Source organism: Melanerpes formicivorus, unplaced genomic scaffold, assembly GCF_026170545.1.
Source record: "Melanerpes formicivorus ecotype bairdi unplaced genomic scaffold, bMelFor1.0.p_v2 SCAF_20, whole genome shotgun sequence".
Classification (NCBI taxonomy): Eukaryota; Metazoa; Chordata; class Aves; order Piciformes; family Picidae; genus Melanerpes; species Melanerpes formicivorus.
In genome coordinates, this window is record NW_027142372.1 from 2,436,725 (window position 1) to 3,013,440 (window position 576,716).

Consider the following 576,716-nt stretch of genomic DNA (forward strand, 5'->3'; position numbering starts at 1 on the left):
CAGTGGTACTGCAAGGTTGCAAACCACGATATGGATGCTCTGGTGAGTATCCACATTCTCTCTGAGAACAGCTGTTACATTACCAAGATGACACAGGCATCTGAGCTTCAGTCACCCCTAAGCCTTCCTTAGTCCCATAGGATTTCAGTAGGCTGGGGTTTTTAGCTGGGATAGATCCATAGTCTGTTGGGTTTGATCATCTCTACGTTTCATCAAGGTAGCCTTGGGCCACAGTCCAGTAATTGCCAGGGTTTTCCAAATGTCAGCATGAAAACAAATTCCCATCAAAACTGAGTGGCTCTGCCAAGTTCAAAAGGTGAAATAAATGAATCTTTACACATTATAAGAACAAAATCAACATTCTTCTGTGGCATAAAGTGCCTGAAAAACTAGCAAGTAAAAGCAGGTGTGATGTGCTCCCTGTCAGCTAACGACACTGATAAGCTTGCCATGCCTGGTTCTGCTTCATTTCAAACAGACTGCTGGAAAAAAGAGGGAAAAGCCAGAGCAGAAATAATTGCTGGAGCTTCGAGTTAGCTGAGAGAGCCTGCAGGCTAAGATCAACGCGACTGATTTCATCCTCTTCCTTTTATTTCTATAACCTTAAACGTTCTGCTATTATAAAAGTCATCATGTCAGCTTTCCCCCAAGCCTTAGCAGCGGCCTATTTTAAAATTGTATCAATTGGTAAAGCTCTTGGCTGGAGTATTTTCATCTTGATTTATGGTTTTTGAGCTTTAAAGATGAAGAAAGCTCCACTGACCTGATCTAAGCATGCATGTGCATTGTCCCACACATGTTTGTAATCAGATCCTGCAGAAACAACACATGCTTAGGGAAGCTTTAAAATTACAGAGAAAGCAGCAAATTGCATGTGAATGCTGTTTATCCCATATTTGTCTCAGAAAAAAAAACAAAAAACCAAACCCTAGACACCACCTAGTTTGATTCTAAATGTTTTCTTTGCTTAATATCAGGGATTTAGGACTTCCTGAGGCCATTGATAAGGTAAGGGCTTTAGAATTAAGAAACTCGTAAATCAGTGTAACAAACATGGACATATAATACTGTGGCCTTGTCCTTTCTTCTAGATCAATGTAACTGATAAAAGAACTCTAGGATGATGGTGAGGAAGGGGGCAAAGGGACTCCTGAATTCTGAATTTTTTTTTTTAGGCAGGGTCTGATCAAAAGCAACCCCATAACTTAGACTATTTCAGCAAAGCAGGAGCCATTCAGCACTAAGGCATATTGCTTCCTTTTAAACACTTGCAGCACGGACCCCAGAGAATGCATTATTAAAATGTTCAAGAGGATCATATTAGGGCTTCAGAATAAATACTAACTTCCCACAATAATCTTCACACATTTGTCCATGGGGAACGATGGAATAATGACCCTTTGAATTTGTAATACAAAGGAGAGGCTTTTCTTCTTCCCCTCTCCTTGCCAGCAGTGCGGTGGCATTGCACACTAAATAGCCTGCAGTCAGCAGAGAGGTTAAACTGCTAGAGGAGGGAGCTACAGTAAAGAAACTTGCTCTAAAAGGATGGTGACTAAAGCAAGTACACAGAGGTAAGGCTTCCTGGCTTGACCAGGAAATGCATGGTACAAATCAGACACACTTCTAACACCCCAAGGTTATGTAGAGAGGCTGAGCAGTGTGTGGTTTCACTCCACAGTGGGATGGCCAGGAATTACCTGTAGTGTGGGTCTCACCAGCCCACGTGTGCCATCACATGTGGAAAACACTGTCCCCTGCACGAAAAAGTCTTGAGAATAAAAAGTATTTGTGACATCCTCTGCCTCAATGATTTCATTTTTTGATATGAGAACTAAACCAAATCATACCTTAAATAATCCTGGATAAGACATCCATCAAAAGCATCATTTCTTATAGTGTGGGCAGAACAAAAATTCAATCTAAATCTGAGAAAATTCTCTTTGAATTAAGTCTAATTTCAATCCATATGTACTCTTCAAACAGCAGGTCAGAGAAAGCTGTCATTCTTTTGAGGCTAGCGGGTAGCTATGCTTCTGAAACAATTCTTTTCCCCTGTCTTTTCTCTCCTCTTTTGAGAAATGGCTCTGGCTCACCTTACCGAGGGAGATGCTTGATAGATTGCACCTGAAAAAATCCGATCTATCCCTTTTCCCAGGACAGAATTGTTCCCCACAATATACTTTGTATCCATTATCAAATGAATTAAAACATGCAAATAGAAGAAAGGTCTGCTAAGTTATCCTGCTGCTTTGAAAGAACCTAAAGCCCCAATTTATGGCAAGTGGGAGTCTTTAAAAAAAGCAGCAACTGCTTTAGCTGAGCTGGGGGGGAGAGAGGTGGTGTGTGCAGTCAAAGCCACAAACGCAAGCCATAGTCTGAAAAAAGGTAATTGTGCTGCAGCCGCTGACAGCTTTGACAGAAAGTGTCTTCATTGAGAAATTGCATTTTGAAGTTCTTCCCGTTCCTTCACAAATAAATGGACTAAAGCAACAGGGCTGGCTCTGACAGGAAGCGGGGATTCGGGACTTCAAATACAAACATTATGAAAAACAAGCAACATCTGCAAACAGTAAGTACTTATTTATATTTTATGGAGTGTGTGCTTGGGATTTTGACAGGTTTTTAAACAGAGCCTATATTAGGCCCATACAAAGGCGAGAATGTCCCTTTTTAAAAATACATTATGCTGCTGAAAAGCAGTCTAAATCTGCAGTCCAAGCCTCAGGTGAGCTCTGACCCCTCCTAACCTGGTCTAACAAAACACACATGTGGTGTTTGCAATAGAACAGTTTACTGCTACTTTCTCAAGGTCAGGACAAGACAGACACTTGAGGGTTAGTATTCAGCAAGCTTTTCCCTCAGCTGCCAGAGTGGCTTTGAACTTTTCCCTTTTGAACAAATAGGAAGCGAAACTGTGAGGAAACAAGTGCTTGGAATCATAGAGAGGAACATATACCAAAAAGAAAAGGGAAAAAAGAGAAGAAAAGAAGAAAAAAAAAAAAAGAACAACTCCAAACTATAAACAGACCTTTTCAAGCAAATAAAAAAAAAAACCCAAACCAACCAACCCAAAACAAAACTGAAATCCCAAACCAGCCTGACATCTAATTTAAGGTTCTAATATTATTCTGTGTATAGATCTGAAATTTTTAACACACACTCCTTTTCACATCCTACGCTCCCTCCCACCCACCCCCTTTTTTTTATATATATATAACAAATAATAACCAGTTGGCAGGTATGGTGCACTGTGCACTATAAAATATTTAGTAAGGCAATAACGACTCCCTGGGCAGTGCAAGAAAACCACGATTATATTCAGAGAGAAAGCCATGAACAAACAGAGGGTGAAAAAAAAAATACAAAGAAAGATAAAGGAAGGCCTTTCATCAGGTCTTCCTGCCCAATAACACACTCAGGCTTGATCCATATGTTTTGAGAAAAATCAAAGTGTCACGACTACCAAAAATGTCAATAGCTCCAGTAAGGAATATTGTCTAACATTTTCTATTACACTGTTGAAGAATTTGCCTCCCAGCGCAATTTGGAAGAAAAGTCTTTTATTTCTAAAACACTGAAAAAAATGAACAAGGCACGCTTCTGTGCAATGTGTAATACAATAATGCTGTGGGCTTCCAAACTATCCTGGAAACTGATACTTTGATGAAAGTGAGTCCTTCTCCACACCTCTCATATTCTCTATCCTCTGCGCACAGACAGGGCTGCAAGGCACATCCTGGTCAGTTGGATCTAATAGCGTTAATACACCGCTTGGGTGGAAACTGGAGAAGGCAAACTTTCATCAGCTTTAATATTTTTATAATCCTGCATAATGACCCCCAGGATTGGCTAACCCCCCCTCCCAAAAAAAAAGGAAGGCAGGGGGCTGTTCATTAATTGTACTTTACTCCAAAATGTGCATCTGCCTCTGTGCTGTTTGCATCCCTGTGCATAGCTTGCTTTTAAGGACATCCCATTTCTTCCCGTCATCTGTAAACAAGCAATTTATTGCTGTCTTGGCAAAATGTAAACAAAACTTAGCACCTTGCCCTGGGGAGAGCTGCAGCTAACATATGGTTTGTCAGTACCTTGCTGCACAATTTCTTTTATATTTGTCTTTTCCTGCATCCCTCAAGTTTGGGGGTGGGGGGGTGGGGGGGTGGGGCAAAGCCCAACCAAAACCACATCACTGCTGCTGTGTCTTTATCCTGTGGAATCTAAACTAGAATCGAGCCTGTTGCAGGCAAACAATATCACTGTGCAAATTAGCCTTCATGACTGAACTTTTTTTTTGCTCACAGGAAAAAATAAAGTAAAAAAAATAGCTGCCATGAGTAAAATGCACCTAACAAATTGCTACAACTGAACTCCTGCCCTGGGGTTCCTTTTCAGAGGGTTTAATACCCCCAAGGCAGGAGTGCCACCAGAGTCAGAGAGTACTCAGCACCATGAAGGATGCAGAATGGATTTTTAGGGTTTTGCGCTGGAAACTGCTCCTGTCCAAGAGGAGCTTGCTCTCAGCCAAGAAAATGGGTGGGTAGGGGGGGGTGTTGCTGCTATTGGGAGGATGCAAGGGGTGCTTTTGGTGTTTGATCGATGAGGAGAAACTTCTCCCTGGGTCTAGCCAAGCAGGGACACAGATTGCACAGAGATGTTGTGAAATGTTCACCCTTGGATGTTTTCAAGGTTTGACAAGAAAAAGCCTTGAACAACCACTTTGAATTCAGCCTACAGCTGACTCCGCTTTCAGCGGGAGGTTGAACAAGACAACTCCTGAGATCCCTTCCAACCCATATTCCCAGCCCTTGCTGAGGTACTCAAAAGAAAGCATTTTACTTCAGTAAGACAGATTTTTGGAATAAACTCCCTGGAAAAGCATTTCAGAACCTGGCCTTTGGCATACTATTTGTCATTAACATTTGTATTTGACATACTGCAGTACAGTATTTACACACTTACATGAACACGCCTACTTACATATTGCTGCATGCAGAAAATCCAACAAGGCTGTCCTGTCAATATTTGGTTTCATCTCTCATCGCAAAGTAGCTTGTTTTCCACCTGTATGTTATTAAAGGGGAGAGCTAACACAGTAAGGGACATCGATACTCCTCATGTTAATAAGAAGGTGTTCATAAGTGAAAATAAGTATTGCCTGCCAAAACAAATCATGCAGTAAGCAGAAGAAAAGCTGTAAGAATTTCTTTTATAGAGGATAAGCAATAGAAAAATAACTATTACTGAGACATGTGAAATGAACAAGTGATTTAACATGTGTAACTCCTCCTTCCTGTTTGCAAATTATCTGCAAATACAGAATGAGCTTGTGTATCTGTTTGTTATTTAGAATTACTCAGCAAATGGGACATGGCAGCAAATGGCTGCCAATGCTTTACTGGCAGGTTTTTAACCACAGCTATTACTTTGAATATATGTTCTTTATGTCATAAACCTACTCTTTCTGCTCAGCACTTCCTCACCTGACTCAAGAGCTGTTTTCCCTACCTCCCTGTTGTATCATGTTGGCTGATTCCCATGCCAGCAAGGAACACACAAGATGATCACCTACTTTTGGCACCTGTAGTTTATAATCACGAGTTCTTTCTGTAAAGGTTTTCATGCACAGGAAAGAGCTCTTAATGCTCCCAAGAAGCAAACAAAGATGAAGCAAATGCTGTCAAAGTAATTCGCAGATTTCAATTGAAATAACACTCAAACATTTTTTTTTTCCCACAAGTATTCATACACTGCTAAAAATAACCCCTCTGAACTTCCTGCTGTAACAGTGGGCTGTATTCTAAATAATACACTGTAAAAGGATCACAGGATCCATGAATGCTTCCTTCCTTTATGCATTGGATTATTTTTTTCCCCACACACATTCCAGACATTATTTATAAGACTAGCATGCATAGGAAAAATAGCCAGAAAAGACAAGATTGGATGTACCCATCCAGTCCTAGCTTCAATCCCCCTTCCAAACATACCAGGATGTAATACTGTTCCTCCTAAGTCTGAGGACACACCGAGGCATCACAGAGTTGCCAACAGCATGGTTACTTGCCATTACCCATCAAATACATCAATTTTCCTGCAAGTCCACTGGCTGTTTTCAACATGTATCACTCTGACTGGAGCACACAGAGTGACATGATAAGCTTTACAACCATTTTCACTGCTTATGCTGTTTATTGAAAAGAAGTCCAGCAAGAGATACTACAGCTAAGATCTCAAGCAAAATATTACCAGAGATATGACACTGCCTTATTCCTTCAGAAGAAAAATGGTCCCCAGATGACTAAGATTTCCCTTTAGTCAGTGTCAGTAAACAGCAACAGAAATCAAAAGTCACAGGGGTACAATTGTCATTAGTATGTAAATTTTAAAAGCTCAGTCAAAAATATCAATGCTTTCCACTTAATTTATTACTATATAAAGATGGATGATAGTAAAGCAAAACATTGATTTTCAATGCCCTTTAAAGAATGGTAATGAAGAAAATACTCAAGGACAACTACTTCAAAATACAGACTCAAAATTAATTATTGCATTTTTATTTATTTATTTTTACAACTGCTCGTTCAGTTCAATTCTATTTGATTGCTTTTTGTTAATGAAGAAAAGGAATAGACTGTTTATGTAAAGAGCCGTTTCAAAATTGATTAGATGTAAAGACAGGTTAGCATTTTTACAGTATTGACAGAAAAGCATTAACCAAGCAGCCTATAGACACGGTCACTGAAAGTTAATCGAAGTGAATAGTAATTTGGTAGGGCTTTGCGTGACAGTCATACAAGCTCACTGTTTCTATTCACAGATTTTGGCTAACTGATCTCTGAGGCACACTGAACTGTCTCTTTTGAATGCAGTGCATAATTACTTTTTGATTGTAATAATTGAATTTAAACTTCTTTTTTTTTGATAGTGTAACTATTGTCACCTGCTTGTTTCTAAAATTAACTGTATCTTTAATGCTGCATAGAGACCTGGATTTAAAAGCAGTCTTAGGCAATACTTTTTCTTTGATTATTTACCTTTCAGATTACTTGAATCTACATTGTGAGATAAGGCTAAAGCTAAGAAATTTATTAAAGGAAAGAATACTTGTGGGCATTTTAGGTCAATGGTTCTGCAACACATTCGGTATCACCTGACATACATCACATGCTTGCAGCAAACATGTTCTTAATAGTGATAAGCTGCAACAAACTGCTTTTTCGAGTGGTTCTGGCATATGAAACAACCAGTAGAAGTGAAACACGCAGGGCAAACTAGACAGGCAGCCTGATTAAAAGGACACCCAGTTTAACAACATAGGTAGCAAATAAGCACATTTCCTTCCGCCTGGGTAGTTACACTGATTGTTAAAATAAGGGCAACTTACTTTAACAACAAACCAAACAAAACCCACGTTTTTTTATTTCCTTACTTCACACAGTATGTTCAATGTTACCTCTGTTTTATTTTCAAATCCTCAGAAGAAAATGTGCAGGTACTCTCTTTTTTGTCATGTTATTAATAACATAGGCAGCAGCTTCCAACTGAGTATATCACAGCTCGGTTCCATGTTGAAGAGAGAAAAAGTTTGGAGCTTCAAGCTTCTTTCCAACTCTGAAATACCTAATGAACTAGCAACCCTGTTGACACCTTCCTGGAAAAGGTTCATTCTAGATAATTAAGCTTTTGATAAAGTTTTTGTTGCTAGTATCTATGATGTCGTGAACTTAACGCAGAAGAGATGAAGCCAGTGGTGAATTTTATTTGCATTTTCTACAAATAAATTATTTGCAAGGTTTCAGCAGTGACACCACTCAGCTGGAGAACAATGTTCTTGTAAAACTAATCTGTTTCATCTTACTCTCACATAAGAGCTACAAAACTCAAAATGATGGAGCATTTTGAGACCACTTCCTGAACGATTATGAGGGAAAGCCTTGCTTTCCACCAGCCCTTCAGCAGAAAACTCTGCCTGTGCTTCATTTGAAAGGAAGCTGACTACAAGGCCATCCAGAAGGACCAGCATGAAAGAGTTTATTTTAATTCACTTTTTTTGTAGAGGCTGTTTGTAATACAGCAGGAGGAGACCAATTAGTCCCTGTTCCCTACTAATCTCATGTTACCCAACTGATGGGGATGCACAAAGCCACCCTACAGAGAGCCTTTGCAGCAGGCCATGAGCAGCAGGAGTAACTGGGAAGCTCCTGTACTAAATCTCCAAAGAAAAATATAGAGGCCATTTTTCCATTACCACTGCAAAAGTGCTCTAAAAATATACATGGGATATTTTGCTGATGGTCAAAATTTGGCCTTTGGGCAGTACAGTATTAGTAGGGAATTTATAACAGTGTCCAGTGAGAGAGACAAACCTGGAGTCAGGACAATTTTTTAAACAAACAATTACCTGGCAGCTGTGGGAGCCAGACCTGCCACTGCACACCAAAGCAATAGCAAGAAGCATTTCTGGTCAGCTCCATTGCACAAACATTATGAAGAGCCACTGCTAAAGAGCTGTGATGCTGCTAACATGCAGCATGCCATGGTTAATGGAAGACTGACAGTGTTCACAGGGACAGCTTGTGCTCTATGCCTCTTAGTGCGCTCCAGCTGCAAGGGCATTTTAAAGAGAACAAAATGAGAAGATAGATTATATTCCCTGTCAAGCTGAGATATGGTTCAACTTGAAGTTTGAACACATGGACCTTGCTAAAAGGCTTCATGTGAAAAGACTAAAATTGCTTTCTTACTTGTCCTAAAACAAAACAACAACAAAAAAACACAACCAGGAGAAAAGATTCATAGACACCAAAAGCTCGGAGGCATGTGAACTCAGAAACGCAAACGAAAGGCTGTCTCAACCTGCAGCTGTTACACAAAATACTTTCAAAGGCTTCCCCAAGTAAATATCTTCCTTGCCTACCTCTTTATTAGCAAATGCTATGAACCCTGACCCAGCCTAGAAAAATTTAATATTTTCCCCCTAAATACTTTAAAAAACATATTCAAGGTGCCTGGTGGAGTCAGAAAGTCTGGGAAAAAGTAATTTGACATCTGAATTATTTCAAGGCCAATATGGAAAGCTATTCAAAGGCTTATTTGGAGGTAGGAAATGATAGAGACCATTTCTACCGCGGAGATGCTGGTGGAAACCTAGACATCTTTGAAAGATCTACGAGGTAGAGCAAGGGAGCTATGGGGAATGTCCCATCTCCATCTAAGATGTCTATGATTGAAAAAATTATCTTGGTGATAGGCCTATTTCCACACCTGTAAAAGCATTTAAGACTTATTAAAAATGATAAGCGTAAACAATGAACATGGTGTAAAAGCTTCCTTCTGCTAATTTGGTTGCACTGATTAAGATTTTATGTGACGCTTCTAAATCAGAATGTCAGCCCCACGCTTCATGGTGAGGCTTTGCAGCTCAGGGTCCACAGTACTTTGGTTAAACAAGTGGCCTTTGAAGACTCTGCTGCCAGCTCTGAGGGGCTGGCAATAGTAAGCATCCTTTCTTTTATTTCAGATAACTTGTGGATGATTTAATTACTCTTTAATGTCCATGTGCTGTGACTTAAAATGGCCATACTGCTGCTTTGCATTCACTTAAAACATTTCCCTCCATGAAAAAAAAACCAACAAAATTATCTAATTATCCATTATTAGAATTTGAAAATGCATTGTGGTTGTAATTATGCAAATCTAGAGCCATTTTGGAGCTCAAGTTGTGTCTGAAATGTAAACAGCAGTGAAAAAGGGAAAAATACATTAATGTTTCATTGACTTGCTGAAACATGTCCCTAGAAGGCCAATGAAGCTGGTGAAGGGCCTGGATAACAAGCCATACAAGGAGTGGTTGAGGGAATTGGGAGGGTTTTTTTCAGTCTGGAGGCTAAAGGGAGACCTCATTGCTCTCTACAGCTACCTGAAAGGAGGTTGTAGTGAGTTGGGAGTCTGGCTCTTCTCCCTAGTTTCAACTGAAAGAACAAGGGAAAATGGCCTCAAACTGTGCCAAGGGAGGGTTAGGTTGGATATTAGTTAAAAATTCTTTGCTGAAAGAGTGGTCAGGCTTTGGAACAGGCTGCCCAAGGAGGTTGTGGAGTCATCATTCCTGGAGGTGTTTCAAAGACATGGCACTTTGGAAGATTATTTAATGTCCATGCTAGGGCTAGCTTATGGTTGGACTCAATGATCTTAAAGGTAGTTTTGTCAAATTAGTATTGGTAGCTCATGGCTAACAACTACTTAACAAGGATAAGGGAAGTGCATGGATCCAGGGATTGTCCAGGATTTATTTTTGCAGATAACACAGAACAGTAACTCAGCCCTTCAATTCGTGGCTTGACTGTCTTGACACAAGTCCTGTTGCAGGCATCACTACCACCCAGCAGCAGTTTGCTGTTCCAGGCCCTGAGGAGAAATCATGGACAGTTGTGCAAGAGTTTGGGGATCGGCTCTGGAATGAGAGAGTTGGAAGCAGTTTGTTGTCATGGCTCATTGCCATATATGACAATTAAAACTCTGTTTGCATTGTGCAGAGACATGTCTGACAGAGCTATGCAGGCAGAACAGTAGAGTACCAAAAGCAACCATGCACACACACTTTTTATCTGTATAGAATAGAATTAACCAGGTTGGAAAAGACCTTTGAGATCAAGTCCAACCTACCACCCAACACCATCTAATCAATTAAACCATGGCACCAAGTGCCTCATCCAGTCTCTTCCTAAACACCTCCAGTGATGGTGACTCCACCACCTCCCCGGGCAGCCCATTCCAATGGCCAATCACTCTTTCTATGAAGAACTTCTTTTTAATATCCAGCCTAAACCTCCCCTGACGCAGCTTATATGTCCAGGTAGCATGTATGTATTTGAAATAACATTTTTCATCTATTTATATAGCTGCATTTGTGGCATTCATCACTCAATATTAATGGGAACATTAGACATTATTCAGCATAAGGCTCTGGGCAGGCAGTCCACCCCACAGGAAAGGATCATTGCCTGCATCAGATGTCCAGGTCTTAAACTCAGCTCTGTGGCTGCAAATCTTAAATTCAAAGTGAATTTCATGCAAAGTTCTTTGTTCTGGATTAGTATGCACACAAACCTGCTACTTTCTGAGTTGTTACTTATGAAAGAAAAAAAAAATTCAAATAAAAAGAATCTATTTTTTTTGGCCATGGCAGTTTCTCAGTACAATCAGCTCTTCTTACCTTCTGCAGAATCATCTATTTTGTGGCTCCCAGGCTCAGATTTCAACACACAGAAACTTTAGGTAATATCAGAAATATCACCTTGTCCCAATACAGAGGTACACTTCAAGGACAAGAGTTAGTGATGTGCTGGCCCATGATGCAGTGATGAACCCCTGTACCCAGCTGTTCCCCTGTACCACTGGTGAGGGATCCCCTGGGCTAAAATTGAGTCATGGCAATGCTGTCTGCCTCCTCCCAAGGAAAGAGAGGCTGGTATTAAAAACTGCACTGTCAGTTGTAGAAACAGATGGGCTCCCTGCTACAGTACCATTTATCAAAAGGGTGAAAGAGCTCCTGCAGGTTGTGCCCTCTGTTCTCTGGTGCAGCCATCTCACAGAAGCTGCTTTTCTTTCCCATCACTTGCCACCATTTATGCCTCAGTTCAGCACGGACAGTGCCAGGCCCTTCCCTGGAGGCCAGCTTCACTCTAACCTCCTACCAGTGGCTTTAGCTCAGTCCCACTGTTACGCTTCACAAAGATTTTATCCACCAGCACATCTTTTGCTAAAGGCTTGCTAATGCAGTGCTGATTGGAGAGATAGCTAATGCCTTGTTTCCAAGTGATTTCTCCTTTAATTGCATTTTAAGTCTCTTTTAATTGGTCCTCTAGAAGTCTTGCATACTGTAAGCAGAATAGAGTTATAGTGTGTGTCTTATTAGTTCTCTTGAAAGTATGTTCTGCAGAGGATTTTGCTCTGGCATTCTGGCCTTTCCATTCATTACTTTGAAGGAAAAGATTAGCCAGTGATTTAGATATTACTGTTTAAATGGTGGCTCTGGAATTACAAATCTTTTCATTCCAGTAGAATTTTTTAAATATCCATGTATGAAATACAATGGATGACACCATCCTAATCCTCACTAATAGCTTCTGACCTTTAACTGCTGGCATATATTTTCCTGGGTTTTTTCAGGAATGAACCCCAACATTATGCTTCATTGCAAGCTGTTTTATCTCTCTGTACACTCCTAAGTTTAAACTTTCTGCTCTGTCTTGCTATTCACAAAGCCCAGATATATTAAGGCCATATTTCCATTGGCTTTGCTTTAATATTAAACAGGCAGTACACGATACCCTCTGTATTGACTCTACTAAGTCCATTAATGACCCTTTTGTGGCTTCACTTTAATTTATGCTTTGAAGGAAAACTGCTGTATTACGAGTCAGAGGTGAGAGAGACTATTGCTTATATTAAAGATCCATATAAAAAGAATATAATCTCTGACCTACTAAGGCAAAGTTGAGGACTCGGAATAATTCCTACTGTAAGGCACATGAAAAATATTATCATGAAATGCCCAGGCTTTCATCTGACAAGGGAGACTTAAGTTTTTCATTGTTTATGTACATAAGAGGTAAAGGTCTTCAGTTTTTTGTTGCAGCCAAGCTGCAAAAGAGACAGAGTTGTCCAAAGTTAGAATATATCTGTCTTGAAATCCACATAATCATACAGATGTGAAATGCTGCATGGAGTGTATTGAAAACATCAACTGTTGAGAGATGTCTTGAGTACTTAAACCTTACAGGATGCATTAAATACAGGTTTAAAAAACTTCAAGTCTTGCAGGTTTAAGTGAAACCCTTAATAATTCAGTATAGCTTTGTGCATGTGTATCAGTCCCTGCCGTAGAGCTAAGCAGGTTGTAATGAGATAGGGGCAGATCTGTATTACAGCAAAGGATGACACGGGCTAAAGGCTTTGGCTGCAGCATAAAGTGTGAGATTTAAATTGACTAAAGTGAAATACAAGGGTGAGATTTGCCTGAAAGCAGTCATCTAAGGCATATTCCTTCAGCTTCCCCTAGGGAAGAAACAATTCACAAAGGACACTCTGGAGTCTATCAAGGAGAATGAGAGCTCTCCAGCCTACTCTGAAAGGGCAGCTGCTGGGAATGAACAGGAAAGTCCTGAGTGCCAAGGCTTAGGGCTCACAAAGCTTTACTATTACCAGCTCACAGACAAGCTACTAAAGTAAGAAGTTTGGAGGCTCCTACTAGATGCCAAAAAGGTGCCTGAGATGCTGAGCAGCAACAATAAAAAGGTAAAAGACTCATAGGTCAATGATGTATAAAGAAATGCTAAAAGAGTTTGAAGGTGGGGGATGGATTCAGAATGTGGTTCAGATCAATAAACTTCTAAGTGCGCAGGCACAGAAGATGCCCTACAAAAAGCATATGAACTGTAGAGCTACTGCATAGACATTTCTAATGTAGGCTTTGCAATAAAAGCAAAGACTTGTTAGTTGGGAAATTGCAGTGAACTGTAAGAACCATGCAAAAGGCAAAGGAACACTTAGAAAAAAAAAATCTTAAACTTCAATAGTAGTTGGGAAGAAACTAAATATTAACAGTTGCTGGTCTGGTGAAACTGAGTTGATGATAGCTGTAGAAAGTGCAATTATCACATTTTTTCCTGTGAGTCTAAACAATTTTCTGTACCCTCTTTGCCAGCTTAACTTCAGTTATTGACGACACCTTTGTATTGGAAAAAGGCAAGCAAAATCATCTGAAAATGAATCTACTGGAAGGACAATATTTTTCTATAAAGATCAAAGGCAGAGAAGTGCACACACGAGCGTGTGTATGTGTATAAATTGCATCTGGTGCACTGTTTCTTTTCATCTGGTCCACACTCAGTAATGCTATTGTATTCCACTAAAAATGTGAAACATACCTTAGCATTTTCCAACAGAGTCTGGGACGCAAATTCTCAACCAGCAATCCTTTCCCCCACCCAGCCACTCATTCTCCATGTCAAACCAAATGTTAGTTTACATTAATTGAGTCCTACCTCAGTCAGGAAACTGAAGTGATTTTTTTCTTTCTTTTTTTTTTTTTTTTCTAATAAGCTGAGCAAAGCCTGGAGTCTCCCAGTCAAACCAGAACCAAGAAGTCTGTTATAGTTGCACTGACCCTTTTCCAGCCAGCAACTTCTGTAGCCAAAATAAAGCCTGGTAAGATGCAGCTGGGCAAATGTTCATGTAGTATGCTATTCCCCACCCCATTTGTGAATGCCTTGTAAAAATCTTCAGTTAAAAACCAGATGCAGAAGAAATGTCTATGTAGCCTGGAAAGAACAAGGCTACTTGTCGTTAAAGGGGGCAATAGAAGTTTTGTTCTCTGAAATTGCTCTGCTGACTTAGTCTGGTTTAGAGGAGAAACAGAATGGGTTGAACCTGAATAGCAAACAAGTTGATTTCCTAAGTCTGAGCTCAGAGGTTAGTGCTGCTTACAGTGAACAGTGCCAACAAACTGCAGTGGACCAGTGCTTTGCCCTATAAATACTTTAAATAGAGGGTTATATATTTCTGGCACTTCACAAAGGAAGCTGTTAGCTGCACCCCTACCTGTTTATCTGTGCTCTTTAGTCATGTCCCTGTGTGACCACTGAAGAAGAACAAAGCTGCTGAACAGAGTTTATGCCTAAATCAAAGACAGAGCTTCATGTCTCCGGGTAACCATCGTTCCTATCCTCACTACTTGTCCCTTTTGTACACAGGGAGACACAGCAACTTTGCAGGATTGTCCCTTCCAAAGGACTTTACCTTTCTTATTTCTGTGTATCACGTCTCAACAGATTTCCATGGAAAAGAGAAGTAGCAGAGCCTGGGATCATGTTACTTTCATTGCAGTTTTAAGTACGTGATACTGTATCCCCAGGACTATCCCTGCAGAGCAGTTGCACTGCCTAGTGCCAGTGGGAGTCCCAGCTGCTGCATGTATCCTTAGTTTATCAGGACACATTTACCTTTGTGTGTTAGTACAGATGAGGAGCACATTTGTGAGGCGGATCTCCTGCTCACCACTACTTCCCGTGCTTGACTGTAGCCTGTGGAGCAGAAAGCCACTGTGTGAACTGGGATCCTCTCAGGTGAAACTAAATCTGGGTTCTCTAGCCACAGGCAAGCACTCAGTGTATGGGAGCAGACCTGAGCTAATTTGCAATAAGCTTCCCTGAAGCACCCACAAACCTTTGGGCCTTCAGCACCACATGTTTTGCTTTACACAGCTGCTCCAATCAGGCTGCATGACTTGGTCCACAAGGCCAAGACTACGTGAGATGGAGACAGCCAAACACAAACAACACCTGGTCGGAAGACCAGAGCTGCTCAGTGGGAGAGGTGCAAGGCAGTGTGTCCATAGAGGACTGGGATGAAGTCCTGTTATCACAGACATGTTACGTCAAGTGATGCTTGAAGATAAGTGAACACTCTGTTCATTGTGTAACCAGAAATAACAAAAATGCCATTATTTGATTTATCTTCTTGGTAGATTTGATGATTCAAGGCAGGGAACCAAGTTTCTTTCACAGATCTTCCATAACAAATATGCGATTGCAGTAGGAATTTCTGCTGAATGAAAGACCGCTGTCTTTAGCCCATTTATTTTACAAATGTCTTGTCTTCAAATGCTACAGTAATTAGCTTAACTCCTTCACACTTTAAGATGCTTTAAAGTGTGCTGCAGGAATGTCTTAGATTTTAGGGCAAAACTAATTTAAACTTCACTAGCAGTACGATCTCCTGGGATACTGCAGGCAATATTGATTTTTATCTACAAACTCTCTCCTCTTAACTGTTGCCAAGGTTTTAGATTTTATCATAATGTATTCACAAATATTTATGGAAACTATAACTCAAATCTGCATTGGTTGAAATTAAACATATTTTACACAAGGTAACATCAGAGCCAGTTTATATAAATAAGAGTTCTTAGCTGCTTCAGCAGGCTTATTTGTCACATTTAGGAAAAGACATCTTTAAATCCTGAAAAAGCTGTCTCATAAAAGACAGCTAAAGCTGTGGTTCTGGCTTCCTTGCCAACATATCTCTTCAGCTATTGCAGAAGTCACCACAATACTCAAAGCAAGGCATTTGCCTGGCCTGGGGTGTGAAGTTAATGCTAATGTGCATGGGCCGCTCCACAGGAAAGTCAACAGCTCATCTGCTGTTCAGAGTTCAGCAGAGCAGCACAGAGCTGGAATCCCACAGACTCAGGGAACCCTGTATCTCTGGATCCTGCATGTTTCTGGGGAAAGCAAATTTTCCCATGATTGATCTGACTATGGGAATACTTTGAAGACCAAAATGATGCAGGTAAAATAATACTCATTGAAACTTTTCAGAGAAAATAAGGAAACGCAATATGAGAACTCATCAACTTCTGGATGTTACAGATACGGAACTTGTTCAGTGTAATAAAAGAATCATGGGAAAAGCAGAGGCAGAGGAAAACAAAGCAAAGAAGGTACTCAACATTTCCATGGCATATAAACATAAATTCAGTATTTTTAGTGTGAATATTAACTGTTAGCCCTGCAGCCTCAAAAAATGCCTACAGCATATGCATGTCATTCATGATTTTCTGCAGTTTTAATTCAGCATGCTGCTCAAGTTGTTGGGAGAAAATTTGTCCCTTTGGGGACAAAGAGCAACACTGAACAATGGTGTAATTAACCTTGCAGTAACCAAGGCTGGGATCCAAGTTGGCTTCAGATAACCACAGATAAATGGATTTATACGTTCTTTGCTCTGGAGTTGGAGTTTGACCCAAATTACACTAAAGAGTTTTACCCCTGCAAGGACACTCACAGTGAACAAAATCTTTAATCTCATCTGCTTTTATTTTAGCTTGTCCTAATTAATTGTAACTGGCAGACTTTCTTGTTAACCTCACAACACCATCAGTCCTAGGTCACTGACCGGTTTTCTGCCCATTTTACATTTCTTGACAGGATGAATTAGCCTATACAGAGGTCTATATGGTTACAGAGCAGTTTTAAGATAATAGTGTCACTGAATAGTTGAGGTTGGAATGGACCTCTGGAGATCATCGTGTCCACCCTGCCTTTTCAGGCAGGGCCACGCAGATCTGATTGCCCATGATCATGCCCAGGTGCATGTACTAGACCTTTAAAATTTACTCAGCCAAGAGGAGGATGAATTCAATTCATCTGAGCCTGCTAGAAAGGGAATGGTTATCAGCCAGAGCAGATACACAGACTACCTGGGTTTCAAAAAGAGCACATTTGGTATGCACTTATAATGAGTATTTCCTCATCCACACATGACAGTAACTACAATGTGTCTACCTTATACAGAAGTCACATGTATGCATGGACCCAATAGAGGCCCTCAATGATCAACACAGCTCAGTGAGGTGCAGGAACAAAGCTTCAGACATCCATGGGTGCTGAAACTAGTTTTTATTATTTTTTCCTGCTGTGTTGAACAAGGATATTTACTACTGCTGTCATACTAGGTAGATGTGTCTATCACCTTTCAAGTCCTCAGCTACATTTTTAAACCATTTGCTCCCTGGCTATTTTCTTGACTTGGTTATTTTAAATTCCCTTGACTCCAACAGATATGAACAACCTTACAAGCTAAGTAATCAGCTTAGATTTTCCTTCTCCCCCCCATATATAGTGTATAACCAAGCTAACAGTTCTGCTTTGATCTATTAGGCAGATCAGATGAAAAACAGGGAAAGGAAAAAAAAACATATCAGTATTTGAAAAACTTACTCCTTTCATATGTTGTTTTCAGTTACACACACAGTGTTGCACAACCTTCCATTTTCTAGGCCTTCTTGGATTCTTTATTTCCACTTGGTATGTGATATGACTGCTGCTGGAATTATGCTGCAGCCCACCAGGATTGAGAGCCAGGTACTTCTCATAATGGGAGGTCAAACTAAATGAAAGTCGGAGCTCCACCAGTTCTCACAGCTGAATTCCAACACTGGATATGACATGGCCAAGGGGAAAATATTGGATTTATTTTTATGAGTTAGTCATAACCCTAATGCCCTTAAGAGGTGCTGTGAGAAGTGAATCCATTCATAAGGCCAACAAGGTCACTTTTAACTTGTAAAAATAAATCCAATATTTTTCACTATGTCTTATTAGGTTTGTACAATGCAGCAACCACAGTGGTTTGTTTTAAAAACGTCACTTCCCACAACTGCTTATGTTGCTTTTCAGCATGATTTTCCGCTCCCCTCTTCCTCTGCTCCCCAGCTTCTGAAGTCTGTATTGTCTCTTCCAACTGTCTTTGTTTGTGCTTTGAGATACACTGTTGAAACACATCCCATTACTGAAAGCACTCTTGAGTTTTATGTTCACTCCTTACTTTAACAGAACTTTGTTGTCACAGCTCTGTCTTTTCTGCCTTACATGTTTAATGTATCCTTGGCATTTCTCTTGATTGTTCCCACACTACCTTAGCCTTTGTTGACCTGTTTCAGTGTCTACGGTAACCAAATTGAAATCAACACAAATTCTAAGTACCATATATAATTTGTTGGTTAGCCTGGTCTGATAAATAGTCTAACAATCAGCCTACATCTGGTAATGTCTTGAGCTTTTTCTTCCCCACTCCACCTCCAGTGCCTCAGTAACTGTTGACTTGGATGTGAAAAGAAGAGCTGAGAAACAAGCTGGAATACTTGTTACAGTTCATGAAATTTGTCACTTTAGGCCAAGGGAAGTCCTGCAGCCCTCAGGACTGTCTGAATTTGAGCAGCACTTCTCCCCCACCCAGCAAGAGGCCATTACACAGTTCCTTTTTCTCCCCCTGTAGCCCATGCCATAATTCACCAATGAGCAGGAAAGTGCAGTGGGTACAGGAAGGCACTGCCTATGAGGCAGGTTGGAACAAGCCTGCCACAGTCTTAGAACTAAAGAAGGGAGATTTCAAGTGACTGTCAACACACATGGGAGTGGGAAGATTTGGGATGGCAGAGTCACACCTTCTTGTTTGCAAGAGAAAGGCAGGGCAGCACTTTGTTCCTGGTGGAGTTTGAACAGCTGAGCCTCAGAAAGGTCAGAAGAGATTACAAGGGTAAGACAGGAAGCATTTCAGAGGTGGTGAAAGGCAGAATGAGATACTCATCCCTTTAAAACACAGGGAAGAATGCTATTTCAGGGATGACACAAATACTTGCCACCAAACCAGAAGAAAGCAGAGGATCAAAAAACATGAACAGAGCAGAACAGTTTGCTCTCAATATAATTCAAATTTGTTGGCCAGCTTCTCCTTCTGGGCAGAAGCTTTAGGGGCATTCATAAAAATCTAATTAGAAAATAACATCTCTCTCATGAATTATTAGCTTTCGTCATATCTGGTTGTAATACATTAAATTAAAGTCACAACACCAGCAAAAAATTACTAAATCAATTACAAAGGGTATTTTAATGTCAATCATGTTGTACTGCTTCCTTCTAAACCACTTAAAAATAAATGCTGAGTTATGCCAAGAAACCTCTTTTGAAAAGATTTGCTTTTTTCCTTAAAGGAGTGTTACAAAGTTCCTGAAAGCAATGAAGTATGTATTTCCTCTCCATTTAAAGACTAAGTAGAGCACAAACCAAGCTGTGAATAATTATGGGAATTAAAAAACCTGTCTTTTGTTTCCCCCCCTCCCCCCATGTATCCATCGGTATGTTCCCATCCTCTTAAATGAGATGATCCTGCATTTTCACTGGTGAAGACAGAGTAGAATTTGCCTTAGACTGATCCATAAGTCAAATCTATACAATAAGAATTTGTTTATCCTTTATCTCAGTTCTGAATTATATTCATTCCCAGTAATGATTTTCACTCACTTTTCACTAATGTAAATGATTGCACAAGGTGCAAAGGAAAAGCAGATCTTCAGCTGTGTGTGGGTATGAAAAAGCTCTGCATGAGCAAAGGAGATCTACCAGTTCACACACAGCTCTCCTAAAAATGGCACGGCCACGTCTTTATAATTTCAAAGCTCCAGCTCCCTGTTTGAGAAGCAGCTCTGGATCATACAGTGCAATTTGAAAACTTGGCACTTGGCTTTCAATAATTCCCTGTTAGATTACTGTCTGTGGAAGAGCATATAACACAACTGCTACAAATGCTGGGAGCAAAATCTTCAATAACAACCTAGCGCATACGATAACTTTCCCAATTTCCTGCATCTACACCACCTATCTCTTTACTCTAGTCTGTAGCAGCTTGTTTCTTTATTGAACATCTGCCTTGGGATCCCCTGTCATAAAAAGTAATAAACACATCAATCCAAAAGAAAGAGTATTGCATGGCCCAAAACTACTTAACCAATCAAATTGGCAGCTGGTAGCATGAAACTAAAGGGATAAAACTCAAAGGTGTTTTTTATACAGAGTATTTCTAATGATATTACCCACCTGCTGCCATCGTACACACCTAGCTGCCTGAGTGCTTCTAATAAGTTAATTATAGTTTCTAGCACCAATTATATATTTCAGCCTTTGTGGAAATACTAAGCAATGGGATTAATTTGTAAATCTGCTATCTCACTGATATTTGACAGCTATTGCTTTGATTCTCCTTCCTACAAACTACAGATGGATTGTCTTGGGAAAAAAAAAGCATTCTTTAACTAAATAATAATAAAAAAGCACAATAAAAATGCCTTGTAGCTTATTATCTACAGACCCCACAACTTGTAACTGTGACTGTAATTATAGTTCTAGTTTCCCCTGCAGGTTTGCTAAACAAACAAATGAAAATGATACCCAAAAGGAAAAACAAAAACAACCTATACTCTCCAGTTATCATAATAAAAATATCCATAGATCACTTGCATAGAGAGAAGATCAGATCTAATCTTTCACTAGAGTTCCTTGTCAATGAGAAATTGCATTTATGCCAGGTGTATGCTGTTTGCCCAGTTCATATCCAGCTGTAAATTGGAGCAGTTTTGCCTTTTGGGAGAAAAAGCTCACTTTTTCAAATGTGTCTTATTGACTGTGTATAAATTACCAGCAGCTGATCCATGAAGTAGATTTGAAGGTAGAACTGCCTATAGGCAACTTACTTTATTGATTGTAGATTGATATTCAGCTGATTTTAAAGAAAGGCAAACCAAAATAAAGCTGCAATGTAATTGTCAACTCTTTGTAGAATAGCAGAAACGTTATCTCAAGTGATATTGTGATTTGACAAGCTATTTGTTCTTCAGCCAAGGACTCAGATTAGTATGTCTGGGCCACTTTTCAATATTTCCCCCTCTGTGAGTTTAGGAAGGTGGAGAGTGGAGGGAGCCTGTGGCCAGCTGGCAGCTTGCATGGCTTTTGGGTACTGGTAAGGTCTGCATTAATGTGCAGCCTGCCACAGGCATCCCTCAACAAGAAAGGGATCCCCACTTTGGGTTAAAAGTTCTGAACAGGTGTGGGGTTTTTGTTTGTTTGTTTTGAAACGTGATGTTTGCTTATAAAGCTTTATCACCATAGAAAAGCACGCATAGCTCTCCAAGCCCTGTGCCCCAGAATTCTCACTTGCTCTGGAGCTCTGTCTCCTAATTTCACATCTGGGTAGATGAACTGTTTTCTAGTACATGAACTGTTTCTAGTAGAAGTGAGTTCTCAAAACAGCCTTCCCCCTGCTGATATTAATAACACCTCCATTCTATTTTCATGAAGCCTCCAGAAACCTATCTTCTCATTCAATTAAATTTGAACTTAGTAGGTTTTATGTCTGAGCACACAGCACAGCTGCAAACACCCTACTTCTTTAGGAAACCACATTAAATAATTTATTGTTCTGAAATGACCTCTACTGAAAAAAAAAAAAAAAAAAAAACAACAGAAAATTGAGGTGCAAAGCATTCACATATTTTCTCAATTGAACCTCATACAACTTAAATCAAAATACATGTCCAAGTGCTCTGCTGGTTTGGGGCTGAAAAGCTCGATACCTCACTTGAGCATACTCAAAATGTCACGCTGGCTCTTACAAGCAAACATGAGTTAAGAATGTATGTCCATTGTAGATAATTCTTCAAAGCTTGAAAAAATGGTGGCTTTTATATAGGTAAAGCACTTTAAATAACATTACTCTTGATTTATAAGTGTAAAACAGAGAAACCTCTGATTTTCCCAGGGTTACCAGAAAAAAAGTTGTTTTGTGAGCAGCAGAACTAATGAGGCCTAATTTCCCATGCATTCAAATTCTTTGTCACCAAAATCCTGCCCCTAACCTCTCACCACAATAGCCCTGCTTTCTCCATGTTGTTTGGCATTTCCTCTAGCCAGGACACAGCCCCTGCTGTCATTGACTGACCAGCTGGCTGCAGTGATGATCATGTCCTGCCAGTTCCTTCTCAGAAGAGACCTTGCCATCCGTTTCTCTTCTTTTGCCACTTTCCAAATGTCACCAAAAATTCTGAACTTTCATCTCTAAGATTTGAAATTTTATTTCACATTTGATTACAAATGGCCATTAAAAAAAGTCATTAGGACAACACAAAGAAGAACGCACAGGGAAATTCCATTCCTAGAGGCTTCTCTCCACTGAGGAGAGTAAAAAAAGCATTGGACCAAGAAACACAGCCTGTCTTCCTAAGTCAAGCTTGGTCCCCAGGGGTATCCAAGCCTTGTTTATACAGATAGAAGAGTCACACTGAAAAATTTCCATGCCTGAATTTGATTCCTCTATTAATCAGAAAGTACATTTTTTTCCCCTACTATTTCCTTTAAAACACTGTAGTAAACTCAAAACAGTGGAGAAACACTCACACCTACCTTTCTGCCATCAGCTATGTCCTCCAGCTTCTTCCAGGCTTTCTTGAATGCCTTCCTATCACAGGTCTAGCTAAATCCACTATCACAAACTCAAAGCTTTCTTCTGGGCAGCTGGGGAAGTAAATGTAGCTTGTGCACATGTGCTTCCATTTCCTGTCAGCTCAGACTAACTACAGCTGTGGATAACAATGTCCTTCACTGCTCAGGCCCAGAGCAGGGTGGCATCTTGTACATCAATGAATTGCAATTTTGTCCTGCCAGAGGAAGCTATTCCTGTGTCTCTGATGTTGTTGATTCCTATATAAGCCCACACTTACATGATAAACACCTTCCCAGCATACACAAAGCTAATAGAGGACACAAGGAGCCCACTAAAGCAACCCCCTAGTATTTCCACTACACCCACACAAAATATTTATACTTCAGATAGCATTAAATGATATCTGTGAACTATCTGTGGAACAAACTCCTAAAGCACGCTCACAAGTACATTACATCTGTAGAGTGCATAATATGATAAACTACTCCTCCCTAGCTGGCACACCTCCATTTTTCTCTAATAGAAATATTCACATGACAGTATTTAAGATGAGAAGCTGCTATAACAGCAAAAGATTATACACTGGTGCACAATTTGTGAGATGGGCTTATATGTTCTTTCACTGCTGATCAGTTCACTTCTATTCCTGACTTTCAATTTCCACCTTAAGAAAAGTCCTTCCTGCTCCATGACACCATACTTTTTTTTTTATTTCTTCTTCAGCTCCACAACACTTAAGAGATACATTAAGTATTTCAGATCTAATTCCTACTGAAAATCAGGTGGTAGATAATTGATGGTGTTTACATACAGCTGTTTCTTTATTGGGGCAGTTAATTTTGATGTATATGGTTCCTCATTAGTGTTTGAGGGTTTCCCCTCCCAGTTACATTCTCTCTAAAACTGCTGGCAAGGGCACTTGCTTGAGGAGGTTGGAACTGCAGTGCAGCACTTCATTTCAGAGTACATTATTCAGTGATGGGCAGGCAAAATTACTTCACTTTGTGTTTATCTGCCCTCCTAATGGACATAAGGTCTGAAAACCTTTCCCTGTATGACTTTCCTATGCTTAAGTACACGAGTTCCCTGAGCTATTGAATTTGTCTGCCTTTTAGAGTTGGGCACAGCACAAAGATTTATGTTGCTCTGTGTGACCATACCAATCATCCATCACTGTTAGGTACAATAAAATCTTTCTCCTTGTTTTTGAAACCCCTTTGAATTAGATTCCATAATGAAGTTATACCACAGACGGTCAAGTGCTTGTGGACACAGAGAAGGCAAACATTCTTCAAAAAACACTTTTGTGATCTATCCAGGCTTCTATGCCTGGGAGAAAGTCAAGGGACTTAAATTGCTGAAGATTACTTTCCTCAGACATCGTTAGCTACCTGGAAGTTAGAAAAGTAAGTTACCTTAGCTCTCTCCAGGGTCCACGTGAAGAGACAGACTTCTTCAAAGGTAGTTCATCCTGATCTGAAATAAATACCAAAACCAGGCAGAATGCTTAACCCTCTGGAACTGCTTCTTGCTTTTCATTTGTTATGGAAAGCATCTTAGAATACAGACATGATTGTCAAAAGATGTTCCCATACATAAGATGAATGTACAGTACTCCCAGTGGCTTTAAAATTATGGCAACCTTGTATACAAAAGTAAACCAGATAAAAATATCTGAGGGGAATTTGTAAATATCCGACCACAATTATGCTATTTTTAAAACAGAGGTATTGTGTTCTTCTACTGAAGATGGGGAAATCATCCTGAGAGCAAAAATGACAAATAGTTTTGCCTCTCACAATGGAGACAATGCAGACCACCTCTCTTTCATCTGCAGAATTTCCCTTTAGCGTAGTTGCACCTAGATCAGAACTTAGTACAGAAAAAGAAACACAAAAGCGTATTTAAACTCTGTCAGATCCTTCTAACAAGGGATCCAATTGTACATATGCTGCACCTTTTTCACCACTGATCCCATTCTATCACCAGTCATCTTCTATTACATTTATTGTTGTCCAACCTGCCACACTAAAGCCACATGCACACGCAGTACCACCACCACTATACGCTATTACTGGGCAGCCTGCAACAATGGAGATTGTAGTTCTGCTGCTAGTATGTTTTAAACTGGTATCTGTATACTTGCCACATAGCGTTTGAGTTTTCAGTGCTCAGCCAGCTATAAACAGAAAGCCTAAATACTTGCTTCTTATATGAAAGCTAAAACAAGGCTCTTACAGAATCACTAATTCCCAGGACTTGAGACTTTTAAGTAGAATACCAACTATTGCATGCTGTCCAACTGACAGCAGGACTCTAATATGATGTGATCAGTGTTACTGCAAATCAAACCTCTGTCTTTGGATACTTTCCTTGTTTTTGGATTTAGAAAATCTGCACAGAATGGCCTTAATTGAGACTTCCTGTGTCACTAAAACCTTGGTCCCTGCCTGGGCCACTAAGATATATCACATAATAAATATGCATTTCAATTATAAAAGCAGATTTGTGTTTTCTCCCCTGCCTTTAAAGCAGTTTCACTTGTATGTAGATAAACAAAGACCACAAGGCAGTTGGACAGGTTTTAAATGGGTGGGTTCAGGAGGGCTTTTTTTCATGTGTGCAAAGGCCATAAGCAGGGCAATAGCTCCACTGGGCTGGAATGGCATAGTCTGTGCTGACATGCAACACACAAGAGGCTAAAGGGATTATTATTTATTTAGTTTAAAATAATTGGTTGGCCCCCCTCCCACTTTTTCCAGAAGATGGCCACCACGCCCTGTCAGCAGGGCAAGAGCATTAGCATTGTTCAAGGGATATACTTGCATACAGTGTCTTTATAGCATCAGATTTTTCTGGATTTACTCAGTTTTACATCCATGCTCTGAAGAAAATGACATACAGTGCCATAAAAACGTGGCTCTTGCAAGGTGGAAAACCCCTCCGTTGACTTAGCAGTGGCATACTCACAGCCTGTCTCCAGTTTAATTTGCTAGTTTGATCTGGTTTATGTTGTAAGAACATTATTCCCCACGACCCTCTATTTATTTATTTTTAAACCAAACATATTAGGTGTATTAATGTTTCATCATCTGCTCTTGCTGCCCCATTCCAGGCAGCCTCACTGCAGTAAACAGTGGGATCTTCTTCATCCCATATGTCAACAACAGCCCTCTGAGCGGCTCTTGCTACCTGTCTGATTGTGAAAGAGCTAACCCCTTAATTTTTCTATTGCACAGCACTTTACAGATAAACCCTTTTTATTACAGCGAGGCTCAAACCTTTGGCTTGCACCAAAGTTGCTCAGCAGAGCATCTGGGTTTCTCTTTATATCACATTTTAGTGAATGTTGTTTTATAAGATAAAATGATAAATGGCCTGACTTAAATGACCGGAGGGTATCTACTTTCCTGCTACTCTATTTAAAAGGTTTCTGTGAACATTTTACACACCTTATTGTGCGACTGTGGCTGTCTAATAGCAAAGGAAACAATAGCCTCTGATGTCCACAAAGGCAGGGCATACCACACAGGTGCCATGTTTTACAACACCACTATATCTTGTCATTCAGAAGTGCTCCCTGAACAAATTGCCTGTCATATTTAAAGATAAAATCTGACAGTGCCAGAGCTGACAAGTAGTCCTCAACCCTGACATACAACACGGAGCTGAATTTTGCTCGATTCACTGTAGATGGATTTGTCTTTAGAGATTCACAGCAAAGCCAACTGCTGGCAGAGCAGCAGAAATTATTTCAAAACATTGCTAAGTGTCAGACTTTATTAAATGGTTGCTTTAAAAAAGAAAAAAAAAATAGAAGGAAAAAAAGCTTCAGTGTTAGCTTTAGAAAAGAACTGTACAGAAATGATTTTACATATTTTACTGCTCTGAAAATAATGATGTACAGTGTTGCTAAATAATAGAAAATCCTGGAATACATTTTAGGAAATGTATATTCATTGCTCCTTAACCCTGGGATATATTTACACTCCAGGAGCTTGTGGTTTTTTCTCTCTTTTACCCCTTGAGGCTCTGCAAGGCATGTACAGTACACAGGAAGGAATAGCACAGCCGTTGCAATGATCACCATACACTGCTCAGGTGGTTGCTGGGGAAAGTGGAAGGTAAGCAAACACTATTGCTTCAGGACTATTTACCCCCAGCAATACCAAAGGGAACAGAGGGTTTATTTTACGGAACTACTGAATACAAGTGGCAGAGGCAATGGGACTGTGCCCCACTTGGTGCCAGCAGGCGGGTGAGAGGGCTGCAGTCACGTTCCTGAAGAGGCTGCAGTGCCACCATGCAACTTGAGCTTCTGACAGACTGGTGCTAATGTAGGTGTCTGGGCCAGGAGTATTGTGCAAGTTCCCGAGTATCCAAAATACTATGATACTATGAAAATGGAATTGATGACTGCAGAGCCTACTGTTGCACCCTGCATGGAAAATCAGCATGTGCAGAAGGCTGTGGAATGCCCAAAACTGAGAATGAAGTGGTAAGGTCTCTGCTACTGCCTACCACTCCAATTTATATTTCAGCTGTTGACCTGCCTTGGCAATCAGGATTTGAATTCAAGAATAGTTGGTGAAATTTCCAGGATGCCTTGGACTTTTGGGGGATTTATTAACTCAGAGGGGCAAGCAAATCAACCCTGCTTTTGTTCAGGTATACATGAGCTCGGTGGTGACTAATACTCTAGCTCATGGGATCTCTCTTCCCTACCACTGAGGGTTACTGCCCAGCAACACTGCTCTCCCCGTGTTGGTGAGTTGTGAGGCACGTTTGCTGCTACCTTGTGCATAGCCCTTCTACAGTGCAGGAGGAAATAACACCAATGACAGTGATGAGGTTCAGATGGAGATGGAGCCTACTGTCTCCAATATAACCACCTGTGCCCAGTCCTACCTACCCCAGCTCCTCAGCTGAGACGTGCTGGGACATGCTAAGAGCCAGCAAAGGACTGGTCAGGTGAGAATTCTAGTTACAGTTCTAACTCAATTTTGGCAGCCTGAGTGCCTCTTTTACTCTACATCTTGGCTGCCTCTCTTACCTTTAATCCCAAGAGTGGCTCGTGTGTTTTTCACCTGTTGGACAACAATATCTGCTGCCATTACCATCCTCACTTAGCACAGGAAGAAAATAACTCAGGCTTTACCAAGGTGACCTGCATGGGGACACTTCTTAGTGTCTCCAAAGGAAGAAACACTTAGGTAAGCTACATTTTCTTACTCAAAAAACTGTTTCATAGCATGGACCTTTCTATTAGTTGCTACACTAAAAAAGCTCCCTTAATACTTGATCATCCTGTTTTCTACAAAGCATGACTTTGCCTTTGGACTAGCATTAGTAAAAGATGTAATTGTCATTCTCCTGGGCTGCATCAAATCTTATTTAAGGATGGATCTCCTCTCAATTTCTCTTAGAGGCACTTTACCCAAGAGAAAACCAATCCATTATTGGAAGAAGATGTTTTGACCCCATTAGCTGGGCAGATGTGCATTTGAACTGCAGACCTCTGAGCTTCCTCAATCCAAGATAAGCTAGCTCAGTCTATGGTGTCTAGAAGGGATGCATCCTCAGAGATCCCTTTGCATTCTGCTCTGTACTACATAGGCAGATGCCAAATGCATGTTGCAACAGTCATCTGAGATCAGTGTGCCCAACAGGTGATTGAAAAGACTGAGCATAAGGGTGTGCAAAAGAATAAAAAATCCTGAGAAGTGCTAATTTGGACACAGAGCTTGCTTAAAAATCAGCACTGGAAAGAAATTCTGCATGATTTATAATTCTCATGTTGGCATGCACTAAAAATTAGTGTGCAATATGGAATTTTTAAAAAAGACTGTTCTGTTTGCAGCTTGATTCATGCATGTTTGATTCTGGCCCTCTGAGAATAGCAGAACTGCATAAGGCAAGCATTTGTAACCTTTAAAAGTGGAAATGTCATAACTTAGTCTTGCTTAGTTAATTGTGGCCCTGACTCTAGTGCTGCTGCCCAACAAGCTTTGCACTACATTGATTTTTCTTCTATCAGCTGGGAGTTCCTGTAAAAGAACAACAGACCTAATATATCAGCAAAGCAAAGAAAGTAAGGAACAGTGAGTTCTTCAAAATAAGTAGGTCAAGCCACAATTAATTTCCAGATTTGAAATTATGTTTTAAAAATGTATGTTTAATACAAGACCTTGTTCTATGTCTATCAAGTCAAAGCTTGTATGGTTTAAAGTTCCTGAAAGGCTGCTTTATCAGGTAGCCCAGAGTTAGGCCCCAGAGGTTAAGCAATAAAAGAGAAACAAAAATAATTTAACAGTTTCTGCAGCTAGTTGAACCCAGCAACAGCTCCTTAACAGCTTTTACATTCCTACAGTCTGAAATGCCATAAAGCCACAAGTTGAAAAGCTATGAATTTGTTAAGCAGGATTTCACTTCCTGTTGTTATTAGAGGTCCTTAAATTTATTAGATGATAGTAAAATTCTTGTAAATAGAAAATATGAAGGCTTATAAATGGGTGCTTTTTATTTTCACCCCAATAATTAAGATGTAACTAGGAGCAGGATAATAACAGAAGCCTAATTTATGATGTGCCCTTAGTTCCAAAATCTTAATGACACATGCACCAAGTTTCACACATGCCTGCTGAGGTGAAGTGCAATTATGCAAAGAGTATATTGTACACATTAGACATAAACTTGCCTACATGCTGTCTTTAGTAGAGAAGATGATTCAGTTACAAACTCTAAAATGGTACTCTTCACTCACTGAAAAAGCAAGTATCCAAAGTGATAAAAACTTCCTCCATCTCTTTTCACCTATTTGCAAAATCATCATGGTGGTTCTGTTTTGAGAAGATGTTTCTTTTGTACCTAGGAATAAAAAGCCCAACATTTTAGAGACTATTTAGTAAAAACAACCAGTGATGACTGCAAAATAAAGACACTAAGGATGCAGATAAAATTTGCCCCTCAGTTTAGGAAGGATGTTGACTTGGTGGAACGAGTCCAGAGAAGGGCAACGAAGTTAGTGAGGGGTTTGGAACACAAGCCCTATGAGGAGAGACTGAGGGAGCTGGGGTTGTTTAGCCTGGAGAAGAGGAGACTCAGGGGTGACCTTATTGCTCTCTACAACTACCTGAAGGGGGGTTGTAAACAGGCAGAGGTTGGTCTCTTCTCCCAGGCAGCCAGCACCAGAACAAGAGGACACAGTCTCAGGCTGCACCAGGGGAAGTTCAGGCTGGAGGTCAGGAGGAAGTTTTACACAGAGAGAGTGATTGCCCATTGGAATGGGCTGCCCGGGGAGGTGGTGGAGTCGCCGTCACTGGAGGTGTTCAGGAGGAGACTTGACAGGGTGCTTGGTTACATGGGTTAGTTGATTAGGTGGTGTTGGGTGATAGGTTGGACGTGATGATCTTGAAGGTCTCTTCCAACCTGGCCTGGTCTATTCTATTCTATTCTATTCTATTCTATTCTATTCTATTCTATTCTATTCTATTCTATTCTATTCTATTCTATTCTATTCTATTCTATTCTATTCTATTCTATTCTATTCTATTCTATTCTATTCTATTCTATTCTAAAATGCACACCGGCAACTGCAGCAATATAACTTGAGACTTTTTAGTTCAGAAACAGTTGTATCACTGAAAGGAAAGGAGAACAGCTTTTAGTTACAGCAGACTGTATAACCTTTGTGAAAATTGTTGGGTGATAACTCCATGCAACAGGGTGCTGGAGTCTTTGTGATGAAAGGGCAACTACATCTCTCTCTTCTCAAAGAGAATTTAGGTTATCATGACTGAATTTTTTCATACAAAGGATGTAACTCAGGTCAAATTCAAGAAACACTGCATCACAGTTAGCTTCTGCTTCATTTAAGACAAGCTGCTCTCAAGGGGAAAAGTGCCTTAAACTATCCAGAAGATGCCTATCCTGGAATGGAGCGATGTCTCTTTGTGCTTGAATCCCTCCAGAAAAGGCCCCCTGACAGTTACTTGTTTTTCTCAAAGGTCACTACTGCCATGTGTTCTACTCATTTTTGTGAAAAGTTAAGGAACAGGAAACTCCATCAAGTCTTTGGCTCTGAGAGAATCAGAAAAAGAAAGTAACAGGTTAAGGCATTCCAGAGCCCAAGGATGCTCTTCTTAGTCTTCCTAGCTACATGTGATACATGCTACAATGAATTCTAAGAGACGTTTCAGAGTAATACTGGTTTTGCAAAGGGCTCTCCATCCAGTTGCCTGTGCACTGATTCTGCTTAAATCGATTAAACAACTTCTAAAGCTAAGGAAAGAATGTTCCAGGCTGAGAAATCAAAGTTCTTTCTTCTTGGATGCCTTGATGACTCTAAGCTGGAGTATCTATGAATAATGTGGTCAATTCTTTTTGTCTTGGAGACTCCATTCCAACCTGGCAGGGAAAGACCTGGCCTCTGTTATTCATACTTTCATCACCTCTTGGCTGGAACCTAGCAATGCAGAATAGCTTGGACACACAGCCTTCGGCATTAAGGGATCTCCAAGTAATACAGAAGACTGCAGTGCATCTCAGCCTTGTGGCCACATCAAATTGTTCTGCTGTACTCTGCAAGGGCACTCTTCAGAGTATCAAAGGAAATTTGCAGTACTGGTCCTTGCTTTGCTATGTGACCCAAATCTGGGGTAACTTGGACTTTATGCTATCCACAGCCCCAAGATGGAGGTAACAGATGGTAACTGTTCCTTTGATACAGCAGAAACCTCCAGAAAAATCTGTAGTGAGTGGGAGATAAAACTATGAAACTAAATTCCCTAGAAAAAACAGGCACTACAAACTCACCACCTATTACTATACATGCAAGACACATCTCTGATATTGCCTTGCTTAACATGACTAGGTAAGTTTTAAGTTGCAAACTCTACTGCAACAACAGAACAAACGGTTTAGACACTCAAACAGGTTGATGCAGTGCTGATAGGCATGGAGTTCTTACTAGGCAGAATGTAAAAGTTAGTGTCAAATGTGGAAAGCATGAGGCTGCACAACTAGAAAAATATCTTCTAAGTTTAGTAGCAGAGTCATAAATTTTTGCTGAAGGAAAACATTATTACAGCAGATAGAAGTCAGTGATGTCCATTTATGGTATGAGCCTTACCAAAGTAACAGAAATTCATCTGCCTTCCTTACTAGAAGATTTGCAATATAACCAGAATATAATTCTATTTATTTAAAGAAACTCCCCATGATGTCTTTTATCTACCACTACTAAGATGTCAGCATAAGCAGATGAGTCAAACATGCCCCTGAACTTGGACTTGCAATACAGTTCAGGTGGAGAGAGATGTCCCACTGAACAGTAGAGTCAGTGCACTTTTGGGTTTGCTGGTCTGAAGAGGCTCATCTCTTGCTATTCAGTATATAGGAAGCTTATAGAAATTATTTCCTCATGTAGGCACCTGAAATTAGATGGTGTGGAAAACACACTTCTGTTCCTCCATGCACTGCAACAATGCACTATTGAAGACAAGACCTAACACCTTCTGGAGGTGATAGACAAATGGATTCTTTAAGCAGTTTATTTATAAATATCAGTAAAATGATCAAATATGTAACACAAACTTCAATATCACCATGTACCTTGAAGTATTGTGCAAATAGTCCTTAACAAAATAGGATATAGTAGTATCAAATATGCAAGGAGCAAAAGCTTTCTAATAAATTGTTTAGTAAATAACTGTACTGGAGAGTGTGGTGTCTGATATATAGTTTTAAGATTTTAGAATAGAATAGAATAGAATAGAATAGAATAGAATAGAATAGAATAGAATAGAATTAACCAGGTTGGAAAAGACTTTTGAGATCACCAAGTCCAACCTATCATCCAACACTATCTAACCAACTAAACCATGGCACCAAGTGCCTCATCCAGTCTCTTCCTAAACTCCTCCAGTGATGGTGACTCCACCACCTCCCCGGGCAGCCCATTCCAAAAGCCAATCACTCTTTCCATGAAGAATTTCTTCCTAACATCCAGCCTAAACCTCCCCTGGTGCAGCTTGAGACTGTGTCCTCTTGTTCTGGTGCTGGTTGCCTGGGAGAAGAGACCAACCTCCACCTGGCTACAACCTCCCTTCAGGTAGTTGTAGAGAGAAATGAGGTCTCCCCTGCGCCTCCTCTTCTCCAGGCTAAGCAACTCCAACTCCCTCAGCCTCTCCTCATAGGGCTTGTGCTCCAACCCCTTTCCAGCTTTGTTGCCCTTCTCTGGACACGCTCCAGCAAGTCAACATCCTTCCCAAACTGAGGGGCCCAGAACTGGACACAGTACTCAAGGTGTGGCTTAACCAGTGCTGAGTACAGGGGCAGAATGACCTCCCTGCTCCTGCTGGCCACTGTTCCTCATACAGGCCAGGATGCCACTGGCCTTCTTGGCCACCTGAGCACACTGCTGGCTCATGTTCAGCTTAGTATTGACTTGTACCCTCATGTCCCTTTCTGCCTGGCCACTCTCCAACCACTTTCTCACTCTAAAGTTATGTCAGTCTAACAAAGAACACAACTTGTTAATAACATTACTGTTAATACTGAGACAAAAGGGAAAAAAAGGACATTGGTGGGTAGAAGAGAAAGAACAGCAATGAAAGAATGCTTTGATAATATTTGAGCAATAAATAATTAGGATGGTCATCAAGATAACTAGTAAAAGTAGTGCTTTCAGTAAAGTACTATCAGATTACTAAGTAGTTACCATACAAAAGTGTTGACAGGTGCATAACCAGCATTCCAGTTTATTCCAGCAACACATTTCCCCCTTGATAGCCCCTAAATACTCACAGGGTACTTTCTTGAGAGATCCTAGCACAGCAGTTATACCACCCTGTGGGGTGTGCAGTGGACATACTTAAAGCAGAGTTTAAAAAGTGTGCATTGTATTGTATTAAGCTGTAATATATACTGCACATCTGCATATTCTCCATGGAATAATTTGATAGTTCAAATAAAATTTACTTTTCCCATTTAGAGCTCAGGGACTCAGCATATAAGTAAAAGAATCCCTGGAAAGTTTAATCAAACATTAGGAGGTTTGAAAGATAGGTTAAATATGAACAGAACAGATTCCACCTCTGCTTTTAGATATAGCTTTGGAGAAAAAAATTTCTGCAGATGCATCTTTAATCTGCAAACTGAGCTGATTAACTGAAAGTATTTGAGACATGCCAGCGACAAAGAGTTACATGTGCTCAGTTGCAGTGTTAGCAGTAAGAACCCAGCTGCACTTTTGACCTCTGCCTCAGTTTCCCTTGTTAAACCATCCTGAGATCTTAAGACAAAAACCCACTTGAAAGGGTTACTACAATTTGATGTCAAATTTTTCAGTGAAGCTTTTGAGCTTGGAAAATTTCACCTCATCCCATATACATTACACCATGATGGATACAACGAAGTAGGGAAAAATGGAGAAGTTTCCTTCTGAGAATATGCAGGAGATTTCACTGCATTTCCCCTCCCCCCTCCCCCCCCCCAAAATGTAAACATTAATCTTCCACAAGAAACCAAGCTTCTCAGGACATGCTGGACAGCAAAAAGCCCTAGTCATACATGCTTAGTTTCAAAGTTATGTTACCTCTCAGAAAGAGGAATCAATGTATACTATATTAAAAACAATCATCACAGCCCTTTAAAATGATTGGATAGTTTAGCTTTGAATGCCATGCAACCTAGTAGGGGCTTTAATGGCTTTTGACAGATTGTTCCACTGATCAAGGGATGTGTATGAAAATAACTGCCTACCAAGCCCTGATTTGATTTTAAGAAAACTGAAGGTTAATGGTAAACAGAAGTTGATCACATTTTCACTGAAATAACTCTATCTGACCTGTTCTTAGAAGCAGTGAAATAAAGGATAATGGGAATCCTATACACCTGACTTTTTACTTTAGCCTCTAATCAAGGGGACTAATCAAACCAAGATGTGTTGGCATGAAAGCAAGTATGTGACATTATGGAGGGGGAGGAGAACAACTTTTGTGACCCAATTTTGATTCATTATGGACAGAGTAAAACCAGTGGAGTATTAGAGGACGTAAACTACGGTACATCCTTTTCTATCATGTGAATTAAGAATGCTATCCCCAAAGCAACAAGAAGATAAATCATAATTTTCATGTCATGTGTGAAGGGCTTACACCCAAACATCAGCATTTTAATGAGATAGTTTTATCTGTTCTTTCTTGACTTTCATTTAACGTGTTACTCAGCCAGTTCTGCAGCCTTACTAAGTACAGTCTTCTAGCAATTGTATAAATTATCTTCTCTTGTTCAATGAATGCCCCCAGGCTAAGGTGAAGAGGACAGATGAATATAAATTAAGATGCAAACCCAGCCACTCTGAAGGCAGTGAGTCTCCGGACTGGAAAGAGGACAATGGTTCTGTTCAGGATTGCCTCTGCTGTTATAGGTGGGGTGAGGTGACAGCCAGAATTGGTCAGGTTTGGAGTCCTCAGAAACACAATGTTGGTGGTTTTGCCCAAGTGTTTCATTGTTAGGTAACAGCTCCCACTCTGTAATGCTTGATTGGTGTGGGGATGAGCTTTTCATCCTGCTTTGGGGAGTGCTGTGGTTGTCTTTTTTTTTGGATGAGGAACCTCGCTAAGAACAGCATTCTGTTTGTTTGTCTGACTCTTCCCCACAGCAGCTCACTGGTGGGATAGTTCAGAAGATGAGCTGCAGCCAATATTAACTTTGCACCAGGTGGTAACAATTAAGGGAGAGTTCTTGACCTGCACTGTACAAGTTACTGCCCAATGACTCCCATATGAGTTCAGTCAATGAAACTGTGGCCTTGAGAAGGCATATCCCTTGCATCTCATGTGTATTTCATCTCTCTTCTTCTCTCATGCCATCTTAGACATCAGCTCCTGGGCTAGTTTAATCTGTGTTACAATAGCTCACACTCCACTGGACGACAGAGGACTAATGAAGTATCACCATAAGAACTGAGAAAGGAGCACTGCCCACTCTTATCACAAGAACCACAACAGTTTAGAAACCTTTCATGATGGATTTCAGTGTTCTTTTCATTTCCTTTTATCCTATTATGTCACTGGAAGCCCTGTATCTGTCCCACAGCACTAAGTCCAGCATGATTTTAAAGTTCACCATGCATAATTACCAGTGAAATTAAAAGTATATCCAGATGATAATAGCTGATTTGGATATTTATTATGTTTCATATTACCCATTCTGGACAGTTTCCAGTCAGTGATTACTCATGACATTCTTATTTACACTTTAGATAACCAGGATCTGCTGTAAAGCTCAGAGAACAAGCATGATGCCTTTAAAGTATTCTGTATCGAGATTTTTTTTTTTAATTATTATTTACATAACCTTTTATAAAGAAAGATGTACAGCATAAAACATTTTTCATACAGAGATATGAAAAAAGGCATTATAAAAACATCTCTAATTACATTGCACAACACAGCAGTTTTCTATCAAATACTTTAAAATGGCCTTTACCTTTCATCCTCCAAATTACAGAAACAAGAAAAGTTTTTTCATTTTCTGCCAACATTTTCCTCCTATCAGTGTAAAACCAGCTCTGCATCAGATTTTTAAAAGGAAGCCCTTGCCTCCAGCATTTCATTTGTATTGGTTCCATGTTTAGTCAGTAGCTTTTATAAAATTGATGAATATTGTCTAAAGTCAAGTGCAGACAGGCAAACAGATCTGTATCTTCTGTAATCCATTTAGCCTGACGCACATGTGCAAGTGAACTATTCTACCTTAATTCTTTCATGGCTGATGAAAAGTAAATGTAAGCAAAGTCATGATCTTCACCATTTAAAAAGAATCATGGAATCTAATGTTAGAAGCTAATTTATGCTCTCACCTCTTCCCTGAAAATAACTGACCTTGGTCCTCATACCTCTAGAGCATCCAGACTTGGCAAACAGTTGCTATACACAGAACATCCATTTGAGGCTGTGTCTTTCAGCTCATCCAAAATGAAAATGGGGTATTTAATGCTGGAATATAAACAGATTGCTAAAGCATCATGGTAACATGAGCTAAATTATAGCTATTTGAATAAAGAAATCTTTGAAGTATTTGTCTATTTCTAGCCTGTAATCCAAACAGCAATAATTTACACTCATCTTTTATTATTTTATTAATAGGGATTTACCTTTAGCCATGTTCTCCTTTTGGGGTGCCCTTTGGTAATGCTATATGCTTCTAACAGTTCCATCAACCTTACTCATACCTTTGCTGTCAGTTCCTGTGGGCCTTGGACATATAAAATCTTCTACTGCTTTTGTATTTAAAATGAGCTCAACCAAGTTACACTTACTTAGATGATGTGAGACTGAAATGCAACACATCAGTCCTCTTTAACCACTTGATCATTGGTATTTTGCCAGCCAACCTTAGTTCTTATCCATTCCAAAGGTGTTTGTCTGTCATTGCCACCCGTAGCTCAAATGTGCATTGTCTAGATGCACTGAGGCTAGTACTAGCTCAGCTAATACACTAACTTAAATATTCAGCATAGACAATTCTACTATTGCTGCCAGCAGTCTCCTAAAGCAAGAAAAAAAACAACAGTATGGGTTTTTTTTTCACTACTGCTGGAAATAATTTGCCAATCATTTTTTTAATAGCTATGCCTCCACGTCAGCCACAAACTGCAACACTGATGTGCCTGCTCGACTCTTTATGGCTGTCAGATTCATTTCAATACTGTGATCCCCATGGTTTCTAGCAGCGCTTAATTAAACACAAAATAATCATAAAGTAACAGCATAAACAAACAAATAATCCCCTCAAACGCTGTGTTAACCATGTTACATCATTAGCTTGTTTGAATTCATCTTGCTCATTTCCAGAGCAATATCTGTTTCTGTGAGAACTGCCTTTTCAAAAGCAGAATTCCCACATCTTCAGCTTGCTTTTCTTTAAGTGATCTCCAAAGTAAACAGTATTTAGTGTGGCATTCATCCAAACAGATGCTATTTGCCCACTGGTAAAGCCAGCTTTGCTAGTGCAGGAAAGGAAAAGCTATGCCCATAACACAGTATTTCAAGATGTTAAAAAAAAATAAATCTGTGGTGCAAGAGACAATAGATAAATGTGTGGATCAAGGTTATAATACACTCAGATCTCCTGTAAATAATAATTTATTCTTCAGAGAGCCTGTACATTCTTACAGGGTGGCTAACCATTTTCACAGCACTCCAGGACCTCAACAAAAATGCTTGATGCAGGTCTTCACACTTTTGCTGGCATAGCTATGTCAAAGGTGTTAAGAAGTACAAACTCTACTTGATGTAATTGTCCTGGCAAAAGCTGGAAGGTGTGGGCACAGTTTTATACCACTAAAACTGATTTTTTGCTGGCACAGCTTCTTTAGCTCCTGGGAGGTCTGGCAGACGTTATGTTGTCAAAAGTACAGTTTTGGGCAGTTCAAGCCTCATGCACACACAGAGCACTTTGCCAGTACAGGATACTGGTATGCTCTGGGTGAGCCTAGCCTCAGCAGTGATGTTAAACAGAAGATTAACACAGGAGGCACATTCATTTCTCGGTGGCAATGCCAAGTTCTGGGTCTTACTGGTTTCTTTAGTAGTGGTAACACAGACCGAGTGCTGCATCACCATGACTTCCTTCTGCTTTTCATGGCTAAGGCAAAGACATACACCAGCTCAAGTTAAAATAGCAACTTAACCAAGTGAAAAATCTCTCCTTCAGGAGTGCCCTGTATCGTCCAATATAGAATTGTTCTTTCTATAGTGTGGTACTACAAAATAGATCACAAAGAGCTTCATGTCTCATAGTCTTCTGGGTTTGTTCTCACATATCTCAGTAAATCAACACAGATGCTACAATGCCCAGTATCACACAAGAAACAGAATCACAGAATGCTTGCAGTTGGAAGGGACCTTTTGAAGGTCATCTAGTCCAACCTTCCCCCTGCCACAAACAGGGATGTCTTTAACGAGATTGTGTTGCTCAGGTTGCTGATCTAATCTGTCAGAGGACCTGATACCCCAGATAGAAACCCTTACTTAAGTACATCAGCTCTTCAGATAATGCACTAGGAAACCTGGCCTCAGAATAGGAGTCACAACGTGAAGAAACAAAGTTAATGTTTGGGAATCGAATTCCGAGTACCAGGGAGTCCAGGAGATGTCGACTCACATCAGAAATCTCTCCCTATACTTTCCAGTAAGAAAGTCTTGAGATCTGTGTCAGGATGTTCCTCCAGAGTTCCTCATCTGAAAAAACCCCGCTCTGATGAGAAGCCATTGCGTAAAGAACTTTCTCTACCATCCCCTGCACTTCCGTCTGTGTTAGTGGATGAAGAAGTCACAGGCCTACTCTAGAGATATCCATCAGGCTCATTGCAAGATGGCGATGGCCTCTCATTAGGATGCTCAGGTTGTGGATTCTGTTTTGTCACAGGCATGAGCTATGCTCATGGAAGCTGAAATTAAGCTGCTGAGGGAACTTGTGGAAACATGGATGTCCATGGCCTGTAGGGTAATGAGAATTATAGTGGAGGAAAAAGGAACTGAGGCTGGTTTTCTGTACTTCAGGTCCTAAACACTACCTGTTTCTGTAAATTTGGGTCTTTTATTATGAAACAGTAACTAAGGTACTGTGTGAAGACTGCATTAATACATAACACATGATCAAGAAATCATAATGCTGAAGAGATTCATGTTAAACTAAAAGGTTTCTCTCCAAATGATGAGCATCAATAATTTGAGGCTGGAAGGTCACTTGTTATTCTATCCTCTGAACAAGATACTGTAGATTAGCAATTACTTCTTCAAGATCATATGGCAGTGGCATATTACATCCATCATCTCTCCAGAAGGGGTGGCATTCTGGTTTCTGGTCTTCTGGTAGGTTCTCTGCTGCTTCTGACTGGCATCTGAAAAAGAAAGGTAAGCAGATGAACTGTGTAAGTAAAAGTGTATCAAGAAACTGAATACTCAGCAAAGATACATTTGTGCGTTAATTTAAGGAGAAAGATGATACTAAACCAGAAGTACCACATCTGACCAAATGGATTGTTCATTTCCAGTCAAGTTGATTTCTGTTGTAGGCTTTGTATTTTCTATAGGGATTTCTCAAGAAGCCAATCACAGAGAAAACTCAGTTAGTGTACCTTTGTATGGTGAATTATTTTTTCATTATCTCAGCTGTTATTTAAAGTATGTGATTAAACCATTATCAGATTTAAATGTTTGCCAGTTTTCCAATGTATTACTAGATTATTGAGAAAGATTAAACTGAATTTACTGCATTAAGGTCAGGGGGGATAGATTAAACAATATTAAAGAAGCCGGACTAGCTTTGTAGATTCTGGAGATTTACAAGTGTATCAACCTGCTTAGCTCTGAAAAAAAAGCAATATAAAAAGAGAAAATTCTATAAAGATAAATGGAAATGGAGGTTAATAACAACTTCCAATGATGAATAGGTGGGCAAAACTTCAATAAAATTAAATTAAGAGGTTAGTGTATGTTAGTCTCCAGAGAAGATGTTTAAATTACAGTGTTTTTTATTAAATGGATTATTCATCAATACCAGTGAAGTCTAATTATAATATTCAACTGAACTGCAGCCTGCAGAGAAAAGTTCTCTAAGTGGCAACCATCACCTCTTTTAAGATTAGGCTGCGATACAACATACTGCATCAAAATAAAAAAGTTGTTACAATTCAAGGAGGACTTTTCCCCCTTTATCTTCCCCTCTCCTCAAACAATTTGCATGTTGCTGATTAATTAATGTTTGCAATGAAAGGAGACAAAAGGAAAATGTTGAGAATTACTACAATTTTGGTATATACTGCAGATCTACTGAGTTCTTCAAAGAGATAGCAAGCAAATTGTAGAAAGACACTTTTCCCTTGTACAAGACATCTAAAAAAATCATAATCTATAAAGCACATAATTGTTGCAACAACTTTACAGCTGTTTTAAACACATTTGTGTCTTTTACCTCAGTAAGATTAATTCTGAAAACACTGACACATGCAACTTCCTTATCTACATGGCTGGACTTCTGGAAGAGACTGTTTCTAAATGAAAGATGTCTTCTTCTCTTGGGAATTATTAATGGCAGCATAATCCCCATGAGAAAACATACTTCAGCTTTACACCCATGTTGGTGTGTGGTTAATTGCAGCACCAGCATCCTGGGCACTCAATCCATCGTACATTACACTACAAGGACAGTATTAACACGTAACATTCCAATATATCTTCAGCTCTCCACATCAGCCCCTGATAATAGCATCTGTTAACATGCACTAAGTACTATTATGTAACACATCACTTCATAAATAATAAGATTAGCCGACCTCAGGGCCCTGAGAAGAGTAATGTGTTTAAATGTTCTCATTATTTATTTAAAACAAGAATTAAAGGAACAGAAGCTACTTGTGACAATCCTCTTAGCATAAATATTAAACTGTTTGCATTGATAAGCTGCACTGTACAGAATAACAGAGGATTTGTTTTTCTGGCTGCTTTATAATAGTTGTTAGAGCAAAGGCAGTTTAGTGTATGAGTTCTGAGAGGTACTTAACTGATTGTGCCATCATGTTCTGAAGACAGTTCCCAAATTATATAAAGAAACAGGAGAAAATTAATATGCAGAGGAAGGTGAAACTAATTACAGCATAACTCTACAAGGCTTTTAAAATCTTGCTTGATTTTCTGTCTTGGCACAAAAGAATATGCTCAATTTGCTGGGTAGTATATGATACTCCAGCTCAAGCACTTCAGTTGAGATTACTGCAGATGACAAATCAGGAAGCTCAGCTAGTAAATATTGCAGGCATGTTATGTGGTCTGCAAAACTCAACTTACAATAACAATAATAAACATTCTCTTTCACACACATCTACCACTGACAACACAGTTTTCACTGAGAGAGAAAATGTACCAACTTCTGGCTTCCTCACCATTTCAGAGCCCTTTATTTTACATTTCATGTGTCTTTTTGTGTTGTCCTCTCACATGAATGATTGACTAGCTTTCCCCTCACATTTGGGGCCTGAGCACTTGGGTTGCTGCAAATGTCGCAGCAGTTACAGTGATACTGTGACCAGACAGCCCGTGAGCATCTGTTCTAGTTGTCACTTTCATTTCTTTCCTTTTCACTACTTTTTCTTTTTTTTTTTTATTTACCAGCAGAGCCATCTCTGGAAGGTCATCCCACAACTAAGTGTGTGCCTTAACTTCCAGGCAGTCATACGCTTGGGAAGTTTTAGCCATATCACATTCCATGGGAAGAACTGGAAGAAGTGTGTCAGGTCCTCAAACTTCCTGTCTAAGCCTGATGACAGAAACACATCAGTGTACTGCAAAAGTATAAAAAAGAGGAAAACAATGCTGTACTATCCCAAGTCCTGCAATCCCACAACTCCTTGGTCTTTCTGACAGGATTTCTATTGCTTTCTTCTCAATTCCTAACAGGAATAGCAGTGGACTTGGCATTTTTTGAGTCACCTATTGTGACCAATCTGTGTCAGATTTGCTAAATATGTGCAATCTGTGTCACATTTTGATAAATAACTCACATTTACATTGTATGTAAAGATACAGGGCTGGATTCCACACAGTCATCACTGCACAGTTCATCAAGTCATTCACTTGAAGGGCATCCACAAGCTTGGATGAAGCCATCCAAGTGTGCTTTCTGACTCAGAGCTAGGGTGCAAGAACAATTCTTTGCAGATGAGTGTATTGCTAGTGATTTTAATACATTTCTGTAGAAGAATTTGTTCCTACAAGGTCTTTCATTTGTATTAGACTGAGACCTAAAGATCCTGCAGAAGTAGGGCAATATTTTTAACTGAAGCAAACAATCAAAGGCACAGTAATTGCACAGATTTTAAATTGCTCTGTATCTGGGAAAAGATAGGTAAAGTAAGTTAGCAATAACAACTCAGGACAAACAGAAATCCTGTCTTTTCCCAGACACTGAAAACCTCATGAGGCTCCATGTGAGAAATACTGTGAAAATCAAAGGACCACGGCAGTGGGAAAGTACCAAGTTTTTTAATATTGTAAGTGAATTAAAATGTCATATATCAATTTAAAACTATTACTTGAGTTAATAAAGTCAAATCTCCAAAAGAGAGTAGATCATATCTGTGCATACTCTATGCACAAAATGTGTAAAGAGTGGAAATAACTCATGCTCTGAGTTACAGAACAGATGCCAAATCAAAAGACATCTTTCATACCTTAGTTGCAGCAGAAGAACAGAGAAATTGCCTTGATCTATTTCAGAGCAATTCAGCTTCACCACCTTGATAATACATAGTCACCAACATAGTATAGAAAGGATGATTTGTCTAAAGATGTGCCAAATGCACAAAACTTGATGTTTCCTACCTTCTAGCTATAACAATCAAGACCTGTGCCAGTTACTGCTGTGGTACACATTCTTACTACCTCTTCCCTGTAAATTTCACAGATTTCATTTATTTTCTCTCTTTTGGGGTCTATTTTTGCCAAATGAACTTTGTTCATTGGTATTTACCAAAATCTGAATAGTTATGTAAGCTGCACTAAGTCATGACAAAAACTTGTATGCCTGCGTGACAACGTAAGACACTTTCCCTTGGAGGGTGGCTGACTTCAGTATGGGCAGGTGTATATTCACCAAGAGAGACAGCTGCCTGGTTATGGTCCCCTGGGCTGCAGTGACATTTTGATGATCAGGGTGTCAGCTACATTAGAGGACACTGATCACGATGCTAAAATTAACCAAGCTAGCTAAAGTGTGTGTTAATTATGAGTATGCAAGCAGTCAATAAAAGGTTAATGCAAAAGTCAAAGGATAAATTTATTTCAGTATTGCATCACTCTACTGACTAAATGACTAACATTATGCTTTGTTTTTAATCGATATATTTTACAGTAATGTGTGAGCCATTGATTTGGAAAACAGTCTTCTTTCTAAGAGTTAAGTTTTGCAACTACTAAGTACAAGTATCAGGATACTCAAAACACTTTGTTCTGTCGTCAGGAACAGGAATGCACATAAGCCAGGAGGTGGCCTCAGGTTCTGGTGATGAATGTGATTAATGCAAATAAGAATAATTACTTAGGAACCTAAATAAGGTATTGTGATTTAGGGTCTGTGGTGGGTTGCAAGTTATTGAGTTCAATCTAAACATTAAACCAAGGAACCAATCAGGAAGTTGTCAAATTTAGAAAAGAGGATTTCTTTCCAGTTGTTCCAAGCTTGTCCCTACTGTGACAACAGCACAAGCGAAAACTTTCCATGTTTACTCTGCCTTTTAAGAACCAAAAAAAGGAATTGACATCAATATTTGACTCTGCAAACCAGATTCAGAAGTACTGGTCCCAAACAGGCAGTGAAATGAAGTGGTCAGATGGAAAGAGAGCAGTGCTTCATTCATTTAAACATCTACTCCCCAGTGCATTCCCAAGGAGTCTGTCCTATTTACATTAAGTCACTGCTGATATTCTTTCATGTGCTGTAACTAGAGTGTGCCTGGCCATAAGTAATGGCTGAGACCAGGACTGCATTTTTAGAAGGGATAAAATGAATTTGTTTCCAGATAGGAAACTTGAGAATGTCAGATTTAAGAAGGGAGGGAGCCAATATCAGTTAAATTTTAAACCAAGAAAAAAACCACAGTTGCACACAAGCTTGCAAGTACACATGAAGACAATGGCACATTAGAAGATCTTCCCTGTCTGCCTCTTTCAAAAGCTGTTAGTGACCCATGTCACTGATGCATTTGGCCCTTACTACAGAGCCAAAGTTTACAGTCACTGCCTCTAAAATCAGCCATGCTATTGGAAGTAAGAATGCTGCTAAAACATCCTGAGGTATCACTGGTAGCATAGCCTGAAAGCAAGCATTATTTTGGTGTGTACTTCTACAGAGTGTCTTTGCAATAGAGTCCATCTTCTAACACTGTCCTACAGAGTGCATTTTGCTGTTTCACAGAAAAGCAGGAGAAACTCCTGATATACTGAAGAGGTTTAAGTGACAGTGATACAAACTTGAAAATGCCATATTTCAATTATTACTCAAAATGTATAAATATAGGAAAAGCTTAAATTGTTAACATTCTTCAAATACTGAAATAACAGCAACCAAAGCCCTGGTGAAGTTCAACTGCAAAAAGATTTTAAGTGGTGCACCAAAGCATTTTGCATCTACTTGCAGAAATACATGAAAAACTCATCAACCTATTTTTAAAGAATGCTTTGCTTTGCCTTAACGGTAGAGAAGCCAGAACAAATTTTCAATACTTTTTTTGGCTATGGTATTAATTAAAGTCTGTAAAAAATATAGTTCTGTCTTTCTAAACTATTTAGCTGACAAACTATGGGAAAGGATAAAGATGTGCTGCACATTATCTCCAGCTACTGAGTGGGGATTGTAAAACAAACCCCCCAAAACCCCAGAAACATTCCAGCTCTGTGTGGAAAGAATGGAGGAAAAGAGGACACAAGAAATTCTTTTCTGTGATATATTCATCACTACTGTGGGTGAATTAGTAAACAAAATTCTACCCAACAGATACTTTTGATGACCTTCATCAATGATATTCCTCACCATGTCCACCAACTCTACCCTACAAAGGGGAATACTAGTAGATGGCACTGAAGCAGATGCAATGCCAAGGAGAAGAGTGTTGGCATGGGGTGCATGATGTGAATCTAACTTCCCCAGACAGAGTTTGTCCTCTCCTTTGTGGCCTCTGTCCAAGAGATGTAGAAACTGGCCACAAGAAAAATCAGTGCACCTCCTATTCCCACAAGAGGAAGGCTGCGTGGAGCAGCCTCCATTCCATGTTTGTTTGATTTTTTAATTAAGAAACATCACCACTCTCTATAAAGTGTAGGGAAATCCCCTAGAGAAACACTGAATAAATAACACAGCATTTGCTGAAAGATGAAGTTTAATCCAATTTAACCTGTAGGTCTACAAACTGTTCCATTTCAAGCCTGTTTCTCAGGTGCTTTGTTTCCTTTCTAAAAAATAATATGTATATAAGCAATATATCCTGACTGTATAAGAAGAACATTAGTATGTACTTATACACCCTCCCCACCTTCATATTAACACTTGCAAAAAAATTCCATCAGTCCAAAATAGACAGCATTTAGGAGGAAATTTTCAGCACCACAGACATGGATTTAGTTATATACTTTTCATGATCAGCAATGGGATGCAAGCTATTCCCTCTGTGCTGAGAATATTTGGCTTCAACTTCAAACAATGTAGAAATATATCAACCTCAATATAATTTATATTCTCTCAAAAGGAACCTAAAATGCTCTAAGCCTCTGCTGAGGCATCTGATGTTCCAGTTCCCCCCTGTTCCACTGTATGATGGGCTGTTTTATTTCACTTGCAATCCTTGCTTTCCTATGATTTTTTCAGACAAAGAAACAAAATGTCTGCTATATGCTGAGTATAAACACAGCTGACTTGTTTCCCCCAAAGTATTGATTTTATGCACTTTTAAAATAACTATTTTCATTCTGTTTGCATAATCAGCTGGGGCATTGTTCCTCTACATTTGCAGAAACACAGATGGAATTGCTGATTTGGAGCCTTTGGAGAGATTTTACAGTATTCTCTAGAATCTAAGCTTCTATTAAAATAAGGTTTCAAGCACTTCTGGTTGTGAAGATAGCCTGGACAATGTAAATTGATGCATGGTTATCTTGTTGAGTCCACAACCAGACAGACAGACGCAATAGCACCAAGGGAGCTGTGAACTTCCCCCACTTATTTTATTGGGTGTTTACTTGGGGCCAGATGCTCCCCTCTGTTGCACAGAACAGCGTTAAATGACTTAGAAAAAGAGAGGAATAGGAAATAGAAATAAAAACCAACAATGAGGAGAAAAGGAAATCTCCCCAGCCCACTTCCCAGGGGGGCTACTGATGCCCTCCCTTGCCAGTATCAGACTGCTGGAAGATCTGGGACCGAGCCATGCATATGGCACATTTTTTGAGACACTGCATTTTCCAGAAGAATGCTACCCCAAAAGCTAATGATGCTCCCAGTGTCATTTACTGTGCCACTTCACCTTTTGTACTCCTTTGATGTAGCCATCAAATAGCCAAGGAAAAATGCAAACATAGGCTGGTTTCAGATGGATGGCACTGCAGAAGGATGGCTCTTTTAATGCCCCCTCATTTAAAGTAAAGCAATCCCATTTCCTAAAGAACTTCAGGCTTTGCAGCTCTGCCTTTCTGCAAGAAAGCTAAACATTTTCCCTGTTGAGTGTGCATTTTTCCATAAGACAACTTTTCATGTTAATAAAAATCAACTGCTGTATGACAAATCCCTGCTTGTTAGATGTGGAAAGCAAAATCAAAAGAAACATGACTGAATGCAACTAACAGTAACCATGTTACTTGATCTTTGAATCAGACTGGACAGAAATGGGCTATATCTTCTCAGCATCAAAGCTATGTAATCTTTCCAGCCCCAAGTGCTTCCTGGAAACTGCTAACACAAGCCCACTTCAAAACCCCACAGCTTCCATCAGGACCAAAGCAAAGGTGACAGAGAAGAGGCAGCACCTGGGAGCAGAACAGAACCCCAGACCTTTGGTCTTTGTAGTGACTAGCTTGCAAGAACGACTCCACATACTATTTTACACAGAACGGTTCTTTTTTTGAAATAGTTTATAAGGAAACATCTTGCTAAACTGGCTCTCACTAGCTTTGGTCCTTTCAGTGAGTCTGCATGTTTCATTAGCCAAAAGGAAACTAAGACAGACTTACAGCAAGCCTCACATGGGAAAGCCAAACAACCACAACTATTTGCAGACTGAAATTAAGACCTTGCTTACCACTGTTGTCTAGTGATATAAATATGTATGTGGACATATATACATATCTCTATCTATACATAGACATGTATACACTCAGACACATATAGAGAAGGAGATGGTACCGTATTTTCTGTCAAGAGGTATGGCCTTGAACTCCTATTTGGCTTAGGGCATAAGAAAAAAAAGAGGTTTATTGTGCTTCAGAACTACGTTGTCTTGTGCACCTCAGCTGTAGCCTGCAACCAGAATGTTTATAACATATATTGGAACTAATACTATAAAAGCAATGCACTCCTATGGACTAAAACACAGTTTTCTTTAGGTCAACAGGAGGTCAAACAGAAGCAGAAGGGGAAAAATAATAGGGAAATGAGAAAACAGATACAAGAAAGGCAGAAAGGCTCAAAAAGAGGAAAAAGAACTATAGGAATGAAAAAAAATGAAAGCCTCATGTAACTAATCAGATTTCAATCACTGCAGAATTTCTTCATGGCTGCTGCTTTATTCTCTGGTATTTTCTGGATAAGTCACTATGAAAATATAACACCAAGAAAATTCCAGTGCTGGCAGAGAACTAGACTCGATGTCTCAGGAAATGTTACAGGCAAAAATAAAAATCATATGACAACAATATGCTCAATATGCTGCTTCTCTCCTTCTGTAAGTGAAGTAAACCCCTCTGATTACCAAAGACTTCAGATTTTTTCCAATTTACCTTTCGCATTTTGAATGACAGCAAACAACATATAGCAATGTTAAATATGCTCTGCTATTTTAACTTGTAAATAATTGCTACTGCCCAACACAATGCAAATAAACACATTACTTCTTTTCAGCTGCATTAAGGGAAGAAATTATGCGTGAAAGTTCAGCATCACTATACTAAAAATTTTGCAATTAAGGTAATGTTGCAATATTTTTAACACCAACTAAAATTCTAGTACAGAAAGAGTGATGACTTAAAGTTATTAGACAGGGATATACTTTCCTCTATGGAATATAATTGCATTCAATCAATTGAAAGACACAATAAACTGCATGCATCTTATCCTGCCCTGCTTTCACAGATATTATTTCTGTGAGTGCTTAAAGGAGTGTAAGATCCTGATCCATAACCTTCTCTCGGTGGACTTGAATTCTTGTAGCTCCATGAAGACTTACTCATCCCAGTGAGTATTCACCCAAAAGGCTACTACTGGGTGAAACCTAAAATGTCTATTGCAACAAATGCATATAGCTCTGCATATTCTTTTCTGTGGCCTAAAGAACCTTCCTGACTGCAGTATCAATGACTTTAAACCACAGACTAAGACTTTAGACCTTTTGGTGGTGCCAACTCCCTTGTTTTATATGCTATGATATATAGTCCTGACTTTGAGCTCACTCGCACTACTGATGCTTTTGATGCTTTGTTCTCTTTTTACTTTAGGATGGAAAAATAACAAATAATGCTGAGTTCTCTTCTTACTCTTGAATTCTTCTGATGTCTATCTTCAGAACTCTTCTAACATCCAATTTATGTCATTCTTTTTTCTTTCTTATGCTGTGAATTTGAAACGAAAGAAGGTAACATAATATCATAAGATCTACGGACGATTGAAATGGCCTTCGGAGTAAACTCCGGAGTTATTCGTAAAACTATCTTGCCTCAATAGAAAGTAAAAAATTGCTTTTCAATAGCTAATGCAACTACTCTTGAAATTCTTCTTGGATGAAGTTACTGCCATAGGGAACACTCTAATGATAATAAAGTATACAGTGCCAACGCCTTAAGTGCAGTTTGGATGGGTTATTTTGTTAGGATTTGCAAGGCACAACCCAAATTCATTCTCAAACATTTCTCTGCTTTCTCTTGACTAATTCCTTGTTAGAAAAAGGCTACAAACCCTGAAGTTTGTTAAAGAGAAAAGTGGACATCTGCTGTGCTGCTTGACCTGCAATGCTGCCCTATGTTATTCTGTCATATGATTCCTCTTAAAACATTACATCAGAATTACAAAGACCTCTCACATTAGTTAACTAAGGACATAATTGAATCTGAGCAAAATGCACGGGCACATATTTAAATTTCATTTACTTCAGTGGAACTTTCAAGTTCAGCACAGGATTAAAACATTACAACAGACACCCTCAAGGTGGTCTCTTTATCACTGCTCAATGCACAGTTATCTACGTACACACGATTAACTGGAACTTGTCTCAAGAACTAGCTATTCCTACTCCAGTTCCTATCCCTGCACTTAGTCTCTAGTGCCTATACTGCACTGTGATACTGTGAAATAGTTCTAATTCATTATGCAATGGGCAAGAATCTCCCACGTGTTACCTGAAGTAACGCAGGACTACCATACTGTACCAGCACACACTTTCCTGTTTACTGAAGTGCCAGTAAGAGCAGCTGGGGAAGTTAATGACATTCCTTAAAGACAAAAAGGCCATTTTCTTAGACTTTCTCCTACAGAGTTTGTCTTTTCCACTTAGCTTTTCTAGCATTTCAGTGCTATTGAGCACGTAGAACACTGCTGTCTTCCCAAACAGTGACAGGTCTGGGTTAGAGACTATTTGTTAACAGACACCAACTTGGTCTTCCTTTTCCAAGCCTTAATGACTTTGCTAGGCTCAGTTTACTTAATGTTGCCTTGTCTGTCTAGCCAGAGTGAAACCACACTGGTACTGCAGGTTCACTTTCAGTCCTTGAGGATGCTCCAGGCACTTCTCTTTTAATTTTTTTTTTTTCCTTCTTGACAAGATATTAGAAAAATACCAATCATTTACCTTTTGTCTCATGATTTTACCCAGGTATCAATCTTCTAGAGATATTTGTGATCTTTCCAACTGGAAGGTTTAGAATATCTTATGAAAAAAAACACCTTTGCATTATTCAAACTTTGGGGCTTCAAAAATCTTGTTTCCCAGTCTGCCGTTTGTGTTTTTTACTCAGAAACAATGAAAAGTATTACTCTCTGCAGCTCTGGATTTTAGAAATCAAATAGTCTGTTGATGTGAAAAGCCTGTTTGGTAGAAGTCAGCTATGGCTCTGCCAGGAAGCTTTTAGCAATATTCAGACATTTTATTCTCAGCTTGTTCCAGAAGATGCACAAAAAAGAACAGTATCCATCTTTGCATGCAGCCAGTCCCCTTAGAGATGTTAGTGGCTGGCATCGTGCTGTGTTATTAACTTAGAACAGACTGAAGAACACTGCAGCCAAGTGTTAGGATTCTGGAAATTTTGAGCCTTGAGTTGAGGAGAAAGTTCTTCACAGAGAGAGTTGTTAGCCATTGGAATGGGCTGCCCAGGGAGGTGGTGGAGTCACCATCCCTGGAGGTGTTCAAGAGGGGATTGGATGTGGCACTTGGTGCCATGGTTTAGTAGTCATGAGGTCTTGGGTGACAGGTTGGACTTGATGATCTTTGAGGTCTCTTCCAACCTTTTTGATTCTATGATTCTGTTAGGCTGGTACAGGATTCATTTGACAGATAACAGAAAAATACAAAGTTTGCCAATGGTATGTTCTTTCTGGGAAATAAATCTTGTTGGACAAACCCTTCAAGATGGCAAGTTCAGTTACTAGAAGAAAATGTGAAGGCATTGGATGGATTGATTTTCACTAGCTAGTGAATGGTATTTTTTGCTGAAGTAACACTGAGTGTCAAGAGAACTTACACTGCAAGTAGTGGCTGTCAAGTACTATAGTGATAAACATCAGTGGGGAATCATTACTGAATGGTGACCCTCATAAGGGAATCCTCCAGAGTGACCAGTATTAGTCACATTTCCATCAGTATTCTAAAAGTCAATGGCAGTGATCAGCTGCAGATAGCACAGAACTGATATGGTTAAAAAGCATGAGGGCAGGACTTAGTCCTGCCAGGACTAAATGTGTTACAGAACTGTATGCAATGATAGGAAGAAAGACAAACATAAAATTGATGAATCTGTGCTTAACCACTGCATGTGAAAATGATGTACATTTTAGGGACAATGCAAAATTAATTCCCACTATAGTACCTAATCCTTCTGCATTTCATTAGGTAGACAAACAATAGAGTAACATGAAGTAACCTTGTTTCCAGCTTTTTGGAAATAGCAGAGAAAACAGACTGTGCAGACAGGTGGGAAATAAGTTATAATGATTAGCTTAATTTACTTCACTTTTCAGATTTAAAACTGATATATTGAAGGCAAATATCTTGTATGAAAGCTCTCTTGTCTAGCAGAGGAAGCTGGAATTTGAAAAAGAGCCCAGAGAAATTCAAATACGCCTGTCCTTCTTACAATGAAGTCAATGACACACTGGGACAAACTGTTAAAGAAAAAGAATATTCTTGATTTCTGACATCTTCAAATCAACAAAAGATTCCTGCCTGGAAACCATGCAGTTACACAGCTAGCACAGGGATAAAAGGATAAAATTTAGCAACATATCATAGAAGTCAAAACAGCTGACATAAAAATCCTAAACACAACGATGCTCAAACTTTTACACAGCTGTTATTTAATGAGCTTACTTCAAGTTAGACTTTGTAATACATTTGGCTGTAAAATTACACATTCTAATTGGAATGGATACTCCAGGAGAATGAAAGAAGAAAGAAGACAGAACACTTCTATTGTCAAAGTCCCAAAAGTATCAGCTTAGCCTTTGAACCCAATACCACTATGGAGGAAAAAAACCCTGATGCAGGGAAGAAAAAGCCTTGTGAAGCATCCATATTCCCCATTCTCTTGCACTTGTTATAGACAGGTATAAGTCTAAGCTCTTAATATATATTGGTTTAACTGAAGAGAGAATCACCCAAAACGAATGCACACACAGAGAGTTAATTCTAATGTAGTTTAAATATATTTAAAAAAATCAAGATATGAAAGTGTAAATAAACAGCATGTTTATAATTTCTTTGTTCTGTTTCTCTTAAAGCATTCTGGATTCACCAAAACATACAAGGTTGTACTGAATCAAAGGACATCATCTGCTTGTTCAAAATGTCATTATGGAAGAATCAGGAAAAAGCAGCTATATTACAAGTCACCTTTCCAGCTCTCTCAAACAAACTATTAATGGACAAAGTCAGTCCTTTACAGTGCATTGCAGGACCAAGGTCATCTGGGAAACAGTAAGGCCTCACTGGCTACCCACAAGATCAGCTTTATTAGTCCAAATAACCTCCTGTCCTTGCCAAGGGACTGATGGAAAGTCAAGCTTTTCAGCAGACTGCTAACTTTGTGTTCAGCCTTTTCATATGCACTGTTACACAAGCTGAAGTGTCTGAGATTCATCTCAAGCACTTAGTTTCAATTACTGTATAGTGCTCACTACTGCAATTACCATGGGCATTACAATTATGTTGATAATGAAATTCCCTAAGCACAAAGACAATCTAAGCTCCAAGTTTGTCAAGACTCATGTCTGCTAGAGTGTAACGTTGGCATAGTGACTTTTAATTTTCTTGTTCCTTTTGATTGCTGTAAGTCAGGAGATAGGAATACCATCACCAGCAAGGAAGGTTTTCAGGAAATGACCTGTAACTACATGCCAGACACATACAAATAGACTAAGCTCATGTTTTCAATATGTGCAGGAATTATGAGCTCTGTGTGTTTTCCCTATACACAAGGAAATGTAATTACTGGCATGCTTAGCAAATCTATGAAATTCTGTCATTACATAAAAAATTGCCTTCAAAGTTCAGAAAGTGCTCTGTCAGTTAATGCCTCTTCATCCCTTCCTTCATAGATGACAACTTGTTTGAGAAATGTGTTTTTCATGAGTAATCTTCCTCTGAAGAATACAAAGAACTTTCTCTGTTTTTCCACACAAAAACAAAAAAAAAAAAGAGAAAAAAAAAGGGGGGGGAAAAAGTAATGACCATTGTATCTTTAAGATATTCTCCTAATTAATTTGAAGCAATACCTCACTACTTAGGAGCTACTAGAACCCTCTGCTCTCTAGAGATTTAATGCTAGAAGGTGCTGAACATTTGGTTCTCAGTGATGGAAATGGGAGCTGACGGCTCTCAACAGCTCAATGCATTAGACAGTAGGGATTGCTCACAGAAGGAATGACAGCCCTACCTGAAAAATGTTAGGCAGGGTCCTAACAGCTCAGTTACTGGCTGGTGTGCACCCAGAATTGGACAACAAAGTGATGAAGACAAAGTAAGCATCCCATTTTATGCTTACTTAAAAAGCATTGCCTGTTAAAGCCATGCTAATTTTAAATCATTTATATTGTTTGCTCTTACCCACACTCTATTCTGAAAAAATGAGCACGATACCAAATTGTCTCTTAGAGCTTCTCAAACGCACAGTTTCTGTTCATAGCATGATACAAAGAATGTTTACAACAGCTAACTAGTCATCTTAAATTCAAATATACCAGTCTAAAGCATTTCTGGGAATTTCTCACATTATAATATCTTAAGTATACGAATTTCTGTTTCATATTTGCCAGGTTGGAAATGGATGATCTTAAGGTCCCTTCCAACCCAAACCATTCTATGATCATGCTTTATACTTGCATCAAGAGAATCCTGTTGCCTCAATAAAAAAAACAAATTCCACTGGGAAGTATGGCCATTCTAGAGCTAGCATATATTTCAGATTTAGACTTCTTAGATGGAAAAAGATGTACAGTTCAAGTCTCATACCAGTTCTACACTGCCTTAATAAAATGGATTTATCTACAACTTTATATATCAGTTTTATAGTAGTAAAATTGAATTGAGTTCAATGGTTAGTCTTAATTACACCTAAATAAGGAGTTAAGCCCACAGCATTTCTTCTCAAGACTCAAGTATATTGTCTAAGGAACCAGTATAACTACAGACTTTTAGCTCTATGAATGTTTTTATACAGATACATGACACACACACACACACACTTCAAGTAGTTATGTAGTTATGCAAGTGACAGGAACTGATGCCATTTCATCTGGGCTGGTTTATTCCTCCCTCAGAAGGCAAGGACACTCGGACTGTTTAATGCAGTCAGATCAGAGTACAGCATGATCTCTACTTGTAAGAAATTTCAATTAGTTATTCTTGGCTTTCAGGTACTGTAGCCACTAAAGCAATTTAACTTTAATTCTATCTGACTTCAATTGTGTTCAAATTATAGTAAAAAGGAAGAAGACAACAAGCTGTAAATATGAAAAGAGACAGAAAATCATTGAGAATCATGCCTTTATGAATATTTTATGAAGAAAGGTTAGATCTACTGCTGGTGAATTACAAGAAATTATGTCCATCATGTGACTCTGTCAGCAAAGGTTAATACAAATAGGTTTGGATTTAGTTGAGATGACAACGAGGATTAAAAAAGATTTGTCTTGTCCTTGCTGCAATTAGTTTTTCTGCTATCATTATTGTAACAGAGTTTATCGTTAGGATTATGGTAACAGAACTACTGCTCAATGAAAGCATTTTGTTTTTCATAGTACTGTGGCAGCTTTGCAATAAATTTTTCATCTCTACTAATCTACCTCTTTATTGTGCATTTGCTGAAGTAGAGATACAATGATTAGCCTATTTCTTGCTGTAACAGGTCTTATTTTGACTGACGGGAAGTTTGGACAGCGTCTCATGGGCTGCAGCAAAGCTAACAGGCTGCCCTACCACCATTCTCCATTGTGGCAGCATGTGATGAGCAGTCAATTAGGTGGGATATCACACAAGACCCTTTAAACCATACTAGCAAGGACATCTGATCTTGTCTGCAGTACCAGCTCTTCTGTGCTCATGCTGATGGACAATGGAACATGCAGAAGTTACTGTACAGGCACAGACACCAATAAATAGGAAGAGGTCTTGAAAATCACACCCTTCCTCTCACATTGTAATTGCTTCAAAGCACAAGCTAAAGCAGACAGAAAATTTGATAATATTTTCCACAGTAAAAAAAAGACAAACATCAAACAACCATGCAAAAGGAATCAGAAGCTTGAGTGAAGTCAGGGTGTTTTTCAAGATTAATTTCACATTTTAACTTCTAACGTCAAATGTTACCTTTGCTCCTGTTTTGACAAATTGTTTTAAATATAAAATCTTACTACCACAGAATCACAGAATGTTAAGGGTTGGAAGGGAGCTCAAAAGATCATCTAGTCCAACCTGGAGTGCATATTTTCTTTGCTCACTTTTCGTTTTGAATATACAATTAAAGAATACATGTTGTAAGTGAAACAGAAATTTAATTGAGACTTCTATTACATCTGATGGAAACACCACTTTCTGTGTAATCTCTTCTGATGAAAACATGAATTAAAACTCCACAAGTACTAATTGTACTAGTATGGGTACACAAAATTGCCAGAAAGTGATAAAAGTATCCGGCCAATGACTAATTGGAATTGGCATGCGTGGCACAATTGATGGCAAGAGGCCATACTTTGGTGGTGTCCACTGAGAGTTACTTCTGCAGCTATATATACTTCTTCCACACTTAACATCACATGAAAAAAGGAAATTTAACACATCAGAAAACTTGCCAGATTATCAAAACATCTAATCAATACCATCGACAACAATTCTGTCTAAAAGCACTGGGGCAACCCTAAGTAAGATACGGAAACAGACATTCAGGACCTTCGTCAATATAATACCTTTGACCCAGTCCTTCCACTCCATACCCAAGAGGCAACACGGCTTCTTTCCTGAGCTCTTCCACCTAACCACTTTCCAGCTGCCTTGTTTAATAGAATGCACCCTGCATGGCAGCTTTGACCCTTCTAAAACCACAACAAATAAAAATCCAAACCCCCCTCCAGTGCCACAGCCTCTGAGGCATGAGAAACAGTGATTCAGGTCATATGGTCACCACCCTGCTGCAGCCATCTTAGCAGTTGCGTAGATTGGACTTGTGTAAATCTCAGCCATGTTCTCAACATGATGGTACTCAGTGGGATACAAATGGCTTCTTCATGTACTAGGCTTGCTCACAGAGATTTGAGTTACCTGTGGAGCAACTTTACCACTCTCTGACATACACCTGGTGGTCCTGAAAGACATTGTGACAAATTTCCGCTCGCCAGATTTAATGCTCTAAAAAGCACCCAGATTTTATTGCTCAAGTTGAAGTTAACTCTGAAAGACAGAAGACAGGGATGCATATGTCTTGAAATACCTTAGGTAGCATTAGGGAAATGAAGTGCAATGGAAAAAACATTAAACTCATAGTATATGCAACGTATCAAGTTTGTTCCAATGTACTGGTAATGGCCATCTGTCTCAGGGAAAAAAAAAGAAAATAAAAAGAAAAAGGAATAAAAGAAAAAAAAGGAAATAAAAGGAAAAAAAAGGTAAAAATGATCATCCTGTTCTGAAAAGAAAAGTCTCAAAGCACACATGTACTACACAGGAGACACAGGGACACAGCATATACACTTTTAAAGGAGTATAACAAGGAGAGTCACAGCTATTAGCTAAAATATGCACATAACCCCTAGAAAAATAATTGCATTGCCACTGTGCACAGAGTATGATTTTGTCATGTTATCACTGACTTGATTGTATGTTTAGCCCTGAGACCAGGCAGCCTGTGAGAATAATTCTTCTATGTACCATTGCAAGGCAATCCATAGAACTCACAGGTTATTTTAAGGACATGATCCACATTCCACAGCTGCATCACTCCCTGTATTTTGTAACTTTTACATAAAAAGGTGAATGTTGCTTTATGATTGCCGAAACTGTTGCTTTTTCAAAGACTACCAAATGAGTCCCCAGAGACACAGCCCTTTAACTTAAGAATATCTTCTTACAGTGATATCAAAGTGAAAAAAAAACCACCAATCAACCTGAGGCCTTCACCTATAAAGACAACATAATGAGATCAGAGATTCTGGCTGCAAAGAAATTAACTTATGGCTGATTAATGAAAGTAACCTTAAATAGTAGGCATATTGCCAAGAACAGGATACTATAACAAATGGGTAGGAGATAACAGACAGCTTTTAAGTGGCTGGAGCACAGTGGCCTAGAAGGGAAATTTGAGCAGGATACTGCTTGCACATTTGATCCCAGATTCTTGGAATGACCAAATAAGTCATATCTGCTATTAAGTCCTCTATAAATTCTCTCCTTCTTTAATAATATAGAGAATTTATTTAATTAACTGTTGGTGAAAAAAAGTTACAATATATGATCCATAATAAAAATTTTGCTTGTTGTTTCAGGAATTACCAGAAATAAAGAAAACCTTCTAGGCCCTAGGAATGCTAAAGGTCCTCAGCTGTACTCATAATTTGCTCCATTTTATGTCAGCAGTATCTTTTGTCCACTGTTGTAATTCATATTAAGTATCTCGGGACTCATTCAATTGCTACTGCTTCCTTCTTCTCTGTCACTGGTATAAGACCAAGCCCCAAAAGAATGAGCTTCCAAAGGACACTTAGCTGGTCCCTTTCAAATTTTTGCTACCTCTTCTAGCCTCAGATATGCTTAGTTCCATGTTCATACACTTGACTCTTAATCAACTTCCCAGATTTCCTTATCACGCTTTTTGACTATATCAATCATTCTCTGGTCCACTCAAAAAATGTGCCTTAAAATTTTATTCCACAAGATTAGTCAACTTCCTTTATCATAAGTGCTGAGGCCTCAAACAGATGTGAAAAAAAAGAGGGGTTTTGTTTCCTTTTTAATTACGTTTGCATATCTTCAGCTTGCTTTACCTTGGTAATTGAAACTAAAACTTCTCAAAAACCAAGAGGCAAACACACATTGCTGCTTTGAACATGCCCTGTTTTCTTCTTCTTAAGTTGTTAGCAGCAATTAGATAAACAATGTAGCATAATTATCATCATGAACTATTAGTAAGCTTGCCTGTGTGCTTATGTTGCCTTACATGATGAAACGAGTTTAGCAGTCTGTGTAATGAAACGTGTAGGTAATATTGACATGAGTGTATACACAGACCTGTTCATGACTTCTGTAAGGTGAAGGTAGGAACTCTAGTTGCTAAGATCAGCAAAATTATCCACCACAACAGAAACTGCTAAGAAATTTGTATGTTATTAAAAATGGATTCTCCTGAAATAAACCAAAATCTTTTCAGGTGAAGACAGTAATTTCATTTGTCTAGAGGAACAGACAATGTGTTATTCTACAAATCAACTGCCTTTATCTGTGGCTGTCAGAAGAACTCAAGAGTTTGATATTATCAGGAGGGTTATGTTCATCTCTCAGAATTGCTCATGTGTGGCTTTGTATTTGATAGTTCAAGAAGAAACCAGGCAACCATACATTGGTTTTCATGCACTTCCTCTAAACTAATGCTGGACACATGAATCTGATACAGCTTGTAATACTATGACATGCTGACAATGAGCTTTTTCTCATCGATCTTATATGAGCTTCTGTGCTTAATTTCCTGTGTAAATGTATACAGCACACTTCAGAAAGAGCATATACTTCATGCCACATCCTATGAAAGTTAGTGAACTTAACATGAAGAAAGTGATCAGGATGAGCAGTTTTATACTGTATCTCTTTTGTCTATTTTAAGGAAAAAAAAAAATAAATAAAGTAAACCCACTCAGCATTGAACCTATCAAAATTCCTACTCCAAATCTGTGGAATATTGAATCTAGATTGATGTAAAATATACATTGGGAGGCTCTTAATAAAGATCAGTGTAAGTGAGCTCATGCTGCAAATGACATAGATGCAAAAAGTAGGATTGCTATTATGTTAACCTTTCAAATATGAAACCTTGAAAGTGCTAGTTGAAACTTGGTGTGAATACAGCTGTACACCACTTTTATGCTCTTGCAAGACTAATGGTTTAATAGCATTTCACCTACATAGAACCTAATTAAGACATTAAATAACCAAATGTTTTCTGTGTGTGACCAAATGCAATGTGTCTGACATAAGCACTTACAAACAACTACTGCTGGAAACAAAAGATCAACCCAGGTTGAATGGACATTTAGAAAGTGGGTTCAGAGAATAGTGATTAATGGTTTGTACTCCACCTGGATCTCAGAAAGCAAGCAAAGGACCATAAAGGCTTATAGTGGGACCTCTTAAGGGGACTTCACAGCAGTTTCCTAATATCTATGAAGTTAGCAAGAAAATGTTGGAGACAGGCTCTTCAGAGTGCTGCACAGGAGGAGGACAGGAGGGAACACATATAAACTGAAATGGGCAAGATTGTGATCAGGTACAAGAAAAAACTTTCTTCCCTTGAAGATAGCCAAGCAGTGGAACAGGTTGCCCAAAGAAGTTGTGCAGTCTCCATCCCTGAAGGTTTTCAAGCTCCAACTGGTTAAAGCCCTGAGTAATCTGATCAGACCTTACCAATTACAATGCCTTGAGCAGGAGGGAAGCCTAGAGAACTCCTTAAGTCCCTTCCAACTTCATTTACTCTATAAACCTGTGAACTAAAGTTTCTGACCTCATTAAAGACATTTTAAATGCAGATTGTCTGTCCCTTTCCAGAGATGTAATCTTGCATCTGTTTCCATAATAATAGACAACTAAACCCCTCTATGTTGCAGCTAAAAATGTTGACTTACTTCCAACTTCCCAAAGCAGGATGGGCAAGAAAGAAAGGCGAAAACCCAAGCCTTTATTGACATAAACCAAGACATAGTGGCTTAAGGTTTCCCAAGTATTAACACTATAATTAGGAAACAAGAGTTTTTGTTCCAGCTCTGGGTTTCTCACAACATCCTGCCTTAACAGGATCTCTTGGAATTTGTGACTACTTTAAGCACAAATTGTTCTTCCAAAGAGATGTTGACTTTTGTGGTCTATTAAGCAAGCAATACAAAACTGTACAGTGACGCAAGTGCTTCAGGCTAAGCTGTACATAAATCAGCTCCTTTTCGCTAGGGATTTTGTAAAATTATAGACAAGATTAAAAGTAAACTTTGGTGTTTTAGCAATAAGTGGTCAGGAAACAAAAGCAATTCATACAAGTTTGCTCATTGTTTCATTTCCAGATGAAAAGGTATCTGCATACCTATGGAGAGTGGGGCTAATTGCAAAGGAAAAAATACAGACAGCCCAGGCTTATGGGGGTAGTGAAAATCAACATGCACTTCCAGATCTTTGGATTCTTCTCCTAGAGTATCTCCCATACACTACTGTCTGTTGAACAAAAGGGACAGAACCAACATGTATGTAGCAGCAGGGACTGGTTTAGCCTTGGTACAGCCTCCAAGAAAACCTAATGGGCAAATATACGGGCTCAGATGGAGGGCGAAAGAAACAAAGTTAGAAATTGTCACAAGACAATGCTTCATGGAAAAGAAATCCCACAGAGGTTTTTATTTATTTACGTTTAGATTGTGCTATTGTGCACTTTTTTCCCTCACTGGTGTAAAATGACCTACCAAACTGTCTGCTGGAAGACCAAATTCACCAGTAGTATAAATGAATATAAGCAAATAGCAAAACCCTGCTCATATCAGTAAAAATCTTATTTGCAGAAAAGCTTTCTGTGTCAGTTTTTGGCTAACATGATAGATACAGGGATAGATAGGGATGGCATTTAAATTGTACAGGTTATACAGGAACTCAAAGAATGGGTAGATATGTTTATTTTAGGATGCTTCATCTGGAAGTATTGCTCATGAAAATTAACATTGAGGTTGCTAATACGCTGACACTAACTGAGGGCTCAGTGTACATCCATAAAGACCAAGGTGTCATGTTTTGTGAAATAATTTTATATACTCCAGTCAGCAACTCTGTGAACTGGTAAAAACATTATGCATCAAAATTTCAACTTTAAAAATAAGGTCTTTCCACTGGGAGCTCGTGCTCAGTTTGACAATTCATGAAATATTATTTAGAAGCTTTAATTGTTCAAGTGATCTCTGCCTGCATCTCAGTAATCAAAACAGTAGCATTGTGTTTTTGACAACTGCAATAAAGTATAAGTAATGTGTGTTAAAGTTAACTCTTATAAGACTCAAAAGGAAATGAAAGAATTCCTTTTTAAAGTCTTTGACAATTAAAAGTTTTTCTACAGAACAAAAATAACTGCTTATAATGTAACTTCCATGTTCCAGCTTCTATTTCTCCCAGCTCAAAGCACTTTATAACACTGGTCCAAATAGTTCATGCTTTTTGCTTGAATGCATTTTCATTAACTATTTATGTAGGTACAGAAAGCAAGATTTGGTCCATGATAAATAATAAATCTTCAATAGATTTAGCTGGGATCTTTTCAGTGCAACACGTTTTCCCTAGAATATCCTGATTTCTTGAAACCATACAAGTTGGCAGAAAAGGTCAGTTTCAACTCATTAAATGTTTCAAAGATATTTTTGAAAGACATTTCTAAACTGTAAAACAAAAAACCCCAAAAACCCCAAAAACAATCTCAACTTAGTGTATTCAAAACAAGTAATTTCCATTTGGAAATTTCAGCTAAATATATCCAAAAGACCTGTCAGAACACATAAGTGTTTTGGGAACACAAAATACTTTCACTAGTCTGTGCTGAAATGTCTTGTGAACTGAAGGTTTCAGTAAACTTTTAAGAATTTGACTTATAGAAAATATCCCAATTGCTGACATTTTTCCTCAAACTCACACTTGCCCTCTATATCAATCATGATTACTACTATCTACATTTTTGTGCAGAGAAAAGGGTGAATTACTTCAGATTACAAAGTAACCGGATTTTAGAACAGTGAGAAACAAAACCAGTCTGTCCTCCAAAAATATGCTGAAACTATATTGTTCTTCACTTCTGTGAATATAAACTAATAAATCCTCACAAATCAAAGGTGTGATCTCATTCCTCTAAGCATCACTGAGCTCGTCTGGGTACACTTGACAGCTTAGCTAATACTATTTAGTATATGGTATATACCTTTGATCCTGAGAAGTAAACTGGGACCTCACCAAGGTGACCAACACTATGTAGCTATGCTTCACCAGCACCCAATTGCAGTTCATTTAAAGCCATCTAGAGTACGACTACCTAAAGTGAATTTACTGCACCACATCATCATTTACAAACAGTGGGTCCAATCAGTCCATCTATAGATGAAATAAGAAGGGACATATGGAGCTTTTCTCCCATCATTTCAATTACTGGTAAAGAACTGGACAAAACCCATTCTGGCTGAGTATTTGGTCTGTTCTCTAATCACACTGAGTGCTCAGAACCTAAGGAAAAGAGCAGACTGAAGCTAAGCAAAAAATCCAAGCCAGACATAGAGCAGAAAGAATATCATATAGATGCCAAGACAGTGTAGTTAGAAAAACTCTATCAAACTAAAGACCAACTCCCATCCCGTCCCACTCGTCTCAGTCTGCTGCTAAAGCCTAGAGCAATTAGACACTTTAGTCATCTTTTATGGACAAATATTTGTGTTGCTATTCTGATTCCACACCAAATATCAAATTCAGTTCTAGGTCTTCTGACACAAACCTTTCAAGCCACCTGAGAGATTCCCAGAGTCTTTCACAATGGCAACCTCAAAGTGATGTAGCCATTTGGGTTACAAAACCAGAATCAATTAATGATTTTTGGATCAGAATAGAAACAAAGGTTATTCCTGCAACATGGTAGTCCTGTCTGCTCTGTCCTGCACATTGCCAGAATTTGGTTAGCAATTTTTCTTCTCACATATGATACTACATGTCTATATAATAAATAAAGCAATTACGACAGCAAACAGGAGAACCTACAATTTGCACATAAATGTATTCTGGAAAAAACAACCCCAAAACTAGCTGTATGATACGTTCTCAGAGATGGTTTAAGATGGCTTAAAGAACGAGAACTTAGAGACCTTTTTCTTTGTGATTTAATTCTAGCATTTCTGCAGTTACAAATAACCCGAGGCATTTAGAATTGCCATGCTAAGGTCTCATAAAGGCTGAGTCAGGACTTACCACTGCCATCAAAGGCCCTGAAGAGTAATCAGAACACACTCATTTGTCCTTTGGATGTTGTTTTGGTACTAGCTCATTTAACAGGGTGCAGGGAACCCAACAAAATCAGTGTCACTGCCAAGGTAAAGTTGAGGGTTTGGCTTAAATTAACAAAGCATGCCAGCAGATACATAAACTTAGCTAAACACAAAAGTCTCAAATGAGCTAGAATTTTAAAACAGCCCAAGTGGAGGAGTTTTCATTTATTATAAAAAAAAGGGAGGAAAGAAGTAGGGATTTTATCATGGGTGGAGTTTCTGAGTCCTCCCTTCACAATGGCAACAAAGAACCCATTGGCATTCACTAGGAGACCACCCACAGCACATAGAATACATTGGAAATGTCAAGCAAGAACGGCATGTGAAAATAAAGAATATATACCCTATTTCCTACAAAACACTTCAATATTGCATGCATAATGTTTAAAAAATTTCCCCTGAAATACTGGCAGTTACTCTGGCCTAATCTGGATTGTCACTCAAATGTCAGGACAGAAGGAGAAAATGCCAGGCTAGGTTTTTAGCTTTGCTTTAAACTTACCCATAATTTTACTGTCAGTCACCATCTCTTTTTTGCTACTAATGGTAGTCCCTAAAAGTCTGAGAGCAGGCATGAGCATTTCTAAAAGCAGCACTCAGCCTACCTTGGGGTGGGCAAGTAAATGGGAACATTACATATGTGTGACCTTGTGGCAGCTCGTCCCTGCAGGTCTGAGTTGTCAGACTCTCACTTCCAACACAGAAACTCATTTCTGGAATTGTAAAATAAAGTACTACATGCCAGACTGCTATCATACTGGAATAAGGAAGGGACTCTTCTTTACAAAAAAGATGACAAAGAGCTGACAAACAAGGGCACATGCGGCTGCAGAAATGTAGCCAGACAGTCCCATTTTTGAGCAATCCAAATGCTGTAACTGAATTATTTTCCGGAGTAAAATCTTTAGAGAGATAGTGGTGGGATGCTTTTGTCAGATATAAACATGTATTAATACTAGGTAGAACAGCAAACTCCACAAGGTGAAGCTGCAAGGTATAAATACGACATGGTGTCATTAAAAAATCCTGGTTTAAAGTATTTTCCAGAACAGAAAAAAACAAAACGAAAAACTCAAACAAACAAAACACAAAAGCACGGACAAAAATACATGGGTCATCTGTGTTAATTTGCTGCTCTGACTCAAATGTTTAAATTTTAACACAGAAACGCAGTGCCCAACTTTCTAACATTCCCTGGTAAGCAGCTGCTTTATGAATAACTGGAAGAAAACCTTTATGCTTGGTCACACCACCAGCAGGAGACAACTGGCTTTTCTCATGTAATACAGGGAATTGCAGCCAGTACTTCATTAAAACACAAGACACTTTGGCAGACATGGATGCTGAACATTGCTTACTGTTCACATCTGTGGGTAAATGACAGCAGGCTGAAACTGTTGCCTTCCACTAAAGAGCAAGTACATGATCCAGTGCAGTTAATCAATAAGATAATGGAATGAATCAATAGCAAAGATTTTTAGGAGGTCTTAATTAAACAAACACTTGCAGATACAAATGATGTCTTCAATCTATTGATGGTGCCAGGGTGAGGGGTTAAACACAGACAAAACCATCAACTTTATTTTACCAGCATGTATTTCTCTAAAGTACCATATAGCTTCTTGGCTTCTGCACTGGCCCATTGCTGTATCCTTATTCATCCCTATTAATTTTTACCATCACATTAGAAAGGCCCATAATAAAGCCAAAGGAAAAAACCAAAAAAGAACAATTCAAGGTATGATAATAAATTAAAGTCACTATTATCCACTGCTATTTCTACTCTATGGAAGGTGCAACTATGTAGCCAGAAGTCCTAATGAAGTAATTTTCCAGCTCCAAGGTGTACAATTAGAATAATTAAAGAACACCTAAATTGATGGACCCGATAATGCTGGAGATCTCCCGTGGGCCTTCTGAACAAACACGGTAAGTCGATATTTTTGATTCGCCCAATGGTTCTGTGCAGGCACTGTTTTAAAGAGACATCAATCTATGATGTCAGCATTTATCTAATGAACCTTCAAAAATCAATGTCAAGATGGCCTGCTACATGTATGCACCCAATTTGTCTGTTCTCCAAGGGATGCTAGATAAAACAAAAATGTTATAAGAGCAGTGAAAACTGACTGTGACCACTCTACCTGACCTTGAAGATGTTAAGGGAAGAAGTGGAACTTGACCTGGCTGTAGGCACAAACAATAGGTTTCCAATGGCAATAGGTATTCCAGAATCTAGTTTATAATATCTAAGCAATAGGTATTCCAAAGAGAAAAGAAAACAAAGTGGCTTAATTTAAGGCCTCTAAAAGTGCCTTTTTCAGCCCTACATTGCAATGACAAACAGGTTGTTGTTTTTTAAATGACTGTAATCAGGATTCTTAAGGATAACAAGATTATCTTAGCTATTAATATAATTCTCATCCCTGTTGCCAGCAGTGCTTTTCCTGGCAGGATTCTTGTCTACACCTGACAGTCAGAGTGCTCAATCCCTTTCACAGCTATTAGCCAGGCTAGCCATTTAGCTTTGCTGGAGCTATAGATTCCTCTAGCTGTTTTCTTGTTAGTGTTTAGGCTCAACTTATCCTCACTATTCTGTCCACAAGACTCTCTGAAACTGATATTTTGACACCTTATCAGACAGAAAGTGGAGGGTGAAGCTAGCTTCCTCCTCTCTCCTGTTTGAATAATAAACTGGTCTCTCTAGTTGCTGTGAGGCAGGGCTGCCTCTGGCTTGTAACTAGAGGTGACAGGCTCTCTCTAGCAGATGGGCTGTCTTGTAATCTTTTTCTTTATTCACAGCAACTCTGTCTCTTCCTTCTGTTCAGAGTATTTACTCTTGTTGGTAGCATGTAAACAGTTAGGTATGCCTTAGACAGTTCAAAGATGTGTTATGTGGGTGAATTAGTTGTTGCGGGATGTCTGTCTGCCTTCATTCACAGGCTTCTTTCAAATGCTTCCATTGCTGGATTTCTGCCCAATTAACTAAGGATGGGAGAGCCCAGTCCTTAGCCCTTTGCAAAGAGGAAACTTCCCCCAAATTCAGGAAAAGTCCTCAGGAAGCAGAAGCTGGAATCTGTTTGAAGATGCCATGATTTCTCCACTGTAAAATGCTGCATTCCAAATACTTAGGAGATTTGCAAAAACATTTACACTCAAGATCAAAATACAAAGCATGAAATTTATGCCTATTCATAAACTTTATGTTTCTCAGTGCTACATGGAAGCTGGAGTAAAGTCAGATTGTGCCAACATATAGAAACTACACAGAAAAATTTCCTTAAGTACGCATATTCTATGGCAAGTAGGGCAGCACTGACAAACGGGACAGCTTCTGCAAAACACTGCTGTCTCACAACATGTACACTAATATTTCATAACGGCTTGTTTTCTTTGCCTGTCTGTTGCAGAAGTGCTGCTGATTTGTCTCATCCACAGCTAGCACTGTGGGGCCAAGTTTTCCATTTGACGTAATCACACGAGGACTGGATTCGATTGCTGATACTTTGGCAAATGCAGACGGATTTTGTATTTTAATATTAACAACATTTAGCTCAGGTCCTGTTGGGAAAGCTAATTCCCTGGGGAATGAAGTTGCCTTCTCCATAACAATCCTTTCTTGCCTGTTTCTGAAATATTCTATTTTATTTTATTTTTTTCTTAATGCATGTGAAATATTCAAAACTGCCCAACACTTTTGGTGCAACCCCCTGCTAACCTTCCCAGGGATTCTGCATTTAATCGTATGTAATTTACTGGCCTTCACTGATTAAAGAGAATGCAACTTAGTTTTCCAAAATAAGCATGCAAATTAATTTTAAAAACTACTGTTCAGTTCTTCAAAGAGATATCTTCCATAGATATATCTAATTCCATAACCAGCATGGTAACAGAGCATCTGTTGTGCACAATGCATCACTAGTCAAGTAAGTAATAACTCAGGAGCTGGCTCATATTTCAGTGGCGCAGGAGAAGAAATTTTGCTATACTTTGAAGTACTTTCTTGATTTTTTTGTAAGTTTACATTAGGTTTCCTAATGTTGTGTAAAATGAGGATAAATACAGTGGTCTATGGCTTTTAGCTAAAAAACATAAAGAAAAATGTTATTGATAAAAATCAAAGCTGTGTTATACATATTCTGCTGCTTAATTGTATTAGGCTTCATTTTCACACTTCAGTATTTCCTAGTGCAAGTGTTTTTATTTTACATTCATACTTTTCATTCTTTGGGGAATACCATCAAAGGCATGTGCCTCCATGGCACTTGGACAGATGCACTCACTAATAAAAGCCTCTGTGGAAAGGCTGAATGGGACCTGAACACAAACCAAGTGAAACCACCAATTCTTTAAAGAAATGCTTGCAGAAAGTATCTTGCCCTACAAATCCATCCCTAGCGACTGCTGAAATTCTCCATCCCAAAGTTGTCATTTTACAATTGCTAGGACATGCAGGCAGCAAAATAACAGGCTCTTAAATGTCTTTGTGAACCTAAGCCTGAGCAACTACATATTTGTACAAAACTAGGTCACCACTGACAGTAAAGCATCCCTGGTATTATGTTAGAACATTTCTTAACGACTTGGAATGCCTGTAAAAATAACCAACAACTTTTAGGAGTCTCCATCATCTCTCAAGAAATTACTTCTCTCAATCTTTCTTGAAAGATCTTTGCAAAGTAAATCTAGACTTAAACTATAGCATTGTAGCAGTATCAACATGTGTGATTCGTATTCTTGTTCAGAAGGCTGACTTGAAACTCACACAGCACGTGTGCTATGGTATGCAGAAGTGCTTATAAAGACAATCTAAAATCAATACCAAGAAACAATTATAGCATCTGAATACCATTTGGGTGATATAAGATGATGGTGGTGAAGCAACCAGCAGATGTATGTCAATATTTGCAACAAAGTATTCCATAGTGTTTGTACTAAGAGGGTTGAGTAAATATCAATACAGCAACTCCTACCACAAAACCAGTAAAAATGATAAAATCAATATTATAAAATAAAAGTTAGCAAATAGATGAACTCTATGATCTAGACAGTGCTGTGTTAGGAGTGTTCTTAAGAGTCCTGGATCTTGGTACAGGAACAGACAGTGACTGAATTTGTCCAGTGCTTTGATTAATCTAGACACTGAAGTATGCAACCAATGGTATGTAAAATTTACACCACAGAAATTCATACAAAACCAGGAGGAATCACAAACCCACTGTACCTGCTAGTCCTGTGCACTGCCAAGAATCCATCTAAAAGTCCACAACACACTGCCAATAGAGTCTGCTTAATGGGAAGACACTGAAGGACTTCACATTTGTCCACGAAAAAGGATAGATTAAGATAAAGGAATATTGCAAGAAATGTATATGAAAACATCAAATCACAGTAAATTCTTTAAAAAACCAGCAACTATAAGGGTCAAACTGTGAGTGACAGCTCATCTGCAAGGTGCTGTCTGCAGCTCTGACCTGCATTTAAAACAGGGCTGTTTAGCCTTTTGAGCATCTAAAGTTGGTTCTCTTGCTTGCATTTCATAGAAACTACTTTTGGAAGTAAACAAGAACCGTTAGTGAATTATTTAGCATACAAATAAACCAGCAAAGAAGCCTAAGTAGGGCAATATGAACTAACTGGATTGAAATATTCATCTGTAAATAACTTTTCAATCTGCTGCTTTCACGTACAAATACTACATGGAACATTAGACACAACTAGCTTCTAGGGATATTTAGGCTCACTGGAGAGCAATTTTTATGTCTACTGGCATCTGTGGGTAGTGATATGGACTGACTGTTAATATAACCAACATAAAATTTATGTGAACACTCACTGCAATAGCAACACACTGTCAGACAGCTGGTGGTTGATGCGTAGCACATGCGGATTTTATATGCACTGTGTAAACTAACCTTTGCAAAAAAGATTTAGCAGGTTTATTAGTTTAGGAAATCGCTATAATTAAGGATAATTCATAATGGCCGCTTACCCACTCTATAGCAATAGCTGCTTTAATTTAGACTCTGTTTCTTTGAGCCATAAATAAGTGTGCTGATATCTTCTGCACAGATGTGGCACTCAACCTGTTCAACTTGGTTGAGTTTTGCTTGTGTTTTCATCAAAAGAATTAGTAGATAAATCTATAAAATGCACTTTGCTTTAAATAAACCAGCAAGGAATGTGGTTTGGAAGTTCTGATACTCTACCAGGAGCTCCAATTTTGGGATGGAGGAGTAAAACAGAGAAATTTTCTACAAGAAAGGAATACAGTATATGGACATAGATCTGACCTGAGATAGAATACTAGATTTGCATAATTAATCATAGGAGAAAGAGATATGGCTGTGATCTGTGTGGCTTGTAATTGAGAATTTGACCTTTGCAAGCCCTTCTAGTACCATTGTGACTTTTTGCCTTTCATGCACAACCCAAGGCTTTACTGCAGAAGAATACATATGGCGTCTCATTACTTCCATTCCAATTAATAATTCTTGCAAAACAATTCCTTGCCTGCACGCTGCTTATTCAGTGCAAAGCACTCTTTCTGAATTTTTAGCCACTCCATGTTCTATCTGGTTGGAAACATTCTTGGTCTCTCTAACAAAACACCCACACAGTTTTCTTTCTGTGTCCTCCTCCTGGACTTTTAAAATCAAATCATCATGGAGTGAGGGAATCTAATTTTTGGTTTTGTTTTCTTTTCTGTTTAGATGTTGCAGTAACCTCAAAAGTAAGATGCCATGAATTCACATAGTGGCATGGCAGTCAGTGGAACACAGTAAACATTGAGTGGTTGGAATCAAGTCAGTTGAAGGTGCGGTTCTTTTTCTGGACTGTACTCAGTTTTCCCATGAGTCCAGTTTACACTCTGCCTGAATAATGTGTAGCAGCCAAAGCACCAGACCTATGAGTTTAGCATGGGACTTCAGTAAAAAGGAGAAGATATAATGTACTTTAAAAAAAAAACCAAACAAAAAACCAACACAACAAAACTAGAAATAGTCTACTGCAATTACCAAGAAAATGCCTGGTAATCAGGGTTAACAAAGAGAGATGTAACAATCACTCTACATACTCAGTTTCAGGTCATCTAAACCTGTCACTTTCAATCTCCTGATGACAAATGACCTCATCATTCTACTTAGTTCCAGTTCAATGTGAAGAGATATTCATTGGGAGATTCATATTTCACTAATAAAAAGATGCTGAATAAATAAAATACCAATTTTGTAGGGTATGAAATAGTGCTGGACCTCAGACTGCAGAAGCAGGTTCAGTCAGACTATGGTTTGCATCATCACTCGGGCTAAAAATCTAAGTCTTGAAGGCAAAACGTATTTACCAGCAAAATCTGTAGGGCTAATTGAGATCAATTCACAAACACAGCTTTTTAAGTCTTTAACAAGTTTCTGTTACACCTCTGTGCACAAAGATGAGATGCATTATTAGCAATGTCTATATTGTACAGCATGCATGTATTTTATATATGCTTAGACTATGTCAAAGCAGGGACGGGTCAACATAGCTTCAAAATTCTTTTACTAGGAAAGATATATAAAGGTAACACACAACATATAGGCAAAATGAACATTATCTAAAGAAATAGGAGCATTAGAAACAGAAATGCCACTATCAGCCTTCTAAAATATACTATGCTTCTAATATGTTGAATCATTACATTCATTTTTTCGTGAGTGTATGGAAGAGAGTATAAAAGTATAAAAACCATCTTCCAATTCCCGTTGCAAATCCATGAGGCAGTAAAGCAAAACCACTGCTTTAGTACCATTCAAAGCACCAGAATTGAAGTCATTTTGTACCTTCTGGATAAAGGCACAACAAACTTTTTTTATTTTTTTTTTTTTAAAGTGTTCCTAAGCGCTGACAGGAAATAACTATTTTCATTCTCCAACTTGGAGCCAAGATTAGAATGGAAATGGGAGAGATGAGCTGGAAGTTTTGCTGTCAACGCAAGACACCTTTTGGCAGTATCCTCTTGCTCTCTGGGTTCTGACTAATATGTTTTGAATGAGATAAAAGCTCCTCCATTAGCATTCTGTTCAACCAACAAGAGCAATTGACTATAGAAGAGAATTGCTTTGCCAATGGCATATTGCACATAAGCTGAGCGAAAACGCAAATCTCTGTGCCAGAGGAAATTTTTGGAATTTCCATTGCTCCTTTATATATTGCCTTTTTTTTTTTAATATCAAATAATACCTAAATAATTCCAAATTGCAATGTTCACTCTGATTTGTAGAACCCAGCTGAAACACTTGGGTTTTAGTCAGTAAAATATTGAACTGCATTCTTCGTGGTGACACACAGCTTGATGGGTGTTGTGGCAGGTAAGCCTGACATTCATACTGGAGCCACAGTCCCTTATGGGAGACTACATCTCCTATAATTTATTCAGCAGTCATTTAACTCCTACAGGCCATTACCTGGCTTTATCTTACAAAGTCCAAAATACATCACAGATATAGTATTTTTGCCAAGAAGCTGAACAAACACAACAAAATGGGAGTTTAATCTACACTTCTAAAAGACAGTTTCAAAATGATGATCATACAAACCTGAACTATTATACTTCAGATCAAATTCATACAAAATTAAACAGATTTTGTTGTAATAAAACAGATATATTTACCAGGGAAAGACATAGCTTTGAAAAATTGCACTTTCTGGTGAAAAAACATTTGCCCTTCACTTTGATTAGTTCAAATAATTGTACTAAAAATGGGAAGAGTTAAGACATAAGATAAAATGGGAATAGTTAAGACATTGCTTTGGTAAGTCTTGCAACGTGTAAAAATCTTACAGTATTAGCTGCATCTTTATTAAAGAAGAACTTCTTGGACTTGCATAACACATGAATCTTAACCTCAGCTTTAAAAAGGCTTTACTGTTACTGTTCAGGATTGCAACTGAAATACAAACTCTACCTGCTCAAAAATAGAAGCTGAAAAAAACATCAGAAATAGTCTTTAGAATCTAAAAATCTATGTTAATAATGACTGAGGGGAGGCATCATCTTTAACACTTGTGGGATAGCATGCATATTTAACTCAAATATATAACTATCGATAGCTGCTTTCCTCCTTAGACCTTTTTTTTTAAAGTGTAAAACTGTTCTCTAAATCCTTCACAAAGTGCTTCAGAAAGAAGCAGGAAAAAAACCCAACTTACACTAGGCTGAAATGTCAACAAATGACTCCTGACAAAAGCAAAACTTGTAAAAGCCTTGGACAAGGAGAAGCAAGCAGATCAAGAGAAAGAACCACCTCTCATAGGCTGGTAGGTAGCAACAGAAGACCTGCAAGAAATGGAAACTGTGTCTGAATGGGGACAGGCAAAAGGACAAAACAAACAGAAAAGGCTGAAGCAGTGAAGGTATGTGGGAGGGAAGATCCTGGGGGCTACAGATACTTTGACTTAAGCCTAAACAGCATTCCATGAGGAAGAACTTGAGATAGAGAAGGCCAAGGCAGAAAACAGGATTCGGAATCTCTTTATTAGGGTTTACTCTGTGCTTCAAATGAGCTACAACAATGCAGAAGGAAGCCACACCTTTGCTAAAAAGTTTGAAAGTGCCGGTAACAATGACCAGTGCACCAGTGCTCAAAAGCTCATTGTGCAGCTTGGCATTACTGGGACTGGTCCCTGAGCTAACCCAAGCTCATAGTCTTCAGGACCTTCAGAGAAGGATACCCTCAGGAAAAGAAAATGTTCATGACACAATAGCTCAAGGGGAGGTTAACTGGAGAAAAGTCAGCGCAGATTATGTGTGAGGAAGACCAAAGGTTCCACTGTGGGCCATCCTGAAAACCTGTGCCAACACTATATCAAAGAATAAAAAGATAAACTAGCAGGGTATGAAATGATTACATAAAGAGGGTTTGTATGTGGTATATGTAAGTGGGAAGGAAGTTGGAACTGGCACTTGGAGCAGAGCATCAGACCTGGCATACCCTGCTACTTTCCAGCTAGGACAAGGTATTCAAGCAAAGGGAAGAAGTCCCATTTCAGTGCACTGTAGAAGTTATTCAGAAGCTGGGGGTGTGGAAGGGAATTGAGGACACAACAATGAACTTGCAGATTGGCAGGAAAAAAAAAACCAACAAACAAACATGGTAAAAATCATCCAGACCATGAGAGATATGAGGAAATGTTAAGTGTAGCAGGTTTTTTTGTTCTCTATTCCAGGGTTCAGAATGACTTCTGAGACTGCCTGCAAAGGAAAGCTTCTTAAAAATGAAAGCCAAAATGAGAAAAAAAAAGGAAGAAAATAGAAACAATAAACTAAACAAAAAACCCCAAGCACATCATCTGCCTTTGGTTGCAACCACTTATTTCCTGAGGAACAAACTTCAAATTATCAAATATGAATAATGAAAAGAAGGTCACAAGGAGTGATTGAATTCAGAAGTGGTGTTCAAGGTTAGGTTACATTCCTTTGTCTTAAACAAACAAAAAAAGCACTAAAACTATCATTAAGTTGATAAGGAGTATTTGACAAACTGCAAGTCACTGGTTCTTTTTACAAAAATAAATTAATTTGCAGGAGGAATTAACACATTCTAGAACATGAACAGTGAAGAGTTTGCTACTGATTTCTACAACATTTCTAAAAGCACAATTTGTTTGTTCTCACAAGTTTCTTAGTTTGATTTGCAGATGGGGACCTCTGTTGGTATAAAATAATTACTAAAAAAACAAAAGATGCCTAGACACAGAGCCATTGGAAATCACATTGGCCAAGTTCTTACTTTCATTATATCAATGTTACCCTACACCAATTTCCATTAAAATTGCAGGAATCAGCCCAATAAAATGTAATTAATAAAAGAATCTGGCCAAATTGTGAAAGACATCGAGTATTCTTCTAAATGAAGAAATGCTACAAAGAAGAACTGATACACTTTGAAGTTAACCTTCTCATGCTTACGCCTGGGGGCTCTTCCACAAGCGTGCCTTCTGTGTATTTTTACTACAAGCCTGATGTAACTGTGCAGTACTCGAACTCTGGACTGACATATCTCTGCGCTGGGCAGGATTTTCAATCCTTCATGACTATCTATTTGTCACTGCAGGTGAGTGGTAGCACTCAGGCTGATCCCCAGCCACTTTCACAGTTACTTATCTGTCTTTATGGATTCTTCCTGTGTGTCAAGTTGGTGCATAACAGCATTACTGTCAGGGTGACAAAATTGTCCCCAGAGTGTCACAAATGATTCCCCAGCCTTATGGCTGCAAGCAGGTAGTAACACATCGACACTGCCTTTCTAAGCTCATCTCTCTCCAGTCCTGCCACCCGCCTGTGATTCTGTAGGCACTTGCACACATTCCTCTACGCGTATGTAATTCTCAGTTAAGAATTAAGACAGTTCCAATTTGTGTTCTTTAAAATTACCACAAAAAGTGGGAGAGGTTGTTTTCATGGTGAAATCTTTTTCTTTGAAAAGTCTATTCCTCTGCCCTGTTTTTAAATAACAGTTTTGGGGGAAGAAAACACTGCAGAATCCCTGTTTCCTAAATACAGAAACCATAATTAAAAATCCAAACCAGCTAGTTGTACATACTGAATTTGGTTGAATTCTATATGCCATTCGAGCTCTTAGTTTCTTGATGTGTTTCTATCATGTAAAACCCATTCGTTTATTTCTTCCTATATATTTTTTTCCTTTCATTTTTTACTTCATTTTATTCTGCCTGCAGTAACACCTTTTTTTTCAAAACATAATTTCCTCCAGTTCAATGCTGGGTGTGAATCTGTGATAAATATAAAACAAAAATCTTATTTACCAAAGGTTGCTGCAAATACTTTTTCCCCCCCTCTATAATGCAAAATTATTTCAAGGAGAAGGAAAAAAAATAATCCATCAACTTAAAAGAATTTATTTGTTATTTGGAGAAGGCTGAGAACCTTGATGAATATATATATATATATATACACACATATAAAAGAATGCTTCAGCAGCAAAGCTTGCTGAATAATCCAAAAAATATTTCATGGTCACATAGTACAATCCAGGATTTTTGACGATTCTTACATGAACCTTGTTTTATGTAAATGTGTTTTGCTTTAAGTCCACTGAAGCCCAAGTCTTCAAAATGCCTTCAAAGTAAGTGTTTCCAGACAATGCCAGCTGACAGGACTTCATGAGAGAGAGTCCCCTGTGCTCTTGTGCTTCCATCATCTCACTGAAACAACTCACCTCTCTTTGCCTCAGTTTCCCTGACTGAACTGAAAAATGTTAGATCTGGTTTTTATAAAGGTGCTGAACAAACTGCAGAATAGTAAAACCAGTTAGCACTAAATGTACATCAAGATAAAATAAAAGCCTTTTGTTTGGAAGGTTTAAAGGTTTGGAACCTTTAAAGAACCTTTTAAAGGGTGTGTGTGAAATGTATGGTCAAACTGCTACCTTGAGCAATGCAGCTGGGCTAAGGGTGGCTGATCCGCGTTACCATGAGCACAGCTGAGGCCAGAAGTGTCCCAGCAAACATGTGTCTGGGTGTCCGTGCACACCCTCCCCACCCCTTGGACCATTTGTCCTTCAGCTGATGAACATTCATTGTCTGAGTTTTCAGGTAGGTTCAATATGATTTCTGACACTGGAAAAACAAACCTAAAAGCAATTTAGAAATACCTGCCCACGAAGTCAAAAGGCAAAATATCTAAAGCTTCTCCTGGAATCTCTGACCTCAGAGGCTGACATGGTTTGATGGGAAATTTAATGTAATAGTCTGAGAAAGCCAAAAGGCCTATTGTCAGCAATGAAGTCTGAAAGTTAGCAGAATTAATATAACTGTACAATGGAAGTGCCCTCGAGGGACAAGGCTGCAGAACCAGGGCAGAGGGAAAAATGACTTTTGAAGTCATTTCACTATGACATTCTGTCATCACTGCTAAACGGAAATAAAAAATCATCTGAATCACCACATGCTTCAGTGTGTCCCTTCCTTATCTAATATAAAGTAATAACACTGACGTGCCATGCCCCACCTAAGCTGGGAATAGGCTCTGCAGGGACTTGGGGAGCTCCATTTTGAATTGCTAAATGCAATAAGAATAAATGCAAGTGGGAGTCTGTTTAGCAGAGAATGATGTCTGGTCTGTAGCCCATCAAAGCCCAATAAATCTCAATGCTTCAACAAGAGATGAAAATGGTTATCTCATCATTTCAGTGCCAGGGTGAAATTTTCTCTGAACCAGAGTATTTTTACAGATGATTTATGTCTCGGAAGGGTAGTTGTTTAACAAAATGGCAGATAATGATAAATAGAGAGTAAATAGAAACAGCAGCAAGGGAGTGGTTCTTAGTTGCAGCAGTGGAATAAACAATATACTTACATAAAGTATATGTCACATGTAAGTGCCATTATTCTAAATCCTATGAGTTATATGTTACTTGGAACATCACATAAAAGAGCTGGTAATATGATTTACAGGATAGGGAATTTAACATGTATGCAAGGCAAATAAGTATCAAAATTCTTCTTTCTGTTACATCTGCTCTAATCTCACTTCACTGAAATGACTCTCGATTTACAATTGTATAATAAACAATAAATGTCTCTGTGTTCACTGGGTTTAATATGTTATTATATTAAAATGAGAAGGATCAGGAGATGGGCTAATTTTGCTATCCTTACAGATATTATAAAAGCACCCACAATACTTACATTGACTGTACACTAAAATACAAATTCTTATACAGATAAGGTAGTGACTGGCACATACACTACCTGGATGTGCATTTTATAAAGTCACCTGAAATCAAAACCTTTTGTAAAAGATCTTAGCTTGGATGACATGACAAAACAAATATTCATAGAATTAATGGTGAGAAGAAACAACAGCGAAAAGGCAAACAGAGATGCCTTCCTTATTTTTTTGCATTAGAGGTACTGTAAACAACGTCAAACTGAAGATAGAGATTTGAGGGCAGGGTGCTCGGTTTTTTTGTTTGGTTGGTTGGTTTGGGTTTTTTTCCCCTTTTCCCTCCCCCCTTTCGTTCCCTTTTTATGCATTTTTCCTGTGGCTGTACACAAAGGGGGAAAAAAAAAATCTAATTACAGTTTTAAATGCCCAAAATGCCATGTCCACCAAAAGCCCGATGCTCATTAGTACTAGTAATTAACTTTACAACTGTCAACACAAACACCACACAGGCTGACAGATAGATAGTAGCTCTGAGGGTGCTAATAAATCCGGAAATAACAACTTGACACACAGATGCACAAAAGGATGCAGGTGATAAAGAAATGTTGACATCAAATCTAATTATCTTCGAAACGACCAACTACTGCACAATCCACAGTAATGCACTGTTATTGCTAGTGATGAGCCCCACTGGAATGGCTCTTAACCACTGCATACAACTGAGCTTTTACAGCCCCTTGTCATATCTAGTGAGGACAATATCAAAAAGGAAATTATGAGTGTCATGACCCCTCCAAGTCAAAAATCTAGTGATGAATATAGGCTCAGCAAGGCATAGCAGATTACCCCCTTACGAGTTTTAAAGCCAGGATGATATATGACATTTTTATCAGGCACTTTCTCAGGAATGTCACCAAGAGGGAAAATCAAGGCCCTGAAAAGAGACGACTAGGTGAATTATGCAACTGTAATTGCCGATCATAACCTGATATGAGCTGAAATTGCTCTGTTTTCATATTGAGATAGCATAAAATTGTCGGGAAATGCAATGGCTCCTTAATGTGGCCTAGATGAGTCTAATATTCTGATCATTTTTCACTCAGCTGCTAGGTAAATAGTGCTTCTTTAACACAACCACCGTGGCCCAGGGCAATCTGGGGGCCCAATTTTACACTTGAATTGAGAAAATATGTGTAAACTACAATTTTTCATATTTTCTGCATACATAAGAAGATGAAACATCTTTATCATGTGTATTGTCTGGCTGAGCTTATACAAAATATTAGTTTATCTCTCCTACTTTGGTTTATTCCATAAGCAAAACACATAGATCTAAAGGACAGGCAATATTCTATATACAAAATAGGTCCATCTTTTATGCAGCCTCATATGAAGAAGTCTGCCATTTTGTTTTTGAAAAGCTGGCAATTAGCAAGTGGAGATTTTGCAAAATACATTAAAATACTCTAAAATGCTCACACTTTTCTGCAAATCAGTATTAAATCAAAGCCAAACAGAAAAGGTCACACAAAAATTTATCCACACCACTTAAGATAATACTTTAAACAATAATCTCTATGAGAAAAGAAAAGTAAGGAGTGGCTCTTTACTATCATATTATTAAAAAAAAATATTTTATCAGAAATCTGATGTATTAAATGATTCATAAAGCATATTTGCATAAAAACCAGATTGAGTTGAAATAAATACATGAACAAAAACCCCAACACACACACACAAAAAGAAACAAAAAGCTTGCTACTACCCATTCTCAGATAATAATCAGCAATAATACCTGGGGCAGAAAGGTCATAAACCATACTTCCAAGACAGGAATAATTCATTGTACTACTATGTGTTTAAGAATTAGTTTGATAGAGTCACTATCTAGGCTGTGAGATATTGTCTATCAATCTGACCTTCTAAAAATGAACCAGCAGACTCCCACTTAGATCAAAACCTCTTTGCTTTTATGATATGCATTGTCTTATTCATCATGAATTTTAGGACCAGACTTATGGCGAGTGCACCACCATTTGCAAAATATATTAATGTAAAAGTGAAGCAATACAAACTCTTAAATAATTAGGTATTTCTTTCATTCTGAATTTCTAAACATATTTTTCTGCAGAAGGAATCATACAGAAAAGCAGTCTCTTTTTGCTCTTCTGTTTAAGGATCAGATCAGAAATAAATAAGTACAAAGGAGGAGATCAAAAGATTTAAATTTCTCTGTTTGCATTTATGTTATCTGTTCTTCGTTCCTATATATCCACCTCATCTAGGTGCTCCAATGCTACTTGCACAGCAGCACTGACTAGCAGTAATAACCAGCACTCGGAAAAGCCTCACATGTTGCTGGTTACTGCAGATAACAGCCCCTTCAGAAAGTTGGATATATCTGCACCAACTTACTTCTTACTCCTCCTTACATTTTATGCTTTTTAAAGGCTGAGGTTTTGTACTAAATAATGTAGCAAAGTCTGATACCTCGCTCTAGAGAGGCTTCAAGCACAGCAGATTTCCAGAGGCTTCGGGGGGTGGGATAGGCAGTACTGAAAATAACACTGTGCTACTTCAGTAATCACACAAGTCTTTGTAAAATATTTCACTGGATAAAACAGAACAGGATTGAAACATAGTTCCTGGCAATTAATACTGTGTGATCCTAAATGCAGAGTTGTTCAGATCTCAAAAGAATTTAAAATTGTAGACCCATCCATATTTATTACATTACCACTAACCCTATTATGAACAGTCTTTATGTAATTAACATACCAGCAGGGAATTTAAGAGGTACTTGGCATTAATTTTCAATCCCTATTCTCCATGAATTTGGTACTCAATTGTAGTGATAAATAGAAGACACATGGCTATGATTACACATTTTCTGTAATGATTATGCACCGCAGCAGAAAATACCTCATAACATAATGCAGGCTCACCAGTTCGCAAGCAAACATATTTACTGCTGTATTTTCATTCCGTTCTAGTAATTCAGAAAATCAAGTGACCGAGTTCCATTTTTATCCTCTTTCACAGGATCTGTTTACAGAAGACTTTTCCCACAGTCACTGGCACTTAGCAGAAAAACAACTTACAACCTTTATCATTCTCTTACAAAGTCAACCACGCTGAAAGTGTATTTATTTCATCTTCCTGTCTCTGTATCCCCCTTCCGGAGACTCAGTGAAGAGGCTGCAGCGACTGTTGCTAAGCAACTATGCCACAGCACTGCATCACCAATTACAGATTTTCCCCATCATTTTCAGCCTCACAAATTTGGGAGCTGGTATAATAATAGGAAGTACTGCAGACAACAAAAGTATCATCCATAAACTGATGAGTCAGTAGACAGATCCTAGGAGCCAAGAAAGGGACTACTATAACAATAACACTAAATAATTATTGATAGTATTATTTTCAGTCAGGGTGGTTTGGGTTTGTTGTTTTTTTTTCATCAGTAGAGCCTGCACAAAGAACTTTACATATTCAGTATGTGTGAATGCAAAAGTGTTTTTGATTTATGATGGTTTTCTGTGCAAGAGAATACCACAATAACTCTGCTGCTGAAAGCTAACACAAGATCTATTAGTAATCAAATTTCAGCCCAGATTTTATGGTTAGTCTAACCGAGTTAATTTCTCTAATGTTAGCAATTCATGGAAGAGGTCTCTTGTGGCAGCACAAACCTGGGATCCACAGCAGCTGTCAGAAGAGACTCTGAGGAATTCCTTATTAGCCAGAATGCAACCAGGCAGAAAACTCATTACACAGTGCTAAATATACTTAATCACATCTATTAGAGAAAAATGAACTTGATAATTACAACAAATAACTAAAGAGCAAAAAGTGTTCATGGAAAAACCCACACCAGGATGTGTAAGAAGAGGGGCTGCATACTGACTCTGTGTGGGAGAAAGCCATGCATTGCTGGAAACTCTTCTGATTGCCACTGGAAAGGATGACACCACAACATACCAATGATTTAGGTTCCCCTTGAAAGTGAAGCATTTACATTTAACAGCTTACATAAATTTAATGTAATAAGTAAATTAATTACTTAAATTTTAGAAATGAATTTGAAAAGCTCTTCTGAGAGTTGAGACAACTGTTACCTTCTCAATATGCTTTTTTGGGAAAGGAAGTCTGCTGTCTGCCACAGACATTCAATCCAATACATATAGAAGTAATTTCACAATAGCTGATGCTTTACTGCAGTACACCGTAGAAGAGCTTGAAGTCTTTCCTTTGTTGTGCCTTTATTTTCCTTCAAATGGGGCTGAGTTGGAGGGTGACATGGTCCACAATCTCGGCCATCAAGCTCTCCATACCTTAAAACTGAGGTATTGAGACTAAAGGCATCAGTTATTGACCACATCAAGTAATTACAGGCTGAAACCAAACACAAGCATTACATAGTCTTTATGGAATCATATACCATACACCAGCACTCACAACCAGACTTGAATATCATCTACTAAAACTCATTGGCTTTGCCATCCCAGAAATACCTAGTCTGCATTATTTTCCTTTGCACATTGCCCAGCCGACACACTGTGAAGTTTGAGCACTCCACTTTTGCAGCAGCTGATATCCTGATATGCAGACGCTCAGAGAATGTGACAGAGCAGTGAACTGGGCTCCTCACTCTGTGTAACAGGCCTGCTATCCAAACTTTGGTCACTTCATACTGAACTCCTATCACATCTTATGAGAGTAGCTCTTTTACAAGCAGATCGGTGGAACTAGTTTGAAGACTTTTTGAACACAAACTTTATTTTAAATTCCTACCCTAACATATATTTTAAATTCAACAATGCCTAAATAAAGAAATCAGGCCTATTGAAATCACAAAATAAAATATGAGAAGGGACACTCTGAGGCTTTCATATAGTTTTGACTTTGTTGGAAAAGGGCAGGCAAGTAATGCACGAAGCTAGCCATCTGTGGTGTTTGTTTTGTTTTGTTTTTTAAATCCAGCCATAGAGCATTTCCATCCTAATGTCTATGAAATACCATTAAGCATCAGATAGCATCTAAAAAACAAACCAACATTTTCACAGTTCTATACAAATAAAGACAGTACACAATGGCCACAGAAAGAGCTTACTGAAGGGCTGTCAAAGTCATATAAAAGTCAATGTTTTTGCAAAGCCAGGTTAGGGATCTAGATAGCTTCCTCATGAAAGGTCTATACTGCCATCTTCTCTTCAACTCATTCCTTTCCTCCAGCTGTCACGAAGAGAGACGAGAGACAAGCAACTTCAGAATTCCGTTTCCTAGGACCATAACTTAGAATGGTGGCAACCAGGAAACAGGGTTTGATTCATTGCGTGGCCTAACAGTGAAAGATCCAACCTCTACATGGTGATAAATTAAGAGCAGATGGAAAAGACTTTGAACTGATGGAAGAAAACTCCTTTTGCAGTTTCTTCGCATGTGCTTTCCTTTGTTTTATCTAAGGCATACTTTCTCTGGGTCACTTCTGGTGTCTCTGTGTCATGGCAGTATTTTAGAATAAAAAAAGGTAGCAGCCACAAAGCTCAGGCAGTAGCCACTCCTCAGAAGTTAAGCATCACATATATACCTTTTAAACAACGTTCCCTCCAATGCATTACAGTTATGGACTGATGTTATTTACAATTAAGAAATGTAAAAGCTATTCTAAAAAAGTCTAAAAATTGAGAGCATCCTCTCTTCCTACTCCTCCTCTATGCTTTCAAAACTGGGCACAGTTCAGATTAGATTACTGAATTAAGTGGCCCTTTCACCTGAACATTCACAGCAGTTTTCATATTCTTATGACTACTCTTTACTCTAGAAAGCTGGCAACACAAATGTGACATTAAGTGATATGAACAGAAAGCAAGCTATGGTAGCAATCATAAGACAGAAAAATGAAACAAGCAAGTTTTAAAGGGCATAAAAGGCCATGATCTTTCTTTTTGTGTACAGAAAATGCATCGGTATCTTGTTCAAAGAGTAGGAGAAGTTACAGCCAGCTCCTTGTAGAGTATCAGCCTTCATTTCCACAGTTAAGGGGCTGGCCAGAACAGTAGGTTCTGTAATATTTCTGAGATACACAGTATGAAGTCAGAGCACAAAAAATCCATACATATATAATTCTGCAGTCCTAGCAGTGACAAAAATGAGATATATATCCTTATATAACAACTGTGTGCAGGAAGACTAAAAATGATGAGAACATTGTCAGAATGTCAGAATTCTGCCATCCGTGTTTTGGGGATAAAAGTACATTGCAATATTTTTGTCTTACCATTCAATAAACAGTAATACCCTCTCCTCATTTGAAGCAGAAAATTATCCATTTCAATATAAAAATGTATTAGAATTTACTGAGAATTAAATTAATATGAATGGAAAGGGTGCTGTAGAATTAGAGTATTAATAGTACATCAACTGCAGGTATTTCCTTTTTAATCTAGGTAGTTCTTGCACGGATATAAAATTCCTGGTTTTAATACTCTGATAGGAGGCTTATATCTATATCTATATATCTAGATATATATTTAAGGAAAATTGTGTTCTTTTCCATAGAAGTGTAGCACTCTAAATAGGAGAAACAGAGATCTGTAGAGATGTTTGCAGAACAAGCTTATGTCAGAGAATGAAAAACAGTTCAGAAGTCATCACAGAGTGATGCTCAGCGGCAAACACAAGAACAGAAAAATCACTCCTACTGCACTCCTCACTGATGGCCCACAGATTCCACAGGCACAAATTTTTCATAAGAAAAAAAAAAAAAAAAGTTCTGTCTGATATCAGCAAACAGAAAATCTGACAAAAAATATCTAAAAGAGAGCTCTGTTAAGTATAGAAAATCTCATAGCTCCAGGTGTTCCAGTTTGTGCAGTCCTTAACTAGAGTCTATGATGGTCAGGAAGCTTTCATTATTTTTTTCCTATTTTCCAACACAGAGTTGCACCAAACACCCTTGAAAAATATGGAAGAGTTAGAAACAATACTGATGAACAGAGCAAGCAGAAGCAGCACAGTATGCTAGCAGCTGCAGTAGTACAAGACTGGCAGTAGGATGGAACACATGGTTGGCACTTATCAAACAATAGAGAGAACCACTATATACCAAGGATGGGGTATATCTCTGTGGGGTTCCACCACAAGAAATGACAAGAAGAACTGTATCTATGACTTTCTCTAACGTTCATAACTCAAAAACTCCAACCTTGATCACTTTAGCAGATGGTTTTGCTCTGCTGTAGCTGCAATTAAACAGAGTGTGCCAAAGTGAAGAGCAAATTACCCATGCTATCTATCCCAGTTAAAAAAAATCTGCAGTCCTCCAGTATCCAATGGGACAATATCCAAGATTCTCCAGTCCCAGCCCATGCTGGATTGCCATTATATTTTATGTCAGTCAGTACTTCAGAGAGTCCAAGACCCTTGGCATATGTTCTTAGTTAACAAAATGGAAAATTAAACTTTGTAGCAACCCCCTGCCACTCCCAAAATAAAAGAAAAATTCTATCTACATCAATGAGCAGGAAGTCTGATCTTCCTGTGCCAGCCAAAAAGCCTTGCACTATAAGGACATTTGGCTGAAGAAAGGAATTTAAAGTAAGCAAACTAGCCTAAATTCACACTTCTGCATTTCAGGTACTGAGGAATATTCACAAGGAATACAAATTTTAAAATCACCTCTGATATTGACAAGAGTAACTTTATGACTTTGACAGTGCATTTGTGTGTTTTAAAAATGGATTGCTTGTTTGAAAACCTCACCCTCACGGAAGAACTGCTCCTGAGTTTATTCATCACACCCAAAATACCACAATCAAAAATCCACTACATACAGTACTGCAATAAACCAGGAAAAGATACCTAAATATTGTGGCATTTTCACTAATTAAAGGCCATGTATCTCCCTATGGATTATGAAGGACAGAACAAAGAACTTTTAAACGTGAGACCTAGACTCTGGCTCCCGTCTACCAGAAAAAAGGGTTTCTGGGCTACACCAAAAAGGCAACATGAGCAGCATCTGCTGATTGGTATCCCAGCATTGCTGAATTGAAACACCTAAGTACAGTAGTTTGCAAATTAAATGTGTGAAAACCATGATGAGTAGATTTACAAAAATGGTATTTGAGAGTAGGTCTGAACATGAAGAAGACAGACAGATAAACTACCTCACTGGCAAACCTATGTTAAGTTTTTTACAGTCCAGATGGTAAGGGGTAAATGAAAAGAAGGCATTTATGTCAGAGCCTGTACAATAGAAACAAGAATACTGATATAGTTTCTTTTTATATATATAGCTGGGTAAAGAGATCAGAGAACACTGGAACGTTAGCCAAAACAAGTTATCCAGCTGCACTGCGTTTCATCACATATCAATTTTTACTGAAAGAAAACCATACAAATTTAATCAGTTCTTCATATGGTAATATTTAACATTTTTTCCCAAGTTGTTTGATATTATTGTTTTAAAAGTTCCTTTTCCCCCCCTCCTTCGAACGTGATGTGTGATAGTAGTGAACACAGGAAAAATATCTATCCCTGGCAAGACTGAAAGTCTCATTTACAGTAGACTCAGTAATAAATGCACTGGCGTCTGTGCCAATTGACTGTCTCAATGAAGAACAGGTCACTATAGGGAACAGTATGAGCAGCGTCTACATTTGAACTCCCACATCCTCATCTCATGCATGTTTGTAGCATCAGTAGAAATTAAATTACCCTAATAAACCTTTCTGCCTTCTCCCCTCCCCAAGAAACAGGGTTGTTTTTCCCCCCTGACATCTTAAACCACATGGGTTTTCCCTCTTTTTTTGTAAGGCTATCATATGGCATTTGTATAGCACTTTTAATTATTTGAAAATATATAATAGAGTGGAGACATGGATCCCACTAATATAAATGCCTATTAAAAGGCCATTTATTCTCTCAGTAACCATAAAACATAAAACACCTCTTAAAAGAATATAATTCCTTTGTTTCTAAGCCAAACACATATAATAAGACAGCTTGCTCCTTTTAAGTAAATAAAAATGATTTGTATTAAATAAAATGAAATATTGTATGCACTATATAATTTAACAATAAGACACATCAAAGTATGCATTAGTGCAAGCTAACCCATGCCTCAGAGGTGTTGCAAGCCAAATGCTTTAAACGATCCAAGAAACATGTCTTTACAGAAAAGCACAAACCACAGCGCGTCATAAACTAGTGGTCAGATGAGATAAAAAAACAAGTTCCTAACCATTTGTGGTCAGTAAAATCCCCTGGCATTTACTGTACCCTTAGAATGTTGACTTTGCCCAAACTGGAAAATTTTTTAATACACAACTTTTATGCCACCTAGCTTTATTCCCTGCGTCTTTGGAGAGACCTCCTCTGCATTGTACAGCGCTGAGCCAGCCTGCAGCTACCTCACTATGCTCAGCTTCAAGGAGTGTCTAGCATGGAGACATTGTCATATGGATCTTGACATGCTCTCTTGCTTGCAGCCCATTAAAATGGGTGAAACTAATGTGATTTCTCAGAGGTACTTGATAGTGAAATTTGATCCATAGTTTGCAACACTGTTTCAAACCCCTCAACTATAATGCAAGTATAAAAAACATGATTAGTATGCTGTATATAAACCCAAATGTCATGATTCAAAAAATGCAATCATTGAGAACACAGTAGATCACTTGACCAAACACAAAGTATGTTAAAAAAGACAGCAGAAATAATGAGCACAGAAAAGCTTATACACTGTTTTTATCAGTTTTATATGGATTTAAACCACCACATTTCATCCCCATTCCCCATTTATGAACCGCTCTGTTTTTACAGTGCAAACACAGTGTGCTCTGTCAGAATGCTTACAAAGCTGATGAGTCAGTAGTTTTGGTTAGAAAAGAGGTTTTTTTTTCTCCAAGAACATTAACAAGTCCAGCATGGCTTAGATTCCAGTTGTGCCAACTATCGAGTAGCAAGAGAAAAAAAATCCGTCCCTAGTAATAGCAGTAAATGTCTTTGATAAAATATGTGATTCAGCAAGGAAATGTACTGCAAATCCATTGATTCATATTATTTGTGAAGAATGAGTGAATCATGGCATAAAGTGAAATGTGAGCCAAAAAAATGAGTTAGAGAACAGTTTACACACACTAAGGCTGCCACATAAAAAGAAACCTCTCCAAAACATGACAGAACCACAGAACTTCCACTGCATTCTAAGTTATCAGTACTACAGAATCATCTAAGATAGTTAAGTTGTATCTTCATTGCTATTTTCATAACCAAGTATTTATTGTCCAATGCTCCTGATCCTGAAGCAATCAATTGTTATGACACCTGCCCTGCAGTTGGTACTGTGCACAGAGCAGCACAGAAACCAGGTCTGCAACGCAGGTAGCAGCTGGGAGGAGATGGGTAACTCACTCTGCTTGTCATAACAGTTGCACATTTCACTTGCCAAAGGCCCCACTAACAACAACAATAATTTATTATCATGCCTGGAAAACTTTTTTAGGTAATAAAACAAGCCTAATTGAGAAATAATGGAGTTTCCCCAAATATCTATGACTCCAAACCACTTTACTTTATTGATCTCAATACCCTTGCAAGGGAGGTAGAAACCAACACTAGCACACCATCCTTTGTGTTCTGGTTTACAGAAACAGCAGAAGATACATTAACATATTTCAAACATTTCTTAAAAAAAAATATCTATGTTAAATAACAACATTGAGGTGATTTTTTTCATACTGTACTGTCAATGAACTTATGCAATTGCTTATGCCATTTTTTCTTAACTCCAACGATCAGCATTTCTGCTTTATTGTGCAAATTAACCTGCACCTGCAGTTTCCTGTGGCTATAGACTTCACCACTAAAAGTCATATGGTGGTACAGTAATATTTAATAAACACCTTTTATTAACCTGTCTTCCATCTGCAGTATTAATATAGTTAGCAAATGTTACAACTTATTTATGTTGCTGAAAAATTGTTATTAATCTGCATTTAATGGACTCCATGTGCCCTATGAGCTTAGCAGCATTGCTGCCTGCTCCTTAGCATGGAGTTGAAGCTCTTCTGAAACAGATTCACATCCATTCAAAACCAAAAAGATATTTATGCCCTCTGAACAGACAGCAGTCAAGTGCTCCTAAATTTAGGTGCTGGTGAACTATTCACACTGATTGGCATAGTTCAATTTCCAATAAAGGATTTGCTGAAGTGACAGATACTTGTGAAAATAAACTGCTGACAGATTTGCTAAGCTATGTGAGTAATTAAGTATCTAAAGCCACAGATGTTGAACAATAGTGCCTTCCACCAAGATGTATGCCATGGTATCAAAGAATATATCCTGGCATCTGGTTTCTTTATTTAAGTACCTTTCTTAGCGTTTGGGTCTTAATTTTTTACAGTTGACAGCAATGTTATTTGAGCCAGTCAGTGGCATCTGGTTGCAGGGGGGTGTGGGGTGTTAGGGGGGGGAAAGAAAAAAGAAAAAGAGGGGAAAAAAACCCAACTCTGTGCACTTTAATTAATTGTGGAGAGATTACATGGTCTTCCAACCGTGTAGTTTGTCATCAGAGCACATTACAGATTTATATTAGATGTTTCTCTACAGTGTCAAGAATAATTAAAAAGGGATAGGAAATGATGCCAGCTAGCAATGCTTTACATCAGTGGTGAAAGTTTTATATTTATTACAGCCAAACAATTTTAAAAGAAGATGTCAATTTTGTAGCTATACTGTGCAAGGAATAAATATTAGGTGGGTGAAGCAGCCAATACATTTCAGCTGCTTGAATAATGAGAGGTTCATGTTTAATCTATCAGACCTACCCGAATCGGAGTGACATGTCAGAGTTATTAATGAAGCAGCATCCCCCTTTCTCATAAAAACATCTCAATACAATAACTAACATATGTTTTTCTTTTCTTCCTAAAAGGATCTTTGCCCAACTCTTCCTTCTGATTCATGTAAGAACAGACACGCCAACTGTACACAAATTTTTTTGCTCAATTAATTTGCAATACTTTTGGTCTTGGGCTGTGCTAATAGTACACTGTTTATGTGTACTCAAGCTCTCAATTCACTAATCATGAAGGGCCACATTTCTCTCCTCCCCTGTGCACTGACTTCTTTGTACACGTGGATGAGAGAGGCACATGGATCTAAAAGCAGCTTGCAGCCTAAGGAACAATTTCTGTCCAAATACCACAGGTCTCATTTCTGTTCTTATATAGATTCATTCACCAATTGCATCTCCCAAATCCCTTCAATACATTTGTATTTATTTCATGCAGTTTTATTCTGCTTTAAATATTCAAGAGTAAGAAAGCAGTGCAAAGAAGTTCACTTCCTTTTGCTGTGAAACAATTTTCAACCTCTGAGTTCAAGTGAAGACTTTTTTCCACTCCTCACTGTTAAAATGAATTATTAAAAGCAGGTGCAAATTGTCTCCTCTTTGTATTGTGTCATGTTTTCAGAATCACAATGAGAAAATAATTTCAGACCATTTCCTACACTTAATGGTGATCAGATCACTTGGCCCTCGCTAGGTTTTACTGAGCCCAAACCAGGAAATATGCACTCAGAAATGAAATGGCTAGTTTTCACATTCAGTTCAAATCTTTCAGCAAGTTATATTTCACAAAAGTACAAATGCAAGAAATTACATCCTACAGTATCATTCAAATATATCCACAGCTCATAAATCGAAAGTGCTGGCCTGTAGGAAGCTGCAGCATCTCTCCATTCAAAGCATGGACTGAGGCTTGGAAGATGGTAACGCTTTCACTTTGGCATTGCTAGGAGCTCACTACATGGTGTTAAGTCTCCATTTCTTTACAGTTTGCAACTACAGAAGGGGCCATTCATTTTATTTCATTTCAGGCACTGAGGCATCTGTTCATCACCAGACACAATGTTACTCCAATTAGAGATGGAGTTCTCTATATGTTATTTTAATGCGCATATATTAAAAAAAAAAGTAATAATAATTAAAGCCCAGTCTTTCAATCTTTAATTGTTCTGGCTTCATCTCAGATGTGTTACCAGGCAATGCAACATTACTGGATTAAGACAGCATAGAACTTTTCTGCTTATTGAAGCTGCTCTGGAATGCTTCATAATTGTTTCCTAGCTAGCAACAGACAGCACACCACCTGCTTTTGTTTGGTTTTGTTTTCTGCTGAGTGATTACTTCATTTACCATAGAAAATGGGGCAATGACAGCTCCATAATATTTCTTATCTATAGTAAGTCTATTTGGATATGGTAGCCATTGCACAGTTTGTTTACTAAATGATGGTTCTCTAAATGTTGTAAAGCTTCACAATGGAAACATCTGCTTACTGCTGTCTTCTCAGCTCATTTTAAAATGAAGTTTGTCCTGTAAATTTCTAAAATTCAGGGAAAATTACCTGTCTAAATGCCCTTCCTCTCTTCTTCACCTGTACAAAAGCAACTGCTGCTCTTGTACACAGAAGAGATGCCTAAAAAAAGCAACACTGGGAAGTGAGTGAGATCTCTTCCTTTGAGGCCAGAATCTTGAATCTTGGCTTGCCCTTTTTTTAATTATTTTTATTCCCTGGCATTCCCTTATCCCTAAGAGTTGAGGAAGCATTCTGGGCAAAGGCAGGCAATAGCTGTGGAGAATTCTCAAGAGACTTGTTCTGATTATTTTTCGGTTGATAAGGGATTTGATATGATTTGATTGGAAGAGATAAGAAGGGCAGAAACTGTTGGTCTTATCAAATAGGATCAGATTTATTTTAAGATTATTGGGAGAGCTGAGAGCAAAATACAGTAAATAAAATATGAACACAAAAAAAAGGAGGAGAAAATTGTTCACAGCTACATACTGCATTACATACAGCATTTTACTTGGCTGATGTCTTGCAAGTGCCAGTCAAAGCAAAAGAAGTCTCAGCTTCTCTCAGATTTCTGTGTGAGTATATGACAATTCAAAGCCTTTTCAGTCTTCAGAGAACTAATAAACATATTCCAATGTATTTGAAAGGTGAAAAGAGGCAAAGAGAAGACATCTTCCCTTGTGCCCAAACTCAAATGTCCTTTTATTTTGAAATTAAAATCAGTGCTCTAATCTCAGTTCAATTTCTTCACCATGAAAGATCACTTGTTGAAACCCCACTGCTAAGAGAGAAAGATCAGCTGTTTACAATGAGTGGCAAAGCTTTTGGTTCTGAGTCAATGTACAGCTAATATCAATGCATCAAACATTATGCCAAGTACTAGCTCTTGGAGAATTAAACCTATGCCTTATGTACCTCCTGTACTACATCTTCTAGCTCAATAAAGTCCCTATAGCTAAAATCACAGCATAATATATCAACCCATGGTTTCACCTATCACCCAGAGACTCAAGTATCATGAATATGTCTGGGAAAAGAATCTTCCCACCATGTTACTTTGTCCTCAGAACTACTTTTCCCTTCCTCTCTACCTTTCAGTGACAGGCAGACAAGCAAGAGCCATTAGTAGAGATGTGGCTGGTACAGTAGCTACTGCATACTTTGATGATCTGCTTTGATCATCTTGCATCATATTCATTAGAGAACTTTTACCCTTTCCACTCTGTAGAAGGTGGATATCTCCTTTAAAAATCCCCTTCTCTGATTTCTATCAACACTGGGAAATTCGTAGCTTGCAATGTAGCCTTAGGATGACAGTGTTCAACTGTTTGACTGTAGCCCCAGAGATGACAATATTCAAATGTACTACTTCAGTTGAACCAATATACAACTGCTTTATGGTCAAATCAATCCACTGATTAACAATATTTTATTATTGACTTGAAGTTTTGCTCATGCAGAACACAAGTATGTTATTAATATTTGTTCTGATTTATCCTACCCTAATCAACACTCAGCTACCTATTTTAACGACAGGATATTTATCAAGTAGCATTAAAAAGTCCCCAGCACACATTATCTAAGTTTTGGACATCTTTCAAAGCACATTAATTTCTTATGAGACTTATCCAGCCTTACTAAAAACATACACACAAAAGCCATTAATTTGCATGAAATCAATGAAAGGGATAAAACATGATTATGGATAGTTCTCAAATTATTTACCATACCATGCTGTATTCCTTGCCCTCTGCTTTTGTGAGTAGGATTTAGGGGGGGGGAAAAAAAAAAAGGAATCACTATTTTCCTAGTCTGGTTCTCCTATCTCACCTTGCTAACACATCCAGGGGTGCAAAGGCAACTGAACCACATTAAGCCATGAAGATTTAAAGCTATTTCTTTTTAGAGGGGATTTTGAGGCTGACAAACATTCCCAAGTCAGACACTTCTTTAAAAAGATTGTATTAGAATACCAAAATGGTTTTCCAGACATAAAGTTCCCAGGTAGTTTGTGACTCATGCTACAAAGTGATGGTGAGTATTAGCAGGACAGTCAATGGGGTAAGAAACAAATCAACTCTGCTCTCTTTTACATTTATATGTTCATTTAGCAACAGATGAACTAATTTGCAAAACTATTTACTACTTACTTTAGATGGAAAAAAAGTCTAAATGTAATCAACACTGTTGATATTTTTAGTCAAATGAAAAAAAGGAAAGTATTTTAATTATAAGAATTAAATTCATTCATGCAACTGCCAAAAATGTGATGCTTCTTAACCAAAAACTTTATGTGAGAAACTCTTTCACTGACGTGTTTCCCTGGAGCTAGTAATGTACATGGGCTGGCTACTGCAGTTGCATGCACCAAGTTTCTCAATGCTAAGATAAATCCATTGGACTTTGAGAAGAGCATTTTCCAGGTATTTAACAACAATTGGTTATTATGACAAATAATTAAAGTGAAATATGTTTTTAAGAATAATCATTTACTGTGTATTATCATAAATCTCCATGTGCTTGATAAAGGATATATTTTTTCCTAGAAAATAAGTAACAGTACCTGTATTATTTTTAAATGATAATATTAAGAGTAATCCCCCCAGCATATTCCATTACTTATTGTGGCTCAGGATTATGAAATATTTCACACACATACTAAATGAAAATCGCAAACATTGACTGGTGTTGGTACCATTCCCACCTGCTAGATTTTACTAGATGCTAAGGTGACACAGGATACCTTTAAGAACAACAATAGCACATTGATCTGACTCAGGCTCTGAAGTACAGCCAGTACTGGCAGTGTAAAACTGGTATCAGTGGCTTTAGGCCATAGCTGACCAGTTCTACACTTGGACAAGCCTAGTGCTACCACTTCAGTTACAGCCATTGTCTTGATGGCAGCAGTAACCACAGTACTACACCAGCAGCCCAACTGTGTGCCTCAGAGTGCCAACAGCACCTCTAACACCAACCCTGGAGAGCCCATCACTGACCCTGGATAATATAAACAAAAACTTGGGAGGTGCAGATCTTTTTAAAAGCCCACAGCTTTGGTTTCTGAGCAATTTATATGTGAGATGGCAGGACTTGCATCTAAGCCCGTCAGTTTTCCCTGGCTGCACTAACTACATCAGGCATCTCTGCTCTCAGATGAAAACCAGCAGCTGTTAAGTCCTACAGGTGAATTTCAGATTCATACACCTTGCTACAGTAGTTTTCGTGTGCATTCAGGGGTATAGCCTTGGGCATTTTTCTCTTTGAAAGTTAGATCAATCCAAAAACAGCAACAGAAGGAAAGAAAAAACAGTCTAACTAGGACCTGTCCAGGACTCTTAGCAGAGAGCAGTGAAGTAAAGAAACTGCCTGGGTTAATACAGAAAGGGAAAACTAGTTCCACTAACATCCCCTCTGCAAATCTTGGAAGCATTTCTTATGCGTACCATCATGAACTACACCTACACAGAGAAAGAGAAGTAGACAATAAACTTAACGTATTTTAACATATGCTACATTATTTATTTAAAGATCAAAGTCACCACCATAATTTCTCCTAACTGCCAATATAAGCTAGATATTTTTCATCAAAATAACTGCATCCATTCTACTCCTTTTTCTTCACTAACTGAAGTCCTACTCATTTACAATAGAAAATCTTCCTGTGATCAGGTAATGGTTTAAAATGGCTTAAAATTATCTTTAGGATCTAAAATCATAACCAATATACATGTGATTCTGTAAAACTACAGATTTTTTCTGGGGGAAAAAATGTAAAGTGATTTACTTTATTCATCTCATTAATAATATGGTGACATTTCCTGATTTTTTTTTTCCATGTGTATCTCCCATAAAAATCAATGGACTTTAGTGCCAGTTGGATGCAAGTCTTCTGTGTCTTATTTGTCAAAAGTATTTTACTTCTTTTAAAGGCCACTGTGTTCTGTATCACAGGTGCCAATACTCTAGTGGCATGCTAGGTGATCCAACATATGTTAAGAGTTTTCTACAGTACTTTGGGATAAAAGGTGCTACATAAATGTAAGACATATATTTTGAAAAGACAAAATTTTCCCTCCCTTACAGCACATGTACATCAAGATGTTTGCAGACTGCACAAGAAGCTGCATTTCTGTTGTTGTGAATATCTTATCATTCAATCTCCTTTTGGGAGACAGGCTAAAAAAGAAATTTTAGTGAAGAAGAGCAAGCAAAAAATAAGACACCACACATTTCGATTTCTTGCTGAAAACCTGACAGATCTTTTTCTGGAACATCCATACTGAACTCCTAGTAAATCCTCTTCCAGACATTGATAAAAAAAAAATGCATAGATAATGTTAATTATGCACTAAAATGTTTAAAGTGAGTTGATACTGTATTCTAAAATATGTGAAAGGACTTCTTCAGAATTAAACAGCTTTCTCCTTTATTCTTTCATTTCAAACAGTCTAAAGATTTTAGCATTTGATGTGCCTTTACACTCACCTTTGCAGTATACCTCTTGACCTTTCAGCGCTCAAAAGTGGGCTGAGATAACTAAACTCTAGGAAAGGCAGTAAAACATGGAGCATGTAATAAATTAAAGACTTGGAAAATTGTGGTAATAAGCCCTTTGGGGTAAGTCTCTTTTAAAGCAGTAGCACTGTTTAATGCTACTGGAACAATTCTTGGTTTATTTAAGACTTGGGTTACAGAGCTTCACCTACTGGTTACAGATATGAAATGTGTTTCTGTTAAGGTGACATGATTCTTTTTCAATGAGTTTCTGGCTTATTTCACAGTCTTTAGATCTCTGTCTAAATAAAAAGACAACAGTTGGGTGAAATGTTTAGTCTCACAAACACTGAAAGACAAGTTACTCCTTGCATCAAATGCTTCCATTCTCAAAGAATGAGGTTTGGGGAGGAGAAGTAGATTAATCAGCTGACTAAAATGAAAATTAACTTCAGCAGAGTCTTTTGGGATATCTTGTTTGTACAAAGCCATATATAAAAGTAGGCTGGTCTTTCATGGAAATTTGGTAATGCAGAGGTGGTGGTCATGTGCAGGCACAAACTGGGGAATTCTGTTCTAAGCTAAGGAAGTTGGGAATATCTGAGGCACAGAAAACCTGAGGCTACTCTTGAGGTCTGTGACATCTATATGAGGGGAAGTTAAGACCCATAGAACTAGAGAAAGCACCCAACCATTAAGCCCCAATATCAAAGCCATGAGAACATGCACTTAATGAAGGAGTTCCAGTTAGTGCCTGCAAATCTTTAGTATGAAAAATGGATAAGCAATCAGCAATTTTGCAACATATCAAAATGAGAAATGAATAACTGTTAAATAACTGTTAAAAAAAAGTCCCAGGTGACTGTCTAGTCTATTCTCCTGCAAGGGGGCAGTACTGATGTAATTATCAGCATTCATGTTCTCAAAACAACTGATGTGAAAACATGCTAGAGGTGTCAGATGACAAATGATAGCAAACATAGATCAAAATGAAGCAAGCAAATTGGCAGGAAAAATGAGTGACTGAACCGCCTGAGGGATCACACAGGTGTTATATATATGACCATGTGAACAGAAATGCATACAAGTATTCACACGGAGCATCTTTTTACCAAGAACATTTTTTACCTCCTCACCATTATAAAACTGTCAGCTGAAAAACATTTATTAGGACTCTAAAGAAAAAAGCAGAATGACTCATTGCTATTTATTAGTTTGATATGTTAACTAGAAGAAAGGAAAAAAATCCAGATGAATTAAGTATGTGGAGGCTGCCTACTCTTAATAACTCTAGCAAATCTTTGATCCATGTTAATCTCATGTTATTGTAGCAAGCACGCAGGACCATCATTCATCTCACATGAGCAAGGCACTCTTGCATGTCATGATAGATTTTATCAAGAAGAAAATGAAGTCAAAGGTGGCTGTCAAGGCAGCAGAGCTTTGAGTATATGGAGATACTCAGAATAGGATTTTTTAACTTGCAGAATTAGATGAATCAAGCAAGGAAATTTAATCAACCACTTTACATACACAGAACTCCACTGATCCTCAAAAAGCTTTCCTCATATAAATTTGCATGGGAAAAATCTTGCCCACTTCACCAGGTAGAGGGAACTTGCAAAGTAATCAACAGCAGTTCAGTGCCCAAATGAAATAATAGAATAGATTGATATTGGAAAAGATGCCCTTTCGTTATTCCTTTTAAATGTTGTGGAGAGATGGGATTTGAGCACAGCAGTAAATGCAGGGCATGAGACTGTTGAGAGGATATTAGAAGGAATCCTGTGGTGGCAAAGTCAGTGTAATTCTCATCACTCCATAGAAACAGGCCTATGGCATTTTATAGTCAGCAAGTACAGATAGTATTCACTTTGGCTTTTAGCATAGTAATGACTGGCAAAAACACAGAAATTCTTTTTAAGTGCAAGTCATAAGAAGGTGATGGGTTTGTTTTGGTTGGTTGGGTTGTTTCTTTGTTTGGTTTTATTTTGCCAGGCTTTGCTAAAACTCCCCAAGGTAAAATTAGAAAAATATACCTTCGTCTTTGCACTTCAGGATTTTATCCCCACTAGTGAGTGTTGCATTATAGGATGGCACACAGAAGTTCTCCCTGACACGCAGCAGATACTGAAGGCTTTTCACTTGCGTTGAAGCCAAGCAGTCAAGTATCTCATTGATCATTACTGAGAAGAGTCATTTCCCTCACTGTCTGCAACAGACTCCATACAGATCACAGGACCATTAGACTCTGCCTCAGTTTACCTGTTGATCCTCTTGTGTGGTTAGTGCAATTGGCATCCTCCCTCCAGAGCCATTTTCAAGAAGTATTTGCACCAAGACTTTAGAATACATATGTGCAGGTATATTAGAAGCCAGTGAGCTTTTAACCTCATTGGTAACTGCAGGAAAGCAACAAAAGCACAGCAACAAAGATCTAGCAGTAGAATTGCTTCGTTAACCTCAAATGAATACAAATATTCACATCATGGTCTTCTGAGCACATCACTAAATGAGACTCTATTTCCTGTCCCAACCTTTTGTTACCAAAAGATTGCCCTGCAAGTTGCCACTACAGTGTACCACACTTTTTCATAGCCAGAACATTAAAGGCATTTGGACACTATTTTCTGCTATCTAAGTTGTTATACTTGCACATTTTTGTTTTCCAGGCTTAGGGGTGAGCATCTACATGAAAACTACTAGTTTTTGTCTGCTTCTTTTATTTTACATGTTTAAAATGTTTAAATGATTAAGAGCGAAAGGCACACAAGTTTAGAAATTCCACGAACAGGGACTGGTTTTAGCTCTGTGCTTAGGGTTGCAACAGTCGCTGGCTGCAAGAGAACAAGCATCACCTATAACTACTGTCTGCAGAGAGTGCACTCCACAGTGGACTTCTTGTCATATTAACATGCAAACGCTATCTGAGCCCAAAAGTTACAAATACTGTAAGGTTGGCATATGTTGAGTTGATGATGAAATGAGAGATCCACACTCAGTGTGTTCACACTACTGACACATCTCCTAAAATTAATTTAAATAGGAATATTTAGCTCTTTATGGCTATATTTAGCCATTGATGCTTGAAGGTTTTTTTTCTACATGGAGACAAGACTCCACCCATGTTCAAAAAAACCAACACAACAAACCAAACATCAATTCTCTCCTTCATCTTCCCACACTAATGCATTATTGACTACAATGTACCAAACTTGCACTTGCAGTCTAACCCACTATTACTGCACCTTGTATCAGTACTTTAAACATTGCTTAACAAGAAAAATATGTCAATATACAATGAAAGCTTTCATTTATGCTTTCAAATTGAGCAAACTGCTGCAAGCTATGTTGTAAATTACCCCCAAGAATGTTTAACTGGGCAAAATAGAGAACAAATTTTAGTGACATCAGACGTGACTGGATTCATAATTAGCAACACTTAACAATATATTAAGTTTATCTCCTTTCTACTCCAGTGACCCTTTCAGTTCTGAGCAATGTTTGCATATGCTACCATAAATCATGTCTCAGATTTGTCAACAAGCTCCCAGAACTTTTGTTATTTGTGAAAATTATGAAGTGAACTCCTGGTTCTAAAATTTTTTGATAACGAGTGACAGGATAGGCAGGAGTTGCCTCATCCCAGCTTCACTCCAGTCTCTCTTGAAACTGCAAAAGAACTATGATTAGCACCTATGCAGAAGTCCATTGCTGCAATAACTGATCAAACCCAGGTGCTAATGCCAAGTTAGCACTCTGCCTAAAGCAACTGTCAAGTAATGATAGATTAGACAAATCTGATTGCTCTATCAAAACATTCATCTCAAATCTTGATTAGTAAACCTATTGAATTATGATTAATTCACAAGAGCGCTGCTGACAGATAAGGTACTTTATCTGACAATGTGTAGTAGTTGCTTTGCCTGAAGCAAAAAAGCTCTGAAGTTGCTGGTAAAATAAATAGTATCAACTACAATGAAGCAAGAAGGATAATGAGGCGACACATACCTTCTAATTTAATAAAGGCTGATCTAGAAGAACCTAGCCTCAGCCACAAACACATGGGAAATGGAGGATAAGGGCCAGGAAATCAGAGAGATAAATGGCAGGTGAGGAGGTAAAACTGCCAGATGGAAAGCTCCATAGGACGGGGTGTAAGGACTTTTAGGGCATGAATTAAGACATCTAAATATCCCTGTCTTTCAGGAAAAGTCTGATTCCTCCCCATGTAACATCACCTTGGTTTTCCTGTCTCATGTAGCAGTGACACACTATGTAACACCTGCATGAGATGTGATATCATCTATTCTGCACTTCCAGTGAATGAAACCAATAGCTAGAAACTGAAAATTATTCTTAATACATCAGAAGGTATTTGCTTCTGTGTTACTATAATGACATTTTAAAAAGTATCTTACACTATTTATAATTTGCCATAGAATTCAATAATAAATAATAATCTACCAGGGTTCTCTAGCTGTCAAAAACTACCTATAGCAATGGCATTTTTACTATTAATACAACGCTGTGTCATGGAACTATCAAGCTTCTTTCAGTGCCACCTCTGCATGCTAAGAATTTGTCCCAGATTCAGTAAATCCTAACAGACGTTTCTTTACAGGGTAGAGTGAAAATCTACCAGTTTCAACTCATCTCTGCTATCCTGGTACCTGCAAGTACACACAGGCAGCTCATTACGAAGCTCTCCATTACCTGAATTTGCAGCACAGCCAGTGAAAAATAGGTATTGTAATACTTGGCTCTGAGTTAATGAAGAACCCACCTTCTCCAAGTCACCTGTTAGCATATCCTGACCTAATAATTTTACAAAACCCCTAATGCACTATAATTATGTTTCTCCCCAGCTAGTATTAACCTTTCTATGACTCTTTTTTCTTTCTTCTCTCTCACACATATTTATTTATTTTACCTAGCCTCTGTTAATCAATGTGAACTGCAGATGGGGTCAAGGAAAGCTACTTCCTCCTTTGATAGCCTCCAATGCTTTCACTCCTGGGGATAAAAATGCTTTAAATGGAGTTATATTCTAGGAAAATCAATATATGATTACTGCAAAGATTTGTATTGATTGCCCTGTTGCATTGCAAAAAGGCTAAAGAAAAATTGCATGGCACATTCTGTTCATTTTCTACTTCACAGAACTTGCTGCAAATATTTCGAGCAAGTAAGAAGTGTTGGAACTTTATTTAATAACCAAAACTTTTCTTCGTTTAATCCTGCTACTCATATGTTTACTTTGAGAAAAAAAAATCTCCATTCTCGTCACTTTTATAATGCCTGAAATCTGGCACTGGCAACCCTGAAAAACAAATGCACTGCAGCAAACAGCTCGCTCTCAATAACTACTTCACCAGTTCTACATATTTCACAAAAGAACAAAACACCAAACCAAAATTCCTGTTTTCCCTGCTTTACCAGAATTGTTCATGCTTCTTCCTAGCACAGTCACCACACCAAGTAGTCAGGCTGGATCTTGTTTTCACAGCGGTGGAGAAGCTGGGTTTCCTGGCCTGGTTTCATTTGTGGTGATGCAACCAGAACTAGACTTGTTCTGCCCCCCAAAAGTCTTAAGAACTGGAAACATAGCTTCAACAATTATTTAACTGAAATGAATTCTCCAGCAGAAGTAGATTCTCACTCTTTTCTCCCCTGCCCCCATAAATTTAGGTTCAAGTTTGGAGAGGATCTTATTAAATACTTTACAAGAATATTAGGGTTTTTAAAGGCAGCCTTCTTTTGCAAAAATGGCCTAAATACTTTCAGCAGATTAGTTTCTGTAAACCTCTTAACTTGTATCTGCTATTTATATTTATATCACATGGCATCCTATCCAAATATCAGACCATTTGGCTTACTATTTAAAAGAATAATTCAAAATGATAAATAAAGTAACACATCATAATACTTCAAAGTCACTTTGGATAAGTTACTGCATTTCTCTGTTCATCAGTTTCCTGAGGGGCAAAATGATTTACCTCTTTCTAAATTATTCAGAGATCTACTATCAAAAGGTACTACAGAATGAGCAATATTGTTTATACTAGTGAATCCAAAACACAAATTTTAGAAGGTACTGAATTTTAGCAAAGTGTACAAGAATTTCCATGAAGGGACACAGATTCTTTGAATGTTGCCATGAAATCATAAAAAAAGATTTACCACTATAAACTTGCTGGCTTTGTTTCCAAACTACACTTGTAAATAAATTCATCTAGTTCCAGTTCCCTAATTTTTAAAAGGGGGTTGCAATCAAATCCTCCCTGATTAGAAAATACATGTCATCCAGATCTGATTATTTTCACATGTTCAAGTGAATCAAGTGCTGTCTCAGACTCACTTAATAAAGAGCTGTTACTGTGGCTCTGTTAAGAAATAAGGAAAAAAAAATGTAAGGAATGAAGTGATTTTTCAAAACATGTTGAGAAATGCAAACTCCCTTCAATTCTTAATCCTTTCTCCAATTCCATATATCACAATCTTTTATTAACACTTTTGTTGAAAGATCTTTTAAAAGCCTGCCTTTCTCTTTCCTAGAAGTATCTCATCCTGCATGTGCCTCTTATGACCTTTGTCCTTTTACTGTAATTCTTCAAATTAACCTTTCTTATATGTCTTCTGCTTTCTGTTCTTCTCCTTATCCTTCAGTTTTGAAGAAGTCCAGAGGATATTAGGCTGGATCATTTGATTACTTACATTTTTTAATTTCAGGGATACTATAAATTATTTTGATTACATTAAAAGATATTTCAGGCATGCTCCATTACAGTATCTGCTAGAATTTTCTTTTTCTCATATTGCTTATTTACATTATTAATGTAGTCCTGATTCGAGGTTTCTCCTGCAAAATCTTCTCTGTAGTAGGTGCTAAAATACAAATTAATGCTAAACATACTCATTAACTGACAAAGTGACACAATTTACATAGCAAAAGGGTAATCCGAAGCCACATCCAATTCATAAGACTAATACCCATAAATACAGATATACAAGTGTAAAAAACCCCCAACAATTCTGTTTCGGGTGGAGAGTTACTAACAGCTCAATAAATTTGGTGTCTGACCATTGAACTGTCCTGGTGGGGGATGATAAAGACTAGGAATAGAGTTTATTGCCAGATTATGATTTATGTTAATTGCTAGGTGAAGTAGCCTATTTGTAAAATTGCACTTTTGACATTTCTCAAAGAGTGCCTGGAGCAAAAGATAGGCAACACCTTTTTATGGAATGCATATATAAGTAAAGTAAATATATTTGTATATATTACATGAACTGCTCTCTCATTTAATGAGATTGTAAAATGGAAAGTTTTAATTGCTGAGCTTTTAAAAAACTTGAATCTCTGTATTTTCCCTCTTTCTCCTACAAGACAATTGTATTCCATGGCAGACTGTGACCTTGCTGCCCAGCTTCATCCACTGCTGCTCTACTGCTGGTGTTATCTAGGAAAGAGCAAAACCAAGCCACATACCCACACTGCCCCAGTGCAAAGTAACCATTAGGAGGCCACTCTGCACAACCACCTGGCACACAGCACAGAAACAGCATTGCATGCACTGGGGCATTTGGTGCAACAGGTAGGAATTCCCTTCGTCCACAGGCTGAATAAAGTACCATTTATAATCATCTTTTTTATCTTCCCTGGGTATTTGCACATGGTCCCTCCTGGAGAACACAAAGTTTGACAGATCTTTGCTCTGAACTGATATCACTGCTCCTCTTTTCATCTCCTTGTCATCCTACCCACCCAGATGTTCTCCACCCCCAGAAGCAGTGATGCTATGCATCACTGTGTCCAGGTGCCCTCGGTCCTTTTGCAGCAGTGTAAAATGTGTTACAACCTAGTCATACACTGTAGGGTTAATGTGGTTGGGAGTTTCTTGGATAGATGTTCTATTAAAAGAATAATGCAAGGAACACGCACTAATAGTCACAAAAGCTAAAGAGAACAACAGAGAAAGAATTCAATTCCTATTATAACATACAAAACACATACAGAAAGCATCACATGCTCTTCTCTATAAAATTAACTAAACTAGTTAGTATATCCATATATGCAGAGAGGCTTTCTCCTGATAAACCCAAGTAAAATATAAGATTATTTCATATATAAATCTCCTTCTACCAGTGGAAAAGTAAATCAAATAAATATGATTGGAATTTAATACTATACATGCAGAATGACTGGCTGTCAAAACACCCCTTAGATTTATAGCTGGCTTTTGCTAAAACAAATGGAAAACTATACATAACATTTCTAAACTAAGTTTCTCAAATTACCTTTTCTGTCAATTTATGTCAGATACAGTACATTGTTTTATGGGGGAAAATTCATTATCATCAACAAAGTGAAAGTTTTTTTATCTTCCATATCCCATTCTGAAAAATTCCAGCCAAGTAATGACCACCACATTTAAATGCCTGCTATTAAATTTTTGCAGTTTACCTTCACATTGTAACACTGTGATCAAATAACTTGAGACTGTAGTTTTTAACAGAAAAAAATCTTTACTGAAGCCTAGACCAAAGCCCTGGCTGAAGCACATGGACATATTATAAAAGGGATGTGCAACTCTGGATTTCCTTCAGCAGAGACAAGTAAAGAGGCAAGTTGATTAGTTCTGAAATGCTCATTCTTACCCACCCAGTGAAAAGAATGTCTTAAAGAAGAAAAATAGTCTCAGTCCAGCCTTTCAGCTACTCCCAAAACCCCTGTAAGAATCAATCATTAGCTAGTATTAAATGTCTTTGTTCCACTGAATTCAGTAGAACTACAGTAGCTCACAAGAGGTAAAAATCTACCCAGGATCTCTATGTGAACCAACTCTGCTCTTTCACAAGGATGTTTATGAAAAAGCATAATGATACAAAATAAACAACACCACTCCTTTCTGTGTTAGATGGTCCTCTGAATGAGATCTGGCCATGTAAGGTGACACAGTAAGTAAAATCTGTTTGTCCTTCTCACCCCACTTCCTCCTCAATTTTTCCCCTTTCTAAAAATAAAAGGTAGGAAATATTCAATTAGGCAAATCTAATTATGTTTTAATTTGGAGATGTTCATACTTTGACAAATAACCACGCAAGAAAGAGGTAGTACTTTCACCCTGCATTTTTAAACTGTATAGGTGGTCACCCATGAATGTGTAGTCAATCCCATAGCAGAACAGTAGGTGTTTAATCTGCAGTTAGGGAACTCTCTCATTTGGTGATCACCAAGGACCAACCACAGCACTGAGAAAATCGTAATCCCTGTTGAAGTAAATGTGAAGTGATGTAGCCCACAGCACAGAAGCCAGTGGTATGCAGAATCTCTTCCAGACATTAAGGCATCATGAGGTGGTCAATGAAAGTAGGATTATCACCTCCATTAGAAGGGGTGTTAGGCTTTCACAAATAGGTTCATTTTAATTAAACCAGATTAAAGATATCACTAGGTATAAGCAGGCAACCTAGCAAAATATTCAGGGCAGTAGTAAACAATCCAGGCTAAAAACCTAGATTTAAGAATTCCAGTAATACACATGTATAAATATAAACACATACACACTCATTTTAGTACTGACTCATAAAAGGATTAAGTTAAAACTGAACACAGACTCAAATACATGGAAATCTAGACCCCATTTGCTCGATACTTATTTAATTGTTGTTCCTGTGCAACCTATGAGAAAAATCTGGGTTTACACTGAGACACACAACTCCTTCAATGTACAAAACTGTATAGTTTATTAAGTAATCACAAACTGGGATATAATGGCATACATTTGTTTTCATTACAAATCGTAACGCAGTATTTCTCTAAGGCTTACTACATTAGCATTTCTCTCCATGTTCCAAATGCCTTTGAACTTTCTGAAAAGCTACATCTGTTAGCTCCCTTGTATACAGCCGAAACTTACCAAGTGAATTAACTTTTAATATAAATTGCTTTGTTCACTATTAAGATTGATGCTGGACACACTGTACTGTAAGTTGCAAACTGCAATTACAATTCACTGCAATTATCTCTGGTTGTTAATAGCACAAGATAGCATGTCACTTTCTACCAAGTGTATAATTTATCATTTGCCTTTTTTTTTTTTTTCCCTCCCTTCATGAACTCTTGTGGTATTCCAAATGTATAATCTTGTTGTATTTATTTCCCAGTGGTCCAACAAAATGCACAGCAAGTGCTGACTAGAACAAACTAAAAGGCAGTGCTATTGACAAGCCGTCACTTGAGCAGTAATGAACACTCTGCCTCTACTTTCACCTCACCAAACTAACAGCTTTAATTTATGATAAAGCAAATGAGAGACAACCTCCAGTTTTATTATACCCTCAGTGCTGTTTCAAATCAAGTAATTAGAAGGTCAAGAGGCAGGTCTAGAAAGCCAAATACAAATGCAAGCCCTCTGCAATGACATTTAAAAAAAATCTTGACTGTTCAAAGAGCATTTTATCCATCCCTCTTCTGCAGAGCAGCACAAGGCAGTTTTTACCACCGTAACCAATCTGAAACAGTGTGTTTCGATTCTTTGCTGAGTAATTCAGCCCATATGTTAAAAGAGATACCTAGCAGGCAACGTCCCTTCCCCAAGCCTTTAATTTCAAGGAAAGGTACAGGTGACTTTTAAAAACGTGTTTTTTTTTTTCTCCAACAGAAACTTTTGCATAAATGGATTTTAATTTTTTCCCCCCTCAAGAATACAAAGAAATTTCATGAGATATCACAAAAAACAAAACCAAACCCAAACATGAAATATTTCAAGAGAATAGATAAGGAAATACATTATGGTAGAAAGGTGAGCTTAAATCCTCTAAAAGATTACAAACTTGACAAATAAGCTGTTCCTAGAACTGCTGAGGAACTAGTTTTTCTTGAATGTTTGGACCAACTGGAATAAAAGCACATAACTTTATTTGGTCTTTGAAGTATTGTTATGTAAATAAGTAGAATGATATAATTATGATAATGGGGCATGTATAAATTTTCATTATATCATCTTGAATTTACATTTCAGTTAAAAGTATCTTGTAACACCTTAGAAACTAGTCAAAATCGTTCCTCAGCTAGACACAATGAACCCTACACAATTAGGCACTCTTATTAGCCAGCGGTATGTCTTAAACTACATGAAAGGATACCTCAGTGCATTACTACGGTTCTCTCATTGTTGATTGGGAAATTATTTCCCATGAAGAAACTGTTGTTGTTGAGCATGTGATGAGTTGCTTTAGACTAGCTTTACAACTTAAGATAAATCACTGAACTCCAGCCAGGACCGAATAAAAGGCAGCAGCTGCTTAACACAGAACAACAGTTCAGGAAAGATAAGTCAGAGTCCAAATGCAGTAGTCTGGGGAACCACATCAGAACATGGCTGTCAGCATGCATGTTTGGAGACACTGCTCTTAACTAGAGTGCTTGTGAAAATTTTCTAGCATGTATTCCACATTACCTCAGAGACAGAACTTTGTCTCACTCAAAATACTGTTTCTCACCAGTGTCCTAGGGTTCATGCAAAGACCTCTCCACTCATAATACTGCAAGAGGAGCAAAGAAAAGTGCCACTTGCAGACTTATGCCACACACTAACACAGCGCAAAGTTTTCCTGTAATGGAGTCTTACAAAATGATAGTTTTGTTCCTATTTCCTCAGCTAAACATCATGGTGAAACTCATACCCTAAGGGTTATCTGACTACACCCAGAACTACAGTTCTCAACTACCAGTTATTACTTCTATGTATCACAGACAGTAGGTGAGCTTAATACGTGCTACAAAAATTGCACACAAATGGAAATTATGGCAAAGGTCTTCTAAGTGTATGCAGAAGAAAACACTGGACTCTGCCATCACTTTTGCTATATAGTATATTTTTTTAAGCATGTCTTACATTCTTAATCATCACTTAATTAAGATTATGTTGTATGATTTTTCTCAAAGTAATTTTTACTCTATCATTGCACGTTCAGATTGCAAGTGCAATTTTCTTTAATGACATAAGTGGTGAAAATGTGTGATTATATAATTAGAACATGCAGCTATGCTGTGAAGGTCCTTGTGGAACTGAAGAAATCCCAGAAGAAACTTAACACATACGTGAGATAATTAACGTAACTCAGAGACCTCCACCTTAGTTTTTAAAGGCAATACCAAAGGAATCAGAGGTTTTCTTAAAAGAGATGTTCAAATGACAATCCTTTAAACAAACCAGAAGTAGTAATTTCCACCTTCTCTGTTCTTGTAGTTGCTAATAGTGCTTCAAATGTTTGTAGTGCTAACACAGACAGAATAGTCTGAATGAGTACAATGAAAGCAGTCATGAAGCTATGTGGACATTCTGGTGAAAAAGGACTTCCTTCTCTTTCCACACCATAATTAATAGTCCTTCTTAACTGACACAGTTATATGTTATTTGCTCTGAATTCAGTTATTTGGTCTAAATATCCATAACCTGTTTCCTCACAGTAGGATTCAGTCCAATATAAACAAGCACCATCACACCAGCACATCTACAACAGCAATGAGAAGCACTTTTAACTGTGAAGTTTCATCCCAGTTTACATGAAAAGTCTGAAGCTATTGCACTTCAGATTTAAGACTGAATCCCTCATACTTCCACTGTTTACCCTGCCAATGATCTTCAGGGTCTGTTTCCTCAAACTGGTGTTTATTGTATGAAGTTAAATTTCTGGTTCTCAAAGCTGTGTACTCCCACCCTATTATTTTCCACTACACATAGAGTGAATTTGCTTTCTTCCTGTTTCACAGGTCAACAGTAGCTGCAAAAATCACTTTGTTTGTCATCTTTTCCCCACAAGAAACTACAACTCTCAAGCTTCTACTTTTGGTGGGCCCTTAGAGTAAGTAAATTCTTTACTAAAATGCAGCTGAACTTGATGGCTGCCTTTGCTGTTCCCTTGCCTGATTTCATTTTAGGTTTGCTATCTACCTTATTCAAATAGGTCATACAACAAATGGTGAATACAAGAGGTCTATAAGCTTAAATAAATACACACACAGTACAGACATCATAAAGTTCAGAAAGAAGTAAAGAAACATCAGGTGCCTCCTGGTATATTTTTAGATTGATACTGCTGAAGTCCACATGTAGCAGGCAAAAAATAACTGAATTGTGAACTTGGACGGGTGACGGCAGTAAGTGTGTAAGAAATTGAACCAAACTGAATTAAATACACTAGGAATTCTTCTTTGTAGCATTACCTACTGAAAGGCATCCAAAGTTATAAGATTGAAACCAGATAATACTCAGAGTTAAGCATTTCCTTGGCAAACTTTTGGTGGGTTCTCAAATTTATGACCTTTTGATAAATGGAGCTTATGAGGATCATTATGATTTATTTTGTTTAAAAAAATATCACTTACTCCTTGATTCAGGTGCAGGCCCTGCAAAGCACAACAGCAGTTATCTTCAAACTACTGTTCAAGGATTAAACAGTAGAGGAAGTACTGAGGATATAAGGAAATCTGTGAATCAGTGAAAGATGTTGGTATGCAAGAGTGAAGATATACCAGCTGGTCTCCCACTTCAGCTGGTTACCAGAGGGCCAGGAAGAAATTAGTCTCAGACATCAGTTGAAAGAACACCTGGACATTAACCTGGGGCACCAATTCCCTTATGAACAAGGTAATCTTTGTTTCCTCACCAATACATCTAGAGACTAAATAATGACTATTAAAAAAAAAAAGAAAAATTGCTTTCTCCCAAGTGTCCTTAAATAACTTAGTTTCAATAAAAAGTGTCTGGGGGAAAACACAACAACAGGCCTTGATCTAACTTTGAGACACAAGTGAAATAAACTGAAGTAACCGGTGTTCTTCACAGAGACATGCAAACCTAGGGCTGCCTGGACAAACTAATCTGCATCTCACTTATTTGCAGTAAAGACAATAATAAATAGTTGATGATTTCTCCAAGCATTTGGCTTGTTGGATGTAAATGGAGCACAAGGTAATGGAGTTCACTGTTTGGACAAACAGAACTTCTACAGTGAAGATGACAGCGGCTTTCCAAAAAACCTATGTCGTTGTGGCTTATACTTGCTCTTACTCAGAGACGTTGCCTTAGGACACAGAATGAGGACACAGTTGTGTTTGCATATTTAGATCATCTCAAAAAAAAGAAGAGCATTGCACAATTTCCATAGACATTTACAAAATCTCACATATGGCTAAGTCAAAACTGTTAGTGGTGTGTGAATCATATTATATTTGGCAGCACTGATGTTTAGACTGCCAAATACCACCCAGTTCCAAATGCAGCACTAAACCTCTGTTTCAATACTACAGCAGACTCTGCCCTTCAGAAATCTTCAAAAGGAAATGCTAAAGAATTAAATGAAATAATTTTCTTTCCCCCTATACACAATAGCTCTTAACCCCCCCCAAAACTTAATATATTTTTTAGCAGAAAGATATTCTTCTTACAAAATATTGTATTGCTTTGCAAACAAAAAAATAAGAGAAAATAATATTTTATTAAAAAAAAAAAAGGTTGTATTTATCTTCTGGGGAAAAAGACAGAAAGACAGACAGAAGGAGAACAGAATTATTTTTACTCCCACACCAATATAAATAAAGAAAAATGTACTTGCCACCGAAACTGTAATCAAAGCTGAAAAAAACACTTCCTTTTCAAAGATTAAATTCAATACTTAAATTGTTTTTATTAAATTGTTGGTACATTTTAGAGGAAAATACAAATTCCATTACAAAATCTGGCATGAATCTGCTTGCCAGTCTATGTTTTTCTCCTGTACTCTTGGGGTGGAGACTGTGTATCACTTTCTTGGTACTTTCATCCTCCTGTTGGCAGCTAGCAGTATCCTGCCATAGCATTTGATGCATTCTGTTTGCTCAGCTCATCTGAATAGATTACTGCAGTAAAAGTTTATGTCACTGATGACAGGTACCCTGTTCCTAGAGAAGCAGGAAATCTAGATAATATGCATGCAGAAGGACTGGGGAAGAGGGTGAAGGGATGGAAATCCCTATCACGTGGAATAAGCTAGAAAAGCTCAGAAACATGAATTGTCAACTAGAAACTAGGTAAATGTTTTTTGCTCCTAATGTCAGATGATGGTGCTTTCTCACTGGCTACAGAGCTTCCCAAATGAAACGTTGGTTACTGAAGTTGTAGAAGACTTAGAATGGTATTATTCCAGCAGAAAATTCAAAATCCAAAATTAATTTACATAATCACATTCCCTAATAAGTGATTATTTTTCTATTGCTGATTTCTGCAGTCAAATGCACAGCACATTGTACCTTCCTACAAGAAGAGGATATTTCCTCCCAGTTGGTGCCAGTATTGAAGCTAGGCTTCAGTTATCAGTATTTGAAAGTATATATATTGCGGCTGCAACAGCTCCATTGGGGTCTCATAGATATATTTGGATAATAGTAAATTTTACTACTATCCCATACAAGTACATGGCAATTGTGGAATCACATATTTTGCATTTTCCAAAAGTAGACAACATACACTTTTTGGGAGGGGGCAATTTTCTTTTTCTTTTTCATTAGTTTTAACCATTGTCCTTCAGATGGCACGGAACAGAACAGAAATACTCTTGTCTCACAACAGATTTTCTTACTTGTAGTAATTCAACAGAAATTCTCTACTCCAGCCAGATAGTGGAGTCTTCCATTTTTGGGTCAGACTTCATTTGCATGTTATACACACTCCAAAGATGTATATTTTATCTCTCAATCAGTTCATATCGGTACATGAAACACACATCCTAGAAATTCTTTGCTACAGCTTCTGATTCACGATGTATTTTATGGAAGACATATTTTAGGTTGTCTGTTCTTTGATTTCCCACAGAAACTAATAAATAATCAACAAAAATATGATTAAAGACATTGCTTGAACTCTCAGCCAAAATGAATACTAGCTAGCTGAAAATCCTTCTGATCCAAATCTGTTTATCTTAGAAACAGAATTCTAACTTAGGTTTTAAAAAGCCTGATGAAGGGTTGAGCTAAGTTTTGACATGATATTTTCATATTAAAAATCTCTTCAAACAAGAGAGAAAAGGTTATGAAACTTGAAATTAAGGAGGGATGAAATACAACTTTACAAAGTAGAAAAAAAGTATTTATCTGAGATTGCCATTCTCTAATTTTAAAAATAATTAAAAAGTCCTTTGAAATCTTACTCAACCAATACTTGATGTGTTCTTGTGAACAGTGCTCTAAGACTTTGTTTAGGTAACTATAAAATCACGGTCAACAATAGATAATAGATTAAAAATATTCTGACTTATGTCTGACTTCCAGAATCAAAAGGTGAGGAAAAACTAAAATTAAAACTTCAAACTGAGTATTTCCTGTAATTCAATTCTCTGTAAGTCCATCTGTTTGTCTAAACCTCTATTCCAAACTTCCCAAACATATTCAACAAATTAGGAAGTGGGCTTATATTATGTTTATTTTGGGAATATTCACAGGACTTCTTCCTTGTCTAAACTTGCCTTTGCAAGTATAGGAAAAATACAGAAAATCTGGTTGCAGGATATAATATGTCCAAACATACATCACCTCCAACTTTTTTAAAGAAGAACTTATTTTCATCTAGGCAAATGCAAGATAGCATTATAGGTAAGTTATTGCTATATGTAAAGGCCAAAGATTGGAGAGGTGAATTTTGTTCTGGAATAATAGCTCCAGCTCAGAGGAACAACACCAAGCAACAACCAAGCAAACAGAAATGGAGCCACCAAAGGAAAGGAGTCTTTGTAGGAAGCTGAGAAGTACTAATCACAACTTTCAGTTGCTTTCTTACACATATATTGCTCATTGACTAGCAACTATTAAAAAAAAAGTTGGTTTACAACTCAGTACAGTAACTCCAGCACCTGACAGACATATATTTTCATCAATTCTGTATTATACTTTTCTATTTATTTGATTCTATATATTTTAGTACTTTGAGAGTAATTAAAAAGTATTTAATATTTTAGTACAAATGACAAATGTGACTTCGGTTTATGTTTGGAAAAGAACTGAAAATGTACAAAATGACAATTTTTTTGAATAGTTGTTTTTTCAAATTACAATAAAAAATAGGCCATTGGATGTATTACCAAAAAAAAAAGGTTGTTTGGTTGGTTTACATGTAAGCAAACATTTGAAACTTGCAGCTCAAGTCTTCTTATATATCAGTTTGTTCAAACCTTAGAATGGGAAAACAAGCTTTCCTGTGTTTTCAACTCAGCTTTGTGGGTCTCTCAGCTTGGAATGAATTAGTCACTGAACTGAACCATAATGGAGGAAAACCTCTTTCTGCATGCTGTTACTGCTGCCAAGAGCCAGCTTAGCAGCAGAGCAGACTTGCTTCAGGTGTTTAACTCGTTCTGTCATTTGACTTTAAAACTTCAGCTGTAAACAACTGTGCTGCTTGATTACTGTTGTAATACAAATGGCTTTCATCGATCTTAAGAAGTCTGTAAGTTAACACTGGCTGCCATGTTTATTTTTATATATTTATTTTAAGCCAGAATAACTCAAACATAAACCCATTTTGTTCATTTCCTTACACTGTGGGTTTGTTTTGTCTATTTTGTCAGGTTTTTTGAATGTACTGTAGCTTCTATATAACAGAAGTGTCCCTGCCCACGGCAGAGGGGCTGGAACTAGATGATCCTTGAAGTCCCTTCCAACCCTAACAATCTTATGATTCTATAATTAAACTTGCCTTTATATTTCTTAAGAGCAACACAGACCTTTACTTCACTCTATAAATTCCTTTCTAATAGCTTTTCCACAAGCTCTGAGGAAAACAGACAAAACCCTGCTTTCTTGCAGCTCTGTCTGCCAGTCCTGCTCAGCACTTTTAGCAGGTAGATCTTGCAGTACACGGCAAAGAAGTCTCCTTAATTCCAAAATTTAAAGGAAAACCAGAAGCAAATTTTACTTATTAAAAAGCATCTTCAGTAATTATACAAACATGAGCCTAACCAGATCAAGAAAAAAACCTCCTTCCTCAAAGCTGTGGTGATGCAGCATGGAAGTAACATGTCCATAAGCCTATAACCCCCATATGCAGTTACTTAGTGCTCCAGTAAGGCAATTTCTCTGTTCATGGTAAGGAGTGTTAGCAGTTTAGAAATCTTGGTATAAAAAGCAGATGCCCAGAAAAAGCTTAATTTGATTTAGATGAGAGATGTATCTCTAATACATGACCTAACATAGGGACTGGGTCTGTTTTAACACGAGCTGACAAAGATTGACTTGCAGTCAATGTTCTGTGGTACAAACCAGGAAGACCTCACAATGCAGAGAACATCCCATGCAGTAGATTTGGTTACACAAGACTTCAGATGGTAGTGGTCAAGTGATAAAGTCTGCACATAGTCAGTAGGATCTAGTCATCTTTCAACTCTTGTTTATTCTGATAGAAAATCGAAATATTAAACATTCACATGCAAGCATAATGCAGTGTTCCAAAGAACTCCATTTTACCAGCGTTACTGCATTCTTGGTACTCTTTTCACCTCACTTGAAGAAACTACGTTCTCAACAAAAGCTAGTTTTCAAAATCAGTGCAGGCAGCGTGCAGCAAAACACAAAAATTAACTTAATCCTCGAGCACAGAACCTCTCAGTGTGGCACATTATTAACACACTCTAAAAATATACAGAGTGGATTTTTCTTTTTTTGACAAAAAGAACATAAGCATTTCTATTTATTATGCAACTGAATTACTTTTTTCTGCCCCCCTCTTCTGTGCAAACATAGTACCTTTTTCCTTCATACTCTACAGATGATATACAAAATGATCTTACAGACTTTCAAAGAATTTTTGCAAGGGCAACAGGAGGATTTTGGTAAGCAGAGTAAATACATTTCTACAGTAAACAGTTCATGCCTTTGAAATATTTTCCTTATGGGAAAAAATTAACAGCACTGAAACACTGTCACAACATTATCTGCTGTATCAAAATAAAAAGAATCTAGCATGACTGAAAGATGATCTGACATTTGTCTTTACATGTAGGAACACAAGCTTAGTATCTCCTCCGAAGGCACATTCATAAGAGTGTCTTACCTCAGCCTCAGTGCACTAACACACTTCACTAAAAATCTTTTGATTACTCTGTTGCTCCCAGCATCCTTTACTATGTAAGTGTAGTGCAAACATATCATTTAGCATGTGGGAAAATTTGGGTTTAAATATACCTTATGCATGGAGGCTGGAGACATTTATGCTCCTGTCTGTACAAGCTGCTCTCTCCAGTAAGCTAACTAAAACTTTCTCACATTTCACAGAGATCCATCCAAACTCACTGAGGGAATTCCTGAAACGACTACAAAATTTCAGTCAGAGCTCCCAAACCATAGCATGAACCACAAAAAGACTCAGCCTTCCTTAATACATCAAACAGCTTCTAGTCTGTAATTTAAAAAGCAATTAAAAATTACAGAAAGCACAACTGTCTGTCTGTGTGATCTCAGCAACCAGTCTGTGGGCTGGTTTATCCCAAAACTGCATAAACAAAATTATAAAATATTTCTCTCTATGGAAGTCCTTTGTGCATATTTTATATAATTTATGATATTTAAGAGGAAAATATCAACAGCATTAGGTGTCTCAGGACAATTCGTGCAGAAGCAAATGTCACGTACATTGGCACACACAAGCATGAGGTAACTTCAATGAACAATGCAGAAGCAAAAGGATTTCCTAGCACAGAATACAAACACTTGAAAGAAGTTGATTAAAAATTATTTCTGTACTACTCATACTCCACAACTAAGTGGATAGGATAATTCATATTATCATTTTCCTATACACAAGTATAGGTTCTTTATAAGGCATTTATCATAAGAATTTTAGCAGTTCAGCTTTATCCCAAATACTCTGTACTGGAAATATTTAAAGAGTATGCATCCCACCCCATGAAGCAGTTGCATAGACAGAGCTGAGTGGTAATAGAGTAAGCTGAAGATAAAGTGCAAATTAACACTGTGTTAATTGGAGATCTATTGTACAGAAAGAAGGAACCAAAGGCTTGGGTCAGCATACATGAGTGATGAGTGACTATGATAAGCCCTGTAAATCAAACCAAGCTTTCCTCTTTCTAAGGAGCGTTAAAAAAAGTTCTTTTTTTTTCAGTATACACTATTCTACAGCAACAGAACTAAGAAAACAAACAAACTCAATGAACATACAAATACATTTACTGATTCCAAATACTATTATTACTTCCTGTGTTCCTCTATTTTTTTGTTTTGTTCCTCAAAAAGTCATTCTGGAATACCATAATAAATACTTACACATCACAAACAGAAAATATATAAAGAATGTAAATGCTAATGGAAACTCCAAGACTGCCTTGGCAGTTTGTGGATAGCCACCTGTGGTGGGTTGAAGTTTCCCCCAGCATTAACTAAAACTACCACATCACCTCATGAACTGTGCCATAAACAGCTATTAGCTGGTGCTGACCAGCTATCTGCATTAAGAGAAAACGACGACACCAAGTATCTAGAAGTGTAATTCTAAACCTGAACAGTACCAACACCCATTTCTACATAATTAATCCCTAGGCATATGTCTAATTTTCCATAAGATTGTTAAGTCTCTTCCTCTGAAATGTGATATATACACTCTCTATGATCCCAGACAGTATCTGTGGTTCTGCACCTGAAACAAGCAGAATTGCTATGGAATTCCTGGATAAAATCCAGTGTCTGCTGTAGTTAATAGCAGTGTTCTCACAGACATCAATATGGCCCTGATTTTCTCCACAATAGAAAACTTAAATGATGTAAAATATCAATTAAAATGGCAAATTCCAATGAATACTAAAATGCAGGGCTTAAGTCTGAAAATCATATTGCCTGTTTTGAAGATAAAAAACTGAGTTGCAGGTAGGGAGAAGAAGAAGAAAGAAACTACACAGGGGAAACACAGCTATACAAATTCTCAAAACAAAGGCCCTGAATGGATTTGTACATCTTAAATCTCATTATTATTCTCTCTCAAGTCAATACCACTCCTATGACACCAAAGTATCCATTTTGTTTAAAACAACCCACTGAATTTCCACTGCACACTGTCTTTCAAGAATGCCTGAAGTGTTTTACAATTCTAAAAGCTAAAGATGACTAATTATTGTGTTTATAAAAACTATTTAATAATTATATCAACAAAGAAGGAAAAAAACCCAAACGAACAACCAAAACCAGTTGTCATCTGTGATGACCAGTAAACACGGTAATCATACACTGCCTTAAACCACAGCCACTCCCATTTCCAAATATGAACTATGTGTCTTTGAGAATACTTTTTAGCCTGCATGAGTGTAGTTAACTGTTTGACTTGTTCTGCAAGTTGCTTTTAATTACTTTAAATGTGAAAAAAAAAACCTCAGGGATAATTAAATTATCATGCAGATCTCCCAATCATGTTGACAGTTTCACTATGAGAACCATCACATGAAAGTACATTTTCACAGCACAGAATAAACCATGAACAAAGCCTTGGACTTTGGCCACATGGACACTAGCAACGAAAGCTGGCTGAAAATGCAAGTTAAAGTAGTACAGCAAAATGACAATTATCATTCATTTCTGTGATTATTTTCAGAGTCATACAGAGAGAAGAAAAAACATCTAACATACAGTGCTTGTAACCCAGTAACAACAGTAACTTCATGCTCCTGTAGCATGATGCCAAAATACATATTTTTCTTTAAATTTTATATCACTGTGCAAATTTGGTGGGGATCACTTTGTGTAAATCAACCTAGCTTAATGCAATTATATTTAGATCTGTTAGAGACAGAACTGAGTTCTTTGTTGCCAAATATCTCAGATCATGCAGCACAATTGACAACCTCTTCACTCCTACAGAACTATTACAGCTAGCAGAAGAACATTTCCAGAAGTTTACAGAATGCTTTTTAGCTGTTCAGATTTTTATTTGTCTCCTCCAGAGATTGATTTGGGGTATCTGGATTTGCTCAGGTGGATTGTTCAGTTTCTCAGTACAGTCTTTTTACCTCAGGCTACTCTACCAGCCCTGTTAGACTTTCTGTGGTACATTTCAGAGCTGCACTAGATGCGTTCAGAGCACAAATACCATTTATGATACCGAATTCAGATACTAGATTCATACACACACACACACACCCCCCGCCTTTGAAACAGCTCGACTTAGTCATTAAATATTTTTTCCCTATCTTTCTGAGGTAGACTAAACCAAGGAAATGCATGTCTTAGCTCCTCATTCTCTGGGCTGCATCTCCAGATAAACTAATGTGTTTTCTGAAAGACACAGGTAGGAACTCTGTTGCTGATTTTAAATGACGACTCAATTCTCATGCCTATTGCAAACACACTAGTTTACAAGATGCACATTTATTCTATTCTTATTATTTCCTATTCTTATTCATTATTAATCTTGAAGAATGACCATAATTCTGAAGGGCCTATGCCAAGAGCAGTTGGCACTGAGTGTGAACTTGAGTCCCTGGGGACTGAAAGTCAAGCAGGTGGAATTCAAGGTGACTAACTGCCCACTTTGTAGTGCCAGCCAGCACATTCCAAAAATAGGGCACAGCACTGGCTAGGGAAGGGTAAGGTTACAGCAGACAGAAGATATTGCTAGCACAGTGTATGTCAGCTACTGTTTGTCTCTACCAGATGATACCTAGGGCCAGGCATTCAAAGATGGTTAAGACCACCCCTTGGATTTGGGCCAGAATGTTTAACCCCAGAATTCATGTTACTAGAGAATCTGTCGTGTAAACCAAAAGGCTGTCAAAGCAACATCTACAAATGTGCTTACAAATCAAATAAATAGTTACATGTGCAACTACATTTTACAGTGAGTGCAGAAGGATGGCTAGTGATGTTTATTTTGTATCTCCATGCAGTTGTGGAAGTAGTATTTTGTGTAGAAGAAACTTAATTTAAAACTCGCTCTTTCTCATGGCATATGAAACACAGAACAAAATGAGGCCAGCAACAATCCTCATACTACCCTTCAAAGTCTCTCCTATACCAAAATACCCTCTCTCCCTATATATATAAAAATACATATATATACACACACACAGATGTACATACACTACTGTATATACAGTTTAACTCAGCTAATGTAATTTCAGTTGCTTTGCCAAATGTTAATACAGAACATATATTTTAGTTCATTATTATCAGTTGGAATTTAGGCTTACCAACTTCCCTAGCCTACAGAAGGATAAACACTGCTTTTTGGAAGGCACACATTCTATCTATCTCAACATGGCCTGTGCTAAATGCAAGCAGTCAGCTGGTGTGCAATGTTGCTGTGGCTCTCTTCAGATGTTAATCACTTTTCAAGTTACATACAGCTTTGCTGTGGCAAAACAAGGCTGAAAGACACAATGCACTACCTTCATTCAAACATCTCACACCTACTGGCACATGCTAATCAATTTCCTATTTGAGGTAGAAAGATAGTAGAACAAAGTCTAGGAAACATGCTTCTTTGTGTAACCAAGATTGTGCTGCCTCAGGATACTGAGATGTGGATGGCATGCATGTGACACCTTTTTAGCTCACTGATTTCACAGCTGAAACTCAGAAGTTGGGTTCAGGCCTTTTGGAAAAGAGGGCATCCAAAAGGTGCATATCCCACATACACTGGCAGTAGTTCTGGTCTCAAGGAGATGAGAAAAGATACAGGTCATTTCAGCCTTTCCTTTCTCATAATGACACCGAATTTACTCTTTTTCCACATGAAGTACAAATTAAATCCAATAAGAGACATTTGTCTTGAACTCTAAATGTTTCAAACTTAAGGCTACAACCTCTCCAAGTTTAACAGCACAGATTCCATTTCCAGCCATATTAAACACTGATCTTCAAGACTTCAAGTTATTAGGAGCTTAATCTAACAATCACAAAGAAACTATTATTACACTGTTAGAGAAACAGCTGTCAACTGTGTTTATACTTTTAAAGAAATTATGCATTAATGAGATGCTATGCTTTGTGTTCAGACAATGCCCAGTAGATTATGTCTGTGTCCTACAAATCCTGCCATTATAAAGTACAAAGCACAGCTTTTACATTTTATCACTCTTATAAAACATTCAACAAGGTCTGCTTTCAAAAATAACACTTTTTTTTTTTTATTTTTTGATTGGAGTAACAGCAAAAAAGGACACCTCCTCAGCTGACATCATAGCACTACCTAAACAAAACGGATACGGAGGTTCACGTTCACATGCTAAACATTTGAAACACAGAATTTGATTATTTGAAGGGACTTAAAAGGTTTTTTGAAGAGCGCGACATAAAATAAAAGAAATAAAAATGTAAAATAACCCACTCTCCTGCTATAAATCATGGAGCTGCTTTTCCCAAATCCATTAATAAAAACAGTGATTGTATTTCATGTTACAGTTATCTACAAAAGACCATTCTTAATTGCTCTTAAGGCATCATGTTTTATTTTAGCCAGGTTCACATTTTATTATAAAGACTAATGGGGCATTGACTCCCAGCAGAACTTATTTTAAACCTTGGACCAGTCAGCTATAAAAAGGGTATAAAAATAGTTATAGAGGCAAAATAAAAATTAAAAACTATAGCTAAGCTTTCAGATTTACAAGTGCAATAAAATGTGTCATAAACTTTTGCTTTCATTCCAAAGCTTTGTTGTAAGAACATGCAGCATCTTTCTCCATTTCAGAAGGGCATGTTTAAATGTTAAATCCTTCTGTTTTCATTTGTAGTTTATAGTCTTGCTTGGGTACATGCTATTTCTAAAAAAATATTTCTATTTCATTAAATATCTGATCAGAAGGCAAGAGTGATAAGAAGGAGACCCATTACAGGATAATAATAATAACTTAATGGCATCTCTTGTTAATGAGGTAATAACAAGAAGCCTTCAGGCTTTCTGCTTCGAAGTTTATTTAACCAAACTACTTTTGTTATTATCTTATTAACCAGAACAGTCAAGTTGTCATTGCTCTAATAATAATTTGAAGACCTACTGGATTCATTAGTTAAGGAGTCAAATAATAAGTTACAGCTAAGACCTTATAAAGCCTCACAATTTCAGATGGGGGTGACCTGGTCTGTACGCAATAGTGGGTGAGTGCTGACTGTGGACAATAGGTGAACTCTGCTGCTTGCAGCAAGGTCTCTCGGAAAAGACTGAAACCCTAATCATTGAACATAGGGAAATGTTTTCTAGATCAAAAAAATTAGCATGTCCTTAAACAATTCTAGCTTATGTATGCCATTTTGCCTACTTGCTTTTGCTTGTTAGTTGTGGCTGGATACTATTCAGTTTTATTTCCAAACTCAATTGCATTGATGTGAGTTATAACTTCTTGATATTAAGAATACAATTTGAGGAAAGTGTTCTTCAACTAAACTTTATTGTCACAGTGTAAAGTAACTTGAGCAGTGAGAACTACCCCAGACTTGTGGGGCCTGGCTTTCTTTATATATATCCTAATTTTTAATCTAACATTTAGGGTTTTGATGTCCATAACTAAATCCAAAGGTGGTTTATTCTAATGGTAAAGCCATGTTGTCAAAAAACTACCATGGTTTCCTGCCAAAGAGCTGCAGAAATAACACTACTGGCTACCATAGGAGTAACAAATAAGAGACACAGGGAGGGAAGACAGAGAAGACTAAGCGCACATGAATATTTTGGAATGCTCTGATAACAAAAAGGCAAAAATCCTTGACTGAAAGTCTACTTCTGGTAAAAAGCTAACAGTTTTTACTTATCTAACTAGGAACTGTGGTCATACCCATGCAAGCTCTTATTCACAGCAGGCTAGCACTTCAGCAGTGTGCTAGAATACTCAGCTTTATGTACCATTTCAGTAATCTGCATTCTGCTGAAGGTAACAAATTTTCAGGCTGAAGGAGCTGTGAAAATCCATATCACATGAACTGAGGGTAGTTCCCCTAATTGTTCTGCTCTACTTCTGGTTGCTCTAGAATTAACCAAGGCAAATTATTCATGTGGAAACACTCTTATTTCCTAGGTGAACAGTAAGTCCTCTACACTGAAAACTGCTTCATTATGCACATATGCAAAATGATGTGTGCAAAAATGTATGTGCAATACATATCTCTATTACCCCAAGATATCAGCAGCTAACAGGTTTATTTCTAATTCCCCGTCATACTTTGCTGCCACAAACACTTTTAAATAGAAGAATCTTGAACTGGCTCAGGTTTGTTCCCAGCAGGCATACTTGTAAAGATAAAAAGAGTAAGATTCCAACACCGCCTCCCCTCTCCCCCCCCACCCTGCTCGGCTTTCTCACTACTTTGGTAGTTATTAATAAGAAGAAGGGCTAAGGAAGGAATGGAATGTTTAGCCAAGCACCACAGTCTGATCTTGTAGAAAGAGAAAACAAGAGCAGTCAAGCAATGTTCCTATTTATGGGCCTAAATTTTCATGCCAGGTTGTCTTTCAATCTCTGATTCTCAAAGTTTTCCTACTCCTAATCCTTTCTGCTAAAACATTTATTTTGTTTGTTGTTTGGTTGGGTTTGTTTTTTTTTGTACTACAGCTTCTGGCAGCGAGTGGTATGTAAATGTTCAGTAGCCCATTTGAACCCTGTTTCAGAACAAAACAATTTCAGTTTCTAAGTGTCTGAATTACTTTAACTAAATCTGAGGATTTACCTATTGAAGCTTGAGCAGCTCCCTTTCAACTCTGAATGAAGAAAGAATTATGAGACTGGAGTTATTCAATGAGAGCTATCTGTCCTGGCACTTAATCAAAGGGATTAGGATTTGGAAAGAAAAGCCTACAGGTGATCCTCCAGGAAGCATACCAAGCAGTTATCAAAAACATACAAGTTCAAAGCAGCTCAATTTTCATATGTTAAAAGTATTTGGATGAAGCCCCAGGCTTGTTTCTAGGTAAAGAATTGTGTTAAAGCTGTTTGTACTTGCATACTTAGTAGACAAGGGAATGAAATAGCATGTGGTGAAGCAGTACTAGGTCCATCTAACCCTGATGTAACACAATAAATCAATCTTGTTCTGTTAGTGAAACATGATCTGATACTGAGTCCAGGTTTCAATGTTCTTTTCTCACTCTGGCAGTCATAACACACACACACTCACCTCTTCAACAAAGAAAGCTGCTGTAACATAAAGGGAAAGATGTTACATGCTACATCAAGTGCTTTAATAATTGCTGTTAATCTTGTAGCTGTTCTCCTTCTCCACATAACATTTTGAACTCAAAATACGTTCAGTATTGGTAGTTTGTAAGACTATTTTCAAACTATTAAAATACTAATAATCAGAAGTTTGTCTTAGACAATTAGAGGTGTCAATAATTAATATTAATGTTAGTGAGTCACAGCTCAACTACAACAGTATTATTTACTACAAGCATTACATCATACTGGCACAAAATGGCAGGTAAAAACCAACAAAACAGCATGTTCCATTACACTGCCAGGAGAGGAAGGAACTCTGGAGTAGAAGGCCTGGGGCAGATGTAGATTGAAGACAGTACTTCAGAGTTAGAAGCTTCACTACCACATCTCTGAGATGGCTTTCCTTGGCAATCACAGGCAGTTACATTTTATATATAATAAATAGAGATACCATTGTCCAGGAGAAGACAGAAGTAGAAAGAATCCACCGGGTAAAGTTTGTTCCTGCCTAAGGTCACCATAAATCAAACAGCCAGTTGCCATGAAAGTTAACACTGCATCATTCTCTGCAAAGTTCACCCACACAAGCTGTGAATGGTGAGAGATGCAGAAAGCTGAGTTACTCACAGTAGCAGCAGCAGCTGAGGTTTCCTTGGCACCAATAGTCTGCAAGCCGAGACAGTTCTTAAAGTACCAAGTGCATGGCTTTGGGCCACACAAAAATTCTTTAAATTCAAGAGGTTTTATGTATATATAAAGAGAGATGCATATATACATATATTTACACATCTCTATATATACATTTCTCTACACATATGTCTACATATCTCTCTCTATAAATCATAATCTCAACTTGAGGGCAAGTACCTCACAGTCCAGTCCACAGGAAAAGAAAATGGCACTGATTTCCCAAAAGGGTAAAAAAGTATTTCCACACAGAGAGAAAGAGAAGGGGAAAATATGCTCAGCACCCCAGCTTTCAGTCTTTGCCTTATAGTATTTAGAAGAAAACCTTTGTGTTTCTTCCTTCCATGTTGTTAATGCAGTCATCCTGCATATATATCATATGTATAACCTTGCATAACAGCCAACCAGTCAACTGAATCACCTGTGTGGGAAGTGAAGATTTCTGCATCTACCATTTTCTCTGGAAAAGTAATGAAGAAAATTTTGAATAACTTTTACAGTGAATTTAACTGGATGAGCTTGATTAACAGAAAAGTGAAAGATAAGAAATGACAAGGCTTGGATCTGTGCAGTGGATGTGGAAAATATACTTTAAAAGTAGATGTTTAAAATACTCTATATGCTTGCAAAAGTATTAAGATTAGCCAATATTTACAATAACCAAGACTTGGACTGTAGATTTTTCAGGAATAATATCTCAGCCTTGGTTAAGTTAAACAAATAAAGGAAAACAAATAAATTATGGTTTTGGAGAAAATTGTTTTGAGTGGGTCATTACAGAGAGTTCAGTATAATTAAGTTACACACCCCTGAAACCCAAAACTTATACCAAACAATCTGTAGCAGAACTAGCCAGCATAGCTAAGAAACAGTACCATAATACCGACTCTCTGTAGCTTCCTATCACCTCTGCATGAAATCACTCATTTAAATACTCCTCAAAGGCAATCCTGAAGTCCTTATCTGGACCAAATTCACACTTAAGAGCAGCAAGATTAGCTCTGAAGTATTTAATAACAAGGAATTTGACTAAATTTCAATTTATATTCTGATTCTGTCTCCACATAGTCACATATGGTTATGTTCACAGTTGTAGAATCAGCACCTTAAATGTTAGGAAAAAAGGAAGAAAAACGTACCACAGTTTTCTTACATGTCCTTCACAATTATTCTCTAAAAAGGCAGAGTTATTGAACAGAAATATATACTGAAACAATATAAGTCTATGAAAATACACCCTTGCTCCAAGTAAAATACAGTTTATTTTAAACTTATGTCTACATAATTAAAACTAAACAAGTCTTACCTTATCAAAGCAGGTTTCAAGCCATTCCATTATCAAAAAGTTGTGTGACACAGTACAAAGATATTAAGGCTTCATATTTTTAGCCTATTTATAGACAAATTAGATATCCCAAAGAAATTCCAAAGTCTTAAAAAATACTAGTCAGGTTTAGGGAACTGACATGTGTTTATATATTTCACTTAGGGGTTGATTTATACCTGTGTCAGAGGGCACTACTCACAATCCTGACATTGTGCTAGAGACCTTATAAACAAAGAGTAGTAATCAGCCATGAAAAGCCTACAGTCAAAAAAAGAAAAGGACAAATAAGGCAGGTGAAGTCTGTGTCACAGTTACAGTAGCACAGAGACATCAAGTAGTTTCCCTGAGTACCTATATGAAGACTAAGTGAAAGCCGGAATTGAATCTGTACCTCTTATCTCTCTTTCCAGAACAGAGGAAAAAAAATACCTATCAAAGTCAATAATAGTTGAAGGCACTCAGCATCTTGTAAGATCAGCCCAGCAAGAAGTTCACATATTTTAAAACCAAAGCTATCAAAAGCCAAATATCACTGTCATACATAACAGTGTAAACCCACAGAGTCTTTATTTCAGTGGGGATCGGTAGAGTGGCGTTTGGCTCTGGAAAGACTTCAGTTATTGAAACTGATGAGTTTGGTAAGGATATTTAACTGCCTTCAATGGAATTCTTTTGGACTTATACCAGCATGACAGCACGTTTGCCGTTGTGCAACTAAAATTAAAGGCTATACCAGTTAGCTCACCATGCTGTCCCATAAAAATAGAAAGGGCTGTTACCATCACAGCATAAACACTGGAATACATTTTATAAACACTATTGAAAAACTGAAAATAAGAAGAGAGAAGAGGAGAAGGGAAAGGGAAAAAGAGGAGAAGGGAAAGGGAAAAAGAGGAGAAGGGAAAGGGAAAAAGAGGAGAAGGGAAAGGGAAAAAGAGGAGAAGGGAAAGGGAAAAAGAGGAGAAGGGAAAGGGAAAAAGAGGAGAAGGGAAAGGGAAAAAGAGGAGAAGGGAAAGGGAAAAAGAGGAGAAGGGAAAGGGAAAAAGAGGAGAAGGGAAAGGGAAAAAGAGGAGAAGGGAAAGGGAAAAAGAGGAGAAGGGAAAGGGAAAAAGAGGAGAAGGGAAAGGGAAAAAGAGGAGAAGGGAAAGGGAAAAGAAAAGAAAGGATGAATTGCATGATTGCTACCATTCTATTCTCGTGTCTTTCTGCCAAAAAGAAAATATGGCTTTAATATAAGTTTACATCTGTGTGGTATCATATGCCTGTAAAACAGATGTAACCTAATTACATTTTCATTTAAATTGCTAAATAGCTACTTAAGTAAAAAAGCTAAAATAACATACAAACAACAGTTACTATAATAACAAGTGTACTTAGAATTAAATGAAAGGGATCAAAGCTACAGCATACAAAATTTGAGCTGGTCTTTGAAAAAAGATACAGTGACATAACAGTGCTGTATTGATTTGCTCAGTAATTTAATGTCTCTACAATTCAGCCAGAAGACACATCTCAGTTTAGCAGAGACACATGGAGGAAAATTCAGAGAGTTTATACAAAGACTTTGGGTCTCATAAAGATTAGACATACTCTACTAGAGATTATGTAGCAAAACCCCAAATTGGAAATTAGAATACTAAAGCAATACAATCAACTTGATTACAGTTTTAGGCAGACCTCGCTGAACTGGCTGAACTCAGAAATCATGTCCTAACAGTGCTTTTATTTTTATCACAGAACTACAGTCTTCAGAAGAGATAAAATATCAAAATATAGTGACTACAGTGGGAAGACTAAAATCATCCCTCCATGGGTCTTTAAAGAAGATAAAGTAAAACTATGCTCTTCTCCAAGCATGTTTAGCAGAAAGGCTAAAATGGTAAAGCCTGGACACAAAGACACATTCAGGCATAAAGTCATATATATATAGGCAGCCTGGAAAAGAAAGTACAAACGCAGGATTCCATATTCCTACTGTCACTCTCAGGACTTTAGATAGTTGTAACATTTTGTATTAATATATTTCCATTACATGGAAACATACATTTTCATCTGCAGCAAATGCTATCTGTTAATTACCATATTAGTTCACATTTTGTATTTTATGGAGTTTCTTTTCTGCATGCTTGTCTTTGCACACCCGTTATACAGACTTTTGTAGCTGGATATAAGGTAGTGAAATTTGTATCTCCTGTCATGAAGCAGCTCTTATGTAGATTTTGTATGTACATCTATGCTTTGTTAGACTGTTCTTTGTATCCTATTACATTTCTGTTTACTTGTCAGGATGAGTATGACTGATAAAGATTCAACAAGCTGATAAGCAGAGCTTTGTAGAGACATGCAAAAGTATGGTCATATTTTCTGACAAATTGTATTTATATTAAAATAACAAAAGTTAAGGATATTTTTCAGAATAATGTTGATGCAAGCATTCAAGTTTAACTATGCCTTTAGTATTCGTAGGGTACTTATTACTGGTTGACTTGAATTAAACTTTGGGGCTTGAATGATGAGCACTTTTTTAAACAATGACAATCAGATATCTGAACTGATAGAGGTAGCAGCTCTTCAGCACCAAAGAATCTACCAAAGTGCTCAAATTCAGATTATTTTCACTTTTCCTGACATCTTAATTTTACTTAGCTACCTTGTAGATTATTAGTTCCAAAATACTTGAATTTATGATTCTACTTTCCCATAATCTGGCAGACCCTAAAATACACCCTTGAAACATTTCAGTAGGATGTTCAGGCACCAGTTTTTGCAACCCACAAAGCTTGTTGTTCATATGCATATAAATACCTTCTCTATTTGCGTAAAAAGATTATCTACATTCCATCCAGGAAGTGCTTTTTTTTCAATGAAATGGTCTTGTTGACACTGAAAGCAGAAGCACTCTAACCAGATTCCAGTTTGACTTGAGGTAACCACTCCCTGGTAAACCATACCTTTTGCCCTCTCATTATTTGTCTTGGATTTTTAATCTTAGCAATCTGAATTATAGCAAGTTCTAAGGAACAGCACAACTGAACATGTGTTTCATCTACTAGCAGTCTGAAGGCACAAGAACAAGTTCAGCAAAGAGCGCAGGCTATTTAACCTTTCCACTTACACAAAACTGCATGTAATTTGCAACGGAAACTTGGGAGTTGTTAAAGTGAGAGGAGATGCATTAAAGTGAGAGGAGATGCTTCTGAATCAACTTCAGTTCCCAACCAGGTCAAGAGAAGTTCAGATTGCTGGGCATTTAATTACAGTTACTCAGTATGTATCAAGCTCATGACACAAGTTAAATTCCCATTCATGGTTCTCAAAATCTATATTCTTCCATTTCTACTTTGTACTAATAGTCTACTCTTCTCTTGCTCTCTTCTCCAAACATTACCACCAGAGGTCTAATACTTACAACTACTTTATACATAATATACACTTTGATTCTATATAAAAATCTCACTTTGAAACAAAAAGTTGAAATCACAACTTATGCTACTGTTAAGGCATAAGTCAGTCTAGGAGAATATGTGTCAGCAAGTAGACCTGGGAGCTCCCTCTCACTACTGTACATCAGAAGGAAATAGGACTATTGGAAAGTCCTGTGCTTAGTAGTCAATCTCTAAAAGACAAAGTAACATCACCAACTGTAGGTGCAAGGATTTGAAGCATCTTTTGTGCTACCCAGAACAAACAGGAGCCTTAGCTAATGTGATTGCAGAAATCCCTGGCTTCCAAATACCTAATGTTGCACACCTTTCCTTTTGTGCATTAAGACTAAATACATACACAGTACAATTTTACATGTTTTGGTATTAGCCATGGATCAAATGGGGGGGGAAAAAAAAAGCTATGTTTGTCTTGCAGAAGCATGGCTGTCTCTTTGCTCATTTTAAAGAAATTACCTTTGTTAAAAGAAACACGAATTAACTTGTCAGGCAGATGGTATTCTGCTGGTTCCTTCTGTGTGGTCTGGAGAGAACAAACTACCTCTCTGAAAACTTCCATTTTCACATAACACACTAGATGACTATTAATAGAAATTTTGTGATATTTTGGAATTTTAAAAAGTTAATTAAAAATACGATATGGGTTGTTTTCACTGGAAAAATAAAGCAACAGCAGTTACATCATGATGAAAGGTTCAGTTTATGCAGTAATATGCATTAGAACACTGACACTTCCAAAGGAAGAATCAGCCTCTGACCCTATTTTGAAGTGCCAATATGACTTTAGTGCTTGCATTTTAAAATATTTATTTCCTTCATAGATATTTTATGTGTAGATCTCAGTCCCTCAGCAGTAAATATTCTTATTTTCACATTAGTGAAAACCCAAGACTAACATGCTGCTCTAATATGAAAGATTTTCCTTCCTGGAAATCAGATTGTGTTTCCTTGTCTTAGAATCAAGGGCATAAAATCATGTGTGCACTTGATGGACAGATGCAGAATCACCAATTCAGAAATGCAAATTCTTGACTGAAATTCTGAAGAAATACTTTATATTCCTGTCACTGCAGGGGAAATGTCCTCTGTTTTGAAGCAGTGTTTTATTGCTTTGAGATATTTTAGTTCACTTTGCACTTTAGCTCTGTTTGCTATATCATTTATAGCTCTAACTAACTTTTTTCTTTTTCTGGAAGTGGTCATATAGAAGACCATGATTATCAGAAAATCAAGAAACTGTCCCAGTGATGATTTTGTTTTTTTTTTTTCAATTACCAAGCCATTATACTTTCAAGTGGGTTTTTCTCCCTCACAAACAATAATTACACTTCTGAATGCTGCCACAACCAAAGCCAAGAGTTCTGCATAGAAATCTGTTAACCATGAATCAGTAAGCGCCAGCAGAGTGGAGCTGCCATTTGTTGGGGTTTTTTTTCTGTAATACCTTCTACACAATTAAAATCAATACTGTCTGACAGGATAAATCACTCCCAAGAAAAACACTCCGCCTCCTCGCACAAGCTGCCTTTCATAACACAAGAACAAGTCGAGTTACCCTCGAGATATGTTTACACTTTTGTTCCTTAATGGCCAGTGCACTCCAGGAGTGTGTCCTGTTGATCGTATTTTATGTCAACTAACTACTAACTTCCTCCTTCATGTTCAAGCCTTCCTTCTCTTTCCTCTCACTCATCTTTTTCCTCCTTATTGGCAAAGCCCTTCCAAAACACTGAAGTTGCTTATCATGAGAAAAAAAATCCAAACAGCATTTTAGATCTCAACTTCCTCTTTAATCTTTACTTCAATTTTTATTCTGTCTATACAGATTGACTGTGATTTTACTACCACTGTGTCACCTCAGCTTGTTCCACCTTCTGTCCACAGAAATCACTTCCACTAAATATTGTAACAATTGTCTCAAAAATGTTTAGAGCCTTTCCCATTTTCATTCTCCTTTACACCCTTACTGCTATTAATCTTGCTCTGCCCACAATCCTTGAAATCTTTTTGTGCCTGAGCATTTAAAATTCATTTGCTACTCCTTCTACATGTCTTCTAGCAGGTCCTTCTTCTCCCACAAGCCATTCTTGGTCCACTCATCTCTTCAAATAACCAGTTCCTCCATATGGAATTTATTAGCTTTTCCTTCCAACAGAATAAACCCTTGTCTGTCTATTGATTTGACCCCACTGTCAAACTTGCATCATGTCCCTGACACCTCTTTGTGAACTTCTTATCAACTTAAAAACTTAAAATGATTGATTCATCTACTACACCCCTTTGAGTCCATGTTTTCACATACTAGGTTAGGGAATTCAGAAAATTCTTTCAGGACACACAATGAATACAGTGACATTTAAAAATGTGTAACATTTAATCTTCTTTCTTTGTGAAATTTAATATTGCAATACACATTCTTCCTCTTGCTCATAAACGCAACAACTTGTTCCTCACCACTGCCTGTCTTGTTCTAACTCTAGCCTGAATTTTAACATTACACTGTGCAAACCAATATTAATATTTTGACAAAGTAAAACATCTATTTTTTTTAATTGAAATGTTAGAATTTATCCTCTATTCATATGCTATATAGACATAAAGTGGCCATATCCAAAATAAAATACTTCCAAAGAAATGGCAGACCCAGATCAAGGAATACGTAAGAACATAACCTCTCTGAATTCTCCTCTAGATGATGAGATAAAATACCAAACTCACTTTGCTTATTTTTATTTGGGCTTCTGAAACCTGTGAGGATGGAAAACTACTTCCAGGAATTGTTTCTCTGACTGCTTTGCAAGTTACATGAAACAAGCAGCTACTTATTTCTCCCATTTGCAGCATAATGGAGAAGATGACCGATTCCCAAACTTGTAAAACAAATTAAGAACTCAGTGGCACACTTCAATTTCACTTTGTTGTTGTTGTTTTAATGCATAAATCTGCTGAAACAAACCTCTGTCTAAAAGGCTAAAAGAAATGTTATTTTATTAAGTGGTGCATGGAAAATAGCCTAGTAATTTCAAGCACAGAATATGGAGACAGTAGCAAAGATAAAATGAAAAGAATTAAAGTATAGAGAGATCCTTCTGGGACCCTTAAAGTTTTACGAGAATAGCTTTAGTGAAAGATCTCTGAACATGGAAATGTAAATTAATTGAAGAAATTGAATCTTTACCTGCATAAATTTGTTACATTTAACAATTAAAATCTATTTAAATGTTAATGATCTAAAATTTAAACAGTCCCCCCTGTTAATAGCAATGAAACCCTCCGCAGTTTAATCAATATTAATGAAAGAAAAATGTTAAAGTAACAAAACTTAGTGTATTAGTAGTTATTGGGGAACAGGATTTTGAAATTTTAATTAACTTTTCCATAATCAGACAGATTATAGCATCAGATAGATGTATATTGTAAAAATGTCTAAATCTGCAGGGGATGAGTTTAAGAAGAAAGAGACTAACAATTCTGAACATGCTCTGGTAGGTCACTCATTGTTAGGGATTGTTACCTTGCATACACTAACCAACAACTTGGTATTAGAAGTTGAACAAGCAGCTCTTAAGAAACTGAAGAACTCCATCAGGAATAATCCACTTGTCACTAGCTAATACTTGCCTCCTGTGTACATAACATCAGGAGCAAACTCACTGCACCCAAAACTGCTAGGTGGCAATTTTCTCTGGAAAAGAAGCATCTAACAGGTGTGCTATGCTGTGTCAAATAGACTAGACTAGACTAAAATCGGTTGGAAGAGAACTTTGAAATCCTGTCCAACCCACCATCCAACCATCTAATCAACTAAACCATGGCACCAAGCACCCCATCAAATCTCCTCCTAAACACCTCCAGTGATGGCGACTACTATAGCCATGTCCCATATTTGAACTCATGTTTTTATGCAAGTGTTAGATGCCAAAGCATGAAGAACTAAACAGTTTGGGTTCCCTTCCTTAAAGAAGATACACTAAAAGCAAGATCTACATTAAAAAAAAAACAAAACCAACAAACAAAAACAAACAGGAAAAGAACTCTGAAGAATTATTAAATAAAGAAACACTGTTCAGCCTAGAAAAGTGATCACAAAAAACCAGATGAAACAGAATTTGGTGAAATTGTGACCGGACAAAAAAAAACCCACCCCCCCTCCCCCCAACCAAAAAAGAAACCCAAACAAACCCAAACCCTACAGAGTTATTTTCACAATTTGTTAATGAAAGAAAGAAGAAAGGTAAAGCAGATAGGATTATTGACTTGGTAGGACTTTTGGTGCAGTTTTAGTTGTTGTTTTGTTGGGGTTTTTGGGGAGGGAGGTGTATGGTTACAATCTGTAATATGTAGTGCAACTGCACAGAACAGAACACTAAGGCTATTTAAAGTTTACATAAATCAAAATGGTTTCATAAATTCACTGAAATGTGTTTATGCAAGACTATTAAATGAAAAAATATCACTTTTGCATCAGAAATTGTTAGCCACAAATTACTGGGGCTAGCTCAATATCCAGAGAGAGAATCACTGTATATTTCCTTTATTCTCTCTTGGTTTTAATTTTTTTTTAACTCCTCTTTTGCTATTTGCTGTTGTCCAGGATTGTATGACACTGAGCTGGAAATGTCTTTGGTCTGACCTGGTGTGGTGCTGTAAGGACAGCAGCAAAATAGATTATTACAACATCTTGGCACTCTTTTGTCCACTCTTCTTATTGATAGACACATTCCTATTTACATTGTTTTATTAAAACCACAAATGGAGGTAGGATTAAAACACCAATCAAGGACCCCACTTACAAATTATTCATCTTGACTTGCATAAATATGATATTCAGAGCATCAGTACTTGGTATTCAAACCATGCATGCACTATGATACTCATAGAACAGAGGGACCACTGGGAAAAACTAGGGACACTAATGAGCTACAGCTGAGGTGTAAAGATGCAGAATTGTTCCTGGGCATACATGTGCTGGGAAGGAAGTTCATACAATGAAATAGGCTGCTTTCCTGAAGGGGAAGGTGGAGAATCTAACTGCAATTTTTATGGAAGAAACAATCCCCCAAAAAGCTGACTCAAATAAACCTCTCATTCACCTGTTGCGTTCCCTCCTCTCTACAAGACAATAATTTATCTACAACTCTGCCATATCCAGCCGTGCTGAAGCCTTCCTTAAATCATACATACACATGCTTAGATTACTAAACTATCCAATTTACTTGCCAATGCTTATCAAAACTCTGTAATGAAAAAATTAAAAGGGGACACAGACTAGCAACTAGAACTTAAAAGTTCTACAAACTGTTTACAAGAAAAGCACTTTTATCCAGAATAAAGGACAAATGCTGTCCTTTTAATTATCAACATTTATCTCTGGGACAAGAACATCAGCTATATAATATAGAAGATTCTTTTAATATAGAGGACAGATGGCAACTTCACTCCTGGGACTTCCTTAGACTGCCCCAGAAAAAAAAACCCAAAACAACCAACCACCCAAAACAGAACAAAAAGATCAACCTTCCCCCCCCCCCCCCCCCCCTCCCCCCGTGCCTGATTTTAAAAGGCTTTGAGAATTCCCAAAGGAATGCTGGTCTGGATACAGGAAAGCTGAACTGCCTTGTTTGAAAAACAGCAAATGATAAAACATTTCAGGAATGTACAGAAACTCCTCAGGATGACAATGTACAAAATAAACTTAAAGAACGTTTCCTTGTTACCTAATCACACAAACTTAGAATTCCTCCACACACTTCCAAATTTCATTTGATTCTTTATATATAAATCTGTTCAAATAAACCTTTTTGGAAACAGAAATATGCTAGCAGAATTTTTGCTGATGTAATATTTGAACAAGTGTGGCAGATAGGAGTCCTTATAAAAGGCGTTATTTGCTTATTTTGCAACATAAAAACATTACAATAAACTAATAAAACCAAAGCAGACTTGGTTATCATTTGAAAAGAAAACCCAAGCCATTTCTACTTGGCTAAAATCATACATGCATCCTAGATGCATGTGGCATTTCATAGGCATGTCTCATACTTCACTTACAGGGTGTTAATATCATAAGCTGTGAATCAACACTTTCTCCTTGAGTGTTAATACTATTACTGTCCTGCTGAGTAAACAGCCAGAACCAAAACAGTGTTCTAAACTCTCTCGCAACAGTTAGCCTTCCTACCCTTGGTTTTCAATACTTAATGTTCTAAATAATATTTTTAAATATTTCAACATTAAATTTCTGAAAAAGAAAAAAAATCTGAAGAGGAGGTTAAAATTGGATTAAGAAAATGGGAAGAGATCCTTCTTGTAACAGCACTGAACATTCTGCAGTGGCAGCATAACATGACTATCGCTGAGGGTTTACACTTCTGTACAAAAAGACTGGAATCTAGTTGACTAAATCATGCTCAACTCCATTTCTGGTGCTTTGGGCCACAAATGATAATTTCCACCTCTTCCAAAATTCTTTACATTGGCTTGAGAAGTACAGACCAATAAGATTCCTATTTTTCCTCCGTTAAGCCTTCAAACGTAAAGAATGAAACAATGCAAATATTTTTCCTCCTTCAATTTAGAACAAAGTTTCAAAACAGCAGTATTTTATACTGCACGAAGTGCCCTTTAAATAATTAAACCATTCAGCTCCATCTGTAAGTTAAAAAATATATAGAACAAGCACAGCCATCACTACATCACTTGCCCCTCTCTGAATTAATCCAATTATTCAAATGTCAGTTATAACTGTCAGAGAGCAGTTCCTTGGGCTGGACCAAACTGTTAAAAATTAAAACTGTTTTACCTCGTTTAGTCTCTCTGCCTTTTTAATGTAAAATCCACGGTCTTGACAAAAAGTTGTGGGATTTGACACCCAATGCAACACAACCCTATTTCTGTCATACATGCATAATTCACTTTGGAAATTTGCACTTGCTTTAAAATATTACTAAAATATACATGTAACATATGCTAATGTAGCCGCATTGGCTTGTAAGCTCCAGCCACTAGGTTATATGTAAACTTTGCCAAGTGCATACACTGTACATAAAGGGATTATAAATGAAAGAAAAGATCACTGTCCCTAGCTCTCAGTTTCCAGCCTTGGCCAAACTGACAGCCCCAAATCCCAGCAACATCTAACATGCCCTTCCTGTGGAGAAGACAGCCTGTTCTCAGAGTCTTAATTACATCCCAGCTGACTGCCCAGCGTTGCCAAAATCAGGCAACAAACGATGCACCTTCACTTGCAATATGGTCTGCTAAACAGACTCCCAGTCACACAGAAAGAAACTTCCACAACAAGGAGAAATAAAGGGACAAGCTAGAGAGTGAGGGAGAGGGCAAGCAGCAATCAAGACAGGGAAAAAGCCTCTTCCCAGACTCCTGAGGGACCAGCGAGCAGCAGCATGTAACAAACAAGGCTATCCCTTGCTCAAAACAAACTCACAGCCCAAGGTGCCTCACGCCAAGGACTGCTGTTCTCCAAGATGGGCCACTGTAACTAAGGCTCGCTAGATTAATGATTGTTAAGGAAGGCTAACCAACCCCTCACTGCTCAGGCCATTATAATTACAGAAGAACAGCATGCCGCATTCTGCAATCGCAAATGGTATCATATGTTTTCCTGGCTGGCTTGCAGGAGGAGCTTTATTTACACAGATGAAATACAAGAGCTGCAGATTTAAAGCAACAGAATTTAAAAACTTAACACAATCATGATGCATCTGTGGATCCCCACAGAACAAAGTGACAGTGAGATTTGTTTTAGACTGCAGATCTGTGAAGATCCAAGGCTCCACGAGGTGAAAAAACTCACCTGGTGGCTGCACAGAACATATTTACAACACAGAAAAAGTTCTGTTCCCTTAGTAAAATCAATGCAACTTTACAGAGATTCCAATAAAGCACTTCCTTTGACTAAGACTACATGGCTTTTTAGAATCTGTGAAATGAAATGTCACTCTTACTGCTCAGAAAATGTAAATATTATTATCTATTAATTCAAAGAATATTAATATATAAATTATGTCAATTAACTTCCCTCAGACTTTCTAATTCATCAGTTAAGCTAGGTGACACTGTATTTTTAAGTTCACATCCTTCTCAAATAAACATTTGATGAACTGATGACTATGAAGCACAATATAATATTTACATAAAAATCTATTTTCCCCATCAGTTTAATACTCCTTCATTCTCATTACCATGGTTAAACTTGTGCATGACAGATCATCTACTTCCACAAGAGTCAAAGAAATTTTGCCACTGACTTCACTGCGAACAGAGCTAAGCCTGTAGAAACTGTCTGGTAACATTTAAAACATGAAGAACATGCCAAACCCAAGAAATCTCTAATGCCTGTGAATGAGGGTACAAATATCTTCTGAAAATAGTTCCAGATTAGTCAACCTGATTGACATAAGGTTACAGGATAGAATCCAAACATAACAACTTCACAGATCTTAGTTAGGTGTTTTTTTTCCCTCTCCAGGACATTATTAAAAGATTAATTATAACAATCAATTGTTAGAGTAAATGGAATTTAAACCAGATTGTTACATTATTACTAAAGAAAATTCCTTAAAATAAATTTTATTCAATACCTCAAAGGCAGAAAAATTTATCTGAACTCAAAGACTTCACTTGATAGAAGATAATCTGTTTTAATGCAGAAAAGTGTTATTCTTACATTTTAATGTTCAGCCTTGAAACCTATTAAATAGGATGAAAACTACCTACTAAGATACAGGTTAGCATCTGATGCTTTGTAGAACCATAAACATCATAGACTGGTTATCAAAGGTTTCCTGCAGATGTTACAAATATTTATTAATACCTGCATGTACTTACTCCTACATACTGGCATTCCCTTTACCACATGCAAAAAACTGGGGCAGCAACATGACCAAAGCCAAAACTTGAAGAAGAGTTACTCTGCAGTTCAGATGACATCAAGCTACTAGCACAGTCTAGGGAGAAATAATGTTATTTCTGACACTTGCATTAAGTGGTGCTCTCTTTTGCCAATGATTTTTAATATAGCTTACAAAATAGCGAGGCGGTGAGTTTGCTTGCTTGTTTTGTGTTTTAAATATAGGCCCCTAGAAACTGAGAGAAAACCCTACCCTGTGCATATTTGTGTACTTGTGAAATAGATCTTTAACGGCCTTACAATACTGAACTTCATACAAGAGTTGCTATAAATAAATTGAAAAGCAACAGGCAAAAAACCAAACCATTCCCCCCTGCCCCCAAAATCCTAAAGACAACTAAACAAAAACAACGCCAAACAGCAAAAGAGCAAATACACACTATGTAAACCATCCTTCCAAAACTGTAAGCAAGTGAAGAATGATTTTGCTAGTCCATAATTGTAATCTGTCCATAGAGCATGGGAAAAGTTTGCTTTAGAGTGAGGTGCTATTGAATACCTGGAAATGTGTATTAATGCCCGCACCAGCACTGGCACTGCACACTTTGGCCAGTCCGGCTCAGGGTAGGGAATGCATTGTGGAAACAGTGCTCTAAGTGGGATGCAATGGCTGGATTACTGCTAAATTTAATCCTAGTTGCACAGGGAATGCGTATTCATGAAAAGATGTGAGGAATTAAGAAACTACTATGACAAGGTGAAAGATTTTGAGACCTTCCTGGAGATGCAGGTCACATCTTCCTCATATTGTGCAGATAAGCACAGAGCTTTTTGCTTAGTCACTCCGAAATTCAGCATTAACCTCTCTTGCAAAAAGACAACAGGAAAAAAAAAAAAAAAAAAAGAGAGCCATATTTAAGCTTTTTCTGGCAGGAACAGAATAAAAATTGGTCATGACCCATCAATTTCAAGAAATCTAATCCTATGTGACCAAAATCCTATTTCAAAAAGAAAACAGACACTATTTTTGTTGGCTGCTGTTAGCTGTAAAAGGACAAATCCTAAAACCAGAAGGCAGGTAACACTGAGCAGTCAGCAGAAGCTCTCTGGAACTCTATTTGTATGTGGTAGGAATAGCATTTGTGAACATAAAAACAATGAACAATTTTATAAATCAAAATAAGTGGCACTGGGTACACTCTCAGTCATAGAGAAAAGATAGGTATCAGGTAATTCATGGCAATCCATTAACTTCAGTGTTAAAAATTAATCACAGTACTGTTTCATCCAGCAGCTGCAAGAACCTATTAAAAGCAAGCTTGAAAATATTCTTTTATATAAGGAAGTTTATACTGCAGCTTTCAGGTATGACTTAGAAACAACGTAATATTTCTACTACAGATCTACACAGAAAGGAAACCCAGTGTGAATTTTTCTAAAACCTCTTTTCACAGATACTAAATAATCTTTAACCAGCTATGATGAACCAGTTATGTCATCATCCAAGTGTCCTGAGTTAAAAAAATATTGCATCCATTGATTCAGCTCAACAAACTGCAGTGTCAGGCTCTAGTGACAGTGTTACTTGCCTTTAGCAAAAGTTGTTAATGAAAGTGTCTCTAGGGTGGAAGAAAGAGAGTTTGGGCAGTTTAAGAAATCATTTTCTGTCTGCAAGAACAGTTATGCTGAAATACAGCTCCCAAGAAGAGCAGACTTTTTTGGCTTGCTGTTCACTTTTAGATAGTAAACACTAGCATCACATAGAAACTTCACAATACTGGAAGTCTGGGCCTAAAAGTATGCAACAGAAGGTGGTACAGAGTCTTGAACTAACATCACATTTAGCATATACAGCTTCTTGAACCCAAGGCAGCAACAGCGCATGCTACCTTGCTCCGTGAAGGAAATAACCCTGTAGAACTCACTCTGCCAAGTTGTTCAGAAGCAGGAAAGAAAAGTGAAATGGCTACTGTTTATATGTTCTTCTGTAGACAAAAAAGTATTGGTCACTAATGGGCTTTTTCCTGTCTAGCAGAAAAAAATATAGTAAGGACTAGAGACCGCAAGATTGATGAAGCCTAACATTCAAACAGAGACCAGAACTTTCGTGAGGTTGATTACCAATTAAATTCCAGAGAAATGGTAGATTCTTCATTTCTCATTGTCCTTAGACCAGTGGGCACCATTCTGAAAGATGCATTTAAACCAAGAGACAAATCACTGGACTCAATACAGGGACAGCCAAGTAAAATGTAATGCCTTATGATATACGGGAGGTCAAACTGGATGATCTAACACTACCTTCTGACCTTAAACTCTCTGAATCACAGTGAAACAGCACAGAACATAAACAGGAGATGGAAAATAAAGTACAAATATAAAAAAAGTAAAAGAAAAAAGCTGGTTCTTTCAAACAGAATAATACTCTGTAATTTGAGCCCACTTAATTTCACCAATGGCACGTGATTCTTTTGATGTGCTATTTGAAGAGGTATTAAATTTTCCTTCAAAGAATTTGTTTAAATTAAGAGATAAAAATACAAAAGTAACATTTACCTTTATTATTAAAAAGGGTATAGATTAAAGATGCCATTCCTTTTAGATGAAGCAAATACATCATCTTCCTATAACATTCTACCAGCACAATCCTGGACTCAAGATCTGAACATCCACTGAAATGTGCTTTTGAAGAATGCACAAGATGAATGTCATATTCACTCAGCATCCATAAATCAGCTTGAATAATTTAATACCTCTTGAATTTTTCCTCCAATTTATTATATGAAATAATAACATGAGAAGTAATTACAATAAAGAAAAAGTTCAGGTGCAACAGCATTAGTTCAACATCTAGGATCAAGTGTCAGTGGAGATTAACAAATTTCATTCATTTTATCTGTAGTACTGGAGACATGCAGCTCCTAGCTTTAATAGTCAGGAATGTCTTTAGTTAAATGACTTTGTAAAGGCAGTCAAGTGAGGGCAGACAGCGACAGTTTAATTAGAGAGCTTGCTATAACTCTATCTGGGAGCTGTAGGCACTGGACTAGAACAAGTGTAAAATGGCACTCAGTGCTGACTAGCAACCCCTGCTCCCCCCCAGCCAACAAAACCCCTCCAACACACACAAAAAAACCCCACCAGAAGATACTTTTCATGGCAGGTTCTCTCATTTATTCTGGCGTCAGGTTGGCTACAGGTGAACAGGAGCAACATAAGCGCTGCAGCAGAAGAAAGGTGAGGTTAAGAGAGCAATCATTTATCTTGTATTGATTTCTGGACACTACGTCCTAGATACATTCAAAGATAGAATGACAGCTTTCTGTTTTGTGTGGGTAAGAGAAGAAAATGACTAGCACCAGTACGCATTGTTTTCCTATCATATTTCCTTTTAGAAACATGGCACACTTAGATTTTTATTCAGACAAGGAAATCCAAACAAGTTTATCACAGAAAAGGAGGGTTAGAGGATGGCTAATCAGCCATTTGTCTTTGCTGCTGGGTAGTTGGGAGTCAAAGGGTCAAAACTGAGCACAATTGGACCATTTGGTTTTATCTCAGGTAACCCTACATCTCTGGTAATTGAACCCATTTCACTCGGTCAGAGTTCCTGTCACTCATATTCAATGTCTGTCATTACTGAGAAATGCTTCATGACATATTACACTGACAGAACCACCACTGCAAGACTAGAAAGAATCCCCAGGCACCAGAAGTAGAAGACAATGGAAGCTTCTTTCAGAGCAGTGATGTTTAACATTTTATGTGCTGACATTGTGACTGTAACCACAATATAACGAAAGTCTAGCAAATGGAAGATCAAAAAAAATCAAACCTAACCAAAAATATCCATAGTTTATCTGCTTCAGGGACTGGCAGGCAACATTAGAAATAAAGCAAACTGGCAGCTCTAAGGTTCCTTGCACATGTGAATTAACACACACACACAATATAGGACCCCAATGTTATTTTTGATAGGCTTTATAAATATCACACTTCCTTTAACTAAAGGTATCCCAATCCTTTTCTTCCTTCTACATCTTTACTTACAAGTTTCAAACAGTAACAGGGAGCATAATTTGCATACTCTCTGATATGCTGAAGACAAGAGAAAACTCTCTGGCTTTTTTAAACCTCTGAAACTATTTGTATATACAAATTCCAAATGCAAAAATGCCAAAGTTATCCCTCCCGCTTTGCAGTCTTATTATGCTTAAAAGTGATCCTCTAATTGGTTTTTTTTCCATAGAGACATTACTATGCTTTGGTAGATCCTCTCTGCTTTGTTTGACAGGCACATCATCACACTAGATTTCAACAGATACAGTCTAGCTTCCCTGGACCATACAATTTTATTGTCAGAATGTGTCTTAGGCCAGGGGCTGAAAATTCTACAAGTGTATTAATTGCACCATAACACTTCATTAGCGCATTCATCAGAAGAAACAGTCTATGGAAAGCAGAGAGACTTGAGCAGGGAGATCAGGGAAAAAAGTAAGCAACAAAAGACACTGAAAATTTCACTGTGATCTTAATGGATTTAACTCAATTTTTCCTTCTTTTTGAAAGAATGTGGAAGCAAGCTATCTACCAAGACATGTAATGGCATCTCCTCAAGTAACTGATGTGAAAACTGATTTTGCCACATTTAAAACTTCATTTCTAAGAACCATCTCTAAAATTCCTAAACTCCCAAGCCCCTTTCTTAGGTACCCAATTCAAACATTAAGACTGTATCAGCTACAATCTATTATTTGTAGCAGTTTCTTGTAGTGCTTTAGCAATGTCCACACTAGCTATGCAGAGAGAAAGGTATTTTTTTTTTCATACTCAGTGCCCTGAATGAAAACCAAACAGGATTAAGATGCTCTCCCAAATTTGGTGGAAGTCCAGAATTTTACCTGAGTTTGTTATACTAAAAACTCAAAGCTTCAAAGCTGAGGCAAATACCAAAGGAACATCAATAGTCTGAAGAGTTAGCTTCCATTCTGGCATCATAATGAACTTTAGATAGAATAATGGAAAAATATCCTTAAAATAGATATCTCACATTTTATCAAATCAATTTTCATTAATTTATAAGATTAAACCATACTTTCTCACAGCTCTCATGCAATATGAAAGTGATTAATTTTAAATAAGGAGTTGCTAGAAATTCCAAGATCAATAAGGAACTCTAGCATTATTCACTATCAGCAAACATAAAGCCATCTTAAACTATTAAATTGCTCCATGAAGATCTGAGAATATATTGCCTGAAGTTCATAAAAGTTCTAATATTAAAGTACATTATTTCTAAAGCAACCATTATTTTCACTTTGAGAATAATCTGTATTTCATTGTGAAGCACATTCACTTAAAAAAAAAAAATCTGAAATAGATTTAGAAACTACAATTTGCAGCAGTAAAAGCAGTAAAGATGTTCAAGAAGAAATATATGACAAAGAACAGCACAATAATTCAGCTATTAATAAACCTGGCACAATAACCACTATCTTGTCATAAAGTAAGATAATACATCTCCAATCCCTCCACACTGGGTTTTTATACAGTATTTATATGCTAAAAGCCTTAGAAGCAGATGCTTCACTTCAAAGCTCCAAAACTCCACTCATATGTACTGGCTCCATTCAAATAGCTATTTTTGCCCATTGCCCTACACTGAACACTTCCATACGTAAAACAGTGAGCAGATTTTGGAGTACTATAGCCAAAGAATCAAAATGAATAATATTCAGGTCTATAGCCTAGCAGGGAAAAAATGTGTTGCAACAATTTTTCTAATGCTAGAATACCATTTCACCAAATGTTCCTGTCAAGTCTCGGTTTAATTACTTTGGCACCCATGCCACTTATAATCACCTGTCATTAGCAACAATGCTTGCATCTGTTTACACGTCTGTCAGAAATGCCAGCCCAGATGAAAGCTAAGAATAAGACAACTTTTGCTAGCACTTGACCCCAGATGTGGAAAGGTCATCTTAAGGTTATCTATGCCCAGAGTGAAACATGTAGAGTAACTATAAAGTTCTTTTAATTCTTTGGTTGACAATCCATTTGACTACGTCTGTAAAGAATTAGCGTGTTCTCAGCTAACAAGACAATACAAGACAATAGCTGTATTCTTTCAATTGTATTCTTTTTGCATTTGGAGAGATATTTGTGAAAGCATTTCCAAATTTACTTATCCAGAACACAGTTATTTGATCTAGTCCATTAAGTCATAAACTCAGAATACTTTGAGTTGGAAAGAAGGTCACCTGGTCCAAACCCCTGCAATGAACAGGAACATCTTCAACTGGGTCAGGTTGCTCCATCCAACACACCCTTGAATGTTTCCATGGATGGGGCTTCTACCATCTCTGTGGGCAACATGTGCCAATGCTTCACCACCTTCATCATAAATTTTTTTCTTCTCTTATATCTAGTCTAAATTTGCTCTCTTGGAGTTTAAAACCATCAATCCTTGTCCTGTCAAAACATGTCTTCCTAAAAGTTGGTCCCTATTTTTTTTAGGGGCCTCTTTAAATACTGAAAGGCTGCAATAAGGTCTCCCTGGAGCCTTCTCTTCTCCAGGCTGAACAACCTCAACTTTCTTGGTGTGTCCTCATAGCAGAGGTGTTCTGGACCCTAGCTTTTTATTGATAAGCTGCTTTCCTCAGAAGTAACTTTAAAGAGAGAGCAAAGAGTACTGTTTTATGGGTGATACTGCCTTTAAGTATGGGAGAACAGCAAGCATGCTGATATAACCACTTAAATTAGCTGAGTCATTAGGCAGCAACATTGTGAATACTTGAGGTTCTGGGGGACTAAAAATTCAAGTGTCATCTTCATCCTGACTCTAGAAATACGTATTTTAGACTGATGCTTCAATAACTGGTATTAATGACTTAAAAAAGCTATTTCAGGGGATATTTGGTTTACAACTTCCTCCACACAAGGTAGTATTCTACAGAAGCAAGTACTTCTGTCCTCTATGCCATTTATATGGATAAAGGACTGCTGTGGATTTTTAAAGCACTGAAAATTAGTAGTATTTTGATTTTGAACTACACTCAGCAACTGGGAATTAAGATTCATAGCAAGCATTTTCTTTATGAGAAACAGAAGAGAGAAAAACAGATAACCTGCACAAAGAAATAAGTGCTACAGTCTTTGACAGAGAAAAGTATGCAATGTGTATTTTTGTGACATGCATTTAAACTAGATGTTACCAATTGATATTTCATGTATTTTGATTCAAAACTGCTTACACATGAGAAGGGTCCCATCCTCATATACACACTGTGGTGGGGGATACATTCCCTACACAGTTTGTCACAGCATCTTCCTGTAGCTTACACACATTATTTCAAGGCTCTTTCACAGATTCCAACTGTAAAAAAAAAATCACTACTAAAACACTTTTGTCTTACTGCTTTCTCAGGGTGGATTCTGCAGACATAAGGCTTCTCTTTCTAAATGCCATTTCATCTAGGAATTCCAAGTTGCTATGTAAGGTAGACTAAAAAGTCTAAAGTATACTACAAATTCTGGAGGTACACAACAATTATACTATTGCTTTGTAAGTTATTCATAATGCAGGAGGACAAGGCAAGACAAGACAAATTCTGAAAGATATTCTAGTACTAGAAGGACTCATTATATATCAATTCATTATACATATCAGGAAATCAAGTATGCATGCACATGCATGTAGGGTGGTAGGGTAGTAACATACAAAAATGAGGGGATGAGCTTATTTCGACAGTTTTTATAACTCTATGAGTAAGGCTTCTGGAGCAAAATAAACTTATTTTCCATTTTATGCACACAACTGGAACACTCACTATAAGCTATTCCAGCTATTTGGCAAATATTTCTAGAACAAGCAAACAACTTCATTATGAAAGCAATTTTATGGCTCAGTCTTGCAAAAGCTATCTGCCGCAGCACTTGCTCTTTTAAAACCACAGCAAGTTAGCTGTGCGTTCGGAAGCGTTTTGAAGGATCAAAACTCTTAATCCATGTCAGCACTCTAGGGGCAATGCCCCGCACAGAACAGATGCACACCTGCCCTGTCCTTCATACAAGCACATGGTTTTCCATTTCAGCTCCTGCTTGAAGGCCTGGAGATAGTTTTTTTCTATGCACTATTTCTAGTAAGTTAAAGGACCTTTCATCAAGCTCTTCAGCTAGTGAATTAATAGAGTTTGCTGCACAAGTATTTTCACATCTTTACAATGTTGAAAATAAAAGCTTGCAGATGTTACAGAAACATGCAGCTTTGGTGAGTGCCACAATTTAAATGCACTTTCTGTCCTTGTAAGACACATGAAACAATGCCAAGAACTCTTTGGCTTTACATTCTGGTGAAATCTAAACTGGTTTGAATGACTATAAATGGTTACTGTTTGTCTTGGCTCCTACCTATATCAGATTCAGACTGAAGAATCTTAGTGAAGAAATTATAAGGGATAAAAAGGATATTTCTAAATTACAAGACTGCAATTCCAGTGGCTCAGTATATCAGTTTTCTGTTTCATCTCAGTCTCTGTAGAGAAAATTGTGGGACTTGACAATAAAGGATTGAAAACATTTACTTTTGTGAGCCAAAAGCTTCTTGCCTTGATTATATTGGAGATTAACCCCTACCCCCAAAAAGCAGATGTAGATCAGTTACATTTTGTTAATGAATCAAAGGGGCATAGGTTACCAACAGAATGGTTACCAGCAGAATTTTAATGTGCACTCAATTAAAAAAAGTACATAATTGCAGTTAAATTAATCTAATGTTGAATTCAAATCCTAGAGTTATGTGTGTGTTTCAAGCAACTTTTAGGCTTGTACCCTAAAAAACTAAGGCAAAGCAAGCACAGTCATTGTGTCTTCTGCATGATGGGGAAACATAACACTTGGGACTGACAGTCTATCACCACTTAAAACCAGGACCCTTTGTTTACCTTTTTATCTGACATTAATGACTTCTGGGTCAGATAGCCAGGCCATGTTAGTGACATGTTAGCCATCAGCACTACTCACATCCAGTGCAGAAGGAGAATGCAGCATTTGGGAGAGTAAGACAGAGCAGTAATGCCATCTTTTGTTTCACTTTGAGTCAATCAGCAGAATTGGATTAACGAGTCGAAAGACATAATCTGTTCTGCACAGGATGCACACCAGAATGGAAACTCCTTCCTCAAGGTTTCTACCAAAACCTTAACTGGTAACTGAATAAGCAACATCACAATCACAACTTCAACTGAAGCATAATGCTCAAGGTAATATTAACATGAAGCTTCCTACAGTCAATACACAGTTTGCCTAATAGTGAACATCATCAAATTTGTGCATTTGACAACCACAAAACAGTTAGAAGTGTCTCTGAGACTAGGGCAGCCAGCGCTGAGGATACACACTTCACAGCAATCCATGCAAGTTAAGGCACCCATCAAGGAAAATACGATTGCTGCCCCTACCCATCAATAAGTGATTTCCTAGAAATCACAGAAAACATACTAACAGACTACTTGGCATGACATAAGCTGAGAATCACAGCAGATGATGCACATCAGACAAGTCAGATAAGGATCATTTTCCTGCCTAAACCGGACTATAAATTCTAGAGAATACAGACCATACATTATTCTTCCAAGTACTTCCACAGTCAGTACATGATTAAGAGCTTAAAATATGTCATTACTCATTTATCATATATTACATTTTACATTGCACTTTTCTCGTAATGCTGATAAAGATGACTAGAAAAGAGATGCATTAATAAAATAGAAACCTTAAAATCCAAAACTGGAAAATTATTAGGACCAAGGATACATGGACAGCAGAGCAAGGGGAAAGCAGAAAATGGAAAATTTCAGAGAAAGTCCCAAACAAATGGCCTTTTGTTGAAAGCACTTAAATCTATGGGGAAAATGCTAAGAATATTTTTAAATTTAACTGAATACTAAGAAATTATTACTACTATTGTGACTGATTAGACAGAGAGGCTTACTGACTACTAATCAAGAATGACCATACAAGTCATACCACTGCTAAAATATCTCATTCTGAATGTGGTTTGGTTTCACATACATAAACCTAGCATTTCCCTTTCACTCAGTTATTCAACAGCAATTAAATACAGGATGACATGTAAGAATCACACAACACGATTTACAGTGATGTGCAACCAGCTCAAGTTTATGGCTACATCCTCCTATTTCATCTATCCAACCTTATGGAATAAAAAAATCCCTACCCTGTACTATTTGGATAAGCTCATCAAGTTCACATCCTTCACTGTTCTATAATTGAAATAATAATTAGAAATAACTGTCCCCCAAAAGTAAGCTTATGGATATAGAAGTCAGTTGTGAACCATCTGGTTGTATAGCTGTCCATCTTCCAGCATCAGTGGTGATAGTGGGTATACACTCTAAAATGGAGTTTTAAATATTTTTATCAATATAGCATTCAAGTAATGACCCCCAGAAGCTGCAGCTTTCTAAGATATTTTTGTGTTAGAAAAGACTGATGACTCATGAAAGGCAAGTTAGCATATCTGCAACAAACATATTACCGCAGTACAACCCAGGACATAAAGCTTGCCATTTGCACCATTAGGTTTGCCACAACAAATGAGACATCATATGTGATGTATAGCTCAGGAAAGAAACCACAGCTGTTTGCTTCTGTAGAGGAGTACGTAGGTGCTCTGCACCTGAGTCTGCAAATATTTATTAAACCCTTAACAGTGAGGTTGTGATGTTCAGAACAGCTACTGCTGAAAACCATTATCTATGGATAATTAACTATGTCAGGACAGAGGTCCTAACATGAGGTCCTCATAATTCCCCACTGAGGGAAAGACAGTATAACATTATAGTAATATATTAGTAACATTTAACAACAGGATCATACTATTTCTGTTTTAGTATTGAAGGCTGAATACCATAGCAGTGTTTAAACTAATATTAGTTTATAATGGAGCAGTTTAAGCCAGGCATAACATGCTCAGGTTTAGTTACTACTAAGCAATGTGATACACTAGCAAACAAGAACAACATCTACTTAGGAAATTATTTTATTTATAAATAAAGCATATGTGTCCTTGATGGTTTAACTATTATTAATACTAGTAATAATATTAATTTCACCCCCCCACCCTCTATCATTTGCCAGCACAAGTCTAAATATATTGGGAGGACAAAAGGCATGTAAAAAAATTTTTCTTATTTTTCCACTTGACCAAAATAACTCACTTGAACTTTGGAAGCCCTTGTAGGTTTTTGGTTTTTTTTCTTCCCAAGCATTTTTAGAAACAGCTAGTAAAAAAGAATTTTTCATCACACAATAAAAAGGCTTTTTTGACACATGAAGACAAAAGCTTCAGGCCGTTTATTAAGACTACTTCCTACTGTGTTGGGCTTTGTTTTATCTCATAATTAAAATCACACCTGAGCTGGGCCATCTGTGAGAGTGTATTAAGTTTCTTACAAAACATGAAAATCCTTTCATTTTTTCCATACAAATGCCAATAAATCTTGTAGGGTTTTTTTGTGTGTGTGTGACACAGAAAAATAGTATGCTTAAATACAGGTCAGGCTTTCAGAAGTAAAAAAACCAACACAACATACCAAAAAAGAGCAGGGAAAGAAAATTATTTTTCTGCATCCATCATCAATTGCGCCACATAATAATTGACATGTTCTAAAAAGTTGTACACTTGAACATAGTATTTGCTTTCTGTTGATATTTGACAGTATCTTGTTTTCTTACAGCTTCTTTTGCAGGATAAAAACAAAAATTAGTAAAAACTGAAAGCTTAGTATTTTCCAGAACAGCCATTAAGAAAATGTCAGTCAGTACTGAACAAGATCAAGAGCAACATTAGCATGCTAATGCACATGCTTACGAGTTCTGCTGAGGAAAAGAGACATGTATTTCATAAATGAAGATACTTTAGAAAGTTCAAGGGTTTTTGTTGTGAAACACTCTGAAAAGGGACCAAGAGGATCTCCTTTTACCAAAGGTGATCGTGGAAAGAAAGTAAAATCCCTAAAGAAAGTCCAAATGGCAGTGAAGAACAGTGGGGTTTTTATCTCAGAGTAATAACAGAGCAAAGTATGGGAATATCATGAAATCAAGAAATTCTTTCACAGTGGAACATTCTATAGTAGAGTACAGTAAGAGAAGGTAAGCAGTACTGATAACTTATTTTCATGGGGAAACTGAACAAGCAAATGATCAGCTGCATGCAGCACTTCATTGATTTCATAAGACTAAATGTTTAGAGATGTCTTCTCATGTTGCTGGAACTTATAATTAACTATTACAGGCTGAAAACTTATTACAACAATATTAACATTTATGATGCCTTTCTTTTACACATTTTGAAGCCCTACACTTCAACACTGATATGCACAATCTGTCACTGATTTAAATTCCCTTTATACATACACATATTTTAGCCATTTAAAAAATATAGTCTTGGATATTCATTTGGCTGATCGTGCACTTAATTGGCAAACAAATGTCATTTGAGTTTGTGTTCTTTTAAATTATTTTTTAGAATAAAAATACCCTCTACATTCTGTGTGTCATAAATAAGACTGAAGACATAAAAGTCCTTTCTCCTATCTTTTTTTTTTTTGCTGTCTAACATTGAGGTTAATATGAAAACTCTATAAAAGAACAAACTGAGTCATGTTAAGCAAGAAACAGCAACCTCTTTTGAAATGTATCTGCCTGTGACAATTGAGTCTCAAGCTGTCCTCTCTCCCATTATTTTACAACTACTTTAATCCATTTGCCTAAATAACAAGTTAACTAAACTATGTACTTCCATCACTTTTCTAAATGCATTTTTTTCCTGTTGAAGTTGGCCAAAATTCAAGAAACAAAGTCACTTTATTCTGAAAAAAAAAGTTGGGTTTTTTTATCCAACACACTAAAGATTTCTTATATTTAAAAGAAAATTACTTTGGTAATGACTACTTTATGGGCAAAATTATAAACCATAAAGACTTTTCCAATCAGATGTATCTTTCTGTAGTACTGGCATAATACAAGTCTGAGATTCCATCTCAAGAAAATGTGAAGGATATTTACCAGTATATTTTATTATTACCCCAGTACTCTTCTGATTTACAATAACTCTCAAACTCTGTGATTTTAGCAATGGTGTAAAATCAATCTAAGACATGATGACAATGATAACCCATGTACTTTCACATAATTTTAACCAAAATAAATGTTACAATTTTGGATAGTCAGTAATTATCTTTCAATTTAGAAACCAGTATGGGGTATTACAGACTTCTTTCCTGTCCCTAAGCTTCAATTCACAAAATTAATCAAAAATTTTGTCAGACCTATACTACATCAAGTACAGATACTTCCCAATTACAATGCAAAAATGAAGGAATTGCTTTGGCAATACTGATAGGTAATCTTTGTAGAGCAATTGACATCCTATAGTGTTGGACATAATCACATAGACGACCAGGTGAAGCAACCCTGCATTGAATGGTATACACTAGCAACAGTTCAAATTTTCCCCCTATCTCTTCTCTAAGAGACAAGGGAAGGATGAAGCCAAAAAGGAGCTCTGCTTCTAAGAAGCAGTGTCTCTGTGTCTCCTCTTGAGGCAATCCTGGTTTTACACCTCACTTTACCCAAGGCTGTGCCTAATGCACAGATTCACTCCAAATAGTCTAAACAAACATAAATACAGGATTCTGGTCTGTTGAAACTTAGGCGTTTCTTCTCTGAATACACTGAAATATGTACCAATGACTCAAAGAATGGACTTCTAAAGGCTATCAGAAGGCATGTTTACTGCAAATGCCAAGGAAGAAACAATAAAGAACATAGATTAGAAGTGTTCTAATTTGCAGCCTTTTCTCCCACACTTTTCAAGTATACAAGAGCATTATTTTGAAAGTGTTTTCTCTCTTTTACAATGTATTATCAAAAACTACCTAAAACTGAATGAAGATTATAAAAACAAATAAAGTATATATTTAAATGTATTATCCTTGCCAGTTTTCATTATTGTGTTTGTTCATTTTCTCCTCAATTGAATTCACAACCTTTACTCACTCACAATGGGTCTGTACATTCACATCTGCACAGCAGTTGCCTATGGAAATGCGTAAAGTATCAGCTTTCAGTGTTCCTTCTCATATGCCCTCCCAGCTGTAAATGAGGTTAGGAAACAAAACTGTAAACACAGAAGTCCTTTCAAAAGGTAAAATAAGGGAAGAAAAAAAAGCCTCTCAGGAAATTTGATTTCACTTGGGTTTCATTCTTAAAGGAGCACACAACGCTTGACAGCATTTAAAACTATTGACATACAAAATATTGAAAGAAGAGAGTGCAGAATAAGAAATTACATTTTTATGGCAGTCTTGTATTATTACTATAAAGAGCAGAGTAAGGCATTACAGTAATAATACAAGAGTGTTGCAGAAATGTAAATAGTGCTGAATGTTGAGCTCATTGTCCTGAGTAGTAGGCTGCTTTATTATCCACCCCACTTTAAAACCAGAACAAAACCAAACAAATAAACAAAACAAATAGAAAACGAACTTTCACAATTCCTTCAGCAAAAATAAGAGGACACACACACACAGATGACATAAATAATTCCACTACAAACCCATGCTAATTTATTTAATGTGAAACTCCAACACAAATTACTTAGCAGTGAAATTGCACCTCCTCGTATTGTGTAGGCGAAACAAAAGCGAACAGATGTGCTCCTCCAAACCAAGCTATTGCTACAATTAAACCAACAGTCATTTTACAAACCAGCCAGCTATTTCATGTGTGTCTACGGTGCTAATCATCTTTTCTTCACTACCCAGCCCAACAGAACAGCGAGTTATTTATAGAGTTATCTATCTTGCACTTTGCAGATGATGCCTAACATTATGACAACAGTGAAAAGGTCTCCGTACCTGCCTACCTAAAACAAGTTTCTGTAAAGTAATGAATAGAGACAGCTTGGGGACTATCCACCTGCACCGCCTGCCTTTTACTGCCTGCAAAGTGAAACCACAAGGGATTGGCAGAAGGTACTAGTCTGACAGGGCCAGGACAGCCTTTCTCCTCAGTGACAGCCTGGGCCTAGCCTCTTAAACCTGACCCACCATAATTCCTTCACAATGCAGCAGCGAGGCAGCTGACAGTAGCAGCTGCACCTCCTAAGCGAGATGGATGGAATTTTCATAACTAGTTCCCCAAGTTACATTTTACCTTCAAGATAATTTATGAGCTGCTGTGGAGCCTTGAAGAGACAATATGCTTGCCATAAAATTAACTGTAACAGTCTTGTAGGTTATAATTAACACTGGGAGGGTAGCACCAACTGGATGAAACACATGGCGTAATTGATGGTGAAACTGGAAATTAAGGAAGCTAACAATATCATTACTGTGCACATCACTTCCATGAAACCTATGCTTTCCAGGGGTTAATTACAATCCCCTTCTAATGTACACATTCTGATGGGGAGTGGATGAGTGTCACAGCTAGGAGGCGGCAGGTTTGCTGGCAAGGCCACCTTGCACCTGGACTGATGTATATATTGTTGGTTTTTTTTTGCCTGGAAGAGATATACATGTCAAAGCAGCAGCACCAGCACCTGAACATCTGGCAGCAGGCACACTGTAGCTTAGAGATAGATGATTGCTCAAGCCTCACAGAATATTTCATTTTCTCTGTAGCCAGCATACTTAATGGCGAAGAAGGAAAAAATCCTCTGTGAGATTTCACTTAATGGCACACATTATTAATTTAAATGGCTTGAGCAAAGAAAAACATTATAACTTTATATTGCCATAACTTAGCAGCAAATTAAGGTTGGTTTTTTTTTTTTTAATCAGTGTATTATCATCTTGGTTTATTACATTAGTCTTTAGAAACATGCAGAGCAATCCTTTTAGCATCTTGCCTGTCAAGGGAATACTGAACTGAAGATGCAATGCTGGTAAGCTAGTTAATCAGAAATAATGTTATAAACTGCTGCCATCTTTGGGAAGGAGAACATGTAATTCATCTGTCCATATCTAAGGCTACTCTCTAGCCAAGGCTTAAGGAGTCATTAGTGTAATGCATTTATTTTGAATCTGTCTCAAATTATTTTAATGAAAGTTTTTTGGTTTTTTTTTTTTGGTCCCTGGACAAGATACATGAAAATGTACAGATAAATGATGCAACAGTGTCACCTACAGGCAAGGAAAACAGTCAAAAACCTCCAACATTGCAACCTCCCACCTCTCAAACCCTTTTCCTCCCATCCTTTCTCCTCTTTCAGCCTTTCTCTCAATCCCTAACATACACTTCTAGATGTTGGGATTATCCACATCTCCAAATATAAAAAGAATGGCAATACCTAAAAGGCTGTCCTTCTCCAAAAGAGTACTCTTTAATCATAGTAGTACCACTTCGACTTCAATGCTCAATACCCCTGTTTTAGCTTCTCACACAAACTATGCATTACAAGAGCCACTTTCTCACTTAATGTTTGATACATCTCAAGATACTACTTTGTTTCAGTTATTTATCTCAGTTTCTAATATACCACTAATATATCACATGTCACTTTAACAACCTTTTCACCCATGCACCCCTGCTCCAATATCAACCTAGAAAGTCTCTAGGACACAGCAATATGGAAATATGAGTATTGTGAATAACCATTAAGATAGAACATTGTACATCTTTACAAGTGGAGTCAGTTGGTTAAGCTACTCAAATAAGTTAGAGTAGGATTCTCTTCTGCTACTTTAAGCATTGTTCCCATTTGGGGCTGCTGTCATTTACCAAAATATGACAAAGAACAAGACAACAATGCATGCTGTGCAACAATTTCCCAAGTTACCTGTTTTTACAGAACATCTTAAGCATAAGAAATGCCAACTGCCTTTTTTTAGGTTTTAAAAGCATCAACATAGTTTATAATTTAATAATTCCATAGCAATGATACATTAAGAATTGAAAATTCAGACAAAATAAATGCAACAATATAACCAAATTAAACTGTTTAAATACCCCAAAGATCTCATTAGTACTGAAAATAAGCAAGTAAATCTAATTATGTTCTCTAGCCGATGTTAGTTTCTCTCATTAGTTGATACATCCCAAACCCAGACTGCACTTCTCTCTTGCCCAATGATGTTGACACTGTCCAGTAATTTACCATGGATGTCTCACCAGTATGTGATTATCTGTGTACATTACTATAATTTTTAGTTCAAGGGAAGTGTGGAGCAATGCAACTGACTGACATCTTCTCTTTGCCCAGTCTGCCATGATATTCATTAGCTTATCTCTACCTCACAAGCATGGTCTCGAATGCTTAGTGCATTGACAGCACCTTGCCTAGTTTCTACATACATTTAATTTTTGGCTGCTTGAAAAATAACAGCAAGGGTACCAATTAGTGTCAGCTCTAGCAGTTGCTTTATGTGATATTCACACCTACCTACTAAGGCTGGAGAACCAATGCATTTTACATAGGCCATCACAGACACCCAATGGGAATAATCATTGGCACTATCTACTTGAACCATATTTGAACCATTGACCTGAAAACAAAAGGCTTTGTATTTTATACCAATCCCTGGAGCCATAAAGTTATATATATGTAGAAAAACTTGAATAGCATAAAGCTGATGGCACTTAAGGGTTAAGTCATCAACTTCTGTAAGCATCTGCTCACTCATGCCTCATGCTATGACATAAGCACCCATTTTTGATAGGTAAACCCTTTCTGTTGCCTGTTTTTTATGTATTGATAAGGCATGCAGATTATGTAACTCAGATCCTCCAAATCAAGACTTACTCAATGCAGCTTTCTGACAGATAAAGCTGTGACAATAATGGTGCTAACAATAAAAACCCTGTTTCAATAAAGCTTCTTACAGAAGAGAGAATTCTAACTTTAGACTCCATTTATTTTAAATGTCTACTTTTAGACAAAGTTTTTGTTCATACTCAGTTTGTGTGTAGTTCTAGGGGTATGTTACATACCATGACATTAGCACATTTTGCTGAAGGCAAAGCATGGATTGATATTGCAGTAGAAAGAAACCGCAGTGGATAAAACAAAATAAATCTATGAAAATTTTTCATCCTCTGGACCAGTCACACTTTATCCCTAGTTTATAACACCAGGTCTTTAGCTAATATAGGCAGATACAGAGGGCTGTACAACACACTGAATTCTTGTGGCTCTTCTCTTTTTCCCCTGCCTCTGGCAATCACCATTCTCTCTTACAGGAATGATGACAGCTGATGCTAATGCTGTGTTGTGGTTCAACTGTCTGATGATGTGGCTAACACTTTGTCTTCACAGATTATAAAATTGTCACCTCTGGATCTATTCAATCTCCAGTATCCTGCAGCCTGGAAATACAATAATCTCCAATTCCAGCTTTTAGATCTCCTAGTAGTTCTGAGCTAATAATTGTCAAAACACTGGAAAAAAACACCACTAACTACCTTTCTTGTATTGCAGTCAGGAAAGCTTAAATAAATATGGAATTGTCACCCATGCTGACTTTAACAGCCTTTACAGATGAAAGAGAGTAAAACAAAATAATAAAATAAATATCATCAAATGCACTCTTGATAGAGTGGGAAAAAATAATTTTTTATTTGGGAAACTAATTGAATTATAAATAAATAGATTTGTGTCAGTTGTCAGTTTTGGAAATCCATCTAAAATAACAAGAAAAGCATGAAATCAAAAAAGGGAAATGTCAAAGAATATCGATTCAGTAGTTATTCAGGTATGGAATGATGTATCTCTTTATGATTTTCAGAAGTGGAGCATTAAAACTAAACTAAAATGATAAAGTAAACCCTCAGAGCAAACAATCCCTATGGAGTGCCTTAATGAAAGAGTCTGACACACACAAAAGCCTCACAGAGCTGAAGTTCTGAGACTTTTACTAGACACCCCTACAATGCCATTTGGTTTACGTCCCCCCACCAAATAACTCTTTTTTTCCTTTGCACCATATTTGCTGTGTATTTAGTGACATCACAAGGTAAGAAGCAGCATTTTCTCTGAGTACCCACAGATTGTAAATATAAAGTTTTTTCAAGGGTAAAGGGTCAAGAGAGTTTCAAAGGAATTAATAGTCGTGGTTAAACAGCAGCATTTAATCAAGCGGTATTTCCATTGTTCCACAGAGCACTTGTACCGATTGATCCCAAGCCTGGCTGCTTCAAAGACTCAATACAAGAAACACAGGTGAAAGACAGAGGCAGAAAACAGGAAGGGTCACAAGATGCAAAAGAAGTCTGGTAATAAGCAACTGAGAAAAGTCAAAGGTCAATCAAGGCTGCTGATGTCTAAGTATAACTACAGCAGGAGACTTGACAACTTCATTGAAGCCACAGTGTTTTCTCCATCCATCCGGAAGCTGTGGGGTTGGTTTTCAGTCTGACTTAAAGCATCTTCCTGATTAATATACAGTATCCAGCACTGCCATCAAAGTCAAAATGTATACTTTTTGAAAAAAATTGATTTTGCACACTGGGTGCTGAACAGTTTAGTTTTCTTTTTTCGCAGAGTGTACACACAGACAACATCCAAATATCAATGAATCCATAATTATTTTTTTCCTCCCCATGATCTGTAAAACAATGAATCAAAATGTTTTGTCTATACTTGTTGCTAACTCACTGAGTACACATTCAAGTATCCAGAGAGAACAACTGTTACAAAAGCCCTACTGGAGTTCAGGCGGCTGTGTGTACCGAGATCCTTACTCATTTCAGAAACACAGACACTGGAATCCTCAACATAGAAAAAATTCCTGCCATTCGAATGTTACACAACACAGCTACAAAAGTGTCAAACAACCCAAATACTTCCCCGCTATTTTCTGACAGTCTTCGGCTCCTCTGCAATGTGTATGTTAAACCTTTGGAGCTAGTGAAGCTTCCATTGCAGCAGTTTCAGAATAGCTCACAGTATTTCATATAATTATAATCCTGGTAGGCCTGTGAGAGTGAAAAATGCCAGTACTATCAACTTGTCTTACAACCTGCCTTACCACTTTTCATTTAAAAACTAACATGTAGTGAGTGCATGAAAAAAACCACAAGCCTGTGACAGAAGAACTGCTTCATTTTCCCCAAAGCCCATGCTAACTTCTTAACCCATGGACTTTTCTTCTGTGTCATTATATTAGCACCACTTCTGCCTCCAGGAGCTAAAAAGTGAAAAACTGTCTCAATTACCTTCTAAAATATGGCCTAAAATTCCAAAGTATAAATAGGCATAAGACAAAAAAAAAAAAAAATTGTCACTTTTTCTTCAAAATAGAGAACATAAAAACAATAAACAGAGTAATATATATTAAAAGATCTTCCGGTTTATATCCTATTTAACATCTTTGGATTCCACTTCAGTATTCTTCATTGTTCTTATTACAGAACTGAATAGTGTTATCACAAATTAGGAGTCGGTTGTCATGCTTTGCACATAACAATCCAGATTGCACTGCTGAGAGGTAAGACTATCTCAGTAGTATGATAAGAATTCACTGGAGCTATAAAAAAAATACATACCTTTACATTGTTATGTCAAAACTGTGAGCGCTAAGAAGGGGTTTGACAAAGACAAAATAGCACTGAGGAATTATAGGTCAAGCCTGACCTGAAACCTGAAACTTACACAGTTTGCCACAAGCAAGAAGTTCTTTCTTGAAGTGTCTTGCAAAGATGGAAGAATATAACAATTCTAAAAACAGACAGTGATCTGATTTACAAAATGTTATGGGTTGTAGAATGACCTCAAAAAATACATTTTTCTCATTGTGTTATTTCAATAAGGCAATAGCATCATCAACAGGATAAAAATATTAAGGTCTTTTTTTGAGTATGAATCAGGTGCAGATACTGAACTGTACTTTCTCATTCTTTGTCTCACTTTTCAAATGATAATTTCTTCCACAGCCACCATTAAATCTTGATCTATTCCAGCTCTCTGTATGGGTCATTGATTCTAGATGTACCATGGTTATTTTTAAATGTTTCCCTTTCGTAGAGAAAAAGAGGGCTGTCTAGAGCCAGATGGGTAACTTCACACTTCATTTATCAAACCCAATGCATCAGACTCCACCCTCTCTTTCCCACTATTGCAGTTAAATTTCCATATAATTTGGTAACACTTTTCATTATCATACAGTGACCCTAAAATCTATACAGGTTTGCATGGTTAGTCCAAAATTCACAGCTGTTCCCTTTACCCTCTGTTTGTTACAGTAGAATCTAAGGTCCTTCTTACTTTATAGGCTGAACAGTGACCTTCTATAAGCAGAGGTCAAGAAAGGGTCAGTTCAAAGGGCTAGAGCAGCTCTTTAACAGCTATAACAACCTGTCCATCAGGCACTATCATGCAGTATAAACAAATCTGGGGCTTTAGAAACTCTGGACCATTTCTGTTAACACTTAGAGGACATTCAATGAGTCCTACCTGAAGTATTTTGGATCACTATCACTCAACAGAGCACAACAAGAATCTGTGGAAGACCTGCTTAGATACTTAAGATACTTATGATATCTTCAGAGTCAAAAAAATATGAAGCAGTGAGACATAACACTAAGTACACTACCATGTGCTTTGGACTATGGAGCTGAAATAAAAAGGGATTTCAGTTCATTAATATACAGAAATACTGGTACAGCTTAAAGCAGGTAATGCAAGGACACGCTTTAACCAAGTACTTCTGTATCAAAATAATTTGTATGCCTTTCTCTAAGAAGAGCTAAATTGATAAACATTGACTCAGTTTGCATTAATTGATCCCAGCACATTTTTGTTTGGTTGGTTTTGTTTTTCTTGTTTGTTTGTAGTTTTGTTTTGGTTGGGGATTATTTTGGGGCAGGGTGTTATTTGTTGTTTTGTTTGTTGATTTGCTGGGGTATTCTAAGGTGGGGTTTTTTTTAAGTGTCAGTGACAAAAATAAAACCCATGAAAGAACAGAGTGCCTACATAACTCTACAAAGTACAGAGTAAAGTTTTTGCCAGCTGCCCTCCCTTCATTGACCTAAATTTCTTGAAGCTGTACTGTTCATAATGTGCTCTCTAATGCACAATGTAAGGTAATTAGAGTCATCTGTACTTAACTTCCAGAGGAAAAAAAAAATTCTATTATCTAATCTAGCTGATCCCCTGATAGCCTGTTGAAAGTAAAATACTGTAACCTATTGCCTGCCCTTTGACAAGTGCTAATTATTTCCTGTCCAAGCACATTTTTCTCATGTAATTCCAAAGTACACAATAGACTGATCTCTAAAACATGGGCAGCCCTGCTAGTACCACGACGGACGTTTTATAACTTTCACCACCGTATGCTTGATGGCTACCACAGTCACTGCTTCATTCCAGACATCTATCTGAACCTTTGATGAAGTAAAGTGAGGTGTACGGTAACAGCCTGTTTATGTAGATCATATGGATGAGACTCTCAGGTCACTGGAATGGGAAACATCAAATGGAAAGAAAAAGGATTATGGATATTTAATACTCAAAGGACACTTTCTTTCAGAACTTCCAGGGCACAATGCTCTTGAAATTCTCTTTCAGGTGTTCAGTTTTAGGAAGGCCTGCACTTTGTCTGCTTGTGCCTCTCCCTGCCCCCACACAAAAACTTCAGCTTTTCAGTGTCAGCACTGCCCCAGCCTCTGGTTATGCTACCAGCCACAGGCAGAGGCCAGGGACACTGTAGCCCCCATTATTTTTAAATGAGTCCCAATTGCCATGATTCCTGAAGACCTGTATGTTAGGAAATTGTTGTTTAAACTAACACCAAAAAGATACCCAACTCATTAAAACTGTTTAGCCTTTTCTTATCTCTAGGAAGCTTTCTATTCTGGTTCACAACAAAGATGCATGTGTTCCACAGAAAAGCCGTCAATGAGTGTTCCTCTATTTCCCATATAGCCAAACTGCATTATTTAGGAAGCATGGTGATGGAAAGCACAAGATTCCCTTAAAAAGAGAAAAATTCTCCTCAAAAAGGAGAAACAACATCTACATGACAATATGAACAATGCTGTAGATGCACCTCACAAGGTCTGCTCCACTCAGATCTTAACCAATGATTAGTACACAAGTAAAAACTCCATTCTCATAAGAATACAAACTTATAAAACACAGCCTCTCATTTGTAATAACTGATACTATGTAACAATGTTTCATTTTTACCTAAAGGTTCTAAAATTGTCAAGTCCATTCACTGTAATTGTTTGGAAGAGCAATGCCACTCAAGTGTCAGGTCTAGTATCTACAATTAACTTGTTTAAAGCCACTTTCCAAAATTATGTATTAACATAACACAAGGGAACATTAATGCAGGTAAAAGAAAACTAAAAAACATGCCATTTGAGCACTAATTTTGATTAAAAAAAGCTCATTTTAAGAGTACTTTTGACTACAAAAATGTTTATAATTGTAAGCACAAGACACCTCCTGGTTTTAAAGAAAAGTTGTACATTTGGTAGAAAAAATTCACAGACCATTAGATATTTTATGCAAATAACATAAAAAGGAAAAATAGTATTAAATTAGTATAAAACTACAGCTGTTAGAAATAGATGTGAAAAAAGGTGATATATGCTGGAAATTCTCTTTATTGAATTAACATGCATCACCTGGTTAATCACCATGGCAATGAGCTCAACTTAAGAACCTGAGTAAAATAGGAGTCGCATGATAGGAATTCTGGAGATATGTCCATTCATGCCAATCTCACCCAACACTATTCAGTTAACACCAGCAGGATATCATAAGAAAATGTGAGGATCACGAAGGAAGCAGTCAAGAAAGTAATCTGTTATCATGGCATGACAGCAGGGAGCAACGCTCACATTGTTAGCAATATAAGGAAAACCTGAGGGCACTTAAGCTGATGCCAATCCTCAAATACATCAGACATATCCTACTTATTGAGCTGTTTTCAACAAACTGCACTAGATAAGCACAGTAAGGGAGTATTCTACCTCACAAAGCAACTCTGATATCAGAAGGAACAACACCGACTATGCCATTTAAGGAAAAATACTATTTTAATAGTAAAAATTCTGAATTAATTATGTCAACTTCTCCCAGCTCAGAGGACTTGTAAGAGTGTATTTTTTAAATTTGTTTGATATATTTGTTTCTAATTTTATTATCTTACTGTTTTTCATACATTTCTCACCTTGCTGCCCATTCCTTGCGCAGCTTTTGTCGCTCGGTAAGAACTAGCAAGATGCTGCTGATGGTTTCCTTTCTTCCTTTCTCAGTCTGTTCCTTTTTTCCAACTTCAGAGAGGACCAGGCTTGTCTTAAAGGGAGAGAAAAGAAAACACATAAAAATTATAATCTAGGAATAGGAAACAATGTGTAAAATTAATAAAAAGCCCATAAGCAAATAAGGACAGTAAATCAATAGCTTTTTTTTTATTACAGTGCCACTGCTAATAAATCAATAGAGTAAATGACGGTTAGAAATGGCCACCATATATTTGGTATTTAATCAATATACATGGCACATAAGGTAAACCTTAAAATCTCATTGCCTTAAGTAACACAACAAGACATTGTGCATTCTAGCTCTCATTTTCATGAGACAATTTTTTCTTTTCTAAACATATTAAGTTAGTGGATTCCTCCTTCCTCTTTGACAATTGGCTAAAGGTAATAAAGAAAACATCTGTTTTTATTGTATGTTTGTATTGTACCTTCTGAAAGGACTTTCTGATGTTATCCTTGTGTCCTCTTTAATATGAAATATTTCAAGTAAGCAAGTAGTAAACCCTCTACCTTTCTTCATTTATGCAATAAATGAAAATTAGCTAATATACATATATGTGTGGAATAGGATGGCATTCAGACTCTGTGGACCAAAAGCTGCTGACTTTCCAAATGTTGTGTTCCCGGTTAGTGTCAATATAACAAAAATGCAAATCTTCTTGTCCTTCATCCATCCAGCAAGCTAACTCCAACTCCCTCAACCCATCTTTGCCTTCAACTGACAACTCACCTAACATTTTCTCTTCTCTTTTTCCTTATGCTATGCCATGTCTGCCAACTTGGAAAAGAAACAGCATATGCTGATGCTTGTGAGAGAAGGAGTATCTTCCCTTGCTCGGACAGGTTGTTTTTTTCCCCACAAAGAACACTAATATGCAAATTACGCAATCCTTAAGCAAGGTAAAGCAACAGTAACATTGCTGCTGCTGGTGGTTCCAAGAGACAAGCATAGCAGGGTTCAAAGAGACAGCAAACAATTTTATTACAACAACATCAAATGGCAAAAAGCATCTTCCTCCTCACCTCCCAGCTCTATCGGCTGGCTTACCAAAAGACATTACCTCCTCATATGGGACTTACACATCAAAAAGGAGATTTTCTTGTAAAAAACCAAACCGTTCAAAACTGCCTATACAGATCACATTCTTGACCCTGCTTTGACATTACAAAGCAAACAAAAAGCCAGAGACCATTTTCAGATAAGGATTCCCTGACATGGGTTTCCCTTGTGCTGACCTACAACATCTTTTCCACAAGGTCTAATATCTGTCAACATCAGCAATCCGGATCTTGCAGCCTCACTTCCAGCAGCTACAGTTTAAAGCAGGATTTAATACAGGAATTCAGCACATCAGAACGCACTCACATGACACTAAGAGATGTACACTCTTTAATGGATGTTAATTAAGACTCCTTCTCATTCAGAATAAACATACCTATTAAGGCTTTATATTTTATATTTACCATGTGCCAGACCCAAAACAGGACTATAACTAAAGCTTTTCTCTGTATTACAGGATGATCACACTGTAGCCATACAGCTAGATCACAGTACACCAAGATTTCCTTTTAAGAATCTTTAGATGGTCTTTTTAGTCAGAATGAGATAGGGAAATCCACTGGGGACAATGCAGAACTCTACACCATCTCCAAGACTTCAGGAAAGCCCTGAGTTTAATGATGCTCTGCTTCACAAAGCTGAAAGCATAGTTATTTGCAATGCAACAAGCATCAAGATCCCTTAAAGAAGTGATTACCAAAATCATACTGCAGGAAGAACTGATGATTCCTAAAGAATTGACATCAAATTTGATGAAAAGATGATATGATTAGAGCATTATCGGTCAGAGAAGACGAGTGACCACTCCTCCAACTATTCACTACCACATCACGTTTTTGCTTGAATTCGGATGTCCTGGCTAAATGGAAACTGGTGTATTGAGCTCCACTGTCTGAAGCCCTCTCCATCTACAGGAACATCAACATTCTGGAAATTGAACATAATTTAATTTTTACTGAGACAACAATTACACTGCTGCAGCCTTCTGTTAGCACCTTTTATTTATGTGGTGATGTTCACAGTTGAAGTCACAATAGTAGTTTCACACTGACATCAGGAGCGCTTCTTTACTAAGCCCTGTGAGTATGGTTGCAGCTACCTTCAGTGCAAAATAGACCTGTTAAGCAATATGCAACCATACATAGCAATTTAACTGATTACCTTGTTTTCTAAGAGTGATGAGGGCAGTAAGATTACCTGGAATGCGAGTGCAGGCCTTGATATGTAGCTTTTATAGAGGCATTTCTTACTCACTTTCTATTCTTATCTCAATAAAAATCCCAAATTGTAACAAACAAAGCAGCAATCTGGGTAAAATAATATTATAAAATACAACCCTTAAAAAAAAATTTCTTTTCCATGTAACTTGTTTTGGGATTTATTTTTAACAAGAGGATTCAATATATACCTCGACTGATAAAGGTCAAGGGTTCAAGAAACTCGGTCAAAGATGTTATCAGCTGGGAAAGCCATTTCCTCACATCAACACTGATAAAAATCCATCAGAAACCCAGCCAATACTGCCCCTGCTCTAAAAGGGCAGGAATGACCTTCTTTTGAACATCACCATAGTTGCACATCCCATCAAAGAAAATCTGATCTTGTGCCTCAATTCTTTTAATGTCCTTTAATGACAGCTAATTGTCTACAGAGGCCCCCTTTGCCCAACGCTGAGTGAAGCCTTCATGTTTCTGAACTGGATTCAACACCAACTCAGTGTTTTTCAGCACACTTGGGACCGAAGGATGGTAGAATAAACAAACAATGTAACCAGCCCTACAGCCTGTCTTATCTCATCCTTGTGCTCACAGAGATTCTTGAGGGTGGTAATGTTTACAATTTGTTGAAACTTTCTTTCTTCTGCTTCCTGAGTTGGCTAAAACATATCCTGGACAACCTAAGTGATGAGATTACGTAAATTGCTTATCACTTGAGGGAAGCAACTTCTTGTCTCATCAGCCAGCATGTCTCTTTAATAACTAATACTGTTAATATTGACAGCAAATCCTCCCCAATTCTCCATACAGATCTATTAAAGTATTTAGGGAATTTCCTTGTAAATCCCAAATGACATGGCCTTAAAAACAAACACACAATCCACCTCTCAAAAAAGCCCAAAGCTAACTACGCTTATCTATGTATCTATATATCTCAGTTGCCAATCCAGCCTTCTAGGCTAAAGATAGCATTTAGGAAATCATACCCTTTCCCTTCCTTTTGGTACAGTGGCAAAAGTAAATCTAGTGCTCCACTGACATCCCAGGCAACAGAGCATCTTCACTTATTATGTAAGAAAGAAAGGTACCAAGATAAGATTTGGGGAAACCAAAATTGTATTCCTCTCATTCCCACTGACAGAATATATCAGTGACTTGGGACTGCATTTAAACTGTTACAAGCAACTGTTACTATTCACACAGGATATATGCTCAAAATTAGGTATCTTTAATGGGTCTTAACAAAGCTAGTGTAGGTATTGTAATGGGATTACAGTATCTTTTTTTTTTCTTAGATACACAACAGAAGAAACCATGTTTCAACATAAATAGGCCCCTCACCTGCTTATATCCTACGTGAATACAACTTGTTTACAAAGTTTAAAAAAAACCCCAAACCCACCTCTAAACACTCCCAACTTCACACTGGTACAGTTTTACTTTTGAAAGCTAGATTTTCCTTCCTTCAATGCAGACCTCTCAAGGAGTCAGACTTATGGTTAGAAACACCATATAGCTGGAGACATGAAACCTAACATTCTGTCAAACAAATTAGCCTTCAGTCTGCACTAAAGTGGCATTTGGGACAGTTTGTCTGTTGGTTCCACTTTATTGGGTCAACACATCAGATTTTTCACTCTGAGTTAAGACTCAATTTACTCATCAGTTTAAATAGGATAATTGTCTGAATCTTTACTAACCACTCCTACTTTAATACAGCAATAATCAATAGCTATTATAGAAAGGAGAAACAAAGTGTAAAATCTGCAAGCAAGGTTAAAATTTTAAATGCCATTCTGTATATTCCTGGTTATTTTCATGACTTCATTTTCCTTTTAATGCAAAAGAGTACGCTGATGAAATTCTGCAAAATTGGAACACCGTGTCTCTTGGAGGAAAAGGAAAAAAAACCAACAAACCACACACCAAAAAAAACCCCACAAAGAAACACAAAACCTGAAATGTATTAAACTGTGTTAATTTAACATGTCATAACTTACGTGATAAAAAAAAAGCCAGTAATTTCTTACAAACCACTGTTCATTTCTTTTTTACTTTGAAACTTTTTACTTAAAATACGAGCAAATGCACCCATTTCCATTGATGGGATGGAAGCAGCCAGTATGGTTTAAGTTATCACCCACTAATTTGGGCACGTTAAACACAATTCTCTGCCTTTTGTTTATTAATCCACTATGCCAGATATCACAGTTTCACTCAGCAACCCTCATGTTTTGGATGATATTGAAAAATGGCTTGTGTTCGTCAAAGAAAGTTTGAAAAAAAAAAAGGTAAAGAGGAAAAAAAGTGTTGTTTATAGAAGCCAGCTGCTCTGGCTTTGGCGCCAGCAGCTCCTCATCCTGCTATTTTACGCTTGCAACCCCCACTGCCCCCACTGGCACAGGTACAACTAAATGTTGACTTCAATACTTCAGAGAGCACTCAACTGATTCTGTACATGATTAATTGCCAAAGACATGGCTGACCATATGGAACAGAGAAAGCATCAAGTAATTCATACTTCTGTATATGATCATTTGGCCCCTGTTGTTTTAATGTACAGGAAAGAGCTAGTATAGCACAGACCTGGTGTCTTGCCCTTGACAGCCCATTAAGAAATCTCAAAGCACCTAGTTGAAGTTATGCTGTTGGCTTTTCAATAGCAGCCTAATAAAACAGAAGCAAAGCTTTCCAACTAGTCTTAAATCTTTCACATACAGTACATTAACCACCGCTGCTAAAACAACTGGTTTCTTATGATAGGAAATGGGATTTGATTTCTAGCCTCTGCATACTTACTGAAAGCCTTTTTCTGACCTTTGGAGGGTTTGTAAAATCATTGTTCGTTTTCCCTGCCATTTTCCCAGTTCCTTGCCATGGTGATCTTAACAGATTTGTTTAAGGTTCAGTACATTCTACTCTTACTAGCTATTATATGCAAACTGTACAATGAAGGTAGGCTCATGGGAGCTGAAAGGGAAGAAATTATTATTAGCTGTTTTCTTCCTGAAAGTGAGAGAAGTCACAGCAATATCTAAAACATAATTTACTTTTAAAGAGAACATAAAACAAAAATTTCCTGAAAAGAAGCAATATACTAACGTGTGCTTTCTTTTATCAGACTGGAGACAAATCATCAAATTTCATTTGAGAAGGAAGGACAATTGATTTTAAAGCCATAGTATTCTCAAGGATGTCTGACCCAGAGCTCAGTGAAAAGAAAAAGGTGCAGACTTGGAATATATGTCAGTATCATTAACTGCTTTATATTAGTTTTATCTATCCTTTTATCTACCCTTCAGTCATATGCAGTCAAAGAAAAACGTTACAATAATGTTTCCCTGTCAAGGCTCTTATGGTGACAGTGCTAAAAAGTTAATTCCTATCCTCACAGATCTTCTGGCAGTTTTGACATCTGTTGGCAAGGACCTATTTGCTGGCACCTTCCATTGGAAAATATTTACATGGTGTTTTCTTGTCTGTGGATTTTCTAGTTGTCTAAATGATCCTTATGGTCTGACAGGCCTTATGTAGGAAATCCTAATCATTGGACATTCATCACTGGTAACTTCCCAGGCTACTGAATTCAGCTTACAATGTTAATACTCCAATAGAATACATGTATAATCTACAAGCCAGCAAAAACTCCACACCGCTCTGGTTACTGATAGAGCAGTTCTAACCTTAAACACTTTGCCTGAATTGAATGTTTATGTCTCTATTTAAAGGAAAATATAAATTAATAGAGAATTTTATGAAAGATAGGTAGTTTTTTATTTTTGTAGGTCAAAGCAATGGAGGCTCAAGCTGGTGGTGTGAAACCATTGTCACAAAGATTATATATGCTCCCCTACCATTACATTCAATGGTGCAAATCTAAACTAAGCAAGCACATAACCCAATTACAGAGTAGAATGCTTTAAGGTAGACATATGCTTAAGTTCTATATACTAATCTAAGGGCATCAAAATGTGGGGAGCTCTGCCTCTCTCTGAGGTATTCACTGCTGACAACAAAGGATGAATACCTGACTTGATAGATGAGTAGTTCGACCTAGAAAAACCTACAGGGAGTAGATCACTTAGACATTTCCAAAGAAACTTCAGCTCTTGTCTACACCAGAAAGTTGTACTATTTAACTATACCTGTGGAGCTAAAGCAATACATTTTCTACCTATATGAGTTTAAAGGTCATAAATTAAAGCAGACAGAGCTTATTTGGAAATTATCTTTATGCCTATAGAAGCATATTTATACTAGAGTCCTGAACCATATATTTAGTAAAATTGAATTTGGGCAGAAGTAATGACCAGGTTATTTTTTGTTACTCTAGCATGCCAAAATGGAATGCATTTCTAGTGGAGGAAAAAGAAAATAGCTTTTTTTTTTTTTTTAACTGAGTGATTTAAGGCACTTATCATAGGTTTCTGGTGAAAGATTTTCAACACTTAGTTACAAAGGAAAAGGAAAAGTATAAAGATCAATGCTATTGAAATATTTTTGCTGCACTAATTGGTTTGGCAGCATTCTAAAGGTGAAGTATAATCCATGTCATGAAGAAAGAGCAACCAAACCACTCAAGATAGTTGGAATAAGAGTGACTTAGCTTCTTCATATGTATGGGTGAGTGAAAGGTTACCCTTTAGCCACATTCTCCCAGAGCACGGCCCCTCCACCTCTGAACCATCAAGAGCACAAAGACTGAAGCAGGCCTACCATGCATAGTGGATTATATGAAGTGTAAAACATTGAGGGGAAAAAGCTTTTGAAAGAAATCAGGAAAAAGAAATAAGGCTTGCAAGAAGATCCAGCTGACAGGCTAGTCCCTAACAAGTGAATATGTTTGAGAACATTGTGAATGCAAGAAAAGAACATGCCTTTTGTTTCCAAACCTACAGTGTGCCTTTACCCCAACTGTTGCCTGCATGGCTGAACATATGTTTTCTGAACAAGAACTGAAGCAGAAAGTGTTCTTTGTTATAATTCACTCCTTTGTATACACCTCCCTTTTCCCATTTTAGTCACATGCAAACAGTAGTTACACTGAACACTTAAGTTCTGAGGGACTGTGCAGTATATGCTTCAGTGATTATTTACTATTGTTGAAATCAGTTGAGCTGAGATGCAGCACAAGATTCACGTCAGTAACATGCAGCTCTGGACAGCTTAGACTTTGCAATATTGAATCACCTCAAATACAACCTTCACACATTCCCTTAACCAGCAGACAATATTCATCATTAACTAATGTGCAATTCTAGTAAGAGCTGAAGAGTAATAAACCAAATGGTTTTATGTGTTCAAAAGAACTCAAAAGAGTACCTTATGATTTTCTTAGCATATCAGAATAAACATCATCAGCTACTACAAATAATTTGGGTAGGGAGGGAAGAAAGTTAAAAGTGATGAGCTTCAAAGCCAGAAGTAGGTAATACCATCTCAGGAACACTGAAATGAACCATGGTTTGAATTAGATATTAATATAATTCAAATAATTCTATATTTAAGCAAGTCCTTGCTTTGACTCATCTAATTTATACTGAAGTCCTAATGTGCCAAGCTACATACAACCTTCTCTTAAAAAATTTACAGATGCAAACTTATACCAAAACCACCAGACCAAACATCTTTCCTTGTAGCACTCACAACATAAACCTGAATCACTAAATATTATCAGTCACACACAAAAATATTTTTAAGCATCCCCAAACTATGAAGAATGGAAAACAGCAAGTCCTAGATTCTGAACTAACATTTGCATTTTTACTTCAGACTATCTTTCAGTTATTTATTTCTTTCAACAGCACATCTGAGCATCTATTTAGTATGGAAATGCCAAAAACACCAACATTTTCTTTTCATCACTGAAGCTACTATCTGTTGCCATCAAGCCACCCACTGCCTAAAAATACACTTTCCAGCACTGTGTCTAGTAAAAATATATTTGCACAAAAATGGGGAGCATATTACCAATGTAATTACTTCCATTGAAACAATTTAAAACACAAGAAGTCAAGATACAGAATGGGTTAAATGGTGCAGAATGAAGAAGCTGCAAGCCAGAGTCAAACGAAATAGCAAGCCACATGTCCAAAAGTGCCTGTGGGCATGCTTTGTCTAAGACACATGCCACGGCAGAATAGCAATTTAGTACATATGCAAGATAACCACATACAGCTGAATCATATCTTCGAAGGACATAAGGGTTTCAATGCCTTTATCATACTCACAGCACTAAATGCACCAGGTCTGTGGTTATCCCTGTGAGAATGTGACTCTTACCATCTTGTTTCAGAAATGAAGTTTGCTGACACTTGGCTCAAGTAACAACTTCATTACCCCTCAGTGACACTATCACACATAGTTATGAAGATTTAAAATTCATAATCATGTAAGTGCAGTAGTAATACTGGTTGTCACAGCAAAAGGGACAGAAAAAGAATTCTGATCACACTACTGGGAGGAGCACAGGAAATACAGCAAAACCAGAACCTGAAATACTACTCTCTTTAATGTATGGGGAAATACAACACCATCCAGCAGCAAGCAGGACACCACCACCCATTGCTAGAGGATGATTATGACAACAGCATTTGGAAACACAGTCTTGCAAGCTATGATCCTTGTTCCTCTACTGAAAACTAGGAAATCCAATTTCAGGGCTTCATCCTATTCCAGTTTTGTTATGGTATGTAACAATATATTTATGTAAAAACATGTGTTAGACACTTCATAGACAGGCCATGCAAACTGTGGTGACTGTAGTGAGGGTGTGCAGCATAGAACGAACAAAAAGATGCAATATACTAGCAAGTTAAAAAAAAATAGGGGAGTGACAAGGGAGAACATAAGGAGAAGTCTGCTGAATTAATTCTTATCAGTCACCCCAAATATGTTCATTCACTCACTATTTCAGATGCAGTATTTAAGGGTAAATACATTCTTCCTGAGTGAACACACAACTACTTAGTTTTAATTCTCTTGCATTCAGAGTATGTTTTTGAACACAGCATTGCATATGCCATCCTGACTTCTTGAAGCATAAAGACACACAATCCTGTAATATATGTATGTCACCCATATATGGACACTAATTTCCCATTACAAGTGATAAAGTACAATATAGCTTAGTAGTGTGTGTGCATATATACATATATATACAGGTAGCATAATTGTTACAAGAAAAAAGTCCAGGTGCATTTAACAATGCTAAATAAAGCAATGCTTCATTATTATTAACATGTCTGTTCAAATTTAGTAATCTGTAGGCTCAAATATATTTTTTTTCCCAGAATAAATTTAAAAAATAATAAATAAATCACCCAACAAAAATGACCTTAAATTAAACTAAACCCAAAGTAAACTCTCCCTACTTTTAATGGTCTTAAATTAAAGAAAATTAAACCCAATGTAAACTTGGCCTGCTCCTACATGTGTATGCCCACATATGCTCTATACAGATACACACAGACCAGGGTACACCACAGACAGCACACCTGCAGCCCCCATTTTGCCACATCCTGCTCAATTGCAGTACGACATTGTGGAGTTGGAGCAGGAATTCATGGTACACACAGACAGACTTTTGCCTCTTCCAGCCACATTGGTTCTCATCCTCTTGAGATACTCTGTTGCCTAAATCTACCATGCCAGGAACTCAAAAACATTTCTTGCTCTTAACTGCTCTTCTAAATGCAATAACACCTGTAAAAAACACACTTTATAAACTTGTTAATGCAAACTAAAGCTAGTTATTGATTATTCTACTTTGACAGAGTTGTGTTCCAGTAAAGAATCATGCTATATGCTGCACTTGCTCAACTCTAAATTTGAATTCTCCCTATGCTCTCCTTTCATGAAAGATCTGATGGCTATATGGATTATACCACCACCACCACCATCTTAACAGTCCCTACTATCAAAGTACAGTTTTTCTTGTACTAATATTCCTTAATATCCCTATGGGCTGTTTTACTTGATTTTGAGTTTGAGGAAGGATTTTTGCTCTGTTTCACATATTTAGCAAAGGTTCAATACAATTCGCACTAATCAGTTTATCTCATCAGGAGAAAGAAAATACAAGGTTCATTTTTCATCCTTAAAAGGAAGATTATCAATTCATTAACCCAACAATTGAAAGTGCAGGCAAGAAAAGATCAAGGAAGTAGCTCAGGGGGGAAATACATCAGTTAAGAAAACTTAAAATAGAGTTCCTGTCACCTACCAGTGTTTTAAAAATATAATTAAGATAGCCTAACAAACCAACTTCTGGAATTTTTTTAAAGGTTTTTTTTTTAAGTTTTATTTAGATTCTAATCAAGTTCTAAATGTTGTAAATTTGAATGTTCACAGAAAATTAATATGACAAGTATTTATAGGTGAATATTTGAGAATAAATGTAAGGCTTAAATGGTAAAATATCTGAAAACTTCACTCATATAGAGAATTTTTATTAACAACAAAGCAGGGAAAATAAACATTGATCATGTAGCTCGTGTTTAACAAAGAAAAACAGCATTATCAACAGATGATTCTGAATATGCACACTGATTACTCTCTGAAACAAACATCATGTACTGAAGAGTCTGGAAATTCATCAGTTATGACACTTGTAACGTGCTCACAGACTACAATGATACAACTTGGAAAAGAGAAACCATTGTGACTGTGACACCCTGCCACAATACACTCCATTACACCGCACTGTCGCATTCACAGCTCACGCCTTACCATTCACTAATGTTTCCTTCTATAGGCATGTGAAATAAGATACGGGTTCTCAAGTTCAGCTGCAGAGTCCAGCTTAAGAGAGGGGTCAAAGGTGGGTGACTAATCACCTTTGCACTCTTGGAGAAGGATCAGTTAATCCACTAGTAAAAGTTAAAGCAATGTCAAGGATGTATTAACATAAACTGGTCAAGCATCCTTAACAGACATGCAGTGAATACATGACACTAACCTAAAAAAGTTTTCAGATCTCCTGGGTTGCTGAAGAACTGAAAAATAGCAGTTTCTAGAGGAGGCTTTGACCTGTGTTCTCTCCTACAAAAACTGCTCTTCAAGATACATCATGACAAGCTATACTAGAGCTCTAAATCTCCACCTAATGCTGCTACCTACTTTACATTTTGCTCTAACACAACACTGTTGGGAAAACCACACTTCACAACACTTGAGAGCCCACACATAACAGATAGTCTATGTGAATAATAATAATTCACGCTCCTAATGTGTTATATATAAATATTTTTATCTTAAAGAGGAAAACATGTCATGTGATTAGAAAAAACCCCAAACTCTCTTCTCAGTATTTGTATTCTGGAGTTTATGTTCTTTTTTCTTTTTAATTTTTCATTTAAGATGTTATTATGCAATCTTTCTAGATCTACCACATCAATTTTCAGGGATAACTTTACATTCATTTAGTAAATAATAAAAAAGGGGAGGAAGGAAAAAAAAAAAAGGCATTTTAAACAAGATTTAGTTATTTTTTCACATTGATCAACAACTCTGTTGTCAAGAAAACAACAGGGAAAACATGCTGGCAGATTTATATTTGTTACACTAATTTACAGTCTTAAATGACATATATTTATTTTTTCTAGTCCATAAAAATGTTTCTTAAATCACCAGACAGAACTACTTAAATATCAAAACTATGACTATGCTCTTAAAATTTTTAATAATCTCCTTTCAAGGTTTAAACTTCTATGATACTCAAATGAGGTATTCATGTATTGGAGAGGTCACTAGATGTAGTAAGCTGCTCTACATAGAATATCTATGACAAAGAATGCAGAAGATTTTGCTGAACTGTAAGAAAACAAACTCACCCAAACCAAAATATCTAAAGCCTAAAACTATGGCAGTTATTATGAAGAAAAAGAATATTTTAATAATCATTTGTAAAAACATGTTGTCCTGACATTTCAGCCCTAAAATACAGCAACCAAATACTATGAACTTAAGTTCACGCTCAAGATTTTTCACCTCAGGGGAGTCCCTATTTTTGTCTCAAGCGCAAGTTGGTGAACAAAACCCATTTTTTCCACTTTGAAAAACACAGTTTGAAAACCCAACAAAGTATTATTGCTACCAGGCTACTACTTGCTACATTCAGAAGTGCTCTGCTTTGATAAGCATGTGCTACTATTTCATCTTCTAGAGACAAGAATTTCCCTTCACCTTGGTCATTCAGTGATTATATACTTAGTATGTGCACAGAAACCTGTTGCGTATAAACTTTGTGTACCCAATTCATCACACTGGATGGATCACAGCCACATGTATACACTCTTTTCATGTACTGGTATAAAACCTCTGTCTCAAAACCAGACATGAATCAAATTGTATTCAAGACTCGAAATTATAACCAAATACTTAAAAAAGCAAACAAACTGGAACAGAGATATCCCAAACAAAGGGCTTGGTATTTTGACACAGAGCAGCATCTACTTAAGAGTATGACTTCAACATTTTTGGCCTACAAAACCAATAGCAGATGCCAGGTACAGATTACAATCAACACTGGGTTTGAAATAATCTAAAATCTTGGGACTCAGGTCCAATTCTAGCTAACGAAAGTCAATGTAGCTTGTAAGATTTCAAGTGTTTTCACCTCTGTAGGTAACACAAGACTCATTTAAAACTCATTTTAAAAGGCTATACTGTGCTGACTTTCAAACTGATTAAAAGCACTGAGCATAGTGATTTGACATTTTTAGAAAGTCTTAATTTTAAGCCCCTACATCAACACACAAACAGCAGGTGGTAAATTGATACGTAAGGGGTTTTGGATGGAGAAGAGCAGTTCCAGCTTTCTTCACTACTTTTAGGAAATCAGGAAAGAGGAAAATTTTCTTCATTTTGTTTTATTTGAGGTGAATCCATTAGCTCAGTTTAAAAAATAAAAAGAATGAAAGAAAAAAAAAAGTATCCCCCAGTCAAAAGAACAAAATGACACACAAAAAAAATCCATTGCCAAACTGGCTGTCGGTTGGATGCACAAGAGTAATGCTAAACAACTGGGGTATGGAGACAAAATATGCTTTCTTTAGGACGCTTTTACAATAAGTTATTTAAGCCTTCTGAACAGCCTTGCCTGGCACCCACCCCTCACACATTAATGAAAACAAAGGGGGCCCATTTACATTGTAACCGTGAAGTGGGGTTAAGCATGTGACCTTAAAGTATGGTGCGCTTGTGCTCAGTGGAAAGCTTCTTGACAATATAAACAAGAATTACTGCTGTTAGAGAAAGGGAAGACAATTAAAAACAATCTAGGATGCATGTTGTACAGCTGTTCGAGTTTCAGCTACATCTGACCTCTGAAGATGCTACGTGTTCTACTTGAGAAACTCAAGCCATTTCAGTTTTATTAAAATAATCCTTCAAACAACCCCCACATTTGTATGACAAACATGAGGTTTGATATGAGTAACACAACAAAAATTGTGTATAGCTGGCAAAACTTACCATCACTGCAGTTAAAAAGTTGTGGTATGCACATCTCTTTCCAGTATTTCAGTTTACTAACAGCTAAGCAAAAAGGAAACCTTTATGAAGAATGTAAAGAAAACCTGTTGAGAATTCCTCCTTCTTGAAACAAAAGAATTTTCAATCGGTCAAATCCAATCATCAGATTTGTTTGACAGAACTTTGTGCCTAGGCACAAAAACCTGGGTGATTTCAGCAAAATTCTGCAGGCACAGTGTCTCATTATAGACCAAATTCCAGGACCAAGCAGCCACAACATTTTTTTAAGCTTAATTTTGGATACCATTGAGTCCAAATGCAATAAAGCCAGACTGCAATTATGGTTAGCATTTTCTTCAGACGTGCCTACAAATTGTCTAATAACTATGAAAATAAAATTTTAAAGAGAAAATGACATAGAGAGCCTTCTTTCCATCAGCCACTACAACTAATTGTCCTAATGTTGTCCTTACAAAATAGGGTTAGAGAAGAAAAACTACTGAGAAAATAACAAAGATCTTGGCTAACTTTCTCAAAACCGCAATTTTCCTGCCTGTTTGATCTTTGTACAGTCAGCATAAGCCACTGAAACCCTTCCACAAATGAAAGGCATTCATGGGAAGCCATCAGAAAGCATTGCTCTTCCTCTGGGACCCAGGACAATAAAAGAAAAGTTTGTGTCTGCCACGTGGGCCTACGATTGAGCTTAAATGAACAAACCATTGCAATATCCTTCGGCTTTGTGAAAGCGATACTTCCTACTTTTTTGGAAGAAAGGAAGTCATATATAAACAGAACAAAGGGAAGAGGCAACACAAGTAGAGCCTCTCATAATAAATATTACAGTGAAAGTTTTGCTCATCAAACCAAGATTAAAAACATATTTTAATCTCCTATGTTTTATGCCTTTGAAGTATGTCAAAGAGGAAAACTTAAATATTTTGTAAGATTTACAACATTTCTAGTGGGAATGGCTTTGTATTTCATTTTTTCCCCATTTCTGAAATTGAGAATATATTGGGTTGATTCTATCCCTTAATGCTGTGTCATACTTTAGAAAAGAGAAGTTAGGATGTCCTTTGGACATTTTTTCCACACAAATATGCTAGTGTTCCACTGAGCAAAGCACTGCAAAATCATTATAGCGGTGTAATGGTAATCTAAAATGCTAGCTTTCCTAGACCAAGGAAAGCTCAAATATTTGCTCTAAACTCCACAGCATAAAGAACCACTAAATTGCATTTTTTGTGTTGCTAGAATTAGGAGAAGGTTACACAGCTTCAGTAGGAAGAGCAGTAATTTATTATCTGTAATTTCATCACTACATGCCCACAACAGCCTGATATATCACACAAAGCATTAATTTCCAGAATTACAACACACAAAGTATAAAACTTATGCATCAGGGGCCCCCTTTATAGCATCTTCTGTTAAATTCAGCATGATTTTCCTGCCCTCCCATACAACCTTTCTAAGCAGCTTTTCTTGCTCTCTCTTGATACAGCATCCATTGCTATGACACAAGGACCTGCTCTTAAAATCACATTATATTGCTGTAACACGGTGAAATAGCTGCTCATTTCTACAACCTTAGGAGAGGGCATATACACTGATAGTTGCCTCAGATGGTGTAAGGCAAAACAGCTGAAAGTGTCAAGGTCAGTAACAAAGACAGACCTAAGGTAAGGTTTTGCATGTGGTACAGCACTCTTGCTTTAGTCTTAATAACAAAACATTAATGTTGGGGATCCATCATCAGAAGAGGACATTTTCAAGTATAATTTCACAAACTCAATTCAGAAGAACAAAGGCAAAAGATACTGGAATTAACATTTTAAACAATCATTACTGTGAAGATAACTGTATTGAATATTGCTAGACTTAGTTTAACAAATTTTAAGGAAACCTGTTAATTTCAGAGAAATATAAAAGTAATACAAAACAGTTATGAGTGAAAAAACTCTGGCCAGTAACCAGGTGTGTAGTTTAGGAGGTGGGAAGGAGGAAGCAGCTGAGAATGCAACAAAAGTCTTTCACAGCTGTAGCCACCCCATAGAGCTGATAAAGGCTCTCCTCCTATATGTATCACTTCAAAGGCACACTGACTATAAGCCAAATCCTTTCAATGTCTAGTATTAAAGTACTCTCAGTCCATCCATTTGATTCTAAAGATATATAGCAGAGAGATGTGGAATGCTGTCCAGAGCATAGAAAAAAGAGGACAGGAAAAAAAAGAGGGACAGAGTAATAACACAGTCATAGCAGTATGCCTTTCTTAAGGAAAATAAGTGAAATGCTGTAGGAGAAAAAAGGGTTATAGCACTCAGAAAATACTTATGAACAGCCTAGAAAAACTATTCTAGAACTATTAGCGAAGCAACAACAGTATTATAATCAGAAGTGCCAGAGCTGGAATGACAAAGAAACTTCAAGGCATCTAACAGGGGAGACAGGTGTCTTGACACTAAAGAAGGTTCACACACAACTTCTTAATTCATTTGCCCAAAGCAAACAGCAAGCAAATGAAAGTGTGAGAAATAGTAGGATTCTTGTCTCCTACTCTCCATTTCCCTTCACGTTGCCATATGGTATCCATATCTGTGAGGATAAGCGGTACTTTGTACCCTGGTGTTTCAGTTTTCATGACACTTTACAAGTCTCATTGCTCATTTCACCGCTTTCCACTAGCTACTCCTTAATGACACCCAGCCATTGCTTCCTTAGCTTTCTCATAAAAACAACATACTCAGGAAATAATGAATGTATATTTGTCTCTTTCAAGTAACTGCAGCTCCATTTTAACTATTTACTTCACAATAAACTTTTTAAAGACAGCTTTGGTTTTTAAAGAAAAAGAAGTTTATCTGGAGGATCACAAAATACTGATTTAAAAAAAAACCAACCCACAAATAATATCCCATGCCCTCATTTCTGAGCTACAACCTACACAAATTCCCCCATCTTTGCATCTCAAAAAATGCAAAACTACACAACCAAAAAACTGAGCCCTCCACTCTGACTGGTAGAGTTCACCAAAAAGGCAATCAAACTACTTCCAGCAGTGAATTGCTACAAAGCATACTGTGCTAGATGGAGTTACTTAAGAAGCTGCTGTGGAAACAAGAAAGAATTGACCCAGAGAGGACGAGTGTAAGCTTATTAAGAACAGCATCCTCAAGCACTTCAAGCCTTAACAGCAAGAACTACCTGAAAAGGCAGAGTCGTTTAGTCTCCTCTGATAACAGATAGTGGATTCAAACCAACTGTCAAGACAGAGGTTTGCTGAAGATACAAGTAGAGCCCAAGTTGATGCTAGAAGAGAAAAAATAATCCTCCTGAACTACAGAAGCCAGGAATGTACCTTCAGAAAGAAATAAAATTGTGATGAACACAACTCAAAGATTTTCCTTTTGGCAGAGGAGTCTCTGCTTATTCTTCGTGCAGAACTGCTACATAGTCTGTAGGAGAAAATTCTGCATTGTTCCACATTAAAGTAGCTGCTGAAGCAGGCATCCAAGCTCACGTTTAAAACCCAGAATTCTCTGAAGAACACCCAACATTTTAAAGATATTTTAAAGATAGATAAGGTAATGCTTAATATTGCTGAAGCCTCTGAAAACAGAGCAACAGAACAAAATCCTGGGAAATTGGAAATTCCTTTTCCTCTCCCTAAACCCTATTCAGAGAATTTTAGAGCCTATTCCACTCACAGGCTAACTCTAGAAACTACCTGAAAGGGTGAATTTTCCCTGTGTTTAAAGAAGCATTTACAATGTGACTTAAAGTACAGCCTAAGAATGATATTATAAATTTTTCACCTTTAAGTTATAAACTGGAGTATGAAGAACGTGTAAAGAAACTCAAGATGAACTTGAGAACACAACAAAATTAATATAGCAAAAGGGAAAGATTCATCACTCTTCATAAGAATTCATTCACCCAGGGAATTTTTTCATCTGTCCTCTCCTTTACTTAGCTAGACAGAAAATAGATTTTGCTGACTATGTTTAATTTCCACATATGTCACTATGACCTAAAACATTTCTACTGGAGCAATCATCCTCAGGAAACTAGGAAGTGGAGTACCAATTCAAGCACTGTATAGGCTACCTGCTATCTCCTGACCCTAGTGGTGTCTTAGAAGCTGTACTGTGCAATTAAGCAGTAATATTTCTTTTTATTTTTATTAGAATATATTTGAAAAAAAATGCAGCTAGCTTTTGAAATAGCAAAAGTTCACAGTATCACCAAGGTTGGAAGAGACGTCAAAGATCATCACGTCCAACCTGTCAGCACAGACCTCATGACTAGACCATGGCACCAAATGCCATGTCCAATCCCCTCTCGAACACCTCCAGGGATGGCAACTCCACCACTTCCCTGGGCACCACATTCCAATGATGAACGACTCTCTCAGTGAAGAACTTTCTCCTCACCTCGAGTCTAAACTTCCCCTGGTGCAGCTTGAGACTGTGTCCTCTTGTTCTGGTGCTGGCTGCTAGAGAGACGAGACCAACCCCTTCGTATAGTTCATACATGCTTATTGTCTAGGTTAGTACAAATGGAAGACAAATGGAGATGCAACCATAAAATGAAAACAGGATACAAATACTTAACATTGCTGATGTACATCTCTAAGCTGGTTTCATGTAGAATACTATGAATCTCTACTAACAAATTTAATTGTGTAAACTCTGCTTATGTAAAGTGTCACCGAAAAGAGCATCACAAGTAACAGACTCACAGCCTTAGTGAGAGAGTCATTTGCTTAAGTCCATTACAGAAAATTTTCAAGTGCTTGTTTGAAGAAGATTACAGCACTTCTGCAAATATTTATGGTACAACTCAAGAAAACGAATAGTTATTGTGACAGATGTGAAAAAGAGTTAGGCAGATTTCAGTAGACTTTGAAGCAGGACTAGCAAAATTGCAATATAATATATATATTTGTATGCAAGATAGCCTTCAATATATAACCTGTCAAATACACTGTTCTAGTTATACAAACCAAATCAGCAAACAACTTGCTCCAACTTTCCTGAAAATAATCTGATACTAAGCAGGAACATATTATTCACAATCAAAGTGTTGATATTTAAAGTTAAACATTAATGTTATGCTATTTCAGTCTTTTCTAGCTATCCCTTAATTCCTTTCCTACATTTCCCCTGTGCTGCACCCCCCCCCCTGCACACACACACACACACCTTGGAGCAGTAAAAATGGATTTACACAAAACCAGTAACATTTTATTACAAAAATATATTCTGGTTTTAATAAGGCAGCTCATCACTTAAAATGTCACCCATAAACACTACTGCAAACGTTTTGTCTGCAGACTTTCAGGCTGAATATTCTGCTACAGTAAGGCCACAATACAACAACTTCGAGAAAACTGATTCAGAAATATGTCAGCAAACAAAAAAATGGTATTGATGTATACAGTGAAATAATACATTCACAGAAAAGTCACATCTTTAAGTAGCTCCATTTGTTATTAGCAGTTTAAGTATTTCATTTTCCCAGAGCAACAGCCTATAAAATGATGCAGCCATAGATGAAAATTCAGGTTTTTGCACTAATACCTTGCAGCTCTTTTGATCCATAAAAAGAGTATACCTACCTAGTTTCTCTTTCCTCTTCTATCACTTACTGCGGTATTTCTAACTTCAAGGAGTAACATGAAGGAAAGGAAAAATAATTTTGAAAGATGAGAGATCAACTTTCACATTAACTTCATTAGGCTGACTACAAATAAAGTTTATAAAGTACAGATGTTTTCTAATTTATTACTACTCTTTTGTGTTACGCTGTCTCTTGCATGTTCAAAATTCTTTGTATTTCCATTATCATTATTTCCATTTATCTCTGTTTTTAACCCTTCTTTCACTTCATTATACTATCTTTCCTCTTACAATTATTTCCATTCCTTGTTCCTCCCTGTTTCCCGAAACTTATTTCCTCCCAATTTCTTTCTGTGTTCCATTCACAAAACCATTTTAACCTTTAATTCTGCTTCCTACTGAACTCTCCTTCAAGTTCTTACGCTTTCCATATATTTTGTGTATAGCAGACTACTCACAATCTCTCTGCAGAACATTAAGTGTAAATGGAACTATTGAAATGTAAGTGAAACCCTAAAGGAACAAAAACACAGAAGGAAGGAAGCCAGTGCAGTGTTCAGTATTTGTACAAGTGAAATAAAGCTAACCACAGGCCAGCAACTGAATGGAAGCAGCAGTTAATCTCAAACAGAAAAGTAATGGAGGAAGCCACAGTGCTGTATGCAGAGTTCTCCCTGGAGCACGTGCAGGAAAAAAGTCCCTCTAAAACTTTAGCATGTCTGCTTTTATCCCACAACACAGGACTAATTGTCCTTGGTGTCTGAGCTAGATTCCTTGCATGCTGGAGCAGAACAAATACTACTTTTTCACCTATCTGTCACAGTAAACATGAAAGATTATGACAAAAGCAAACCATCACTAATCTTAGCACCTCACATAGCTCTCAGCAAAACACCAGAGAGAAAATTAGAGAGAAAGCTAGCACAGAGCAAACAGTAAAACAAGATCATCAAGTGAGTAGCTGGACAGACACATCTTGCCTCTGTGCTTCCACTTAATAGGTATCCTATCTGCTGTACAGCAACATCAAAACATCCACAGATTTACTATGTAGATTAAAAGTAACTTATTAAAACATGTTTACAGTCACTGACAGATGGAACAACTTCATCCAGCAGTTCAGGAATGAAGCCCATAGCAGGTAAATGAGATAAAACAGAGCCTTAACCAGTGAACTCCTGTTAGAGCTCTGCAAAATACACATTGTTAATACCTGATTGGCTTATTCTGATGACAAGTATTCTTAAAAAAACAAGTCCAGATCAGTTATGTCTCTACTAAAAAATGTAAAGGGAGGTCTATCCTACCCCTTCACAGTCTCCAAGAGTAGCTTCAGTTCAGCTGAGAACATCCTAAAGCTTCAAACACGAACCTCACCCAATGAGCTGCTCTCATTTTTTGCTTCTTAACAATTAAAATTTCTTTCCTTACTCTGTGGCCACCTTTGTTGTTTCTATTCAATACACAAGTGTGGAGGCCTACTGCGTATCAATGTTTCTCCCATAACTGGCTTCTAGCAGTTTCAGGTACTATCAGAGAGGTTTTAGAGTGGAAAAATGACAGTGAGAAAACTCTTGGGGGTCCTTCTGCCATTCACACTTTCACAGATACAGGGCAGGTGAAACACCCATAGTGTGAAGAAACCTACAGGTGGAACATCTGCCTCATCACTTACAGTCAAGGAAAGCATCATAGAATTGTTAGGGTTGGAAGGGACCTCAAGGATCATCTAGTTCCAACCCCCTTGTCATGGTCATCTCCATAGAAAAGAGCAAAGCCACTGTGACAGCATCCTTCCACAAACATCCATAATTGCTGTACACTACTGAAGAGTCTTTGCAGTTGAACACAGCAGCTCGGAAAATGTGAACGTGACTGAATTCTCCCGGAGATGTAGGAGTGGTTAAACAATTCCAGGATTGTGTGAAAAAAAAACATCTCAAAGCCTTCATTGCTATCCTCTCAACAACTCCAGGCCAGCAAGGAACATAGCTCATCAAAACACCAAAGAGACCATGGCATTTAGAGAAAAGCTTCAACTATTAGGGTAAGGGTAACTTCTGTGCTGACACAATCTGTGTAAGGATTGAAGGCTTTTAATACAGCTCCACAATTCTGAAAACACAATAATTGGGGAAAAGCTGCTGGACAGGAATCCCTACTGTATCTTCAAATCACCTGAAGTGACAGCCATATATACTTATACATTTTAAAGCGTGTGTGTTTATGTATACATATAGGTGGTTTTATACATATGTGTATATACACACACACAGAGAGACACTCTTTTCTTTAATAAATCCCTCCAAAACAGCTTAGAATGAGTGAGACACAGGTAGGTATCTAGTCATTTAGAGACTAAATAGGAAATGCCTTCTTCCCTGTGGTTTTGGCTATGCTTCTTTCAGCTATGGAAGATATCTGGAGAACCTATTCATTGCAAAGGGAATCCATATCCTAGTGGCTACAGCTTCAACAGACTTGGGTCCTTAAGGAAGAAGATTACTCCTTTCCTCCGCAGACCTCAAATTATCTCAAAGTAATTTTCAGATAAAACAGGTAACAAAAGTTTTAGTAGGAAAAAAACAACAAAACACAAAAACCCAAAACACAAACAAAGGAAGAAACACTGCAAAAAACTCCAACACCCTAACCACCAAGTAAAAGAATGTACCTTTGACCTCGGGTAATTCAAATAGAGTGTTAATCACCAAAGGATTAACACCCTCTGCATTATAAATAACATAAGCAGTCATCAGGAAATTATAACACCCCATATAATCAAGAAACACTGAAGTCTACAACTCTCCCATAGAATTATGCCCAAGCAGTGGGAGGTACTGAGATGAGAAACTAAACATATTGTATCAGTTCAGGAAGCTCTACAACTTCAAATACGACAGAGAACATCTCAGTACTTAGACAGTTAAAATTCTTTCCCTTTGTGTATACAAATGTGTGTGGGGGTGCACCCACATGTTTATACATACAAACAAACATATCTTACACATTTTAAACATAATACACTTTTTTCTCTAAATTGTTAAAAAACTGTGTAGATAATCTTGATTTTTTTTTTCCTGGGTAATTTTATGTTTCATTAAAATCAACAACTTTAAAACAAAGTTTAAGTAACTTAATTTCTTGCTTAAACAAGGACTATTTCTGCCTTATGTGGTTCTGTAGCACAACCCAGTAGCATATCAAACAAGGTATTATTACAGCACAAAAGTGTCAGTGAAGGAATTTCTATCAAAACACAAACTTTTCTAAAGGGATGAAAATAAAATAAAGAAACCACCATCCACAATATTCTGCTTTGAAAGAACCACAAATCTTCTGCCATCTTCCCCATAACCACTTACCCCACTGCAAAGCTGCTTCTATTCTGTCTCAAACCACTTTTTCACCTGAGAGCTTTTGTCATCCTTTCCTACTCTTTCTCAGTCTCCACAATTTTTCCTGCTAAGCTGCTTGTTTTCTATTCCCCACTGTACCCAAAGGTCCATTCCACATATACATTCAGTTTCAAGTCTTCCAACCACTGCAGTGGTCCAAAACTCCCTTTGCAGGAGTTCTCATTCACATTGCCTTTGGTCCTGTTACTCTGACAGCTGGATGGCTCCTAACCCCTCTATCCCATGTTTTCACTGGCTCCAGGTGCCTGCTGCCATTCTTTCCTTGTCTAACTGCATCTGCAGTCTGCTATCCTGTTTGCTTTTTCACCCATACCTTACTCTTCCAAAAACCTGCATGGCTAAGTAAGTAAACAAACATTAATACAGTGGATGAATCAAATGACATGTGAAGTAGGACTCAGCACTATGGCTTCCTACATGACAGGTGCATACTGCTTCCAGCTGTGCCTATGCCTTGCTAATCAATCTTCTCCTCTAACCTCCCAGACAGGAGGGTTCCACTAGGACCAGGATCCCAATGCTTCCCCAAGACAAAAATCACACCTTTAACATGAGGTAGCTCATGAAGAACATAAAGAGCAACTCATGTCAAGGAACAATAACTCAGCTCAAATTATGTTAAATTGTAGTTATTTTCTGATGAGAGACAGAGATCAGGGGAGGCAAAGTCCACAGCCTCACAGTTACACCACACTCATTTCTTCCACGGAATGATAAAAGGTAGCATCACAGAATCTGGTGGTATGTCTCCAAGCAGGCAAGGTGAGGCTGGGATTAACATGGACAACTCTTCCCATCTATAGGAATATTAAAATTAGACGGGGAGAAATGAAAAAAAAAAAAGGAACATAGTCTCAGTCTAAGAGGCCTTTGCAATTTAAAGTGGGTTAAAATGTCTCCTTTAAATCTTCAGTAAAAAGACCCACTCCTTTAATTCACTTCTTCTCATGCCAGAATAACTAGCAAGTTTCACCTTTTCCAGGCCCACTCTAAAAATCTGCAAGATTTCTCCAACTTGTGTCATTCCACAACTATGAAATACAGTTGCTAAACTAAATACACTTTAAGGCTGTGTACCATGAGAAAAAGCACAGCTTAATTAAGTTAACTAAGCTGATTAAGCCATGCTCTTTCACCTATTACAGGAAGTATTTAGCCCTGGAGCCATCCTAAAGGCACCTCACACAGCATATGACATGTTTTCCTGAGATACTGTATATATTTAGTCACTGAGGAAAGGGGAAAAGCAAACACCCCATATGTCAGCATGCCAACAAAGGAACAGAAGAAGTATCAGCTGATAAAGCAGCTGTTTATATCTCATTCTTGTCTGGAAAGTAAGTATTGTATTACAGGGGAATAGATGAAGTTAAGGGAACATTACCCCAGCACCTCAGATCTGTTATAAAAATGGTTGCAGCAGAAATGTCCTCTCCAAAACTCTTGGTTGCTGGTATTACTACCAGGATCTTTGAACACTTACAAACAACTCAGATAAACAGATTTACAATTTAATAGATTGCAGTAGCTTTATTTTAAAACAATTGAGGTTAACCTTTTTCCTCTGTTGTACCTAAAATAGTTTATATCATTAAAAGAACTCTTAAAACACTTCAATACTTCCAAAGCATCTAAAAGCAATTTCTAAAATAAAGACATAGCTAAATAGCATCATTCTTATCTCGGCTTTTGCCAGTACAAGGCTGCTGCTCTGTGTCTCATAAAGATTTCTGGCAGAGTAAGAAAACCTGGTCAGTATCAGAGTCTTTCCTGGGACCTGCCTGAAGTGTCGACAAGCAGCTAAGCTGAATATTAATACACTCTCCATCATCAAAAGCTGTTGCATACCGAAAGGATGAGAAATATTTTAATCAGTTTTCAGCTTGCCTAGTGGAAGTCAGTTTATTCCTCCGGGATTAGATATCTATGTGCTCAATTTTTTGTCTTTGCATTCTCTCTACATATATATTACTTTTGAAAATAGAAGCAAAGAGCCTAAATCTGCCGTTTTGTTGGGAAAAGCCAGCTAATACTGTGATTCAATTACAGTATTTTGCATTTAACAAAAAAAATGTTGAAGATGAAAAGAAAATAAATTTTTAGAAGACTTGAGAAAACAGTCCTGTATTCTGTATTTTAGCAGTAGGATTTCTTAGGTAAACCAATGGAACTTTTTTATTTTGTTCAATATTTTTGCAAGTTTTGTGAGTTTAAGACCGATTCATCTGTCGTTTTACCCATCTTTCACCCTCCCCACAAGATTCCTAAGTTTTCATATTGTAAATTCACAATTCCTTTAGCACAATAACCACCTGTGGAATTGACCCATGAATGTTTTATGTATGTCCTACGTGAAAGCCAACAAAAGATCAGTAATGGAATAATGTCCTGAAAAGCTCTGACTGTAAAAACTGTAATTACATGGTAACCTCTCCTTTCTCTATTGTCATTCCTCTGAGAAACAAAGTCAGTCACTGTAAGTTTCCATTAATGAAGATATTACCTGTGGGGGAAGATTTTCAAAAAGTGAGAAATGATAACAAGCCTAATTATGTATATTTTTAATCCTTTTGAAAGCATCATAACATTTCAGACTAAGATATAGGCAGGATTTGTATTGGCCTTTGCAAGGAGCATCTACATAAATGCAATACAGAATTAATTTCATGTTACTTCATCCCTGCTTTCTTGGGGATCAACGTATTCCCACTGTACATTTCATGCCATGGTACTCCTTCCTATTCTCTGTAAGAGAGGACAGAAATACAGAGCTTAGCTGCTGAAAGATTTTTAGATATTCTATGGGCTCAAGGAATTCTGGGAAGTCCAACCTCTGTGTACTTTGGTACTATACATCATCACTCTTATTTGGTTTGTACAGGCTAATCTTAATTTCCATCCAAATCTTCCATCAGCAACATAACCAATCACTAGTTTAGAGCAAAGGAGTGAATTATGTGCAAATGATTTCAGCACAAAAACTCCTATGTCATTAAATGGAAGCATGACATTGGACAGAATATGAAAAGGATGACAACGAGTAAATTTACTCTGCTGTGTGTTTGGATAACAAGAAAAGTCTTATAATTCACTTATCCAAGCTGTGTCCCACCACAGCATTGACAAAACAATTGACCTTCCATCTGGCTAGTGAAGCTTTAATCCATTAGCACGTAGCACGCAGCATGAAGATTGAGCTAAAATATAATTATTAGCAGTGTCTATATGCATATATATATACACACACAAAAATAAAATAATCACTTCAGTTTATTACACAATTATATTGATCCCTAGGCAGCTAGACAACATGAACTGATGCACTACTCCCAGCTATTAACAGTGCACTCTGCAGAATTGTGCATGCTAAGCATGAAGTCGGATTCATCTTGAGCACAGCTCCTCTGATGCCATTCCTATTCACAAGCACCAATCTGGCCTGTTCTCACCATTCCCTTAATCATTCTGTTACATTACAGAAACTCAAAATGAATCCTATGAAAGGAGAAGCCATTAGTCTGATTGTGATAAACAATCACATTATTTTACAGGAACAATTTACAGGATTTGCTATGCTTAAACTTTATAGTCGAGCCTCTGCTGTGGGAATTATATAGAATTCAGATTCACTCGCAGCCCAAGGAGAATTGCCAAAAACTGATGTTAACTAGAGACATTTGAGAAAAGCCAGTAATTATCTTCTTACTGCAGTATAGTAAACATATTATGTCTACAGCTTTAGGATTATTATGCAGAAACATGTGTAGTAAGGAATGAAAAGTGCAAAAAAGAGTCAGCTCCTGAGAGCTACAACTGGGAACTGCCAGGATACAATGGGGGTCAGCCAAAACACAGTAAGCTCTTTCTGTCTTACTTAAATGGGCAGAACTTGCCTATCTGAAAAGAATTAATTAATTTTTTTTTTTTTTTTTTTTTTTTTAAAAACCCAAACAAAACTTAGATGTGGCCTAAATTCTATAATTTCCAATCATGGCAGGGGGGAGGCAGAAATTTGTTGGGTTACTTCAACTGCCAAATGTTCTCTCACTAGCACATAACCAGTAAGTAACCCTTTTTCAGTCATAGGAAAAATCATAGCCTCATTTTATTGGTGAGGAATTTAAGATCAGAAAGAGTCTGCAATCTAAAACCAAAGTAAGACCTCAACATTTTGATTTCCACACTGAATTTGAAAACCACACTTAAGTCACTTGCACAAGTTAAAAAAAGGGTCAGTGAAAGAATTAGCACATAATCCATCATACCATAATGCTTTCCATGGCAAGTCCTGAAGGCAAGTTTTATTTCTTTAGATATAAAATGAGAGCTGTAATTTTGATCAAGGATGAAGTAACTGTTAAAAAACACATTGCAAAAACACTGTTCACCCGTGACCTTGTTAGGACTGATGATGCAACAGGAAAGAAAAAAGTAGCAATGCCGTCATGGCAGATTTTTGGAAGATGTCTCCTCTCTTGCTTGCAAAAGCCATTTGGAAAGTAAACCAGCTGTATTCTATTTTACAGTGGTTACATAGCCACTAAAATACAATGGTAATAAAATCATGTTTAGCAACACTAGTTGCACTCTAGAAAAAAAAAAGTACAATCACAGCAATGTAGATAGTGGCCTTTTAGTCATACTGCCGTTTGTTTTCACTTGCATTCAGAATCACAACTTTCTCTAGTTTATAGCAAACATAGTAAAAATTGCTCCTGCCAAACCACTGTAATTCACAGTTTGAACACCAAACCAATTTTTTTCCGTATGTGTAGCGTGTCCATAAACATGCAGATACAAATGTACAAATTCATAAACTCTAATGACGGCTTTATGATTGCATGAGAACTAAAAAACACTTCAACTACAGTTAATCAAGTTTTGTGTTAACATATAGATACAAAAAGTTAAAAAATACAGAGTAATTTTCTTTTCAATAAATGTTATTCACAGCATTCAAATATGGTCTTTTACTCAGTTCTCTTCTAGGAAATGTTCTTACCATGAAAGGTTGGACTAGATGATCCCTGAAGTCTCTTCCAACATGGTATTCTATGAACCTATGAAATAGGTTTCTACGAAAGGCTTTGCAAAGAATAACTAGGCTAGTAAAACAATACCACAATACTACTACTACACTATTTCCAGAACAAATAATAAGCCTTGATAAATATCCTGCTGATAAGAAGATCTTTTGTTATTCTAGTACATGTCCACCTAAGATTCTGGAGGAATAAAGATGGAAACATTACACCTTTTTATACAATCCACAGTAGCCTCACCATACCGAATCTGCTTTCACTGAAATCAATCACAGAGTTTCCATTACCAAAAGAGGACAAGACAAGGCTCTAAAATAACCTTCCAGGACAGACGCTGGATGCACAGGGATGCAGCTGGAACTGCAATCTAAACTTTTTCCTCTCTGCCACACCCTGTGTGAATGGCAATGTTACCAAACATAGCCCGATACTTTCTAAACTCTTAGCATCTTCCTGCTGCCAAGAACTGCAAGCATTTGCCCCCAGTGCTCACTTCCTATAAACATCACACGTAAATTTATGATCCAGAAGTTACACAAGAAGACTGACACAGATAGAAACCTCCAACACAGCTGCGTATGCAGTTGTGTGTAGAAGCATGTACGTACACACTACAGACCATCTCCATTAGCCTATCCACTCCAAGAGCACCTTTACCTGTGCTGGAACCTGCAGTGCTCACCTGGGAGAAAGAGATCCCTGTACACAATTCAAATACAAGACTGGAGTCTAACTTAAATGCAAAATCTTCAGTTTCTGCTGATTGCGTATTATATATATTTATATTTTTAATACCAAACAACCCATTTCACATGCAAGTACATGTATACACTACACACAATCACATACATCCAATGGTATAAAAATACAGTAAAAGCAGCCCTATTACAGTAAGGGTTAAGCACAAGACAGCAGAATTCTAGTCATCCAGAAGCTCACCAAGATACTGTGGTGGGCAGAACAGCACCTTATAACATCAACCTTATAACTGGTGCAAATCCACCTAGAAGGGAAAGCAGAACGGGACAGCATGCCTACCTCCCTGGAACCATCTGGTGCAGCAAACACCATCAGCCACACCACATGCACAGCTGCACAAGCCACCCATGGTCCTCCCATTTGTGCTGTCAGAAATACATCTCACCTTCCCGTAGGACAGAAACTGTCCTTAACTTTTCCTGGCTTATGCCAGTTTACACTAAACCTGAATGTTTTCAGTGTCATTCTCACAGTATGCTGTATGCATTGGAAGACTGCCCTTTTAACAATTCCAGTTTATAACTGAAATGCTAGAGTAGTTCATATCAACACAGCTTAGATCTCAACCAGCTCACATAAGGGTTAAAAATAGAAAGTGCTATCCACTGGTTTGCTCTGATGTTCCTGTAGATATTGTCACTGGATGTATCCTCAGTAGAATTCTATTCAACACCTCTGTCTTTAAGTACAAAGCTGTAGGCTGTAGCAGCTTTAGGAAACATAAGTATCCTTTTTTCTGCTGCACAGTATCTGTGTGTGAAATTCTCTAAAGGGGTTTAAGTATTTACCCTGAACACTATCAGACAGTTTCTAAAATTTTCCTTATCCTGTTGCAAAAACACTTCAAAGAGAATCATAAACACAGTCCTTTGTGCTTTCAGCACACACTTTGTTTTGGAAGCTTAAGTCTGAATTCCCTCAGAATTGCAAATATGTTTTTTTCCCTGAAAGATGTGCAATACAACTTCTTTTTTTTTGGGTGGGGTTAAAAAAAAAAAAAGATTGGTAGTGATTCTGCTATACATAGTACTGAATGTCTTCTCCCTTTTCTGACAGCTAGAATGATTAGGGTCAAGGAAATTAGTGCCAAAAAATATATATAAAAAGAAGGAGAAAAATAAAAAGCAAGTCCTCAGGATCAGGTGGTTGTTGTTGTTTAAGATAAAAGGTACATTACCAGAAACATCTGACTCCTTGTGTACAGAAAATATGCCCAAAATACATTTATTTAAAGGATCTGGCCTACACAGATCAGAAGAACCCCCAAAAGACAAGAAATAGGACTAAGATTTGGGTCTTTGAGCTGCCATGTTGTGCCTGCTTTTCACAGCTCATTAGATAAATAGGATCACCCATCACTGGATGGCCCTCCAATAAAGGAGCCTGATGCTGCAGTATCTGAGCTCAACAGGAAAGATAAAGAAGGAAATAAAATACCACCTCAGAATTTCTTGAGTTTTGGCTGACAAGGTCAAACGAATTCAAACGTCAGTTGTTTGTGTTTTCTGAGAAAAAGCCAAACAATCAGCCAGCCTGCTTGTGATCACAGCAGCTAGTTTAAAAATATAATTGGTTAGCAGTTTAAAGTGCCAAAGTCTACAAAAGCTCAGAGGGTTTCTTTTAAAAGCATATTTTGTCGAAGCTTTTCGTGGTTCTTCTGGAACTGCAATATTCTGGTTTAAATACATATTTAAACTCTTGTTTTAATTTGGGGGATAAAAAAAAAAAAAACAAGAAAAAAAATTTAAAAAAAGAAATATATTATGGCCTTGGGCTGAGATTTTGTAGCTCAAGTTTCAGCCTAGACTCAATTCTAACTGTCAGGCTGTAAGCCCCTGAAATAGTGGCTTATAGCTGGAACTATGACATACTTCATATGTCGCAATAGTAGTGAATAACGAAATAGACCTCAAAAAGGAAAGAAAAATAATTTTACAAGAAAACAACCTTGCTCTCAGATTTCAATTCAGCTGTATGAACTGATAGACGCACACCATAGAGAGCAACAGTAATAACAACATGACTATTAAAGGTTAAAACACATTTTAGAAATCAAAATGAAGGCTGTGCAGGAAGATCAGTTTCTGTGAAATGCCACTTTGCTCATTGTAACTAGTCAGAGGGTGCCCACTTCTGCCTTTACTCTACATTTATAAATTAAAAGGTGCACTGCATTTCATTATCATTAGCTGTGTTTTAGGGTGCCAAGCAGTAAAAAAAAATGGTGTAACGATTACTTGTGTTTCAGTTATACCATTAAAAAACATCAGTCCTTTACCATCTATGTCTCATTCCTTTAAGTAGGCCCTTTATTGTAGGCAAAGGGTTCTGCTGTTATAACTCCAAACCAGTCATACTCTTCTTGATATTTTAGTTCCCTTTTTTTTCATCTTGCCAAATTCCTGCATAAGTAGGTGGGATTAAATGGAGCCTAGCCTACCTAACATAATTATATATGTTGTGATTTTATACTACAATGAAACTGATACATTTTAATAATCCCAGTCTTGGCTCTTACCCACTAAAGTCAATAAAGGTTATTAAGGCCAACTGCCATATAAATACATTGCTACATTGCTAAATGGACTGTCAAAGCAGGAAATACAATTCACACCACATAGCACTAGCAGGATCTTAATTTATTTTATTTTTGAAAAGAAGTCTAGATATGCTACAACAGTCTTTAAAGCTTCAATATTTAAGTATAATCATACATTGTTTACTTTTTATTCCACAAACAAAACCCATTTCACTGCTTTACATTTTACATATTAAAATGTGAATCGGCCTAAAATAAAATAAGCCAAAGAAGACCGTAGGATTTCACCAGTTCTTACTGATTCGGCAGAGTGTTAAAGGACTTTCACAGCTAAAATAAATGTCAGATTGCAAGGTTTGCATGATATCAGACCCTGAGAGACAAATTGTCTCTCCACTGAATCTCAGAACAGCTACAGCAAGACTTCCTCACATCACATGAGATTTCAGCTTTTCAGACTTCTCTTTACCCAGAAAGCAAAGCTTGTACAGTCTTCTTTCAAATGGTAACTCTCCCTTTGAATTCAGCAAGCATTTATCCTGATGTTGCAGGTGATAACGTGTTAATCTTGAATGACTTTTAAAAAAAACAACCCTCAAACATTTGAATAGCCTTCATATTTTGAAGGGGGGGACAGCGGGGAAAGGAAGAGAAGAAGATTGGTTAAACTGCTTTGGATTTAATGGTTCATAAATTCATGAGGTAATATTGTGGGAAATGTGATGTTTTATCAGAATGTCATTCAAATGAAAGGTTTAACATTTACATCACAAGAGAGAGCTCTAAGTAAAACTATCCTCTGGGAAAAAAAATGCCAGGAATAAATATTATGATAAAATTGTGTGCTTGCTATAACGTACAAAAATATTAAACAGAGTCCAAAGCTTTGAAGACTCTGGGTTAAACTTCCTGCAGTATCATAGTCTGCTGTGACACTGAAGTAACTGCAATTAGCAGAATCAGAAATTATTTTGGAAACTTTCTTTTCTTCTTTGTGGTGAAAGCTTTAGTAAACAGGAAAGAAGGGGTGGGGGGCTGGGGAAGGCACACAGGGACCCCAAAACTGACTTTTACATCACTCTAGACACAAATAAAAAAAAAATTCAAGAGTTGTTCAGCTCACACACTAAGAAAAATATACTGCTTAAATATTTTCTTTTGAGAAACAATTCCCTTTAAGCAACAATACACTTCTGAGACAAAATCAACAATTCTAAGACATTTTTACTTTCAGCCTTCTGACACTGTTTTTATTTTTTTTTAAAGTCATCCAGCTAAAATTATAAATTTGTAGCAAGTAAAAATGAAATTGCCTGTAGATGACTGGGTGCCTTCAGAAATACCTTTTTGATTTAACTTAGTGCTGTGGAAGCTAAGCATGCACCAAAACACTGCACTTTTTATGTTAAATTGCTGTTGAATTTGTTAACCCGCAATTGATTTCCTGTGTTATGGAATCTTAGAGATTACAGCTAACTTGAAGCAACAGGGATAATTCTTGATGTTAATGCTACATTTCTATGTATTTTTATGAAGTCGGTGCCTGTCGTTGCATTAAACTGCGGCTCAACAGTGCCCCCTACTGTCATTTTGTGAAACACTAAAGGACGAAATGTATATTCAATCCAAAACCACCCACCCTACCTCCAAGTCCCAAATACAGTAAGCATCAAATTTACTTAGACACCAGCAACAAAACAGACATTCTCAATTAACATTCTCTTCTGTCTCCTTCAATAGCTGAAATTAATCATGATTAATAAGTTATAAGTCATAAAACATTAAAGCAATTTAAAAATTTTAAATTAGAAGCAGCTTCTGTCTTGGCCCAACTTCCAGTTTGCTGATAAATATCATCCCGAGGCCTGTTGAAAGCAGATACACTGACGCCACCGTGTTTCTAATTAGAGCCACATGGTGAAGTCACACCAACTGCAGAAAACCAAACCCTTGAGGATTCCTGAGTTTGCTGTTTTTCCATGTTCTCAGTACACAATGGATATAAAACAACAATCAAATGTTCTCGTCTCTACCTCATCTAAGGCTGTGTTACAAGAGACTAAGTTGTCGTTTCAAAGAAAAGCAAACTAAAAGATTTCTTTAAAATTACAACAGTATTCAAGAATGTGAACACATAAGAACACAATAATGATTAAAAAACCCAAACAAACAACATATAAGCAAGTGATAAATAATTTATTTCCTTTTGTAGGAAAGTTTAATGTTCACAAATTCCTTGTGGCAACTCATTTCACAAATGAAAGCCCCACTTTTCCATACATCTTATGCAAGTCTGACAGCAAGCTGACAGTATGTCTGAGAAGGCAGCAAGTCACACAGCTTACCTCCAAATTCAGGAGCATATTCTTGTTGCACAATACCGCCAGAGATTCAAAAACATCTCCCCTAAAAATCATATTCCACATCCTCACTCACATTACAAACTTGTCCAAGCTGACTACGAATTGAGACTTATGCTGTGATCAGTAAAAAATGACTGAAAAGAACCTTCTAATGCAGACAATGATATGAGTAAGACATGTTTGTCAACATAGTTCCTTCTGTGTACAAATGTAGAAGTAGGCACAGTGGTGATTGTATCAAAGTCTCCCAAAGGAGTCTCTACATGGACAGCAACAGCAAGAGGGCTGACAGTGCTTGTCACCGAGTCCCTCTTCAAGGAAAACACTGATGTACTGTCAAGTATACAGCAACAAAGATCACAACAATTACTCAAGAAACTAATCTCATCTTGTTGGTTCTAGTTATGGTACAAGCATGCAGGTGGACTACAGACACATAGTTGTATCTCCAGATCATGAAATTTCACTCTCAGGTGTCCTCGGATACATTTGCCATTGCCGTGGTTGGCAGAGTTGTCTATCCTGGTGTTGTATGAATAAACCAACAATGCAGAGTGTCATGAATTAATTGGCGTGATGTAATATATGACTATCAGCTTATGAGGCTGTCAAACTTTAAAAACAAGAAAAGCCAGGAAATAACTAAAATCTTGGGGGTTTGGATCTTATTTTGCTCACATATCTTCTGACTACTAGGGAGAAATACAAGACAGGACAGTGGCAGGCTGACATTGATTCTACTTTTCATATGTTTTGAATAAAGTTTAAACCCTGTTACTACAGTACAATTAAAAACATAATTGTCAGTGCTCTCAGCATTAAGTTCTAGAGGTTTTAGACTTTAAAAGTAGTTCTTACCATAATCTCCATTTTTCTCCAAAATTCTTCCAATTTAGCCATAGGCTTAAGCCACCAATCAGTGCACTTCAAATACCGCTTGCCTTGAAACCAAAACTGCCTAAGCCACTCAAATTCAACCTGCAAGATAAAAACAAATGATAATGCAAACATCTATGTTTGTTATTTGGGTCAGACATGGTGTAATGCATGAACACAGCTATACCTGAATAATGAAACAGAAACGGAGAAGGTTATCCAAATACTTACTTGTAAATGCATCCAGTTGTTTATTGTATTTCTATTCCACATGAGTTTGTGATCCAACCTAATCCCTTCAAACCTAGAGGTATGACATCCAACTCTTTACATGTGGTACATGTACAGAAAACATGCGAAGCTTGGGGTTACTCACAATTCAGCCAAACATGTATCAGCTCCAGCTTATATTGATTAACACTGTGGGTTTCAAACTATTTCAGCCATATAAAAGACTGGAAAACCTTGCAGTGGTAAGATTGCTAGGGTGCAGCCTAGTCAGTTGCTATGGAATGAAAGTAGAATAGAATAGAATAGGTTGGAAAAGACTTTCGAGATCATCAAGTCCAACCCATCATGCAGCACCATCTGATCAATTAAACCATGGCACCAAGTGCCTCATCCAGTCTCCTCTTAAACACTTCCTGGGACAATGACTCCACCACCTCCCTGGGCAGCACATTCCAATGGCCAATCTCTCTTTCTATGAATAATTTCTTCCTAACATCTAGCCTAAACCTCCCCTGGCGCAGCTTGAGACTGTGTCCTCTTGTTCTGGTGCTGCTTGCCTGGGAGAAGAGACCAACCCCCACCTGGCTACAACCTCCCTTCAGGGAGTTGGAGAGAGCAATAAGGTCTCCTCTGGGCCTCCTCTTCTCCAGGCTAAGCAGCCCCAGCTCCCTCAGCCTCTCCTTTATAGGGCTTGTGCTCCAAACCCCTCATCAGCTTTATATTATCATTATAATAAAGGATAGCTTCTCATTCTTCACCCAGCCCTCTGGTTCACACAGAGACTCACAGTCTCACTTGGATCAGCTGGAGCCCAGCAAAAGCCTGAGGCAGTAGAAGAAGGGAGATCCTGGCTGCTCACATTTCATGTTTCCCATGTGCTGGACACACCACCATACCAGCCTCCCTGACACAGATCAAGTCCACAACCCACAGGAAGAAAGAACAGGGGTTTGGGGCATCTGAAGCAACAGAGTTTTCTAGGACAAAGCTTATGTGGAAACCGTGTTTTAAAAAGAAAACAAATCCCCCACTGAAGTAGCAAGAAGCCCATCAGGAGCAAGCTAATATTTGTATTTAACATATCAAAACCAGCAAATGAAAACATGGGAGTTTAAAAAAAGATAATCTCATATGGATGGCCCATCAGCTGTAAGATAAGAGAAGAATTAGGTGACTAAACCAGAATATAAATATGTAACTCATCAAATATTATTTAAGCAAAATAATGCTGTTTATCCTAATATTCACTGAGCCTTTTTTTCCCTTTAATGGTAACTCATAGCTCTGGTCTTTAGGATTCTGTATTCATCTTTGTTGCGGTAGTTATGTTTCACACTGAGTTCAAAGCTGCTTTAATCATTATTTGTACCACAAAGAAGTTTTTGTTTATCCCTGCTCAGCTCCAATGATGCAAAACAAAGACAACCTGCCAAGGTGAAAGAATAAAGAGAACTGCCCAAAGCTGTCACCTAAGCTTTCTTTCCTGCAAGGGTGAACAGAATGGCTACAGAAATCTGAATGCACTCCACATAACATTAACTGTTTGGTCAATATATGTTCAAGATTACAATAGAACATACTTAAATTTGAAGGATATAAAAAGCATATTAAAGCAATTGATTGGTAAAATATAACAACATCATTAGTTGGCAGATTTAGATGTTAAAATATTAAAAACAAAAACCAAAATCCTGACTGGTAGTTTAGAGACTTTTTAGCACAGAAGTCTGATATCATCCTTCCTAAGAAAAGCTGATGGGCACTTTGCTTCCTGCACAGTATTAATGAAGTATAAAGTTATGGTTTCCTAAAAACCAGTATGCACAGTTCGGGGAAGGCAGAGCATACTGACAGTTTGACCAGAGTTTTAAGCACTCCGTGTTCTCTCCACACTTCTTTTTGTTTCTGCTAGCACCTACCACAGCAAGGCTAGAACATAGGATGTCTGGCAAACATATTTCATGAAGATAATCACAGGAGACTAATAATCAATGAAAAATAAAATAATTAGAAATTTTAAATCAGTGTTACAATATGGCTTAGCAACACAAGAGTATTACAGTCAATCTGATTTTTTACTAGTCATATTGATTTGTTACATTAATCTATGTAATTTCAGCCAAATTCAAGTCCATCATCTTGGCCAAGTTTTAAATATATCTCAACACAACTTGACACAGAACAGCTGCCTTTTAAGTGGAAGAGGTAAAGTTTAGCAACAGGTTAGTTAATTTTCTGCAGGATTAGCTGGCTTCAGAGGTCAGTGTACCAAATAGTAACATGCATCTAGGGCTCTCAAACTCTTGCCCACAGTCTATCTCACAAAGCCTCCATTTAACTCTAAACTGTGTTAATAAAATAGGAGTTGGGGAGTAAAAATGTTGTTTCACCCATCAACTTAGCCACCAAGCTGCTTGACAAATGACTATTCTGAATAGATAACTGCTTTTTTTTTTTTTTGGGGGGGATCTTGATGAGGAAATCAATGGTGATATTCCGTCATCACTCTATTCTTGGTTTAGATATACGCAAGCATCGATACTTAGTTATGCCAAAAATATCCAGATGCCAGTTATGCTAAGTTTGCTTGGTATTTTTAAACTGATACATAAACAATTGTCTCCTTCCATGAACAGGAGGAGCTATACTGGGAAAAAACACACAACAGTAAACACCAGAGAGACAAAAAGCTCAGTTCTAGCCTTAGCAGAACTGAAGTTACAGAACATTCATCTTCTGTGACAAAACTCTCAAGTTAATATCTCCAGCAAAGGATTTTGTTGAAGAGATTTGATTTGGAGACTCCCATGTTAAAGAGAGAACTTCAGTTATCATTAGAAAGCTTTTTACATGACTGGACAAGACAAAGCAAAACACATTAACATATAAAAATACATAAGCTGAGTGTCTGAGGAGCAATTTTCATATCCTAATTAATTTTCATTTGTGACTCATAACGGTGCAAGCATGCTCAGAATCAGGCCTCATATGTCTAACCTCAACATACTCAACATATTTTCAACTTGTTCTTTAAATAATGATTAAAGGCCAATTTTAGGTTATAGTCAATACTGGGTAGTAAAAGGCCAAGAGTAGCATTTGACATTTTGTGAGACAGTGCTCCTCAGTCGATTATTTAAAAATAACGGTTATTAGAAGCCACACATGTAGGTGATCCATATTTTCTCTCTGCTGTACTAGCCAGCCACCAACCACGCTGTCAGCTTCCTGTGATGTGTTAAACATATTAACCTTCCTTTGGCTACAGACACCGCCACCCTTTCTCAGCAATGACCTTAACGTCTAACGCTATATACCTTCAATTCAGCTACCCCAGGCTTTTCTACATTCCTGAGCATTCACCACACTGAAATTTATCTACTGCTGCCATAAAAATAGATTTGCTGTAGGCAAAATTGACTGTCCCTCACAAGCAACAGAGTAACCAGTTCAGTCTTGAGTTTTATTCATGGCAAACAGGATCTGATAATCAAGGCTGAGCAAAAACCCGATGAGGACAATTCATTAACTTTTCAAACCTGAGTTCTTCTTTTGAAGCCTGCTACATTTCCAAAACAATCCCCAGATGCTAAAACAACTGACACTAGCCATAGGAAACATATGATTATTAGTTTGGTGTTGGTAAATAAAGAAGCCTTAAAGCCACCTCATACAACAAGAACTGTTATCAGATTGCACGTTACTCAGAGGAAGGGAAACAAACTTTCTTTCAAATGCAAAGAACAGACTGGCATGGATCTTTTCTGCAGATTTATTTTTATATGTATAAACAGTTACATCATCTGTCCAGCAATGTTTTATTGCTTTTAAAAGCATATACTTCCCAATGGGTTTTCCCAGGTTCCTTGTTGCTGTTTGGGATACCCAGCAGCTGTACGTATTGTGGAAGGCCAAGTGTGATTCAGTAAGAGCAAGAAGTTCACATTCAGTGAACTCTGCGAGATGGTTTACTTCAGGATGTATTATTACTGGCCAAAATGCAATCTGATTGCTTAAAGGGCAACTTCAGTCTCTAACTGTGTGTGCCTTGTTAGGCTCTGTACTTCACAGCCATCTAGGCAATCACTTCTGTTCACCCTGTTACACTCTGTTCACCAGATACCTTGCCACTGAAATATTTGTTCAGACTTCTAGCCCATAAGTTACCCAGACAAGCAGCACGTGAGCACTCTAATTAAGGTTATCTTTACTTACAGCTACAAAGTACATACTGGGAGTGTACTCACACATCTAACAAACAGCACATACCTTGCAATTAATCAGATATTCCTTTGAAGGCTGTTTTAGGGAGAGAGATCATGGTAACAAAGCTAAGCCTAAAGAAGTATTAAACTTCTACCCATCTGCCTGCTCGTAATGCTAAAAACCTTCTCAGGTTTTATTTTACTTTTTTGACAGAAATACCTCTGTCAAGACATTCAAAACAGGGCTCTGACAAATAAACTGGGAAATCTAACATCAGTAAAGACATCCCCTAGATACTTACCCATACTTTTACATTTTCTCTGCCCAACACAAAACCAGAAAAAGCTTCAGATCTTCAGTTCAAACCCACTTTATTAGCACAGCAAGTCAATCTTCCTGCCCAGGAATACAGAAGTGAAGGCACAGAACCATACCTCATTCTTTCAGAATTGCTCTTAAGCTTTTTTGCTCTAGCAGATATGGACAATTCATCCAGACCTGATTTCACAAAGCAGTTAATTTGAGCACAGACTGTGAATCTGTGCTAAACTTCTATATTTTAGCCCTAGTCAAACGTAGCCTGATGGTTCTCTGGGAACCATCTGGGACTGTGATGGTTCTGTTCTGTTTAATGTCCTCTGATGACTACATCGGAGATGCCCCAGCAAGAGGGATTAAAAAAAAAAAACCCAACCCATAGCCTTTCAGGAAGGTAAAGAATCTTGAATAAATGCATTTAAGCGTCTGAGTTAAATTCACTGAAGAACTTCAGTTATGATAACATTTGAAAATAAAATACATATTTAGCAACACTTCTAGATATCAGAGTACTGCCTAATTTCAAGATCATGATCTTTCATGCAGGTAAATAGGAAAAATGTCACAAAAAGATTCAGAACTAGCATGGATATCATTGTATCAGACAGAAATGCACAGACAAAACTGGGTGGGCAGTTAGTTAATTCTATGTATCACAGCATCACAGTATCACCAAGGTTGGAAGAGACCTCAAAGATCATCGAGTCCAACCTATCACCACAGACCTCATGACTAAACCATGGCACCAAGTGCCACATCCAATCCCCTCTTGAACACCTCCAGGGACGGCGACTCCACCACCTCCCTGGGCAGCACATTCCAATGACGAACGACTCGCTCGGTGAAGAACTTTCATGTGACTTTGTCTTATTTAAAATTACAAGCAAGCTAAGGGGGGAAAAAAACACTGACCAAATCCTGATTAAATGGAACAATTGCAAGCTCATTTTATCAGTAAACAGTTCCATTCTTTAAAGAAAGAAAATACTTTCTTCACCTGCCTGTGAAAATATAAAGCTAAAACGTGTATTAGTACCTGCAAATACAAAGAATTACCCTACAGGGAGTAAAAGAAGGTAGGAAGCTTTTATATGCAAAAAAAGTTGCATTAGCCTCACAGATATGTTTTCAGTTCAGCGATGCTTGAAAAAGAAATGAGCATTTACCAGAGTGATAAGCCACTAGTAATTTTGCCTTCCTAAGTAGCAAACAAATGAAATTTGAGTAGCACTTCAAAATACAGAAATTATCCCTCAAGTGAAGAAGTGACCTTAGAATAAAAAACATAAAAATGAAAAGTAGTGAGTATTCTCTTCTCAAATTAAACATAGATCCAACGTGTCTACTAAGTCTAAGTGTGCAATATATACAGGTTAAGCAATGATGGCTGTTACAATATATCCCATCTGGGTAACAGGAAACATCCCTGTATGTCACATAGCAAAATTATTCAGGTGACTGCAAACACCAGGGGCTAGTCTCTCACCTGATGTACACGGCACATGCCTTTGATGTTAAAGGAGCCGTGCAAATTTACACCAGCTGCGCATGTGGCCCTCGCTGGGCGAAGCACATATGCGTGTAGTTTTATGGACTGAGCCTGATTGATGTTTTGCAAAACCCTGCATGCATCAGACTTCTTCAAATTGCTCTAGGAGCTGTTTGGCTAAAAGTAAAGGGTGCAAATCTTTGGCCATCACTACACTCAATTTTGCCACCTGTAAGCAGAAGATAGATAAAAATGTGGTTTAGGAAGTTTTAGTAAGAATGCAGAATATTAAATTCTTCAGCAGACAGCAATTTAAACAGTTTACACAAATTCTGTTTTGAGTGAAAGTTACCTGTGTACTGTATAGCTTCTAACAGTGATCATATTTATCTTAGTAGAAATACAGCACAGCATCTACTAAATGTGTGAATACAGGATTGCTTAAAAAAAAAAAACCAACCACACTGAAATTTAAGCAAAAAAATGACTCAGAAAGTTGCTGTTTTGAAGAAAGATTATCATCAAAGCTATAGTTAGGAACAGCTGAAAGCTTTTTCAGGTAGGACAGACTTCCAGACCCACTAAACAATCTGTCATTTTCAACTCCTAATACATAGCCTTGACTACGTTTTCTCTAATTCTTTTTTTTTAAAGAATTGCCAAATTTATGATTTTCAGCAACACTACCCTTGTAAGATGATCTGCTCCATTGTGTCCAATTCCTGACACTATCCACTAACACAGAATAAGCCAAGTTACATTTTTTGTGATACTATCTACTTCCATGCCAGAGGAAAAATTGCCTGCTTACAGAGTTTCCTAAAATACTGTCTGATATTTTCAGTTCATTTGTTGAGTCAGTGTGTTTAAGAGTACACTACCAGTTTCAGAGGAATCCTGTGAAAGTGCATTGCTGCAATTGCGTATTTTGTAGCACAGAATGATCTGCTTAAGTACGTTCCTCACAATTATTATTATTATTGTTGGACACAACAACCCCATGCAGTGCTACAGGCTGGGGTCAGAGTGGCTGAAGAGCAGCCAGGCAGAAAGGGACCTGGGGCTACTGGGCGATAGTAGGCTGAACACAAGCCAGCAGTGTGCCCAGGTGGCCAAGAAGGCCAATGGCATCCTGGTCTGTATCAGGAACAGTATGGCCAGCAGGAGCAGGGAGGTCATTTGCCCCCTGTACTCAGCACTGGTTAGGCCACACCTTGAGTACTGTGTCCAGTTCAGGGGCCCTCAGTTTAGGAAAGATGTTGACTTGCTGGAATGTGTCCAGAGAAGGGCAACAAAGCTGGGGAGGGGGTTGGAGCACAAGCCCTATGAGGAGAGGCTGAGGGAGATGGGGTTGCTTAGAGCCTGGAGAAGAGGAGGCTCACGGGAGACCTTATTGCTCTCTACAACTACCTGAAGGGAGGTTGTAGACAAGTGGAGGCTGGTCTCTTCTCCCAGGCAAGCAGCACCAGAACAAGAGAACACAGTCTCAAGCTGCACCAGGGGAGGTTTAGGCTGGATGGTCAGAAGAAATTCATCCTAGAGAAAGTGATTGCCCATTGGAATGTGCTGCCCAGGGAGCTGGTGGAATTGCGATTACTGGAGGTGTTTAGGAGGATACTTGATGGGGTGCTTGGTGCCATGGTTCAGTTGATTAGTGTTGGATGATGGGTTGGACACGATGATCACAAAGGTCTCTTCCAACCTAGTTTATTCTATTCTATTTCCACTATATTTTCTTCAGAATACTTTAAAGCAGATACTTAAAACCATGCCACACCTGGCATTCTGTAAAAACACCGTCAAACACCTGACCAGCAACTGAAAAATTCTACCTGCTCTTCCCTTCTGATTTTTTTTCCTGTTAAAGAAGTGCTAGAGTAGTCCAGTTTGTCCACCACACCATCAGATTTCATGTAATGATACTAAAACTACTCTTAGACTCTACCAGCAGAGGGATCTAAAGAAGGAAAATTGAAAACTATACAGGAATTAAGTTAATCTGAATTACTGTACCCACGTTAAAAGGTAATAAAAACACATTTCAAATTTATACAGGACAATGCTTGTAAGCACAAGAAAACACTTAATTGCCATTAACTCCACAAGCAGACCGCATCTCTCAGAACCTGGCCAAACTATTTTCAGTGCAGATCATCTCACCTCATTATGTATTTCCTCTACTTGCTTTACAACTGCAGGTTCCAGTGATTTCAAAGATAAAGCTGTTGAATCAGAACCAGTTTGTAAATTCTGGAGTGCCAATTCACATCGTCCAAATATGTATTCCAATGTTCCTCTTGAACACTATAAAGATACAATGAAAAAAGGAATAATATATATACAGCCACTCCAGAACTTATACATTCCTCAAATACACCAAACTATTTGCTTTTGAAACAACCAAACTGAAGGAGCAGAAGGAATGCATTTCTGTAACTTTATTTCACTATCTTTTGAACCTGTGTTGTGGCTTCTGGATTGTTTATATAGTTATTGATATGAATTATGCAAAAGACTAATCCATCAAACAATCTACCCAACTACTACAGCATTGACTGTGTTAGCAAAAGCCTTTTTATCTCAGAATTACTTTAATACAAGGGACTACCACTTTTCTGTTTTGTTTTTTTTTTCAATCCTCAGATGCACAGAAGGATCCAATTTAAAGCATATTCATGACTGCTTATAGCTGTTCTGACCTCCTAAAGGCCATTTTTGTCAGTGGACACAGCTGACAGATGTGTTTTGAGTATTTCTATCTCGTGAATATTGACCTTCAATTGGGTGTGTACAAAGCAAAAAGGTTTAAAAACACGTCAGGTAAAAATGCAGTTGCTTCTGTATTTCATCAGTAATTCATGAGAATGTATATTTTTAATGCATATCTTGTATACCTAACTGGAAGTTCAGGTGAACTAACAATACAGAAGCAAGTGTACCCCAGTTCAAAAATAAACAAACAGCAGTTGTTCAAGAAAACAGTTTGAGCTACAACCATGAGCCACAGTTCTAGATAACACAATGTGATGCTACATACACAGTGCTAGAACGTTAAGTTTTATGAATGACCAAACAGGGAACTATTTTTGATACTTACATCTGCTACTCTGTGAGTTGAGCTGAATCGAGGTGAATAACCAGCCAGAACACAGTGCTGATGCGTTGCATTGAGATCATCTAGGGACAGATTAGAAAAACTGAAGTACATGGGAAAATTACACTTATTAAAACTTATTCTGGCTGAATACGAATTGAGGACACTACATTCAGTATGAAAAAAGGAAAAAAAACCAAAACTAGAGAAGCTAGTCAGACAGTACTATCTTCAAAGACCTCTAAAATTTAGCAGAGCATGATAACTATGACGAAAAACTTGGAAATACCCACTATAAAACAACCAAAAGAACACAAGAAAAAGCAATTTCCTACAAAATATATGAGGGTTAAATTGCATAAAGCCACGTTTTGCAAGGGCCACTGGACCATTATCTTGGGTCATTGTGATATTGAAATATTACAATCCTTTTCAAGAAGAATTACAACAGAAAACAAGCCTAAACACTTCCACCACCCCAATTCAGGACCCATTCTCCGTGGTGCATTTCACGTAGCAAATAAAGCACTAAAAGTATTACATTTAGATTTGCACCTTTATTCAAATCCTCAGCAAATCTTTCATTGTAGGCGCTCCCCCTTGAAATTGCTTCCAACTGTCTCTAATCCTTTATTACTCTTAGAAAGAAGCCTGTAATTTTAATTTAAGAGTTTATAGTTCATCTGAAACTGTAATTGTACAAAAATAGTTGAAGCTTCATGGATTGCATGCCTGAAAGGATATTTGAAAAATACATTCTAGGTCTTAAAAGATTACAGCTAAGATTTTCCTTTTTCTTCTAAAACTATATTAATTGAAAAGAAAAAGCACTCAGTTAAATTGGACATTGTCCATTTGGCAACAAAAGCTTTCATTCAGATACAGAACACTATATCCAGATTAATATCTTGGTTTTAGAGCCAAAGCAGAACTGTTACCTTCCTTGGACATCCTTGGACACCCATGTCTAAACTATCACACTGCTCTTGTGGCTTTAGGTAAAATAGAATACATACAGCGTTAATGTCAGTTTTATATGATTGGTGAGGTTTGGAACACAAAATCATGGCCTCTCCAGTATTATACATCACATAAAATACATATATTCCTACTTTTATATGCATGTATCAGTCCTACTTTGGAAAACTGCATGCAGTCAAGCTATCTGTCAGACAGGTCTGAATTTGTGGTGAGCCAACGTGGAGTCTCTTTTGCCACAGAACAGTGGGCCCTTATCTTGCCACCAACTGCAAACTACCATGGCAGGGACATCTGATTTCTGTATCTATTGCAAAAATAAATCCCCACAAAACTTATGCCTACTGTGTAATCCATATGAAAAAGTGACTTTTTATTTTAAAGCAAAATTAACACCAACTTAGCAATGCATTTAGTATGGTTTCAGGAAGCCCTTGTCCTTAAAAGTCTTGCCTTCTATATGAATGCTTATGGGATGCATGTACCAATTAGCTAACTACTAGGTAAGAAAAGTTTTGAGAGCTGGACTACAAATTTCTGCTTACATGAACACTCCTCTCCCAAAGCTTTCCCATGTCTATGAAAAAAAGGCATCACTTGCACAGACTATTTTTCTGAATTTTTATCAGGCTTTTAGCTTGTTTATGATTTTTAAAAGGCTACATACTATCCACACTTAAAATATTAATTCTGGAAAACAATCAAGTAGAACTAGTAAGGTCTAAGACATGCTAGAGCACTACCCTGACCAAAGACTTCTATCCTGAATCAAAGCCTCATCACACATATCAAAGCTATTCACATTGACCTGTATTCACAGGATACAGGCACCAGCCTCTGTACAAATGTGGAGGATACCTTGCACTTCAGGCACTGTAATGCACAATCAGCTTTCCCAAGCTGCTGACAATATTGAAAAGGGCTTGTTTGCATTCAAGGGAATGCAACTTGGTAGCAGACACTTGGTGTTTCAATGCCAGAAAAACCAGCGATTTTTCTGTCTGAGGTAGAGCATCTAAGGAACAAGACTATTTCCTGAATATGTGTACATGGCAAAACTCTTATTTCTTTTACATGGATTGTTTTATTCTTTCATTTCTATTACTTTCTGCTTGCCATTTCCCAATGAATTATCTGCATGGCTGAGGCAAGATTTATTAAATGAAATTAATCACATATAGGATTGTGTACAGGTGGCTGAAGCCACCCTGGAAAATAAAGTTATCAACTTAACCTTTTTAAATAATTTAGAGGTCAGATTTTGACTTTCCAGATAAAGCACTAAGAAGTCACAAGAATGTGCACCTGAACGCTCTACTACTATCAGATGCAGACGATTATTCTCTATGTGGACACCCCTATCAGACAGGGACATTCACAGCCAGCAGATAAATTTCAGAATTTGGATGCAACACATTCTATTTTAAATTTTAGGAGCATGTCTTTTTTACCTCTCTGATCCAATTCTCAGTCCCTGCACCCTGCTCTGTCCACACTTCACTGTATGCTTTCTTCTACACAGCTGGAATACCTGGACACCACCAGCAGAAACAATGAACCCTGTGATTGCATAGACTTTGTCAAATGAACAGACTACTGGATCATGTGTATGTATACACTTTAACTGTACTACTTAACTAATTATCAGCGAGGTGAGAAGAGGTACTGGTTTGAGAAAAAGAATGAGTGTAGACCCATGTCACTGCAGACTATTATGATATAACAAATACAAGCGAGAAAGTATATTAATTCTTAGTCAATCCTTTAAGTAGGAAGTAAAGGTCCCAAATATCATTTCTAGTTAAATACCTCCCAGGAATACACAAATCACAGTGGAAAATGCTCTCAGAATTAGCCACAGAGGTTTACATAATCTTTTCTATCTTTCTTCAAGTGTTCTTCATAAACATTTCAGACATTTGTCTTTTTATCAGCTTCATAAAATGACAAAAGGTACAGTGGGGTTTAAAGCACTGGCAAAAGCTTTGATATTGTAAACATCACAAATAACTATAAACAAAAGAAAAGTAACAGAACAAGTCTCTTTCACTTAACTACCACAAAGAAATAATTTTCTTTTTCAACACATTACAGTGCAATTTTCAACAGCACAAAAATGCTTTCCCTCCCTTTTCCAGTTCTACTTGTATCCAACTGCACTTTTTAACTGTAGGTATGTCAGCAAAAACACCAGGAAGGTATGTCTCCTTCTCCAAGAAATTATGGCTCAGTAGAATTACACTTTTATAACAGAGAGCTAGAGGGATGACCTGTCCCTAATTAAGAAACATTTTTAGTTTTTAAACAAGAAAAGCGTGCACAAAGTAAACAATGAATTAGAAAGCCAAATGAAACAAAGCATTTAGAAATTAGGAAGCCTGGGATTTGCCAAACTTCATGATCAAAGTTGAGTAGCAACAAATAATGTATCTGGAGTTTGAAGTCTTAATAATCAAGGAATGTAACATTTGGATTAAATGTGGACTAAAAGAAAAAAAAAGGGGGGGGTTAAAAAACTCCCAACACATTCAAGATGCTAGAGAGCAAAGAGGGTTCAAGTTAATATGTGGAAATAGAAGCAGATTAAGTATCTAGAAATAGTTTAATGAGCCACTATATACATGTGGAAGTGTTTCCATTAAATACTTATCTTTAACCACAAGCCAACCTCTGGAATGTGTGCATCCTACTTCTGGTTGGTTATGAAGGAATTTTTTGATGCTTCTTGAACTATAATTTGCTGGGGGTGGGGAGTGGTTTAAGATTCCAAGTTCATCTTCATGCTGGTTTAAAAACCTAACCTTCAAGCAAGACCTTGATCTATGGGAAACAGCTGCAGAAAAGTAAATCTCCCTTTGAAAAAGTCCAGAATGTATTTTTGTTAAGTATGTTTTGAAGTCACGGTAGGAAAATTAGTGAAAATTGTAAATCTGCTTGCAAATCTGGTCATGTCTAAGTCAAAGATTAGGGGAAAGATTCCAATTTAATAGTAAGACCATGACAACCCTAGTTAAGCATGCTCTAGGACAGAGCAGATGGGGCCCTTTGCTCACCTCCACGCGTTTTGGATTTATTGCATGCACCCAACACGTTTCATATTAGACACCCCTTGACTGTGTACTTGAGACAGCAGGGTTCAGTATGCACTTCCTCTGCAGACCAATATATTATTCTAAATTGAGCTAAAGTGTTTCCGTTTCATGAGTGATATAAAGTTCAGATTTGAGTTTTCAGGCAGCAGAACCAAATCTGTTTTCTTCATACAAGGAAAACTAAACCCTGAAAAAATAAAAACTAATCTGTCTTACTGAAAGTGATTTTGCTTGGTTTTGCTCAAATACAATACATTTATATTATTTTAACAGCTTATGTGAAGAATGGATTTGATCACGTCATGTTTAGTACCAACTATTTATGGCTTGGATTTTCATCTGAAAAGGACTGCTGAGAATGCAGGTGTAAATTTAAGACTGCATTTTACTGAAATTCTACCCAGAATAACAAAAAAACATTTTACAGAGCCAACAAAGAAAGGAGCATAAACTTTACTAAATACTTTCTAGAAATGCAAAATGCATCCCTAGTCTTTTTGGTACTTTGATAGACCCATTGACCAGGATTTACAAGTTACTGTAATTGAACGTTACTACTAGAAATGTCAAGTTACCACATTTTCTTACCTAGGAAATAGTTGGGGTATTACAGGGACAGGAATTTGATAGGATCTGACCTTATAAGCAACACACTGAATTTGACATTTCAGTATTTTACAGCATTCCTATAAAACAGTAAGCACTATAACATTTCAACAACTGGAAGAACAGACCTGCAGAGTTGCTAGGTTTTTCACTGGAGCTGGATGAGTCAATGTTCCACAATTCATCAATCCCTGACAATCCACTGCCACTACTAGCTGCAGTACTCCTATCTTACTGTTTTCTAAATGCCTTGCATGCTGCTGCCACTGCTTTTAAAATAATGCCAACAAAACTCTGCTTACTGAAATGAGACTGAAACATAAGATGTATATACACACAAGATAAATTAATCTAAAATTGCTTTTTTTCCAAGTTACTTTTTAGAGTTTTCACGTCTCATCTTTTAGATAGCACCATCAAGATTCCTCCTCTTAAGAGTCAGTTCAAAAAAAGTCCCATCAGCAAGTAAACCAACACTAAAACTGTGTATGCACACTGATACTGTCTTCTACCTCAAGAGAAATTACAAAAGCAGTTCTGCTATACATAGTACCCTAATAAAAAGGCCAGTTTGAGAAGGCATGTCTCAGATTATATAATAACTTTTGTAAAGTAATTGAGGAAAAAGAAATACAAAGGCTATGGAAATGCAGAAGATTCTCAAACACCTGGCCTACAGAGTTCATATCAGTAGCTCTCCACGAAGTAGTAATAAGAAAGTGACTTACATACCTTCAAAGGAATGTTCAATATATCCATCTAAACACGATCATGACATTATGTGTTAAGCAAGCTAACCCTCTGATCTGCCCTTCATATAGCATCCCTCATAATGCTTCAGTTACAAACACAAACAGGGAACACCGTGGAAACTCTCACTTTTCAAAGATTATGTCTATCATTATGTTACAGGTAAACATGGTCTTGTCAGAATCATTGTTTGTGTTTTGAGTTGTGTGATTTATAACTACATCTGTTTAAAAAAAAAAATCATAACCAAGGGAAGGACAAGTCAAAAGAGAAAGCAACAGAATGTGTGCCAACAAACCTAGCTGCTTCATCTCTTTCGATAGAAAAACCTTCATGCGTGAGCTCAGCTGCTGAAACAAATGAACTCCATTTCGTTTTCTCTTAATCCTTTACACTTCAGACACTGAGACTCACTCTTGGAGGATGACAGGTCTGCTCACTATGATTTTAGTGTAATGCCAGTACTAGAAAATAATGTTTGAATATATATAAGTGTAGCAGGAGATGTGTTATATCTAAAACTAGTGAACAGTAAGACACCCACTGATTGGCATAATGGTTGAAACTTCAAGAGCCATGGTACCAAAAACTTTGTGACAGTCACTGCTTACACAACACAGAGCCACTCTACAGGACAAACTCAAGAACAGCAATGTTTTCTTTGGTTGAGAGTAACTGACACAGATGATCACACAGAAAAAGAGCATCTACAAATATAAGGATGGGACAGATACAGCTCAACTTCTCACAAGACCCAGGAAAATTCAACTTAAGGACTGAAGCCTGATTAGACTAGCAATTCTGACCGCACAACAGACAGAAAAGGCTCCAAAAGTGTATTTCCTTTCTTAGCTCTGAAGTGAAAGAAACATTGGGGTGGGGGGGTGGGGTGTGGAAAAAGTTCCCCAAAACAACCTGGAAGTAGGTAGAGCAGGAGAAAGTTATTCTACACTCTAGCCAGATCTAACTAAAAGGAAGGCATGGCAATTTATACAGGTGTAATTTACTCCATTTCCATTAGAAAGTTTATCTTCTCAACCCTTAAAAATTACCAAGCATCAAGTAGAAGTCTCCTTGGTGAAGTGGTACTGCTAATCCAGGTGTCTCTATGTTCCACGCTACCTTCAAGCCTACATGCCAAACAGCTGGGTCTCTCCCCTTCACATTTTGTTTGTTGCTTTCATCTGTGATTGAACCTTGGGGGGGCAGAATCAGAAAGAAAACAGACAAAGTGAGAACCATTAAAATACCAAATGTGGTCTAACAATACAGACAACTGATGCAAAATAAGGTGAAATAACTGGTGCAAAATATGATTTAGACCAATAGTTGAGTGAGTCTTGGAATCATATCTGCCATTCTTTCCTCAAAATTATTAGTCAAACATGCTAGATAACATGTGCAAGAGCAAATGAAGCTTCAATACATTTGTCACAACATTTTTCTCATCATTAGGCAACATGAATGTGTTGAGCTTGGGGAAAAAAAAATAATCCACTGCATAGAAATAGTATTTAGAGCTTAATCCCTCTAAACTATTTTCATAAGCTTACTTCACTGCAGTATAAATTGAAAGATACAGTCAGCATTTATAACCAGGTATTTGGGAGCTGTGGTGTAACAGTTTTATGGCTGAGGTAACAGCATTTTGACAGAGGGAGGATGAAGTTTTAATAAGCAGCTGGCACAAAACAGCAGCAAAAGGTTAGAAATCATCAACTATGTAGCATGCCTAATTATTGCTTATAAGTTAGTCACCGTCCATTTCAAACACGTCTTCATGGAGCAATTTCTAAAACACATGCCTTTAATTCTAGAATAAAAATACTAACATACAGACTTTAAACTTATTATAATACGCACAAAAAAAGAGAGCAACCTTGAATTCACACTTTCAAAGTATTTAAGTCATTCATCTCACATAGCTGCTGTAATGTTTGTTTAGTTGAGAAGACTCTTTCTTAATTTTCTATGCTAATTTAATATTGTCTAAATTCCAGAAACAGAGACAAAAATCTTTCAAAAAGCCAATCAGAAGTTTTTAGTTAAAGCTCCTACTGTAAATTCAGTGTCCCCATATTCCCTCCCCTTTACTGCTGGTAGTTCTTGTCCAGCTGCAGCTTTGGCTCAGGAGCAGCTCTAGGCCTTTCTATCACGGAGCACACAAATGAGAAAACAAGAGCTAGCAACTACTCAGAAAAAAAAATCAATACTAAAGTCTTCAAGGGGCTTTCATATTTTCTGCCCTGTTCAGATAAATCGTAACTTAATTTAAGAAAAATGTTTTCTGAAAACTGCAAATAGGATGGCTTTCAAGGCATTTTTAATGCAATACATCATGGATATTATAAAAAGAGGTAACCTTTCTGGGTTAACTCTCTCTGTTATGCTGCTTTACCATTCACTTTGGCAGCAGCACTGTTCACAATATGGCACCAATAAAATATAGAACTACAATCAGAGACAGCAATTTCAATCAAAGTTTCCTGGGGTCTCCTCATAAATCCAGCACCTTTGGAATGTGCTCGTTAAAATGACTTATTTTTTGCAGTTTGATAAATTTTTTATTGCTTAAGTACAGAGTTCAAATGTAGCTCACAGTCCCCTTTTCTCTATATTCTCAATTATTGCACCTTATAATTATCAGCAGCAATTGAAACTGATTGTTCCTAGGATGTTAGCTTGGTAACAAATGGAAGCAAGCTACTACAAGCGTTAAAATGCAAACCCTTCTGAAAGTGAGAGCATTAAAAAAAGGACACCTTCTCATTTGTAGTACATCTCCAGGTAGCACTGACATGCTTTTACTTAAAAAGACATTGCTGTTAAATTCTCTCTGTTACACCACAAGCCTGACTGATACTGTGTATTGATCAATAACTACAGCTCCCAATTAAGCAAAAACATTAGGATGCATCTAAATCAGACATATTTGAGAGCAAATCATGCAGATCTTGCACACACACATCTTAAGAAGATTAATTTATTTTGGAATAGACCACAAAGAAATGGTCAAATGAAGTAGTATTTAATGGAAATGTAGTAAAACTGTCTGCAAATCCGAATTCTGTTCATTGCAGATCCATAGAACATGGCCTACAAGAAACCTTTCAGCTTCCATCCCAAATGAAATGGTGCAAACAGGTAGCAAAGCTTACCACAGCGTATCAGTTAACAAAGCTGTAATTAAGGTAGAACCATAAGAGAATGTAGCTTCCATAAATCAGCCACAACACTATGCTTCTAACTAGCCAGTTCAGATTTCAGGGGTGTTGCAGCTCTAAAACCTGATCTTACCAGAGTTTGGGTTCAGACCAACATGAAATTTAGGTTCAGTTTGGTTACTGTTCCACAGCACAGGAAGCAACAGTAGCCTTGACAGGTTTCTCTGCTCTTTCCACCAGTCTCTCAAACAAAAAAATTGAGTTATTCCACACTCAAACCTAAGTGTTCCCTATCCAAGTCAAATTTTAATGCTAAAGTACATCCTAAGTACAATCTTGACTCAAACATGATTTCTTAGATAATGGAATCAATGCCAACATATTGCTAAGAACAGGGCTCTAAACATTTACTTGGTCATTAAAGCTAACTGACTATTATTGTATAAACACACAAAACCCCAAGTCTGACAGATTTTTCCACATTTTAAATGAACATGGGCACATCTTCAGTGATTAATGCTATAGATACACACACACAATGTTTGTGTATTTAATAGCAATTTATACATGTCATATGCAAGACATGAAACAAGTAGAGCATGCTTTGCTTTCAGCAGTTGGTGGGGAAAAAAATATCTACCCACAATTTCTTCTACTGCATTACTGAAATGCCATAGCACAAGAAGTTAATTAGAGAGTACTAATATTTTAACTTTGCTTACAAATTACATTCACAGGAACAAAACTTCGAAGATTTGCCAACATCATTCTTACCAATTCGTATTTGATTTGAAATACCGTGTGCAGATATATCAAGGAAAAAAGCACTATAGCAAAAATAAAGAATATTCTGTCATTCATTCCTGAGATTTATTTTTTTTTTTAAATAGTCAGTGATGGTATGGCTAGAAAACATGGATTCAAATCTATCCTTAAGAGTAACTAGATTAAAATATTGTGATTCTCTCAGAATACAATTATAATTGTCCAGAACATACAAGTTACAGACGTGACCATTTCACTCACTCATTCATTTCTTAAGAAATAACACATCATTTCCTAAATATCATTTCTATTCTTACATCAGGCAATATTTCCATGGTATTATTGACATTAGAAATCATTTGATACAATTGTATTTATCCTACACAAACATGTAGTCCATGACTATTATACATGAAGCGGTACATAAAGAGGATTATTAGTCAAATACAAATTTACATTTACTTCAATATTGAAAAAATTCTGTAGTTTCAGGTTTTTTTATTTTATTTTAGAGAGGAAAACACACATCTGCAGTAAATCTTAATCACTTTTATTTATAAGCACTGTAAAGTGAAATAGCTGTCATTAGGTTAGCGCTAGGATATTGCTTTTTGTACCAGCGTGAAAAAATACAAACAGCATTTTGCAACAGAAACTAGCATAAAAGCTCCTTCGAGATCAGCTCTTGGTTGGTTAAACCTAGACAGCAAGTAGGGATTCCAGCAAGAGAAAGAAGATACGGTAAAGAATCTAGAGAAAGCTACATATCTAACCTGAAACACAGTTTGTGGGAAATCCAGGTAAGAGACAGACAGACACTTTCAGTGACTATATTGTTTTCCATGTCCTTTAAGTTGGCGACTGAAACAAGTTTCCACTTCAAAGAACATCTTTCGAACCAACTACTGCTCTGCTAAGCAATAAAACTTCCTACAAAACTTAAAAAGACCTTGGGGGGAAACTGTTCATTAGGAAATTCTCAAGGATAAAATCCAGTTTTTAAAAAAAGCTCATGTTGAACTATTTGAATTGAAATTCACTTTTATAAAAGAAGAGGGGACAGGAAATGGGCTATTACATGACTATACTAAAATCCTGAACAAGTTTTCACCTTAATGCTCTCATGCAGTAGGAGAATATTTGCAAGCTAATGTGCATGTACAAACCATAAATTGGTCAAAATTTGATATTTCTGTTCCATGATATATTATGAAAAGTAAATTAATGCTGAATAGTGTTAGTGACAGAATAACTGAACACACATTCTGGAGCATATTCACTCCTGCATATGCACCATGACTACCACCCATGCACTGCCATGCAGTATGCACATAAATTTTCACACATTTTTGTGAACATCTGTTCTTATCACTTACTAATCTACTTTTAACTTAGTGTAATGCTGTGATTTTTAATATAAATAAAAGCAAATACTATTCAGATGAACATTAAGTAAAATGTCTATCTTATTTTGTTGTTAGACATGTATCTCATTTGTAGGGGTTTTGAAATAATTTGACACTGGAAACAAGAAAATAAACAGCGATGCTAATTAGAATATCAGCTTCTCCCAATATCTTTATGTCAGCTCTCAAATTTCTAGCATATTACAAATTGCTTCTACTTCAATTAATACTGATCAAAGTTTCAAACATTAAACTTTCATTATGGCATCAAACATTGAACAAGCAAACAAGAAAAAGTTGTTTCAATTACAGTAGTATCTGTTTTAATACTGTTTAATCAAATATGTACCAAACAATTATATAAACATGCAAATTAAATTTAAAAAAAACAACAAACAAACACAGAACTTTGGTTGTGCATCCCTAGAGTCCAACAAACAGCTGCCGTAAGTAAGGTTGACTCCTAGGGCTTCTGAAAACCCATGTGTGGCAGAATAGACCTGTACCAGCCATGGAGCTCTGGAAGACCATGCTTAGAGGCTGACAACGGTGTTTAGAGTACCACAGAATCGGTGAGAAGTTGAGGAACTACAAGCTGACCAAACAATGTGAAAGTCGAAGCAGAAAAGACCAACAAGATGACTTCAACAAAAATACTTAATTCATGTTTCCATTTCTTACAGAATTGGTATTTCTCCCAGAAAATTACTAATCCAACTAAATGACATCATCTAAGGAAAAACTATTCCACCAAAAATTTCTGACCACCTCTACTCTTTTTATTACGTACTCCATAATAATTTTGTGATAGTCTATACACCACAGTGAGAATTCAATGCTAAGTCAATAATACATGAATTAATGGAGTAAGTATTAATAAAAGACACTAGTACATAAAGCAAGTATATCTACGGAAAACAGGAAGAAGAGTCAAGATACAAAAATTTAGCAATGTCCTAAAAGATGTGGGGCTTCTTGATGCTTGATGGTTATGGAGAGCTTGGTATGAGGTGTAGAAATATCAATAGTCTGTGAACTGCAGAAACCACCAGCACCTGAAAGCTACAAATAGGTAATTGGAAGAGGCAAAAGAATCTATTTATTGCTCTGAAGTCAAGTAGTAATTACTCTTCTTGAATGGTTAAAAACTTTAAAACACACAAGTATTTTCACTTAAATTGCAATGCCATATTCACAAAGCATGAGCAGGTTACTAATTTATTAGTAAGTAGGCCAAATATAAATACAGGTACCCTGAAAACAAGCAGATGACTGAACTGTTGTCACATAAAAGTAAACTATAGGACATTTCCTTATGATGCCCAGGAGCCATGTGAGGTACCTCAAACTCCTTTTTAAGGTCATGAAACCAACTTGAGCCATGTTAAACAGTGATCAAGCCGAGTTCAATCTTGTTCAGATTTAGATTTGTCTTTGTAAATATAAAATTAAGTATATGCATATTTATAAAAAATAAAAAAGTGGCCAACCTATTAATTACACATAGATACAAAAATCTTAGTCTAAATATATCAGCTATTTCCTCACCATTCAAATTTTAATAGAATTGGAAGTAGTTTTTAAACAGCATAATTTGTACCTAAATTGCTGAACTGAAAATAAAACCAAATGACTAGTTCAGAACAAACATAGTAGCTTTCCTGAACTTACAGGAACACAGTTTTTCCCCTCCACAAGCAACCTTTATGCTAAAGTCAACAGGTTTAAAGCATATTAAAATAAATGCTGTGATTCTGTGATAAATCCTCATAGGCATTCATATGTTTCTTTAACTCAGAATATTATTGAACAAGTATTTATCTACAGTGTTACTAAACATGAAAGCTTTAATGGACATAAACTATCTTTGGCAAATAGGACAGGAAAAAGCTCATGAACAAAATTACACTTCTACTGATCAGGGAATCTCTTCAGTTTGCTCAGCCAGTTGATGTTTTACATAAAAGAAAATATAAGTGTGATTGTTTCAGATGAACATCGAGTAACAAAGTGCCCCACAGTTGAAAACTAATAATAAGACTAACAAAACAATGCACATGAAAGTGTAATCTAGTATTTTTACATCGTGGTCTTAGCCAAAAGCTACAGAGGCCAACGTGAATTCTTCCCATGTTTTGGAAGACCAAAAATGCGTTGAATTATGAAACATAAGAGAGCATCTGAAAATTCAAGTCAAATCTAAATTCTAATCTTACATTTAGAAAATTGGAAGCCATTAAAAGAGTCCAAGGTTTTGTTCATAAATTGTCAGAAAAAAAGAAATCCACATCCTCATGTCTGTTCTTCAGTAAGGATAAAAATGTGGAAGGTACTTTAAAACGTTCAATGACTCTTCATCTATGCTTTTCCCCCCTAACACTGCTTTTCAATTGTTTTTCAATAACATAAGAGCCTGCAAAGCCTGTCAGATAAAAGGTGTTTTACAGGAAAACTCCCACTCCTCCCAACTACATAAATGTTGGCAAGACCTTCACAAAACATGCACTGTAGCGTGCCTAGACAAAACGTGTTTACTACCAAGCAAATACAGTAATACTTTTATCCAAAACCAGCCTAAAATGATCTTTCCAATGGAAGAAGTGCAGTAAAAATCAGCATAAAGCAGAAATGAGTCTGTATATGGTACACAATAAAGATGGGGATGTCAGGTACAATTATACATTTTACAGGATAGAATATATGCACATGCTTTAACCTGAAACAGAAATTTTCAGGAAGTTAATCATGCCAGCTTTTAAATCTACTTAGAGAACAAGTGATATGCCAGCAGCAGTAAACGCAAGTATATGTTGCACAGATCTGAGTGGAAAAAAAGTACAACTTATTCAGAAGCACGTGACAGCTCCAGACTAACATGCAGGTGCACACAAGGAAACATGAAAGAGCTTTAGGGATTCAAGACATTTATATCACCAGTCAAGTTGTACCTCCCACCACTCACCTTCACAGCTATAATTGTACACAGCAACAGTTGACCTTTCAACTAGATTCTCGTCATGGTGCCAGCTCACTGCCATGTTCCCCATTCCAAAATAGGGTTCTTGTTTCAAGTACAGCATTTGTTGTGGATCCATATAATTTAATAAAGTCACATTATAAGATGTTCTGTTCTTTAGACTTACGTAGTCATCTTCTGGTACACCACAACTGCTTTGATCTTTTGAAATAGACTCTTTCTCCGTAAGAGAAGTAGCAAAATTTTGCTCCCTATCTATTACAGTAGTATCTTTCATTTCTTCAGTCTCAAACAAATTCTGTCCTTGCAATGCATTGACAGCTTCAACATGCAAGTAGTCATTAAGTTTAATTAATGCCTTACAAGCATCACGTATTTGAGGACTGCTGTATTTTATGTCATAACCTTCAGTAGGCCAGGGAACTGTAAATAATCTTGTGTTCAAGTACTTGTAAGTGCATCCTGGGTTTCCAATTAATATACGAGACACTGGGGTAACAAAGTCTTTTCCTTTGATCCTTACAAGATCTTGAAAGAAACAATTGTGTTTTCGCAAGGCCAGAAAGCCTTCTTGTACCATTTGATGGAGCTCCTCAGGTACTGCATCAGATTTTCTGAAAATCAGCTTGGAATATTTGGTCTTCCACTAAAGGAGAAAAAACAAAGAAAAAAAGAAAACAACAAATACAGCAAAGTAATTATTCTTTTCACAGGAGCTGAAGTATTTCATATATTCAAGAAAAGACAGGACTGATTTGACAAGTTATCAGGCATGAGTCCAGAAAATGGTGAAGAAACAGATGCCAGTATTTGTTGCTTTATTCTCATATTCCAATGTATTGTACAAACTGTGGATACATACCAGCTGCCTGTGTAACCAGAGAGCATCATTAGGGCAAATTTCTAAATAAATCTGAGGATTCTGGTATAAATCAATCGAACACACAAGCTCCTCTGATGAATCCACAGATAATGCTACCTTTAAGCAAATAAACAACAGAATACTGAACAAAGGAACTCCTCTTTTTGCCATGGTTGGAAAGGCCATTCTGCCTTATCCCGATGCACAAAACTCTTAACTGAAACAGTTTTATACAAGAAAATTTTTTAGGGCAAAAATAACGAAATTAAAATGTAAATGATCAAAAGAGACCAATGTTCTGCTGTGCTGCACTTTTACCTTTAAAATAGTCTTTGCCATGTTGGTCTGCTCTGTTTCACATTCTCCAATGCCTGCCAGCTGGCTGTTCGTTTTTGCTTTTTGGTTTGTTTTTGTGCTTTAGTACTATCTACCACTTTACTACTATCTACTTCCAAGTCAGATTTTAACCTGCCTTTCAGGAAATTAATTTTAAAATCCAGAAAAGGTGTCTTCAAAAGCTACAACCAGGCAGTACATCAGGAGACATTTTTTACTGCACAAAACCAGACTTTTGCATCATAGCACCTTGCCATCTTACAACACCAAAGAGGTGGCTTTATAGGATCATTTGTTTCTACTAAAAGCAGAATATGAAAGGAAATGTATTTTAAAAATAATGATTACACATAATAAATCTTCATTTATCTATAAGCCTTGCCACCATTTCTTGTGAATTTTTAGAGTGAAGTTGACTCTCTCTCTTTGCAGTTTCCTAAACCACCTTCCAAGAGAGAGGGAAAACCCTAACAGTATCAGTAGATAATTTCTGACAACAGTATTTACATGTTTAACTTTAAATAACAAAGCTTGAAAATAGTCCCAGGTATCTGTTTGAAGGTCCTTCCACAATCTTCAGCACAGAATACTAGCTCCCAGCTTTCATTAAAGGAACTGAAAGTGAGCTTGATAAATGTAATTTGCCTGAGCTTGCCAGAAGTCTAAAACTACTCTTTTAGAGGTTCTCAACTGTCCTCTTTGCTTCAGTCAGTGCTTTCTATCTGCAGCCTTTGAAGAGCACTTGTGGAAAAAAACCTTATAAATAATAAGTACTGAAATCAATAACTGCAAATTTTAAGGATTTACTACAATTTTTAAGAATTTTCAAGGATAGCCTACAGTCAAATGTGTGGGTTTAGGCTGATGAGACTCATAACTCTTCTCTAACAATTGTAACAATGACAGAACATTTACGTCGTGATATATAAAGTTCCCTCATTTCATTTTGCAAATTACATGTATAACAATAAGTGCACTAACAGTTCCATAGCAATATTCCAGTATTTCTTTAAATAATCCTGTATATTGGATGCATTCAAGTCATACTGAACTTCTGACACGAACTGCACAGATGAAATTCCAAACAATTATTACAAACAGGAGAGCAATAACAATACGACGTAAAGCAACTAACTGCCTGCAAACATGCACTACAAAGGAAGCACACAGATTTTACAAAGGTAACAACATTGCATTCCCCTCCTGAACTGCAGAGGTAATGTCTTCCACATTTTGTTGCCAGCCAGGTCAGAGGCATGTTACTTTTGGTTTGTGTTTTAAGATTACATGCTTAAGACCTACTCTAACATTGAGTTTTAGACAGTACACTTAGGATTCTACCTTAAAAAAAAAAGAACAACCGATGCTGGTATCTCAGAAGAAATCAGGAAGTGGAAACACATTTTTGACATATCACATGAAACCAGTTTGGTCTTCTTTAAATCTCCAACCAGTCACTGTGCTATGTAGTACATAAGGAAAGCATTAAGGGATCAGAAGAGAGGTGAATGCTGGGTTCATACTGGACACCTTGTTGTTTGGGGGGGATGGGGAAGGGGAGTAATCATGTACTCTGTGTTGTAACTCTGACAGCAAGTACTAAAGGTCAATTCACTAGTCACTCAGAAAGAAGCAACTATGTTAACTGGCAACTACAGGACAAAAAAACCACATATGATGCCCAATTCTTCATATGAATTTTACACATTATCTTAAATATACACATGCTAGTGGTGGTATGGAATACAGAATCGCCCTATGGGATAACCTAGGTGATAGAAACCAGCAATAAGGACCCTTAATAAGCAAACTGCTACTTAGTACTTCAGATATTTGTGAATTGCCTTGTTGAACAGATTTTTTCTTGTTCATACTTGGCTTTAAATGTTACATACTTTCAAACTAGGATTGGGGGCTCATTTCTAAAACACATTGATAGAGGATGCCAGTGAAGTTTTCATTGCAATGCAATTTTTCAGTTTTGTTCAGTCTGTACATTTCCATACTTGACAGAATAGTGTAGTTATTAAACGTGCATCTTACCTAACCTGTCTAACATGCTCAAAGGATCCTGCTTTGTAAGGAGTATATCCTTACAGGAGTAAGGCAAATCTGTCCAGGAAAGAAAGACTAAACTGTATGTGGTATTTTACTTTTTTATTTTGTGGTCTAAAAGCTCTCACTCTTCTTTTTCTCTCCATCTGCAGTACATTTAAGCATCATGGAGCCTGTAATATCTAGAGCTGCAAGTAAAGTAACGTTTCATAACCACAGTAAGAATTTAGAAGGTGTCAGTGATGCTTATGATTATCACCTGCACTTAAAAATACCTACCATGCACACAAACCCTACACAGAAAGCATAATGCAAAAATAATGTATTAAACCCTTTGGAGGTCTGATTTCACTGCTTATCTTGTTTCCATTATCATCTACATTTATGGGTTACTGATATTAAGCAAGTGAGATGCCACTTGGGCTACCTTGGATCCATCTTCTCTTTTCACATCAGATCCAAAAGACTGAGGATTTAGGAAGATAGGAAAAAGATGTTGGGCATAACAGCTCTTAGCAACCGGTATAAAATAAGTGAATAAATAGTAGGCATATTCACTGGACTAGGAGGGAAAAAACAGTAAACTGACAATCTCAGAAGGAGAACTATTTGACCATAAGTTTTAGACTGAAAAGAATGTGCTTGTAGTTTACTTCTTTTCTTAAGAAAATAAAAACATTCTTCTAGCTCTTCTAGACTCTTCCTTGCCCTTACCCACAGGAGTGCCTTTACGGTTCACATCAAGCTGCGTGTTCTTATACTGTTAACCTTACAGCTGTTAAAGATCCCAATCAATAACTTACTTTCATTGTGGTCAGCACTGTATTAATTGAGAAAACCATGCTTTCCCTATGCATCCTACAACCAAAATGAACCAGAAAGACCAGAGACAAGTATACAGATTGCTCAGTATCACGTTTGTAATCCCAACACAAAACTGGAGTTTGAGTCACAGTCCAGTATCTGAGCCATAAATGCATCTTTGCTTTTCTGTAGTGTGGTGTGTGCTAAACTTCTCTGGCCTTTGAATCCTGAAAAAAAAAAACAACCAAATGTTCATCCTTTCAAGGAAAGAGGCAGACCTATTCTCATGCTACCAATATATCTTTGAGCCATATATCAATACAAGAAAGGTGACATGCCTGTAATGTAAGCATGCTTGCTGTAGCTGTTCAAACTACAAGGTTCTTCCTTACGCTTTTCATCTTACCGTGTGCTGATTTGATCTGATTGAACCTACAATTCCTGCCATATGTTTTGTAGCTGACCTACAAAGATCCATGATAGGTTCAGAACATCCTATTAATTTCATTATACTCTTCTGTACACTTATTTGATTGCATATTCATGTGGCTATTTGGCCTAGTTCTATTTGGTTTCACTTGGGGTACGCATTCCAGTTTACACAGTTCATTTTGTAAGCAAAGTCATAAAGTCTGTTTGAAAGTACAATTAAACCAAATCATTGCAAATGTCCGTGTTAATATTTCTGCTATTTTGCCAAGCCCAAGACAAAGAATAGGTCTCTTCACAACTCAGGAAAAAGTCCAAACCAAAACAAAACTACCCAAAACCTTCGGAGAATGGTAACATGTACCTTTGAACAAAGCATAGTTACTTGTGTTACCTGGTACCCAGGTACTGTTACTTGGAGCAAAATCCTAAAAATAAATGATATTCACTAAGTATTTGTTCTTGAATAGCCCAGTTCCAGAGATCCTGTTTCATACCACCTGCAAGTACATTATCAGCCATCAGGATGCCTATTTCATATTAAATTTCACAGTGCCTCCTTGAAGGAAAATTTATTTGTTGTTTAAAATAAGTACAGCTAAAAGAAACACACTTACCAACTGCTGGAAATCTGCATCAGCTGGTGTCTTATATGGAAGCCTGTTCTCTCCAAGTTCTTCAAGAAGCTTTTGTTTCTGTTTTGGAGGGGTTAAAATGAAACAGAAAATTAGACTGAAAATCAAGGTATCAGGAGCCAAGTATAAAACTAGTTGTGTTAAAGGCACAAACATGTAAATTATTTCTATGATCTAGCAATGTAATTTCTCTGGTTCTCTTGTCTTTGGGGACATGAAATCAGTGGCAAAATCCAGCATAATATAAATTCAGATTAAGCTGGCAGGAAAGGACATGTTAAGTTGTGTTTTCTGAAATAGTAGCAGTTCTCCATTTCAAAAAGCTTGCCACATTTGTAATACATGAAATCATTGTAAATATTAAATTTGCTCTATCCATAAGTTAAGCCACATTAAACTACAGAAAAAAAATAATATTTCAACACAGACACCTCTTTGGGGGGGGGAGAGAAAAAGAAAAAAAAGAGGTAGGAAGAAGAGAGATTCTGACAATTTCTTTGTCAAGTACCAGCCTCTTGGCAAAAAGCACACAACATTAAAATGCACTCTTGTGTATAGGTAGTACTAGTTCACATTTGATTGTCAGATCTGGCTAAGTGCCGCTCTTCAGCTTGATGTACAGACTAATACACACAGCTGGGTGGTATAACACGCTTCTCATCTCTTATGCAAGAAGCTGTCACACAGATGTCAAAAACATCAAGCTACTCACAAATACCTCCAAAAAGTGAAAAAAGAGCAAGTGAAGATCTGGCTATACCAGCTGGCTGATGTGTTAAGTCTGAGCACTGTTACATAAGCATTACTTCTAGGCTCTTCCAACACACGAACCCCAAAGAAATTTACAAAACACTAAAATAAATGTCTTTAATTAAAAGTATCATGTATCTTAAAAAGCAGTTTTCTAAATCTGACTGTTACAGTTTAAAAATTGACACTGTAACAGTTTATTGTGGTATTATGTATTATTCTAATTATTCTATTATTATGTTTCTTACACTTGAAAAAACAGTCTGATTTTTATATATACACATTAGCCAAGCCACTATGTGAAAGAATCTTGTGTGTATCAGCCCTACAATGTCATCATGCACTGTACTCAAGAAACCTCGTTAAGTGTTGTACTTGGGCCTTCAGAAAGAAGAAAAATTTCTACAAATACCTTATTTTGTAGGCTGCTGTGTTAGTAAGTTTATATCTGACTCTGAGAACTGGAATGAATACTGCTAATAATGCCTAATTTTAGGGTGTACAGTGAACTTCCAGCAGATATTAGCAATCTGTTCATTTATTAATATTAAACTGGTTTCTTAATGAGATGGTTGATCATAAAATTCAGCAGGGGGAATAGTAATACATAGAATTTATTACTATGCATATTATTTTTTACTTGTTTTTTTGGTCTATGTTCCTTTACAGAAATAGAAGTAATACACTGTATGTTATAGAGGGAAAGCAGTAATAGAAACACAGCTAATACACATCAAAGTCACAGCCAAAACAGTTATGTTACACATACATGGTTTGTTATTTTCAAATTAAGTGATAGAAGGGAAAGATGGACTTAATGACATTTTCTGGCCAAGAAGCATGACAGTGTAAAAAATTTTTGCAGATGACATATTTCACTACAGGGGGTCAACACCATTCTGAAAATGTTCCACTTCTCTCAATTGTAAGACAAAAAAATCAGTACCTGTGCTATAAATGCTTGTGAAGGCCTTAGTGTTTCAAACAGAATCCCCACTTAGCTTCAGCATCAAGTAAACCAGAAATCAAGATTCATTTTCCAACTTTCAGATAATTGTCTTGGTCAAAATAATGTACTATAAAAACTATTTTTAGGGAAATTGCATTGAAATCTTACTGAAACTAGTCACGACAAAGTTCAGATTGCCATGTCACAACAATTTCTAACATGTGAAAACAGTAAGAAGCAAAAGCCTGGTTTTTCCCCTCCAGTACTTATCATAAAATGCACTGAGAAGTTAAAATATTGTCCTGTATTCAAACATGTAGACTGTCAAAAACATGACTTACTCATTACTCTGGAAAATTCTCATCTCCTTATTCCTTAAAAAAGTATGGATTTTTTTTTTAAATGAAAGGACAGTGTTTCAAAATTTCTAATAGCAATGCTCCCATTATCAGACTCAGCAAGCAACTGGGAATACACCTTGCCATGAAAGGAAGACCTGAATCACAAGTTCATAGGCAAATTTTTCTTTTTTCAAGAATTCCTGCTATTAGTTTTTTCCCCACCTAAAAATATACATTAGGGCCTGTGTTTCTCCCTCATCCTTTTATTATTATTATTAATTAACTATAATAAAACATCGATTTCTTTCAAGTCATGCATGAAGAAAACAGCTAGTGCTCTGAAGTGAGAGCTTAATGGCTTTATAAAGCAGGAAGACTTAATACTTTAGACAGTAAAATATTTGTGACACTGAATTAAACCCCCATCCAGAAAAAAGCCACCGCTTCAGAGGAACTTCCACGACCTTTCTTCCTAACATTCTTTCACATGGTTAAAAAAAAAAAAAAAAAGACAGATGTCAAATTTGGGACAGTTTCTTGCGGAAGGAATGCAATTTTTGAAGTTGACATTTGTTTAAACTACAAGGCTTTGCAAGTGTTAGCTATTAAAACTTCACAGCAACCAAGATCATTCAAGTGGCTCACTAAAAGTAGTGATTTCAGAAATGAACCTAGAGTAATTTAAAAAGAAAAAAAATACATCTTAAATGCACTATTACAGCTTTTATTTCTCCATTATCACATATATTAGATTTCAGATTTTTTTTTTTCTTAAAATGATTTCTGTAAACTCTACTTATTAAGGGACTCACCAATTTTACTGCACTATTTACTCGCATGAAAAAGTTCTATTTCCAGGTTACCCTTCATTACACTCAAGTCTTACCAAAAGCCTTGTCTATGCCACATTCTCTTTACAATCCAGCCTGTCAAGAATACTGGCAGACATATGACCATACTGTACCACCCTTTGCAACCAATACCTGGCCTCTCAAAACCATATGCCAAAACTATGTTTGCATTAAGGGCAAAAACTCACATCATTGTCACCATTATTAGTGTAACATAGCAATTCATTTACATTATCTACAACTCTCTAACAATACTTAATGGCCCATAAATCCATTTCCTAAATATACTACAATACATTATGCTGGTTATATAGTATATAACCATTATGCATCTTGCTTTCCCACTGAATAAACAAGCCTAGTGACAGAAGTAGTAGGATGCAGTTCAAGTGATCTGATCATGAAAATTATAAATTAACAACCTCCTGCAATGCAAAGACCTCAAGTCTAACACCAGTATTTGTAGCTGAGCAGCCTGCTAAAGGACTGCTTGATACTCATTCCTACACAGGTACTGTTTGACTTCGCTTAAACATTTCAGCCTCCTACCCTTTGTCATAAATCAACAGGCCCAGATTTTGGTTCCCAGAATCACACATGCAGAGCAGTCATGCATAGGCACAACATACTAGACTGAGGTAACTGAACTCAGAGTTAATTTATGCATTGAGGCAATTCAGCAAGGTGTGTAAAATGGCTTTACTACCAGTATCCCCTCTCTCCCCACCTTGACGTGTTAAGGGCCCCTTAACTGTTGTTTTAACCTACAGAAACATTGTTCCTTTAGCTAGTGGCTGTTAATGGAACAGAACTAGCAATTTTCTTACTCAGCTGAGTGAAAATTTGTCACACATGGATTAGCACTTAAAGTGATCATTTAAAAAAATGAAATAAATGCTTCAAATGGACACTTTTTTTTTCCTGACAACATGCCCCTAAACCTCCTTAGTATACCCATCAATACCATTTCCACCATCACTGCAAGCATCTTGACACCATCATCCATTTCTTGTGCCTTCTATCATTTACACATCCTCTTCCAGTAGGTATTGGTAAATGGATCATCTATTAGGTGAGATGCAAGATCACTCAAACTGTTTCAAAACAATAATCAAATTTCTATCATATCTCCAGTCCTTCAGCATTCTTCCTATACATATGGACATTAGAGAATACATGGACCCAGGAAAGTGTTTAGAACAGTGGATTCTTTTAGATCAACATGTTTGTGCACCACAAGGGATAAATAAGGACATTGGGCCATTTCTGCATGCGATGCTTTGCATAGCTTCACCAAGAAATAGCCAATAGTAGCTGAAAAATTAGATTTCTCAATCAAGTAGTTCTTAACCAGATCACGTCCAAATAAATCAGCAGACAAGAACTTTCATGACTGTCACCAATAACTGATTCTGCACGAGGTAGCAAAAATAGCCCCATACACTCTGCCTCACGAAACCAAGTAGGTTTGACCAACCTTTAACAAAGAAAAGATTCAATAAAGATTAAAGCATAAAACAAAATTGTAGATTACAACCAGGGTTAATGTTGAAACAACGATACAACTGGCATTGCTGTCTGTAGACCTCTCATGTTCTAATGATACCAAGAAATTATTGATGTTGTTTAACTTCTACTGATGTTTATTACCAAAATGTGAGTGCTAGCTCTATGTAGCTTCAAGAGCTCCATAAGATGCTTATGAAAAAGGAAGTAAGATGCTGCTTCTCCTTGAACAACCCAAGGAAACAGAAATATTAAGAACCACAACATTTTGGGAAACATTCCACATCTGCAATGTGGAACTGTACAGCCTTCACTGGAGTGTAACATCAAATTAGTGCAGCACAGTAGGAGCAAACATGCTGACCAGCATCCAGAAAATGAACCAAGGACCTCCAGAATGAAAAACAAAGGGCTGACACAGCTCAAGACCTGTGTGACACGTTTAACTTCTGTAGACACAGACAAAGAACTTTCAAACACACTTTCTGTTAGGTCACACTAACAGAATTTCTCAGAACAACCAGTATGTTAAAAGATGCAATTAATTTTCTGGCAGCTTTTATTAACTTGCATAAAGTCACAAGGCTGACAGGATTTCTGGTCTCCCTATATTTTGATACGTAATGGTAGAAGTATCCAACGTGTGATAAGGATACTTTAAAGAAGGGGAGGGAGGAGGCTTTTAAACATCACCCAGAAGAAACAGCAGTGAAAGGCAAAGTGAAAAGCAAACGAATACTTGGGGAAAAAGAAGAAAAAATGAAAGAGAACAACAAACCCAAGAAGATATTTCCTTAAATACTTACATTTAGTATGAAGTGTGGCTTCCAAAATCCCCATGATAACACTGCTGAAGACAGTGTTAATGTAGAAAGAGCAGGTGCAAAGTGCAAATGCTTGTGCCAGGCAATCGGCTACAAGGAAGATCAATAAAGAGCTAGAGCATTAAATTTCACATACTGTAACTGTCATGCCCATTACATAGTATTTGAACATCTTCGTAGGCCATTACAATATTGTTGACTCTTGATATTTACAGAGCTAAACTATTTTCCAGAGAGTTTATTAGCACATTAAGCACTACAGAAGTATAAAAGCACTTAAAAATTTGGTGAAGACCTTTACAGCCTTCCAGGACCTGATTATTTAACTGTATTCTCCACTCCAGAATGAAAAGACAGGAAGATGGTTAAAAGCATTAAAGATAAAAGGAAATGTATTCCAGGAACACTTTTCTTTTGTGTTAGTTGCATTTCACCACATACCTGCTTGGAAATACATCAGCCCTGTGTTTACAAGAGAACTGTTGAGAACTATGCTACAACTAACAAAATCACTGCAGAGAGAACACACAGAAGGAAGGAGTATGCTTACTGTCTTGTGTTTCAGCTGCAGAAGCAACACCATGCTTTTTGTCTCTGCTGTTCAATCTTTGTGATTCGTCCTTTTCAAGGACATGATAAACAGACTTTCCTTTAAACATTTCTCACATTAGAAGAGGCTTTGAGCAGAACCTTTATTCAATTCCCTCTCCTCTCCCCCAAACAATTTAAAGGCTGCCATCATCCATTTTTTATCATGGATCATTCAAATGGTCAAAGTACTTCCAAACCAGCACAACCACTGAAATGTTATTTTGGAAGCTACACAGGAGTACAATGTTAATGGAGTTGTAGCATTTTTCACAAATTATTTTCGAAGACATAAAAATTACAGCATTTATGAGAGAAACCTGTGTAGTGAATGAACAGACATGGCATTTGTAACAATTTCCTAATTGTGCACAAAATACACCATTGTTCAAACAAGGACTCAAAGCCTATAGACTGGAGTTGTTGCCTCACCTTGAGACAACTGTTACTGAAACTGCTGAATTAATGGCATACAAATTCAAGAAGGACATTGCTAGATGAGAGTTTTTTTAAAGGGATGGGTGTTTTAAGAAACAGTAGGAAAAAAGAGAAAAGGCCTTATAGCAAACAATGCAGGTTTAGTTAATCATGTTTAGTTTGTAGCCTTTGCTTACTGGAATAAGTCACACGGGGAACAGAAAATTAACATTTAAGTTGACAAGATTGAGAGTCTGAAAGGTTAGGCAAGCTCAGATCAGAAACAGGGAGCACAATTTAAAAGAAAGATAATAAGATAATTATTAGAGCTGCTCATAATAGAGCTGTTCACCGCTGTGAGAGATGAATTCTCCCTCACAGGAGTTTTGTTTTTTATATGATGTTTGGATACCTTTGTAAATGATACACTTCAGTGGTTCACAAAGTTGTTTAGACCACCAGACTACAATGGATCCTCCATAATTCCTTAAGCAGCTCTGCATATACAGTCTAACCAAATCAACTGCAGGCAGTAGAGCCACACTGAAAATTCGATGCATTTAAGTCCTTGCTTTGTTTCATCCCTTTGCCACTCAGCAGTGGTCTGTCTACTTCTGTAGCTATATTTTACTGAAGTCCTAAGAGCGGTGTTAGAAATTCTCTTCTGCCTCACAACTGCAACTTAGGTAAGAGTTTGCTGGATCTGTATTTCACAGTACTTGGAACATTTTCAGTACTATCATAAGGTTAAAGAACTACAGCTACTGGAAGGACTGCTCATTTTCTTATACTCATATTTTATTCTTAATGTGACTTTAAGAACAAGAATCTGCACAGGGTATATCACGAGGTAAAATACAAGTGGGCATTGATTTGCTCTGAAAGAAGCAGATCTGCTACGTCATTTCCTTTGTACTGAACTGAGGCAAATCTCATAATGCAAATCAGTATTTTGCTTAGGAATACATTTGTTGAGCAAACTAAAGAACTGCTACTTTTTTAAATAAAGTTGTTTTAATAAAACAATCCTCACTCTTGTAAAGGCTAATACTTCATCTCCAGTTCTCATTTTTATTACCTGCATATAGAACATATTTTCTTGCTAATTTTTTACCTCACTTGCAATGGTCAGGTAGAATAGAATAGACCAGACCAGGTTGGAAGAGACCTTCAAGATCATCGTGTCCAACCTATCAACCAATCCAACCCACCTAATCAACTAAACCATGGCACCAAGCACCCTATCAAGTTTCCTCCTGAACACCTCCAATGATGGTGACTCCACCACCTCCCCAGGCAGCCCATTCCACTCTCTCTGTATAGAACTTCTTCCTAACATCCAGCCTAAACCTCCCCTGGGAGGAGCACTACCCAACTAAAATGGACATGCACAAAAATTATTGTATTTGTTTAGGGAAACTTCTGTTTGCCCTTTCCCCCATACACATATTCCTAACCACTCTAAGAGTCTAGATGGTGACAGAGTCTACCCCTGTGACAGCAGTGAGAGTTGTACAGTGAAGTGGTACAGCAATGACAAGTCTGGGGGTTTTTTTTGAAGAGCATCTCTTATCTTCTCTACACTGTTCTCAAATACAGCCTAGATATTTGAAGGTGAAAACAAGAGATACTGGCAGAAGACCACTGCAGATTCCAACACAATTCTCCTTTCTCCTATTCACTCCTTCCTGCTGAAACAGAAATACACAGTAGTAGAAGCCTAGGATTCTGTTGCCAAATTTAATAAATATACAATTCCTACAAAGACTACTACTCATTCTAGAACAGCTTGGATTTGTTGTCTACACAAAGGAAGAAGAGAGGCACACATACTGATCCATAATAGATGCTAAGGCTGTAGCAGGCTGATAGAAAAACAGGCATGCTTAATTGTGTGGTAACAATCAATATTGAATCCATGAAATGACTCAATGACCCAGAACAGCACCAAGTAAGTATTTGCCTGTAATTTTAAGTAAATATTTGTGTGTGTTATGTAAGAATATAGCCCACAGGTACAAGGGAAGGAACAGAGATGGTGAGGAGAAGCAAAAAACCCTTTATGAAACACAAAATAAATGAAAATATGGAAGTACAACTTGATAAAGAGGATTATTCTGAGCTATCATAAAATTAAAAGGACACAGGAAAGTCTCTGTCCAAACAAAAACCACTGCAAACACCTTAAATTCTAAACTTTCTTGCCTCCTTGGAGAGTAAGTCAAAGAGAAGAATAAATAAATTCTTTCAGAATGCCTACAAGGGTTGGAGTCAACCATTTTATAACTTGATACAGTGTTTTTATATGTACTCTCAACCTGAAATTCAAAATTCTAGGCCACTCTTTGACACATAGTATGCATGTCTGTGTTAAAGCCATCAGAGTGACAGCAGCTCAAATGCATTAACAAGGGAGGCTGAGGGCAAGGAACTGACATTAAGAGAAAGCTGCCAGAGCCACCTTTGTTCTTACTTGCTGGCATAACATGCTGTATTACTTCCCCTTCTACAATGGAGTTGCTTCAGTGGTAATGAGAATTCAAGAAGGGCTAGGTGAAAAAGCAAGAACACTGCAGAATTAAAAACTAAATCTCTGGAAGGGAGGATTTTAAAATGAAATAATGTCAGACTACTGCAAGAGCTTATGACCAACATTTAACACTATGTACACTTCAATTCCCATCTAAACCAGAAGTGACAAAGGTTTCATGGTTTCAATGCAGAGCAGTGCTTCCATATGACAAGTGTCTCAAATCACAATTATTTGAATTAATTCATTATACAGGCGTTTCAGTAGATTTTATTACTTTGGACTTCAACTACAGAAGACTAGTTTCACCTAAAAATTTTGGGAATCCCTATTAGCTGTCTTTGCCACTGCATTTGGACAGAACCATGACAGGGATCCCTACCACAGCATTTATTCATTTATTCCTGGTTTTGTCACAGTAATTTTCAACATACATATTTTCAGCTAATAAAATGCTAAAAAGGCAGGAGATGCTTAACTCAGGCTTTCCACCTGTATTTCCATACTAAGCAGAGTAACTCAACAACATGACAGGAGAAAGATAACCTTTAACATACATAACAAGAATCGTTCCTCTATAACAAAGTACAGAGATCTCTAGAAAACTTCATAAAGCATTACAACCGGCTTCTAAAGCACAAAACTGTTACAAGATAGTGTACTCTAATTTCTATAGCTCCTTATTCAGTTTCCTTGGCTCTTTAAGTTGACAAGTTAACTGCTCTGTGCTTACAAGTTTTCAATAGCCTATTAAAAAAAAAAGACCCAAGTTTGTTTGCATTACACACCACAGGGATTAGAAAGGAGTTAATATATATCTATTCAGAACTATTGTGCAGAAAATAGCTGTGTTGTACAGGGCTTAGGATGTGACCTGCTTAACTTGATTCATAGAATGCACAATCCATCACGTACAAAAACACAGAGGAAAAAGTGAGGTGTTAGTAAGTACTGCTGTTAGTGAGAAATTCTGCTAATTATTACACCAAATAAGCATAGTCAACAGGCCAGAACTGCGAGAGGGCATGTTTCAGGGCATTAAATGGCTGCCGTGGATGGAGATGAATATATTACACTATGCCCTTTAACAATAAAACAATTTCCCTGACACTTAGAAACCCAGGCAGCTCTAGTAGCCAGATGAAGAGCGCGACTGTACTTGGCATACAACGATGCTTCAGTGCCACCTAGCGACGGGCGCTTCAACTTCATTGTCTCTTCAGATTTACGGTACACGAATAGTTCAAAAGCTAGCTCAGCTCAAGTGTGGAGTCCACACAGCACCCAAGAGAAGCCTCACTCTTTGCCAAGAAAAGACAAAGCGAGGTCATGATGAGGCAAACTCCTCCCCTTTTTTATAACTCAAACATATGCTTCCTTAAATAGCTGATAAAAGTCTTATACACATTTTTATTACAGCCTGCTCTGAAGTGTCAATAAAAATAAGAGAAAAGCCTTGCAGGAGAGGACAAAACCCAGTATATTTTAAGGCCTAAACTACACAGAAGAATAAGACAGCTTTGGATGCTTTATGCAACTGACTTTAGGAAAATATTTTACTTCATTTTTAATGTTTTTCCCCCTGTTTGACTGGACTTTAACTGCTATTCTTATTTTTATCTGGAGTGCTATCACATCTTAAGAAAGAGGTTTAGAGAATATAAACTTTGTACATTCATTCTTTGTTTGCTTTCTGACACTTAAAAACTTCTGCCACCTTATTTATCATCACTTGAATGGAGATTACAGCCATTTCACATCTCAATTATCCTGTTGTGCTCCTGCTGGTTAGCACTGCTGTTCAATGTTTAGTTTGATGAAAACTAACTAAACTTTGCAGTTTAGTCCAAGAAAAGCTGTGAAGAGGCTGAAATGTATTTTATGGTGAATATAAATGAACATGTGTGCTGAAAGACAGCATAACTATCTACCAATACAAAAAAAAACATTTACATGCTTAGATGAAGTTAAACACACATCTTGCAATAAAAGACACTAAGATAATGCTAGACATTAGTCTCTGCATTTTTATTTCACAAGATTTTTACATGGAAAGGCAGGTAGAAGTCCTCATGTTCACTAGCCATGTAGCACATGGACACCACTTATTTTTTGATGTTTTACATATAGATTAATGAGTGAAAAAATCTGCATCTGAACCCCACATCTATCATCATGAAATGGACAGCAACATATTAATACTTTATAGTACTAATTTCAGTAGAAAACCACCCTCAACAAAGCTGCTTTCTATTACTGGCATAAAACTGCCACTTCAAGTGCCTCATGACCCTAAATTTCATGTCCTTAGCTTCATTAAGCTAAATGAAACTAATACATTTTTGGATACATTTTTAACTGCGTTCTATAGAACAAGGGATCAAAATCTGAACAAAATAATCTAAAATCCCCACAAGGCAAACTTACTACTACAGAAGGACACTAAATGTTTTGCTTGAAATATAACTTCTACCACAAAACTTAAAAGGCAGATGCTTAGAAATTGCTTTAAAAATAATTTCTCCAAATTCCAAAGCACCAAGAAGCAAGAGAGGGGAAAATGAAGAGAAGGAATAACAGCTTTTAAAACACTGCTCATGAAAACTATATAGGCTGCAACAGAACTACTCTTGGAGACAATCCGTCTGTTCTGATTTTTATACCACAGACTCTGACATCAAAATACAAGCTTTTAGCAAAGTTTTGCATGTGTTCAGATCCTGTTTATTACAGGGTCTGGACCATGAAAATTATAATATAAGCAAAGAACCTTTATTTATCTGCATTTAAAAAAAAATTTAGATGTTTAAAAACCAAAAATAAAACCAAAGCAAAAGCAACCAACCAACCCAACACTGAAACAGTGTGCAGTGAAAGAAGATGCTCAAATGAAAATTCCCACATTGATGGTTAGAATGCGACAGCATAACCTTGTGGGCTGGCCCTTCTGTTGTGTTAGGCAAATGGTTATGATATAAGATGCCTAGATACTGCAGGACTGAAAGACTCCACTCAGCGAGTGGGCGGCACAAACCGCTACTGCTGCAAATGTACTTCAGATGGTTTCATCTATACCCTGCCTGAGGATCTAAAGATGCTGTCGCAAGAATCAATATTGTCCCTACTTTAAACAGCAAATAAAAAAAGGAAGAAGATCTTGTTCCTTGCATGTGGTATAGAATTTTAGTCATGGCTTCTCAAATTACACTTCCAGCTTGAAAGAAAGCTTGTGCTTCCTGGAGAACTTTCACTGTTATCACATCTTGGAAAGCTCAAACAAGGAGACCGGAAGAAAGATAGGCTGACACAAAGCAACTTTAAGGATCTGCAGAGTCCACAAGATAAAGAAGGCTGTACCAACAGAAAAAACTCCTTCATTACCACAGTGACAAAAAAGGCTAAAGTTTAACAATCACTGAATTATTGTTGTCCAAGCTTTTTGGAGTCTGTCATATTTTACTGCTTTTACAAGAGTATTTCATTTTATCTACTAGCAGTTGTGTTATGAAGAAAGCAGACTTAGACTGGAGGTAACTCCTGATCTACATGCTAGATGTGTTCATCCAAAAAGATCCCCAACTGCTAGTTGCCTTGAGAAATACACATAGATGATCTACTCTGAAACAGGTATCTTTTTTTAAGGATCCTGAGCTGTGCAGCCTTCCAAAAGCCAGGGCTATGCTACTTTGCTAGATTTCAGATGCAATGTTAAAGTCAAATGCTGTATTACTTTCAATACTTGATGTCCAAGAAAAAAACAAGGAATATGGGGCAAGTTTTAGGCAGAGGGATGAGACAACTTGGGCCTGTCTTCAGCTCAGGCCCCATGCAACATCTCTGCTCACATCAACATTCTAGCTCTGTAGTCCACACCAATTTTACAGCCAGAGAGGAATGCTTCTTAGAACAGCTATCTGTTGCAAAACTTTTTACCCCAGTGTCAAACTTTGGAGAGACAACATCACATTAAATTCTGTCACATTCCTTTTATAAAGCCTATCATTTGCATTTTTGCAGGAAAGTAACTTTTTTCCCCTTTGCAACGTACCAGTCCTTTCATCTACAGGATTTAGAGTCTTTTCTTAAAAGCTGGAAAAATGTATTTGCCCTTAATACCTCAAGAGCAGAATATATCTGGAGAAGAAAAGGACCCAGGGGAACCTAGTACCTGAAGGAGGTCTACAAGATGGACAGAGACTGTTTTTTACAGGGCCTGTAGTGACAGGATGGGGGGCAATAGTTTCAAACTAGAGAAGAGTAGATTTTGATTGGATGTTAGGAACAAGGTCTTTACCATTAGGGCGGTGGAACACTGCAATGGGTTTACCCAAGGAGGTGGTTGAAGCCCCATCCTTGGAGATATTCAAGATGAGGCTCAACAGGGCTCTGGGCAACCTGATCTAGTTGAGGGTGCCCCTGCTTACTGCAGAGAGGGTTGGACTAGATGACTTCAGATGTTCCTTCCAACCCAAACCATTCTATGATTCTACAACATGCTTGACTGACCAATGCTCAACTGGTCATATGCCACATTCACAATCACTCAATCTCAAGAATACTGATCACTTAAAACCACTGAATGGCTACCCATGCTCCAAGAAATCAATTGCTAAGCATCTTTCCAACAAAAGGAGTAAGCAGAGGAAGAATTCTATGCAAATACATTTCCCATTACTAATTCCAAGATCACCTTTGACATAAATATTAAAACAAAAAAACAACCTCGTTTATGACTTAAAACAATGAGTCCTAAAATGGTGGTATATGTTCTTTCACTACTACAAGTAAAAGAATATATGAAAGAGTGGCATGAAACCATCCCTGGAGGTATTCAAGAGGGGATTGGACGTGGCGCTTGGTGCCATGGTCTAGTCATGAGGTCACTGGTGACAGGTTGGACTCGAAGATCCTTGAAGTCTCTTCCAACCTTAGCAATACTGTGAGAAAGTAATCTATTTTATTTAATTTTCAATATTAATTAAAAAATATAACATGACAGATCATTAAATGCAAACAGATTTGTCATAATACAAGCTTCACAGACTATTCTTTAAAATTCAATTTACTGTCACTTTTCTTGTTTCTTTCCTATAACTGAAAGCTATTTGAAATGCATTAAAAAGGGTAAGAACCTCTAACAAAATTCTTCTACTCTTCAGTATAAAAATGAAGTTGTTATCCTATGCTTCAAACGTGACCTATGTTAAAAAGTGCAGCACAAGCAATACCAACTTCTACAATCATAATTTGCAGGTTTCTGCAAAAAAAAAAAACAACCAACAACCCAGGACATAAACAACCATCACACACTTCAATGACTCTGGACATCCATACAATGTATTTACTCCCATGAAACTGCAAGGCAGTGGACAGGACAGGTGAGAGAAGGATATTCCGTCTTGCTTTCATGAATTCTTCCAAGCACAACCACATCATAACTTCTCTATGGACTATTCTGAAGGCTACTATCTTTGAAAATCTTATGTAAAGTTAAGGTGATTCTGAGCTTCCAGTAACATACAAGTTAAAATGTACTTTCAGTTAATATGAAACATTTGATTTTTATCCATATAATTCTTATTCTTGAAGTTGGTAATGATTATTGCATGGTCATCACAGTATCACCAAGGTTGGAAGAGACCTCAAAGATCATCGAGTCCAACCTGTCACCACAGACCTCATCACAGTATCGCTAAGGTTGAAGAGACCTCGAGGATCATCGAGTCCAACGTGTCACCACAGACCTCATGACTAGACCATGGCACCAAGTGCCATGTCCAATCCCCTCTTGAACCCCTCCAGGGATGGTGACTCCACCACCTCCCTGGGCAGCACATTCCAATGACAAACGACTGTCGGTGAAGAACTTTCTCCTCACCTCAAGCCTAAACTTCCCCTGGCGCAGCTTGAGACTGTGTCCTCTTGTTCTGGTGCTGGGTGCCTGGGAGAAGAGACCAACCCCTTCCTAGCTACAACCACCCTTCAGGTAGTTGTAGAGAGCAATGAGGTCTCCCTTGAGCCTCCTCCTCTCCAGGCTAAACAATCCCAGCTCCCTCAGCCTCTCCTCATAGGGCTTGTGCTCAAGGCCTCTCACCAGCCTCGTTGCCCTTCTCTGGACACATTCAAGTGTCTCAATGTCCTTAAACTGAGGGGCCCAGAACGGGACACAGGACTCAAGGTGTGGCCTAACCAACGCAGAGTACAGGGCACAATGACTTCCCTGCTCCTGCTGGCCACACTGTTCCTGATGTAGGCCAAGATGCCATTGGCCTTCTTGGCCACCTAGGCACACTGCTGGCTCATGTTTAGGCAGCTGTCAATCAGCACCCCCAGGTCCCTCTGTTTGGGAGCTCTCCAGCCACTCTGACCCCAGCCTGTAGCTCTGCATGGGGTTGCTGTGGCCAAAGTGCAGCACCCAGCACTTGGATTTGTTGAATGCCATCCTGTTGGACTCTGCCTGTCGGTCCAGTCGGTCGAGGTCCCTCTGCAGAGCCCTTCTACCATCTAACAGATCAATATCTGCTCCCAACTTGATGTCATCTGCAAATTTGCTGATGACTGACTCAATCCCCTCACCCAGATCATCAATGAAGATATTAAAGAGGATGGGGCCCAGCACTGATCCCTGGGCAATGCCACTGGTGACTGGCCTCCAGCTGGATGTGTTACCATTCACCACCACTCTCTGGGCTTGGCCCTCCAGCCAGTTCCTAATCCACCACAGTGTTGCTGTTCAAGCCATGAGCTGACAGCTTACCCAGCAGTTTGCTGTGGGGGATGGCGTCAAAGGCCTTGCTGAAGACCAGGTAGACTACATCCACAGGCCTCCCCACATCCACCATGTGGGTCACCTGATCATAGAAGGAGATCAGGTTGGAGAGGCAGAATCTGCCCTTCCTAAATCCATGTTGACTGGATATGTATTGGGTATGCATTGACAGCAGCACCAGATTATACTGATGAAGTCTTGAAAAGTGTCTTGTATGGGAGTAAGAGTCACAGAATTTAAAACACCATATAAAATAGGTAGACGGCAATACAGTAGTGAATCCCAAACAGCTGTGCCTTACAGAAAACTGCTGCTAGTTATCAACAGAAAGCTGTCCTACAGAAAGGTATACTGTATTACGCTGGTGTTATCCACCTCACTGCAGAGAGTCTCTTTTCTGCTGTCAAGATGCTTTTGCTATATGTAAATATTTAATGTTATTACCATCATTCACTCAGTGTTCATATTGTCTGTTCAAGCATCTATTACTGTCTGCTAGATACACTTGAGGATAACGTTTATTCATGTCTAGTGCTCAGTCATATACAGGCCTCCCTTCTCAAAGATTCTGTGAGGTTCAATAATTTATTAAACATCGTGCACAAAGGTCTGTATCACTTCCAACAATGCCTAAATGTGGAGTATGCAAAAACTAGGATTTCACTTGGGCTAGCATGTGCACTGAATGCATAGAACGGGCCACAGCAGGTTTATATGCATAATAGACTGTGATTTTAAGTCAGTGAGCAATTTAGATCACAGAAACAAAATTTATGTTACTAGAACTCCCAGGTAGAAATAATGATTTTAACAGGAGTACACTGAATACATTTTAGTAAACACAATTCTCTGAAGACAAATCAAACATCAGCAGTCAGTTTTACCTCTAGCTGTCACAGCATGCATCACAACGTTTTTGTACCTAAATTCTTCCTACTGTAATAGATGCACCCTGTAATAGAAGATTTTATAATCAATATTATCACTTGCTACACCTCCCAAGAAAATACCTTGGAAATCAGATTTCCAAAACACTGAAGTCCTGTTAAAACAGGCAAGACAAATTCGTCAGAGTCCTCAAAAGACTTGTTTCTTCAAATCTCCCAGTTCATATGCAACAGAGAAATCTGGGTATGAAATACATACAACACAGCATAACATTTAATAATCTGTACCATTAATTTCACCTGCACATAAAACATCAAACAAGGACAATGCAGCAGTGTCTGCATTTTTAAAGTGCTTAAGGCTGGTTAGTTTATTCAGTCTTAAGCAGAAGCACCTAAGCAGGGAAATCTTACAGGTCTCACTCAAAAGAACAAAAGAGAAGGCTCTAAAAAGAAGACACAGGAATACAATACTGTCGTAACTTTTAAGGACAGTGTTGTTGAAATAGAAGATATATAATGGTCTCTCTAATTAGCTGATACAAGTTTTTGTTTTAAATCTCAGTTTTAGTTTACACAAAAGGCACTTTTTTTATTTAGGAAACAGTAAGCATCACAAACAGATTATCCTAGAAAGTTCAAGAAAGCACAATTATTCCTTGGATCCCAACGGACCACCACCCTTTAGGAACATATGACAAGATCCAGCTATTCATCAATGCGGCTAGAAGGAAATGAAAATGTTGAATTCAAAAGATCTGTCTTTCAGTTAACATCCTTAATGTAAATTAGGGTTAAATGTGAATAAAATTAATATTTAATCACTTGAAAAACTTTCATTCCTTTCTTCTCTTTAAACACTAAACCTTAATTATAAAATAATGTAAAACAAGTGTAAATTTAAAAGAGTCATTTTGAAGATTTGCACTGATAGTTCAAGACCTATTGACACTGAAGAAAAGAAGGGGAATCTCAACATTATGTTGCTTTAAAGTAACATGTGATCCTATTCCTTGCTGACAGACAGCAGGAGCCCAAAGACGTGGAGAAGTGCTGTGGTAGGGAAGAAGGGAGACAGTAGCAAGGAATGGCATCACAGGAGGCCAGCAGCAGAAAGCTGACATAGGTCAAAAACTCCATCAAGTACCACTGCAGGAGTGTAGAGCGCTGGGGAGAAGAAACGCAACGTTCAAACTGCTACAAAGTCTCAAAACATGGCTTTGCATAGCGCCACAGAATAAGAAGCTCACGTCATGCAGGGGCAGTATTTCATTATTATGCAGCACGATAAACAGAAAATAGTGCAACATCAGGAAAAAAAAATATCTGACATCAGGACAATATTGCTCTAAAGTCTTGCAGCTGTTATGCAAACTAAACTACTGCACTGTCAAACTTCCAGTATTCCATCCCACACAAAGCAAACCCTATGTGCCTTGTGGTTTTGCATAGTGTATACTGTTACACAGTCTACATTTAACATGAGTTACCAAGCTGTCATATGGGAAAGCTAACCATTTACCAAAACGTTTTAGGAGAGAGAAAATTTCGACCTCCACGTAGGGCTCATTCCACCTTTCTTCTCTATACAAAATTTGAACTAAACCCAAGTTAGCAGTTGTTTGCACAAATGCTAATGACATTCAAAATCTCTAAAGTGTTTCCCATTTCTTTCTGGAACATAACTGAAGCAATTTGTCACTTGCAAAAATGACACATACGAGTGAAAGACAAGAGCAAGCTTTCATGGCAAGACACCGTCACACAGGGTATGCATTTGAATACTGAAAACCTAAATCCACTACCTTGTTTCATAACAGCTTTTGACTGCTCTGAGCTGAAATCTTTACCTTCCTGTCTTACACCCTAAAACTTCCTCTGCACTTGCTAAACTTCTTTTGACTAGAATTCTCTTGAAGTTATAATCTACTTTTAAAAAAGATTGGCTTCTATGAAGAGACATCATGCTTTGTAAAAAAGTAGTTGCACAACTAACATACAGAATTACAACACACTGAAATACAATATTAACATCATTCAACAAATACCTCCAGTGCCATTGTCTAGCACGAAAGCATACCACTCAAAAGTTCAGTTTTACTGAAGCAAACACAACAGTCATAGACACCATTGCTCATTCTCACAAACTGTACTTGAACATTTCCTTCCAAAGGGAAAAAATCAAAAGCACTTGATTATTACAGTTAATAATTCCAAATACAGGCAAACTCAGTTGCATTGCACAAGTGCGTTTCTCCTTGATACAAGTAGAGGGGGTGTAGTGGGTTGAGAGAGAAGGCCTAGCTCTCCCTCCCCCACTCAGCCAGAGTGTCCCAGCACTGTCCCTTTCTTAAAGGCATAGCCTCAAACGGTCACAATGGGTCATTTAGTTTCTACCCTTTTCAAGGCAAAAGATATATATGTATATACAGACACAGAGAGAGTTGGTTTTAGCAAATGGCAATCCAATACAAAAGAGAAAACTGATTATCTGTTAAGCTGGTGGTTTGGGTTGGGGTTTTTATCAGTATGAAGAACCCACTGTTCTACCAAAGATTTGTTGGACTTGATGATCACAATGCCTGTATTTTGTTAAATCCTTTTCCCTAAATATTTAACTTCTGCTAACTGAACTTATGTTCAGTTGGCAGAACTTACTAATGCCTAGTAAAGAAAGCATCCCATTTCCTGTCAAATAATAGGTTTTCTTGCTCCTTTTTGCAGTCACCTTATTTGTATAGACTTTGTTGACTGTACTCTACCATACAACATTTTAAAATCTGAATCCCAATCAGGGTTACCCTCATTAAAAATATGACCTTTCACCTTCTATGAAGCACTGCTAGCATAAATTACATTTTCTTGTAGCCCCAAGATGATAGAGATGAGAGCAGGATAAACAAGGTATAATACAAAAGCCAGTTGGGTCAACCATTCATTACAGCCCTTTCAAAAGCTATTAATCTTGCTTGTAGTCAGTAGGCTCAAAATAATTATTTCTTCTAACCTATGTTGTACTCAAAAGTAGCAATAAGGACAGGTCATGCAAGATGCAAATAATTCTTGGTCCTCATAAAACCACTTCAAATGGTATTAGGTGAACATCATGGCATGTTACTTCAAATCTCACTGACAGAAGGGATCTCAGCAATATGAACTTTACATTATACTACATCACAGCAGCTGTATTTGACCATAATATGTCACAAAGTGTGCATAAGAATTAATGAAGGTAAATTTAAACTAACTATTAAATAGCTCTTCAGCTTTTCAAAATGCAAATACAAAATGCCATTCACCAAGTTCAGCTTAATTAGTCTTTCAAATCATGGTCCACATCTAAAACAATAGTAGAAGAAGAGAACCTTACTTATCTTTATTCTAGTTAGTGTGTCTTGGTTGCCTTGCATTGCTACACATCAGATATACTTTTAACGATCATGAAAATCAAGATGATGAAAGAACACAGGTTTAATGCCCAGCTATACAACAAACAGTTCAAGAATCTACCCAAGGACAAAGGCAGACATGCCAAAATCAAAAGGCAGGTAACTGCAAAACAAATAGTAACTAACATTCAACAGAAAACAAAAGTAATTCTGGAAGGGATTAATATAACTACAGGCATTTTAGGAATCTAGCAGTGTGGAAGGACCCAGACAAAGGTCCAGTGCTCTGTAAATCTCTTCATTCCCTCTTCCAAATAAAAGTAGGCATTCCTATATTTCAAAGAACCAAGCACAAACCTAGGTACAAGCCAGTCCTTATGAAATACAATGACAGATTTTAGTAGCAGGCAACAATGATTTTGTCTACCTGCATCCTTCTTTTGGTGCTTCATGGCCAATTACAGTATAAGTTGCTCAACAGGATGCATACATAAGAAAATTCCTGTCACAGAGGAGATGCAAATTAAATTACTTTAAGTTAAACCTTCCATCTTGTCTAGAGGTCCTTCAAAAATGCAACTGTAAACAAGCACTACATTGCAATCAGGTGTCAAAGGCTTATTTGATCTCTTACAAAATATGTCACAAATCACTGGCAGAAAGTGGGTCGAGAGGGAGAACAAAGGAAGAAACTGTCAATGGACTAGGTAGCTCATGTGAGCGTGCCTATTAGTGCACTGGATCTTTCTGCTCCTGTCTAATGCTGTCCATATAAAACCTTCTTAGTTTGACAGTGTTCTGTTATCCTGCATTTGATGTAATTTTTCTGTAGTAAGCACACACACACACAAAAAAAAAGTGAAAAGAACTGATAGAGTAACCAGAGATAACATTAAAGATATGAAAATTATTCTGCTAAAATATCCTTGCTGTGCTTTTCTTCATTTGCTATGTGTTACGTAACACCTCAAAAACTACACTTTTGAGAAAATAATCATATAAGTGCTGGAAATAGATTTAGTTTACTTTACAACAGAAGTACAGATGGCCCCAAAGAACAGGTTGCTCTCTCAAGTAAGAGAATGACAATGTTGGACAAGCACATGCATGTGGTGCACATATTCTATCTTTCATTAGAACATCAGGTACTTTTTCGCACTGAAAGAAATACACTATATATTTTCTGGTTGTCCTAAAATATTAGTAGATCACTGCTTATTATGCATCCCTGTACTACAATGTAGCTCAGAACAGACAGAGTTTAAATGACAAGCTATTGGTAATATTAAGAAACTAAAAATATACCTCCTATGTCAGGAAAAGTGTGTGGGTACTTTATTTAGCAGAAGAATCCACCAGGTGTATGTAAGTATAGTTTCCTTTACACACTCAGTTAAACCATTTACCACATAGTTTAAAATGTAATTTAAAAACTCCATTAAAAATTCAAGACTGCATGTGCCAAACATCTCAAAGAGTTCTTTTGACATCTGAGGAGTTAAACAATAGATGAAATGTGTTGCTTCAGCAACAAAGACTAACTGGTCTGCACAGCACAGCTTGTATGTTATAAAGTCTATGTTGAGGAGGGTGGAAGAAGTAATCCAAAATACACTATGGTACAGTAGTCATGACAGTTGGAGGAAAGGTAATAGCTGTAGATAGGCCTTTTATAAGATCACCCAGAATCACTAGGCAAAGTCAGACTAGCTTTAGGGCACACAAGCCCTCCTTCAGCCTTGTCTAACTTTTATAGCCTTACAAGTTTGTTTAATACATACTACCTCTATGTATCAAACTTGTCTTAACACATCAAAGAAATTATCAGAATTGATATTCTTACATTACATACTTAAATACTGCTGTCAGAAACTTGAACTTCATTTTCTGACTCAGTGTAACTTCTACATTACATATCCAATCAATGTTAAGTGCCAATCCTGAAAAGGTAACTGAAAAAAACCTGAATTGTGCTTATCTATTATGGTTCCTCTAAGCATTAAATTAATATTCCAATACATTTTCATGAAACTAAAACATATCCTTACTACCTGTGATACAATGACAATTCAAAACTACTATCTTAGAGTCATCTTGGAGAAGCCCTGCTTAGACAAAACAGGCTACAGAGTTTCTCCTTCATAAAATCAGGATTAACCAAAACTAGAAACAAACTTCTATCTTGATCTAAGTTGAAAGAGCAGATAGCAAGTAAAGCTAGGAAACTGACTATCTAAAAGTCATTTCCACTTAGCTAAAATTTGTTTAATGCCAACCTTCTAATGCAAGATTCATTAGAAGCAAAAGTAACTTGTGCTTCAATAACACACAATTATTTTTTACTCTTAGAAAACAAAACAAAAGCTGAATCAAAGGCTGAAAGCAAATATACAAATCCTGTATGTAAACAGGAGTCCCAAAGCTGCTCATTTTCCATTCTTCTTCTAGTAGCAACAGCAACTAGACAATCCAAACATAAAACAGAAAATTACCATCTGGTATTTCCCTATAGGAATCTTCCATTGCTGCTTTAGAGGTGCAGCTCAGTATCTCTCTCTCATCTTAAAATATACAATCCCAAACCCATGAATTAGCAGTAGGAAAAAAAACCCCAAACTATTAGAGTTAATACAACTGCAAAACCAGGATCAGCACCACGGTGCAAGCTCCTCAAATCCATAAACATATGAAGTGAAAAATGAACAAAATTAAGAACCTGTCAAATTTCCTAAGCTGAGAAGGGAAAGCACACTGGACAAGGCCCTACATTGCTTCCTAAGCAGGCTGCTATTTTTTCTATTTAAGTAGAGCTGCATTTACCAAACTGGCAAAATTAGATGGGCTATGTTTGACATAAGATCTGCATCTCCTGCACTTTCTTGCTATTGGGCAAAGAAACCAAACTGCTCAAGTTATCCCACCTGGTTCCCCTTATCAGCAGAAAATTCACCTTTAAAAATTAACACTTGACACTCTTTTCCCTTTAAAAAAGGGAAATTTTCCTCTACATTCAAAAAAATCTCCAAAAATCCCCCAAACCAAACCAAACCCATAGTAATTTTAAGTGTAAATTATGTTATTAATATATTAGAGTGGTGCAAACACTTTGCTTAGAACTGACTTCTTTTAATTCCAGATGGCTTTAATACTGCATTTACCAACAAAAATATACTAGCCCTATTTATCTTCTTCCAATAGCATTTAAATAGTGCAACACATTATTCATCTTTCCACATTATAAACTGTTGTGTACATTAAGTGGATAATACTATTAACACTAATGTTTCTGTAGGCTATTGATAAAATAAATGGTGGGCAAAGTAATTCCATCTATTACACATGGAGCTTAATAACAGCTGTAAATGAGAAAATTGCAATAGACATATTGAGTAATAATCAGAACTAAACCGACAACTGTAACAATATATCCATAGTGTAAATGTCCTGAGTATAGAAACGCAGACTAATCTGTAATTTTTTATCACTAATAAACATTGGTAGCCAGCCAGAATTCAGATTACACTTGATCCAGTTATTGTCTAAAACACAGTTGCACAATCTACTGATTTATCAATTTAATGAGATGGATGTATTAAATACTTTCGTCATAATGATACAGAAGTATGTGTGGCATGACACCAAATCATTGTATCTGCATAAAAACTACCCTTAGCAAAATGTACTATACTTATCCACGTATGTAACTACAAATGTGACATAACAGAGTTTTCCCAGCATGTCATAAAGCTATACTGACTTGTCACTAGAAGTCCTCCAAAGCTTTTTCTTAACATTTACAGGCGCTATGTGATCCCAGTTTAAAGCCTGCAAGAGCAACTGCTCATGTCAGAAGAGACAGATGGTTTTCTAGTTTGAGAGCTTTGTGGTCTTCATTTTAAAACTTTTAATTACCTACAAAAAACTACACAAAAAGCCTACCACAAAGCAGTACATGGCACACTACAAACACAAGTGAGTAATGCTGCAAGGTTAGCCAAGAAACGTCTGGCTCATTTCTAAGAATGATCAGAACAAAAGCTCCAATATTTGGGGTATGAGGCACTAAGTCACTTGATAGAAAACAGTTTCAGTCAAAACACCAGGCACGATTTTCTGTAAACAATGCTGATTTACAAACAGGAAAAGACTCAGTGTCAGACATCAGGGATTATTAGATAAAGGTTCCTTAGGAAATACACCAGCTATCGTGCATTTTCTACCTCTTTACCAAGAGTCACACAAACTTGCAGGCTAGAGATTAAAGAGGTTGAGGTGTGGTCCAGCTTCATGGTACTGACCAGATGGGGAAGATGCTGCGACTGGCACAGAGCCCAAGGAGAAAGAGATCTATGGGGAGGTAAACATATCTGACAGCAAGACATGAGCTCTCTCCCAGACATCATCCATGGGGATTCTTCATTCCCCTTTGCTTATATTGTCACTGCATATGCACAGGATGACTGAATATATTATGCATGGGAATTAATCATGCCACTGGCACTGTCAAGAAGTTGCTGAGCTTTTATTATGCATGCAAAATTCTGCCATTTTGCACACACATGAAATTTCAAATTCTCAAACACAGAATTCCAAAACTAAATTAGAATGGAAAGATTAGGCTGAGGGTCACAGGAGTAGAGAAGACTTAACATATAAAGTAGATTTTCTGAAAATAAGTGAAGAGGTCCTAAACATTCCCTCCTCTGACAGAGTAGTTTCAGTCTTCTTCAGCCAGGTACTTTTCTAAGGTACTCAATGGCCACAGCCCAACAGGTACTTACACGTGGGCAGGCTGCATGTTCTCCCCAGCTACGGGTTTGGAAACTCAATTTATTTAACTATGTTAACATTCCTTGCTTTAAAAACCTTCATTTTTTTTCCTCAATGACAATTAATTATTCTCACTAGCTACTCCTAAAACAAGAATTAGCAGTGAAAAAATGAAGTGTCAATTTTGTTAAAGGCTTAAAGACTTATTCCAGCCTGCTTCTCTTGTGTCTTCCAAATGTGTGCCTGCTCTTACCCAGAGTAATACAATTTTTTTCTCATGAATACCACTTTGAGATCTGCCCCTGGGCTAGATAATCATGAGTGGCAGGGTGTGGGGGAGAGTATGGGCCAGTGTCTAGGCTGGTTGTCACCTACAGTGTTTTGGAATTTCACCCTGAGCTAGTGCAAAATCCTGACGAAGTGGTGAAAAGTTTGGAAAGAGTGTGTTGCCGGCCTGGAAGCTCCTGACAGACAGACATCACTACAATGTGTTAGGGCCTGGCTCCTGCCTATCATGCCATTCATCCCTGTTCAGAGTGCTCAGCAGCAAGAGAAGGTCTCTGGGCCTACAGACAGACCAGCAGTCATGGCAGCTGCACCAGAGAAACAGCTTGTGCCACTATCCATAGCGGGGCAGCTGAAAGAGCAGCATGCAAGGAAAGCAACTTGGCTTACAAAGGATGAGGATGAATCAAGGCCATCACAGGAACAGCAGGAAGAGCCAGGGCTGACCACTCAGTTTTGCTCTCTAGGGTGAAGAATGTCATAAGCTGCATTGAATCCAATGATATTCAATACCATGCTACCATCACACCAGCTTCAAAATGAACGTGCTGGCTGGAGCAAAGTATCATGGGTATTAAAGTTCAGATAGGAGCATGAGAGGCTTTCCTGTTCCACTTGCTGCTTCCAGTTTCCAGTTTTGGTGTGTTGGTCTTTTCCACTGAGTGGACTGCAGCTTGGGGGCAGGTCACTGGCTTCTGCTGCTGCTTCTGCATTTTGCTGTGCTGTTCTGCAACAAGACTCAAGTAATTGTGCATTGAGTCATTTCCAGTAAAACTCTATTCTTAACCCACACAGGGGTTTTTTTGTGTTACCTTCCCTCATGTCTATGTGGGTAAAGAGGTGGGGCTTGTGAGAGTGAGCTGTGTTAACCCAGGACAACAGCAGGCCCCGATTATATTCATGGAGTCATAGAATCAGTAAGGTTGGAAAAGATCTCAGTGATCATCAAGTCCAACCTATCACCCAACACCTCATGACTAACTAAACCATGGCTTCAAGTGCCACATCCAATCCCTTTTTGAACACCTCCAGGGACGGTGACTCCACCACCTCCCTGGGCAGCACATTCCGATCGCCAATAACTCTCTCTGTGAAGAACTTTCTCCTCACCTCCAGCCTAAACATCCCCTGGTGCAGCTTGAGAATGTGTCCTCTTGTTCTGGTGCTGGCTGCCTGGGAGAAGAGATCAACCCCCACCTGTCTACAACCTCCCTTCAAGTAGTTGCAGAGAGCAATAAGGTCTCCCCTGAGCCTCCTCTTCTCCAGGCTCTAAGCAACCCCATCTCCCTCAGCCTCTTCTCATAGGGCTTATGCTCGAGACCTCTCCTAAGCCTTGTTGCCCTTCTCTGGACACATTCAAGTGTCTCAATATCCTTCTTAAATTGAGGGCCCCAGAACTGGACACAGTATTCAAATAAATCCTAGGATATTACAGTGCAGTCCACTAGGTGACTGGCTTTTTAATTCATGTTTTACTGATTCTCCACCACTCAATTTTATGTCACTTCTCTGCCTATTTAAACTTTAAAAAATAAAAATAAAAATGTATGCCTTAATATTTTAATATATTCCAGCAAGTCCCTGTTTCCAAGTTTTCACTGTGCTCCTTCACCACTCTCTGTTTGCCTGCACTCCTGACTTCATTCTCCAATTTATTTTTCTTATTAACTAGATTATCTTCAGTTCTTGACTTAAATTCCTTGGAATAAAAGTATTTCAAATAAAAAATAACTCTTTGAATGACAAACTCATGTAAAATGAGGGTCAGTCAAGCCTGAGACAATGTAATATTGTCTACTTCTTTATATACATTTAAAAATTGAAAGATCTGTAAAGCAGTAAACTTTTGCTTTACATCCAGCTATTACCTTTCTAGGATATCATTAGAGACATTTTACAACACTTGATAAATGCAAATCTTGGGACTTAACTGCTCTTTCACTTTCTAATTCATATATCTATAATCATATACAAAAATAAGGATTAAACTGGTATCTCCAAATATATTGATATAGTTTAAATGGTTTAAAATAAACTGAATTCACTTAATCAGCTCATTCCACTCAAAATTCTTTCAAGTGGAAGTCAACTTTACAATACTTGATGCAGTGGCACAGCAGCAACTTTAAGGAAACTGGGTTTTTGAAGCAAAATAGCCCCAGAATAAGAACCATTTCAGCAAGTTGAAAATAATTGTCTGCATGAAATCGTTTTCAGGATGTTTTTACAGATATTTCCTCTTTCCTATGTGTAAAAAAACCCAAGAAACCAAAAAATTCCCCCCCCCCAAAATCAATTTCTAGACCAATGAGGGTTAAAAAAAGAAAGGCTATCAATTGTTTAGGTTTCAGAAGAACATAACACCAGAATTTTCAGGATCTTACAAGGCACGCATACTTCACTGATCTGACTTAAATGGGTTCATAGATTAATAGATGTATTTTGGTTGGAAGGGACCTTAAAGATCATCTAGTTCCAACCCCTCTGCCAGGGGCAGAACACCTTCCACTAGACCAGGCTACTCAATGCCTCATTCTTGAACACACCTCCTGGGAAGGGGCATTCATTTGCAAACAGCAGACACTACACCAGCGTTCATGATTTTTAAGCTTTCTTTAAAAGGCATCCATGCATTTTAAAGACACTTTCTCTCCTTCTCTCAAAGCTTTACTTCACTCATCTGAGAAATATAAATTTTTTTTTAAAATAAGTAACTATCAGTTTGGCATCAGAAGTCAATTTCCTGTCCCCCAGAGTCTCCTTCCTATCAAGTCATTTATTAATTTTTGAACACTAGCCAGTGAATTAGCTCATTGATGGAGCCAAATTAAAAGTTCACTTTTTATTTTTCAGCTTTCAAAACTTACACTGTATAAAAGAAGCTTTTCACACTTTCATTATTTTGACAAACTACTGATTCTTTTCCCAGACTTTAACTGACTAGGAGTAAACAACAAAAGTGACCGATTCAGGCACAAGGCCCATAAAGCTCCCAGTAAAGTACCGGTAGAAGATACTGCACTTACCTTCTTAGGAGATGCTGTAAACAAATCTAATTTACAGGTTTGTTTTATATCTCAGAAAGAAATCGTTGAGCTTTCAAATCAAAGAAACTTATTATGCAAGGAATTCACAGAAGAAGCTGCTTCTGCAATTCATCACCATCCTGTAAAGTGGGAATAAATGCTAAAACACACTCCATTCTTCGATACTGATAGAGCGTAACAGAAATATTTCCTTCATGCTTAAGTCGAGTTTCTGATCAGCATGAAGAGCACCTTCATTTAATTTACAGAATGACATAGAAATATTACTAATAGCTTGAAGTACATTTAACAGTCAGAGATGTTCCAGCTCTACAGTTTAAATCAACCCTCAGCTATTTATGTATTTCCGCACTCAGTTACAGTAAATGACTAACCACAGCAACTGCTAAATGAATTGTTACAAAACTATAAATGCTTTGGAATGCTGCATAGAAAGGATCTTGAATAGGACACTGATAATTTCCAGCACATAAGAAATACTGCCACATGTATTACCTAAGTGCATAAACTAAGTCACACAGTACACAGGTATATCGGAATTCCAAGACATCAGTCAAAAAACATCAGCTTTCTGCGTACCAAAAGGTTGTAGACAAGTAAAAATCAGGGTTAAATGCAAAACTTGAGCCTTGAGTGTCTGAAGTAGTCAGGACAATTCTCTTGATACCCAGTATGTGTCCTGTTATACCAAGGGCTTATGCAATACAGCATTGCTGCATTTCTTCACAATATGGTTTAGAAGCATAACACAGTTCCCTCTTTCTGCTTCTAAGTTATATTTTTATCAGCAGCTTAAAAAGTCAAATACTTCCACGGTAAACAGAAACATCCTGGCCTTTTTTATTTTCCTACACAGACACTAAAGAAGGTGACAATATAATCAGCCCCAGGCAACTCTATCACCATCCACAGTAGACAGGTCATTTTCCTTTTTATCAAAGAGGAGACTAGGTCATCACATTTTAGTACATGTTGACACCACTGCTAGTAAAAGAAGATAAGAATTCACTGCCCTTAAGGTGCCTTAACCTCTATTTTACCTAATACAGATATTTCAAAGCTATTGCATTCAAGCCAGAAGAGAGACAGATTAGTACCCTGAAAGAATGCACTACAAGGGTCTCAACCTTTGTGACAAGCTGCTATTTGTACGGCAGAGAGTATAGGTGACAACAAAGCACCTCCCCTAAGGTATCTATTCCTCTTATTTTGGTTAATGGGATTTATTGTTCTCCTATACCACCACAGAGAATCATGGATGTTTAATCTCTAGTACACATACACAGTTTTTGAACACTTCTGGGAGATGAACTAGAAAACACATTTACACATCCTACCATTCTGAAAAGAGCTTCACAAGTTTCTCAGCTTGATTAAAACATTTTGCTTTCAGTTGGGATAGTCTTAATTCAGAACATGAAAGAAAATACTGACACCTAACTGCTGTTGTCTTTACTCATTGTGTTCTCACTTTCAAGTATTTGACTCTAATGTCTAAAATGAGCAGGAACACACAGCAATGAGAAATCCACCATTTCCTAATTGTTAATGCATAAACATCTGCACATGACAACTTCTTATTGCATTTATGCTAAAAACTGGTTTCTCCACATGCTTTTAAAACTAGTGATAAGTTAAAAAGATCTGGAGAGCAAGAGTAAGAACATCAACACAAACTGCTTTGCTGCTACAGAGACTGCACAGCACTCAAAGGACTTTTTCTACTTGGAAAAATACAAAGCCATAAACACACTTGCAACCAATTGCACAACAATGCTCAGTTTCTTCTGCATTTAAGTGAAACACATTATTTTTAAGAGGGTAAAAAGCAACCCCTTTTTAGAGGAAAAGCTATTTCATACTTTAAATAACAGATTTGTGCTTGAAGATTCTAAACTTTTTTCCCCCCCAAGGAGCACAACCACAAATGCTATTAAGAACTCCCCCTAGAAATTAAATCTTGATTTCCACAGGAAGAGAAGAGTGATGTCCATCTGAAATGGAAAATAACATTTCTTTATTTTGAAAATAGTCTGGTCAATTGTATTTGTTTCAGAATCCTTTTAAATTTTGTTTTTTAACTGTGGAAGCCAGGAAAGGAGTTCTGAGCTCAGAGTCTATTTCAACAAACACTTCTTATTTAAGCGATCGTTATTTATTTGTATACCTCCTTCAACAAAACAGGGTAGGTATATGTTACTGGAGAAGACTGAGACATAAATCAAAACTTAGTAACAGTGTCTTTGTGACCAGAATAGCATTTACAAGAAGATGATTTTAACATTTAAAACATTAACATTAAAAGACATTATTTGCCAAATAATTTTGTACATTTATGGCATGCAAATATACACATACGTATGCAAATACACAACCTGAACACAATCATATCATCCTCCATTTAAGACTAGGCACAGATTAATGCATTGGCAATGGCTGAAGTCAAAGAGTTAGACCCTTATTAAGTAGGCACAGCATTTAAGGTTAAGAGCAAGAAGACCAAAGACCAAGAGATCTCCGTGACAAAAATCCTTTTTTCCCGATAAGCGCATCTGAACTGAGAGGTCTCTTGAAAGCGACACTGTGAGCAGAGCAACAAATAATAAATCATAGTTTGGAAAATGTACAAAGGGAAAAAACATTATGAAAATACATGAAATAGATGAAAGCTCTTTTTGTTTCTAGGCAATCTAACCGGTTGCTATGATTTTATTGTTTTTACTAAATTAGCATGAAGACCTTTTTAAACTAAAAGAAAAACTATAGCCAGTTGCCAACACAATGCTGTTTTGATGCTTTGGATAGAAGTCATTATGAACAATCGATAGTGAATCTCCTTCTTTATTTTAAGCTGATATTTACATGTTGTGATGCCCTTTTGACATACCATTTCAATTGTAAAGGAACAATTATAGGAAGAAAACAGACATGTTCGAAAGTCAATAAAATAAACTGCAGTTAAAGATGACTTTTGTCCAATAGTGAATATTACGCTAGAGAAGGATAGGATTCTTCCAAACAACAAAATCCAAAGTATTTGCTAGTACATGATAGTTTGCATAAGTGACTCACCTACACATGAAGCTTATGTTCCCAATTAACCCGGGGGTACAATTCTCATTCATTAAATTAAGCATGAGGTTAATCCCCAAGAGGCTTCAGCAATTGTTATGAGAAGACAACATTAAATAGTTTCAATGTCAAGCATTTATTACTTAGTGAATTTCAGCCTTACTGACTCTTCTTGTAGAATTTTGATGCTCTTTCACGCACTGTATTCTGTACTTCAGAAAAAATGACTTCACATTGCCTTAGGTTTCTCACTTTTTTTAATGATAAATTCTACCCTCAACTCTTTCCAGAATGAAAAAAAAAATACCTGAAATAAACAACAGTTCAGTCATTTTAAGTTCACACAACTGCTTTACAAATCACACAGCCTGACCTCCTTCTATAATATTATATTACAGCAAGATCCAAAATAACATTCCAGTTTGACAGCTAACCTCAGGCACCACTGGTCTAGTGTCTCGCTGCTTATACTGCTGGCTGAAAAGCTGATAGGATACGCAAGACAAGCTGAGAGTTTAACTGGCAGAGCTGTTCAAATCTAAATTGTGCTATTTGAAACTTAGACCACAGGAGACAACAGTTCAGTTTTTACCATGGCAGCAGATTCAACCTCTTGGCCCTGTGAAAGTCATATGAATACATTTAGCACACACAAAAAATATCTCCCTATATTATGATCAAAGACTTATTCAACACACACTTTTTATGCACATTTGATCATTCTGTTGACAGTCTAGGAAGTTAAGTAATATGGACTGCTGCACATAGGTTTCAAACCTTGATGGAACCCAATGGCAGGCTACTTTTGACAGTCAAATAATGACAAGCACGTTGCAGGCCAATGCCCGTCATTCATGAACATCTTGGCCTGCTCCAACCGTTGCGCAGCAACTAAGTGGACGGTCAAAGGTTAAGTTAGAAGACGACAGCAATGAAGGGCAACTGTCATGCACCACTGAATACTGTGAGGCAGCAAGGAGTGGTTGTCTTCTGAAGAACATGCAAAATGTTCTCATTCTGTCCAGGCAGACACACATTTGAAGGTCCTAAATGAGACCACTGCCAATTCATGAAGAGCCAAACTGACAGCATGCCATTCAAACTGTCTCTCTCAAATTTGACTTTATATATATATATATATTTCAAATCACAAATGCATGCAAAGTGTAACGTTAAACAACTCCCAGCAGTTGTTTGAGCAAGTCAGATCTGGCAGGGTAGGAAGTATGAGGGGAAAAACATTCAAACTTTCCCCCCCTCCTCTCTTACTATTTAGGAAAGTTCAATTATTTCACAATAAATTATTGTATTGAAATGGCATGCATTCATTTCTAAAATCACATCTCTTTTACCCCTTCTTCTAAATACAGGGGTTTCTTCCAGAATGAAAAAGCAGAGACTAACACCTTATAATTAGGGCTAATAAAATCAACTGGAATCTAAATTCTGTATATTAATATTGCAATAGGAGCATACATTTTAAAGCATGCAAAAAAAAAAGATTACTTTGCATCAGTCTAAATAGCCTAAGCATTTCTGTTATGAATGGTACAATAACAGTACTTTCTATTTGTTTTAAAAGCACTTCTGTGTGGAGTTATGGCTCAAACAGCATGATTAAGAATGAAATTGCATTATTTTGCATAAAACATATACATCTTACTTTTAACCCATTGCCAGCAAAGATGTGTATTTTTTGCTTACGCACTTAAATTATGCGCCCGTACTCACATTTGCCTCCATTAACATATAAAAGACTTCAGGAAAAATAGAAACCCTTTTTTTTTATTAGATAAGCAGCGATGCCGCTCATCTTTCATATGAATAAATGCTTGACACAAAGTTTCATCAGGCTGACAAAGGATCACATGGGTTAGTTTTTCATGCTCTTTTCATGAACAGTCCACCTCTGCTGCACTTACAGGGCCAAATATTATCCTTTAACAAAACAGATCAACATGCACAAGTGCTTGTTTCTTTTTGCTGGGTCACTGGTATCATCCCACTTGTGACATTACTGCTTTGTACCAATTTCTGTCATGATACCAACACATTAAAGGCCCTATTCACAACCAGCACTCAACAAACTAAAGAGAAAATAAATTGTCATTATTCATGAGGAATGAGTTTGGATATAAAACCATGTCTGTCACATACACAGAAACATACACAACACAAACTCTTTAATGCAGGGACTATATTAATATGTTCTACTGCATGAGTCATACTATTAACACTTTTGAAGTCATAATGACCAATATACTGTTCTGATCACAATGAATGGCTTTCAAGAAGGTCCTACCTATACCATAAATTAGATGTTTGGGGAAAGCACATGATCTATGTTTGACTGCTGTAGCTTACGCTTAGATGCAAGTTACTTTATCACTCAATGACCCCTCCCCAGGCAGGAAGTGGGAATCAGGAAAGGGAGGAGAGACTCATGGGTTGAAATGAAAATAGATGAAATAAAGCAACAAAACTAAACTTAACACAATTGACAGGGTAAAGTATCAAACTATACTCAGTCCTATGAATGTACAGTGGTCACTATGAATAGGAAAATAGTCCTCAGCAGCAGAACAGTGAACAAGACCCCTCCAGAGATGGGAAGAAGCAGGTGGATAAGGAAAAGGAGGAGCCCCAGTCCTTAGCAAACTTCTCACTTTCTAACAAGCATGCCATTTATCATCTGGGATACACCTGTAGCCAACTCAGGACAGCTGCCCTGACTGACTCCACACAGCTAATTAGCCTAGAATTCTCTCACAAGCAAAACCAGGACAGTTTGACAAATGCTCAAATGAAATCTTATTATAACTTTCTATCTACACACTGATGCTAAATAAGTTTTCCAACCCAGAAAGACAGTTATTTCACTGTTGTTTATATCCACTGTTTAGGAAGAAGAGCCCAAATAACTTTCTCTTACCCAATTTCTTTGGATAAAGCAATTTGTTCTGTTCATTCTGTAGTGTATACACCACAGGGCACCGTTCAGTATTTACCATCTGCAGTTGTTTGCCATCGGGATTTAGTTGCCAGACAATAGAAGTATTTCCTTTGAGCACAAGGCCATCATTACCTGCTGCAATGACATCAGTTACATCAGAAGTAGATGTAGAAGAAAGCTACAAGATAAAGTCAAACACAAATTGGTTTCCAGATCTGCAAGCTGTTGCTCAATTTGCACAAACCTACTTGCTCACACAATCTTCAGTCAGTCCTTTCCCATACAGATGGATGTTTCAAGAGGGCTACTGCTTTCAGAGAGTCAGATTTTTAAAAGCTCCTTACCCAGCTCAAACACAATTCAGTATCAGCAAGACTGGGATTCTTAAGTCTTTTAAATGCTTCTGAAAAGTCCTATCTATTTCCATTAAGAGATTAAAGAAGAGAAAGAAAAAATAAAAATTCTATTAAATGTACATTTGAGGACAAATTTTACCAATTATACTGTTAGAAGTGTATTTAAGGTGTATGATTCCAGAGAGCCGTAATAACACCGTTTTCCAGTCCCAAAGTTACTGAAACTACCTGTTTACTTTTTGGAGATGAAAATCTTCTCTGATCTTTACCTCCATTTCGGTTTCCCTTAAAAGCAGGCACAGTTCAACATTCATGATCTTTCACTGGCAAGATCCAGCCATGAAATTTTTGTACATACAGAAGACACAGCATGACATCAGAAGTGGGAGGTTTTGCTTTAAGTGAAATCTTTTGCCATCATAGACTGAAGTCTCACCAGTGAATCACAGGCAGAAGTTTCAGTATCTGTACAGAAATACATGAATTGGACCCTAAATTTACTAATAGGGGATGGTTGATTTCAAAATAATTTTAAGCCTTAGAACAGAATCAGTGCCATATTTTAATCAAGTATCTTTTCAAGTATTCACTGCATGAAGCACCAGTTGCCTGAGGGTTATGAAATAATACTAAAAACTTAATAATCACTCATTGATTTAGTTTTGAGCATAGTATATCATTTGAATCCAATGGGAACATAAAGAGCTATTTGTGAGGTCAACCACAGTACAGACAGAGGCTGACGCGATATCGATGGTGAGGTGGAAAGAAATTGCCAAATACAGCAGATCAATACCTCGTTTCACTGTTACAGCCTTCTGGAGACATAAAATATATATCTTTACAGCTACGAAAATAATAATAATGAAAGTGGGAGATAAATGCTTCCCTCAAGGTAAACTATTTGATTATCTGAGGGCAAAGGTGACAATAGCAGTTACACTAAAGTAACTTTACAGTCTTAAATAAAAATGGTGAGATGAGCAGCAGATAAAAGAGCAAAATGAAACTGACCAAGTTCTAGGAGATAAAGATGTAATTCTTCTAGAAAGTGGTGTAGCACATGCACCAAGGCAAAAACCTGGCAACCTAAACAAGGCAGAGCAGAGTTTGTTCCCACAGTAAGACTCCAGTAACTAAACCCTAAGTATTTTGAAATTTCAACACTACCATTTTCTATCCAGAATACTTCTGCTGGAGGGCAGAGAGGCTTTGCAGAGGGATCTCAACAGACTGGACAGATGGGCCGAATCCAACGGCATGAGATTCAACACATCCAAGTTCCGGGTTCTGCACGCTGGCCACAACAACCCCATGCAGCGATACAGGCTGGGGTCAGAGTGGCTGGAGAGCAGCCAGGCAGAGAGGGACCTGGGGGTGCTGGTTGATGGTAGGATGAACATGAGCCTGCAGTGTGCCCAGGCAGCCAGGAGGGCCAATGACATCCTGGCCTGCATCAGGAACAATGTGGCCAGCAGGAGCAGGGAGGTCATTCTGCCTCTGTACACTGCACAGGTTAGGCCACACCTCCAGTACTGTGTCCAGTTCTGGGCCTCTCAGTTTAGGAAGGATGTTGACTTGCTGGAGAGTGTCCAGAGAAGGGCAACAAAGATAGTGAGGGGCCTGGAATACAAGCTCTATGGGGAGAGACTGAGGGAGCTGGGGTTGCTTAGCCTGGAGAAGAGGAGGCTCAGGGGAGACCTTATTTCTGTCTACAACTACCTGAAGGGAGGTTGTAGACAGGCAGAGGTTGGTCTCTTCTCCCAGGCAGCCAGCACCAGAACAAGAGGACACAGTCTCAAGCTGCACCAGGGGAGGTTTAGGCTGGAGGTTAGGAAGAAGTTCTACACAGAGAGAGTGATTGCCCATTGGAATGGGCTGCCTGAGGAGGTGGTGGAGTCACCATCTCTGGAGGTGTTCAGGATGAGACTTGATAGGGTGCTTGGTTGCATGGTTCAGTTGATTAGGTGGTGTTGGATGATAGGTTGGACACGATGATCTTGAAGGTCTCCTCCAACCTGGTTTATTCTACTCTGTGCTTCAAAGATACATTTAATACATCCCATATTTCAAATGCCAGCAAACATTCATAGCCATGTTTTTGACCTCACTAGTGAACCTGCAGTCACTATAGTGGTTTTTAGTCTCAGCTGAAGAGGATCACCTGATATTTTGGATGGTCATTAAGGCTAATAATTTAAGAAATTGATTAATTATCAAAAGCCTGAGAGCAAATCCTGCTTTAGGGCAATGGCTGTGTAAGTTTGGTCACCAGTTCCACTGGTAACAGAAACAAGCGTTGGCCTGCCTAGTTTTCACTAACCTTGGTCTAATGAAACAGCATGCCTAGTACCACACCTCCATTGGGAACATTCCACTATGTGGGAAAAACAAGCCAATTTTTTTATCTGAAACTTTTAAGCTCAGAATTAGAAGACAGCAGGGTCTGGGTGACCTACACCTGAGACTACCTAGCTTTCTGAAACTCTAATCACCTCAAACGGATGTTCATTCCAACACAAAAAGTTCACTCCGCATCAAGTTCTACTTTTTACAGAAAAGGGGAAAGTTTTCCATAATGTATTTTATCTCATTTTCTTTGCCTCTGTGCTACTGTTTGAGAACATACTCATGCTTAATTAGACAAGAGAAAGCTTCAAAAGTTCCTCTTATATTTGGTAGCATAGATTTCAGCTGAAGAAAGCTAACTCCACATCATCACATAAAACGCTCTGACACACACACACATCTATTTAATCTGCTGTCTTGAAAACCACAAAGAGGCTGCTCCAGTGGGAAAGTGGAATTAAGCATGTAACATACACTCTATTCATACTTTTTATTAGAAGGGGGAAAAAAAGAAAAAAAGAGTAATTCAGTGTTTTGAAGCAGACAAGGAATCAAAATCACTGCAAAAGTATTGGCAATCAAATTCCTTTTAGGAAATGTGAAGTGTCTCCAAATCATATGAACTGAACCAGTTCAATTATGACACACAAAAAAAAAACCAAAACAACCACCAAAAGCAGAGGAGTTTGGTTTTGCCAGAGCAAAAATCAAATTGACAGTACAACAAAAATATCCTCATTCTTTCAAATAAGCCACCAATTCTGCACCATTTTCCACTTCCAGGACACTGCTTGCGCCCGCACCATAAGCTGGCAAGATACTAATGGCTGTCATACAGTGGGAACGCATATTAATAAGTCTAATGAAAGGTCAGAGTTAATGGAATCACTTAATGCAGCCATGTCTGACAAGGTACTGCGTACCCATAACAGCTATTATACTTGTGGCATGCAACCAAGCCAAGGTTTCAGTTGGCTAGAGGCTACACAAGTAACAGACGTGAGCTTACAATCTTAACATACAGGACTATGAAAAATATAGAAAAGGGAGGAGGAAAAAAAAAGGGCAAATGAAGAGAAGCCTTCCTGAGAGTGTGTATTCAGATATGGAATATGCACAGCTCCCATATCATTGTCTCACATAGTGGATCACTAGGATCAAAGCAAACCAAAGACCTTTAGGCCCCTGGCATTGGATGACTTCTACATTACTCTCATACACAATAGCCTGACAGGCCACAATCAACCACATGTGAATTAGTGTTTTCAGTATCCATGCTCATCACATCCTAGCTCCAAGATGTTAGGAGATTCTAATATGTGAGCATAGATCTCTTCTTATTTACAGCAAAACCAAGAGATTGAATGTAAAACAACATGTTTAATAAATCTGCAGAGCCTAAAGTGCCAATATAATTTAAAGCAGCAAGACAGACATGCACTTCTTAATTAAGTGGGTGATGTTCTAGTTAAAACAAAAAGACATCCTTGGGCCATAGCTAAGATTAAGTACATGCTCTTGCAAAGAAAGCTCCTGCTATTATCAATATTAAGGCTTTAAATCACAAAAAATAAGCCATCTAATAGTCTGTATTCAATAGTAAGTAGAAAGTCAGGACACAGACTGATTTGGATTAACACATTTTCAGTTATAACATGTAATTTTACAGAGGATTAGTATCTTGATGGTCTGATCAATACTAGGCACTGCTGCTATTACAGATGAAGAGAAAATTACCCCTCCAGTAATAAAGTGTGTATGTCTTGGTTCTCCTTCATTTGCTGAGTCCATTACTGTAATGGTTCCAGCATTAGCAGCTGAGGCAATTTAAGTAGCAGGAATGTGATGAATTTAAAAGCAAGGAACATTTGCTACTCACTATTTCTTGTATTTTGTTCTGCATATGCAAGGCTTCTACCTGACCATTTCCAATATACAAATCGTGTTATGTGACTACCAACACTATTTCTTAATTATTGTCCCATTAATAATGGGAAGGGCCAATATTGTGATTACCACAAAAATTGCTGCTGGCATATTGGCTGCTGATTCTGCTGAAACCTGCACACCATTTACCTAAACAGAAATATGACATGACAAGAAGCTTATTTAACTGTTCCATAAACTTTCATTTTCCCAAATACAACTTCTAAAAGAATCTGTTTAAGCTGCCAATTAGAAAATGTTGCATGTTTTTCTATTAAGAGGAAGAACAACGACAGTAAACGTATTAGCATAATATTTGAACAAACTATGATAAGACAATGTTAAAGTTTCTATTTTATTGTATGATATGAGTGATATTTTTCAGCATTATCCCTAAAATCATTCCCCTGTACTTAGGTGCTATGAGAATACTTGCCTATTTTCCCCTATGAGAATGTTGAAGCACTCTCTTTTATCTCATAAACATACTTATTTTCAAGCAAAAATAAGGATGATGCAGGAAATATTTTAATGGAAATCTCAGCCACACTGTATATTCCCTTTTCTTCAAAGCACGTAATTCTTTCTGTTATTTAAAGCTTTATATTTCCTTGCCACTTTGTCTAATAAGTCTCACAAATATGAAATTGTACCATAAGTATCTCTGTAAAAGCCCTTATGAATATTCAGATACGGGCACATGGATGCATTTATTATTTGTATAGCAATAACTTCATTGGATTGGGGTCCCAGCTGTGCTGGGAGCTGTACCAACAGAACAGTAGTGTCTATGGGATACATTCTCTGTAGTCAGTTCTGGTTTCGCAGTAATGAGAATTAGCATAAACAGCTATATAAGGTGATTGTGAACTGATCTTCGCAGTCTGTTCCAAAGACCCACCAGTGTAATCCTTTCAAAGTAAAAGAAAATAACACTCCAGACTAGCCAACAACGTTATCTTTCACACAATAAGGGCACAGGGTCTTAATATGCAAGGAGTGGCAAGAGAAGCATATAGAGGTAGTTACCAGAACTTGGTATCTGTCACATTGAAACTTCCTTTAAAAAAAACCACAAAAACAAAACAACAAACCAACTTTGTCTTAAGAACAGTCTTACATGAAAAATTAACTTTTTAAAATAACCTGTAAATATTAATCAACATAAGAAACATTCCAGAAGCAAAAGAGCTTCCTTCCCAAGTATAAAAGGAGAAAATACTCTAAGCAGACTAACAAATAAGAGGTTTGTATCTTATTTTACTATGTGGTACCTTTCTTTGACCAGCAGAAAAAGCTGGTTAAAGAAAAGTATCAAGCTGACCAAAACTCTGACCAACAGTGTAAAGAAAACAGAATCAAAGTAACCATAAACTGTATTCATTAAAACTCAATTCTAAGTTAAACAAAACACATCCCAAACAGACCAGTACATTAAAATGCCTTTCCTGCCAATGAGAAACACCTACTCTAACAGCTCTAGTTCTATGCACAAAAGTAGTATTTGCTATCAGGAAGACCAGAGAAGCTGGATGGCATGCAACACCTCTAAAGATGTCTTTAGAAACTTCACAACAATTATGCTTTGCTGTCTGCTTAAGACTCAAAATAATATTCCATCGGAGACTACCATCTGGAACATGGTGTTTAAGACACCTGAGTAATTAGCTTCTGGCTTCTGTTTCTCAAGTTATTTTAAGACCTTCTTCCCAGGAATGAATTTGCATCCTTTACTAGGGTTTAGAACACCCAATACTAGCATAAACAATTTCATTTCTGCTATGCACTCAATCTGACTCAATCCAACTGAGTGATCCGCAAACTGGAAATCGCTGTCTGACAGCACTGCACTCTACAGAATCTCTACCACATACTTGGAACAGAAATATTCCTTCTTTAAGAGCATAAATCAAAACTTGCCATGCACATAAAACTAGAGAGAACAGTTTATCACACATGAAAAATGTACTGCATAATTACAAAGTAAAAGCCAATCCCAGGCTTCTGATAAACAGCATTTAACCATACACAATTACAGCAAGACAAAAACTTGTATTCAGGATTTAATTCTCCAGAAGAGACACAGTGCCAGAAGATACATAATCCAAACCAGCTCCTTTAACCAACCACTTCCCTCTCATTAGTAAGCCTCATAAATCTTACTTTCCAGAAGAGGTTGGGTTAACCTCACTAATATTTGGTTTGCTACGACATATTTTGATCAGGACCTAAATGGAAGCGTTGGCAGAACTACTACAATAAATACACAGTTCCTTTGCTTCCAGCACTTCTCACGTGAATAACAGTTAAACTTACAGACTGAAGGGTGAATTGGCATAGAGTCAGGAGCCCAAAGATTACATTTGTTATCCAGTTGTATAGTACAATACCAGTATGAGGATGCTCCTGGCAGAAGGAGGCATATACATCTCAAACACTGGAATAGGCTCCCCAGGGAAGTGTCTATAAGGTATTCAAAAGACACAGAGATGTGGTGCTCAGGAACATGGTTTAGCACCAGACTTGACAGAGCTAGATAGTGGTTGGACTCACTGAACTTGAAGTCTTTTCCAACCAAAACAATTCTATAATGGTTGTATAACCATCCTCTTCCCATAGTCACCTTCCTCCGATGCATCCTTTATTCTAAGATATCCTTCTTTTGTTTCACTTTCAGTACATCCAAAGCTAATCTCAAGCACTACTCAGTTTACAGCATCCTCCTAAGTTACCCTATGAACATCCACATCTTCAAATTCTCTATGAGGGTATCATAGTTTCAGTCAGGGTTGGAAGGGACCACAACGATCATCTAGTTCCAACTCCCCTGCCATGGGCAGGGACACCTCACACTAGATCAGGCTGGCCAGAGCCTCATCCAGCCTGCTCTTAAACAACTCCAGGGGCGGGGCCTCAACCACCTCCCTGGACAACCCATTCCAGGGCTTCACGGCTCTCATGGTGAAGAACTTCCTCCTCACGTCCAGCCTGAATCTCCTCACCTCCAGCTTCATTCCCTTCCCCCTAGTCCTATCACTACCTGATATCCTGAGAAGTCCCTCCCCGGACTTCTTGTAGGCCCCCTTCAGATACTAGAAGGCCACAATTAGGTCACCTCAGAGCCTTCTCTTCCCCAGACTCCTTCAGTCTGTCCTCATAGGAGAGGATCCCTTCTTAGTTTTCATTTTCCACTGTATATAACACTTACATATATGCCTATAACATCTAAATGTACCTATAGCAGTACTCTTTCACTCCAGCTTTTTTTAATACACATTGCTCCATTGATACCCCTTCAAGTGCCTTGCTGTTGCTACACAAGGTAGTTCCCTCTTACTACTTCACACATGAATGATTATCTCATCAATTACAATAGTCTCCTAATGGAAATGGCTACCAAAAATATTTGAGATACATCATGAAGCAAAAAGCCCTGGGTAGATGGCATAAATGTACAGGTTTAAAAAAAAAAAAGGGTTGGGTTTCCTTCTACAACATAGCTTCATTGGATTGGACAGCACAGCTTACACATGCCTGCATTTTTACATATACAGGAAGAGCAAAACACAAATTAAATTGCAATTACTGACCTTCAGCTATGAGGGATCACAGAAACACTAATTACATAATGACCAGGTTGTCCTTAAAGAGTTAAGTATACTATTATTATTGTGAACAGGCTTTAAAGATACTTTCCTAATGAACTATATAGTTGCAAATTTAGATCAGACCTTTCCCCTGTCCCATAGGGTAATAACTTTTAATGTTAAATAGTAAATTAAAAGCAATACCAAACCCAGAGTCTTCTGTATGCAAAGACAGGTGAAAAAGATTACCATCTGAGAAAGCTTTTTTTTTTTCCTAAAGTTATAACCTGTATAACTTTCCTTTCATTAACACTACTGGAATGAGCACTGTGCTTTCAAACAAGTTACCTTTCTCCTTCTCTGTACTACTATTTTGTAAACAAAACCAGCAAAAGTACAACAGCAGTCAGGAGTTGTAGTCAAACATTGTAAAACGTAGTAGAAACATGCCCTTGAAAGGCACCTGAAACAACAACGTTCAGCAACGCCGAGAACTTAAACAAACAGGGCAATTACACCTTCAATGCAAGCATGTAACAGCATCGCATCTAAACACATTATCGGGGAAAGAGTATCAAGTTAGGAGGGTATAAGAGATGTAAAAAACGCTGATTTGGGTTAGGCGTGGTGTAGAGCAAGAGTACTTCCACATTTGAAAATGTAAGCACAGTAACATAATGCATCATCTCACTCGGTTTTTGACAAAGATCAAACATATTTACTTGTATATCTTTTTGTCAAGTAAAACAGCAGAACGGCCCTTTACACTTAAGTATCTTGCTCAGAATATAAAAATCTTTATTACTAGATACTATTAAAGCTGTATTCGCTTTCCCTCATTAAGGGGAGACGGAAACCGAAGCTTTCCAAGTTAATTAGAGCAGCACTGCTACAGCAGCCTGGCCCCAAGCCGACACACTGCCTTCAGCCACGCCAGCCCTCGGGCGCTGACCACCACCACCACCACTCCCCGCAGGCTCCCTCCCCCAGGTGCCGGGGACCACCGCACACCCAGGGCACGCGAAGCGACTGCACAGCCCGGGGGAGGGGCTTACAGGCCTGGGCCATACCTTGCAGGTCTCCCGCCTCGGGCACAGCTGCCTCGGCCCTTCAAAGCCGCTGCCGAGGCTAAAGGGAGTCTGCAACTGTCGCCCATGAGCGCACAAGCGGCCCCTCAAGTAGGACAGAAAGGCAGCGGCCGGCAGCCCCAGGCTTGGGTACCCGCAGCGCGGAGCTCGGTGCTTGGGCGTCCCTTTCACAATAAACTTCACGGCGGCCTCGCAGCCCGAGTTCCCGCTCCAGAATTAAAGCGGCAGGCGCCCGCGCGGGCTCGTTCTGCTCTGTGCAGCCCCAAAAGCCGCGCAAGAAAGCAGGCTCGTCACAGGCACGCTCCTCAGGGCTGAAGGGGAGCAGGAAGCAAAGCGAAGGTACCTTCAGTTCTTTCTCCTGCTCCCCTGCTCGTCTCTTCATGGTGCCGCCTCACTCAGCCGCCCGCCTGCAGCGGTGCGCACCAAGAGCCGTCCACCCCCGCTGCTCCAAACAGCTCCCGCCAGCAGCAGGCGGATGCCGGTTCTAGGGCGACTACAGCTCCCGATACGCACCGCGGCACCGCGAAAGAAGGGAGCAGAGAAACCCATCTTCAGTCCCGCACGTAACGGGGAGGCGGCGCCGAGGCCTGCCTCGAACTACAGCTCCCGATGGGCAGCGGGGTCCTAGGCCCCGGAAGTGGAAGGGTTTGTGTAGCAACGAATGCAGTTGCTAGTGGATTGCTGAGAGGAGCCATAGGGCTGGCAGGGAGCTGTGAGTACAGGCGAAAGCTTTCCCTCCTCTGGGGCGTGGCGGGGGGAGGACAGCGGCCCTAGAGCTCCTCAGGGGGCTGTGGTGCCGAAGCAGGGGTATCCTAAGCCCGGGAAAATGGAACCGGAGTCGCCTACGAGTGGGGCTCTCGAGGTTGATGCTCTGCTGCGCTGTGGGGAGCCCGGCGCTCCTGAAAGCGCATTTTTCAGACCTGTGAGGGGCTGCCTTGCTCGCAGCTTAGAGCACTTGGAGAAGGCGGGGTACGATGCCTCTCCCGTTATTTTGAAAGCAGCCCTGAAATCCTCCTCCGTTGTGGTCTCTTATATATGTAGGAAGGCTGCTGGGCACAGTCGGGAGCTGTATCCCTGTGCCTGAGGGCGGGAGGAAACAGGGAGTGTAGGCGTGCCTTCAGGAGGCAAACGCGGCCAGCACTCCTTCTCTGCCACCTCCAGTCGTGTCAGTTATTGTCAGAACTGATGGAGCTGAGGAAAAATTTGGAAATCAGTTTGAGAATATGTTGAAGGCAAGACACGGCTGGTTTCATTTTTCTGTGTTGCAGTGGGATTCACAGGTCTGATGTGTTTGTTCCCTCAGACTACTGTAGGATGTTGTGGTCTTGCTTCCTAATATCCTCCATACATTATTTTTTTTTGTCCTGCCTAAACTCAGGACACTACAACAGGTGATGCTTGAAAGATGGGATGTGTGTGCCTACCAAGTAATAAATGAGATTATTTTAGATGACAAACCCAGTAGAGCGCAAGCAGTTATCTTTAAGGAGGCAACAGAGGAAGAATGTAGGCTGGAAATAGTTTATGATAGGCTAAGATAAGATAAGTTTGCCTCTCCTCCTCCTTTGTTCCCCCTCCCTCCCCTCTTTTTTTTTTTTTCCTTACCTCCACCAAAGAAGTGGGGTAAGTTTTTTGTAAGAAAAGCACTATCTTGGCCATGGCCAAGATTCATGGAATTCTAAATTCATGTTGAACAATTAAGTGTTGTGATTTTTCAGATTTCACTAGAAACTGCCCCTTTTTGCCACACTGGCTAAGAGCTTTTGGGAATTTAATTAATCCCTTCTCAGATTTGTTACATTTGAATGATGTTGGGAGAAGAGTATACTTCTGTGCTTATTTGTTTGTCTGAGGGACAAGCATATGCAGTTTTGTCTTTTTTGTTAATGAATTAATTTCTTTCATGCTGAAAATAGGAGGTAGGTACCCATAGCAAAATTTCTTCAGCAGACGGCAAATAGTGAAAGACGGTGGTGATAAAATACTTGTTTAGCTCTTGGCCTCTCTGAAATTTGCCAAAAAAACCCTCATTTTTGATTTGTGAAGATAAGTACACTCTAGAAGACATACCATAGCATCTTCTCCTTGCTGCCATCATAACCAAATTCAGATTGATAATACAGTGATAAAGGTTTCTTTTCAATTATATCTCAGTTGCTGTAGTGATATTGATGCAGTGATGTAGTGATACTGATACAATAATGGCCCTAATAATGAACCTAGACCTGAGTGAGGTTAATGACTACACATGGCACTAATTTAACAAAGTACAAAACAGTCTTGAGAGATTTGTTTGAGCTGGGAATGCTGAGGAGGTGGATTCCAGTTGATATGTATCTGTAATTAGACTTGTGCCATTGGTTACAACAGCTGCATATCACGGGCTTCAACATCACAAAGCATTATTCTCTGTTTCTGTGCCTAATATCAAAACTGCAATCTACAGGTGTAGATCAGTTCAGGCATTTCAACAGTCATGACAAGGAAATATTTGTTCTACACAAAATAAAACTGTGTTCAGGTTGTTATAAACAGTGAAAGCTGGAAATAATAGTGTAACCTAAATTTTATAGTGATGAAAGAACAAAAGATTGAAAGCAAGATTGATTTTTTTGTAACTTAAACCTCCATTAATCTTTCTTAGGCCATAAGGAGACTTGCTTATGGCCTATGCTTATGATAGAAGACTTTACTGGTAGAAGAAAGGTATCTCTTCAGCAGCAGTTTTGATTAGGATAGAATTATTAGATTTATCATGGAATGTCTGTGGATTACACGGTGTCATTTCTGTCCTGTGAATGCAGGTCTTTAGTAACATTATTGCTAATTTCTCAGTGTTTTCCTATATGTTTTTTGATTCATTAAGGATTTATATCACCTTAAAAGTGCAGCAATGGGGGGGGGGGGGGCAGGGCAGGGGGGAAGACTGTCCAAAGGGCTTATGTCTGGTTTTTTTCATGCTCTTTCAGCTTTAGGTGACCCTACTGGCCAACATCTGATTTTCTGCACTGGAAGAGAAAAAAGAAACCATAGTTGTTAACAAATATCTTCATATAGTACACTCAAACACATATAGTGCTTTCTCACATTACATTAACACTTTCCTGGCATCACTTTATCATGTAGCTAAGCTTTCTGTTGCCTCAAGAAAGAAATGTGTTCCCATTTATGAGAATTATTCATAGGAGAGTCTCTATTTTAGAAAGTAATTTCTCTTAGGACAATGATTGAAAGAAGGCTAAGAGAATAGTAGACACTACTGAAATGATTTCATAACCTCCAGCACCTCTAAAAGAGTCCCATTCAAAGTGTAGAAGATGGCATTACTCATCTACCAGTTGATGCCTTGAGCTTTGACCTGTCCTAAAATGATTAAACAAAAAACTATAAAAAGAAACAAGAAAACCCCCATAGGTCTCCCTCCTGTGTGTGCTTAGAAATATGGCCTTAGCCCAAAGATCACTGAAGAACCAAACCAGAAGTTTAAAAAGTGCGTTCTACATACATTAAATAAAACTGGAGCTCTATTGCATAACAAAGAAGCTTTCTGTGCACAGATTATCCTCTGAGCAACAGAATTGAGCTAGATGCTTTTATATTAATGCACAAGTCTGTCATTTCAGTGAATCAGTCATTGCTTTTTCACAGATTCGCAGAATACCAGGTTGGAAAGGACCTCAAGGATCATCTAGTCCAACCTTTCAGGGTAAGAATAAATGAGATGGCCCAGCACCCTGTCAAGCTGGGCCTTGAAACTGTCAAAGGTAGGAGAATCCACCCCCTCCCTTGTGTTTGAATGGTGACAAAAATTTTCTCTGGCATCCAGTCTGAATCTCCCTGGTTGCAACTTGTATTCATTACCTTTTGTCTTTACCATGTGACTCTTTTCCTTCATTTTATGATACATTGTAGTTCACTGAAGTTTCACAGTTTAAGCTACAGGTGGAGAAGAATTTCATTTGAGTTTGTTATCTGTAGGTAAGCCATGTCTATTCCATGTGATGAAACTTCGGAGGACCTGCCTGTGCGAGATGTAGGTCTAACTCTAGCTGAAACTGTTGGAATACAAGGTTTGTGTCAGCTGCTATTTATTACAGTTATAGACTTTGATTAGTGGCTCCTTTAGTTTATTTCTAAAAATGTTTCTGACATTCCCATTTACAAAATTAAGTTCAAATACCATTCAAAATCTGGGTTCAATTCTGGAAGATACTGTGACCCATTTTGCACCTACATTGCTTGTTGTAGGAGGGAAGTTGCTGTGGAATGCTAAAAATGTGAGTTCTTCCTTTCAGAAGAGGACTTTTTGCTTAATTGAGGACAAGGCCAGACCCATTTATAACAAAGTGGAAACCAGAAGTAATATACAGTTCTGATCTGTCATTCAGTTGCTATTAGAATGGAGCTACTGGCCTTAGACTTGTGTCTGAGTAAATTTACAGAATCATGAGTTAATATTTTCAAACTGCAAGAGACCAAGTTAACTGTGAAACAGATTAGCAAGCTTCTCTGTGGTAATGCTCATCTTATTTTTTTAAGTAGTATGTTGGAAAGTACCTTGTTACTTGCTAAACATTTCCCTTCGTGTTGTCTAGTAGATCAGTTTCCTGTGTCATTTAATTACTTTTTAATTTGTAAGATGGAAGTGATTAATATGGTTGGACTCAATGCTCTTAGAGGTCTCTTCCAACTGAAACAATTCTATGATTCTAATACTTCAGTAAATCTGAAGAAAATAATCAACAGACTGATACAAGTGCAAAATATTAAATTACTTGAGAACTTTCTTTCCCCCCATATTTCAAAGTGATCTAGGCTTTGGATCACACGTTGAATGTATTGAAGGTAATTTAAAGTTGTGTTGCTTTGGGTAGAATCATCAACGACACAGAATGCAAAAGCTCGACAAGCCGTGTCACGAATCAGTCGAGAGGAACTGGAAGACAAGTATCTTCGTTTACGTGATGAGAACATCTTACTCAAACAGCATGCAAATAAGCAAGAGGACAAAATTAAAAGGTATAACATTGAATTTATTTATATTAGCTCACAAAATAATTTTTCCCTGTAAAACATTATTGACAAATTAAAAATGCGGATTTCTTTTGCAGCAGTTGTAAGAATCATTCATTGGAATTCATTTTTTGCTGTTGGTTTCTGGTTGTCTTTGTGCTATGTGGAATATTTTTTGCCTCTTCATGTAGAAAGTACACTGCGATCTACCACTGCAGAATTGGTACCCCCACAGCTATGTTGTCTAAGTACAAACAGATATTCCAGGAACTGAAAAGGCTATTGCAGTCTAATTATTAATCAGGAATTTCATCTTAGAATCAAAATGGCCTATGGAGAAAGATTCTATTCCTATCTATACAATTATGTTCAGCTCTTATTTATTCCGGGTAGTAGATAACTGCATTGAAGAATCATAGACTGCATGGAATTAGAAGGGACCTTTAAAGTCATCTAGTCCAACACTCCTGCAGTAAGCAGGGACATCCTCAACTAGATCAGGCAGCTCACAGTCCATCCAGCCTGACTTTGAATATTTCCATCACCTCCCTGGGCAACCTATTGCAGTGTTCCACCACCCTCATAGTGAAGAATTTCCTCATGTCCTATCTAAATCTACCTTCCTCTAGTTTAAAACCATTGCCCCTTCTATTGCTATATGGCTATATAAACAGTCTCCTCCCCAGCTTTTCTATAGGCCCCTCTCCAGGTACTGGAAGCCTTCTATAAGGTCTCCACAGAGCCTTCTCTTCTCCAGGCTGAACGTCCCCAACTGTTTTCTGTCTTTATAGAAGAGGTGCTCCAGCTCTCTGATCATTTTTGTGTCCCTACCCTGGACCTGCTCTATCAAATCCATGCTCTTCTGTTTAGGTCCCAGAAGTCTCAAATAGCATGGGAAGCACAATACTTAGTGTACCCAAACATAGGCAAGCAGCTTTAGGCTTGTGTTTAAACTTAGTGCTGAGCTGCCAAACCAATCTGAACTCGAACTGGTATTACAGTAGTTCAAGAGAGCTAATTAATCCAAAAGCACTGTGACTCTCTTTTCACATTGCACTGTATTTAAGGTGACAAAATCTTGCTGCATCTAAACTAGCTTCTGATCAGCTAACCAGTTCATGAAACGGCACCTGAAGATTCTGCCTCTGTAGATGGGACTATTTCATCATCTTCTAAAGTCCAAAGCATTCTTCCTTTTGACTCAATATTCAGTGAGCCAGGATCAAACTGACCATCGTGATGTAACTCCCATCTTTTCTGTCAGGCTACTGTCAAATACAAAATGGTGGAACATATGAATTGTTTGCTTATTCTAAATGGCAAGACCTGTGGCTTCCCAAATACATTCATTATCATGGTATCATAGTATCAGTCAGGGTTGGAAGGGACCACAACGATCATCTAGTTCCAGCTCCCCTGCCATGGGCAGGGACACCCCACACTAGATCAGGCTGGCCAGAGCCTCATCCAGCCTGGGCTTAAACACCTCCAGGGGCAGGGCCTCAACCACCTCCCTGGACAACCCATTCCAGGGCTTCACCACTCTCATGGGGAAGAACTTCCTCCTCACATCCAGCCTGAATCTCCCCACCTCCAGCTTCATTCCATTCCCCCTAGTCCTATCACTACCTGAGATCCTGAGAAGTCCCTCCCCAGCCTTCTTGTAGGCTCCCTTCAGATACTGGAAGGTCACAATTAGATCACCTCAGAGCTTTCTCTTCTGCAGACTGAACAGCCCCAACTCCTTCAGTCTGTCCCCATAGGAGTGGTGCTCCAGCCCTCTGTTCATCCTTGTGGCCCTTCTCTGGACACCTTCCAGCATGTCCATATCCCCCTTGTAATAGGGGCTCCAGAACTGGAAGCAGTATTCCAGGTGGGGTCTCACCAGAGCTGAGTGGTGGGGGAGAATCACCTCCCTTGACCTGCTGGCCACACTTCTCTTGCTGCAGCCCAGGATCTGATTGGCTTTCCAGGCTGCAAGTGCACATTGAGAGCTTCTTGTCCACAAGCACCCCCAAGTCTCTCTCCTCTGGGCTGCTTTCCAGCCAGTCACTGCCCAGCCTGTATTTGTGCCTGGGATTGCCTCGACCCAGAGGCACTTGGGCAAAACTACACAGAATGTCCAAATTGCAATTAATATTTTAAAGCACTGAAAATATAAAATACAGTGTTTGTCTACATTGTCAGAGAAAAATCTTAACTCCTCGAGCTAAATTTCTTTCCTAGCATCCCTCATGCCAAAATCCTTGTAACTAAAGATTTGGAATGAATTTGCAGTAGAGGTACTTTGGGGAAAAAACCAAAACAAAAAACCACAACAAACAAATAAGCAAAAAGCCTGCTTACAGGCCAGTAACATTCTGTGACATCCTAAAGTTATTATGGGTTCTTTTTGTTTCACTTTTGTTCTTTTAAGTAGAAGCTTCTGTCCACAAGTACGCAGAAATAAAACAAGCCCCTTTAAACAAATGAAGTGTGTCCTTATTTTCAGTTTTCTTTCTAGGCCTGCAAAAATAGATTTCCTGTAAACTAGATACAGGTCTTGAAGATGTGCGACCAATTTTGTAAAGTCTTAAACTTGTCTCCCTCATCAAAGCCACCTTTTCTTTCTTTACATGCCAAGTTTTTTCCATTCACTTCTGGGTATGTTTTCTGTTGTTGTATATTACATCACCCCCATGTGCCCTTTCTGCCTTTTGTTCTAGCTTACCAGTGTTTATCAAAACTAAAGGAAATCAAAGGTACAACCCTTGAGATGCCAAAAGCAAAATTTGTATCCTTTTAAAGATAGATGAAAACCATACCCTCTGTATCTAATTATTCTCTTCAGCTAACTGTTCTTTCTCTGAAGCACATTGGTAATATTTACCTAGTATAAAATTGAGTATGGTGATGAGAACTATTAAGGCTCTTTTTCCAGAGTACCTTTTAAATATGTCCACCTATATATTTTAATCACTTTAGAACTGAAATATATATTTAAATCCCAAAATATTAGAGATGATCTATCATTGGAATGTTGTACTATTAGCATTCTTTCAATAGTTGAATGTTTTGTGGAATTGTAGCTTTTACAGTTTGCCCCATCACGTCCCAAATCTGTAACTTTACTTAACAGCATGCAGAGGTTCCTATATAAGGTCATGCATTAAAAATTACATTTAAGCAGCATATGGAGTAAATATGTGTCCTTCCTTTACTAACCTTAAATGATAAGCCTTAGGAAACTGTTATTTGTCAGTGCTATAAAGCAGATTGCTGCACAGTGGTTTCAATTATCTTCAAAGAGTTCTTCACAGGCAGTAATAGTTACATCAAAACCTGAAATTTATTATTCAGGTTCTATGCTGAAGTCTTCACAGTGATTATGTTCCTTTCAACAGAATGCTTTTTATGCTGACTTTTCACATTCTTTTTCATCTCTTTTTATTATTTTCTGTAGAATGGCCACCAAGTTAACACGTCTTGTTAATGACAAGAAGAAGGCTGAGCAGGTTGGTGGCGGCCCCAAGCGGCTGGGCCAGGCTGTGGAGCTGGAAGAAATGACCGAACGTTTGCCGGAGAGAGTGCGGGTGCTCGAGAAACAAAACAGCCTCCGCAGCAAGCTCATTTTAACTAAACAACAGCTCCAGGTTGTGGGCCACAGGCGTTATCCCTACAGCTATGTTCAACCTCGTATCAATACTGGCCTTAGAAAAGTGAATGAGGCCACTGGCATTCCAGGGCATGGGAAGAAAGGTATCAGTCACATTTATTAAACACTACTTTATATAGATACCACTAATTATTGCTTCCCTGTAGCAAAGTGTATACTCCTTTCTGTTCATCAATGGGCAACAGTACCTATAGGTGGAAAGAGTGTTATTCCTTGTTTTTTTTTGTATTTATTTATAGCAGTCATGATAACTTGTTTGCCTTTGAGATCTTTATTTTGAGAATCCACAGTGCTGGGGTAAAACAAAAGTACTGATCTGAAAATAAAGTAGTTATTAAGCAAGTTCTCTAATAGTTAAAATCATGGGACTTTCTTAGTATAACTCCTCTATGTGTTAAAGGCTTATGAAAGAAGTATATGAAGAAGTTTAGTGTTACCATGTTATAACAGAGTTTTACATCTGTAGTTTGTTTGCACATGTTTTTCCTTTTCTACTTTCAAGATTTGTTCTAGTCTCTTGGTACATGTGTGCACGACACTGCAGACTTGAAAAAAATCTATTACATGTGTGGACTTTCAAAAGCAAATACCAGAATGCAGCCATCTTTAATGATGCTTTTTACTGTCAAGGCTTGCTGCTTTAGGCAGTCTCACTCGCAGTCTTTTATTTATGGTAGCTCCATTTGGAAATCACACTTTAAAACCTCTCTCTTCTCATAGGAACATTTGTAGAAGTAATTGTACTCAGTTAACTTACACAATGTACAGGTAGTGTGGGTTTTTTTTGTTCTTTAAAAGATATCTGCAATTCAGTGAGTCAGCAGAACTATGTCCTTAGCTACTACAAGGTAAGATCAGGCTGATGGTCAGTTACGTTGTGTTTTTATTCCATCTCACCCTCCCACCAGTCTTTATTTGGCTATGTTCATTATTCATGTATGTGCAGACAGAAACGATGCTCATGTTTTCAGATAGACAATTAAAAGGCAATTGGCTTTACCAGTTTGCTTCTTTAATGTGAACATAGTTCAAGTTTTGACATTTTAAAATACACTTACATTTTCGTATTCTATATAATGAACTAGGCAATTTTATTTCCCAAATATCTTTGTTTGTTAATTTCTTTCAATGATGTAAAACTAGGGTAAGAAATACAGTACATTTATTGAACCCCAGTGCTAGCTGGGAGAAAAAGGCAGCTTAGTTCAAGGATTAAAGATCAAATGTTGATACGGCGTGGTGTGATGACTTCTCTTGGCATAAGCATGGATCCAGATCAAAGATGTCCTGTGCAGAGCCAGTGTTGGGGTTATGCTGACTGAGGCAGTGGGTCTTAAAATGAGGAGAATATGAAGAAGAGGGGGGAAAAAAGGAAAAGTTGTCTGCAGAGCATCCAGTTCAGACAGTAACATTCCAAAATTTTATCCTCATTGATTAATGATGATAAACCTGGTGTCTGGTATGTGCCTCTTATGTTTAAACACTGCTGGACTCAGCTTAGTCTGTGAAACCATGAAGCTGAATCTCAAAATGTTTTTAGTACAGATCAGAAACTATTCAGAGCAATTATCCAAAATTAAATGCCTGGAAAAATTCAGGAGAGCTTAGCTGTCTCCAGTGTATGAAGAGGCAAAAAGAATCAACACATAATAAATACACCTTACTGTATCAGTCTTGTGTGTGCCTGGCAAATACTATTTGGGCTTGAATATTTACTAAATGTTCACTGATTTCTCTCTTTTTTTTTTTTTAATAACCCCTCTAGACACATACATGCACAAATGTATATAGCACAATTACCAATATCTTTAAAAATACTTAAAATTATATGAATAGATCTTCCTGCTGAAGAAAGAGAAGCAGGAGAAAGAGATTTGGAGAAACCAATGGTTTTTTTCTCTTTCTTAAGTAATTCCTCACTTTTCTTCTTCACCAGAGACTTACTATGCTTCTGAAGAACATAAGGAAATTATTTGCACTGCTGATAAAAATGGTTCTGTAGTTGCTTGTCTAGGTGAATGACATGATTTTGTATAGAAAGTGCTTTTAGAGAAAAAGTGGTTACAAGTCCGTCTCTGTTCTCTGCCTTTAAAAGTAAAATCTTCTTTAAAAAAACATTCCAAGACATCTTTTTAAGATTCATTTTTAACACTCTATGCTGTATCACCCATTGTTCATATTTTACAGCAGCCATGATGTAGGTATTCTGATTATCTCTGTGATTTTCATGCAAAAATGGCTAGAATTTGTGTTTCTACTCTGTAAATATTATTTTGTTAAATGCTTTTTCATTAAGCATGACAAAAATGTATATCTTATTTCTTTTCAGGAATGAGAGTTCAGGATTTAGAAGTGAGATCACCTAACCCTGTGGTCCCAATTGATGGACAGAGTCCGCTTGAGGATCCGAGGGCGGAAATAAGCAATTTGTATGGGTTTTGTATTTCTTAAATTTGGTATTGTGTTAGTTGAAACTTCAGATATTCTTGACAGGAAAAAAAGTACATTTTTCAAAAGTTTTCACATTAGAAGATAAAGTTAAGTTGTTGGATCTTGCAACAGTAAGACTGGTAGCAATGCAGAGGTGTTTTATGATAAGGAGAACATAGAATCAGGGATTTAGAATGCAAAATGTATTTGGCTGGAAGTTGAAATTGATCTTCAATGGTGAGCCTCTCCATTGGTTAGGATTCAGTGCTGTCTGGCTTACTACTGGACAAGACTGATAAAATAAGAGGACAGCTTAGCTGCAAATTTATTGCCAACACAACTCCTAAAATGTTTGGGATAACTCAGGCAAGTGGGGACTGTATTGAGTGTTACACTGAGGCTTTTAAGCATCACAGAATTGAGGAGTGGTAGAGGTTGGAAATGACGTCTGAAATCGAGTCCAAACTCCTCCTACTAAAGCAGGATCATCTACACCAAATCATACAGGAACATGTCCAGACAAGCCTCGAAGGTCTCCAGAGACTCCACCACCTCTGTGGGCAGCCTGTTCCAGTGCTTGCTACCCTAAAAGGAAAGAAGTTATTTCACATGTTAAGATGGAACTTCCTATGTTCGAGTTTAGGCCCATTACTTCTTGTCCTGTCACTGGGGACCACTGAGAAGAGTCTGCCCCATTTTCCTAACACCCATCTCTTAGGTATTTGTAAGAATTATTAAGATTCCCCCCTCAGTCTCCTCTTCTCCAAGTGAAACAGATCTAGCTCTCTGTCTTTCCTCATATGAAAGATGTTCCTGTCTCCTAATCATCTTAGTGGCCCTGTGCTGGACTTTTTCCAGTAGTTTTACGCACTCAGTTACAAAAACAAGCACATGGCCAAAACGCTTAAGGTACTTGTAAAAGAGGTACGAAGTATCAAAAGCATCAAAAACTTTAGAGTGGAAAAAAAATGTGGATGAATTGTTGCTTAGTCTTACTACAAAAAATGTAATTGGAAAAATTACCTGAGATTAGCTCATCAAGGAAATCAAAATCAGAAAGTTGTGGCCTACTGAAAGTGTTCAGACTTTGATATCTGTAGTTTTCTGCCCTTCTTTTTCCAATTGCTGGATAAATTCCACTGTTAAGATACATCATCTGATTTAATTTTATTTTTTTTGGGGTGTGTAAAGTTCCCCAACTCAGAGTAAAAGCCTTAAAATCACTTTCCCTGCTCCATCCATTGAAGATCTCATATTCTGTTGATAGCTGGTAGTGGTGTTTTCCTGTTCAGAAAATAATTAGTGCCCATGGATTAGAAGGAGGATACATTTACTATAGAGTATAATAAACCATGAGCTAGATTCTGTTAAACATTATTCAGTCCACATAAACATTTATTTAGATATTTTTCTTTTAATCTTTTTTTTAAAATTATTGTTAAATGCTTAACTGTTTTGGGAATGTAAGATGCTTGTCCTTGCAGGGAGACTGTGATTGAGTCCCAGAGGGAACTCATTGAGGAACTAGAACATACCAGAGACGTACTTGTGAGTCAGCTAAGCAGGAAGGAAAAGGAAATTGAAGAATCTGTCCTACGGCTGAAAGAGCAGGACACAACAAGCCAAAGGTATTGTGAAAAATTGAAATCTCCATGGTGGAAGCATTAGAAGAGCAATGTTGTAATGTTTCTCTGTTGCTGTAAAAATTACTTGTTCTGACAAGAAATATGTACTTCATTCATTTTGTCCCTCTGGTGATAATAATCCTTACAGGTTGTTATGGTAATATATTAGGATATTTTTTTCAGAAATAAGTAATTTCATAATTACCATTTTGGAGAATATATTTCCAGCTGATTCAGACTCAACTGAAGTTTGACTCATTAAATTTTTGACCATTTATTGTTTCTTCAATATAACTGTTAAATTCTTGGATTTAGTTTCATAGTGGGTAATTCAGTGTTCATAACAGTGGAAAAATAGCAGCCTTGTAAGAGCAGATTAGCAAATTTTTGAAGGAATAGCTGCGTGGTAGTCTAGGTCAGAGACACATGCTTGCAGAATGTCTTTCACAATAAAGCCTCAATTTGTTTAATCTCCCTTTCAGTTCACTTTTGCACAAATGTATGCAAAATTACACAACATCACATGCATTTTTTCTTTTGACTGTTTCCATTTCAACCTGTTACTTTTAATTGTGTTAAGGATCTTGTGGCATCATCCTGCTTTCCTTACTCATTTGATTTCAGTGAAGGTCTTCTTGGATGCAAAATATGTGGCCAGTTCTTTAACTACCTTTCAATGGAGGGACCCCCTTATTATGTGTGAGCATTTTTTTTGTGCATCAGTGGTGCTACATAAATAATACATCATAATGTTGGCTATTAAATTATTCACAAACTCCTAAGTCTCCCCTATTCAGAATTTCCTTTATATAGTTTAAATAGGTTAAAGAAGTTATTATAAATAATTTCTCAGTCTGTGCATACAGTAAATTCAGAAAAAAATTAAAAGTTTTTTTATTATTTGAAAATAACCTGCTACAAATCTCCAAAAAAAAACTTCTGTGCTTCATTTTTCTATAGGTAAACATTGTTCTTTATGTCTAGCAGGCAGAAACTGAACAAAATATCTAAATTCAGTGCCAGCCACCATGTTTCCATGAAACTTTTAAGGTGTTTTAAAGTTAAGATACACTTCAAATTCAGCTAAAAAAGATCCTTAAATAAACTCTGGCTATAAAATTAGGGCAGATCCTTATTGATTTCTGTTTATCAAATCACTTGTATACAATCTATGTTACCTAACCTGAGTTACTATCTCTGAATTCACATCTAAAGCTCTCAAAACATTTCCTTAATAGCCTCTGTCTTGTTTGAAACACAGTAAAAGATCCATTAAGTAATCCAGAGTTACTGTGTCTGTCTGTAGACACTAAAAAAGGAACTTATAAATACTACCTAGAATAGTATATGTTGTATAATTTTCCCACTAGAATACTTTATGGAAGGCTCTTAATCCCTGTGTTTTTCAATGTTTTGTTTTGCTTTGTTAGTTTTTTTTTTTTTAAGTCCTGAATGAACCAGTGCTGGAACTTAGAGGGATATTATTCTCTCCATGTTTAATTGTAGCCATAGATGTCTATACATAATTATATTCAGAATTTCATTAGCTTGATTTCTTGAAAATCTAGTAACTGCTACATAGACCAGTCTGTAATACTTATCTTATTACTCAAACAGATTTCTGGGTTCTGTGTAATTCTTAATCTTCTTTGCATCAGCAGAGAAGAAAGTGCAATACTACAATATTGGAGGAAAAAATGGAAGTTTGGGTGACTGATAAAGTCATCTTATTTTGTCTTTATAGCTTATGTCTTTGAATTTCTATGCAATTAGCAGCTTTTTCTTGTGTTTTGTAAGAATACGCTTGGCTGTCATCTAGTTACATCACTACCCAAAGACAGTTAATCATCTGCAGTTCTTTAGGAACTGTATGATGTCAAAAGGACATAATAAATGTGCTTCCACTGCTCTTCATGTTGTAGTACTATTTGATCTCAGTCTGATGATAATAAAATTAGGTTACTTTCAGCCTTTAGGAAAACGTTGTTTATTCTGCTACATTTATCCTGCCCATTTTTGCAGTTGTGATTGAGAAGTATTAGCCTAGAAACCTTTTATTTAGCCTGACAAAGGCTAAGTTATACTGAGAAGCAAGGTGGTGATACATTTTTTTTATTTGGTTGCTTTCCTTGTACAGAATGTGTGTGGGGAAACTTTGTGAGTTGCTAGTCCAGTTGATACAATAGTCAAGACTCTTTAAGAGTAGTCTCAGTATTGTATCCTTGTTATACTCATGTGGAAGCAAAGACAAGATGCAAAGGATGTGGTTTAATTAGACCTCAGTTTTATTAGCTTAGCCATCTGGGATTTACTGGCATAAATTTGTACAGTGCAGGTCAAGATCCTTTCTTTAATCATTTCCTTCTGGTAGAGGTTGCTATCAGTCCCCCATTCCCACACAGCTGGTCCCCAGTCTGTTAATTCGAACGATAAGAGGTCTGGAAAAGGGATTGTCTCTTTGGTGTATGGACATTAACCCCAAACATAATTCTTAACTTTCTAAAGAGTCACTTTCTCCTAACTTCATTTCTAATTTCAGACTTTTTAATCCCTCTTTAAGATGAGGTTTAGCGTGGAAGGATACAGAGTTCATGTTCCTCATTTCTGCACTTGTGGTAGAAGGTGTGCTAGAGCCCAGCCAGCGTGCCTGGTAATTTGGGTTACTGCCTCAAAAGGGATATTAGATCCTTTCCTTCTAACTTCCACCTCAGGTCTAACTTCATGTTTGTGGTTCTGTAGCAGAATATTTGGCCTTTTGGTGACAGAGAAAATATTGGATTAATTATCTTTGTAGAGCTATGTTCTTATATATTATTTTTTTATCCTTTGAGCAAAATATTATCTAAGGGAAGAGCATCATTGACTTCTATACCAAATCTCTCTATAAGCCCTATTTTTAAGTTATATCAGAATACTTGAGCAGGTACATCAACTAGTTCTCTAGGTAATAAGTTTCTATTCTGTTCTAGTTTTGTGACTTCATTTGCAGAAAAATGAATTTTCCCAACAGAATCTTGCTCAACTGACTTTGCTTTGCCTACAAAATCTGAAATTGTGTCCTTCAATAGCAAGCTCCTTGTCATATACCTTTAGACACTGGACATTTCTTAGACAGGTTTTATTTAAATAAATATTGTACTGTAGAGAAATTATTTTATTGCTCTAGTCTGTAATAAGAGCTGAGATTGTGATCAGTGTAATGCACTAATATGAAATTAATTGCTTTCTGTAGCTAGAAACTTAATGAGATAAATAGTCTTATAATTGTAAGAATTTAAATGATCCCAAAAATAATAAAAATTAATTCTTCACTTCTGAATTTGAATAATTTACTTCATAATAGCAGTATCTCAAACCTGTTTAAATCAAATTCTGTTTCATTCACTGTTGAAAAAATAGTTAATGTTGATTGTCAGGAGCCATGGGGTTTACATCTGTACATCATAAATTTCACTATCATCTGTTCCTTTTTCTACTTAAAAAGAAAAAAAGCCCCCTGCTTTAAAAAAAAAAACGGGGGGGGAGGGGAGAAATAGAAAAAGCCTTTGAAGGCATCAGGTCCTTTTGTTTGATGTGTGGAACAAGATTAATAAAAACGTGCCACTACATTAGCTTTTAAATAGCTAGCATGAGACAGTGCTGCTGTCTATACTCACCACAACTTTAATTTATGTAGATAACATGTTTTAGACATATGACAGTTCTAGCATTGGGTTAAGGCTGTTCGGGAAGATCTCAAGTTTGTGAGTGTGTTTATCTTCTGTGTAAGGGCAATTAAATGGGCAATGCCAAAACACAATAGGATTTGATATTTTACAGAATAAAAGGAAAGTATTTCATGTACTCAGCTGGTTTACAGATGTGTAAGCTTTGTAGTCCATTTTCTTGCTCCAGCATGACATTGTGTCAATTCATCCAATATGTCCAAAATAGATAAATGCTGGAAGAGAAATTACCTTTTCAAATGCTAAAGATTTTTTCCAGTTTTATTATATTTTACTTTAGCTCAAATCTGAGCTGGTTTCCCTTTCCATACATGAAGAACCTGTGAAAATTATGGGGTTTAATTTCGCCCTTTGAAGTAAGGAAAACATCTAAATGAATGTTTATTTACATTTTGAATTATTTTAAACATCTTTTCTATTAAACAGTACATTCTCAAATTAATCTTAGAACTGTAGCAATGCAGAACATCTACATGGATTTTAAATGATTGTCACGTAGCCAGTAAACACCTGCAGCTTATTTGAACACCAGCCATAACGTGTTAAGGTATAAATTGCTACACCACTGGCACCAAATACTTCAGAGTGTGGAAAGCAAGTGAATAGTGATTGTTTCTCCTTCTTGGCATTTATATAATTTGCTACAATAAACAGAGATGTATATGAATTGAGTGAAGCTGCTGTCATAATGCAGTAGAATGAATTCTGTTATAGATTATAGAAGAAGAAATTAATTTGGGTATTACACACTAAATCTTCTCCCAAATGTTTTGTAGAAAACTGATTTGCAAAGGTTTGCAACTTTTCAGAACTAAAAAAAAAAACTAAAATAGAATTTTCATTTTGTGAATGGATTTCTTTTTAATATAATTTTGAAGGCTAAACATTCGAGACAATGTGGAAATGATCAAGGTCCGAAAACAGCTGGCCGAGAAAAGCAATGCTCTTTCAGCAATGGAAGGAAAATTTCTCCAACTTCAGGAGGTAATTGCAATTTGGTCAGTTATATCCCTTTACCCTTGTCACATAAGCACTTGTAAATGGAAAATAAATATACATAAGTCTTGAGTCTGAGTCACTGCTGAGTACGTGAAAATGAACTACACAATACATTGCACCCAAGCTACTCCAAGTGGTTTAATTTATTTTCTCTTTTTGCAGATGTGTCTAGCAGGCCTTAAAGATTTTATCTGTAAAGCTATCCTAGGCAGCTTATGGAGTGAACTGAGCTGTCTGGCCATTGAAAGAGATTCCTGATCATTTAAAAGAAAGGACTTTGACTTAAATGTTCTGATTTCCCAAAGGAGGGGTATCAGACCCCTCTCACTTACTGATCTTTGATAAAGCTTGAGAAGTTTGGCTCTTTAGAGTTCTCATGTTAGGACTTAATGTGTTTATAATTCAGTGGAAATTATTTTAGAAGGCTACTCTAAGTAATAGATTTTCTTTATAAGAAGAGCAGGTTTATGAAAATACTACCAGTACATGCAATGGCATGGTAGATTCCTTGTAGGTTTTACTTGTACAGTATTTTTCTGCTTCTTCCCACATGTATTTGAAGAACTTCATGTGCATGCAGACAGAAGTACTAATGGTAATGACTTAGAAATTAGAGAGTTCCTGTGAATAGGAATCTTATGTTCAGTAGAGCTTCAGAGGTGGAAGCAATAGATATTCTTGTAAACTCGTACTACTTTTTGTTCAGTTAGCATGCTAAATAACACTTGTTCCATTCCAATTTTGTTCCATTCCTTTGTTCCTGTGGTTTTCTGCTTCTGCATTTTGTTCTGCATTGCTTCTCTCTCCTACTTTTGTGTATTGCCTCTACCTCCTCTTCCAAACAGCTCTTCCTTTAGTAGCTCAAATCTAATTTTTTTACAGAGTTAGCTATATAGAATGTAAATTCCAGGGGAGATAGGTTTCATATGGCTTTCTGTGATCTTAAAGAGAAAGCGATAAGTAAACTGTTCCATTTGAGATCATATGCGACTTTTTGGTAATTTACAGCAAACATCAAGTGCTCATGCCTCTTTCTTGGCAGTAGCTGAACAGAAACACATGCTTAGGCTTCAAACTGGTATTTGAAGATGTTGTTTCTAATATTGACAGTGAAAGCTGCACTTTTGAAAAGGATGAGTGTCTTCTGTCTTCTCTCCCTTTTTTCACAACATAACAGATACAACAGTTATCCCAGTCCAAATCATTTGAATGTTTGGAACATGTCAACTAAATGGGGATCGCTGAAAAATCTAGAATTTCTTGTTTGGATGGCATGTAAAGTACTTATCGACACTGCAGGTTTTAGTGATTTTTCTTTTTAATGTTTATCTTGATGATTTTTCATGCCTATTGATTTTGTTATAATTTGTGTTCAGCTTCTACCAGTTGAAACTCATATAATGAGTCCATATTTATCTTTGAACTTGAGTCAGCTCAATTATGAAACCACAGAATGATAAGAGACTATACTCCTGCTCCATCTCATGATACTGAAGTTGAGCTTGCTATTAAACATTTACAAAACAGTTTTGTTGGCAAACAATTTTAATGCAGCCAGTTGAATGAAGGAATTGTATAATCTACTCAGAAGAGCAAAGGACCCTGAAACTCTTTGGGTTTTATATTTGTTCCCATTGGTGTATTTATTTACTTTAATTACAAACTGAGCATTCAGGTTTTCATAATTTGCAATATGAAATATGCTAACCTGTACAACTACAATTTAAAATACTACAGAGTTAATTCTCTTGGACAATATCTACAACAATTTCACAACTGTAGCTAAGAGTAGTTTATGTGATACGTCTAGGAGATAAATGTCTATTTTCTTTAAATGAGCTATTTCTAATTGAGAACAATATCAAGGCATGTTTCCCAGAGAAATAAAATTCCAGACTACAAATATTAAACTCTGGTCATCTTTCCAAGTGCTGTCATGACCCGAGTCTTGGGATACCCTGGGGAGAGCAGGATAGAAAACAGTTTCGGCATTGTGGAAAAGAAGTGCTGACAGAACACTGAGCTATAAAATAACATTCAGGTAAAGAATGCCTTTTTGGGGGCTGAAAAAAAAACAAAAAAAAAGGAGGAAAAAAGAGTGAAGTTGCAGTCCCCTTCATGAGAATTAATCCAAAATTGTCAGGAGCATAGCAGACACTGAAGTATCACAATGACATTGAAGCAAGGAGATTTTTCAGGAGGCAATTTTAAGTGCTCTTAATGAGATGGCTCAGTAGGAAAAGTATGATAGCCAAATTCGTTTTCAACTGTTTTGGAAATTAAAAGGATGAGAGTGAAACGGTCAGTGAACAGCAGCTTTGTTGCCAAGGTAGAGGTCTGGGGTTTTTTTCCTTTGTGTGTCATGGATTGAAGTGACAAGAGTTATTGAAATGGAAAAGAACTTAAGGAAAAATTGAAGCTGAAAGATGGGGAAGTAAAAATGTGTTCATTTGGAACACATATTTGTTTTCAGGGTTGGGGACTGTAAGGATTCTAATTTTGAGGAGAAATGAAAGAAGTTTGTTGAGAAATGAAAAGTGTGTAAAAGAGCGTAAAAGGTGTCATTCTTGGAAGTTCCTGAAATACATTTCACAGATATAGAACAGAACAGGAGTACTGAAGAAAAGACTATTAAAAACTGATGGGTAATATACTTTATTATTTTGCTGACTTTGTGCTAATTCTTGTTGTTAAGAAAGGAGATATGAAAGGATCAAGCTGATAATTAGGTTTTCCTTAGGTTTTTGTTGTTTGTTCCTAGGATATTCACACTGCGTGTTAACCTAAGCAATTTGTAAAGGATTCACATTCAGTTTCTCCATGTAACTGTTTTGCAGGAGGGTTATATGGAAAAAGTGAAGGTAACTTTTTTTGTGTCAACAATAATTAAACATTATCTATACTTACATGTGTGTTTGACATAATTTGCCATATAATCATTTTATTAAACAGGAGATTAGGTTTTGGGCTGTTCCATTTCATATTGACAGCGAAATTCTTAAAGAATGAGGCCTTATTAAAGCATTGCGGAATGTAGGCAGCATAATAGTAACTAATGTTCTGGAAAAGGAAGTTCTATCAGTATCCTCCATTTAATATTAAAATTGGTTAAATGTGCCTTCATATAATCCATTGAAGTAAATTAAAATGTAATAGAAATCATGAATTCCTTGCTAAATTACTGCTAGCAGGGAAATAGAACTGAAAGCATTAGGATTGTGAAACAATTACGTATCTACAATTAAGGGTTAAGAGAGCTGTGGCAAGCTCTGTGATTAACATAACTGTGGTCAACATTCATTTTTGCTTGCTACTGCAGAGTTTTTGGTCAGCATGTCTAACCACGGTAACCACAGCAAAATCTTTTAATTGCTTAACAGATGTATTTCTTGGTGGTTTTCATCATGACTGAACTGAGGGTTTAACGTTCATGAAAGCAACAAGAATGCCACCTTCTCCTGGCCATGTGTAATGAAAGTTGCTTTCAGTTAACTTAGTTCAACAGTGTCTCCTGTTGACCACATTGAGAATATGTATTCAGTGTTGCCATGAGAGACCACTGATTGAATATAGAGGGTGTCATAACATTCTAATAAGCATGATTTGTTTGTTTGTTTTTCTCCCCCGCATTTTCCATTCATCCGTTTCATAGAACCACAAGAACCTGAAGACCAGCCATGATGCTTTAATAGCAAAAGGTGATGAACTCAATCAGCAGCTTAAAGAAGAGCGGTTAAAATGTCTCCATCTTCAGAAAGAACTGCAGTTAATAACTATTTCAAACCAAAGGACAGAGGAGGTGAGACTATGCTCAACAAAGCTAGAATATGTAAGGATAAAGGTACCAATGGGATAACTTTTAGTTGCAGAGATGTGAATAGATTTTTCAAACATATATAGAAGACTAACCTGGTAATATATGTTCTTTTATCCCATTAAAAAGAAAAACCTGTGGCTACTAGAATCATGAACCATACCTGTTTCCCATGCCACATGATCACTGCACCAATTGGGACAATCTTTGAAGTTAAAGCATAGAATTTCTTGTCAGTATGATGCTAAACAAGTGGTTTCTTACCCAGAAAAAAAAATTATCATACTTGATTTTTCTAGTATTATTTTGACCTTATTTAATTTTAGTGCAGTGCAGTATTACATCTTACTCAGTGGTTCAAACCAATCACTTCTATTTCTTTATGTAATGTCTCTCAGAGACAGCTGTCGCCACTTGCAGTCACCCAGATATGGGGCTAAAAAGCAAACATTTTATTCCTTGTTCTTTTCAGCATATGAAGAGTAAGAGTATACAAACTGACTTTTTTGTTTTTCTTACATTTTGTAGCAATTTATCATTAGTTTTATCATTTGGTTTACATGTTTTGAATGTATTTTACATGAACCAAGGTTACCTTGTAGATATTTTCTCCAAACCTTTAAGCTATTGTAATACACGCAGAGAGTATCTTCTGGGTTAAAGTACCCAGTATTTTTAAAGCTGTATCTTGCTTTAGTGACTATTTTGAAAGCAAAGATTTACTGTTTCTGCAAGGTCAGTTACAAAAAATATTTCCTCTATGGGAGCCATTTACCTAATAATAATACTCACCACAATGGAAATAAACATTTTTGATGTGATAGACCTTGTCGTTTTCAAAGGCAGAATGTGATGCCATTGTTCAACTATGACATGTTGGTCTCAGCTTCACATAAACAACATTCAAATGACTGTCTGGGCCAGATGTAAATCCATGCAGTGAATAAAGTGTTATTTTGAAGTTTCTAAGAGACCTTTGTATAAAAAGAGCAAACCAAAGCCTAACAGTGCCTACAAATTATTAACTAATTGTTTTTCTGTTGTCATTGAAATTTCCTCTTGTGCTATGCATTGCTTGAAATTTCCTTCTTCATGTTAGCTGCAGGAAAGAATGAGTGATCTAGAAAGAGAGAAGCAACTCTTGAAGCAAGACTATGACAAGCTGTGTAACAGGTAGTTATGGTTTCTTTATATAAAAATCTTGAATTTTACCCTGTTTGGTAACTCTTCATATACTGTGTGTATGAATGTGCATATGTGTAGTTTGTGTTTGTGCACACATGTAAATATATTCTTGCTACAGTCCATCATACCAGTGAGCATTAATGCAAACTTTTATGGTGTTCTGTCTGGTTTTCATCTGTTCTGTTGATACACAGCAGCTTCCATACTCTTGAAATAGTAGAATACTTTTTTTTTTTTAAAATCTAATTTTAAAAATAAGTACAAGTCACTTTTTTCTTTTGAACATCAACACAAAAAGTTCTTACTTGAATTTCTAATTTGGTTTATTTTGGGTAGGGTTATACTTGAAAGAAGAATATATCTAGGTAGACAAATGTCCCTTTGGGTTTATTTTATTCTATATAGGGAAAACGCATATTTGAATTTACTGTAGAAGTTCTTCCAGCCCTTCTCAGTGGACCTATATAAACTCTGGCATTTGACAGCTTCTCCAATGTTTATTTTTGAAGGATGATTTCTTTGGTAATAGCTACCATTTCACTCGTACTGGTTGTGCTTGAAGTTTTTGTATATGCTCCAGTGAGTTTTTTTACAGTGGTTCCTATATGTAGTAAGTAGTATAAATTGTTTCAGCAGTACTTACAATGAAAATACATTGCCAGATACATTTCAGAAATTATCTGATAGAATTATTGGAATTATAGTCAGCTGCCACAGGCATATTAAAGGAAAAAAATGATCTTCAGATGAACTTTTCCTATTTTGTGAAATCATGTAGTCTTTTACACTGAAGAGGTTTGGAACATAAGACAGATGTGCTCGAGCTAATAATTGCCTCAGAAAGAAGGTCACATGCTTGAAATATTTTCCCATATCAAAATTATTTCTCCTTGTATAGTTTGCTTGGTTTTTCAGCGTGATATCTGTCAAAAAATACCAATGACTAAACACAGTGTTTATAGTATTCTTAAAATACTTATTTTATTATTTCACTGTAGAAGGCAAAAAAGATTATAGTAGCAAAAACCTGTGAGTACAAATAGTTAAAACTTTTTTTTTTTACACATGAAGCACTATTTAGAGTTCTGTCTAGGTGCAGTTGTCAGCTGTTTCTTGCTTTGAGTAACTGGGTAAAGATGGTTCTCTCACAACATGTTCAACTATGATATGACTTTTCTTTTACCTGAAATGATCTGTTTTTCATATACTCCCATTTAAACTTTAGTTCACGTTTCATCATTCCATGTTACTATACAAGTAACAAGAAATCAGAAAAATAAATGGATCATTGAATTTTAACTACTGTTTCATGGCTATCTTTTTCTGTTGCTCTCTTGCACAATGCGATTTTACTGCAGCTTACCTGTTGCTAGCAGTGGCTAGGCCAGTGCCCACAGGTGCCAGGTAATCAACAAATACTACTTTCATTTTTGGATGGATGAAAAGAGAAAGAAATAACATAGGCAAAGAATGGGTTTCTTTTGAAATTCATTTGATGTTGATGGGAATTTTGCCAAAGCCAAGACTGCAGAACTGGATCTGAAAAAAATTGCAAAGAACAAGTATGAATTTGTCAGTTGACTGTTATTATTTAGTCAGCATCCAAGAAAACAATTCATTTGGATAAAACATTTGGAGGAATTGTTTTCATATGACCTTGTAATACAAACCTAGCAATGCTTAAACTCCCTCCAAAGGAAACAGTGCCAGATGTGGATGACCATTTATAGCTACCCAGATGGCTCCAACTCCAGTGAAATACAGTAATTGTGAAAGAAATTCCACATGAATTCAAGTAAAAGTAATGTTAAAATTCAAAGGAAGAAAGTCACAGTAGACTCAATTCAAACTGACTTCAGCATTATATAGCCTTGGTTAAAACCTGTCTACTAAATTGCTCTTCATTTAAATATCTAAATTCCAAATTACTATCATAGTAATCAATGGTTTTTCTGCCAGTCTTTGAAAAACTGAAACAATGTCTAGCTGCATCTTTATATAAAGTAATTCACAGGGGTTTGGAAGTGGCCTCTGGCGATGATCTAGTCCAACCCTGCCACCAGAAATTGTAAATGTACCTAAAGGTAATGAATGAATGCACCTGTAACTGGGCATCACAGTCATTAAAACTTGAAAACCGTTTTGGAAGTGTGAAGTCAAAGGATGTGTGATATCTTTTCTTGCTAAGATTTATTTTTTTCCTTATGGGAGCCAAGCAAACTTTGAAGAGGGGTAAGTCTAAACAGTTGTAGAACACACTCTGTCCCTTCTGTACCTTTGCAGCAGTGAAGAAATGCTTCAGTTCATTATATTCTATGCATATTATTGTCTAAGTTATAGCAGAGTGATGTATATATTGCCATAGGACTGAAAGCATTGCTTATGTTCATGCATGCTGTACAGGACACTGCCACAATATAAGATGGTAAATCCCTAGAGAACTGTATAAAAAGGTGAGACAGAGTGTGAAAAAAAGAAAATACAGAGAGATAGATCTGTTTTTATGCAAATCACAAATCAAGAATATAAATAGACTTTAGAGTCTGCAGCTTATGCTGTAATTTATTTATTTTTTCTTAAAGACCATTCTTCAAGCATATTAGATACAAATGCACTTATACTCAGAACCACTTTATGTAGTCATAGCCATCAAAACAGGCAGTTCTTTTCAGCCAGTTTGTACGGTCTGTGAAGCTCTGTGGGCTGTCCCTTCTACAATATTTCTTTCATCTCCTCAATGTTTTTCTGGTTGAAACTTTTGTTACATAGACCTCTGTAAGAGATTGATTAATATATAGGTATCAGATGACTTTTTAAATATATATATACACACACACTTACAGATGTAAAAAATAGCCCTTTTTTAAATTAGTGTGCTTCACCAAAGTGAAATGATGAGGAAATGACTCTTGGGTTTTAAAAAAACTCTGCAATTTCTGATTTTTTACAGAATACAGACATGAACAAAGTGGTTTCTGATAGGGTAACGTTTTTTCCAGTCACTAAGAATGCAAGTATTGAGTAATATAATATGACAACCATAGTATTCCCTGTCTATATTATGGAAACACATTGCACTGCCTTGTCATCTTACTGGGAATTCTAAATTACGGAATGAACTTCACTTTAGTTCAGTCTGAGTTACACATTTTGTTGTGGGTTCAGCAGTTCTAATTCTATGTCCATGCAATCCTTATTGCACATAGATCAGTAGTTTACAAGTAAGCAATGTGTTACAGGCAAAATAGTTACTCTACTTTCTTTGCCCACCTCTGGTTTATATTGCTTAAATTAGGAAAAAGATTACTTTGTATGTGCTTCTTAATCAGTATCAGAATTGTTGTTTTACAGCCTGAGAAAACTTCTCACTTTGTGGTCACCATTTTTTTGAACAGGCAACTGACTTCAGGCTGTGTGTTTCACAGATTTAAAAGAAATCAGGTGGATGATTTCAGTTCTCTACATTAAGAGGGTTTGTATGTGGAAAGAATGGTTTTGTCAGTTGTCAGTTGCTGAGGTTTGAAGTTGTGGATTACTCTGGGATATGCATCTGAATTCCTTTTCTAGTCCCACAAATGCTGCGTGCTGCCAACTTTTCTGACTTTGGAGCTCTAAATTAAGGCCAGTTCCTTTGCTCATCCCACAAACTCTTTCATGTTTTTTAACCGCAGCCTGAGAAAGGCGCCTTGGTTTCAACAGCAGCAGACCAGCATATGTTTACTTAATTCCTGAGACATGATGACAGTGGTCTGTGTGCCACTAAAAGCTTTTTTTCTTTATTATTTTGCGTTGAAGCTGATTTCTAAAAGTTTTTCACATGCCACATGTTTTATTGCAGTGCCTTCAGTATGACCCATGAACAGCAGTGGAAATTAAAGGAACAGCAGCTGAAACGGCAGATTGCTAAATTAGAGACTGCTATTGAATCTGATTTAGCAGACAAAAATGAAATCCTTGATAAGTTCAAATTAGAAAGAGGTAAAGTTGTGAAAGAACTATCATTTTTCCATGATGTAAGGTTCTTCTGTGTTGGAGTTCAAGTGGATTGCCCAGAAAAGTGTAGCTTCTATTTTTCTACAATTTCAGAGCTGTTTAAGTGTGTTTGAACAGTATGCTTAAATTATGACTAGCTATTAAGGATAAGAATTGATCCAATAGAAATTGTGCTCAATGAGCATCATATAACTCCATCTGCTTTCACTCTTCATCTCTTGGGTTAATACTTACTCTCTATTCTGCAAAATAGGTGTCAGTTGTCTTGGAAGCAAGTACTTTTTATTTACTAGAAAAGACAGTGATGGTTTTTTGCTTCTACCTGATTGGTATTGCTTGGTCTGTGTCTGTAAGAACTCATTCTGTAAACTTAAGTAGGATATTTAGGTGATATATATTGGCACAATATGTGTTTTGATTGCAACTCTTAAGAGTATTACTGCACAGTCCCTGAAGTGTCTCATAAGGCCCATATCAATACAGAAGGCTATCTGCAACTCTGTAGTCATCTTCCTCTTGCAGCTCTGTAGCCTTTTTGCTAAGATCCTGTGGCAGTGTTCTCCAAAGCCTCCAGGGCAGTGTTTCTTTGTGTTGGTACTATCATGGCCCTGCTACTGAAAACCCTGATATTTATATTCATGTGGGATGTGGTTACCAGTGGTGTAAGAATTGTCTCCTTTCTCCCCCCTCTTCTTCCCCTGTAGTTGAAGCTTTTGGGTTGAATTATGTGAAACAAGTTAAGCAGCAGCCAGCACCAACCCTGATCCAAGTACACTCCAATCAGTGATGAATAGTCTTATAATAGAGATTTTGAGTGACTCCTGGTGAAAAACAGTGTGGTTACATGGGAAAACTGAATGGCAGGACCCATCTCATCACTTCTGTGCCCACAGAAAATACTATTCCCTTCCCTCTTGCTTCTTTCCTTGTATGTCTTGCATTTTTATTTTTGGTTGGGATTATAGAGACTCAGCCTGCTGAGAATCTGGAGAGGCAAAATGAACAGTGCTAAGGTAGTCTGACCTGACAGATGGGTCCATTTTGGCTCAACAAGCTTTTAAAATCACCTCAATTTGAACAAAAGCTAGTTTGCTTTCTGTGTAGCATTTACAGGTTTTAATTGACTTTAAGCAGCAAGTATGAATGAATATCAAAAATGTAGGCAAAAACTCCACTGGGGTTCATGTTAAAAAGGAGTGGACTCAGCTTGTTGCTCGCATCAAAAAAAATCATGGCATTGAGATAGAAGTCCTTGGAGGGACATCTTGCCTCTTTATCCCTGGAGAAAGTGCTAGTTAGATCTCAGTTTATGTTGCAGGGAAAAGAAATAACATCAGCATGAGAGGCCCTCTGTGAGAGTCCTGCCAACAGATAGAGGTCTTTTGGGTATATTATCTGTGAGAGTCTAGAAGACTTAACTGCTGATTAAGTATTTCACCATCTTTCTTGAAGGCCTGCCTTCTCTGCCTTTTCACAAGGCTTGTTTTAATTGTTCTCTTATTTGCTTTCTAATTTTCAGCCCTTAGTGTTTCTAATTATAGTTTCTTCTCAGTTGCACAAATGCATTAAATTTTCCTCATAACTGCAGCGAATTAAAACCTTACTGGTGATTGATTATGTGTTTGAATTGAAAGTGACTTGTGGAGTCCCAACACATGTATGAGTCAGGCTACTGTGTATAGGAGCAGTGACACTACAGATGATTCATTTTTAGTGGAGATGTCACTTAATATAAAAACTCTGCAAAATTAAAACTAACCTGATGTCAATTTTTGAAACATTGCAAAGCCCTTGAGACTAGCATCTCAGCCACCTGTTTCCTGCTGAGTTAAAGCCTCTAAACTGAAAAGCTGTTCTGTAAAAATAGCCAAGTTGTGCATCATGCCCTGAGGGTCAACAGGAAAGATTCTGGCATTAAAAAGGCACTCTGGGCTCTTTTGTTGAAAGCAGTAGAATATATTCTCAATTAAGCATGTAATGTTTTACCAATCATCTCCCATGAGTGCAGATGGGAATTACAAAGGCTAATATTGCATGTCAGCCTGACAGTTAACATTTATATCATTCTGATCTAAAATATGAATTCATAGTATTTAAGTATGTGGTATGAGAATATAACTTCAGGATTTTCAGTGAACACAGGGCAAAAATGGAAGGAATGAATCCATTGTTAGCAGGGGAATAAAAAGATTGGCCAAGGGAGGAGAGTGCAAAAGTATTTTTTTTCCTTGGAAGCCACAATGATTTTGAGGGGGGAAAAAAAGCAATTTTTTAAAACTTTTCCATATGAAGGAAGTTTTGTTGTTATAACTAAATGTTTCAACTAATCCTTAAATTTTTTTCTCAGAATGTAGGGAGGTAATCATTGTGGATGTAGCTGTGCATTAGTGGGGATTTGTGTAAAATCTGTCTAACTTTCTGCTGATAGGTTTCATGGTGTTTAGTCATTACAATTGACAAAGACTTTTATGTTAGCTTTATTCCCCTCTTCCGTCCCTCCTTCTGAATAGAAAGTTGTACTTAGTTGAGCATATCTTTCTGTTTATAAATACAGATGTAGACTTTTCATGCTGTAGATTAATGGAAATTAGAATGTTTGGGGTTTTTTTATCCATACACCTATACCAGATCAAAGAGGAGTAGTTTTCTATCCCTTTAACTTTACCAAAGGTTTCCCTATAGAAAGTAAATTAGTTTCTCCATTTTTAAAATGGAGGTTAACATGAAAAAGCAAGTTTATAATTTTTATAATTATGTTGAAGTTAGTATAATGTTTTGGTTTTTTTCTATGTTAAGACCAAAAGGAAAAGCTGATGCAAGAGAATAAAGACCTGCAGTTATGCTACCAGAAGCATAAGCAACAACTAGATGAACTGAAAAATCGTGTGAAGTTTCTGACCAAGGTGAACTCTATTTCTGTTTAGAATATGAGCCAAAACCTCCCTTCTATGAATTATGCATAGTGCAAATACTTCTTGAAAGTAAAAGAATACAGAGATATCAGTGTTTATTTATTCATGATATCAAGCAAAGATGTCATGTCTAGTGAGAATGCATCTTGTTATTCTGAATCTATTTCTTCGATATTCATTCACATCTGATAACTCGTTCTCATTAAGTATTTCTGTTTCAGGAAACAGATATTGATGTGGCAGAACTCAATGAAGCCCACTTGCTTATAAAGGTAATTTAGAAAGAATGAGTATAGGGGGGAGGGTTGGAGCTAGGTGATCTTTAAGATCCCTTCTAACCCAAACTATCCTATGTATTTTGTAGTTCTGTTCTTTTCTTTCTCTTATTTTTTTTTTTCTCCTGTTTAAACATTTGGTTGACCATTACATGTTTTCTACACAATGCCTGGAATTATTAAGGACTGAATTATTTGGGCATCTTTTAGTAGTTAATGCTTTAAGGTCATATGTGTGCTTTGGTCATGTGTGTGCTTCAGTTACAGTGAAGTGGAAGAGACGATTAAAAAAAGTGCCAGGATGAAACCTAGATTTATGCAGATAATTCATTATAGTCTCAGAAGTTTATTAAACCTGATTCACAAGCATTTTCAAAAAGGGCTTACTTTTTCTCAGCTAAATAACTTAACACACTGTCTTGTTTTTCCTGTAGTGCTTATTTTAAAAACCCAGACATTTTTGCTTATTTGTTCTGTAACTTAGGGGAGTGTTCTCTCAACATGGGAGTTCTAAGATGCCATAAGCAATGGTTAGCAAATACTTTTTGTGTATTAAAACAAAAATACCCAGAAAATACCCTGGTTTTTTTCCCCCTTGCACATATGTTGGAATTTTGTTGTGTGCAGCAAAATTGAAAATGAAGTGAGGGTGGGGAAAATAAAACAGTGAAAATAAAAAAAAGTTGCATTACATTTGAAATGTTCCAGTGATGTGGGTTTTCTGTTCTTCAGGAATTGTTTGCACTAAATTGTTTACGCTAATTTCTGCTAATAATAATTGTATAATGATAATGGGAAAAAAAAAAGCACAAAACCCCTCAAAACAACCTAGATGAAAATTAAATACCCAGTATTAATAACAGAAGCAGTGTAGACCTAAGAAGAATAATTCAGGTTTTGTATCTTCACCAAAGCAGGAATATTAATTATATAAAAGGCAAATATATTATGGGGGATTTATTTTCCTTGGACAGACAGGAGTGATTGCTTGAATATCTTGTACATTTTAATTGGTTTCTGATAATCTTGAGATTACATTACTGAGAAAGATCCTGTCACGTACTGGGCTATGTCATTGCTATTTTTTGTGATAACGCATGCTCAGTATTTACAAAGTTAGGTTTAATGTTTTATTGTTATTCCAAAATTACATCCCATTGTAACATCTGCATATTTTGCAAAAGTTTGTTCTGGTGATTTGTCAACTTTGCTCCAGGTTCGAAAGCAACAACAGAATGAAGACCTTATGTTTTTGGAGAAAGTAGAAGATGACGTCCCTAAAGATTTAGAACGCTCCATGCAGGAGCTACAGTTAACACATGCAGAAACAGTGCAGGAGCTTGAAAAGACCAGGAATATGTTGATTGTGCAGCACAAAATTAACAAAGATTACCAGGTACTAAACTCTACTCACAGTGCACAATTATCTAATAGTAATGTTTTAATATTTGTAGAGCAGAAACTTGCAATTTCATCGGCGTAGCCAGTCTGTTTGTAGCTAATCTAAGACACAACACACTGTTGTTGAAAGTATTGCTTAAAAAGTGTGAGGTCCCAATAACTATAACTTCAGTCTTTTAACTCACCCCAATCAGAGCCATCAAACCATGCCGTTTTGGGATTATCTCTGACCTCTTACCAGGTCCTCACAGGCAAACCAGTAAGTGTACTTACCAAATAAGCTTCCTTTTCCAGAAGAGTCTGCTTTTACTCTCTCACAGTAGATTATTGCAGGTCATATTTTGAATTTTGATCCAATTAACCTGAGTTTAAAATAACAAAATCATTAATGAAAACTGTTAGGAACATTGTCCTGAAAGAATAGTTAGTCTGCTTTTCTTAACAATGTTTCTAGATTTTGCTGAAATTTAAACTGATTGCTGTGTTGTGGATTTAAATTTGCTGATGTGTTTTTATATTCTAAATGTTCTTTCCTCAAACCTAAATGTACTTGTAGTTGGAAACATGTGCAGCATCGTTGCTAGCTGGTGTCCATTTTTCATGCAAATTTTTTTTCAGACTGAAGTGGAAGCAGTGACACGAAAGATGGAAAGTCTACAGAAAGACTATGACTTAAAAATGGAGCAGTCTGCCCATCTTCTTGATATTAGAGCTGCGCGTATCAGAAAACTAGAAGGTACCTGTAAAGTATTTTCTTCTCTAAATTTGCTCTTCAGATGAAACACTTTTCCATTCATAACAATAGTAGAAAGCTCAGCTCATTCATGGAAAATTCAATTATCCATGTGCTCTTTCATTGTCTAAAACTATAACAGCAAACAGTATTTGCAATGAAATTTGTGCTGCAGCTGTTGCTGAATAAGAAAAAAATTACCAAAGTTTGGGGTTTTTTTATTTATTTTTAAAAACAAATTGTACATTTATGGTCAGCCTTCTATTTTGCTGTTCTGTTATTACATAATCACTTTTCTGTCTTACTAAAAATCTCCTAGTCAAAGTATAAAATGCCTATGAAATATTTCTACATGACTAATTTGAAATGGCTTTTTAATGGTTTCAGTCTGTAAAGGGTGCTTAGAAGCCTTAACTAGGATACATTACAAACCCAAATGTCATAACAGTTTCCATGTTTTGTCTCCCAAGTTGCATCCCCTGTGCTGAAGGACTGCACAATAATTTATGTCCTAAATCTGTATATTGATTTGTTTACCATTACTGCCTGTGAGGCTGGGCAACCTGTAAAGGTCTTGGCTAATAGCTCTCTCCACAAAACATATTACAGAGGTTAAAAGTCAGATTTATATTTTATTTCCTTAGTGAATTTAGTTCAGTCCTCAAAACTACATACCTTAAGTCACTGCCACATTTGCACAGTGATACTTACTCTGATCTTTACTTAAGACTTCTGAATTTTTGTTGTTAACTCACTTGTAATCTGTTATTGTTAGGGGCCCATGTCTATTTTTATTAGAGCAGCTGCATTATGGAGGCACTTTTGGTGGTTGTTTGTGTGCTAAGTATGCAGTATGTGTGAATTAAAATGTGTGATTTCTTGTTTGGTAACATTGTTAATATAATTCAATTATGGGTGTGTTGGTTTTTTTTCTTCCCCCTACTCAGTCATTATTTATGTTGCTTTTTAAACAAGACAATCATAATGCAGTTTTATTTTATTTGTTGCAGCCCAGCTAAGAGATATTGTCTATGGCACAGTACCACATAAATCCAAACCAGAAATACTGCCAGGTGATCCAGTGGATGAATTTAATGAAACTGTGCAATTAGAAAGAGGAGAGAACCTTTTTGAAATCCACATCAGCAAAGTAATCTTCTCTGCTGGAGCTATAAACACTTTTGGTGACCATGAACCTGCAACTTTTTGTACTTATGGATTCTATGACTTTGAACTTCAGACAACCCCAGTAGTTTATGGGCACACCCCATCATACAATTTTACTTCTCAGTATTTTGTGCTTGCTGATGACAACTTTTTGCACTATATACAGCAAAACAGTGTCACGCTTGAAGTTCATCACGCATATGGCATCGATTATGAAACAGTTGCTACATGTCAACTGAAGTTCCATGAAATTTTGGAAAACAGTGGGAAGATCTACAGCACAGCAAATTTAGTTGGTAATTAACATATCAAAGCATATTTTGTTTGATGCAGCATTGTAAGTGAGAATTAAGTAGTGTGTATTTGGCTAACAATAAATTTATGTATTGCTAAAGTTCACAACAATGTGGTATTTTGTGCTGGATGTGCAGCATGTTCTTGTGATTCTCCCAACAGGTTCAATTTTGCCCATGATGACTGAGGACAAAGATGATGTTAATAATAGTGATCCTGAAGTATATGACATTAGAAGTATCTAACATTCTGGAAATGGCATTTAAAATTCTTGCCTGAAAATAGCAAGTGATTCTTTGTCTTCTATAAAGGTTATTTGCAAAGTGTTGCTACTATGCATGTGAAGAATTTTAATAAAAACCCCAGTATCATCTTAACAGAATTATACAAAAGCATGGACAGTAGTAGTAGAGCAGTAGAGTTGATTGCATTGTAGTTGTAAGGCATCAGAAAGCTGCAAATGATGGTGACTGTAGTTAATAATATTAAAGTAATACAATCTATGGGAGAGCTGGTTTAGGTTTTGTGGGGATTTTTCTTTTCAATTTCATTTTAAAATAATTTTAGGATGTCTTGGTGAAGCCTTTTTTAAGAAGTAATTAATATTCTGTGCTGATTCCATCTGGTTATAGAAGTATTTTGTCAGATCAGTATATTCAGAGGCCTCTAACTGCCCACTTTTGTCAAAGATCTGGTTTGATAAAGTGGTAATTTTGCCTGTAGTTTAAACCATGTACCCCTTATGTGGGACATTGCTGACATACAAAACTTATTTGCCTTAAAGATGTTCAAATAATGAACTTGACTCTGTAGCTTGGACAGTAAATACTGCAGATTTCAATATGCAAAAATGGTCACCTTTCAGTTTCAGATCATAGATGTAGGGCCAGAGGAGTTGTTGCTTCTGTTTCTAGTATGAACCACACATTGCAAGCCACAAACACTGTCACACTGCATAGTCACAAGAAAACTTATCTCTGATTTGTGATGTTTCCTAGCTTTTGACTTAAGTACTTGAATGCTGAAAAGAAAATTGATACAATTCTCAATGTATTTGTTCCTTAGGAATCAAAGGAAACGTTCAAAATTACGGCACTGTAGAATACTGGATCAGATTAAGAGTTCCTATGGATCAAGCTATTAGACTCTACAAAGAGAGGTCAAAGGCTCTGGGGTATATAACATCCAGTTTTAGGGAACAGGAACAGCGATCCCAGGTGTGTTTGGTTTTGTACTCCATAGTTTTGTTCATCATTAGAATATTGGAAATCATTCTGTTTAGTTAACCTATAAGCACCAGATTTTCTTAATACATTCTTGTAGTACAATATTCACAAATGTTAAACCAGTTGGGTTTGAGATAAGTGTAATAGGTATCACAGTATCATCAAGGTTGGAAGAGACCTCAAAGATCATGAAGTCCAACCTGTCGCCACAGGCCTCATGAAGCAATTGTTCAGAAAAGTCTTTAAGTTCTTAGTATTTGAGTATTATGACACTATTTCATGTTTTGTTGTTGTTTTTTTTCCTAGATGGATAATGAGAATTTTCATAATATAAAGCACTGTATTTAAATAAGAGTCACAGACAGGAAAAGAGGGCACTTTTAGACATCTTCATAAACTCCTTGAGAAATAAAAACATTCAGGTTTAAATGCCTAACTTTAAACCACTTCAGAGTTGTTAACGGGCCAGGGTGTTTTTTAATGTATTGCTCTTTAAATTATTGTATGTCAGGAGTAACTTTAGTCTTTTATATTATTCCATAATGAAAATTTATATTGTACTAGAATCTCAGTGGATTCCATGAGGTAATCTGAGAAGTATGTTTAGAGTTTAAGGTCAGTAAAGGTCTTTTCAATAATTTGGTATTTGATAACATTGTAACTTTTGCTTTAAATCTAATTTTTAAAAGAATCAAAGGTATTTTCAGCTAACTCACAAAACCTGGCTGGTTTTAGATGCCAAAATCTGTTCCTTCATTTTCTCCATTTTTTAATTATCTTTTTTCTAACTGTGTTGTCAATCCAAACACAGTTGAAAGGTAAGGCACGTGGAACAGAGCACTTTGTTGTAGTTATTGTAAAGCTGCAAATTCAAACATGGAGACTGAAATATGCTGATTATATGGGAGAAAATACAATAGGAAAATGGCAGAAATGAAGAACAGCTTTTACAGAACTGTTGTTTAAAACACAGCAGTTTTCAGAAATGTTTCGTGGCAGAAATCATGGCTATAGCAGATGGCTACATTATGTTAAGGGTTCTGTCAATCTGCAGCTGGAAAAGTAGCTTCAGTTGTGTGTTCCAAAATTTAAGCTTTGAGTAGTTAGACATGCATATAAAATTTTCTGTCCTGTGTAGTGGCAGAAATCATGGAAACATGAACTGCACATGAACTGCTACAAATTACTTTTTTCCAGTTGTGAAGGTAGCTAGAAATTGTACTCCTAAGGTTGCATATTAAGGACTTAAACTATCATCTTTGGTTTTCTCATTAGCTGTTTTACCCGGTACTATTTATTCAAAATATTTAACCTTTTGTCACACAAAATCAAATTGCTATATTTCTCCATATACCAGAAGACAGAACTCTGGCTTCCACAAGCAACATTAATTGTGTACAAAGAATGACAATAGCTGTGTCATATTTAAGTATTTCAAAGAGGTCAGTAGGGATGAGGGTTTCCCATTTAAGATGGTCTTGTTATTGATTTTCTTATTCTTTAATTTTTATTAAAATTAATTTCCCAGTGTGCCAGTTGCATGTTTCACAGTATGTACAAGCTATGCTGATAGGTCAGCGCTGGGTTGAGGATTGGGCTGCATGATCTTTGAGGTCTCATCCAACCAGATGTATTCTGTGATTCTGTAATTTTAAAAGACTGTGATACTGAGTTTTTTTAATTTACTTCAAACATTTATTAGTCCTCTTCACATGCTGGTTTCTAATTTTTCTTAACTGTTTATGTAAGGAAAGGTTTTGGAGCAATTAAAAAAACCAGAAATCTGCAGTGCAATTTTAGTTGTTGAAAAGTACATGTATAAAAGGGACTAGAGTTATAAAATGTCTTGATGCAGGATTGCTGTCAAGGTCAGAATCTTTAAAGTGGCACTAGATATGAATCATTCTTAGAACTGATCTTTTACTGCTTTGTAGATAATCAAATGACAAGTAGATCATAAAACTTCAGAAGAATAAAGCAAACAATTGTAGGCCTTGAAAGCATTAACCTCTTATTTCCTTATACTAATAACCCAAGAAAGATGTCATTGAACAATATTTTGACATATAAAATTAAACAGTAGTTGGAGTGTCCTTGAAATAATCAGTTATTTGTTCTATTTATATAGTTCTTAGAGTTCACCAACATAAGAATTCTAATGTTTTTAATTTAACTTCTTTTTTCATTTCAAGCAGCAGATACTCAGAACTGCCCAAGTCAGCACTTCAACAGATGGCAATTTCAATGAGCTCCACATTACAATAAAATGTTGTAACAATCTACAAACCCGAAAAAAACATCTTCAGCCAAATCCTTATGTTGTCTACAAGTTCTTTGATTTTGCAGACCATGATACTCCCATCATTTCTAGCAGCAACAACCCACAAATAGATGACCACATGTATTTCCAAGTGCCCATGAATGCAGATTTAGAACGATACCTAAAATCCGAATCCTTAACCTTTTATGTATTTGATGATGGTGAAATGGAAGAAGGTGCTTATGTAGGGAAGGCCAGTGTGCCTCTTATTTCTTTAGCACATGACAGATCTATCTCAGGTAAGAATTAGACCTCTTTAAACATAATAAAATCTTTAGTTCCTGTTTCATATCTCTTTAAAGTTCTTATGAACCAAATGAAAGAAAATGTTGGCAGAGGGATCTGGACAGGCTGGATTCATGGACCAAGGTCATTTCTCTGAGCTTTAATAAGGCCAGGTCCCAGGTCCTGTGCAACAGCCCTATGCAACACTTACAGGCTTTTGGGGAGAGTGACTGTAAAGCTGCCCAGCAGGAAAGACCCAGAGGCCCTGGTCAACTGACTGACTGACTAGAACACTCCTGGCTGACTAGAAGCCAGGAGTGTGCTCAGGCTTCTGTTAGAAATAGTGTGGCCACCAGGACTAGGAAAGTGGTTGTCTCCCTCTAATCATCGCTAGTGTGGCCACATCCTCTCTGAGCTTCCTTTTCTGAAGGCTGAACAAATAATTTTTTCAGCCTCTTTTATGTCCAGTGCTTCAATGTCCTGAACCTAAAGAATATTAGTGTCTCACTTGTGCTGTAGAGGCCAAAATTGGACAAGGTATTCCAGATGCCATCTCATTGGTGTTGAAGAGAGAAGATATGAAACTTCCCTGGACCTGTTTGACTGCATTCTTTTAGTACAGGCCAGGGTGCATCTGACATTCTTTACTGCAAAGGCAGAGCTTGGCTGGCCTATTTTTTTAATTTATTTTATCAAGCAGGACCAACTCTCTTTTTCTGAAAGGCTGCTTGTGGCCTGTCAGCCCCCAGCTAGTACTGCTACTTGGGGCTATTCCTGGGCTTTGCATTTGCTTTTGTTGAACCTCATGAGGTTTCCATCAGATCATTTTTCTACCTTGAACAGCAGCCCTGCCTTCAGGGCTCCCCAGAAGTTAATCTCAGTAATTTATTATGATTATAATATAAAAGCTACTTAATTATTATTTCATTAAGACATTGAGGAAAGTTTTAAAATCTGATTCTATAATTATTCCATATAAATGGACAATATAATATTTGCAAGTGAATTTAGGATGGTTCTTCAATAAAGGTTTAGCAACTTGCAGATTTTGAAACCCCTTAAATTCTCTTTGACAAGAATTAGTATTAGTAAAACACAGAAGTGTTTTAGTTAGATCTTTTGAATGATGTCAGTAAAAATTAATATCTTGTATTGGAATATCTGATAAACCTTGAAAGAATGCAGTGATTCAGTACCTACGAAATCCTGTGTTTCAGGATGCCCATAGTGTTATACTGCATTCATTTTGATGTCTAAAACAAAATGTGTTGACATAGCTTCCAAAATGAGTACTATTAAGTTACTTAATCCCTGGATCCCATTCAGGTTTGCATTGCATTTTCTTGTATGTATGTAGAATAAGATAATTTAGGTAAGATTTGCATTTTGCTTTCAGGTACTTTTGAACTGACAGATTGTGAAAGACGTGCTGCTGGCACCATCACAGTTGAATTAAAATGGAATTTTGCCTACCTACCACCAAGTGGGTTGACAATGGCTACAGATTTAGCAAAGTTAATTCAAAATGAGAAATCAATGGCAACTAAATTACTGGCAGAGGAGAAAACCCAGACTCCATCCCTACTGCCTTCTTTTACGTCATCACTGACAGTGAGTAATTTAACAGATTCACAGAAGTTAAGAGATATAGAAGACCTATTACAGCACGTCATTTAGTTCTTCTCTCAGGACCAGGTTTTGTGTTTACTGCAAAACAATGCATAGTACAAATACTTCATACAATCATCATCTTTGACTTCCAAAGAAAGCGAAATCTTTCTTTCAGCCAAAACTTTTAAACTCTTTTATAATGGTAGATAGCTGCTTAGCAAAAGGGTGGAGAGGAAAAGGAAGATAAAGAACGAATGCTAAATGCCTTCTCTATACATTTAGTGCTTATTAATTCTCTCCAATGTAGATGTCCTACATGAAATGTAGTTACTTGCTTGTGCAACTTCAGGACTACATTTGCAATTTAAGACAGTCATGAAATGCCTGAAATATTTCTGGATCATTTTGTTAATTTTACAAGTATTGTCAGTCTCTTTCCTGTGTTAAAATTCTCCAAAGGAAGTAGCATGAGGAAAGGTGCCAAAAATAAGATAAGCCTACAGAACACGAAAAGAAATCAAGCATTCCTTAAAGAATAATAATAAATCATTCTGTCACACACATGATTCCACTGGCTTCAGTTCTATGCCTGTTCCTTGCCTGGTGCTCAAATTACATCACATACATGTTCTGTGAGTCTTGCACCCATTTGTGGATGAATTCTGAATGGTATCTTGAACCTTATTTGAGCAACATCTACATAATTTTTCCTGGTTAGAATTTAATTTAGTCCAGTTAGATTTGGCTTTGAGAAAAATGAGGGTCCCTCAAAATTTACTGTAAAATAAGATGGTTAGAATATGTCAGTGACTGGTCTTCAGCTATATTGTTTATTGTTTTATTACAGAAACCAACACCCAAACCAAGGCAGCGTGCAGCTCAAGCAGACAAGAAAGTATCTTTTCAGGATCTTACTACAATACAGGTGGCAGTAAGTTTTGTTTTGCTCATGCATGTTGAAGCAAGAAAGACTGCTTACATCTCAGTATATACAACTTCTAGAACTAATAATCTAAAAGACTCTGTTTTAGCCTCACAAGGCTAATGTCCCAGGCAATGACCAGTAGCATAGTATTGCATATAGGTGGGGGATGCAATACTGGAATATTTGTGTGGCTCTCTCAGAATTGCTTGCTGTCCTCCACAGTTTAGAATCCTCAACTCCCATAGATATAAGGCATATTCCAAGAGGAACAATCAACAATCTCTGCACTGTTTCTCATCTCTCTGAGGTATTAATTAAAGTATCTTTGTACAGTGTATCACTTGCACAAACAGAAATGGCTCTACAGAAACCAGCCTGATCCAAACAGATCCTGTGTGTTGACCTAATGAGATACATGCTTTGACAAAATTCAGTCACCTCTTAAAGTTTATCAGCTGAGATCACAAACACTGTGAGGACAATTAACTCTTCTGAACTTGGGTTGCATTATCATGTGTATGTCCTACCAGACTCTAGGAATCTCTTCATGAAGTAACTTCAGCATATATGCTCTATGATGTAAACTTTCATTTGACCTTAAATAATCTACCTTCAGAAAACTAATAATAGGCTTTATTTACTCTTTTAATTAAAGCCAGTAAGTTAAGGTAAGGTATTTTAACAGCTAATTCTAATAGGTTATGAGTATTGTTAGTTAATAATAGGTTACATTGATTAAAAAATAGCTGTGATGGGTTTTTTTAATTAGTAAATGCCTTGATTGGATTTTATTTTTGAAATGTTAACATCAGCTTTCACTTCACAGGTTCTTCTGCTTCTCTTTCATTTACCATGCCTAGAACTTTGTTTTGAGCCATCCAGTCTAGACTGGAAATAAGAATGAAGTCAATCTCTTGTTTTGTTTTAAAAAAGGAGCAAATACTGGTTAAATGAAACATTTGGGGGCTTAGACAGGGAAAACCGTAATGTTAGCCATGTAGTTTTACACACAACATATCTTCAGCTGTCCAAATAGTAACATCTCAAAGTGTGACATTTTTTTACAAACCAAGATTTTGCAAGGGAGACAGCTAGCTACTTTGTCTCCAGAAGAAGTTTTCGATACTGGATGAGCAGCTGCCCTAGTTGTTTTAAAAAACAAGCCTCATTGTGTGATTAGAGACAAAGTACTATTAGAACTAAATAGTTAAATAGCTGGGTCTTCTCTGATGTCTCAATCTCATGGTGATATGGCAAGAGTGTCTGTGCTAGAGAATTAGAAGTTCAACACAGGAAAACTGTACAGTCTGGTTCATTTTCCTGTTCAGCTTCTCACTAGCAGACAGATGTGTGAGAGATGGTGTTAGTGTGACACGTGCCAAAGCAAATAGTTGATTTGGAAAAGGAAACTCATTAAAATTTGGGATGAATGATTTGACTTGTCCAAACCACTTTTAAGAATTGTTCAGCTTCATAGGTAGAAGCCATAGTAGAGGACAGAAGCAGTAAGGCTAATACAAAAAAAGAAAAAGAGGATATAATTTCCAGCCCAACTGCTTTTCTCCATCAGTAAATTTATAACTACTTTTGTGTTAGTTTTCTATTACATATTAAAAACTTCCCTTTATTTTACCCGTAATTTAGGACTCTGTTGTTGAAAATAATATGGAGCTTGCAGAGAAGATGAAGACCTCAGAAATTCCAGGTGTTTCAGAGGTATGAGATTATTCGAGTTTTGCATTTTTATATAATGTATTACATTTGAATTCCATGTGTATGCTGTTTCTTCTTTCAAGCATTGAAAAATCAAATTACAGTAAAGGAAGATCTCAAAAACGTCTCAGAAATAAAAAAAAGAAAAGTAAATCTTTGTGGTGACAATTGGTTTTGTGGCCACTGGTTTCCAGTGGTGAATGCAACATTTAATCACTGGCTCTTATTTATATTCCTTTGATTTTTCAACTTAAGCAAAGCCCTTAATGAGCTCTAGAGAAGTCTCCTTTCCACCATATCAGGTGGTATTTGTCTGAAAAATTTAACCAAAAATGCAACTCTGTCACTGAAGGAGTTATAAAGACGGGTCAAACATTGTCTAAAAGACAGTGGTTATAATACATTATCTGTGCCAATGCAAAGCATAAGAGACATAAAATGAGTTTTATTTGACTTTGAAACTGCAAGGAAAACCCTTATTTGTAAAATAAGGCTCTTCAGTGTTTGTTACTATTGCTTTGTGTGGCTCCAAATGTGGCAGAATAGACATAACTCTTGATGTCCAGTTTTGGAAAACTTGGATGTTCTATGGACACCTGAAGGTTGTCTCATGGATTCTGAGGGTGGGAGGTGAGGCATCAATGTCCCTGTGGAAGAGAAGAATTCTCCAAGAGAATTGTTTTATAAATGTATAGATCTCCAGCAATTTCCATGGAAGATGCCATCTCTGTAATGTTGCATGCATCAATGAGGTATTGTTCTATGTAATTGAATTCAAAGAGAAAGAAAGTATTAATACTCCTGCAGAGTAACTTTTGCACTATTTTACCTTAGAAAACATGTTTGCATTTTTCAGTAACGCCACTTCTTTTTCCGTGGTTTTAGTTTGCTTTTCAAACAGAAAATATTGTACAATTCACATTATAAAATTGCCAACTGAGTAAGGTGGCAGTGGATTGTTTGGTTATTTTTTTTTAAACTGAATCTTGTAGAACTGAGAAAGCTGAAATATAAATGAATCTGGAAATCTAACAGGCTGTATATATGTTGACAGGTACCAAATGATTATATAGTTATGTTTTCACAAATATACATTGTTAGAGAATTGTCTTTTTACTGTATCAATTATTTCTTACTGCAGTTGACAACTTCTCATTGTTTTTTGCACTGCACAAGCAATATAATTGTTTAAAGGTTATGTATAATGAATGTGAGCCATAATTCTTCAAGTTTTGAACTTTAGTAACTTTTGCTATTCAAGGATTGTGATAAAGACAGTAAGTTTCTCTGGTTTTATATAGCATGTGGTACATGAGGTTAAACAAGAAAGTCTGGCAGATGATAAAGTGGAAGAGATGGCTGAAGAAATTCAACAGGAAAAGGAAGAGCTCTCACATCTGTCAGATGGGCAGTTGGCTGACCATAGCTCAATTACCTCTGGAGATGAGATAGAAATAGCTGAAGAATTGGAACCAGAAGGTAAAATGCATTTTTGTGAATAAGTAACTGTATTTTCTTAATAAATCTGTGTCTCTTTCCATTTACTTAAGCATTTCTTACTAGCAGTGGGAGCTGCCTCATTATGAGAAGCTTCATGACAGAAATCATATTCTGGTGTACTTTAGAGCTGAAGCTACCTGGTGAATATGGTGGTGTTATTTTCTTCCCAAACGGAAACTGTATTGTAATTGAATGCAAAAATCTGGTATCTGACCTAGATTCATAAAATATTAAAGAAAACCTGGCTTCTATGTCTTTATGTTTTTATATTCTCCCTTAGAATTGTGCTGTTCTAAAGACTATTTTAATGAATATGCTCCTTTTGTCTGCAGATAAGAGCTGATGCTGATATCGGAAATCCTTTCAGACAGTGAGAGGGGTAGTATGTCTTACTGCATCTGTGACATGAAGTTGTTGGAGATAGATTTATTTAAAGATTATAGAAGCCAGGTCATCCTGTTCCACCTCTGAGCTTTAACTGTTTATCATGGAAATAAACCAGGTCCATGATACCAGTTTAAAGTAAAAGCTCATGCAGAATTTTATGTTCAGTTGTTTGTAGCTTCCACATAAGAATTCATTAGAAAAATTGAAAAGTGGGATGTTGAATCCCTGTTGTGTTTGTAAGTAATTTGCTCCCAAGAAAAAAAGACCTGAATGCTTTAGAAAATAATCCACCTGCATACAGGAGTAGTTTTGATATGTTTTTTTTTTCCTTTTTTTAAACAAAATACGTTCTTCTTTACATGTGCATAGTGTGAAACATAGTCAGAGGAAATCCACAAATTCAGGCCAAATTCATGTATAAAGCTAACTATTGTTCCTACTTCACTTCATCACAAGGATTGTATCATTCCACTCATCAACTTTCATCTGGGAAACATTACTTTTATTTTAGCATATCAGAATAAAATACAGTTTAGATGACTTCAAAGGTCATTGATTTGCCAGTGTTAATCTTCTGCAAGGAAGAGAAGATTTACTTGGCACTTAGACTTTATTTATTAGAAAAGCATATATATTGCTATCAGGTTTCTCAGCAAGTCTCAGATGGACTACAAATATAGGGGAGGGTTAACTAAATTACTTCTTATTTTTAATTAATTTTTTTTTTCAGATCAAGATGATAAACAAGAAAGTGATGCAATTGAATCAGTAATAACTGACAGTGATGACTGTATTGTTTCAAGTCCAGTATCCAAGAATATTATAAAGGTGAGTCAGAGTATTTATGGCAATTATTTGGTAAGTTTAAAAATGTATTTTAAGCTTTATGTCCTCTAAGAGTAGCTTTGCTATATCTAAGGCATTTTCCTGTTTCCAGTTCAAGTAGACACATTTTAAGAGAAAATGAAAAGCTTAACCTCATCAAATTATGTGTGTGATTTATAGATGTGTTTTAAATGGGGAAATTTGTTTTTATCCTTTCCATTATTGTCATACACACTTAGAAGTAGACATTTTCAATTACTTTCAGTCTGAATTAAAATCTTCGTTCTGCATAAAATCTCCTAACAAACGTTTACTACTATAATGTGAATGTCAAAAGAACTTAGTGTCATTGTTCAGTCCTACCTGTTGCCTTTATGGAGGAATATGTCCTTTTCAGTTTCTTTTAGAGCCTTCTGAGGAAGGAGGATAATTTGACCTCTCAAGGCCGGTAGTAAATCTACAGTGGTTAGCTACCCACTCTGTATCATCCCAGTATGTTGAATTGATTGAATGCTGATGAAATGGCAACTGCATAAACCTGAAGTTCTTAATAACATGCAAACCTTCAAATATATTTTCTAGTTAATACACACAGAGTCCTTTCTGTTCCTGAACATCAGTTTTCAAAAAAGTTTGTACGTGTACAGTGTCCTGTGACATCAGAGAACTTCTGTTACTGTTAAAATATCAATTAATGAGCATCACAGTATCACTAAGGTTGGAAGAGACCTCAGAGATCATCAATTCCAACCTGTCACCCCAGACCTCATGACTAGACCATGGCACCAAGTGCCACGTCCAATCCCCTCTTGAACACCTCCAGGGACGGTGACTCCACCACCTCCCTGGGCAACCCATTCCAGTGATGAGTGACTCTCTCAGTGAAGAATTTTCTCCTCACCTCGAGTCTAAACCTCCCCTGGTACAGCTTGAGACTGTCCCCCCTTGTGCTGGTGCTGGTTGCCTGGGAGAAGAGACCAACCTCTTCCTGGCTACAAGCACCTTTCAGGTAGTTGTAGAGAGCAATGAGGTCACCCCTGAGCCTCCTCTTCTCTAGGCTAAACAATCCCAGCTCCCTCAGCCTCTCCTCACAGGGCTTGTGCTCAAGGCTTAACACCAGCATAAAGTCATATATACAAAGTAACACAGTATAATAAATATTTACAAAATTTACTTTGAAGAGAATTTAAATATCATAGTTCTCTTTTTTTAAATAAAAAAGGATATTTCATACTTATAAGATGGACAGAACAATCTTAAAAGCTACATAACTAGCACTTTAAATTTATTATAATACTTCTAACAGTTAATACTAGTCTGTCATAGCCTTCTTTTAAAGGACCAGGGGTGTACTTTTATATCCTATCATTCTTAACTTTTTTTTAATGTGATAACCTAAAGGTAGTTTGATGCTTTTAAAAATTTTTTTTCAATCCATTTTCAAGGCTGTGTGCCATCTTACCAAGTAAGGAGCAGCAAGAAGCAATGCTTCACATGAGTAATATTACAGTATCGCAGTATAACTTAGGTTGGAAAGGACCTCGAGGATCATTGAGTCCAACCCATCAACACAGACCCCATGACTAGACCAGGGCACCAAGTACCACGTCCAATCTCCTCTTGAACGCCTTTTTTTAAGTTGTAAAAGAGATTTAGTAATGCTATCACTTATATATAGTGCAGAAAGATACAGGAGGTAATTCTGAAGGCAAAAATGCATTGTTTATATGCAAAATGTTAAAAACCGATTTTGCTAGTCATTTTGAGAACTGAATTTACTGCAACTCATCACCATTAAGTTAAACTCTAATATAGTTGATCTATACGTTTCTAGTCATCCTGTATTTAGCAAAATTATTTAAGAACACTTCTAAGAGGATTTTTGAGTGTAGCTTCCCTCCAGCTTCATTACTTTCTACCTCTTCCCATTGATCTGTTCCTGTGGTAACAAAGTGCATATTCAGAAAGGGTAGGTAAGACAACTAAGGCTATAAATTCTTCAGGCAGCATGTTTGATACAAATTGGATTTTAAAAGTAGGCATTGGTTTATTTGAAATCTTGAGTTAATTCTAGAATATAGCATGTCAAAATTGTGGTTGAATTTAGGTGGGTTTTTTTTGTTTTTTTAAAGATTAAAAATCACTGTCTTTTATCTCTTGAGATAAATATCCTGCTGATAATCAAACACTGTAAATAAGACTTGTGATTTTTAGAGATCGTTGTGCTAATTACCCTATAAATCTGAGTTGTATGCCAAACTGTTTAAGCCATTTAAGATCATACTGTTTCTTTTTTGCATGTTGCAAATTAGACAGTTCATGGTTATTTCTTAGATATGTTGATCATAAAGGGTATCTAACAGATTTTCCAGTACTTAGCTGTACCACTTGCTTCTTTCTCTTTTATTCTTGTCTATGATGTATAATTAATCATAGATTACTTCATTTTGTTTCATTTCATTTACAACATTTATGAGCTTCACTTTGTCGGTATGAAATGCTTGTCCCCTTCTTTCCTTTCCAAAGTGGCGTAATTAGTGTTAGCATCTTTTTTAACAGGCTACATAAAGTTTAGTGGCTGGATTAAATCAAGTCATTAACATAATGTGCTATACAATTTGCCCCTATCTCTTTTCGTTTCCAGTACATCAAAGTGCCACAGAGTGCCAGTGTAATTGGGCCTTGCTAGCTTGTCAGGTTCAGTCAGGCTGATGGCTGCTGCTTTTGCTAAAAAGCTTCCAGGCATGATAATTAATAGAGAAAAGAAGTCTGAGAAATGTAAAAGTTCGGACAGTTCTCTATGAATATTTCATATATTTGAATAATCAGAAGTTAACATTATCAATTTGATGTATAATACATTGATTAAAAGCCTTGTTTCATATCCTCAAAATAGACATCAAAACTGGAAATTTGCATTTTTCTTTGGCATAGACTTTATGGTTTTTTAAAATTGTATTTTTTTATGATTTTTTTAAAATATCTTTTTTCTTCCATCTTCTTTTCTTTCACCCTCATGTCTACAAGCTTTATCCTTACAGGAGATAATACGGCATTCAATTATTACAATAAAATGGACTGCTCTCAGCTTCCAAGTGGTCTTAAAATGTGCCCATAAGGCAATTACTGGCAAAAACAACTTATTGGGTAGTGGTCTCATATTTTTCTATAAGTGTGTTTTTATATATGGCTCTTGTTCATTGCAGGTACTGCGAGTGCTTTATCTAGTCATGGGGTCTGTGTTGATAGGTTGGACTCGATGATCCTCGAGGTCCTTTCCAACCTAAGTGATACTGTGATACTGTGATCTTGTGCTAATAGCAGTTTATTGAAACCTGTCGTTATCTGTTTCTGTAAATTAAGATCTCAGGGTCTTACTAATTTTGACTTGAAAATCTCTCTTAAACACCATTAAAAAGCAATATGAGTTCCTTGTGGTTCTGCTGGTCAGTGAAACATGCTTGTGGAAAGGTGGGAAGGTTTAAAGCATAAAGGTCATGTATAGCAAGCAATAAATATTTTTCCTTATGCTTTGTTTTGTACAATTACAAGGGTAATGCATTTCCTCCTATGAGATACCTGTATTCATTGAAAAAAAAAAATTATTTGGACATTGTATTGCAATTTTAAATTCTGACTGTCTTGATTCCTTGATGACACATTTATTTACTGCAGGATTTGAGTACCTTTTGTGTACTTCCAGGGAGATTAGAGTGCTCAATGCTTTTCTTAAACTGACTTGTGTGAATAGCTAATCTGAATGTAGAGAACTAAAATTTTAGGATTTTAATATTACTGTGTTGAGTTGGCTTGATTCTACTGTGCCAGAAATACTAACCTTAGTCTTGTCTAGATCTAACTCTAGTTGCTTTGTGCTTTTCTTCTATGAGAAATTGTGGAAATAAAAGTGTTATGCCAGCATATTTAATAAAACAAGAAATGAAATTAATGGAACAGAACTATCTTATCAGAGTAAGATAGGAGGAACTTGGTGAAGCCTTGTAGTCAGTATTTTCAAAGACAACTGATGGGTCTAAGATTAAAAAGTGGTATTTGCTATTCTCCATCTGCTAGGTGGTGTTTGCTGTTGTGGTTGTTACAAGACAGAAACTAAAGTAACAGACGGACAGTTTCATGAATTCAGGAAGGACCTAAGTTGTCTTTTTCCACTGATGAAGTTTGAGATCACAGTAGTTTGAACAGGCAGCACATTGAAATGATGGATTTACAACTTCTGGCACTACTTTGTAGTAATAATTAGGAGCATGTACTAGAAATCTGTCGTCTTGATGGAAGAAGTTGAAAGAAGAGGGAGAAATAATAAAAAATAGTAATAATTAAAACAAACAAACAAGTAAAATCCCCAAACTCCCCTCTCGAAAAAACCCAAAACAACTAAACCAAACAAAAAAGACAAACCAACCAAACACCAGCTTTTAAAATTTTTCAAACCAAGAGAATCTTAATTCATAAGGTAACCCATTACTTTTTTTAGGTAACAAAATGTATTAGTTAGACTATTTAAGTAAGTAGAATGTTAGATTTAAGGCTGAGTGCAAATGCTTACAATAAAAGCATCAACAGGAACCATTTTTAACCTACTTGCTAATATTTTTTGTGGTTATGAATATGAATGCTCCTCAGTTGGTACTTGAGAGATTGCATTTATCAGAGCTCATTGGCATGGGAGTAAGCTATGGTTACTTTACAAGTAGAAAGGGAGATTATTTTTCTAACTGGAGGTCTAAAAAGCAAAGAATGGGATTTGCAACTAAATTTGACTTTTGATTAGGTTGTCATATATATCACAAAGCGTAATTTTTTTCACACTGTAAGCAATATGAGAGAGAATCAAATTCTATTCATTTTTGCATGTCTAACTTGTCCCCACGTAATACCATAATGGCAGGGGAAGTATGACAGTCTTAAAGCTTTAAATTAAGAAAACAGCTGTATTTAAAAACTGCAATTACTAAATGAAAACGCTGTGCTGATACTTCTGCTTTCTTCCCATACTAAGGTTAGGGTTTTTTCCTAAATGGAATAACTTGCAAACACTGAGTTTCAAAAATGAATCTTTTTGTTTTGTTTTGTTTTGTTTTGTTTTTAATCAAACCAGAAGCCTGTGATCTACAAATTGAAAAATACATGCATAGATAATAGGATTTCTGCTTTTGTATTTATATTTGTCTTTGTATAGTTTTTTATGTAACACTGATATTTATTTCATCTTATTTCTGTAACTTAAATGTTGACATGTATTGTCATACCAAAAATGGACAGAGTGAGACTTCTTTTTATTGAGAAATTTTCTTTTGGTCAGGCTTGTTTATGTAGGGATCATGCTTCATTCTGATATGAAAGGTAATTGTAAGGTTACCAAGCATTGGATTTACTTAATTGTGTGATTAGTTGGTACTGATGTAGCTAACTGGCTTTGAAATTGGGTAAAGTTGGTGTTTGGCTTTTTTATCTTAACTAGTGTTATATTGATGGTGAGTGCTTAAACACTAAAGAGAAGTCTCTGAGATAGTCTTGCAGTATAGAGGAGGGGGTATTCAGGATTGTAACAGACTTGTTTATGTAGCTTATGTATCCTTCCCCACTTCTTGGAAACAAAACTCAGTTAAGAAAGTTTGGACCTCACCAGTCAAACAGCACCTCATATATGTACTTCTTTGTATTTATTCATCCCTAAAAACAGTTTCCCTTTAAAAGCTGGCAGCTGAGGCAGTGCCTGCTGCTGGCAAGTTGCAAAACGAAATCTTTTTTTAAAAAGTTCAGCTTTCAGAAAAACATTGAACAATTTATCTACCTCTTCAGAAAGGGAGACAAGCCATTTGAAGGGAAGAAAGTGAGGAAAAAATATGCTATGAGTACAAATGTGACTTTAGGTTCAAATGTATAGAAGCACAGGATGCACTAGGTTGGAAGGGACCTCTAGAAGGCATCCAATCCAAGACCCTGCAGTAAGCAGGGACATCCCCAATTAGATCAGGTTGCCCACAGCCCCAGGCAAGCCTGACCTTGAATGCTTCCACGGATGGGGCTTCTGCCACCTTCCTGGGCAAGATGTCTTGCTGTTCCACAACCCTCATAGTAAAGAACTTCTTCCTCATGTCTGAGGTTATAGTTGTCATGGTAAAAAACCCTCTCATCCCTCAAAAACGTAGTGTTTTCTGATATGCTTGTTGTGCTATGCTGAATCAGAAATTGTCTTTCCTGAAAACATTGATGGGTTGGTTACAAATTTGCGTACAGGAAGCAATATCTAATCATTGAATTGTCTTAAGCTGTAGCAAGTAATTCATGCTCTTGAAGACACTGATGATAAGTCCATGTTCTGAAAATGATGTTTTGGACTCTGCACTAGATAAAATGGCAGCAACCAGAGATGTACTCATCATCACAAACAGCTGGTTTTGTTGCTTGAGATCTTAGTTATGGACTGAGCAGAAGGGATTGCATCAGACCTTATAATGGTGATAAACTTGTGCCATTGCATGGCACTTGCTAGAGAAAGAAGATGATTTCTCATTCAATAAATATATTTGTCAGTCATAATATTGACCATGATTGAAGTATTGATAGGACATGGATGATTACTAGTGATTATTGAATAACAGCTTATAGTTTATCTGATGTACTCAGTTCTTAATAGAAGGCAATAACTAAGTGGACTGTAGAAAAAAATACCTAAAATAATATAGAATATAGAACTAACCAGGTTGGAAAAGACTTTTGAGATCATCAAGTCCAACCTATCATCCAACACTATCTAATCAACTATACCATGGCACCAAGCACCCCATCAAGTCTCTTCCTAAACACCTCCAGTGATGGTGACTCCACCACCTCCCTGGGCAGCCCAGTCCAATGACCAATCACTCTTTCTATGAAGAACTTCTCCCTAACATCCAGCCTAAACCTCCCCTGGTGCAGCTTGAGACTGTGTCCTCTATGCATTAAAGGATATATATTTTTGAGCTTTGGTAACAATAGGATTCAAGTTGATGTTATGGTTAAGAAGTTTCTTTTTACTTCAAGTTTTTCAAGGGTAATGCATTAGTTCAAACTATAGATACAAAAAATAGGAACATTGTTTACATTGTTCCTATAAGGAAGTCATGCTGCTGTTCTGTGCAGAAATCACAAACTCTTTTTTTTGTGAAATACTTAGTTCTGTGGGATACTGTTGTGGACAATTCACAACAGCTGGAATTTTGCTATTCATATCAAATTCTTAGTGTTTTTTTGTGACCAAAAATGAAATAAAACCATGAAATATACAGCTTCTTGAAGATGGTAGTTGAGACTTTATAGAATTTTTCAAAAGCTTTTTTAATCTCAAACATGAGAAAGATGAGACTTCCAATTTTGATGTAATGTCCAATACATGTAGTATTTAACCTAATCCTAACACTTGCTGAAGGAGTTCAGTGGTTCTTCCAAATCTCTGCATAGTGTTAATTACAGAATCAATATTAAATTGTAAAGGAAGAATATTGATATAGAGTATGTTGCCCATGTTTTGTTTTCCTCACTTTAAAGCACTGATCTAGTTTCTCAGAGACAGTCTTTGAAAGCATTTAGTATTCTTATATGTCCAGTCTCTCTGTTAAAGGAAATTTCATATTCCATTTGGGTGTAAATACCAAATTTAAAGACTGTCAAAGCAGAATGATTTGTGGGAAGTAACTGGTCATGACAAACTATTGATTTTTCACTTGAATAGTACCTAACAAATGAGACTAAGGCTTTAAAAAAAAAAGCTTAGGAAAAGATTTAAATAACATACTTCACTCTGCATCATAGAAATACAAATGGTTGTTTAAAAATTAATTCCTATCATATATTGGATGCTACATACATTCTCAGCATGGCTACATAATATGAGTGATTTTGTATTAGTAGTGAAATATGACATGCTTGCTATGCTGTTCTTAAGCAGTTCTATATTTTTATTTGTAAATACCCTTTTTTTCATCAGCTTGTGTTTTGCTTTGTGTATGCTGTATTCAGGTTTGGTATGAATAAAAACAGGCCTTACAATATTCTTGACTGTTAAGCCCTAAAGTAATTTTTTTTCTTCCTCGCAAATTTCTAATTATGTTACGGTTATTTGCTTCATTAGAAGTTAGAAAGCAGAATACCTGGATTTACCCTGCTCTCCTTGAGAAACTGTAATATTCTATGCCTACAGTATGCAATTACAAGTGTTAAATATGTCAAACAAATTTTAAGATATGTAAAAGGAATACTTTATAATGCAGGTTATTGTATTTGGACTTGATTCATAAACTACTGTCTGTGTACAAACTAGGCTGACAGAGCTGCTAAATACTTTGGGGCGAACAAAACCACTCAGCATATCACTTTAAATACAGATGCTAATACATCTGTTCCATGCAAGAAGAAAAGAGTTGTTTCTGAAGTAAAATTAGACAATAGAGCCAATTTCATTTTTTATGCATGTGAATGTAGAGTGCTTGAGGTTATTAGTTGAAACTGAGTAACCTTTCCAGGCTTTCATCTCTTTCTTTTCGAATTTGAATATGAAAAGCATATTCAAGTCAAAGACCATCACTTTAATGACATTTGGCAGTCATTTGATTTATTAGATTTTAGAAAAAAAAATTCCTTTAAATATTTCATCATTCTATGCTAATCCCAGTAATATTGCCAGCTGAAGCCGTGTACCTGTATTAGTGGAGACAGAATGGTGTGGAATTTTTTCTGTCATCCTAGTAAAATTTCCATGAATCTACTGAATAATAAAACAACCTTATTGAAATATTCAGATTTGGGTTTTTAGTTTAAGTGTCTTAGGATACATAATAAAAGGAAATGCCTTTTGAAAGGAGGGGGTAAAATTACTTCATCAAATATTGAAAGGGCGTGACAACAGTGGAAATTGTTCTATATGATGGATATTTTTACAATAGGATACACCTACTTTTCAGTTTGATTAATTATATAATTTGCTTGGAAAAATATAAGTGATCCCCCGTAACAAATTAGAATACTGACTTGCAGTTCTAACACTGAATCTAGAAAGCTAATCTTTTGAGTATGAATATTTTAAGCTTACAATCAAAAATTGTCAAAATATTTCCATACGGGGAAATACTTATAAAAATGTTATGAACTTGAAAAGAAAGAAAGAGGGGGGGGAAAAGTTTGACATTTCTGAACTTCAACATGTTTTATTTGCTCTTTGAAGAATCTCATCTTTGAATCCTTACCTATGTACTCCAGTTTTGAAACCATGGTGGCTTTTCTTTCTTTGAATTACAGTTACCTAGAGGAATACTTGTGACTCATTCTGTTGCATCTGACATTCCCACTTAAAGCTTCTTAAAATGTGTCTGTACACAAACAATGCAGTCTTTCCAAAACTGTATGAAACAGTGGCTTCTAAGCAACAGAAAAATGCCATTTTAGTTAATAAGAAAAGGCTCTGGTGACAAAGAATTGAGATATTACATTTATTGTAGTATTTTTTTAATTTCAACTACTAGGTATATATTTGATTTAGCTAGAAAGGTTCAGTCTATTAGGTTGAGTTCCACATAAATACCATGTTACTTTACGTGCCAAACTACTTCCTGACTTGATAGACTTGTATTGTGTAGTGTAGTTTGCAGTGGGTGCTGAGCAGCTATCTAGTTAATAATAATGGCAACTAACATTCATGGTTCAGATGTCATTTGTACATGCAGATAACTATAACCTAATCTTTTCAGGGGAATATTGCTATTGCAAAAATATTTTCAGCACTAAATGTAAATTGGTATCTGTTGCAACAATATTCTTAACTGCAAACCCCGGGGCATTACAACCTCATTATGTTTATATCAAAATAATCAGTCAGTGTTATTAGTCAATAGCCAGTGATTTGCATGTGTCTCTGTTTGCTTGCTTCGTGGTAACACTTCAAGAAACACAAAATAATTTGTATTTCGTTTGTACTTTGGTTTTAAATAGGCAACTGAAAAAATCCGGATTGAAATTATATCGCTTTGTCTTACTGAGTCACGAATCACATCAGATGAAACTATACAGCAGCTGTTTGTAGAATGCAGATTGTACAATTTCCTTGCAGAGGAGACCCCACTGTCACTTCCCAAACCAACAAGTGGTCAGAGGATTCACTTTAACTATAGCAGTGGTAAGTATGTTGCATTCCTGAGCAGATTTTGTTTGTCTCTTAAATCTGCCTTAGGAAAATGCCTGCCAATATAGCCTCTTTCTTTCATATGATTGCATTTATCTGTGTGCTAATTGTATTTGTGTATTTCCCAGTTATTTGGGGAAATATTAGAGGTATTTATAAGACACGGGGCAAGGATGTAATTATTGACTATTCAATGAGTTATTGAAGTAGGCTTGTGTATGAAACATTAACATTACAATCTATTTAAATGTGCTGCTAGCATATACATTTTAAAATTAGGCAATGCATAAATAAAATTCATGTGTTCCTTTTAAAAGAACATGATAACAGCAAAAGAAAAACATTCCATGTAACCATGTGCAACTAAAATACTGTTTAAAAGAGAAAATATGTAATTGAGCTTGATTGTCACTTGGGAATACTCAGTCTTCCTTTCATAAGAACTTTTTGAAACAGGAAATCATTCAGCCATGTTTAATACTATTTCATTATGATTTACTTCATAATACTTAATCCTGCATGTTCCATATGCTATCACCTCACAAATGAGCATTTTCAATACTTCATGTCAGTACACAGTGTAATTTACACTAATAGCATACACAAAACTCTTGTAGTAATTGGCAATTCTCTTGTTAATTGTTTCATAGTATTTCAATTATTAACTTTTTTTTTTCTGTGAAAGTTTATTTCATTCAAGATTCAGTCTGAGTGCTTCATGTTGTTTTGAACTCTGTCTTGCATTTTTATCGGGGGGTGTCCTGGAGCAGGTGAATCAGTTTTTGTTTGTGACATGCCATTAATACGCACATTCCAAGTAAGCATTCTTTTAAAAACAATTTTGTACAAGTGGCTTTGCAAAAGTGATGTCACAGTCAAATCTTTAAAGCTGCTACCATCTAGAAACCCAATGTTAGAGGTAGGCTTGCCAAAGAATTTATATCCTCCTAACGCAAACTGTGAGATTACCCCATAGCTGAAGAGTGAAATCCCTCATAGGATTCACATAAATCAAACCTTTTATGTTCTACAAACTTGAACATAGAAGGTTTCACCTCAACATGAAGAGAAACTTCTTTACAGTGAAGGTGATGCAGCACCAGAAGAGCCTGCCGAAGGAGGTTCTGGAGTCTCCTCTGGAGACTTTCAAAACCTACCTGGATGCATTCCTGTGTGGTCTACCCTAGGTGATCCTGCTTTTGGCAGAGTGGTTGGACTCAATGATCTCTGGAGGTCCCTTCCAATCTCTAACATTCTGTGATTCTGTGATGGCTATAGTGGGTCTGCCCATTTGAGAAAGGACACAGCACAATGGGTTAACTTATGTGACTCTGAGAAAGACAGAAATCTTTGTAAGGCTTTAGGGGGAAAAAAGAAAATAAAGAAAACAGAAAAACTAGTAATACTGCAAACTTTCGTGCCCTGAGATAACTTCCATTCAAACAACTGGGATTACTGGCATCATATACCAAGTGAGACATCGCATAAGTGAAAACTCTTTTTATGAGCTGAACAATATTCAGCTTGCTAGCTACAGTAAACACTTTTCCAAATGTTCTACATAGGCCGGCTTAATTGAAACACATTTTTTGAAACCTCATTGAAATAATAACATAAACCAATAAAAGCTCTCTAACAGTTTTTTCTTCCTCCTTCTTGAATTCTCATTTCTTTGAATATAAAAACATTCAGAAGATTATATAAAATTTTGATTCTTGCTATGATCTAAGCATAGTATTAGTTTTTAAATATTAACTCTGCAAAGTTCTACTAGAGTTATGATGAATACAGAATGAAAATTTTGAAACAAATTCATTTCCAACTGTGGTATTTGAAAATAGTACAATGCTTTGTAAAGACCAATTCATAAGGCTTTCCAGGCTGGTACTGTTGTATAATGTTATTTTTTCTGCTAGTCAAAACCTGGTTTAGTAAATTTGGGGGTTTTTATTTGCTGCATAAGTATCAATCTATAACTGTTTAAATGTTAAAATATCCTAATGAGTCAATATCAAAAGGTGTCTTTGGTTTTAATTGCTCCAGGACTATTCTATAGCATCACACCAATATTTGCAGAGTTTTGCTTAGATAATTGGTCATCTGATTTCTGCTCAAGATTAGCTTCACGTACAGGAGTGTGGAAAACCTAATGAGTCTGCTTTTTGATAATGTCAGTAGGAAAGCCACCAAGATAATAGTAATGAAATCTGCCTGTGTGTTTACTATAGCTTTACTGCATCTCTTATTCATGTCTAATTAGATTTGACGATGTTGAATATTTGAGGTTAATTGAATATTTTCTTTAATAAAAATGAGATTTGCATGGGTAGAAAGAAATTTACTTTGAGCTTAGAAGGAGACTAGTAGTCTTCTAGATTTTTGCATAGTGAAAATCAGGGTGGGTCTATAAGTAATCTAAAAAAAATCAGTAATTCTTACAAATAAAACATTTTATATGATTTTAAAATTGAACAACTTGACTCTTAAAAACATCTTACATGATACAGAAGGTTCCATGAGATTTGTTACACTGTAAAAAAATTCAACTTTTCCCATATGTTGTACACATTCTTTGCTGTCAGTGCTTGACATGTAAGATTCCAGAAACTTCACAGAATCATGATGAAATAGAACTTCACTGATCTGGACATGGTTTTCCCATCTCACAAGAGGTCAGAGCATGCAATTTGACATTAATTGTTTATCTTGGTTATGACTGACTAGGAACGGTTAGGAGATCATTTTCTGTCTTCCAAGAAAATGAATGGGAACTTTATACATTTTCAGCTTATACCACGTAACTCATGATTTCCTATGACATTGTTGTATCTTCCAATGGCTACACTGGCTGAGGAAAGGAGCTGCTGTCTTTGTTAGTGGTGGAAAGAGTTCTAAGAATATCCAAGAATGCATCCAAACTCTATGGTCCCATATATTCAAAGAGAAGTGAAGCTTTCCAAATTGTGCTCACACCATGTCTTTGTGCTGTAATGTGGTAAAGAGGAAGGATTCTGATTTTTTTGGTAGGATATGTTTTGATTTTAATGTTTGTGTTACAGATCATAATAGGCAGCAAATTGGTATTTTAACTTTTTCATGCAGTTTAAAACTGTGTGCCAGAAAGTCTTTTCAGTTGTGTCACAGTATGATCTTCTAAGTAAACATAATGGCAGTTTAAGCAGCAGAAAAACAAAGGGAAACATGTTCCTCCAAGCCAACAAAGCCCGGTCTCCCTCACATACAAATGCATCTATTGATGTTTGACTCTTAATTTCAGTAAACACTTTTCATCTCAAGGCCACCATTACTTAAATTACAAAGCTATGTTTAGTTAATAAATATTGTAGCAAAAAGCATTCCTATTATATTAAGTATGAAAACTTAACTAAAAATGCTGACATGGCAAGAAAGTTACTGGAAAGTAAGATTGATAGAAGGTCTGAAAGGTGTCCTTGTCATTGTATACAACAGCTGTAGAAAGCAGGCAGCAGCAACAGAAGGGAGCTTTACAAAATTTTCCAAAGATTTTACGTGATGTTTAATTGTTGCAAAGCTTTCTCTTGAGTGAACAGGTGCTTATGTGAACAGCTTGAAGTTCAAGTGTAAGCAGACCAGAAGAAGAGGAGGTGAGGGAAAGATGTGTTTATTTTTGGTTAGAAGTAAACTTTTGAAGTTCCATATTCTGAATGCTGGATTCCTCAGTAAAACTCAAACAGAAATGTTATGGCTTTGCATCAGAAAACATTATTGTGCTTCTTTGTGTTTATTTCTTTTCTCCATTAAAGTTCAACACTGTGACACTTTTAAAAATAATTTTTGAAATTAATTGTGTGGAAACCTGAGATGTTCCATGCCTTGGAACAATGCTATAATTCTAGGTTCAGGCAGTACTAAAGGGTGATGTGAAAGGATGGTATTCATCAGGATTTAAAAATTTATTTTCACTGTGGGTAATCATTTTCCTCAGATTTGGATGGAGTTCTTGTGCCATTTCCATTTTAAATTGTTTTAAATACAGAATTGGTAAACTTAGGAAATTCCATTTGAGATGCTTATGGGAAAGGGAAGAATCTGTTCATGTGGCAGCTTCTTTGAAGTTCTTTGGCTGTCCATCTGTCTCCCTGCTGCCTCCTCATCACTTCCTGTGGTGGCCCCAGGAGCCCTTGGCCATGAGAGTAGCACATGTGGAAAGTCGTCCACATGCCCAAAAGAACAGCAGATTGCAGCATGAGCTCCTTTTAACTTGAGAAAGTGAGACTATGGTGATTGGAAAGTAAGGAGTCCAAGACAGAGCACCAATGCTTTTCTTTCTGTTAGTGGAGAAAAAGGTGTTAAATTGCACATTCCTAACTGAATGGTTCAGGTACCAATTGTACTGGCTGTTTTCTGGAAGTAACTGATTTCTAATAGCAATTCTTCTGGACAGTTAATATCTGAGGAGTAGCTTTGGAGAAACATGGCAAACCAGTAGCACTGGAAGATGTGTTGCCTAAAAGGACTTTCATATAGCTATGTACGTCAATAAATCCCTCTGCAAAGAATTAATGTGAGCCTTCTTATCTCTATTTTCTACTCCTATTCATATTCCAATACGCTCTAAACCTTGGCAGAATTCCTCATTTCTGTTTATGCATAAGTTTATTTTGGATAGTAGAAGACGGTATGAAATACGTTAAAGATTTGTCAGCATATAGGTAAAGGAAACCTTCATGTGAAGTGGAGAGTGAAAAACAGCTTTTCTGAGTACAGTGGCAGCATTACTAGAAGACAAAAATTAAAACCAAGTCCTAGTGTTCCTATTTTTAATTAAAACAATAAAAGGCTTAAGAGCATTTGCACACACTTGCCAGGCTGTGGATTTTGTCCAGTCCATTGGTCTAGATGTTTCTCTTATTGAAATATTGTGGCAGGAAAGGAGGATTAAATTACTGAGGCTGTCAAAAAGGACAAGCACTCTGCCATACATTATCATTATCACTGGCTTCCTCAGTGGAAGAAAATGCAGTAAATCACTTCAAATACAAAGCAATAAAGACCACTGGCTTTTAAAATCATGACTGCTATTGCCATTAACAGAAGATGACAGCTATGTGGCATGCTTAGATGCTGCTTGTATCTTTTTTGACAGTGTGCACATAAACCTGCCAGTGACACACCGTTAGATCACATGACCTTTCAAATGTGATTCCAACCTTGCTGCTTTTCCAAAGGAAAGACAAGGGAAAGAAATGTTTATTTTTCTTTTGTTCTTCATGCTCTTTCTTCTAACAGATGAAAAACAATTGATAACTAATGATCTTAATTCCAATTTGCTTTGCAGTGATACATGTGGATATGGCAAATAATCGTGCAAGAAGAGAGTATCTCAAGTCTATGCTTCTAAAGCCAAATCTGCATACTGACAGGTACTCTGTACAAGTTCCTTGTAAATAATGCTTATGGTTTGCCTTGTTGTTTGACATTATTGAGGAGGTATCTCTGAGAATTTAATACATAGCTAACTAACTAGAGAAAATTTTGTTTCATCTAGGAATGCTACCTACATTCTGATGTGATTGATCTCCATTTCTTCCCTGAGTGGCATGTGGCATGGCATATTTTCACCTCTATTAAGGTTGTTTTGGTTTCATTTGTTTGGTTTGTTTTTTTTATAATCCTGTTTGCAAAAAAAAAATGTATTCTATCAATAATAAATTGGAAAAGCACATATCCACCTGTTGGTAGGCTAATAGATCTGTTACTTTCAGAGTACTATAAGGAGTGTAAGAGCTTCAGAAAGTGGTTCTTGGCCCAACAATTTCCAAGAACATAGGTGGAAAGATAGGCAGGTAGATGGAAACATATAACAGGTTGCTATTATATGAGTGCATATGAGAAAGAGTATAAATTATTATTGTCTAAGCTCATAATAATTAATTTGTTGTTACTTTTTTTTTACTGAGGTGGCATGTGCATTACTTTGAGAGAATGGATGACTTCCTGTGGTTCTCTTTTCTCTAGAAGGTCAATACTCATTTTAAATAGAACAATTACTAATTTAGAGATTCCTTTATTATTCCTTCAGATTATATTTGAAGTGTAGGAGTTATTTTTAAATCTTTTAAATAAGTAATTATTTACAAATCACAGATGTGCTCTGCAGTGAGAGAGTGATCTTTCTTCATTCCATTTCTTTCCTAAAGCTGAGTTTCATGTGTTGGCCAGAAAACAGGTTTTAATGGAATGGAGCAAGGAGCACCATAAAACGATTTCTTATTGGACTGGAAATATACCAAAACATTTGCTAAGCAAGCAGAAGACTTATTTTACCATATAGATGAGGAAAATGAGCAACCTGTTCTACTAAGAATTAAACAATACTGAGGATAAAATATTCTTTTTCTTCCTGAGGGATAATTCAGCAAAGGGAAACAGCTAGTCTGTGGGCTGTAATTTCACCTATAAATACTTAGATATCTAGACTAAATATTTAACAAACTTAAGGCAAAAATAAGGTAAAATAACAGCAACAAGCTTTTTCCTTCCACAGAAATATGTCTTCTACATGAACCACATCATAGTGCTGTCCTTTAGGTTACTCAATAGGTTGTTTTCTGCATTTACAGGTATGTCTAGTTTGGTCTAGTGAAATTTCAGTTCTGTGTTGACTAGATAGCAGGGCAGAAAGTTCATCAGCAGTCCAGGTCCCTACTTTATCCTAGCAAGAGAACCACCAGGGAAAAAAAAAGGTATGGAAAGATTCTGCCTATACCCCAAATGTTTTCAACTCTATGCATTTTAAACCTGTCCTAGTTATATCTTCAACACGTGTTTTCTATCACAAGCCTTACAAACTAATATCAGAACTTTTTCAGCTGAAACAGGAACTGAACTAAACTAATGCTTTAAAGCTCAGGAAACCAAATTATCAAGGATATAAATATCATTGAAAATTGGCTACACATGGTTTAGCCTGACACTTTATTGGTGGTTGTACTGTGCCAGATTATAGGAGTATATATAGTTTATTATGTTTAAGTGGTGCATTTTCTTTCTCCCTGTCAGAGTAAATGCTGTTACAAATAATACTCATAAGCATTGAGCCCATATTAGAACATGAATAAATAGATACATTTTTGTCTTATAAAAGGAGAGGCACTTTAATGAATATCCCTTGAAAAAAGGATATTCTCAGGTGTTAAAAGAGATATTAATGGAATACATAAAATTACTGTTAAACCAAAGATGCAAACTTAGCCTAATCCTATACCTGAAACAGGAGCCAACTTGGCCTTGAAAATATTGTATTTCACAGCTTTATACTCTTTTAGTTTATACTTAGAAATACATGAATGTAGGTTCTCATGGAATTTATATGGGAAAATATGTTGATCTCATAGAATCATTTTGGTTGGAAAAGAACTTTAAAATCAAGTCCAACTATTAACCTAACACTGCCAAGTCCACCTCTAAACCATGTTCCCTGGTGCCACATCTACACATCTTTTAAATACCTCCAGGGATAGCAACTGAACCCTTTCTCTGGGCAACCTGTTCCAGGGCTTGACAACACATTCAGGGGAAAAATTTTTCCTAACATCCAATATAAAATCTTTGGGGTGTGGGGTTTAGTGTTCCTTAAAAAATAAGATTCCAAAACAAAATTTTCTCTTCTTTGAATTTCATTTCTTGATACAGAATCATTGTATGTGGCTATTAGAAATGTTGATATTTGGTGCTATATTTGAACAAATGACTTTAGTGGCAGAATATTTGGAATATTCAGTATTTGAGAAAAAACACTTCTAAATAGAATGATGTACAATGGAAAATATATAAGCATGAGACAGGACGAGGACTGTTTGAAATCTTATTTACGTTAGTAATTGTTGTATGCCACAAAGATGCTCTTTCTCCCTTGACAAGCATCTTTGTCTTTTTGATTTCAGACAATGTCTCTGTCTCTATCATTAGCATGGAAATTCTGACAGAACACCTGCTTTTTTCATATAGCTGTATTGTAAAATGGATAGTTGCTCTTTTTCGTTTCTTTTTCTGTATAATGGGGACTCAAATTACAGTCTTTAGTTATGTTAGGAAGCTATACTTACTATTATTTGTAAAACTAAATAAAAAAGATTATTTGGTTTTATCATCTGAACCCCATAGTTAGGACACCTTCAAGACTTTAAATGAATTAATAAGAGGAGGGATTTCTGGCAGTCCACTTAATTTACTGTAACTGTGTCATGGTTTTCTTTGTTTATATTTCCCTGTTGCCTTTCAGCATTTTAAGACGGTAGAAATTTGGGCCATATTGAGAAACTACCTGATTCTTCATGCCAGGTTTTGCTTGCAATGCTTGCAGACCTGGTAGTAGACTATATGCTCTTCTGACATGTGTCAAAAGAGACATATGTGAAGAACGGAGGAATCCGTTCTTCTAACAGTCACCCTGCTGTGATAACAGGAGTGAACAGGTTTATGCAAGAGGTTTCCAGGCTGTTCCTGACAGATGCATCATTTCTTGGTAGGATATGATTACTGTTCCAAGGAACTGGCTATATGAAGTCATTGTTCTCCAAAGTCACAAAATCTATGTGTCCATGTTACAGGTGTGTAAAACGTGTCAATTGTTAGCTTCACATTAGTATACTCTGCCAACACACAAGGTTTTCTGATGGATGCTTACAAATGATTCATCTCTGTAATGTAGAATTAGAGCATCAGAGCTTTTGTCCAGGCACTCTGAATTCCCTGCTGGTGATAAAACCTTTAAGTGTTATCATAACAACAACAATAAATATTTGTCCAGGCTGTTCTGCTTCACTGTAAAATGTGTTTTAAGCTTAAGGCAATTACTGGGGTTTTTTCTGGTTTTGGTTTGTTGTTTTTTTCCATCCCACTTCTTTTGGCCTTTATTAGCAGATGAGTTTTGTTTAGTTCTTTAGTCTTTCTTCCAGTAGATAGCAAATATCTTCCCACTCAGTATTTCTAACAAGGATTTCAAAATTTCTTCTTATTTTGTTAGTAGGCACAGAATTCCTGCAAGGAAAAGATATACACTGTTTCTGGTGTTACAGAAAAGCTGTGCAGAAGTGAGCTAGGTGGAAAGTGTAGGATCCTACAGAAGAGCATGGGAGAGGAGTGCTATACTTAGCTTTATTGATGTAATAAATCCTAGTATGAATTTAATGTTCCAACTTCCATCAGTTTCTTACATAAGTAAGGCAGTGTAAGGTAAGATGGGACACTAGCAGCTTGTTTGTGCATTCTGTGCTGAAGCAGACTGCATTATATTCCAAGGCACTGGAAACTGTCTGTATTTTTATCCAATTCAACCTGAAATTAAAACTCTTGGAATTGTTGGTATTTAAGGAAAACAAGTTAATGCATGCTGAATGTCACATTTAAGTATTTTCGAGGCTGAAAGCATTTGTAGTATTTTTTAAAATGAAAAATTCAAAGTGATTGTGGTACCATTCTTGCAGTCTGTTAGTTGGGAAATTCCCATGGGATCCCAGGTTCAAATCTCCTTCCTGATTAGCAGCAAAGATTTAATCCAATATTATGATCTTTTTGGCATATTGGAACTCTTAAGATGTTAGAGGTGCAGTTCTTTTGATGTGTTTGGTTGAAGCTTGTTCTGTTCATGTAAAATACTTGCATATGATCTGAGCCAGAAAGTGGACCAATATGGACAACTCCATAATTCCATTGATACTTTGTCCCAGATGTTACTGTGCCTGCTTTTAGTTTAGTGAAAATTTTAGTAGTAGTTGGTACCTTTACATGATCAAAATAAATCCAGCACTAATCTTCTCCTCGTCTATCACTGTCTTAAATGCTAAGCTGGTTTCTCCAGTTGATTTCATAGAACGTTGACACTGAATCATAACAAATGACCATCAGTTTTTATTTAATATTTATGTTGCACATACAAGTGTTTGTTTCTGTTTGATTTGAGTGTTGGCAGTTTTGCTGCTGCTTAGCTCCATGCCAAAATCTTAAATTAGATCCATTATGCTCAATCCAGCCACCTGCTGTTGGAAATAGCTATGATATTTTTCCTTTTCTCGCTTCCAGAAGTCTTTTTTTAAGTCCCATATTTTCAGTGGGTGTCTGGTTTTGGTGACAAACAAATAGTTATGTAGATATTTTCTCTAATAAATATTTGTTAATAGGAGCCAAGCACAAAATAAACTGCTATAAAAGCATATTACAGTTGTTATGTTTAAAAGTCTTTAGGAAGATTTGATTATATTTTCTCTATGATATCCTTTCTTGTAGACTTGGATTTTGCACAACTTGGTTGTTACTCATTTGGAACTATGCTTATTGTAACATTTTTAGGCTGTAAAGCTCACAAGCAGTCACAGTTTAAACAACAGTGCCAAGACATACCAAGAAAGTAGTTAACTCTGAATTCCTGTCATTTTGTCATTCTTGGTGTTTTTGGCCCCAGCACAAGCCACTAACTCAAGTCAGCTCCAGCACAATACTGGAATTATGTGTTTAAAAGAAAAGCCATACTTGGATGCAATGAATGTAATTGAAGTTCACAGAATAAATGCAAATATTTTGTATAGTTATTTGGTTTAGATGTTTGGGATGGACAAACAAGCTTCATTTAGACAGCATGGTGCATACTCAAAGGCCTTTTTATCCAGGCTGTACCTATGGGTTGGTTTTATGTGTAAACCAGGAACAGAATAACAAAGACAAAATGAGATGTGTTGGTCAGAGTGAACAATTGCAGCACAAATTGCTGTGTAAGCTCCAACTTTAAATAAATACACAAGACAACATAAGAAAGATACTACTTTGAGAGAACTGCCTTTAGATCCTTGATATTTTTGTGGAATGTGTACTTGGCTAGAATATGCTCTCCAGGTATCTAAATGAGGTGTGGAAATTCTCAGTAACTTTCAGCTAAATATTGAATATTTTTCACCTGATGTTAGGAAATACTTCCTTAACTGAATATGGTTAGTATTTCTGATATCAGGAAAAGGTTTCATATAGTTCATCTTTCTCAATTATTTATTTCATATCTCCCAAACCACTCAGTGTAAAGTCAAGAAAAACCACAGCTTAAAATTTACTTAGGCTAGATCTAAATTATCAAGTGATGCAGACTAGAGAATCTCTAGCACAAAGCACTTGTTGCTAGTGGTCTGATATTTACAATACATTGAATTTTGGGATGATTTTTAGAATTCAGAAGTTGATCCCACTCACTGAATGTCTATTGCAGTGGGATGTGTTGGGGGTAGGTGCTCCTGCAGCACAGCTTCAGCTTAGTTTGGTTCAGTCCAACAGGAATCCAATTAACATGTTCCAAAGCACCATAACTGGGGACAACTGAGAAGTTTCCCTTCATAAGCGTGCTCCTCATCAAAGCTGAAATAATGATACAGGTTCATCTTAAGCAGCTTTAAGTACTGAATTGAAGTAGTTGAACTTTATAACAAGTTTATAGTACTAAGAAGTTTTAACCAACAAAACATAATTAATTACCTTTAATTTAAAACCTTCCATTATTGCTTATGATTTGGTTTTAGCTCTTCACATTAAATGATTTGCATTTGTGGTTTCCACAGTAAAAAGTTATAAAATAAAAACAAATTTAAAAAACCAAACAAACCTACAAAAATAACCTGCCAAAACACCCTATGTTTTTATATTTTTATGTAAATGAGTTTTGCTGTAAAAGCCTCAAAGTACATAGATACAATCTTGATTTTTACCTATAGGGGTAAATATAAAGAAATTAAGGGACTAGAACGGCTGATTCAGCAGCTGAGCTAAGTAGACTTGCAAGACTGAAATGTGAACAAGTCTTTTGATCTTTAGATTCTTCTGCTTGTCACTGCCATATGAACAGGAATTGTGCCACCAGGTGGTGGGGGAGAAAATGAAACAGTTTTCTAAGCCAGTAGATCTGTGGTTGCAGCCTCTCTGTCCTTCTAGTACTTCTAAGTAATAAGAAAGAAGGAAGGAAGAGTTGAAAGAAAGGGTCTCTAATTATCCTTGTCATGGGAAATGTTGATAACAGTTGTGGTTTGTATTTCACTTGTGAAATAGTGTTGCATTTACCTCCTTATTTTTTTTTAGTTCATTTTCAACCTATTTTGAAGGTAAAATTATTCTTTTTTATGCTTAGCCTACAATTTACAGTGGTCAGTGATCCCCCAGAAGATGAACAGGATCTTGAATGTGAAGATATTGGGTTTGCTTATGTCAGTTTGAGAGAGATACTCCAGAAGCAAAGAGACATCATTGAGCAAGATATTGAAGGTAAATTTTAGAGATTACTTGCTTGTAACATAAAAATTATTTGTTGAACCTCTATTTTTCTTCTCAGGCCTCACTGTGCAAGTAATTGACAATTTTTTCAATAAGAAATTCTTAAATACTAACTAATGGCTTTCATATTTGCAAAAACTATGCACTATTGTTATTCCTTAAAATCTGTTTCAAAAGACACAACAAAACCAAGCAGCATCTCCACCTCACAGTAGTTAGTTTATGAAACCTAAGAACTATTAGAACATGCTCACTCAGTCTATCTATTTTTTATTATATACTTCATACTACTGAGGTTATAAAGATATATTTTGTTAACAAAAATGATGTCACTAACTTTGTATTGCTGATGTCTGTATCTTTGGGGATTATAACAGAACCTCAAATGAGTTCCTCAAGTTTGTGTCTGGACTACTGGTGGCTTTACTTAGGTCTCATTATTGAGTAAGCATCTTTCTGTAACAGACTGTGATCGAACTGTGACTCATTAAAGCAAGGTAAAGTGAGTAGGAGGTGTGGAATCTCCTGTTGCCTGCGTCTTAACCAGAGCATTTTTGTAGTGCTGAAAGAAGCCTCCATGGTCATTTCATATATAGTGAGGAAAATACTCTCCCTGCTTAGGCTTTCCTGTTCCTCAGGGTAGCAGGGACATGGTCATCAATGGTACATTTTTCTCCTTACTTGTTCCTCTCCATCGTCCTTCTGCATTGTGGTAAAGCTCAGTGAAAAAGCTGAGGATCTGTTATGAAACAGTTCCACTTCTGTAGCAGTAAGTGAACCAGCTTGATGACTAAACACAGTGCACCCATGATTGCAAGGAACTCTTTTTAGTTCTGGTTAGCCCTAGTAGAATGCCAGCATATTGTGACTTTGCTGCTCCTTCTGCTGTGCCTAGTTACCATAACTTGAGTGGTGGGGAGCTGAGTAGGGAGGGAAAGAAATAAGTTTTTCTTATCCATTCCCATTAGGATGCATGGTTTACATCCATGCTGTAGCTGTACTACATCCATGATGTAGTATGCATCAAAGTTCTAGGAACACAATAAAGAATATTCTAAGAAGAATGAAATTTCCAAACCCTAGAAAAATAATATACAAATTTGATGCACTTCTTATTGTGCTGAGCCACTTAATCTTTTCTCCAAGTATTTGTACAAAAGCACATCTCCAAAAAGATGTTTCATAATCTCTCAATGGAAAATTGTTTTTGTTGTGGATTTTATGGCCATACTTCCCATTTGATGAGATTGATTAGTGATGTAATTTTGTGTCCTTGAAAGTGATGGAAGGTTTATCCCAAGTTTTTTCCTTTTCAAAACCTTTTCTAAACTCTCCCAGCAGCGAAGCAGTTGTAGCATGCAGTATCTTTGCATGTCCCAGAGTACTTATCCCAGTTTAAATACATGACCCTGCCATTTGTCTGCTGTATAAGTTGCTTTGAAAAGACATGCTGTCAAGATTATTTGTTTTTATTCCAATTCTTTATAGAGTCATATTAGGCAGCTTTTTATGCAGGACTGGGAAAGAGCCTCATTTTTGACTGTTAGCAGCATGTTTTTAAACACAGCAGCAGAAATTGTGGCCCTCTAGGCTTACTTAGATATTGTAAGAGAGTGCAATTTTAAATCATGTTAGCTAATGTCTGTAAAATAGAAACTTCAAATACCACTTTAAAACCCACATACACAAAGATGAAGGTAGTTAAATCTTTTAGTCTAGGGGAAGTACCATCTTTGTCTACACTTCTTTATTTTACAACACGCAGAAGCCTGGAATTAAAATAATTTTGCACTGTACCAACAAGATTTAAAAACCCCAACCATTTACTATTTAAATACTAGTAGCTGTCCAGGCTCGTTTAGAGTGCTTATATACAGTGTAGAAAATGCATTAGTCAGTGTATTGTTTACTTAAAACTCGGTTGGAGACATATATGCATGCTTAAAAAGAGTTTGGCAAATGTATATTTACTTGTTGTGGATAGTAATTAATGTACATAGGCAATTATGCAGATACTATTTCAAAGTTGATTTCAATGCTAATACTTTTATTGATGTGCATTCTAGTTCTTAGGGTGCTCAGTTCTCCGTGGTCTCAGTGTCAGAACAGGGAGATTTATTTATTTATTTATTTATTCTCCTTTTAAAAGCATATGCTAGGTGCCTTTTAATCTGTCCAGAACAAAAGCAGAACCCTAAATGAAATTGCTAATGCTCTTTTCTGATGTTTCCTTTCTAGTTTTCGATTCACAAGATGATAGTGCAGTAATTGGAAAGCTCAAAGTAACAGTGGAAGCCCTCCATGCGCTGCATTCAGTCTATGAGGAATGCAAAGATGACTAGGAGGCATGAAAGGGAAGTTTGCCTACAGAAGTTCCTTCTCCCAGTATAAATAAATGCTTGATAGTGCTTCAAAGATGAGATCTTTGTAATTCTTACAGTATATTGAATGTATAATTTATTTGAAAAGGATGCTTGATTTGTAGTTGTAAAGTTTTGTATACTTTTTAGTCTGTTTGTTTTTATATTTCCCCCCTAAGGCTAAGAATCTCTCCACAATGGACAGTGTCTTGTAAATAATTAATACCTACATGATTGAATGATGTGCTTTATTTGCATTTTCAAGATCTTTTCCTACATAAACCAGTAATAAAAATGCAAGTCAAATTTTTAATTTTTAATAAAAAACCCATAAGCCTTAGAAAACTGATTAAAAATACTTTTATGTTATCCCTAATCACCCCACTAAATGGAATGCCTGTGATTAGCCTCATTAAGAATTTTATACTGTGAAGATTTTATTAAAAGCAATATATGAAAATTACTTGGATTAATGTGTTAATCTGCCTCTTTAAAATGCTAATATCCATTTTATGCACATTAAATCTCAGTATGTGTTTTCTTTGATGCATGCGGTTCCTATCAATTAAATATAAAAAATGAGGCTAGTTGCAGGACTTATTAAATTACTGCAACCTTTTTTTAAATAACTTTTACCCTTCTGCTAACATTATAATCAGCTGTTTATGATTATCATGATTTGAAGTAGGAGGAAGGCAGGCACAATTATTTTACTGTACAGTGAAAGACTTACTTTCAGCCAACATCTGTCGAAGTACAAAAAGAAGTCATACAGTATCAGATTTTGCTTCACCTAGTTTGAGCTGTAGGGACAGGCAACTTTGTTTTCATTTGATGTTTGTGCCTTTTAGGACTTACAACAATTCATTGTATATGTTTGATGTATCTGAATAACCAGTGTCTAGCTTGGAAAGTTAATTTCCAGCTTTTAACCAATCTCAGTGAAGGATTTAATTGATATTTTTAATGGAGCTGTGAATCAATGCTGCAAAAGGATTGTCTCCTGAGAACAAGGATATAATACATTTAGTTTTTTAATTTTCTTTTTTATTTGTCGTTTTCTTCAAAGGATTTTATAGGCTGTGGATTTCCACTGTTTGCAAACAGGCTATGTTTCTTCATAAGCATATGTAAAGTATTCAGAGAGATAAGTAATTTATTAAAATATACCTAATTTGCCGTGATATATTAAATCTCTGCTTCAGTGATCACAGACCATTTCATTTAGAGAATTAGGCATTCCCTCTTTGTGTGATTAAAGCTCTGGAAAATGAGTTCTTTGCTCCTATTTGTGAACATTCAAAGCCTGCTAATGGCAAGAAGATGGAATAGATTATGAGACAATTCATTACAGTTCAACAGAAAAAAACCCACAGCTATAGTGCAGAAATTCAAGTATGAATATCTGCATATAGTTTGAACCATCTGTGCTCTAATGGCTTCAATAATGGCTCTTGGTCTTCAGTAGGCTTTGAAATGACATCCATACAATATTAATTTGTTGATGTACATTATGAGGCCAATGGAACGAATATATTCTGACCACAGAAATCTCAGAATTCCAACAGGAACCGATAGTGGACTCCATTTTAGGATCTACCATCTTCAGTAGTACTTTTTATCCAGGCTTTGCTAATCCTCATGGCATTTAATTCCTCTGGAACTTTTAGGAGACCACAGACAGCTGCATTCCTAAACCCCTCCATTCTTCAGTTAATGGCCATATGTTTGTTGTCATTGGGCTGGCGCTTAGTTCATCGTTTTGGCCACCATTTCTAGCTTTTTTTGGCTCTGTGGATCTATATTGTCAATAAGACTGTTATTATACATTACAATAATTTGAAACAGCTAGATGGAACACTGAGATTAACCGAGTGGCTTTTGAGAAATTTAGTTGCGGTATTCTGTCAGGAGGTTCTTATTATTCTTCTAATACTTTGCAAACCAAACTAAATATCCTGCACATAAACAAAGAAGCAAATTGTATTGAGTTTTCATGTGTGCCTGTTTACTGACTTGCAGGAGAGCTATGTTAACTGGTGCTTGTTTTCTTCTGAAATAAACCATGTGGTAAAATTAGAAAATCAGTGATGTTCATCTCACTTAAACATTTACAGTAACACCCTTAGCACTTAATCTTCGCCATCTGAAGCTGAAAACCTAGAAACCAAGCGTTCATATATTCATTAAACACAGACTTCTTCGGTAAGTTACTGCAGAATGTCCCAGTTGACATTTGGTTACATTGTGTTAACTGTTCTCAGTGACAACAGTATTAACATGGATAGTTTGCCTCAGGTTCCTAAACTTCATTAAAAGGCTCACGATTGCTCAGGTTTGGATTGAAAAAGCAACACCACCACCAAAAATAAAATCTATTCATCTTTACTATTAAAACAGAGTGAGGATTTTTCCAACAGATGAGTTGTATTATCTTATGCAGCATAAACATATGAGCATGCTAGAAAGTTTTGTTCTTCCATTAAGTAGTACGTATTTCTAACATGATCTTAAGTCTAAGTGCTGCCCTGTGCAGGGAAAGTGGAAAATGTAATCTGCTGATACTTTGTCCCAGTTTTGACACTGAATAGCTTGAGGAAAATGTACATCTACGCAGTCTCAAGCCCAAGGCAAAAAAGTATCCTTTTTTTGTGTGCAATATGCTAGTAAGCACAGTCCTTTGTTTGCATTAAAAAAGAGCTTTATTAACACTAGCTATTACCATCCTTTAAAATGTTACTTAAAGTTATTTTTTGTGGAATAGATAAATAGTTCTCAGTGCTGTAACATGGATGCAACAGTGGTCCTGCATAGGATGAATTGGGCAGGGTCAAATGATCAGTTTGGTTATTTTATAAGTTTTCCTATAAATTATTGCAATTTATAGCTCTGCTGTGATTTCTTCAGTGCTATAACAGTTGCTATTCTCCAGTTGTCCCAGGTAATATTTATCAAGATGGAAGCTTAAGTTTGCCTAAAAAATAAAAAAAAATAATTAATGATGTTGTTTTTATTCTGTTACAGCTTTAACCTAGGGATAAAAGTTATAGGAACAAATACATTATGAGCCAAGGTAACATCTGTGTGCACTCATACTCTGCTGTCACAGCTTATCTCATTATATGCTTGTAAAAGGAGATATGACAAAAACATTATAACTTGCCCCACAGAACTTCTATAACTTTATATCAGTATTCAAGTTAATATTACTATTGGTTTAAAATACTTGGTATTATTTCAAGGCATAGTCAGGCATTAACATAACTCAAGAAGTCACCAAAGATATCAAGACTTAAATATTAGCTGCGAAGTTTCATTTTCTTTGTTTGTATTAGTATCCTGGGAAATAAACAGAGATATAGGCTTAAAATTTTGCAACAAACTTTATTGCTTGTTTCAGAACCAGAGAAGTATTTTATGATGCAGACAGAAAGACAGATCTTTTTGCAGGTCATCATAATGCTTTTAATACATTAGTTTTTTAACATACTTCACAAGAGAGTAAGGATTATTTATTTTTTTATAAGGCTTCCTTAGCATTACTCTTTAGATAGAAATGTTAGTAGTTGAATTAGATCCCAGTCTTGTAACTTGTACTGAACTGAACGCATTATATTGCCTGTATGAAATTAACTGCAAAATATAAGTTCAAATGGATAGTTTTGTATGCATGTGATAAAAAAGTTTCTTTTGGCAATGTATGCTACAGGTGTACTGCTCTGTGCTTTTTAATAGTTGGTTTTTTGCTATTACTGCCATTTTCTTTTAAAATGGGATGAGGTAACTTTTGAAGAACTTGATTTCATCAGAATACTTTCTCTATGGGAGAATTTAACCTATGGTGTTTCTTATTATAGTATAATCTTAGCAGTCACAGACCATGAAGTCACTTGTAACAGAGACTTAATTCTTAATTTGTACTTAATTCATAAACACTGAACTCCTAAGTCATGCATCCCTGGGATTTGGAGGTATTGAAAAGCTTTTCTTATTTCTAAGGTTCTTGCTGAATCATACATAAAGCTTTAAATACTTCACAGCATCAAGTTTCACTCCAGACAAAAGCTGCTTGTAACTGACCAGATACCTACTGGCTGAGCATATTTTGTCTAAGAAAATAAATGATTAGAGACTTTCAAATAGCTTCTTAATAGTAGTTGTAGTAGTAGTTGTACCACAATACTATATAGTACTACTCAGGTTAGAAAGGCCCTCAAGTAGTCTCTACTCCAACCTACTATGGTGTTAGATGAAGTTGCTCAGGGCCCAATCTGATCTTGAAAACTTCCAAGAACAGAGACTGCATAACTTCTCTGAGCAACCTGTTTGAATGCTTGGCTGTCCTCACAGTGGTAAAAGGAGATACACTTCTAAACATTACTGCAATCCAAATTGAAGTCAGTCTAGATCTAAATATATGAAAATCGCTTTTCCACTTAATATATCATCTGACCAATTAATTTGATATATATAATGATATTGGTGGCATAAGCATGACCTTGCTTGTCAGTTGTTTCAGCCATTTAAAATTTTGCAGAGAAATACAAATAAGTAGGCATTTTTGTGTTGCTTTTCATGCCTAGTGCCTTGCAGCATGCCATCAAATTTCCATTCAGTTTTGTGGAGCAATTGACAAAAAAATAGGTTGCTTTGTTGCTAACTGTGGTTTGCTCAGATAATTTTTCTGTAGATTTCAGTAGTGACAAATTTACTGTGGTTTATTCCTGGTTTTGTTATATTAGGCTTAGTTTATTTTAAGAGCAGGAAAAACATATAAATCAAGCAAGACCAGGCTCACATTGAAATTACACTCATCCTGACTTTCATTCATGAATACTTAACACATTCTAGATTTACAAAGAAACTGTGCTCCCTGAACTGTGAGAAACAGTGATATAAACCTGCAACCTCTGTCCACACCCATTCTCTGCATCAAAATACGTATTACTTCAGTAGTCCAAAATCAAGACAGGTCTTGCACACAATATAGCAATGATTTGTTTAACATTTTTGTGGATTTGGAAAATAATCTATCTTCTGTTTAGAAAAACTGTCATTCCTAGTGAATGCAAAATTACTTCCTTATGTATTAAGGCTGCAAGAACTGAACTTCCCTTGAAAAGAAACACTGGAAAAATGTGGCCCTTCTACTGGGGAAAAAAAAATAAATACGAAAAAAATCAACAAAGTGACGTTTCTTCTGCTTGAAGAGCTCTTATGCAACCACTGATTATTCTGATTACCTACTTAAAAGTATAGATAGCTACCATAGCTGTTACAGCCTTTGACTTTAATAATAATGAAAAACTAAAAGTGTTTTACCATAAATATGGCAATTTTGCCAGAGAAATGAAAGGAGGAAAAGACAATTATGATCAGACTCTAAACACACAGGGCACAAATATTAAACAAAAACCATCAAACTTAAGAACATAGAGAAAATCTTTCTGCATTTTGAAAACATTTTTTAAGCTTCTTTCCTCTGCAATAAGCAGTTATTTTAGTATGCCAAAACCAGATCCATTTGGAAAGTTTCCAATAGGTTGGTAATGTCAGTGGTATAATTTACATCTTAGATGAAATACACAAAAATGGAACTATTTATAAAGCAGTATCAGTTGAGTCACAGCAGGCAGTAAATATAACCTGAGCAAGAATGTATGTGCATTTTTTGTAGCCTAAGTAAAACTAGTCAGTGTAACATCATTTCAGAATGAAATTTGCAGTTATCTATTCAGAGTCTTTAGCAACAGAGCTTTTCACAGAAGTTTGTGATAGTGTTGAGAGATTACATTTCCACACACAACATCAAACAAATAGGATAGGGGCCTGTAACATAGCCCCTCTACTGCTAAGAATGGATCCTACAAGAGTATAACATGTTGTGAAAGGCACTGATTACTGTAGCTTTGTTACATGTCTCTTTGCTATCTTCTCTCTTTGACTTGGCTTCTTTAGGGGGAGCACAGAAGTTGACTGTTATGAAGTGTGTAGGGCGTGAGACATGCTGCTCCTCCTTTTTCTTCATTCTCTGGGGGACAGCGTCTCTGTAGGTAAGCAGAAGGAAGACTTTTCTACTAAAAGTAAATTTTGTGTTTAAAATCAACATATAAAAAGACTTTGTGAAATTTTTACAAGCACTGCTTAGATACCAGAAATCAAAATATGTTTTGTGTTTCATTTGCACTTTAGTAAATAGGAAATCCACATCCTGTCATGTCCAAAACCTTCATTTTTGCACTTGGTTAATTAAAATTTTTAGTGAGTTTTTGGCAAGTTGCAATGGTGACAGGAAAAAATAGCATACAGAAAGATGCAGAGCAAAGAGCTGAATCTTGTGGGGCTTTTTTTTTCCCACTCTAAACAGGCATCAGATATCTTCTCTGAAACCAGAGCACTGCCTCAAAAATCACAGGATCACAGAAGGCTTGAAGCTGGAGAGGGCCTCTGGAGGTTGCTTTGTCCAGCTCCTCCATTTCCCCAAAAGTATCCCTCTCGCTTCACAGAAAGAATCCTTTAAAAGGTGCCAAATAAGAGAATTTGGGATATGGGTGAAACAGAGACATTTATTCAATTGAGATCAGGTAGCCATTTTCTTGGAAGACTGCCTCATATCTTTGTGGTTATCATGTGAGGGGATGAGGCTTTACTGTTTGTGAGAGAAGAAACATATCTGCTTGTGACTGTTCTGTTGTGTTTAAGCGAATTCTACCCTTGGAAGAAAGCAGAATGTACTAGCAGTCTTTCATAATCTTTTGTTCAGGTTGTTGAGGAAGAGCCCTCCTGGAGCAAAGGCAGGCCAGGCACTGTCACACTGCTGCCCTGCCCTGGCCTTGCTAGCTGAGGAGTGGGGACAGCCGGCTGCAGCCTGGCTGCTGTGGTAGCAGGTGGTGAAGAAGGAAGTGCAGGTAGGGCCTGTAAGATTAAAGAGTTTTGTCTACCTAGAGTGAGTTAAGTGGCTGCAAAGGATGTGGTAATTTTGGAACACTTGAGGAATCTGGGCTCCATCTTGGGGTGGTTGTATGTCCGTGAGGAAACAGAGGGAAAAAGTGCATCTGAAGTAGGGAGAGTTATGTGGGAGGTATCCTGTGAGAAAGGAAAGGAGAAAAATAGAGTAAGTATATGAACAGGAAACTGGAGAGAGAAGTAAACTTTGTAAAGAAGTCAATGTCCTCTACAAAATGATCTTTCATATTGAGCTTTTCCTCAGCACAGATAACCAGCGTTAGTTTAGATGCAGAGGAGAGGGAAGGCCGCAGACTATTACCATGGAGAGGATTCTGGAAGGACAGGAGGCAGGGGATGGTGTGAGGCTGGCTTTATTCATTTGCCTCGTATTGAGCCTGTTTTCCTGAAGCTTTTACATTAAGAGAAAGGAGGTTTTCATAAATCTCTATGGCTTTTTTGCTTTTGAGGCATGCTTACCCGATTTTTACCAGAAACTAGTCTGTTGCATAGAGGTTATTTTGTAACAAGAAAAGAGAAAGGAAACAACTGCATTTCACAGTTCATTTGACTGTCTTTCCAAGATCACCCTCCTCTATCTAAAGAGCTGTATCCTTTCCTGTCCATTCAGAAATCAAATTTTGGATACAAAGGAGGAGGCAAATGCTGAGTCCTGGCATGCAACTGAAGAAAGGGCATTTGGAGACAAAATCATCAGAGGGAGAAAAATAGAGTAGAAATCAATTGTTTCACCTGAAGTTCAGCCCTGTCAAAACACAGTAATAAAATAGTGTCATGCTTCTCAGACATAGGTTAAAAGACCAAAAAAAAGAAAAATCCCTCTAACAACCAAAGAACAAAAAAACCACACCCAGTAATTGGTGAAACAACACAAATTATGGGATCGTGAGGTAATGTTGAGTAATCTCTTGTGGTAAAATGTCTACTCTGCTTTCTGTACTGTGATTTTATGATTAATTTTGCTGGTAAAGTGTGGCGGGTTGAAGTTTCCCCCCAGTGTCAACTTTGCCAGACCAACTCAGTTTGAAGCAAATTAAGCTGTGTTTACAAGCAAAAACTACACTCTACAATGGAATGCAATGAATATGTACAAAATACACATCATTTACAATATTACACAGATATTTACAATTAATAAACAGTACAAGGATTCCCCCCTGGCCAAGGACCAGGGGAAACTATTCTCCCTCCCTGCCTTCCCCCTGGTCCCCTGTACAAAAGGCACAAGAGAAAGGATCAGGGAAGTTAGACTTGGCCAAGGCCAGCCAATAAGCAGGTTATCTCTCCTGAGCAAAGCAAAACCAGCCAGAGATCAGAAGATAAGAGAAAAAGGGAAGAATTGTTATGGTACAGCTCATCTTACTCCAGACATTTATCCAGTGAATTTGTTTAGAATAATCTTTTGTTTTCCTCTTTACACCCAATAATGATTTATTTATATTTTTCTACTTCTCTGCTTGAAATCTGTGACTAAATTTTAAAGGCATAGCCTAAAACCACCACAAAAAGTCGTGCTGTTGATACCAGTTGCACACATGCGTTTTGAGTATTAACATGGAAATATAAGTTAATTTCAGGAACTGCTGGAGGGTGAATGTTTTTTACATCCTGTAATCCTTGTTTATGTTATGCTCTCTCTAATAAGTAAAATACAGTTTAAGTTCACTAGCTGAAATAGGAGACATATTTTAAGGTGGAGTTATGTTTAGAGAAATAATTGTTAGCTACATCACTGAGAAAAATATGTCATGCATTTTCTTAAGGTCTAAAGCTAGATGAGACATAGTACCTTAGTCTGATCCCCTAACAGAGGCTGTTACATTTAGTTACCTACCTGAGTTATTCAAGGATCCCAGGACACTTCAGAAGAAAGCTCTTCAGTCACTTTCTCACTTTGTTAATTGCAGTTTGCCATCCAAAGTATTTTGGTCTCAAGTTTTTTTATTATTTGGTTAATAGTATTTGACATCCTTCATTTTAAATCATGGTTATGCCCAAATTTGCTCAAAACTCACCCTACACCTAACCACTTCATTCTGTGAACTCTATAGCAAGACTAGCCCTGGTTTTGTGTGTTAAATCATTTGACTAGATTTGGTGTGAAATTACTGTCAGTGCTACTCCTTTACTTTCACCAACCTCATAATTTTTAAAATTAAATATAAATTTGAAAGGTAAATCAGTTAGTGGCATATTAAATCATAACTGCATAATATATTTAAGAACTCTTGGCAAAATTGCCGCTTTATATCTGACCTTTTTTTCATTTGATGGCATGTTTGGTTTTAGCATTTGCTGTCAATGAAATTCATGGCAACACTTTAATTTTTAAGTGATACAAAATTTGACAATATATAAATTTGTTGTTAAATACAGATTTGTTATTAAACCTAGTCTAATGATGCATGTTAATATCATTAATGAATATTCTGGTATTTGTATCAACTCTAATATTAGTCTCTGCTCTGGTTTGTAGGGTATTAAATTACTGATTTATATACTGCTTATTCAAGAAAAAATTATACATCAAAATGGAAGTGTGGAAAAATAATCTTTTTGTGATTACTTTCTCACAAATCCTGTGATAGCAAACTAGAGGAATAGAATCATCTTTCTCTTGAATTTCTCAGCAGTTTTGAGATTGTAGTTTATTTTTTCTTGCAGCCTTTTTCTGGTCTATAAACCAGCAACTACCTGCAGAACAGATTGAGAGTTTAAAAATGAAACTTTCCATTTTACACAGTTGATATAGACAACACAATAAACTTAGGTAAGTAATGAAAAGTACCCCCTGCATGTCATTATAGTATGTATCAGAATGGATGACATACAATTTGTGGGTGAAAGTTGCCCTCTACTGTCTGATGTGACATTTGCATAGAGAGGAGTCAGAATTTGAGATTAGTCTACTCTTCTTTAAAGAATACATTTTAATTCTAAATTGTAGAATTTCATGTGGACATATCACAGACTCACCAAAGTTGGAAGAGACCTCAAAGATCATTAAGTCCAACCTGTCACCACAGACCTCATGACTAAACCATGGCACCAAGTGCCACGTCCAATCCCCTCTTGAGCACCTCCAGGGATGGTGACTCAGGTGTTACAGGAAGAAAATTATCTCAAAGTGTGCACCACTAAAAGACAAAAGGTAGCACCAAAGAGATTAAATACTATAATTAAGTGATCTGTTTAGTTTTGTTTAGGCCTATACATGAGTGTGAAGCAGACCTAGGATTACATATATATCTATAAGTGGACAAAATGAATTGAAATTATCATTTTTCATACTTGTTTTATTGCAGTGGAAGTTCCATGGGTTTCTACACTGTGTGATCCTACAATGTACTGTATACATTGTTAAATAAAAGGTGAAAAGCCATCTTAGGAGAGGAGAACAGATTACAGGCACACAGAAATACACATGGAATTAACAAAAAGGTTCTTAAGATGTTGATTGGTGTTTCATGGCATATATATGATTTGGAGTTTACAAAAAATAATTTTGATGGAACCTGTGTCCATGCTGATGTTACAAACCTTTAGTTTAAAATAGTAATTTTCAATGTCCACTTAGTTGCTCCTACCCCTTTCTGACCTTATTTCAATTCTACAGAAGTCTGAGTATCCTTTTATGATACACCAACCACACATGGTTAGTCTGAGTAAATTGTTTTTGTTCAAGTTGTTGTGAACATCAAGAGACAAATATACAAGCTTTTAAGTTTTTGAAACATAGCTTTTCAGAAATTTCAGTAAATTAGTGTTTCCTTTATCCCTTAAATAGCAGAAGTTAGTACAGTTTGGCTACCCATTGGTTCTTACTGAGAATTTGTCAGCAACACGAGTTAGCAGTTCAAAATCATTATATGCATAAATTTAAAGGCTGAGGAGAAATTAATCGCAAATGCCAAACCTCTGGGAAGCCTGTAAAGCATTGTCCTAGTCACAATGCCAGTATATGTTCTTATTTACACTGCACAAATGGTGCTTGAAAACAGCTACAGTGGTAACAAAACAATTGCCAGTGTTTATGCTTTCAAATTATGTCTGTCAGAACAGTTTGCATGTGAGGGTCTTAAACGATTCCGTAACAAATGCCAAACCTCACATTGTGGCAGATGACAACTGATATCACATGGATATTGCTAAGATTTATTGATGTTGTTGTCAGCAAGTTTTAGATACCATTTTTATGAAATAATAGGGTTTTTTTCAAATCCTGTCCACCATTTGCAGTTTCCAAAAAGGAATCCTTAAAGTGTTTTACTAACTGTGTGGCACAGAAAACATTTTGAAAAGAGAAAAAGTAAGGAAAAAAAAGGCTTGGAGGCATTTGGTGGGAGTCAGGAATATGTCAATGGCAAAGTGGCAACGAAGCTGTACAAGGACTGAGACTGCAGGGATAAGTGTATCTTTATGAAGGCAGCACACACCTTTTTATTCTTGGCCCTAGCATCTGCTGCTCCTGTGTCTGTAGAGGTCATCTTTCTCTTTTTGAGGATTCATTGGCATAGCTGGGAAGAACCCAAACAGGAGTGGCCACTTCTCCTTGGATGTTACTTTAAGTGTTAAGCTTTATATTACTGTGGGGGACAACAGGACAAGCTTTAAGGAACAGAAATCTATAGAGCCTTACTACCACTTGTGACTCAGAAATGCCCTGAGCTGAAAATAGGTAGAGTGTGAGAGACTATTAAGAGGCTGTGTTATATATTGTTTCCTTGTTGTTATTAATTAGACACTCTACTTTTCTAATTTGTTGCTCAAAAAGGTTTTTCAACAGTATACTGCCATCAGTATAATCCTGCTTGGGGCCACAGTACAGCAGATGCTTTTCAACTGGAGAAAGGAAGGGGGGGGGGGGAAAAAAGCCATAAGGAACTGACATTATGAAAGCTGAAGCACAATACATGTCCTGTGTTCTAATTGCTCAGGTTCTTTTTCTTTAATTCCTTGCATGCCAGAGGTTGTAAACTGTACACAGTTCTAAGTTTGGGGTCACAGTGGAACATAACCATTCTGTAATCCAGTAATCAAGTTATTACTCTGTGATTTGCTGACGTACCACTATCTCTGTTCTTGCTGCCACTATCATCATTTCAAGAATGTTGGGGTTACTACATACTCTTTGAAGTCATAAGTATAAATGAAAATGCATACTTGAACAAGCAACCACTGTGTTGCACAAGTTTGAACTTCTGCTCATCTGAACTATGATGTGGTCCCAAAATGTTCAGTTTAACAAGGTTTCACTTTAACCCAAACATTACCTGTAAGTTTGTGTGCATTAAATTAAAACATAATCATATTGGAAAGCATTCACAAACAGGGTCAGGTCAAGAGACAGGTCTGATTCAGTATTTCTGAAAGGATGTAGAATGACCAACCTATAAAGCAGGCACCTGGCAATATTTTCCAAAGGTTCAGGGTTTTGCTATTTGACATTTACTGTTGTAGTTCAGATTTTATCATATGTATGAATGTGGAGTCACTCCTTAATTTCACTTTTATATTTTCACCTTTATATCATATGTTACTCAGTTCTTTGCTCTTCTTGTGGATCAAGCATGTTTTATGGGACAGCATGTTTTATCTTTTCTATATCATGTTCCTGATGATCAAAGTGACCAGAAGTGAAACCTTACCATTGTAGTCTACCTGGACTTCAGCAAGGCCTTTGACACAGTTCCCCACAGCAAACTCCTGGCCAAGCTGTCAGCCCAGCCCATGGATTGGATGGGAGCACACTGCAATGGGTTAGGAACTGGCTGGAGGGCCAAGCCCAGAGAGTGGTGGTGAATGGTGCCACATCCAGCTGGCGGCCAGTCACTAGTGGTGTGCTCCAAGGATCAGTGCTGGGCCCCGTGCTCTTTAACATCTTTATTGATGATCTGGATGAGGGCATTGAGTCCATCATCAGTAAATTTGCGGATGACACCAAGCTGGGGGCAGGAGTTGATCTACTGGACGGCAGAGAGGCTTTGCAGAGGGACTTCAACAGGCTGGACAGATGGGCAGAATTCAGTGGCATGAGATTTAGCACATCCAAGTGCCGGGTTCTGCACATTGGCCACAACAACCCCATGCAGTGCTACAGGCTGGTATCAGAGTGGCTGGAGAGCGGCCAGGCAGAGAGGGACCTAGGGGTTCTGGTTGATGGTAGGCTGAACATGAGTCTGCAGTGTGCCCAGGCAGCCAGGAGGGCCAATGGCATCCTGGCCTGCATCAGGAACAGTATGGCCAGCAGGAGCAGGGAGGTCATTCTCCCCCTGAACACTGCACTGGTTAGGCCACACCTTGAGTACTGTGTCCAGTTCTGGGCCCTTCAGTTTAGGAAGGAGGTTGACTTGCTGGAACATGTCCAGAGAAGGGCAACAAAGATGGTGAGGGGCTTGGAACACAAGCCCTATGAGGAGAGACTGAGGGAGCTGCGGTTGCTTAGCCTGGAAAAGAGGAGACTCAGGGGTGACCTTATCACTCTCTACAGCTACCTGAAGGGAGGTTGTAGACAGGCAGAGGTTGGTCTCTTCTCCCAGGCAACCAGCACCAGAAAAAGAGGACAGAGTCTCAGGCTGCACCAGGGGAGGTTTAGGCTGGAGGTTAGGAGGAAGTTCTACACAGAGAGAGTGATTGCCCATTGGAATGGGCTGCCCGAGGAGGTGGTGGAGTCGCCATCACTGGAGGTGTTCAGGAGGAGACTTGATAGGGTGCTTGGTTGCATGGTTTAGTTGATTAGGTGGTGTTGGATGAGAAGTTGGACACAATGAACTTGAAGGTCTCTTCCAACCTGGTCTATTCTATTCTATTCTATTCTATTCTATTCTATTCTATTCTATTCTATTCTATTCTATTCTATTCTATTCTATTCTATTCATTAGCTGTGTGTATTTAAGATGGTATATTGTATAAATTTAAAATCATGTACGAATGTGCAGTATAAATGCAAACAGAATAATTACTTTTTGTAATTTCATCTATATAGTCACCATATAGATTATTAATCTTAGCATATTCCTTGGCTGGTGTGGCACAGAAGCTGGCTTAATTCTTCTGTTCATTGGCCTTGAATCAGCATAAAGCAACTAAAAGAGATACTACACTGGCCAATGTGAAGTATCCCTAGGAAAAGGCTGGGATTTGGTTTGTTTTCAAATGTATAGCAAGGCAAAAATCCATCTGTCAAATTAATGGCAAGGTCCTGTTTAAAGAAACAAATTCCTACTTGTGTCAATACATTGACTGTAGTTTCCTGTTAAACCTTGTTGCAGTTTATTTCCTTCTTCATTAGATGCAACTTATTTGACTAAAAAGTAGTTGCAATAACATGAAGTTTTCTGGAAAGTCATGAATACCTTATGTGAGTGGAAATGCATTCAGTTGCCTGTTGTTCCACAGCCATTAATCTGATGAATAAAGATTTTGCACATGGGTTCACTCAGAGAGTTAACATCTGATTTTATTGGAAATATTTGAAAGAAAAAGTACAGCATAGCCTGAAGCCTGTTAGAAAGAATTTTAGAGATTTATTTAATGCAGTTTCTTGCCTTGGTTCTATTGCCTGCTCTAAAAAAGTATGTTGTTTTGAAATGTAAAATGGAATAAGGGAGACAATTCCAATGGTTCTACTGGACAGATGGAAAAAAAAACAAAACAAAACTAACCCCAAAACAAAACAAACAAAAAATATCCACAACCATACAAACAAACCCACTTACCTCAAACACATACAAAACCTGTCAGTTTTCATTACTCTTCTGTTGTCCTACTATTTCATTATCATCTACATTAAATCAGAGGATTACCCATCTCTACGCTGGTGCTTCGGAGATAAAATATAGGAGCAGGAACTACCTTCATTTATCAACATGAAATAACATCAGCATTTGTACTGGGATAGTATTTATGTCAATAATTCATTTTTAGAACAAAGAATGAAAAGAATTAGTAGTTATTGTTTCTCTCTGTGGAGACAAATACTTGATGCAGGTGCTACTACTCAGCTGAACATCTTAAGATACAGGGCAATACTGTATCTCTTCTTGATCTTAATGTGAGTTCTAGTTTCCTTGTGAATTCAGGAAATCTTCAAACATAAGATGTATCCCTGTTTGCTGCTTCCATTACTACTTCTGAATTTGTTATTTAGTGTTGGAGAGACTGTGAAATAGATGGGACATCTGAATTAACAAGCTGAATGTGTTGAATGACCTGTTCTCAGTGATACCGAACAAACTTAGCCCCTGTTTCCTTATTACAGTATATTGGATGTGATGATTGGAACACTTGATAGGTAAATTGTCTTAAGCTTGTTTTGATACAGAGTCTTCTGTATAAAGTCATCTCTTCTGTGTCTTATGTCTTTGGTCTAAAATCTAATGCTTGCTTATTTCTGAGCAAATTCAATTCCTTAATACAGCTGGACATATAAAGTTTGATGTTTGCTGTTGTTTTTTAGAGTCAAATCTGCTGACTTCTACAGACTTTCTAATTACAAGTACCTGTGAACTATACTCAAATAGCAGTTGAATGTCCTTAGATTTTAAGTATAAAATGTTCATATTCTGATCTGTGCTCTCTGGCATATGTGGGGTTGCCCATGGAGACCAGCTGGCTCATGGGCCTGCAAGATAAGCCAGGACTGTTTAGATAGTTTGTGACCAAATACAAAGAACCAGAGGCAAGAAAATGAAAGCTTATTTCTATACTCATAGCTGTTCCTATAGATAGCAAACATTGACTATGCACAAAAGCCTGAGATCCTTCAGACACCACTTGGAATGTTTGGCTGTGACTTGTCTCCTAAGAAGCTTCCATAGGAAGGCTTCTTTTTTCTTTACTTTCTATATTGGAACAAAGCTTGTTTCAGAGCAAGCTTTGCCTTCCTTTAGCTTGGTTATTAACTTCAGAAGATTATAAAAAGATACAGATGCAGGCTGTGCAAAAAGGGGGCTTTATTGTCTTGCCAAAGGGTGAAGAATAAAGCCACAGGTTGAATAAGAATGAAGAGTAAAATAATGCTGTGAAATGGAATGTTGGTAGGGAAAGGTCTTTAACTCTGAGCTGCAGTCACATGTTACAATACAATCTTTTGTAGGATGATGTCTTCAAAAGCAAGTTACTCCAAAGGGGTCATCATTTAATTGACATAAAATTACTCTCATTATATTTCTTTACCTGGTGTCTGAGAGATTTAACAGTAAGTACATATACTCAGGGAAGGTGTTTTAAATGGAATATTCACACCTATCAGCTGCTGGTGAAAACTTCCATCTGTCCTCCCTTGGCTGACAAGAAAATACACTGTTTGCAGATCACATCCTGTTGTTGTATTATGAAATTGAATGTACTTAAACTTGGCTTTCCAGACTAAGTCAATTGTTCTTGAATGGATAAAATCCTGTATTTAAAGACCATTTCAAGTAAGAAAATTCTTTAATGTCTTAATATATATTGTCCAGAACTATAGAGGCGTGTATGCCCTGGAGTTAATAGATGGATGTGTGTGGCAGATGCAAGGCCTGCATATGGATCTTCCAATCCACATCAAGGCTTGTATTAGCTCAGCATGACACAGCAATTGAGAATAGCTGTTTGTAAAGCTCTGGTCAGCATTAGCAAAGAAAAGGGAAAAAAAAAAAGGTAGGGTTTGCATTCCACAGTGGTGTTGTAACTCAGCCTCTGTAAACCTTCCTTCATGTGGGTGCACATTATTCTTCAGGCACATCCTTGGTTTAGACTTAACTGTGACTCACATAGATAATGTGCTAATCTGACAGCTAATCTTGCTAAAATATGGATTAACTACTATGTACACATGACAGAAAATATCTAGCAAGAGGCATGATTTTCCTTTTCAAATACTCTATCCCAGTAGGCTCCTTCTCTTGTTCAAGGGGACCATCTGCTCATCAAAAATGTTTTAGACTTGTTTCTACTTATTGAATATGGCTCCTTGTTGCCATTCAACCTCAGAAAACTTTTTTTTTTTTCTCCTTGATAATTCTTCTTCACTTTTTCATATCATCAGAGTTAACTATGTTGCCCATCAAGCTATTGAGGATGCAAAGACATCTGTGAACCATGCCCTGCAGTTAAATACTTCCCAAATCAGGATTAGTCATCACTGTTTTGTCTTGTTGGGGTATTTGTTCAAGGAAAATAAAAAAAAGCCTGAGTCCTTAAACAGAGAACGGATTTCTAAGTGACTGAAATGACACCTTTGAATTATTAACTTTGTCTCTAATAAAATGTGAAAATAATTAAATCTTGCTTTCAGAAGACACTAACTTGTGTGGTATATTGTTCCTAATAGGCTCTGAAATAACTTGACAAGAGGCTTACAAGACGCATTGTAAAATAAGGATGGGGTAAGGGTCATTCCACCCACAAAGCTAACCTTGTTGGCCTGACTGAAATTCACAAAAATGTAGTTTAGGACAGAAAGTTGAAAACAATACTGAAGTAGAGTACTCCTGTCTTATTCTTGGAAGCAGCAGTATGCATAACTGCAAATGTCACACAAATGATTAAATGGAATTAAAAGCGTTTAATTGATAACTAACGATGAATCTTTATAACTAAGATTCAAAACTGCCATCTTCTTCTAGGCTTACTAAAAATTAAGAAAAATGTTCCCAAATGTTACTATATAGAGAAATTATAGAAATCAAAACCTATTTATACAACATATTGGAGATAGTCATTGTAAAAATGTTAATTTGATTGTGCTGCAGTTGTTTCAATTGAAATAGTTTCTCAAGTGAAAGTAAATCGCAATTTAAATTTTCCATTATCTTTTCCCAGTAAATGCTGCAGTGTATTAGTTTGGATTTTGACTATCAGAAGCTTTCTTGCACAAGGCTGCACACATCCATGTGTTTGGAAATTTGCTTATGTATTCACTGCCAAGCAGGGTTTTTCTTCTTCAATAGTGATCAGATATTAGTTTGACTGCGTGTGGAAATGTGCAGTAAATCAGTGGTGAAGTTTTCCATATGTCTTGCATAAAATCCAAAACTGGTTATCTAATGTAAACCAGAACAGAAAACAAATTCTACTGTCACATATTTAAAAAGGCCTTAGCAGAGTTATGAAATAAATAAATAGTGTTGATATTAACCAAATGATTTGTTAAACCTGTTTTAGTTAAAGGCATCTTTTATTTGGCTGATGAATTTCTTGAAATACAAGCTTATCTTGCTACCCTTTATCATGTAGCATACTTGCTCCATGGTTTAGAAGCTGCAGAAATACAATTCAGTCTCTGGGCCAGCAGGTACCCAAAGATGCTGCATTTAAATCCATTTTCTTTACTTCTTGTATGTGATTCAGGTAATGAAGTAGAAGCTCAGGTAAGTGTTTCCAAACATTAGATTTTAGAATTCTAAGGGGAGTTTGTTCTCTGAACTATGTTGTGCTTGTTTAAATATATTGATTGCCACTGTAGGACAGAACTGACCTATTTTCTTCATTATCTCTCTGTTAATTTCTTTATTTATCTTTTTATAAAGAGAGGTAAATAGATCTCTCGATGCTATAAAGTGTCTATATCAATTAGACAGTGTTGTATAAGTGATTACAGATTAAAATAATAGCTCACATAAGAATTTATTTGGCATCTTTTGGACAGGTTGGGTTTTAAGCGCCACTTTAATTAGGTAGAATGTGAAAAATTGTGCTGAACTAGAACACACAGGCGTCTATGGTATTTCATACAATGTAACGTAGAGCACACTGCAGCATCTGGAGAGACTAAATTTCATTCATCTGTACAGATTGCTTTTCCTTGAGCTAAAAAAGTCATGTGTAAAAATTACAGAATATTTCTGTCTTATGACTGAATAGAGCAATTAAAGTAGCTGAAGAGGCTTGTTATTAGTCATTTAGATAAAATTTCTGAGATGAGAAGATGTTAACTCACTAATGTGTGTTGGATTTCTTATTTTTTTTAAACAGCTCCCTATAGACAATTTTGTATTTCACAAATGGCTACAAAATAATTGACTCCAAAATGAGATAAATTAACAAAATAAAGCTGCAAATCAATATAGTTTATTCTTAACCTTAGGCAGATTTAAAGTCCAAGCCCAACTGAAAAGAACAATTTATAATAAATAGGACACATCATATTTCTCCTCAAAAGATCTATTTTCCATGCAATAAATCTAGATACTCCCAAGTGATTTTATTATTAACATAACATGTTAATTGAATCAGCAAATAATTTTCAATCTGAAAATCATTTTCATGGCAATTAATGATTATTAAATAGACAATTTGTATGAAATTCACAGGGTGTATAACTGACCCAACTAAACAGTACTTTAGATTCTAAATTATATTCAACTTCTGTCTCTTTGTTCCCTGTAAATGTATTGAACCGGGAAGCAGTGTCTGCTTCAACCTGAGACACCTACCATTAAGTAATGTAACATGAACTGATGATTGTTCAACTGTATTGTATCACTTTTGTGAGCACAGACTAAAAAATAGCCATTTTTGACAATTAGTGCCTGTAAAACTGTGAGTTTCACAGATGTTTACCAGAAGTTAAGCTAAGTCTCAAAATCAATTCATGTATCTGTTCATTTCACAGAAAGGGATTGATAAACTGTGAGTCATCTGGTTTTGAGTGCTCCTCAAGAAACTGTGTCCTGTGAATATAGAAAACAATACATGGATGTGTAACTCTCTTAAACCACAGGCGTCCCATCTGACATTGCAGTACAGGATCTGTGCTTCTCCTCTTCTGCACAATGTGCTGTTCCTTCCATTCTATCTCTCTGGCTCTTTTGAAAGTCACCTTTGACCATGTGAACTTTTTGATAGGTAGCTATTAGAACCAGAAAGATCTGCCAACCATGATATCGAATTAGGGTTTACATTACCTTTTAAACATAATAATAATAACTACTAGTAGTAGCGTTCTAAAAGTGTTTCTGGTTGTTCTAGGTCTCCATGTTCAGACTTGATTTCATATACCAATTCAGTGCCAATAATCCCTGCATGTATATTTTAACTTCCAAAAATACCAATTGTTTTTCAGAGTTTGAAACAGACAAAGTATCTTTAGAAGTGTGAAAGAATGGAGTGTTTTTGTATTTCTGTGTTTTTCTTTTGTTTGGTTGGGGGTTTTTGGAGGTTTGTGTTTGTTTTGTTGCAAGGAACCAAGAAACACTTTGAATTTTGAACGTGAGTTATAGGAAGGAAAGGATTAATTATACTTATGAACCCTGTATTGTTAGCCACAGTGATAACTGTAGACATATTTTATTCCTATAAATAGTTCCTCTTTCATCTAACATCTTTCAGTCAGATGGTGCTAAGATCCCTTCTTCCACACTAAGGTTCCTACAATCCGTAGTCAGCAGCATGTTTTAAATGGAATATAGTAAAATCCACAAAATGTGCTGTTGCCTTTTAGTACAGTAGCATAAAATTATGAAAGGAATAAGGGGATGAATAAGAATAGCCAGGTTGGATTTAATTTTCTAAATGAATTCAGATGGACTGGCAGCCCTAGAGGCGCCCTTAAGCAAAGAAATTGTTAGAGGAGGTTAGATTAGGTGATAATTGCAGGACAGCGTAGAAGTTGAGCAACTGTTTTTCTTTCTTTATGGTTTTCGAGGAGAGCTGAATCAGTCTGGCATATTGAGAAACCAGGAAAACAGTAGGCTTCTCACATTGCTTGTCCTGAAAATTAAAACCTCCATAATGTAAAAAAAAAAAAGCCTCTAAATAGATTCTATAATATTCCAAATTTGTATTGCCGAGAGGGCATTTACTTGTGTTAGGGCGCCATCTACAGTCCTGAGGGCGAATAGCTTATCATTAACGGCACTTTGTGCTTCTGGGATTTCACTGATTCACCATGTTCATGGTATCAGTTCTGTCATTTTATGTGGGTCAGCATACTTCAAGCTGATTTGCAGCCACAGGTAAAGTATCTGATCTCTGTTTCCCGTGAACCAGCAAATAGGGTTATATTGTCTATATATGCCAGTATTCTGGTAGGGTTGGCTTAAATACAGAGCTGGTTTACTATCAAAAGGCTAGCAGACACAGAGAATCTTATCATATTCTTTTACTCACACATTTCTCAAGTTCCACTTTTAAAATTGTTAATTTTTTTTTCTCTTCACTATTTCAGTTTGGCAGGCTCTTTAAGAACATTGTTCCTCAGATGACAAATGCCATTCCAGTACTTTCAGTCTAAATATTAGTAGGTAGTGAATTTGGGGAAATAGTTAAATAATAAAAATGGCAATGAAAAGGAGGGTTAAACATGGACTAATAAAAAACATTGACATAGTTTACTGAAAGTCTCACACTTAAGCAAATAGGCACTGACCACATAACAGGAGATAAATGCATGGACTATTGGGCACTTGCTTGGGCATGACCAGGCACCTTAAAAAGTTGTAAGAATCCTGAGAGTGGTGTTAAAGATTGTGACAACTGTCTAATAACTAAGCTTGAACATCAAACATTCTATTTAGAAAAGAAAGACTAATTCAAATACTGGATAAACAGATAATTATTTATGTAGGGTTATAAATAGTTATTTTAATGCAGAGCAGACATACACAAATCCAGTTATCAATTTTCTTGTAAAATAAAGATCCTACAAAGTGAATGCTTTCTGTGTGTCCCATTTGCAGCACTCCTCCATGAAATTGCAACAGTCTCAGCAATAGCTGTCCACTGAGTGAAATTTTAAGTTGCTTATTTTCAGTAGCGCAAGAGCAGTGAGCTGTACTACCTTCCTATTTACTGGAGAGTTGTGTACAGTAAGGGAATGCAAGTGTGGTTACCGTGGAGCTGATGAAGGTACCCTCTGGTAACCCATATGTCACAAGTGTTATTTGTTAATGTTCTTGTAGATCTGAAACTGGATCTGTGTCTGTTTCCTGAAACTTTGTGAGAAATAAGAAAAGGAAAGAAACAAGAACTGTTAAATGAGAACAAGCAGCTCTAGCAGGAAACTATTGTAGAGAGAAAACAGTTGGATTTGGGGATAAAATATATTTTTCTAGTTTCATTCTAGTGCACCCCAGTTAAATGAGAAACAGCCAACTTATTAAAGAAACTGGTTAAAAAATTGGAATAGTGCTTCCAATCAGCAAGACTGAGCTATGGCAAGTTTGCAAATGTGTGAGACGAAGTTTTCCTGTGGTTATCTCTCCGTTTGCCAGCAGGGGGAAGGGAAATTACAGTTCTTAGGGAGGCATAAAAAGTACTCACGGCTCAAAAAAAAAACCCAAAAGGTAGTTACTTGGTGAACTACAGGAAGTTCAGTAAAATAATTGTGAAAAGCTTGTTGAGTTTTTGTTCTATTTTGTTTAGGTCACAAATAGATAATAGCCATGCTGGCTTCATAGATCGCATTGTAAAAAAGATACCAGCAAATGGAAGAAAATGTAGAAGACAAGGAAGAGCCTGCATACAGAGAAGCACAAGGCCTGTGGTGATTTCAAGTGATGGCTTTTTGTCTTCTGTTGTTGTGTCACCATGTTTTACATGCTCACAGGATATAGTTACAATCTCTTTTTTACAGCATAAATTGTAGTTCAATGTGTGCAAAATTTTGCTGAGCAGGAACTAGGAAGCAATACATTTATAAACACAGCATGAATTTAAAATAGGAATATTTTTAAAAACAAATAAGTGGGGATACATTTTCACAAGGAAAGATGGGGCTGTCCAAAACTTGCCAACTATTTGGATGCTCACATAGGCTTAGAGTTTTTAGGCCTCCTATTACAAAAACTTCATTTGTGTGGGCCAGAACAGCAAAACCACTACAGAAGTTGAGTAAAGAAAGGAAACCATTCCAGTGATCAGCAGTGTTTGATTTAGCATTTCGAGAGTCAAAGAGGCTCTTGTGATTGCTCCTGTTTTATTCTCCCTGTGTTTCAAAACCTCTTTCATATTGTGCACAGCTGCTAACACTTACAGTTTGGGGATAGTGTTGACACAGGAACAGAGAGGTTTGAGATATTGCTAGCTTATCACCAGGGTGGGAGGTCAGGTGGAGGATGTGTGGGGGTAGGAGCTTTCCAAAGACAAATTATTGCAAAAGTAACTCATGACTATGGTTAAAGACTGTTTTCTTAGTTGGAAATTTATGATCAGGATAGGACATTCAAGGATTCTGTAGGTTCAGGTATTCTAAGGGAAATTTGCCAAGCAGTTACATATCTATTACACTGCGCCCCAGACTTGCACACAATCATGGCTGTACTACTGTTGCATTCATATGGCATTTTGATTGCTAGTTGCAAATAATTCCATAAAGAATTAATGAACTGGGGGGGGAAGGGCAGGGGGGCAGGGAAAGCAAGCCTTTCCTATTCTAGACCTCTGGAAGCTGCTGCAAATTAAAGCAGAATCTTGACATTTGGGCTGATAAACTTATTGAGAAAGTATCTTTTTCAGCTGTAACAATAAAAGCTTATTGTTCACAATGTGAAATATGAAGTATTCTACAGGAGATGAAAAACAGTTGATGATGGCACAGATGGAGCATTGGTGCACATGGATAAACGTAGCTGATGTGTCAGATCACAGAACAGATGGAAAATTGAACAGAATCCAAGTGTGGGCTGCTTGGGCCTCTCCAGCAATGCATACCTGTAGCATCAGACTGGTACTTAATTTTTTGACAAAAATGGGACAACATAATTATTTTTAAACTGCTGGACTGCAGGAACTTTGTCATTTTGCCTATTGTGTTTGGACCTGAGTGAAGGTCTTGCAGTCTAGCAATTCCAGACATCACAAAAATGCCTACAAGAAACTAATGAGAAGCTGGTTGCACTTAGGCTCAGGTTAAAAACTGAAATTGTTTTAGTAATTTTGTCGAGCTCTCTAGTCTATAAAGAAAGATAAGTTGTTTGAAAAATTACTCAGATGAGAAATTTAACCAAACCTTGGTGGAGCAGCTTTTGGGTGGAATCATTTCTTGCCAGAGAGAAGTCCACTACCTTAACCATTACTTTTGTAAATACCCTCAAGGGATTTAATAAACTGAGAACAATACTATTCTCATGGATGAAGCTCTTATAAAGGGAGGTGGGGGGTTGGAATTGGATCATGTAGAAAATGTGTAGATATAAATCTTGGTTATTTCTGCAAAAATTAAAACATTTGAGTAGGTAAGGACAGCTAGCAGTGATTTTTATAATGTCTCCAAACATGATTTTACTATCCTCAGGGAAAGAAAAGCAGGACTTGTTTGAGTGAGCCAATAAAATAGTGATACATACATGAGAAATAATGACTGAGATGCATTGGGTACCAAAACTTTATTTGGAGTTGTTCTTAGGGAATAGATGATGTGCTAACAAGGATTTCAGTAAAATTGCCACAGTATGATTGTATGATGTGCTGACTAGCAAAGACTTTGAAGCAAGAAGCAAAGAAACAATTTCCATCTGTTCAAAAATGTGCATTCTTTATAAATACACAGGATTAAAGAAAAAAACCCCACCTGATTTCAGCATCTGTTTCTTTTCAAATGGAAACAAATACAGGTTAGTAAGCTTTTGACTATTGGGATGGTTTGGGCAGGGATTTGTTGCATGTTTGTTTTTTCAAAACTGAGGTAGAAAAAATGGGTTAATTATATGTCCAACAGTAACAACTTGGTGTTGTGTCCATAGAGAAAGAATTTGGATTCCTATCCAAAACATGTATTTTCCTGTAAAAGTCAGAAGGGGTGAAAAAACCCTCAGAACTTTGATGCTAAAGAAATTTTGTACAAAATGTCAGTATGCTTCAACTAGCAGTGAGTTGCCTGTAACCTCCAGGCCATTCTTACACTGTGTGACAATCACAGCACTATCTGAAGAGAATGTTTAAGGCCTGGACACACAAGGTGTTTGACTAGACATTCTCTCCTCTCTGCAAAGCATCCAGAGAAAGGCTGCTGTACAAATGGATTCCAAAAAGTCTTACGAGCAAGGTCAGTCCTCAACTTTGCCTTTTCTTTCATCTGCTTTCATGACCCATGGCCTTAAAGTGCTAACATGTCAAGCTCAATGAAAGTTCTTTGCAGTTAAGTGTTTACTAGGTAAGTTATGTTTGCCCTTATTGGCTTTTCTCCTCTGCAAGGAAATAAAACACCAAGAAATTGATAGAGATGAGCAGAACATATATAGCTTTAAAACAATACAGGGGAGATAGAAAAATGATGCACAGACTTCAATCGGAATTAAAGCAGTTGCATGTTTGGGCTTGAATTTACATTGAAACCATAGTGGAAGCAAAATTATAGCATGCAGATGTGCTTGCCACTCCTTTCCAGTCAAATGTATTAAAGACAGAAGTTTAATTGTATATATCTGTTCTGGTTAAATACATACACAGAAACAAAGGGGGCAAAGCAGAGGTTTATTATGACTGAAACAATGAGCTCTTTGTAGGTAAAATGTGAACATTTTCAACTTTAATTATCAGCAAACAGAAGAAAGTTTTGCTTTTATTAGTATGTTCTGGTTTGTTTCATGGTTGGTTTTTGGTTGGCTTCAATGTATTAGCCAGCATAACTTGCCTAAATGATAGCTGTACATGGTAGTGTAGAAAGCAGCCTATACTTGAACTGTGTAAACATCAAAGATGACATTTGTTTACATTGCTATGAAGTGATGAGGCTGACAGGAAGTAGATCACACTTATGAAAGCCAGGAAACTTTATAGTGGTCTGATGTGTGATGATGTAGATGAATTTCACAAATGGGCTTAGGGAATCCCTACTGCTTAGAGTTTATGAAACTCTTCCATACATATCCATGTTCCCAAGCATAATCTGTGACAGACAAAAAGGCTGAACTATGAACAACAAAGTCTCCTACCTCCTCTCCTATACAGAGAGGTCCTTTACAGATGCCAATTAATGCCACTCAGGGTATTGTGTCTGACATTTAGTACAGGTATTTGCATAGGGAGCCTAGTTCACCTGAAACCTGTAGGAGTCACTCTCCATGGCCTTTTTAGCTTAAGTACTACAGTGCCCCATTGAGATGATTAAGTAACTCACCTTTTGTATGTTCATACTCAGGTTTACAGGCCAGTGATTTTCTTGTGCAGCAGGTGTAATTTTCCATGTTGCAGTCCATCTAAGTAGATATTTTTTCTGCTAAATAGTTGGTTTTGTCAGTTATCTTTTACCTTGGAATAACTTGATTTTCAAAAGTACAAACATTTTGCGAAGTTGTAAAGTTTTACAAGAGGACTTCTGGTATAAAATTTGTTAATGTGGTTATAAGTTTTAAAAAATTATGTTGTGTGTTAGCAAGCACTTGTATTGCCATTTAGTAGAAAGAGCTATCATTGATCAAAACAGTTTACTGAGGTCTGACTCAGGCTGGATGTGAGGAGGAAGTTCTTCACCGTGAGAGTGGTGAAGCCCTAGAATGGGTTGTCCAGGGAGGTGGTTGGGGTGCCATCCCTGGAGGTGTTTAAGACCAGGCTGGACGAGGCTCTGGCCAGCCTGATCTAGTGTGGGGTGTCCCTGCCCATGGCAGGGGGGTTGGAACTAGATGATCCTTGTGGTCCCTTCCAACCCTGACTGATACTATAATACTATGACATTATCTACCTGACAATGTGACATCTTCATTTTGAGAATCGTAGTACATTTAATTATGTCCCATTATCAACCCAGTGAAGTTGTAACTGCCATTTTACCTGAAAAAGCCTAGGTAGAAAATACAATGTGGCTTGCCTGAAGCCACACAACATCTCTTTCAGAAAGCCATAGTGGGTTTGGATTTATTCTTCCTATGTTTTTAAATATAAAATATATTTATTCTTCCAAATAAGGTAAGACACACAGGGAGAAATTACTGTGGTCGTATACCCCACAAAAAAAAATAGATGATGCAGTAGTGTACATTAGCATATATGTTTGCACATGCAAGTTAAGATCAGTCATAAAAATTTCATCTTAAATGAAAATTTTAATAAGCATGTGCATTTGAACAACTATACAGCTTTATTATCTGAACTCTGGCTTTCTCTAAAGATGCATAAATATGCATCTACTTGAAGAATTTCTAATACTGCTATATTAGAATTCTTATTATCAATGAAAAAAAAAGGTGGAATAACAAATTATTTTTCCTTATGCAAAAATCTTTAGAACTGTGTGGTCTAAAAATGAGACATTTCCAAATAAAATTGAGCTATGAAGAAGGAATTGAGGGGAAAGTCCTTAAGGTGACTTTTAAATGAAAATGAAATGTCTTTTAGTAAGTTTCAGAGGTACAATATTACAGACTAGTAGAATTGTATCTCATTAATTTCAAACATAGATTTTATGTGAGGCTATTTGATTATAATTTGATTATCTGACCCTGTAATTAAAGTTTATTGCCAATTTCAAAGCTTACGTGTAAAATGAACTGGTTTTCTTTGAAGCAATATACAATCCATTGGACTCATTGACTTCTAGTTTTGCATTTAAATCGAAAAGTCTGTTATAACATGACAAACAGGTTCAGTTTTTGATCATTAATCCTGCTAAGCAATATTCATAAATTCAATTTTGCATCAGTTGGAATACTTTTCTTTTATTAGTTTCTGTGTTATTAAATGAGATTGTTTCTGACTAATATATTTCTGGACTCAAACTGTAGCTCCAAGCTGTTATTCAAATCAAATAACATGCCCCTTACTTGTGCCTAGCACTAATAAATGCCAACTTGTGATACATTTGCTGGAGACTGTCACGAATATTAAAGGAGGCAATAATGCCACTAATGTCTCGTAAGTAAGCTTATTTTTCTAAAGGGCTGAAATCAGTCAGCCTACAGAGGGGGGCAAAGAGGGAAGAACCTTTAAGACTTAAAGCCTAAAGCATTATTTTACTCAGCTAAACATTATTATTGAGGAGGTAAATGACCAAGAAATTACCACTGGAGAGAATGAAAAATATAATGTGTAACTTCTAGGGCCACCCCAAGCAACAGAAATGCATCCACTGGCTAAGCATATGCTGGGTTTAGTAGAATTGCGTGTTCATTGCTTCCAAGACATGTTTTTCTCCCTCTGAGTGTTTGAATTAAAGGATGAAGAAAAAAAAATCCCTTTTACTGTTATTGTCAACCACCTACTTCAGTTCTTTTGAGATATGACTGGTTAGGGGGTTTTGGATAGAACACAAGTTTAACATGTTGACATGAAATTATCTAAATAGGATTAGCTTGTCTAAATTGTCATCCTACAATCTGGGGCAACTGGAGGAGTGTGTTGCGTGGGGTAGGCAATATGACTGGGACTGAGAGATATAGCATGGGCCCTACCTTTGTTACAGCTGGATCACAAGAGCAACACTTTCTCTTATCCTCAGAATTTTCCCCCTTTTCTGTTGGAGGTAGAATACTGATAATGATTGTCCATTCTATAACTTTACATACTTTATCATGCCAATTTGAGCCACATATTCATCCCTTTGGTTCACTAGTTTTCCCCCAAATGTTTAAAATTTAAAAAGAGGTGATCTTGTTTCATATATTCTGTGGTGTAAGTTCCTAGCTTTCCCACTTTCTAAAAAGTTGTTTCCCAAATCTCATACTTCTGTTGAAGTTCATTAGTGTCAGTATCACAAAATGTACCAAAACAAATGATAACAACTATTTTTGTGGAATTATGATTATTTACATGAAAGGTGCTTTTAATTGCAATGTGTGAACCAGTTGAGATGGAATCTGCTGGTTTATGATTGCCTTTAGATTTTATAAACTTTTCTGTGATATGCAAGATGTTTTCCAGTTTGATTAAATTTACAAATAGTCTGTGACCCCTGTGTTACTGTTTCAGAAAGGTGCTCTTTCTTTCGGTCATCACTAAGAATTTTGTAGCCTGGCTGGAATGCCTGTACTGCTCACACATTTTGTTATGGCCTCCAGCCATACCACCTTACCTCAGGCGGTGATCTTGTCAGAGTTCATAAGCTATCAGGTCACATGAAATCAGTTATGAATGGGATACCCATAAGGAGGCATCACTTTACCATCTGAGCTAGCAGGGAATCCCACACCTATCACTTTGCTTGTAGATTTTCAGTTTTTCATATAAACCAGAAACCAATCATGACTTCTTATCCTTAGAGATATTATTAGAATATGTAGAGCTGTGGCAGAGCTGCAGTCAACAGAACAGATGAACAACACTTGCCTAAAGTGTACTTTAGCTGAGAAGTGTGGCAAGAGCCATATCCAACATAGTCAATTGTATTAACAATGGTGACAAAAGCCAATAATAGTGCATTGATTGTTAGGCATTCTCAATAAGCATTGTAAGAACTCTGGAACAGTGAAAGCTTTTGCCTAATTAAAAGATGAAGAATCTGGGGCCAGATGTGTTGGCAAGCTGTGGAATTTTTGCTGCACATTTACTGAGATGTGCAGTGACATGTGCTTTTTATATCTACAGCCATCAATTAGTTTATACAAGCATGTAACCAATAACATGTTTTGGTTTAGCCTTCAGTAGGTCATGTCCTCCAGGTTTCCTAGAACAGTAGCAGTTGCTTAGCATATGCTTACTCTTTGGTATGTGCTTAAATACTTCACTGAATAAAAACAAGAAAATTAAAACCAGTATTAGTGTTTTCATGAGGTAAGTCTCTAATTATTGCTACTTTTCAAGCAAATCAGTTACATTTTAATGGAGGACCTGAAGAGATCTCCTGTTTGACATTTAATAAGAAATTAATTAGGCTTGGCATGATTGTTTAAACACAGTGTAGTTGCAATTCTGCTTTGAAGTATCCTTAGAAAGAATCATTCATGATAGTGGTTATCATAACATCTGGTTATCTCCTCAAAGGCACCCTGAAAATAATTAAGAAGTAATATGTTTAGAAAATAAATGTCAAATGTTTTTCTTTTTCATATATTAGCTCTGGAAATATCTGTTTTCCAATACTGGACTACTAACAAGCTTTTGTTCCTCATAAATATTTTGTGGGTAAGATAGAGAAGATTTTAATCATACAAAAATTAAAGGGCCATTAAATGCTGCTTGTGAAACACTTCTTTTTGTGAACTTGAATCTCTTGGATTAGGTCTAAAATCTGTTATCTGTTCATTTGGGTTTTTTTTTGTTGTTGTTTCTTTTCTTTCCTTCAAGGAGAGCCAGCCATATTACACATTAGGATCAATTCTGACTTCACAAAAGCAAGGAACAAGAACTGTATCTCCAAAGGACTACCTAATATTTGCATGGCCTGAAAGACAGAATTACAAAGTGAGTCAGCCTTTTCATCTTCTCAGTCATTATTGCATTACTTGCAATTTAAACTAAGATGGGCACACCTTCCATTTCATTAACATTGTTAAAGGACCCTAAAGCTCAAGGGGGAAAGTGCAAAGTTCTAGCTATACCCTGGATGTGGAAGGTAATGCCTAACCACTCAACACAGTTGGCTCTTCTAAGAAGAGGAATTACTTTTTCTCATGTCTATTTTAAGTTTGAGAGATGTGTCAGTAATTTTAATACAAAAGATTTGGGGGTTTGTTGTGTTGGGGTTTTTTTTGCAGCACTTGGCAAAGTTTTGGAACTGTTCACTACTGCAGCTTGATATATCTTCAGATTGTGATGACAACAGGAGAACATATTAGTATGATGTTTAAATAAATGTCCATGTTTCTTTCATTTCCTTTTGGGCATACCATTAACATCATCTTAGTAAAATGAAGAGAGATTAACAGTTTTCTCAAATCCACTCTCTCTAGTCTCAGAAAACATCCCTCTGTCAGTTAACTTTGAATATGTGATTAATACTTTTGTTTCTAATGGTTATAACTTCTAAATTGTCTCTTCAAAGAAATGTTGTGGTTTAGATCATAACATGCACTATTTTTGAAGTGTCAGTAATTATGTGATTATAACTGACAACAGAAGGCTCACAAACACTTCTACGTAACTCATAAACCTGTTTTGAATAGTTAATACTTAGTTTAAATATAAAATTGTTTACTTAAGATCTAAATATTGAAATCTAAAAATTAACTTGATTGTAAAGTTTCAGACCTTCTCCTAGAGGAAATTGGCTTTTGGAGTTCAGTGGACTGACTTACATATTTGTTTAACTGCTTTGTGGTAAAAAATGCTGCACATCAGTAATTAGATTTTTAAGATGACTGAAATCACAGAATGCATCCAATTGGAAGAGACCTCAAAGATCATCCAGCCTAACCCTTGACCCAGCACTGACAAGTCAACACTAAACCATGTCCCTAAGTGCCAGGTCCACACACTGCTTGAACTCCTCCAGGGATGGTGACTCTACCACTGCCCTGGGCAGACCATTCCAATGTTTGAGAAGCCTTTCAATGAAGAAATGTTTCCTAATATGCAGCTTAAATCTCTCCTGGCACAGCTTGAAACCATTTCTTCTAGCTCTGTTGCTTGACCAAGGAGAAGAGGTTGCTTCCCCTCCTCACTGCCTCCCTTCAGGTAGTTGTAGAGAGCAATGAGGTCTCCCCTCAGACTCTTCTTCTCCAGTCTGAACAACCCCAGCTCCCTCAGATGCTCTTTGTAGGCCATGTCCTCCAGGCCCTTCAAAAACCTTGTGTCCTTTCTCTGGACACACTCCAGCACCTCAATGCCTTTCTTGTAATGAGTGGCTCAGAAATGAACACAATACCTGAGGTGTGACCTTACCAGTGCTGAATACAGGGGGATGATCACCTCCCTGCTCCTGCTGGCCGTGTTTCTCATACAAGCCAGGATGCCACTGGCTTTCTTGGCCACCTGGGCACACTACTGACTCATATTCAGCTGACTGTAAAAAAATCTGGTAACCAGAGTATTTGCTTTTATATTGAATTACCCATGTGCTTGAACTTGGACACACTTTAAAGATTGTTAGGCACTATGAAATTGTCTAGGTTGTACTGTTTCTTCAACTTGTTTACAAAAAAAAAAAAAAATTAAGAAAAATCCCAATCTCACAAAATGCTATGCTAAGGCATAAGAAATTCTTATGCTGACAGTTTTTCTCCTGCTGTGTAGATGGTGTGGTTTGTTGCGTTTTACTCTAAATGAAAAAAATTGCAACTGGATGAAATTTCATTCTGATTTTCCTGGAAATAAGATGTTACTAATTAATTCCAAACAACCAGACTAGGTTAGTACAATAACTTTTCTTAGTGAATGCTCTAGTTTCCTATTGTGGAAATAATACTATCTCATATTTTAAAATTATAAGTTACAATATTGAAGTAAAATTTTTATTATAGCAAATGGATTATACAATAAATTATAAGAAATCGTGTCCAGTTCTGGGCCCCTCAATTTAAGAAGGACATTGAGATACTTGAATGTGTCCAGAGAAGGGCAACAAGGCTGGGGAGAGGCCTCAAGCACAAGCCCTATGAGGAGAGGCTGAGGGAGCTGGGATTGTTTAGCCTGGAGAAGAGGAGGCTCAGGGGAGACCTTATTGCTGTCCACAACTACCTGAAAGGTGGTTGTGGTCTCTTCTCCCAGGCAACCAGCACCAGAATGAGAAGGCACAGTCTCAAGCTGCACCAGGGGAAGTTTAGGCTCGAGGTGAGGACAAAGTTCTTCACTGAGAGAGCAGTTAACCATTGGAATGGGCTGCCCAGGAACCATTGGAATGGGCTGCCCAGGGAGGTGGTGGAGTTGCTGTCCCTGGATGTGTTCAAGAGAGGATTGGACGTGGTACTTGGTGCCATGGTCTAGTTGGCATGAGGTCTTGGGTGAAAGGTTGGACTTGATGACCTTCGAGGTATTTTCCAACCTTGTTGATTCTATGATTTTATGATCATCAGGCAAACAGAGTTTTTACTAAATATTTTATTTTCTTGTAATTTGGTTTACTTAGTTCACACCCCTTGGACTGCCCATTAGAGTTTGGAGAGCTTACATCATAGAAAATGTAACTGTGATATCTTTCATGTAAGGAACTCATAGAGGGATTATGTATATTTTATCAAGCCTCAGTTATTCTGAGCATGTCAGTTCTTGAATTCATCTGCTGAAGTTTACTTGCACAGTTAAAGTTGAGCACCAAAGCTGTAGGAATCAACTCAGAGTATGCAGAACACTGCAAAGCTGGTCTCTTTCAAATATGTCCAAATAGATATTCAAATCAGTATTGCAACATAAATAAGAAATGCTTTCCACATTTTACAGTGTACTTCCTATGACAAGAATATGTCCTTTCAGAGATAATTTGTTTTCAAAGATGTAAAATCTTCAACACGCTGGCAAAAGAATGCTAACTGAATTGCTGCATAATGCTGTTGCTTGTTCACATTCAAATGTAGAGTAATTAAAAAAACAGGAGGAGGAGGATTGGAGGAAAGAGATCTATTTATCACATGGTTTATCCACTAAAACAATTTCTACTTGTAAGGCCAAATTAATTTATGATGTTAGTGCTGTTACAGCACAGGCGATTTTTATCCCCACTGCCTTTTTTCCATGGATGTCGCTGTCAAAGCTTCCCAGTCACCTTGGTTAATTCATTCCACGTGCCAAAAGTAATTACCTTAAGTTCCACGCTGACTGCAACAATGTGAAACTTTGGAATCTGTGCAGGTATGATGTCACAAGGGAGTCATTAATGTAAGAGTGGTTTACATGGCGGCCTGAAGGCCCATGACAATTAATCACATTCCCACATGAAAGATATCAATTCAGTCGTTCTGATGGCAGGCCTATCAGAAATGTAATTGTCCACTGAAAGTACAAATGTGCAAATGGACATCCCTGCACAAGGCAGCAATCTTTCAAAGTAACATTTTACATTATTCAGATCATTCTGCTTGTTTTCCTCCTCCTCATGCCCCCAGCCTGAGTCTGTTATTGATATAAAGGTTGAAGCTCAGGCAGCTTAACTGTTATGTGGAATGACCTTTACTTTTAATATTAATATATTATTGTAAAGTCTATGAGACTCATAAATGCAATTTTAGAATTCATATGAAATGCCATGTGCTGAACCTATTGCAACTTTTCCTCTAGTCCTGTGGCAGGTTGCAAACTATGCGAATTAATATGCATCATATTCTTTCCCCTTTATTTACTTAGAGAGGTTTGCTGAGCAACTTTATCAAGAGTAACATTATCAAGAGCTTTCCTGCAAGCTTCTTTATCATATTCACATCCGTGTCTGCTCGACACTTGTCACTGTCAATCAAATCGCAATAATACGCAGATGATTTGCTCATTTGGTTTAATAAAATCTCTCTGCTTATTTGCACTGCAGTCATTATGCCACATAATTGCTCTGCCGCTGAGGTGAAAGGCAGCCAGTTGCCTGGGGGATAAGAAGAGACTATTGCTATATGAAGGATTTGTTTCTTTGCCTCTGTCTCTCCCTAGTCACTCATATCCCTAAAATTAATATTGTATTTGAATCCAGTCCTGCTATTCTTATGCAGGCTAACATTGTTATTACTTATTATTTGGATGTGAAGTCATTTATTTTTAGTTTTGATGTCCAAGCTGTCAAGCCAAATTTCATTGTGTACTGCCACACACAATTTTTAACTGCCATTTAAACTCGATTCAAAATCCAAATTATGAAGAGAACATGTTCAAAGGAATGGGCTGACAGGAAGTATAGCTACAATTTTTATTTCCCAGGAAATCAAAGTATAGATCTTGTTATTGTTCTGTGGTGGAGATATATGCAGTTTTCATACTTCATAATCTTCTTTGTATTGGCTGGACACTGTGATTCAGAAATAGAAAAAAGGGGCTATTTATGCATATGAGCAGCCCTTAGGGTGCAAAACAAAGGCATTCACTCCCAGAAATGACATAGCACAGAACTGGCTCAACTTACTGTTGTAAATTCTTGAATGATTTGTACTCCATTTTCCGGTATATTCTATTATGACAGATGGTGGAGGTGAAAATGAGGAATCTATCCATGCAACACAACCCTTAGCTCATTCACTGCACAGTTAATATAGCAGTCACTGCCATGTTGTAATAATCATGATCCCATATTTTGGGGATGATTCCATCTTAGTGGCATACACATCAGGAGCCTAAAATGTTTGTATTTTTAAATGTATTCCAAATAGCAAGTACTTAATAGTTTGTCCTAAAGGATATATAAACCCAGACTGAAATAGTCTGCGAGAGAATGCTTCTGTGCTCAGCTTCCCACTTTTTATTCAAAATCCTGCACTGAGCTTAACTGAGGCTCTGTTGGTAGGTTAGAGAAGTATTTTCAGGCAGCTGAACTTGAGGACATCTTTTCTATTTGTAGAAATCTTATTTAATAGCATTTTTATAGAGTGATTAGCTGTAATATTAACAGGAGACTAGTTTCTTCAGCTGCCTGAATTCAGAAAGTCCATATTTAAATAGAAGAGCCCACAAACTCACAGAAGTCCAAAAAAGGGCTAATAAGTCACTTCCAGCCTTTGTAGTTGCCAATTATATTTCATCCAGTCAATGTGATATTGAACCCAGTAGCTAGATAATACAAATTGATACTGTGAGATTTTCAAACTGAGGAAAAAAAAATAGAGATATTTCTTCAAATTAAAATTCAAGAGATAGCCCCTTTCAGTAGTTCAAGTGGTTAATCACTCTCATTATTGAAATATTTACTGAATGGCTTGTTTGGAATTGGTTCTTGTTACGGCTTTCCACACTAGATTAAAAGGATCTGTATTTTCCAGCATTTTCTCTCCATTTTCTCTCATCTTGTAATTGAGTTCTTTCTCAGTAGCTTTTAGCAAAATTAGCATATCCCTTAGCAGGGCATTTCTCCAGCTTTGTATAGGTACACAGCTACTTGTCTGTTTTTACCACAGGTGAGTAATGACATCAGGTATCTGAGCAGTTTGGTATAACATTAATCTTTATTCTAGGAGCAGAGAAACATAGCAGCTGTAATGGCAAGTAATGTTGAGCTTTTTTAGTTCTGTACTTTTTTAAATATAAGAAAGAATTACATTTATTTATTTTTTCTTCACTGTGTCACTTAATATTTAGTTTGCATTTCTGTTTGAATAAGCATGCCTATGAAGCAGTTGTGATCATCCTTTGACTGCCTATCTTGATCATTATTTACCTCTGTAAAATGGATCAAGTCTGTTGGTAACTTTTATTTCTTAAAGAAAAAGGTATTGGTTTGTTATCAACTCAGCTCTGGGATCTCTACTAAGACAGATTATGAGGCAAAACATTCTGAATCTGATAGTCTGCAGTGGAGTTCAGCTGGGCCATATGCTGCAGTGTAGTAGAGAGATTCCTGAACATGGAATGTTGGATGTAGGTATCAGGAGCACACTCTGATATATTCGATAGTGTTACTTGCCTAGGCTGCTTCTACTCCACAAATGATCTTGGATACTGCTTTTCTACATTACGGATAGCAGCGCAGATTTATTCTAACTCAGGACTCTCATCATTCCTGGATAATAAAATGTTATGGGTAAAAACATATTACTTTCCTTCAGTTAGTTAAACACACATAGATGGAGATCTAGTGAGCAGGAAACGGAGATGAGAGATTTTTCTCTTAGCTTTGAGACTATTCAAGATATTTTCACCAGTCCACATGGTTGGTACAGTTTACACAGCATTTCTCCCTGTAGAGTACAGCTCCTTATCTGATCCTCTTCCATAGTTTACCTTTGCTTTCAGATGGTGATCTGACTCAGCTCTTCGTTGCAGACCATCTGTTGCTACAACTATACTGTAGCCAATATAGACATATCATGAAACTGAAAGTCTTATGGAAGTTGCTCAGCTGGATGTGGTCCTGAGCAGAGTGCTCCAAATGACCCTGCTCTGAGCAGAGGGGCTGGACCAGAAAATCTCCAGAGGACCCTTCCCAGCTCACCCTTTCTGTAATTCAAGGATACAGAAATGCCAAGTCATTTGTAAAAGTTCTTCATATAAAGGATATAAAGATATTATTTATGTCCTTATTTGGTAAGCAATAATTTTATAGTGAGATGAAAATATTAATCTGCATTATAAGTTGTAAAGGCCTTTATTTTGCCTGATTGCTTGGGTTTTGTTGTTTGCTGTGGGTTTGTTGATTTGGTTTCCTTTGTTTCTAGGTTTGTTTTCATTTTGTTTTGTGGTGTGGTGGGGTTTTATATGTTTTTAAAGGAGTTTTGTTTTTAAAAAGTATGGATCTACTTAGCTAATTTTAACCATGATCTCAAATTCAAAGTATTTTCTGCTAATTAAATGATAGGTAGGTTTTAAACTAGATTTCTAAAGAGGCCAGCCACAGAACAGCTCAATACCAAGCCCTAAAGATTGTTTTGAAACAAAATCTTTACTTCAGATTAATCACAAAAACACTCAGAGAGGAAGGAAGGAGAGTTTGTTTCCTGTCCTTATGGTGGTTGTTGATCCTTTCTAATTTCTAGTGTTAAAAATATGTTAATTCTAAATGTGCTTATTTTGTCATGGAGGCTGATTTGGCTTTATGAAATGTAATGACTGTTTGGAAGAAATGCCAGCTATTGTATCCTTAATGGTTTTCTCACATGGAAGTACAGCTGTTATGTTACTACTGTTTTAATGTTGGCTCACTTTCTCCTCTGTATGCAATCCATTTACATGTTCCTCTTTAAGAGTGTGCTTATGCAATTTGCAACGGGAAGAAGCAACAGCCTTAAAGACAAATTGTGGTCCATATAATTTTTTGTAGAGATAGCTTCAGATATTTTATTTATTTTTTTTTTAGAAGTAGATAGAATATTTGTGTATTACAGAAAATGTAAATATTTAAGAATTTTTCTAAAAATACAGGGCTTAGCTTGGTGTGTGGCTGCCATAATTGCTTAAATAAGGTGCTGGTGTATTCGGATTAGCACTCTGTGCATTTGTATACAGTGACTTGTGAGTACACACACACACACACTGACGTTGTCGTTAATAAAAGATGACATAGAATCTCTCCCTCCAGCCCAAATACCCAAAGCCTGTATTCAAAACTTTGGTGGGCAGGATTTTCAGAGGTACTGAAAAGAAAAATTAATTTATAATTACACAGTCTGTACTGAAATAATGAAAGCAATTCAATTGTGACAGTAGCTCTGCAATGTACTCTGCTGTAAATTGGCCCCGATATATAAAATAACACAGAAAATACTGCATTGGGGAACATTCTAGCCAGGATTTTCATAAAGAGAGAGAAATCTAATATTGTGCCCTGATATTAATTAACGTTAGATTTACTATCTGAAAGAAGGTGTTTAAAATTCTGCAAAATGAGACATGATTATCTTTGTGTAGTCTCTCTCGCATAATCTTCATTTTCCAAAGGTATTAAGGGATTTTATATTTGCAAAGTGGAAATTATTAAGGATAATTAAGATGAAAGTTTTATTTGATAGAGGAATTCTCATGATATTTGGAAATACTCAGTTTAAATCTAATCTCAGTTCACACTCTTGCTTTATAAATGAAATGCCATGTAATAAGGGGAAACCACAAATAGCCAAGGCATGTTTTGAAACTGCAGAGACACTACTTGTGTCCCTTAAAAAAGAAGAAAAATTAAACTTACCAACATCTTGCAGGTTTGGCAGCTATCAAATGGATTGAAGTTAGGACTGAGTGAAATGAGAATTATAGTACCTTGAGAAAACAGAAAGAACTAAATGTGAGGTACAAACTTACAATAACCTACAAAGAAAAGGTTCCAGGTGACATAGAAAAGCTACCAAAATTCAGCTAAAAATTAAAACACTTGAAACAGATGTGGGCAAGGATGTTCTGTTGAAAACTTTTTTTCCCATGTAAATTCTTATAGATAGATGAAGTATCTCAGAGGAAATTCTGTTTAAGTTAACAGGAGTCTTGTCAATACTTCTAATTGCTATGTAATGTCCCTAAAATGTTAATTTCAGACTATTCAATAGGTTGTGAATAGTCAGAATTGGGAGGCAGACTGAAGTTTCTATATCTTGGTAAATATGCAGTAGAAGCTAACAATAACCTTATTTGACTTTAAATTGCTTCTTACTGAGCAGATGTTTGATTTTCCATCTACCTGTATTCCTTTTTCTGAGGCACTTCAGCCATAACTGAAGTTAGCTAGATCCAACTGCATTTCCAAGGTAGTCAGTCATCTGAGTCAGTGTTTTTTCCTGTCCTGCCCATTGCAGTGAAACCAAAATGTAAGTATTTCTCCACATCCATTAGTTCTGCGTGTGTTGGCCAAAAATGTGAGAACTCTGAGACATAACCAGCTTCTACATGCCTATTTCCATTGGAAGAGTGACTGCACCACACTTACTTCTACCCCAAACGCCAGGATGCACAGACTGTGGAAAGATGCTGTGCTCTTAGTCTTTTGTATCTCTTTGTGTTCAGTCTAACTTTACAAAATGCTAAATACAGTAACTGTTTTCTTTACATACTGTCTATATTATTTTGGTTTAGTTTAAGGCAGACATATAGATATAGATAGATAGACATATAGATATATTGGGGGATGAGATGGGTGTTTCTGAGGTTTATTCAATCCTTCATGTATGCAAATGTAGCTTCTCTGTCCTGAGTTAGGAACTCTGCATAGTAGCCTTGCTGGAATTTCTGTATGGAGGGACAGAGGGAAGAGAAACAAATTCATTAACTTTTCACTTGCTGGCATACTGAGGCCACCAACCTCACATGTTACACTGCATGGCAGGGCAGCTAGTACTTGAGATTGGATCACCAAGGGGTTGCATGAGCTGTAAAGACAGGATGTTTTGTCATCAGTTGGAAGCATGCGATATAAGGTGCTGCTAAGTGGCATGCCATTTAGATAACGTTTTTCTTTCAGCATGGGGGTTTAAGCAGATGACATGTTCATATCCTGCTTTTTCTTTCTGTTTTTTTTCAGCAAGGAGCCCTGTACTGTTTCATAGGGTTGAGATGTGTTTGGGATTTTTAGCTGAAATGAGATAGAGCGTTTCAACTTCTAAGGTCTCACATTTGAGCTGTGAGGTTTAACTGGTCTGATGTGATACTCTTCCTGACATTGAGAGGACATTCTGCGTTATTTCTCCAAGTATCAGATCTTGATTATCCTTACTGGGTGTTCTGGACTAAAGAGCCCTCAATCATCTTATTTGGAACCATATTAGGTGAGCTAGGCAGACACAATCTTTGGTAGCTTTTCATAGCTGTTTCCCACTGAATGTGATAGATTCCTTTGCATACTCACCCTCTCTGCAGTCTTTACTCTTCATATTCTGTTCTTTGATCAGTCACACAGTAAGTTTTTAAATTATGCAGCTTTTTAAAATTACCAACCACTTACATTCCTGCTTAATATGTCACTTTACCAGGAAAGTAATAAGAAGATGAAAGGAGAAAAGTGACTTTTGTGTAGAAATCTGGCTCAAGGTGTGAGTGGAGAAAAAAATTAGTCCTGCTTTATTATGTCTTATTATCTCCAAAATTATGTAGGTATTTTTCAGTCAGCAAATTAATTTTCTGATGGGAAATCACAGTTATGAATTGGATTTGGTCTGACTTTCACTCATCATATCATACCAGTACAGTAAAAACTGGAATTCATATAGTGGAAACTGCTGATCAAAGGTTGTTTACATGGACTATGTTCACTGATTTGCCAGAGTTGTCTCATACAGATGCACTTTAATGACTATTCTCTGCAAAACTGATTTTTTCAAACAGATTCTTTAATCTGATTACTCTGTAATCTTAGTTATTCTTGAAAGTGTGAGACTACACACATATTTGTTTGAAAGTATGTTTTACATTATGATGATTAAAAGTATTCCATGAAAATAAGGTATTGCAAAAAAAAATCTTACTTATAAGGAAATACTAATTACAGCTGTAAGTCTAATTAACACCTTACAAAAAAAAGGTCAAAGAATGTCTGAAAAAAAAATCTAAAGTGAGAAATTTTAATTAATCAGTGAACATAGGTAAGTAAGAAGCCAAAACATGCTCTTATCCTGAAAATGTCTCTGTGTAAATACATTGTATGGAGGTAGGATTTTTTACATTAATTTTACATGTTACCATTTACAAGGCAGAGAATTCATGTGATTTTGATACTCATGGAATATATTTTCAGAACATGTGTCAAACAAAGTACCTTTCAATGACTCATCTTTCATAGGATATTTTACCCTACATTCCCAGAAAAAGAAAAAATGCAGCTGGGTTTTGAGACTTCTTTAATGAGATTCAGTCTGACATTATAAGCCTCTAGTTGGATTCAAGTATGAGGGGCTTGGAACACAAGCCCTGTGAGGAGACTGAGGGAGCTGGGGTTGCTTAGCCTGGAAAAGAGGAGACTCAGGGGTGACGTTATTGCTCTCTACAACTACCTAAAGGGAGGTTGTAGACAGGCAGAGGTTGGTCTCTTCTCCCAGGCAACCAGCATCAGAACAAGAGGACACAGTCTCAGGCTGCGCCAGGGGAGGTTTAGGCTGGAGGTTAGGAGGAAGTTCTACACAGAGACAGTGATTGCCCATTGGAATGGTCTGTCCGAGGAGGTGGTGGAGTCGCCATCACTGGAGATGTTCAGGAGGAGACTTGATGGGGTGCTTGGTTGCATGGTTTAGTTGATTAGGTGGTGTTGGATGATAGGTTGAACATGATGACCTTGAAGGTCTCTTCCAAGCCAGTCCATTCTATTCTATTCTATTCTATTCTATTCTATTCTATTCTATTCTATTCTATTCTATTCTATTCTATTCTATTCTATTCTATTCTATTCACTTTTATTTTGTTTTATTTATTTTGTTTTATTTTGTTTTGTTTATAAAATAGTCTCGTGCCTGGGTCCTGTGCCAGGGGAGGTTTAGACTGGATGTTAGAAGGAAATTCTTCATAGAGGGAGTGATTGCCCATTGGAATGGGCTGCCTGGGGAGGTGGTAGAGTCGCCATCACTGGAGGTGTTTAGGAGGAGACTTGATGGGGTGCTTGGTGCCATGGTTTAGTTGATTAGATGGTGTTGGATGATGGGTTGGATGCGATGATCTTGAAGTTCTCTTCCAACCTGGTCTGGTCTGGTCTGGTCTGGTCTATTCTATTCTATTCTATTCTATTCTATTCTATTCTATTCTATTCTATTCTATTCTATTCTATTTCTCCTCAAAATGGGGAATGACTTCCAAAATTTTACTGGGCAGAATCAAAATGTATCTTAGAGTTGTAAGTCTTATTATTCAAATAAGAGCTACTAGGTAAGTGAGTACAAAAGGAATAAAAACAAAAGTACTGTAAGTCAGTTTTATAAGTTTCATTATTCTGAATTCTGCACAGTTGGATTCACAATAACTAAGGCTTCTAGCTCATAAATTAAGGCATCTGACACAGATTCAGATTTAAATGTTTAATGTATTTTTTTTCTCTCATGTGAGGTATTTTGAAAAAAAACAAACACCCAAAAACATAGTCTGAAGGTTATGACATGGTCTTTAATTAGCCATTGATGGCTTCTGCTATCCAGGAGCCTTTAATACAACCCGTCTCTCATGTTGTTAAGTACATTGACAACCAAGCATATATATATATATATATATATATATATATATGTATGTATATGAAGTGAGTCTAGGTAGATAGGAGGCTTGATGTGGGGAATAAATAAATTCAGTATATCTGCCCCTCTGTTACAATAGTCAGTTTGCTGCTGACTGAGCAGAGACTAACAGTAGATCCTGTGATTCTACCCCAAGAGCTAAATAACAAATTTTGATGATGCAGTTATTGCTGTTTCATCTTGTTTCATCTTATCTCAAGGAAAATAGATATGCAGTCAAGAGCATTATCTTTGTGCATCTATAGCTACATCCATTCCAGCAATTTCATTGTAGTAAAAACACTAGGAAAAAAAGTACAGGATCTTTAACTAACAGTACTAAAAGAAAAAGTTCCCAGCTTATGCTTGATTTTAAGAAACTAGAGAAACACTACACTGTTAAATGTAAGCTTAAGAAAGGTGCCAAAGGGGGAAGAGCCTTTAAGAGGGGGGTTTTGCATTTGATTTGCTATTTGTCTTAAATCTTGTTCCTAAAAAATGAAACTTCTAATTAATCTTTATTAATTTTGATAGTTTCCTTCTTATACTTTGTTAACAGGCTTGTCTTGTGCTAAGGTAAATCTTTGTGAAAATGAAAAAAATGTTAATAAGTTTCAAATCCAAATGGACCGGTGTGCTAAAGCAGCTCAAGAAACCCATACCCCAAAACATATTATGGGAATCACATATCTGGGACTGCATTTTCTGTCAAGTAATAAAGGCCTGTATGCAGCCTAGCATTTTGGGTAATAAGTTTTGAGGTGGCCTTCCCAAGTCAAATACCTTTTTGGCATATAGCTGGCATTATCTAGCAAGAAGGGCCAGAACCATCAGAGCCATTCAACAGCTCAAGCCTTACCAGAAATATCCACTCCAAACTCAGATATTCTTTGGACTATTGTCCTGCAGAATGATGAGAGAACCGTGACACGATTTACTCCTCCTCATGGACAAATTCTCTTGCTGTGCACTGTGAAATAATCTACTTCCATTCACTGCTTCACAGATGTATTTAAAACACCCACTTAAGAATATTCCTGTGTGTTTATCAATTTCTCTGTTGTGGTTTACTGAAAGGATATGCCTTGTTATGAGGCATTACAGAAATAGAGACCAGGATGGAGGCCTTTCAAATAATCCCTGCATTTAAAAGTACACCATTTTCACAAAGGTAAAAAAAACAACTAAACAAAACCCCCCCACCAAAATATTCTAAACTGACTATTTGACTGGTTTTTCTTTTTACTTAGATTGTTCTCAGTTGATAACATGATAACATCACAAAGGAATTGCACTTGAAATATAGGACTTAAGGATTTTAACCGTTTTCCATTCTGCTTTTTATCTTTGAAGAGAGAAAATACCATCTTCCACCTTTGCATTTATAGAAGTCATGTTAATATTGGTAGTTATCAACGAAGGTAATGCTTTGTATAGTTACATAGGTTATTTTTCATATCCCTTGATTAGTGTCCCTGTAGAATTACTGGCGACTTCAGTGGGAGATGAGCACACGTATTTGTTTGCAGCTAGAGCACGAAGTCTGACATTTCTGTTTGTCGCACAGTATGTGTCGTGTTTCATTCGAGGTGTTCTGTCATTCACCGCGGTGGATCACCCATAGCACAGCTGCAGACCACCACCTAGCGGTGCCCGCTTTCCTTCAGGCCAGTCAAAAAAACACTCACTTTCCCCATACCTCTTTAGTTCAGGTCACTTCCCAACACTGCCCCCACAGCAAGCTCTAGCACACGTGAAGTCAGTCAGAATAATCCAGAGTCTTTGCATGCAGAGTAGCTGAACGTAATTAAACGGTGAGGCTATCAGGTGCTTCCTTCTTCCACAAAGACGCAGGTAGGAGCTTGGCAACCTCACGGTTTTTATTGTAAATATATATATATGGGTTTAGGGAATGAAAATACCTGTTGGGAACTATCTTGGTCAATGATTTTTTTTCTATGCTAGCCTAAATCCATTGTTTTAAAAGAAATTCCTTACTGTGTTTATTTTTCTGGGGGAAAGTATCTAAAGGCAGTAAAGAGGTATCTAAAGGTTATATAAGCATGTATTAATCTTGTAATATTTTTTACAGGTACCAAGCCAAGGGGAAAGAAACCTTGCATGAGGTAAGCAATATACAAAAAGCATACTGGGCCAGATTATTCTCTTATATCACTTAAAATACAAAGCTTTTAAGTAGAATTAATTGAGATCTAGTGTGATTAAGAAGGGAATCGAGTGTACCAGGTGATTTTTTGGGGGTTATTTTCTTTCAGCTTGCAGGTCAAGTTTCCACATTCCTCTTCAAAGTCATTTAGCTATTCTGGTGTTACTGATTTACCAGTGGGTAAACTATGTATTCTTTTAACCTTCCTGATGTGTAAAGCTCATCATATGTAGACAGGCTTTGGGCTTCAGAAACATATGAGGTACTAATTGTTACACGGCAGTTGTATAACCAGTACTACTAAGTGTGGTTTATGCATCCAGCGTTAAGATTTACTGTCACATTTTATTGAAAGCCATCTTTTCAGATTTCCTCACTTAATTATATACAGAGTGCTGTAATATTCCAGGAAAACATTTACCATCATTTGAGCACCACTATTGTAAATGATGACCTCACATCCAGATTGCAAACAGGTACTTTCCGGATTCACACAAATGATGGTGTTGTGGACCTGAACATTAATCACTGGTGCTTCTAGTAAAAAATGATGGAAAAATGTTTTCCTTATCAGTGGTTTGGTTAAAAAAATTAAAAAAAGACAATGCATCAGACAAAAACTACTTTATTTCTTGTTAAAGTATTATTTCTGTAGTTGGCTAAGCAGGAAACATAGGGGTTTGGAGGGCTATTGGTGTTGTGTTCAATGGCTTAATATGGTATTTCTCTCTGCCTTTGGTATCAAAACAATAATTACATACAGATTATGATTGTGATATAGTTGTGCAGCACTCTGAACAACACTAAAACATTGCTCAAGTCACAGAATGTTGCAGTATGAGATCCATGACATCTGCATAACATGTAAATGAGCATGTAATGACCATCTTTCATTCATTAGCAAAATCAGGACCTAAAACAAGCCAAGAGACTCTGTGGAATGGTTATACCTGAAAAGCCCTAGTGATGGGCTAGGACGCCCCAGTGATGAAGGCAACCATGTGAAAAAAGGCTTCTAGAAACATAACCTTCAGAGGAGAGATGGTGGGGAAAGACTTAGAATCAGGAAAGAGATTTGGAAAAAAAAAAGGGGGTAGTATGTGACTGCTATTTCATATAGCAGTGGAAGGCACTAGGGTATGAACCTGAATGGAAGCTGTAGAGCACTTCAGAGGTGCAGGCAAAGAGCCTGTATTTGGAACACTGACTAAGAAACTGAAATAGAGTTTTAGAAACTGAGATGGTGGTTTGGCCAGAGTAATAACATTATCAACTGACTGAAGATTTTAAAGTGGCATTTTGAGGACAGGAAGATAGGATAAAGTTACAATAATGCAGACAAAGTGAGAACCTTAGCGTGGTATTTTTGCTTGCAGCTTAGGAACAAAAGAAATAAATCCACCCCCTATTCATTGACACTTAATTTTCTCTGTAATTTTTATACTTGAAAGACCATAGATTTTGTTGTCATCTTCCATACCATGACAAATTAGTTCAGTTTTGGTATAGCATTCTTGGTAATTGTTTCTACTGGGCTCAGGAGAAGTTTAATGACAAACAGAAACTCCTGAGTTTTGTTCTTCTTTTGCTCCTTCAGCACCGTTTTAGAGCTAAATTTCGTATGTATACACATGTATGTGTATGTATTTATACCTGCTTAGCTGCAGCATGGAAAACGGTATATATTATTAGGTTAAATAAGGCAGAAGCCTGCTACGAAAAAAACTGGCTGAAGTCCATGACTGCTGAAAACACCACTAGTAAGAGGCTGGAGTTCTTGGTTACGGAATTGTTTGAGGGCCTAAGCCAATTCTTGAGAGCACACACACACTTGACAGCTTCTCACGACTCTGTCCCTCTCGCAGAGTTCCTCTCTAGCCCTGCCACGGCCCGTGCACAGCTCTCGTAGGGAAAGGATTAGACTCAGAAAGCCTGACACTCGGAGAGCTTTGTATGTCTTCCTCTTCCCCCGTGCCGGGTTGTTCCTGTGTAACACACGCTGTGCTCGCTGAGCTTCCGTTCATGGCACAGAACGGTACCTCGGCCTCACCGTTCCCCAAGGTGCATCTCCTGATAGCTGTGATACATAGTACCCATCTAGCTTTCTCGCCTTCCTGCCTTTTCGCTGGTCTCTTTCAGGTCAGCTGACGGTAGTCCGGCACTCTAACCTCTCCGACTGAGCCACACAGCCGCGGCCCAGGGGCCCCCGCCGGTAGGTTCTGCAAGGACAGAGGGACAGTGACGGGGCCAGCGCTGTGCTGGTGACGGCCGAGCCCCCGGCCCTCGTCAGGACTCGATGGTGGTTCTGTAAGGGTTCTGGTGCAGCTCCGCACCTCTGCCTCCTCCCGGGCTAGCTGCACCGGACCTACCCATGGCCCAGCCGCACCCTGACAGCTAATGGCCGCCCCTCTCGCGGTGCTGGCCAATGGTATGGCTCCCGCTCCTCTCGCCGGCCAATGAGAGGTGTGCCCTTCTCTAAGCTCCAGCCCCAGCGCTTTCTTCCTTCTAAGAGAATGGCAGGTGCGTCACCACTGTCCCATTGGCCCGCACCCCCAAGACGGACAGGCGCTCGGGCCAGTTCTCGTCCCCAGGGTAGAACCCTTAGCGTCCGCCTGCCCCGTGTCGTGACAGGCGAAGGGTTGGCCTTGTTGCATCAGGGAGAGGGCGGTGGCTGTGATTGGCTGCCTTTGTCCCCGCCGCCCCGCTCCGCGGAGCTTTCCCGGAAGAACCGGACGGCAATTGGCCAAGTGGAAGGCCGGGTCCGGATGTGCGATGTTGAGGGGCGGGCTTTAAATGGGGCAGTGGCGGGGGTAGCGGGGTAGCAGCGGCGGCGGCTGGTGGGCCTGGGCCGCGCGTACAGCGGAGCGGCGGGAGCCTTAGTGCGGGTGAGCGAGTGCCTGAGCGCGGCGGCGGTTTGACAGCTCCCGGGCTTGGCGCCAGCCAGCGGTGGTCGCGAGGAGACGGTCCCCGCCGTGCGGGAGGCGTGGCGGTGGGTCGCCTGCCCGCACCCCGCGGGAGCGTCACCTGTCGCCGGTAGGGGCTGGGCCAGCGCGGGCGGCGCCGGTTCTTTCGTCCTGTGAGGAGCTGGCCTCACCGCGCAGGGCGTGTACCGGCCCGGACAGTCGTGTCCCTCACGGGAGGACCGGCCCGGCACCGCCCGCTGTATGAGGCAGCCAGCGGCCCCTTTCCTCCAGGGATCTTGCGGCGAGGTAGAGTACCGGGGCTGGGGCGGCCGATCGGAGATTTTTGGCTGCCAGCGGGGCTGGGGCCGGAGGGCCTCCGTCTGCGCCCTTCCAAACGGCGTCCGTCAGCCATGCCAAGCGTAGCTGGGGCCTCGGCGTGAAATGCCGTCAGGGACTGACAGGGAGGACTTTGCTCCTCTGTGGGCTTAAGATTTCACAGAACTTTCGTTTGTTTTCATTCCTGTGATCCACCAGTTTTCCATGTGACAATATCCACTGGAAACCCAGCTGTCTTGTGTCTTTTAAACTGTTGGCTGTTGTATAAGATCTGGTTTTGTTGTTATGGATTACGATTTCTTTTGCGAACTGTGTTAGAGGATTGAAGTCATAGCAGCAGGTGTTGGTATGAAAGATGCAATCCACCTGTAGAGGAAGAGTTGGCAAACAGGCTTGACTGGTCAGTGTCTGTTCACTGCCAGCATTGCTTCACCCACTCCCTTGTTGTCCAGGTTAAGTCCTTAGGTCCAAAGAGCATCAGGAGTAGGTGTGCCGAGGAGAAGTAAGTTCTGGAGTAAACTGTCAGTTACAGCTGCTGGACGAACATGCAGTGTTGTGACCAACATGTGCTGTTCTGTAGTCCTCTGCTTGATCAACTCTGTTTATTCTGAGGTGTAGTAATGATTCCTTTGTCTTTTAATGTAGGCAATGAAATACATCAAAACATAAACCCACACGTTTTTATGCATCATATGTTTACCTACCTATCCTTTTTTCCCCTTTTCTTAAGGAATTGGGTCCAGAAAACATTTGGAGAGCTGCTCTGTTCCAGGCAGATGAAGTTCTTGTCAGATTGGTTTAGTATTGTATTTAATGACTGCTGATGACAGGGGACAGATATGACACATGATATGACTATAGGTTTAAATAATAAGAGTAATCTTTAGTGAGAAAACATAGTGTAGAGAAGCAGAAGGTATAGAAGAAGACTACTTGAAATATTGGGTTTAATTGCTGATTCCTTTGTGTTTTGAAGTATTTTAGAGTGATGATGAACTACTGCAGAAGTTTACACTTGCCCTGATTGCTCTGGCATACTGTGTTCCTCAGTGGAAGATAAGGTCATGCATGCTTGGCAGCAGGTGCTTCCTTCATCTGAGTGGGATAGGACCTTAGTAATGCAGTACTGTGTAGAAGTTAGAAGGCCTTTCCAAGAAGAAGGATTTTAAATCCACAAGTTTGTGTTACATTTTTCAATTGCTGCTGTACTAGAAGAAAAACACTGGAGTAAAAAGATGCTTCTGAATAGCCCGTGGGAGGAGGGATGCTTAGGAGGGTTGTTGTTACCTTCTGTTCTTGAAGCAGTAGAAATTAGTAGAATATACTACTGAGCAGCACGCTGTTAAGGCTCTTCTTAGATGAGGTACTGTGAATAATGACAATGTGAAAGGAGTTAGTGTGATGATTTTGAATGAGTTTATTCCCTTTCCATGAAGTGAGGAGAGTGTCTGGGGTTCTTCTGCAAAGCTGGTGTTCACAGCTCTCTGTAAGATGACCTGATGATAGGTACCTGTAATAGACACTATAGCCCTGTGCAAGACTGAAAGACTAAACTACCTAGAAAATCCATTTCGTGATGTGGAACTTGGTCTCCTTTATCTGTTGGTGACCTTCACCATAGTGAGAAGTAGGATAATCAGGCAAACTTAAATATTGTTGGAGAGTTTTAAAAAGTAATAATAATAACAACGTATTTTTGTGATTAATGTGGGATGGTAACTTGTGGAGCACTGGAGAGCATAAGCAGTTGCAGATAAGTTACTTGTGCTAATGTGATTCTCTGCTTCCAAGTAGCACAGGTGGGAACAGTATGACTAGGAATAAACTCTAAAACACCTTCAAAAGGCTTTTAAAAATTATCCTTCTCTGGCAAGCTGGTACTCAGGTTGTTAGTTCTCCACCATAAATAGTATTTTTATAGGTGAATGAGACTGAAGACATTTTAACAGTAAGTTTGGAACAGCACCATGTATGTCTTACTGACAAGCAATTGGATAAAAGAACTGTGCAGGAGAATCTCTGAAGTTATTCTGTACTTTAACTGTAGCTAAAATGTTTGGAGTTTTTTTGAGAGCTATAGAGGGCACTTAATATCCTGTAAATAGGTGTCTCTGTAATGAAAAGGTTTTCAACAGAGTTGGAAGTGTCCCAAGATGTACAGCTGCTTTCTGAAAGGTGGAGTCAGTGCTGGAACTCCATCTGGCACCAGTTATTAATCTTTCCCCATCAGTTCTCTTTTTCACATTAGGCTAGATTTTATGTGCATACATAATTCTGTGTTCTGCTCAGCTCCTGTATCTTATACCTCTGCTTCTGGAATAATACATTTATACTACCTAGTCTTAAAAAAAAAAATAATCCCTCAGCCCAAAACAAACAAAGGGGAAAAGAATTCCACTCAAACCCCATAATCATTTCAGAGTCCAGCTAATTGTCTTCCAACCTGTACCTCAGCTTCCAGCACTTTCCATCTCATCAAGTGCTTAGGTGTTCTCTTTGTGTGGCAGTCTTTCCACCATCTGGTTGTGCTGAAGTTTTCCGAGGAAATGGCTCGTACCTTCTTAGCTTACTGTTTTGTTGTTTTAGTCTAAATGGGCTTCATGGAAGAGACAAGGCCCATGGCATAGCCCTCTGGCATGACTCTGCATTCCAGACAGGAGATGAGGAAAAGTGAAAACATCCTCTCTCTGCTATCCTAGGGCATGCCCCAGTGCAGTAGCTGTGCTTTGACTTTCTGTTTTCAGTGACTCAGGATGATGAGAGGCTCTGACTGCTGAAGAGGAAAAGTATCTAGAGGAATATGTACTGGAATGATTGAGATGATTTTATGGGATGGGGGAATTAATGAATTGTCAGCATTTTTCTGCATGCTGGTTGCATTTTTTTCAATGCCTGCCTTGTCTAGAAGGATGCTTATGATTTGATATCAATGTGTCTTTAAAAATTGACCACAGTAGAACCTTATGCTGTTCTCTCTCTCTCATCCTATGAACTGGTTGATACCATAAAAATTCCTACTAAAGAAACTGACTAAAGTGAACTGCCTCAAAACATTCGTTAATGTTACCAGAAATGGGAGAGGCAAGAGGAAGGGAAGCTTAGGAGACCTGGAGGGGTGGGGAAGAGTGGAGGAAATAGGCTCTGCCAGGCAAGAGGTGCTGTAGATGACAGTTATTGCACAAGCAATAGCAAGACTTGAAAAAGGAACAAAACCTAAGTACACATACACTAGATGACACACTGAAACTCCAAATACTGCTGAAGTCCTTGTTACTGAACTGGTGATCTAAAAAGTGCTCATAATGAAGCCATTAAATAAGCTACAGAAAAAAAATTGTGTGTTCTGTGGCTTTGTCTGTTTCTGGTGGTGTTCCAGTGAAGATGAAAACAAAATTACATGTATGTGATGCAAAATGCAAAGGGAGGATCATCTCTTTCAACAGGAATGACAGAGGTGTTTTCAGACTGGAGCGCTTCAGAAACGTGCCAAGTCAGCAGCCTTGGTTGAAGGACTGCACTTAACTGTGCTGCAGGAGGGAGCTGTTGCAGGACTGGAATGGTGAACTTCATAGCATTTGCATGTGCGGAGGAGCTTTCTTGACTATACTGGCCAATAGATGATCTGATTTTTCCAGTTGGCAAGACAAAATGCAGAACTCGATCTAGAGTCTCTTTCTAGCAGAAAGAAGACGGATTCACAGGCAGAAATTCTTTCATAGACAGCTGTATTGTTGTATTGGAGTCCAATATCTAATAGAGCTTTGGCAGTTTTAACAGTTTTCAGTCTTATTGTCTACAGATTTTTGTTCTTGTGAAGTTTCAGAAATATAAAGCTGGCTGCAGAGTTGGATCTGAATCTTGTTTATATGTTGAGTTATATTAATGTGTAGAATGCATGCTAACTGTGCTTCTTTTTAGGGTATAAAGCAGAAAGGCCTGAAGACACGCTGAAAACCCTGAGAAGTTTCAGTCCCTTGTTTGGAATACACGTTATGAACCCTTTCTGGAGCATGTCTACAAGTTCTGTGCGCAAGGTATGTAACAAATGCGTGCTTCAAGATGCTAGCACGTTTTGAGGGGTGGGAACAATTCTGGAGAAGACTGTCAGGTGATCTACAAGTACAACTGGATTCCATGTTTTATCCCAAGGACTGTGATCATCTCTTTTAATAGAAGTGTAAACTTTGAGCTGCGTTAACTGGAACATGCCTATGAATGGAGTCTAATACGGAGTTTGCCAATCCTCTTCTCTGAAGCATCTTTAAGTAGGAAGGATGAAATAAACTTGTTCAAATGATTGGAACATTTGTTTCTTAGGACATTTGTTTACTATCTTAGCTAGGTGATGCATGTGCAGTGAATGTAGACAAAGCTGTCTCCATAATGCTGTTGCTACTTCCAATGATAAAGGCATGATAGTTGTAGGGTTATTCACTTCTCAGGTGTTCTGTGCTTGCATAACTTTGATGAGGCTTGTGACTTAGGTGTTGTTACTAGTCCAAGTCTCAAGTGCATAAAAACAACTCTTAGATCATGTCTTAGTGATCAGTTAAGTAGAAAAACTTGTTTGCTGGTGGTTGGTTTTATGGTTTTTGTTTTGTTTTTAGTAGATGATGACATAAGCATAAAAAGGTTGCTACAGCAAAACTATTTAAACTTTGTATCACTGTCAAATGGTGATTCTCTTAAAGTGTAATAGGCTATATGATCAGTTCTGAGTGGGATGTTGGTGTCTGAAGCACAGGCAGGAAGTGAAAATACATTATTTTTTCTGTAAAACTTCATTCTATATTAGCTTTACTATGCTACTTTTAAAGACTCTTTGAAGTCTACAGTGCAAGGATGCTTGTCAGTGGAAATGATTTATCTTGACGCAGTGTGTGCTAGAAATAGACTAACTTCTAAGCTGATATTATATACTGTCTGGTTCCAGTTTCCAAATAAATGTAAGCCTCCTTAAGCATTTGTCCTAATCTGCAGATTTCCTGGCCAGTGTTGCTTACTTCCTTACTTGTAGGCTATGTCTGATGGAGTTAAAGTCTGTTTAGAAGCAAAACTCAAAGGCACGATGCCACTACCTCCCTAGTCCCATACAATAGAACACTGAAACCAAAGGTAACGTTTAATTTGCCAAACTCGAAATTAGCAAGGTGGAGTTCAAACCTGCGTGTTAAAATATATGTATCTGTGTGACCGTTTGTAAACTCCTGTTGCTCTACTAATTTAACAGAGACCTGATGCTGAAGAGAAAACTCTGAGTGGGGAGCTGCGAACCAGTCCTCTGCGAGCTTCTTCAAAGAAACAGTTGCCTTCTATTCCAAAGAACGCTGTGCCAATAACCAAACCTGCTTCACCTGCCGCCTCATCCCAGTCGACCAATGGAACACATGCTTCTTATGGGCCTTTCTACTTGGAGTATTCCCTCCTTGCAGAATTGTGAGTTTTCCCTCTTCTGGGTCTGTTCTAGGTCACTGGGCTTATGAAATTTAGTGGGGAAAAAAACATGCAGGGATCTAGTTCTTGCCTGTTGTCTCTGCCATAATCCTTGAAGAAGACAGTAAAACCTAAGTTTCACGAAATTGTGGAGCACCAGTCTCAGTCTCTTGGGGTAGAAGAGGAGAAGAAAATGAGGTGAGATTTTTGAGGGATGTGCTTCTGAATTACTGTATTTGTCAGTTTTGAATTAAACACATTTTGGGTTTAGGCATCCTGACCAGTTATCTTAATAGCTTTTTTTTGGTCAAAAATACCCCATTTTTGAAACAAGTATTAAAATAGATGAAAGCAGATGTCTAGTGGGATGATGGTTATGAATGTATGGTAATGTCTGATGGAGCTGACTTCATCAGGGGGATGTTGGAGCTTCCTTTAGTTGTTATATGGAACTCTTGAATTCTGCCTGATGTGGCTTATTAAATGAATATTGGGAAGGCTATGTTCTTTCTTGTCTTCTAGTGATATTTAACACAAAACTAAAAAGGGAAGAGTTGGTGCAATTTAAGTAGCTTTCTTTGGACCAGTTGCATGCAATTCACTCAAGTGACTCCTGTGGGAGCATACGAGTCTCTTATTTGTCTGTAAAATTTATCTACTTGCATAAAGTTACATCAAGTGCTTTATGCTACAGGGTTGAAGGGACTTCCTCTGTAATAGACATACTGGATTCTCAAGTATGTAGTGCCCTTTGGAGTGACATCCCTTGAGTCCTTATGCAACACTCAGTCTCAGTTTTGGTGTTTAACTGTTAATGTTTTGAAGGGTTCTCAGTTTCAGTTTATTTTTTTTCCCATGGAACTGACCCTGACTTCTGAATTCAAAAGAGATCTTTTTCTTCTGCAGCGTGCAAAAATGTATTGCCACGATAATGTAAGATCTTCTAATGTAACAGATTAATTCTTGGGAAATAATAATGAATTTCATGGAAATAGCAAGCATAGAACTTCAAGTATTTTGCTTTAAGATAATTGTTTATTTGTGCAAGCATGTGGAGTTCAATTTAATGGACCTAGCTAGAAAACGTGTGAAGGGAATAATTTGAAGTATCGTTTATGGTGTTCAGTAGACTCTGCACACCATGCAAGTACAGCTGGTGTAACTTACTAACTTTGCTTCTTGGTTGTGAAAACACGTTTTGGCCTGTTAGTGCTGTCGATGGCATCTCTTAAAAGCCAGAGGGAGCCGTAGAAATTCCTTTCAGAATGTACTGGTCATTGATGACTGAAGATCATGACTGGATTATCATCACAAGAAATGAAATGGCAAATAAGTGCAAGTTTGGGAAAATTATTTGCTGCTTCTGGTTAATGAGATGTCTGGAATCACTTGATCCAGGTCTCTAGAGATTCAGTAAAAATGTGGAAATTTTACTGCTGACGTGCATTAAATGCATCTAGTGGGGAAAGAATTTTTCTGCTTCTCTACTTATACTTTTATCAGGAGAAATTGTTTCCTATTAGTAACTTTTTCAGTAGAGGGGGAGGAAAAGCAAGAGTGAAAGAGTATGGTTTCACTGTTTTTTCTTCCACCACCTTCTGTGAGGAGTCTGCTCTTGGGCAGCATAAGCTTGTGGAAGAAGTCCCCTGTTAAGCTGTTGGTTGTATGTTACATTCTGGGTTTAGTGTTGTCATCTTGCTGTAGGTCCAGTGTAGTTGTGGAGATGTTCTCAATACTGATTCTGATTGCAGCACCATGGTTGTAAAGCAGAAGTTGCCTGGTGTCTACGTGCAGCCATCTTACCGATCAGCATTAAGTAAGTTTAAATTTAACATTTCTAATATATATTTTTTTCCCCCCACTTTTATATTCTTTCACTCAAGCAAACTTTCTCGTTTGCAGTGTGGTTTGGTGTAATATTCATCAGACATGGGCTTTACCAGGATGGTGTGTTTAAATTTACTGTCTATATTCCTGACAATTACCCAGATGGAGACTGCCCGGTAAGTGCTTGTGTGCACCTTGGATTTTTCTTGTGTTCTGGTGTTTTAAGTGTGACTTTTTGTTAAAGCTGATATACCAGTTGTCTTCTCATTTCCTTGAACTAGTTTTGTTCATTTGTGATCTCTTGTTCATAGTTCCTTAATATCTGTGGAGGAATAGTATTACTGTCATTACGGAGGTTGGTGTAGAGTGAGCTTGCTGAGGTTAGATCCATTAGAGTATTAATCAACCAGTACTTTACCTCAGGTCTTGACCTGCTACTTCCTTGGCAAGTTAATGCTGAAGCATGTAAAGAAATAGGCAATTTTTGAGTAGTGATGTAATGGAACTTCAATTCATGCATGTGTTGTGCTTGCTGTAGTACTGCAGGATTTCTTCCCTGTCTCTTTTCTAAATGACATTAAAACAAAGAAATAAAAGGACTTGAGGAGAATGTTGGTGAAACAAAGGGAGAAAGAGATAGTATAGTGTTACCTTCCCTGTCTGCTTTCTCCTCTTCTCCATAGGAAGAAATATCCACGTTATTACACCAATTAAAAAATAAAACTCTTGTAGCAGTCTGACTCTGCAGAGCAGCAGGCTTTCTTGGCCAGATTTAAGAGGAGGACTGGAGGACAGGTGTATGTAGCTGCGGTAGCTGAGAACAAGTTGCTGTGTCAGGAAGCTGCCTGCTTGGTGTCAAGTTTTGTGTGAAGCTGTCATCCTTAACATTACAGAACTAGCAGGAAACAGTTTCAAAGGTTAGACTTCAATATCTCTCATACGGCTATCCCTCTTTTGCTAGCATAGGGCTTAAAAACCTTCCTGTTGAAACTAAGGTTACTTTTGGAGGCATTCCCACACAGCAAAGGAAACTAGCTGTACAGAACTGAAGATGCTGTGGTGTCACTGCACAATTAATGTGTACAATAAAACCAGCATTAATTTGAGCTCAAGTATGTAAAAAGCTTTTGGTCACAAATAGCTAAACCAGAAAAACTCCTTTAATCTGATCTTCTCTGATATTATTACCTGTGCTGGCACTAGTGCCAGTGCAGTTAGCTGGATTAGCTTCCTGGTTTGGTGATAAGCATGTGATATAGGACAAGACCCTGCATGTAACATGGGTGTGTCAGGCTACAATTTCACAGTTGATTGCTTTCTTTCAGAACAGTAACAATTAATTAGTATTTGGAAGCAACATCTGACTGACCTTCACCCAGCTGTTTTAGCATTATGATTGAAGCTGTCATAATGAATTTCTGTTCTTCTAATGCAGCGCTTGGTTTTTGATGTCCCTGTCTTCCACCCACTAGTAGATCCTTTATCTGGTGAACTGGATGTGAAAAGAGCATTTGCAAAATGGAGGTTAGTTGTAACATATGGGTGTATAAATTGAAAGAAGCTTGTTCCTTTTTTCATTGTGTTTTGTTCTTTTTAGGCGAAATCATAATCACATATGGCAAGTGTTAATGTATGCTCGCAGAGTCTTCTACAAGATTGATACAACTAGTCCTCTGAACCCTGAGGCTGCAGTTCTGTAAGTATCTTCTGTGTGTACACACATGGTCTCTTCAGAGATCTTTGCACAGACTTGCAGAAGCAGGGTTTCTAAAATTGTTTATCAGTTCATGGTCTCTGTCTCCAGAATTGGTTGTGCCAGGAACTAAAGCAGAGGCTTTGCCAAGTCTGTGCTTCTAGAACAAGCATGCGCTTCCTTGGAATTACTTCATTTAACTTATTTCTCCCTTGCAGGTATGAAAAAGATATTCAGCTATTCAAAAGTAAAGTTGTGGACAGTGTCAAACTATGCAGCAGTCATTTATTTGATCAGCCCAAAATAGAGGATCCCTATGCAATAATGTAAGTACCATGACCAAATTCGCCATGTTTTAATGCTTCATAAACAAGCTTCGGTGTTGTGTTGTTTTTCCTCTTACAATTACAGCAATATACAATTACACTTTCAATATTCCTACCCTTGTTTCCTTCTGTTTACCATTAAGTCAATCTTAAATATAATCAGACAGTTGTTTCCTGTTTGTTTTCACTATGCAACTGAAATCTCAACACCTATCACTGCAAAACAAACCTTAAATCACCCCAGCTCCCTCAAGGAGAGACACCCATGGAGTAAATATTGCTTTTGGACTTTCTTGACCTCAGCTTGCATAACTATAGCTTTGGTCATAATTTTAAAGTATTTTAAGCTTAACTGCATAGAGGATGGTGCAGTCAGCCCTGTGATATGAACAGTGTTTCATGTAGCACTGGCTGAATTGTAAGTTCTCATTGCAAACGAAAATGCAAACCCTAAGGATTTCTTGTTGGAAAGAACCAAAAGTGAATTTAGTTCTTCACACTGAAAACTCGGACTTGTTACTTGAGATTCAACAAACTAAACTGAGAAAAATTGCTGGTTTCTGCTGTCTATGCTGTAGTTTGCAAAAGTGCAAAGTAAGAGAGAACTCTATTTTCTCCCTAGTTTTTCTCCATGGAATCCAGCTATACATGATGAAGCTAGAGAGAAGATGTTGACTCAAAAGGTATGCACAAAGTCCAGATCCTCACTGCAGTAAGGGTTTATTGTCTGATAAGGGATGAAAGGTTCTGTGATGCATGTGTACTCGACAGACCTTTCTTTAGCCCTCCTTTGGACCAGTAGGCATGCTGAAACTGATTGTATCTCCTAAGTAAGCTGTTGTTTCACTGTTCTAACTTCACTATGTTAAGCAATTCATTGTTTAGCCAGCTAGAAAGGTTTTTCAGTACAATTGTTGGCACGCTTGGCAGATTATTTTCTGTTTGTTTAGGGAGGGAAAGAACTTGGCTGACTGCCTGTTAGCTTGTTCTCCACTTGTCATGGTTGTTACCAGTTCTGACGGTCCTCAACATTTTGTTCTCTTCTGCTGAGAGATCCCTCATTACTGAATCAAAGCTTCAGGGCTTTCTTCTCATTCAGAACTTTTTGAAGTGAGACAAGCAGAATACCTTGTTCTCATCTGTAGTGCCACTGATTTCTAATTAGATGACATCAACTAATTGAAGGGTGCTAAGAGTTCTATCACAAAGTACTCCTAATGACATAGCAAGAATGTGTTGGTTCATACAGCTTCCACCTGAGAAATACCCTTGGTTTGGGGGAGTGGGTGGGTGGTGGGTTTTGTTTGTTTTGGGGGGGTTATTTTTAATTACTGCTTTGCACTTGATGAGCTGGCACACAGCAATTTTGAGTCTGCACTGTGTGCCTTGACAATTCACTTGCAGTGTTTAGGGATTCTGAAGTGGTGGCTGGTATCTTTGCTGGGCTGGCAAGGGAATACACTCTATAGTTGCTGATTTTTGGCTCCTTGCACTAATGCTATGGTGTGGTTTCCTGCTTTTCTTGTAGTTAAAAAAAAAAAGTACTTTTTGCCAGTCCAAAACTCAATCTTGATTGCTGCCAGCTTTAGCTTCATGTTCTTGAATGTCATCTGACATAAGTTCTTTTTACATTGATCTTAACACAGTGTGCTGCCTGTAAAGTCAGTGTAGCAATGTTCCTAACTGCCAGAGTCACAGCAGGGCTTGAGGTGAGAATGCACAGGAAAATATTTTGGTCAGGTTCTGAATCCTTATATTGTTACAAAAACTTGACTGTTTTTGACTCTTATTATTTTTTTTTCCCCCTCCTCCTTCCTTTTATATCTCATTATTCTCTTATCCTTTGTGTCAAACTCCCGAAGGGAAAGAACACGTTGAAGTACTTGGAAGGGATGAGATGTTGCCTCTGATACTGATGGCAAACAATGATTTTTTTTCTTCAGAGATGCATGTTGTTACAATGAAAGCAAACATCTTCAGTAACTGTTGTATGTGTGTTACTTCAGTTGCCAGACTAGTTTGTGGATAGCAGGAATGGCCCAACTTCTGTGCCTTTTTACAAAATGTCAGTGTAGCTGAGAACATTCTCTTGCCTCTCTTGAAAAGGAACTTCCCTATTCCTGTATCTTGTCTTTACTTTGTTCTGCACCCCTGGATCCTTGTTGATTATTCATGTTATTCCTGTGCCTTGGAAAACAGCTAGGCCATCCCAACACTGTAGCCCAGGAAAGGCTATGAGGGAAGGAGTGCAGGTCCAGTTTTCTTGCTGATGTAATTTGCTTAGCCAGGCAAAAGACTTCCCATACCATGACAAAGTCTGCTCACTGTAGTATCACCTTCTAGAGCTTGATGTGTCATTCCAGGTTGGTAGCTGGCGTACAGATGAGCCCATAGCAGTGTGGAGGCAGGGCTACTTCCAGGTATACAAAAAACCTGCTAGCTAGTCTCTTTCTCTACCTGTCCAATTTAGCTACTTATTAAACTACAAATCTATAGATGTTTGAAATTGCATCTTGCTCCCTCAGCTGGATGCTTTTTTTTGGGTTATTTTTTCTTCTGACAGTCTCAGGTGTGTTGCATCCTGTTTGGTAGAAATAGTTACTGGTCAAGCCATGGTAAATGTTTATGGAAATACCATCATTGGACAGCATTGAGAGCCTCCAGGGCATTATAGCAAAGGTATCAGTTGCTACTTTGCTGTGTTAATTTGCGTTCGGAAGCCCTTAGAAGGTGGAGTACTTTTGCCCAGCATTACAAGATGGTGAGCAGCAGTTGTAATGTTAGGTTAATGAAAGAAATGTTTGGATTTGGATTGACAGATCTTGCTGTAGAACCAAGAAGTGTGGTCTGTAGCAGTGGTGCTGGGCCATGGCCTACAAGCAGAAGGCACTGCTCAAAGAGTATCTTTTAATCTTTGTGGTTGATAGGGTGTAGGGCAGCAGTATGTGAACCAAGTCATTAAAACCCTGCTGTTAGGTCAGGGTAGTTCTGCAGATGCCACATGCACTCCCAGAAATGAAACCTGTAGCCTTTTTTACTGTTCTCTGAGGGGGAAAATGTTGCTTTTGTGCTCATTTTTGCCAAATGTAAAATGGATGGGGAGGAACTTCAGGGGTTTGAGGTGTCTCATAATTCTAACTTGAACTTTCTTCTTCTACCTAGAAGAAACCAGAAGATCAGCACTGCAAAAGCGCACAGGTCTCTGGGCTGTCGTGGGTAAAGCCTGGCTCTGTTCAGCCTTTCAGCAAAGAAGAGAAGACGATGCCTACCTAGCTCTCTTGGACAGTGGTGCACAAAACACTTTCTGTGGGTGAAGGGAATGTAATAGAGGGAGAAACAGCAAAGCAGCAGCTTCCTTCTTGACTACGGATTAGTGAAATCTGAATGGTAGCAGTGACTCCAGTAAACCTGTTCAGTGGATTACTGACTCGTAATGTTTTACATATGCATTAGGTTTTAAAGGCTTGCCTGGAGTTGGAAGTCTATCTTGAACACTGCAGTACTTCTACCTGAAGACTGTCTAGGGTGGGTAACTCCTCAGGGCTCTGAAATGCCTGGAGGTTTTGGGTTGGTTTTAGGGCTTTTTTTTTTTCCCCCTCCAGGAATAGCAGTTTTTTAAACAAACCTTAAATTACTGGCAGAAATATTAGCATTGAAAATACGATGCCAGAGGTAAGCTGTGTTCATGTAAACTAATATAGCAGAGTAAAACACTATATTTAATGGTTTTAAATACTTTTGGTTTCTATTGTAAATATATTAGGATTTGAAATTGTAAATAGACGGTTCATTGACTCCATTTAGCACTTTTCAGAGGTAAATCTGGGGATGGTGTATGATGTATTATTGATCTGTAAATGGATATTGTCACTAAAGCACACATTAGTCTGACAGAGTGAAAGCAGAATGTCAGACTTGGTAGACTTTTATTACATAAACACTAAAATGGAGGCTGTTAATGGTGGTCTTTTGAGCTAATGAAATCTTAGAGGATTTTAGATTCCCTAGATGTCTAGGGGATTAGTTAGGATAGCTTGGCTAATGTGTGTCAATAGTGACATGTTAAAATAAAAAGAAACCCTGGTCTAGCTTCTGTTCTTCTGTCTGTCTCTGTTGTAGACCCTTAGCAAAGACTGCAGCCAGGGTGGAAGCACCTGGCTATATGTGTGCTTGCTTGCATGTGTGTTCAGGGCCCTAATGGGGCGACAGGAGATAGTGCACTGGAGAGACTGGATAAACAGAGGTCTGTTCCACGTAGAGGAAACCTTTCTCAATGGGTGAGCTTGGGACAGGCTGCTGTTTTTCGCAGGAGTCTTCCTAATGTCCTAGCCAAGCATAATGCCTTATTCCTGCCTAACAGGATTTTCCTATGGAAACCTGTAATGTTCACCCTTTGCAGCTGGGTTGCCTTTTCTTTGGCTCCTCAAATCTGTACTGGAGCCATTAATGCAAACCCTACTGGCAAGTAACAAGTAATAGTGATTTGAGGTGTGTATATGTATGTATGTATGTAAACATGATGTAGTATTATTTGAGGTTTGTGGAGTACTTTTGTCTTCTGTGATTATCTGACAAGCTAAATCCATCTTTTCCTGTTTCCCTCCTAGAGCAACTTCCTAACCCTTAAGGAAATAGACAAAGACTTTGTGTATGCCATCCTACACCAAATGATGAATTTAATGTACTGTTGAGGATGACTTGAGTAGTTTTTATGCAGTGCTTAATGTATCAATTAAGTACTTACTCTGTTTGAGGTAATGTTGGAATCTTACTGCATGGTGTTACTTTTAAACCTTTTATAGCTTCTGCCTTTGAGATGCAGCAGTTTCCTGGACCTGCCTGGAGTGTCTAGTGCTGCTGGAATTCTTTAGATGAGAATGCAGAGGGTAGGTGAAGAGCAAGGATCCTCTTTAAGGAAGAGAAGGAAACAATTTAAAGGTGCAGTTCTTGGCTCTACTCTATCCTCTTTAAGCTCCACTCATAAAATGTCTGTTACAGGACCTAAGTTCTTGACTAAAAGCTAAAAAAGTCCTTTCTGTATATTCTACTTTATATGTCCATTTATACTCAGTGTAATGAGAGGTCATTTAGGCTGTCTTCTGAAATAAATGTGTGGCTCAAGTAAGAGAAATTCTAGTCCTAAGTTACCAAGTGGGTCCTTCTGAACAAGGTATTTGCCACTGAATTGTTGCCTTGAGCTCTTGCTAACTTGGTGTATGCAAGATAAGGGTCTTTGTAAACTGAAGGCTCTGGCAGGCTCTGGTCCTGTGAATTAGCACAGAAGATGTAAGCACATCTAATGGCTTTAAATGCACTGCAGGTTTTTTTTACTGCAAGCAGTATTGAAGGTGTTGGTTGGGTGCAGATCTTTCAAAGGGATGCTCTTGCCAAGGCTGAGTCAATCACTGGGTGAGAAGTCTGTGACTTGATAGGATTTTTGTAGAGCAGGTAACTCAGAGTAAACTTTCTACTATCTTCAAAACAGATGTGTCTCCTCTAGCTTAGAGGTTGAGAAGATATGTTGAGACAGTGGTATTAAAAAATGGATGGAGAAATTTAGAGCAAATGTGTAGTCTGTAGTGGCTCACTGAAGGTTGCTGCTGATTTGTTTTCAGTCAATTGCAAAGCCATTCCTAGAGTAATTCTGAATATTTCTGCTTGCATCTTTTGCCATGTTACCCTCAGACAATCTCGTGCTTTGTATCAATCCCTAGAGTAACACCTACAGACCTGGTATAGGATATTGTGGTCTTGGAGTCTTGAAACACTGGCTGCTGTCAGAAGCACTGCATCTGTTTCTACAGCAACACAGGAAACCAGTACTAGCAAGGGAACACCAAACTAGATATTGCTTTCTCGATGTTAATGATGGCTTGTTGGAGCAAAACCTTCAACTCCAAGCCTCAAAATAAACCTAAGCAAAAAATGGATTTGAGATTCTGTGATTGTTTCTCCCTTCTCCCATTCCTACTCCCATGGAAGGAAGGAATGGGAGAAGCCTTAGGACTGGGAAGAACTTTGCTCTTTTAACTGTGTTTTGGAACAAGCATGTTACCTAAACCAAGTCCTGTGCAAAATTCAGAACTGATGTGGTTTTCCTCCTGTGTGAGCAAAGGAACAAATAACTGGGTGTGTGGCACTTCTCTGCTACAGAGCTCCTCACTCAGCCATCTTCAGGAAACTACTGCCAGTGTAAAATAGGGGTTTGAAACTTAACTTTCTTAGTCTTTCAAAGCAAAGAATGTCATTCTTGCTCTTTATTGCAAACCACAGAGGCTATCTGGCCCACCTCTGTTGGTGAGAGGGCAATCCTGTGGGCAGGGAAGGCTGTGAGTCTCTCCACACTCAGGTGTGGAGTGTTGCCTGAGGTAGCATGGTAGGTGTGTGCTGGCAGTACCTGTGGCATCTCCTGGGCCGGGCCATGTGCAGCTGTGTGGACCCCATGCAGCTCTGCAGACAGCTCCAGGCTTTGCCTCCTAGCATGGATGCAGTTGCGTCTGTGAGATCTTTGACAAAGCGATTGAAGACTGTGTCCAGCCATTGTGGAAAAAAGTCAGTGATCTTGCTGCTGCTGTGCTCCTTTAAGAGGGAGGGGGTTTGCTGCTGATTTGTTTTCAGGCAATTGCAAAGCCATTGGTGGAATAATTCTGACAACATGCATTTGATTTGTTTCACTCCATTGTCCACGTGGTTAACAGCCAGTGGCACGCCATTCTAACAGAGATGGTTTTGGTCAAGCATGACCCTGCTATTCATATTGAGCAGACTGCTGTCATGAGCCCCTTCTGCTAGGGAAGCGTCTAGAAGGGGGCAAGGCATGGCTGAAGTGGGCTGTAGGATGGGCTGGGCTTGTAAAATCTTGAGAGAAGTGGTCAGCTTCCTCTAGCCCAGTAGAAGGGAAAATGATGTGGTTGTCACTTAACCTCAGTCATCTCTCCTCTGTGTGGCACCGCATGTTATCTGGCAGGTTATGAGAAAGGGCAAGTGACTGTAAGTTGTCAAATGGCCATTTTGAGTTAACAACAGGAAACAGAAATGGGAAACCGATCTGAAAGCTGAGCTTGTGTTGTGTGGGAAATGGTGCTATAGGTTCTGGGGGGTTTGTTTTGTTGATGGTTTTGGGGGGGGGGGGGGTGTTGGGTTGGTTGTTTATGGTTTGGGGGTGTGTGTTGGTTTGGATTTCAGTTGTTTTGTTGGGTTGAGTTGTTCTTGGTTTTATTTTTTGTTTGGGTGATGGTGGTTGTTTTTTCCAAGGGTATGGGAAAAGTTTTTGTGTGTTCAGATGCTGGCCTGGGGTGAAACTACAGTGTGTTGTGAACAATTGTGCTGCTATTTCTCTTACGCTTTTCTTGGGAAGGTTGAAATTTAAACACTTCAGGTTTAGACACATTTGGTTAAAGGACTCTTGGTGTGAAACAGAAAAGGGGCCTAGTGTTGGGCTGAGCACCATGAGCAGAGGGATGGAACTAGGATCTTTAACTAGAGAGTGACAGTTCCTCTGCTTATTCAGAGTAAGTGGGTAATCACTGACATGCAGATTTCCCAAGACATTTAGGTGAAGAACTTGTGTGGAAGTTTAATCCCTTCTAATCTTGGGATGCTCTTTCATCTTGGCTGCAGCAGGGTGGGCACGGGACTCAATTCCTATGGCTCTCCAAAGCATAAAAGTTCCCAGATCCCCACACTTGCCTGATGGCTTGAGGTAAGTATGGGGCAGATCCTGACCTAGCCAGGTCAGAGAGGGGGCTGGTTCTGTTTTGTCTGGTGGTTGTTGGCATTTAAGAAACACCAGTTGGTCAAAATAAGGACAAGGAGAATGACAGGATGTGGACTAGTAAAAGCAATGGTTATTTGAGTGCATTTCCTTTATGCTGGAGCTGTCGTGGACCTCTCCAAGTCTGGTGAGCAGGTTGGATTGTTCTAAGCTAAATCTATGCTAATAGTTTGCTGAAATGTAATTTATTTTCTCTGTTTGAAGAAGGTGGGATGTTTTTTATTTCAGAATGAGTTATCTTTTTATTAAGTTGAGGAGGAGAGAGAACACTAACTACATCTTTCTGTAATTGGATTTATGTAGTAAGAGGCTGCTCCAGGAGCATGGTAGGTGAATGAGCACTAAACTGATACTGTCGATATCAATTAATGCATCCACAGGCCAGCATGTATGAAAATAATTCTGTCAGTGGATTAAAATGTGAGATCTTGTATGAAAAGCTCCTGCAAGACCCACAGAGCAGCTTGCTGCTGTTCCAGGGCCTGACGTGAGGAAGGAGCAGTGGGGAGAGACCCCACCCCTAGCCACTGCCAACCTGGGCACTACCCCTCTTCTGTGCCCAGCTCTTCATAGCAACAGGTGGAAACTCATTCACAGCAGACAGGAGGACTAAACCTGGGGGAAGAGAGACTCTTTTGTTTTTTTTTTTGTCCTGGTGTGTGACTAATGTTAACCAATTATTTGCAGTGTTTGATGGTCTTGCAGTCTGGGGCATGTCAGGTGCCTTATGGGCCCTAGCTGTACATAGTCATTTTGATACTTTCCTTTTGCAGGAACAGCTCAAGGCCAGTGTTTGAGAGCTGCAGGCTATTTTTGGCTTTGCCCATGGGATGCCTTTTTGCCCCCCAGAGAAACATGAAATGGTGAGTTTATAAATTCTTCATTGAAAAATACAGTTGCAGTATTCTCATACAAAGAAACATAACGGGGTGCACAGGAACAGGAACCGACATTTTTATAAGTATTTTTACAGCACAGGTACAGTTTCTCAACTTCTGCCTTTTTATTATGCAGGTAAGAATGAAAGATGGTTTTATTGTACTTCAGTTTTTACAGTGCAATTAGGTCTTAAGTTTTCCCATTATTCAGAGGAGCAGGAATGACTGAAAATGTGGAGCTTTTAACTTTTGCTTCCTTTATTTATAAAAACTGGAATCTGAGTGTGCTACACTTGACATAAACAGCACCCCTGTCCCCAGCTGTGCTATGAAACGGAGCGAACTGGTGCTCTGTACAGGTGGTTTGTGTTCAGTGCTTACCTAATACATACTTCTGAGCTATTTTCAAGGAAAACAACTGTGCACCACCACTATGCACCACTTCCTTATCCTGTTAGTAGGGAAGAGATTTCTCCCAGACAGCTTGATTTAGTCCATTGTAACACCCCTGCCAAGCCTTGTTCTTTATAAATAAACCATAAAGCATGGTACATTTGGAGAGATGGACACTGCTGTCCTTCCAATGGCTAAGTGAGGTGGCCCCTTCCTGACTCTCAAGACAAGTCATCTAAAAAAAATCACAAGCCTATAAAATTCCTTGGAAAAAAAGCAAACATCCCAAGCTTCCTGCATCCGTACTGCGTATACATCAAGAGAGAATGAATTCTTAATGCCATTTGCTGAAGAGGGGAGCTATGGGATGTCAATTTGAAAATAAATACAAAAGTCAAATTGCTTTAATACAGAGTAATAGCTCAAAGTCAGCCTTTGAAAAAAATATTCACATTTAGAAAGTGCCATTGCAAATATACAGCAAAACTAATCTGCCTTAAAACTGACGCGTCACAGCCCTATCAAAAGTGCCACCCTGGAACGTGAGTTCACGTGGAAACATTGCACAGCTAAAACCAATGGATAAACAAAACCCTCTATCTTTGTACAAGGTGCCCAAACACTTAAGCAAAACAAGGTGGCTGAACCCATGACACTGGGCACACAAAACATCCTGAATACGGAAGAAATCTGTTCAGACCGCTTCCTTGAGATTATTCCCATCTGGAATCTTCCTTGCAAGTCATTATTGTTGCAGAGGTCACTATTGTAAGAAGCAGGACAGGGTGGAATACAGTTCCCCTAGCACAGCACTGCCCTCTGACACATGTACAGCTTCCTAAGCCAGAGATGAAAGTGGTGACACACTGCTGCAAACAGTGTGAGGATGCTGGTTAGAGCAAAGGGAGTTAAATACCTGCTGCAAGGTATAAATCTGGTAGCAGTGCCTTCTCCAAGCACAGGAAAGCTCCTCATCTGCTTTCCAAAGCCAAAGTCTGGAGGTGGAGCACTTGCCTTCTGATGAGCTTAACCATGGGGTCAGGGTGGGTCACAGGATTTGAAGGGTATCCTTAAGGTCCCAGGGCTGTGGAGGATGCTCTTCAGGCCCCTTCCTGGCAGGTACAGAGGGCCAGAGGTGGGAGGAGGAGAGCCTGGCTGAAGACACTTGCGAAAGTGTGGTGGCAGTGGGATGAGCGAAGCAGCTGGGCCCTGTGGAGCAGCAGCATGGGAATACCTGTGCTGAACCTTGGGCCTCAGTGAGAGCCTCTGTCATTTGCTACATCTTGTAGTCGTCTTAACAGAGCTGTGTGATTCTCCTGGCAGATTCGCTTAGCTGGTGCTTCAGTACCATCTTCCAAGAGAATGCCTCGCTTCTTTGTTGGAGTTTCTCCAGTTCTAACCATGCTGTTAATTTCCTTGAGCCTCTGGAGAGGAGGAGAGGACAAAGTGAGAATTATTTCTCATTGTGACTTTTGCTAATTGCACTATAGCGGGATTATGTACGCTTGGTTTCTGGACAAGGTGTGTCCTGGGACAGACAAACCTTTCAGTCACTGTAATGGTCTTTCCATTACTGGAGTATGCCAGAGCCTTACTCAAAGTCAAGCCAGCTTGTGTCAATGCATGTATTGCTGAAAGGCCTTCCAGTCAGTTACAACTGTGATCTCACACCACAAGTGCAACAGTTCCTATCCAGAACGAAGATGGCTCTCAGGGAGGATTCCAGCTTCACTGCTGGTGACCAGAGGACAGAATTCAGCCTATGGCATTCTCACCTGGTAAGTCTTTTCATGCTGAGAGCCGTTCGGAGGATTGATTTATATTTTTTTACACACATGAGGTAGATAAGAGCATGTGCTGTACTTAATGTTCTCTTTGCACAGTCTCTGTAGCAAGCAATCTGCTCCCTGAAAGCAAAACACACCCCTGCCATGCCTCCCGTGGCCTTTGTGTGTGTCAGCACAAAGAGTGACTTCTCAAAAGTACACAAGGAGCTTGGACAAGTCATTGCTTTGCAGCAGCTTAGATACCTGCACTGACAGCTTGAAGCGTTCTGTGAGAAAGTACATGCTAGACAATATAAACAGAGAGGCTGTTGCACAACGTTTTGGTAGTGCAATTAGAGAGGGCAGAAGCAAGGATTACAAATGCAACTCTCAAGTCTCACCTTAGATGGGCTGCTGCTGAAGTAATAGAAGATCTTCTCTCGTGGAGAGAGAGCAGACTCATTTTTGTGTGGTGAGATGTAGATGGGGTGATTCTGGGACAGCTGCACTCTTCGGGGGGAACTGATCCTTACAAAGGGGTAGGGTGAGAGTGGAGGAGAGTCAGCCTGCTTGAGAGAAAAGGGAAATCACCCATGAGCTGGTGCCTGATCTCAGATGTTACTGCAGTAAAGCTTCTGGGAGCTGTCAACTTAAACAGTTCACCACACATATCTGAACAGACACAAAGTTTTGTCATCCTAGTAGGCCAGATTAGTAGTTTTTTTTATTTTTCCAACCCTGTCTGGGAGACTGGCAGATGATATTGCTCAGTGCTGTGTATTTCATAAAGGAGGAAACAGCAAATGGGCATCAAAAGTACTTTGTATTCTAGCAGCAGAGGATGTCCTCAAGGAGCAGTGTCGTTAAGAATGTAGTCCTTAGTATTTGCTTACAGTTGAGGTTGGCTATGAGCACTTAATGCATGTACAGTAAAAAAACCTACTCACTAGTGAGAAGCAGCACAGAAGGTAACTTACTGCATTTGAAGTGTACTTCAGGGCAAACTCCTTTATCTGCTCGATGTAGATGTTGTTGTAGAACTGTATGAGGTCCCCTCGCTCTTCCTCCTCTGTGTCACTGTTGGGGCCGGTGAGTCGGGTTGGGGTGGGGGGTGCGCTGTTGGGGTGGGGCACAGGCAGCGTGCTGCTGGAGCGCATCACTGGGCTGGAGTCTCGGCTGCCTGCAAGATGAGAGCAGGCTCTGCCTTAGCCACAGCTGTTCAGTGCACTTCAGTGCCTTAGGTCCCAGACACTTGCTGCCTACAGAAATGCCTTTCAGATACATTAATGGCTGTTACCACTGCCCTAGTATCAATATTGGCCAGGAGAGTTTTGTTTCCTTAGCACCCTCCCTTACCAAAAGTAGCACATTGTCAGCCACAGCACACTGCTGAGGCCCTGTGCAGAAACACTTCTGCTTCTTGACCTCTGCTTGCATAAACTGCAAGTGGCTGTTCTGTGTGAGCTAAGTTCCATCACAGTGTCAGCAGAGCTGTGGCTCCCTTTTCAGGCGTTTGTGCTATACTTTAACAGCAGCACCTTCCTGGTGCCAGCTGGCAGCGTTTCACACCAGGAACGATAGGCTTTTTTAGCCAGTAGTAGAAACATTTAGCTTGGCAACACTTCCTGATGCTTTAATCAGGGAAGTTGCAAAATTCATATTTCTTTTTCCTGCCCTCCCTGCCACCTCTCCATGACAGAAGACATTTGTACCTACAGCTGAGTCCAATTATTAAATACCTTGAAAACTGGTGGCAGGAATATACAGAATCTGCTGTTTGACTTCCTTTGTAGAAGTTAATTCAAGGAAAACTTGTCAGTTCAAATACCAAGGAAAGACTCTGCAGAGATGTCGGCTATGCTGAAAGAGATGCTGTGGGTGGCTGGCTTGTTTCTGTCTCTAAAGACAGCCAGCTACTGCAGCTCTATCACTGTGTTAAGAGAGTAACTGTGAAGATGGGCTAGCACAGATTTCTTCTCATCATACAAACTCCAAGAGCTCAGGTCACTCATCATGGTCACCTGGTAAGTGCATGTGGTGACAGACTCAAAACTGTCAAAGCGGATGTAACATTAAGACCGAGTTAGAGCAGCACTTACATGTTACTGCTATATCCTTGGTGTCCAATTTTACTGGAAAAGGAACTGTTTAGGGCAGGGCAGCCCAAAATCTAACTCTATGCAGTGTTTTTTAGAAGTGGAATCAAAACCAAAGGTGGAATTTGAAATCACTTACTCCTTTCTTTGTTAACCTCTTTACTTCTGTCTGTAGGTGAGCTCTGCTGGCTGCTGCTGTCAGTGCTACCAGAGCGGCAGCGGAGTCTCTTGCCCTTGATCAGGACGCTCCTGTACACCTACAGGGAGAGAGGGGCCCAAAAAGGGAATGATGGTGAGATGTGCAGTGACAGAGGCAGGAAAGTCTTGTTAGAAACTTCACCAGGGTTTATCAAATGGCTTCTGGCAGGGGAAAAAACAGCCTCCTAAGAGAAGCATTGCCCAGAAGGCACTGCTGCCTTAGGTTTTAAGTAAAAGTATTTTCTATTTAAGGTGTAGTTTGGCATAAAAAGCTTTCAGAAGTGCAGGATTTTGGCTTATGACTGATGGCTTTTGAGAACAGCTCATAGTCTGCATTTATTTACTACTAGATGCTGCTTTCCAAGTGACCTATTCCTAAAATAGAACTAAGGCATTTAATTAATAAAGCAGATAGCACATTGTGTAATGCTGACTGTACTCACATGGCTCTTGGCTTGTGGTTGTGTCCGGTAGCAGCGCATGATGTTCTGAAATGACTGATCCTCCTTAGTGACCTAAGAGGAGATGAACAGAAAAGACTCAGAGTTTCTCTGGAATTTTGTTTGCTAGTCACTGTGGTGTTTGGTTGGCTTTAGGTTTTTGCAATCTTCAGAATATTAAGTTTTAAAAGCAGTTTTGTAGTTTTGCTTTGTTGAACACGTACCTTGGCCATTACATAGATGGCACACATCAGCAGCTGATCCAGGTGTCTGTCCATCATGATTTCAGGGCAGTGCACTAAGGAGTACTCAAAACATGTCCAGATCTTCTTCCGCAGCTCATCAGCTATGTCCAGCTTAACACAGAGATCTCTCAGACGGACACTAGCTAAATGATACACCTGTTGGAATGGAGACTGTGCTCAGAGCCACAGCAGCACTGCTTTTCTTACTCAGTGAAAGAGCAGGTCAGACTTGCACACCTGTAGAACTTGTGCGAATGATAAGCCCAAAGAACAACCAAATTGGCCCTTTTTGCTTACAAAGCATATTCTCAGTACTGGAACTGACACTATGAAAACATTTGTTTGAAGCTTACATTCTGAGTTGTCCTGAGCACGCTGCATAGCCTACAGCCACCACTGTATTCAATAAACCAGAGTGCCTCAAAGGTGAATTTCTTTCTTTTGAAGAGCCTTAAAGAAATTAGAATTTCTGTAGTACTAGCCAGCCAACTGCATCATCTGCTTCACAACTGGTGATGTGATAGCCATGGTGATAAGTCTACTCCTTTGCTAGTGAGAAGTTGCCCACATGTAAGGAAAGACACCTTCAGGTAGGTTTATATAACTTGGAAATGGCACAGCCTCTTATCATACTGTAACAATCACTTAAGTCTTATTGAGGTCGAGCCATACAAAGGACAGATCAGACTGAAAAGTACCTTTCTGAAGAAGAGTGCAAGTGAGCCCATCTTCCGAGGCCTGGTGGACGTGGCAGTGGTCAACTGCTGCGTTTGTCTCTGCTCTCCAGGAGAGATCTGCTGAACAGTTAACTGGCCTGGCAGCTGCAGAGTTGCCCCTGTCATCTGAGTGTTCAGGGTACTGCCAAGAGTCTGGGCACTGAGAGGCTGAATGGGACCAGAGACAGCTTGGGGCTGGGTACCTACATTAACTTGGACTGGGAAGAAAGTTATTCCTCCATTTTCATTGGCAATACCTACAAGTTAAGAAATTCAAGTAAGAACCTCTGAGATAAGAGCAAGTGAAGGAGGGTTGGAAAGAGTGGTTGTGGTTGGCTGGGGGTTAGTTTTGGTTTTGTTAAGACTTCAGTAATTGTTTTACTAGTTCCTTATGACTGCATACAGGCATATTATATGAAATCATTTCATCAAAATACTTTTCCTCAGCAGGAGACAAGAAGATACTGAAATGGAACTAAGTTTTCCATGCTAATGCAACTTCAATCCTGAGCCATTTGAGGAAGGCTGTCTCACTGAAACAACAAAGTTTTAAAAGGATGCTGGCAGCCAGAGCCCACTGTGCTGTCTGTGTTTTAACTTCTGCTCATCTGCTCCAGTAATTTTTCCTAATTAGCAACCTTTAAATGTGCTTTTTCCTCCACTAGCACACTGTTCCTCCCTCTCTACTAACAGTCTGATGGGATTTTCCAGCATCCTTTCGCTCACCTTGTACAGGTATGGTGACAGTTTGCCCATTGTTGGCTGTTACAGTGGCAGTTGCAACTGTAACCAGCGTCTGACCGGGCACCGGCGTTACTGACATGGCTTCGGGATTCATGTTCTGAACCGGCACCGTACTGACCACAGGCTGCTGGGAAACTCGCCCGGGTGTTCCGCTGTCAGAGGGAGTGTCGTTATCAGCAAACAGCCTTCTCCTGGTAGGATTGGCTGTAGGAGAACTGTATCTGTCATACAGGGTAGTTGGAGAGGATGAGAGGCCTGCAGATTAGAAAAGAACACACTTGTGGTATAATCCCTGATTATGCCAATAGCTGACAGAAATCTGAGAACCTAAACATTTCATGCAAAGCTCTTCAGGAAACATTTTTAAAGATGGCTTATGTCTACGTTAGTGGTCTACAGCTTGCTGTTAGAGATGACTTCACCTCAAATAATGCTGTGTTATTTTTGTAAGCTGATGCACTATTGTTTATTGCTCCAAAGAAGTAGTTTGAGACCTCACTTAACTAAAATAGAGGCTCCTCACCTGGAATAACAAAGCAAACTCTTCCAGTGATACTGATCAAAACCCAAGCAGAGTGTGTGTATAACCGTTACTATAGGGATAGTCTGTACATAGGTATGTACATATCTATGGTGTTCATACACAAAACCTCCTGAAAACACCCTCTCAAACCAGTGTTCTGTTCACACTGAAGTGATGAATGCATTTGTTTCAGACATCAAAGCTGTGACAGAAATACCATTTACCAATGTTTGCAATTAGCAGTGTACCTACAGTAGAGCAGCTTCCTTGCTGTACACCACTTAGACTGAACAATTCAAGGCACCGTCTCAGATATCCAAGTATGTTGTGCTTAAAGTCTCACCTTTTCCTAGTCCTCCAGTTTCAGCACGAACCTCATTTATCCGTCTTGGTGTCAATGGTGAACCTACAACACTATTCCCAGCTGATCTCTCAAAGTACTGAGGTGGCATTACCTAAAAAGTTGATACTTTCATGAGTGGCTGGAGCCCAAATTGCCTAAGAACCACATTTTTAAAAGCTTTTGCACTATGAATGTTGAACAGCAAAACCCTAGGGAAAAAAATAAACTGAGGAACACTGAAAAGCTTACTGTCAGCTTAACTGCAACCCTGCAATGCCTGCACTGCTCTAGAAGATACAGGACTATTACATCTTTCTGTGACTACAACTCAAAGTCTGCACTTAAGTTTATTCTTGTCTAGTAATCTTTTGAAGGGTGACTAGTCCAAACCTTCCCTGCTTGTCTGTGTTGTTCACTGTTCCATGGTGTTCTGCAAGTACTGGGTAAGAAGCCTCTCAGCTCCATGTTGGAGGTCTCTTGTAGAGACGTGCAGAGCAGAGCACACCACACTGACTGGTCTCTCCACACTGATGACCTTGTAGGATGAAACTGAAATTTGGACATGTAAAGCCTCTCCTCCAGGGTCTGACATCCACTCTCTACCATCCTGTCTGATTAAGAACATTATGTAAAACATAAAATGCAGCGCCCACCTCTTCACAAGTAGGAACTTTGTTTTCATTTTCTCTGATTCTGTCCCACAGTATGGATTCCTGCTTCCATGCCATGCTTTCCAAGATCTGTTCTTCAATATGATTAAGGTGTTTTACTACTTCCCGACAAAGGCCATTCTCTGCTCTGATGAAAACCTCTATAACCTGTGAGGCAGATAACGATCAACATCACATACTTGCTGCTTCTTACACAAAGATCTAATTGCTTATTTTCATGGAGAAACAGAAATAGTAGGGCTGCATTAGTGTGACTGAATCGTATCTTGTCTTGCAGCTTTAGCAGAAGACAGGCATTTATCCCTTTCTAAACAAATATGGCAAGCAGTGTTGGGAGAACAGTTGATGTAGTAGGTAAGATGTGGGTGCTGGGGTACTGCTCTGTTCAGCAGCTAACAGGGTGGTGATTTTTAAATGCCCAGAATGACAGACACCTGGGTAATACTTTTCCAATAGAGAAAGGGGTGAAGCTCAGAATCAAGGGTTCAGGTAAGGTAAGGAGATTACTTAAAAGAACACTCATGACTTGCTAAGTACTTCTAGCTATGAAACACTTTACCTTATAAAAGTGATAAACTGGAATGTCAAATATTTCAGTGATGAAGGGGAAGTTTCCAGGTGGCTTGTAGGTGAAGGTAATTATCTCAAGGCAACAGGCCAGCAGAGATCTGTGAAACACATCTTGCTCCAGTATTGCCTGAAAGAAAATGGCAAGTTTTAATGCCTAATTTACAGCGTAATTATGGAACAATACAATGCTTTCTATTCTGCCTCAATGGCAAGATTATCAAGCTTAGAGAAAATTATTTTGTAAGAGAGAACAGATTTTTTGCTCATTAAACAAATTATTTCCTGTACACTGTCTTCTATTCAGGGGTACTTGTGAGCAGCTTGTCAGATTTACCCTTAAAGAGTTGTCTATTCTGCTTTACAAATGGTTTTCTTTGCTGTAGGCCCAACTTCAAAAATAGGGTACAATTTGATTAGTTTTCCTTACAGATAAGTCAGCATCTCCCAGTGTCTTCTTTTCATGCTCAATGATTGACTCCAAGACCTTGTAGTATAGCACCTCAGCACGCCGGAAGTGCTTACTGACAGCATCTGCAGGGATTTTAAACAGAAACAGTTGTGTGAATTGTGGTCAAAGAAGGATATTCTTTGTCTTAAGCTATAGCAATACAAGTCAGGGGCTTGTGTGGATTCCTGTGTAGCTGTGGCTAACATCTTTAAAATAAGACTACAAACCAGTTAGGTGTCCCTCTCCTATGCTGCACTGACCTGTGAGTGCACAGTAATTCAGTACTGAACCCCTATTTTTATGAAAACACCATGTGTAAGAGCAATCCTTAACACTCTATCCTATTTCAAGTTTAGAAAAGACACAGAAAAGTATTCCTGTATAGATCCATCTTGTACAGTGCAACAGAAAACTGACACAACTATGCTGACAAAAATAGATTAAGGCCCTAGTAAGAAACAAGAGCATCTTCCTTATTTTTAATCCATCTTTGCAGACTGACAACAATGCAAATAATGTTTGGTGTTTATACTGACAGGATTTTAATAGCTGTACTAATCCATCCTTGTGTATCAAGCAGCATTGCTGTAGGGTCTTTGAAGACCCCAGACACTCAGGTTTTTCATTACTGTCACAGAAATCCATGCCATCCCTATTAGCACAGTATCACAGTATAACTAAGGTTGGAAGAGACCTCGAGGATCATCGAGTCCAACCTATAAACACAGATCCCATGACTAGACCATGGCACCAAGTGCCACATCCAATCTCCTCTTGAACGCCTCCAGGGATGGTGACTCCACCACCTCCCTGGGCAGCCCGTTCCAATGACGAACGACTCTCTCAGTGAAGAACTTTCTCCTCACCTTGAGTCTAAACCTCCTCTGGTGCAGCTTGAGACTGTGTCCTCTTGTTCTGGTGCTGGTTGCCTGGGAGAAGAGACCAACCCCTTCCTGGCTACAACCACCTTTCAGGTAGTTGTAGAGGGCAATGAGGTCTCCCCTGAGCCTTCTCTTCTCCATGCTAAACAATCCCAGCTCCCTCAGCCTCTCCTCATAGGGCTTGTGCTCAAGGCCTCTCACCAGCCTTGTTGCCCTTCTCTGGACACGTTCAAGTGTTTCGATGTCCTTCTTAAACTGAGGGCCCAGAACTGGACACAGTACTCAAGGTGTGGCCTAACCAATGCAGAGTACAGGGGCACAATGACTTCCCTGCTCCTGCTGGCCACACTATTCCTAATGCAGGCTAGGATGCCATTGGCCCTCTTGGCCACCTGGGCACACTGCTGGCTCATATTCAGGCAGCGGTCAATCAGCACCCCCAGGTCCCTCTCTGTTTGGGAGCTCTCCAGCCACTCTGACCCCAGCCTATAGCTATCATTCTTCTACTTAAGAGAAAAAATGGTACCCGTAAGCATGCTTTTAGTTTCACTCCTGTAGAAATGAAAGTATTGTCAAATTCCAGTGATTTAAGCTAAGGATGATTATAAAATTGTATGCAGGACTGAAATTTACCTTAAATACCTTAAGAATACAGGAAAAGACAAAAGCAATAGGAAAGAGACTTGTGCTAAAGCATAACCTGTAAGCAAAACTGAGTTAATTCCAAGAGCTCGGTGTGCTGACAGGCACTTTCATTGGTATCTGTGTAAGCAAAATGTTTCCCACCTTTGGAAAAGTTACTGAACTCTCCTTCAGCCTGCATGCTCTGGCAGTACACTTCAGACATGTCTTTTATCCTGTTGGCAATAGATTGAGAAGGATCTCTGGAACAGGCCCTAAAAACAGGAACCAAACATTTTCAATGCACTCTTCCAGTTGAGGCAAAATAAATAAAACTCTACAACTACTTCTATAATGTGATGAGAGCACAAAACTATAACTCTGCTGTACAGTAACACTATATCCCCATCGACATCTGCCTATCTTTATGTGCACTGCAGAATGGCTGCGCCACACTGGTCTTGTATACACTGCAATAAAGATGCACAACTTCTCATGATCAAGGAGAAATGTTTAAACACTGTTTTCTGTATGATAAAATGGTTTTAAAGTATTTTGTACCTGAATCAACAGTCTATTGCTATAGAGGACATGTTTTATTTTGTCTCTCCTGCAGTATGGAGTGATTTGCTAGACAGTGAGATTTGTTCACTGTGGGAAGAAGCATCTTGAACATTTTGTATTACCAGTTTGCTGGTACTCAGAACTGTTGGGTTTTAAATGCTGTTATGTTCTTACAGCCATTGCTTCTTAAGGACCAATGTGTCTACATAAACAGAACAAAAAGTCTTCTGAAATTGAAATGTCCATCTGGATCCTAATCTACTGCAGAGCCTTTCAAGACTGACCTGTATTTTAAATTACACTGTTTAGCATTAATGTTTGTTATTAAAACTAATTAAAAATAAAATTATTTGGTTCATTGAAAATAAAACTTACCTGAGTATTTGCTCCAGGTTTTCACTGGGGGCATTCTTCAGTCCTGCCAGCATTGTATGAAGGCGGCTCAGACTGTATGTTGCAGTGGAAACTGGTGTCACATAAGGGTTGCTTTCTTTAATGTACTTGCGGCCAGTAAGTGGGGTTGTAATCCTAAGTGATTTGGACTATAAGGACAAAAAGTAAGCATAAAACTGTACACAGATCAAACCTAGGTCATAATCTAGAAGTGTCAAGCTATAGAATTTTCTCCTGTGCCATGACATACGCCTGGGAAAAATGGCTAGGAGTACAACAACCTGAACCAGTTCCCTGTCCCAGCTGACAGCCAGCAATCAAAGATTGGAGGTCTGTATCAAACGTGTGATCAGAGAGGATGTGACCTTACACTGAAACACAGATCCTGGAATTGTGAAACAAACATCTAGGCCAATCTAACAGAGGAAAAAAAAAAAGAAAACACGCAGCAGTGCTCTCCTATCCCTTGAGTACCGAAGGTGGGTGTAGCTCTGAGAAATGTACTGAGCCAGGGATTCCTGTGAGCAGCTTTAACACTTAACTTGAAAAGTCCTCCTCAATCTAACAATCAGCATTTCAATTAATTTGTATCAGCCATCCCATCAAAATAATTGAACATGAAGCACATTAAATACAAAACCAGTGCATGGATACCTTACATTTTGCAGTCTTTTCACCATGAGGGCTGGCTCTCAATACTGCTTCCCTGTTCCCCATACACTCCCCAGTGTGATGTAGTTCTGTCTCTGCACCCCATGACCATTTATCTTGGTCTCCATATGAGCAGGAGAGGTGGTCCCTCTAGCTCTGCCTTGGACTTCCCAGAGCACGTGAGAGAACAAAAATATTGCAGCTGCCAGCCCACAGTATTTCCTTTCTCCAGGAGTTAGGCACCCAGAACTGTGTCAGCAAAACTTAAAGGCTGATTATTTCTTTAAATAGTTAATTCCTTGCTTCTGACCTGTTTGCACCAATTCTGCAGATAAGGTTATCTTTATCTTTCATCACTCTAGCAACAGACCACATAACTCTTTGAGTGATCTAGAGTCCTGTACCCTTTTGCCCTCTGTAATCTAATTGTGCTAATACAGCTTATATCCTGCTTTATTTGGCTTTCTTGTATCTTTCCTCCTTTAATGCATCTTTCCTATCTCCAGGAACATTCACTACTCTGTGCAGTCACAGGTATACCTGTCTTGTGTTCAGAGCCACTGCCTGTTTTTCAAAAGCTACTCTGATGTCCCATGAAGACCCTGATCATTTTATAAGTCTTCATCTCACTGTTCTGTAACATGTAGTGATCTTCTCAAAGAGCAGATTCTGTGCTGTTTATATACAAAGACATATGTATCCTCCTGTTAGGCAAGCAAGGTGAAGTCCATTCTCTAGTGATTTCACAACAACTGTAAACAGATGTATTAAGAACTAAAGCACATCTGTTAAACACAACAAAAATGCAGAGAGCAAAGCACTGAGCAGCTTTGTGTAAGTTCAAAAACCTCTGCATATCGAAGATGTGAGGGAAGAGGAAGTTGGAGACAGGTCCAGAGGAGCCCAGCAGTTAGTTGCAGGACAACTCAGCACCTGCCAAAGAACCACAAAGAACTGCCTGTTCTGTTGTGCCTGAAAATCTTCACCTGATTTGCCTAATCTTTAGCTAATTACCTAAGTATTTTCTCTACTGGATTTAAACAAAGAAAACCCAAATGCTTGGAGAAAATTCTGCCCAAGAAAACCCAGAAATAAACAACATATCTAATCCATGACAAAACTTGACTCTGCCCTGCTGTGCACGCTCCCAGATCACCTTCAACAATGAAGATGGCAAATTGTAGTAGCGCTTCCTCTTCAGAAGACATAGACTAACCCAACTTCTCCATACATACTCACTCTGTCAAAGTGCTGCTGCAAATTATCCTTCACTTGTACCCTTTCAGCTGTTTCCATTCCTGAAGTTGTATTTAAGCACCTTGTCAGAGTGCCAATTTCTTCATCTGCATCGTCCCCAAGAAATATGCGCTCATCAAGATTTCCTACTGACAAAACATACTCCTCGTAGGCCTTGTTGATGGCTTTGCTATAGCAGAAAGACAAGGAGAGAGGCACACCTCCTTTACACAGTGCTTTGTTCCCCCACCTACTTCATGAACACTGTTCTGGCATGCTAGAACACTACTTCAGTACTTCCTTTAACCCTGACTTAAGCACTGGAGCTCCTTTATAGTATCTTAAACATAACAGGGGCAAGGACACTCTCTCCCCCTTATACCCGATGGCTTTTGCCATTTACTGCAGCTACAGGAGGAATGTAACAAAACACTGAGAACTCCTGTTTGGCTGGAAACTTTGCAGACTTCTGCAGCATCACATCATCATAAACTGTGTACACCATTTTCATACCATTTAGAAGAAAGTCAGTCCTACTCATAAGCACCTTGAGGTTTATAAAGAAAAAAATGCTATCAAACCCAATTTTTCCCTCCCACTTCCCCCTTACTCAGTGTGCTCCCACATCTCTTTCTTATGAATACTGTGTTGTATACAAAAATATCCCCCAGACTGAGGAAACAGAAATATAAGACTGAAGGCAAACATGAAGTAGCATCACCCTGAACAATGATTCTTCTCTCAAATATGCCCCAGGCCATAAAGAAAAGGAATGGAAACAAAATGTGATGTATAAACACTAATAAATGCACAGGCCAGCTAGCTGGTACTGCTATTAACACAGACAGTAACACAAGTGCAGTTGTATTGCAGATCTCATACAAACCAAACCACAACTACAGTGACTCACAAGCTATCTCCAAAGTTCCCAGGATCTAGAAAACCAGTCAAGTTCTCATCTTTTCCTTTTAGAAGCTGTAAGAGAGTTAAGAACAAAGGATGGACATTTCAGTTCTCAAAAAAGGCTGTGAAGATTATGAGTCAGGAGAATTTTTTCTACGTAACTAAGGCATTTACCAACCTTTTTGTCAAAAAGTTTTCGAATATATGGCTTCCAAAAATGTTCCTTGATGCCTTTTGCTTCTAAAACTAATCCATAATGCAACAAACACAGTTTTTCAATGGTGCAGGGAGGATCAGAAGACACTTTGTAATCCTTGCTATGAAAGTCTTCAGGTAGACCTACAATTAAGAGTACTCTGTTATTTAGTTTTCCAAATCCATATCCTGTTTTATTAAAACTACATACTGTGCTATGTAGTTGATTTGAGGTAGTGTGAAATTAAAACAGGAAGCTAATAATTTTCCTTGAAAGAATTATTACTTATATAATACCCACTCAGTTTGATAATATATCAAAAGTCAGCTTTGAGTCAGGAGATTTAGAAAAATTAGATACTGAGTGATAAAAATTAAAAACATCAGTTCTAGTAGAAAAATCAGTTGAACACTGGTGAACTATAACATTTCACAGAATCACCAAGGTTGGAAGAGACCTCAAAGATCATCAAGTCCAACCCATCACCACAGACTTCATGACTAAACCATGGCACCAAGTGCCACATCCAATCCCCTGTTGAACACCTCCAGGGATGGTGACTCCACCATCTCCCTGGGCAGCCCATTCCAATGGCTAAGGACTCTCTCAGTGAAGAACTTTCTTTTCACCTCGAGCCTAAACTTGCCCTGGTGCAGCTTTCCTCTTGTTCTGGTGCTGGTTGCCTGGGAGAAGAGACCAACTCCCTCCTGGCTACAACCACCCTTCAAGGTAGTTCTAGACAGCAGGAAGGTCTCCCCTGAGCCTCCTCTTCTCCAGGCTAAACAATCCCAGCTTCCTCAGCCTCTCCTCGTAGGGCTTGTGCTTGAGGCCTCTCACCAGCCTCATTGCCCTTGTCTGGACACCTTCAAATTAACTTAAGATAAGGATCTCAGTTCACATCTGATCCACTACAAAGTAAATGTGAATACAGTACAGCACTGAAAATGAAGCCTGGAAAGAATGACATCAGAAATTCAGTGGAAACTTCTCACCATTCATTTGCATTTGTGGTTACCAAGTCCCCTACATTTCCACTCTCTTCATAAGGAGAAAAGCAGCAATCCAGAAATGAGAGAGAAACAATCAATTTGAGCACTGGCTATTGCCAAACTGCTGCCTCACAGGAACTCCCCAGCTGGCCATGTCCAATACAGGCTGCATCACCATGCACTCTTTTAATCACATTAAAATGTCATTCACTGATTTTTTTTTACTTTGGGTTTTCCTCCAATGGTTATTTCCATAGTCAATCAAATTCTTCACTCACTACATTATTGCCCAAATTCAGTCTGTTATGAGATACTACATTAACAGAATATTAATTATGTAGTCAGATACAGAGAATACTAATTCCCACATATTTTGAATCAATATTATTCAACTTATTCCCTACCACACAGATTCACACTAACTTCAGCCGCCTTCAAAGCTCTTGCAGACTTTGGACACAGAGCTTTTTTCAACATACCTTTAAAATTAGGATTCAGAAGTTCTTTGCGGTTAGGACATTGGAGAGCATTTCCATACACAAGATCCAAAGCACATAACAAAAGATGGTAAGAATTGACCAAGTCATCACTGATCATAGGAAAATTACCTTCAAGATTAGAAAGACACAAGGCATTAATTAAAATTAGCACAGATTTAAAATTCTTTTAACCATGAAATCATTGATATTTGTATTACTATCAAGAGTGGAGGTTTGGAAACACAGGCTTTGCTGACAAGATCGTAAGTTTATCTGGACAGAATGCAGGTTTTAAACCAGACACAGTACAAGACACCAACTGGTGTACTAAAACAGTTTCAGGAAGAGCAGCAGTTGTGTAGGACCTCAAATACACAGTGCTGCTTTGAAAACAAACCTATCAAAATGCTGGTAAGTGTGGCATCACAGACACCCTCATTCACAGCAGCCTGGTTAACCAGTGCATAAATGACCTGAAGCAGCACAAACTGTATAACACAAACTGCCCCCAGGAAGAAAAAAATTGTTCTCTGGCAACAGAAGCACCACTGCCTGGCTGTGTTATGTCTCTCAGCAGATTCCTATCCCATCTGCAGACTGTGGTTCTAAAAGCATGTAAGGGGGAATGAAAAGGTTCCAACTGGTAGTGCCCTTCTCCCTAGGTCTACATTGATCAAGTGTTGCAAAGAACTTTACCTTCTACTAGGCTAGAGCCAAGCATTCAGAAAAAACAGCACTGCTGCCCCTTCCTTCCATTCCCGCTGTTCAACTCAGAGTCAGGAGATCATTTTTCTTTACCAGTCCATTTTCTTTACAAAAATTTTGATGTGGACATGTTCATTATAAACAGTAATGAATTTAACTTCAATTCTCTTGTGCTTTGCAAGAGTTAAAATGTGTTACCTGGTTTCAGATGTAGCTCAAGTATTTTCTATTTATCATCTTCCTCCAAGGAGGAATGCTTGTGACCTCTTTGCTCTTTTGTCACCTTTCACAAAGACAATATTGAGATTCCTCACTCTCTACTGAACTCATTTAGGTTTATGACACGTGCTTAGAGAAATGGTCATAGTCAAAAAGAGTCTTGTAAAATAAATGATACCATTAATTAATACTGTAAATCACAATGCCATGAATTTACATGCACAGCATGATCTTCTATCACTTTTTCAGTGTTCATTATGACTCATCCACTCCTTTTTTTTTAGGTAAGCTCCAAAGCACTTAGCTGAGCCCACTATGAAAACCAAACTTAAATCTTTGAAGAAATCTCTCCTACAGTAATAAACTCACTTTTCAGTTTCTGTGTTTGCTAAAAGAAAGATCTTTTCAAGGCGGAATTTAAATGGAGCTATTTAAAATAAAGAAGCCTACATGATACTTGAATTACCGCATGCATCACTTATTCCCAAATCATAAACTTTCACAACAAAGCAGTAGAGGTCCTAAATACCACAGCAACATTAACCAACAAAAGTCTTAAAAGAAGTAATGGTCATAACATGGCAATCCTTCCTGTCATCACAATCAAAAACAGAAGTAATTTTAAAGTGTCAGGAGTTTCATACAAAGTGTCAGTGACATTTCAAACAATAGGTTGTTACTCCCTGTCACAATGTCGTACCAAATAATTAAAGCAGGCCATCTCAGTGCAGCAGATATTATTTTTGACATTTCCATTTTAAAGAGAAAAAAGTCAAGACAGGTTAAGATAAATCCTTACAAGCAGTAAGCAGTATGTCAGTGCTGCTGAACAAAGTCGCAGACTGTACCAGAGGCAGGACCAAGACCTTTCTGCATTTGTGAAACCAAAGGCAATGATCTTCAGGCTTGCAGAAATATCAGAGACAAGCCTGAACTTGCCACTGATGTGTGGTTGCCATGATAAGGATTACTGTGAACCCTCAAAACACAGCAAACAGAACTTAACATGAACACTTAGTGCTTTAATTGGCCAACGTTTCATTTTTGTGCTGCCACACTTCGGTTAAAGTTCACCAGTAGTTATCTGCTAATGTGGCAGTTTGTAATTACTGTTCCTTTTGCTTTTTCTTGTAGAATTGGCTGTGTTACCAACATGATATTCTCTACAAAGTTAATTTCTGTCTGAAGGTTATTGCTAATTAGCAATATTGATGCAACAGTTACTCAAACATGGTAAGCAGTAACTCGGCCATAAGAAAACTCTAAATCCCTTTGCCCCTTTTCTCAACTGTCTGATCTATCATAGAAGAAAAAACACCTGATTTTTCAGACTGACCTACTTACTCTCTCAGCTGCCTAACTGTGCTTAAGAAGTAAAGTCCTGACTGAGTGGAAATAAAGTACAGTACCAACTCTTCTCTGAACTCAGTAGAAGATGAGGAGGCATTTCATACTACTTGAGAGAGCTATGTGGGACTGAACAAAAAGGATGGAAATCGTAGTGTATTTCAGGGCTGTAAGCAATGTACTTGTTGAGGAAAGACTTCTCTTCCCCCAGTAAAGTGGAATTTGCAGGTTATTATTTTTTAATAACCTGCATCTAGATAACATACACTGATTAGCACATTACTCCTGCAATACCACACAGTCTTCTGTATCTTTGTACAAAGATCTGACAGGGAAGGTACAGTCACACTGTCAGGAACACTTCCAAATTGGAGCTACTGGCATCCTGCGCAGCGTGGTACAGTGTGAAAAGAAAAGCTGATCTCTATTGAACAGAACTGGTGCCAGACAATTCAATGTTGTGACAGCCTTCTCTGTCCTACCCTCAAAAGCAGGCAATTAAGGAAATCACAGCACACTGTAGCAATCTTCACTCTGGTTCACTTCTAAATTGCAAAAAACCCCATCTTTCCCTGACACCCCAAAACCCAAACATAATTCCTTTTACCCCTTTCCTTATAGAAGTTAAACTATTACTTATCTTCTACTCTAAGTTTTCTTACGAAGAAATACAAAAAAAACCTGAAACTCTGGAAATTATCAATGGATCTGAATCTACAAAGACATTCTTTTGGTGAGGAATATAAATTTTGTCTTTATTTTCCTCAAAACACTGTCTGTCTTAAACAGAGCTCCCAGTGAACACTCATCCAAGCAGTACTTGAATAAAGCCCTCTCTATGCAGAAACTCTTAAGACGCAAGTTCGGTGAGGGAAGACTTCAGACCAAATGTGATGACTGAACAGTTTAAGCCTATGAACGTTGCCTCCTGTAGCTTTTTCTCCCACCAGTCAGTATGAAGAAAAGAGCTGAAATCTTCTATTATTAGCTGTAAGGCTACTCTTACAATAAAGGTTACCTGTACACTGCAGTATGCTGTCTGTTCATTGCATTATTTCTGCAGAAGCATTAACAGAGGAGCCCTTTAAGTGTTCCACAGCAGTGCGAGCCTTTGAGACAGTCAGACATTTATATATACAGTGCTATGTCCAAGAGAGAAGGGGAAATGAAAGGCATCCGCAGGCCTGTTCAGCAACACGTATGATTATCTGACACAGCTGGTGTATGTTCATATTTTAGACAGCAACGTGGCAAAAAGGCAATTAAAAGAATATGAATGCTAATTGTGAAAAATATTTACAGCTACAATTCTATTCTTTAGACATAAACATATTTCTTAATTACAACGACATCTAAATATTAATTCACTAGAATTCTAAGCTCTTTTTTTTTCTTCTTAGAATTACATCATAAATCTTCACAACACTAGAAACTTTGTAAAAATATTCCCCATTAAAGCTAACAAACTACTTGGACATACAGCTCACCATCCACATGAGGTAAAACATACAGCTGGAGAAGTTAAAGCAGAGTATGTTCCTTCAGGCTGTTCTGAGAGGACCCTTTCCCTAAAGGCATTTCTGAACTCGGAAACACCCACAACTCCTCAGTGTTTAAAGGGCTGATAAAGGATAATGACTCACAAAACCAGGTTTGCCACTTTCAAATCTCTTACCTTTTGCATGAACGAACAGCACCCAACAAAACTGGAAAACATCACCCACAGTACATGGCTGTCGCCTTTTGGGGAAAAATATGAGAAGAGACCCAGTAAGTTCAATGAATTAAGACTGGTAGAATATCAGGTAAAACATCATACAACATTCAATCATTACAAAACAAAATCTTCAACTCTTCCCACAAAGCCAGATTTAAGGTAACAAAGAAAACTGCACATTGGTGCAGTGCAGGCCAAGTCAAACCCCTCACAGTCTGCAGGTACCGATTCAAATGTCATCAGAGCAGAACAGCACAGCAGACTCCACCAGAAACATGCCAAGACTTGAGCAGAAAGTCACTGTAACTTTGATATAAACATAGCTGGCTTAAATGTTTGAAGGCAGAATTTTGATGTTAGGTCCAAAGAACAGGTAGCTACTTGAATTTAAAATTTACAGATAACGTTATTTCTGCTTTTTCATACAACAAATTGTACACACAGCCAACTGAAATAGAAAGCCAGAGCTGAAATTGCTTCCCCGTGAGCATCCGGAGCCATGGAAGCACATACACATCTTTTTGGAGGACTATTACATGGTGTGATGTCATCAATACACTCAGTACAGCAAAGCCTTTCAGAAATGTGTGTTCACGGGAGTGTAATCTATGTACACATGTAAAGCATTTTGTAGAGGGTTTTATATAGTACACAGAACCCTGAAATATGGTAAATACTTACCAGAACCAAATTCCTTTGCTGGCCTTTGTTTAAAATGCTTTCAAATGAAATATAACTCACTTGTGAGGCTCCTTCTTAAATCAAATGTTTTGCAATTATTGAGGATGTGTTATTTCTTAATAGTGCCACATGTAGCATACTGGGCCATTTTTCTAAATCTCCTTCATACTTTCACATTTCCAGATAGCAAGATTGGTTTGTCTTTGGCTTGTAATGCCTTCCCCACTCACCCCCCTCAAAAACCCCCAAAAACCCCAGACACTATGCTCAAGTATTTAATGTGTGGATTTAAACAAAACTAAACCAAAACCACTCGTCTAGTGACAAATTTTGTATCACCACATCATCATTCCTTGTATCCATATCACTGCAAGTGCTATTTCATGTACCACAACTCATGCCCAGAGCAGAATAATATTACAGCAGCAAAGACATGGCACAGAGACATGTTTTGGCCAACCCAATCACATTCCTTCCATTTTTTATTTCTTTTTAAGAGTGTAGTTGTCTAATTTAGATTTTAAAACATGTGTGAGCCTCAAAGCCAAGCACCATTTGCACTGTGTAAATAATCTTCATCAGGCTGCCTGTATCTAGAGAGCTTGCTCTGCAAGCTTGCATTCAGTACTATTTATTGCTTTCAGTAGTAGTTAAGTTGGAAATTCTTTTATGCAGGCCAAATTAATTCATGGTGAGGTCATACTCTTTTCTGTTTTTCCAGCAGCTTGTTCATCTTTATTCTTTTATTTTCTTATTTAGCTACTCCATCAGAGAAGACTTCACGTTTTTGAAGTTGAAAGGTTTTAAACATCAGAATTAATAAATATTTCACACAGAAACCATGAAGTGTCATCTTTGAACAGAATCTTTATAAAGTTACTTCACATTTTGCCAGCCAAATTAACAAACTAGCAGGATTTATTCTTCTGATCAGACACCTGTATACGCAGGATACTTAAACATTATCTGGAAACATCCATTTCAGTATGTAACTCTACTCCATTTACAGTCTAATTCTCATTTACTCACCTTTTGCATTCTCCAACAAAATCATTTAGGCATAGTTCTGTTTTTTATTACAGATTCAAAAACATTTGGTTAAAAATGCCACTAAATGATCCTCACAGGAAGATCAAGATGTTAAAAAAAAAAAAAAAATCAATGCCAAAGCACCCAACTAAGAAACAACCTGAAAACATTTAAAAAGTAAAAAAAGAAGAGACAAAAAATCCCCCAAAACCAAGCAACACCAAAACAAGCAAAGCCAAACCAAAACACCCCAAAATCCAGCAGAAAAAACAACTCCATAACAGCAACAAAACAATGGTACTTGAATGTAACGAAGATGAAAAAAATGACTGGGATTAAATCAGTCTACTAACTACTAGAAGAAACCACAGGCTATGCACCAACAGATGAAATCTTGTTAAGATCAGAATAACCAGGAAAAAAGGCTAGCACTTCATTTTCACAGCATGCCGAGTATTAACAGTGAAAAGGAAACAAAGCTTCTACTATAAAGCAGAGGATCCAGAAGATCCAAGCCTATGAAGAAAATGTTGGAAATGACTTGGCAACGAAAGAGGCCAAGTAGTTCTATGAGCTACTGCAGCAAAACAGATTGCTCAACAATCAAGTTTTTCCAGCCTCTCCCGTCTTAAATACATTAACATTTCTCTTGTCTATAGCCACATTTTAATCAGTCCTCCTTTCGCCAGCACCTATATGACAGAAACATAGCAGTTTTGAGACTTCCTTCTCTCAGATATGACAAACTGAACAAGAGAATTGAAAAGTACTGTGCATCAGGAGAAACAGACCAGTTCTAATACTATAAAGATCTGCTATGAAAACATTAAAATACAACTAAACCAAGTAGCTTCATTATACATCACAACAGTAACACTCTAAAGTTAGTTGGGAAATAACAGAAAGCTTACCTCTGTTTTCTTCCTCTCTGTTGACGAGGTTGATCTTCTTGAGGGTATCTGAACATGTCCTGAAAAATGGGCTCATACTTCTTAAAAATTACTGCAGAAACAGTGAAGTTTCTCTCTAATCTCTCAGTTCGTTCCCTGAATTGGGAGGGTAGATTTGCCATGTCTTCCCACTTCTTCATCTTGTTAAAAAACTCGATCAAGCTGAAAATACCAAACGGATTAGATCTGAAAAGGTATTTTTGCAGAAAGATGCTACACTTTCCAACAAAAGTGCAATAACTACTCCCCAGACTACAGCTAAAATGGCTGTATTGCAAACATGACAATGTCCTCAGAGCCACTCCTTCACCCATAAACCAGGATGACCTCACACAGCTCACAAATATTTTTATATCCTCAGTTGATGACCACATTAACTATATATTCACAGTTCTGGCTTTCCGTCACAAAGACACAATCAGTCAGATTACTGCAAAATCAGAGTCTCCTTATTTTTCTGATTAAATTACTAACTTAAATAAAATGAACTGAGTTCTACAATGCTGAGAAGTTTCTAAGAGGTATGCAAAATCCCCTACATTTTAGTAAATTTCACTTCATAAACTTGGGTTTCATTTATTTTTCACTCCATCTACACCTACATATTAGCCTTTGATAGCCTGAATCACAGAAACAATTTACCCACACTTCAATTCCCTGAATTTCTGATTTGGACAGGAACACTTATATTGTTTCAACTTGTATTGTTTCAACTAATAGTAATACCCAGCCGTAAAGGAGATGAGAAGAAGTAGCGCATAAGGACGTTTTACTTCTTTTTCTTGCCAATCTGTTACATGGTTACAAAACAATCAGACTGTTAACAAATAAAGTCAATGGTTTAATTTCATTGTTTATGGACATTCAATGCAACTTTGTTCATCAGGTTGTGACACCACTTTAGTTTCATAAAGGAAGAACACATGAAAAGTGAAATCATCTTAAAAAAACAACCACCACCAACACAAAAAGAAAAGGCAGCAAATTGTGTGAACATTTTCACACCAAATCAAAAAAAGGTTTCTCGTGTGAGAAGTTAACACTGCACATACTCTTCAAGGATATATTTATTCCTTAGGGACTGATTTCTTTCTCATTTTAAAGAAGTCGATCTGTGATTAACCAGTGGTTTTATAACATAGTAATGACCAAACAAAACGTTCTGATTTCTCTGGCGACAAGCTGTAACATCAAGACTCCAGCTTTAAAAGCAGGAAACAAGAAAGATGTTCAGCCTCTCTTCTCAAATTCCGAATTTCATAAACTGATCAGCTGCCCTGAGATTTCCTAAACGTTGAAAACTCCGGAAACCCACAAGTTACCTTTGTTCTGAACAGCGCAAAATCCTGGTTAAAGATACATAATTTCCCTCTGCTGTCCCTCTGCTCACAGTCGGAACCGCTTTTCTGCAGGCCACATACAAGGCACACGCTAGCCAATGCAGATCATTTCCCTGTGAATCAAAACATGAGGCATCGAAAAGACTTCACTGAAAAGAAAAAGTCACTTTTCAGCCATGCACCTAGCACCAGTAAAAAGGACGGATCTGTCCCCCAGAGCAGTGAGGCTCAACTAGTGACAGAATTAATTCAGTTTTGAAGTTCTGTTGAACTGCTTTGCCTTTTTAAGTACAACAAAACCAGCTGATAAACAAGTACTTACCATAACAATAAAATCGTGTCAAAACTAAAAAGACTTAGTTACTAGTTACCTTCATAAAATTCACACTTCACCCATAGTTTGTTTTTAGCTCTTGTCCTATGAAAATACTTTGCGCTCTTTAGGTGTTAAAAACATTAAATAGAAGCTGTAACCCTGGACAGACAGAGTTTCAATCTTTGTCTATATTACACGACAGAGCAATTACTCGATCTGGCACCTAAAAATTCATCCCAGCGAAAACCTTTTAAACCTTACTTTCCCTCATCATGGTTTTCTTGGGCTACGTAGCATCACAGGGCCAGAGGAACTCGCCTTCGAGCAAAACTCAAGAGCCTCGCTGCGATCCCCAGCCCCTTGCAGGCGGTTATAAGCAGCATGTGTGACAGAGATGTTTCCAGAGCACACCGAGCCCCACTCCGGCACACACACACGGCTCTGGCGCCGCAGGACCGACCACCTGCCGCGACTGCGTAGTTGCCCTTGGCCCTGCACAGTGAGTTCCTGGATCACGGGCAAAGAAGCTCGTAAAGAATCCTGGGGAGCCTTGGGCAGGCATACTTTAATCACAAGTGCCATCTTTACTTTTAAAAAGGCACCCAGTTAAAGGCGTCTCCTGAGAAAGCGAGTGTGTCACCTTGCGTTACCGAGATAACTGCACAACGCGTGACACCTAAAAACTGGAAGTTGACAGACACAGCGACACGATCGCTTTTATTTTTAACACCCTTCTACTGCTGTGGCTCAGGATCACGGCTCTCCCCAGCTACGGAGCAGGCGAGCGGCGCACCGCTCCTCACGACCGGGGCGGAGACGTCCGTCAGCAGCCCCGCGCTGGCGGGGTGGGGGCGGGCGAAAGGTGTCCTCACGCGGCTGCAAGCTAACGCCCAGCGGCGTGAGGGACAGGCCGTCGCGCCTCAAGGGCCGTCCCCTTTCCTGCCCCCACTTAACCCTCTCCCTCCCGTCGGACTGTCCCGCTCTGGGCTGGTAGCCTCAATACAGGCGGTTGCCTCAGCGCGGCCGCTCCCTAGTAAACCCTGTCTTAAGGCGGCCCTCCCGCGCCGTCGCCCCTCACCTCTAGGGTGTAGTTGAGCTTCATGCTCTGGTAGCTAAGCCAGGCCTCAGAGCGGGCGCGCTCGTCCATATTAAGACTGCTGCAGAGCTCCTCGTAGCGCTGGCGGGTGTCCCCCTCCTCGGCTGTTGGGGAGGGGGCGGCAGCCGCCGCTGCCCCCCCGACCCCCGACTCAGTGTCTTCCTCCTCCTCGCCCGGCATCCCGTACCCCAGCGCTAGGGGGCAGCGCCGCCCGACCTCTCACTGCGCTTGCGCCACCGCCCCACAGGGTCGCGACGCGCGTTCGAATCCAAACACCCAGGCGCCGGGCCCCGCCCGCCTCCCGCTACGGCCTCTCATTGGGCAATGGGCGAACACCCGCCCCATCCGCGTCCTCGCTGCGCTCATGCGCACTACACCCCTCGAGAAGCCACAGGCTTCCCCCTCCCACCCTGCACTGCGGCAGCACCCCCTACCCTGCTCCCAGAATGCAGCGGGAGGGGGCGCCGCGCGCTCGACCTCGTCGGCACGTAGACGTAACGCGCAGGGGCAGGCGCCTTTGGCCGTTGCCTCTCCGACGGTTTGACGTGGCGGAGAAGGGCAGGACAGAGGAGGGTGTTCCCAGGGCAGCAGGGGCTTCGCTCCTCTGCCTAGGAGCCGTGTGAGGAAGAAGCAGACAGAGTGGTTGCTTAGGAGTAGGTGTGTGATCTTATAAGCAACATCACTGATAGCGTCCATCAACCGGAAAGTCGCTGAATTCGAGTTCTGGCAGAGGCTGAAGTCCAGCGCACTCACAGAAGCAACTATAAACAACACCAGTGACTGAAGACGTGCAGGTGGTTCCACAGAAAAATAAGTTCAATACAAACCCACAAAGTACTTTGTGTTTGAATTACTTTACTTCCATCAACACTTAGTAAGTGGCTGTTCCAGTAGCGGCTGTTGAATAGGGGATATGATTTTTCTACAGGAGAAATCGTGGAAAGACAGTGACAGCTCTTAGTATAAAGGCCCTACAGAGCAGAAGAGGAGACTCCCAAAAATAGGCCTTAAGGTTAGTCCTGGATCAGGAATACATGAAAGATCAGTAAAACAGACTATACAAAGAGATTTAGTGACAGTGCCTGTTTGCTTTTGTGCTACGAGCATTTCAAAGCCAACAAGGAAAGCTTCAAAGGGTAAAAACGTGTCAGAAACCCAAAAGACTTGGCTAACCTGTAATGTTTTCCAGGACAGGAGCATGAATTTGTTTTCCCAGCACCGAGGGCATCTGATGACAGCAGAAAGCCTGAACTGCTTCTGGAAGATGGGGGTGACAGTAAGGTCCACAGCCCCTCAGCCTCCCAGGACAACTTGGGAGTCTTGCACATTTCACTGTAACATTAAAAACCTCATGGTTAGGCTCTATCCAATATATGCCTGTCTTGGGTGGGGTTTTTTTGTTTGGTTGTTTTAAAGGAGCTGAGAACTTTGCAGTGACGCAGCAGCTGTATGGGATACTCTGCCACCCAGAAGCCTGTATATAACACAGCAGGGCTTTTCAGTTTAGCTAGTGACAGTATTTGTTAAAAGTAGAACACAGCAATACCTGATTACAGTATTTTACTTTCTATTAGAATCTACTCCTTCAAAATTCTTTGGATAAAAAAGAGCAGGAACAGCCTTCCCCTCCCCAGTATTAAAAGATTCAGAGATTCACAGAATGGTTTGGGTTGGAAAAGACCTTACGGAATTTTGCACTCCTGGGACTTGTTCCCAGGTGAAGACAAAAAAAACCACAAAGGAAAAAGCAAAGTCCTCATTTTGCTGAAAAACTTCATGGTAGAATCTTCTGAATGGCCCTTTCCTTCCTTGTGTGAGAGCCTGAAAGGTGGCAGCATTAAAAAAAGACCCCAAACATAAATCATAGCCTTTATTTGTCTAACCTGGAAATATCCCTGGCTCCTTTTAAGTAGGGAACTGCTGTCATTTGATTAATGCTAAGTAGTTTGGGTTTTTTAAAAATAATCTGAATGTTAGCTAGCCAGAGTATAAAGTAATCCAAACTGAAGTTAAAATCTAAGTCACGAAAGTCAAGGTGTTTTGGGAGATACTTACCTGTATCACTTCTCTATTTCAAGACTTCAGTCTTCTTATATAATGTTAGTATTTTCTAACAGCTGTCACATGTACTTAATTCCTAAAAGCTAAAAATTTTCCCCTAACATAGTAGTTTTCCTCCTGGAAATGTTAACTGAAACTTGCCTTGGTTGTCAGGGAACATTTAACCAGCAGAAGTCCCTGTAGTATCTTTAATATAAAAAAATTCCTTTAAAAAATCATTAGTTAAAAACAAAGTGATCAAGATTTCCTTACTGTCTAGTTATGGAAAGCTATTATCTTTATTTTCTTTTCCTCTAAATGCACCAAGGAAAAGAACTTGCCTATCTGTAGAACATTAGGGCCATTTAGATAAGCCAGGGGAGTTATTTTGTAAACTCCCGTAGCCACACTAGTGTAATTAAGTCTCCTCTGCAGGCACCAGCAGAATACAGATGTAGAATCTGCAGTGCTGGTCAGCTACTGATACAGTGTGCTTATGTTGAAGATAATTACAGGTTTACTGAGATCAGAAATTCTTTATACAACTGTTAGTAACTCTCACATCACAATTCCATATAATGCTATGCTGCAGATGCCTTTGTATTAAGCAGGGAGGCCAGGCATGCTCATCTCGCTACAGTTTAAGAAGTAAACATCTATTTTAATGGTGCATCAGTACTGCCTTGGAGAAATGGACAGATAAATGAAACATTACTAAATAACATGGCAGAAATAATTGTCTCTGAGCAAAACTGGAAAAAATAGGGTAAGTAAATTGCCACAGGCCATTTGTTATCGTCTTGTATAATAATCATATCCAGATACTGTTTAAAAAAAAGCTTAAAGGAGTGCAAGAAATTAAACACCAATACTGTGTCTAGATCATCTGTTCCTCGGAAACAGTTTTACTGAAAATAACGATGTAGTTATATTTTAAATTCACAGACTACAAGCACTGGATGGTGAAATTACAAGACATGATTTTTCCCCTTTTCCAAAATCTCTAACAGTTTTCTACCAGACCTGCTAAGAACAAATTTTAAGAATATTAGCGATTCTGTAGGACTTCCAAGGACAAAAACCAGAGAGGGAAGAACATCAAAAGAGAATACGTATGTGCATTTCTATCACTTGTGTACTGATTTAAGAAAGAGCCTCAGAAAGGACGATCATCATCTGCAGCCAACATTCAGACTGGCAGAAATAAGGACACCATATTCTAAAGGTCTTGAGAATAATTTCCAGTTTAGAGCTTAAGACTGAAACCTAATTTTTGCTGCTGAATGATACACATTTAATCCTGGCACAGATGGCATTGTTTTCACATATTGAGGCCGACATCATGGGTAGTCAAAGAATATGTTTAATAAAAAATAATTAAACTTCCATTTGCTCTATAGAACATCATAGAAAGTAATTCAATAAATTACAAATGACTTTTTAAGACGCTTGTTCAACTACAGAAAGCAAATTCAGACTACACAGAACACAACTGGCAAATATTGCAAATGTCCAAAAAAAAACTGGACTAAGACTTGCATCATGAAGCCTGAAACAAGGGATAGAAATACAAGGCAATAACAGCTAAGGTTCTTTTAGTAACTACCAACACACACTTTATCATCACCTTGGATATCCTTTTAACTTCAGTATTAGTGTAATTCTACTGAGGTTTCCTTATAACCCTTAACTTTATACAACCTTATTTGCATATAGTTTATAGCTGATAGTGGGACATTTTTTCCCCTTCTGGTTCAAACTGATTAAAAATAAACTCAATATATTATGTTCAAGTCTACACCAGCCTTCATTACTTGAAACTGTAATTGCCTTATTACATAGAAAGAATCACTAGAATGGTAACCAAACTCACTTGACCATAATTAGGAAAATACTTTATTTCATAAATCTGATATAAATTAGGTTTTAGCCACAAGATTTAGGATTTGTTTTGTGGGGTAAGGGTGGGAAGTGATGGTATCATTGACATACTCCATCAGCAAACTAAGTTGTTAACTGTTTGTAAACTTTGGCTATTTCATAGATGCATCCTAGTTAAATAAAAGTGCTATATTACAAAGGGCAAAATATTAAATACGAATTTTTTTAATTCTTTTTCATGATGAAGAATTGCTACCCCCTTCTCTTGGCAGTTTTCAATTTTCACTATTGCTAAGACACTGCATGAAGGGCCAAAAATCAGAATACTACTTGGGAAAATACGTAACCAGCACAATCCAAATGGTACTTGTGTAATTACATGTAATACTGCTTCTAATCATGGGGCTAGTTATTTTGCACATAGAAACTTAGATTTCATTGGTAAAGTTCTTGATAAAAAAACAACACAGTTGTTTTACTGTACAAGCAAGCAACAGAACTATATCAAAATATACAGTTTGTTTCTTTATTTTTAAATTTATCCCTTTGTAAAGCTTTTTCAATGACTTCTACTAGTACCTGTATCTATTTTCTCTTAACACTCGCCTATTCTTGGACCGCAAACGATGTAACCAAGGTCAGCTGAAGTCTCAGACAGTTCACAACTTCTGTAAATGTCAATCTGGGCCTTGACTGTGTCAGAGTAATAGCAGCTTAAGAAGAAGGAGGAATCATATCACACATCAAATATTAGATTTTATATAGTAAGGGGTTCTAAGGATTTGGACTTAAACAGATGCTTTATGCCCTGTTACTGTGGTTTCTAGAATAATTTGTCTTCCTTACTATTCAAAGTGCTTTTTCTTTAGTGGGTAACTCAGCATAATGTATGAAGTGATATCCCAATAATGATTTGGAGTAATATTTAATATTTAGTCAGATTTAAATCTGCAGAGAAGTTTAAACTCAAAAGGAGTTCAAAACTATCTAGACTTTATTTACCATTATTAACTGGTAACTCCAGGAGGTTTTATGACATAAAACACAAATAGAAATCTACACGAACAAAGCAAACAAACAAATTTTACATGAAGTATGCAGTGTTGAAAGGTCTTTTCAGTGGCACTTTCTAACAGTTTGCCTCTTCTGAGTCTTGGGGAAACTACTCCTCATTTTGGGACTTTCAATTCTGTGGAGGGAGCCCAAAACTTTGCAAGATGTAAACTAAATAGGTCTACATGGTGCCAAGTAGCATGTGATACGACAGTTTTTGCTTTGATTTCCCCTTACTGCTGTCAAAGGGAACAGCTGTAAAAAGAGGAAAAAAACCCAAAACCAACAAAACCAACAGTCATATCTCAAATAACTCAGATTTTAACATGATATACAGGATGTCTTTAGAAAACAAAACAAAACCTGAAAACAAGTAATAGAAACCAATGTAAACTTCCTAAACTAACTCAGCTGAGGTAACAGGTAGCCAGTTTAATTGGCTGATTGGGAAAAATTTATCTTTTTAAACACACTTGTACCTGAATTGGAAACAGCAGTGCATCACAACACTAGAGCATTTTCATGTAATTAAAGCAATGGATGGTGATGTAGATTCTACAGCTTTCATGACATTCATTAGCTGCCCAAATTATTGCTGAGTTTTGATCTGTAAATTATAAGTGTCAAGGAGGCTGTAAAACTATATTCAAATTAAATCAATAATATGCATAAAGTATTCTGTGTTCACTGCAAATATATTAAATATACAGCTCTTACTTGAGCATTATTTTCATAAAATTAACCCCCCCAACAAAATTATAATGCCTTTTGTTGCAATTTTACACCATTGTGTATTTGATAGTACATACAAGTTCAGAAACTTATGAACTTCAAGAAATATTACATGCAAAATGTCTCTGAAAGCAGTTTGCACTTCTAAACAAATACTGAAATGTTCGGTCAGTAAATCATTGATGCACTCAACACTAGGTTATTTACAACAAAATAATTAAAGAATAAATTCAAAATCAGTTTATAATTTAAGTGCAGAGTCTGGGGTCAGTCTTCATCACTAGAATCTGAATCCTCAGATGAAGATGATGTACTATCAGATCCAGATGAAGCATCTGCTTTCTCTGAACCCTCATCTGTGCTGTTTTCATTGTGAGAGCTTGGCTCTGTTCCCCCTTTGTCTTCCTGATCTCTAACCCTAGAAATTTCCTCCTTTTCTTCTGTGGGCTTAGCTGAGCCTGTGTCATTGCTTTCACTGTTCTGTACATCAAAAATATTAGACTGAGACAAAGCTGGGATATGAAGATTAAGGCCTGGAGTGAGAAGCATCCCTGGGTAAAGTATGTTGGACAAAAGTAATGGGTTAAGAGAGAGAGGATTGGCAGCTGCAGCAGCAGAGGATGTTGAAGGAGAACTTGAAACAGAGTTTTCACCACCAGTATCTGTATTTTGGTCTTCTGTCCTTTCTTTCTTTGTATCTGCCTCCTTGGAATCGCTTCCCTTTTTTTCCTCTGAAACAGATTCTGTAGACTTTGTCAGAAGTCCTCCCATGCCCAGCAAGTTTGGTAATCCAGCCATCCCTGACAGCAGCATGGGGAACATGGCAGCCATGTTCTTAGCTTCTCCTCCAGTAGTTAGGCCAGCTGGCATTCCCATTAACCCTGCTGTTACTTGCAGCGACTGCAGGTTTTGCAGGTTTTGTTGCAAGGCCTGAAGACTCGGCAGATCCACTCCTGGCAGCAGGCCGTTAGCTAGCAGAGGGTTAACTGACACGCTGGCAGCTGTGGCTGCTGCTGCAGCTGCTGTTGCCTTGGCAATCTCACTTTTGGGGCGCCTTCCTCTCCGGCTTACTTCTTCCCGCACAACAGGTCCAGTGAGAATACGGTCAAACATACCCTCTGGAAGAAATCCCTGTGAGAGACACATAGGGGACTTGTAGTTGAGAGCTTAGAGATGGAAAAGTAAAAGCAAACAAAAGACCCCAGTGCACAGTAACAGCGTCAAAGATTATTCTGGTGTGTTAGCATAGCAGCTTGATCTCTAGACTGCTCACTGGAATTTGTGGTGACCCTGCTATCACAACTCAATGTCTGAAAGCCTGTTTCCACAGTGAGGGCTACACAGGTCTCTTCTCAGACCATCTGCTACTTCATCCTTACAGGTCTGTTTGCAGATCAAGCCAAATATAGTTAATATCAGGAGCAATCTTAATATAAGATCTGAGCCAGCACTGCTTTGCAGTATTACCACATTCCAATCATTTCACAATTTAGTTTAAAAGTTAGTTGCTCAATTTGAAGTTAAATGTCTGCATGCAGACCAACAATCTCCAAGCCCTTTTGTGATCGCTAGTGTCTGTTTAATGCCCTCCTACTCCCCCTCAGCCATAAACAGAACAGTCAAGACTCAAGTGTAATTTAAATGAAATTCATAGCACCTTTTTAGGGCTTGCACAATTGTTACTTCAACTCTGTAAGCCCTCCTCTACCTAATGATGAATAAAGAACTGCAATAGCCATTAATATTCTCTTTGAGATACACTATCTTGAAAATTCCCCTTACAGAATGTTAAATTGTAAGATAAACTAATACCTCCATATTTAAATAGTCTTCTCTTCCCAGGCAAGCATCTCTAATTTAAACTAGCCTAATACAATTAGAGGAGTTCAAAACTAATGCTTTATTTTTCTGTCCTGTGGATAACTATTGAATTCTGAAAGTAATTTTGCTATTATTTATACCTTTATTGACTGCAGTCTAATCCTGTTTTGGCATGTCTTTTTCACCTCCCATTTGCCTTATTTGTTTTTAGGATACATTTCACACCACAATTACTCTGCAAATACTCACAGACTGTTTTACGACTTCTCCCCATTCAGGAGCCACTCCATACTCTGGATTTTCTTTCAAGAACCTGCACAAATCCTTCAGAGGGGGAGCAAATGCACCCCCAACCTGAAAAGCAGAAAGCAGAAGTGAGGAAATGCTTCTCATTCAGTAAGAAGGTGGCAACATTCGTATCTGACACTGTTTTTTTTAAGAGACTTGTAACCACACAGGTTCCTCTACAGAGCTGCTGTCTCAACGCATTGAAGAAATTAAAGACACTCCAATTCTGCCTCACGCTCCTCTACAGATGCACAAAGCTTCCAACCTTAATACAGCAGCACAGAAAAGAATTCCTGCTTTCCTTGCAACTGCTCTCTAACTAACAGAAAAGCCAGCAGTATCACAAGAGAAAATGCTCCCTGTATTGTCACAATACCCTGAAGGGCTCCCACGGGACTGCTGCTCTGGTACTACGCTGACATTCAAAGGCACCGTCCCACACAACTGTCCAAATCTCTTCAGTAAACAACAGTAATGTTCTGCAGGCTTTCCCTGAATATTGCCTTTTAGCTTTCCCCAAAGGCTATTTAAATGCATTATACCTTCCCCTAGTTTGATCACCTGTCCAAAAAATGTAACTCAGCACCTAGTCTCCCATCTTCCACTACAGGGATTTTATACAACAATTTCTCTTCTACTTTTGTTCTCCTGTCATGCAACTGTTTAACCTGGCAGTGTGATTCACAGCACACATATACTGGTGAACCACAAAGGTCAACTGTCAGAGATAACTGATAAAAGGAAAAAGCAAAACAATCCAGTACACAGGATTTAAGCCATTCTAATGGACAAGTTTCTATGCAGGCACTGCCAATAGTTTCCATGTCAAGTAGTAATGAGAAGATGTACACAAAATCTAGAACTTGGGAGATTACATGCTGTTCTGATCAAAGCAGCAGCATTTCAGTGGCCATACCTCTGTATTAGGCAATGGTATAAACACTGCAATACACCAAGTGTTCAATTCTATCCAGACTTCATCACAGGGTAAGTTTCTAGCCATAGCTTACACATTTTCACAGTTGAAAAACACTTACTAGAAGATTGTTATTGACTTCCTTGTTCTGTACCAAAACCTTACGCCAAAACCCTTTCCTTTGCTCACAGTATTTTAACAAATGTAGTTAGTAAACAGAGCTCCTCATTTTGGGGAACTTTTCATTTGGGGAACATCAGAATGAGAAGAGTATTATGAATACCTTTCTTGCATTTCTTCTATTTATGAGCTGGACACGCTCTTCACCAGTCAAGCTGTTAACATCCAGTTTGTTAGGGTTTCGACAACGATGTCTTTTTTGTTTGGGTCTCCCATCATGCAGCTGCATCCTCTGTTATAAAGGAATTTAAAAGCCAATTATCTTTCTGATATAACTAGTGTACGGATTCTAAGGCATCTGTGCATTCTCTTGAATCAGGCATTCCTCTGATGGCATTCCTTTGATTTCAGAAATACTTCAATAACAAAACTGATTTACTAATCACAATCATGTCATCAGCCTAGCAAACAGCTCTCTCTGATACCTCTGCCCATTGTTTTAATCATATTTCAGTTCTCAAAATGCTTTAACTGTCAGGAATGTTGCTACTGTTCTGCATTATAACAGCTTTAAGCAGAAGTAAGGTTGTTTCATCTTCTTGCACTTCACTAAAATGTTCAATTAAAGTCAAACATTTTCAGCTCCACCCTCCACATCATGGTAACATATATAAAATATAAAAATATCTTGGATATTTTTTTAATCTTAGGTGAAATTAGACCAAAATCGAGTGCCTTTGTTAAGTATTGCTTTTCTTAGCAATTACATTTGTGAGGGAAAAGGACCTTATCTATAAAGAAATGGACATTTTCCTTTTCCTAAACAAAATAGGGAAAGGAGTAATTCCATGTAACACAGCACACAAATCTAAACACATTTTATGAGAAATATTTTACTATCTAAAGCAAAGTTGAAAGGAATACTCACAGGAATACAAGCTCCTGAATCTTCAACATATCCAGGATGTTCTTTAAGCCACCTTTCTAAATCTTTTCTTTTAGGGGCATCATCACCTGCAAGCCTTGTTCCATCTTTTAGGTTAATAACAGGAACTGGACTCTCTGCATCTAGCACACCTTGGGACTGCGTGTAAGTGAGGGCTGGGTTTATCCCTGCAGCAGCTTGACAGGAGTTAATACCTAGATTAACCTGAAGAAATCCAAAACATTTGACTAAGCTCTCCATAGGAAAAACAAAAAGCCATCAAAATAATTTCACATATCATACAGTGAAGGCCACAGTCCTGCAGATCATTATGTACACACTCAAGGGCTCAATGAGATTACTCATGCCACAGGTAACTGCCCTTAAGTCACTGTACAATCAGGTCCTGTAACAGATATCACAGGAAAGGATGTAGCATTGCTAGGGCAAATATCAAATTTTTAATGCTACATTGTTTACTACAGTTCATCAAAACTGGAATTGAACTTGTTATAAATATTAAACTAGTTATAAATATGATGTACATGTAATATTTAGCAAAACTCTACCAGTTCTTCTAAACTGTCAACAAACAAGTTCAGAAAAAAAAATGCCAAATCTAACACTTGAGTAATGGAAGATTTTTACATTGACAGCTGTTTATGCTCAGTTAAAGGATTACCAATAATTTGGACCTTATTTTTGCATACAAAATCACGTTTACTTACATGATTAGGCTGTTTATTTCTGTTTATAAAGAGGACATCAACTCCCTCCACATTCTTCCTTCTTCCTCTTCTCTTTTTGACTACAGGCTGACTGTCAACTATGACTCCATTGGCACTGGTTGTTAAGTGACTGGAAGTACCTAATAATAATTCAATAAAATTAGTGTCAGATGCTTGAGCCGTTTTTAACTAAAACCATGTCTCAATAATAATAGAAAAAGGAAATAAAGCTACTTGATATAGTGCATGTAATTTCTACATGTAACAAAAATTGCCTATTGTTTCACAAATGTTTAACACACTACTAAAATCAGGCAGAGAGAACACACTACACTACCAGAATCTTCTATTACTGCTCCCTCTCCCTGCCAAATATATCTGTACAGGGCATGGCACACACAGAGGCAGATGGCACTACATAACTGTTTCCATCTAGACCTTTGTGGTATCTTGCCAAAGAACAGGTAAGTACAAAATGCAAGTGAAGGACAGTATTATTTTAAAAGGAAACATTCTCATCCACATGTGTATGCCATGTCAATGAACTCCAGTGAATCGGAAGCTGGCCTAAATCTGCTACCCAATTCTGGTAATTTCTATATTCTAATTCAAATTTTAACTTTCTTTGGGGTAATTTTTATTTGTCAGTGTACACCTACTCTTATTTTTTGTGAAAATAAGCCATAAGCTTTTGGCTACAAACCAAAAGTTGGTTCTTTCTATGAAGAGTGCAAACTGACACAGGCATAAATCTGATCATCTTTACTCACAAACCAGCCTCAGTAAATTCTGAATTAAATTGATGACTGTCAGTGTAGAGTGATGCACTTAAAATAATTTACATTTTCTTGTGAGGGTGTTTATGATGTAAAATAGCATCTTCCTAATAAATGAACATTACAGTAGCTGATATTCTGAGAGTATACATGTGGTCCAACCTCATGCCTTAACTTAGGTGTCCAGTTTCCCTAAGATACTGGAAAGCGTTTCTCCAGACTGCAGTTTAGAACATATAACATCACAAACATGTCTCTCCACTGCTCATAGATGGGATCAACAGAAGAACCCATAAGAAGATGGCATTCAATTTTAGATACCTGATTTGGGAAGTGATTTGGGGAAGTTAACAAGGCTGGTTTCTGAGGCGTTCTGGAGTTCACGTAGCCGAGCCAGGTATTGCTGCTGTCCCAATACACCTTCCTCGCTTTCAAATGGCCTTTTCTGAGACAGCCCCTGCTTCTGAAAAGTCAATTTCAAACCACCTTCCTGTTAAATAAATGCCAGGGTTAGAAGAGTCTCTTCTGCAGCAGAAATGACTACTTCATAATCAGGGTTCTTACATACAGTTACTCCAGAAGAGTTGAGGAAAAATGAAAACATTGTATTAGACCTTAAAAGAAGTCTTGCTTCTCCTCCACATAAACAACAACTCTGAATAGAAATTTCATGGAACTGCTTCTATGAATTTTAAATTATTTGCTCTCTTTGGTGAAAAGTCCAGACACAACACAGCTGTCTACCTCCCTGAACCAGTCCTAAAGAAATACCAAACCCAATTACAAGTGGAAAACGACACACAGTTTTACATATACAAACAGGTCTCAAACTAGAGATAAGAAAAATGTTTAAAAAGAAAATGTTTGTAAGAAAAAGGCTTCTGCATTGAAACCGGGAAATCTACCGATAATCCTCTAGAAGAGCATGAAACCATGAAGCACTTGCTGGAGAGGACATGCTCAAATCTGTTTTAAAAAAGCCTAACAACAGAAGTACCTTTTAAGTACCATTTTTGTGTTTGTGTGTTTGTTGGTTTTTTTACCCAAGTTTCTTAGAAATAGGACAAAACATGCTGTCTGAGGAAGCACCAGAATGATGTTTCAATTCAGCAAAGGAAATAATTCCTTCCAGTGACTAACGCAAATTAAAACCCAAATCAACCAAACAAAACCCCTCAGCCCCCTAAAAAAAAACCCAAAAATCAACAAACAAACAAAACCAACCAAACCCAATCCCCAAACACTTAATGCCCAGAAGCAGCAGACCCAAATACCCACAAACAAGTGTGTGAAGGAAGTGAGAGTGAGAGCAGGCAGCCACTTGCAGGTAAAGCATGCCGCACACCGCAATCGCAATCAGGTCCTAGGGCAATAAAAATAAACATACGTCATTGATTTTCACTGTAAACTCCTTTTCTCGTACATGCTTCTTCACCTTTGACATCTGTGGTGACTGGTCGTATTCTTCTTTAACGCCTGCAAGGGGGGGTGTTGGTGCACTGGGCTCACTGTAATCTGCAGCTGCACCTGGGCTATCCAGAAGCTTGGTTGTGTAGAAAGATGCCACTGTGTTGCTGTCATAGCTCCTTCTTGCTGAAGGCCATTTACCTTTCAACACCGTTTGACAAATACTGTCAAGTCGATTAATCATAACTCGATCCTAAAAACAAGAGAAAACATTTCTGTCAGAGTAATGCTTACCAGCACTGGATTATCGTCTAATTCCAGAAAGAAGAGAAGTGATTGCATTTTTAAATCACTGAATTTGGTCTTAAAAGATTTTTCAAGTGCCTGTATTTGTACCAATATCCTTGTAAAAGTTTGAGAAAGCCACCTCTGGACTTAATTTTGCTACTTGTAGAACAAATATGCAGTCTCCCTTATCCATAGTGAGTTTAAGGCTTGCAAATGCCTGAAACCCATCTCACTGATTTTTAGAAGAAATATATGATAACTACTAAGGTAGTACTCAGGTCTGGCTTGGATTTCTTGGCAGGGTAGGAAGCTGTGAGTAGCACCATAACATACCTGGCAATCAGCATTTAGAAAACTAAATCTACAGACTTATCTTCTCCTCAGATTTCAGCTTCTGTAAACATGTTATTCCTCATTTACATTCCTTAGACACCAAACACAGATCTGACTTAACACAACTACATAATACATGTATCTTGAGTCTCAATAAACTCAGCTAAGAACATGCAGACTCCAGAAACAACCAGGTTTCTGAAAATCTCAGCGCTCAATTATTTGCCAAATATATGAACACTAGAATTACCTGCTTTGTAAGTCAACATTGCTTGCCAAGCTCAAGATCATCCCCTACAACTGAAGTCTGATTTTGCACATTCTATCATTTTTCACCATTTGTCAAGCACCTATGACATGAAAGTTATGCTCCTTTTCTCAAAATGAACATAAAAAAAAAAAGTAGCAGTTGTTACATTGCAGTGCATGTTCCAGGAGCAAGCATAACAACAAGAAGCAAAAGCTCCTGAAGTTCAGGTCCTACATCTATTTTCCCTGTTTCATCACCCTTTTGGTCTCCTTTTCTTCCTTACAAGATTGTGATCTGGCTCTGAATCTTTACGCTGATTTGCAACTCACACCTGTTCCACAAAAAAGAGATTTTTAAACTGGCTGGTTTGGGTTTTTGTTTTGTTTTGTTTCTAAATTAAAATGCCAGTGTCTCCAGTGTCTTTTTTTTTTGTATACCATATGCCTAGCAACAGAGTAAGCATATTAAAACATTGCTCCACTTAATTTATTTACGTTCTTTTGGACTACTCTACACAATTCCTCTCAGACTTAAAATCCTCCAAATACCTGATAAATTATCTCCTCTTCAAAATATGCTTCCTTTCAAGTTGTTTCCAATGTGAACATTCTGTTTCCTACAGACACAGCTCTGTAATTTATCAAGAACAGAAGTCTGTTTTTCCCTAGGATGTCCTCACAATTCAGTGCTATGGTTTTAACATATTTAATTGAGTACAAATGTCACAGCCCACCTTTCCCTACAACTCTTGTTTTCAAAACAGTAGAATAAACTTACCTTCGGCCAGTAGGATGCAGCCAACATGTATCCACCTTGTAGGAGATAACTGGAATTTGGTGTCCCATTGTTCATCTGGAAACTGTCTTGCGTCTCATCTTGTGTAGTACTCAGAGAAGCTACGCTCTCTTCATCGTATGCTTTTATATGCGGCGTTCCTTCTGCTAAATAAAATGACCAATGTCATTTGCTATTGTAAAGAAATTAAACACTCATTTTAAGAGGTTCAGGTGAACAAAACATGCAGAATAATGCTCAGAGAAAGTCCAAACACAAAGCCAAACTGAAGACTTCATCTGTTAGGGTTTTCAGGGTGACTGCTGATCCTTTTCTACACATATAAATTCTAGGTGCACTCTCATCAATATCTCAAGAGCTTAACATGTCAAACATAGCTATTTGAAAAGAGCTGTGCTTCAGAGTAATCTGACAGACAGTCCTCACTTCTTGTAACATATTTTCTTTGTAAGGCAACATTCACCAAAATACAGGATGAAATTGAAATGAAAAGTGCCTAATACCAGAACATGGCAAAGCTACTGTGACGCTACTCAAAAACCCCTCATTTCATTTACTGGACACAATGTTGCATGTTCCATGTATTGAGCACATGTTCCATGTATTGAGCACATGTTCATCATGTGCATCACTTAATTTAAAAAAATTCAATCACAAAAAATTTCTTCCCAGAATTTTTTCTACTGTGTCCTCCAACTTCGTTATATGTTCCTTTTTATTATCTTACTTTTGCCTCCATCCAAAGTAAGCTCTACTATGACATGGGTGCTGCCTGAAAAGGTAAATACCACAGCAGCTAGAGTAAGTGTATTGAGGGACAATTCTGCAGAACTTGCATTTGTATTGAGTCACCTTATGAAACTCAGCTTTCTCTGAAAAAAACTTTCAAATGTGAGAAATATGCCAAAGGTCCGTGACCATTGTACAATACACACAAAAAAGACTGGGCTAAAAACAGAAATGCAGATGAGGTTAAGAGAATTTTCCAGCCTTCACCAATCTCAAACACAAACTTACAGCAAAATAGCCACAAAAAGAAAGGCTGACTGATTTACAAGATCTGCTATCTGAGGATGGCACAAGTACTTGCTTAAACAGACTGAGCTGGCAGAAAGCAAGCCTAATATTTGGACTTGTAGCACATGTTATGGTATCCTCCATCTAAATCTAAATATTTACATCATATAAGCATGCCTTTCTCTCACTGTTTATATGTTTACGGACAACTGTTTCCTCAGAGAAGGTCCTTTCATTGCTACAGGCAACAGCAACTTCATAATTTTGTTAAAGCAGCATTTCACTTGGCCAGGAATCGTTCTTTTTCCCAGTAAATGATTCCTATGGCTTGTATTTGTCCTTTCACAGAATCACAGAATGTTAGGGTTTGGAAGGGACCTCCAGAGATCAAGTCCAATTCAAATCCCAAAGCAAGATCATCTAGGGCAGGCTGCACTTCAACTCACCCAGGTGGGTTTTGAGTCTCCAGACTCCGCAGCCTCTCTGGGCAGCCTGTTGCAGTGCTCTATCACCCTCACCATAAAGAAAAAGAAGCCTATTTATTCATGCTGTAATCCACTTGCTTAAATTCACCCTCTTCATTATTCTGTTACCATTTGTTCTCAGATAGAAGGTGAAAAGATCGCCATACTGAGTTTTAATGGAGCACCTGAGTAGAGGACATTTCATAGTATCAAAATAAGGAATACATTCGATAATGAATGTTTGGTTTAGTAAAAATTTTGTATCACTGATCAGAGGTTTTTGCTTCTACTTTGAAGCTTTCGTATGTGTTTCTGTTCTTTGGTCCTGCGTTCTATAACCATCTCAGCCTTCTCTAAGCAGGTACATCTTTTAGGTGTTTGAAAACTGGCAGAGCAAATACACTGCTTGGCCACCTCCAGCTTCCAAGAAAAAGCAGCTTACAATACTCTTCCAGTTTATACTGGACAGAAGGAAGCTTGCAGACTTCATGAAAGCACAATGAGGAAGCTACAAAGACAGGTGAGCAAGACTGGAAAATACAAACAGGGGAAACCAAAAGAATCTTCTGTATTTAGGAAGAAAAAGAACCAGTAGCAGGACATACACACACAATGTATGCTCCCACAAAATATCAGCCATTCAACACACCTTCTAGGCATGCACCACATACACAGTAAGCTTGCTTTGGGAATCAGTCAACAAATCCCAAGTACCTCATCCAAGGCACTGATATGAAGCAAAGAAAATGCTGTATCCCTGAAATTCTTCTGACTCAAACATATGTGCTTGATTCTTCAAGCTGACTTTTGTGAGGGGCAATACCCTTTTCAGGCATTTTTCCATTATGAATAAACTTATTTAAGAGTTATACTGCAGAAATAAGACTACACACATACCACGTTTCTGTGCCTCCTCTTCGTCACTATCACTCTCTTCAGACGATGATGATGATGACGACGAGGAGGAGGAGGATGACGAGGATGAGGATGAAGATGCTGAAGAACACGATGAAGACGATGAAGAGCTAGAGCCTGATCGAGAGCGTGAACAAGACGAGGAAGATGAAGAGGATGAAGATGATGACCTGGAAGAACAGGATGATCTATCTGAGTCAGAGTCTGAGTCAGAGCTAGAGTCAGATCTTCTTTTACTGACTCTCTGTTTTTTTGAAGCTGGGTTTGGAGTTAGAGGCTCTGTCCTTGCTGCCACCATGCGCCTGTCTGTTTCAGTCTTCCCACTAGGTTTGTGATCTGTATTTTGCATTGGTGGGCCATTTTTTGGGCTCAGAGGTTCAGATTTCATTATTGTTGGTGCCTCCTCTGTAGACATAGACTCCTCTTCTGAAGACTGAGGGTCCTCTTTCAGATGTTCATTTTTAGCTTTTGTGTCCTCAAAAGCATTCACTTTAGCATCTGATAATCTTGATTGAGGTGTAAGAGGAGAAGCACATAATGCCATCTGGTACTGATGCAAGAGTGGAGTAGAAGTCCTTGAGAGTGCCACTTTGTTTTGATTATAATTCCTCTGGGCAGACATAAATGAGAGTTCAGGATCACGAAGAATATGATAATCTGTCCTGCTAACTCCATGTTTAGCAGCTCCAATAAGTAAATCCCTGTCATGAGTCCCACACTCCCACCAGACAGGCAAGTCTGGGTTTGGCTGGCATAGCTTTAGTCGCTCGAACAGCTGTGAGTGTCTGAGAGCCTGTTCTCGTACTTTCCTCAGGAGCTCAATGCGATACAGAGTCCGAGAAGCACGCTCCTCTGTTATAGGCTGGATAAAAATGTTTGGGTCTACGAGTTCTGTATTAAAACAAAACAAAGATGAGAGTCTGCAAAAAAACCCTTCCACTACAAATCAATAATAGAAGCAGATGGCTTTCATCAGTTAATGTATATCTCTCTGCATTATACGCTTTCCATTTTACATTTGGCACATTTCTTTGCCTTCCTCTCCCTCACTTCTAGTTTGGAACACATGAAAAAAAAATATTCAAGATACGCACTGGCAACAGAAATTAAAGATAAAAGTAAAAAATACATGCACCCACCTTCTTTTGAGGGGAGCCGACAGACTCTCCGGCACATTGACATAAATGCATACAAGTATTTCTCTAAGCTCTCATCTGTCTTCTTATGCAGCCTTGCCATTGCTCTGAATTTGGTCCAATCAAACCGTCCCCTTTCAGGATCAAACACCACTCCAAATGTGGACACAACTCTGTAGAAGTCAGCTTCTTCCCTTCTTGTCCATCTTGAGAAAAAAAGGAAGTTGTCATTCTCTTCACTATTTCACACAGCAAACTACTATTATTTTTTCAGTAGTTTTTATGTAAGGATGTATTAATAATGTATTTGCATGGTGAACATACCTTTGCTGTCTTTCAATCTTAGCAGCCATCTTTGGATTTAGAGCAGCTTCTTCATACGGAGGCTGCATCATGTTGGTTTGTATTGGGAATGCTGGCTGGATCTGCTGGGCCTGCCTATTCTTACTTGTTCGCTGATAAGCTGTTATGAGGCGACGAAGGCGTGTTGTTAAGGCAGATTGAGTGGGCCAGTAGATTTTGTCTCCTTCCATCATTTGTCCATCTACATGAAAACAAAGTCACAGGTGAAATAAAGACATGAATCACTGCTGGTGCCCGTGGTTTGACACTAGGCAATGTCAATATATTTTAGCTAAGAATAAAGAAAACAAAAAATAGATCAAATTGGCTCAGATTTGAATTTTTATGTATTTACCTCCATCTGCTATTACTAGATCACCTGGGGATGAAGCATCATCCTACAGAAAAGCATAAGAGAAGCAAAATTTAAAATGCAGTCTTCTCCAGAGATTTAGGATAAACTTGCACCTTGCAGACAACATATGAAATCGACAAAGTATGAGTAATGACTATTTTGGACAAATGGCTAACAAAGCAGACAACATAATTCCCTCCCGTTGCCCCCTGCCACACAACTGCAGAAATACACAGAACAGGTTCTATCAGTTTAGAGAAACACAGGAAAATGTAATCCCATGTTCAACAAAAAGGTGCAAATATTACATTCTAAGCATGTTTAAAGGAGCTGTAAGTGCCGACTATACCTCTATGTCATCTTTAAACATTGCTGGTGCTGGTTTATATTCTGGATCTTCAACATCCCTGTTAAAATTTCAACATGAAAGAATTCATCTTAGTAATATTTTAATAAAGCAAAACTCACTTAAATTTAGTTAGGTATACTGTATTTAACTTCATATTTCAAATAAGGAAAACATTTCATGGCAGCTTTGCCTGGAATCCTGCCACCCCCAATTCAGAGATGTTCTTTATGACCTCAGCTGCTTTATCTTGCTGATGAAGCAATGCATAAAAGCAGTTCTTCAGCAGTTACTAGTCATACTCAAATTGATCTAGTGGGGTCACTGGTTAGCTACAGAAGACTAATATACCAAGCTGACTTGACTGGAAATCAAGTCAAATGGGTCTATAGTACTCTGTCTCTGAAGGCTTTTATACTTCAGTGTCTAAGCAGTATTTCCAATATGGCAAAGCAAAGTACAGGCCCTGTTCAGACCAGTTGCTGCACTTCCCCTTAACTGTGAAATCCCAGCCTTCAATGGTTCTCTTACATTAACTAACTCTTTAAGAGTTCCTAACTCTTTGCTGCTCTGCAGGAGTAAAATCAAAGTAGTCTTCATCACAAGAATAACATCAAACTAATACAAAACCAGCTAGCGAAGAACAAAGTTTAACATATAAATTCAGTCTCATTTGCTTTGAGGCCCTGAAACATTCATGCCCACTTTTAGAGTGCTCATACCCATCCATATAATCATTTGCTCTCTGTTCAGCAGCAACTGCTTTGTCATCTGGCTTGCCAACCCTTTCCAAGAAGCAGAGTGCTGGGTCTGCTCTGATAGTGTTGTATTTTTCATAACCTGCAAAGAAAAAACATAATTTGTGTATAAATTCAACATTCAGAGTAATAATAATAATAAAAAAATTGAGTGTACAGTATTTGAGGGGCAGAAATAGAATAAACCAGGTTGGAAAAGACCTTCAAGATCATCAAGTCCAACCCACCACCCAACACCATCTAATCAACTGAACCATGGCACCAAGCGCTCCATCCAGTCTCTTCTTAAACACCTCCAGTCATGGTGACTCCACCACCTCCCTGGCCAGCCATTCCAATGGGCAATCACTCTTTCTGTGAAGAACTTCTTCCTAACATCCAGCCTAAACTGCCTCTGGCACAGCTTGAGACTGTGTCCTCTTGTTCTGGTGCTGGTTGCCTGGGAGGAGACCAACCCCCACCTGGCTACAACCTCCCTTCAGGTAGCTGTAGACAGCAATAAGGTCTTCTCTGAGCCTCCTCTTCTCCACGCTAAGAAGCCCCAGGTCCCTCACCCTCTCCTCATAGGCTTCTGATCCAAACCCCTCACCAGCTTTGCTGCCCTTCTCTGGACATGTTCCAGCAACTCAAATACAGAAATAGTTGTCCTATTACTCACCATGTTTAAAAACTCCAATTAGAAGGGATTTATCTGCATCCACATCCCACCACTCAGCAGGAACTTCAGAGTGATCTGGCTCAGGGACCCAAACATCAATTTCACTAAGGAGAATCACCAACAGCACACCATCAATAATATTCTCTTTTCACATTTGTGAGATTTTTAAACTCTCTTCAAACACACAGAACATTCCATATCCAAACTAATTCAAAGATTACTTAGAAAGGTGTAAAGAATCTTATGACTGAAATGTTGAACTTTTTTTATACACTTCATTATTTAATAGCAAGTAACAGTTAAAGTGGATGGTTACACTGCTAAGTATCCTGTATTTGACAGAGACCAGTGACAGGGAAACAATAAGATAGGAGATCTGGCACACCATATTTTTCCTCTCTCAAGTAAACTCTGCCAACTCCTAGCAGTTTGTGCTTGCAAAACTTAGTAAACCAAAGGTCATCAGCTTTTGTGTTTAACAGCACAAGAGGGACCTTTCTTCCACAAAAGTTTAAACCAGCTTTCTCAATCATTTAAAACTCCAGATTCACTGCAAGCTCTTGTAGTAGTAACTTCCAAAATTTTCACACTGTAATACTTCCATTAAAATCAAAATGAATGGAATAAGCAGCATATAACCACAATAGTGCATAAAAAACCAAGGAAACCCCCTGTAATTAGAATGCAAAGTATTGAATTCTATCTTTCACTCATGTTTTCAATCTATTTTACTTAAATACTAGACTCAAAAACATGAATCAGGACTTCTTCATACCAAGTCAATAGAAAGTGTTTAATAAGCAGAGTAAATAAAAACATTCTTCTCCAAGCCTAAAGGTAAAAATATTCAGTTTTAACATTTCTTTTTTAGGTCTGTGAAGTTTCCTCAATTTTCATTAGATAGATTACATTTAAAATAAACAAACAAAAAAAGCTCTCTGTAGTTCACCTGGCATCAATTCCATTAAACACCTTTTGGAATTCATTCCCAATGACTTCTTGTTTTAAGTAATACAGCATTCTTACTCGAAGCAAGACCCTAAAGGAAGAGAAGAAACACAAACGTTAGCACTCTAAGACCTTTCAGTAGCTGTGGGTGGGTTTGTTTTGCCTTCTGTAATATCACAAAGCTTTCAAGTAATTTTCCTAAAATCTACCTCCTTCAGTTTTAAGAACAGGAAACCTCCAATTCAGGTCACCTAACACTTCTTACTACCATCACTTTTACAAATAATTGCAAAAATTCTTTTAAATCCTAGACAAGATCAGGGCCAGCAGAACACTTCTCACTTGCTTCCTATTACTGTTTCCCTTTCCCTACCTAGGAGAGAATCGAGTTGGCTGACAACAAGCGCCCTTCTCAACACATTTTCATTCCTTCTCACTTAGAATTTGGTACATGACCCCAAAAGCTTTCTCCATGCTTTATCTCAATTCTCAACAACAGGTGGAGAAAGTTTTTAAACCAACTATGACAAGTTTTGCTACAGAAAAATTATTCATCCCAAACAATGTCATTTAGGGCTATGAATGAGCTTTCACCAAACTAGTACTGCCAGATAGTCAGCTAAGATTTAGGGGTAACAACCTCAGTGCTGTCAATTTCTTTGCTGAGCACACCCAACAACTCTTTAGTCCTTTGGCTGCTATAAGGCTCCCTAAAAATGTTAGCAAGCTCTCTCTGTCTCTCTTCCTTTAGACACATACAGTTTCTTTAAAAAAATCAGAGAATTACTTTAAATGTAAAGCACTTGATTTGCCTCCTCATACATCGCAACCTGTTTATTCCAATCAAGCTAATACCCCTAAAACTCGTTCATTTGGAGTGCCACCATTGTTTTACTTTAAAGTCTTGTAGGACAACAAGGAATTAGAAGAACGAACCTTTACAAAAACACTGAAAGACTCACACTTGGGATACTGCTTACTTGTTGCAATGGTGTTTTATGTGCTTTTTGTATCCTTCATCTTGCAGCAGATGTTCTGGATTGTATTTTCGAAGCCATTCTGCTTTGTGTATATCAAAGGTGCTAGCCTGGGTCTTCACTTTTTTCCCTTTTCTTCCTCTAGGCACAGGGGCTGATAAGCCTATATAAATGAAAACATAACACAGTAACAGTGACATGTTGGTATAGGTCCCCATGATAGTTATAGCTCCTATATCCTATACCAGTATTGTAACCTGCAGTGCAGAAGCAATACTAGCATCACAGCCTCTGGATGCGAGTCTTTTCTTAGAGCATCTCTAGAGTACATTTCACCAGTGCAAGACACAGTAGGAGAGGGAGAAAGAAAGGAGAATACACTGTCACTTGTTATGAAACGGAGTAGGCTCCTACAAACTGATACGAAAACTTCCACAGAGAATGAATACCAATTTATTTGGGTAGCCTGCAAATATAACAGCAGAAATTACATTTCTCCCAAATTTTATTTCTACCAGTAGGACACATTCAGAGAATTTTTTTCCTGTTTTTATTCCAGTATCCCAAGCACACGTAGGAAACTACTCAACTGCAGAAAGAGTTAAGTCCTTACCAAGATGATTCTGTAGCTCTCGTGTTTGCCCGTCTTCTGTTGGGGTAATGAGATCCCATATAAAACTTTTGATTTTCTCATCTCCTCTGTAGTGAACAAGACAATAGGCTAACAGAGCTCGGCAAATGATCTCCACATCTTGTTCATTCAGCTGTCTCTTGAAGCGACCATGGGACAAAATCTCTCTCCATCGACCCCACCTAGTCCAAAGTGAAACAAATGTCACCACTCACAAGTAGCCTGCAGATCTGTTACAAAAAGAAATTTCTCTATAAAACATTTGGTTTTCTATTTTTTTTCCCCATCAGCTTAAGTTACTGAGTGGAAATTTGAAAGTAACACTTGCAATGTAACTCCATCTGTTTAAAACACAGTTTTAAACAAAACCTGCCTGTTTACAAAAAAACCCAACATGGTTAATTGTTCTGGGCTTCTAAGACATGAAACTGAGGGGAACTCACACTGATAAATAAACATGGTCGTTTATCTTACATGATGGGTGAGAGAAGATCTGAGATTTTACTTCCTAGCCAACATAACTGATTTAAGTACACTTTAACTAGTTAGATGTTTCAGTTCCTCTTTGTACCTCATGGAAGTGCAAGATCTTTTGGAATTGTGAACACCAGCCTCACCTATCAAACCTTTATTTCAGATAGGTATTTTTACAGAGTTCTGAGCCTGCCTCCAGCTCTAATGACTTCTAGAGAGTAGTGTAGTGCTCATGTTACATGTCACAATATCCTTAGAAGAAAGGTTTTCACCTCTCAGGTGTTTCTTCCATTACTGTCAAGACTTATACAGGGCACATGATAAATTCACATGAATTCAGATTCTAAATAAATTCTATATATATACACAGCAGGTTATGACCCATATAACTAAGGTTTATTCCATAAAAGTTATTTAATACATGGATAAACAGTATTTTGAGGTATTTCCCAGAATAAAGAAGAATGTGTACAATACCCATAGACCAGCAAGTTTTTTTCCACCCGAAAGCACTCTGTCCTTCCATATCCGTTGGAACGGTCACAGGGTCTGCGGAGTTTTGGTTTCTCATCGCCCTCACTCTCCACTTCAGACAACTCAGCCAGCTCATCTTTTGTAGCACTAAAGGGCCGTGTTTGTTTCCTAATTCTTGGAGTATCAATAACCAGGCTGTTCTGCAAAATTTCAAACAAAACTTATCAGAGAAACAGTTGATGTTTTTCTTGAGTACATGGTTTCAGGCTAGAAATAACTTTTTATCTCAGGCCATTAACAGGAGTTTTGTAAAGACATCACAGTAAACACCCATGAAGCAAATAAAACATTTTGTGATACTTAAGGCAACAAAACCCAGGTTTTGTATTGTGATGCCAGTACATTAGTTATAAATAACACTGACTATCTCAACTGAGCAGAACATGCAGACTACACTGAGTAAAGAAAGGCACTGAGCCTTCCAGTATTACAAAATTACATGCTTTAAACTAGCTCCAGGCCTTAAGAGAAAAATCCAAGACCCCCAAATGGGGAAAATATGGAAACTAGCTAAAGGTATCAACTGCCTTATTACCCATACAAAAATTAACCAGCATGAAAAAAAGAGATGTGTTGAAACATTAACCAAAAAAGCACCAGAAATCCTACAGCTGCTATTTCAGAATTCAACAGCAAAAATATGCATTACAAAAGAGAAGTACTTACTCTACCACTGATAGCATCTATATCTATTTCTGCTTTTTTGGCCCATTTTTGCCAGAAGTTGGGATCATCTAGTGAAATATCAGTCCTGTTTCCAGATGCAACAAAACTAGCCTGTAATAAATAAAACGAAACCTTACCAACATCATACATTAAAAGTCTGCAGAGTTTGAATGCCTCAGTGCTGTGAAGATCTCATTTCATCAAATACCTCCCAAGCAGCTGTTAAGACTTCAGAAGTCTCTTACAGTGAAAAAAGCAACTCAACAGTTCTCCTCCCCCTTAATTTTTTTTTTACATCAGACCCATAATGTATCAGAAAAAAAATCTAATGAACTTTTATGCACCATCAGGAAAGAAGAACATTAAGCAGCAAGATTCTTCTGCTCCTAAGTCTGAATCTAAATTACTTGAATAGAAGAATATAGAATCTTCTGAAGAGGCTTATCAGCATTTGGGGATTTCATCTCAAGCAAAAGTACTCGCTTGAGGGAAATTTCAAAGGAGTGTTTAAACTACCAAAAATCAAAGCTTGAGAGCATGGAATAATCTTAATTTCAGAAGGCGTTTAAAGAACACTGATACATTGCTTTGGGGAAAAGAGGAGATACATATGAAGATGTCTAACTGTTCTGATAAAAAGATGGTGATGATGTTGATTTTCTTCAGAAGTCCATTTCTTATTTAAGCTACAATCAGCAAGACCTTAAACAGATGTATAAATAGAACTTATAAATGTATTTTTATTGTATTTAAAATATTTATATTAGTGGAAGGTGGTTTTTTTTATTTGCATTTTTTCAGTTGTCAGAACTGCATTTGTGAAGTACCCACATTCCAAGCTCAGTTATACTGCTTGATAATAATGATTAATTTATTGATGTAGTTTTTTAAATTGAATTTGTATTTGTTCAGATGCCTATGTGCACATGCTTTGGAAATAAAGGAGTCCAAATTTACCTTTAGTTCTGTTCATCCAGTTTTGCAGTGTAGGTTTTTAAATGCTATGGTGTTACTTTTTTTTTTTCTCTCTTGCCCAATGTGTCAGTCTGATTTTGCTCTAGACTGTTACTCCCAAGACCTCACATTCTCAGCCCACCACCTACTATTTTAGAAGCTTTATTTTGATTTTCAAGTTCTTACCAAAAAAAGGTTTAAACTGTATGCCATGTGCAGGCTTTTTAAAATAAGCCTGATAATTTTTCATCTTATTAATTATCATCCTTATATAAATTTCCCCTTACACAATGTATCTGAATAAAAACGCATCTATAAACAAAACTGGTTTAATATATTCTTAATATTCTACAGTCTATTTCACCTCACATAAGTCCTAGCCTTTTCAAAAGCAGCACACACTTATTACTCATTTTTGCTCAAGCTTGTTCTCCCATCTGGCATTTACACAATCTGTGCAGATCTGATTTAGCTATGGGCACATATTAATATAAACACATAGATATAAGAATCCAAAAGTTTTACCTAACATACACACACATTAAACAATCAAAAAAACACCAAAACACCAACCAGACAAACTGACAGCACAACAAAACCCAAACAAATCACAAGGTTTATAGTATTCAACATTTACAACTCTACTCTCAGAGAATTTGCAGCTTGGTACCTTGGCAAATGTGGAGCCCCTTCCTTCTGATTCGATTGTGATAGTTTTAGTACGGCGCTGCAAAATCTGGTCAATGTCTTCCTCACAGAATTTAGAGCCTTCATCTTCTTCATCCATAATGGCACCATATGCACCCCTCCGAAGTAGGTCTTCTATTTCTTTTTTGGAGAGTTGCTGGATCTAGGCAAATAAAATAGCTTTCAGCTAAGGAAACACCCAATCATCTTCATTTCTCTTTCCCTTTCCAATGTTTGTGCAACCTATAACTTACAAACATAGAATCTAAACTACTAAATCTAAGAAAAAAATCTTGTTGACAGTTGAAAGCATCTTTTACTTGGCCACAGTGTACATTTTTACAAGTACCTATCTTATATGTTTGGCTATGCTCAACACTGTGACAAACACAAGTTTAAGAAAAACCTGCTTGCTAATATGAGCTGTAAATCTTACCTTAACACATTATATTAGTATGAGAAGCTACAATGAAACAAAAGGAATCTTTTCTCCTTGTTTTCACTTTGACATTGTGTACTTTGGATCTTAAGAAGCAAGAAATAATGAGAGATTTATCAAAGTAACTGACTACACCTAAAATCCTATCAACTTCTTTGTTATACTGCATTAGAAATAATCTCAGAGATGCCAACAACAGAACAATGTAGCTTCTGTAATTTAAAATAGTTCCCACGATTAAAGAAAGTTATTTCAAGGAATTTGTCTACATACACCACCAACACTGTTTTCTCTTCCACTCATACTCTGCAAGACAGCCTTATCCAGTCCCAGTTTCAGACTTGCTCTGTCAAACATCTCTCTTTCATAGGAGTTACGTGTTATCAGTCTGTAGACCTTCACTGCTTTGTTCTGACCAATCCTGTGGCAACGGGCTTGAGCCTTTTAAGGAAGGGAGAATGACAGTAAGAAATGAGACTTATCTGGGAGTAAGATCCAACTCTTAAGAAATAGTTTCTGCTGTAGCACAACATTAAAAAAGACAAGATGAGCTCAAAAGAAGGTCAATTCACATTTCAGTAATGAAAGCTATCACACACTTTCCACACTGTAAACAGCTTTTCTAAAAACAGTGCAGTAAGTAAAAGGTTGGTGAATAACCTCTGCTGCATGCTTCTTCTCTTGGAATAACACTAGATAAAAAACATGCTAATTGGTAAGTTGTCCAAACTTCAGACAAGTGGTGACTTGTGACTTAAGAACACATTTAATATGAGCCTCCTCTTCCTGTATTTGATTAATTCACTGTTTCTTCATACATATTATGCCTTTTCTATATATTATGTTTTAGCTAAATAGCTCTATTTCCATAAACTGTATCAGTCACTATAAGCACAATCTAACCCCTGGTTTTATGGTGCCATCAAAATCTCAATGGTTTCATCAACTCATGGACTTAGTTTACCTGCGTTGTGCTTTTATATTTCAAACTGATTACTCTTTAAAGTTAGAACCCTGTCAAACCCAGATGACCTCTCCTAACAGAAAGTATTCTTTAGAAAAAACAATTAACATATGCCTTAAAAGAACTTGGGACATCTTAAAAGTTATGTATGTTCATAACAGAGAGTAACCACATTTAAATCAACCAACTCTTGACTTCTTACACCTCACTATTATGCTGAAAGGGATTTACCTGCAGATCATTTTGAGGATTCCAGTCAGAATCAAAAATTATACATGTATCTGCTGCAGTCAAATTAATGCCCAAACCACCAGCTCTGGTGCACAGAAGGAAGACAAAGCGATCAGAATCTGGTTTGCTGAACCGGTCAATTGCAGCTTGTCTAAGATTCCCTCGTACTCGCCCATCGATTCGTTCGTATAAGTACCTGCAAATTGCCACAGACATACACATTGTTCATAATTGAAAGGAGAATAAGGACAGATCTGCTTGCAGATTAATTCTTTGCAGTGAATACACGTGACAAACTAACTTTTAGTAGTAGTAGGTAACATAACCACCAACCGGTGACAGAACTCGCCTATCTGTAGTACTAACGTGCATCAGCATGTCCAAACACCAAATGTTCAGACAAGCTCTTCTGAACTCGGTCCATTGAAACAGGTATAAGGAGACACACATCACTATGGTGCTTAGTTGCATTAAAACACATCATAACCTGAAGCCCCGTGCAGACACTCAGAAGTTTTTTTACATGCTATTATGCTTGGATCCCTGCATAGGGTCCCAAAACCAGGACTGTGTATTTTTGTATTAGATACCAAATTGTCTGAACATGTCAGGGGTAATCAAGCAGCAGAAAGCATTACTTTGTGAGTTATTATTAGACAATTCTGTGAAGGTTAAGAGAAATATAACAAAAATGACATGACAGGATATCTAACAGTTTTTATCAAGGACTGATGAATCCAGGGCCTCCTAAACTAAACCCACCAAGTTTTAAAGCTTGACATAAAACTGGCATTTCTGTTACCTTTGAAAATCACAAAGACTCCCATGAAACTTCTGAAATTGAGTGAAATGCTTAAAAGGTGAGCAAGTAGTTCTGTATGTTTCAAATGGAGTAAGATGCTGAATGTGTACCTACTGGTTAAAACGCCACACAGCCATTTTTCTTCTAATCAGCTATAAAACGGCACAGCAAATAATCCACAGGCACTTTGGCAGGCAGCCACGTCCTACAGCCATGAACTCTACCAAGTCTAAGGATTCGTGCGCTCTAACATTTCTAATCAAGCAGTAGCATATAGCAAGTTTCAGCTTCTGTGAGCTTCAGAAGATTGTACCTGTAGATACGATGCACTAGTCTAGATGTTACATCATTACAGAAAAACTAATGTTTTCCATACTGAATTATAAGTACAGCTATGATGTTAAAATTACTTTAAAATAACACATGAACTGTTGAGTTAAAAACCCAAATGCCTATCTTCGCTATGCTGTAACCATTAATCCTGTACTAATGTTCAAAGACATGCCCACTGAGAACAATACACTACAGGAGACAGCTTATGTGGTATCTTACCTTTTGTGTATAAGATAATCCTCCAAAATATCAAGGCAACGCACCATTTGAGAAAAGATAAGGACCTTGTGGCCTCCTGCTTTCATTTTCGGAAGAAGTTTATCAATAAGGACCAATTTACCAGCAGACTGGATCATTGCTTGCAGATGGAAGTCAGGAGCAGTTGGGTTATATGTTTCTTTGAACTCTCCCAGGATTTTCTCTTCAGCACCTGTCAGACAACGTATTTAAGTATCTACACAAATATATCTGTATACATACATGATGAAGTAACCAAAAATCCATGACTGTACTGGAAGTATCACCCATTAGGCACCACTGGAGACAGAATAAAGTTCTGGATGGATCTTAAGTCTAGGAAGGACATTTGTTTTTATGATCTTTGGAAGCAAGTCTTCAGTTTTTAAGCAGAACACAACAGAAAAACCACCTCAGAGGTCAATCTTCCCCCAAACAGCAAAATCAAAACAAGTTATACTTTCCGGTGGTGTAAAAAATAAAATCTCAAGTCCCTTTGTCTCTGATATTTTAAGTGGGACATGAGTCTTAAAACTGGTATTTTACAGAACTATACTGAAATCCTACTTTGACTAAAATCACAGCAAAAACTGGGAGCTTCAAGTGTATTTTCCTGCAAGCAGGAAAAACATCGAAGTCAGTTATACAACAGAGAAACACAATGAAGACTGACACAGACCAGATCACTTGCAGGAAGTACTAGCTGGAAAAATCAGCTCTAGAAGTCCTTCTTCATGCTTCTTTCAAAGAGGTGTAACATTTCCATGAGATAATTACTTCTACATGTTGTGTGAAATTCAACAATAGGAGTTCACTTCTCAGGACTCAAAAAAGGCAACTGCCTCACAACTTTGCCATGTATCTACCAACAAAACGTTTCCAGCTAATTGAATTCTTTGAGAGTCTGATGAAAACACGAAATAACTACAACAAAATCTCTCACATATTTTAAATAAAAGTAAAAAACAATGAAAACCACCAAAGAAACCCTGAAGTCAAAGCCTCAAAGAATCTGTCTTTATAACGTATTTACCTTTGATGAGGTAAGGGTGGTTACAGCACTTTCTCAGTTCCATCATAGTGTTAACCAGATTGGGTACATTTGCTTGCCCTGCTCCTTTGGATAAAAAAGCAAAGTTTTTCTCCAAAATAGCTCGATAATATTTTTTCTGAATATTAGTTAGTTCTACTTCAATTATAGTTTCCTCCTTAGGAGCCAGCTTTTTTTCCACATCTTCCTTTAATCTCCTGAGCATCATGGGTTTCAGGATAGCTTGTAGTTTCTGAACCTAAACGAAACACAATAGTTACATGGAACATGAAAAAGTAATAATGTAATTACAGATTTTTGTCCTCCATATCACTCTTTTCTGCCATCAATTTCTATAAAATATTTTCCAGATACAACCTTATTTTTAGCCCTGAATTACTGCAATGGTTTAAATCCAAACAGAAAGGGTCAAACTGAACCTGCAGGTTAACCTGCCTATTTTCCCAACACAGAAATGAAGGGAAAAGTAACACACACAAACTCTAGACTGAAACAAAAAAAAGTTTTTCTGAGCAAAATCAGAAAAATATGCATAACTCCCTTATCCCATTCGCAGAAAAAGCACAGTGCAAAGCAGCAGCAAGCAGAAGCAAGCCAGAAAGCCAACAGCCCACGCCACAAAACTACTCCCCCATCCCTCCTTGTCCCATCGCCATCCACCAGAAAAAGACAATAGCCAAGAACCCAGAACACAGAAGCAGCAACTGGAATAGAAAGCCTTCCATGTTACAATCTGAACTTCAAGCCCCACAATACTTTGCTCCAGCCAGTACTTTCATTTTTAAAGGCAGCATGACTACAGCATGGTATGCACAACAGCAGCAGATTCAACTCAATGCATGACAATCACTAAAGATTTTTTTTACCAAAACAAGAACATATTTTAGCACTTCTCTGCAAAGACTGCTTACAAAGGCAGAAAACAATTCTTGTTTTTCTCACTATTTATTGGCCAAAATTATAAAAAAGTACCCCAGACCCATGAATGTCAAACTAACAACATAAATTAACATATGATGTCATACTTAACTAATTTCTGCTTCCCACAGAGTTTAGAGAAATTGCACAACAAAAGAACTCATTGGTGGTATGTGGGGAGTGAAGCGGAGAGGGAGAAGCAATGAAGGTTACTACCCAAAACAAAAGTTTTCCCTTCAGGCAAGTCACTCCTACGCACTGAAGATCAGAGTGAACTTATTGAATATACAATACCTGTTCCTCTGTTTTAAGGTCTCCAAATTCTTGCATGAATGTAGATTCAGCAGGGAAACGTAATGGTTCCAGAAAATGAAGCAGACTAAATAATTCTTCTACTGTGTTCTGCAGCGGGGTACCCGTTAACAACACTTTATGCTCCTATAAAATGAAACAAAACTCATATGGCCTTATGTGCATACATTTGCAGTAGCTTTTTTATTAAGTCTGAGCACCATAATCTTGACTGTCACTAAGTACACAGGTAACTCCAATAAACAGATATAAAAGAAAAACAGTATTTTCTACTTCCATTAAATTGTCTTCCTACATCCTTGTAAGGAAGAAATGATTGAACACTTCAACATTTGCTGTAACACTCACACATGTACAGTCCCCTCTCTTTCTATAGTGCGGAAAATACACTGTAAGCATGTATCAGACACCAAGTAACATCACTTCTGTAAACATGTAGCAGCAAGTGTATCAAAACAATAGTGATACAAAACCCCACTGAAATCTAGCCATTGTGCAGCTTGCAACAATGCGCTGAAAGGCTGAAGATACATAGCAGCACTGTACAAAGATTCTAGTTTACACTATATTGTTTACTTTTAGGTTAAATTACTTGTTTGAAACTAATTTTTAAAACATGACTTTCTGCATTAAGAATGGTTATCTTAAAAAATTAATAAATTAAATAATCATAATCAAGCTATAGAAAAGCATAATCAGAAACAGATTCTCCTTCCAGTTAGAACTTGTCACACTTCATTTAATTAAAACATACTAGCATCAGCTATCAAAAATACATACTTAAGAGTATCAGGAATAGGTACTTTTTGAGCAAGACTGCTGAAGAGGTCTTTCATGGCAGGTAGAACAAATTATTGATTTACTATCATACTGTACTTAACTAGAATCAAGTCCCCAAAGTGAAATAGTTACTCACAAGGTTCATTAATTTCAGGCCTTCCAAGAGTTTGCAATTTTTGTTCTTCAGTCTGTGAGCTTCATCAATAATAACACATCGCCATTCGATTGCATTTAACTCTGGACACCCACCAAGAATCATTTCAAAAGTTGTGATAATGGCTTGGAATCTGTAGGTACCTCGAATGATGCGTCCCTAGAGATCCATCAACAGACAACATTTCTTACATTATCTCAAATCTACTCAAGTTAAAGATTTTGCTGCTGGAATTCTATCAAGAGCACGACATGAGATATTACAGTATAAATGGTTTTGGCATTCTATGCACATTTATTACATCTCTCTGATTCTGTAATTAATACTAATGAGTAATTACCCACAGCCACAAATCCAATATTGTCTAACCAACAGTAAAGATTTAACCACTTGGAAATGACAGATATAACCATCTAACAAAACTGCTTCAAAAGGTGCATGTACATTAATACAACATTTTTAACCCTGGGAAAATCTGAAAGAGTAGCTGACAGGAAAAACCCTACAGTCACTCAGGCAAAATGTATGATGGCAAAACATTTAGCACTCTTACAGTAAGTTATAAGTATATCACCTTAGAACTAAATGAACATCTTTTATCCAGCTTAGTCTCCTCCACTGGTCTGACAGAGAATACTTTAAAAGCAATGTACAACAACTCACTAGAGAAACTACTTGAAGGTTTCAACCTTTTGTAGAACTACTGTAATAGTTTAAAAAATTTAAGCAGAACATGTGTGAAAGGAAAAAAAATAGATTTCAAGGCTCTTTCCTGTTTATTAAATGGGAAGCACTGCAGACAGAAAAACAAACTATATGCAAGGCTAGGAAAATGAAGTTAACAGCTGCATAAAGGTAACAGAGCTTAATTGGCTGTGCTTTTGCTCTCAGTGCTCTTCAAATTCAAGACTTAACTGCAGTCATCTATGTGTACTTGAATCTTCATACAAGTATCCATGTCACTACTCTATTCAATTGCAAAATTCTTCAGCACACTGCAACAACATCTATCTTGCTGCAAACCACTTTCACTCAGTCTGTATATGCTTAGGATTCAATATGTAAAATTCTTATAACACACCATGGGATGTAAAATGACTTTCACTAAGACATATGTACAGATAATGGAAAGTATACTTTTCATTACTAGCATCTGAAACAGTTTTTGGGTTGGTTATTGCATACAAGAGATATTAACAATACCTGGGAGTCCCTGAAGTACATTTCATACTGCTGAATCATCTGCCTGCTGATCATGCTTCCATGATACACTACAACATTAAGGTCAGTCCATGTGCGAAATTCTCTTTCCCAGTTCGTTATAGTGGAAAGTGGAGCTATGATCAGAAAAGGCCCTCTTATACCAGCCAGGAGGATTTCATAGAGGAATGTAATTGATTGAATGGTTTTGCCAAGACCCATTTCATCGGCTAAGATGCAATTTCGTCTGAAAGTAAAACGTATTCATTAGCATCAAAGAAAGTACAGACACTAAAGCTGGTACTTGAATGGACAATTTATAAAAGGAAAGCTCAGATAAACCGGTTGAAAACAATAGTCAAAAACAAGATCCTCAAAAGACGCTTGCAAATGTTCTCCATGTATGTTGAAGGAACGAACTCAGTACACAAAAACAGCTTTCAATCATGTTTAGCATGACCAAAACCTAAGAACTGAATGTTCCATGAGGTTCACCCAGGAAAATATGCCAAAACCATATTCTTTTGGGACTACATCTGCCCTATTTAAAGGAATTCTAATTAATCAGATTTCCTACATACATACTCAACTTGATGAAACTGATAGAAATTAATGATAGATGAGAAGTATCCCAGCTATGCTCCCATAAAAGGAGTGCATCACTGACAAATACTCATGACCAGAAATCACACTCAGATACAGAGAAAATGCATCACTTGGACAAAGACCTTAAAAGCGGTTATATTCCCATTAGTACATCATAGGTTAGTTTTTGTTTACTAATGCTATGCACACATATATTCTTTCTACAAATAATTGTGAAAGCTATGAGCACTTCCCAATTGTTCTAAAAATTCTAGGAGCTTATACTTTACTGGAAGTTGGTTTTTGATTGATTTCCTCATAGGTACTGAAAATTCATTTTCAGTTAAGTTTTATTCCTTTAAAACTTGGAGGATTTTTTAATACTTGTTTATAAAAACATATTTATACTCTCAAGGAAGAGAAATTTGGGTTTTTTCCCAGTTACACTATTTCAGCTATAAGCAGAGAAGTGTAGTTAAAATTGTGTTCACCCCCAGTAACAGTGATTCATTCCATGTGGTTTAAAATTTACATGAAAAAACATTCCATGCATATACCTATTGTACCAGTTGAACAGAAGCCAGTTAAGTCCTTCCAGTTGATATTCCCTGAGCTGATTGCCATTTTTATATTCCCTGGACTGTTCAATCTTCTTCCAGGAGTTTGGAGGTGGTCGGTCCTTTAAGGGAAAGATTAATACATGTATAAGTTGGTAGATGCTTCATTTTCCCAAAACATTTCAATCCACTGTTTCCTTATTTGCTTACTAAGTATTAGTCCACAGAAACCTGAGATTTGTGTTTATTACTCTGCATAAATTAAGGTTCTTTAAATTAAAACTGTATTATAATAATATCAAGCAACTTATTTCTAAAACTAAGCACATGTGTATCTTGGCACTGGTAATGCAAAACACTAAATTCCTTTATACAAGAAACTTAGTAGTTTCCCTCTGGAAGGTCTATGAACAGCTGTCCCAAAACCAGAGCCATCTGACTAGTTGAGACCATCAAAATCCCCCAAGTCTGAGTAATTCTAGATATCAATAGAATCCCTTCTGAAGCCATCTGAACCATCTACACCAAGTTACTGCAATCTTGGCCCTTTTCTTTCAGTACTGCTTCCTGGTCACTGCTGATGGCTGTCTCAGTTACCCAGCTCATGAAGCCAACATCAAGGCTGCAAATAAAAAAACCCAACCCAACCCAACAGACATGTGAGCGGTTTAGTTTCATGAATTGCTTCCACCAAGCGATCAGGTGAAACACAGGATCAGCACAGGCAGGATCATGCTACAAAGGACGTGACCAACCACACCATAACAGTATCAAGGTGTATCATCTTCATGTCCCTAGCAAGCTAAAAGAAAGCCAAGGGCTGCCTATACAAATATACACACACACCCTAGCTCCCAAGCCTGGAGCCTCAAAAGGATGACCACTATCTTAGTGGGCAACTCAGTAGAGAAATCATGAAGTTTTTCACTGATGAGAAGTACGATTCCAGCAGAAAACAGTCTCTTTGGAAAGCTTCTGCATCCCAATGTGAACAAACTCACACATTCAAGCAAAATATTTTTAGTAAGAGATTTTCTGATCAGCTGCACTTCCTCCCCCCTCTTTCTCAGTATTTATAAAAGCTTGCATTCACTCTAGACTCATGTGGCCTTATCTGGCAGCTCTGAATTTTAGATTTGAATTTTCTATCTCTCAGTTGTCAACGTCAGCATCACCTGACACCAGGTCTCTGAGCAGCAGTAGCTGTCCCTCCCCAGCAGCTGTGGCTTCCTCCCCTCACCCACACACAACCATCTGTCCACTCCCCCACACCCGGGGCCACCATGCTCCTGCACGCAGGGCTGCCGTCAGCAAATACCTTCCTGTACTTGCTGGGGCCTGAAACAGAAAAATACTTGTTGCTAATGCTAAGACGACTGTCAGTTGTACAGTTGTGCTTTAATAAACTTTTTTTGTCACAGCCAAATAAGGTAACAGAGAGGTACATAAGCCTTTCTTCCCCTAGGTCAAAAATGTAGGTATTAAAAAAAACAGTTAAGGAAAATGACAGAAAAATTAAATCTAATATGAAGACATGAATCATGACTATTGTCATTATCTACAGCTAGAAAAATCATTAAAATAAAATCCAAAGCCTACAAACCAGAACATTGTGCATATTCAGTTATGCAAAATAAGCAGTTAGAATAAGTGTTGTACTACATCACGCAGGCCACATCTTACTCTGACAGTGACATACAGGACTTCAAATAGAACTATTTTGTTTTCTCCTTCTCTGAGATAGAAGATTGGTACTTACTACACATTGTTCTTCCTTTTAGCTAGCCCTTTATGATGAGAAGAAAAATAAAAGCAGGAAGTAATTATAGCTTCTCTTTGATGGATCTCATTTGCCAGTTTCCTTCAGGGTTGAAGCAAGACTTAACTCTGTTCTCCATAGAAGGATATTCATGCTTTCATTATCTTTTCTCCTCTTAATGGTGTTTAGATCCTGTGCTGGCCAGTATCAATGTGTGGTTCAGAAAGGCCAGAAAGTTACAGTACTTTCTGTTTTTCCCTGAACATTTTATTTTTCAACAGAGTAACAAAATAGATATTTATCCAATACCTGCCTGAAAATATTATTATCTCTGTGCCTTGTTATGCAGGAATCCTTTACACAGAATGTCAATCCTCATGTATTCATATGAAAGTTTCAAGTTAGGAAAACCAAATCCATTTTACCAAGATAGACAAGTAAATTAGATATAATTTTACCAATCTCCTTGAGTCAGGCCTGGAAGCTTGCAATTGTTCAAATTCTTCTATTTTTGCTTGATCTACATCTTCTTTCAGCTCCCACGTACTGTCTTCATATGGCAACGAACACCATTTTACTAAATAGTAAATAACAGGCTGCAGAAGAAAATTCTGAATGTTATCAGCTTTTAATTTAGTATACAGACTGTTAATACGCCTCACTATTTGCCTAGCTAGCTTACATGAAAGATGGAAACAAATACACATTTCTGTTACTTTGTAAAATGTTCTGTTTAGAGTCTTGTTATGTACCTACTTATCCTTGGCTTCTTATACTCTGCCACTTGTTGTAGACCCCTGGAGCACATCCCAATCCCATTTACACACAAGTAAATCTTGATGTTAGGAAACACGGATCGCTACATTTGTGATGCTTGTGGAAATGTTGGGGCTCTGGGGGAGGAATTAACTAACAGAGGTGCTACACAGAATACTTCCTCCGCTCTCCAAATCAGGCTACCCAAGTCTAAACCAAAGGGCTTGACAAAGTTCCTAAAGCAGGTCTTTTCAGCAAAATAGAAAAAGCTTTACAGATCTGCTGGGTGACATGCATAAAAGTTTAGAACAAGTCTCACAGATGGAACCGAAGCAGACTGTTTTGATTTAGTAAATAATTATTTAACAAACATACTAAAAAAAAAATAAAATCCTGTTTCAAGAAGTGGGGGTAAAATTCTTAACACCACAATACTTTCTAAAAGTAAAATAATAATCAATTTGCTGCATTCAGTCAAAAGAAATGTTAACTCTCAGCCTTGCTTTAGTGAGATTAATGCAGAAATCACTACATAGAACTCTGCACACTTTGCTATGCCCAGAATAAGTATCATGGCTATTCCAATAGCCTTAATCTACAACTTCGCCTGTCCTTGCTCTCTGCTTACTTCAGGCCTTTTCTGAACTTTGGCAACTTACTTGCTTTATTTGCTTTTCTGTTTCCCTTTTTTAATTTTCCAATCTCATGGTTGAGTTTTGTAACAGCTTGCCAGAAGAGGTACTTGAAGTGATAAAGTTTTGATAAATACAGTCTGAAAGATCCACTGACTGATGGCTATCAAAACACTTCTCAATCACTGGCTGCTTAAAGTCTAAGGACAGAGCTGGAGAGGAGGAGCGAACCACCATTGCAATGCCTATGTGCAGTGACACTTTGTCACTACAAGAGAGACAGAACAGTATATGGGATCCCCCTTTTGTCAGAACTCACAAGGCAATCGAACTTCACTATGTCAGTAACTACCTTAGCTTGGTCTGCTGTGACCTATTAACGCTGTTAAAAATAAACCATTGAAATCTGATTTCTATTTCAAAATACACCGGTAGCACGGGAAATGACAAGACTGTAGTGTGTCACAAAAAATGTTATTGAAGCTTAAGGATCATTAAAGTTTTACTCTGACATATGTTAAAATGACAATCTTCAAACACTATTTGGAAATGCATCTTCTTAACTTTGAGATGTATTTACCTCACCAGTGTCCTTATCTTCACAAAGAGATACTTCTAATACCCGGTCTACTTCCACATAGTCAGGATTAAAAGGTTCTTCTTCCATCTGCAATGCAAGATTAATAAAATCAGTAGAGAAGCAAAGAACTCCTGTATATGCTAATACTTGGTCTCATCATACACAAAATGAATTCAGTAGTTGGAAACTACTGAAGCTTTTGCATACAACTTAAAATTCCAACCCCCTCCTCCTCCTTTTTTTGGCAACTGCCAGTGAAGAGAAATCTGACATTAGAATAGAAAATGGGAGTCATTTAGGGATGAAGTGCTGTCTTGGGAAAAGTCCTATAGTAGAGAAACTAGCCATACTAACATAATTTTTCCCTTCTTTTCACTTTTAGGTAGTTACTCAATCCCAATTTTAAACCATGTAAGTCAAGTTAGTTCACTGACCCCAGAAGACTTTCTCTTAAAATGACTTTAAACTAACAACCCCCTGAAATCAAAAACCCAACCACAACGGCTGATCTTCTACTGTTTTCACAGCTGTTGTATTGAAAAGCAACCTATCAATTACAATTTTACAAGGAAAAAGAAAAGCAGCTTATTGGTGTATTTCATACTCACATCTGCAAAAAAGTGAGCTCTTTGTGCTTGCCTTAGTTTGAACCGTTTTATTTTCTGCTGGATTCTTTTGTCCTTTAAAAGCTGTTGTTCTGTGGCCCACTCACAGTGGAGATAGGAGCTAAAATTATACAGTTGAAATTAACATATTAGTGAAAGCAAAAGCTTACTATCTTTTTTAAATACACAGTTAATATATTTTATAAACCAAAATTTCACTTAAAGAGCATCAGAAAGTATCCAGAAATATAAACTATTTAATGCATAGAATCTATCTTTCATGTACTTGATGTGAGCACCTCTTCACAGGTACTGCTGAACTGCAGAGCAGAGCCCATTAAAAGATCAATGAGGAGAATCAGAGTCCAAGGCAAAAAAGTAGTGAAATCACATCATCAGATTGGGTTGGGAGGGAAGCATGAAGTAACAGACTCAAAGGAAGAAGGATGCTTGAGAACCTAGGCCATCTCACTGCACCCCATCTGAGCCTTTCTGCAGTTACATGGGTTTGACAGAAGTACGTATTATTTCTCCCTCACACTCCCTTGTTAATATATTTTCATCACTTTTTAAGCTTTCTAAAGATATGTTACAGACAAAGAAGAGCTATTGCTGGCTGCTACTCGTTCTCACATTGAGAGATGGACTTCACCCTTTCAGAAAACAAGAGTTAAACAGTCTCCAGAAAGATGTGAATCTGGAGTCTCCAAAAAAAATAAAAAAGCAAAAAAACCCATTTGAACATCCTTAGAATCTAACAAAATTTCTCATGTATGTGAAACTAAAAATATGCTTACGTTTTCAGCATCAAGAACTGAGTAGTGACAGGAATACAGGAAATTTAAAATAGAAAAACACAGAAAAAAATTCAATTTGATTCCCTTTTTTATTTCCTGCTTCTGATGCTTCTATTACTAAAAGTCTTTTTCTTTTTAAACAGTTAAGACCAGCTCCTACAACAACCTCTCCTAAGAGTATGGCACTGTAAATCTAATCTAGGTTCGCAAGATAGCTCTGATGTAAATTAATGGAATTAAAAATAGCTTCAGCCATGTAGGCCTTGCTGACAAAATCTGGTTATGAGTAATCAAACAATATAAAAATACAGCACAAAACATGGTACTTAGTTTCAGTCAACACCTCCAATGCAATAATTTTTTAATACTTACTAGTTCTTGTATTTTACAAAGAACTCTTCTGTTTCTACTGTCATCCCAGCAGATATCTAGGAAAGGAAAATTCAGGGGAAATGTAAAATGACAGATACAAACCTCTTTTCCAAATAAGCAACTTCATCCCATGATAATCATAGTATCAGTCAGGGTTGGAAGGGACCACAAGGATCATCTAGTTCCAACTACCCTGCCATGAGCAGGGACCTCCCTGCACTAGATCAGGCTGGCCAGACCCTCAACCAGCTTGGTCTTAAACACTTCCAGGGATGGGGCCCCAACCACCTCCCTGGACAACCCATTCCAGAGCTTCACCACTCTCACGGTGAAGAAATTCCTCCTCACATCCAGCCTGAATCTCCCCACCTCCAGCTTCATTCCATTTCCCCTAGTCCTATCACTACCTGAATCACTTACTTCTTTTTTTATTACCCTGGAGGATAAGATTTTGTCCACAATTGCTGCATCTTCTTCGCTTGGATTTTCCTATAAAAGCAGGAAAACAATGTAGTAAATGTCACTTCTTCAAATTGATCAGGCATAAGACTTTCAAACACAAGCATCTTGTTAAAAGATGACACATTTGATCTCTACCTGTAGCATTCTTTTTAACAGTCTGGGATTGACAGTTAAAATCCAAGTCTGTATTTAAAGAGAAATACAGGCTGAAATACAGTAAGTCTGGCACTTCCAAAGAGCATCAGGAGCAATGCTCACCTGCCAAACACACTAATAGTGCAAACAATGGTGATGTGGATACTTTCCAGACACAGACTCACTTGGAATGCCCTACTGAGATGAATTGATGCAATGGATACCCAGAGTTTCATTATACACATATGAAGAAGTAAGAACTCTCGTTGACTGGTTTAAAAAAAAAGGTAATAAAACATAACCAGTATGTTATATAAACTCAATAGATTAACTCTCAACTTAGATAACACACATGCTGTGCAATCAGGCAGATGAGGTTGTGGCCGGGAATTCCATCAGGGCTTATGTGTGACATAGACATGGGATGACTTAGCTCTGCCAAGACTGAAGCGGTGGCTCCAGAGATAAGGAGCCAAACTTCGAAGTCTGATGCCAATAAAAAGTCACCTTTCCTCTTGCCTAATTTGTTCCAAATTTCACTATTTTCTTCCCTTACACCCTGTCACTCCTTCAAACATCTCCATGAACATTTATTTCCATTTATTTCCTGCCACACTTAGGATGGCTCAACAGTAAGCTTGAGGTCCAGAGCTGGGGAAAAGAGGGACGAGTACCCTTTGTAACAATCTTGGTAAGCACAGATCCCCACAGCCTCCGTTCTACACTTCTGAGAGTCGTGATAATACCAGCATACAGCTTTCTTGTACACCTACACAGCATAACACATTCTTTGCGATACATCTATCCATTACTCGTATCCTTACCTTCAGTTAAGTCAATGAATAGTTACAAGAGAAAAAAAACTTAAATAAAAAATAATCACCAAGCAGTAATAAGCCATTCCTTCCAGTTTTCAAGATCCCAGCAATATTACAATAACTAAATAATTAGTAATGATTATGTATTACTTTCAAGTTATGAGCTTTATTCACTGAACTACTTGAGACAAATGGGAAGTTCCCACTATAGAATAGTGCCGCTTTTACTTACCACAAATAACTGTAAAGGCTGTTCAGCAGGTAAAGGAGCAGAATTCTTCTTGATTTTCACAGAAACTTTAGCTTCTTCTTCTGATTGTTTTCCTTCTCCTTCTTCGGCATATTTTCTCCTTTTAACTTGACGATTTGATCTTCTTTTCTGTGTGCAAGAGAATTAAAACAGAGGTTTTGTGAAACACTTTTCTCTGACATGAATTCCCGGTTTTGTGACACACTAAGCAATACTTCAGCTATATCTAAAACTGAGGGCCAGCATTTGACAGAATACCACTGCTTGTTGCAACACACTGTAATAATCAGAAGAATAAGTTATGAACAGCACAAAACTCAAAATCCTGTAGGTCATACTGGCCCCTGCAGAGTGTATATCAAGTAACAGTAAGACTGCAGCACAGAAACTGCATGGGCAGGATGAGGTGATAACATACAAAGAAACTTCAGATTTAGACACATTAATGTGATATATCATGTCACATAATGGTTAAAAATAGTTTGCTAACAGAAGTAGAGCTGGGGTTTGTCTTGTTTGGGCTTTTCCCCCTTTTTTTAAAGAACCCACCTAGGAGGAACAGTACAAAATGATGTATGAATTAGGAAAAGAAGGATTAGGAACCAGGTTCAAGTTTTACTCATTAAGTATTTGTTCAATCTTTCAAAGCCTAATGAGGCATTAACTGGCATTTTCAGTTAACGGATCTATGTTCTCCAATGTAACCTGAGCTGTCTGAAAACAAACTGTATTTCCCTGAGAAGCATGGCAAAAACAAATGCTCTCATACCCAAAATAAAGTAACACCACACATTTTCCCAAGAAATAAGTCAAGGTATTTAAGCAAGACACTCACTGTGAGACTAAGAATACAAAATTATTTTGGGGAAAAAAATGTACCTCGAACTGTCCCCCACAGCTTCGAAATAGACAGCTGTTTGTAAAAGAATAAGCAAATCATGAAAATGGTCTATAACAGAGAATGAATTAATGCAGCAGAGCAACTTCTGTCTTCAGTGTTAAATTTCTTCCAAACTCCTTGGAAAATAAACAGGAACAACTGCAGCATTCTGCAGTGTTGGTTTTTTTTTCTATCCCATGTCACACTATTTATCTCTACCTTTTGTTCCCTCCATGTCAGGATCATGTGACTTGATGATACTCCCCATCCACAGCAGAACTGAATACGATCCTTATGGTGCTAAAAATAAAGTATCCAAAACCCTCCCCAAAAAGAAATGATCTTCAGTCTTCTTTACCATGCTTTTTGTTTTACAAATTTATACCTATCTGATCAAAGAATACTATTGATATGCTACAGCACTTCGGAACCACCAAAGCTGCTTTCACCTCCTTCAATATACTAAATGAAATCCCTACACCAAGATAATTGCCCTGATAAATAATTTTATGTTCCCTTCAAAGTAACTTTTACCTAAGACAAGCTATCACTTCAGTTAAATGAAGTAATTCTGGGAAATGGCTTCTGATCCTTTTTTTCTCCCCAGAATTAAGATCTGTGAAATACTAAACGTCAATGCAAAATCTCCCAATTGTTTTTTGACATTGTCACTAAATAATGCAATTAACTTTTATTCAACAACACCTTGTTTTGAGTAACGTTTTCATCTCTGTGGATGAAATTGCCACAGGATAAAAACCTCTGCAGTTCCAGCATACAACCTTTCTTTTAATGCAGTTTGCCCTGAAGCAAAAACTTTACAATTTCGTTAGTAGCATACAAATAAATAGGATATTATCTCTTACAAATAGTTCATACTTCCTTGTGCATAAGTTCTGTAAGAAATTAGTTATGCTACTGTAATTCCAAGGAAAGACATGCAAAAAAACTGAAGAAAGCAAGCTACAAGGGAGATACTGCTCAAAGGAATGCTCAATCACTTGATCTGGCACTTCTTTCACAAGTATTCCACAAGCAGCTAGCACCTATCAGCACATTGTTGACTGCTGCCTTGAGATCCAACAACTCCCAAGAAATCGATTCTATCCATTTCCACAGAAGCAAAGCTGAGAACAAACAGTAGATTTCAAAAGAAGCCTTTTAAATGTTCTTGAAGAGCAAGTTTCACTGATAAATGTCCCTTCTATCAGGCAATCTCTGCTTTTTCCCCCACAAAGTCAGCCAAAGTAAGGAAGAATTCTAACTGCCAGCTCAATAGATTAGTATTTATATTCTCAACTCTATGAACTTCTGCACTGAAATTAAGCAAATATAATTAGGATACTGATGTCCCATTACAGAAAATGGGGAATGTTTGACTTCATGGTTTTAAAATGGAAAATGTAGCTGACAATGTTTAAGGTTTTAGGTATGACAGACAGCAGTGAGAAAGCAACAGTCACTGTGTCAAAAGGATTAACCTTTTTTTGTGGGTGGGGTGGGGTGTAGAATTACAAATTTAAAAGGGAAAAATTCTGACTTGCTTACCTGTGAGTCTTCATCTTTCAGTGGCCGCTGTGGAGTTTGCTTAGCATCAGACAATTCATCTGAAGATTCATTTTTTCTTTTCTGCTTCTTACCCAGTGTGATGATTAGCTTTCTGTTAGATAAAAGCAGCAATATCTGAGTATCATGTACTAGTCTACTTAACTTCAAGATTACAGTAACACCACATCCACTAGCAATTCCTCAAAAAGCAACATATTCACAATAATGAAAACTACTTCTCCAAACAGAAAGCTGCAACTTCACAGTAGACAGTCTTTACTAGTACTGAGAACCCTACAGGCAAGCAGTTACTGCACTATCACATACTTCTCTGTATCATACTTAACCTATAAAGGTGTGAGAGAGATGCTAAATCTAACATTTATAATGACTATACAAACTAGACAAAGCATAAATACCACTTGTAGATGATGACAGTAAGTACTTTTTTATGAACAGTTTATCACTGCAAATACATCATCTCTTATTTTTACTCCAAAAATTAGCTATGGACAAAATCTAAGGCCATTAAGAGGCATCTGACATGCAAAACTTGTATGTTTAATTAAGTCATTTAACGGTAAAAGCAAGGGAATAGCATGAATCTTTTTGCCCTTTAAAAATATAGGAGAACCTGTATTCAAAACCCCAAGATTCTATTAAGAATCTGATAGCCTCTCAGAATGTTGACAGCCAACACTGTACTATATAAATCTGTTAAATTCTAATGAGAAAGTACCAATTATTTCTTTGTTCAGATTTAAAGGTTATGCTGTAAAATCAAGATCCCAATTAATCTGATTTGATTTTACCTAAAGGGTGTCAAAACACTTATTTTTCCATATTTGAAATATGCCAAATACTAACCTTTAAATATATTTTCAGTAGCATAATTGCAAAATTATGACACACTACCCAATAGAAATCAGATAAAAAGTTGTCCTAAACAACGTATTTTATATAGTGCCTAATTATAAGATCAGTGTATCAGAAAATGAGGTAACTGTTCCAGCATAAAGGTCTCTCCTGCTGATGTACAGAACAAATGAAACAAGAATTCAGTCTTAGTACTGACAATACAAATTATTTTACATCAAAGTAGCATGGAATAAATCTGCCATCTGAAAAGCTGCTGATGAGGGGAGGCAGTGGTAGAAGCACATGATGCACAGTTGTTTCAATCTGCTATTCTCCAAGTAGGAGAACAATTACATATTTACTATGTCCACGTGCAATGAGTGGCTTGAGCATCAAAGCTTACAAAAGATTATACAGGTACATTTTACAAAGCAATGAGCATTTCCATTGTTTTTCAATACTTAATCACTAGACATGTCCAGCAGAAAGGTTATAAAACCCCAAACCAACCCAAACATTTTCCATGGTCATACTTTTTACTTCTAGAATTAAGCGAATGGCACAAGTGAATGCATGTTGAAATTAAGCTGCAGTAAGCACGATCACAAATCCTGCTTGTTCACAGCTGTTTGTTCAGAATTAAATGCTGGTCCTCAAGTCCTTGTTTTACATTTGGTGTTCCCAGTTTCATTATTACTTAGAAAACATTTCTTAATTACAGGAAATAATGTCAACAGTGAACTCTGGTTTTCCAACTATCTTGCAGAGTAGCTAGAGTTTTCCTCCCCATTTTTCAATCTCTGATTAGGAATTTATTTTTTTTAAGACTGTAAGATTCTCAGGTATTTGTCCAATGTGACTGTTACAGCTACATGCTTTCCTTGCACATTTTTCCCCCTCATTCTATGTAGTTCCCCCTTGTGCTCACCTCTTGCTCTGCCACTACCATCTTACACATAATATTCCATTTCTCTGTCAGCTTCTGGGTCTTATCCTGATCTTGCATTCCCTACTCCAGTACTTCTCTGAAGAAGATCTTTGAAATTTTGACACTTTTTCTACATGTTGCAGATCAGAATGTTTCCTCTTCTGCAGGGATGTTGTGCCAATGAGAGGAATAAATGCAGTTTCACTTCTTTCTGATCCAGTGCCCAAAATCACAATGCTCCTCACTATCGAAAACTGCTGAATGACAGTGTGGTGCTAAAGTCATGCATTTCTATTAGTTAAAACGCAATCTGCTCACATTTTGGCCAAAAAATTATTTAAAAATCTGCTATGTGAAAACAATGACTTTCACATGCTTGTAAACTTTATCAATTCTGCGAAAAATTTCCACGGAGAGGGCAAGTTCTCTTGCCAGTTTATAAATTTCTGCATAGAAGTATAATGATCTTTGGCTAAAATTCCTTTTCACACCTCGAAACAAACTGTTCTGAAAAGAAACTCTTCTGTTTCTATGAGAAGGAATAAGCACGCTGTAGAAAGAATACAAAATACCTCTAGACTCCATTGGAATTTCATCTTCTCTTGCCTTTTAGAGTTTTAAGTGTATCATATTACATACAGCAATACTGCAATTCATGTAGGTTTCCTCAACATATATTCCCTTCCATAATTTCAAGCTGAAGTGAAGATATCAATAAACTTAAGCTCATGGAAAAGTTTAAAGAGAAGCCATTTCACAAACTATTATTACTTCTGATCCTCAGTACAAGACTTCTAACGTGATGTAGATGCACAAATGGCTTTATGCAAGGCCACTTGGAACCACTATTTGAGGAGCAAGGCAACTTCTTTCTTATAAATTAAGAACCAACAAGATTCTGCTCCATTCCCCTTCTGGCTGATAGTAGAGAACATGACAGAAGAGTTATCAGCACTTAGAACAGCTTCAAAATGATAAAGAACGGTTTTCAATGCTTTCCAAACAGTGAACATGAGGAAGTCATATTTTGAATTAGTACCTTTTGGATTGTGCAGAGATTTTTTTAAAGCACTCCTATAGTGTTATTCAAACCAGCAGCCATTTCAAACTCATACAATATTAGAGTAATAATGTAAGGGAACAAACAAGTCTTTAGTTATTTATTTGGTAAAATCATGCTTGGATTAATTTCACCACAGAAATTTATGATTATATCACTTAGACCAAATTTATGCACCAAAACTAGAATCTAGGAGTAGAGAAAACTTCACCAAGAATTTACAACTCAGCTCATGCAAAGAGATCCCAGAAAAATGATGACATTTTGAATGCCTGCCATTTCTGAAATCGTGACAGAAGTTTATGGTCTAACCCAACAAAAAGATTCACTGAGCATTTTTTCCCTTTGAGTGCAGATCTCCTAGCCAACATCTGCTTGACTTACACAAAATACAACTCATAATGGAAATACACTTTGAGCCCTATACATTAAACTTAACACCCAAACAGCATAACAGGTGAATCACTTCCTTTCTACACCCTTTCTCCATGTCTCCTTTTGCTATCTGAGTTTATGAAGGTTTCAAACCATCTTAACAACATTATACCCGTAAGTTATCACAAAGATTTTCTGTCGGGGTCTTGGGTCCTAAAAATGCTCTGTCTTGTAAGCAGTGAGACCTACTTCCTGACAATAAAGATATTTACTAATTTGAGCAGTGAACAAGAACACACAGACCTTGCAGTATTCATTACTACATAATTCAAGGGTTAATTAAAAAAAAATAAATCAAATCACTATTGCTCTTTCAGCACTTGAAACAACACCGTCATTTCTGATAACAGAAGACAGTTTTGAACTTAAGGACTTACCACCCTGCATTAAACTTTTGCAAATTGAATTATTAGGATTTGGGGCATTCACTTATTTAAACTAAGCAAAGAAAAAAAAATTTTCCTGCAAGTAGTCTACTTGATATTGTCCTTTACATCACCAATGCAGAGCTGCTGCTTTTTATCAGGGCCATGATATTTAATTTTATGTTTGAGTAGGTGGGAATACAGTGAGAGCTATAAAACGTAAATGCCAATCCACTTTTTTGAACAACAGAATGTTCACAAATTCGTAATTCTTCTATCATTCACATCAAGTGGCACACAGACTTTTAAGTTTAAAAATGCATCACCTTAAATGGAAGAAGTCGAATTATAACCAGTTAGGGAAAAAAAACTTATAAATGGAAACAACTTCTATGCGAAATTATTAAGGGTTTAAGAAGATTTCTAAGTATCAATGTGCCTTGGTAAATAGCCAGAATATGAAAACTGGTTCTGCAGTCCTCAGAAAAATGGTGAAATAAGTTATATATAAGCAGTTAACTTGGTCAGTAAAAAATGCATGAAGTAAACTGGGTACTTAATTTGGAAACACTAAATATATTACACATGCATTCTTCTAATGATTTCTGTCATACACTGACAATGCTCTTGGTAATAGAGAAATTTAGTCATCCTGACAAATGCTTGTGGCACTGAAACTTAACTGAACCCAGTTCTAAACCATTTGAATGAAATTAACAGGCACTTCTTTGACTTCAACATGTCTTAATCCTCACCTTTGTAAAGAAATAACATGCTGCCTAGAAAATAACTGCTAGTAATTTATAACTAGCAATGATAAATCATGCAATCGGTTTTTTTTCTGCACGTGTAGATTCCTGAGGAACACTAAGGAAAATGTTAACAGTTAATATGAGGTCCTCATACATACCAATTATTTCTAATAACTAGTACATACCAATTATTTTTAATCAGCAGGGGGAAAAGAAAAAAAACTGCTTCAAAATCACCATCCTCCTCCTATCCTTTCAACACTCTAAACCAAAACACAGCAGTTAAAACTAATCTTGATCCCAGATGAGGGCTACTGAATTTCAGTAAAAGCTATATTGTATTACATTTGAAAGCACACCTATTGTTTTCTCTTTTTACTGATAGCTACTAGGCCTCTTCAGCAACCAGTGTTCCAGCTCTACCACATGAGCAATGCAGAGGATAAAATTTTCACAGATGGACAACTGTAACTCCACATATGTTTCTTAAGAGCAATATAGGATGTGCTAAACAGGATATGGTAGAGATGCCAGTGAAGTTTGTAATCACAATCTAGATAAGACTTTGCTGTTTGAATGCCAGACAAAAGAAGGTTCAATTGTGTTCCAACTGGACAAGCTACGTTTGGTGCTAGCAGAGATGTGAAAGATCAGATTAAAACCATTCTCCAAACCCTTCTCCAAAACCAAACAAACCCCAATATATTTCTTAGTAGCTTTTACACTTTCCTGCTTAATTTGGAAGCTAATGAAGAGCAGAGACACCTGAAATATGCGACATCAGATCTTCTCAAACACACAAGTCTATGCTACCCCAAGCACCAGCCTGACTCCAAGAATCCAAACTGAATCAGTGTATTTCAGTTACTGCCAGTTACACGTTTGTCATAGGAAAAACCAACTGCGCCAGGGGAAGTTTAGGCTCGAGGTGAGGAGAAAGTTCTTCCCTGAGAGAGGCGTTAGTCATTGGAATGGGCTGACCAGGGAGGTGGTGGAGTCACCATCCCTGGAGGTGTTCAAGAGAAGATTGGATGTGGCACTTGGTGCCATGGTCTAGTCATGAGGTCTGTGGTGACAGGTTGGACTCAATGATCCTCGAGGCCTCTTCCAACCTTAGTGATACTGTGAATCACAGCAGAACTTCTTCTAAAAAGTGAAGACAGAATTTTAACTGTTTTCAGGTTTTCTTCTTTGGAGTGGATTAAAAAGTGTGGCCAGTGAGTTGAGGAAGGCTCTCCCCAGCTCTACTCTGCCCTATTGAGGCCATACCTGGAGTACTGTGTCCAGTTCTGAGCTCCCCAGTTCAACAGGGACAGCCACAAGGACTACTGGGGGACAGGTACATCTCTCTGATGGAGAGGTTGAGAGACCTAGGACTCTTTAGCACTCAAAAGGAGAGGACAGAGAGGATCTTATCAATATGTATAAATGCCTAAATAGGGGAGGTCATGAGGATGGGGCTGGGCTCTTCTCTCTGGTGGCCACTGACAGGACAAAAAGTAATAGGAACAAACTACTACACACAAGGTTTCACTTGAACTTAAGGAGAAAGTTTTTTTGTTCTTTGAGGGTGATGGAGCACTGCCACAGGGTGCCCAGAGAGGTTGTTGAGTCTCCTTCTATGGAGACTTTGAAAGCCTACCTGAATGTGTTCCTGAGCAATCTGATCTAGGCAAATCTGCATTCACAGAGAGGATGGAGGATGATCTCCAGGGGTTCCTTCTAACTCCTACATTTCTAATTTTTTTTTCCTGCTTAAATGCAAGCAATGTCATTTATATAACTGTTTCCTTTTTTAAAGTTTCTCTCTTTGAGGATAAAAGTAATTTTTCCCATTATAGACACATCTTAAAAATCCTTATCTCCAAGAGAAAATCAAAAGTTTTCATAGAATTGAGGTCCTCCCTTCCCCTTCTAACCCAAAATAGCACTCGTCTTAAATTTATTACTTTAACCTGGCAAAATTTTCTTCCAAAACTCAGCTAGAGTTTGTCAAAATGTGTGGATTGCTACAAAGTAATTTCCAAGATGTGATCAGATTAAGAATTATTTTTTTAAGAAAAGAGTTGTTTAGGCTCCTGATGCCCTTATTAATTATCAGATTTGATTTAATTCCCTAAATTAATTATATTTTATTAATCAGGCACTTTTTTTAACTGCCTTCAACAAGACAAGTATATCCAGTCTATACCAAATAGTCTTCTTATGTAAGATCAACAGTTACATCTGCATACAAAAGAGTTTGGTAGGACTACTGCTTAGAAAAACAATCATCATGGCCTTCTTGAAATCGCTGCTCTTCAAACCACCACGACAAATTCCTTGCTAAACAGCTCACATTTTAACGTATACATGAACGATATAAAATAGTGCTAACAGTGTATCAACACATGAAGTTGCTTCAATACAAAAATTAAGTATGTGGATGCCTCGAAGCAGTTGATTTACTGCTCTCAATCAAAACAGATTCTGCAGAACGTTGATATATGGCTCTACGACATTATTCACTCTTATTCAACAGGATCTGATTGCTAAATCTTCAGGAATGTGCCTCACATAGTTAAAGCAATACCTGGCAGCATAATTGCTAACAGAGTGCTACTGAGGCATTAGTTGATTAAACTGCTAAATAATGGGGAGGCAAATCTTCATAGTTCAATGCAAAAATTATGAAGAGTTGACCATACCTAATTAAACGGGAGCCTTTCTAGCAGGCTCAGTGTACTTTGGATCAAATACAAGTAAATATGGTTAAAAACAGTCTGAGAAATGTTTATTTCACAACCGATGCTGTCTCATGCAATTTTGAAACCCATCCTAACTGCCGTGCACAGCTAAGCATTTCATGAAGACAGGAAACTTACTGCAAAAGTATACACAGAAGGCAGTGGCTTATTTCACTTTTTTAATTAAGACCAGGAAAAATATGATGGAAAGGCTGTAATACATTGTCAGGATGTATTTGGCAGGTTTTGTTAATCACTCAAAAGAACAAACACAAATTCCAGGAAGGACAATTCACATACAGCCTCAAGAAGCTGACACTGTCTTCTGAGTATACCAATCAAAAAGGAAAAATGAAAGTTCCTGTTATAGAACATGAGTAAATTTAGAAATTCACATAACATGGAAAAAAAAACAACTTTGGCAGTACACATCCAAAATCCCATATCAAAGAAAAAAGAAAAGCAAGATCTATACAGCGTGCTGAGGAGCTTTATGAGCAGCATTCATATGCCAACCCATTACCAGAGGAGAGAGAAATTAAGACCACAAAGGCTCATGGTAAGAAAATTGAGTTTGGAGCAGTAACCGTTTTACTGAAGGATAACTTCTCAAGGAAGTTGTTCACTTCAAACAGGCAAGAAAAGCCCTGATGTGCAGAGAAAAAAAAAAAAACCAACCACCAAGAAAGAAAAAAAGATGTAGAGAAATGGGCTGATGAAAAGAACATTCAGTTCTGCTCCATACACTTGAGAACACACATATGTATATGAGACATTTAAATTTGGAGAGATATGCCAGCTAATATTTCTGCTACTGTAAAGAGAGCACGGATTTATGAAACAAAAATCAGACTGTAGCTAGGATTTCCATTTCAAGTCCTGACTGACATACTTAACATGGGAAATTAAACTCTTTCCTTCACAAACAGAGGAGAACTAGGTTAAGTCCAGAGTCAGAAGACACAACCTATTGCATCCCTGTCCTGAGAGCATTCTAACATTTTAAGTCTTTTGAAAGCTTCTTATATAAAAGTATCCACCCAGCTTGACCCAGCTGAGTCTACAACATTTTTAAGAGGGCAGATTAAACTGATAGCACGAGACTACAAAGTGCTTAGGAAACAAATTTTCAAATATGCACTTTAATTTGATATGAAAGATAGCTCTAAGAATATTCACTTGCTAACAAGTTCATTAACCTTCTCGTTTCTGCATATGCAGTTTATCATGAATACTGTATTGAAGATACATGCCAAAATTGATAAAGACAGCATTTATAGTATCAGATAAATTTCATTTGAAGTTGGAACTGATTACAAGACTAGATTAAAGATATTTTGGTCTTGTCTATGCTTCAAAGTAAGTATAGAATATTGTAGGGTATGAATTTAAAATAATTCTCTTCAAAAGCACAGTCCTAAAATGATTTTATCTCAACAGAAAACAGAGCACTCTTGGTCCTGATTGAGTGAGTCCACATATGGACTTAATCAGGAGGAATTTTGTGTAGGCAGTGGAAGAGAACATTTCATTATCAGTAAGCACTTTTCATTTTAATCAAGGATTTACAGTCTGAAGAGAAGTAAAAAGACATTTTAATCTACTTACCCAATTTTTGTTTTCTCTTTAATTTTGGATGAGGAACCAGTTTTCGGTTTTTTGCTCTCCTTGTCCTTTGGTTTGGTTTTAACTTTTCTACCCTTCTTTTCCTCTTTTCCTTCAGCTGAAACACTGGGGAAGTTTTCAGGACTCATTACTCGGGGAATGTTTCTCTCTCCTCTCTCTTTCGCTTTTGCAATCGCTTCAGATATTATGCGATTTGCCTTCTCTTGTTTACTTTCCAAGTCTGCTTTTTTCTTCTGCTTCTTTTCAGACATTGCTCTCACCTGGGTATTCTGCAGCTTAGTATATGATCCTGAACCATCAGACTTCTTAGAAGGAGGCTGTAAGAAAGGGATAACATGTAAGTATCACCTCATTTTAAAAATAAGCATTTTTTGAAAGAGAAAGTACAAATGTTTTTGATCTGAATATACATTTAAGAAAGATTAAACTGGCAGGATCTCACACAGACAAAAAAGAAGGAATCCTGTTTATACCACAGAATGGCGTGGGTTTCAGAACTACACCAATTGTGGGTTTTAAACAACCAATCCACGTACTGGAAATCAGTTAAAAAAAATATCTTTCTAAAAACCTCTCAGCCTCCTTTCCGCCTCTGTAGTTAAAGACACCAATCCTTAAAACCCTTCCATCATTCCCATACATTTGACAAACACCTCCAACATCTCGAGTAAACGTTACTCTCAGAAAATGCAAAAAAGCAAGTACTTCCCATAGGTAACAACATCAGTATTTTGCCTTTGCCAAGATATCAGGACCACAGTTACCTGAAAGCAGATTAAAGCTCTAGAAGCCTAACTCGGTGCTAAACAGACCAGATGCTCCAACAAAAAAAAATCAAGATTATAAAACAGACAAAATGACAAAACCAAACATAAAACTACACAGCTTTGTCTTCGTAAGACGACTAGAAAGCAGTATTTCCTTTATTTAGATCAACATAAGACCAATGGCTAAGTTAGAAAAATCTAACTTGTCTTCATTTTTCAGGTTTTCAATCAACATTTCATCGACGCAGAATTGTTTACACTGCAAATGAAATATTCAGATTATCAGCCTCTCTTTAAACAGGCTAGAAGACATGTTTTTGCTTTCCTCCCCTCCCCCCTTTCCTCTTTGAGGAATGGAAAGAATTTCCTATTCAAACACACGAAAAACCCAGCAGATAACAGTTCTGTTGCGTTCTCACCCGTAAATGCGCCTCTGCCTACAGCATGAAGAGGAGCCACCAGGAATTTCCAAACACATTTTCTGGCCAAATCCAGTGCACTTCACTGGATACATTTTCTATACGTGCCTCATCAAGGGCTTCGCAGCAGGGCTGCAGCACGGGGAAGGAGGCAGGGTTCAGGATCCCTCTCTAAAATGCCACCTTAAGGCCTACAGGCTATAACAAATAACCAAGACCCGAGAAAACAGCAACAAGCTCAAGATGGCGATGCAGCACGGCTCCCGCAGCAGCAGCCAGTAATAAGGAAGGTTATTCAATCCCATTAGCCTTTTAGCCCAAAGAACCCCTCCTCCTCCCACTCATTCAGGCTTTCACTTACCCTTCCTCTTGGCCTCTTCACTGAAGACATTTTTGGCGTCAGACAAAGGCTTGCCCTCTGCTTTTTCAGCACCCCAGGCAGTGCTCAAGAGAAAAGCATTGAAAGAAGATTGCTAAATGGCCTATTTAGCGAGCTGCAGCCAAGATACGCACAACCCTCCACAAACACACGTTGTGATTTATCAACATATTCCTCCCTTGGCAAGCACACATCCAGAGATCCTCCAGCGCAGGTAGGGCCAGAGCCGCCTGCCTGCCCTCCAGAGCGGGGCTGCAGCCACGGCGGGAAGCGGATAGCCGGATTCCAACAAAGCACAGAAAGAAATGAATGCACAAAGCATCAAAATGCATCAGCATGAATATTAGAGATGTCGTTAAAAATACTGACTCCTTCTGCGGAAGTAGGCCAGCAGATGGTGCTACCCGTTATTATTCCATTAGACTCCGCAGTTTAACCCCCAACGGGCTGCTCTTCCCGACATGTGCTGCCGGCTTTAACTCTTCCTTTGCCACCTCCCGCACTACTGCCGCCAATGTTTCTCGCATGGGTGGAAAATCGTGGGAAGTGGGCGTTCTTCTGTCGTAGCATTCACTTCACTGCAACTCTGCAGTTCCAGTTCTCCCACGGAAACGGGGCTGGCGGATGGCAGATGGGGGTTTGTGACTAAAATCCAAGTCTGTGGCCTCAAACATACTTTGCTCTTCAAAAGACTTTTTAAAATTTTAGAGGCTTGTTTGTTTGCTACATTGAATCCATTACTATAAGCTACTAACAGTGACTGCATAAGCATTTGATTCCAGATTCCCCTACTTCCTGAAAGAAAATGAAGAAATCCTTGGTTTCCTCCCTCTACCCCCGCCCAGACCTACAGGATGTTTTGCTGTGAAGACCTCCTCAGGATACAGCTTTATGCTAAACTGCTCCTCATTCCAAGCGTGATTTAAAGTACTATTTTAAAAGACCAAGCAGGTTTTAGAATACATATTGTGAAATCAGATGAAATAAAACCACAAAGAAGCAGCGACAGGATTTTTCAAAGGTTATCAGAAAACCAAGAAGTATTTGACACCATAACTCCATCCCAGCAGTACCCTTTATTCTCAGAAGTCCATTAAAGAAGAACGAAGACACATCAGGAATTGATTTCTATGTTTTCTATATATGTATTTATACTTCTGTTATCTGACACAGGTATTTCTCCATGCAAAATTTGAAAGATTGCAAAGATTTTGAAATTAAGATGAGGTCTTAACACTTTATCAGAATGTCACTTCTAATTAAGATTTAAAAGTGAAGTTCATTATCCACTGAAAATGCTGGTGGTACCAATATACATTAAATGGACTTTAATTCAAAGATATTTCTATATGTATGCAGCTTAATCACAAGGATAATTATTACATTTTAATTTTACTTCAGAGAACTCTAGCCCAAGTGTTTCTACATTATAGTTACAGTATCTGTAACAAATTGCGGTGATTTATCTTTTAGTTATTACTTTGTAACTTGGTAAAAATGCTAAACACTGTGGTACTCTGCATTTTGAGATCAGCTAAAAACAAACAAAAAAAAATACTCCTAATGTACTGTTGGTACAATTTCAGCTCTAAGCCAAATATTACTAAAGCCATTACAGCTGAAGAATTTTTAAAAGGAACCACTATGTTCTTGAAAATTACTGGGCCAGAAACAAACAAAAAAAATACCTAATAATTAAGTAAGCATGAAAGAAATGGTGGTACTCTCATAATTATTTTCCAATAGTTTTCCTAAATATTTTATTGCTTTAAAAAGAAGTTTTTAAATGGCTTATTTCCTCCGACCTCCAAGCTGCCTCCCAGGTTATTCCCCAACAACGACCACTTTCTTGCTGTAAAACAGTGAGTATGCCGGCTAAGACTAATCTATGTTTTCTCAGGCTGACACTTAGCTGCTTGCTCCACAATATTGTTTTTGTCTCTTGCACTGCACAAGCAGTAAACTATTTGTTAGAGAACCAAGAATGTACTTTTAAAATTTTGCTGTGACATTTCTAACCATATGGAAATGACATTCATGAAGATGCAGGAAGGCAACAGCCAGCCATTCTAAGCTAAATAAAGATGTAATGAAACCTTCATCAAAGGAAGTCACCATTGTCACAAAAACCAAAACTGGAAAGCAACACGAGTGTTTTGAGATTAGAACCCCCACAAACACAGTTGAACCATAGAGCACAATATCTGCATGTACTTAGCAATCAAAGCAACAGGAATAATTTAATTCAGCAGAGGTCTACTATTCTGATAACAATATCATACTTCCAAGAAATGTGTGGCTGTAAAGTAATTAAACAGATATAAGTCAACATGCACACCGAAAACAATTTCAAAAGCTACATAGCATCTACAACAAAAAAAGACAAAACCTTTTGCCAAGCCACAACCACCACCCCTCCCCCTTACTGTGCAGGAGGTAGAGATCAAACATCCTGAAGAAGCATATCCTTTTGCCAGCAGCTTACAAACCTATTCCATCTAACAGCATTAAGAAGTTCTTAACTGCCAAGTGTACAGGAGAAGGTGGAAATGAAAATCATGAGGCAGCCATGTACTCAAAAACTGGAGATTTAATTTGGAAAAAATGTTTTTACTTTTCATGGTTGCAAAGATAATGATCTAAATTTAACTGAACGTACACCAACGTAACATTGTCTTAAGCTGTACTGAGAGAGCTCCAGGGCATCTGCTGCTGCTAAAAGCCTTGCCAAGCAGCAGCAGAGTGCAAGAAACAAGCCAGTTCTCACCACTCCCTGTGATCCTGTGGGCAGCAGGGGAACTGGCAGGAGTCATGTCAAATTTACACTGCTGCTGCTGCCGCTTGTGAAAAGCCATTAACAGCAGCAGGTAGAGGCTGTACTGCTGCTCACATGGATGAGCTAGCCCTAAAAATACTCAGGGTGGAACGGATAAGACAACAGCTGTAGACTTCACCACATATGCCCTGATTCACAGCAGCCACAGGAGCACCTTCTCAGCAATATTCAAAAGAATGTGGCTTCCCCCCCCATCAGAAGGCACACTGCCTATGTCTAAATAATACCTTAATTAAACTAATGTAAAAGCAAGCAATTTACCAGAAAATATCAAGAGAAAATCATGACAGTAGTCTTCCCAACAGCTAGCAACTCTCCTGAGTTACATCCATTCTGGATATACGCTAAGAAGTGGTAACATCTTTCCCTGGCGTTTTAATGAGTCACACATTCGCAATTCAATTATATAAAGCAGTTTTAAAGAAAATAATGGTTTTCATTTGTGGATCTACTCATCCAAACACTAGCTACCACAAAGAAATAAATTAGGGTCATAACTAGTCTAACAATAGAAAGCTATACATTCACAATGCCTGGAATGCTCTTATGATGTCTACTGGCAGCACTATACACCTGCAGAAAGGTGCATATACCAGAAGTCTCCAGAGCATTTGAAGTTCTTGCTAGTCTACCAGGTCCCTAGGAAAATCAAGACAACCTTGACATGAACTACCCTGAAAGATGACCTTGACATCAGCTACCCTGATAGCAGCTAAAATTAGCCACCTGGAAACCTGATCTTCATGCATTACTGCATCACCTTTGACCATGTTTAGTAATAAATAAGGAATCCGCTTTTGTGTGTCAAGCCACCAAAGCAGTATCAATAGCACAACTGCAACACAAATGAGCTGCATAACTGATGATAACTGATAGTCCAGGGGGTTTGTCCAAAATACCATCTCATTTCTTCAAATTAAAATCACAGAATTTGTGAACTGCTGCTGGTTTAAAAACAACAACAAAAAAACCCAAACCACAACAAACCAGAAAAACAACAATAAAAAAAAATACATGAACTCAACTGACTTCTGAAATTCCATTCTAGTATACTGAACATTTTTCCTCCAGTATAGTCTGCATAAACAACACTAGTGATTTTTAATTCTAGTCTTATAGTTTTAAAAAGTGTCTCTCTCAAGAACAAAACACCTCCAACACCCAAACAGAACCCACCAAACCAGAAGCTCACACCCTTGACAGAGTCAACCTGCAGATTCCTTGTAACATAAGCATGTGGCACCTCAGACTAACACAGAAAAGTCTACTTTGCTGAATGCCAATCCCAGCAAAAGAAGTGGATTTCTTCAGCTGATGGAAGGATAGCTTAAACATACAACAGGGTTTCTTTCATCCAGAAATGAGCCCCCCACTTCAGAGTTCCTTCTGAACTGCTTTTTATTTTCATGTTCAACAGTTGCCCCAAGCCATCTGCTGGGATTGTTCTACAAAGCCAATAGCACTGGCAGATGAAGATCCATGGGGTTCTCTCATTTTTGTTTTCTTTGGCGCATATGTGGAGCTATTATGAGAACCAATGAAGCATTCAAAATGGTGGTTTTTTTCAATATGCTGATAATACTCTTCTTTTTGTTGCTTATCATCTCTCATGAATGTCTCAGTGTTTTAGTGACATGATCTCAAGACATACACATATGAAATCTAACTCAAACTGAAATATATGTGTTACAGATGCATAAAAGGAAAAAGTATGGGGTGAAAAAAATAACCTTCCATATTTTTCATCTCTACTGTTGATAAATGAGTGAGCAATGTTGCTGGGCAATAGTTTGTGTAACAGATACTTCAGAATGTAAGTTTGGTTACTGTGGTCTGTACCTCTCAAAAATCATGTAACACCAAGATTATGAACAAATTTTAAGTTTATGTGAAAATCAAAACATCTTAAACTAGTCTTATTTCTAAGACAAAAAAACCACCTACTCTGCATGTCACAAACTCTGTGTTGAGTATTGTTTCTCACCTAAATGCTACAGAACCCAGGAATATCACTAACCATGTTTCACCACTGCTATAGCCAAGATTTCATAGTTGTGATTAGTAGCAGCTTCTTAACCTCTAAGTCTCTGGTTAAGGCCCTTTTTTTGAGAAAAATTAAGTCACTGCCCAATGTAACCAGGTGTTGCTAACCTGGTCATGCTGCAAAGGCAGCATTAGATCTTACTGAGCCAGCGCACAGCACACAAACTTCCATTTGAAAAATCTTGTTTGAAAATAATTTTTGGGGCTCAGTGCCAAATATGGATTGTTTTTCTGAATATTTAGTAACAAAACATGTGCAACTTCCACTGTATTCTTAAAGGAGATACTGGGTAACAAAGCCTGTTATATTGCCAAGGAATCAGAGAAACTGGGTACTTGACCCTCCTTGCTCTGTCAAGCTACTGCATTGGGGTTGTGTCCATTTTCAGTGGCCCAGTGTTCCGTGCCCATCACGTAACCACTTCTCTGGTTCTAGTCTGCAACTGTGAACACAACTATCTAGAAATTGGAATAACAGACCAATATGACCTACTGCTTCAGGAACATTCCTCAGGTGCTTTTTTGACACACAGAACTAGTAACTCCAAGTACCTGCACTGATCTAAGTCTCATGCAGCGTGTATGCTTTGTTCCATCCATGGAGCAGGGTCCCCACTAGAAGTCCTACTAAACTTAGTGTGAGAAAATTTGGGCCTCCAATAAATGGAAAAAAAAAATCCCCAACAAATGTAGTGATCATATTCTAGTCAACCAGCATTGTGGATATGCAATAGATTTGAATCACTAGGCTCAGACCAACTTCAGACATGCCGTACCTCTACAGATCTTTCTGAAGCCTGTAAGACTTATCCTAACCTATGGGTCAAAATATCTTAGCAAAAAGTTGCAACACTGTTTCATTCTTGCACTCTTGACCAATCTTACCTGGACATGTTCAGAACTGACTTCTTTAAACCCAGAGTTGACTCAACTCAATACTCTATAAAAGGAAGGCTAGGTTTCACTTCGCTGTTTGAAACAAGTCCTGTGTGAGCATCTGGAAATAAACCTGTGACACACTTCACCAAATACTTATGGGCAAGAAAAATCACATAGACCCTCCTGATCTAAAGAGACTGGTTATTAGAGTTCAAAATCCCCAATTGAAAGACCAACAAACATATTGATCTGCTGAAATCTCACATCAAAGACATTCTCAGAAGGTACAGGTAAAAGCTCCTTTTGGAACACACCCATTTTTACAACAGGAAAGCTTTTATTTAACAGGTAAAGCCAGACAGCTTCTAGAACTGTGGGGAGAAGCAGCAAAAGAGAACAGCTTTCCCCAGCATTTTTTAATGACTTCTTATACTTCAGAAAAACCTAACTGAAGGCACCCTAACATCCAGGCTGCCATGACTGCAAAAACGTTCATTTAAGTAATCACACCAGTGACTGGTGCTTCAAAAACCTGCTAAGTAATGTTGGAAAAACTCAGAATAAGCTGTTACGTTTTTTCTGTGGTAGGAAACTTAAAATTAATTTAACCTTGTGAAGGAATGTAATTTCTGAGTTATATTTTAAATCCAGAGTAGGGGGACTCACTGAACAGATATTAGTGGCTGGAGAGCGACCAGGCAGAAAGGGACCTGGGGGTACTGGTTGATGGTAGGCTGAACATGAGCCTGCAGTGTGCCCAGGAGGGCCAATGGCATCCTGGCCTGCATCAACAGTGTGGCCAGCAGGAGCAGGGAGGTCATTCTGCCCCTGTACACTGCACTGGTTAGGCCACACCTCGAGTACTGTGTCCAGTTCTGGGCCCCTCAGTTTAGGAAGGACGTTGACTTGCTGGAGTGTGTCCAGAGAAGGGCAACAAAGTTGGTGAGGGGCTTGGAACACAAGCTCTATAAGGAGAGGCTGAGGGAGCTGCGGCTGCTTAGCCTAGAGAAGAGACTCAGGGGTGACCTTTTTGCTCTCTACAACTACCTGAAGGGAGGTTGTAGACAGGCAGAGGTTGGTCTCTTCTCCCAGGCAGCCAGCACCAGAACAAGAGGACACAGTCTCAGGCTGCACCAGGGGAGGTTCAGGCTGGAGGTCAGGAGGAAGTTTTACAGAGAGAGAGTGATTGCCCATTGGAATGGGCTGCCCGGGGAGGTGGTGGAGTCGCCATCAATGGAGGTGTTCAGGAGGAGACTTGACAGGGTGCTTGGTTACATGGGTTAGTTGATCAGGTGGTGTTGGATGATAAGTTGGACGCGATGATCTTGAAGGTCTCTTTCCAATCTGGTTTATTCTATTCTATTCTAAAGGTAAATATAAAGTGCAGTAAGGAATGCTAAATGTAATTTTTTCTGTGCTTGAAGATCTGAACTTTTATTTTGATGAAACTACTGAAATGTCTTTTTTTTTTAATGTCTCTGTGATTTCAAAAAAGGATGGAAACTTCTATTAAACTTGTGTTCTCTCTCCAAAAAAGAAAAAATAATACAGTATGAAGATACCTTATTTCCTAACTTTAAGATTGGTAAAGGGAAATCAAAATCACATCACAAAATGGAAGCAAACAACAGAAAATCCCTACATGACTTCTGGCTGGTATAAGTTTGGGTTTTGTTTTCCCTCTTCTCAAGGCAAGCCACCTTTACAGATATTTTCCAGCAGTTATTTTTTGAGGTTTTGGAAAGAGAAGAGAAACAATACACTAATACTTATTACAAAACTGCAAGAACAAGCACAACCAAAAAAAAAAGCATACACATATTACAAAAATAATTATAGCAGAGTGATTCAGTATTCCATCTTTCCAGTTTGCAAACATCAGATATGTTGAAAATACAGCACATAGCAACAAAATGTACCAAGTATAAGCTTACTGTGAGCAAGATTTTCTAGTCTTCCTGCTACTGCTTGCTGAATTTTTAAAAATCAGCAATATGAATAAAGAGGGCAGACAAATGCCAATACCAGCACTGTGAACCACATCACTGCTGCTCAGCTGTCTACAGAGCTCTGAATGGTAAAGCAGCAAAAGAAACTACACAGATACCAGTGTACCCTTCCCAAACGCTCCTCAATCTAAACTGTCCCTAATGGCAACTAAAACCCATGCTAGTACAGTACTATTTAAATGTAAAATATCAGTGGAAATTAGGAGCTCACTCACTCCTCCCTCAATTGGATGCTTCATCACTGCACTCAAGGCATCTTTATGCAATTATACATGTTTGTTCACTACAACTTCAAACCTCACTGTCTGCCCCAAAGAAACACTTTATGAACACCTTCACCTGACTGGCCTTTTTCCCAAGTTGCCTGATCTAAAGCAAAGCAGTAATATACATTAAATGCACCCCTTTGCCTCCCCTAAAGTGACAGAACTGTTGTCCCTCTTAGAGCAAGGAACACTCCTGTCCCTAATTGCAATGCCAATTTTTGATAAACATTCTTTAACTAAAGACTTAGAAAGATGTAGCTTTGAAATATTCAGCTAGGTTGTTTTTCAGTTCTCAGGTTACAGTTATAGATGCACACTCAACTGCAAGTGACAGCTGTTCAATTTTAATGCAACTTGCTTTAGAAAAAAAAAGCCAAGGCTGTACAACGATGCCATACAAGTTGGTGCATTTATGCTGCCAAGCTCCTAGTGATCTCTAGCCCGCTGATCAAATTTAGTCAAATTAGATGAAGAGAAATCTCAGACATCCCTACCACTTACATGAAGCAAACAGACAGGTAGAGATGTCTGAGTGAAATGAAACATGAGCTCAATCCTTCTTGGACTTCTGAGAATCCACATAAGACATCTCAATTACAGTAACCACAAGCTGCAAAATCTGACACTTAGACACCACATAATCTGCTCATTCTTTTTCTCCATACTTCCATGTAGATTTTCATCTCACAAAAGAAAACCCGAATGGAAGTTCTGCTAAAACAGTGCTAAATGGGTCTTCCAGTTACTTCCCTCCTCTTCCCCGTCCTCTGAGGGCATTCAAATTCATCAAAAACCAGACTGGGGAAATGCCATGTGGAGCCGTATTTCTTCAGAAGAGATTTTGACTAAGTAGCTAAAATATTATTGTTTTAAATTTATGCTCAGTAGTATATAATATTCTTATAACTTCTTTTTTTTTCTTTCCTACCTGTGTAACTGAGCCTCTTAAATGTGCACCTACTGACAGGACTCCTGAACAAAATTGTTATATTACACAGATTAAGAAATAACTAAATAAATACTTTTTTTTTTGAAAGGCAAATACTGTGGAGTGTACTTGTTCATTTTTGACAGTATTTAAAATGTTGGTCCCCTACTAGAAATATTTTTTCTACACCTAATATTCTCTAGTGTTAAATTGTAATTGAAAAGGAACTTTTCAATGTATGAATTAAAATGTATTCATTTTGAAGTTCTGAGGAAATTGTATTCCCAGAAATGCAGGGTTTATCACTCTACCCTTTTCATAAAAAATAAAAGTTACTCAAGCCCTATTTTCCAAATACAATAAACATAAACCTAAGAAGAAGATTGCTGCAATCATTTAAATTTCTAATGATCAAATTCTGAAACTACTGTTTACTTTCTGTATTTTTTTAATCTATTCTAAAGGTCTCATCCTGCAAGAAAAATGCAGAAATTAATCTTACACTATGTTGGTTGAAGGAAAACTTCCAAAACATTATCTTTTTTTATGACACACAGGAAGTTTGTCTCTTAGGGGGAATATTCTTTCAGAAATTGCCTGTCTGGAAAGGAAAAAGATCTATAATCATACAGCCGCTTACTTTAAGGCCTTATGAGTCACGACTAAGCATTAGCACTTTTCCAAAACTGCAAACATCATCAAACAGCAAAGAAGCAGCCAAATAAAATCCAAGGTTGTCTTTGCATAGAAATACAGAACATTGAAATTCTGTAATCAGAGTTCCTAAGAATTATAAATTCAAATCTGTAACAAAGGTGAAAAAACACCTGAAATGAAATATATTCCATCCACAAAATAAGGCAAAAGAATTGTTACACACAATACATTGAACATTTCATTGCAACTTTTATTGCTGTTTTCTTAGAATGTCAGGGCTTTTGGTGTTTGGGGTTTTTTACTGTAACAGCACAAATAAACCTCAGAGTAACCCACTGAAACTCTGTTGCTAGCTTCAACTTAGTAAACAATACCTGAAGAGAGCCTAGAGGAAAGTTGGAGAGGAACTCGTCGTAAGGGTGTCTAGCAACAGGACTGTGGAGAATGGTTCTAAGATGACAGAGAGTAGGATCTTGGGAAGAAGTTCTTCAGTACAAGGGTGGTGAGATACTGGAATAGGTTGCCCAGAGTGGTTGTGGGTGCCCCCTCCCTGTAGGCATTTAAGGCTTGATTGGATGACACCTTGGACAACCAAGTCTAGTTGAGAGGTGTCCCTGCCCAAGACAGAGGGCTTAGAGCAGATGATCTCTGAGGTACTGTCCAATCTAAGTCATTCTATGATTCTATGATTTTTTCAAGGGAAACTATCAAGCAGATGTAGACTAGGAGCTCAGTAATTTAATTGTAATGCATACCACTTTAAAAAGCAACATACCCAAGCTGCATATATCACAGAACGCCAACACTGCACCAAAGCCTCCAAGTGCTATTGTCACTCGGAGAGCAAACTAGAAACATCTATGTCAGTGACCTGATACCAAAACAAATGGCAATGCATGTGGTGAAACAAGCACTGCAAACTCAGGACACAATTGTGTTCGACCATTAAAGCTATATGCAGTCAAAACCATATAATATCTATTATTTGCATATATAAAATTACCCATCATTAAAAACTCAAATGAGAAACGGAATAGAAAGTGTTGCAAAACAAACTACCTGAATAAAAAAAGTTTTTAAGCTACATTACTAGGAAGACTCTCATAGCCAGGAAAACCTAAATACTGTCAGAAAGAAGTGAATGTGCAGCTCTTTCACCTGCCACTGTAAACTCAGGTTAGAGCCTACTGGGAAATAGCAAGACACAGGACAAGCTTTTCAACAGATAGAAAATTCTAATATAGATTAGAATACAGATAGAAGATTCTAATTAAAGGTTTTATTTCAGAAGCTGCATATATAGCAGCTGAAATTTTGACTTTAGGGGAAAAAAGACCATTTGAGTAACCTATACATACACAAACTAGGTGTGAAATTGAACGTGCTGAGCTTTTATCCAACCTCTTCACTGGATAGTCAATTTAAATAACATAAGTACAAGTCAGACTTACTGTCTTCAGTAAATTTCCATACTACTTTTAAAGCATCCAGGTTTTAGCTACGCTTTTCAAGTAGTCTTAAATCAAGTAATTTTATTTACTTTTAGACAGAAATTATGATCTACACAGAACACAAAGTGCTTAAAAATGTTCATTTTAAAACAACAAAGAACTGGCAGCAAAAGCGTGCAGGCCAGAAAAAAAAAAATTATAAAAACACTCCAAATTAAACCAATTATTCCCAAGTTGCTACCTGCCCATCCATGTTCTAAATGGCCACTGCTTTTGTGTACCATTGGGAGATTAATTTTCTCATGTTTTTCATTACCAGAGAGGAAGATCAAGATACAAAAATCCACTCAAACTACCTCCAGAAAGAGCAACACACAAGGAAATTACTATTCATCTAATCCAAACATCCAAGATTGGCTGCTTCTGCATATCCTAAGCACACTAAGAAACCAGCAAGACATACATCTCTTAGCAAGAAAACGCAATGGGACTCCAATGCTAGCTGGTTCTTGTCAAGCCTTAATTTCAGCTGTTGTTCTTTCTGGAGTTCTCATGGGAGTGGCCTTGTATGAAAACATTTTTATAATTAGAACTAACCCCCTTTTCACCTTATTAAGTTTACTACTGCCACTATTTACTTACACACTCCCCCTCAAATTATCTGCATTTGTTTTTGTTCTCAGAAACAGAAAACATTAGTTTTGAAGGGCTGAAAACTGTAAAACAGCACATGGTCTATTTGTCACACTCTTCTGCTACTTAAAAGTCAATGTACTAAAGCAATTGAAGTACAAGGCAAGTAGGGAGCAACTATGCAGAACCAGCATGAACTTGCCCACCTTTTGTCTCTACACTTCACTTTTGCAATTACCTACAGAAAGGAAAGTTGGGCTAGGTCAGAGAAGCAACCACAGATTAAACAAAGCACAGAGATTATCTTCCACAACATGTTTTAACAGCATAATTTAGCAAATTCTACTCACATTTTGTAGTACATTGAGTGCAATGGTAAAATAAAATTCACTCCGAAGTTAAGTGAACCAATTTATTCACAGTAGGAAGGCTCCTGGAAGAACATGCTCCAACAGATCATTGCCCTTGGTTAATATTCGGTGCCTCCTTTTAAATGTTGTTTAATTTCTAAGAAAACTATGCATTTTCACTGCTTATTCATGAGAGAACAATGAAATCTTGTGAAAGATGACACATGAAAAAAGAGATATTGATTTTGTATTACTCAGGAAATACTCATCATAAACTACCTTTAAATCAAAATAATCACATATTCAGAAAGTCTAGCGTGTATAATCTCCATTCACAATAAATTTGTTCTCTAGAAGTTTAAAAGTTTACTCAATCTTTGAACATGCCTTTTCTGTAGTACTCCTCAGTATCTAACAGAGTAACCAAAACAGTTTCAATGTCTCTCATTTCACTGAGACAAAAACCCCCAGCAGTTAACATCTATTAAAATATACTAAAAGAAACTGAGAACAGCTATTTATTTTTCACTTCAACAGCTAGGAAGTTACTGTTCTAATTAAAACTAGTACTGACTGCACAGCACATTTCCATTTATATCAAAGGGGGACATACTTCTACCACTTCAATTCAAACTAACTTTCTTTTTGTTTTGGCTTCAATGAACTACTTTAACAGCTTTCCATGCCAGAATCTCCAATACTTCAGTGTATATGCAAGTCTATTGCAACCACTCCTGTTGAATCCAGTTTACTCAAATATTCCTAAACAAAAATCTCCTTGAAGTGAGAATGAAAACTAGACACCTGCAAAAAAGAATTTACCAATAAGAAGCACTGGTTTGAAAATAGAAGATACTGCTACTTCAGTCAAAGAAGAAAACCCTAAAGCAAAAAATCCAAACTTTTTGTTCCAGAAGTCTCCTAAAAGCTTTCTAGAGAAAGAACATGGTATACAGGAGTTTCACTGGAATAACTACTCAAAAAAAACAAAAAAAACCAAAAAAAAACCACCCAGCAGGGATCAGGAAATTTTGTTAGGGATCAAACAGAAGAACTTGCACGACAGGTCTCTAGAAACATAAGCATTGTGACAATTTTTTATATTGACTGAGTCTGGCTATTATCAGAAAAGGCAGGACTAGACCCAGTGTAAAGCTTAAGACAAGAGAAATACTTAGGATCTTTAAAGGATTTGAAGTCTGCCAAAATGGCTATCAACATAAAGGAGAAGGGCAGGCAAGCCAGAGACCACAATGTGCTGCCACAGGCCTCCTCAAGCACATCCAGGAAAAGAGCAGAAACACCTTCATACCTCTATCCAACAAGCAAGGCTGAAAATCTGAAATCAGTCAAAGCCTGTCCACATTCACAATAAACTATATTAAGCCAAAAAGCACATGGGCCTGTCAGCATAAAACATGCCTCTTATGTAGCACCTACAGTTCATCAGACAAAATTGGTGGTGTTTTGACCTCTACATGATTGAGCATCAAAGACTCCTCCACAGTACAACATAAATAGGAGCTACAACACAGACATCAAAACAGATTCACCCAAAGTATTCTTTTTTCTAAACTGCTCCTACTAACCTCAAAGACAGTAAGACACGTGCCTGATTTTGTCACTTATAGGTTCCTTATATTAATCTACCTGCCTTGTATTCTGTAACAGCTGTCTGCTGCTTTTAAGACTGGCAAAACCCAAAGATCCTGCTATGATGAAGTTTGCACATCAAGCTGAGCCGTATCCAGCTAGACCTCATGAGCAGCTGTGACAGATTTTAGCACAGTAGAAAAACAATTCAAGTGCACTACATCTCCTAATTCTTTCTTATTCTTCCTAAGTATAAAAACAAGTACTTTAAGCCAACAGCACATTGCAAGTCAAAACCACAAAAAGCTGTGTTTTTCTAGTAAGATTCCTTAAAACGCTATCAAAGAGTCTTCCTTCTTTATGTGTGGCACTCTGAAAAATACAGCACAATAAAACAATTGTTTTTTAAATTACTTGTAAGGTGTTTTTAAAACCTGTCAGAACTCGTTCAGTCTTTCAAACAATAAGTAAAGAAACAAAATGCTCAGAACCAAAATATTTGTAATGTCTTCTTTAATGCTAAGGCAAACTTCCCTTTTCTTTCCAACATATAAACTAAAACTAAATTGTTAAGTCATGAATATCTTTTAAAAGAGGCTTTCCATCAATCTATGAAACTAGTTCTGGTTTGCAATTCAATATGCTATTGAATAGTATTATGACCACATACAGGATATACTATATTAACACTGAAATTACTTTCAAATGCAGACTAACTCCTGACCAGGCAGTATGGAAAATATTTCCTAAGATATATCAATTAAAATGCTAGCCTTCACAGTCAGACTTCAAGGCAGCAAAAAACCCAAGTACAAATATGAGCCAAATAACCCTCAAAAAAGAAAAAAACTGCCACACATTTTGAAAGGGGGGAAAAATAAAATAATTAACCAATCTCTGCTATGAATTACACACCTTCAAAAATATAAGACTTGTCAACTACTTCTCCCCTAAAGCCACATTCCTAGATTCATTTATCTAACTTACTCAAATCAACAGAAGAATTCTCAGCTCATCATTCTAGAAATCCACTCACTTTTAGCCTCAGGTGTTCCCAAATTCTATCCACTTAACAACTGAAGACAGACACTATCTCACAACCAGAAACTTGTGCAAATCTTTTAACCCAACAATGAACAAAAGAAAACAATGCCTCTCCAGATGTAGGAGACAAAGTTGGACAAAATGCTAGAAATTATTTTGATCTCTCCATATATTTAATTTTAACATAACAGCTAAAAGGAATTGTAAAACCTGAGCACACATAGCAGACATTTGGACTAAAGCCACATCAACTCCAAATGTACTTCAGATTTCTTTAATACTATTGGTTAACATCTTTCCAAGTTTTGCTTCTCCTTCAGTCGTAGCACTTTGCAAATATTTTATAAAGTGTTGATTTTCTACAAAATATCTGAAGATGAAGCACTGTTTTGGAAATTTTAGAGGCAATGACATGTTTAAAGCCACTTGAAAATTCAGAGTTTAGATAACAGCATTAGACAAAGATCAGTGGTTACTGATGTCAATGTCCCACAAAGAACCCACTTGTGCTCTCTCTGCATTTGAAGCTGTGGTTCCATCTACAATTGTTTTGCCTCTAATGCAGAAAATTGTGCTTCCCACTCCTTTCCTTTCCCCACCGCTAAAGTACACAACTCTGTGCAGCTAAGAAGGAGAGCTAAGTCACAAAGTTGTATTCCTGAACGTCACCCTCCACAGCAACAAAAAGTAAAAAAGTTTCCCAGTTCAGTCCGTAGCACAAACAGTTGCATTAATACATTTCAAAGTGAAAGAAAAGGAGCTTTTTTCCCTCCTTAATTTAATTATAGTTTAGGCTTAAACTGAACTACAGCTTTAACAGTCACTGTCTGTATGGGTCATCATCTTCCTACTGTCTTCCAGACACTAAGCTTGCACAACTTCATCAGCACTTTCACATTATTGAATTGCTTTATAGTTCTTCAGTGTTGACATCTGCTTGCAAATAGTTTAGATTATTCAATTAGAATCTGCAATATGATTAAAAATAGCATCTATTTATTTTTGTGGACTTGATATCTGTAGAATTAGTCCTGTAAATTGACCCAGCCACAATCTTCCTTCCTCTGCTTGCCATCTGTTGACTACTTTTTACAAAAATGCCTCTCTTTTGGCACATTTTAAAGACAATTACTGCAATAATTTAATGAGTGTGTAATTATCTCAGGAAAAATTACACTCTTAAATTATCACAATCATTACAACAGCAAGTACTTCATTTTAAGAGGAAACATACATAAAAAAACCTGGACACTATAATATTTGACAGTGACAAAGACTGAGAGAGACTTAAGAAAAGCATTAGTGATAGCAAAACCAATTAAAAAAAAAAAAAAAGGATAATGATTAACAAATTTAACTCTAACCAACAGAGACTGCAATTATTAGCAAACTCCTAAGGCCTTCAAAACAGTAAAGCAGATACTCTGGCATGTTTTCTGCTCCTGAAAGTCCAGCAGCTTTTTGTCATTGGCTTACTGTACAACTCTATCTTGAAAACGGCTATGAAACTAATGAGAAATGGAGAAATTAAAAACTGTAGTTCTCATCCATAAATGTGTTACAAGCTAATCCCACGAACATGTACTTCCTTTCCCCAATCTATGCAATTTTTCTTTATGAAAAGAAATGCTTAAAATGCTTATCTAAAACTAAAACACATACAACAGGAAATGCTCCATACACATTCGACTATAAATAAATTTAACAAAATATAGCTATCTTCAATGATTAATGCATTATCAGCAAAAAGCCACAGATTAGTAATGAAAACATATTATACAGTTGTAGTAGTTTAAAAGACGTGGCTCATTCCAGGAACTGCACTTCCCAGACTCAGGTCTATGTTGCCCTACTCATAATTAACTCTCTACATATGACACAGCTTTACCACTTTGCTCCCACCAATTTGTGCAGACCTTTCTGAAAACAGTAGAAAGCAAGCAAAAACACTGTGAAATCCAGTGCAAAGGTGATAACAGTGCAGGAATTACTTTCATTACTTGTGTATACATCATAAACCTATTAGATGCTGGACATGACAACTGAATTCTGCTGCCTCACTGTGGCAGAGAGCATACCAAGCTCCTACATGGAAGGTGAAAATTGTTCAAGAACAGACACCTAAATCCAGAGCGTACAACTCCTAGATGTGTTTACAAGGAAAGTTGACAAAGATTTACGTTTAGTAATAGGATGATGTCACCCACAAAATGAATCATAAAGGTGCAATGACAATACAAATACAGTGGATATGCTTAATGGGAGCTATACCAGAACTATTAAGCATTTTAGAATAAATAACAAGGGGCTTGGTTTGAAGGTTGTTTTTTTGAGGGGTGTGTTTTTTTACATTTCAAGATTACAACACATGAATTTTAATGCCCTGTTCCCAGACAGAAAGGCTTACTGGAACAGATGTCTAGATTTCAGTTCTCAAATGATGCAAAGTAGGATAAATTTCAAGATGTTGTATTTCATTATCCTCAGTGCTACTGGACACTGCCATCCACTACTTCACAAGCTATACACAGATGTGTAAAACAGCATCATAACTCCACAATCTTGTAACAAAGCTCAGGAGCTGTAACTTACAAACTTTCTATAAAAAAGAGCCAGTGTCTTCTACCAGGATTTTATATAGTGTGATCAATTTGTTACTTAAAATATTTCTTACAGGCTCACTTAAAATTAAACTATATGGAATGTAAGAAATACACTTTGACAAATATCACATCCTTGACTTTTACATATCTTCCATAACTGCATCCATCAAGTAATTGGCTTGTGGCAGCTTACATAACTAGCCAAGAAAACAAACACATCACTGCTTACTATATGTTTCTCTCATAAAACTTTTACAACGTAAGATTTCATATATGAGTAGAACAGCAACAACTGCCAGTGTTAGGTTTACAAGTGGAATGACACAAGGGACTCTTGTTTACAATCAAGTTGAAGCCGATATAAAAAGGAGGTATATGCTAACACAGAGGTGAAGAAAGACCTTCAGGGCACGCATCTCAGCAGCCCATAAGCCTGCATTTCGACCACGTGAAACTTAAGTTCATCTCTGTCAATGCACTTACATACAAGGTTATGTCATTCTGATAGATCATAGAATCTATAAGGTTGGAAAAGACCTTAAAGATCACCGAGTCCAACCTGTCACCACAGACCTCAAGACTACTAAACCATGGCACCAAGTGCCACTTCCAATCCCCTCTTGAACACCTCCAGGGATGGTGACTCTACCACCTCCCTGGGCAGCTCATTCCAATGGCTAAAAACTCTCTCTGTGAAGACCTTTCTCCTCACCTTGAGCCTAAACTTCCCCTGGCACAGTTGGAGACTGTGTCCTCTTGTTCTGGTGCTGGTTGTCTGGGAGAAGAGACCAACCCCCTCCAAGCTACAACCTCCCTTATGGTAGCTGTAGACAGCAGTAAGGTCTCCCCTGAGCCTCCTCTTCTCCAGGCTACAGATACACATGTCCCAGGGTACAACACCAACCAACCACTTGCTCACAATGCTCAGGTTTCCTTTTCTAAATTTTCTACGAGGGCAAGACAAATTTTCTCCATAAATACACAGTGTCATCTGCTGCTACAAAACAAGTGGTCAGAAAGCTTCTGCTTGCAAGCATAAAAGCACTTGCATGTTCCAAGTCAGATTTTGCCAAAAACTCAGATGTGAGATACTGGAATTCATGAATATATTGAATTACCAAGTTATGTCCCAAACTTTTAGTAACAGAAGGAAAAAAAAACAGATTCAGCTTACTAAAGTACTAGGACTACCACCTTGTCCTATAGCACTTAAAAGATGATGAATGGAATTTTATTTTCCAGTTTAATCTCAATTATTCTGCTTTTGTGTATGTAGCCAGAAGAAATTAAAGAACTTATTACAGAATAACATACAGTGACATGGCTCTTAACTTGTCTTAGGGCAGTTTAGACTTCAGATTGTCTTTCCAACTTCCTTTTTCTTCTAAACATGCAGAACTGAATGTTGAAGCCTGTATTTTTGTCACCTTTTTTTCACCTTTATGAAAAGCAAATAGATTGCTTATCTTCAGCAAATTCAGAACTGTTTTAAGTGGAGTTACAAAGATCAGAAGTGTTCTATTGCTCAAAGCTGAGACTACATGAATTCTCTCCACTTTCTGTTCACTAACTCTGATGAAAAATGCATGATGTAAAATTAAGAGGCACAATTTATTTACCATTATAATCTAATTACAGCAGGCATATGAAGTGTAATGGCAGCATAAGACACCCTAGATTGTTTTTAATTCTGCAGCATTATTACACTGAAGAGATTGTACTAATTTTTAAATTATTTTCTATCAAAAGAATAGCTGTACAAGTAAAAATGTGATGACTATGCTTGCCTTTGAATAAGGAAACAAGAATTTAATGTTCTTTCTTAATTTTAAATAAACTCAGTCTAACTACAGTTAGAGGTCTTTGGTTGACTAATGTTGAGTCCATTCCAATAGCTACAATTTGTTATTTCATAAACCAAAACCCTTTCCTTTCTGGAAAAAGTCTCAATCATTACCAAACTAAAACTAGTGTAAATACATACACTAACAACTGTTTTTTTTGAAGTGTGCAAAAGCCATTACAAACCATGATCCTCTAAACCCATAAACATTTTCTCTTAACCATTATGTATGACAGTTATCAAAATTCCTTCCTACCTAACTCCCAGCCTAAAGACAATCCGTTTCAGTATAATCAATATTCCCTCCCCATCCCTCAACCCACCTTCTTCCTCTCTGGTTAAACCACACATTTGTAAAAGGCTCAAGCAGAACGTACTTACCTTACCTTGAACTTTAAATTCTACAGAGTGGCCAAAGTACAGAAGTGAGAGTTAGAACCAAGATCCTTCTTAGAACTGTAACTGGACAAAAGAGAGATCTGCAACAGTTCTCAGACTCAGTAACTGCCACACCTTTCTGCTACTATTCATATTACATATACCTCTGATTTAAGAAGGCTTCTACATAGTTCTTCTCTGTCATTCCCACATCTATACATTCCCACAATAGTCTGAGAGTACCACTTCACAACCAGTTTCTAAAAGAAACATTAAACATGTTCAATTAGATGAATTCAAGTTCAGAATTCAATTTATACAATTTATTGCATACCCTGAAATAATAAACAACAAAATAAGGACTTTTACAGCTGTTTTCTGTTTCTCTCATTTCAAAGTCCCAGGGGGAAAAAAAACAGTAAACAAAAAGCATAAAACATTAGAAAAAGTTAAAGTTGCTGTTCCCACACCACAATAAAAACCAAAACCAAACCCCCAAAACCTTAAGCACTCTCCAGATTTCTCAGAACTTCCCCTCTATTCCTAATTACAACACAAAGCTCTAATCTCTATTCCTAATTACAACACAAAGCTCTAATAGTGACGTTGCCAAGATCAAAGTCCTAAAAGGCTGATGTATGCAACAGAGAAGTCACAGCACCAGAAATTTCTCTTAGACCTACTTTTTGCCGCCTGGCCTGCATCTCACATGCTCTTCACAAACGATACTAATCCCTGGATTTCTTGCCACCCCCCTTTTCCCGAAATCCACTTCCTCTTCACCCTTCACCCCAAGCATACCCCTGGGAGACCAACAGCCGTCAACACTACTGTTCACAACTTCTGCTGCTCCACTTCCAGGCAAGGGAACATGGCACTGGCTCCCTCTGCAGTATTGTACACACTGTCAGAAACAGCAACATGTTTCACTAGTAGCTACCGTGTGCCTTCAGGTTACAGAGGCAGCTGGCACTAGTAGCTACTTCAGCTGTGCCCAATTCTTCCCCCTCGCCAACCTAAAAAAATACAGAATATTCACCAAAACCAGCATTCACTGCATTATTTAGTTAATCAAGCCTGTCTCCAATGGGCCGCTGTATACATGTTTTATTTACACTATACCACAATCTGACAGAAGAAGTTTCACTAGTAGGAACTGACAGTAACATGCTCCATGAACATAAGCAGAAATTGTAATGGTGAAGCAATCTACTGAACCAGGACCAAAGATTAAATGTCTGAATCACTTCTCTCTACATTAATGACAAAATAAAAGGGGGAAAAAGAAGTGTTATGTTGCTTCCTTTATAGGCCTGCATCCTGCAAACTAAGTAGAATTAAGAGCAAGCAATCAAGTTCCTTTCCTGGCCAGTAATTTACAGTAAGACACCACTCTCTGTTCTGAGGTAGAAAATATTGCTAGCAAGGATACAGTTATTAGTATCTTTTTTAACCTGTCTGCATGTTTATGTTTGACGCCAGAGTTGCCTATTTTGAAATTCACAGACTGAAAATTGCAACATCTATATTCCCTCTCCTTTATCAAACACAAGCTAAATTCCTACTAGTATCTAAAACAGGAGTTTAAAATAAAAGTGCCTACTTTTGCTGTTCACATGTACATGGATTCCAAGCACGATTTTGGAAACCCTAGGAAACCAGCAATGGCAGCTGAACAAGTCAGTCCATTTGTCATAGAGAAGCTACAGCTCCTTCTGTCTAACCATCCAACTGCAGAGGCTTCAGTCATTCCTGGCAAATCAAATTCATGCTGGAAGCTATGAAGATGAGGCAAACTGTGATAACATGAAGTTATTAACTTACAGGTAATGCAGTCACTGATACCACCCCTTAATAAGGAAAGTCACTGAACCAGCCTTCCAAAACTGCAGTAATAGCTTTAAAGATTGGTAAATTTTAAAAGGTGTGAGAACAATAATTTGTGGCTTTGGTTAATAAGGCTCTTCCATTTTCAAGATCTATTCATTTTTGACTTAGCAATTTTTTGAGCTAGAAAATCTGCAAGGCTCTCAGGTACGCTGAAGTTTCTAGTAGATGTAATAAAACCATGATTTTGCTGGTTGCAATGTGAAAAAACAACTTTACTTGCCCTATTTTGTTTGCTTTTGAAAAGCTTGGCTACTCTTTTTAAGAGACCAAAGCAATCCAGAAGGACTAGTCTATATTTCCATGTATTGACACTTATGTAATTCCTATTAAAAAAAGATGATGATAGATATTAAGATAAAGGTTACATAAAGAAGTGGAATTAGTACTCAAAACTATTTGAAGATTTACTACATCAGGTATGTTATGAGAAAACACATATAAGACACAGGCTGAAGGACTGAAGAATTGTCTTTCTGAACTCTTCAGTGCTCATGCAACTTCAATTGATCTCAAATAAACTGAAAAAATGCTGCCTGGAAAGTTCACTTCTCTTATACAAAAGTAGAAAAGTACAATATAATTTTTGTGATACCTTGTCCTTCATGAGAGGGCTTTAATCCTTGCAGCAGATATGCATGTGACACTAAAATAACTGTAGTGTTTTGATGGTGCCCAAAGTAACAAAATCAGGAACAGGCCTTCACATATTCTCTATTATTACTAATTGCATCAAAAGCAACAACAGAGTTTGTTTTTTTAGCCAATGAGCATGAACACAAAGACACCAAGCAAAGGACTCAAGTAACAATAAAACCAGCAGAATTCTTGCAGCCACACAAGCCTTAGTAAAGCACTAACAAATGTTGCTACAAGTACTTTAAAAGACAATTAAGCCATTATATTTGCACCAAAATCATAAACCAACAAATTTTCTCTGCTGTACTTAGGAAATATAAGCAGCAGAAGGACAGGCATCTTTTTCTCTGAATAAATATTTCATACAAATCTTGTTTTCTGCAATAGTAACAAAAACAGTAAAAGGCAAAGTCTGTATCAACATATTTAGGATTTTTCCCTCAACTAGCTGTGATGTAGACTTCTTCAGGGTCAAATAACAATACCTCAGAGACTTAAGTTACCGTGTTTCAGCACAAGGACCAAACATCATCATTCATTTCAGCACATCAACCAAAATAAAACAGTTCAAAGCTCCACCCCTCAAATCTCTACATACCTGTCCCTGTGAGGTTGCACGACTTCTATCTTGCATACGCTGATTAGAAACTGACGAATGCCAGGGATGGATCTGACTTTGAGACTGTGCCCGAACAAGATCAGATGACTGTGTTACTTGCTGTGGGGTTATATGATGTTCTAGATCGTGCTCTAAAACATGGCTTGTGCTATCCTGAACAAATGCAGAATCATCAAACTGTGGCAGGAGGTCTTCCTGAAGAAGGTCATCTGGGTCAAGTCCTGTAAACGGTTCATTGTGACTCTCAACTTGATGAAGTAAGTTCTCATCTAAAGACGTAAAACCGTTGCTTTCAATAGGGTCAGTGAAATGGCTTATCTGAGAAGTGGAACCAGTAGAAGCTGGAAAATTAATATTCACAGGAGAGAGTTTTGAACTACTAAAGTTGCCCTGAGGATGTGCAGAATGCAACATTTGAAAACTATTTGAATTCAAAGGTGTATTAGGATTCAACATGTGCTCAGCTGTTTCTTGCTTGGTCCCTGTTTGAGATGTAAAGGCATCACTTCCAGTGAAGTCAGAGATAGAGTGTGTCTGCTGGCTAGTAGAAAGAGCTGTTGTAGACTGAAGAAGGCTGGTAGGAGAAATGTGGTTATTAGAGTAAGGATAAGGAGATGAAAATTGTTGGCTATTATTGACAGAACATGGAGTAATAGTTGGAGACTGTCCATCAAAATTTCCTTCTTGATTCCCACAAAAATGTATTGAAGCACTTGCAGTTTGAGAAAACTGTTGAACAGACAGAGGCTGCTGTGAAGTTGATGGATTAGAAACTGAAGGTGGGTGGTTAACACTGACTCTGAGAGAAGTAGATACATTAACTTCCATGAAGTCTTTTGGCTGACTCAGAGCATCTTGCCCTGTGTTGCTTCTGCTTTGTTGTGACCGTAGCGAGGCACACTGATGCTGCGGTTCATTAGCCTGAAATAAGGCAAAGTCATGGTGTGCTACAAAGCTTTTGTTTTGCTGCATAGACTGAGAATGTCCTTGGTGAAAGGGGGACCCATTTTGATTTGTAACAGTTGTGGCAGTTTGATGACCCCACATAGGACTACCATCAGCCACATCTGGAAACATTCCATTAGACTGGTTTTGCGGATGAACTGGTGAGCAATTGAATTGAGAGTGTGGGGACAAGACGTTGTCAGCTGAGCTATTAAAAGACTGATTTACTGAGTGAAGTTTCAGTGTATCATACTGATTCAGCTGATCAAACTCACTCATCTTTTGCTGATTTTGAGCATCTTGCACATGGTTCAGTGAGTCTATGTGCAAAGGTTCAAATTCTGCACCCAAATTCAATTCATCAACAAGTGAAACAGGTCCAGATTGAACAAAGGCATCATCTGACAAACCTTCTAAGGTCTCACTAAAAAGATTGGCATCATCAAAAAAATCCATCATAGGATCAGTCATCTTGCTAAGTCTGTACTGCTTTTTCTCTCAACTCCAAATGGAGTCAATTTTGGCTCTCTGCAGTGAACAGAAAAAAACGACATCCAGCAGTCACCATCTTATCCAAGGCATGCCAACATCCATTACTGCTTCTAATGAAACATTCGTCTTAAAGTGTTAAAGCATCCTATGGGAAAGGAAAAAAAAAATATATCACTTTCATGACTCTCCTCATCACTCCTTCCCCTCCCCAACACTTTTGCAGATTTTTGGTATTTTGTTCAAACTAAGTCATTTTTGCTTGTCATCAATGCCTTGTGCAACATTTATTGGGTTTGTGCCTTATGTAATTCAAGTACTATTTGATTTTTTCAGTGTACCCTATTATCTATGCACAACTTTAGAATCTCCTTTGCCATTTGCACTGAAGCTACTAAATTGTTATAGAATTGTGGATTTTAGTAGTGCAGAATTAAAATTTGTTTATAGAAAGAAATCATGTAACATAGAAAATGCACACAAACGTTCTGTATGTTGAAAGAAGGCTTGAGAGGTTATAAACTACATTTAACAACAAAGCTACCTTAACTACAGTAGGAAAAGCTGGAGTACTGTCTCTTCTATTTCAGTTGCATTAACAAAGACTGAAAAACTGTATTTTTTTTTCAATTAAAGACATAATAGAACTCTTACTTATAGTAAAGACAAGTGGATGAACACAGTCAAAGATAAGCACAGGAAAAGAACTACCTTTGGCTCAACATAGTTTACACACTTACCTAGTTTGGAAACAAACTGGTTATGGTTTTGCTTTTAATTTATTTTTAGCATCACTGAATGATCACCAATGACTTAGCTTTTAAGCTAGAGGAGCTGAAAAGGCTGGTTTCACTTTAGACTAAGAACTTGCACATTTGTAATACACTCAAACAGAATGAGAAATGAATGAAATTGCATGTCTGTGGTAAATTATCTCTTCAGATAACTAGTAAACCTCCAGAATAGAGGAGCAATCACTCTAAATGAGCATTTTCATGGAATAATAATTCCTTTATCCCATCTATGCATATATCTTATTGCTATAAAGAAAAAAGGGAGAGAACAGCCCCAGTTTTAATTCCTGACCCTCCTACTATAGGTCACCTTGATGCTCTCTTTCTCCATTAAAATTGCAATTCTTCATTAATGAATTCTCTTATGAATTAGCATAAGATTCTTCCACAACTGGACACCCTGAAAATCTGCAATGTTCTGACACACACGATTCATGGTGGACCTATACGGTACAAAGCAGTCTTGAGACAGGCTGATGAAAACCTGTCCTACTTATACTCCTATTCCACTCAAAGTGCTGTGACTATAGTCAGAATAAAACCTAACCTAACTTCATTAACATATTTGAAAACTCTGGTCAGATGGACAAATAAATCCTCTGTCACACTGAAAGGGACCAATTAGTGACACCTATCAAGCATGGATTGGTATGAGTGTAAATTACTATGAGTACAGAGGTACAAGCAAGCTCTAAATATGACAGAAGTTTAGGAAGATGACATCTTAGCATAGCAAATTAGCGTTGGATTCCAGATGATGCATCTTTGTGCCCCTTTACATTGAGTATCTGTGACAAAGTTACATTTCTTTTAAAAACTAAGTTCAGTATTTTTTAGGAGTAAATTCTCTACCATTATTGTATACTTATTAATATTAATCTTTACTCAAAGAGAGCAAGTTCATTTCACGACATCAATGCTTTATGAACTGCTTCAATCAATCTTAATAAATGAGCATCATAATAGAAGTACAACCTCATAAGGCAACTGAAGCACTGCAATCGTACTTTTTATCAAGTTAGTGCCCCCTATCAGCTAGAATTACTTCAAGGTTATTTACTAACTATAGGACATGCAGTAAACTTTGAATTTTCCACAGCAGATACTGCTTTCTTCTTTAAACATAATAGAACCCAGAGGCATCCAACAATGTTTCTCAACAGTATTTACTTTCTCCTGTTATATTTTAAACTCTAAAGCTTGTACCAAACAAGCAGATTTTATGTAGAGAGAACTAAGCCACAGAGACTAATTCTATTACTACTGTAGGGCAAACTACTATCTGACAGCTATGTAACAAAATCATACACTGGACTCACTATTTTAGAAACAACACTGACAAAAGAAAAAAAACACACAACAAAACCAAACCAAACTCCTGCCCAACATGAAGCTTTCTAAAATTTATTACCAGGTAATATCAACACTGTCTACCAAGTTAAACTGAAACATATTCCAAGGTTTGCAATCCTTAGATATGCTAAAGCATCTAAAATATGAACAGTATTTTGTTTCAGACTTGCATCTGTGTCATTTCATGTCTCAAACAAACATAGAAGTAACATAGAAGCATTAAGTTATTCTGCAGACATACTTAGAACAGAAAATTCTCCCAGCTCTTGCTTTGTTTTATTGTTTTCTTTGGGAGTTTTTTGTTTGTTTTGGTGTCAGTTTGTTATGGGAATTTTTGTTTTGGTTTGGGTTTTTTTGTTTGGTTTGTTTTTCCCCTCATTTGTTTGCTTTTGCTTTGTGGGGGGTCTTGTGGGTTTTTGTTTGGTTGTTGGTTTTGGTTTTTTTCCCTTTGGTCCCTATTCATTGAACAGAGCATCTACACACTTTTTAATCTACTAATTCTTAAAAATATGGATTTAAAATGAAAGATTTAAACCCAAGTACCAGAACAGGAGAAATGGTATTAAAATAGATCTTACAAGTCCAAGTGAATGAAAGAAAATACTGATTTCTGCATAACACATTTTTCATTTAAAAACCAAACAATGTTGTATTCCATACGGTCTAAAGCGATCTTTTTAAATACAAACAGAATATAAGTCAATGCACTATTGTTGTCCCTCTTCATCTGCAAGAGAACCTCTCACATGCTATACTGTAATTTAAACCTTAGGAAGAGGAGGCTAAGGGGTGACCTCATTGCTCTCTACAACTACCTGAAAAGTCATTGTAGCCAGGAAGGGGTTGGTCTCTCTAGCAACCAGCACCAGAACAAGGGGACAGTCTCAAGCTGTGCCAGGGGAAATTTAGGCTTGAGGTAAGGAGAAAGTTCTTCATGGAGAGAGTCATTTGTCATTAGAATGGGGTGCCCAGGGAGTTGGTGGAGTCACCATCCCTGGAGATGTTCAAGAGGGGACTGGACGTGGCACTTGGTGTCATGGTTTAGTCATGAGGTCTGTGGTGACAGGTTGGACTTGATCTTTGAGGTCTCTTCCAACCTTGGTGATACTGCGATATATTTCAAATTTCACTTACTACAGTTGAAGGTCCAAAAATGCATAAATGTAGCTGTAACTAGGGAAGACTTCTACATTATATGCTTGAAACACGAGGGGGTTTAGTTCAGGGGTTTTTGTTTGTTTCATTTTAGGAAACCAGTGCAACCAGGCACAACAAACTTGCTTCCCAACAAATGATTCGCCAAATAGACTGAAAAAAATTACTGTATTTGCTAAGTTCTAGGTAGCACATGACCATGTGACAGGTTTGGACTTTTTAAGACTTGCCTATCTAGTAGCAGAAGGAAGACTGTGTTAAAAGAGGTAGACAACACAGTGTGTTAAAACAACACATACTCAAAAAATTTGATTATTTCTATGTTACATTCCCGCCCCCAGTATTGAAAATAAAAGACAATTATACTGTCATTATTTGTCAGATTTAATTATAAATGAAAGCTTTAGCTTAGCTCAAAAAGCTGCAGTAAATTAAATACAGAAGTCACTTTCCACTGATGTATCAATATAAATGATATTCCATTATAGATTTAAAGATCAATGTACATGCTAAATTTAAAATGCATAGAGAAGCTGCACAATTTCCTCAAAATCCAAGAAACACAGAACATTAAAGAAGAACATTTAGACATTTAATAGAGATGAACTTCTTTATTCTCTAACAGAAAGAAAAGTCTTTTACAAGAGTGCCATGACAGGGGAGATGGAACAAGATGATCTCTAAGGTCTCTTCTAACCCAAACCATTCTATGATTCTATGGTATCTGTATCTAAATATGGATTGAAAAGATGCATTTTCTTTTATTGGTATCACTAGAATTAGAGGGGGGAAAATTGTTTGGTAGTTTGTATTTCATTGAAGAAATGCACATCCAATTATACATATAAACATGCACTCATTTTAAAATTGCTTTTCATTGGTATGTATTTAAAATTATTTTGAGCAATGAGCCATCATCCCTTTAGTAAAATCATACCCTCAATATCACAGTTTCATTGAGAATTCTATTCTGATATGGAGTTCACAGATGTCATGCTAAATACTCAAAAGATAGCTCAAGTGCCTTGCACTTTGATTTGAAGATTAGGAAGATAAAGGCATAAAAACTCATGGTCTTAAACTAAATTCTGTGGACTATGTTCCAGTCCATAGCTACAGCTCCAACTCTGAGTAAGACCATAAACCCAATACAAACTGGCTTGTGTGTGCGCATGTCATTCAGAGTAGTCCATTTTCATACCTATGCTGGCTCCACTTGCATCAACCAACTCATGTAACTGTTTTCCTCCACCTCTACCTCCCAGACAAACTCCCTTTTACCATCTCTTCTCCTTTCTCAGAGATAGCCTCAGAGAAACATAAATTGAAGATTGATGGGGGAGGGGGGGGGGAAAAATATTCACTAACTCTTAATGGTTATGGTCATTCATAAAAGTTAAGTCCACCATGACAAATGACATTTCACTTGGAAAGAAAAATCCATCTTCCAATGCAACTCCAGACAAATGTCTGCCATTCTAATAGCTGTTTACTGTCAATAGGACAGCATCGTTACTGAGATCAGTTTTGCTGGACAGAGCAAAACCACACCAAAGAGAACGTATAGCACAGAACTCTGAATAAAACAGCAGAATATCACAAAGTCCCACAGCATATGTTTGGGCTACTTTACTATACCTCAAGAGGTTAATTTTAACATTGATTTTTAATTTGAGATAAATTTATCAAATCCCAAACCAGTATTTCAGCAAACAGTGATTAATACATGGAGAGAACATATTATAACAAGTTTTGTATGAAGTTATCTTAGCTGTTTTATTTAGAGCTCTACAATTAAAAATACTAGTAGCATTTAGGAAAATGCACACTTTCTAGTAATATTTTTGTGGCTGTTTTGGTTCTGCTGTTTTGAAGTGTAGTTACATAATACCACAACATTTCTTCAGCAGAAATATGGTTTCTATCACCGGAAAAAAGTGGATTTTTTAATTGCACACAATTCAGATCCTTTCCTTTAGTTACTTCCTAGGACTGAGCACCTTTCTTCCCAAAACTCCAAACTCAAAATATGTATGGTGTGGTGACAATTAGAGGATGTAGAACTTTGGGAAATACCAGAAAAGCAATCTCAAAGCACAGACCACTTTCTGAATTACTTATGTATATACCACCATGCTGCTTATTTGTAATATTAAGAGTTTGAGTAATTTAGAGCATTTAAACTTAGGTACATAAATGCCAAAGTTTAATCATTAGCTTAAGGCAAAATTAAGAGCTAGCACAGGCACCTGAAGAGTCTTGTACTCTAAAACTATCTTGATTAACTTATAAAGACATAAAAGTTGCTGAAATCTTCTAAATTAAAACCTGGTTACAAGATATTACAGGAAATTTCCCAAGGTAAGACAAGAAAGTATCCTTACCCATGAATACAGAACACATCTCTTGAAAGAAGAATTAAGAAGCTCGGAGATGTACTTTAAATCCAGATGGATACCTCATCATTAGACCTGAAAATGAAGCAAGGTGAACAACTGAAGTACTGCATTTGAATGTATACTCCTGAAGTTAAACTAAAAACTTTAATAGATACCATAAAACAAGAACATCAAAATTTTTACACAAGAGTAGCCATGATTTTACAAATGTCTGAAATAGCCATGCACAGCGCTCCCCTTGTAGGACTGCTGAAAAACAATCCTACTCTATAAATCTCTATGGTTGAAAAGTAGAATTCTGTGCCACAATATTAACAGCTTCAGGGCAACTTTAAGATACAAAAAAGTTAAAAAAAAAGTTTGTAGGTTTGGTTTTAAACCTGTCAATGCAAAAAGCCCTGCACACATTACCTTTCAGCAACAGTATGCTATGGCATCATAATGACAGATGAACTTGCAAATAAGAATTGACACTGCCTTTCTAGGAGAGCATACTTGCATGACAGTTTTATCCTACTCCATTCCTTGACATCAACTGCAAGAGGTTCTCTTTGAAAGAGGCTTAAAGATCTTACACAGTCTAAGGGAAATTATGCATGGGGTGAAAACAGAGGGTTTTGTGTGTAAAAGCCTCAAAGAAAACAGGAACATCCTCTAACTTTATGATTAAAACACAGACAAAAAGTTAGTATATGAACTTACACTCTGCACCAGTGTGCTTTTCCATAAACAATGCTACCCTTTCAAACCCACAATGATTTCATGACTTTCTCCAAGGCACGGGACATACTCGAACTCCAATAAAAACAGATTTGCCTCTCCCTAAATAGATCCTTGGTTACAAACACTTAAAACACCTTGGCAAGACTATTCAAACACCTCAATCTTTAATCTCTATTAGAAGATAGCATATATCGCTGCATTAAGAAACAGATTTTAACAGAAAGGTTATTTCCTCTCCATACATCTTTCAGACAACGTTGCAGCATATGTCAGAGATATAAACTGTTGATCACTGCTCTCAAAAAATTGCAATGTTCCTGCAAAAAATTTTATTCTGTACTAATTGGGTACATAAATTATTACACTTATTCCCCCATTATTATTCAGTAACCTCAAGACTCACTCCAGGGTTGCTGAACTGTCTCTGCTCTGCATTGACAAGGACATTTAAGTAGCATACAGGTATTTTTTTTCTAGAACTTTTAAACAATAAAAATGAACACAAAATATTTAGGTGAAGCTTGCTAAAGTACTTCCATCTTTGTTTGCCGTCTATGAGAAGTGATGTGAATTTTGTATCAGAAGAGCCAGAAAACTTCTAGGTGTTCTCTACTTTTTTCTACACTGAAACTCCTACGATGCAAAAGTCCTCCTCAAATCCAGAAATTAGAATCCAGTTGGAAATTATTTAACTGAAATGCAGCATTTCATTATATTAGTTCCTAAACCTCTGTTTATTTACATGTTCTTTCTTGACTAAACAGTTACAGCATAAAAGTTTTACAATATTTTAAGAGGTATTAGAAAATTCAGTTTTAGTTGAAAAAACCCAACATTAAAAACAAAAATCTGAAAACTTGCAATCAAGTAAATGAAGAAAGCTAATACATCTGCAAGTACCATATAATACAAACACTGTCCCTCAGCTGGATTTTTTTATGAATCCTCAAAATTGAAAATGAAAAGATGTTTCTTACTCTTTAAAAGTGTCCACTTGCTTGAACAGCTTCCAATATGGAGACAACTGTGGAGTACTTAAAAGTCTGAAAAATCCTATGTTGAGGAAGAAAACAAAACAGATAGAATGAAATATACATTCACCAGATCTACAACACATTATTCTAAATGTAAACATAAGAAATATTGCTGAAAGCAGAAGAATCACTAATAATGATACTAAGTGCAAAGAAGAAAGCCACACAAAAGGAACTTAATGCTCTCATAAGAAGCAAAATGGGATATAACTCCATAGATTCTCAAGTAAGCTATACTGCACGTGAATTTTTAATTACATACCTGGAAATATGTATGTACATATATATATGTGTTAAGTGTGATATGTTTGAAAACCATTCTGTAAAGTCGCCCTTGGAAGTGTGTTAATGCTGGCTTTTAAATCTTGAATTGGAAAACTAAGATATACAGGAAAGCTTGTACTTTGTTAAACAGAACCAGAACTGAAGTTGTAACAAGCATGCCCAGCTAGGTATTAAGCTATCCTAAACCCCTTTTTTAAATTATCTTTCAAACTAATACATTTTCTTCATACAACACTGAAAAATACACATTTCCCTAAGTGCACATGGATCTCTTTATATTCTTGATGGAATCCTAAAGCACTACTATTATTAATTAAAAATTTCTGAATAATAGTAACCTCTCTCATTTTGGACACTAAACCACGTAATTTTATTTCCTGTTACACCAGTGTGTATAAACTACTAATTTCAATTAGTTTAGAATAAGCACTTTACCCCAGTTTCTTTTTTTCAAAAAAACATCATGTCAACCTAATAAAATAGTTGTGTCCTTTTATGTCTTCAGTCTTTGCAAAGACCTTTAAAACATTCAACCTTCCTCACCTCCCTGCCAAAGGTTACTGCCCTCAAAACAAAATGAAACATCTATTTGAATCACCTGTTTCAGCATACAGTCTCACAATTTAGTTTTAGCCTTTCCTCTTGTTAAACAAACCCACTAGACTTTGCATTACAATGGATGAGGTATATACATACATTCTATTTTGTTAGTTAGATTTTGTGGGCATTAACTGAAATACAGGGACAATTATAATATGGTGAAAGACACTGTGTTAATTTGCTACAAAGCAAGAAAGATACCAAATGTCTGGAGAATCTTCTGGAAAAGAACAAAGTTTACCCCGAGTTAGTTTTAGTAAAAATAAGAAGTTGTGGAGTTTGGCCACAGGACTACTGAAGGAAGCTACACTAGTAACTAGTTCTCCTCAAATACTGTTGTCATTTTGTTTCTCCAGAGTGTATTTGTGAAGACTGTCATAAATTTCAGAACTTCAGTAAGTTCCTGCTTATTTTTGTAATACAGACAAGAAAATTTGCCATGTTCTTCAGGTTTGCATGCTGCTAAAACTCACTTTTTTGAAAGACTAGCACACAAATCATAACATTATCTGTACAAAACAGGCAAGTCTCTTTTTACCCCCTTCAGCTGTCAAGAGTTAACATACACAGTGTAACATACTTCAATTTACATTTTACTTCTGGTCACTAGAAACACAGTTACACAAGCTTCATTTTAAGTTTAAAAAGATCTTTTTGGTGCTGGTCAGATTTCTGACCTAAGTTTCCTAGAGTTTTCTATAGTTTTGTCAGAAATTTCAGCATTGCGCCTTAAATTAGACCGCCAAAATTTGTTACTGAATTCTAGTATCATTCCTGAGGACCTGCATTGCCATTTTAAGATGTAGAAAAACATCTGCATTGAAAAAAAACCAACACAACCCAACAAAAAACCCACAACAAAACAAGAAAAAACCAAACCACACCAGAAAAAAGCCTTCTCATTTTCACATGTGACTTAAACCAAGATTTCATTACAAACCATCAGAGGCAGAAGACTTGACAGCATCTGATAATATACTAATTTCCAATAATGCTCATGCTCTAGCCTGACAAGCATCTTTGTGAACTACTGCAAATTTATAATCTGGAAGCGCCGACTAGAACAATGTAAAGGATCATGTCTAACAGATACCTATGAATCATGATCTATGAGTACAGGCTAACAGCTGTGAAGACTTGACACTGACAGATTGAAGTCTTCCTTGTGAAAAAAGGAGCACAACTTCAAGTCTTGACACAACCAGATTAGGATATCATGACAGTACTCTACTGAAATGAACAGGTTCAGACTTCCCACTCCATCCTACATTAGCTGGCACAAGGAGTTTCATCTATAACAAGAGGTCTGTATCTTCCAGTGATAAACTACATAGAATTTTTATGTTATTTTTACAAACCTGTTTCTAAGGAGATTAGATATGTAAGTTTTGATTCCAAAAAGTTCCTCCCAGGCACATGTTAAGCATGTGAAGTTTGTGATTTGTTTAATATGCTCTCCTTAAATTTGAAAATCAATTAATAGTGGTTACAACTCAAGAAGTACAACAGAGATTCCTGACAATTTCTACTATACCATCAATACTCTGCCAGAAGAGTCTGACAAAGCAGACTTTCAAAAACCTTCCCTAGTTAAACAGGACAATACCTATCTGTTCCTCAAGGGTTTCCATGAATCAAATCTCAAACTTACCAAAAAATCTGGCTTTGAAGCTGAATTTTAGTTTTGCAAAAAGTACTTCCAAAAATATAGAAGCCAGCAATGTCGTATCACACAAAATCAGGCCAACTGTCTCACCTAGCACTGTTGTTTATGTTGGTATAAGCCACTAACCACAATGGCTTTACTACAGGGTAGCTGAATGCATAATATACCCTCCTTGATTCTCAGATTTCTTCTAACATATGGAATGTCAATAGGTAGATCTTCATGCCATTATACAGATGGAGTATTTCTGAAGCTTCGAAGTTTCTTCATTAGGGTGTTAAGTATCAAATACAATGAAGTCATTTACTCTTAAAAATTCAGTTGAAGAATAAATTTTGGAGGAATTCCTGAATGATCCAGATACAAGAACAAGCCAACTTTTTAATACTGGTCCTGCAGCACAACAAAAGGATCACCCAAGAATGCACTGCAGAAGGAAATAATTTGATAAGCACAATTACTACATTTTCTAACATGACTCAGATAAGGAATAAACTTAAAATTACTATTTGTCCTTAAAAAAAAATAATATTTTCTCATCTTCCTGTAAATTTTTGATGTTAAGATTAAAATAAAAACACATATCTTAAAGACATATGTATGTACATTGGTGACCTAAAGGAATGATAATTTGGTGTCTCTGTTAATCTGCATCAATGAAGTTGAAGAGCTCAACTCATTTGCTAAAAGAGAGATGGCAAATCATAACACTATACTCCTGATGAATTCTGAGTTGTTTTAAAAAAAACCAACTTCCTCCCTTGTAACTGAAATGTTAACTCAGTTCCAAGGTGCTGCCAAAAGCAGCCTTGTTAAGGGTCTTTCCAGAGGTAGCTCTGTATCCATCTTCATAATTTTTTATATATATATGTGTGCTTTGAAAGTACTAAGATGCTAATGTTTCTGAAGTCAAGCTGCAGCTTTACTACCAACATTATTCTAAAAAATTTAACTTAGAGTTGGTCTTCGGCAAGTTTTCAACACTGCAGTTACTCCAAACCACGGTCATTTGAAAACATATTATACTTCCTTCATGTCCTTCTTTAGGAAAAAAAATACTGCTTTGAAATGATCTCTCCTCTCTGCACTATTGTAAATACTAAAGTTGCATGTTCAGCCTGTCCAACTTTTGGCCAGATAATTCTCACATTTAAGAATTGGACAGACAGACAAAATAAAAGACACTTCAGCCAGTGCAAGAGCTGTAAGCTTTCCAGTGGTTGCATCAGCAAAATAATTCTTTCTTAGCATCAGAGTTTTGTTTTGTTGAAGGGAAGAGAGGGTACTACACTCATATCCTAAATTTCCAATAATGCTATCAATTCTTGAATATTTGACTACACAGACAGTTTCTCCATTATCCATTCATGTGTACAGAGAGACTCAGCAGTCCTAAAGCAATTCCTAAATACAGGAAGAGCACTAAAAGAATAGAATGGGAGTACACTACATGAGCCGGAGTAAGTGTGAGACTTCCAAGTGGTCATTAAGCTGATAGCTCCATAGTTTGATAGAACTGAGGCACCATTAAAAGCACAAATATAGAAGAGTCAGTGGAAGAATACAGAGTACCCACTAGTTTAATTAGAAATGAAACTGAGTGTTGAGGCCTATCGAATTCCAGTTAAACATAGAAAAGTGGATGATCTATGATCAGAAGTGTCAGATACTACTGACAATTTAGTTCATATACAATACTGCAATTCAGTGGTGAATAGGATGATGCCATTCAACTCCACCACATCCAACTTATCCTCATCCTAAACTTCATGTCAAAGAAAGACAATGGTGCAGTATTTGAACACTTGTTTCTACAAGATAGAAAAAATGCACTGTAAGGAATTGGGACCCAGAAAATATATAATTGCCCATCCTACCTGAACTATTCCAGTGTTTGATAGATACATATGCTATAATGATGAGGAAACTTCTATTGTAAAATTCTAACATACACACAAAAATATAAATCTTAGAACTATCCCCATAAATAAGTAAAAAAGTGCATCTATTTACTTTATAAGATGCACAATCAACACAATTTTAGAGCAGCATGTCAGTCTTTTTGTTTAAATCTGTCTGCATCACTAACCTCTCTCTCTCTCTAATAGGAAACATGGAACAATGCCTGTTTTAGGGTCTCTATAGTCTCTAGTAGTGGTTCATGTCATATATCTTTCAGATAACATCACTTAAAACACTTTTAAAAAACCACACTGTGCTTTCATCAACATTCTCCATGATTCTTGGACTAATCTTCAGGAGCATTTAGCACCAGCAACTCGCATCAAATGAGCAGGTGCTGAGATGCATCAAAATTCATGAAATTTTTTAATTCCTATTATTTTCACAGTAAAAATTACTTATTTACTCAGTGTGAAGTTACTAGATCTTCACCATGAAGGGCAGTATAAATTTTTATAAATAAAACTACTTGGTTAAATACAGGCAAGTAAATTAGCACAAATTAAGCCAGTGCAGCAGCACTTTTCATGTAAATGCAAAGCAAATGGATGCAACTTACCCCCCAACAGAGGAAAGAAATAAGTATGAATCTACTTCACATTAATGTTGGACAGTTCACAATGAGCAGTAACCATAGCATTGTTGATTGTCTGAAGTTCACATCCTACCTTACTTCCCACTAACTTTTCTGTGGCGATTTTTATGCAGGGCCTGACACACAAATGAATTGATTGACTTTCAAGAACATGAATATTGCTTTTCGCTCTTTGGGTTACAAAACCTGGGCATTAAGTCCATGGTGCTTTGGAAACATCATCCACCAGATTCAGAACAATGAAAAGGTTATTTTTAACCAGAGGTGTGAGAGGTTGGGAGCGTGTAGAAACTCTCAGTAAGTAAAAATTGAACTTTTTACTCTTTCAACAGTTAAAGTGTACAACAGACATAGGTAATTTAAAAATATTTACCCTATGAAAGAAGCTAGGACAAACTTATCTATGCACAAATAAATTAAAACTCAGAGATGGGCTAAAAATCCACATACTTCTCCAAGTTAACTGAATGTTAACATTCTGCCTAGAATGCTAATCATATTTACATATGCATATAAATTATTACATTTAAAACAGGGTGAAATAATTACTTTACTTCATACCTGCCGAATGGGATCTTGATGGTATCTAATGACATAGGTTTAAGAACAGATGCAGAAAGCTCTTAAGACTGATGGGCCTAGTTTTCCTGAGAGAAGATTACTTTGTACAGTTACTTCTTAAGAAGTCTCAAAGAATGACACGAGGAAAACTAGAAACCTTATTCCTTTACATAGATGTTCACTTTGTTCCCCAAGAGCACACTTTATAACACTACAAGGTTCAGATCTCTTCTACATAAGGGAGGGAGACTGAGCTGTATTTTCTCACACTGATAAACAGCTTTCAAGAACTGATGAAAGTTTTCAGTTGCCAAAGACTCAAGGCACCTACAAAGATAGTGAGAAGTGCAAACTATTATTTATAAAGTGAGTGTATGCATCAACCTCGATGCCAATGCTATACAGCCAAATGAGAACTCTAGACTCTCTTCACCTGTTTTTTATCCTTGCTCTCAAAACTTTGCTTATGAAGAGGGAATGAAAAGGTTTTAACATTTCATTGCCTTAAGCATCAGTAGGAAATAGCATAATTTCTCCAATTTACTATAATAAGGATGCATCCCACCTGCCCAATCAGTGCCATTTAGATTCAGTACTGAGCTAACCTCCAAGTGCTCTCCTTGTCATTCCTAAAACGTGCAGTTTGTGGCCTCTACCTGGAAAATGCAAGTCCATAAATTTCAATCGTGCACTTTCACGGCCCAGTCCCTTTTTAAGCCTCCTCCCATGCAGCGGAAACCTGCAGCCATGTGCCAATGGTTCTTCTCACCCTAGAAATGTTCCAGCCCAGGAGCACAGCACAGTGCATGCCCATTTCCATCTTTTCCAGACACACCTCATCCAATGTCAACCTTCCCCTTCCATATTCTTTTCTCCAGCTCCCACGTTTTCTGCTGTCATGGATTCAAGCCAGTGGGCTGCCAAACTCAGCTCCTCTTTTACCTCCTACTTCTTTGCTTGCCCTAGGAAATTATTTTAATTCCTCCCTCTGCCCACTTCAATTATCTTGCGTGGTAAGAAACCAGGTCTAACATTGCCACTTTTCTGCCAGTAAGGGTGCCACATCCCTTTCTTGCCATGCAGCCCACTTCCTAAACGACATAAGGTGGCTGGGGATCTTCTTACCCTACCTTCCTCCCCCAACTCATCCCTCCCACTCACACATTCTGGCTGGGGAGAACGGAGGAGATCCAGTCTTTTCCTCCGACTTCCCTGTGTCGGAGACCAGCCCTCTTCCCTTCACCCGGCACCTTGCCACCTGAAATAGGCCAGGGGCAGGACACCCAGCGTCTCCTCCACCCCACTACCTAGGAAAGGCCCAATTCCTCCCCTCCAAACTTTGCCCCCACTCGACCCTCCGCCAGTGGGCCCCACGCCGCCTCCTCAGCGTTGCAGGGCAGGGAGCACGGGGTCGGCGGGGTCCGCATCCTTGGGCGCCCTCATCCGACCCGTCGTCTCCATCCCGCCCCGCTCCACCCTGGGCGCCCCAGGAAAAGCTCGCCTCGCTGCCGCCCCCCTTCCTCCTCCCACCTCCGCCGGAGCGGTGCAACGGACCGGCCAGGCACCCCGAGTCAGCCGGCTCCGCCGCCGGTGTCGGCGAGGGGCGGAAGCGGGTCAAGGCGCGGCAGCGGGGAGAGCCCGGGCTGCGAGCAGGCCGCAGCGCGCCGGCCCCCGGCAGGAGGAGGGGCGGGGAGGGGGCTGACGGGGCGCCGGGGCCAGCCGGTGTCTTCGGCACCTGGAGCGCGGCCTGTTCCGGAGGTGACGGGGAGCAAGCCCGTCCCTTCGCACGTACTCACCGCCGGGTTCGCCATTACGCGGTGGCGGCAGCGCCTGGAGCCGCCGCCGCTGCCCGGCAGGAGGCACACGCGCAGGGAGGAGAAGGAGATGCCCCGCGCCTGACAGCTCCCCGCCGGGGCGGCCTCGGGTAGACACGGCGGCTCAGAGGCGGCGGCGGCAGGAGCAGCGGCGGCGGCTTCCCTTCCCCTCCCCTCCACCCCGGGGATTCCCCCCCCGCCTCCCCGCCCCTCCGGGCGCCCAGGGAGTCGCTGGCCGAGGGCGGCACTTACCGGGTGGCGGGGTGGCTGGCGCAGGCCGAGAGAGGCGGGCGTCGGCGGAGCGGGCGAGGGCGGTGCGGCGTGCTGGCTCTCCTCCTCCCGCCGCCCACTGCGCAGGCAGGGCGGGAGGGGCGGCCGCGCTGTGGGCGAAGTTTCACCCGCTCGGCGCCGCGACCCCACCGGCCCCAGCGAACCCGCGGGGACAGGCTGGGGGGTGTATTTGCATATTTGTCACCCCCGCGCTGATTGGCCGCCCGCGCGGGGGCCGCCGCGGCGCGCTGACACGGCGACTGGTGAAGGGAGGGGGGGAAGGAGCGAGCGGGGCGTGAGTGGCGGCGGGGCCGGAGGGAGGGGGCCCGCCAGCGGGGGTTGGAAGAGGAGGGCGGAGTGAGGCCGCGGGCAAGGGAAGGGGTGTGCGCGGGGAGGAGTATACGCGGGAGGCGGGGAGGGGAAACGGGAGCGTGCGAATTTCCTTCTCGAGACACCTTCACCTCACGCCGCAGACCCCGCGGGAGGGGGCAGCCCTGAGTGGGGAGGGGGGGGCTGGGGTGAGCCGCTACTGAGCTGATAAAATGGTGTGTGAGCCGATCCAATATGGCCCCCTTCGCTGACAGAAGCCAATCCTGGGCGCGTTTACTCTGGAGGCTCCGGCAGAAGCCAAGCCCTGCTGTTGGCGGCGCCCCCGCCGAGTGGAGACCGCCGTGGCGCTGGCTGGAGCTATGCCCACCCGGAGTGCCAGCCTCTGGGCGGCGAGGGGAGCGGGGATTTTCCCTGGGAAAGGAAACTTGGAGCTCCGGCACGTTTCCGCAAGGCGCTTACGCAGTGGCTGTCGGCGGCTTCCGCATAACGAGCGCGGCAGGCGGCCCAGCAGCGCCTCGGGGCAGAGCCCAGCCTGCCTCGCCGCCGGGCCCGCCGTTCCTGCCGCGGCGTTACCTCCTTGAAGGAGGGTGCCAGCCTGGGTCAGCGTGCAAAGGTGCCTGCACTTAATTAAAATATTAGGAGTTCGTTTAACATCTCCCCTCGAGATACAGCTTATTAAGTAAGACTGTCTCTAGGGAGCGCATGTGTGACCAGGATTTTAGTTCCTCTGACCTTCTGAAATCATCACCAGATTTTGCATTGAAGTCCAAGTTCCAGCAGTGAGAGTGAAGTTAATTCCTGCCTTTCAAAGGTAAATAAAGTGGACAGCAGAGAGGGCAAGCATAACCTCAGGTATTCCTTATCCATTCCTTTTTAAAAATCGATCACTTAGGCTAACGGGGCACATGCGTTCCTACCAATTTATCTATAAGCCTGCCCTGCTACAAAGTACTCAAGTCCCCCATAAGGCACTTCCTTCACCTAGTGTTTTTTCAAACCTACACAGAAAAGTGACTTAAATGTCAAGTACAGGTTTCACGATAAAAACCTAAAAGGAGCAGTTCACAATACACTTTATATTTTTTGAAGTAACTTTTAAAGTCTTAGGCTACAAAGTTGTTAAAAGGCTTATTTCCATGTAGCAGGCCAGAGAATAAAGCTGGAGAAGCAAGTTTCTGATATGGTTGAAAGGAGAATCTGGAGGGGCTTGCTTACAGTTTTATCTATAGTGACATATAAATACAAAAAGTTATTTAGCTGAGCAATTACATAACTTCCAGAGCTGACCTAAGGACTAAATTAAGAATTCCAAACCCACAATTCCCAATTAGACTCATATACACTTAGATACTGTGCTTGGGCAGACTATAGGAACTAGGGCTATGCTTCTAGTTCCAACCTGTTGCTTCTATATTTAGAATATAATTTGAGTTCATCATTATACTGAATATCATACTCATTGAATATCTTACATACTTAATTCTATGTTGTGATACATTAATTGATTTCAGAGTTTCTAGGTAGCTCAACTGAGCTTCTATAGATGCAAGCATAAGGTAGATTCTTATCCAGAATCAGTGTAGAAGACAAGCCTTTGAGCAAGCTTCTTGAATGTTTTATCTTTACAGCATTTCTGTCTTTCTCCTTACCTCTCAATTTTTTCATGGGTAAAACTTTTAACTTTGCTGTCAAGGTATTCAGAAGGACTGCTGCCCACAGTCACGCTAAAGTTTCTGCACCAACTTTTTTTCTTTTAGCCAACCCTGAAGACTTTCTAAACCCCCTTTAAACTTTAACTTCAAAAAGATGAACATACCTTATTTTCTTTTCAGCCCAGTGGTTTCTAAAAGAAAGTACATATGTTCTTACTCCTCAAAACCTCTATAGAAAAAGCAATAAATATAGCTGGGGGAGGAAGGCAGCCTTCTCTTTCTTATCACAATTAGCCAACCAATGGTAGCACTTCCTTAATAAAGCAATCAACACTATTGTAACAGCATGAAGGGCTCTCAGCTGTAGATGGTGTGAATGGCAATGTCATAAGTTGAGACCACCATCTTAGAATAACAAATCACATGAATGACTGAAAATAGGATTATGTGACTAGTTATTCTCTTTTGCAAAAGGACATTGAGTCTCATGAACACCTGGTGTCTGGATGGATCCTCTTAGAAAAAAATAATAAAGCAGGTTGCTTGAATCTACAGAATTAAATGTTCATGTCTTTGAGGGGAGAGGCACTTAATTGTCTTAAGCATGTTAATATCTCCTGGTGTTTACTTTTGCACAGTATTACATTTTCTTTCTGCCACTTTATATTACAGTCTTGCAATGCTAATGTTTCTTCAAACAATGATAATTTTAGCAGATTTTATACATTTTATGAGATCTTTGTTTCCTCAGCGCAGCTACTTTGTGATGTAACCATATTGCCTTGTTCTATCCTTGCATACAGGTAGCTCTTCTAAAATGTTGTATTTGGTAAGATTGGAAGAATACTTTGTCCCTTCCCTGCTTTATTTTCCCTTTTGTTTTTTTTCTCAGATGTCCAATGTACAACAGAATTATAACACATGTGAGTTTTATGTATAACAATTTATTCTGCCTTAGGATTTATCATGTGTGTGCCTTGTAACACACTGTAGTCTACAGAGAGAGAAGTCCTGTGTACCCAAAGCATTGGCACTCATCATTTATCCTCCTGTGATTGTGGGATAAAATTTTTCAAGAGAAAAAAACAACAGAGGAAATCAGATGCTGCACTTGCCTGGTTTCCTGTACTTTGATTATCCATGGAAGTTGCTGCAGGGGAATTGAGGTCAGGGCTGCGATGAAGTTCACATGCAACTGAATCAGCTGCTGAGACTCCACTGTTGCCACAGTGACTGCTTTGATCCTGCTCAGTAGCCACTCTGTGTGACTTGGGAAAGCAGAGAGCAGCTGTCGGCACAGATTGCTGCTATTAGAGCAACTATTCATATGGCTTTGTAGATATGCTCTAAAAGCCTTGTAGGAATCCATGATGCAGGTGAAGGCTTGTGCCATGCAAACCAAGCCCTTGCTGAAGTGTTATGGCTGTTCGGTGCCTTGCCTCTGAACCTGCAGCATAAAGAGGGAACAATCCACTTTCTCTTGGTGACTTTTGGAGTCATTAACAAGTCTGCAAGGTAAGAGTGTACTCACAGCATTCTGCTTTTGAATATGGTCAAAGTCATAGATTTCCATACAGTTCAAATTGGGGAGCTCTGTCAGTGTGTAGCTCTGTTTGGTCTGGAATACACTTGACTTCCTGCAAGGAGCAGTGATGCTGTGCACCTGCAGATGTGAAACACTGCAGATGCAAAGTACACAGAAGCAGACAGTTTCTTTCATGGCCTTGAAGAGGCATATGTAAACCAGGGTATGATTATAAACCTTGCTACATTAGGACAAAATTTAATTCTTTTGACTCCATGTATGGGAACAATTGCATCCAAGGGTATGGATCAGAAAGGGAAGCTGGAATTCTGAATATAAACATTTTGTATTGTGTATAAATAGCTGCAAGTAAAACCATGCTAATTAAATCTACACATAATCTACTTCATAAGATGGAAATATCCTGATAGCTGGACCGTTGTACTCTCAGGAGGATATGTTCTAAAAGTTTACCTGGCAGCTGGATACTGATATAAATTGAGTAAACCTACAGTTCAGGAGTATCAAAATGCTGATTTCTAAAACTGTTTTAATTGCTGTTTCCTCTACATCTATAGTTTGATTGTCCACTTGCTGCAATGACAGCCACAAGTACACTGATAATTGATAAAACCATAATGATAGCACTAAAATGAAGCCTGTCATGAAACAGGCAGAATAGAAGAAAGTTTTCAATCTGGGCATACTGGAAAAGTGTTTATTTATTAAATCACATGTTCATTAAGAAATTTTCAAAGCCTATTTATCGGCCATTGCTGGCAGTAAACCACTTCCAGCAATTGCTGATTTTTGGCAAAGGTTTGCTGCTTTGTCTTTTGAGAGAACAGAAATTCATACCTTGACCTTCGGGCGTCCCTTCCAACACAGACCATTCTATGATGCTAGGGAGAGGAGACCAGCCCAACATGGTGTTCAAGGTGTGGCTTTCAAATGCTGATTACAGGGGCATGATCACTTCCCTACTCCTGCTGGCCACACTGTTGTTGATCCAGGCCAGGATGCTGTTGGCCTTCTTGGCCATTTTAGCACACAGCTGTTTTGTGTTCAGCTGGCTGCCAACCAACACACCCAGGTGTTTCTCTACTGGGCAGCTTTCCAGCCACTCTGCCCCATGCCTGTGGCATTGCACGGTGGTGTTGTGACCCAAGTGCAGGACCCTGCACTAGCTTGTTGAACCTCATACAGCTGAACTCAGACCATCAGTCCAGCCTGTCCTGAACTTTGCAGAGCCTTTACTCCTGCCCAGTTTAGTTTCATCTGCAAACTGTCTCCAACAAAGCCCTGGGGAACACCACTAGGCTGGCAACTGGCTTTCATTCCAGTCTCCACTATTCTTTGGGCCCAGCTATCCAGCCAGTTCTTAAAAAGAAAGAAAGAAAAGGAAGGAAAGGGAAGGGGAAAGGGAAAGGGAAAAGGAAAGGGAAGGGGAAGGGGAAAGGGAAAGGAGAGGAGAGGAGGGGAGGGGTTTGGAGAGGAGAGGTTCAGAGAGGAGAGACTTTATATGGACCACACTGCCACAAAACAGACATATGGTTGTTACATTATGCCTTTCTCTTAATTCCCTTTTACTCTTTAATACTAAGCCAGTGAAATAAACCCTGGAAACTGACTTATTTCCTACAGTGCAGCATGCATATATTGCATCATGAGAGCCCTCTGTCCTCACAGACAGGTGTCTGAGGTGCCCTCTGTGGTGGTTTTAGGCTATGCTTTTAAAATTTAGTTACAGATTTCGAGCAGAAAAGTAGAAAAATATAAATAAATCACTATTGTATGTAAAAAGGAAAACAAGAGCTTACTCTAAACAAATTCATTGGGTAAATATCTAGAACAAGAGGAACTGTACCATAACAATTCTTCCTTTTTCTCTTCTCTTCTGATCTCGGCTGTTTTGCTTCACTCAGGAGAGATAATCTACATGCTTTAGCTGGCTTTGGCTAAGTGTAATTCTTTTCTCTTGTCCCTTTCGTACAGGGGGGTAAGGGGAAGGTAGGGAGGGAGAAGCTGGTAGCTTCCCCTGGTCCTTGGCCGGGGGGGGGTGTGTCCTTGTGCTGTTTATTAATGGTAAATATCTCTATAATATTGTAAATACTGTATAATTTTTATGTATTCATTGCATTCCATTGTAGATTTTGCTTGTAAATACAGTTTAATTTGCTTCTACTGAGTTGGTTTGGCAAAGTTAATGTTGGGGGGAACTTCAACCCACCACACCCTCTTACAGGACGGTGAAACAGCTCGACTGAGCAGTGCGAATGGCTGCTCAGAAGCAGCCACACGAGACTGAGCTTTGTGTCAGTGTAGAAAGGTTCTGCTGCCCTCTTGTGGCCTTTGTAGAGGTGTTTTAGCGCTGAACAGGACCTTAACTTTAAAGCTAATTTTTAGTTGTCGATGAAGTTAAAGATGTCCTTATTCTGTTAGGAAAGAGCTGACTTTACAGGGTGTGAACTATTTTTCTGTGATAAATTACCGGGTTTGTGGGTGTCACTTATCTCAAAGTTTGCAAAGCTTTTCGCAGCATCTTCTGCAGTATTGATGTATCCAAATCAGGACTTTATGCTCCAATTGGGTAGTGATCAGTGGAAAACTGAATGATTAGGTGTGGAAAGTGTTTAGTACCCCACACAAATGTTTTTAATGGACCCCAGGGATCCATACTAAGACTAGTTCTGTTTAACAACTTTATCAATTTCTCAGAGTTTGCAGTATCCCAGAGGAGTTTGCAGGTGACACAGGAGTGAGGGAGGACCAGTTGATGTGTCCAGTGACAAGACTGCCATTCAGAGATCTTGACATGCTGGTAGACTGACAGGAACTTGTTTTATTCTGAAGCTTGTTTCCTGATACCAGATCAGTAGAATGTCTTAAAAAATCTCTGCTCATAGACAAATGTTACAAAAGAGTGGGGTTTTTTTTGTATCAGTCATGCATTCTGTTTTTAACGTGAACCATCTTCAATTTTCTTTTAACATGATCTATATAGAAGGGAGATCTGCAGTTCAAGACCTGTGAAAATAAATATGGTATTATGTAAATTTCATCATTACCATGGAGTAACTGCTAATACTACTGAATTTTGTAAACTGTCTATTTGAACACTTAAAATATGTGCACCACAATAATCATCTTTGATATTGGCTCTAGACTGGAAATCTTGTTGGTCTGTGTTTTATAACTCCAGACTGGTTGTGTGTGACTACTGTGCCTGCTATACAATTCTTAGTAGGATGCTGATTGTAAAACTTCTAAACCAAAGAATCTTTACTTTTATGTGCCCTAAATTATCTTCTCCTGTGGACTGATTTGAAGTAAACTCTGCAGGATTCAGCATTCATTTGGCTAAAGTGACTGAGACAATCCCTAGTAAATCCAGAGCCTTCAAAGAGCCATGCAAGCAGGCTGCAGCCTTTCTGCCCATCTGTAGTACTGAAACTATCCAAGAGGCAGCTGAAGGCGAACAGACCTGTGGCTGTTCGCCAGTGGCTTTAGGAAGCTGCAGGAGAGGGGGGTTGTTTCCTTGGGTTTCTGTAGCCATTTGGACCTGTGTGCCTAAATTCAGTTGAAATAGTGCTTTGGATCTGGGCCTAAACAAATGAAGTTCTGTTGGACCTTGACTCCCTTAGCTGAAATCAAATATTTAACATCTGCTGACAAGTGATAATGTGGTAAGATGAACTTTTAAAGACTGGTGAATGTTCTGTCCTGCATTTCTTGTGCTAAGCTGCATTTCTGCAAAATCCAGTTACCAGTTGGGAAGTGCAAGAATATGGTGAAATTAAAGGCCTTTTAAAACTTTACATATGGAAACCTTACTGAAATGTACATCTTAGCCTATTGGTGATTGTCTTTGATCAATGGTTGACTATTACTGCATACAAGAAAGGCAAAGGCAATGAGAAATTGGAGTCTTTTAGCAAAATATTTTTGGCAGGTAATAGACTCTCACTTTTCAGAAAGTTGATTCTAATATGTACTTCCTAGGCAACAGAATCAATTTATGGTATTGGTTCAGGTCTTTCTGTTTAATTTGCTTCATTTTCACTGTGTGCATAAAACATTAGTAAATGTTCAGGCATTTTTAACTCATCTTGTATTTTGTAATGCTGCAGAATACAAACATTGACCTTGGCATACCTGAATTAAACTGCTGGTGTTCAGCTCACTTCTAACTAGTTCTCTAAACCCGAAGTCTTACGTATTTGTTCTATCCAATTAGATGTGCTTTACCTGTACAGCACTTTAGCATCACCCTTTGTCTGTTCTCCATAGACATCTAGGAATTAGGATTGCATTTTTTTGCTCTGCTGGATTTGACTGTTAACAGTTTTATTGCTTTTACTCTTCTTACTACAAACTGGTTTATTTATTTATTTTTTTTTTTAAATTTTCTTTTTCCTAACTTCCACCATAACTTCTACTTATGCAATGCTAAGCTGTAGAGGCTTCTTCAATGAGTGTGTGCACATGGTATTTGGGGTTTTTCTTGGTAGCACTTCAAAGAAGATTGTGAACCGTGATAATGGCTCCCAAGATGTTGGTTTTTGGTTTCACCTATTTGGAAGTTAGGAATAAAGAAATTAATTTATTTCCATTTTAGTAAGTTCTGTGAAATTTAAAGTATTTAAGTATTTTTATATGAACCTCTTCATCAGTTTCAGAACAGTTGGATGGAGATGTATGGATATATATACTCTCTACAACTACCTAAAGGGAGGTTGTAGACAGGTGGATGTTGGTCTCTTCTCCCAAGCAGCAAGTGCCAGAACAAGAGGACACAGTCTCAGGCTGTGCCAGGGGAGGTTTAGGTTGGATGTTAGGAAGAAGTTCTACACAGAGAGAGTGATTGCCCATTGGGATGGGCTGCCTGGGGAGGTGGTGGAGTCACCATCACTGGAGGTGTTCAGGAGGAGACTTGATGGGGTGCTTGGTGCCATGGGTTAGTTGTTTAGGTGGGTTGGATTGGTTGATGGGTTGGACACGATGATCTTGAAGGCCTCTTCCAACCTGGTTTATTCTATGTATTCTATATATACACACAAAGTAATCTTTTAACAAATGCCATGTTTTCACTTAAAAGGCACTTTGTAGCACAAATGCTACCCTCCCCTCACAATATTAATACTGAAACCATCTCTGCAAAAAAGAGATTTGACTGTTCACAAGAGCTCTAGTAATGAAAAAGCAAATAATAATGTCACTCTCTAGCACAATTTTCAACCTAAGCTCCTAGCAGTGAACATTGCCAGCTTCCTTTTTTTTTTTTTTTTTTTTTTTTTCCTTTCCAACCCCCCCCAAATTAAATTATTGGAAGTACTGCAGAGATTTGAGTTCAGAGCTTTGAAATGTCCTTTTGTCAGCTTCAGGGTCAATGTATTGTAGCTGGTGATGACTGAGCAAGGCAAACTACAGCAGTCTGTGATCTCATTCAAAAAAATAAACCCACAAAAAAAACAGGAAAGGAAAGACTGCCTGACAGTAATGAACTAATTTATTTACTTATCAAAGCCTTAAGTGTCATTAGACAGCTCAGTAGGCAAGTCATCATAAGAGGAGTGTTCACTTAGTAAAGATTAATTATAGCCTCCAGCGCATCAAGTTTATTACGTCCAATAAGTATGACAAACAGCTGGAGGAACATGTTTGTCTTTACACTTGGTAGCATTCTCTTGCCTCAAGGTCTGACTCCTGAAAGAATAATTAGTTGTTATGGGCAAATTGTTCCTAATTCTGCAAACTGTTTTTTTGGTGTTTATTTCATTATATATTTTAAGTAAAACAAAATGAAGGTATTTGGTCTTACACAGAAGTTGTCAATAGTTCTTAAACTGCTCTGCCAGCAGGGGCTGGGAAGGGACACAGCAAGGACAGATGACCCAAATGAGCCAAAGGGGTGTTCCATATGATGTCATGCCAAGTATATAAATGGGAAGGAGTTGTTCAGGGGCACCGTGTCTTGGAGCTGGGCATCAGTCAGTGGGTGGTGAGCAGTTGTGTAGTGCATCTCTTGTTTTGTATTGTTGTTGTTGTTGTTATTATTATTATTATTGCCCTTTCTATCCTGTTGAACTGTCTTTATCTCAACCCATGAATTTTTATCTTTTTAAACCTGATTCCCTTCCCCCCATTCCTCTGGTGAGGAGTGGAGGAGTGGCTGTGTGGTACCCAAATGCCAACTGGGGTTAAAATCCAGCAATAACTGATGACCCTCCTGTTCTGGAACACACTGTTTATCACAGTCATGACCTGTCACAGTGATGGAAGGCTTGGCAGGGACAGCATGCTATTTTTCTATGTATCGACCTGACACATGTCACTAAAGCACTGTTTTCTCCTCTAACTTCTCATGGTCTCAAATAGTTGAACTTCATGTGTGGTTTGACATCCAGATCACGGACCTATTTCAGTATCAGTAATGTGCCTTATCTTGAAATGAGGGCAAGGGTACTAAGTATATTCTTCTGTGCGTGCTTAAACATGCCCAAACTTGACTTTGCTGGTTTGATTTTTTGAAGTGTAGCTAAACCATAGACTCAGTGAGTTCATGGTCTCAGCAAAATTAGATTCATAGATTCATAGAATACCAGGTTGGAAGGGACCTCAAGGATCATCTAGTCCAACATTTCAGGGTAAGAATATCGTTTAAATGAGATTATCCAGCACCCTGTCAAGCTGGGCCTTGAAATTGTCTAATGTAGGGGAAACCACCACTTCCCTTGGGAGTTTATTCCATGTAACTCTTTGTAAAAAGGGAGTCTCCCACCTCATGATAGCTGCCCTTTATTTACTTGTACATGGTTATGAGGTCTCCCCTAAGCCTTCTCAAGGCTGAACAAACCCAGTTCTCTCAGCCTTCCTTTACAGGACAGGTCTTCCACTCCTCTGATCATTCTTGTGGCCCTTCTCTGGGCCCCTTCCAGCCTGTCTGCATCCTTCATGCATAGCAGGCACCAAAACTGTACACAGTACTCACGGTGTGGCCTGACCAGCGCTGAGTGGAGTGGAAGAATGACATCTTTATCCCTGCTTGTGATACCCATACTAATGCAACTCACCATCCTGTTGGCTTGCTTTGCCACTGTAGTGCACTGTTCACTCATGTTGAGCCTTTTGTCGACCAAGACCCCCAGGTCCCTCTTCACAGTGCTGCTTTCAAGCCAGGTGCTTCCCAATCTGATCTGCATTCCTGGTTTATGTGTTCCCAGGTGCAAGACCCTACATTTGGCCTCATTAAACTTCATACAGTTCCTTTTTGCCCACTTGACCAGCTCTTCCTGGAGGGTGGCTCTCCCTTCTGGCATGTCACTTATTTTTGTGTTGTCAGCAACCTTCATCAGGGTGCTCTTAATTCCAGTATCTAAATAATTAGTGAAGATACTAAACAGTGTTGGGCCCAATAATGATCCCTATTAGGATTTCAACTACGGTAGAAGTATTAGTTAAGTGAATGAATATGGGGTTCAGGATCTCAGCCCTTGATATGGAGAGCTCATGTATGACATTAGTATTTGAATATTAGATATTGGCTTAAAACAGCAAAATCCAAAAGAGCTGATGAAAATACGGAGAGTTTATATAGCTGATATGTTAGGAGAAGTGACTGATGTAGAATAGCTGAAGTTCTAAGTCAGGAAGAACTATTTAAATAACTTTTTAAATTTGAAGATATGGAACAACAAAGCTTTCAAAACACTACATAAAGCCTTGTGGTTCACAGTTTTGCAGTTCATGTAACATTCTGGTAGGTATCCAATTTAATGGCCTCGAGTTGTCATAGAACAGTATTGTTATCTTTTTTGTTACTACTTCAGTTTTTCGTGGGGTGATGGGCATCTGGCTGTTCAGCAATGCTGCTTCCAAATGATAAATATTATGTTTGATATAGCTGCCTATATTATTAATGACTAAAGCTCAATTTCTGTAATCACTTGAAGTAATGGAACAACTGGAGCCAAAATAAGCTTAGCTAGATAAGGTACTATGAAATATTGCAACCATATTTTAACAGCTCTGAATAGACTTAACATGTTGAAATGATCAGTTGTTTGTCCTAATACTTTAGTGAATTATTACACTAGGTTGCAGATTAACTCTATAGATGTACCAGATGCTGCTCTGCAGTACTTTAACACTGCTTTTGTGGACAATAATTATTGATATATCTAAGGTAGCTGAAACAAAACTTACGTATGAGTTAAAACTAGGAAGCCACTCAAGAGAATTGTGTGGCTTTATTGGAATGTAGAGTGGACACCCCTGGGTTATGTATCTGTGCTCTAAAATCCTGCTAGGAGCTACTGGGGGCTTAAAATAGTTGGGTTTGTATGTTGGTGCTTCCTATCCTGACTTGGTAAACTTTGTAACTGTTTTATGGGCCACAGAGAAAGATGTATTTTCCCCTCATTATCAGTTCATGTTTTAGTATGACATTTCTACTCTGAGCTCTGCCTTTTCTTTTTCCTTCTTCATTGTTCATTCTGTCCCAAATGTTACCACATCTTGTCCCTATGCAGGTTCAATTGCAAGTGGAACAGCAACTTTTACATGGAAATCATGGGTTTTGTTCTACGTTATCATCTCATCAATCTAAGATGTTTGCTTTCACCTTCCTTGTTAAAGGAAGGCATACTATTTAAAACAAAGTGGAAGTGATCTTAACTTAAAAGTCTTGTTATCATCTCTAACAGATACCACTATTCACTTCTAAAATGTTTGTTCTTACATCCCTTTCTATGCACTGATTCTTTTAATCTTTTATTTGATGCATTATTATAGGCTTTGTGTATTTAAAGCAGTACTTGAGCATCGAGTTTTTGAACTGCATAATAGATGACTGATGCTCTGCTGTAATATAGACTTCATAATTAGGGCATAGATTCTCTAGGTTTCAGAATTTTAGAAAAAATCAGTTTGCACAGTAAGTCATCTAGCACATGTGAGGGGAAACTGGAGAAACAGACTCCTTTGCAAAATAGTTTTGTATTTTTTGGGGGGTTGTGGTAGTAGAATATTTTAAGTGAATACTTCTGTAATTGGGTGGAAGGGGTGGAGAAGAAGAAAAAGTAAAGTAGCTTGATGTGTCCTGTTGTAATAACAAGAAGAGTGTTCTTTTGTGTGATCTTTTGTGATTCCCCCCCTCCCCCTGGGGTTTGACGAGCCTTGTTAGGTGGTAACGTTTCTAATGGTGAACACAGCATGCGCTTAGCAATGATTGCCTTCTTTTCTTGTGACACGCCATGTAACTTTAAAGCTCAATGCTGTCTCTGTTATTCATCGATGCAGAATACTTCTAGTACTAGTAAGTCTGGAAGGAAGCTGTATGTGATCTGGGTAATCAAGAAGTGGAATGGAAATGGAAATTATCTCCTGCTTGCAGTTCGGGCTAGGTAGCAAGATTTCCAACAAAGCAGGAGACCAAGTATAATAGTTAATAATGTAATGTGGGAAATTACTAGTGTGTATTTTTGTTGTGTAAGAGGTTGCCTTGTCTTCTGACAAAACAGGCAAAAGCTTAGAGTCTCAGGGCCCTGAACTCTATCATGTCATATTGCAGGCTTGATGTTTCTCTCTTCTCATATCTGGCAGATGGCAAAAATTTGGTGTTTAACAATGTAGTGTGATACATTTCTTAGTGATGTTAAAAAAGTGTGCAAACAAAGCCTACCATGGTGTAGTTCACTTAGAATTCCTAAAAGCTCAGTTCTCAAACTTAGTTCAGTGAAATTGTCAAGTAGTGTAACATATTTACTAGTTTGACAGGCCTTTTTTCTTTTTTTTTTTTTTTTCCTTTCTTTTTTTTTGTTCCAGCCAGCCAAACACAGCTTGTGTTTCTAAGGAGAGAACAGATTGTAGTGGTTTCTTCTTTTCAGTGTACAGAAACACAGACATATCTGACAGCAACAGAACAGTGTGTTAGGGCTGAGACACAAAGGCAGGCGTACATGAATGAGTTTTCTGTTGAGCTATTTACCATTTTACTCTTTTAGATTAATAAATAGCAAGTAGGCATTACTTTGAGAGAATATTGCTGAATTAATCCTGAACATCATAGAACTGCAGAATGATAAACCAGCACCAGAACAAGAGGACACAGTCTCAAACTGCACCAGGGGAAGTTTAGGCTGGAGGTGAGGAGAAAGTTCTTCACTGAGTGAGCTGATGGCCATTGGAATGGGTTGCCCAGGGAGGTGGTGGAGTCACCATCCATGGAGGTGTTCAAAAAGGGATTGGACATGGCACTTGGTGCCATGGTTTAGTAATCATGAGGTGTTGGGTGACAGGTTGGACTTGATGATCTTTGAAGTCTTTTCCAACCTTATTGATTCTATGATAAAATAGTTTTGGTTGGAAAAGACTTTTTAAAGATCTTCAACTGCTGTCTCGGTCTACTGTGTCAGGTGCTAAACCATGTCCTTAGGTAATATCTACTAATTAAAAATAATTAGGAGATAGTCTCTTCTCATATTGTTACTTGGAGTTTAAATGAGACTGACTTGACATGAGTTCCATAGAAAAATCTATTACAGTTACTCATCTGTGGTAGGCAGATGACTTCTCAAAGAATCATAATTAATATAAGTACAAAATGTTACCAGTCCACTTCAGCTATACCAATTTTTAAAAGCTGTGATAAATAGAGGGATTGATAGTATGTACTTCTTATGCCACTGCAATTTTAAACAGTTTTTTTGTGTTTTCACTGGTGATGCACAATGTGGTGGGGAAGGACGTGCCTTAGAAGGTAATATAGTACCCACAAAATGAAGGGTGTAATCGAGTACTCACTAAGTAAATATCTTGATTGGGTACCTGCACTTTGCAGGTACACCATTCATGCTTCTCACACAGAAATGCTTAACCAGATGGATGCAGCTAAATGTATGACAGAAGACAATTCTGAATGTGTCAGTGGGTCTCATCATCAGTGTGCACTAAAGCAGTGTACAGCTATATTTCATGTTATGGAAACTTTTTCCAGGCATATTAAGGAAACAGGGTGCTCAATCTGCTTGCTGTGGGAAGGTGCAGCTGTTTCTGACACAGAAATTGTCCATACAGGGATTCAAACTGTTTGTATACTGCTGGCTTTCTTTTAAGAAGTTGAGTATTCCTGCCCAAAGCCAGTTGTAGGCTTATATCTCATTGTGTACTGTAGCTGCAGTATAAAATAAAGTCTTGATGTATTCCTGCACAGTCAGTTTAACTGCTCTGAAATATTTAAATCCAGATTTTACTTTCCAGCAGACTTGTGTTCTTAGGAGGCATATATGCAAATACTTCTGATTCATTATCTGTAGCAATGCCCAAGAACTCTTTCTGTTGAGCTATTTGTTTAGGTGGTATAGAGGATTGCCTTGTGTGCTAGACAATTCAGTTTTGAACAGGTACTGTTTATCTTTCCAGTTACTGTAACTGCCAAAGTAACTCCATGTTTGAGCTTGGTACAATACTAAATATTAGACTGAGGACCCTGTGTTATGTGAGCAAAGTTTTCACTTTTTCAATAAAGCCTTTTGGGATTATTTCTGTTGCACTCAAATAAATGTTTACTTATTAAATGAAGAAATCTTTAGAAGCCTTTAAGTTTGTTTCTGTTTCTTTTTCATTAGATTTGTAAAAGCTAAGAATCAATTAGAAGCAATTTCACTAAGAAGTTGGGATGAAAGCAAATGTTATTCTCCAGAGAAAGCATGATCAGGATCACATAGGCCACTGCCAGGCCTGTAAGAAGTGGAGTCTAGCTAAAGGTATTGTGCATTGCAGAAGAGATGTGCTAGATCAGTGGGGATATTCACATTCACGTGTTATGACATTTTAGGCTGGTCTGTCTTGCTTCTTGTAACTTTTCTCACTCAACCCTAGGTAAATTTGTACCCAAAAATCTGGTTTAGTTCTGAGCACATTCTTTATTAAGTCCTGTAAATACTGTAATTATGAGATGAAGCTCTCATGGCTACTATAGGCTGTAAGATAGTGTACAACCAACATAGGACTCAGGTACCATCTAGTGGGGGATTTGAGACAGTGTTCTGAAATTGCAGACCAGTAAACACTCCAGAATCATTAGTGCTTTTACAGGTATTACACTTTGGGGAACTGCTGAGATTTTTTTTGCCTTACTTGTAAGGACTGAGGCCAGACACGCTGCCTCTTAAGGGTTACCTGTGTTAAAAGGAAGAAGTATATGCTAAAGTGGATGAGGCATATAAAGGGTGAAATGCAGAAGCAAAGAATTGTTTCTGGGTTTTCCTTACAAAACCAGAAGCTACTCATGTCCCTTTAGAGTCTGAATGCCTCCAAATTCCTCTATTTTTTCTTAATCCAACATTCCTGTTTTAAGTTAGTCTAGCATGTACTAATTCCAAAGTTTGGGAGCTTGGATACTGTTGCTTTCGGCATCTAGACTGCACAAACAATTAAATTGCAAAATTATAGCAGTTAAGACTTAAATTTCCACAACATTTGCTATATAAACCTGTGGCCTTCCAGTATCTGAAAGGGGCCTTGTGAGAGTCTAATAAGTTTCTCTCTCTCTATGTGAGTCAACAAAGATAAAGTGATAGCAGAGCCACTGGAAAGAAGGTGGAAAGAATCCTGTCCACCAATCCTGGATGCAAATCAGCTTGTGATTGCATCGTGATAACACGGGGCTACAACAATGGACCCAAGGACCCAGCCATCACACCTTTAGGGCAAGATAATCTCCACCTGTTTCCTGAGCCTTGTCTGGATGGAGACCGGGTAGATGGAGATTCCCCCCCCCCCTCCAGCCAGGATCTTGCCCAAACACACAGCAATACACAGAACCTAAGGATTATTTCCTGCCACTGGAATTCCTGAGGGACAATATTTGAATACATACCTAAGGACTAAAAACTGTATAAAAGACTGGAGCAACTACTGGTTTGTAGAGAGAAACAGAGGAGAAAAATGGGGAGAAAAAGGGAGATGAAAGAAAATACAGGAGACGGGCCAGGCCGCTGAGAAGAGAAAGCCGGGACAATGCTGCTCCGGAGAAAAGAAGCTGCCCGGAGAACCAAGCCTCAGTACCCTTTCTCTACAGACCCAGGCTGCCCAGAGGAGCCTCAGCACCGTTCCTGTATCAACTCAACATCTCCCCAGAGGACCACAGCTGTTCTCCAGAAAAAAGCCTCACCACCGTTTCTCTACAAACCCAACATCTCCTGCAGCACCTTTCCTCCACAGACTTTAACTGTCTTGGGGGGGATGAGGGGTGTGGTAATATAATTCCTTTCCTCTTCTCTCTCTCTTCTATCTCTCGTCTCTCTCTCCCTCTCTCTTTTCTCCCTCTCCCCTTCTTATGTCCACTTTATCTAATAAATATTCTAGCTGTTGATACTTGGGCCTCGTTTGTGCCTCTAATTTCACAACACGGGAATATTTAAAAGAACTGTGTCTCCGGACCGAGACATCTAATGTCTCTGGACCTTAACAGGCCTACAGGAAGGCTGGGGAAGGACTTCTCAGGATCTCAGGTAGTGATAGGACTAGGGGGAATGGAATGAAGCTGGAGGTGGGGAGATTCAGGCTAGATGTTAGGAGGAGGTTCTTCACCATGAGAGTGGTGAGACCCTGGAATGGGTTGTCCAGGGACGTGGTCGAGGCCCCGTCCCTGGGGGTGTTTAAGAGTAGGCTGGATGAGGCTCTGGCCAGCCTGATCTGGTGTAGGGTGTCCCTGCCCATGGCAGGGGGGTTGGAACTAGATGATCCTTGTGGTCCCTTCCAACCCTGAATGAAACTATGAAACTATGTTCCTCATGTTATTTTAAAGCTGAAGTATGTTTTTCCTGCTTTGTTTACTTACCAGTGCTCATAGAGTTAAGTTGTTGACTAATACTAGTCGAGTAGCAATGATGTAAACAAAAATGACTCTTGTTTAACAGCAGTTGCTAAAAGCAAGATAAACAATGTGAGCCTCAAAGCAGAAAGTGATGTTGCAGAGACAGTAATCCAAGAACCATGTGGTGTCATGTCATCCATCCTTCCTAATATTTTTTCATGGGGTGGCAAAAAATTGAGGTCTGTTTGTACATGAGAGCGTGACTGGCTTGCAGTTTGTAGTGGAGAGATGATAGTGTGAGCTAGTCAATGGATTTGTTATATACCACTTATTAGAAAACTTTGCTGGGTTAGAATGCAAGTCAGTTTGCTGATTTAGGAGAGGTGCTGTTTCACATGTTTGAGTGTGTGCATTCAGTTTTGTTTTTAACTGGAAACTTCAGGCTACTCCAGTCTTAAGGGATTTTGGTGGTTTGGTGTTTTTTTTTTAAATATATTTTTTAAAATGTGTGTGCTTGTTTTGTATTTCTTAAGTCTAAGATTTAAGCTGATATTTTAAGAGGGTCCTGGCATATGGACTTCTCTCACTTCTGAGAGACTTGACCAAGGTGTCTCACTACGACTGGGGCTTCTTGTGGCTGGTAGCAACAGAGGCTTTTCATCAGTAAGCTTAGAGAAAATGAAATGTTGGTGCATGGTGCTAAAACAAGCTCTGTAAAAACACCTGCTTAGTGGTGGGTTCAGTAATCACTCTGTGTGACCGTTTGAGGCTGTCCCCTTAAGAAAGGGAATATGGTGGTCGGATGTTTGTAAACGAAAAGACGGATCTAAACTAATTTCATTGGTAGATTGGGAGGAAGCACCTTCTGAACTGGGAGTGCAGCAGAGTATCCTGGGCATTCCTGCACCTTTCTGGTCAGTCTGTCTTCCCCTCCTCCGGTGGCTTGCAGCTCGCAGCTCCTGGGCTCTCGGCCAAGCCTGACCTTGAAACTGATAAACTGCAAGGCCTGTATTAACTGCTTTCCAATTAACACATAACTGCTTTTAATTTTTTTCTCTTTTATCTCTTTCTAACCCTTTCTGGGGAAAGGGGGAGAGAAGGGGGAGCAGAGGTGGGGAACCCCCTCAGCAGAGGGGGGAACTCTCATTTCTGTGCTACTTTGTTGTATATTTCTGTATATATTGCCAATACTGTAAATTCTGTATATATTCCCCTGCATATCCTATATTGCTTTGTAAATATACCGCACCCACTGCTTTGCTAATTCAGCTGTGAGGTTTTTTTCTTCACTTTCCGGGAGGAGGAGAAGGCACGGCCTTTCCCTTCCAACCCTATGACACTCTGTTACTATTATTTCACAGCTGTGTTTAAAGGGAATCCTAATTTCTCAACGGGAAAGACATGCCAGTAGCTCAGTTTGTTACAGAAGTTGTCATGTTCAATGTGAGATGATAATTTCATGAGTTAAATGAGGAAACTGGATTATATAAATGAATTCAGCAAACTATTTATCCCTCAAACATAGGCCAAAGAGTTGTATTAAGAATATCATTGGAACTTGAAAGTTGGGGACTCAAAGTCATTAAAGCAACAGGAACAAAACTCTGCAGATGTTAGTTTACTTAAAACACGTGGTAGGTATATATTAATGTGGTGGTTTGGCCCTGTCTGGGGGGCAGATGCCCCCAAAGGTGCTTTATCACTCCCCTTAGATGGACAGGGGAGAGGAAAAATATAACGAAAGCACAAGAGTCATGACAGAAATAATAAAATGCAAAGCCAAAGCAAAGGCCACACACAGAAGCAAGAGCAAACAAAGATGTTATTCTCTACTTCCCATCAGCAGACAATGTTGGGTCACTCTCCTGGAAGCAGGGCTTCAGTACATGTAGTGGTTGCTCCTGAGGACAGACACCATAAACAAATGACCTCACACTTCCTTTTTTTACTTTACCTATATATCTGAGCTGACATCCCATGGCATGGCATAGCCCTTTGGTCAGTTTGGGTCATCTGGCCTGGCTGTGCCCCATCCATAGATCTTGCCCAGCCCTCAGCATACTCCTGGGGCAGGGGAATGTTGGAAAAGCAGAGCCTTGGTGCTCAGCTCAGCAGTAGGAAAAACACTGCTGTCTTACCAGCACCCAACTATGGCACTGCAAAGTGAATGACACTCTGGGGAGACTTAACTCCATCTCAGCCAAACTCAGTACAAGTAGCATAGAATATGGTATCAAAGGTGTTCACAGGATTTTATGGTCTTGTTACTTTGACAGCATAGATTTCCCCCTGTTTCTTAATACTGAGTTTGGGGATGTTTAAACTTAAAACAAGGCAGACTTTCTAGGGCAAGGCAATTGTGACTTACTCTGTTAGGAAAAAGACACTAATGAATAAGTTTTCTAGTCTGAAAACTTGCCTTCTGCTGACTGCACTAAACCATAGCTCTTTATTAGCCAGTGCTTGATTGGCAGGATCAGTGGCTTGTCACAGAACTCAAACATATTTGCTCTTAACAATACAACAGGGAGGACTATTTAGCTTGATGCTCCCTTCCTTGTTCTTCATTCCTGCAATCCCATAGATGTCAACAAAAAAACCCCTAGGAAAATCTTTTCATTAACTGTTTAGGATTAAAATGGGCTGCAATACCAGTAAGATCACAACAGTTGTGTAATCTGACTGCAAACCCAGAGAAGAGTCTGAGGAAGAAGAAAAAAAAGGAAGACCTTGGCACAGAAAGAACTGCTGATGCCATCCAGAACTTAGCTATAAAGGACAGTGCATGTGACAGAACAAGCTGAAATTGGATATTGATGTGCCCCAAATACAGACTGTAACTATGAAGTAAGCAACTTGTTTATTGGCATTTCGTGCTTGAAAGAATTGATCTTTGTGTCACTGAAAGTGGAGTTAAAAGCAAGCTTCATATTGGATCTTAAAGAAATCTGTGTTCACAGATGCAGGTATGAGATTGCAGTCTCGGCTGATAAATTCCCTGTATGAAAATTCAAGGAAAACTAGGTATGTGCGTGAGAAACCTTGCCATCAACATTGCCTCATGGAAACTTGTGCTGAACCTCAAGTAATTTCACAGAAATCAGTTAAGCCCTTAATCTTGGGCATTAACTGATTTTAAGACCCGAAACATAGGTGTATGTTTCTGTTGTAATTGTCTGACTCTGAAACAGTTTATTTTGTAAGGATTTTTAATAAATAGCAATTATTTGTTGAATAATCTTGAAGTTTTATGTAAGAAACACAAATCTAACTTATTCAAAAACTCAAGTACACTTTAAATTTTGGCTGTTTTACACTGTAAAAGTTGATCTATTGACCCATCTTTGTATTTACTGTACCTCCAATGCATCTGATCATAATGAACTTCATTGTAGCAATTAAAAAATCCTGACAGTTAATCCATCTTGATTTCTCTTCTTGCACAGACTTGTGACAATTTCTCTACAGTTCTGTGCTTAAAGATGTAACTGAAGTAAATTACTGCTCTAACAAGGGCTTGTATCATTTGTATTTTAGATTGATGGGAGTCTGGCTCAAATTCACCTGTTAGGTATTTTGTTCTTTCCAGTACTAATTTTTGCACTAGACACATACCAAGACACACACTGCTTTGTGTAGATTTCTTTGGAGTGGCCTACTGACTGTTTTTTTCCACTGAAGTCTGATAGTTCTTAAAGCTTGTTCATTAAGTGCTTGTGAATAATCTCATGTATATTTGGGTTGAGAAAGTGGAATCTGAGTTGTATGTCCATTAAAAATGTTGTGTACTTCTTTAATAAAGGTGTAATACTCTAAAAGAGCTTGTGCCTCTAGATAACTGATGTGTTTACACAGCTGAACGATTGCTCTGTAATAGCACTGACCTTCTGGGGTTTTTTGATAGCTGTGTATAATGACTCAAGAACAAGAAAATATATTCAGGAACCTTGCTTTTATAAACTTTTTAGAAGTTATTCAGGCAGCTTATTAATAACCTGAATGTGGTGTCTCATATATATGCCAGAATGAAGTAAAACTATCTTAATTGCTTTGAATTAAGGTAGAGTGCCTACAAAAGAATTTATTTAAAAGAAAAAAGTCTTCTGGAAAGAAACTTTTAGCTGCCTCTGCATCCTGAACAATCTCCCCCTTCAAATCTAGTTTAAAGCTCTGTGAATGAGCCCTGCTAATTTTTGTCCTCAGACTCTTTTCCCCCAGCCAGATAGGCGTTTTATTACTGCTAGGCTTGGTGTTTTACAAAAAAAATCACAGTGTAACTAAGGTTGGAAAGGACCTCAAGGATCATCGAGTCCAACCTATCAACACAGACCCCATGACTAGACCATGGCACCAGTGCCAGGATGAACATCACGACAAGGGTAGAATGATGAGAATGGATGAGGATGGAGGGAACATGACTCCACCTGCCCCCTCTTGTCAACGAATGAGCCATCAGATAGGCTGAACCTTGCCTTGAATGAACTTTAAAATCCATACTCCCCCTGACCACCACCCCTCTCCAGCTGAACACAAGTGTTGCACACTCAGAGCACTTGCTGATCATGCACCTTAAGATGTTAATTCTCACCAAAACCAGCCACAATAAAAGAACCCAAAGCCCTGCCTGTAGCACCAGCCTTGGAGCCAGGTATTTATGGACTGGATACCTTCTATTCCATCCAGTGTCATCATCTGTAACTGGAAGGAGGGAAGAGAAAATAACTTGAACCTCAGACTCTTTCACTGGTATGTATACCTTCTTCCTTTTTCCTGTGAACTGGGTCCTAGATTTCTAGTGGTAGGTTAAGACCTGCAATATCCATATTTATGTAAATAAAACACCCCTTTTATCTGCTTCTTTCTCTGGAGAGTCAATTCAGGACTTCTTAGTGTATTCACAGTTCCAGTCCTGTATGGGGGAGGAAGTTGCAGCTCTAAGATAAACTGTACTACTTGCAGTTTTTGCTACCAGTTTAGTCCCTGTGCTTTACAGCTGGCAGTTCTGACATGAATTTTGAAAATTACACTTGATCTTCAATACTTAGCTTAAGGCATTGACTGAGTAGTCATTTAGTGCTTTTTGATATAGATTTGAAGTCCTAAAACTTAATAGTAATTTATAATATATTTATAATATATTTTTATAGCCAACTAGTTTTCTTGAAACTTGCTTTTGTATCCTAGAAGTAGGTGAGAGCTTAAGATTTTAAGCTAGTACTACTGAATGTTCTGTAGTTTCTTGTAGAGATTCCATATAATCCTGTTCCTTCTGTTTTCACTAAGGTATGAGCTATGAGCTCATATATATGAGCTATATGATCCTATGAGCTCCTTTTTTGGGCTTCCTTTTAGCTCAAAAGCTTGTGCCACCTTCAGCAGTCTCTTCCTTTACCAACACACCTAAAAAAAAGGTTGTTTAGTACTTTGTCCTAGTGTATTCTCCATGACATCTTTCTGTATGGCACTGTTGCATGTGCAGGAGTTACTACATAACTCCTGAATAAGTTAAATATTATGCTATTGAGTTCTGGTAGTGCCTACTTTATTTTAAACACATACACTCAACTTCCCCCCAACCCACTCTCTCCCCCAGAAAAAAAAGTCATCAACTCTTGAAATAGTCAAGAATTTTTACCTCATCTAGAGCATCCAGTCATCCTTAATGGCATGTCCTAGGGGTCTGGAAAGAATTATGCTGATGGCTGAGCTACTGGAGGGTACTGTTTTTTCAACACTGTCAAATGCAGGCAGACTCATGTTTGCCTGTGACACTTTCCCTGCTCAGGACCCCCCTGCTTTTGCTAGCCACTAACATTTCTCAAGAGCTATCTTGGATGCTTGAGACAGTGTGTACATATAAAATGACACATAAACCCCAAAACTTTTTAATACAAGAAGTGCTCCAGAGTGAAAACCAAATGCAGCTTTTCAGGTAAGTTGCCAACAAAATTTTATGTATGTGCTATGTGTCTTATTGTCTTATTATGGAGTGTCAGAGAAGCAGATCGGCCTGAACTGGATTTTGTGGTGAGATCTGAGTGCTAGGCATTTCTGGCATTAATAATCCTTCCCAATTAAAAATTATTTTTATAATTAACTGAAATGACAAGAAGGTTGGGTTAAATGAAGTGAGACCCCATCTGTATATTCCTCGCCTTCTCTCTCAGCTGCAAAACACGTAGTACAAAAATACTTGGTGAGGCTTGTTGAAGTTCGGAAGTACTAAATCACTGAAGAAACTCTGCGTTTAAGGCGCCATCCCCCGATTATTCCACTAGAGGGCAATGTTGTAAAAGGAATGGCAGGGATGGCAGCTGTATAAGGACTGTGGCTATAACTCCTTTAGCAGGCAAGAATGCAAGCTCTCTTAAAGTTACCCATCAGAAAGGCTATACGTTTAGCGCTATCAGGGCTTTGATCGAAATTTTTGCTGCTGTTATGAATTGAACGCTTAAAATCTTTTATTTAATGCTTATATTCTAGAGTATTTTTGTTGTGTAACCAGTGCCTACAGGCCACCTTTAGGCATTTGTAGCGCTAAGTTATGGAGGTTACGTCTAGGTTTTATTTCTGTGCCTCCACTTCATCGAGCTCATAGGCAAAGCTTTAAAACTTTTAGCTGTTGTGTCAAATATTACACCAAAAGGCTACAAGTTACTTCTAAAATTAAACTTAACCAGTAGTGAAAGATAAATACCTCCTCTAAAGTATGGTTACTTTGAAAATGACAGGGCTTTTTTGTTGTTGTTGTATTAAGTTGCTGGAAAACACACTTTTTCTTTTCTTTACAACAGGAGTGTTATGGTAGCACTCTAGGGAGTGTTCAGAAAGGAGGAGATGAAAGATTTTTGTTATAGTGAATGTCTGGAACTGCTGTGTACTCTTCAAATGTGAGATGGAAATATTCTTGAAATCCAGTTAAAAATTATCATGACTTTGGGTTTGCTTTCTTTAGATGATGATTCTTATCAAATTGGAACAAATAAGTTTAGTTTTTACCATTAAAACCAATAGAATTAAATCTAGTTTAAATGTATCTCACTCTGTTACAGTGCAATAAGAAAATTTATTACTTTCCATGTACAATGATAAAGTGTGGCTAGATGATACCATTAGGAAGATAAATTCTCCAGATTAAATACATCAAGGAAAATTTGTTTTATTAGTCAGTTTATACATGTAGCAAGTCTCTGAAAGCAGACTTTCTGACTGAAAGTGAATTCCTTTGATCCATTTAACTTCTATCAAGTCAAACCTACTGCTTTCTGATGAAATCATTATAGAATCATAGAATTGTTAGGGTTGGAAGGGGCCTCAAGGAACATCTAGTTCCAACCCCCCCTGCTGTGGGCAGGGACTCCTCACACTAGATCAGGTTGCCCAGAGCCACATTCAGCCTGGCCTTAAAAACCTCAAGGGATGGGGCTTTTACTGCCTCCCTGGGCAACCTGCTCCAGTGCCTCACCACCCTCATGGGGAAGAACTTCTTCCTAACATCCGATCTGAGTCTACCCATTTCTATTTTTTTTTCCATTCCCCCCAGTCCTATCACTCCCTGACACCCTAAAAAGTCCCTCACCAGCTTTCTTGTAGGCCTCCTTCAGACACTGGAAGGCCACAATTAGGTCTCCTCCGAGCCTTTTCTTCTCCAGACTGAATAGTCCCAACTCCTTCAGTCTGCCCTCATAGGAGAGGTGTCCCAGCACTCTGATCATCCTCATGGCCCTTCTCTGGACACGCTCCATTGCATCCAGATCCTTCCTGTAACAGGGACTCCAGAACTGGATGCAGTACTTCAGGTGGGTTATCACCAGAGCAGAGGTGGGGGGGAGAGAATCACCTCCCTCGACCTGCTGGCTATGCTTCTCTTGATGCAGCCCAGGATCTGATTGGCTTTGTGTGCTGCAAGTGCACACTGGTGGCTCATGTTGAGCTTCTCATCCACCAGCACCCCCAGGTCCTTTTCTTCAGGGCTGCTCTCAAGCCAGTTGCTGCCCAGCCTATATCGGTGCTTGGGATTGCCCCAGTGCAGGACCTTGCACTTGGTCTTGTTGAACCTCATGAGGCTGTCAAGGGTCCACTTCTCCAGCCTGTCAAGGTCCCTCTGGATGGCCTCCCTTCCCTCCAGTGTGTCTGCTGCACCACACAGCTTGGAGTTGTCAGCAGACTTGCTGAGGGTGCACGCAATGCCACTGTCCATGTGTTCTGAACAGGTTCATTATCCTGAACAGGTCCTTCAAGAGAAGCCTGCATGAGATGTTGAGTACTGTCTCAGCTACAGATTTGCTCTTCACTAAGACTGCTTTAGGATTCTAACTTCTGATTCCTAGCATTGTTTGTGTTGCTGTATCTACCTAGTCCTGGTTCCTAATCCCTTCTGCAGTCAGTTTCCGAGCCTTGGTCCATCTTTAAATAATTTTCCAGAGCCTTTGTTGTCTCTCCCTCCTCAGTATATCTCCTGATATACTGTGTGTATATCAGAACAGTGTATTCTCTTAGCTTGTATGTTTATTCACTTCGGCTTATCCTGGGATGGTTGCTGTCTGCAGTGCTTGCATGAGATTTCATCTGGATAGGCTTAAACACTCTGGTAAAGTAAATGTTACAACTGATCATTGTCTGCTTGTTTAATTTTCATGTTTTAACTCAAGCTGGTCATGTGTTATGAACCATGTGTTCAGATAAGAGCTGTTCCTTCTGGGATGACCATCACTTGCAGATTCATAGTTTACACCTAGGACTCATGTCTTCTTTATACCTATATTTATATGTATTTTACTCCATATCCCATATTTTCCTCCTTGTGGTATCTTGGTAGTGTAGCAAACAATCTACACCCAATTTTCCTGGTCTGTTCAGAGTCTGGTGTTTGAAGACACGTTCAAAATACAGCGTTCTTTTTGTCGTTCCTTAATTATTGTCGCTTGAAAGACAGTTCTGAAGTGAAATCTAATTACTCTCTTAGTTCAAACATCTGCTAGAAGATTTCAACAGATAATGGTGCTTTGAGTTGCTGCAAGCTAAGTTTTGTTGCTGATGGCTGGAAGAAGTCCTTAATATATTAGCCTTGGAGCTATGTTGACTAACAGTTATAGCAAGCAGTTTGTACAGATGGAGAAGTCAAATATAAATACTTGTATCATAGTATAGTTTCATAGTATCATTCAGGGTTGGAAGGGACCACAAGGATCATCTAGTTCCAACCCCCCTGCCATGGGCAGGGACACCCCATACTAGATCAGGCTGGACAGAGCCTCATCCAGCCTGCTCTTAAACACCTCCAGGGACGGGGCCTCGACCACCTCCCTGGACAACCCATTCCAGGGTTTCACCACTCTCATGGGGAAGAACCTCCTCCTCATATCCAGCCTGAATCTCCCCACCTCCAGCTTCATTCCATTCCATTCCCCCTAGTCCTATCACTACCTGAGATCCTGAGAAGTCCTTCCCCAGCCTTCCTGTAGGCCCCCTTCAGATACTGGAAGGCCACAATTAGGTCACCTCAGAGCCTTCTCTTCTGCAGACTGAACAGCCCCAACTCCTTCAGTCTGTCCTCATAGGAGAGGTGCTCCAGCCCTCTGATCATCCTTGTGGCCCTTCTCTGGACACGTTCCAGCACCTCCACATCCCTCTTGTAATAGGGGCTCCAGAACTGGACACAGTACTCCAGGTGGGGTCTCACCAGGGCTGAGTAGAGGGGGAGGATCACCTCCCTCGACCTGCTGGCCACACTTCTCCTGATGCAGCCCAGGATCTGATTGGCTTTGCGGGCTGCAAGTGCACACTGAGAGCTCATGTTGAGCTTTTTGTCCATCAGCACCCCCAAGTCTCTCTCCTCAGGGCTGCTTTCCAGCCAGTCACTGCCCAGCCTGTATTTGTGCCTGGGATTGCCTCGACCCAGATGCAGGACCCTGCACTTGCTCTTATTGAACTTCATGAGGTTGGCTTGTGCCTACCTCTCCAGCCTATCAAGGTCCCTCTGGATGGCCTCCCTTCCCTCCAGTGTGTCTGCTGCACCACACAGCTTGGTGTCATCAGCAAACTTGCTGAGGGTGCCCTCAATGCCACTGTCCATCTCACCCACAAAGATGTTGAATAAGACAGGTCCCAGGACTGATCCCTGAGGGACTCCGCTTGTCACTGGCCTCCACTGGGACATGGAGCCATTGACAGCCACTCTTTGGGTGCGGCCATCAAGCCAGTTCCTTATCCATCTAGTGGTCCACCCATCAAACCCATGTGTCACCAGTTTGGAGACCAGGATGTGGTTAAAAATTATTCTGATACTTCTGTCTTTAAAAGGATTCATTCTGCTGAGTAGATATTTTGAACTTTAACAGAAATTAGAAATACTTTGGAGGGATTTTAATTTTGCAAAGCCATATTACAGCTAATCAACAATTGGAGCCAAAATAATGCTGAAAAATTAATTTTATATAGATGGAAACTATTTTTTTTTTAAATTCAAATTAATTAGTAGGTTGTTTTGTTTTTTTTTTTTTAGAAGGAGATCAATAAAAAGCACTTTATTAAAAATCTGAAGTAACTTTTAAATTTTAAATGCAGTAAGGAAAAATAGTCCTTCATTTTCATTGAAATTGATTGGTACACCTGCAGAGAAGCAGCTTTATCTTCTCATTATCGCTCAATTAATATTCAGGTCTAAATGTGAATACTATTGCAGTTAACTGTAAATGAATGACTTCATTGAAGTCTTAATAGATGAAGAAAAGTGGGCTTCTGCTGTGCTAAATGAGGTCAGGTGGGAAAAGAAATAAAAATGAGTAATTCTGTTAGGGATTTAAAAATATTTTTGGTGTTTCCAGAGCTTTAAATGGAGACTTTTTAAATTTTTTTTTAAGAAAACTTCCATTTTGATCATATTAAAGTTTCCTTAAAAGGGGTGCTACTGCTTGTATTGGTAAGCCTCCATATATAGGCTTTCTAGTATTTCAAAGTGTAGAAAGACTTTTCTTAAGGTCTGAAGAATAGATTTGCATACAAAAATGACAGCGCTATCTATATGCTTATCAGACTCCAATACTTGAAATTCATCTCGGACCTTTCTTTCTCCTTCAAAACATGCCTTGTCAGCAGTTTTCTAGAATAGTTGGGAGGAACTCCTGAAAGGGAACAAAAAATGGGAGCTGTAACAGCAGGCTTGAGACAGTCATCAGCAAATTTGCAGGTGACACCAAGTTGGGAGCAGATGTTGGTCAGTTAGAGGGCAGAAGAGCTCTGCAGAGGGACCTCGACCGACTGGACGGATGGGTGGAGTCCAACGGGATGGCATTCAACAAGTCCAAGTGCTGGGTGCTGCACTTTGGCCATGGCAACCACCCTATGCAGAGCTGCAGGCTGGGGTCAGAGTGGCTGGAGAGCTCCCAGAGAGGGACCTGGGGGTGCTGATTGACAGCTTCCTAAACATGATCCAGCAGTGTGCCCAGGTGGCCAAGAAGGCCAAGGCATCCTGGCCTCCATTAGGAATAGTGTGGCCAGCAGGAGCAGGGAAGTCATTGTGCCCCTGTACTCTGCATTGGTTAGGCCACACCTTGAGTACTGTGTCCAGTTCTGGGCCCCTCAATTTAGGAAGGACATCGAGACACTTAAACGTGTCCAGAGAAGGGCAACAAGGCTGGTGAGAGGCCTTGAGCACAAGCCCTATGAGGAGAGGCTGAGGGAGCTGGGATTGTTTATCCTGGAGAAGAGGAGGCTCAGGGGTGACCTCATTGCCCTCTACAACTACCTGAAGGGGGGTTGTAGCTGGCTACAAGGGGTCAGTCTCTTCCCTGTAGCAACCAGCACCAGAACAAGAGGACACAGTCACAAGCTGCACCAGGGGAAGTTTATGCTTGAGGTGAGGAGAAAGTTCTTCACTGAGAGAGTCATTAGCCATTGCAATGGACTGCCCAGGGAGATGGTGGAGTCACCACCCCTGGAGGTGTTCAAGAGGGGATTGGACATGGCACTTGGTGCCCTGGTTTAGTAGTCATGAGGTGTTGGGTGACAGGTTGTACTTGATGATCTTTGAGGTCTTTTCCAACTTTGGTGATTCTGTGTGATTCTGTGATTCTGTAGTTGTTCTATGATACTAAATCATGTATATGTGCAAGACAAAGTATTACCCCATAAGAGTTCTGGGGTTGGAACGTCAGTAACTAGCTGTATATTCCAGCTACCACACAGCCTTTTAAAGTTCTAGTGTTCCATTTGTTTAAATTGCAGAAAAAAAATTAAAATTGGCAATAAGCATTTGATTTAAAACAGCTGCTCTGGAGGTTCAGAAAGCACACTTATCCTCATCATTCAGTACTGCATAGATGATGACATTGTTGTTTGGCTAATTTCACTCAATAAAAGCTTGTGTAACCAAAAAGGAACTTATTAAAGCGTTAAGTACTAAGGTACTTCACGCACTGGCAGACTCTTCCATTCAATGTCAAGGGGGAGAAAATACTGATCTACTTGGTACCACATCTGATGGCAGAGAGGAGTCCAATTACTGGAACTGTTGTAAGATTTTAATTTTGGGTTTTTTTTTTTAATCTTAGGAATTTGCTTTGTCTGTATAACTTCAAGGGGTGAGTGGGTACCTGGTTTTAAGTTGTGTTTTGGTATTCAGGGTTTGTTTTAATAATCATAACAACAATGATTAAATGAAATGCCTTCCAACCCAAATTCAGGATGAATGGTAGCATTTCTAAGATTTTATAATAATCAAAGGAGAAGCACCGGAGTGAACAGATGGCTCACATGATAATTGTAAGTTAACTTGTAATGTTTTTTAAACAAAAGGCTGTTCTGAAGCACTAAATATGTTCTCTTAATTTAGAAACTGTACAACCACTTAAACTTTTTCAATTTCAAAACCCTCTCACTTCCCCTCTAATTCAAAGCTTGTATGGTCTACCTAGACTATTCTCCATGTTCCTCCTCAGAAAGCCAGAAGAACTCACAACCCCAGCAGGATTATTTCAGATATAAGCATTTCTGTGGTCACTTGTAATGTACAGTCAGAAGGAATCTAATCTGAAGCCAGGGCCTACAAGAAGGCTGGAACTGACTGTTTACAAGTGCCTGTAGTGGTAGGATGAGGGGCAATGGTTTGAAATTAGAGAAGAGTAGATTTAAGTTGGACATTAGGAGGAAGTTCTTTACCATGAGGGCAGTGGAACACTGGAACAGGTTGCTCAGGGAGGTGGTTGAGGCCTCGTTCTTGGAGATATTCAAGGTCAGGCTTGACAGGACTCTGGGCAGCCTGTTCTAATGGAGGATGTCCCTGTTCACTGCAGGGAGGTTGGAAGGGACCTCCAAAGATTGTCTGGTTCAACCTCCCTGCATTCTATGATTCTATGATTATCAACCTCCTACACATATGTTCCACTGGCTCATGAGCTGTAAGACTGCACAGATACTGTTATTATGAAGCTGTCACCCAACTTCATACACTCTACCCAGAGAACAAAACATTCTGTTTGCTCAAAACCCATATTTTTTTATGGGTATATGTTGAGAAGAAATTCATCCAGTGTTTCAGGTTAAAAAAATTTACAAGAAAATACTTTTGTGACCCTATAAGCAGTGTACTGTTCTTAAGTGGAATATGTATGATGCTCTTGGGCTAGTACAGTTTATAAGTGTGGTTGTCAGTATGGTGGCCTCTTTCTCTAGAGCACTCTTATACTTGAGAAATACATACCCTTCTGCTCAAACATCACTTACTGTCCATTACTTGAGCAGGTACAATGTATTCTGGCATTGGTAATATGAAAAATGTTAAAAGTGAAGAGAAGGCAAATTGCTCTTTGATACGTGAAGCTTCACAAACATACAGTTGCAGATGTGGATCAGGTGGAACTGAAATGTATGGAAAAGGAATAAATAGAAAGCTAATTCAATGTCTGCTTTAATCGTTAGCAAGCTTTTCCCCATGATCCCTAATTACCTCATTTATCTAATCTAGTGAGGCATAAGACGCTAACTGCTACAAAAGGTCCCAACAATCATTAGTATCCTACCCCATGGATAGGTTAGGTAGAGTAGGAGTATAAACTTATTACAGGCCTTCCTAGAGAGAGCCTCTGCAGGCGTCTGCTTAAGGAGACTATTACTACTGATGCCTTCCCTAGCTTCTTTATTTTTAAATTGCTATAGCTAAATCCAGTTATTGATCTAAAATTCCTCACACTCTATAGCTCTATTGAACCTTCATCAGAGTCAACTAAATCCTCTGCAAAAGATTTGTCTCTCTTTTAATTTGAAGCTGAAGCTTCATTATCTTTGTTCTGCATTTGATCTGGTTTTTGATACCTGCTTTTGCATGACACAAAAAAAAAAACCCCTTCCTGACCCATGCAAAGTATGTTTATGCCTGTCTTCTCCTTTCCTTTTCCTGCCACATGGCTTAATGTTGCATGGCTGGATCAAGTGACACCACCTCAGTCTTCTAATAGCTGAATACTGACAATTGCAATTAAATAGTCCAAATTACTCCACAGTTGGGAAAGTAAGCGGAGTAAGATATTCTGTATGAGGGGATTTTTCTTTTACACATGAATGTCCTCCTGGGTTACCACAGCCCACTCTCACAAGCTCCCTTCTCCCCCAGCACAGACAGGAGAAAAAGTAACACAAAAAACCCCTCTAGGGTGAGATAAAGAGTGTCACTGGAAATAACTCAAGGCACAATTTCCTTCACATTTCATGTGAAGTGTAGTGGAAAGATATGAAGGATACATGGTATATATTTTCATAGTTCTACTGAATGTTTTGTTACAGCGATATTGCAATTTGTGTTACTACAGAATGTAAGCAAATGCAACTAACCCAGTGTTCTTTTAGCATGTGTGCATATATTTGTGTGTGCATTTGTACTGAAATACAAACTGAATACAATATTTATCTCCTGCTTGAAAAGAACAGCTGGTAAATCTTGGCAACTGCTGAAGAATAAACTGACAAAATAGGTAGTAACTTTCATCCTCCGACTATATGGCAATATTGGTATCTACAGCAACAAAGCAACTGATCAGCTGTCTGTATTTTCATGTGACACTAGGATATGACAGGGTTTGTTGTTATATTGATTTTGTTGTTCTTTGTTAGATTAGCAACATATTTAAACATAAGGAGTGTGATACTGCTCCTTTTTACCCAGTAAAATCTATTAGAACTCATTTTGTTTTTTCAAGGAATAGGCACTTGTTATTGAATGATGTAGAGGGACAGATGATAATACAGCACCAGTTATATAAAAGCAGTTGCTGGGACAAATATAACACTGTTGTTTCAAATTATTATATCTTTTTCCTCCTGCTTTTTAAGAAGAAATTTAGGCTGAAACAAATATGGATACAGCTGATGTGAAAATGATCACCTGGTCATAAGAAAGGATGGGCTGTCAAATATCTAAGGGAGAAGCAAAGTATTTAGAGAGTACAGATGTTTCCCAAGCACTAGCACAACAGTAATAGAAAAGCATGCAGAATATTTTTTCTTTTCTTACTTCTTGAGGATTAGCCTGCCAGATAGGAAGAGATATTTGGCAGTCTCATTCAACTCTGAGAGACATCTACCCATCCAAGTGCAGGTGTGGGTGATGAGCTTGTGATGAGCTAACCACCTGTGTTTTGTTTGGCTAACAGCTTGAGGATAGCCACTGACGATTTTTCCACTGCTTTATGGGTAAGGTAGCCTCACAGAGGAACTTAGAGCTGGGATGAGTAGAGTGAATGTGTTAGTTGTTGTAACAGAGCAGGTAAGTAAAACAGTATTCTCGGCAGATATATTCTGCTCTGATAGTGAGGTTGGTTGTGGGGCTTTTTGTGTGGTGATTTTTTGTGTGTGGTTTGTGCCTGTTTGTTTGTTTGTTTGTTTGTATTGGGGTTTTCCCTGAGAAAGAAGTCCTCCTTTTGTCCCTAGATTAGATAGTGCAAAATTGTTGTTTAATGTGGGCTATGTAAATTAATTCTCCTTGAACTGTTCCTATGTTAACCTCTGAAAAAGGTACATGGGTTAAATAACTATTTGGAGTTGAATCTAGTGAGTGGAGGGAAGTCTTCTGCCTAAGATAAGTCTTTTTTAGGAAAATTATTTCTGACAATCATGTTAATTTGGCAAATGTGACTCTAGAAGTTGTCATGTTTCCTGAATGAAGTGTTTTCAAGCTTTTAAAAATTGTATTTAATTTTTTTTGGGGGAGGTGAGATGTAGGGTAAAATAGTTTGAGTCCAGTTATAGTGTCTTTCCTGTGGATACAACATCCATTGATAAACAGTCATAGGTGGGTGGTTGGTTGTGTGGTGTGATTTGGTTTGTTGTTTTGTTCACTTCCTTCTCTTAACATTTCAACTGTACTGCTTGGTATTTATCTCTCTTGATTTCAGTGAAAGTTGAAAGTGCTCAGAACCATACCTTATCAGGCTGGTGTAGATTAAAATTGTCACTGAGAGTTTTCTGCTGTAGTTGCATGACTCTGTACGTGGTTTGGTTTTGTCTAAATTGAGGTTTTAGAAGAGAAAAATATTCCTTTGCTGGTATGCTACACTTCACAGGTGACTCAAGAAAATCATAGGTAGCTTGCTTTAGTAGACAAGATGAAGCATGTGTGGAGCAGGCAGGCTGTCTGCAGCAGTGACATTTATGAGACACATACATGTGGGACATGTCTTCTATATTTTGTGTTCTCCTAAGTTGATTACTTTAGTGAATTTGACCTGTTAATAGATCTAATTGGTATTCCACAGCAGGCTTCAGATTACATCTCCAAGTTTCACAGTATCACCAAGGATGGAAGGGCGACAAGACTGGTGAGAGGCCTTGAGCACAAGCCCTATGAGGAGAGGCTGAGGGAGCTGGCATTGTTTAGCCTGGAAAAGAGGAGGCTCAGGGATGACCTCATTGCTCTCTACAACTACCTGAAAGGTGGTTGTGGCCAGGAAGGGGTCGGTCTCTTCTCTCTAGCAACCAGCACCAGAACAAGGGGACACAGTCTCAAGCTGTGCCAGGGGAAGCTTAAGATGGAGGTGAGGAGAAAGTTGTTCACAGAGAGAGCCATTTGTCATTGGAATGGGCTGTCCAGGGCAGTGGTGGAGTCACCATCCCTGGAGGTGTTCAAGAGGGGATTGGACGTGGCACTTGGTGCCATGGTCTAGTCATGAGGTCTGTGGTGACAGGTTGTACTCGATGATCTTTGAGGTTTCTTCCATCCTTGGTGATACGGTGATATTGGACTCTGCCCATCTGTCCAGTTGGTTTAGGTCCCTCTGCAGAGCCTTTCTACTCTCTAACTGACTAACATCTGCTCCCAACTTGGTGTCATCTGTAAATTTGCTGATGACTGTCTCAATCCCCTCATCCAGATCATCAATGAAGATATTAAAGAGGATGGGGCCCAGCACTGATCCCTGGGGGATGCCACTGGTGACTGGCCTCCCGCTGGATGTGGCACCTTTCACCACCACTCTCTGGGTCTGCCCCTCCAGCCAGTTCCTAACCCAGCACAGAGTGTAATGGTCCAATCCACGAGCTGACAGCTTAGCCAGCAGTTTGCTGTGGGGGACAGTGTCAAAGGCCTTGCTGAAGTCCAGGCAGCCCACATCCACAGGTCTCCCTGCATCCACCAAATGGGTCACCTGATCATAGAAGGAGATCAGGTTGGAGAGGCAGGACCTGCCCTTCCTAAATCCATGTTGGCTGGACCTGAGCCCTTGGCCATCCTTCAGGTGCACAGTTATTGCCGCCAGGATAATCTGCTCCATCATTTTCCCTGGCACTGAGGTCAGGCTGACTGGTCTGTAGTTTCTGGGTTCCACCATCTGACCCTTCTTGTGGATGGGGATCACATTGGCCAGTTTCCAGTCATCTGGGACCTCACCGTTGAGCCAGGACTGGAGGAAAATGATGGAGAGCAGCTTGGCCAGCTCATCTGCCAGCTCTCTCAGCACCCTGGGATGGATCCCATCCTGTCCCATGGACTTGTGGGTGTCCAAGTGGCTCAGCAGGTCCCGAACTAATTCCTCGTGGATTTCTAAGTAACCTTTAGGTGACAAAAGGATTCTTCTTCTGTCTTAATTTTTATAATTTCAGAAAATAATTCTATTCTCTCTCTGATAAAGCAGACAATGGTGGGGGTAGAAATGGAATTTTTCTGTGCTAGGTATAGATTTACATAATACTTCTAGAAGCTCTTAATTTCAATGGCTACTTTTTTTCCCCAGGAGCAAGACATCTCACTTTTTTTTACTAGAGTGCTGCCTTTGTGTCTTCTTGGTAAGTCTTCTTTTAATATCAAGCAAAATAATAGGATAGGAGTGAGGCTGGGGAGAACATGGTACTTTTAAGAGAATTGCATGGCAGATTAATAACAGTGGCAACATAATATGAATGTTTACAGATTTATCATCATTTATCTATGTTTACTGCCTGAAAGCAAGATACTAACATAATGTGACTGAAGTACACTTAAAACTACAAGCCAGCTCTAGCTTGATGGCATAACAATAAACTCCATCTAAGCATGTGAAAACAGTGCTATTTTAGGAGACTTGCGGTTGTTATTGTACAGACATAGTGCATTTGTATTCATGCTGAGGAAGAAAGCATTATTTCAATGTTGTATGATTTTATGTAAGCCTAAGTTGTGTGAGTCTCACTTCAGATCTTTACTTTCGCTTTTGGATATTAAATTAATCTTAAGAGTTGAGTTAATTGGGAAGAAAAATGACATCGAACCCAGAAGGAAGCCTAATGAAATCCATTAAATAACTTAATGATTATATAACTTAATGATCATATAATTACATGAATGATAAATTCAGGAATTGATCATTCCAACATAAATTTCTCCTATCTTTGTATACTTCAAACACACTTACAGTTGAAAAGAGGGCTCATTTTCTTTTACTTGGCGTTTTGCCTTTTATTGTTGTTGTAAAAAGAATTGTATGGTTTGGAGTGAACTTAAACTGCCATTTTCAGATATTCAGTGGGGAGAATTCTGTAGTTTAATGAACAATAGCGACCTAACCAAACCTGAAAATGGAACAAGCCAAAATACTATGGAAAAAAAGGCCTTCAAGTGCTTATATTTGGAATAATTCAGGCCAGACTTTTGGCTGGCCTCCATCTGTTCTTTTAAGTATATAGATTTTTTCTTATATATGTAATATCATGCACATTGTGTGATTTATACTTGGGTTCCCATTCTGTATCTTTGTTGTTAGTACCATTTTTCTATTCCCCTACTCAGCTGAGATGGGAAGAGTACTTTTAAAGTTTCTGTAATGCTTTAGAACTAGATGTAAAGTCTGATTAGGTTCCAGTGTAATCATGACGTAAGAAAAGAAATATTAAAATAGCTATAACCCATATTCTTTTGTATTCTGCACCTGTGGGCCCTGAGCACCCCCACCAATTGCATAGGTTTAGTTGCATGTGCTTGAGGCCAGCCCTGATATGCTGTAGCCTTCTGGTTCCAGGTCAGGCTGCTGTGCTAGAAGGAGTTGTGTGAAGCCTTTTGGGTCTCTGCTTCCTTGAGCTTGGAAGCAGCACTGAAGTTCAGGCTTTATCTCCTCTTCTTTGCACTGGCTGCATTGCAGCTGCACCTGTATGCATTCTACAGATCCAGAGAGGAGTGGAGAGAATGTCTGAATCAACTAGCAAGCTCAGTCAGGGAAGATATTAGGAGAAACTAGACTAGTTTAAATGATGGGCATTAGCAGAGGTTTCTGACCCTGTCCAAAGAGCACTGAAGCATCAACCTAATGTAAAGTGGAGTCAAATTGGTGTTCTTTCACAATCTTTTCATACACTTGTTCTGGAGCATCCAACACTGAAGTATGTAATGTGCATTAATTCTTGGACAAGTAGCAAGGTTTAGAGCAATGCTTTAAAATGGGTGAAAGACCGTTCAGGGGCATATGTGAGGGAAGCACTGCTGCGTTTCACCTGTGAAGGTGCATTCCAACACATTCCAACAGCCATCAACTCTCTCTGGGAAGAACTGTCTCCTCACCTCCAGCCTAAACTTCCCCTGGTGCAGCTTGAGACTGTGTCCTCTTGTTCTGGTGCTGGTTGCCTGGGAGAAGAGACCAGCCCCCTCCTGGCTAAAACCTCCCTTCAGGTAGTTGTAGAGAGCAATAAAGTCTCCCCTGAGCCTCCTCTTCTCCGGGCTAAACAATCCCAGCTCCCTTAGCCTCTCCTTGTAGGGCTTGTGCTCGAGGCCTCTCATGCCTTGGGTAACCAGTTCCTTTGAAACTAGACTGATTTTTATCAAATTATGCATTTGACTGTTCCCTTCAAATGTTCTTTCAAATCAGTATAAATTATTGTATATCACTTATGTGCCTTGGTGCTTATCTTCTGTGACAACAGGATACAGATAAATATATATCCATAACAGTTGTAGACAATGGTTAGTATCAGTGCTACTTTCCTTAGCGCTGCTTGCAGGAAGAACAAAATAGCATCATTTTGTATGACTTGAAAGGATCTTTTGTTGCAATACTTGGAGAAAACTGTGCACAAAGATGATTTGAGGAGGAGGATTAGGAGGGGAATGCTATTTTGCAGTGATTTAAAGTTGTCTGGCCAACTTTATCAGTGCAGAAAAGAGGAAAATGTTATTTAATGAACATGATACTGTGTTCAGTTTGTATATGGAACATCTTGAATGGGTGCAAGATAATCTCATAATAGCAGCAGCCATTAGATTTTTACATTTTTAGACTTTTACTAACTTTCAAATTCAAGAGGCACAGCTTTCAGTTTCTTGCATGTTACATCAGCACGTATCTATAGGGTAATAGCTGCTCCACCTCCCGTTCAAACTGATACATGTAATATTTATGTAGTATTCTGAAACAGCTTGTTTTAACAGAATAATCTGAAACTGGATTGTTCCTTGCAAATGATTGCATTATGACTCAGCCTATACGAAGAATTAAAGGCCAAGTACTGGCTGTTCATGAATGAGGAGATATAAATTGGTATGGAAACTTAGAGAAAGGATCAGACCAAGAATATTGTTGTTTCTCTTTTATCTTTGAATCGAGAGAGTCCTCATATTAGAGGTACTCCGACTGAAGTAGAAAAGGCTTGGAATCCTGCATTGGGAAGATTTTTTCCTAACATTTCTAAACAATAAACATGAGTGCAAACATATTTAGGTGAAGCTTGCTAAAGTACTTCTGTCTTTGTTTGCCATCTATGAGAAGTGATGTAAATTTTGTATCAGAACAGCCAGAAAACTACTTCTAGGTTTCCCCTTCTTTTTTCTGTACTTTTGCATGGAACACATACTATGCAAAAGTTCTTCTCAAATCCAGAAATTAGAATCAAGTTGGAAAGTATTTAACTGTCAGGCTTTATGCAGCATTTCAATATATTAATTCCTAAACTTCTGTTTATTTACATGTTCTTTCTTGATTAGACAGTTACAGCATAAAAGTTTAACAATATTTTAACCTAACAGAGGCATTAGAAAAATCTATTTTTATTTGGAAAAAACCCAGCAACACTAAAGGCAACAAAGCTGGGGAGGAGTTTGTAGCACAAGCCCTATGAGGACAGGTTGAGGGAGCTGGGATTGTTTAGCCTGGAGAAGAGGAGGCTCAGGGGAGACTTTATTGCTCTCTACAACTACCTGAAGGGAGGTTTTAGCCAGGAGGGGGCTGGTCTCTTCTCCCAGGCAACCAGCACCAGAACAAGAGGATACAGTCTCAAGCTGCACCAGGGGAAGTTTAGGCTGGAGGTGAGGAGACAGTTCTTCCCAGAGAGAGTTGATGGCTGTTGGAATGTGCTGCCCAGGGAGGTGGTGGAGTCACCATCCCTGGAGGTGTTCAAGAGGGGATTGGATGTGGCACTTGGTGCCATGGTTTAGTAGTCATGAGGTGTTGGGTGAGAGGTAGGACTTGATGATCTTTGAGGTCTTTTCCAACATTACTGATTCTATGATTATATGAAATACATAGCCAATTTTTAAAGGGAGGTTTAAGAGTTGGTTACAGATTCCTATTAAAATATTAAAAAAAAATAAAAATCAGTAGCATTCAAACCATTACTTTATGGTACGATTACCATTCTCCAGCATAATCTTTGTTTTCAGCTCATAAGTTGAGACAAGATGTTAAATTCTGTTTGTCTCTTTCTCCAAATTCTTATTTTGAGCATATAGTTTGTTAAACACTTGGATGCTAACCCTAATCTAAAGGAAGCATGTGAATCATCTATTTTAAACACCACTTAATGATGGATACTCTATGCATGAGACCTGAAAAAACAATCTTTGTTTAAGGGAAAAAAAGTTTATATCAATTTCATAATAGCATTGTATATAGATGGATTACTCCATCTTTGCCTCAGTTGTACTTAGGTTATATTTTAAAAAGCATCTGTCCCAAAATTGTATTCTTTCTAGTAGGCAGGAAAAACTAGGGGTTGGTGCTATGTTTAATTTGTGGTTTTTTTTTTGTCTTTTTCTAATTACACCACAGTAAGTGGAAGAGGAATATTATTAAAGTGCAGGGGACAAGGATGAATGATGCAATGATACTTTTATTTAGTTTGTATATAAATGTACTTTGAGACACACATTTATCATAGACTGGTTACTTACCCCAAAAGAATGGAGAAGGAATTGTCTTTCACTGACAGGTAGTAAAGAAATTGCACTGCAGTAAGTCTTCCCATACAGCCTATATTGTTTTAGCAATGTAACTTACTTTCTAATATTTTCTACAACAGTATGTGTAATTAAGAATAATTAAGTGGCCAGATGTATACTCTGCTGAACAAGGAGGAATTAAAAGCCTTTCCTCCTTGAACAAAATGGCAATCCTGCTTTTGTGCTTACAGGTAGTGGTAACAAATCACCTTAAATCACAAGTGTGTTGTAGACAGGGATAATCCTGCAGGGAATAAGATTCCAAGCCTCTGTTCCACTCCTGATGTTGCTGCTGCACAAAAAAATGCTCCTTTGGAAAGATGGGTGGGTTGGTTGGTGTTTTTTATCTACCTTCTGTACCGTTAACTTACAGACTACATAATTAATATGTTTGTGCGTGTTTCCTCTAAGATATCTTGCTCTACAAAAGATTAAATATGCGCATAAATACTACTCACCAAACTGCTCCTATGAAATAATTTACTAATTGCTATGTTTATAGTTCCTTTTCACTCAAATATTTGCAACTTTTATTCTAAGTTTGTCACCACAGCTGTTCTTCAGTTTGTGGAAGGAGAGTGACATTTCAAAACAAGCAATATCTGTATTTCTAGGGCATGGTGTCTACACAATCTGTATCTTTGAAAAAATATTAGAATTAGCTATCTTAAAGATGTTCCTTGACATTTTCCAGTCTGGAGAAATCCATTATCACACTTTTTGAACTTGAAATACAAGTTCATTCACTATTAGTTTTGATCAAGAGTATACTCAGACATCAGTTTGCACTTTGCCTCCATTGCTACATGCAATTTTTAATTTCTTTTTTTTAATGCCCTTCCATTCACAATCTATGTCAGGAGTTATTCTGTTCTTAAGGAGAATTTTTCTGGTTCATAAACTTTCTGAAGTGAAGCACTGAAACAACGGGAACATGAGTTTTGGTGAACACTTTGAAAAGAGTTCGAAAATGACAGGTCAAAGCCACATATAAAAATACTCTATATTCCTCATATAACATCATTCATGTACACAAACAGTTCATGTGCTGTAGGAGATGAATTCTTCAGTTTTAGTTATTGTGTTTCCTACCACTTCCAACTTTTAATATTCTTAAAAACAATATCACAATGTGCTGGAATTGAAGAGGCACAGGGATGCTACAGTGAGAGAGAATGATAAACATGCAAGTCATGGGGATCAGTTACAAGTTCTTGTAGTTAACAAAGTTCTAATACTGGCAATTCCCGTTTGTATTTGGGTGGGTTGTTTTGTGTTTTGGTGTGTATTTTTTGGTGACTTTGTTTTATTCCACTCTTTTAAAGCGCACACATGTTGGAGATGACTCAAAGCATCCTAACAGCAGTGGTTTCAGTGGTCCTACTGGATATCTATTGCTTGAATTTATTTCATGCACTGTGTTGTGGTTTTAAAACATTTTTTATGGTTTCACTTGTGGCAACAGTAGTAAAAGGTAGTTTTAAAAAGATTTAGCTCATCTTCCCCTTCAGCCATATGTTTAAATAATCAGCATTCTTGTATTGGCTTTAATGTATAAGTTTGTGTTCTAAACAAGCATCTGGATCATTTTAATGAAACTTAAGAGACAGATTCCAATTTATATTTTTAAATCAGTAATTGTTAGTCTACTTTCAGTTTCTGTAGCTATGCACACTGTGAAGATGGTAAAATAGGGGTCAGTAAGAAAACAGTTCAATGGGAATTGGCCAAATTACACAGTATCACAGTATAACTTGGTTGGAAAGGACCTTGAGGATCATCGAGTCCAACCTATCAACACAGACCCCATGACTAGACCATGGCACCAAGTGCCACGTCCAATCTCCTCTTGAATGCCTCCAGGGACGATGACTCAACCACCTCCCTGGGCAACCCGTTCCAATGACGAATGACTCGCTCGGTGAAGAATTTCCTCCTCACCTCCAGCCTAAACCTCCCCTGGCGCAGCTTGAGACTGTGTCCCCTTGTTCTGGTGCTGGTTGCCTGGGAGAAGAGGCCAGCCCCTTCCTGGCTACAACCACCTTTCAGGTAGTTGTAGAGGGCAATGAGGTCACCCCTAAGCCTCCTCTTCTCCAGGCTAAACATTACAGAACTGCGTGTGATGTCTTTCTTAAAACTTACACCATGCAATATTTACCTGTTTTATTTTTGATAAAAAATTATTAAAGGCCTTGGAGGCCACATGTGTCATGTAATCCCCCCCCCCGATCATGATTCTGAATATATAACTAGTACAAGGAACTGTAAAGAATCTTGCACTACTGTGTGTTTTACTTGTTTCTTGGGGGAAAAAAAATAAAAAGGTTATCTCATTGCATTAGGACATCATAGAAATTGTAGCTAATAGTATAGTCCCTTTGTTTTACAACCTACATTGATCATTAAGCTAAGCTTTCTGTATATTTGAAAGGAAACAGTACTGCAAAATCATATCGGGGAATCGACTGAGGAAAATGTTGTACTGTCTCATTACTTTCCAGTTCAGTTTCAGGTAATATGTGTATTTAACTTAGTACTATGAGTTCAGACACTGTTTGGATGTAAGAAATTGGCATCTTTGGATTTCTATTAGGCTTTCATTCTGGAACCTGTGCTGTTTCTACAGTACTAATTTTGACTGATGGATTTGTAGTATTTCATTGATTTGCACCAGTCAGAGGCAGGCAGGTCATTATTTCAGGGTTTAACTCAAATTTATGTTCTTTGCATTAATTCTACATGTGTTAAATGTGTTGAATTTTACCTGTGTGACTTCTAATATGCAGCCTTCAACCTAACTTTCACATAAAATGCTAGGTTTAAATGTTTGTAGGTTACAGTTAACTTGTAGTATAAAAAAATGGAGAGATTTCTTACCTTAGACATGTGAGTTTTATATGGGCTTGATTTTTTAAAAAAAAATAATAATGCTGCTGATGCTCTATGTGTGATTAGAGTAATTTTTGAAAGGATCTGTGTGTGTGAGTCAGAAGGGAATATAAACAGAAAATACAAGAGTAGTATGAATGTGAATGCAGGAAGAACATGTATTGAGCATCTGTCCTCTCTCTAGCTCTTTGAACTAATTTTGATGTGTGTTCACTAATGAGAAACTTATGGTCTCCATGGCAACTCTTCCCTTTTTGCCCCTTCATTTCCTAATATGGAAAATGAATTTCCATGTGGAAAACTGAAAGAGAAAAATAAAACGTCCCCCTACCCTTCATTTCCTCTCTCTTCTCCCTGCCTGTGCGCCTGTGTTTGCAAAATCTTTGTAGAATGGCTTGGTTAGGAAGACATCTCTTGAACTGGCTTCTCTTGGTGGTTCTGTGCTCAAGTTACTTATGGCTGAGGTGAAGTAGTGGTGTGGTGTGTTTGGTGGTTTTTTTTGGTTTTGTTTGTTTCTTTCTTTTTTCCCCCCTGTCTATGTGTGCTCTTGGTTTTAGATATCATTTAATGAGTGGTCATCTTAAGAGGTAGCATCTAAGCCTTGAAGGATGGAGTTCTAAGCACATTTTGCCTGACCATCTTATCCTAAGTAGAAAGTAACAGGTTGTCTGCTTCCCGCTCCCTGATAGCTGAAATGTTTGGATTTGCACAAAGTCTGTTTCAGTTAGGGTGGATGCAATTGTAGCTAAGAAAAAGATAGTCTACTACATATTTTCAGTTATTTAGCTAGATACCGCTAAAAGATTTTGAGGGCATGCCCATCTTTGGTCACTGAAGGGAAGAAATATTAGAAGTTAAGGGTTGATAACTCCTATTGAAATGTTAAGTAGAAATTAATTGAGGTACAAAAAAAAAAAAAGGCCATATTGCTTTAGTTTATCAATTAATAGGGCAGTGTCATGAGATGAATATGCATGTTGCAATGCATCTGGACAGTGTATGGTGTCTCTCTTCCTTTTATCAGTGGTGACCAAATGGTCTTCCTATGTGCATAGGTATTAAAAAAAGAAAAAAAATAAAATCCCAAACGCCAAGAGTTATAATAGTAATGAAAACACTACCTTAGAATTCCACAGATTATCTTAGTGCTTGCTCTTCTGTGAAGAGGGATAGCACTTTCTGTATTATGTGAAGAACTCAGCCATTCTTGGACCCAAATGTTACCCAGAAAGACAGAATTATCACATTCAAGTCAGTTCAGGCAACTGTCCTAGAATGCAAATACGCAATGTAGAAACAATACTCGGATCATGCTGTCTTTGTTATTTGCTTTATTCTTAGTGTAGGATGTGCTGATTGTTTTGGAACTGAAACAGGAAAATGTTTATCATTGGAAAATTGTAATGTTTTTCTACCAAGTCATGTATTTTCACCATTTACTTAGGCAAAAGCTTATTTTTCACCTACGTACCGTAAACAGTTTATGCTTAGAAGTGTTTTGAATACAGAAAATGTGATTATTAACACCTTTTGAGGATAGTTTGTACATGAACCAAATGATGAAAATGTTGTTTTGATTTTACATAGTTTTGAAGACATATCTGAAGTATTATTGGGGGTTTGTATGTAAAGACTTGAGTCCCTCTGTTCTCTAATACTTAGCATACTTTCAGACTTTGTGTTTAGTTACTTGTAAATTACCTCACATAGGATATACTTCTGGTAACCTCATTGTGAAATTTCACAAGTTTTTGATGGACAGAGGCATTAAAAAAAACCCCAGACCCAAACAAAAAACAACAACTAAAGAAGTGCCCAAACAGCTTAATAAACCAAGTCACTCTGTTCCAAGCATAAGGGTTATAATTTGTGCAGTGGTGAAGATTTTAGATAAGAAGCAAATGACCGAAGTATATACAATCAATTAGCGTCAACGTAGACTTCTATTGTACTGCTGAAGCATCTGTATCTTTTAAAAGAAAAATAATTGGTTGAAGCAGATGCCCTCTGTGGCTATTTGTGTTTTGGGACTGATCTAAAATTTGAGATAAAGATATTCTCAACCTTTGGAAAAACTCAGTTTCAGGTTGTCTGTTGTGGTTTCAGTGGAGGTTTTAATGAAGTCGCCACTTGCTGCCTATTTACATGCAGGAAGCCTTTAGATATCCTGGTCAGCACTTTGCCTGGGCATTCAAAACCAGATGGTATCTCTATAATGCACCTCAACCAGGTCAGTTTAGGTGCTGAGAGTGAGAAATTGTGGCCAGTAAAGGAATCTGAATCCTCCACTTGATTCCATAATGCCATATGCCATCATGCTGTTTTCTCAGCAGAGTGGTGGTGGGTGTGTTTTTGGTGGTTTCCAGCATGACTTTCTGTCTCAGCACAGGCAATTCTCCTTAAGGAATAAGCAATTTTAATCTTTGTACTTTGTAAACCTTATTTCTACAAAGCCAGAACACCAGTTTATGTATGGCCATTGAAATGTGGGGCATGTATGCCTGACTGACTTCTTGTGCATTGATTTTCATGAAATGGCAATTTTTATTTGCAATTTTTGTGGGGTTTTTTCATGCTAAACTTCCCAAAGAATTTAATGGGCCCTTACTGACTTCAGGTTTTGCAAGCATCTGTCAGAAGAGGGGAATCTTGTAATTCTTAAGAAATGCCAAAGTCTGCAGTTTCAGACAGTGTACACTGTCATAAAGGACTAGCAATCCAACACTAAACCTTACTAAACCATGCCTACTGATGGCAGAAGTGGAAGGAAGGTATGAAACTAGGGAGAATGTCTCTGTAGCTCACCTTATTTTTGTTTTGTACCCTGTCTGGATTTAAAGAGCAAGTATGAAAGAATTAAATGCAAAATAGCAGTGTGTGTGTCTCTAGTATTTTCCACCCTTCGGGATCCCCAAGCATTTCACGGTGACTTACACATTTACAGATTGTTTCATTCTTACTGAAAACCAGAAATTGTGTGTAGCTGCCATGGTTCTGAATAGGATTAGGGTATAATGTAATCTGATTGTACATTCTTAATTCTGCTAGATTGCTTTGGTTGAATTCACACTTGATTTATAATGTAGTAATAGGACCATCCTTCTTAGCACAGTCTATGGAGATGACTTTTTAAATGTAGTCTAATTGTATCAGTTCAAGTTCTCCTGAAGAAAGTTTAATTAGCATTAGTGTGATAAGCTAGTATGCATTCCTTCATGCCCTTTTTTTAAATGCCCATTGAAGAAAGCTAAACACACCTTGTTTCTTATTGTGCAAATAAGAGTGAACTCTAGGTTCATCCAGGCTCATATCTAATATGGTCCAAATGCAGTTAAAGTCATTCATGTAACTTTAAACCCTGAGTAAGGAAGGACAGCATCCTTCTGCCTTGAGATCATGGGCTATCTACATGAGCCCAAATATTCTTCAGCCTTTCTCTACCATACCTAGCTCCTTGCTGTGCTCCAAAAGGAAAAGATGGCACTCAACTGAGTTTTTTTTTTTTTCTTTTCTTCTTCCAACTTCCTTTTTCATACAGAAAGTTAGTCTTATGAAAACTCTACAGCTTGAGATCCCACCACTGCCATTCCAGTTTGTACATATGCAAATAATAATCACTTTCAGTAAACATTCTTATGAGGTAATTTGCACCTGTTTTCCACCCAAATCCCAAAAGGAACCATAGAGTATATTGAAAGAAAGGATTTTCAAAGAAAGTGCTTAAAGTAAATTTACAGGCAATTGTTTTTTAGTTGTCTCATAAAGAAGTACTTCATCTTGGCAGATGACCTGCCTTTTAAAGGTTAGTCCCTGCCTTTGAAAGATTCCACCAAATATCAATGGCTAGTTTTATTTCTTTTCTTGAAGCTTTTTGCACACTTTATTTTCAACCTCAGATTTATCAGACAGGTGAAGCCACAGCTGACCTAGCTGAGTAGGCCTGCTTTGAGTCTGAAGCTGAACTGTTTGAGGTACAGTGGTGTCTTCCAACCAGGGCTTCTAAACTGAATCCCTAAGTGTTTCTTGTGTTCATATAGTAATGCACCATTATATTCCCTTGCCCTAGAGGCATTTTTGTTCTCCTTTTACTAAAACCTGTCATACCTGGAGTTCTGCCTCTAAATGTCCAAAATTTAGTGTTCAGAAAGGTGACTTTGGATTTTCAGAATGTAATCAGGAACTCAAAGAAAGAAACAATGATAATGTGTTTGAAAAACAAGTAACAAAGATGCTTTGGGGAAGTTGTAAGACACCTCTGAATGAACACCTCTGTGAAAGTGTCTTGGATTAGCCCAGTTCCCATATGATGGCTCAGCCTGCACTTTGGTATTTTACTTTGCCCTCTTAGAGGGGCATGTTGGAAGATGAATGTGGTAGATAGTTCTTCTGTATAATGTGCTTCATTTATTAGCTTTGGAAGCCTCAAGACTTCAGTGTTGTTTCTGCCTTCAGGGCTTAACTAGTTTAAAACTGTACTTTTAAAAGTTTAGCATACCACTATTAGTTCATATCACAATAATTTTCAGGGATTGTTCTGTACTTAATTTTACCACAGTTATTGAACTTGTCCAGCACTCTAGCAGAGTAACCTTGCTTCTGGATGGCTGTAACCTTGGAAGGTTCCAAGGAGTAAAAAAATTCATTAATGACGTGAGAAATGAGTTCTCAGAGATTTGCCACTTTGTTATATACATGGCTTGATTTTTATGAAGGCAGTTTTATTCATTAGTACTCCTGTATTAGTCTTTTTATTCCTCTTATTACTCCTTCCCCTCCCCCAACCCCTTCTGAATGAGCAGTCAGCACCTGTGCTAAATTCTGTGGTTATGGGACATGGTTACCTCAGTCTGTGGACTGTGGTGTGTGTTATCTGAAAGAGCTACAAAGGTCAAACTAACCAAGCTGTGCCCAGCAAGCTCCATGTGTGTTCATGTGAGCAGGATGAATTAGATTCTAATGCTGCTGCTGCCGCTGCCAGCTTTTCTGCTGAATGGCGCCAGTTGGTTATTACCAACCAAGCTTCCAAATGTGATGAAAATGGAAGGATTTCTCATAGTTCTTGTTAAAATATTTTCAGACTCAGAAGCGTGTGTTTAACCAAACCACTCAAATCCCAGAAATATCCAGCAGATGGCAGTTTGATCAAATGTATGTTTATTTGGTTTACATGAGACTCTAAAAAAGCTTTAAATATTTATCCAAAGTCAACAAAATTCTGCTCATGAAGTAGTGCTTGCAGTCCTTTCAGTACACTGAAAGGGCATTAAACTGGTAGTCTAGCATCCTGTAGTGCTTGATTATGTGAAAACTGTGATTTTGAGTCTTGACTTAAGCTTGTAAAATTAAGCAGAAACTTTAACAGTCCTTGTGGAAATATGAGGATAATAACACTTAAACAAACCAACCTACTCAGCCTCTAAGGACTAAATAGCACAGTTTTGTCATGTTGTCTTGTAGTCAGTATTTGTGAAGGATATCTTTTTATACAAAAGCCTGTCTGTATCTGGGATAGCTAGGAAACTGTGTGAAGGTCATTCGTGCATATATACATATAGCTGATTGTCTATACATTTGAGGAAGTACAACTCATGGTGTTAAAGCAGTCAGCTGACCTATGCCCATACTTCTGTAGTATTGGCTGTGAAAACGTTTTATATTGTTCCCCTGTAGCTGAACAGAGGTGATCATGATATGCACATGCAAACTTCAAAATGTAAATTCAATTGCATCATCATAAGGGGTTGAACTGAACCAGTGGGTTAACCTGTCTCTCCAACACAGACGTGAGGGAAAAGTAACACACACAAAACCCTCTGGGTTGTGATAAGGAATTGAGATAAGAATTTACTGATCAGATCAGATAATCATAATAAAAATGCATGATTGCCTTAGCCCATTTGCAGAAAATGCATATCAGCAAGCAGATGCAAGCAAACAAAAACCCCAAGCCAGTGAATTAGTCCCCCATCCCTCCCTGTCATGCTGACATTTTAAGAGAAAAGAGCTAACACCCAAAACTAGAAACCCAAAAGCAGCAACAGAAAACCTCTCATGTTACAATCTGTACTTCAAGCTCCATAATACTTTGCTCCAGACGGCACTTTTCATTTTATAGCTGGCATGAGGCAGGATGGTTTTGAATAACAGCAGACTAAAACACAACCTATGACAAACATCTAGTTAAATATTGTACTGGAACTCTGCATGTATAGGTTGTTATTACTTGTTCATTCTTGTTCTTTCTATGCTTTATGTGCAAATACTGCTTGCTTTTGTGCTTCTTGTCAGAGTACCGGTATGTGTCTGAGCATGAATATGCAAACCTTATTTCATGGTTGTGGTGGTGAGAATAACCTTATTCTATGGCCACTTTGTAGATGGTTCTACAGTACTACTTCTGATCCTTATTAGAAAGAACTGAAAAACTGATAACATTAGAATAAACCTTTATTAGAATAAACCAAACCAGGTTGGAAGAGACCTTCAAGATCATCGTGTCCAACCCACCCAAACAGCTAACCCATGGCACCAAGCACCCCATCAAGTCTCCTTCTGAACACCTTCAATGACGGCGACTCCACCACCTCCCCGGGCAACCCATTCCATAGCGCAATCACTCTTTCTGTATAGAACTTCTTCCTAACATCCAACCTGAACCTCCCCCGGTGCAGCCTGAGACTGTGTCCTCTTGTTCTGGTACTGGGTGCCTGGGAGACGAGACCATCATCAGCCTGTCTACAACCTCCCTTCCCCTCATCTAGGGGAAGGGAAAAAAATGTAAAAGGCTTACCAGCCAGGGAAGCTATATAACTTCATGGAAGTGTAACACATAGGAATTATTGCAAGAGCAATATGCAATAATTGGTGTAGTAAGTGAAGACTAAGAAGTGTTTGCTTTTTATTTCTTTTTCCTTCCTGAATACTTCCTTACTTAACTGCAGTTTTAGAATAAAGCAAAATAGTTAATGTGCTTGCATAAATTATCAGACTTATTTTGGTCAAATTTATCAAGTCTCTTTTCATGTGGGGATGTCTCAAATTCAGAAAGTTTTTTTTTTCCTTTTTAATGTCTTATCAGGCTTCATTTACTAAAGCCTTTAATATGTGGCTTCAATTGGTACATTATTTTGATTCTGAGTGTTTATTTCCAATAAATGTTTAAGATAAATATTTTATTTATAATTATTTAAGTATTTAAAGTAAATAGTTATGTGAAAAAAGGCATGGGGACCTTTGAAACAGGAACACTGGTTGTGGATCCTTATCTGAAAGGCAAAAGTTATACTGTAGTCTTTAAAGGCTGTGCTCTTCACCTACAGTTCTGCCTGTGCCATCATATTCAACTACTAGTATGTTGATAGTCATCACCAAAGAGAACAACAATATAGATTAGTTAGGGGGTTTATTCTGCTTTTTGTTTATATGCTATTACTTAAGTATGATTACTGTCGGAAACAGTAGGCCGGAAACTACTCTTTGCATTGCTGTTGATTTTTCTAGGACCTGACCAGAAAAACCCATCCACTCCTTGTAGCTCTCAGTTTTGTGGTTGGCTTCTTGCTTGATGATAGGCCACTAGAGAAAACCATGTATTGTTTGTTTGTTTTTAACCTGATTTAAGAGTTCATGGTAAAATGCAAAAAAAACCCAAAGGGGATCCAAAGATTTTATTTTCTAAGTGGATTTCCCCTATGTTAGGAACACTTCCAAATGGTGCCATTTTGATGACAGTTTTCAGTTTGTATGGAGAGACTCAAAATCATCTTAAATTGAAAAGAAATGCCTTACTTGTATTAACGTTCCTAGACTGAATCAATATTGTCTGCTCTGTTACAATTATGTTCTTTTATTTGGCACAGAAGATATTAATGCCTATTATGCTAGCCTTAGACTTGTACAGTCTGTGCCTCATGTGTTCTCTTAGTTCTGCACAGCTTCAAGGGGTGGAAGGGAAGAGTTTCATCATTAGAAATACACACAGCAAAGTAATATGATCAGACTTAGGCTTGACACACTGAGTAATCTGTGATATGCTAACGCTTCAGTATCATGCTAGTATTGCATTAGACTAATATGACACTAATACGAAATGACAGGAAAAATGACTAATACAATAAGAGTTTCATATATTACTTTAGGGCTGCCATATCTGTCCTTTTTAATTCACCTGAAATTCTGCTTAAATGGAGAATGAGAGCTGCTGGGGGAAAAGCCCATTCTAGGAAGAATATTTGAAATAGTACAACAGCTAAGATAGAAGGAGTCTTATGACACTTGTGCACTAAGACTGATGGCAGTTTCCCCAAAGGTTACAATGCAGCTGGAAACTGTAGTTTATTTCAACTGTTAATGTGTACAGTGATGACTGAACAGAATTCTCTCTCCATTTTAAATTGATGACAAAATATTTCAATAGAAAAGACCAGGATGCTATCCTGTGTCTGGAGAATCAATCATGAAGGATTGGTTGTAATAATGAAGGTGGTTTTGTGGATTCTTTTTGACCAATCCTTTCAGCTTCCTAAATTCCAAAACAGAAAGAACCAAAAAGTAGCACTTTACTTTATACATAACTTATGATTTATTTTTTTTTTTGGTAGTACATGCAGTTGTTATGGTGAACATAATATTTTTCCCCAATTCTCTGTGTTCTCTGTTAACCATCCTGCAGAACTGCAGTTCTGTGTGGTTTTGCATTTACAATACAAAGCATATTATTTACAATACCTTAAGCATTTGCTGTTGCATGTTACTGACTTAACTCCTTTTTGCTGTGTCATTGTTAGAATGTAACAATGAGATTATTTTAGAATCTTTAATTATAGTCTGTTAAGTAACAGCCATGTTCAGCTAGTTGTGCATGACTGAATGAGCTGAAGTGGAATTAGGAAGACCATTTTAAGAAGAGATGTGTCCAATAGGTTAAATAAGTCTACAGGTGTGTAGGCATTTCGGATATGGTCTTGAGGTAACACAACAGCAGCCTCAGTGGAGGTTATAAAAAGAGACATAAGTTTAAAATTGAAACCCTTAAGTTTTATGCTCTTTCTTTGGGTGTTGCTGTTGTGGTTAGTGGAAAGTGGAGTGCAACGTTTCTTGAAAGATTGCCACCTTTCCTAATGAACTTCACTCCCTTTCTTCTTGCTCAGGGTCTGCCGTAATACTAAAAGATATCCACGGCCATTCTTTCAAATTAAAGCTACTCTGAGCAAAACTCAGTGGTCAAATGGAACCATGACATCCCCATGTGTTGCAGTTTGGGCTGGGTGCCCCCTGCTGTGTTTACTTCCTGTGTCCAGAAGTCCAGCCCAGAGGGGTGAACACAGGAAATTAGGTATTTCCTACCATAATTCTCTGCACCATTATAAGATCCAGTGCGGTGTCTGCCACTTCCTCTTTCTTCCTCATCATCACCGGGTAACTGGGGGAGATGTCTCCCGGCCATGGGCCTGGCTGGGCCCAAGGCCACAGGGGGATGGGCAGTCTCAGATCTGGCCAGCTGAGACTAGCCTAGCAGTGGGGAGGGAAGAAGGAGCCCTGGGGGTCTTTGGTGTACCCTCAGGTGGGAATGGGATGTTTTCTGGGTCTTCTTTGGGGTTTCTTTTGTCACCGCGCTTCTGGCTTTCTGTAAACATTCACTGCTTTCCATTTAAACTTTCCATCACTTTTGCAATCCGTTTGTCTGAGTTGTTATTTTTGCCCGTGGTGGGGAGGGGGTCTGCCTCAACTCATCACACCATGTTAGTAAGTCTTCATGTAGTCCATTAGAACAGTCTTGGTTATAAATTTTCCTTGCTTTCTGTGACTGACTTTTTATGTTGTTTACTAGATAAGACAGCTTCATCATTCATCAGGTTGCTGTGACCCTTTACTCAGAAAGTTTAGCTAAAAGCAGCATAGTGGTAGAATTTGACTGTAATGGTAATGCAAAGCCAAGCAAAACAACTTCTTTAATTTTTTATTTTCTTTTTATTTCCAAGGCCAAGCAGAAAACAGGTGGTCAGATGCCTATTTAAATTTGAAGTCTGTGTTTTCTCACATGAGCTGAAAAATGATTAGTGAGTGCTGTTTCTTTTTCTTACTCTGTGTTTATATGTTGAATATTCAATATAATGGCCAGATCATAACAATTATGATACTTTTGTGGGTTGAACTCAGAGACCAAAATATATCCTTAGTTTATGGAATTCCTTAGTTCCTAGACACAGTTTGTAGGTACTGAATTTGTTGGTACTGTTTTGGAATTTGAAGACAGTAGTGTTGGATTCCTTCCTGCTGCCTGGTTTTAATCAAACCTACAACATTATTTTAATGCATTTCTCAGTTCTTGTGATGCAAGTGAAACAATTTCAAATTTGATATTATACCTGGTACTAAGTAGCTCTTAATATAGCTTGAACAGCATTGCACACGTAAATTGTTGGAGAGCTCATCAGCTTGGAGAGCTTTTTGGATCCTTGCCATGGTTAAGGTACTGGACAGTTCAAAGCTCACCAAACTCAAGATGTAAAGCAGGCGTGTGTCTAAGCTACTGTTCAAGATTTGAAATGTAAGAGGCTCTGCAGTCTCCCCATGCAATCTCTTCTAGTCTTTACTAATACAAGGTTTTTAGTTTGCATTGAAGCTGAAGCTTTCTCATTGTAATTTAAACCCATTACTAGTTGAGTTCACCATGGGCGTGGAGAACAGACTATCTTCTTCTTTATATAGCAGCAGGGGGTTGTAAATTTGTCCCCTTTTTGTACAGAAACTACAGGTGAGAGAGTTAGAGAACCCTGCAGTCTTATTCTTGTCTACCGCCTATGTGAAACTACAGGGAAGTATCTTTATACTGTTCTCATCAATATGTAAACAATGATTCCCTTCTCAGCATGAAGATACTCATGAGACAGTGGTGAAAATTAATGCACATTATCACTGCTAGCATTTTAACAGAGGGCTCCCCATAGTTATTTCTTAGCTTGACAGCCCTTCTCAAAGATAGAAAGATTGGGAAATGGAGTTGAAGTGTTTTTCTAATCTTCCCAGTAATTTGTCAGCAATGAGTAATAGGTCAGAAAAAGTATTTTGAGACAGATATTCTAACACCTTTGCTGACAGCTGGTTTAAAGCCAGCAGAAGTAGGACATTTTCTCCAAACCCCCCCCCCCCCCCCCCCCCCCCAAGAATACATTGGATGGTGTGAGGGTGTGAGAGCCTAAGCTTGCAACTACTCTGTGTAATTTACCATAGGATAGGTCAAATTGTAAGTCTTGTACAGGAAATTTTTTGTTTCCAAAGCAGCAGCCATAAGTTGTCAACAAGATGTCAGGGTGTTTTTGAAGTTCTCCAGCAGTCACTCAGTGATTCTGCAATCATTGCTAAGCTAGAATGTCTTCAGAGATGCCATTTTACCTAGATATAAAACAGAAAAGGCATGTTAAGTGTTTCTTGTGTATGTGTTCTTGATAGTCTCCATATTGCAGGCATATTCTGTACCCTGTGTTACCCTTGGGGACAGACTGGGGTAATTTCCAGGAAAGCCAGTAATACAGTTGGGGTCACAAATGAATCTGAATAAATAGGGAGTGACAATCCAGCCATGATAATCATTAAGCAAGATGTTGCTGAGTTATGACTAGGAAAAGGGAAAAAATCTGGTGTGTTTCTAGTAAACAGTGTGTGAGCTTTGACGTTTCAGTCCTAATGGTCATCTAAGTGATACTATCTTATTAGACCCTATGTCACTGGGCCCATGGCTCTGCACAGACTTCCCATGGTTAAGCTGCTGTTGCTAAAACCAGTGCAACAAGGTTTTTTTTGAAGTAGTATACAGAATAAAGAGGGGTCTAATATTTCTTTCCAGAAGGATTTACCTCTGATGCACAAAAAGTTCCTTGCAGAGAACAGACCCACATATAAATTCTAGTCAAATTCTCCATCTTACACAACTCCAGTATGGTTTTTTCCTGTCAATATCTTTTACATGTAATTTTTCCTGATGCTGTTATGTTGTTCTTGCATACTTCCTCAGCTTTCAGTTTCACAAAGAATGGAACACGAATAAGCTCCAGAGATCAAGTTCTAAAAATTAAGCAACATTTGAAAGAGCAAAGCTTCCTGTCTATGTACTCAGTGTGTATCTTGCTACTTTTATGTAGCAGATAGCTGTTGACTACAAAAGTATGATTTTGAAGTTCCTACACTTGAAGTGTATTAGCTTATCTGTAGTTAAAAATTCAATTTGGCTCTGTTACAAAATGGGAGAACCAAAGGCTAATAAAGGTGAGTGGATGAGGGTTTGGGTTGGATTTTTAATACCCATCTGTGTTCTCAGGTAACTGGGCTTGAACTGCTTATTGGAAAAGAAAGACTGATTCTAGTGTAGTATGCTCGCCATTGGAGATGACAGAAGCATACAGCGAAAGTGAAGTTAGTATAATTGAAATGAAAATAATACAATATTCCATTTTAAGTGAATAAATGTCATATTGATTTAAATGATTAAGTTGATTAAATCAGGATAACAAAGCAACACTTGTGGTGCTTATGAAGTATGAAAATAGAGCTGAAGTGGTGTGTGTTCTTTCAGTAAGTCACAAAATAATTGCGTAGAAAATAGCAAAAAATTAGTGCATTAATTTGCCTACTGTTTCAATTAAAAACCCCCTCAATATTTCATACCAGAAAAATGAACCCTTTTAGAAAGAATACTTAAAAACTGCTTCTCAGATCTGGGCTTCTGATTAGTGACTAATGGTCTCCCATCTGTATTCTTCTAACTTTAATTGTAGCAAACGAACACATAACAAAGCCTGAGTATTTGAATGGTACGTGATAACTTAAAATATCTGAATTTTGATGCGGTGTAAAATGTGTGGGGAATGTTTGCTTCCACATGGTTTTGTTGCACAGACTCTTAGAACACATGAGCAATTCCACTGTTGCCTGTTAAACTGCCTGCCCATGCTGAGACTTTCTGTATGCTTTACAGAAATGCATAAAATAACAAAGGAATAAAAACTTCCTATC

At 37.9% G+C, this 576,716-nt stretch overlaps 5 protein-coding genes across 25 annotated transcripts; 2 read left to right on the top strand and 3 right to left on the bottom strand.

The window, feature by feature from the left end:
- Positions 1-36,019: 36,019 nt before the first annotated feature.
- FTO (FTO alpha-ketoglutarate dependent dioxygenase) lies at positions 36,020-267,337 on the bottom strand. 3 transcript variants are annotated; one of them, XM_068150507.1, is made up of 9 exons: positions 267,112-267,337; positions 223,517-223,594; positions 218,399-219,059; positions 211,154-211,297; positions 204,679-204,758; positions 203,742-203,885; positions 195,320-195,439; positions 160,870-160,994; positions 36,020-39,748 (listed from the first exon to the last, which is right to left on the bottom strand). In XM_068150507.1, the coding sequence occupies exons 1-9, from the start codon at positions 267,148-267,150 to the stop codon at positions 39,598-39,600; spliced, it is 1,542 nt and encodes a 513-aa protein (XP_068006608.1). In that variant the 5' UTR covers positions 267,151-267,337; the 3' UTR covers positions 36,020-39,597. The 3 variants fall into 3 exon arrangements, with proteins under 3 accessions (XP_068006608.1, XP_068006607.1, XP_068006609.1); XM_068150506.1 differs by lacking the exons at positions 223,517-223,594; positions 267,112-267,337 and adding an exon at positions 222,470-222,650; XM_068150508.1 differs by lacking the exons at positions 36,020-39,748; positions 160,870-160,994; positions 223,517-223,594; positions 267,112-267,337 and adding exons at positions 194,272-194,983; positions 222,470-222,650.
- Positions 267,338-267,440: 103 nt separating this feature from the next.
- On the top strand, positions 267,441-335,603 carry RPGRIP1L (RPGRIP1 like). 5 transcript variants are annotated; one of them, XM_068150509.1, is made up of 27 exons: positions 267,441-267,480; positions 270,417-270,474; positions 270,747-270,838; positions 271,643-271,787; positions 275,224-275,519; positions 277,766-277,865; positions 279,351-279,494; positions 284,095-284,200; positions 287,868-288,014; positions 289,129-289,202; positions 293,053-293,192; positions 296,004-296,110; positions 296,341-296,391; positions 297,611-297,790; positions 298,414-298,531; positions 299,539-299,991; positions 301,055-301,206; positions 303,411-303,774; positions 305,157-305,371; positions 306,219-306,302; positions 307,941-308,012; positions 309,311-309,488; positions 310,627-310,724; positions 320,709-320,892; positions 326,219-326,303; positions 333,044-333,177; positions 335,425-335,603. In XM_068150509.1, exons 3-27 carry the CDS (start codon positions 270,754-270,756, stop codon positions 335,526-335,528), a joined length of 3,816 nt encoding a protein of 1,271 aa, XP_068006610.1. In that variant the 5' UTR covers positions 267,441-267,480; positions 270,417-270,474; positions 270,747-270,753; the 3' UTR covers positions 335,529-335,603. The 5 variants fall into 5 exon arrangements, with proteins under 5 accessions (XP_068006610.1, XP_068006611.1, XP_068006612.1 ...); XM_068150510.1 differs by having other exon boundaries at positions 306,219-306,296; XM_068150511.1 differs by lacking the exons at positions 333,044-333,177; positions 335,425-335,603 and adding an exon at positions 326,429-326,492.
- Positions 335,604-380,145: 44,542 nt separating this feature from the next.
- AKTIP (AKT interacting protein) lies at positions 380,146-396,807 on the top strand. Of its 4 annotated transcripts, XM_068150517.1 has the most exons (11): positions 380,146-380,160; positions 382,341-382,413; positions 387,359-387,474; positions 388,671-388,876; positions 390,625-390,689; positions 390,776-390,876; positions 392,136-392,224; positions 392,298-392,396; positions 392,612-392,719; positions 393,342-393,402; positions 395,882-396,807. In XM_068150517.1, exons 3-11 carry the CDS (start codon positions 387,433-387,435, stop codon positions 395,990-395,992), a joined length of 882 nt encoding a protein of 293 aa, XP_068006618.1. In that variant the 5' UTR covers positions 380,146-380,160; positions 382,341-382,413; positions 387,359-387,432; the 3' UTR covers positions 395,993-396,807. The 4 variants fall into 4 exon arrangements, with proteins under 4 accessions (XP_068006618.1, XP_068006617.1, XP_068006619.1 ...); XM_068150516.1 differs by lacking the exons at positions 380,146-380,160; positions 382,341-382,413 and adding an exon at positions 382,981-383,086; XM_068150518.1 differs by lacking the exons at positions 380,146-380,160; positions 382,341-382,413 and adding an exon at positions 383,293-383,410.
- A 4,665-nt stretch (positions 396,808-401,472) lies between these two features.
- On the bottom strand, positions 401,473-427,127 carry RBL2 (RB transcriptional corepressor like 2). 3 transcript variants are annotated; one of them, XM_068150520.1, is made up of 22 exons: positions 426,820-427,127; positions 425,408-425,538; positions 424,047-424,247; positions 421,384-421,448; positions 417,438-417,566; positions 415,952-416,112; positions 415,781-415,845; positions 414,874-415,060; positions 412,966-413,132; positions 412,192-412,301; positions 410,504-410,607; positions 410,066-410,203; positions 409,489-409,653; positions 408,836-408,947; positions 407,952-408,224; positions 407,208-407,482; positions 406,489-406,665; positions 406,268-406,339; positions 405,766-405,883; positions 404,508-404,710; positions 403,932-404,096; positions 401,473-403,188 (listed from the first exon to the last, which is right to left on the bottom strand). In XM_068150520.1, exons 1-22 carry the CDS (start codon positions 427,015-427,017, stop codon positions 403,018-403,020), a joined length of 3,387 nt encoding a protein of 1,128 aa, XP_068006621.1. In that variant the 5' UTR covers positions 427,018-427,127; the 3' UTR covers positions 401,473-403,017. The 3 variants fall into 3 exon arrangements, with proteins under 3 accessions (XP_068006621.1, XP_068006620.1, XP_068006622.1); XM_068150519.1 differs by having other exon boundaries at positions 403,932-404,099; XM_068150521.1 differs by lacking the exons at positions 424,047-424,247; positions 425,408-425,538; positions 426,820-427,127 and adding an exon at positions 423,136-423,677 and having other exon boundaries at positions 403,932-404,099.
- Positions 427,128-430,222: 3,095 nt separating this feature from the next.
- Positions 430,223-520,967, bottom strand: CHD9 (chromodomain helicase DNA binding protein 9). Of its 10 annotated transcripts, none has more exons than XM_068150528.1 (41): positions 520,810-520,967; positions 513,018-513,093; positions 511,303-511,389; positions 504,162-505,764; positions 479,942-480,276; positions 471,210-471,321; positions 468,764-468,910; positions 467,537-467,605; positions 467,117-467,172; positions 465,951-466,068; positions 465,343-465,429; positions 463,833-463,970; positions 461,616-461,737; positions 460,477-460,720; positions 459,256-459,432; positions 458,322-458,465; positions 457,092-457,347; positions 456,041-456,251; positions 454,687-454,882; positions 453,765-453,932; positions 453,036-453,215; positions 451,412-451,522; positions 450,689-450,885; positions 449,720-449,919; positions 449,110-449,269; positions 448,131-448,220; positions 447,182-447,285; positions 446,488-446,605; positions 445,769-445,826; positions 445,420-445,462; positions 445,047-445,266; positions 444,726-444,928; positions 443,569-444,477; positions 441,173-441,333; positions 439,553-439,777; positions 438,439-438,607; positions 437,342-437,481; positions 436,617-436,838; positions 435,852-435,980; positions 434,614-434,718; positions 430,223-433,674 (listed from the first exon to the last, which is right to left on the bottom strand). In XM_068150528.1, the coding sequence occupies exons 4-41, from the start codon at positions 505,596-505,598 to the stop codon at positions 432,811-432,813; spliced, it is 8,625 nt and encodes a 2,874-aa protein (XP_068006629.1). In that variant the 5' UTR covers positions 505,599-505,764; positions 511,303-511,389; positions 513,018-513,093; positions 520,810-520,967; the 3' UTR covers positions 430,223-432,810. The 10 variants fall into 10 exon arrangements, with proteins under 10 accessions (XP_068006629.1, XP_068006628.1, XP_068006627.1 ...); XM_068150527.1 differs by having other exon boundaries at positions 441,173-441,336; XM_068150526.1 differs by having other exon boundaries at positions 438,439-438,580; positions 439,505-439,777; positions 441,173-441,336.
- Positions 520,968-576,716: the final 55,749 nt, after the last annotated feature.

What these genes read in the sequence shown, in the direction of transcription:
- FTO (XM_068150506.1), bottom strand. Translation starts at nt 222,646, where the DNA reads ATGCATTTATGGCTCAGATACTGGACTGTGACTCAAACTCCAGTTTTG. An exon ending in AGACTTCTACTTGATGCTTG is followed by an intron (nt 204,759 to 211,153) that starts GTAATTTTTAAG and finishes ATCTGTCCCTAG; the next exon opens with ATGATCTCAATGCAACGCAT. An exon ending in GGAGAAAAATGGAGATTATG is followed by an intron (nt 160,995 to 195,319) that starts GTAAGAACTACT and finishes TCTCCCTTTAAG; the next exon opens with ACAAGCCTGGTCCTCTCTGA.
- RPGRIP1L (XM_068150509.1), top strand. Translation starts at nt 270,754, where the DNA reads ATGTCTATTCCATGTGATGAAACTTCGGAGGACCTGCCTGTGCGAGAT. An exon ending in AGGGCGGAAATAAGCAATTT is followed by an intron (nt 277,866 to 279,350) that starts GTATGGGTTTTG and finishes TTGTCCTTGCAG; the next exon opens with GGAGACTGTGATTGAGTCCC. An exon ending in AAATTCCAGGTGTTTCAGAG is followed by an intron (nt 308,013 to 309,310) that starts GTATGAGATTAT and finishes GGTTTTATATAG; the next exon opens with CATGTGGTACATGAGGTTAA.
- AKTIP (XM_068150517.1), top strand. Translation starts at nt 387,433, where the DNA reads ATGAACCCTTTCTGGAGCATGTCTACAAGTTCTGTGCGCAAG. An exon ending in AGAGCATTTGCAAAATGGAG is followed by an intron (nt 392,225 to 392,297) that starts GTTAGTTGTAAC and finishes TGTTCTTTTTAG; the next exon opens with GCGAAATCATAATCACATAT. An exon ending in GAGGATCCCTATGCAATAAT is followed by an intron (nt 392,720 to 393,341) that starts GTAAGTACCATG and finishes TTTTCTCCCTAG; the next exon opens with TTTTTCTCCATGGAATCCAG.
- RBL2 (XM_068150519.1), bottom strand. Translation starts at nt 427,017, where the DNA reads ATGCCGGGCGAGGAGGAGGAAGACACTGAGTCGGGGGTCGGGGGGGCA. An exon ending in AAGTTCCTACTTGTGAAGAG is followed by an intron (nt 408,948 to 409,488) that starts GTGGGCGCTGCA and finishes TCAACTTTTTAG; the next exon opens with GTAATGCCACCTCAGTACTT. An exon ending in TGTCACCATACCTGTACAAG is followed by an intron (nt 407,483 to 407,951) that starts GTGAGCGAAAGG and finishes CTTAACTTGTAG; the next exon opens with GTATTGCCAATGAAAATGGA.
- CHD9 (XM_068150523.1), bottom strand. Translation starts at nt 505,598, where the DNA reads ATGACTGATCCTATGATGGATTTTTTTGATGATGCCAATCTTTTTAGT. An exon ending in ACCTTAAAACAGAGGAACAG is followed by an intron (nt 457,348 to 458,321) that starts GTATTGTATATT and finishes TGTTTCGTTTAG; the next exon opens with GTTCAGAAACTACAAGCTAT. An exon ending in TTACAGTGAAAATCAATGAC is followed by an intron (nt 438,608 to 439,504) that starts GTATGTTTATTT and finishes TTTATTTAACAG; the next exon opens with GAAGGTGGTTTGAAATTGAC.